We start from the raw sequence: 449,076 nt of genomic DNA on the forward strand, positions 1-449,076 counted from the left end.
GCACCCTTGTATTGCAGTTGGGGAAACTGAGGCTCAGAGCGGTTAAGGGAAATTCCCAGATTCGACTCAGATTCAAGCGGCACCACAATCAGAGTTCTTTCCACCAAGTCCATGCCCTGGCACCTCCCTGACTGCACACGTCTTAACAATTACAGTCCAGAGAGCTGTGTAAGATCGAGAGAAAGGGACGGGGATGACTCTATAGCAGTGGTCGGCAAACCGCGGCTCGTGAGCCACATGTGGCTCTTTGGTCCCTTGAGTGTGGCTCTTCCACAAAATACCACGTGCGGGTGCACTCGTACAGTGGGATTGAAACTTTGTGGCCCGTGCGCAGAAATCGGTTTTCGGCCTGGGCGAATCTATTTTGAAGAAGTGGTGTTAGAAGAAGTGGGGGGTGTTGGTGGGTCAGGCGACAGGAGACGCGGTGCAGGCGGGCCACGGGATACGCAGCGCTCGCAGCGCGGGGGAGGTACATTGTTTTGAGGTACATTCGCTGAGGTCGACCCCTTCCAACTCTCCCATCCACACTCGTCTATCTGAAACAAGAATACAAGATGAGTGTGGATGGGAGAGTTGGAAGGGGTCGACCTCAGAGAACGTACCTCAATCAGATTGAGGACGTTTTTAGCAAAGGCCAGCTTAGGAGCACCCTAATTAAGTTAATAACAATATACCTACCTGTATAGTTTAAGTTTAAAAAATTTGGCTCTCAAAAGAAATTTCAATCGTTGTACTGTTGATATTTGGCTCTGTTGACTAATGAGTGTGCCGACCACTGTCTATAGGAATTGGCCGAGGTGACAAGAGGAGAAAGGATCTTTGGAGGAGGACACAGCATGAGGATGTGGAGCAGCAGGGGGTGGGTACTGGGGAACTGCAGATGCACCCAGTACAAAGGGGCAAGAGAGTAGGGAGGGGGCACAGAGGGGAGAGGGGAGCTTGCATCAGGGAGCCTCTGGGAGTTTTAAGCAGGAAAGATGAATGGCCCTGTATGCAGTTTAGGGGTCATGCATGCGTCTCCTCCCTCTATTAGAAGGTGAGATCTTAGAGAGGATGGCCCAACCCATGGAAGAGGAGAGATGGAACCGGCTCTCGCAGCTGGGCTGGCATTTAACTTGACTGGCCCAGCCAGAGGGGTGGCCCACCAAGGGTTCCAATCCAATGTTCTCTTGGGTCATTTCTGCTTGGACTTCCTTTGATGCAGGAAAATGGTACTGAGCTGGGCCATGCGACCGAGCATGTCCGGTCCTGGCAATTCTTTCAAAAATTGTGGTCTTTTCTTAGGATTAAAGAAAGGATGACAAGGGAGGGAAGACACGGGTGATTTTAAACTATAGTTTAACATCTGGGCTTCTTCCTGACTCTTCTCCGTGTCCAAACATCTGGTTGCAAGGGATTCGGACTAAAATGTTCTTAGGGAAAGAGCTAACTCAGTTTGGGGCAAGGCAAATCTGTAATGAATCCTATTGGGCTCTTAAAATACTGGCTGGGGCATGGGACCAACCTCAGATGGATGAGTGACATTCCGACCAGATCCCAGGAGAGACTTGGGGTTCCCCTTCCCCCGTATCTGGTCAATTAGGAAAACATTCTCTCTGGGTAGATTCACTGCCGACCTGGAAAACATGACATTGTCAATTACATATTTAATTCAAGCTGCAGTAATGAGCAATTTGGATAATACCAATGTCCTTTTCAAAACCTAATTAGCCTGCATAATTTCATAGTTCAATAATGAGTGTCCCTTCACTGGTCACAAGGCACTTTTGTTTTCTTTGTGTTTTACTCAAAAAGATCCCTGATGCCAATTAGGGCTCTTGGAAAAGGGCAGCATTTTTGCCCTTCTATCTTTAAAAAATAATTAAAAATGGCCTTTTCTGAGCAGTCACTTTGAGCCAGGCTAAGTGTTTATCTGAATTATCTCAGTTAATACTTCCAAGAACTCTGAGGCCTAATTATATCTAAACTAGAGGACTGGTGCACGAATTCATGCATAGGTGGGGTCCGGCCAGCCTGGGGGAGGGGACGAGGGAGGTTGGCCGGCCGGCCTTGCCCCCAGTTGGGGTGGGAGAGTCGATCAAAAGCGGGGCCAGCCAGGGGGAGGGGTTGAGGGCACTTGGTGGGCTGGCCCACGCCCCCTGGTCGAACTCCCGGTCGAGGGGGAAATTTGCATATTAGCCTTTTATTATATAGGATACTATTATAATTCCTGCTAGAAAAGGGGAAAAGTTGGGCTTTAAAGGGTAGGAAATTCTCCAAAGATTATACAGCTAGAGAGAATCAAGCAGTCTAACTCAAGAGCTGGTGTTATTTTTTTAAATATATTTTTTATTGATTCCAGAGAAAGGAAGGGAGAGGGAGAGAGATAGAAACATCAATGATGAGAGAGAATCATCAATCAGCTGCCTCCTGCACATCTCCTACTGGGGATCGAGCCCACAACCCGGGCATGTACCCTGACCGGGAATCGAACCGTTACCTCCTGGTTCATAGGTTGACGCTCAACCACTGAGCCACGCCTGCCAGGCAAGAGCTTGTGTTCTGGACCAGCGGGAGCTCTTCCCACCTGAACGTGCCTGTTCTTGTAGAAAAATGGAGGCCCGAGGAAAGTCATCCATCACTTAAGGAACCACCACTTTCAACCCGCTGCAGCTGTACAGACGTGTCAGACGGGCAGTATCCTGGCTGCCATGGTGTCCCACTTCATTCCAGGAACGTGGCCGTAACTTCTAGAGCCCATGAAACATCTAAGAACTTGTCTAAGCCTAGGATCCCCCCCAAAAGGGAGCCCAAAGCAAAGGGTATGTAATGACACATTTTGAGGGGTGCAATCCCAGGTTCAGAAGGAGGGAGGGGAAATAGGCAGGGAGGGAAGGAAGCATGGTATGCTTACTGACTCCCAGCTTTGCCAGGGAGCACGGTCCATTGCTCAGACACACAGGACAGATTTGAATAAGCCATAAGGATGGAGAAAGGGAGATGGATTACCTACCAGATCTTCCCAGACCCTTTTCTCTTGTTGATCAAAATTCATACCACAGGACTTAACGCCCCACATGTTCAGGTTGTCTACAGACAGTTGCTGGGGGAATCAGATCCCACGCTCTATAGTATGGGACTTCACTTGAGTATGGGACTGGCAGTAGCAGCCAACATCTCTGGGTGAGTATGGTCAGGCTGGGCTTGGGCCCACTGCAGTTGGAGTCTCTGCCAAGGTGGGAACCGTGGAGGCCTCACTGAAACTCAGGTCTCACCCTGGGGGAGGATGTGATACCAGTGGTTGAGGAGATGGGACAATGGTGGTGACGGCTGTCCTCTCCATTGAGCAACATGAGGAGGCAGGTGGAGCCAAGCAAATCTGAGAAAGTGCACGAATGGGCTCCAATACAGTCCACCCCTTGCATTACTCAGAGTTGCTCACACCTTCTTATGATATTTGGATCTAAGTTAAGAACGGCAACACAGATTGCCCCTGGTTCCTGGGGAGCAGGGCATGAAGCAATGCTTGCTTGCTAACACTTCATTGAGGGATACAACCCCAGGGCCACAACAATAAGGGGGGAAAGGAAGTGAAGCAAGGAAGGAGGAAAGCAAACACAAAGTTGTGTGTTGCCAAGCTGGCCATCTCTTCAGAAAAAAAATACTGCCAGTTGCTCACTCATGCCTATTAGATGTCTCCTGACAGGCCAAATGGAACCACTGCAATCCATATGCTGGGCCCCTCCCAGCTCTCGTTTTTCACAAGTCAAAATTTGCCCCAAGGTTTAACTCCCCTGCATTTCTGAGTAGTTTCCTGGCCCCTGTAGGCAGATCCCAGGTACCATGGTGTGGGCTGCCATATGAGTCCAGAAGGGGTAAGAGGAGCCAGAGTCTCCCTGGGTCCTGCCGTGGCATGAGGGAGCCCATGACAGAGCCTGGTGTTCACCCTAAGAAAGGCTGCGATGTTCCATGGTGTTAGGAGGGTCAGGTGACACTCAAGAAGTATGTAGATTGGGTCAAGTATGGAATATTGGAGGCCAGAATGGATAATGCAGGCTTTCCAATGCACAACACCTGCCCAGGCTCTTCCAAAATATTGGACCTCTAGCTGGGGGTCAGTACTTCTGAATCCCAGGTGAACGGCTGTGGGATCCTGGGCAAGTCACATCCCTGACCTTGTCAAATGGGGCAATTACATTTACCTCACAGAGTTGTGAGAATTGGATTAAAATATAAAGGACATTTTTAAGTGGCCCTGCTGGCGTGGCTCAGTTGTTGACCAGGAGGTCGGGGCTCTATTCCCAGTCAGGGCACAAGCCCGGGTTGCAGGTTTGATCCCCAGTAGGGGGCCTGCAGGAGGCAGCCAATCAATGATTCTCTCATCGTTGATGTTGTTATCTCTCTCTCCTTCTCCCTTCCTCTCTGAAATCAATAAAAATAAATATTTTTAAAAAGAGCATTTTTAAGTGGCAAAGAGCTGCATGAATAAGCGTGAGGGGCTGGTGTCATATCTAACGATGGAAGTTGTATACTGACCAGCTTTTCCTGCCTGGCCAGAATGGCAAGGCGTTAACATACTCAGTGTTACTTTGACCTCAGCTGGCCAATAGGGCTCAATTTTGTGCCTCATTCTATTTCAAACTCTTGGTGAGAGAAAGTAATGTAGGAAGCCTCCCCCCCGCCCCCATGTTTTCTTCCCAGCTCCCCTCCCTCAAGCCTGGCCCCCTTCAGGGCAGCGACAAGACCTGATTTGTCCACTATGGTGAACCCAGCAGCCAATGCAATGTCTAGCCCTTGGCAGGTGCTCAGGGACACTCTGCACGAAATGAAAGAGTGAATGAGCGAGTGAATGAACAAGAATCTGCACATCTCTGCCCAACACTTGAAATACACCCCGACTCCCAGCAGGTCACCTGGTCCTGGAAACCTTCAGGGACCCTCCCTCCAGTCTTCCTTCCTCTGTCCCCCTTACAGCGCAGGTGTCCCTTTCTCACGCCACAGCGGGGAGTGGAATGCCAGTGGACAGTGGAGCCACTGGTTTTATCTGTCTCCCAGATCAGACCCCTAGTTCCTGGAGGGAAGGGACAGGGCCCATGCATGCTTGTCCCCAGCATCGCCTGGCTCAGATGAGTCTCTGCAGAGCTTAGATGGAGAAGAGCCTCAGGGCAGCCCTCCACATAAAGGCGGCCACTGGGAAATTTGTCTGAAAGCTCATGTGCAGAGCAGACAGTTTATACTTAGAGTATGTGTTTTAAGGGGTGATTTCAGGGCCCATAGAGACTGGGCAAAGGAACAAAGAACACGTCCCTTCCATGGGTGAGCTATGGTGTCAGACAGCTCCGCTCTGTCCTGAGCCCCTGGTACCTAAACTAGGATGGTCCATGCCTTGGGAGCCCTTCCGGAAGGCTGGTCCATCAGTCCAAGCGCTGGCCACGCGCTTCCACCGGAAGAGCAGAGCGGCTTCACGTACCTGCGGTGTGGCCTGCGGGGCCAGGGGCAGCTTGTTTGAACGAAACATGCCGGGCTACTTGGCGACGACTTGTTGATAATCTTGCCTCAAACAGAGGAGTGTGAGATGGCTGAGAAAAAGCAGAGATCTTCCTCCCCCGGGGCCCTAGGCAACTCCTTCCAAGACGCAGCGCTGTGGTGGGAGAGGTCACTGAACCGGGGCTACGGAAGGGAGACAGGCCCTGGGCCCTGCACCCGGGGCGCGGGCACGGAGGGGAGCGGGGCTGGGGGGGTTGGGGGGGGGGGGGGGAGGACGCGGAACTCCCGTCCCATTCGAATGGGGCGGGGCGGGGAGGGAGTCCTCAAGGACTGAGCGCAAAAAGGGGTCTCCACGAATCAGCCCTCACCCGCTTCCCAACGTCTCGGAGAAACTTGGGGGAGGGCAAGCAAGGAGCAAGTGGCCCTGGAGCTGGGAGTCCTCGGCCTCGCGGGTGGATGAATAAGTGATTAAGCGCCCAGTACACAATAGCCTCGCTAGATGGAGACGAGGAATCACTGCAGCGGCGCTGGCGGCAGCGGCGGGGAGCGCGGGCGGGAGCGCAGCCCGGGCGGGAGGCGGGCGAGGCTCACGTCTGTTTTCCTTTTTCGTGCATTATTTATTTCGCCTCCGCCCGCGGCCCTGCTGCCCGAGCGGGCGCTCCCAGCCAGTGGCTCTCGCTGCTTCCTCTCGCGGGCAGGCGAGACGGACGCGGAGAGCTCAGCACGCCCGCGCCCCGGGCAGCCGCGCGGTGCCACCGGAGGGCGGGGACCCGGGAAGGGCACTGGCCGCCTGGTCCCGGGGGCCCGGAGGAGACTTTCCCCGCCCTCGCCTCCGCCTCGGCAGCCCGCCCGGCCCTGGACGCCTGGTGCCGCCCCTCCCGCCCTGCGCGCTGCCAGGCGCAGCGGGGAGCCACCCGGTGCGAGTGCGCCGCGCCCGGGACCCCAGCTCAGGGGCCCCGGAGGCCCAAGCCGCGCGCAAACTTTTGCTCCGGGATCCGGCGCTCTTCCCCGGCACGCGAAGCCCCCAGGCGCCCGCGCAGTCGCCAGGGTGAGGACCGAGGCTCCGCCTAGAGGGCGGGGGACTGGGGAGGCGGCTGGCTTTAAATGGGGGCCGTCTGGCGGCTCCGGAACAGTCTGCCGCGGGGGGAGTGCGACCTCCCTTCGGCGCGCTGTGGATCGGCTGGGACGGCCCCCAGGCAAGGTGGCGTGAGGCCCGAGGGATGGGGCCGAAGATGGAGACCTGGGGGGAGCTCGCGCTCTGGGGCGGGAGGCGGGGCTCGGGAGAGCGCGCCTGGGTGAATGGGGTGCGCACGGAAGTGCATAGGTTGCAGTGTGCGCAGTGAGAGCCGGCGGGGCGAGGAGGGTGCGCGCAGCGTGTGTTTCCTGGTGTTGTGCACGCAGGGGCAGCGAGTGTGCAGGCAGGGGCCGGTGGGTGTGCACGGCTGTGTCTGTGGGTGTGCACCCCGGGTGAGTGGTGCCCGCCCGGTTTGAAATGTTTCAACTGTGGGAGCGAGTTAAGGCTGGCTGTTTCGGGGGTGACGCGCGGGGCTGTGTCGTGTGCTTGGCGGTGTATGGAGGTGTGCACAGGGCCGAGGTGTGCACGCAGGGTTCTGGGCAGGTGCACGGGGGCCAAGGTATTCCCGCAGGGTTCTGGGAATGTGCGCCAGGAGAGAGTGTGAGTTCTGGGATGCCGGCGTCTGTGAGTGTGCGCGAAGGGTCTTCGAATGTGCAAACTAGAGTGAAGGGGCAGCTGGATTTACGAGGGGGCCCCAGGCTGCGGGGCGTGCCTGCCCAACCCGGACCGCTACGTGTTCGGGTGCGCGACCGCGATGGTGCCCGCGCCCGCGGCGCCCGCCTGACCCGAGCTTTGCTCCCCTGACAGTTCGCCCCGGGAGCGGGTGCCGCGGGTCGAGATGCTGCTCCGGGACCTGGTGCTGCGCCGCGGCTGCTGCTGGCCCTCACTGCTGCTGCACTGCGCGCTCCACCCGCTCTGGGGCTTCGTGCAGGTGAGCGGTGGCGCGGGTTGCCGGGCTGCACCGGTTTGGAGACCTCCTGGGCGAGACCCGGTGGGGGCGGGGTGTCACTTCACTCTCAGATCCCAGCTTCCTGCAGCCGGCCCCCCCTGGCTGGTCCTGGGGAGAGTTTATGTAAAGAAAAGATGCTAGAGCCTCCCCATCCTCTGGCCTGTAAGAGCTAAGAAACTCCATAAGGAGGCTTCAGTTGTGGCCTAAGACCCCAGGACAGGGCCTGTGAACAGTTCTTAGTGATGACATCTGAGTGCAGAAATGCCAGGAAAGAAACCTTCGAGCTTTTGCAAACTTAAAAAGAAAAGGATCCCAAGAATATACATCTTTTATCTCCCACTGGTCAGCTTCCAATTAGCCTTAAGCTGGACTTCAACACAGGAGAGGCTGTGTTTGGCGTAGGGAGTGGAGCTGGGGATGTGGCCGGAGTGTACGTGGTGTCCACTCATGGAGAACGTAGGAAACAACTGTCCGTCTGTAAGGATCGCCTGAGGATGGAATCTTCGCCCTGGGTCCCTGGGCAGGGGCCAGGCAGCCACCAGCTGGAGTTACCTCTATTAAGATCAGAGAGAGCGTTCGATGGGATGGTCCCTAGAATCTCCCAGAACGTACTGTTAGTGGTACAGTGGAGTGGTGAAGAGGTGGGCTTTGCTGTCCGCTCTGAATTTTGAGGCCCAGCCCTGCCCCGTACCAGCTGGGCAACTCTAGGCCGTGCACCTAACCTCTCTGCTCTGCGGTTTCTCCTTCCTGACTGTGCTACCACAAGTACTTGATGAGATAAAACACAGAAAGATGACGTAGCACGGTGCCCAGACCATGACAAACACCCATTGTAGCTGCTGCGGCCATTACTGATATTAATGACGGTGACGCTGCTCTTTCACCTGGCTGGCCGGGTGCTCCTGATCACTTCATAGTCTGTTCCACCTTTTCGAGTTGTTAGTGGTTCAGCAGGTGCTGGAGGACATTTTTACTGTTTTGGGCATTTAAATACCCCACTCTGGGTATTTGCAGCTTCACTTCCGGTGGCATTTGGGGGTTGGGGGTTATTCGGATGGTTATCTGAGTAAGGGGTGACAGTCCACAGAGGAAGGGGCGGGCAAGACTGCTTGCCAGTCTGCCGTGGTCCATGAGCTGTGCCAAGTTATGGGGCCCTGCTGGGAACCGGCTCAGTCAGTCCTGCGTGGATGGTGGCTGAGTGAGCACTGGGAGAGAACCAGGGCCTCTGAAGCTGGGCCCGGCTTGCTGGCTGAGTGGGCGGGTCGACCAGGATCCACCACCCACCCCAGCGCCAGGCCTGCCTTCTGCTCCGTCTCTGGCTTGCCTCTGCCTCACTCACCATTGTTTTCCTTTCGGAATTGACAGCTTTGTTTAATGTGTGAAACTGCAGTTATTAAACTCAGCTCTGCCTCCTCAGGATGCAGGGTTTTGTCACTTTGAAACACTCAGGTGGTTGGGGACCAGCTTTCCCTGTTCAGCTTTTAGTTGGACCTCAGGCATGAAGTTCACTTTGCTTTTACATTTGTTTGCTTACCGTCTTCCATAAGACTTTTCAGCCAGTTGGAGAGCCACACAATGATGTTATCTGTCTCTGAGACTAGAATTCTGCCGGGTAGAAACAGGAGATCCCCATCTCCACCACCAACTCCCCCCAACTCCCCACCACCTCCCTATCACCCCGCCACCACTACCACCATAAGAAATCATTTTGTGAAAACAGCCTGGTTTTTTAACAGTATCCTTCAGCCAGACAGTACTTACACAAGCATGTGTGTGTGTGTGTGTGTGTGTGTGTGTGTTTCAGATGCTGTTACTCAATACAAATCAATTTTTGTGCAAATCAATTAGAAAAGGAATCCTCTAGACAAGTAGCGTGGATAAAATCCTGGCTGGAAGCTCTGGGAAAATTAATCTACAAACGATAAGGACTGAAAAGCGAAGGGAAAAGGGCTTTGGAATGGATGGGTCTGTTTTTTAAGCAAAAGAGCTGAATCCGGAGGAACAGAAGGGAGAAGAGGAAAAACGGAAGTGCATGAAGCCATGTATGTCCCTTTAAGTGGAGAGACTGAAATCTGTCTCATCCTAGGAGTTTCTCGGAGGTAGAGAGAGAACTCCGCTCTGTGCTCTCATGAGCATTTTGCCAGAAGACTCCCCCGAAGATGTGAGTATTTGGACAGTGAGACCGACCTCACACAGTCCTCTAATTAATGGGATAAATGGTGAAGCGAGAGACCTGTGTTCCCCAAAGCACCAGGCTCCTGCCTTGAAGTCAGCCCGAAGCCTCTGCCTAGATGATCAGAAACTTAATCGTTAAAGTCAGATGACATTTAAAGTGCCGCAAGGTTGGTGTGGGGGCATCCGCGAGCCTCCCCCTTTTCTCCTTAATGTGTCTGGAATTGAGCTTTTGAGCTTTTGTGATTTAGGGTTCTTCTAAGTTCACTTCCAGATGATTCTTTTTTTTTTGCAAGCGAAGAGGATGACAGGCTGGCAAATTTATTAGGTGTGACAGGAGTGTGTCTCATCAAGTTACCGTGGTGCTGGCCTGTCACCATAAAAGATGCCAGAAGCCATCGTCTTTGTGGGTGTCTTCCTAAAGCCATCCTCAGGGAGACAGGCTCGGATTCGAGCCCACGGGTCTCCCAGGACTGACCCAGTGCCACCCTCAGGCCCAAGCAATGCTGACCTCCCCCTATGGCAGTCACTACAGCTTCACTTATGTATTCAGCAGCATTTACTGAGCACCTACTGTTTGCCAGGCCCTATGTCAAGTGCAAGAGACCTCATGGTCCCAGTCCTCATGGTATCAACAGTCTGGCACTGGAGAGGTAATTAAACAAGTAATTAGAGGCAAGATAGCGCAACGGGAGCAAGACGCTCGGAGATGGGATCTGGTGGAAGGGACCCATGTAGTGCTCAGCGGAGACATGCACAAGGAGGAGTCGGAGTCGGGGGGCAAGCGTGGGCGGGGCGTGCAGGCCGAGGCAACAGTCCCCAAGGCCCGACGAGAGAGGGTGAGGCCACTGCTTTGAGCTACTAACATCGTATCTTGCAGTTTGGACTTGATCCTGGGGGCTTCGGGGATTCTCAAGATTTTAAGCAAGAGATGGCAATCCCAGATTGGCATTTCAGAGTCTCCGTCCAGCTGCAGCAGGAAGGGTGGATTTGAAAAGGAGGTCAAGGCAAGGGTCAAAGAGGCTGGTGGGGGTAGTGCTGCCAGATTGAGCAAATAAAAACACAGGGCATCCAGTTAAATTTGGATTTAAAGTAAACCACAAATTGTTCTTCAGCATAAGTGTACCCCATATGATATTTGGGACATACTTATACTAAAAAAATTGGTGTTTGTTTATCTAAAATTTAACAGGGTGTCCTGTATTTTACATAGCAACTCTCCGTGAGAGGCCAGGGCTGCCCAGCGGAGAGATGATGGTGTCCCGGTTAGGGTGATAATGGGGAGACGTGGATGGATTCAATGACTATTTAGGAGGCAGTATCCCCTGGACCAAAAAGCTGTATTGATTGGCCAGGAGTGGGGACTGGCAGCCATGGAGCACCTTGTCCCCCATGCCCCAGTGACAGGTACCACAGTGGCTGCAGGACCTCCCTGTGCCTCAGGACTCTGGCCCCAGGAGAACAGTGCCGAGCAGGGGAGGGAAGGCAGGTGATGGCAAAAGTGGAATAAACAATGATGCCAGCTTTCGCTCTGGGGGCTTTAGGCAAGTCATTGACCTCTCTGGGCCTCTGCTCCTTCTTGGTCAAGTCCAGCTACGAGTAGGTGACTTCAAGGGCAAGTTTCTTCTCCTTGTGGGACTCCCTAAGGTGTAAACCAACCAAGCCAGGTATTGAGACACACTCCCAGCACTGAGGAGCTTGTCTAAATGCCACACCACCAAACCACAGAACCCAAGTAGACCCAGATCGGGGGGCGGGGTAGATCCCGTGTTTCTACACTGGTGGGCGGATCATCTCCCAACACATCTTTTCACTGAGCACCAACCGAATGCCAGGCCCTGTGCCCGTCCAGTCAGTTACTCACTGATCCTGCCGACCCACCCACTAAGAGGGGATGGTAGCACCTACCTCTCCCGGTTATCCTCGTGGTGAAATGACAACTGTCTCCCGTGGCTGACACACAGTAGGGCTCAGGAAGTCACACCTGATCAGGATTAATAAAGCACAGACTCATTTACCTGCCAGCTTTAGCAGGGAGAGGTATGGGGGGAGGGGAACATTATAAAGCAGTGGGGATGATGCCCCCAAAGAGGAGGGCTTACAAGGTGAAGAAGCATCCCTGGGCAGGTGGGTCTAATCTGGGGGGTCCTGGGGTTGGGGTGACTTACCCGAGAAGGCTGTGCTGGAACTGGGTTTCCAGGATGAATAGAAGCTGGCAGGTAGATAAAGGGTTTGAGTAGCCAATTGTCCGTGGCGAGAGGCTCAGCGGCCACTGGTTTGCACTGGACCAAACTCCAGTGAGGCGCCCAAGCAGGGCCCACCCTCAGGGAGAGGGCCAGCCAGCCCAGCCTGGACGCTCTGCCGGCCCCTTCCCAGTGGGGCCATTGTCCGAGACACCACAGCTTCCTAAAAGGCCTCCTCCCCCTTCACCCTGGAAACTTGGCCCTGCTTTCCCTGCCTATAATTTCATCGCATTAAACACTTACACATCTGTGCCCTTATGTCCTCTCCCAAAAGTAGGTCATTGTGTTGGGCCAGGTTAAACAAACGTGCTGCTCTTGAACTCTGTCGTGTAAATTGCACTTTGGAGAGTGGGAAAGTAATTGCTTTGGCAATGGCATCCGTTGCTTGAAGTTCACACATTTGGTAGAGGCTCTCGAGCAACCCCCGTAGTCCTAGAAGGTGGGATCCAGAGGACAGGCTCAGGGGCGATGGGAGAACTGGGGTGCACTGGTGGGAAGGCGGGGCGGGGGTGGGGAGGGGGACGGGATGTGTGAAGAGTTCATCATCCCCGTAAAATAACTGAGAAAAGGCTCACCCTCGAGAATATGCGCTTCCCAGTGGGAGACATTGCCTTCCAGAGTCTGAACCACAGTGGATCCTTAAAAACGCTAAAAGGTGGTGAGCAGGAGCCGCCTGGCCTTGCAGATGTTGTCTGGGCTGTAAATCAGCTCACCTCCTGCTGTCAACCCAGCCTGTTCACCTCTGCCAAAGGCAAGAGCATCCCAGCTCTGCGGACCCTCTCCGCTGGGCCTGGGACACGGCAGCGAAGTGTCTGCACCGGCCTAAGGCAGCGGTGCGCGGCTGGTCGCAGGGAAATTGGGGTTCTAGGTTTCTGCTCACTCAAGATGACAGCCAGAGAAATTAACCGTGAGCATTATTGATGTGGTGGTGGTGGGGGGGGGGGGGGGCGGGGGGGGGGGGGCGGAGGGCGGAGGCGGGTGACGACCTCCTTTTTCCTTCATGCCTTTAAGTCCGCTTGTTCCCTGGGACGGGCCTCAGGGGTTCACACACCCTGCAGCAGCGAGGGACGCGGGCAGTTAGAAGTTTAACCTGGGGAGCTAAACAAAATACGCGAGCCTGGCTGCACCTGCAGCAACTCTGCTGTAACTGGCCGTGGGAAGGCTCAGATGGGAGTGTTTTTAAAACTGCCTGGAGGTTCTGATGGGCAGTCGGGGTTGGAAGCCGCTGGTGGAGCACAGCCCACTCCCACCACTCTTCCTCGTGTACCGGGAGGAAACTGACACTGACATCAAAAAACACCCGACCAGGATTCAAGAGGGCTGGATTCTGGTCCCGTGTTTAATATTTATTCAGTCATTCATTTGTTCATTCATTCATTCACCAAGTATTTATTAAATGGCCGGCATTCTTTAGCCAGGTTATGATAGTGAGAGACGAGGCCTGGCCCCTGCCCCATAGATCTCTAGTCCCATGTTGTAGACAGACAAGAACCAGGGAATCCCCCACATTTCTGCCCCCCCCCCCCCCCCAGTGGAACCTGGGCCAGAAGCGCCTGTTAAAAGGAGATCTGACCAGGTGAGGGAGGTCCGAGGCCCTTCCCTGAGGAGGTGCTAGCCACGCTGAGGAACAGGCGAGCGGGGTGGGGGGGCGGGGGGGAACCTTCTGGGCCACTGGAGCAGCATGTGAAAAGGGAGGTGGGTGGCCAGGGCCCGGACTGGAAGAAGGGCGCTGAGGGTGAGAGCACAGGGTGAGGCAGAACCCTGTGGCCCTGATCCCCTTTGCTGTGGGCAGGCATTTGGCGGGGGTGGGGGTGGGGGGGGCGGGGGCGAGGAGCAGGGGGGGTGGGGGAGTTGAGGGATGTAAGTGGCCTGTGCGGGTATGTTTCACGCAAGAACCCTTGGGCCCCCCTTGGTCACGTGGGCCACCAGAGCAGACGCCTGGCTGAGGAAGGTTCCTCCCCCGAGACGGTGGGCCTTGGCCTTCGGCAAGGCTGTCAGGGGCTGTGGCCGGAGAGAAAGTGACGGCATGGCCTTGTTCCGTTGCAAGAAAGCCTGGAGAAGTGGCTGGGTCCGCTTACTGAGGGCGGGGGATCGGTATCCTGTCGTCATCCGGTGAGAGGGCCTGGGGCAGCCACTGCTCCTGGGCCGCAGGTCCCTCATCTGTCTGGTGGGGAGATTCTGGGAGCTGACCTTCAAGGTCTTACCCAGCTCTTAATCATATTGAGGCCACCTGTGACGGCCCCATCGCTGGTCCCCGGCAGAGCTGGAAATAAAACCTTAGCCTCCAAACCCGCCAAGCCAGCCTCCCACTTATTCTCTCTGAGCCAACGTCACTTCTGCCTATTCTTCCTGCCCTGGCCTCTGGGAAGAACCCCGAGTTCCAGCCTGGCAGGCAGTGGGTGGGGTGGGCCCAGTTCGGCTCCCAGTGGCCTCATTGTCTTCTCTCGGGCACATGTGCCCATTTCTGCAGGTGACACAAGGCGAGCCCCAGAAGTCCTGCTCCAAGGTGACTGACAGCTGTCAACACATCTGCCAGTGCCGGCCCCCTCCCCCGCTGCCCCCGCCGCCCCCACCCCCACCGCCTCCCAGACTCCTCTCCGCCCCAGGTAAGTAGAGGCTGGCGTGTTTCCGGTCCCTCCGTGTGTTTTCCGGGCCCAGGGAGAACCTGCGCGCATGGCAGAGGGCAGCCGTGCCTCCTTGGTAATTTTCCACTGGCCGAGCAGGAGGGAAGCCAAGGCCCAACTTCTCCCTGCAGTCTGCAAAACGCCGTCCCCACAGAACGTCCTGCGATGGAGAAGGATTTCTCCATCAGCTAATCAGATAAAAGTCCGTCTCCATTTGATGAGTGGCTCGCCCTGGCAGGCCCAGGGCACTGGTCTTGTATATCCCACCCACACACACAGTTTCCTTTTTCGCCTTTAATTCTCATTTAAGGAGGCAATTAGTGTAGAACTGAAGTGAAGGCTCTGGGAGCACAGTGACCTGGATGCCTTTCAGCCACTCGCAGTGAACTCTGCTACCGCCCCCCCCCCCCGGCCCCCCCAAGCCCCCACCCTCGTTTGCTTTGATTTCATCTATGAACAATTTGACTTCCTGGTCATTTAAACAAAGGAGGGTTTCTTTACTCGGTCCTGACCTCTGGGGGTTAAGTTCCCTGCCTACAGTCGCCAGTGGACAAGGTCTCTGACAAGAGAGTCTATATTCTGGATTGATCGCTCCCGTCGGCTCTAGAATGCCTGCGATCCTGTGTGGATCTCTTCCGGTAAACACATCTCTGAGTTACTGGGACATATTTTAAATAATCCTGGTGGCGCTTTGCTCTCTGGTCGGCTGCGAGTCCAAGCTCTCGGGGTCCAGGCAGTGATGCAATGTTCTGGAGGCTCTTTGCAGTCACGGGCCTTTCTGTGTTTTGTCTGCTGGGCCCCTACCTGTCTCCATGCTTCCCTGACACCATGGCCAGTGCTTCCCTGAGTGGGGTCCTCAACCTCGCCTGAGGCATTTATTTTAAGTGCAGCTCATGGTCCTAGCCAGGTTGTTCAGTGGTTAGAGTGTCGGCCCAAGGACTGACTGGTTGCAGGCTTGATCCCTGGCCCTGGTCAGGGCGTGCGAGAGGCAGCCAATCGATGTGTCTCTTTGATATCAATGTTTCTCTCTCTGAGTCTCTCCTCCTTCCACTCTCCCTAAGAATCAATGGGGGAAATACCCTCAGGTGAGGAGTAACAAAAAAAAAAACTGAAGCTTCAGGGACCCACTTCATCCCCACCAACTCAGAGTCACTGGGGTGGGGCTTAACCGTTTGAGTCCCAAGCAGCGCGATTGCGCTGCTGAGATTTTATGTCGAGAAAACCCAGCACATTTCGAACATTGTGGACAGCTGACGGTGCGTTACCGATTGTCGAAGTCACGCGCTCAGATTTACTGACGCAAGTACATCACACAGCTCCTTTTAATTAATATCAGTTTGAGTCCCAAGCAGCGCGATCGCGCTGCTTGGTATTTCTCGACATAAAATAAAACAAGCGCTATCACGCTGTTTGGGTCTTTTCGTACTCATTTAGAGAAAGCGCGGTTGCGCTGTTTGGGATTCTTCGACAGTGTTTTTTCAATACCCCCTGGGACTCAAACGGTTAAGGAAGTAGCATTATAACAAGTGCCAGGTGGTTTGGAGCCTCTGCAGGATTCTCCCACCCCAGGGTGCTCACTCCTCTTCTCACCTGAAGGAATCCCTGAGCTGTCTTGTGGGGCTCAGACTCAGGCACCTGGCCTTGCAGATCACTCTGCCCCGTCCCTGTAGAATTCCCCTCCTCCCACTGCTGGGGCTCCAGGCCTGTGCTGTCTGCAGGGGTGCTTCTGTCTGATGGACCCACAGCCCCAGTTCGAGGCCCTTCCATTCATCTCACTGAAATTCTGTGCCAGACACAGTGAGAGACCAAGCCGGTCTTCTGGATCTCTCAGCTCAAGGGAAGGCCCCCTGTCAGCCGCCTACAACGGGTGGCCCGAGTGAGCACAGCGGTAGCTCTCCGGATGCACCGGGAACCCTTGAGCCGTTGGCCACAGTAAACAGTGACACTGACCTGGGCCTTGAAGAATGAATGGGATTGCTCTGGGTCGAGACGGAGGTTGTGGGGGAAAGGGCATCCGGGCAGAAGGAACAGCATGGGCAAAGGCTGGAGGTGTGACTCTGAGAGACTCACCTTGGGCGTCGCAGCTCTTCAGTAGTTTAAAGGACTGGTCAAGGGGCGGACTGTATTAGTATATATGGCTGATTTCATTCTGTGAATCCTTGTTTGCCAAACGTCATTCACCATATCCAAATACCCTCCTGATAGTTGCCCTTTTTTCTTTAAATAGGCTCACTTTTGTGGTTATGCAAATTAATTTCCAAAGAAAACTTGACACAACGACTGTCATTGAAAGACCAGTATCACTTGCGTAAATGAGGGTGACCATAAAAATAAATGTAATCGGTCCCGGCTGTGGTTGGGAGCATCATCCTGTGCACCAAAGGGTCACAGGTTCAATTCCTGGTCTGGGCCTGTGCCTGGGTTGCGAGTTCCATCCCTGGTCGGGGTGCATACAGGAGGCAGCCGATCGATGTTTCTCTCTCACACCGATGTTTCTCTGTCTCTCTCTCCCTCTTCCTTCCTCTCTCTCTAAAATCAATTAAAAATAAATAAATAAATAAATAAATGTAATGAAAACAAAGCGAGGGGTAGCGAGGTGTCAGAGCCATGGTAGTTCCATGCGGAGATCCTTCTCTAGAAAGAAATCAGAAGGTTTGTAAGAGAATCAGAAGGGCCGAATTTCTTGTTCTTTGTTTCCCTGGGCCCTTGGGTCCCTGTGCCATGGAAAACCAGCTCACTTAGCTCAAGGACCAGTGGCCCCCTCCTTAGGAAACCGCTATAGACTGTGATCAGCCCACAAAAGTATTAAGCAGGGAAATGGCGTGATTCTGCACATCTGTTTCAGAAAGATCAACTTTTCTGAGAGCAGGGATGGGGGATGAGCTACCAGCCTGGAGGGAATCTTGAGATAATTCGGTCCCAGACCATCCATTAGGCCCTGAAGCCAGGAAGGGGCTGCAGAGAAGGGGAGGCGGGCAGGGAGGCCTGGGAGGGGGCCGCCACCTATGTTGAGCTTTGGGCATGAGGGCCCTTCTGGGTGAGGGGAGAGCACGCGTAGTTTGGCCCTATGGCAGGACTTTTCTAGTAGCAGGAACCCATCTTGAAGGGGCTTAAGCAATACCAAAACTAGGGAGGGAGCCCGGCTGGTGCGGCTCAGTGGTTGAGCGTCGACCTATGGACCAGGAGGTCACGGTTCAATTCCCGGTCAGGACACATGCCGGGTTGCGCGTTCGATCCCTAGTACGGGGTGTGCAGGAGGCGGCCGATGAGCGATTCTCTCTCATCGTTGATGTTTCTATCTCTCCCCCCCTCCCTTCCTCTCTGAACTCAACAAAAACATATTTTTTTTAAAAATGTGACACGGGCTCTTTAAGTGCTCATTGATGGAGGTTCCTTTTGCCTAAGGGAGGCGGAGGAGCAGGCGGGAGCCGTGCCCGCGGATGATGCCGCCGAGGAGGTCACGCAGCATCACTGCTGCTGCGTTCCATTCCTCGGAATCAATGGCCTAGGCTCTCACGTGCAGGAGCGGGAATGCAATTCCACCCCTTAAGAGAGGAGCCAGGGAATCTGTGAACATTTTAAAACCACACCACCCTCCATCCACACACACACACACACACACACACACGCACATGCACACGCACACGCACGCACACACACACACACACACACACACTCTGAACTTTCCTTTGCCTTCATAGCAGTCATCCCGCCCACGCAATATCTAATTAGTGACTTGACTTATGCCTGGATCCTTTGCTAGAGGCAGACAATGACCATGTGTCTGCTTGTCCACTTACAGCCCCAGTTCCTTAGCACCTGCCTGGCATGTCATGGGTCCTCAGTAGCTGCTAATTCATTCCTTTTGCAAAGGTGTTTGACTGTCTCCCATTGCCAGACACTGGCTAGGGTCTAGGAATGCCGTGGGGAACAGGCCAGCAGGGTCCCCGCAGCCGTGGAGGTTGTAGCTTGCGCTGTGCGTGCACAGACAGGCCAGGGCGGGTGGGGGGCTGGGACAGAAGAACAGACCACAGATATCACCGGGAAAATAGAAGGCAGTGTGTGCCACAAGGTAATGAAATGATGCGATGTGATGGGGGTAACTGCGGGGTCACTGCGTTGCATGGTCTGGGGACAGGAGATGACCTGTCAGCCGAGAGCCGGCTGAAGGATGTAGTCTGGGGGAAGGTCGTTCTCAGTGGAGGGAGCAGCAAGTGCAAGTTCCTCAGGCAGGAAGCCCTCGGGTGCGTGAAGGGCTGGCTGCTGGGTGAAGGACAGGAGGCGGGAGTCCCAGAGGACGGGCGTGGCCAGACCACGCAGGCTCAGGGGCCCTGGAGGCTGGGGAAGGGGCTGGGTTTTCTCTTCATATGCACCTAGAGGAGGGTTTGGAGCAGGGGCGTGGTGTGGCCTCATTGACACTCCTCAGAGGCTGGCTCCCTGCTGAGGGGGCTGTTGCTTGGGTCCAGGAGAAATAGTGATGGAGGAGCCTGGATGTGGCGTGGAAGCGGGGTGAGCAGAGGCAGCCGCGGCCAGCCCTGGTCCAGTCTGAGAGGGTTTGGAGGTGGGGTGATGGGACTCTGGCGGCTGTGGTTGGGTGGGGCAGGGATGTCCCAGGTTCTGTGCAATGAACGAGCAGGTGTCACTCCCAGCGCTCCCTCTTGGTCCTCGGGATGCTTGTGAGCTCACCAATGGGCTAATGCAGACCCAGGGGCGCCCGGATGGGGTGAGCAGCAGCTCAAAGCCCCCCCCCCCGCCCCCCCCCCCCCCCCCCCCCCGCCCCGAGTGTTTTAGCGGCTGCCGTTTTGTAAGGACACAATCTCTGGGACTTTATGAAGGTTCCGATCACTGGGGCTAACCCGATTTTTTTCTGGGTTGTGACAAGTTTGGAGAACGCAGAAGAGGAGGCCCCTGGAGGCCTAAAACGCCGAGGACAGGTGCAGCGGGTGAGCCACCCCTGGGAACTGGCCTCCTCCTTGGGCGCCAGGCTCCTCGGGAAAGAGTGTGAACCCCACAGCTCCATCTTTGCCCAGAGCGAGCCCTGAGGAGGGACTGTGGTTGTCAAACATGAGCCATATCCCTTGGAATAACTCTTGCTTCATGGGCTGTGTCAGTGCTGAGTTGGTCCTTAATGTCACCATGGATTGGGGTGCTGCGGTATCAGATGTTCATCATTTGCGGGAGGCAGGACTTCTGGCCTGTCATCTTTGAGCCACTTGCCTGGTCTGCGAGTAGGAGGACCTGGAGGCCGGACCTGGCTCTGGCTCTGGCTCTGGCCAGCTGTGTGCTGGTCACTCACGCTCGCTGAGCTTCCGTGTTCTTGTCTGCGCATGAGCGATGAGGTTCCGTCCTCCAAAGGTGGCTGTGAGTGCAAAAAGTGCATGTGAAGGCCTAGCCCAGCTCCCGGTACATCCCCACCCTCTTGCCAGCACAACCTTTGCTTGAATGGACCTCTTCCCCCAGCTGGTCTCAGCTCTCCCGTCCATAAAATGGGCCGGCTCTGCCTTGAGCTCCACTCTAGCTGAGCACAGGGCCCTGTGAGCACGACTCTCATCCCTGAACTGGAGCGTCTGACATCGTAGGAATTTTAATAGTTGCTGGCTTTCTTTTAAAAAGTGGTTTTATTTTTTTTAAGTACTGGCTTTCCCTTTCCCAATTCAATAAATGGAATTGTTCGTCTTCCATGTATATGCTTGCATCCAGCAAATAAAAGATGATGGATTTATGTGGACTTTAATTTACTCAAAAAAACCTTTATCCATTGATTTATTGAACAAGCCTTTGCTGAGTATGTCACAGCCTTGCCCTCAGGGAACCTGAGCCCTGGACGCCCGTAGGCATCACCCAAGAGCTTTAGAAATGATGCCCGGCCTGCCTTAGAGGGAGTGATTTTTGTATGAATTAGGTTGAAACTCTTGGCTATAACCAGAGGCAGGAGGCAGGGAGGGAAGGTGAGGCGCCATGGAACTTGGGGCCAAGGGCCAGCGAGATGAGACGTGCACATGAGTGAGTGGCCTCCGGTATCGGCATCGCCACGGCCACTGGGATGCCCCAGACGTGGCGCCTGCCCTCCAGGACCTTGGAGTCTTGTGAGGAGTCTGGGCTCAATGCTGAGCTGGAAACAGGGGCTCTCACATCTCGGCAAACGTGCACGTCCATGCCTGACGTGTACCTCCTGGTGCTCGCTGTCTTGTAATTTTTTTATTGAGATAAATTCACCATTTTACAGTATACCTTTCAGCAGTTTTTAGTATATTCACAATGTTGTGTAACCACCACGACAGTCTAATTCCAGATCATTTTTGTCACCCTCCCCCCCGTACCTCCCAAATCAGCCCCCTCCCCGAGTCCCTGACAACCACTGATCTACTTCCCGTCCCTGTGGATTTGCTATTCTGGACATTTAACTTAAACCTGGTGTTCTTCTGCGGCCCGAGACTCCGTTTCCCATCTCCTGGTGGGAGGAGCCTCCCTCCTCAGTGTTGAGAGGCGGAATCCAGCCGGCGTGTGCAGGGTGGGCCCACAGCCCAGCACGGGGCAGGTGTTGGAGGGTGAGGCCCCCGTAATGGAAGGGGATCCTGCAGCATCGGTGGGGGGGTGGCCTCACCTGCTGCCTGGGGTGGAAAGCTGGCTGACGCCCACAACGCTGGCCTCATGTGGACCATTTCACTCGCAGGGCTGTGGGGAGGGGTCCAGGCGGTTCGCAGGTGACCGTGTGCAGAGCAGTGCCGGCTCAGGTGGTCGCCCTGTCAACGCGGGCTATTTCGTGTTATTACAGAATTCATCCAGGGTGCCCCACTGTGTCCAGCACAAAGCAGTCACTCTGTCCCATTACGTTTCTGATTTGATCCCTGAGGACGGTACTGTTGATTCATCTTTGTCCCCACAGCTTGACCCATGAGGGTTTGAAAGAAAGAATGAATGAATGAGTGAACGTGACCAGACGAGGAAGGCAGAAGGAAAACTTTCCGGGATACGCGGGTAGGGAGGGGAACAACGTGTTTACGAGCCTGCCACTCGCCAGGGAGCCTCTGGGAGCACGTCTGAGCTGGGCTCCTCCGGAAACAGACACCGAGGCAAGAATTCAAGTGTGGGTGGTTATTTGGGAGATGGGGCGAGGGCGGCAGGCAGCCAACGGGGTGATATCAAGCCGGTGACCACCATGGACCCTGGAGGGAGACTGGTCCCACTGGGGAGCTCTGGGAAGTTGGTGGGGTCACGTACAGCTCCTAAGAGTGACTCACCTGAGGGCCCAGGGGGCTGGGGGTGCAGTCGACTCCCCAGGCAGAGAGGCAACGCTGGCAGCTGGAGGCCAGCCAGCGAGCCCAGCAGGACGCCAGCAGCACCCGCTCAGGCTGTGCCCTTCACCCACCGCAACTGCCGTGGTGCCCCCGCCCTGGTCAGCCCCAGAGGGGTCTAGACCTCAAGCTGGGAGCCCACCCCCCTCTCTCCCACTCGGGGAAGCGCATCAGCGGTCAAGTGGGTGTCCTCCTATCAGAGGGGTAGCCAATGTATGTGCTTAAGGAGCAGCAAACCCCGCACAGTCACCTGCTCACTCACAAGTGAGTGCAGATCTATCTCCATGTGGCCACAGACCGAGGGGGGCACAGCGGGTTAGACAGGGCGAACCCGTAGTGGGGCTCACGGGCGAAGACGGGGCTCTGTCCTCTCTCAGGTGGAGTTTGGGATCCCTGTGGGCGGCGTGCAGAGGCAGCGCGCACAGGAATGGCACCCAAGCGGCCGCTGTGGGGAGCAGGTGTCCCTCAGGTGTCATGGCTGAGCCCAGGGGGAAGCCTGGGAGTGGAGGTGGGCAAGGGGCTGTGTTCTGGCAGAAGGAAGGGCAGGGGCAAAGCATTGGAGGATGGACAGCCTGCCCACACCAGGACTGGCGTGCGCAGGAGGCGTGGGGATGGAGCTGGAGGAGCGAGGGTGCTGCCCAGCATGAGGTGCTCGGGGATCTTGGGCGCATCCCGGGCAGTGGAGACTCTGAGTGGAGAGCTCCCCTCTGAGTCCCCTTAGACAGCCCTGGCTGGGGGAGGCTGGGGGCGGGAAAGAAGTGGCAGGAGACAGAGGCGGCAGGGAGCAGGCGGTGGTCCAGGGCAGAGAGCGCTGGCCTGGGCCAGGCAGTGGCTGTGGGCCAGAGGCCAGGGCGGAGAATCTTCAGGACTCAGAGACCAACCACCTTTGGGGGTTGAGGGAGCAGGAAGGGCTCAGGAGTTTCAGCCTTTGTTACATGGCATGGAAGGTGCCATTGGCCAGCGGGGAAGGCACTGGTTTGTGGGTGTGCGTTGAGGGCAGAGGCCTGAGCTGGCCCGCAGGCTGTGGGGTGGTGGGGGCTCCAGGGGGCGCGTGGGGAGGACGGCCTGGGGCTCGGGAGGAAGAGGAGCCTGAGAAAGGCAGTCAGAGGGGAAGGGGAAAACCAGGCGAGGGGACCTGGAGACAAGGCCCGCCCCCCCCCTCCCCCAGGGCTGGGGAGAGCGCGCGGGGATCAGGAACGAGAGCTGGTGTCCACCTCCTGCACCCACTTAGCCGCAGGTGGAGGGAGCTGTAAGCACTAAACCAGGGGTCCTCAAACTACAGCCCGCGGGCCACATGCAAATACAAATATTGTATTTGTTCCCATTTTGTTTTTTTACTTCAAAATAAGACATGTGCAGTGTGCATAGGAATTTGTTCATAGTTTTTTTTTAAACTATAGTCCGGCCCTCCAACGGTCTGAGGGACAGTGAACTGGCCCCCTGTTTAAAAAGTTTGAGGACCCCTGCTCTAAACAGATGCGTGCTTCTCTCTTAGGGGTGGGAGGTGCCGAGCCAGAGCCCCCAGGACACTGGGAGCTGAGGCGGGGGAGGCGATGGCCGGGCAGGTGGGCCTTTACTCACGCAAACATTTCTTGAGCGCGTCTACATTTTAGCAGCTTGGGAGACACCACGGAACAAAACAGATGCCGAGCTGACGCTGGCGGGGAGGAGAGGCCAGAACACAATAAAGCTGATAAAGCTGTGAGCTGGGTAGTCTGCTGGCCGGGGCAGGTGCTGTGAGAAATGGCAGGGGACTGCAGCGGGCTGGGGCTGGGCCAGGAGCAAGCTGAAGAGGAGGTAGCATGGGAGCAAGGCTGGCAGGAGGAGGCTCGCTGGCACCCGGGGAGAGGACCGAGGCCCGGCCAGAGGCCCAGGACAGAGCTCACCTGGAGCCTGAGGGGCAGCCGGGGCCAGTGTGGCTGGAGCAGAGTGGGGTCGGGTAGGAGGTGAGAATGGGGTAGGAGGTGAGAATGGGGAGAGGCAGGCAGGCCCACTGTGAGGGCGGCATCTGTCCGTGGGGGCGGGGGTGGGAGTGTCTCAGGGAGGATGTCCCGAGGAGTTTGGGGCGGTTCTGGAAGAGCGAAGGGCTTGAGCAGCTGAGTTCGGTGAAGCACATGGTGCTGGAAGACGATTAATCTCCGAGATGGGAAGGGGGCCAAGGCCACTGCGCACTTGTGTGTCTGCTCAGTTCCTGGCTGGGCAGCCATCTCTTTCTAAGACGCTGCCAAGATGTTGGCCTTGTTTGCTCCCCTGCACAGCCCGGTTTATGGGGCTTGATTTATGCTGCCTCTCGTCCTGTTCCTCTCCCTAAATATGGGCAGGTTGTGGGTGAGGGTGGTGTCTGTTAGTCCCAGCATGGGCCCCCTTCAGACCGGCTGTGACCTGTACATGGTATGTGCGTTGCCCTTTGTCCTTTGACCTCTAGAGAAGAAACCCAGGAAAGGCCGAGGGAAGCTTCCAAACCAGGACGCTCACACGAGGGTCTCTGCTGACGTCCAGAGCGGCCTGGGGACACCACGCCCTCCTTCTGGGCGCTCCTCTTCCAGGAAGGCCCTCCTCCTCGAGGCCTGGAGGCTGGGATCAGGAATGGGTTGCTCCAGCTGCCTGGTGGGCTGTGGGTGGCCGAGCAGCTGCGTGGTCCCTCCACCAGGAGGATGGCTGGGCTCAGGACTGTGAAATTCGGATTGTGCTGGAAGTGCAGTGACCCTGGACACCCAGAGAGCGAGTTGATTCCTTCCACCTGGCGCTCTCTCCTTCCCCTCCCCTCCCTTTTCTTTTTTATTTTTTAATTTATCTTTATTGTTGAAAGTATTACAGATGTCCCCTTCTCCCCCCTCCCCCCCCGTTGACCCCTCCCACCCCATATTGGCCCCTCTTCCTCCCCTCACTTTCAAGCCCTCTCCCTCATACTCCTAGTTCATACTTTTCCAAATTCAGATGAATCCTCCCGCCACACACACGCCCATTTCTTCACTCTCTCCCTCTCTCCCCTTGAGCTGACTCGTATCCTACCTGTGGTTCTCAGGCACAAGTAAAAACACCCCCTAGTGTACATGTGGAAGTGTGTGTTGGGGAGGGGGTGTGTTCATGTTTAGGTTGTTGTCGCAGAGACTGGGGGGTGGGGAGGAGCCTCGGGGAGGGCTGGTGGCACTGAGTGGACAGGGGCCGGGGGTGACCAAGGTCATACCAGGGACAGTTCTCCACCAAGAAGCCCCTCCCCATACAACAGGTCCTGCTGAGAAACTGCAGCCACAGGCCTTGTTTCCAAGCGGCCGGATTTCCAGTCCCGCCTGGTGCCCCCAGGAAAGTTGGGTGTTTCCATTTTTGGAAACCTCAGTGAGGGCCCTGCTACTGTGGGCGACAGTTCCTGTCTCTTTCGATGACTGTTTCACTCTTGTCTGAGAGCGTGGGGCTCGTCCACATTCTTTTACCCACCATTTACCAACAGAGGCACAGAACGTGCAAGGCCTGGTCCAGGTGCTCGGGGGTGTGGCCAGCATCGCCGAATGGGTCCAGTGGTCTCTGATGACCACACTCACTGGCAGGCCCCCCGGGGGCAGAGAATGGGGCCGCTTCATCCTGTGTACGGCCCGCAGAGCTCACCTGGCCAGTAAGTTCTCATGTGCTGATTGGACCCCAGGACTCCAGTTGTGCCTGTGTGGACGTTCTGATTGGCTGGAGGACAGGGCTCTCTGCGTCCATCACCAGGGCTCCTGTTCTTCTCTATGCTTTGAGTGCTGATGTATGAACTTGAACTTTTACACACAGTCTCATGTGGTCAGGTACTTCCATAGACTTCATGTTTTTGTGTGTGTGTTTTTAAAATTTTCATCCCTCATCCGGTCTTAGATCCGCTACCCTAGAGGAAGAGCCCGAGGCCGGGTTCGGATGTGTGTTACTGTTGAAGGAATGTTCTCTGGAGGAGGCCGGAGGGGAGGGAGAGGGCAGGACAGGAAAGCGAAGGAGCCGATCAGGGTGTGGTTTCAGCTGGAATCGCACTTCCTGGGGGCCCATTGGCCCATGAGGAAGCCTGAGGCTGGGGGCAGCTCTCTGTGGCCACATCTGTGAGTCATCAGCTCTGGCTGCCCAGTGACCTGGGGGCACCAACACACCTGCTACACATCCTCTTAGACGCGGGGACAGCCTCCATCAAGCAAGATACTGCACAACGTGCTCGCAATCTCTTGGCCCAAATGTTGGCAGAATCGATTGCTGTGCAGACCTACCAAGTTTTATCTCACTGCTTTTGAGATTTTTAACTGTTTCTCTGAGTTTCTCCCCATTTTGTTCCATTCATTCCCTCCCTTCCCCCCATTTCCACTGAACTTGTGCTCCCACCAGGACCAAGCCCAGTGCCCTGAAGTGCCCAGCTCGCCTCAGAGACTTGGAGGGTTGCAGGGCTCGGTGCAGAGGGTCGGTCCCCAGAGCCCTAAGCCACAGCCTGGGAGCCAAGCCCCCCTCCCGGGGGCCCCACCGCGGGCGGAACCCTGCATTCCCTCACGGGCAGAAATACACAAAGGATTTTCATCTCTGAGAGCATGCGGCCCTATGACCAGCCAAGCAGTTTATCTCCTTATTCAACTCTCAGTCTCTGTCTGCGGCCACGTAAAGCCCCGTGGGATTAACCACTCTGACCTTCCCCCAGGTTCCCGGAGAGACTGCGGGAGCCGGAGACGGCGGCGGGGACGTTTATTAAGGGCTGCTGTCTCCGAGGTGCAGCCATTGAGTCAGACGGCTAATTCCTTTCTTGCTTGTTTTGTTTCTTTACGCACACATTGCACAGTTTATCCGCCTTCCCCTTGGGAGTTATCCTACTGGCTCTGGCAGTTCTGTCCCTGCCCCTTGAGCTTCTATATAGATCCCTCCCTACAAGGGTTGGAACCAGCGTGGTCAAAATGGGGAGCCCACACTGTGGTCAGAAATCGGGGTTTTGCCCCGGCCAGGTGGCCCAGTTGGTTGGCGTGTCATCTGGACACCGAGAGGTGGTGGGTGTGATTCCCGGTCGTGGCTCATGCCCAGGTTTCAGGCTCCACCCCGGCCGTGGCGCATCCAGGAGGCTTGAGAAGAGCCTCTATCGTTGGGCCTTCGCCTGGGAGAGATGGCGAAGCTCTGCCAGGCGGGCCAGGGAGGGGCATCCCTTGGTTTCTGTCCTTCCTCCCACCAGAGAAGACCAAGGCAATCTGAGCCACGCCTGCTCCTCGCTCCCCGGTTTCTGTGTCCCCGTTGCCAGCAATCAGAGGAGGCCAAAGGCACCCATTTCCTGGAAGGGACGCTGGCCTGTCCCCTGCCCCTCCGGCGTGAATGGGCTCCTTGTTGTCATATTTAGAATGAGCCGGACTGTGGGTGGCAGAGGCCCATTGTCCCCTGCATTGGCAGAGAGAATTATGGGTGCCTGGCAATACAATGCATTCTCCTCTTCTTGGCCTCGGGCACAGCCAGTTCCGCTGTGCGGCCTCTTGGGAGCCAGGGGTCACCGTGGAGGCAGTTGGCTTGGAGGCTTAGGTTCCAGCTGGAAGGCCATCAAGCTTCCCTCCTTCCATCCGCTGGGGATGGTGTGGTGCCCTTTGGGAGGCCAAGCCAGGTCCGCGCTGTTGGCTGTGCCCGGCTTGGAGGCCTCTGTCTCTGCACCAAGTGGAGGAGGGAAGGGCCTGGACCACTCCCGGCCCCTGGTTTTCAACCAGGAGATTCTGTTCCCCAGGGAACATTTGGTCGTCACAGTTGGGCGGGGTGCTCCAGGCACCTAATGGGCAGAGGCTGGGGATGCCCAGGACACCCCCAAGCAAAGAATGATCCGACCCAAGATGTCAACAGGGCCGAGGCTGAGGAAGCCTGCTCTAGGCCGAGGTCACGACCCCGCTTGGCCGAGGGGTGTTTGAGGCCCAGATTCTTGAAGTGCATGCAGAAGTTTGAGGGGTCTCCAGTGCAATGCCAGAGCCAGGTTGTGTGGCCTTGATCTTGAGACTGAGCTGCTTGTCCAGAAAGAAAAGGAAGTTCCCAGGCCGGGGCTGGTTGCCCAGTCTCAGAATGCTCATCCTTCAGACAGAAGTTGCCCATGGGAAGTGGAAGCAGCGTTCTTGTGGGGCATGGGCCGGCCCCGTTTCATGCCTGTGGTACAACTGCCCATCACAGAGGATGGAGCCACAGAGCAGCCTTCTGCGCTGTTGTTATCTGAAAGGCAAAGTGACCACTTTTGAGGTCACACGTGTCCGCTCAGGAGGCCGTGTGGCTATTAAAAGAGTGAGTGCGTTGCCCGGCCGGCGTGGCTCAGTGGTTGAGCATCGACCTACGAACCTGGAGGTCACAGTGGGTTCAATTTCTGGTCAGGGCACATGCCAGGGTTTCGGGCTCAATCCCCAGTGTAGGGCATGCAGGAGGCAGCTGATCAATGATTCTCTCTCATCATTGATGTTTCTCTCTCTCTCTCGCTCTAACTTCCTCACTGAACACACTTTTTAAAAAAGTGAGTGTGCATGGCAAGAGTGGGCATTGGAAATACCCCAGCTCAGCAGAGACCTGAGTGGTTGGGTCCCCCAGTGCACCCCTCTCCTCCCCCTCCCCCTCCCTTTCTGTCCTGGATGCCCCAGCAGTGGCTGCTGAAACCTCACAGCTCAGCTCCGATCCCGTCGCACTCCAAGCAGCTCTGTGACTTTACCTCTTTGGCCCTTAGGGACCCTCAGAGTCCTCACCTATAAGATGGTACCAGTAATTCCTGCCTGGTCTGTCCCGGGAAGAGGGGATCTGAGAATAACATTTAAAATCGAAGGGGGAAAGGTGCTTTGAAAACAGCACTGTGGGCATATAAGTGGCTCTCATTTTGCCGCCTGGGGGGCTAAGTCTACCCTTGGCTGCCTTTCGGGGAAGGAAAGTGGATGTGTCCCCTCCCCTCAGCCTGGACCAGCGCCGTCAGTAGCCTCGCTGTGTGACATCGATGGCCTATATCCGTGCCACCCGGCGTGGCAGCCGTTGGCTGCATGTGGCTACTGAGCCCTTAAAATAGGGCTAGTGCAGCCGAGGACCTGGACTTCTCATTTAACCTTTTTAAATATTTCACATGTACGTGGTCACATGGGGCTAGTGGCCACCACAGCCGAGTGGGGTCGTGGGCCATCCGTGTGGGGCTGGTTGCTTTTTGCTCCTCAAGACGATGGCTTTGCTCCAAAGCCACCAACGTGTCAGGCTCCTTTCTTTTTTGTTTTGAACGAACTGAGCGGCCGTGGTTTTCTCAGCTGTGTCTCCATCCCTCCTTGGTCACAACCCGGCCTCAGTCACGCTCAGCTCCACCCCACAGGGCCTTTCCCACAGGACACAGGCTCTGCCCAGGGAAGCAGCGCAGGGCGTCCGGGAAGGGGCATCGGGACACAGAGAGCTCCATGGGTCCTGCGGGCTGTAATTTCATCTCCTTGGAAGCCAGGCCAGGATCTCCCAGCGCCTCGTGACCTCCTGTCTAAGGTTCCTGGCTGGAGCCTGTCCTCAGAGATGGAGAGGATTTTAAAGGACATATTTCCAGGGGGGACAAGGGAGGAGGCCAGTGGGAGCCTTACCTCAGGCCCCGTCTCCCAAAGGCCTGGGCCTGGGCCTGAGCCTGCTCTGGAGGGGATGCTGGAGGTTCGTTTACTTCTTCCCAACATCACCCACCAGCGGCAGAGGGCTCCACAGGCGCACCTGGCACCTGGCGGTCACTGGTTAAGGACTCCGGGTTCTGGGGATGTGAATTCTCTCTGTTTTTTTTGGGCACCCCAGCAGCCCCGGGACAGCCTTCCAAAGAAGGGCCCCCAGGAGAGTGGGGTGTAGCTGTACGCCCCCCGCACCCAGGCAGGTGGGAGGCAGCTTCCGCCTTGTCACCTGCACCCACCGCCACCGCTGCAGCAGCTGACTCTGAACACCAACAAGCAAAACAGCCCCAGAAGCACCAGAGGGGACGGTGGGAGGGAGGGGGCCCGTGGCTTGGAACCGCCAGAGGAGGAAAGGCGCCGAGCTGCTGACACCGAGGGTGAGCCTGTCATCAGATTAGGAGCCAGAGTCTTAGAACCTGGCACCCAGGTGGCGGCTGGCCCTGCCCTGGGCATCAGCCTGCTGCGTTACAGGACTGTGAGGCAGCGTGGGCAGTTCCTGGGGGTCCGCCCTAAATCTGCCCAGATCCCACCGCTCTACTCAAGGGCCCAGACCTGCCTTTGGAAGACAGTTATAGTGGCAACCCCATCTTCTTTTTTTAAATGCTTTGAGTTTTGAGAGAGAGAACAGGAGAGGGAGAGAAAGGGAGAAACATCGATGAGAGAAACATCGATTGACTGCCTCCCACACGCCCCCCCACCGGGGTTCAAGCTCACAACCTGGGCGACCTCTGGGTACATGGGATGAAGCTCAGCCAACTGAGCTGCACTGGCCAGGATAAACCCATCCTTTTTGGGGTGCCCCTGCAGCAGGGCCCCAGGAGGACAGCTGACACATTACCGGGTAGATGCTCCCCACCAGCCTTCCAGAGAATGTGTCAGCCGCGGACTGATGAGCTATCATTTTAATATATATATAGTTTTTAAAAAGATTTTTATTGATTTTTTACAGAGAGGAAGGGAGAGGGATAGAAAGCTAGAAACATTGATGAGAGAGAAACATCGATCAGCTGCCTCCTGCACACCTCCTACTGGGGATGTGCCCGCAACCAAGGTACATGCCCTTGACCGGAATCGAACCTGGGACCTTTTAGCCCGCAGGCCGACACTCTATCCACTGAGCCAAACCGGTCAGGGCAATATATTTTTATTGATTTTAGAAAGGAAGGGAGAGGGAGAGAGAGACAGAAACATCAATGATGAGAGAGAATCATTGATCGGCTGCCTCCTGCACACCCCCAGCTGGGGATCGAGCCCGCAACCCAGGCACGTGCCCTTGACTGGAATCGAAACTGGGACCCTTTGGTCCGCAGTCCGACGCTCTATCCAGTGAGCCGAACCAGCTGGGCTCATTTTAGTGCGTTGTCTGGGGTCCCTTAGCAGGGGTGTGTGGTGACGTTAGGGCCCACAGGTGGGTCTGCCTGTCCTCTGTGCCTGTGCTGTCTCACCACGTTGTCACTGTCAAAACTCCCAGAGGACAGCGCCCTGGGCCACCTGCCTAGAGACCTCCCCCCGGGCATTGGTGAGACCCTGGGAGTTCAGGCCCATTCTAAAAATAAAGTGGGGAAGAGTGGAGCGTTCACTTGCAAAGTAAAAATCTGGGATGTCGTTTCAGACTACAGTCGGGCCTTGACTTACGAGTGTCCCGACTAACGAGTTTTTCGAGATACGAGCCGTCTCTCGGCCGATTTTTTGCTTTGAGTTGCGAGCTAAAATTCGGGTTACGAGCCAGCTTCAGATACCCCACCGCTAGTTGGCGCAGCGAACATCACAGTGAACGCCACAACATCAGCCCAGCATCACGTGTCTCACTCGTTCACTTTAATGATTTGACATATGAGTAATTTGAGTTATGAGCTCGGTCACAGAACGAATTAAACTCGTAAGTCAAGGCCCCACTGTACTTGCTTAATCTTATCTAAGAATCTCCAGTAAAGACCATCCTGGTTAGGTAGAGGTAGACCTACTTTTCTTGTAAAAGTAAATACGTTAGGTTTTGCAGGCCATACAGTCTCCATTGCAGCTACTCAACTCGGCTCTGTAGTCAGAAAGCATCCATGACAATAGGCAAACACATGGTATGTTTTTGTTCCAATAAAACTTTATTTACAACAAGAGGACCGGATTTGGCCCGTGGGCACTGGGCTGGGCCATCCTGACCCCTCCTCACAATGGTTACGGCTGTTTAGACAGAGTAGATCCCACGGGACGGGGCGATCCTGAGGCCCCATCCGCTGTGAAGCGCCCCCTGGAGGGGGCGATGGGGACCCAGCGCCAGCCAGGGGTGCTCCTGAGGCCCCATCCCTGTGAAGCGCCCCCTGGAGGGGGCGATGGGGACCCAGCGCCAGCCAGGTGCCTGGTGCTTGCTCTCACAAGCAAAGATGGGCTCACTGCTCTCAGTCCACTCCCGCGGGCTCCCGCGTTCGGAGTGTTATTCTGTCATGTTGTCCTGCCCCATTTTGTGCCTAAGCATGCACACAGGTCAGTGTCCCGCCGAGGCAGGAATCACAGCGAGCTTTTTCTAGTGGCTACTGACTCCGTGTCCGTCCCACAGACTGTAAGCGTCACCAGGGCAGGGTCCCTATCTGTTTTGTCACCTGTCATGTCCCCGGAACCTGGCCTAGCACATGGCACGTAGTGGGCTCCTACCAGGCGTGTGCTGAGTGGATGGATTAGCACTGAATGAGGAGGGGTCGGGGCAATGAGGGGGCGCTGAGGTCACCCAGAGCTTTCCCGAGGGCACCCTCATGGCTCCTTGCCAGCGCTGCCTGTGCTGCTCTAAGGCCGGTGAGCTCGGGCCTCTGGGCAGCAGTGAGTCCTGGGGGGAACAGGTGGCAGATGGGGGGAGGGTCCCCGGGCGCCTGCAGCCACCAGGAGAGCCGTGCTGGGTCCTGGCCCTGAGGAGCCCACAGAGGGCTGCTGGGCCGTGAACAAGGGGAGGCGTGTCCTGCAGTCGCCACCAGACGCGGCGTTAATTCCACCCGGCAGGCCTGCCGGTCTCGCCTCTGCCCGGCCTCCACCCACCTCTCTCCCTGGCATCGGGCACAGCCGTGGCTGCCCTGCCCTAGAGACTGCAACCCAATTCATAAATTCCCTTCCTAATTGGGCACAGGGACGAGGAGACATTATTAATAATGCAGGGGCTGTTTCATGCCCCGCCAGGAGCCGGGCCTGAGACAGTCCTTGGTGACGAGCAGCCACCCTGCCACCGCACTGGGCTCCGTGCCCAGGACGCCGGGCAGAAGTACATAAAGCAGAGGAGTGAGTGTCCCGGGAGCTCGGGCCCCAGGCTGGAGTCACAGATGCGAGGACCCGGAGCCGCTTCAGGAGGGAGGCCCCGGGCACCAGCCAGGGGAGCAGAGAAGCTCGGGGCGCCAGCTGCCTGTGCCCCCCTTCCTTCCCCGCTAGCCCAGGCCAACCCAGCGGACTTCCCATGGGCTGCTGGGCCCTAGTACCACCTCCTTCTCCCCCAGGGGAGATGGGTGCTCGGGGTGACCAGTGTGCAGGGTGACCGGTGCTCAGGGTGACCAGTGTGCAGGGTGACCAGTGTGCAGGGTGACCAGTGCTCAGGGTGACAGGTGCTCAGGGTGACAGATTGTCAGGGTGACCGGTGCTCAGGGTGATGGGTGCTCAGGTGACCGGTGCTCAGGGTGATGGGTGCTCAGGTGACCGGTGCTCAAGGTGCTGGGTGCACTGTGAGGCCTGAGGCTGTCTACTGCGGGAGCTCCCTGGTGGGCCTGTTCCATCCCACACCAGCCCATGGAGGAGGCTCTGATGCTTTCCCCACTCACTGTGGGGGGAACTGAGATGAAATCTGAAAGATGAGATGGTTTTCCGAGGGTCAGAATCTGGAATTTAGCTGTAGGTCCCGATTCAAAGCCAGTGTGGATGACGCTGTGCTAAGCGGGGGAGGTGCCCCAGGAAGAGGGGCGGTGACAGTGATACTGGGGAGCCAGGGCAGGCCTGGCATTGGGAAAGGGGTGGGTGGAGAGAAAGGGCAGGGGGAGAGGGGTCAGAGAGCGCAGGCACGGGACTTGGCCTCTGGTGGCCTCGCTGGAGCAGGGCATGCCCACCCGCTGGGGCCTGGGCCTGAGAGGGAGGTGGGGCAGGGAGGACCGAGCTCACTGACGGATGCTTCCTGGACAGGTGGGTGCGTGAGGGTTGCTGCACACCCCCCGGGGGGAGTGGCTGAGGAGAGGCCGAGGGCAGGGGGATGTTTGGGGCCAATGGGACTGCAGTGGGGGTGGGGCCAGGGGCCCTGGGTGACTCTCCCTGTGAAGCCAACAGGGAGTCCCGCTGGCCGGCCTTGTGTCCGGCCCTCTGGATCCCCAGGACAGTGGGTGGTGGGGGCACTTAGGGCTGCCTGCTGGCAGAGCCCCTTGCGGAGACGGGCCAAGACCCACGCGCTTTCACAGGCAACAGTTTCCATCTGCCTGGGACGGGAGGCTCAGCCACAGCAGCCCCGCAGCCCCGCTGGCCAGCAGGAAGGGGCCCCTGCGCCAGGTTTGGGGGCAGTGTGCCACTTCCAGGGGGACCGTGGGCAAGAGGCAGGTGGCCCCCAAAGCAGGCCAAGCACACCCTGCCTCCCCTGTACACTGCTCACCCCCAGCCCAGGCTGAAGGCCAGGGACCCCCACTTACACTGCAGTGTTCAACCTGCTTCCCTCCTGCAGGGTGGAGAAGGGGTGCCCCTGGCTTTTGGAAAAGGCAGTCACCTCCCCCCACACCCCACACCCCACACCCCAGAGCGCTGCCCCCTGTCTTTCTGTTCAGTGCGGGCAGGGGATCGTGCCTTCAGCAGGCACTCTGGCCTGGGGGGGAGTCAGGAAGACTTATGAAAGAGGGGGTGTCTCTGTACCGTACCCAGATTCCCACGGGCAGAGGAGGGGTGGAGCCCTGCCCCCGAGCTGAGAGGGGGACGCTCAGTTTTCTCCTGGTCAGTTCCAAAGGGGACTTCCTCCCTGGAAGGGGCCTCGGTCCCCCAAGTGCCATGTCTGCTCCTGTGCCTGTGGCTTTAAAGCCCAGCCCACTGCCCTAACCGGTTTGGCTCAGTGGATAGAGCGTCGGCCTGCGGACTCAAGGGTCCCAGGTTCGATTCCAGTCAAGGGCATGTACCTTGGTTTCAGGCACATCCCCAGTAGGGTGTTTGCAGGAGGCAGCTGATCCATGTTTCTAACTCTCTATCCCTCTCCCTTCCTCTCTGTAAAAAATCAATAATATGTATATATATATTAAAGCCCAGCCCACACCCTGGCACCTCGGGGAGCCTCACCAGGAGCCGGCCCACGGGGGAGGGAGAGGCCCTGGCACAGGCCTCCTCCAGGATGCCTGGTGCCCATGAATGGACAGCAGGGCCTCAGTGGGCCCTTGTGCAGGGAGACAATGGGCGCTGTGTGAGGGTGGGGCGAGAGGGAGGAGGCTGTGGTCCCTGCCCCCAACGCCGCCGCCTCCACAGTGGACTCGGGCTGGGGACACTGAGGCAGTCACAGGGGCACTTGGTCCCTGGAGGAACCTCCAAGAACCCTTGTCCTTGTGGTGCCTGAAGGCAGTACCGGGAGCAGGGCTGGGAGACATGGGGCCCAGGGTCCCCCTCCTCTGAGCCCCAGAGTCCCCTTTGTCCACGGGGCCTAGGAAACGGCCTCTGCCACCAAGTGCGTTAGCAAAGCTCCTGGGCCCGAGGGTGTCTCAGGGGAGTGGCGAGGCAGGACCGGCAGACCAGCTGGGAAATGCTCCCCACACGTCAGCACCGCGTGTGCTGGGGCCCGAGTGTGCGAGTGGCCGAGGGGAGGACAGGCTCACCTCGAGGACCTCGTGGATTGCGTAGTGACCTGGGGCCCTGCAGCCCCCGGTGTCAGATGCTTTGTCAGTGACAGACTCGGCCGCCCCGTGCAAGCTGAAACAGCTGCACGTACCCACCACGTGGACCAAATCCAAGGCGGGGGAGAGCTTGCCCCTCTCCAGAAATTAGCTTCAGAACTGATGTTGATGGCCCAGCCAGCGTGGCTCAGTGGTTGAGCGTCGACCCGTGAACCAGGAGGTCATGGTTCGATTCCCGGTCAGGGCACATGCCCAGGTGCAGGTCAGGGCCCATGCCCGGGTGGCCGGCTCCATCCCCAGTGGAGGGCCTGCAGGAGGCAACTGATCAATGATTCTCTCTCATCATTGAGGTTTCTATCTCTCTCTTCCTCTCCCTTCCTCTCTGAAATCAATAACAATATATTTAAAGAAAAGAACTGATGCTGATGAACCTCCCTTTCTCTCCTTCCTGCCAGGGTCCCCCATGAGCCCTGCTTCCCACCCCCACCCTCAGAGGAAGCGGATTTAATGCCTCAACTGAGAGAATGAGAGGTTCTGTTATTTTTCATGGGAAATTAAACCTGACCCTGCTGTCAGTTGGCTCCTGCCCAGGGAGGATGGATGGCCGGGCGGGCGTGGTGCTTAACCCCTGCTGGGATCACGCCGCCTGGCTGGGGGCCAGCTATGATGTCACCTGCTGCCGGCTGGGGGTGGGGAGGGCAGGATGGGTCACAGAGCCTCATCTGGGTGATGGATGGCAGCGAGGCCACCCTGGTGGCACCGTGATGGTGCACCTCTGATGGGCCAGGCCCCGCTCGTCCAGGGAGACTCAGGCTGCCCCTCTCCCTTTCAGCTCCCAGCTCTACCTCGTGCCCCGCGGAGGAGAGCTGGTGGTCAGGGCTGGTGATCGTCATCGCGGTATGCTGTGCCTCCCTGCTGTTCCTCACTGTGCTGGTCATCATCTGCTACAAAGCCATCAAGCGGTGAGTGTCCACTGGCTTGGAGCCCTGAGGGCACCCCAGCCGGGCTCGGGGGCTACTCCACCCACCCCCACTGTGGGTTTTTTTTTTTCATTATAAAAATTGTCAAGCATTTAAGAAGCAGAAAGAATGTGCCAGGAATGTGCATCTACCTTCACTCTGATTCAACAGTCACCGAGATTTGGCTAATATTTGCTGCATTGCTTTCCTTTTCCTTTTAGCTCTTTGTTTGCTGAAATATTTGAACGCTGATTGCACACCTCATACCCCCACCGTTTTTAGGGAGTTCAGCTCGGAGGCATGTGATGAGCACCAATCATAAGTCAGGCCCCGTGCAATAGAAACGACCCTTCCTGAAAATCGCAGGCCCTACCGTCGTCGGGCTCACTCAGAGCCTCGGAGAACGGAAATAATCCTCGCGGGGTCGGCAGGGGAGCCACTGATGGGAGGCACCATGCTGGTTTGGAGTGGAGACTGGTTTTGGAGTCCGTTTTAAATTCAGGCTCTCGTTCAAGCTGTGTTACCAGGAGGAAATCACTTGACCTCTCTGGTCCTCAGTGTCCTTATCTGTAAAATAGGGGGAAAGAATAACAACCTCGTACTGTTCCGAGGAGTGGTGAGATGCCTGCTTAAATAGTATGCACCATGTGTGTCCCTGTTGTGCCTGGTATACAGTAAGTGCTCACGAAGTGCTGCACCAGCTTCCATGTTTCAGTAGTCTCAGAGAGAGGCGGGATGACAGGGAGAGAGAAATGCTTCTCTTGGGAGAAGAGGGAGGTTGAGATGCCTCAGAGAAAGTTTGCAGTGAATGGGACACCTAAGTTGGGTTTTGAAGGATGAATAGGAGTGTTCCAGTGGGGTCATGAATGATCCAAACAGCAAACTATCTTCAGTAACACTCACTGTCATTTCTGTAACCACCATCTCATCCTGCCTTTCAGAAGAGGTTAGGTGGCACCTAGTTGAGTTGGGGTTTGCTTCACAGTGTGGCTGTTGTTGAGGTCTGGGGAGGTTTGGGCTGTGTCCTGGGCTCTATGTGTGGCAGAGTGGGCGATGGTGGTGTGAATGGCGCCCCCTGGAGTTACAACACAGAAGTTCTGCCAAGTCCCTTGGTAAGACTGGGAAGTCTTATCAAACTTCCAAAGAATGGCCTCCCTAGCCAAGCACAGGGACCTTGGGGGGAAGACAGAATCAAAAGACCAAGAGAAATGTTTCAAAACACCAAAGGGCAATAGGGATGGTCAATATACTTCCAAGAAAGTTCTTTTTTAAATGCCCTATGGCCCCAAGTTCAATGAGCTATGTTAAGAGCAATTATAACACCTAAAATATTTAACTTTGCCCTTTTAATCAACTGTTCTATGTGATCTCACTTCAATAATTCAAAGCAGAAAGAGTGAAATATCAAGTTAAAGTCTTAAACAAATGCACAGTAAGGCACCCAGGGTGAAGGGACGCATCAAGCCAACAGCCTGGGAGTTTGCTGGGGACTGGGCCCAGGTGACACAGCTCCGCGAGGGGCAGGCCATGTCCGGGCACCTGCCTCCCAGCCAGACCCCCTTCTGTCCCCAACACTCACGCTGCAAGACACTCCCCCAAGTCAATAAATGGATAAATAACAAGGGCGTAACCTCAGCCAAGCGCTGGGCTCATCGCTCCACCAACCGTCTCTCGGGTCACCTCACTGCATCTTCTCCCGATCCGTCCCATTCCACAGAGGAGGAAACCGAGGCTCAGAGGTGTGAGGGAACTGCCCAGGGTGGCACAGCCCGGGAGCAGAGGAGTCAGGATCTGCACCCAGCACCAGTGATTCCAAAGGCAGCCCTGACCGCAGCTCCGTGTCAGTGTTACTGTTGAGTCCCTCTCTGGTGTTGGGCTGAGAACAGACCTGGCTCTCCCTGCCTGCCCTTCCTCGAGGGTGCCTGGAAAAGGGGGTGGTAGGGTGTGTCTGAAGCCAGAAAAACAGGTGGACACAAAGGCCCCCAGGACCCTGTAATTCAGGGACAGACCAGGCCTCAGGAGTCAAGGTGGAGGTGTTGGAGTCTCCCAGGGCACAAGGTCAGCCCGATTCCCAGTGTCTGGTGGGCGCCTACTGTATGCACAGGCTGTGCAGGTACAGAGACAGACAGGACAGGCCTGTGCCCACGGGCGGCTCACCTGGCTGCAGGGCGGTGGGGGCGGGTGCAAGAATGGCTGTTGGGAGGCAGGTGGGATGGGCTGCAGGAAGTCCCTGGCAGCCTGCTGTGGGCCCGGAGGAGTCCGTTAGCTCTGATCAGGGTGATAGCACATTTGAGCTGAGAGCCTGCTGCCCTGGGATGAGGATTGTGAGAAGCAGAGCAGGGGAGGCGCTCCTGGCAGAGGCACCGTGTGAGCAGAAGCACCAGGCAGCAGGAAGCCGCTGTGACCCGGGGTGTGAGGCTTGGTCCCGCCTGGGACTTGGTGGACTGGGAGCTACTGAAGGGTCTTGAGGAAGAGTGTGCAAGATCCCCCCGGGCACTGCCAGGGATTGGGGCCCTACTTCCATCAGGGACCCGTTCCCACTCCCCTGTCCTTCGGAGACAGGCAGCGGCACCTTTTTAAAAAGCCCAGCTCTTCCAGAGTCACTCAGAGTCACTCTGCCCCAAACTTCTGAGAAACCGCTGCTTCGAGGGAAGAGGGTAAAGGGAATATCTGACTGGCAGTGCAGGCAGCTGCATGCGGGCTGGCAGCAGGGCTGGGGTCTCCCAGGAAGGCCTGTGGGGCTGCCACCCACCTCCCCCCAGAACAGCTGGAGAGGCCTCCTGTCACTCTGCCTTATTCTGCAGGCTCTGAGCTCTTGGTTCCAGGGTCTGTTAAAGGCCTGGAAAGACAAGGAACCCACCCGAGAAGGCTCAGTTGATCCCTTCCAGGGGCTTCCTCCAGATGAGGTGGGTGGGGCTTCCTCCAGATGAGGTAGGCGGGGCTTTCTCCAGATGAGGTGGGCGGGGCTTCCTCCAGATGAGGTGGGCGGGGCATCCTCCAGATGAGGTGGGCGGGGCTTCCTCCAGAGTGTGGGCGGGGCTCGAAGATCCTTGGAGCAAAGGAAGCTGGTGAAGCGGCCAGACCAGCAGCAGTGGAGCGGTTAGCACAGCTAGGACAAGGGCCAGGGAAGGTGCCAGGGGAACAACTGAGCCCAAAGCAGGAAAGGAGGGGGAGAAAATGCCCCGACCTTGCCCTGGCGCTCCGGTCTCCTGACGGTGACTCCCATTGGCAAACCCAAGAGCAGGGGGTCCCAGGAGAGGCAGCCCTCAGCATCCAGGGGCACAGGTTGGACGGGGATGGTGCATGGAGACTGCATCACAGTCCCTTTTCGGCCCCAACACCGTGATCTGCATTCTCCTCTGGGCAAGACCTGGGGACATGGGAATAAGACCCAGCCCCCCACCCAAGACCCTCATCATCCAGAAGAGCTCCCAGAGCTACCCCACCCCCAGGCTCAGGAAGAAGGCCTTGCCTCCTTTGGCCACCCATGGCGCGGGTCCTTCACCTCCTGCCATCGATTGCCATTAAGCCACTTGACAGCCATTTCCTCCTGATTTACAAGGTGTTGGCCGAAAGAACAATAAAGGCTGCACAACACGCGGCTGATCCTGCAGACCATTAATTGCAGACAATAAGCCAGCGTGCTGCTCCCTGGGAGTGAGCGAGCTCGGTGCGTGTGCCTGAGCGTGGCTGGGCACGCCCGTGATTGCGGGGCTCTGGTGCCCACCGGCTTCTCGTGGGTGAGCCACTTCCAGTAGAACGGGCACTTTTGAACGCCCAGGTCTCTTTGATGCTATCTGGCACCATTGACCACCCCAGGACTTCTCGGTGAGTCATTGCTGGTCCACAGGTATTTATTGAGCACCTACTGTGTGCTGGGGACTAGATGAGGTACCAGGATGTAGAGATAAATGAGACTGAGCCCCTGCCCACTCCCCACCACAGCCCAATGGAGAAAGCAGATTACACACACACACACACACACACACACACACACACATGCACAAACACACACACGCACACCAGCATAGTAATAAATGAGGTTTTAAAAAACCATGAATACTACGAAGGGGTGGGGGGAACCTCAGAGTAATGGGGGAGAGGAAATGGGGGGTGGAAATGGGGTTGCTTGGCCCACCAGAGTCAGGAGTGTGTGCATGCCTCTTGAGGGGGCTTTATGGTTAGAGAGAATGGTGAGGGCTTGTACGCCCACTCCCACCTTTTAATTTAACAGGCCCTTCCGTGGGGGTGGGAGGCAGAAGCAAGCAAGCCGGGCAGCCCTCCCTTCCCAGGCTCCTCAGAGCTCTTCTTTGCCGCCAGCTTCCCCAGCAGAGCAGCAGGCTGGGGGTGGGACCTGTCACGTGGATGTCAGCAGGGCCCAAGAGGTGCTCCTGGGCCCTGCCCCCCCAACCCCTACCTCCACCCCGACCCTGCTCCATGCTGGTGGAGGCAGCTTCTGCAGAGGCCCGGACCACTGGCAGTTGGCGGCGGCGGAGCTGTCAGCTCAGCACTCCAAGCAGACGACGACATGGGATGCTGCTGCTTCCCAGGCTGGGGCGCAGGAACGTGGGAGAATCCGCCCTTTGACGTGACGAGGCCAAGGAAAGGCTCACTGCCCTTTCTCTCGGTTTAGGAGCCAGGCTGTGTAGGGGCCTGCACCAGGGCGGAGGAGCCCTTCTCTGGTTTGTGGGGAGCAGCCCTGGCTGGCACCCGGCACCGCGGAGCCGGGCTGGGTCTAGCAAGTCTCAGGCACCTGCGGAGCCCCACGGGGCACACCTTAGGTAGGAAGGCTGTGCAGACAGGAGACCGCTGGCTGCTCCCCACCAACAGGAGCAGCGATGCTGACACCTTCCCAGCAGCCGTCCTGAGAGCTAACACACACTTATGGAGACCTACTGTGTGCCAGCGGCTCCTCTCAGAGCTTAACACACATTAACGTGTTAATCCTCCCAACAAGCCTATGAAGCGGACACCGTCATTGTGCCCGTTTTATAGACCAGGAAACTGAGGCATAAAGAGGTTCAGTGACTTGCCCATGGAAGGACACATGGGGGTTTGGAGGCAGAGCCTCCTCCTGCTATAGGAACAACTCCAGCATCCACTGGGCTCCAGGGTGTCCCAGAAAGCCTCCGGGAGGGGATGGGGCAGAGCGGGGAGCAGAGTGGTCGCAGCTGAGCTCCCGTGGAGGAGGGAGCAGACCCAGCCCACTTCTCCGAGGGCCCTGGGCAGCCGCTCTCTCCTTCACACGCTCAGGCTCCAGGATGCCCCAGGGGCGGGGGGAGAGGGGGGCTGCACCTGCCAGAGGTGCCCTTTTTGCTGGGTGGAGCCCCTGCCCAGACCCCCTTTGTCCTTTCTGGCCTGGGGAGCTGGCTGCGCCATTGAGAAGGGCCTGGGGCTGCCCCCTTGGCCTGTTCCCAGTGTCCCTCCCGCCAAGCTGGCCCCCCACCAGGCCCTCTGAGCCACCGGGAGCACACAGGGTGTCCAGGCCACAGCCCTTCTCCTGGCAGAATAATTCTGCTGACTTCCCACCTCCTCTAAGGAGGGTGGAAACTCTGGGTCCAAGGCTTTGCCTACACGCAAGGGAGTTCCAGACCTTCTTCCTCTCCCCATCCCCCCTCCAAGGCCTGAAGCTTTATCTCCCCTGCGGGACTTGCTGCAGACTCTTCAGCCCAAGACTGAGTATTTGTCAGGGAGAACAGCAGTGCGGGTTGGGCCCAGAGATGTTTGCTAGAATCCTGACTCTGATGTCCACCGTCCCTCGCTATATTGATGATACGTTTAGGGATCTCCCTTAGGTGGCCTCGCAGCAGGGCGACACGGGAGCTCCCTGTAGGAACATGGACCGCTGCCCCGCTTCCAGACCGTGCCAACTCGCCAAGCTGCAAACCCAACCCACCCGCCAAGCCGGCCTGCGTGAGGCCTCGGAAAGGCGGGTGGGATGGAGGAGGGAGGAAGGGACAGAGGTTCGCTCGGACTTTGTCATTTCCATGAGCCCATCGCCTACAAGGCACCTCTTCTGAGCCCTACCAGCCTGGGGTTCCAGAAAACGTCTGTGAGCATCTACCCACGTAAATTGGGGTTCTCAGACCCCAGGACATGGATGTGCTCTAGGGTAAAGCAAAATGAGCCAGGCTCCTTGGAGGCCTCTGAGGACTTCTGGAACCTCAGGAGGAGCCGGAGGAGGCCTTCCCACGCTGATTGGACACAGAGCCAGGGGCAGGGGAGGGACGCCTGCTGGGAATGCTGGTTTAACAGAAACACGGCTGGACCAGGACTTGGCAGCAGTGGGTGGTGGTCCGGGTTCACCATAAACCAGCTGCGGGACCTTGGGCAAGTCACAGCTCTCCCTAAGCCTCAGTTTCCCCATGAAGTGAAACTCAACTCCAGGCCTTGCTTCTTCCGGGATCACTGTGGGAAGGGACAAGGAAAGCTGTGGCTGAGAGCGCAGTGAACAAAGCGTGGCCACGTGGGAGGAGTGTCGGCAAGCCCCTCACTTTCTCGAGGAAGCCACGGTGGCCGGGCCCGGTGCCCAGCTGAGTGCACTTGGGTTTCCGTGTGTTTTGTGAGCTGATTCCGCTGCAGGAGAAAAGGAAGTTGACAGATTTGACCGGGGGGAGCCCTCTGAGCAGGCCTGCTAACCCCGCCCGCCATAGCCACCTCCCAGATCCCATGGGGCTTAGGCATCACCTAGTCCCCAAGTGTGCGCCCTCCTCAGGGGAGGTGTGGGGAGGCTCGGGGACACTGGAGAAGGCCTGACTTTCAGTGATGCCCGTAAACATTCGGTTCAGACAACTCACAGCGGAGGCCATTCAGGCTTGGCCCCGGCGTTACTGGGGACACAGGCATCAGAGCTACAGCCCCACGAGCCGCAGATCCACCCAAGAGGCAGCCGTGTGGCGTGGGATGGGGCTGCCCAGCACGGGGGTGGGGATGGGGGGGCCTAGATCAGGAGCTGTAGCCACTCAGGCCTGGGACTGGGGCAGCCCCTCCTGAGCCACTCAAGAGAGGAAAGGAGACTTGAATTACTAGAAGGTACTACTATGAGTCCAGAACCTCAGCCCAGAGCCTTCTCAGAGTCCCCCGCCTCTCCCCCTCTACCGCCCCCCACCCCTGCCGCCCCTGGCCAAAGCCCAGCAGTCCAAGGACGCTAACCCAGCACAGCCTGGCGGGCCAACTGTGGGGCATGCTAACTCCCAGGCATTGATAACTAATGATGTCCCTCCTCCTCCCTCGCTGCCCCTGCCCCTCCGCCCGCTCCCAGGAAACCCCTGAGAAAGGAGGAGAATGGCACCAGCGTTGCGGAGTACCCCATGACAACCTCGCAGAGCAACAAGGGCGTGGACGTGAACAACGCCGTGGTGTGAGTGTGGCCCGGACCGCTGGCCCGAGGGTACCTTGGTGGCGCTAGTGGACAGGAACTGACACTGCACTTGTCCAGGACATCATTGCCTTGCCCGCCTCCAGCCTCGCAAAGGAGAAAGCATTCTCTTCCAGCCATGCCCCGGGGCAGGGGCAGCGCAGCCCCATGCCAGCCGGCTGCCTGCATGCAGCCCCCGGGCACCACCCCCAGGCTCCCCGCACCTCTCCTCTTGTGTTCCAGCCACTGTCTCCCAGCTACTGTCTAAAGCACGCGCTCTGTCGAAGGCAGAGGGTCTGTCTGTCCGCTGAGTTGGGGGAGGCGCCCCCCTTTAGCCCAAAGAAAGGCAATCCAGGGGCCACTTCCCTGCCAGGAAACCTCACCTCGCCCCCAGGAAGCCCGCCTGCGGCTCCATTGACTGTGCCCTTCCCAACAGAAGCCATCGGCACAGCCAGGAGACGTCCCCTTTCTAAGGTGCTTCCCACACACCTGTCTGTCACCCCACCTGCTGTCATCTTCAGCCTTCAGGGCCCGCCTTCTCCCCCTGTCCCCACCCGCACCCTGGGCCCCTGGGTCCCGCCTGACTCCCCAGTCCTGCCACGGAGGGCTGAGTCCACCCTGCAAAGTCCCCTCCCTAGGAACTGACCCGTCCGTGTGAGCCAGGCCCTGCCTTCACTGGCAGGGGCCACCACTGTGCCAAACCCGCTGCGGGCGTCTGGCTGGGCCGAGCGGCCTGGCGCTGGCTCTCCGATGCTTCCTCCCCTGCAGCCCTGACCGGGGACTCAGAGCCTCTCCTGACAGGCCCAGGCCTCCCCTCTTCCAGGAGATGGCGTGCCTCAGTGGCTCCCTGGAGTCTCTTTCCAAGGTCTTAGGGTCTAAAAGTGGTTGGTGGATGAAGGGAAGGAAAAGGGTGGCAGGCGAGGGACCCTGCAGGCCTGTTGCCCAGGAGGCCACCCACCCCTGTGGGCACATCACTCGGCCAGGGAGCCAGTGGCCCTGTGGGTTTGCATCCCCTGGTGGATTGGGAGAGCGCCCCTGACCCGTGGTTCCCTCACCACCACACCCTCGCTAGGAAGGGACCAGACGCATTAAATGGTCCTGCTGTCTGGCCAGGCAGCGATGCGTGTGGACCTAGTCCGCCTCCCAAACCACCAGTGGTTCCGTGGAGGGCTTGGGGCTGCAGGCGAGACCTTCACATCGAGGTGAGACGGACGGACTGAAAGCCAGTCCCAACTGGGGCTGAACTTGACACACCCATTGGCCGGAGCCCTGTGCCCACTGAGCTGTCTGTTCCGCTCGCTGTCTTTGGGAGAGCAGAGGGCAGAGGTGAGTGTGCTGTGACCCTGACCCTGACCCTGACCCTGTCCTGCTCTAGGTCAGCGGGGACGGGCTGAGGACAGGCCGGGATCCCCTCCCAGGAAGGGTTGTTTCTTCCCAGTTTCCCTTCTGTTCGAGGATTTGCTTGGGGTTTGGATTTGGTTTTGCTCTCCCTGCACACCCCAGCATGGCACGGTGCCACCGTGGCCTTCATTCTTGCCCCCGGCCTGGTGAGCACTTCCCAGTTCTCCTGCTGGATGCCATCACTTTCCCCGGGGATGCACCCCTGGGTGACAGACAGGCCAGAGGATGTGGGTGCTCAGCAGGCAGACCCCACTCCAGCACACTCCCCCCACCGGCAGCACCGCCTCTGAGTCCCCTGTCTGGTCCCTGAGCAGATGACTAGCAGGACCCTGGCCCTGAGCACGTGCCACCCTGAGCTCAGAAGTGATGGAGGGGCACCTTTGGCCAGAATGGGGGATCCTGGCTAAGGGGTCATGGAGAGGATCAAGGGGGGCAGGCAGACCCACTGATCCCAGCTTCCCTGACCTTGACTTAAACCTAAAAGCCCAGATTTTGCAATTAGTCTAATCCACCAGCCCCCAGTGAACCATCCACCAGGCTTTGGGGGCCCCTGTCTCCTTCCCGGGGACACAGCCAGAGCTCTGAAAAGCTAACCGTGGAGAGTAAATTCCCCCAAGTTGGGTTTGTCACATCTCTTCCCTGGGGTGTGCAGGGAAAACAAGAGAAGAGCTTTTTTTTTTAAGGATTTTTTTGAGAACCCCCAACCCAAGAGCCAGTCTGGGAGACAGCTCTCAGGGTGCAGCGGGAGAGCCCCGCGGATCTTAGCTTAGGTGACAAGCGTCCGTCCAACCGCACCAGCCTGGCATCGAGCTTAGAACTTTTACGTCAGGAACGTGCCTGTGGCCCCCAAACAGACCCGTCCTCAGCCTCCTCCAGACATGGAGGCCGAGAACGAGATGCATTCCCTCTCTGCATTCTCTCAAACAGATCTTTCCAGCCATGTCGCCTGGCGGAGCCCAGCTTTAGAATGGCAGATAGGACCTCCCAGAGTCTTCAGGTGTTAAAGTGGGAGCTTCTAGGTCAGGGGTGGGAGGTCCCCACCCTTCTCCCTGCCCAGGGCCATTTGGATATTTACCACACCGTTCACAGGCCATCCAAAGTCATCAACGTGAAAATGAGCCTGCTCTATGTGGCCAACATTTCATTAACTCACCCCTGATGCCTTGGCAGGGCCACACCAACGGTTTTGCCTGGCCTTAATGGCTCGTTCCCCACCCCTGTTCTAAAGCAAGTTTTGGAAGAAAGACTAGTGGCTGTAAAAATATAAACATATATAGTTATATATATTTAAAGAGACCAATATATAAGCAAAATTACTGTACTCTACGAACCCGTGCAGAGTGTGACTTGCGTGGTTCCTAATGCATGAGTGTAAATATTTGCGACCTGCCTTCCTACCTGTGCCGGGCACGCGGGAAGCCGGCTCCTGGCCTCGTTCCGTCTCAGTGGGCGTATGGGCGCCCATCTGTCCACCGAGGAGCCCATGATGTTGATTTCGTGCTGAGACTTTGCACACGAAGTAGGACCGGCAGCGTTTGGGGGGGAGGGGAGCTGTTTGTTAATTACAGGGAAGAAAGCATCATGCCTTTTTTATTTTCAATAAAAATGTACTTGTAAAGATGGCTGCAGTTGTGGGGTGTGGTGGGGGCTCGGTCCTGGGCTGGGGTGGGAGGCGCGAACAGGCTGAGGGTGTGGGTGGCAGGGGGGGGCGGTTGACCCTCCCCAGGACCTGCTGGGCACCCAGGGCTGGGCTGGGTACGTGGCCGGCTCGCTTCTATATGGTTTGTATCTAACACCCCAAAGCCGGCATTTATGGGGATTCTAAGGCTCCAAGCCTGTCCTTCATCCCCTCACCTGGCCACTTCTGTCCTTGACTCAGCTGAGAAGAAGGTGACCAGCCTTCCCAGTTTGCCTGGGACGGGGAGGTTTTCCCAAAATGTGGGACTTTCAGGGTTAAAACGGGAAAGGTGCCAGGCAGACAGGACAAACCAGGCACCTTAACTTGACAAGTGCTCGTGGAAATCCTGGGGGACAAGAACCAGCGGGCCCCGCTGGAGAGGAGACGGTTAGGCCCGCAGTGGGTGGCAGCCATCATTGACGTTACTGTCACTGTAAAAAGGCTGCCTGCCATCCTGGCTGGAGTGAGGGCTCCCCTGCCCACCAGCCACCGACATGGTCCTCCCGTGGAGGTTGCTGAGGACTCGGCAGACACCTCTAGTCTTGTGCTCACTCCGGTGCACCCCAGCCCGGCTGAACTCACAGCGGCAAGCGCCAAGGCCAGCCGGGCACGAGGCAGGGTCGGCGGCCTTGTGTGCGAGGCTCTGCCAATTGGCAGGCACCCTGAGACATGCAGGGAGCAGGGCGGGACCCTCCTCGCACCACGTCCACCTCCACCTCGAATCTCCGGGGCTTTTGGCCACTGGTTCCAGCGCTGGCATCCGGCACAGCCAACAACGACAGCGCTCGGCCGCCTGTCGGACTCACGCCTGTTCCCTGGGCTGCTCACCTGTGCTCCGCCACGGAGGCGTGGGACACTCCGAGTCACGCCTGGGCCCGGGCACGTGGCGGAGGGCCTGCCCTGACAGCGGGCGGCAGCAGCAAGGCTCCCCTGCGCGGGGAGCACCGCACTCGGTTCCCAGGGGTGACCTCGCTGTGGCCTTTGGACGCGCTGACTTGCCCACCCTGCTAGTGACCACCCACTGGGCCACCCACTTGCCCTTCTCTCCCATCCCCCACCCAGGCACGGAGCGCCTTCATGCTCTCTCCTCCCTCCTCCAAGACCAGCTCTCTAGGGTCCATCCTAGAACAAGCAGTGCCTCCGAGTGGGGCTCCCAGCTCCTCAGTATCTGCTTTTAATCGGTAGATGCCGCCTCTCCAGGCCCCTCTCCTCCTCCCCCCCCCCCCCCCCCCCCCATCCTATCAAACGCGCAGGACTCCCAAGCGAGTACTTTCCAGTCCCAATGGCCGGCTCATCTCTGCAGTGAGTTTGTCCTGTCAGGACCCTTGGCTCCCCCTGCAAGACCTCTTGTCATCCCACCTTCCTCCTCTCCACACCTGCCTCAAGGTCCCCTCACAGTCATCCCCCATGCCTCTGCCTCGGACAAGCGGCCAGTAAACCAGCAAGTCCTACCAGCTCGTTCTCCAGATCACAAATCCGTCTGCTTAGCTCGGCTCCCTCCACCCGGTCCCGAGCCACCGCTTCTGCCTGGACGGCAATGAGGGCCCCTGGCCAGCCCTGCTTCACCTCTGAAGCCCCACGGCCTCTCCCACAAAAGCCAGAGGCTGCTCACAACAAGTCAGACTGTACCCGAGTTCAACGCCTGCCGACCAGTTCCCACACTGAAAAGTAACGCTGCAGTCCTTACGGGGGCTCACAAGGCCCTTCCCACCTGGCCCCTGCTTCTCCCTCACCCCTGCCCGTCCCCCCTTCCCCACCCCTGCTCCTGCCCTCACAGACGCCAGCCCCTGCCCAAGGCAGGTGCCCACAGCCACTGCCCTGGCTGTGCTTTCTTCCGCACCGGGCAGTCTATTCCAGCGCTTTGCTCTCACTCCAGCGCTTTTCTCCACCTAAGAACCTTCTCTCCACTAAGAACACTTGCTTTCTCCTCCATGGCTGGCCCAGGAAATATCTGGATTGATTAATGAATGAATGAACGGTGGGCTACACATTTAACATGCAGCATAAAGAAAAGAATATAGCATTTTATTTCACATAACTTCAGAACCCCCACCTCATTGAGTGTGGCGGGCAGGGGAGTCGGAAACCTTGAATTTGCAAATTGATGGTGTCTGGGTCTCTTCCGATTTAGCGAGTCCCTCTCGGATAGGTTCTCAGTCCGTGAGCCCTCTTCCAGGTGCTCTCCTGGGCAGGTGTCTGGCCAACCGGGGGAGCAGGGCTCAGGCCGCACAGTGTCACCAGGGTCCTGGCAGGTCTCTGCTGCTTCCCAGTCAGGTGACTGCAGGGCTGTGCTAGGCCCTTCTGGCCTCGGAGGGGGACCAGCTGGCCCCATAGCTCCAGTTGCCAATGTCTGGGCGTAGCAGCCTCTCTCTCTCTCGGGACCATAGGCTCTGTCCAGCTTCTTGTTCTCTCAGCACCAGCCCTGGGGACTATGGAATCTGCACCCCCACGCAGGCTGGAAAGGGCGGCCGGAGCCGGGGTGCGGACTCCCGAGGGCGGCCACTGCCCCTGCCTGGGTGCTGAGGGCTGCAGGCCCCACTCCTGGAGGGGTGTGTGTCACGTGTTCTGGGGGTCACCTGGGCATTTCCACAGCATCCTCACCTGGGAGGGAAGGTGAACACCCACCTGGCCTCAGCCCTGCCCTTTGTGTGTCCCCCTTTTTCTTTTGCCAACAACCCCCCAGGGTCCAGAAGAGGTGGGCTCTCTGCTCCCTCATCCTGTCTGACCAGACCGTTCCCTACATCGGAAACCCCTCCTGCCCCACGCCGACCGTGGAGCTAGGCTGGGGAATGGGTTCCCCAGAGAATAAAGAACGTAACTGTTTATTAGCCTCAAAATGTGGCCCCATTACAAACACCAGGATGTGTTCACGCCAGTGAAGAACAGACGGTAGCCGGCGCACCGTGTGGAGGAGGTTTCCCGGCGCTCATTCAGAGAAGTGTGGGGGAGCTCGAGCCCCCACGCGGTGCAGCAGCGCAGCCGTGAGAGCCTGAGTCCCGTGCGAGCTGCGATTTCATCAGCAAAACACCAGCTGCCACATGGCCTCGCCGGCAGGAGAAGAAACGGCTGCTGGTCAGGGGCTCGGCAGTGCAGGGCACCCAGGGGCAGCGAGACCCCGGCAAGGCGAGCTCTGACTCCTGTTCTGACCCCTCCCCGTGCTCCATGCCTGGCAGACATTTCTTTCACTCTTTACAAAGTGCTGGGGCAGAGGAAACACCACCTCATTCTGCAGTCGGTGAAACAGGCTTAGCAAGGTTGAGTGACTGGTTCGTGGTCAGACAGCCGATCAGAATGGACCTGGTGGCAGAGCCTGGGGCTTATGTCCCCACCCACCCCCCTACTCAGCCCTCGGCCCAGGCCAGCCCTGAGTGGCGCCTCTGGGCTCACCCTGGGCCTGGGACCAGGCCAATCCCCCTCTGCAGAGCCCCCCACCCCCTCACCCCCAGCTGGGCAGCGTGATTGTCCTCACCTGCAGTGTTTCTGTCCTTCAGGCTTGATTACTCTCTGCCTCCTTTCTTTTCCAAGAGGCCACTTGAAGGAGCGGAAATCAGGGCGTCTGCCAGGCAGCCCGGGAGGCCCTTCTCCACAGCCTGCCTGCGGGCCTGTCTGGACTGTGTAATTAAAGAGCCAGCTATTCATTCAGCCACATCAGAGGCTGTTGTCCATGTCCTGTGTGCCCTGCACGGAAGGGCTGGTGCCAAGCCTCACCTGGAGCCTCCCTGGGCCGGAAGGAACCAGGAGGCTGGTGGGCTGGAGAGACCAGCCGGCCTGGAGTGAGGTCAAACGGACCGGTGCAGGGGTGCAGGGCCGGGTCCCCAGCCCGGGCCCATGCAGGTGGGGAACAGGAGTGCACCGGGGAGAGGGGGCCCTAGGCACTAAGAGCACGGCCCCGGTCCTGCAGTGCCACCGTTGAGTGGCATGGGGTAAATCCCACCCCATCCTGGGCCCACACAATGTGAGGGTCAGTCCGAGCGGGTGGCACGCCAGGCCTCGCGGCCAGCCCAGAGGCGGCAGGGTTTCTGCCAAGAGGCTGCGGGCCGCTCCCTGCTGGAAGGCAGAGGTCAGCAGTGGGAACCACACAAAACTGGAGCCTGCGTGCCCAGCCGAACGTATTCCAGCCAAAGGGAGAAAGTAAAAGCTCAAGCTCATCAAACAAAATGCGCTGTGGGTCCAGCTCGGCCAGCAGCTGCCGCTTGGTGGCGTCTGGTCTATGTGAGTCTAGGTGACCTTGCTGGTCAGATGAGTAGCGAAGGACTCTACCTATCACTTAGCTGCCAGGATTAGGGATCGAAAGAACCAGGGCTTTGGAGGCAGACATAACTGGATTCAAATTCTGCTCTTCCTTTGACCGACTCCTGCAAATACTCATGGAGCCTCAGTTTCCCCATCTGTAATATGGGGTTAATCACAGAAGGGCCTGCCTCAGGTCACTTTTATGAAGATTGAAGGAGGTTAGTGTATCTAGCCTGCCTGACATGCAGTCCACTCTCAGATGTGGTAGCTATGGTTACAGTTAATTTGGGGCCGGTCTCCATAGGGCTGAGTGAACTCTCACAGGCCCCCAATCTAACAGAGTTCATCGCCACAGTCTCTAACTCATAAAATTTTATTCTTTCTCATAAAACGATTAAGTGGGAAACTACATGTGATTTAATTGGTGGGTTATAGTATTTTTCAAACAAATGAATTCCCAAAGCCAAGGGGAAGAAGATGCCTTTGTCAGATGAAATGACGCTGGCTCAGTGGAAATTTATGATAGGAGATCAATAAGCAGAGGTCCCAACAAGATGGAACTGCCTCAAAAAAGCCCACGGATTCTCTATCCAAGGACCTGGCACATTTCAGCCCAAAGAGGGCACAACACAAAAAAGGGAAGAGAAATTAACATTTATCAAGTGGTGCTCTGACTGGGAGTCAGATGGCCTTCTGGTCCTAATGCTACCACTGACAGCTGCAGGACCTTGGATAAGTCACTTAACCTCTGGGCCTCAGTTTCTTCACCTGCAAAATGGGAATAATAATAACACCTACCTCATGGGAAGGAGAGAGCTGAGAGGAGTAAACATAATGTACGTAAAATGCTATACCACTCACAGGAGGCTCACTGCTGCCCGTCAGTAGGAGGAGCTGGCCAGCCTCTTCCTAACAGCACCTCAGGGTTCAACTTTCATAAAAACACCGTTTGTTACTAGTTCCAACCACTCCCTTCATTCTTCTTAAGACCATTACTGTCACCCGGCTGGTGTGGCTCAGGGTTTGAACATGGACCTGTGAACCAGGAGGTGATGGTTCAATTCCCAGTCAGGGCACATGCCTGGGTTGTGGGCTCGATCCCCAGTGTGGGGGGTGCAGGAAGCAGCCAATCAGTGATTTTCTCTTATCATTGATGTTTCTATCGCTCTTTCCCTCTCCCCTCCTCTCTGAAGTCAACACAAATATATTTTTAAAAAGACCATTACTGTCAAGACACTCAGTCTGCCCAATTTACATATTTGCAAATTAATTCTATGAAAGAGGTAAATTAAATGATCTGCATTGTCCAATTACTGTCAGAAGCCCTTCAATCCCAGCCCAGGCAAGAGTCTTGGTGGATGACCCTTCTTCTCCGGTCCAGTCCAGACTTATTCAGCCCGTCCTAGTGCGGAAACAGAGGTGAAGCTGCTGCAACCACGTGAACGCAGGTGAGACTCTTTGGGAAGAGACTTCGACGTCAGGCAGAATGACAGGCTTCCAGAGGTGGGAGGCCGTGGAGACGGGACACCCTCGGCTAGTGACGAAGTTGCCGCTCCCGTGGGTCTGTAGGACTGGCTTCTGAGGGATTGGCTGAAGGAAAAGCCAGATGAGCCTGCAGCTGTGAGCTTCCCTTCATGTGGTCCTCAGCAGCTGGCCGCAGTCTTCCTCCTGCAGGTCCATGGATTCCGGCAGGTCGCCCAAGCACCGTCACCGTCCTCCACCTGATGAGCTTTCCTCCAGCCCCGGGACCGGTAGACAGCTCCATGTACAGACCAGGGAAAGAGGTCCAGAGAGGTCAGTCACCTGCCCGAGGTCACCCCAGCAGCAAGAGGCAGGCCCACTGTGAGCGACCATGGAACCTATGCGTTTGCAGATGGTGGCTCATCCCGCCCCCGGGAATCTCAGAATGTTGTAGTCACACTCTGAAGCCAACAGGACTCCACGAGGGAAGGAAAATGGAGTCCATTCCTTGGCCCTTCTCCAAGCCAATAATTAGTTCTGGCCAGTCTGTTTCAGGTACAATTTGTGGGGCTCTCTCTGCCCTCTGCTGTCAGGGCTGCCCCAGGGATGGGGTGGGGGGGGCGGGGGGTAGCAGGAGTCAATATGCCAGTGGGTAAGAGCACAGCCCTGGGGTCACAGTCCTGCTCTGCCTCTCACCAGCCGTGTGACCTTGGGCAAGTAGCTTTGCCCTCTAGGCTTCAACATGACATAAAAATAGCAACCGAGAACTTTTATTGAGTGTGTACCCTGTGCCGGGCACTGCTCAAAGCCCTTGCCTTGCATTCTTTCGTCTCATTATCTCAACCACTGTATGAGGTAGCATACACCCTTGTCCCCATTTCACAGATGTAGAACACTAATGAAATTCCAAAAAACCCCAAGGGGGTAGGGAAAACATATCCACACAAAGGTTCGGCTCAGGGCTCCTCTCGGGCCTTCCGCTAGGAAGCCATTCCCTAGGCCAGGGGTCAGCAGACGTTTCCTATAAAGGGCCAGATGGTAAGTATTTTAGGTTTTCGGGCCACACGCGGTCTCTGTCACAGCTCTTCAACTCTGTGGCCACAGCAGGAAGGCAGCCATAGCCGATGTGTACATGGCAGGCTGGGTTGTGTCCGACATAACTTTACAGACTCAGACCGTGGCTGTGGTGGCCGTGGGCGATGGTGCTGGCCCCTGACCTGGGGGATGGCTCCTCCTACTTCTCAGGGCCAATCCTGCTCAATCCACCTGTCCCCAACTCCTTTCTTCTAAGTGCCTGGGCCCCACTTGCGGGAAAGACTGACATATGAGGTAACAGAGAAGAGAGGACACGGGGAAATGGGGAGGTGGGGGTGGAGGGGGCCCGGGCCAGGGAACCTGCTGGTCTCCATCAGCAGTGAGGTGGCGGAGCCCCGGCAGGAGCAGTATTTGCTCAGGGGGGCAGGAACATGGGTCATGCTGTGGGTGACTCTGAGCCTTGCCTACCAGTAGGACAGGGCCACGAAGATCCTGGCTGCTGTGCAGGGCGGGCTGGGGACCAGGAGAGCCAGGCCTCCAGGCGAGCCCAGACAGGGAAGAGCAGCCAGGGCCTCCACGTCCACCTGTTCCTGTCACCCCCTCTCGGAATCCCTGCACGGAAAGAGAACGTCACTTCGCTGCCCTTGCTGAGCCCGCTGGGGAGCTCAAGGAAGCCCCTTTGCCTTAATCAAGTCCATTCAATTCAATAGACATTCATTAAACATGTGCTACCGGCCAGCCCCTGGGGACACAGACAGGATGCGCCGAGAGCTGTCACGGTTTACAAGTGAGGTAACACCTGCGCCACTTCCTACCATACAAAGGAAAACGCTCACGGAGCGTGACCAAGCGCCACTGGACAGAGGACTCTGCCTGTGGGAAGGCCTCGCAGGAGCGTTTGTTAGCAAATAAGAATGATCGTTTCTATACTATAATGCATGGGCCTATTGGCTCCCTGCATGGTTTCACAAGAATGAAGATCTGCCCCCTCTTTCTAGAACTCATGCAAAACATTTAAATATTCAAGAACTTTCTCCCCCTGAGAAGCATGAAGGTGTCAGACTTCCCAGAAAAAAAGAAAAGCCTCTTACTAACCAACATGAGAGAGAGAGGGGGGAATCATCTCATGCCCTTAAAGTCCTTCGGAGAGAACGGACTTAAATAAATGTGTGTGCCTCTCACCCAATGAGCTGAAAGAAAGCCCTGTCCTCTCAATAATGGTACTTCGGCTTTAAGGGGAGTTCGAAGGGTTAAAAGCTTAGAATAAATGGTCATCAGGAACTAAACTCTAACTCTGTACACTGGTTTTAAAAAACCCCAGGCTCACAAAGATAATAAAAAATGCATTTAATAGCATGTCATGGTACAGCTTAAAGGTATATCAAGTCTTCTTTCAGTCAGTGCATTACAGGGAGAGAGAAGGGAAACGTCATTTGTGAATGCACAGTCAGATGTAAGCGCGGGTGCGGAGAAATCCCGGTGTTCCCACACCGTTAAAACCCGGAGTTGGGACACGCCGCTCCAGGCCGGCGCCCTGTGCCGGAGTGGGGATGGCTGGTCCAGTATGCGCTCTACAGTGTTAAATTGAATTGTATACAAGTATTAACAAAAGAATAAAATTTATTATTCACAAAACTGAAGTGGTTATCATAAAGCTTACAAGAAAGTACAGCCTAGAACGAATGCATTGAAAAACTAGTTTTAAAAATAATAAGACATACTGGACAGTTTTGGGAACTGATATTATTATAAAACGAAGGGGCGATCGGCACAGTTTGACCACCTAATTTCTAAGTGCACTTTGTAATGGTCCTTGCGAGCTGCCACGTTTCCCAGGATAATGACAAAAAGCTTCGGTCCAGTGTCACTGGCTTATGGTGACGGGGTATTTTATTTATTGCATCGCCAAGAGTGGATTTTAAGAAAAAACACTACAAAGGTTTCAAAAACCCTATTTATTCTCTATCATCAAAAATAGCAACAGGGGGACTTATACAACTTTTCTGTGAGTACCCACCAGTCTATTTTTTTTTTCTTAAAAAAAATAGAAGTTAGTTAAAGAAAAATGATTTGGTTTTTAAAAAATAATGTAAGGAAACACTTAATCAGATAGCCCAAGGAGTCATCAGAAATATGTGTAGCAAGAAAGCTTCATTGGTGGCCCTGTCCGGCCCCTGCACGTCTGTCACTAAACTAGAAAGAGAATGTACAGTACCGGTATGCTCCCCAGCCTGCCTGATCAAATGGTCCTGTTTTGAAACCCATTATTGCTAAGCCAGAATGTTGTCGCGGAGAACGAGCCGAGGGGTCGCTCAGAGAGGGTAGAACTGAGAGGCCGCCTCCGAGGACTGGATCTCCACCTGGGCCATTTTGAACCGGGTGCACTGCAGCCACTTGCGGAGGGCCGCCAGGCCGGTGCTGCTCTGGGCCGAGCCGGGCAGCGTCCTTAGGCTGTGGTGGTTGACGTTGTTCTGAATGGCCTGGAGGCGAAGCTGGAGTCCCCCGGACAAGTGCTGTGGAGGAAGGGCGGGACACTTCGTTTAGTTCTTTCCTCCTGGCGCTCACAGTGGACCCAGGGGGCGCCAGCCTGGACTTGGGCAGGCAGAACCCACGTGGCCCGAGGGCTGTCTGGCCTGAAGAAGGCCAGCTCTCGCATTTGGCAGCGCTCAGGGTGGTGGATGTGAGCCGGTACCATGTTTCTACAGTCAGCCTGGCCCCAATCCATCTCAATCATGACATTCCTAGCTTGACTCATTCATTGCCACGGGAATGAAAGCGACATCAGTGCACGGCCGACACCTCTTGTGTCCCCCGGGAGCTGTGCACCATATGACCCGCTGTGGCCATGAAGTGCCAGGGCTCAGAGGCCAGGCTCCCTGGGTTCAAATCCCGGCTCCTCTCTGGACAACTCTGGAAACAAACCTTTTCAGGCCGTGCTTGGATTTTCTCCTGGGCAAGTGGGGCAGTAACACTCACTTTGTGGGGTTTCTGTAAGGATACGTGAGCTCACAGAGGGTTCAGCACAGAACTCGGCACGTGGTAAGTGCTCACTGCGCTCTAGTCGTGGGTATAACCTCTCTGCTCTCATGTTGATGCACATGAAGAAGCGAGGCTGTAAGCTTTTCTTATGCTTCCTAGCTTTTCATGGAGTTCCGTGGGCCTCCTCTTAGCAGTCCATCCACATCAAATTGCCACGAATTATCACCCACTGGGGGGAGGGGCAACCTGGAAGTACAGGCACTTTCCCCATAAGAACGAGGACTGGGGTGAGGTTTCATCCACCAGCGGCCACGGATAGGACCACCCCATGAGTTGGGACTTGGCCTGCGGCCGCTGAAGGCTGCATTTCTCTCTCGGTGCCTGGGTACCTTGACGTCACCCCCTCCTTCCTCCAGCATCCCTCCCCAACTCCGAGAAGGCTCTGTCTTCTCCCCCTGCCCCACCCCTGCTCCCAGTGCCGTAACAGGGCCCAGTTTTGGGTGGAGCGGGTGGCCAGCTTTGGCATCTTAGTGCCAAGTCCTAATAACTTTGTTCACTAGTCGTGGAGGATCTCTGGCCCTACGATAACAAGGTACCACTCACAGCAGGGACTGGCAGCGGGAAATACGCTCCGTCAGGGCTGCCCCTTCCTGGCTGTCGGCCCTGTCCAAGCCACTCCTCCTTCTGGTCCTGCGTTTCCTCTTGTGTAAAATGAGGGGGTGGGACAGGTTCCTTCTAGCTCAGTTCTGTCCTTCATTCAATGCTATTCTTTCTTAATAGAATTCTTCCCATCACAGAATGACAATTTCAGCGACCAGGAAATGGCACTGGGCACGCCTGGGACCAGACCCCACGGGGACCCTCTGAAGGCAGAGCAGCCTTTCAGCCTGCATTCCAGTCAGTCACTGAGCCGCACCCAGACTCTGGGATCCCCCTGCCCCCACCCTCATCAATAGAGGCTCCCGCTGCCACCTGGGATGCAGGCCTTTCATCTGGCCCACAGGGGCTCCTGCGCTAAGGGCCCCCAGGGACCAGGAGCAGGTAGAATTCATCTTTCTCCACGGTGAGTGGAGCGCGAACGAGCCCTCAGAATATTAGGACGTTCTCTGGAGGGAATGGAGCCTTGTCTGCAGGGGTGACTTACCTTGATATTTGACTGAATCATTGGCAACCACATAGGTATCAGCTGTGTGGAGAAACACAGAAGCCTCGTTATGACTGTTCCCCCTTCTCCCACATAAGCTTCGACAACTCGAGGGACAGCAGGGCACACTGAATTCCTTTCACATCACAAAGGATGTGGACTCCTGCTGCGGAGTACCCCTTATCAAAAAAGCGTCTTTCTGCCCAGCCGGCGTGGCTCAGTAGCTGAGCATTGACCCATGAACAAGGAGGTCACAGTTCGATTCCCGGTCAGGGCACATGCCCAGGTGGTGGACTTGATCCCCAGTGGGGGGAGTGCAGGAGGCAGCTGATCGATAATGTTTCTCTCTCATCAATGTTTCTCCCTCTCTCTCCCTCTCCCCTCCTCTCTCTGAAATCAATAAAAAACATATTTTTAAACATTTCAGCCATCCATTATTTGTTTTTTAAAAAGCAAGCGTCTCTCTGTGGCCAAACCCTGCTGAGCTGGTGGCGTTTGGAGGCGCCCCCTGAGCGCCCCTTGAGCGCCTGAAACACACACTTCAGAGCAAATGACTGACTGTCTCTTGAAAGCCATCAAGCACGGGAAATTAAATGTGTATTTACTCAATCAAATCCTCACTTTCCTGAAATAGAGTTTCCTCCATGGATCTTTAGAATTGAGTCTGAGCAGCATGGCGACTCTATCTGTCCATAGTCATTAAGAAAACATCACTGGGAAGCGGTCGGAATGTTTCGGTGATAGAAAAAGACAAGGCCTGAAGTGGCCTGGTGTGATGTGGAAGGTGAGACCCAGGGATTGAGTCAGGCCAGGGCTCGAGAGGGTGGGTGCCCAGGCCGGCGGGCGGAGAGGAGGCCCTGCGAGCGCAGGCGGCTGGGTGCCCGGCCCCTCTGCTGCCTCTGACTCGCCCTTCCCAGGAGGCCCAGGTGCCCGGGCTGAGTGCCTCCCGCAGGGGCTCTGCCGTCAGCTCTGCTCTCTCGGCCACGTTTCAGCCCCTCGGGACAGAAGGGAACGTTCGTGGCCTGGCCAGTCCAGATGTCAGGGACAGGATGCAGCTTTTCTGGAAGTGTGCTCCGCAGAACTCAAGTTCAGTGGGATTTAAACCGGGAGGGGGGCTATGATCCCTAAGTTTGGGAATGCTGGGGTTTTTTATTTGTGTTAATATGCTTATATGCGTCTTCTCATTTCCCCCAATGTTACTTCCCACGGATCCAAGTGTGTCCCCTCAATTAGATGCTGTAATCCTTGCCCACTCAGCCTCCGATCTGGCCTTATCTGGAAACAGGGTCACTGCGGATGGAATTAGTTATGGTGAGGTCATTCTAGAGTAGGTGGGCTCCTAATCCACTCTGACCGGTGTCCTTATGCAAAGGGGAAATGTGGACACAGATGCGGGAGAACGCTGTGTGAGATGCAGGCGGAGCTCGACAAGCCACAAAACACCAAAGACCCCAGCAACCACCTGGAGCGCAGGGAGAGGCCCGCAACGAACCTCCCTGGCCTCAGAAGGAACCGCCCTGCTGATGCCTGATTGCCTCCTTCCAGCCTCCAGAACGGTGAGGCACACATTTCCGTCATTTACGCCACCCATGTCATCCCTTACAGCAGCCCTGGCAAAGCAATACAAGCGCACCCCAGGAAGCAAAGCCCGGGCGGAGTGTGCAGGGAGGGGTGGAGGCAGGAGGGCCAACGTGATGCTGAAGGTGTGGTTCTCAAGAGAGGGCCACGAGAAACTAGCTTAGAAAAGCAGAGGCCAGGCCTCGCCTCGTCGCCCACGGAGGACCTGGGAAGCCATATGAGGAGATTGGATCTTATTCCAAATTCAATACAACTTCTGAAGAGGGCGCCCCATTCTCCAGGAGCAGACTGTGCTCCAGAAAGGCGCTGTGGCCGCAGTCTGCAGACGAGGGTGCGCGCGGGCATGGAGGCGGGAGGCAGGGGCCCGGGGTGGAGGCGGCCTCCACGGTCCAGGTCAGACCAGGGATGGCTTCTGGGATGGAGACGGATGCTGCCTGCGGAGATCCCCTGTGAGGGTCTAGGACTAGTTTGCTCTTTGGAGCAGGAAAAAGGCAAAGAGGAAGCTGAGGTCTCTAGCCTTGGCAAACGGGAGGACGGCGATGCGTTGAACACAGTGAGAACCAGGGAGAGAGGCTTGGGGGTGGGGGGCAGGGTATAAATGACCTTTCTCTTCACTTGCGTGGCCATAGACTGCCGGTCTCATTTAATTCATCAAAACATTCAAAACATAATAGTAAACTGGGTGAAGTAATAAATTCCATTTCTCTCTGAGCTTCTGTTCTCAGGGCTAACTGGCTGCTGTTTGGCTTTCAACATGCTACTGATGTGTACAACTTGCTAATTTGACTTCCAGTGATGTTGCAGCAGTGAATATTCAGTTTCTAACATAAATATTGTGTTTAGAAATGGAGCTGGTGTGTCCCGAAAGATGTAATTGGACTAAAATGCAACGTATCAGGAAGTGACACCCTCTCCCAAACTCCCCCTGCCACCAACACTCATAACAAACTGTAGGATTACACACGTTGGTGCCAGAAACGATTGTGTGCTCTGACAGTCTTAACTGGAAAAAAATAAACAAGGAAAACCGCTTCCTCCTGGCGTCTGTACAGCAAGAACCAAACCCTGCGGTCCTCATGTCCACAGACATTTATTGACTCTTGGCCTATCTGATATGGCAGCAGGCCCATGTGCCTCTTGATATTCGGGAAATACTTGAACTAGCCTCTTGTTAAGAATCCTGAGGGACCAGGGAGGGTAGGAGCCAGGGAGTGCTGAGTACTCAGACCCTGGGGGACACTTCTCCCAGTGCTGTCTCTGTTTGAGGCAATCCAGGGGAATAGTGAGGTTGGTTTTAGAAGGGGGTTTTAATTATTTCCCCATTGAGGTAACATGTGGCCGTAAGATTCTAAAGTATACCTACAGCCTGGCTGGTTTGGCTCAGAGGATAGAGCATCGGCCTGCGGACTGAAGGGTCCCAGGTTCGATTCCAGTCAAGGGCACGTGCCAGGGTTGCGGGCTCGGTCCTCAGTGTGGGGCATGCAGAAGGCAGCCAATTAATGATTCTCTCTCATCATTGATGTTTCTATCTATTTCTTCCTCTCCCTTCCTCTCTGAAATCAATAAAAATTTATATATATATATAAAGTATACCTACAGGGACCTTTGGGTTTGTGATTTATAAGTCACATGACTAAAGACTTCAGGTTAAATCTCATTATTAGTGAGAGTGTTATATAACCCAGCAGTCATCCTATTTCAGGAATGCTAATTTGACTTATTGAATAGCATTCATTTCAGTTTCCTTTTGCTAGTGGCTCCTACAAAGCTGTCAGTAAGAATTAGATGTAATTTATTTTAGGCTCTGTAATGTTATAATAAAGTTGGGTGTTTTTTTTTTTCTTCCCCAGAAGCAATATCTGGAAAACTAAAGGACAGTTGAAAAAAAGGTTGCTTTTCATCATAATGAAAGTGATTTCTTTTCTCTTATCTCAGTTTATGCTACGGGATAAATTGAAGACGCCCTGCTTGGTTGAGTGTATTCATTTCACTCCATGCTTTTCCCAGGCCTCAAAATTAAAATTAGTTGTGAGACGCTCTCGTTCAATAAAGATGGAGTAACAAAGACCAGATTCACCCTCCTGCCTGAAACAAGTGAAATCCAGGTGGAGTGTATGAAACACGGTTCTCCAACACTGAACACCAGCCATGCTGGGCAGTGATGACTGAGGGAGGGGAAACCAACAAGATGAGCAAGGCCAGCCCTGCCCCCGGCCTAGCGAGTCCTCAGGCAGCTGCGCAGGGAGGAGAGCCCGCGGTCTCCCTAAGTTGAAGGGATGGAGCCAGAAGTCCAGGGAGGCCCTACAAACTCGAGCCACAGTGGAGAGGAGAGAGCTGCGCAGAGAGAGGCAATGGACTCTGAGGGTCTGTAAGATCTTCAGTCTTCAGCTGAATACTGACCATGTGCCAAAACCACTCAAGACTAATCAGGGACAGAAGCTACTCGGGGTTATACAAAAACCACCCAAAAATATTAGATGCAAAAACCCCTGCTGACCACATAGGACCAGCAAACTTGTGTTTCCACTAATTAGAGTAGAAAAGTCTCGTAAACCATAGGACATCAAGTAGAGTACTCAGGGTGCTACCTGAGTAGTGAAAAATGTTAACCCTAGACAAAAATGCTGCTCTGATCCCACCTAACCCAGTCTCAAAAGGATAAAACTGTTTCTAAGTAATTCAACTATGTCATAGAATATAGGTCAAGAATAATGTTAAGAATGCAAAAATATCCAGCACCCAAGAAAGTCAAATTCAAAACGTCAAGAATTCATTAAAAAATTACCAAGCGTGCAAAGAAGCAAGAAAATGTGAGCCATAATGAGAAGAAAAGTCAAACAATTAGAAAAGACCCCAAAATGACACATAACAATTAGTAGACAAGGACATTAAAACAGTTATTATAGCCGAATTTAATACAGTCAAGAAGATAAAGGAAATATTGAGTATGTCGAGTAGAGGCACAGAAGAGTTAAAGAAACATGCTGATACTTCACTAAATATAATGAAAACTATTCGTTCACAGATCTAAGAAGCGCAACAAATGCAAGCACAAGAAACATGAGAAAAACCACACTGAAGTGTTTCATCATCAAATGGTTTAACAACAGTGGTAAAGAGAAAAATCTTAAAGGCAGCCAAAGAAAAAAAGACATATTATAGGCAGAAGGAGAAAAGTTAAGAATGATACAGATGTCTTGTCAGAAACAATGTAAGAAAGAAGATAGTGGAGAAAGAAGCGACATCTTTAAAATATGAGGAATTCAAACCAAGAATTCAAAGCCTAGCAAAAATGTCTTTCAAAATGAAGGCAAAGTAATGACCCTCAGACACACAAAAGCTCAGGAATCCAACCAGGAGACCTGCACAAGAACTAGTAAAGGAAGTCATCTGGGCAGAAGGAAGATGAAAGTTTAGCTCTTATAAGGAATGAAGAATGCTGGAAATTGCAAATAGAAACATGACAATAATAGCAAATATATTTTTAATTATTTTTTGAGAGAGAGAGAGAGAGAGAGAGAGAGAGAAGGAAAACACTGACCAATGGCCTCCTGTAGGTGCCCAGACGAGGAATTGAATCCACAATCTAGATCTGTGCCCTGACTGGGAATCGAATCAGCAATGTTTTGGTATACAGGACGACACTCCAACCAACTGAGCCAGGGCTATCAATAAATATTTTTTAAAATGTTAATCTCTTTAAGAGATGACTGTTTTTTAAGTTTAATAATAATGTATGGTTTGGTGTATAACACATGTAGAAGTAAAATTTATGACAAAGCCAGGAGATAGGAAATGAAAGTATGACATTGTACATTCTTATAGTATACATAAAGTGGTATCGTACTTGAATGTAGATTGTGATAAGTTAAAAATGTATATAATAAACTCCACTAAACCAGCTAACTAACACGGTAACTAAAAAACAGACTTGGATCAAAAATGAAACCCTAAGGGAAATTAGAAAGCATTTTGGACTGAATGGAAATAAGAAGATATCAAAATCTGGAGGAATACAGCTCAAGCAGTACTTAGGAAATTTAGAGCACTAAAAACTGATGGTTGAAAAAAAGAGGCTCTCCAATTAATGATTTCAACTTCCATCTTAAGAAACTAGGGGGGCAAAAGAGGGAATTATATCCAAATTTTAATCATTAAAAATTCAATCCAGAAGAAATCAGAAAAAGACAGATTAAGGGACAAAGAACAAATGGGAAGTACAGAAAATAAATAGCAAGATGTTAGATTTAAGCCCAGCAAGATCACAAAACACATACAATTATTAAAAAACCCCAATTAAAAGAAAGAGATTGTCAGATTAGATTTTTTTTAACTCCAACACCCAACTCTACACTGCCTATGAGAAGTACACTTTAAACATAAAGATACAAAGATGTTAAAGGTAAAAGGATGGAAAAAGATATACCATCTTATAAATATCAAGGTAGCTTTCAGATCAAGAATATTATTGAGGCTGAAGAGAGCCATTTCATAATTTCAGTTCATGAAGACATCACAATCAGAAACATTTATGCACCTAAAATAGTATCATAATACATGAACCAAAAATTGGTAGATCTGAAAAGATAAGGAACTCCATAATTACTGCAACATTTCAACACTCCTTTCTCAGTGGTTGACAGAGTAACTAAACCGAAGGAAAGAGATGGAAGGCTTGAACAGCACCATCAATACGGTTGAACCAACTAAAATAGAAAACGACACCCAACAACAGCAGAAGACATTTTCTAGTGCACACAGAGCATGTACCAAGAGAGACAATATTCTGGGTCATGAAAAAGTCTCAATAAATTTAAAATACTTTGAATTATAAAAAGTATGCTGTCTAACCACAAAGAAATTAAATTAAAAGTCCATAACAAAAAAATCTCTGGAAAATCCCCAAATATTTGGAAACTAAATAATATACTTCTAAATAACCAATGGGTTTAGGGAAAGTTAGAAAGTATTTAGAACTGAATGAAAATAAGAACACGCCGAAACCGGTTTGGCTCAGTGGATAGAGCGTCAGCCTGCGGACTGAGAGGTCCCAGGTTCGATTCCGGTCAAGGGCATGTACCTGGGTTGCGGGCACATCCCCAGTGGGAGATGTGCAGGAGGCAGCTGGTCGATGTTTCTCTCTCATCGATGTTTCTAACTCTCTATCTCTCTCCCTTCCTCTCTGTAAAAAATCAATAAAATATATTAAAAAAAAAAAAAAAAGAAAATAAGAACACAATATACTAAATTTGGGGATGCAGCTAAACCAGTGCTTAGAGGAAAATTTATAGCACTAATCACTTATATTAGAAGAAAGGTCTCAAATCAGTGAGCTCCACTTCCACTTTAAGAAACTGGGAGAAAAAGAAAAAAGATAAGTGTAAAGTAATCAGAAGAAAGAAAATAATAAATCATTAAAACAGAAAAAAAAGAGAGAAAATCAATAAAAATAAAATAAAAGTTGATTACTGTGATGTGTGTTTTTTTAAATCAAAAGCTCACTAAAATTGATAAACCTCTTTTCAGATTGAACAACAACAACAAAAATAGAGAAGTCACCAATCACCAATATCAGGAATTTAAAAAGTGGCATAATTACTAATGCTACAGATATTAAAAGTATAATAAGGAAATATTATGAACAACTTCACACAAATAAAATTGACTACTTTAAAGAAATGGACAAAGTCTTTGAAAGATAAATACTACCAAAAATCACTCAAGAATAAACAGTTAACTTAAATAGCCATGAAATTGTATATGTACTTTAAGACTTTCCTATAAGAAAATTCCAAGCCCAGGAAGTTCTACTGGTGAATTCTATTTAAGGAAAAAATAATATCATATATACACAAACCTTTTAGAAAACAGAAAAGGAAGGAATACTTCCCCAAGATGTGGAGGAACTGGGGTGTTCACACACTGCTAATGTGAATGTAACAAGGCACAACTACTTTAGAAAACAGTTTGTTAATAAACCTATCATATGGCCTAGATATTCCGCCTAGTTATTTGTCTAACATACATGAAAGCATGTATCTATACAAAGACTTATACCTGAATAGTCATTGCAGCTTTCTTTGTTAATAGTCACAAATTAGAAACAGTCTAGATACCCACTAACTAATGAATGAGTAAACAAACAGTGGTATTCCATATAATGTACCACTACTCAGAAACAAAAAGAAAGGACCCACTTATACATGCAACAACATGGATTAAGCTCAAGATAATTATTCTGAGTGAAAGAAAGCAGAATAAAATGAATATACTGTATGAACCCACTTATATAAAACTAGAGGCCCAGTGCACAAATTCATGTATATTGAAAAGAAATTCATTAGAAGAAATATGTTAATATTGCTATTCACCCTTTCTCTATAATAGAAGTGTCAACCAAATTCACGATCAATAATGACAGATGGAAACACACACGTGTGATTGGCACCAGCAAGAGCTTTATATCCTATACTAGAGGCACTCAGGGGGGTCCCTCAGCCTGGCCTGTGCCCTCTCGCAGTCTGGGACCCCTCGGGGGATGTCCACCTGCTGGCTTAGGCCCGCTCCCCGGGGGATCGGGCCTAACTTGGCAGTCAGACATCCCTCTGGCAGCCTGGCAGCCCTCGGGGGATGTCCACTTGCCAGCGGGGAGCAGACCTAAGCTGCAGTCGGACATCCTTAGTGCTGCTGAGGAGGCAGGAGAGGCTCCCGCCACCACTGCTGTGCTGGCAGCTGGCAGCCTGGCTTGTGGCTGAGCAGAGCTCCCCCTGTGGGAGCGCACTGACCACCAGGGGACAGCTCCTGCATTAAGTGTCTGCTCCGTGGTGGTCAGTGTGTGTCATAGTGACCAGTCATTCCTAGTTGTTCTGCTGTTAGGGTCAATTTGCATAGGATAATAAAAGGGTAATATGCAAATTGACCCCTCGGGAGTTTGACCAACCGGGAGTTCGACCGCTCACTATGATGTGCGCTGACCACCAGCAGCTGGCAGCTGGGGGAAGGAAGGCCCTGGCCAGCAGCCAGAAGGCCCGGATCAGCCCTGATCACCGGCCAGGCCTAGGGACCCTACCCATGCATGAATTTCGTGCCCAGTCCTCTAGTATATTGATAAACTTGCTTAAATAGACCTGCTTTCTGATTTAGCTAAACTTTTTCCAGCCTAGTGAAGCACCCCAAATTCTCTTTCAGGTAATTGTCAGCAACATAGCAGTAAATATCAACACAAAGCACATTATTATTGTAGATCATGCAGGGAGAAGAAAGAATAAAATATTTAACTGCAGCAGTGTTGACTATATTCTGCACAGTGAGAAAACCTGAAGTCATTTTCAAGGTCCACCATTTCTTACTTCTTTTCAGTTGGGTCAAATTTCTAAACTTTCTAAATCGCCGTTTTCCGGCTAATGAAAAGAAAATAGGATTCTAACGAGTCTCCTATCTACCTACTCCAGGATTTCTGTGAGGATCAAATGAGATGAGGCATGGGAAAATGCTTCACAGACATTTGGTTAAAGTGTAAAATGTTTGCACCTGGCTAAAAAGCAAGTCACATTCCTGGGCTGAAGAAACTGCAAGGAGGCTTGTCGCTAGGGAGAGGAAACCAGGTGTTGCTACGTGACATCATTACCCGGCGCCCACAGTGACCGTTTCCTGGCTGGGCTGGGCTGTGGGCCACATTTTGTGCCATGGGGTCTTGGCTGCGATTTGGTGGGCTGTCGCTCCAGGGTGGTGGTGGGGCCTGTGTCCCACTTGGGGGAAGCCGAGTGTTGCTTTGTCAGCGCCAGGTCCGCAGTGCCATTTCTTTGTAAATGGCCAGTGCGCATCATGCCAGCTCCTGCCTTGAGCGTCTGCCCCCTGGTGGTCAGTGCACATCATGGCGACCGGTCGGACGGTTGGAGGGACACTTAGCATATTAGCCTTTTCTATATATAGATTCTACAAAATGCAAACTAACCTAGACTGACAGAAAGCAGATCGGGAGTTACCTGGAGATGGGAAGGTGGCGTACAGGGAGTGGTGGAAGATAGAATTATAAATGGATAGGAGAAAACTTTAGGGAGTGATGAAGATGTTCATTATCTTGATGGTGGTAATGGTTTCGCAGGAATAATATATGTTAAGACTTATCAAACTGGATACCTTAAATATGTATATAAATTATACTTCAATAAAGCTGTGACAAATAAAATCAGGTGTGATCATCCATCCAAGTGTCCATCATAGAGTTTCTCTATAGAGTTGACTTTTGCTACTGACTATCATTCAAACCAGCTATGTTGCAGTGTTCTGATAACAGTCAAGTTTTCCCCCGGAAATGGGCTGCTTTTCTGTTGCATCATATGAGTTAACTTAACAAGTGTCCTTTATTAGAGAAGGGAGTCAACCAAGGAGCAAAATAGCAAGTTATAAGGTTCCAAACTGATGCACTCGGGGTTGGAGCGGGGGGGGAGGGCTGGGGGGGCTGATAATGGCTGAGATCATGGAATATTGAGGTTGGGAGTAAAAAAAGAAGTCCTACAAGAAGAGGAAAGACAAAGACTCGGTGAGACAAAGAGGTGGAATGATAGAAGGGAAAGGAAAAAGGGGAAATAAAAAGATAAAGTGAGAAACCAAGTTCTCCTTTACTTTTTTACCTTTTTATGGCACTGGTATGTTTCTAATGTCGTTGGATAGGTGACAAATGCTTAGATTACCTTCATATGCTGTCCAATGGTTTAGAATAGTAATATTGGAAATGAAATTAATTTATCTTAGAGAAAAATACCAGCTAACAAGTCAATCACAGACTATTTTCCTTGGTTTTCTGGCTATCTTGGCAACAGGTGAGGTGAGGGTCATTTTCAGATCAGCATTCCCAGTTAACATTTTAATTGCTTGTGTTGCATGCAATCATGGTCCAACATACTTAACCCAGTTAGAGCGGTTCACAGTGGTGGAGCAAGAGAAAAAAATAACATGAAAAGCATTTAGTGAAGCCTGAATCCTCCACCCCCAGCTCTGAGTGTTAAAATTAAATAATTTTTGTTTCCTCTTCAGAAGATACATTCAAATGAATCCATATGTGTTTTTAGCAGCAAGAGACAATCTATAAAAATCGTAAGATTTTCCTACCTTGACAAAAATTGTTGAATTGCATTCTTGCAATGCCTCCATTAGACTTATCACGTGGAGACACACCATTTCTACCATCTGAAACGAGAAACACAGAAATCAATTCCACTTCCAATAACACAGACAACCGTGCAGATAGCGCAGCACGGAGCCCCACCCTGTGCCCGAGACGTCCGTCTGCACAAGGACCGCAGGGGCCACAGGAGTGGTGCTCGTTCCCCTCCAAAGCCTCAACCAGAAACGGAATTTAAAAACTCCAGAGGTCTCCCAACCGCCAAGCCTTCATCCCTCTCGGGGCTGCCACGGGAATTCGGGTATTGATCTCGCTCATCTGCTCTGTGCTTCACACCAGAGGATCAATGGCTTCTGCTTCCTTCATTTCCAACCACAGAACTCTGGGCTTCGGCCCTTGCCCCGCCTTCCCCCTCCGTCCTTTCTCCAGTGCCGCATCTGGAGGGACTGTTTCCTGTCCGGCCTCTCTGTCCTTGAGCCTTTGTTCTCTGAGGGAAAGGCAGCCATGCTCACGACAGATCAGCACAGGAGCGGTGATATCCTTGAGGACAATCCCTAAGGCCGGGCTTTAAACACTCCAGGGGGTTCTACCAGACTGGCTTTCTCGCTTGGAAGAAATTTTCAGAATAAAATTAATTCAAATTCATTTATAACATTGTCACAAAATTCACTTGTGACATTTGGATATCAAAAGAGCTTTGAAGGAGAGGTAGTAATGGCACCAAAAAACGAATGACAATAGAAGGAAACTTTGAATCTCTGGTTGAAGTTAGAGGTCTCCATTTTATCTTCTGTAAAATAACAGAACAGAGGGCTTCATCTCCAAGTTCTTCAGTCCCAGGCACTATGATCCAATAGATGTAATTATCTCCACAGCAGTCAGAGCTGTCTGTGCACCTCAAATTCCACATAAATGTCCTTTCAACTGAACTAAACCATCTCTCCCCATTCAGAATTGTCTAATAACACCTGCTTCTCTAGAGAACATGGTTCACTAAAGGAAATATATAATCTCCTTTCTAATTAGAACTAAAAGAAAATATTTCTTAGACTAATTTTCATTCAAAAACCCTTTCTGGGGTGCCTTTTGTGGGTGGTGTGGTGTTGGGTTTCTGAGCCTGTCGGGTTCTTCCAGCCCTTGCACTTCCCAGATAGGAATTCAACCCACACCCAAGACACTGGCAGCTTCCCCAGCCCAGAATCCTCTCCCAAAGCCAGGAACCGAACCAAAGGACTCCCTTGTAAATTCCTTCTGTACACCCCCCAACCCGGACCCCATCCATGAGGACTAATCCACGCATGTTCAATGACGTGGCTCATGCTAACCAGATCCCAGATGTTTTCCAATAAGTTTGGAGCAGCCCCTCGCGTGGTGAGCCATCTACATTAAAGTGGAACTGGGTTTGGAGACTGGGGAGCTTAGGTCCTTGTGGATAATTCAAAAAGGTGGCTCTTTCCCGGTTTTGAGCCCTGAGTGGAATGGAATGAGCACGTGTGGGGACCTAATTTGCTAGGGTTGTTTTTTTTTTTAAATATGAATCCCCCTCGTAATTCTCGGAATGCATAGCACCGAAACAGCTCTCAAAGGCAGAATTTTCACCTACATTTCCTTTGGCACTAGGCAGAGAAAACAAAAATTGTGTGTACTCAACTGCCTTGTTAACTTTGTTTTTTATCACAATTCTTACTCGAGTCGAACACCCAGTTTACAAAGTAAAAATTCATGGATCCGTTTCTATAATTTTGCAGCTGAGATCTTTAAGGCGGCAGAGTGAGGACAGGGAGTGGTTTCCCCGTTTTGAGATTCCAGCCAAGAGGGAACTGCTCTGTGGACTCACCACTTTGTTGTGGGCCATCAGCTGGAGGATGCTGGGCGTCACTCTGCTCCAAAACTCCAGGGCCGTCAGGATCGCGGTGAAGCTGAATTCGTTCTGGTTTTGGACGTTCGTAGCTACCGCGCTCTGTTCGCAATAGACGGTCCAGAGCTGAGCAAAGATAAACGCGTGGAAGAGGGAACACATGTGCAGCACGGAGGTCTGAGGAGGAAGGAGAGGAAGAGCTGTTACCTCTCACGTGGGTGTGGGCGGGGCTGCTCCCGGGAGCCCTCCCCCTGCGGCTTTGGCCTTCCAGGGAGCAAGCTGTTCTTCACTCCGTCAGAGAAGACGCCTGAGTTTACAGAATAAACCTACCCACCCCCTTGCCCTTTAATAAAACTGACATTCCCATCCCTAAGCTACATTAGGAAGAATACTTGCTCTACCGTCTCAGGATGTTTCCTCATCTGCAACATGGGAATAACAGCACCGTCCTCAAAGAGTTGTGGTTAGGAGTACATGAGGCAATGGATATGAACACACTGCCCGGCACTTAATAATTACAGTCCTACTATTGGTAGTAGTAACCATAGCAGCAGTATTCCTACGGTGGTAAGCACTGATTGAGTGGGAACCTACAATAGCCCAGGCACTGTGCTAGACACTTTTCATAGATCACCTCCCTCATTCTCAAACCATCCCCTCGATGTCACGGAAGAAAAACCAGAGCTCAGAGAGGTTCTGTAACTTTTTCAAGGTCACAAAATTACAAAGTACCTAAGAATCAAACACCAATCTGGGTTGAAATATTAGAAACTGGCTGGCTTATTTCTCCTGCAGACATCCACCCGGTCATTGGGACGGGTGCTCTGTTTTGTTACAGAGTCAGCTGGTCCTGGCCCCAACCTACCGTGCCCTCCCAGAATTCGTCTGAGCTCTGTGAAGGGGCCTTGGCTCCTCAGAGCTAATTAGTACCAATGAGTCCAGTTTGCTTGTACTGGCTCAGGGCTGACGCCTGCCTTGCGTTTCCTTTATTCCCTGCAGCTCGTCATTTGTCTCTACAATTTACAAAGTTCCTCTGTGTAGGTGATTCTAATGTGTACTTTAGTCCCCAACTGCCTTCTTAGTTTCACTTTGTATCTCCCTCTATCCCTAGAGATTTGAGTTGAAAAGATAGTGCATGAAGAATTAGGTAGAGCATAAATCTTCCTCCACTTCATATCTGGTTCTAAAAACTGATCCCAGAATTTTTATTCTATTTCTAGCCTCTTATTCCTCTTCATTATTTTCAGACAGAAATGCCTAGGAAGCTGACTCTTGCTTGCCTCCATAATTTATCTTCATAAAAGTAAACCGAAAACTATTTAGGGGAAAGAAAAGATAGTCTGGGAATTTAAACAACTTAAAATAAGGCATTAGCACAAAGTCACTTTCCTAATATCCACAGGAGGGCCTGAGATAAGATGCATTTTCTTCTCAAAAAAACCGTAATTGGCTGATAAGGGTTTCCATTAGCAATTTCGATGCATATGGTCTTAATCTCGCAGGAATCACTTACCTTTGATTGCTCTGGGAATCCAATCAGGATGACAATAAGATGGTCCGCAATGTGGGAGCCTGCGTCCAGAGGAATGGGCAGGCAGGGGGAGGAGGTGTTCGGACACACGGCGTTGTGAGTGAGGGACCCCAGAAGCAGCCAGGACAGCAGACGGATGTGGGAGACACACTCGATGAATTCTTTCGGTCTGTTGAGAAGAAAGACGTGTTCAAGGTGATTTTATGTTCTGTTTCGTTGGGTGCTCACCAAATGCATACGGAGGGAAGGGATTAAAAGCGTGGTCTTGTAGGCAGTTACATAAAATAAAACACCAAGGTGACAGTGCCAACAAAATGGTGTATCTGGGTTTTTTTTTTGTTTCCCACTTTAATCCTAGATCTAAGCTTCCTGAGCAAAGAGCAGCCTTTGGTGACACGGGATTAAATAGCATTCTTCCACAGCCTATTGCCTTTCTGACTAGGGTCTCTTTCTAAATGCTTCCCTTTCCTCTCATTAGAAAGCTCGACATCCCCACTAGAGGGGAGGGAATAGAGAAGGTACCACACACAGCCACTGTTTCCCCGCTCACCAATTATTGTCTCCTGCCCTCCTCACCCCCATTCCAAACCTTGCCTCCAGCCAGGAAGTTCACCAGCCAAGTGGCAGGCTGGAGCCTGCTTGGAGTTCCCAAATAAACCACCCATGGGCGCCTCTCTTCCTAGCCTCCCTAGAGGTAGGATCAGGGGTCACACCTCCTTGCACTCTTATTTCATCTCTGCTGTAGGTCTTGTTCTGGCTACAATCTAAGCTCTTGGAACACAGAAGCTCTCTGAGTGCTCAGCAGATACCTGTGGGCTTATTTAATGAACTGAAATGAAGAGTTAAAGTGATAAAGCTCCAGTGTCCACCATCCCTCAGGGTGACTGAGGTCTTTGTGGAAGGCCAGTTCCTTTTACTGGAGCCATGCCATGAGGTACTCAAGCTCAGAAATGCTGCGGGGTCAGCCAGTAAGCACGCAGAGGGGTCTCAATTCCCGTCTTTCCAACCAAGCGTATTCCATCCCCTGAATCTTCAGTGCATCACTTGCTCTCACGAAGCCCAAGGAAGGAACTCAGGGTGCTTCCTGCCTCATGTACCCTCAGCGCTGGGATAATCAGGGTCTTACCCTTGTTGCATTGCCGAAGGGGGATGGTAGAGCCAAGGGAGATAGCGAATCACAGCTTTGTTATCTCTGTGGTTGCCCCGGGAGATTTCCATGGCTGCGATCTGAGCCAGCCCCACTTTGAGATGTCCACCAAAGGTATCTTCATGCAGAGGCTGGGAACATGCCTTCATGTGGTTCTACAAACCAAATGCTATTTTGTGACTTTGGCTGAGACATTCCAGGTCACTCATTAAAATGATCAGGTTGTCATTTCCACACCTTCTAGCACCACTCCCAAGCATACAACCCACTGAAACGTCAATGGCTTCCCACTGCTCTTAGGATAAAGAAAAAAAAATTCCTCTGCATAACCTGAAATGCCTGGAATGACCTAGCTACTGCAGAGCTCTGCATCTTACCTCTTCATCTTTGTGGTCCCACTACAGTGGTTCCCTCCTATTACTGGCCTTCACTCATGCTGTTCTTGCTGCCTAACATATTGTTCCAGTCTCTCTTCACCTAATTAACTAGTCATTGTTTGGATTTTAGCTTACATGTCACTTCCTCCAAGAAGCCTTCCCCGATTTCCTCCCTGGCTAGGCCATATCATCCTATTAGAAGCTCTTATGCCACTGTCTACCCCTTCTTCATGCAATTCTGAAAGTCACAATTTTACTTTAGTTTGTATAAAATTTTCATTAAACTTGGCCTCCACTACCAGACTATAAATTAAATTAGGGCAGCTAATGTATTTGTTTTTGTTCATTGTTGCATCCTAAATGCTTAGAATAGTGCTAGGTACAGTATAGATGCTTATTACATATTTTTTTAATTAATTCAGAAAAAATATCTTTGCTCAGTGTGGCTTACTGAGTGGAAAGGGTCCTGAACTGGAGTTGAGACCTAGGTTCTAGATCAGCCGTGGGCAAACTACGGCCCGCGGGCTAGATCCGGCCCGTTTGAAATGAATAAAACTAAAAAAAAAAAAAAAAAAAAAAGACCGTACCCTTTTATGTAATGATGTTTACTTTGAATTTATATTAGTTCACACAAACACTCCATCCATGCTTTTGTTCCGGCCCTCCGGTCCAGTTTAAGAACCCATTGTGGCCCTCGAGTCAAAAAGTTTGCCCACCCCTGTTCTAGACCCATTCATTCTGTCTCAGTCGCATGGCCTTAGATAAGCCACTTGCCACTTGACCTTCCTCATCTGTTTGCAAATACAAAGGGAAATCAGAGAGGTGGATTATGTCTGTAGTCCCCGACCTTTAGATCATCATGGATGCTTCTTATTCTTATTCTGAAAGTGGCTATATAAAATGAGCTAAAAATATTTAGGTAACAATCGTCCCCTCTTTTTTGTACACGGAAGCCAGTTAAGTGTAGGCAACCCGGTTCGGCAATCAGTAACCAGCGTGGGATCAAACACTAGGGGAGCTTCCTTGGAAATGGCTGGGTTTGGATAGCCTGAGAAATCATCACTTTAAAGTCTGATTCTACTTTCCAGTAGGATGTGCAGATCTATTGCTGTCCCAAGAAACACTTAGACCGTCTGAGCAGAGTCTGGCCACTCTGTTGGGTGATAAAGGGGCCATATTTTTAGCTGACGAGCTTCTGGCATGACTAGGTCCTGTTTATCAAAAAGGAATCATTTAGTGCCAGACTGCAGTCTGGCTGCTTGCTGGGCCATGGTTAGAGTCTCTTCTGCCCTCTGTCCAGGGCCTGCCTCAGATCGCTCGGACTATCAATCTTTCAGTGGACCCGTGGCAGGGAGGTTGACTTGCATCAGCAACTCACTGCACCCTGCACAACCAGCAGTAAGCTCAACAAAGTCCCTGGGAACTTGCCCATCTGCTAATTACAGTTTGTTCTATCCCTTGTCTTTAATTATTTTCTTGAAGAAGACAGGTTCAATGCAGATAAAAACCATAAATGGCTTACGTTTGCATAATGTGTTACAGTTTACAAGTCTCTTCATATGCATTATTTCACATTAAACCTTGTCACCATTAGCAAAGGTAGGTATCACTAGACTTGTTTTGCAAATGAGGAAACTCAGGCTCTAAGTCAGCGGTTCTCAACCTGTGGGTCGCGACCCCCTTGGCGGTCGGAACGACCCTTTCACAGGGGTCGCCTAAGACCATCCTGCATATCAGATATTTACATGACGATTCATAACAGTAGCAACATTACAGTTATGAAGTAGCAACGAAAATAATTTTATGGTTGGGTCACAACATGAGGAACTGTATTTAAAGGGCCAGAAGGTTGAGAACCACTGCTCTAAGTAGTTAAATGAGGCTACTTGGCATAGCGCAGTTCGAATGGTTTGGGGGTCACTACAGTCTTAGGTCAGCCCCAACTCCACCACATATCAGTAGAGTGATCTGGGCAAATTACTTCAGGCCTCGGTTTCTACAATTGTAAAATGGGGGTAACACCCCCACAGGGGCATCGTGAGAACTGAATAAACGGCCAAAGTAAAGCTATGCACATGGCCGATGCCACGTAAACATCCTTTCCTTTCTCCTTTCACTCTGTGCAGAGGCGGGGCTCAGTGCTTCAGCCTCCCAGACATGGGCTCACCCAGCGAACAGTGAATTCCCATCTGGTCTGCTTCAGTCTCTCAAACTGTTTTTGTTAACCTAAGAGACGGGCACGTGGAAGCGAGCTTACCTTCAGCTTGGTCAGCGTGTGCATGTCTGCCATGAAGTCCAGCACCTCGCTGATGGACTGCCGCACGCACTCCATGGCCGCCGTGCCACACTGAAACACAAGGACACGCTGGGCGTGCACTCGGAGTCACGCCTTCCCTTCTGCCCTGACTGCCCTGGCTGTCTCCCTCTGGTTTCACGCTGTTTGCTAATGAGCTGTTTCATTTTCTAGATTTCTGACTCACTCCATTACTCTCAGCACAGTCTGTGATTGTCTGCCCGGAGTTGGGACAAACATTGATCAAAGGTTTGTGGTGGAGAGCAAAGCAGCAGCCTATGGGAGACAGGGCGACTTGCCTTTGTCCACTGGGCGATCTCGCTGGTTTTGGGGGGATTGTGTTTCAAGCGGCTGGTATATGAAGATTTCACCTATGTAAAGCCATTAGCATCGGTCTTCAAGACAGGAGTCACACTAACACTACAGTCACGTTATCACTCTAGGGAGTCTTAGATGCTCATGAAATATGTGACACCAAATTCCATCAGCAGAATCTTGACTTTCCCTACTAAAAACAAAAGCATATAGCCCAGCCGGCGTGACTAAGTGGTTGAGCACCGACCTGTGAACTAGGAGGTCACGGTTTGATTGCTGATCAGGACACATGCCTGGGTTGTGGGCTCGGTCCCCAGTGGGGTGTGTGCAGGAGGCAGCCGATCAATGATTCTTTCTCATCATTGATGTTTCTCTCTCTCTCTCCCTCTCCTTTCCGCTCTGAAATCAATACAAACACTTTTTAAATTAATTAATTAATTAAAAACAAAACACAAAAGTATATAAACAAGTATTGTTTGCCGGAAGAGCCAGACTGTTTATATTCAAGTCAAGTCATTTATAACTCAACTCATACCTGGCAGGTACACTATTAAGTAGATAAGTGTATTACTGTTGTGTTCTTGCTAGGGATAAATAAATAAACAAGCAAAATGGTCATCTTCCCCAGACACCAGTAGCATGTTTGCAGGTTTTAGGAAAAGAAAGCATACTTGTGCTTCGGGTTAGTAAACGGCATGAGCCTGCTCTCTCAGGGCGAGGCAGTGAATTTAGGACGCTGAGCAGAGAAAAGGAAAATGCGCGGACAGGCTGCTACATCCAAGCTGCACGGGCGGACCCACAGGCTGGGTTCACGGTGGATCAAAATCAGGCCGTGTTTGAAGCCAGCCGCATACTGTGCCTAGGCCTTTCTCAGCTTTCCTTAGGAAAATCGGGAACATTATATATTGAACGCGCTCACGCAGTCAGAAATCATCTTCCCATATTCATGCACATCTGCCCGGCCCTGAACTGTATCACCGCCCCTCTCCTCTGGGATGTTACGCCTGCCAGTCCCGCTGACAGGATAACAGACAGGAGAATAAGGTCACTGGCAGTTCCGTCGGAGAGTTCTCCAAGCATTTTGTATGTGCTAAGGTTTTCTTCTTTTCATTTAAGTCAAGTGAAGGAATTATAAAAGGTTATTGTGCCCCTGCTTTTGGAATATTAATCCTTTAAGGCAAGAAAGGATTTCCCCCCGATTTATTCCGTTTTCTCTGACCTTTCACATGTCATGCAAACAGGAGCATACACTCTGCATGTCTTGAAAGGGATTTGTTTCTTTCACAGGCAATATTCTGTTCCTTTTCAAGTAAGCAAATGTCACAGAAAATAATGCCTAGGAGCGGTATTTAATATTTGTCTTTTAAGTTTAAATTGCAAAAAAAGGAAAATGAGGGCAAAGACTTTACTATTACTCAGTTACGTTTGCTCTAGAGACCAGCAACTACATCTAATAAAAGACTTAAAATACACTTTATAGTCAGGATCATCTTAGTGAGCTATGTACACTTATAAAATAAAGCATATAATTCTCACACACCCCTTTTTTTAAAATCTGCAAAACATCAGTATAACCTTAGGTGTGTTATTTAAAAAAAAAAACAACGCCACCAAAGAGTCACATTCCACTTGCTTTAGAAGGCCTATGTTTATTTCACTTGGAAAACTAATGATAAAGGTGTTGAAACATACTCTAACCCAAAAACATGAATTGAATCATATCCAACTCTTCCTTTAAACTTTTGTCTGATTTTAAAGTTACATTGCTTAAGTTGTAAAAGTAACATGTGCAATGTAGAAAAGTTGGAAAATACAAATTAGGAAAAAGGAAAAGAAAAATCACCATAACCCTAATTCTTGTCCTTTGCCTGTGAGGCAGCCACTGCGACTGCGTCCTTCCAAGTTCTTTCCCGTGCCTATGGCATACACACATACATGCAATATTGAGAAGGCCGGGGTTGTTTCCTAACCTGCTTTTATATTAAATCTATCATAAGCATTTTCCAGTGAATTAAATATTCTTTGAAAACTTAACTTGGTAGCCACATAATAGTGTATCTTGTAGATACACCTTGTTTTATTTAAACAAAACCCTAATGTTGGACATTCATTATATTGCCATATGTTTGCTATTTTAAATGCTGCTGTAATAAATACACTTGTATAAGTTCTTTAGGTGCACATATAAGTGTTTTCTTGAACATATTTACAGAAGTAAGCGGACAAGCTGTTCTTCAGAAGCCATCCGAGTACTTGGCTGTACCGTTTTTCACGACCAGCGGGAGCTTATAAGTTTGTTTAACTTCATCATCAATACCTTTCGTCATTAAGAAAAACCTGCTGATTTGCTAGCTGATTTTAACTTTTATATTTTTAATATACTGATATTTTATATTAATTTATAGTTCACTGATGGCTAGTGAGGGTAAAAGGTACATTTTGAATGACTTATTGGTCATTGGAAAGTGTTCTATTTGTGGCTCCTACAACTATTTTTGCTCTTTTGTTGTTATTGAAATGTGTGTCTTTTACTTGTGGATTTTAATAAACCTTTTATATATTAAGGGTATTATTTTTAAGCTATCACATAGGTAGCAAATACTGAGTTTTAAAGAACTAAACACTACGGAAACCAGTGAGTGTGCAACAGAGACTGGCTAGCTCCTCACAGAACCATTTCTCTTCTTCCCTAGGAAGAAACTAGACATTTCCCACCCTCCCCTGCAGTTAGGTGTGGCCATGTGACTGAGTTCTAGCCAGTGGAATCCGCGTAGAAGGAATGTACATTACATTTAGATCTGGCCCATGAAAACCTTCTGTGTGCCGTATTCCCTCCTCTCCTCCCAACCATCAGCTGATTGTGGAGGACTGCACACAATGGAAGGAACCTGATCCCTACGTGTTCACATGGAAGTCCTCCTCCCTCTACTAATCAAGAGACCCACTTTAACTTCACACGAACAAACAGAAACTTTGTGTGTTGCGTCACTGAGCATTGGCATGTTATCTCATAGCATTACCCTAATTACTAGAAAAAAACTCTTAAAAAAACATAGTCTAGTAATTAAACTCCCAGAAATCTATTATAAAAATATAGTCTAAAATATGGACAAAGATTTAAGCACAAAGATGTTTATCACATATTAGCTACAATTGCAGAATACTGAAAATAACTAAAATATCCAAACATAATTAATGTTTTTTAAATATTAGTTTTAATAGTTATTTTTTACTCAATACTTACTGCATGTTAGCACCATGCTAATATGCTTCACATGCATTATTTTATTCAATCCTCAACCTAGACCAGTGATGGCGAACCTTTTGAGCTTGGCATGTCAGCATTTTGAAAAACCCTAACTTAACTCTGATGCCGTATCACATTTAGAAATTTTTTGATATTTGCAACCATAGTAAAACAAAGACTTATATTTTTGATATTTGTTTTATATATTTAAATGCCATTTAACAAAGAAAAATCAACCAAAAGAATGAGTTCGCCATCACTGACCTACACATTGGGCCCTATTATATCCCAATTTACAGATAATACAAGTCAAAGACTCATAGGTCAACTGAATTTCCTCATCACATAGCTAGTAAATGGCAGACCTCATTCTCTGCTATGAATCTAGTCCCAACACTCTTTATCATTGTTCTATGGTACATTCACATGAGGTAATACTCTGCAGCCATTAAACTTTGGGGGAAATGCTTATGCCATTTGAACCAAACTGTGTTTAAACACACAGAAAAAGAGAAAGAAAATTCATTAAAATGTTAGCAGTAAAATTATCTGTTGAATGATTATTTTTTCCGCTCTCAAAATTTCTATCCATCAAAAAAATATAAACAGTAGTTTTAAAGAAATGATTAGTGTTAAGGGTAGAACTGGTATACTTATACATGTAAATTAATAAAACATTTTGGAAAGCAATATGAGAATATGTACCATTAATATATCCCTACTCTTTAATTAAGGAATGAGTCCCATGGATATAATTCAAAATAAAGGTGGAAAGTGGAAAGTATATAAATTTCCAACAATATGGGAATAAGCTAATTAGGATACTGAATAGATCAAAACATGGAAAAATAGTATAAAACAACAGAGTTTCTCATTTTAAGGCAGAGGAATTATAGGTGATCCTTTTTCTTTATTAAATTTTTTCTATTGGAAATTTAAATAATTGTTTTCAATAAACGATATCCCTAAAGTTTCTGAGTTTGTTCTAGTAAACTTGCTGGCTTCTCATTTTTTATATATATATAAAAAAGCCAGCATCTGTAACGACCAGAATGACCGATGACTGGTCTCTATGAAGCGCCACTGTGGCCAGTGAACTGGCCTGATCAGGGGGTGGGGTGGGCCAGCCAACCTCCTGCGGCCCCTCTCCCCAGCCGGCCCACCCCTGATTGGCCCACTCCACCACGATAGGCCCGCAGCCTCTCCCCCAGGCTGGCCCCACCCATGATCGCACTCCCCACCCCAAAAGGGGGTGGGGCCAGCTGTCCAACCTCCTGCAGCCCATTCCCCTGGCCATCTCTGACACCTATGTGCCCGAACCACACTGATTGGCCCGAAGCCCCTCCCCCTGGCCAGCCCCACCCCTGATCGCAACCCCACCCCAATAGGGGGCGGGCTGGCCAGCCAACCTTCTGCAGCCCCTCTCCCCAGCTGCCCCAGCTAACCTCCTGCAGCCCCTCACCCCTGGCCATCCCCACCCTCTATGTGCCCCCACCACCCTGATTGTCCCACAGCCCCTACCCCCAGCCACCCCACTCCTGATCACACCCCCTACCCCAATAGGGGGCGGGGCTGGCTGGCCAACTTGCAGCCCCTCCCCCTGGCTGGCCCCACCCCCGATGGGCCCCTACCACCCTGATTGGCCCACAGCCCCTCCCCCCACCCGGCCCCACCCCAGATTGGCCCCCCACCCCGATCAGAGGCAGGGCCGGCTGGCCAACCACCCATGGTCCCTCCCCCAGGCTACTGGCACCCGGTCAGCATCCCCCACCCTATTCGGGGGCGGGGCCCGCTGGCCAATCACCGGTGGCCCCTCTCCCCAGCTGGTTCAGCCCTGATGGGGCCCCGATCAGGGCGGGCCAGGTGGCCAACCTCCCACCATCTCCTCCTCCCGCAGGCCCAGCACTGATCTGCCCCAATTGTGGCTGGGCCAGCCAGACCCCACCTGTGCACGAATTCGTGCACTGGGCCTCTAGTCTTAACATATTTTACCAAATAGTTCACTAGTTGATAATAATGGAATTTTTTTAATTTTCAAAGAAAATATTATGAAGGAAAACAAGGTATTACAATGTTTATTTCTTTCTAGAAGTAGTTAAATCAAATTACTTAGTGGGAGCCAGTATAGGAAAATTGGTTCTGGAAAAATGAAATTTGAATCAAATCTAGTCTTTTTTTTAAATCCTCACCTGAGTATATATTTTTATTGATATTTTAGAGAGAGAGGAAAGGGGTGGAGAGAGAGAGAGAGAGGAACATTGATATGAGAGAGAAGCATCCATTGGTTGCCTCCCCTATGCACCCTGACCGGGGATCGAACCCACAACCTAGGTACGTGCCCTGACTGAAAATCAAACTCGCAACATTTTTGGGACAACACTCCAACCAACTGAGCCACACTGTCAATGCCAAATCTATTCTTTATGTCTGGTAATTCCTTTCCTCTCCTTAACTAGCTGCTTCAATTTTACTCACGTTTCCTGGAATTAAACGTTTCCAAGGGCTGAGATTAATTTAAATTTTCACTAGTTCTCTTTTTAAAAAGATGCTAATATGTTTTCAACTTTACAGTGTTTGTTCTATCAAAGTGAACCGGGACACAGGCCAAAAATACCTCTTTGCTAAATGAGGAAATGAGAAAACATAAAACGTAGACAATTAATTCAGTTGGGACTTACTCCAGGTACGGAGGCGATCATCTGCTTGCTCAGGATTGTTGACTCAGCTAGTTTGGTTCCAGCATCTGCACAAATAAACTAATAAGAAATTGAAAGGATAATTATTTTTAAGGGCATTTGGACAGTAATAAATAGTTTATAATTTTATTAACTTGGCTTAAATTCATTAGTGTTTACTCCCGTGACAATCTACCCTGGATTTATGGTACTTGCTAATCATGACAGCTGATTCCTATGAGAAATTCAGAATCATCGGACTGAGATGAACACACTGATTCTTACTTTACCCAGACAGCTCTGTGGCACTGGAAACGTGCATTTGGTCAAGGAAGAAAGAAAAGCTGTCAGCAATGTCAGATCAGTTCCAACATTACTCTATTTATTCTTCAGCACTCTTGACAGTTACTAAATTTTCATAGGTTTTTCCAGACTTCTAGCATTATATCATACATTTAGAATGAAAACAGAAAAACAATGAACCTCAGAGTGAGGATTCTAGCTGCTTCTTCCCCTCCAAGTCCCCTGCGTATCTGGTCTTCCTTACCCCACTTCGTTCACGCCTCTCTGTGCTAACAATGGCCCCCACTCCTGCTGTGTCCCAAGGGACTTTTCACTGTAGTAGTCATGACATGAGATTGCAATGACCTATGAGTCTATTTCTTCACCTGCCGGGAGCTCTTCGAGAGCACAGCCTCGATGCACCTCGCCCCAGCACTAGACTTACGCCTAACATCTCAGAAGGGCTCAGCAAGAGTTTGTGTAATGAAGTGATTCATCCATTATGTACAACTGAGATCATGATGGGGATGGATTTGCCAGATGACAATTTAATTCCTTCTTTACAGATATCTACAGGTATTTCCCACAATGCAACACCCAACTATTTATTAATGATTTTAGGCGGAAAGTTAAACATGAAGTCAGTCGAGTTTGCTCTGAGCTTTTATTTCCTGGTTAGTTTCTTTCTCCTGGTCTCTGCCCAGTGGCCCCAACCACTGTGGGATCCAAAGCCGCTGCTATGCAGAGTCCAGAGGCGCGGACAGAAGCTTTGGCACTGACAGCTCCTCCTAATTCCCTTCACTCACACACTGAAAGAGCAGAGAAGAGGTGGGTGGGTCGAGGCAACGAGATGAGCTCAGCTGGGCAGGCTCAGACCTTATGAAACTGGGAAGAGGTAATACAGGGCAGGGTGGTAGAGAAAATCTCAGGGAGGCCGGGTGAGGAACAGGAGCCAGCACATGCAGACTAACCAAGGGTCAGGATCAAAGCATTATAACAGGCGGCAGGTTTGGGCTAACAAGGAGGAGCTATAAGCCAAAGGCCTTCTGAGGTCAGGAAGCCCTGTGACTTCCTGGCCAAGGCCACCAGCTGGTCTTGATGAGCTCCTCCACGCAAGGTGCTTCTGTGCAGGTGACTGAGCAGGGGAGGCGGAGACAGCAGGCAGAGCTGTCTCTGAAAGCCGCATGGCAGCGTGGACACACATTTCCACGCTCACATTCTGTCATTTCCTCTTGCCTCCAATACAGTTACAGAAACTGAAGAATCTCCTTGGCCGGTAACTCCGAATCTAGTGCCAGCTAGTAACACCCAGGGAAAAGCTAAAGTTTTCCATTATTTTATTCAGGAATGCTTATGTCTGCTCTTCTAATTTGGGCTTATTTCTAATACAAGGAAAAGTAAGTAATCAGGATTAAAAAAAAAAAAAAAGTAAAGCCTATACCTTTGGCCAAAACCTGTAAGTAAAAAATCTGACAGAAGTACAGTGTGAGAAGAAGGAGCTCCCAAAATCCTGGCAGCTAGTTTTCCACATAAAATATATTTTCAAAAGCTCTCTGAGTCTGCAATTTAGACAAACTACTTAGAACTAAGTTCCCAAACCTATGCCAGGACACCAACATTTTAACTAATTTCTTTAAAACAGAAACAAGAGATGCACAGCGAATAGAGGCCAAGGGCAAGACAGAACTGTGAGGAAGGGAGCCCAGGGAGTGGGAGTGTCCCTGGGGCATCTAGAGCCCTCAGCCCCTCAAGCGTGCTTTCCGGCCTGGCTGTGCCCTGGAGGGCAAGACAAGATTCGTGAAGAAGCACAACTTCAACTTTCTTAATCTTCAGCAGAAGCCTCTCTCACCTACAAAGTGGAAGGAGTGGCATCATGTAAGTAGGTTGTCACCATGTAGGCTCAAGGTATGAGGCCAAATTCAAAAGTCTGATTTGTGATCTCTTAGAAGTCAAAATTAATTAAAAATCACCACTCTAAAAGTTATGGAGGTCTGTGGAGAGTCAAGAGTATAAAAGTGCCTAAGCCTGAAACCATCTACTATTTATTTTTCATCCATGCATTTTAATCCAGTGCATTTTAACATGATATGTAGGACTAAGTAAACTTTTCTCTCCTCATTTTATATAGCTGCCAACCAGGAACTGAAAAACGCCATTATAGAATTGCTCAAAATATAAAGATGTAACTAAAGTCAGGGAGGGAAGGATGACTACCATACAAGGAAGAATTTTATACTTTCAGATAGAAATAGGCACCCCTGCCCCAATACCAAAGAACACAGAAGAAACGCAGTATCCATTATGTGTCATTACTAACTTCATTATCAAAAGGAGACTCAAAATAGTATCTCCACCTCTCATCCCAAAGAGTGATCAGACTGTTGGTAACTCAACTAACATTAATAACCCCACACGCATACGCCTGTGAATTAAAAACAGCAGCGTGCCCCTGCCACTTCTTTGTCCTCCAGCCCACAGCTAACCTATCCTTCAAAGAAAACCTTTCACCCACACGATTTCTCACACGCGAACATGCAGGTATATCCCACACAGTGGGTGTGCTATATGCAAATTAGCAGAATGTCTATTCCTGGCATATAATGGGAGCTGAGTACGTTCTTTTGGATTTGAGCTTCTATCGCCTGTGTGGTGGCTGCTAGTGGGCTATCACTTTATTATGAAAACTCTGCTTCGATCCACCTTGAGAACACTTACAATTACATCTGACAGCAGACCAGCAGAAAAGAAAACATGGTAGGTGAGAGCAAAACTGTCAACAGATCTGAGTTAAAGCAGTAAGACAAAGCCTTGGTCCACAGTGCAGAACAACCACACCCTGAAGGTTGACATTTTAGATTCTGAAGAATACATACAATTTTTTCTATTTTGCAAATTATTTCCTGTTTTCATGCCTCTTTTTCTTAAAAAAAAAAAAATCCACTTGAACATCCAAGGTCGCCTGACTTTATATGTAAGTAATAACTAATAGGAGTCATGGCTGGACACCCACTACAGGCGGGAAGTTTCCGTGAACCAGCCTCCAGCAAGAAATTCTAGGGATTAGAAAACAGATCGGTCACTGTCTTGAAATGTTTAGAACTTGGGTTGCCTCACATTCCTTGGGCAAGTGTTTCATTGTTCTTTACGGGGATGCTTACCGAGAGTATTTGGTAAACAACAAAGGCACAGCCTATCTATGAGACTAGAAACAGCTCCATCTCTATCAGCTCATCTATCTTCTAAGTTATTAACTCAAGAGGGAGAGGAAACACTAGTGTTTTCCTGGTGGCTGAAAGAATGCAGGGCAAATCCAAGGTTTGAGGAACCGACTTCTCACTAATGGGGCCAATGTCACGTATGACAGCTCCCCAGAGGAGGTTTTCCTTCCAAACACTGCTTTCTTTTCTGTTTCCAAGCTGCATTTTCAGTTAAACAAGCCACCCCACTGCTTCAGATGGGGGGCCCTGATATCTTTACAGGAAGTCACTGTCTGCCTCAGACACATTACGTGTCCACATTGGGAGCTGGTCCTCCGGGAGCCAGGGCCTGCTGTGCCGTCCCAGGAAAGGGAAGAGCTTTCTCTGACTCCAGGCTGGATTCTCTGGCCTAAGAGAAGCCACCAGAGAGCAGGTTGTGCCCTGTGCGATCCCCAGGGCACACCTGGAGGGCCCAGGCAGTCAAGGGCAAGAGGAAAAGGAACAGGAAACCTCTATAGAAGGATGCGCTATTCATGAAGAGCGACAAGTGCTTCTTCATCCCACGAGTGGCCCCACAGAGGACTTCTCTCCACCCCTTAGCCAGGAGTCACAGGGCAGATACGGGAACTTTTAAGTATGCCTCCCTTTTATTTCTCTCAGTAATGAAAATTGTTTATTCTAAAGCTTATAGAACAAAGGCATATTACTTCAAAATGGCACAATGCTTAACATCCTTCGTTGGAGGTGGAAACATTCGTAAAGTTGTTCTCCATGGGCACAATCTCAAAATGTCTCCAAAATACCTCTCCAACCTAAATAATTTTACAACTAGATTTGTGAAATTGAATGATTCAATGACAAATACACATTTGTTTTAAAAAGATGAAATGGAATTCACTGACATGATATATGAGAGTCCAAAAAACACATTCAGTCAGAAGAACCTACATTTTTGCCCTCTTTCTTCCTAAAACTAATTTGTTTTTGTTATCCATTCACCTCGCTATGATGCAATAATCACTGTTTTCATGGTTCCCTTGAGCGCTGGGCAATTGAACGTGTCAGTGTTCTTCTGCCGTCTCGTGACAAGTGCTTATTATGGTTGACTAATGTACCTCCAGAAGACCGGCCACCCGCTGCAGACGCGGCGTCGGGGCTGGACCCCGAGAAGATCAGCCTCGTAGATTGGCTCTGCCAGAAACCGGGGCCAATTAAGAGCCTGCTCCCCGATACCCACAGGACAGCACCTTCCAGGCCTGAAACGTAGGCTGTTTGGAGGTCGCCAACCAAAACTCTATCAGAAGCAAGTGACTTCTAGACACGGGACCTGTGAGCCTTAACTCTCTCGTGCAGAGTTCATGAAGCCCAGTTCACCGCCCTCCCCTCCAAATCAGTGTTGATCCCATTAACCTTCACGGTCACTTGTGTCAGAGTTGCTTGTGCTCAAAAGCGGTGTAGCTGCTAATGTGTGAGCAGGAGGGGCTGGCCTATGGCAGCCACTGGGAGAGTCAACAGCTGCCCGGCCTCAGGAACACAGAGATTTCCAGGCTGTGGTTTTGCTTCTACCCTCCTCTTGGGCTGCCTAGCAGCGTGGTTCAATGGGGGCCACTTCCCTCTGACTACGCCATGCCCGGCACCCACGGCTGTCATCTTCCAGCAATCGCTGCCCTCACAGAGCTTCAATGTGCCCCCAGAGGCTCTTCGAAGACAACTGAGGCCCATTCTTCGTTGAAGGTATACCAACCCTTTATTAAATCTCAAGGCTGTGAGAGAAACTCAATTCTGGTCCTAAGGACGAGTATTATATACTAGTGAGGGAAGGGGACCCAGTGGTGGATATTAAATGGCAAATGACAGGTATCCTTCCTCCTCTTTTTCCGGGTAAATGCCTCAACTTCTATGCACACACACACACACACACACACACAGTCCTTTTTCTACACCATTTCCACACTCAGTACACACCCATTACACTATGGTGGAGATTTTTTACTTGTCACCTTCACCTACCAGATAATAAATCTTGGAAGGAAGGGGCCATGGCTTATTCATATCTGTTTCCCCAGTACCTGAGCCAGGTCAAGGCTCATAATGGCTTAATGAGCCTTCCTCCATCTCTCAGGCTGAGTTGGCCACTCCCTGCTCCTAGTACTTTACATACTGCACAATGGTTAGCGTATTATCGGCCTGGGCCTATGCCTTTTTCATCTCTGTATTCCCAAAACCTCGTCCAAAATAGGTGGTAAGTAAATATTTGTCAAGGGAAATAGTGCTGAGTAGTCAAATGTGTCCAGATAATGAAAGGCTTCAGTAGTTCAGGCACTACAGCGTCACTGTAGGTTTTCAATGCAGGGCGTGATCTGATATAAAGTAGACTTTTAGCAGAATTCGACTAGGTGGTCATAAGCCAGAAGACTGGATTGGTGTGGAGAGAGAAGAAGGCAGTACAAAACGCTCAGGGCTGTTATGGTCACCTGGGCAAGTGACAGAAAGCCTGACCAGGCTGTGCTCCACAATGAACAGACCCGGAGGTCGGATGCTGACTCTACATACGCCAGCTATGTGATCGTGGGCAAGTCACTGAACCCCCCGAGCCTCAATCTCCTCATCTATGATACAGAACCAATGTCTCCTACGGCTGTAAGGATAAAGTGAGGGGAATATGTAAAGCATATTGCCCGGAACAAACAGGGGCAGAAATATTTGATTTATGCATATGTCCCATAGCTTCCTTGTTTTTCCAAATATGAGTGGATCTTATGAAAGTATTACAAACAAGCCATAAGCCTACCTGGACAAGCAGAAGGAGGTTTGTATCTGGTAGAGGAGATTTCAGCTTCAGGGCCTGCAGGAGTTCCAGAACAACACTACGAGACAAGTACAGTTTATCCCGCTCCTAAATAGAACAAAATAGAAGGAGGTAAGCAATTTCTAAAATTCAATTAGAACAGATCAAAGTCAAAAGAGCTTCTAAAAGATTCATAGATCAGAAATAAAAAATACTATTTAAAAATGCATAATGAACTGTCCTCAATAAATAAAATTAAAACTAAAAAGGAAAAAATTTTAAAGGCATTTTTGTGTGTATGAGTTTACTGCAACACTGAGAACACATAATTTTTTTACAATATCTTTTTATTGATTTCAGAGAGGGAGAGAGAGATAGAAACATCAATGATGAGAGAAAATCACTGATCAGCTGTCTCCTGCATGCCCCCTACTAGGGATCAAGTCCACAACCCGGGCATGTGCCCTGACTGGGAATTGAACCATGTCTTTCTGGTTCATAAGTCAATGCTCAACCACTGAGCAACACCGGCCAGGTGAGAACACATAATTTAATGCAGGGGTGTGGAATGTCCGGCCTGCGGGCCATATAAGGCCTGAGAAATCATTTAGTCTGGCCCTGCCAAGGCATTAGGGGTGAGTTAATGAAATGTTTGACCAAATATACCAGGCTAATTTTTAAAGTGATAATTTTATATGGCCCACAAATGATGTTATAAATATCCAAATGGCCCTTGGCAGAAAAAATGGTTCCCCATTCCTCATTTAATGGATAAGAAAACAAAAGGCCTGCTCTTCAATACTGAAATCACAGGATTTGGTTCCTATACACAGGGAATGATATAGGTTCCCAGCATTGCAGAAATTAAGCAAATCTAAAAGATTTTTGTTTCAATGGAAAATTATTTAGAGACAAATATGTACAACTGCTTAAAGGATCTCGAATACTTAATACTTTTTAAATGGATAATTTTAAGCACACAGAAAAATAAAGAGGTGAAATATATTATATACTTCATCAAATCGTAACATTTTGCTCTGATTTTACATTTTTTAAATAATAAATCAAACACCACAGCAACAGTTGAAGGTACCTATATGGTGCTCTCTATTCTTTCTCCCTTCCTTGAAGTAGCCACTATTTTGAATCTGCTTATTACTTCATGTATGTTTTTATACTTTTAATACATATGTATTATATTCGTATTATTTTGCATATTTTAAGGTTTCTATTATAATGTATTATTATAAAATACTAGAGGCCCGATGCATGAAATTTGTGCAAAAGTAGGCCTTCCTTCCCCCACTGCCGGCACTGGCTTCCCTCCCACCATCCGCAGGCACCTGGGATCCAGGCTTCCCTCGCAGCCCTGGCTTCGTCCAACCTAATTAGCATATTATGCTTTTATTATTATAATGTCCGATGCTTATCTCCATTATAATGTGTAATATTATTTTTGCATGTTTTAAAATTTCTATTATAGTGCATAACATGATACATATATATATTGCATATTTTTAACTTCCTATCATGGTATCATACTCTGCATCTCTTTCTGCAACTTATAATTTTTCACTACATTACATTTTTTTAAATTAGCCCCTCTTGATACACACAGCTCTAATTCATTCAACTAAATGGATTAATAATGTATATGAACATCCCCAAACCCATCGACCTGTCCTCCTATCAGTGGAACGCTAGATTGTTTTTAAGTTTGTCTTTTTTATTGTCAATTGTAACCGATGCAAAAAAGTATATAAAACCTAAGTGCACAGATAAGTGGATTAGCACCAGCAGCAGGCCAAACAGCAGCTCACGTAAGCATCTTAGAAGCCTCCTGTGTGTCCTTTCTTAACCACAATCAAGAACCTGGAGACCCTGAGGGTTTGTATCCAACTGTCTTTTCTTTCTACGCATTCTTGCCCATGCTATCTTGCCTTCTCATATGTCCAGTTATCTTTGTGTGCTGGATGCTTTATTAAAAAGTTATTTATAAAAATAATTTGAGGCCTGAAATGTTATCTTCCTCCAAAGAGCTTTCTTTTTTTTTTTTTTGCTGGGTTCCTGGAGGCACTTGAGGTACAGAGTTACCTTAAATGTACGAAACGAACTTTCTTATCTTGGGCCACCAAAGAACTTGACACCCAGCTGTGTCCATAAGAGGGCAAGTTTATTTCTGAGTTATCTTTACTTTGTGGTTCTGACCAAAAGTGTATGTGAGGGTGGGCGTATTAGACAGAGTTCCTGACAGAGTTCCCACTCGTGATAGATCCTGGATTGTGACTTCTGTCCCCCTAGCCTGAATCTTCCAGAATTTTGGCTAAGTCTTTCAGTCCCTTCTTCCAGAGAGGCAAACACCTACCTTCAGGGCTAGACTCACATCTCTGCATTCCTCTGCTCTCCCAGATCTGAGCCTGGCCACTCTTCTATATCTGGTTAGCATTTTAATGCTTTTAAGAAGTTTTCAAAAAATATTCTGTTCACTTTTTTAAACTTTAAGTTAAATGGGAGGATAGGTTCAAATTGTCTACTTCATCCTTATCAGGGAGGAAGGCTAGGAATTTTTAAATGTATATGTTATTTCGTGAGAATAAGCCTCTTTATTATGCTGGGTCCTCATCCATGAACATGAGCTGTGTCTCTATTAAACATTGTTTAATAATATTTTCTGGTTATCTCCATAAAGTTCTTGCAGATTTTGATAGATTTTTTGTTGCCATAATAAATGATATTTTTAAAGTATATTTACTAGTATAATCATTTGTAGCTGAATATTAAGGTAGGTAATTTCTGGGTATCCATTTGTACCCAGCATTCTTGCTGAACTCTCTTATAAAAGTTATAAAAAGGTGCCAATAGATAGATTCTCTTTGGTTCATTTATAATCACATATCTACAAAAAGTGAGAGTTTTATTTTTCCTTTCCTTTCCAATATGTTGGATTTTTCTTCCTGTCTTACTGAACTTAGTAGGACACGCAGGACGAGAGTGAATAGGAGCAGCGGTAACGGGCATCCTTGTCTTACTTATTATTGTAAAGGGACTACTGCTGGCACTTCACCATTAAGTATAATGTTTCCTAGAGGTTTCTGATTAACAGCCTTTGTCAAGTTAAAGCAGTTACTTCTATTTCTAGTTGGACAAGAATTATCGTAAGTGGATGTTGAATTATAAAGAGTGTTTCTTTTCTATCTGCTGAGATAATGATAAAAGTTTTTCTACATTAATCTGGTAACACGGTGACATAAATAAGTGTTCTAATAGTTAAGCCACTATTACATTTCAAGAAAATCCTCACTAGGTCATGAGGCTTTGGTTTAAAAAAAATCCTTAATTTGCTATTATTCCTTCAGAATTTTTGTATCTTTGTCAGGTTAGTATCAACTATCTATTGGCCTCATAATGTATTGCAATACATCTTTTAGTACTTGTTTCAGTTAAAAATATATTAGGAAGTTTCTAATTTTCCAAATAGTTTATTTAGCCTTCACTCTTAAATAATAGCTTAGCTGGTAGAGAATTCCAGGTGAACCATTATTTTTTTTCTCACAATTTTAAAGACATTTTCCCCATTATCTTCTGGCTTCCATTGTGCTGTTGAGAAGTTTGTTGTCAGTCTATCTACAAAGTGTCTTTTCTTTTGCTTGCTCTTAAAAAATTTTATCTGTCTTGGTTGTTCTGTCAATTTGTACATTACTTATGTAGTCTATGACATGAGCAGGTAAATTTTTAGTTTATTTGTAATACTTTTAGTGCTCATTGTGCTTCCTGAATCAAAGCATTAATGACTTTCATCAATTCTAGAGTTGCTAAGAAACCTATTTTCCCTCTCTGAAACACTTCTCTTTCTCATCATGATCTCTTCATCTCTTTGCTGCATACTATGTAGTTTCTTCAGTTCTACTTTCCATTTTACCAATTCCCTCTTTGGCTATGTCTAATTTGCTGTTTAACCTGTCCATCAAGTTTTTTATGTCAGTGACTATTTCATTTCTAGACTTCCTACTTTTTTCAATTCTTTCTGGGTGTGTTTTTTTAAGTGACTAAATGTCTTCTCATGTTTTTAATTCTCCTTTGCCTGATTATCATTTAAAGTATGTTTTATAATTTCTATCACATCGTTCTAATACTGGAAATCCTTAGGGGGAAAATAATCTTGCTGTTTGTTGACTGTTATCTAGCTCATGGTGGATTATTTCTTCATATGATTTATAATTTTAGATTCTGGCTCATGTTCATCAGGATTTTATTTGTGGGAATCCTGTTAGGCCTAAGTCGAAAGCATATCCCTCCAGAGAGGTTTGAGGATTGACTTCAGGTTTGCATCTGCCAGACTCTCCAATGCTATTCCTTGCTCAGCACCTATGTTACTTGGCTTTTTAGTTCAGAGCATGTAGGTATTATAAATCAAATTCTAAACATGTTCAAAGGTAGGTTCATGCTTACTAATTCTCAAAGTTACTATAAATCTTTCAGTTCTTAGATTATACAGATCCCATTCTTTGTCACCTCCATATAAGAATATATTCTTTCCCAATCACCCTTTCACCAAATGGATAGCCTGTCAAGGGTCCTGACTTCCTGCTGGGGATGACTCCGTTCCAACTCCCAGCCTTAAACAGTCCCAAGACCTCAGCTCCTTTCTCTGTGTGGGCTTTAAAACTCAAGCCACTAAGTTGCCGAAGCAAGCACCACCGCCCCTTCCCTATCTCGAGACTTCTACACTATCAGCTTCTATGCTTACCCTCTGGTTCTCAATGTCCTCTGTAGTTTTGTCTCCTTTCATTTTTATAAAATTAGCTCTATTTTAAAAATCATGTTTATTTCATCCAGGATTTCTGGTGCTTAAGTGGGGCAGTTTTCAGGTTATCTAGGATGCCAGATTGGCAGAAAGAGAAGTCTCCAAGTCCCTTACGTTTCCATGCCCTTTCTTTTTATTAAATATAGAGAAGGCTTGATTAGACACTGCTATTTAACAATTTCCGATAGTTTCTCATTATCTATGAAGTAGGTGGGAACACCCTAGATTGAAGCTTTCTGTAAGTAACATTCATTTCAAGTTGAAAAATGAGAAAGGGTGATGACAGTAGGATGTGGGAGGCCCCTAAAGTTATGATCGATTATGAGGGGATAATAATGTATAGTGAGTATTCAAATCCAAGAATATGTTGAATTCAAATTGGTGGAAGTTCCCCTGTCATTAATACCAATACTGGACAACTTAATAAATTCAAACTCATTGTGGTTCCTCCTTTGGAAAATGCACTAATTTCAATAAATCAAGCATAAAGAAAATGACTTTTAAATACAGAGCATCTTTTCATTCTATTTGGTGCTGTGTCCTACAGATCTATTTTTTTTTTTAAGTAAAATGAAGGAAAAGGTTATTTTTCAGGAAGGATTTGAAAATAGCCAAAATGCTGATTATTTTGGTAGTTAGGAAACATATCATTCCAGACAGAGTAATGGTTTATAATCAGAAAGCCTAAAGAGAGGATTATCACGGAACACTTAACATGGCAGAGTGGACACAAAATGGAAAGAAATGAGACAACTATGTTTTAAATAGAATTAAAGCCTTGGTATAAAATTAGATTTTCATGAGGAAAATAAAGGGCTTACAGAAGTGAACAACATGAATAAAGGAGCATTCTGAACATTCAAGAAAACAGCAGAAACAGAGACCCCATTGAAAATAAACTTGGAAATTGGAAAGTAAGATTTGCACATTGTCCGTAAGGACAGAAATGCCTCCTGCTTTTCCATTAGCGTCTACCAGCTCCAACAAGGCTGCTATATGCACTGGGCAAGCAGTAGTTTTCCACTTCGCCAGCGGTGGGGCAGGGGATCTAACGCTAATGCAATAGAGAAAGCATTATTAAGGCAAGATGACAAAAGATGAGATTACAATCTCGGAGGCCGAGAACCCAGCCCTGGGGAGACAGATAAATGATGAGAATTAAGGAGCTCTTCACAGGCTTTTACAAATGACTGCCTAATTTTTTTCTACTTTGGGTATAAAATAATATGTAGTGATGGCTAGCCCATTAATCATGGGTGAACTTGAGAAGGACTTTAAGAGGTCATTTAGACTATTATCTCATTTCAATCAAAATGCCTCTTCTCTTGTCCAGCCGGCATGGCTCAGTGGTTGAGCATCAACTTATGAACCAAGAAGTCATGGTTTGGATTCCTGGTCAGGGCACATGCCCGGGTTGAGGGCTCAATCCCCAGTTGGGGCATATAGGAGACAGCCGATCAATGGTTCTCTCTTATCAATACGTTTCTATCTCTCTTTCCTTATTCCTTCCTCTCTGAAATCAATAAAAACATTTTTTTAAATAGTTCTTCTCGTCTAAACTATATGATTCTCAATCCTCCAAACTTGCATATTTAAGACATTTTATGTACATACTAGAGGCCCGGTGCATGGATTCATGCACTGGTGGGGTCCCTTGGCCTGGCCTGCAGGGAACTAGCCAAAACCAGCTCTCTGACATCCCCTGAGGGGTCCTGGATTCCAAGAGGGTGGTTCTCGGGTGACGCACTCTGGAATCAGGCTCCCTTCTCCCTGGTTCCAGGTGCATCACCTGAGACCCACAGTTGCCAAGTCACCACAGCTTGGCAGCTCCTGCATTGAGCATCTGCCCCCTGGTGGTCATTGCGCATCATAGCTACTGGTTGAACGGTCGAACAGTCAGACATTTAGGCTTTTATATATGTGGATGTAAAGTGTTTCTTTCCAATGATATTTATTAGACCTCAGTAGAATTACCCATTTTAAAACTATATTGAAGCAATTAGCCTAACAGGGATTTGACACAACTATGCACACTTACCTTAGTGAAAGCTCGGTAACATAAGCCACACACCTCCACCAGGTAGGCCAGAGTGAAGACAGCATTCTGAATTACAAAGCTGAGCAGTTTTGAAAACGGTTCCAACAAACTCTGCAATGAGATAGGGGCCAAATAAAACCCATTGCTGACTCTTTCATTTTAAAAAGTATTAAAGTCTTATGATACTTTAATGGGATCACTCTTTTCTTTTTATTTAAAATCTGTTGCCAGGTGGCTACTGTACCAACGCTGTTGGTCTAACGAGAACAGAACTATACCTTCAATCAATGGCTTGAAGAGCATGGTTTAATCATTTTATTGCTTTAAGAAAGCATTTTTTTTCCAGACGGCATCATTTTTAAACCCACGAAGTCCAATGCTATCCTCATGTGCACCCCAGCTGCCGAGGCTCGGAGAGGTTTGCATTAGATCTCCCACTCTATTGCTCAGAACCCCTAGGACTCTGTGGGTTCATCAGATCCAGCCCCTCTCAAAGTTTGTCACCTCAGTTAGATAGCACAAACCAACCCTGGCATGCGAGCACCAAAGCACGATTAGCTTAGAGACAATTCATCATGACCCAGCTTCCTGCCAAGGTTAACATCAAAAAGGCATTGTCAGTTTTGCTTTCCCCACCTGAAATCCACCCGTAAAGGGTCAGTTTTAATCCATATGCTTTCTGAAGCCATTTAGAAACATTTATGGAGCACTAACTAAGTACCAGGCAGAGTTAGAAGTTTTCATATAGTTTCTCTTATTCAAATTCCTTATAACAATCCTGGGGAGACAGTATGCTACAACAGGTAAGGACACAGGTCTAGAGTTTCACACACGTGTTTTCAAACTCTAGCTCTCTGTGACCTTGGATAGGTGACTTAATCTCTCTGGACTTGGTTCTCTCCTCTGCAAAGGACAGGTAACAATGCCCTCCACGTCACTGTATTGTTGTGAGAATTAAAGGGGATAAGCCCTCCATCACTATTAGCTGTGATCTGCTTCATAACTCTGAAGCTTCAGCACCCCTATGCTGCAGCGGAGGCAGTTAAGCAGGAAGTAACTTGCTCAAAGCCATGCAGATATCAAATGGTATTCAAAACCAAACTCCAGGGCAATTTCCAGAGGCAGAATTGCTCTGTGGGGAAGACAGGATTATTTAGATTGGGTTCCAAAAGACTCCCAGGCCATTATTCCCACTACCTCTGAACCTCTACAGTCCTAACTGTCTGGATTATGAAAGTAATGCCTGCTCCATGTGTAAATGCAGGATCTGTAGAAAGTATAGATGAGGAAATAGAAGTCATCCATAATCCTACCACCCAGTGATAACATTTTGTTATATTTCCCTTCTTTGTGGCACACAAGTTTATAAGTTGAAATCTTACACATATACAATCCTACATTTTGTTAATATAATAATAAAAGTAATGTCCAATGCTACTTAATTCTTCATAATCATCCATTTCAATGACCACAAAGTCCGTTTCATGATAACATCCCAATAAATAGATTTTTGCACAATATTTGCATTTTCTTCTTATTCCTTAGAATAGAGTCCCAGAAAATAAATGACTAAATCAAAGGATATGGTCATTTTAAGATCCTTTTTCCTTATTGATATAAAAATGAATTCATTACATGTGAGTTGCCCCTGGGGGTAGGAATTATACCTTTAATTTGTTTGTATTCCCCACATAAACCCATGTAGTACATGCCACATAAAATAAATCTTAAAGAGAAACGCTTTGAAGAAGTACTGCTGATTCAGCATTCTTTGCTCTGTATAAATGTTGCCTTGGATGATGGATGAATGGGGACAGGAATATGTCTCTGTTGATATATAACGCATCCCTGCTTGCCAAGAAATAAAGAAGCCTCAATTCAAACCTACATAGAAATTTGCTGTTTCATCCAGCAAAGCAGCATGGTGATGGGGCGATATGGTGCAACGGAAAAATCAAGGAACTTGAAACCAAAGGACCTAAGTTCCACTAACCAGCTCTGTGACCTTGGCCAAGACTTCATCTCTCTGAGCCTTTCCCTTAACTGTTAACCAACAGATTAGACCAAATGATCTCTTTGCAGCTTTCCAGCATCAACCATGAGTCTGTGAAAGCACATTCAAGGTAAACATTACAGGAAATGTGCCTTCTTGGTATATTAACTAATAGTCACAAGCCACTGCAGTACCAACTACTGCACCATTGCATATAACGCAGCCCAGAAAGGAAGCCAGGAACGCAAAGGCGAACGGGACGCAGTGCTGGAATTCATGAAGCTCAGTCTCACCGGGGAGACGTCGGTACAATATAAGAGCTAATTCAGAGAGCTCTATCACGTACTGTGGGATATGATATAGGAGGAAGTTGCTACAGAGAATATGAGCGTTTTTCATTGAAATTCAAATTCTCATTATGAAGATTGAGAAGTTCGCCTCACTGACAAGGATATACAGCATTTCAGGTAAAGGAAATGGCCTAAGCAAAGGCAAGGAAGTATGAAATTAAATAAGACTATAAATGCAAAGCAGTTATCACAATGCCTGCCATCTGGTGCGTGCTCAGAAACAGTGGTTGTTGTTTTGATGATGATGATGATGATGATGATGATTATGAAAATAGGCAGGAGGCATGGGGGGTGGGACAGGTAGCCGAGGACTAAATTGGAAAGGTAGGCTGGCAAGTTAATGAAGTACCTTCTTCTTATGCCACATTAAGGCATTTTGGACATTACCCTAAAAGAAATGAGAAAGTATCAAAGATTTTAAAGCGAGGAATTAATGTGATGAGATCTGTGTTTAGAAGGATCACCTTGTTCGTCGTATGGAGGATAGACTGATGGACATGGCCCCAAACTAAGAGGACCAATGATTAAAAATGATGCTGTGATATAGTTAAGCTCTTCACACTGGACACTTTGAAGGAGACTGAAAGTGAAGCGCTCAGCACGCAGTGACTGCTTCTTCAGCACTGCCCGTGCTTGCTTTGCAGGTGAAAACATCACTAAATACCAACTGGTTTTGTCTGTCTGAAACATACATACCCTTGTGGCATTGGTAGAGGGGATCTTCAAGAGGCAAATCATAATTCTCAAACTGGAATCTAAAGAACACTGTGAACAAATACGAAAAAAGTAAAAGTCGGTACCCTTCTTCATATATCTTTGCTTCATATATTTCCTATAAGCATTTACGTTAGGAAACAAAATCTGAGATATAGCTGCCACCTTATCGTTTTCCATGCCATATATTCATGTTGATAAACATCATTCTTGGGTTTTAAAAAAATGTATTAAACAATGTTAAACAGTTAAATAATTAAACATAGTTCATAAACTATTTCTCAAAGATATATCCCTAAAATAAAATCAGATAGCATTAAAGAATTGGACAAACAGACGGACAGATGGACGGATGGATGGATGAACAGATAGGTGAATAGGTAGATATTAAATGTGCCCACATCTACACTAATTTGTTAAAGGCCATGTTGAAAAGAAACTTAGATCGACTTAAAACCATTAGGCTTATTAATCCAAATAAAAGCCAGTTTCATCTGCCCTTCCTCTGCTACTAAAAGACATGACAAAAGCCTGGGAGAAATCAATGTGTCTCTCTCATATCGATGTTTCCCTCTCTCTTTCTCTCTCTCTCTCCTTCTCTCCCTCCCTCCCTTCCACTCTCTCTAAAAATCAACGGAAAAAATAGTCTCCAGTCAGGATTAACAACAACAAAAGCAGAAGATAATCAGAGAAAGCTCCCAGATCTGATCTAGCAGGGCAGTTTTCACACATGTTCTGAAGTTCCAGAAGTATTTCGCAAGTATTTCCCAAGGGAAACGTCGGTCTATTTAATCTGCTCAATATCCATCGGAGTGGATGTGACATTTACATTACTTTGAACCAGGGGCTGAAAACTGGCTGTGCATCAGGTCCCTAGAGCGTTTTTAAAATCAGGAAATAACATTTTGGAAAACATGGGAAGATCAACAGCATGAGGCCTGCATTCCCACAGAACAGTTGGCTGGAGAGGAGTAGCAGCTGACCCTGTGGAAGGGACTGGTGCTTTCCAGTTTGCAAGGGTCTGGACTCTTCTTATTCCTTATCTCATTTCACTCCTATGGGCAGTCAGGGTGGTCCCTGTGGACAGGACTGAAGGTCACAATTTAGACTTGTCAGTTGTTTGCAACTGGCAATACGTCCAACTGGTCAGTGTTCAAGTTTAATTTTTTTTCTTTTTGTTAATTTTCACCCAAGAATATTTTTCCCATTGATTTTTTATATAGAGAGTGGAAGGGAGGGAGGGAGGGAGGGAGAGAGGAAGGGAAAGAGAGAGAGAGAGAAAGAGAGAGAGACAAACCGCAACTCAGGTACATGCCCTTGACCAGGAATCAAACCTAAGACCCTTCAGTCTATAGGCCAATGCTCTAACCACTGAGGACACTGGCCAGGGACCAAGTTTAATAGTTTGACTATAGCATCAGCCTATCAGCATTTGAATTTACCAGGCTAGCCCTACCCCTCCTCTTAAGCAACAGATGGCTCTGGATGGCTCCCTGGTCCTAGGGAGGTTCCGTGTGGCCAACTTAAAACGTGTGTACTTGATTTCCTACATGTTCATGTGCAGTAGCTATATACGTACATGGTTTCAAAGTACTAATCCTTTTGCTTGGATTTATTCAGCTAGTCCACACTTGTGGGTAGACAAGAATCAAAAGATGTGAGAGATAGTAAAGATCTCAGTACTCCTGCTTCTCACATAACTTCAAACTCAAAGAAAGCAGCGCCAACTTAAGGGTCCCTGGATTATCGACCTTACAGAACTTATGTGGGGGTCACATTTACCAAATCTGCCAATTTGGAAAAAGGTATTATCAGAGGTGATTGGTCTTTATAAAACATTTTACATACATGTGATACTCAATTTAGAAGAGGAGCTGCCAACATGTAACTTCACCTGTCAGATTAACAAGTGGTTCATTAACAAGTTGAATACTTCTAGCTGTGATCTGCATAGAGCACAAAAAGCTTGCGGAGCACATGAGGTTCATAGACATAGCAATGGTCACCACCAACACCTCTTCCTCGCAGCTGCAGAGCCCTGAATGCTTCAAGTCACCCCTGCTTTAGGACTCTAGAAGTCTGTTCATGGAAAGGACACTGGACTGGGCGTCAGGGAGTGCTAATCCTCCCGCTGCCACTGCTTCTCTGAATATGCAGTCCCCATCTGGAAAATGGGGACGTTGGAAAGGATGGTTTTCATAGGTCCCTTCCAGCTTCAACAGCATAGGATTCTGTTTTCACGTTTAGTGGGCTCATGTTGAAACTGTTTCTTAGGCTATCAGATTTCCAGCGAGGCCCTTGTGTGTGTATTCTTGGAGGGTGGGCTGGAGAGAGGAGGGTGTAAAGCCATCAAGAATATCATCTTGGTCTTGCAAGTACAGTATTCACCAATACATAGCAATCACTTCCATTTAGATAATTCTCTAAAGTCGAAGCTTTACATTATATGTCTGGTCTCCTTTTAGAGAAAACTACTTACTCATTTACCTAAGAATTTACTTAATATCCACTTGACAATTTTTTCTATAAACTGGAAACATGACATCACTAAGTCAAAATGCTCACTGCATACAGCGGTCATTCAGAGAGAACAACCTAAATAATCTTCTCCACTCCAGGGCTAACAGAGAGTCCAGACAGCCCTTTATGAAACAAGATGGATGATCTGCAAACAGAAACAAGTAATTTAAAATGAAATCCTGGGCTCAGCTTACCTTCAGAGGCAAAACACCAGGCAGCTTGACAAAGAATGTCTGAAACTGGTTGCTGATTGTGGTCCAGAGGCTACTAGGAGAATCCATGGGCAAAGCTTCCATGAAGGTAGCAATGTTCTCCAAACAGTGTATCATAGCACCCCCTGCTGGTAAATTCTTTTTGTTATTTAGACCCTAAAAACAAAAGCATAGGCGATCAACTGCTGAAACAGCATGGGAATTTGTGTAGCTACTTGGTAAAGATCAATTTTTAAAATCACATATTCAGGCTATAATTGTATTGTGTGCCACTGTATAGGGTAAGCATTGCAATTGGCAGGAGTACAGAGAAAAATCAACACAGTCGGACAAATGTAGGAGGAAAAATTGTGATCATTGACTCAGTGTGAAAAGGTGAAATGTAAGTAAAAAAACATCCTTTAAAGATCTACAATTGGCATGGTTAGATGCTAAAGAGATACAATGAATGATGCTTGCGGGAAACTCTATTGGCCAGAGACTAAGAGTAATGACCAGCAGCAAAGTCCCTATGGCAACCCGCCAACACTCCAAGCTAATTGAGAGAGCTAATAAGCAGAGGACCTGAGACATGAATCCAAGTCTCGCAATGCAACAACTGAGTGGAGCTGAGAATTGACTTCAAGTCTCATGACAGTGATACATCAGATAAGCAGGACTTGAATCCGAATCTCGTGATACATTGAGTAAGTGAAACTGACACTTGAATCCAAGTCTCATGACACAGTGCACACTGCTCTACCCACCGCACCTTAGAAAGGTAGGAAGTTCTCAGAGGTGAGTTCTCAATGGTCCACCCTTTGGTTGAGGGTGTCGAGACGCTTTAAGTAAATAGTAAGTTCATTCAAAACCACAATGTCTAACTGACACTTGCCTAGGCATTGGCAATTTTTACATTAATTTTTAAACTTTAAATTATTTTAAATTTTAAATGAAAATTGTTTACTTTAAATTTTAAATTAGATGACTGTCTTCCTCAGCAGGGATTTCAGTGGGAGCTTAGAGTGTCATCAAAGCAGACCTACCTCCAGGAGCTGACTGAGAGCAGCAATAGAGCTCAGCTCATTGAAGTCCATCAGAGACGTGGCTAAGGTCCGTAAAAAAGTCCCATCTGGAAAGTGAACAGTCAGATTTACTAAGGTTCCGGTTTCCGGCGACCAGCCACGTCAATGGAGCCTGCACTCCCCACGGATGAATTACCTTTGATAGTGCTCTGGAACAGCTGCGGGAAGATGCCGTTGGGGGCCAGCTGATGGAAGATGCAGCGCAGAAACTGCTTGGCCACGCCCGCTGCATTGCCCGGAACCATCATGCTGGGGGTGAGCAGGGAAAGGAAAGACAAGGAATCGTGGGACAAACCGAATGAGGTTAGGTATTTATTTTCTTACTTATTTAGAGTTCAGGCATTTACATGTACCAACCCACGGATGGAATGTCTTACTGTCATTTTCATCCGTGAGTTGAAATAGTCTAATCACATAGAATCCTGCTGATAAGTTTTTAGAAAGAGAGAACCAGGAAGTGCCAGGGTGGCCGCGGGCTAATTCCAGTCACCCCCGTGTACAGATGTGGGTTTCGAGACCCAGAGATGAAAGGTGACCTTCAAAGACCACAAGTCCAGAGACCAGCAGAGTCAGGACTAGAACGCAGGATGAGGATCATCAGTAAGATCCTCCCAGAAAGTGTCACTGGCTACAAGAGAGAGCTTCTCTGAGAAAAAAATACAGGGAGGGGTGTGTTCATTCCTAGTGGGAAAGCTGGGAAGTTTTTGGGGGGTGAGGGGCTCTGGATTGGTACTTGTACAATGGATAGGACTTTGATGTGTGTGGTTTCCCACTGTACCCTCTGTACCATCTCTGCATGTCAAAAGAGGGAGCCACGGTGACTGTGTGGCCCTGGCCCTCAGATTCAAGCATTAGAAAGGATATTCCCAGAGTGATTAGGGGGTGAGTGACCAGAAGAAAGAGGAAACCAGCTCTGAAAAAGAAACTAACTACTGATACATGTAAAAACATAGATGAATCTCAAAAGCATTATGCTAAGGAGTTAGACACAAAAGAGTAATTCCATTTATATGAAGCTGTATGATGGGAAAAATTCATGATGGTGTTTGCCTCTCAGGGGGTGGAGATCAGGAAGATGCATGAGGGAACTCTCTGAGGGTGATGGCAATGTTCTATTTGGACAGAGGTTTGGGTTATGCAGGTGTATGCATTTGTCAAAACTCGGTTAATGTATACTTATGATATGTGCACATTCTTGTATGTAAATTTTGCATTAGAAAAAAAACATAAACAAAAATCAAACTTTAGTTAATGGTAACTCTGCTGAAGAATTAGCATACTGGGGGAGCATGCTGATGTCTGAAAATTACTTTGAAATGCATTCACAAATAAAATGGATGATGACTGGATACATGGTTGGATGTGTGATAAAGCAAGCTGAGTCATATCGCTCCTCACTCTCTGCTTCACTCGGTACAAGTCGGACTTCTTACAATGGCCTCCGGGCTCTTCCTGGCCTGGCCTCCCATTCCCCCTGCCATCTCATCCCCTACCCCTCCTTCCATGCTCATTCTGCTCCAGCCTACATTAGTCTTGTTCCCCAAATACACCAGGTCCTCTCCTGACTTACTGTCTTTGCTGCTTCTTCTGCCAGGAAGATTCTCTCTATTAATCACTGCATGTATGCACCTCCCCTTTTTCAGGTTTTGTTCAAAGGCCACTTCCTCAGAGGCTGCCCTGACTATTATATCTAAAACACTACCCCCAGTAGCTCTCCATCTCCTAGACTTACTTGATTACTTTTCATAGCATTTAGCACTAATTGATATTAAATTACATACCAGTTTCCTCATTAATTTGCTTATTGTCTGCCTCTCCAACTAGAATATAAGCTCTATGAGAGCCAGGATGTGCTGTTTTGTTAACTACCATATCCTCAGTTCCTAGTCGTCACTCCATAATGCTTGTTGAATAAATGAATGTTACACATGTCTCACTACACTTTTGTTCATAGCACTCAGTCCTGTTTACAATTATAAACTCGTGCAGATGTTTTGTTCATGTTTGCCTCCAAGACAGTCTGTGAGCCCTACAAGGTCAGGATCATGTCCGTTTTGCCGAGTTGAAATCTAGCATCTAGCACAATGCCTGGTACAGAGTGGGCTCGAAAATACTGACTGAAATGAGTGAACGCGTGAAGGAATGAACGAAGGTGTGAAGAGAAAATGGACACGTGCTCTGGGGAACAGCAACTGAACTAACCATATTCCTTCCACGGTACACACTCTGCTGTTTTAGAAACAGGATGGACAAGCACAAAAGACAAAAAGAAAGTGAGATTTGGGCTCACTTTAGGACCTTACCTTTCTGCTTGATTAGAAAAAGTAGTGCTGGATGCCAATCTAGGAAGTAAGCAAACAGAGTCCATGAGTATCTGAGGCCTCATGAGGAAGTGCATGGTACTGCGGTAGGACCGCGTGGAGCTGGTCTAGACAGCGAGACATGTGAAACCATTGACAATTCCCTCGACCAGGGACAGAGGGCCCACACAGCGGTCAGGCTACAGGGTTCAACTTAACCTTGTTCCTGAGAGCTGATTTCTGCAACAACTCAGATATTCCCACGGAAATGCATACAGTTAAGTTGGTTTAATATCGCCCGGCCAATCTGCAAAATGGCCTCTATAGCCAGGCCAGAGAGGTGTCAGGATAGCATTTGGCCCACCCCACCCCATATTAACTCAAAATGCATTTCTTCGTATACAACCTCTGAACCCTAACAAACAAATCGCAAATTGTAAATGCCTCTCTAAGATAGTAAAATGAGTAACAGGGGTATCTGTCAGTTATTTCTTAAGTTGAAAGGACAAACTGAAAAATGTATTAGGATAAGTAATCATTATATAACATGAAGTTTTTGAAAAGTATAACTATATGGTTCTGTACACGTGGAAACAATCTATAGGTACAGAAGGAGAATATACTAAATTGGTAGGTATAGAAAAACATGCCATGATCAGTAAGATATTAAAGAAACAGCCTAGCTGGTGTGGCTCAGTAGCTGAACATTGACCTATGAACCAGGAGGTCATTGTTCGATTCCTGGTCAGGGCACATGCCTAGGGTGTGGACTCAATCCCCAGTAGTGGGCGTGCAGGAGACAGCTGATCAACAATTCTCTCTCCTTGATGTTTCGATCTCTCTCTCCCTTTCCCTTCCTCTCTGATATCAATAAAAAATAAATAAAAACAAACAAATAAAGAAAATGCTACAAATTTATTTGCTTAAGACCACAAGAGAGTGATCTGAGCCAAGAACACAACTGGAGAGAAATAGAAGGTCCAGCAACCTGTAACACCAGACACTATTCCCAGTTGCTTTGGTCATGGGCCTTCTCATGCTAATGATACTACAGTGAAAAGATAAATATCGGCAAGTGAAATCAACAGTAATTGATGATGCAGTAAATGTGACCTTGAAGGCTGTACCTAGAAAAAGGGGTGGGTAATTTTTTATTTTATTTTTTACTTTTTTTTAAATCCTCACCTGAGGATATGTTTTATTGATTTTAGGCAGAGTGAGAGAGAAACATCGATTGGTTGTCTCCATACACACACGACCAGGGATCAAACCTGCAACCTGGGTATGTACCCCTGACCAGGAATCAAACCCACCACCTTTTGATGTACAGGACGATGCTCCAACCAACTGAGCCACATCGGCCAGGGCAGGGTGGGTAAATTTTAAAGAGGATGTAAATAGAGAGCAAAATACAAAATCATTTGGAAAGGCTTGGGTGATAAATGAAAGGGTTGTGCTGAACTCCCATACTCATAGAACACCCTGGAAATAGTTCCTGTGGGACTAGAATAAATAAACCACTGTTCGTGCATGCACATGACCTCCTGTGGAAGAGAGGCATTCAAGGAAGCCCTGAATCAGGTGATTGCTGAATCTGTTGTATTGGCAGGTTTGCCGAATCAGCTGAGGTTAAGAATTCTGGAAACTTGCTTTAAATCAGGGGTAGAGAACGTCCAGCCCATGGTTCGTATCATTTGGTCTGGCCCTGCCAAGGCAACAGCAGGCAGGACTCGAAATTCAATAAATCAAGGAGCTTTTTTCATAGCAACATCATTTTTAAGTTGATAATTCTGTATGGCCTGTAAATGGTGTTGTAAATATCCAAATGGCCCTTGGCAGAAAAAGGTTCCCCACCCCTGATTTAAATGCTCTCTCCCAGTCTCTCCAAAAGAGGTAGAGATTTAAATATGTGTGTGTGTGTGCACATATATACATATGAATGTGTCTGCTGTTTTTCCTTTACTTTTCTTTAAAGCTTGTGTTTCCATCTTAACAGTTGGCCATGCTTGAACCAGGTTTATTCTCTCTTAATGTAAAATCAAAAAATAAAGCCCCTCTATATCAATTACTACTTAGATCAGCTACTCCAAGGAGATGGTAACAGACTAGACCAGAGCAATAATCCTACCGGTTATAACACAGCAAAGTATTTGAGTAGAAATTGTGACCTGGCATTAATAAAAACTCTCACTTCCACAGTATTGTTGATAGTTGGTATAAAATTTATTCCATGATTATTATGATGAGGTTAAAATCAAGGGTTTAAATGAAATAATTCATTTTTTCTTATCTCCCCACCTCCCATGTTCATGGCTTACTTTTCATATTGGCTATTTGTAAGTGTGAAAGGTAGAATAGTTATACCATCTCTGACTTGTAGATACTCCTAAGGATACCACAGAGAAACTGGGGGAAGGGAGATAAAGTAGTCATATCTTTTTAGGGCCAAGGGGTTTTTCACGCTTTCCTGTTCGTTTTTAACTTGAAATCATAATTTCTTCATTAAAAAAATTAAATTTTAGCTCCATTAAGATTCATGCTCTTTCCCTCCCTGTAATACCAGGAATTCACAGAATCCAGTGTTTCCCCCTACCTCCTCCACAGAGAACTTGCCTAAGAAATCACTTCTACCCTAAACTTCTATAGCACTTACCACACATACCCCTCACTACAGCTCTTAATCATGTCCTAGCTTGTCTGGCTACCCAGCTGGCCCACACATCGCCGTCCTCTTCGACAACTAAGCCACAAAGCACTTGAGAGCAACAGCTCGGTCTAATGCCCACAGCCTACAGCGCCAGGCTTCGTGTCCACGCAGACTGGAAACGGAATACGTTCCAGTGGAATTTCAGTCCATCCTCTATACGTCGTTCGTGCTAGGGCTACAATTCATTACTGAAATTGAACTTCCTTTATATTCATAAAATACTTCACTTTTCTTCTCAGGTCCTATCTACTAAATGGAAGCTTCTGAGCATGAAACTTTTCAAAGCAGCGCACTCTAATCTTCCCTCGGTCGGGCTGAAGGAAGGCCCTGCTCCCAAGGTGTGTGCATCCTTCCTTGTTCAGAGTCAGAACTGTGACACTGCCACACTCCCCTCGGCTCTGCCCCCCACATGCCAACGCCCCAACCGCATTAAGTGAGCCACCCCAAGATTACAAAATGCCCAGAGAACCCTCTTAAAACCGGCAAAGGGAGATGAACAAGAATAACATCTCAAACCTATCAAGCGGTTACTCGGAACTTACACAGTTCTGAGCACTGTTACCTTCAGTAGCTCACAAAGAAACAGACAACAAGCAACCGTTTTCTTGGTGTGTTTTCCTCTGGCTTCACTCTGACATTGGGACTCGTGACCCTACACAGCTGGGAAATTCACCAAAAGTTTGGTTCATTCCGTTTTTTTTAATTGGTCTGAGTGGATCCCACCAATATCAAGCATCGATAAGATTACTAAATGTTGCCGAAACCGGTTTGGCTCAGTGGATAGAGCGTCGGCCTGCGGACTGAAAGGTCCCAGGTTCGATTCCGGTCAAGGGTATGTACGTGGGTTGCGGGCACATCCCCAGTGGGAGATGTGCAGGAGGCAGCTGATCGATGTTTCTCTCTCATCGATGTTTCTAACTCTCTATCTCTCTCCCTTCCACTCTGTGAAAAATCAATAAAATATATAAAAAAAAAAATTACTAAATGTTTCACTTTTGAACTGGCAGCTTCTATCTCAATATATGAATTGAATGAGGCTCCTTCCCACCAAGCACCACAGAGGCCGCGCTCACCTCCCCACGGACTGCATGATGTCCAGCAGCAGCGGGGCCGCCAGGTCCGGGCTCAGGTGAATGAACGTGGAGAGGACCACGATGGCCAGCCCGAGCGTCTCCTCGTCATATTCCTCAAGGATGGCCCCACAGTCATGGCATCTGCAAGGGAAACAGAGAAGTGCTTTCCATGAAAGCCAACAGTGGTTTCAGCAGAGAACAAATCCCATACAGCCCTTCCTGGTGCAAGTCCCCCAAAGGAGGTCAGGAGTCTCACTCTAACAATAAATAGGAGACCCCGTGCCACCCTCACCATAGACACAGAAGCAGCCGGCACGCATGGCAGAGACCAGGAGGGTTGCTTTGACCACCGAAACATCCTTTCAGCTCACAAACATCTGGCCTACACATGAACTGACTCCTACAACAAGCGCCTATTGGACTAAGTCTACAGCTTCTCGCTGAGAGATTTCATGCGTGTGAAGGTACGGCTAGGGAGAGTCAGAAACTAGATATTTTTCATTTGCTGAAATGAAAAACGCCTAGACACAAATGGAAGCTTTCCTAAGCTTTTAAATTTAAAAATGTCCTATTTGGGGGTCAATAGAACACTCTAGAAAGCCTGGGGAGCCTGGAGAGCAGGCTCTTCTACCTCTCAGGTCAGTTTTATGAAGTCACCACGCCTACAGAGTGTTATATGTAAAAACACAATGGCACAGGGGGAGGGACTGAGCAAAAAAGTGGGGAAAAAGAGAGAGAGAAACACAATGGCACTTGCTCTTAACTGACTTACGACTTATTGCTCTTCGTCTTACCTAATGCGGGCTCAGTTTAATTCATCTCAACAAAGCCAACGCTCTTCTTTTCAGGCACAGCTGGGAGCTCTATAATGTGAAGGGAAAGCCTACTGGGAAGAGCAAGGGAACCCGAGCTATGATCGCTACCGTGACCCTTCCATCCAAACACTTTCTAAAGAATAGAATGGGAATGGAATAGAATAAAAAAGAATAGAATAGAATAGAATAGAATAGAATAGAATAGAATAGAATAGAATAGAATAGAAATATTTCCTAAAAATTGACTCTTTAAAAAGATAGGATTCACATTTGTAGCCAAAAGGATAAATGGAATGTAGACACAGGTGAGCAGGAAGGCAACTAGGAGAGACTGGACTTGGAGGATAACACAAGGGGAAACTACACCGAAGCAGAAGCCAGGAGTCCTCCTCCACAAGCAGCGAGGTGCCCCACATGTGGACACGCCTAGGAGCTGTTCAACACAGGCGCCATTCCTCTTCAGTGATGCCCGTCAGCTGGGGCCAGCGACATGGATCTTTGCACCAGCCCCTTCCACCCCACCTTCCTCTCCTTCTGTCACAAGCCTACCCCATTTGTTACTTGGGTCACTTTTACCAGGAAGTCTCCTTGTTCCAATGAGATCTCTCCAAACCTAAAACCCTGAATAAGCATTTATGTGCCAGGCAATGTCTAGGGAACTTAGCGAATAAAATACAGAAGACAGTGACCCAGTCCTGCATTGGCCAGTGTTGTTCAGTGGTTAGAGCATCAGCCCATAAACCAAAGGGTCTCAGGTTCGATTCCCAGTCAAGGCATGTACCTGGGTTGCAGGTTCAATCCCCGGCCCCGGTCGAGGTATATGTGGGAGGCAACCAAAGGATGTGTCTCTCTTACATAAGTGTTTCTTTTTCTCTTTCTTTCTCTCTCTCCCTCTCCCTCCCGCCTTTCCACTCTCTCTAAAAACCAATGGGGAAAAATGTCCTCTGGTGAGGATTAACACACACAAAAAGAAAGTGTCTCAGACCCTAGGGAACTCACAATATATGACAAAACATGTATGTGCTAACGACTAAACAATTAAAATACCCCGTGATAAGTGGTAAAATAGATAGATACATCAAATACTATGGAAACTTAGAGAATGGCATGACTTATTCTGCCTTATGGAATCAGGGAATCCACCTTAAACTAGGTTTTGAAGCATGAATAGGAGTTCACCAGGCAGAGATAATACAAAGAGAAGGGCACCAATGAAATCACAGAGGAGAGCACACACCAGGCATGCTCAGGGACGATGAGGGGGCTTGACAAAGAGTTCCTGGCGAGGAGTGGCAAGGCCATACCTTCACAATCAAATGGGCCTTTCGGAAGTGAAGGCATTTGGAGTTTATCCTATAAGAAATCTGGGGACATTGAAGGCTGACAAGCCAGGACATAACCAGTTTGAGATTCAGAGAACAGATCCTGCTGGTAGAATGGGAATAAGGATCAAATCTCCAACTTATCCCAAAATAGCAATTTGAAGCTTCTGCTTGAGGGGTTTTATTTGTGTGAAATTATTGTTGGAATCATTGGTAAGTGGATATTATCTGCATTCGTCCAAGTTTTTTAAAATGACTCTGTATAAGAGGACGCTACCTGCTCATATGCTGCCGTGTTTCTAGAATAATAAATGCATACCAACACTTATGGCTACAGTCACTTGAAGAACAAATTATAGTACGCCTCCTCTGATGCTTTCTCATAATCACAGGGAGCAAACTCTCAAATTCTGCAAACACCGTGAAGGAAGTGACTGTGTGCGCTTACTTGTCAGTCATCACCGTCGGCTGCTCATCTGTGAATTCCTCAGGTGCTGGCACGAACATGCTGACGATGCTGGGTGCCGACAGCAGGCTGGACTTAGTGGCCCCTGGGCAAGCAGCAGAGACAAATGGTGAGTAAACATCTGTTTTGTGGGGCCAGGAAAAGCCCCGTTCTCCTCTTATAAATCCTCCGAAGATCACATTCACAGGGAAGTGGCGTGGACAGCCAAACCCCTCAAGAGTAAAATGAATTCCAGATTGAGATTTGTTTCTGCTCATGTGGCTTTAAGAGCCAGACTCCTATCTCTCTCTTTGCTTCTTGACCTTGAAAAAATTAGAAAAAAGTGCAGGTGCCAATAAGGGTACTAGGACCAAGATGAAAAAGGGGGGAAATCTACTCAAGACTCCCCTAAATGAGTTATGGCCTTATTTGCTAGGCATAAATGGGAGCTGCCCTTACAATAGTGTTTCTAAAATCACAAATATGTACTAACACTAAAATGCTGTGACTTTGGGAAAGGAATAAGATCCCAGAACTCCACACCCCTAAGTAAGAGGAGATGTTTGAGCTGAGAAATATCCGGATGTTTTTTACTTTGGAAATTAATATGATAAGCCCCAAAGCAAAAGACTTCATTTTTCAAACTGAAACATTTAAAAATGAAATATCAAGTGTTTGGAAAGAATCAGCCAGTGTCTTCAGCCAATCAATACTACACAGTTTAAAATTTGGGGTTCTGATGCCGTCAGAGAAATCTGAGGCAGGAATCTTGGCAATATGGTCTAGTGATGAGTACATCTGGAGTAGGAGACTGTTCTCCGTCAAGAAAGCCAGCAGTGCGGGGCCCGTTTCCGGGAGCGTGGAAACGAGGCACTCCAAGAATCCCAGAGTGACGGTCCAGAGTCATGCTCTGCTCTACGGAACAACCCGAGGCTCTGAGTTCTCCAAGCAGGAGAGGAGGTGAGAAAACCCAACGGCTATGAAAGAATCTGTTTTTCATCAAGGAACTGGCAACGTGGTGCTGAAAAACAAAACATAGCTGTATGATCTTTCCTTAATCGGGGAAAGATGATGATGCAGAGAACTGGTTTCCAAAGGAACTGACATAAAAATTTTAGAAACCCAGCCAAGCGGGCAGGCAGTGTGCGTCAATCTGAGGGAGAAAACGGTATGGAAGACTTTGAAGAGGCACAATGCTGCCAGGCTGGCCAGGCTCCCTCGCCTGATCAAAGGCTCCAAATGTGCTGCTCAGAAGCCCGAGATCTACAGACCCAAAAGGCCAAGGAAAGGATCTGAAAATACCTTTATGTTACATTTAAAGAACCCAAGTGGAAATCCAAATTTTACCGCTTATTTATCAGCCGTTTCTGAGATGCTGCTCTTTCCTAAGTGCACCCAAGTGTATCAATAACAAAGATCTCCAGTTGTTTTCTTAAAGATGTAGTTTGGAATGGAAGCAACAGTATTTATTATCAGCATTAGTGTAAATTGATTAAGAGTAGAAAAGGCAAGAAGTGGGCCAAGATAAAAGAAGACAAGATTGATTAGTAAGTGGTAAAGAGCATGAAACCAAAATGTGGAAGTTTAAACCCAACACTCCACATACTTTTCACATTGACAGACCATGTCTACCAGATTCCAAAATGCCTGTGCTAAACATGGACAAATTCAGCCCATTAGATATATGGTGATATATGCACAGTCTCACCAGAAACATAAGGAATTGATTATTTTAAAAGCCTGAGTCAAGGCTTTGAGAAGATCACTGCCTGTTGTTATTATGCAGAAATCACAATTCAAGTCAAGAAAAGGGAGGGAATCAAAATCATTTGGGTGGTTTTAACTGATTTATTATCCAGTACAAACACCACGAACAGATATTTTTGACAATAGTAGCGTGAAGTTGTTTTTTCAAAGGACAACGCAGAATGTGTGATGCGATATTCCTGGCAGTCACCTATAAAAGCATATCGGTTAAGTTACGGGCAATGGTTCCCATAGGGCAACATTAGCTAGTGATGTGAGAGCAAAGAGCAATGTGCCAAGAGAAGGCGGGAAATGCAAAAGGAAGCCATAGGCCTCAGCTACCTTTCATTATAGCTGAGTCACCACTAAGTCTGCAATATTAGAGGCAGTCTCATGATCCCCCGTTGTTGGCAACACTTCTGGTGCCACCACCTATGGTTCCCCTACTAAATACTCAGCATGCATGCCATACAGAACTAGGAACAGAAATAGAAGGTTCTTAGAAACTTTAGAATAAAGAGGGGACCTCCTCCAAAGCCCAACTTCCAAGCTGGAGATTGTGAACCTGGGAGATAAGAGAAAGCATAAAGGATTGGTCTGTCTAAAGCAGCGGTTCTCAACCTGTGGGTCGAGACCCCCTTGGTGGTCGAACGACCCTTTCACAGGGGTCGCCTAAGACCATCAGAAAACACATACATAATTACATATTGTTTTGTGTTGAGTCACTCTGCTTTAATTATGTTCAATTTGTAACAATGAAATTGGGGGTCACCACAACATGAGGAACTGTATTAAAGGATCGTGGCATCAGGTTGAGAACCACTGGTAAAGCAAGCACGCATGCACACTCAGTCCCCACACTGCATCAATGGACTCTTCATCTACCGTGAAAGAGCCTCGCCGTCTTTGCTCTCATCACCTCACTCCATGTGTGCTGCTAACTGTGCCACTAGTGTGTGCTGCTAACTGTGCCACTAGGTCACGGACAAGGACCAGAGTTTGCTCGACCACCCTGATTTCTGCTTCTAAAAGCTTTTCCTAAGCCCTTAAATGAGAAGAGTCTACTCTCATCCGATACGGAGACTATAACTGCTACTCAGCGCCATACAAATGTTAGCAACATCTGGAGATAAATATCCCCTCATCCCTAGGGAAAATAAGAGTGAATAGCAGGTCTGCCTGATCTAAGCGGCTAGCTAAGAGATGTGGTCATGATTCATTTTTACTTTTTACAAATGATAGGCTAACCTGCTTTCCAAATTAAAAAAAGAACAAAAGTAATGATTAACTAGCCATGAGATGAATTTTGAAAATACACGTCCTGATGAACTTAGCACAGACTCATTCTCCGCTTGCTCCTAGGAGCAGCACAATGTCAAGAGCGCATTCTGTGCCATTGCAGAGGCTGAAAAGAAGTGACCTCGACATCCTGGCGGGAACACAGAGAAGCTGGACCATGCCCAGAGAAGCAGACTCAGGGTGATATGGAAAACTGACACATATCGGGAGGGATACGAAGGACCCAGGGATGTGTGTTCCAGGACAGACTGAGGAATAAGCAACAGGTGACTACTGAGGGAGACCAGACTTGTTTTGCGTGGTCCCGAGGGTTGGAAAGTCTCTCTGAGGAAGAACTTCCTGTTGGTCATGTTCAGAGACGTCATACATTCCCGCTCCCTGGAGGTGTTTGAGCAAAGGTGGGAGCCACTTCACAGAGCTGCCAAACGAGATTTCCGCACCCGCTGGGTGACTCAGTGATTGACAGATACAGTTTCTTTAGTTCTCACAGCCTGAGATTCTGTGACTCCACTCACCTCTCATTCTCAGTGGCTGTCCCTCCAGGTCAGGGTTTAGGCACATTGGCACGTTACATTGGCGTTTCCCCGGCTGTATCTGTTCTGTGGACAAATAGAGCATCCCAGTCTCAATGTGGTCAACTGAGCACAATTCACAATCCAGAGAATTTAACCAGATCTCTTGGGGCCATGTTTTCAGTCATGGTTATAGTTGATTATTAACATTTACAAGAAACATCCTACTTTTTAGGGCAGGGCTGTTTGGCGTTTCACTACAAATCTGCCCTTCAGGTCTATGAAATGCAATTAATAGCAGCAGAGCATCTAAAACCATCCAAAAATAGTCCAGATTCCACCACTATCACCCCAAAAAGAGCTCAAATCCCATCTCTCTTGATATGAAATGAAAAAATAAAAGGCTAACGTCACAGCCATAAAGAAATGTTTTATGCGATCATTTGGGGTAATGGTCAGAATGATCATACAGAAAACATGTGGAACTGGTAGCAAGGAAATGACAGGCATGTGAGGACTGAGGAACAGGAATAAGGGGGCAGGGGCGGAAATGGGGGAGCGGTGCTTCAGGAACATTGGTTTCATGTGAAAGATGAAGCAAAGAAGTAAGCCAGCTATACGTGGATGGAGGAGACAGGTACTTTGTGAGCGAGCAGTGCATGCTGAGGGGACTCGATCATGCTTTAGGCTGTCTTTCTCGGTGTGTCTACATGACTAGATCTGTTCTTTTGCAGGCTAGTGAGCCACTGAATCAATGTATGTGGTATGACGTACTATGCCTCCTAACACTGAACTACACGTTCATCGACTTTCCTCTGACCTTGGATTTGGGGAGAACTTTTTATGGCATGAACAAAAACAAGAATGTTGTGATTAAAGCTCTAGTTGGACTTGGTGACCAGAGAACCAACTTGGAGGATGGAAAGCCAGCCCAGGGAAACCCGGGTGAAAGAAATTCAGACAGCATGGAAATAGTGAGTATTAACTGAGACACCAGAGTGACATGAACAAGGCGGAAGTTTGCTTGAAAAGTGAAAAATTCAGTTAAATGGGTTATTTGGCATCATGCAGATTTTTTTTAGATTAAAAATTAGATTGGAAATTGAGCTCTATTTGCCTTTTTATCTCTACTGAGTCAAACAAACTGGGTTGTCATTGTAGTCAGAATCTAAAATGGTTAGCTTAGGCTGAGCTACTAGCTATAGAAAACAGTACAATGGTGAACTACTCTCTGGAGCCCACAGGTCAACCGAACAAAAGCTGGACATTTAATTACTAAAGAACTAACCAAACAAAAGCTTTCATTCTCAGTTCCTTACACAGCTTCATCTCAGTAAAGAGAGCAACAAAGTCCTCTTGGTGTGGACAGAAGACCTCGCCCAAACTCTCGAGACTGGCTATCCAATGTCTTCCTCCTGGTCTCCTTGCCTGTCGGCTTTGGGGCATTTCATTACTCACTACCACCTATCAGTAAATGAAAGATAAAACACTAAACCTGCAAAATGTTAACAACCCTTATAAAGGCTAGGAGAACTGAAACTATCTGCTAAATGTAGGATTGAGTATAGTGTGTAGGATTCAGTCATCTAGACCAGCTCTCTTTTTCTTTCTTTCTTTCTTTCTTTATTTTGAAGACTGGGGGGAAATAAGTTGAAATTATGTAACTATTATGGTTTTGAAAAAATAACACTATCTCAAGATTTTGGGCCTGTGGAAATTATAGTTCCTGGTCTTAAGGAAGGATATTAAAATAATTGCATATAACTGTAGCCAGAAAGTACTAGCCAAGATACTAAATTAGCCCAATCCAAGTGTTGGCCCCCAGGTCAGAGTGACAAATCCTGATATTTTCCTGGTGCATGCATATTGCAAAGTGCTTTCACATGTGTAATTTTGTAACCCAAATGACCCATTTAATTAAAAAGAAGAAAAGCAGGCACTCAAAAGAACAGGATTGAGGCCGTAAGTACTGGCTTGAGAAAGTAGTACATGTGCAGAAAAACATGGTAATAAAGTGTAGAAAATGCAGAGGGATCATGTGTAAACCAGACATGTCACGGCAGTCAGTTCTTACTTTAACATTGAGGTTAGATGCACTTCCATCGTATGAGCATGAGGGTGTGTGGCTGCAACCTGGTGCCCTGCTGACTCAGACACACAGCTCACATTCCCAAACCTACTGGCAGATCATGATGTCACTAGGCTGACACTGGCTATTATTATTATTACTATTAACAGTCCCTTATTTGGGTACTTTACAATTTATAAAACCAAGAATATTGGTGATCTGGTATTTCGTTTTGTACTTTTAATTCACATCATGAAATCATAGCGCCATTCCTTCCTTTATGCATTTACATCATTAAACTCCCAGATAGATAACCTAATATCTGGAATCTGGGTCTTAGAGGGGAAAAAAAGAGTTGGATCAACCCAGATGGGAGAACAGGTGGCTCTAGAGTGCTTGGAAAGTTTAAGCAGACTTATTAATTACTTTAAGGGTTTTAAAAAATTATTTGAACCACAGAGCACAAGAGAACATCTATTCCTTAACAAGGGAGCAGAAGGGACCCAGGGAAAGTGGCATTAGCTCATCTGAGAGGTAAAACAAGAAGAAAAAGCTTGACCCACCAGTGTCCCAGTTGCTGATGTTATGGGGGGCGCTAGACTGATGTTCCAGCTGTCGCTTCATTAACTGGCTCATTGTCAGAGCTCCCAGGGATCCCCTTTTCATCTGCCTATACTGAGCTATATGAAGGAAATTAGGAGATGATTACTAGGGGGATAAATCCGCATGGCACGCAAAGGCTCTACACATCCAGATAATTGAGTCTTCATCGGCTATTCGTCACTGTTTGGTAAACTGTATGCTCCTATCCAAATGAAAAACTAAAGCACCACGCTATTCCAGGCGCCTTTCTCCACTCGGCAGAGAAAAACACAGCGCCTACGGGCACTGTCTGTGTCCTGTACATATTTAGTCCAACAACATGATTTTTGTCATTAACTTTTTATTTATATATCTGCCTTGTTCCAAAAAGTATTTAAGACAGATAATTTCACTTTGAATTCATAGTTCAACTTTCTTTAATGGAGCTTGTGCACATATAGTTTCCGTTTCCGTTGTATCTCCTGACGTCCCCATGGTGTGTGCGCGCGTGCGTGTGTGTGTGTGTGTGTGTGTGTGTACACACAGGTATATTTTAGAGTAGGATGACACATATCAACCCCAATTCTTAAAAAGAAATTGAAGCTGATGAGATTATGTTACTTGGAACCAACCAGTAAATACGGTGGTCGTAAAACCAAAGCATGTTGACTCCGAAGTCAATGCTGTTTTCAATCTGCGTATGAGCCTACTATTTGAGAAGTGTGGCTCAGATAGTGTTCCGCAAGTATATTCTAGCACATGTCTTTATCAGGTTAGCTAACATCTTTGTGTCAGAAAGCTGCGGTAACATTTTTATCCTGCAATTGGGCACTGACAAATATGCCACCAATGAAATGTCAAGTTATAAGCATTTCCAAACCAGAAAGAAACAGGAGAAGCACCTCTGCCAGGAGACTGCCAACGAGAAAGCTGCCTGCCAGGGTCCTCTGATCCCTCCCCAGCAACCCCACCCCTCCCGGCCCCGCCCAGCGAGAAAGGCAGCGCACCACCGATGTGCTTTCTCTACAGGATCCCAAAAACCGGGATGTGTGAGAACTTGTGGCCACTCACCCTCTTATAAGGACAATTTCAGAAACTGAAGCTCTGCACGTCATGACCCAGGAGGGGATGGTAGCAACTGGGATGACTGTATGGTCATAGGCAGGTTTCTCAATCATGGTACCAAGGCAGCAGCCTGGTGTGATGTGAAAGCAATCACAATATTGCTTTTCATGTAATTAGCATGCTGTTTGATTCATGGTGGTCATGGCATGCTTAGCTACAAAATAATCAGCTAATAAACTGAAGAAAAGAGAGGGGTGTGATGGGAATTCTTGTGTCTTGGAATCCAGCTTAACTGAATTCATGGAAATGACGATTCGAACTAATATGAAAAATCTCTGATTCTTCTGGTTGGTTGGTAAAACTTACAACTTTATGACTCACTTGAAAAGTACAGCCTCTTTAAAATTCAAAAGCGAAGCTCTTTTAGAAGATTTGAGAAATTTAAAAATTAGCAGCAAAAAAAAAGATGTAAAAACTCTAATGATTGAATAATTTCTCCAATTCCCTGTTTTTAAAGACAACAGAATTCCCTAAGAATAAAAATCCTTAAGAGTTAGCTCAGCGTGTAAGACCCCTGGCATTATGCCTCCAAGAACATATCAGCAAGAACCATCGAATACACACTTTTAGTGAAGAGAAGGAGGAAGGCGGAAATCTAAGGATGCGCTATGCTAAATCTGAAGGGACTTGATTCAGTCATGAATGGGGATTATGATACATTGGCTACATTTATTTTATGATACATTTAAGTAGCACTGAATTCAAACTGACTTAGTCATCCTATCTCAAAGTATACCCAACTTGGAATTCTAACTAAATACACTACCTTTTTTTTTTTCTTCATATGGCTCATGAAAATCAGGAGGAGAAAATACACTTTCATGATTTTAGTAAAAATGGGAATTTTAGCCTAAACGTTGTGGCTCAGTGGTTGAGCATTGAAGCAGGAGTCACAGTTCTACTCCCAGTCAGGGCACATGCCCAGGTTGTGGGCTCGATCCCCAGTAGGGGTGTGCAGGAGGCAGCTGATGAATGATTCTCATCATTGTTGTTTCTATCTCTCTCTCCCTCTTCCTTCCTCTCTGAAATCAATAAAAATAGATTTTTTAAAATGGGCATTTTATCAGGTTATCAAATAGATTTTTTGTGATTAAAAAAAAGAACAACTAGATTCAGAACTAAACATTCTTCTTTGCTACCAAAAGGGAAAATAACAGGCACTTGGAAACTCTTTCTTAGAGTTCCTATCACCTCTATTATAACTGATTGTGAATTATTCTAAGGCAGCACGGTATACTAAGAAGAGCATGAGCTTGAAAAGTCAAACAGACCTGGCACCAATTCCTGTCTCTACCACTTACTAGCTGTGTGACTTCAGACAAGTCATTTAGCCTCTCTGAACCTGTTTCTTAATCTATAAAATGTGGTCAATAACTTCTGCCATGCAATGCTAATGTAAGGCCTGAATAAGACCACAATGTGTGTAAACCACTCGGCACAGTGTCTGGCACATGATAGATGTACATCAGTGCTGCTCTTATCACTAATATGACCATGAACTCCTTGAGGAGAAGGGATGTCTATGTATTCACATCTGATCCCCAGTGCCAAGCACAGTGCCTGCACCCAGCAGACCCTTAATAACTAGTTGCTGAATGAATGAAAGCATGAATGAATGAACGATGAAGATGATGATGTGGTTCCGTACTACCAGTCCAGCATCTAAGTTAAGATCGTTATCTGGTTTTTCAGAATCATCCTCATTTCAAGAGCGTCAGATGAAAATTAACCAGCTCCTCAGACAGAGTCCACATAGAACACAGACGATACCAGCACACGGGACCAGAGTTTGCAGAACTTGCACCTATTTGCATCTGATTCCTGCAGACAATTTCCTATCTAAAGTCTCTTACTTGCCTCCACTGAGCCAGGTGGACACCCTTACCCTCACCTCAGCGGAACTCAAGCTCCTCATGACAAAATCTAGGACCCATCAACTGAAGGCAGTTTCCAAATAGTTGCCTCTTATAGATCTTGTAAAATTTCCAGGCCATTTTTATTTCCTGGTCTAAAGGACTTGATTCCACCATGATGTTGGGAGCATGAGATATCCAATACATCTATTTTATGATAACCCAGATAAAACTTGGTTAATGATGGAGGGAATTCAAACTAAAATGTTCCCTGTAAAATTCCGCCATGAATAATGCTTTCCACTTGTCCCAAAACCCGTTCCATGTTTTATGTTAGGCTTGTAATATGCAATTATTATTTTATTGAATGATGAAATTCAGTGATTATTCCTTAACAAATGAGAATTCTTGGTCCATCAGTAACCATACAGATTTATCAAACACTTGAGATGTTGACAAAGGTGAGCCCGTGCCTCAGGGTCTCTGAGAACATACAGCATATTGTCACCTAGGAAGCTAACACAACATTAAAAAAAGAAAACCAAGTGTGTGAAAATTGAAAATAATGTAGCAGATAATGTTCCAAAATCAATGCAGAAGAAATCTTACTTGATATCGAGGAATGGCTGCTTGTTTCTGGCACACCTGCTTCTAAGGTAGGGGCGGACGAGGATTCTCGTGGCATTTCCAACGTAGAAAGTCCTTTAGTAGAGGGATCTGCAAGCATAAATAGTATTTAAAACTCAGGACACTGATTAAAAACAAATTCTATATAGAACCTTTTCTGTATACTTTCCCCTCTTGCCTAATACACTCATTCTACTTATATACCCATTATATACTGTTATATACTTTCTGACCCTACTAATTACTTTAGTGGAATTACATTCAAAGTTTCATGGAGAACTGCTTTCGTATTACACTCTGCATCTGTAGCTAGGCCTCTCGGAGATCAACGACAGCACAGGGACAAAACTAAGCCTCACATGCTCACACTGCCCGTCCTTGAGCAGGTCTCTTCACCTTCCAGACTGAATTTCTTCTCATCTAACACCTAAACTCGCTTACAGTTCATTCCATCTATATCATTCCACCACTCCACCTTTATCTGGCATTTTCCTATTCATCATTTACATCTCAATTTACACAGAAAACTCCTCCTCCAGGATGTTTTTTGAGACCCCTCCCCCACCCCCCAAATACAAACAAACAAACAAAAAACTGGCTCAGGCAACACTCTTATGTAATTCCAGAGTACCCGGTCCTTAATCTCTCCCTAACCTAAAACACTATCATGTAATTTCCTATTTACTTGTCTGTAACTTTGCTAAACCATATGTAATGTAGGGGCAGAGACTGGATTGAACATGAAATAATATTAACTCAGATTTTATATTTTATTAGTTGAGCAAGAAACAGACTGTGTTGTTTGCTTCTTCTATTTGACAAATGTATCCAAGGTGAAATATTTTCTGTATATGGTATTTTCTTAGTAATCTAATGGGGAAAAGGTACTCCACATTATTCTAACTAAAGATTATCTTTTAAAACCGTTTGAAAAGTTTAATAGTTTATTGTAGCAAGCCTCCTAAAATTTCTTACAAACCTCCCTGCCACCGGAAGCAGCACTAACTATCGGACACAGAGAGCACCTCGGAGTTGCCACTATGTGCTTTCGTGACTCTGTGCTGCAGGTCAGGGATGCCACCCTAAATGGCCTCGAGTCCTTAAGCTTAGTCATGCCTCTGTCTCATCCTTTTCCTATGCTCAATCCTTTCTTCTTGCCACAGAGCAAAACACCATAATATATACAACTTAAGCAAGCAGATGCTATTCTGTTGCTGGATGACCACCAAACTTGCAAAACTGTCAGAAATAAAAGTAAAATAGATCCTAGGTGAGAGCGTGGGTCTCCATCCAACACCCAGCAAGGAAGGCGAGGAGATCTGTACGTCTGTGGGGGTGGGACACTACAGATATAAAATTATATGACTGTACAATATACATTATAATATGTTTAAAGACATTATTGTAATTGTCAGATACTTCCTTCTTATTCTAGGAACAAGTATATTAATATAAAACCAACTTTCTCCTTAGTATCCCGGGGAACAATCTAACATAAGGATGAATAGAGAAAGCAACACACATACACACACAACATACCTGCAACCTATATATCATACACGCCCACCCCACAGACCTTCTATAGTCTCCGATATACCCACCCTGTAGACCTCTACAGCTTCTAGGCAATGCTGTCCTCCATCTACATGCAGAAACTTTCCTGACTCCCAACAATAAAAAGCTACTCCAGTTTCCCTAGAAACCATCGGAAACTTTCTGGTTAGTACCAGGGTCTTTCCCTTCCCCTGCCTGGCTGGAGCATGCCCTTTTTCAAATACCCTAACGTTCACTCAACCAATTTTCACAGAGTACCTTTGAGGTACACAGCTCTGTCCTATGAGGTAGAGAACAGTCAGAAACCTCAGGAAATACCCGGGCAAACAAAAGAGCTGAGCCCGTCCTCAAAGGAGTGGCTTGTGTATGGAGCAGTGGGAGAAGCAGGACTAGAATCAAGGGACTAGGCCCGGCATTGCCACCACCTGGCTGTGTGACCCGCAGCAAGGCCCATCACCTTCTGGTGGGCGCGGGGGCGGGGGGGGGGGGGGGGGGGGTGGGAGGGGCAGGGCCCTCTCACAGAAAGCGAGGTCTCTGAGCTCTCTGCCAGTTCTCAATGCTCTAGAGCAGTGGTTCTCAACCTTCCTAATGCCGCGACCCTTTAATACAGTTCTTCATGTTGTGGTGACCCCCAATTTCATGATTAATCACGAAAACAATATGTAATTATATACATGTTTTCCGATGGTCTTAGGTGACCCCTGTGAAAGAGTCGTTCGACCTCCAAAGGGGTCGAGACCCACAGGTTGAGAATCGCTGCTCTAGAGCCTAGGAATTTAATAAGATAATCAGCCCTGACCAATTCCATTCCTTTTTTTAAAAGATCTGAGTTGGAACATGAGGAAGCGGCCGATCAGTAGCACAGCAATACCACAGCAGACTATGTTTTAGCCGGGCTACCTGCTTGCCACTTTTGCAAGTTATCTTTCTTAGAAACGGTGTTTCCAAGGAAACACAAGAAATGGCCCCTGAGGCAGGAAATCCCTGTGCTGTGACAACTTCACCACCAAGTGGTGTCCACGGATTAGGGTCTCGGTGATAACTGGACTTTTTTGTTGTTGTTGTTCTTGAGGGGACACAATGTCCACCAGATTGCTGATATTGTTCAAAATATATAATCAACTGAAGGCCCTAAATGAGTATACAATCAATTCTTCATTATTCTAAGCATTTTTTGCTTTATGTTAGCCCTTCGTATTTGTTCCTCCTTTTGGACTATATCACAGCTCACTAAAGTACGGGGGGGGGGGGCAAAAAGAGTTCACATTAATGGCTTTTGCTGATTGAGGAAGACTAAAATGATGTTTGGAGTATCTTGATATGAATTAAGCATTGCCTCTGATTGCCAAGGATGGTCAAGAATTGCCTGGAGAGTTTAGAAACAACAGATACGGGAACATTTATGGAGCCAATAAAACCACATCTGAATCCAACATTTCAGCCGGGCAGGAAGGATCTGGAGTGATTATGAAACAATTATAATGTCACTCCCTGACCATATAAGGTTAAGAATTTATGCCCGGCTGGTGTGGCTCAGTGGTTGAGCGCCGACCTATGAACCAGGAAGTCACGGTTCGATTCCCTGTCAGGGCACATGCCTGGGTTGCAGGCTCGATCCCCAGTGGGGGGCGTGCAGGAGGCAGCGAATCAATGATTCTCTCTCATCATTGATGTTTCTATCTCTCTCTCCCTCTCCCTTCCTCTCTGAAATCAATAAAAATACTTTTTTTAAAAAAGAGTAAAAATGTATGCACAGTCAAAGCCAAGAACCTAACCAGTAAGATGCACAAACTTGAATGCAAGGCTGGAAGAAGAAGAGGCAGGAGCTCACCTGGATCCTTCTGTTCTCCCAGTTTGTCCAGAACGTTGAAGGAGATGTCCAGGTACTCTCTCTGGATGGCACTGACTGCAATCTTCCTCTGCTTCCTCTGCCTGGGAACGATCTGAATCTTAAATTCCGACTCCTCGGCTCCCTCCTCTTCGACCTTCCCCTCGGGATTCTGTTCGGTATCGGATTCAGCGCTGGTGTCGGGCTTCTCACTCTCCATTGGACTCTCAGCATCCTCAGGGACTTTGAGGAGGACAGTTTTTGCCCCTGAGCTTGGCATCAGCCCACCCGGCGTCTCTTCTTCGATGCCAGGCTCCAGGGTCTCGTCCAGTGACAAGGCGGGGAGAGCAGATGACTTCTGAAGGAGGTCTCGTTTTTGTTTCAGCGTGAGCGGGCTGCCCCCCGAAAGCTCTTGCAGCTCCCCCGGCCTCGCTAAGTCTTCAGAGGCGGTGGGGTCTTCCAGAGCTATGAAACGGAAGTCCTTGTCCCCTGCTGGCTGATTAGTTCCTGAGTCCTTGGAGGAAAAGCCTTGGGAACAGTCCTCCACACTTACTTGCACAAGAGGAGCTGTGCTCAGGCTGAGGGCCGGGGGGCGGCTGGGGATGGAGGGCGAGGAGGCAGCATTTTTGCCAGCAGCACCATCATTTCCCTGGCCCACCGTCTCCTCTTCGTCGCTCTCTACTATTCGGAGAGGGGGGCAGCGGTTCAAACACGAGGGAGTCGCTGTCAGAGGTGGAGTGCATAGACTGCTTCTCAGGCCCAGAAGCTGAATCGGAGGACAGATCGATCAGATCTAAGTCCTCCTTAGGAGCAGGCTTTCTTGGCGAATCAACTTTGACCTCAAACGTCTCCATGCAGTTCAACCTGACCTCTGGGATCACGGGCCTCCGCCTTTCCTGAAAACCTCCCACGGCGGGGTTCTCGGGGACTTCAGGATTGCTCCGCCTGGTAGCAGAATTCTGTCGGGACCGTCCGTGGTCGTGCTGTTTGTGCGTGACGTAAGCAGCCTGGGCAGGGGGCTTATCTACGTCACACCGGTCTATGCAGGACTTCCTACGGTGCTCATCTAATGTAAACAACAGGGAGTCTGCGTTCCCTATATCAAGAGATTTTTGTTTTAAAGAGCGCAGCTTTTTTTTCTGAATGCTTTCTTCTCTCACACAGTGGAGAATGCTGTCTTGTAATGCACCCGTTTCTCTATATTCAGCCAGCTCTATTTCACCTGATTGAAACAGAAAAAGCTAGTACTATTTTATGGGGAGACTTCACCATTGTTTCTTTTCCCCCCTCATACATGGGCATACAATTGGCATAAATCGTCATCACAATCCCAGCTCCACCAGAAGGCAAAACTGACTTTCTGACCAAGTTTTTGTAAGGTTCAATCTAATTTCAAAAACCAGAAACCCTTGGAATGAGAGAACCCACAATGGCAGTTTAAGATTTATATTTCCAAAATCAGGCTTCAGAAAAATCCCTCAGCTCTGCTCATTTGTACAGGAGAGGGGATCGCTTTGGCTGAGGCTGATCTAGGAAACTGTATTCAAATTGTGTGGAAGAGAAACAAACGTTTTGCAAAAAATCAAATCAAGCAATGGCCCTCTAGCACAGTTATGACGTTAATGAGGTATCTGTCAATTCACATATATATATAAATGTGTGTGTATATATATATATATATACTGTTTATGCATACATATATATAAAATCAACGGTATTAAAATGTGTAGTAACATAATAAAATTAAGGTTTTACCCCAAACAAACAGTAGAGTACAACATTTCTGCATAAAATTACTAAGAGGAAAAAATTCATACTTCTCTGTACATTCATCTCAACCGGCTGATATTTCACCATTTTGCTGCCGCCTATCCTTTTCAATCTTGCAAAAAAAGTTTGAGACTCTTTATTGCAGGGTCCAGTAGGTGTATCATGAATATCAGATTCATCAAAAACACTATCTTCTTCTAATTGGGGAGAGAAAGTCAAAATTACACTTAAGAGGTTATTCTCTCTTAGGCTGTGTCTACACAAGCATTCCAATGAAAACATTACATAGAGCCAAGTCTGGGGTGGTTTCTACGCCAGCCCACGTCTAGCCATGGCTTGTATTTCATCCAGGCATCAAATCATCCATATGTTGAACAGAGCAACCTGTTATACAAGGTTGCCCCTCATTTCCCAGGTGACAAATTGGCAGCATTTTCAAGAGAGACATTTCAATGTTCCAATAGAGCCTCATGCAGAAGCTTTCCCAATGCACTGAAAACCAGATAGTACATAGGTGTCAGGAGTCTGGGATACTGCTTGACCTCCCTGCCTTGGGTGAATTTTCAGGCTAATTTAGCAAAAGAAAATTAAGCAAAATGAGTGGTTCTCACTCTTTCCAAAAATATATGCCTTCTTGGGATTTGAGAACTGGCATAGACACAGCCTAACAGTACATGCACCTTATACTTTGTGAATGCAAAATACTGTACTCTACATTTGGTAATGACACACACAACACACAGAAAAAGCTTAGAAAAGCCACTGGCCGTCTTAAAAGCTCCACAAATGATTATGGGCTGAAAGAGTAAACAAAGGAAAAAGAAAACAGAAAGAAACATTTCCCCCTAGTAAAGACTCTTCTCTGAGGAGTTTGTCATGTGTAACTACAGTGACTCCCAGGAAGAATCTTTGGCTCATCAGCCTGAGGCCCCCTCAATAAATTGGTCACTAGAATGCCTGTCAAGCGTTTTTCTATGTCTTCTTCTGTCCCCATTTGGCCAATTTTAAATCAAAGAGAAACACAAAAATGAATTAATAAGGAAAGGGTTGCTATGTTGCACCCCATAAAGTTCACTTAATTTCAAATGTCCTTCCATGCTTTGGAAAGGCCAAAGCCATGTTCAAAGCAGCAAGAGAAAAGGCTACAAAAGTGCACTTAGTACCAGGATAAATGGAATCAACCTACTGTTGGAGCTGAATATCACTGAAATCACAGCATTTGGCCTATATCGACGTCTACCTATGTGACAAAATGAGGCTCAGGTGCGATTAAGGTTATTTAAGCTTTCTTGATCATAAGGATAGTACAAATACAGAGTTAAGTTTTGATCCTGTCCTCATACTCAAGAGTCTATAAGTAAGTGAAATTTGAAGCAGTAGATGTTAGATAAACCAAGAATAGTGATCCTTTTTGTCAAATAAAAAAAATAAATGTTAACCATTAAAATGGGTACAAAACTACCAGTGAACTTCCACAAAGTTGAGAAAGCCTATCAAACTCCTGTGTCTTGAGAAGAGGCAACAGTGACCTGTTTTATTTTCTTTATTTCCTTTATAAAAACATACTCCTTTTAAAATGCAGGCTTTTGAGGAAAGAGTTATGCAATTGCCATTATATAGCTGCGAAATAATTCTCAATTATACTGAATAATCGAGAAGAAAGGCTTCAGGATGGCATCTCCCATCTAGAAAGGGTCACCTGGGACTGGCCCAAACACTGAGCCCACATTGAGGACATCCCTAGTGTAACTGGATCCACCCAATTTCCCAGAAACTAGGACCTAAACTGGTAAATAAGATATTCTTCAGAAAGGGTCTGATGGATACCAGAGCTAAATAACTTAGGACTCTGAGATCCATCTGTAGCCAACCTAAACTCAGACCTTGCAGCAATAAACCAATAATGGAACGCTGTCTCCAACCCATCCTAATGAGATATTTTCAGAGCAGTCAACCAAGTCAGACTCCATTAACACCGCTCTATAACACACCAAAGGGTCGGGGGACACTTGGCTTTCTCCCAGGATTGGATTAGATGATGTCACCTTTTACAAGTCTAGTCACCCCGTGACAGGCACTAAAGATAAACACCTTGGTTCTTCAGGCTATAATTTTACTCTAGAGTTTTATTCTACTCCTTTGTGGAAAAGCTATCAATATAAAAAGTCAATATCGGAGATAATGTAAACCTATGCAGCAAAAGTATTTCATTCCAGTTGCCTTAAATCAATTCTTATTGAATAAGGTGGCTACAAAAAGCATGTCAGCAAATGCAGACTCCATTCAAATCTGTGAGCGCAAAGTTCTGGAGCAAACAAGAGACCGACAAAATTACATGCCTCTACTAAGAATTACCTCACAGCCCAAAGCAAGGTGTTTCCGTCACGTAGGAAAAGGCCCATAAAGGTCTCTTAACCAAACAGCAGACAATCTTTACCAAACACTATTTCTTATGAAATGGATTTCAGAAGCACATTAATTATTTCTCTTTCATTTTAAAAATTAAGGCAGCAACATCATGGGACAGTTGGAAAATTAATGAAGCAGTAAGTGATTGTTTGACTCCAGAATGACACCTGAGGGCCCCCTTCTGTCTCCTAAGAGAAACACTGTCCAGGATGTTTTACGTATTCAAACTCAGTTTAGGATAGAATTGAGATGCGTGAAGTACCTTTTTCTTTCTCGCTGTATCTGCTGATGTTACTGTTGTCACTGTACAAAGGGCCCGCCGTGGCATGGGGCTTGCAGCTATGATACTGTGCATTGAGTGTATTGACTGTTATGTGAATCAGGTGCAGCAGGACCTTGCTGATGTCACAGTCCCGATATGGATACTGCACAACAAAACAAAGGGAGAAATATATAAATGGTTATTTCGAAGGGTAAGTTTTCCACTTGATCTTGCTAGATAGTTTCCTCAGCATTTGGGGGGCGGGGGGGGGATAAAAAGAAAAATATAGATAGGCAAAAACATAAATCCTTATCATGCATGCCCTTATTCCCTGTCTCTTGCACTGAACCACAAACGGCAATGCATGCCAGTTCCCAGTTACAATTCTTTTCAACAAAATTATTTGCCATAAACATTTGGTCTATGAATACAATTTTAAATATTTTCCTTGTTTTCTGACATAAAATTAATATATATTAATTAGAATCTAATTATTAGATAAAATAGGAGATTCTGGTCAGAAATAGAGGTGGTTGATCGAAGTCCTACAATTCATCTTTTTTCATTTTAAACATTTTCAAGAGAAGACACTGACATGGCCTCCATTTCTAGTTCCATTCCAATAGCTCTTTGCTTCTCAGCACTAATTGTACCTGACAATTCTTCTTCTGAAGGTCAAATGATTGTCCTACAACATTTTCAACATAGGTCTCTTAAGTGTTCTCCTCACTAAGAGAATCATTCCACCCAAAAAAGAAGTAACTGCAGCAATTCACCTTGTACAGGATGACAAGCAAGGCCTTCAACCACATCTGCCGGATGTGAGGTTTTAGGGACCAGAGGGAACAACGAGGTGGCTGTTGGAAATAATGCCGTAGTTGAGGACAAGAGCAGTATTTGAGCACCTGAACCACCAAGGGGAGAAGGTGTTTTCCCAAATTAATGTTATAGTCCATAACCTGAAATAGGAAAGAAATTAATAACTGAAGGAAAACTATAAAGAACACTTACAAGCCAAAAGGAAAAATTTGAACCATCGAACACAGGCAAAATATTTAACAGGCATCTCACAAAATATTAATAGTGATGGCCACTACGCATAAAGGAGGAAAGTCCAACCTCACAGGAAATTTTTTTAAACCTCGTCTATTAAAATAGTTTTAATCTACTCAATTATCTAATAATCTAATTTATCTATTAAAATAAAATTGTATCTATTAAAATGTCCTATTAAACTGCTAAGTGGAATAAAACTTAGAATCAATCAAAACACCTAGTATGGGAAATCATGTGGAGAAATGGACATTCTCAGACACAGTATATTAACCTTTCTGGAAACAGTATATCACTCAATACAACCTTTCAAGAGAGCAATTTAACAACATGTATTCAGAAGTAAAAAAAGCACATAGCCTCTAGCACAACAATTAAATATATCCTAAGGAAATAATCAGAGAAGTGTTCCAAGATGTATGCATAAAAATAGTCAGCATTATAGCCAGTCCCAGCTGGACACAAACCTACATCTCCAACACTATGGGACTAGTTAATAAAAGATTGTTTTTATGACAGCAGACTACTACATAGACATTAATAGGATATGATACAAACTTATATACATTATATGAACTCTGTAATATATTTTACATTTCGAAAGTTTACACATACAGCCCTGGCCAGTGTGGCTAAGTTGGTAGAGCATCGTGTTATGCACAGGGAGGCCACCAGTTCAATTCTGGGTCTGGGTCAGGGCACATGTGGGCTCGATCCCCAGTAGGGGAGGCATGCAAGAGGCAGCCGATTGATGTTTCTCTCTCACATCAATGTTTCTCTCTCTTTCTCTCTCTCTCTCCCTTTCCCTTCTTCTCTCTCTAAAATCAATAAAAACATATTTTTAAAGGATAGACATACATATATTAATATGTATAACATGATCTTATTGTTATTAAAATGTGCATGTATATACATACATATATATACATATACACATATATGTATGTATGCATGTATGTATGTATATGATATATACATGCATATATGTGTGTAAATTTGGAGCCAGTGATAATACCAAAATGTTAGTTATTTGTCATGGGTTTTTTTGAGATTTGTATTTTACCTTATTGGTTATATTTCTAAAATGAATATGTATAACATGGATTTAGAAAGGGAAAAGCAGGGGAGGGAAGGAAGGAGGGAGAGAGGGGAAAAAGAAGGGAGAGCTTGGTGGCTGAAATGGTGCACTCTCCTTCAACACAGACAGCTGAGTTAGTGGTGGTCCATCTAATTATCAGCATCAGCAAGAGACAACTACATACCTACTGCTCCCACTATGCTTATTTGTGTTCATTATTTTACAATCTATTTGAGTTCATTGATAACAGCTACCATCACTGAGTTCCTAGCATGAGAGAGGCACTGAGCAAGGTGCTTTGCAATATGTTGTCTCTAATCTTTCAAAAAAAAGTCTGTTACCAACTGGCAAACAAGCAGAAGATGCCTAAGGCCATAGAGGTAGTAACAGTGGCAGAGCTGAAATTCATGTCCATTATTCCCCAAGTCCTATACCCTTTGCAGACTGTGCAGTCATTCTGGAGAGTCATATTTGTAGCACTGGTCAAATCAGGCACACAAGATACCCCCCACAGTCCCTTAATTCTGCTCTTGGATCATATCTCAAAGGAATTCCCACATTAGTGGATAAGGTGCATGTACAAGGATGTCCATTGCTGAGCGGTTTGGGGTAGGAAGGAGTTGGGAGCAATATGAGTGTCCATCATGGGGGAATGGATAGGTAAAGCATGGCAGATGTACACCATGGCATATGGTACAGCAGTTAGAAACAGCAAACATGGAATAGCCAATAATGGTGATGTGACATGAAGTAAGTTGTATGATTAATTCAACCTTCCACTTGAAGCCAAAAAGGAAAAAGATTTTTTAAAAAGTAAAAGAAGTATGATGATTATCAGAGGGAAAGGGGGTTGGAGAGGTATAATAGGATAAAGGGGGATAAATGGTGATGGAAGGAGACTTGACTTGGGGTGGTAAACACACAGTACAATTATACAGATGATGTACTATAGAATTGTACACCTGAAACCTATATAATTTTGTTAACCAGTGTCACCCCAATAAATTCGATAATTTTAAAAGGAAAAGAGAAAAAAACACCCACAAATAAAGATCCCACACTGCCTTATTGTTCACTGGGTAGAGTTTTAGGTTAGAATGATGAAAAAGTTCTGGAGATGGATAGTGGTGGTGGTTACATAACTAAGTGAATGTACTTAATGACACAGAATTGTACACTTAAAAATGGCTAAAATGGTAAATTCATGTTATATAGATTTTACACTACCTCTCCAAAAAAAATCCCAAACTCCCTTTATGACATTAGGTGGCTGAATCTTACTCATCTGTATATTCCCCTCACAGACTCCTAAGAAAGTAATTTGTACAAACTTTTACACTCAACTCATGTTGGCTACACGGACTTAATTACTTGTTTCTCCTGAACGTCCAAGGGCATGGCTCCCAAAGGCTGTGATTGCACTTACCTGGGCAATTCCCGCAATAAACGCATTAAAGCACGTCGACAGGCGCATTTTCTGAGGTGCTATCATAAAGCAGCCTTCCTGCTGGTCGTAGCCGAGTAAGACGTACAGGTGCCGCTTGACCGTGTTGAAGGCCTTCGCACTGCTGATGTCTGACTCTGCGCTGCTCTCATCCTTGGCCATGAACTTCATGAGCACTGTAATCAGCTGGTGCACGGTCTGGTGGTCGATCCCAGCGTCTTCTGGGAGCAGGTCCTTGATGGTGTTGTCATTCTCAGGGGATTGTTGTCCTGTCGGTACAAGGAAGGCCATCAGTGGGTGGCTCCTCCACACAGAACTTGACACTAAAACCTCCCTTCATGCATAAAGCACATTCTTCTGCCATTAAATATTTTTATCTTTTGGAAAAACTTAAAGGCACAATACGGCCTACTAAGCAAAGCATTAGTCCAAGGGTAGAAGTTAGTGTGTCCATCTACAACCAAGTAATTGGGGAATAATAAAGGAATTTGAAATAAAAATGGACATTGCAAAGCTAACTTCTCTTCAAACAGTAAGACAAACACCCACAAATAAACTTCATCTAGTGGCAAAGTTTTATCCTCAGTGATAAAGAGAAGTTCCCCTTCCATTTGTAAAATCAGCATGTAAGAATAACCAATAATAATAATAATATTCTAAAACCCACTGAGCACAAAGACATCCACTGGGTTATTTTGTTTAAATTATTATCTCAATTCAGTTATGTTCATAAATCAGCTGGTGGGGGAAAAAAGTTTTCTTTTTCAAATCCTGAGATATTAGCAATGTGTGGTCTCTCAATAATATAGTAAAAATTAAATAACAAATTATAAGCCCTGCTGAATGTAATGAGAAACATACAGGAAGGGAGGGAGGGCCACAGACAGAAAGAAGCGTGAACTTTTTTAAAAGCGGGGGGGGGGGGGGGGGGGGGAGTCACATGAAGGTGAGCTGAAAGTTCACATGGAAAGAAAAAAAGAATACCTTTGCCCTTGACTTATTCTTAACCCTACAAAAAATTATGATGAGCAGCTCCCTGACAGTGACTTTCTCTGTTATTTTTCAGAGTCAGAAATTAGACCCTGTCTCCTTTGTTTTTCTGCCTCTTCTGATCTGGTTTCGTTTAGGACTTTGGGGGAAGGAAAAGTGAGATGTGTTTTTCCATGTTTCTCTGTAGGGGCTATTCTTGTCCTTCCTTTGACAAGTTGCATCAGAATTGCTAAATTGGAAGCCATTTTAGCCTGGTGGGTTAGGTAGGCACACCCTCATTCTCATCTCTCATCCTGCAAAGAACAGTTCTGCTAAATGATGACAAGCTTTGCTACAAATCATTATAAACCAAAGCTTGACCATGTTTATTTTATGATGATGGTATTAAGGAAATAACAAAAAAAAAGTAGGTGATTTATACCCATTAACTTAACCAATTCGGCAAAACCTCAGTCTTCCAGGACACAGCCAAGAGAAGTGAGATCGATGAAACATTTCTGGAGACTGTGGAAATTAACTGCCTCAAGCCCAAACCCTTTTCTCTTCAGCAGTGGCATGAAAGTAATGTCAAGTTCAGGCATGACTAGGTTAGAACTACACATAAGGTAACAACTAGGTTGTCTAGTTTTCCCCAGATGATCAGAAGAATGCTGGTCTGTTCAAAAGTGACACACTGAGAAGGGATAGTTAACAATGTATGAAGAGGCAGAGAAATCATATAAGTCAAAGAGCCTCTCACATAAGGGAAAGCATCTGACAAATTTCAATATGACCCTAGTACCATGGTTGGCAAACTGCGGCTCGCGAGACACATGCGGCTCTTTGGCCCCTTGAGTGTGGCTCTTCCTAAGCCTTAGGAGCACCCTAATTAAGTTAATAACAATGTAACCTACCTATATAGTTTAAGTTTAAAAAATTTGGCTCTCAAAAGAAATTTCAATCGTTGTACTGTTGATATTTGGCTCTGTTGACTAATGAGTTTGCCAACCACTGCCCTAGGACATTAACATGTTCTATCTCATAGAGTCTGTCCATGAAGGGAAAAATATGTGCAATGTACTTTAGAGAAATTTTACCAAAAATTTTTCAAACAAAACCTAAGAATTTCTTTATGATGGTGTTTCACATGAAGAGTGAATAATAAATTTTCAATTGTCAATATTATCATTATTTACTAGCCATGCATTAGCCATCATTAAAAAAATCACCCTATTTCACCAAGAGCCCAAAAATGTGAAGCATCCCTGTATATTATAATTAAATGTTTGAATAGAAGATCAAACCAAAAACAATACCTATGTAAATCCTCATAAAGCAAAATAAAAAAAGTTTAGAAAACTATTTTTTCAACATTGAATAACATTTAATCTTCATTTTTTTTCCTCTAGAGTATTACTTTACAACTAGAAGAAGGTTATTGCTCTGGGCAAGCTTGGCCAAGAATCTGACAAGTGTGAAAATCTAGGTTCCCTGCAGGATTCAATGTTATTATAGCAGCAAGTGATGGCTGTGACAATATAGCTTCGTTCCTCAATTCCTTTTAGCTCTGGGGGCAAGATTTCAGACAGCACGAATCACTCAGTCCTGCTCAACCACCTCCAAGTCCAGAGTGGCTGGACCCCAAAATCCCAGTTAAAAGTGGAACTCAGGAGGGTTGGAGAAGGAGTTGCACTTTTGTTTTATAACCCTGAGAATCTAGAGACCTCGATACAAAAGAAAGGAGACTCCAGACCAGGCCTAACTAGGACATCGGCTCCCCATTTCATTCTATCCCAGTTTGGGCCTAGAAAATAAACCATCAGACTTCACCTTTAAATATGTCAAAATTCTTCTCGTTGCAAGAAGACATTCATTTTATTTGCTTTCTTTATTTTTGTTGCTGACACTATTACAGATAAAGTATGTAACCTTAACTTTTCCTGTCAAATCGCATTTTCCTAATGAGTAAGCATTATTTCACAAATGCCCTGTCCTCATATTAGATTCATCTTCGTTGATCTTCCGTGCTTTAAGTTGGCTGATTTTACTTTGCTGTTCCTGAATAGCTAGGAATGAATGCTCCTTAACAAACCATGCCATTTACTGAAAAAAGGACTAGCTAATGGGACCTATTGCATAAAGTGGGGGGAAACCCTCTTTGCATTCCAATAATTTCCCCTCTGGTTGTGAGCTTTGCCAAGTCTGTGCTCTTTCTTTACAACACTGTAGGCTTGTGGTTGGTACACTCTTCACAGAGAAGAGTTACCTTAATCAAAGCCATAAGAAAAATGAGCTTAGAAAAGTTGACATTTTCTTTATTGTTCAAGACAACAATTAGTTATCTAAAAGGTTACAAAATTTCCATTTTTAAATTAATGCCTACAATATTTTCTCTAAGGTGTGACCATTAAAACACTTTTGAATTCTATCCCATAAAATTCCTGTATCTGTTTTAACTATAGAGATTTAATGTGTTAAGAGATTTGATCACTTCTATAAAGAAAAGGGCAGGCACCTTTTTAATCACAAGGTAGAAAGAGCTATCCTACCATAACTTGAACATGGACTGGGCCCATCGCAATCTGTCCACAGAGTGGTACAACCGATCGAAACTCCAAAGTATAGTACAATTTTATTTATTCAAACAATTTGGAGCCAGGCAAGATCAGGAACTGCTTTTCTCCTATCACTCCATCCACCCCAAATGTTCAGCATCCTTACAACTTGGGCTACTCACGGATCTCAGAATGTCACCAACATTTCCCATCTTTGTCTTTGCTCATGTTCTCTCTTCACCTTGTAGAGTGGTCCTCCACCCCATCCCCAATTTAACCCTCTGGATCTGGTCCCCAGAAGCCATTCTTATTACCTGTGCCCACCTTCCTCCCAGCAACTGGATGTGATCCCTAAACTCAAAATGTCCAAGGAAAAGAAAGGAGGGAAGAGGGGAGGGAGGAAGGGAAGAATGAACAGAAGTTTCCTATAGCATTTCTTAACTCCCCTGTGACAAATAGCTATTATGCAAGGCAGAACGTTTTATTCATTCACTTACTTATTTCCCCTATAAGAGCAAAGGCTTCTTGAAGGCAAGTGCTATGCTTCATCCATTTTTTATAACCTCCAGAGAATATGGGGCCATGTCTGACTTATAGAAGTAGCTTATTATTCATAAATGTCTACGTATACTGAATTCAAATAAATATTTCAGATCTTGTCTTCTCTATAGGAGAAAAACTGATGAAGTTTCCAAACAGCAAGGAATGTTTGGAAACAGCTAGGGAACATTCCTCTGTATAAGTCAACTCCCAGCCACCACTGTCAAACCAATGTGACAAGTAGAGGAAGAAAGGACCCCTTCCACGAGCTTACTCTGCATTCGGTCGAGAGAAACCAAGAATTACGCCCTATAAACGAGGTTGTATTATTTCAGTAGTTCTGGCCACACTGCCTCACTGGTCTCCCTAGCTCATTAACTCAAAGCTTCATTCACAGTTCTGTTGTGTGTGCACATGGCCACAGAGGCTGTAAAGTTGAGGCTGGTGACTAACTCTGCATCCTCATATGCTCCCCATCCCTGCCTTTGCCTCTTCCTACCCCACATCGTATCATTTGGGAAACTGTCATTTCCCAAAACCATCATTTCAAACAAGGACATTCCTACGAAAAACAACTATACTCTCTGATTTATTGGCTCGAAATAATCAATAGGTATTTTGAACTTGGTGAAGATTTGAATTGTAAACCATCTTTCTAGAAAAAAAAAGAGGGAGAGCCCAAAAGAGAAGCAATTTGGAAGTCCAGGCTGGAAACTAAGAGGGAAGCAGGAAAGGTCAATATGAATTTCACCAATGTTACCAAGCATTGGGTACCGAGCCTGGGGCACCTTCTCTTACTGATACAAATTCAGACCAAGAGATCTCAGGATTTCTCTACGGGCTGGAGTAGAGCGTCCATGTCCCTGTAGGGATTAGGATAGCTCTAGACCAGCCGTGGGCAAACTACGGCCCGCGGGCCAGATCCGGCCCGTTTGAAATGAATAAAACTAAAAAAAAAAAAAGGCCGTACCCTTTTATGCAATGATGTTTACTTTGAATTTATATTAGTTCACACAAACACTCCATCCATGCTTTTGTTCCGGCCCTCCGGTCCAGTTTAAGAACCCATTGTGGCCCTCGAGTCAAAAAGTTTGCCCACCCCTGCTCTAGACCAATCTGTAGGTTCTAACTGGAAAGATCCTCTGGTCTGAATGCTCATGGCTTACTGGATGCTCACTGTAGCAGACCTGAATGCCCAGGTCAGCTCCGTAACTAGACTGGTATGCTCATGTCATCCCAAAGAGTAGGAATATCCTAAAACAAATTCCTCAGGAGGAGGCTGTAGTGGAAAGAAAGCAAATCAAGTCTCTTGGACTCAAGTATCAGTTCTATCCCTAACTAGTTATACGTGATCTTCAGCAAACCACCTAAGCAGAATTTCTTAATTCTTCAGGACCTGTGTTCCTGTCCATATGTAAAGTGAAAAAAATAATACTTTACATATATCCATAGTTGTAAAATCAAAATTAGATGATTTGCATAAAAACACTCTTCATAGATAGAAGCACTATACATATATGAAATATTATTATTTGCCTACTACTGTTTAATTATTCATTCCAGGAGATAAGGAACAAGATATAATTAAACCCCATGTGATTACATGGAGTGGTGATTGTTTGTTCAGCATTACGCATCATGTTCAGCATTGGTGAAATTTGTATTCAACATTAACATTCATCAGATGTTCTGAATCATCAAAGACAAAGAATTCCTGGTTCTCACAGCATTAGTGAAAATACAAGTTATATCTAATTAGGATTAAACCAATTTCAGATTAGCAGGTAAAAGTGAATATTTCATCAATTGGGATTAAATAAAGGTGTAGAGCTCCTACTAGCATTTACCCCACATGCCTTGCAAGGGAGACCAAGACATCTGGGCTTGCGACCCAGAGCTGTTTGTTACCAACAAACCTGTGGCACTTACTCTTCTCTGGGAACTTCAGTTTCCTCTTCTGTAAAATGAGAATATTAGCCTACTTCTAATATTTCAGCTATAGAATTCTATGAATTTTTTATATTTGCACAAGTCCTTTGATTTGACTCATAAATGTCATGGAGGAATGCAGCTCTTCACTAGCCTTGCAGAGTATACCTTCTATACAAGTGTATTTCCATTGCAAATTTGCTGTGCATGTTCATATCAGAGAGCCATAAATTATAAATCCAGTGACAAAAAGTTCAGCCTTTACTTCAGGCCTAATCAATACAAGGTCTTGCACAGAAGAGCTCATTATCTGCACCAAACAAAAGTATATTCAATAGCAAGTTCTTCAGTTTCCATTTAATTATTATCTTAAACCATCCTGTAGTCTTCTGACTGTCCTGGTATGTCTTTGCTTCCAGGTTAAAACATTCAGTGTCCAGTGAATAATAATACAAAACTGAAAATCTAGTTTGAAATCATCTTATAAGCAATTTATAAGTTTCCAAATCTATAGAAGTTTTGCTTATGGTAGTGTCATGTAAATGATATTTATGTTTAATATGAACAATGCTTTTATTTGCCCCTTTTCCATCTTGTCACTTTTGATGGGACAGTTAGTCACTTGAAGCTTTTCTTCACTTTAAGAAACATATACACACATTTTCCCAAAGAGATGTGAGAGGTTGGATTATTATAATGGGTGATAATAATTACAGACTAGCTTTTCAATTCAGCCTTATGACAAAAAGAAAAGATGGGGTCAAATAAAGATAGTTTGTGAAATTGCATAAGACCATTCTCAAAAAGATCTAACTGAAGGGGACCTGGATGGATTTCACATTTGCAGTGAAGTCAGAATCAGATGTTCTTATTTTATCTTTCTTCCATCTCAGCACAGGTGAGGCACAAGCGATGCACAAAATAAGGTAAGAGACTCTGCCAAGCATTTGCTATCCCTTTTTTCTCATCAATTTTAAAAGAGAAAATACACTCTGGCCAACATCTACCATCTGCAATCATAATCTTGTGCTCCTCCCCCATCCCTCACCGCCTCTCTTTCTAGAGTCATTTTTATAACACATAACAAACACACAGTCTTCAAAGTCTCCCTACTTGAAATTTTCCTTCTGAGGCCATTCTGAAAACTTTACCTTAAAACTATTCTTAGAAAATAATAATAGAAAAACAAAATCTTTGTTAGCATGATCCATAGATGGTAGTGACCAAGCTTGTTTCTGACAAATAAGCAGGTACTCAGAACCTTCACAGTTTTCCCAACAAGTTATGGGACTATTTGTGTGAATAACATTCAGTCTGTAATAGTCTTGCCTTTGGCCCTTAGGATAATTCAGGAACATCAAATGAGAGTTACACTGTGCCAAGCTGGATATGATCCCATGATGCGCCAAACAATGGAAACTCTTTCTCTGAGACAGAAAGGCATGTAGAGCTGCAAAGAATCAGGAATGACTAAGGGGATGAGTGAATGACGGTGGTTCAAATGTATAACCTTTTAAAATGAGAATGAAATGTATGTTTTTTTCCTATAGCAGATATATATATGAACATAATATTTCTATGTGTAAATACACATACAAATATAAGTACTAGGTATGGTTCTAGTCATACTGGCTCTCTGGGGAACAGTGCGTACTCAGGTAACAAGATGCTTCTTACTGGACCAAAAGTTACCAGCATCAAAAGCCATCTGCTAATATAAAAGGAATTGCTATGTCAGGGGCCCAGATGCTTGAGCACCTGGGGTAAGACCTTGGAGCTTGCCAAACCTAACTATATCACTGTGGTCCAGTTAGAGACACTGCACTCTTTCCTTTGTCCACCTGTGAGAGACAGTTGCACACAGCCCTTCAAGTCAGAAGTACCCACCTGGCATCTGTTCGGGTGTCCCACCGAGAGCTGGAGCAGACTGCTCTTGCCTGGTCAACCTCACAGCTTAAAAATCAACAACAACTCTATTTAAATAAGCATTAAAAACAACTTGAGCCTAGAAAATATACTTAGTGCTAACTGCATTGGATAGTAGGGGCAAGTTTAGTTTTCCTATTTGTAATTAACATCACATAGTAGATGTTTATATCACAAAAGTTTTGTGGTTTCATTTGCATCTCAAGAACATCCTGCAATGTTACTTTAATTCTTAATCTTCAGAATTGTCACGTGAATCAATTAACAAGAAATAACAATAAGTAAACTGTATATCCCAACCTGATCAGTTAGATTCTAAAAGACCTGGGACCTTCTTATAGAAATTGTAATTTATTTGATTGAGGTATTGGATTTTAGGATCTGATTCAGTTTCATCTGGGGCCTCACATTAGCACAGGATATTCTGAAATGGGCACCTGTTATTATCTTTGCTCTCTGAACACCTAGATTATTGATTGCTTACAGGGCTTTTATTGATTCTTCCAAAGTTCAAAACACTACATATCCTTAGCTTGTCGAAAAATAGAGAAAAATGCAATAAATAAAATCAAATCATATTTATGATTTAAAATGGTCATGTTACAATAAGGCTGTCTTCTAATAAGTGCCAATGAAAAAGCAAACTTTTCAGCTTCTAACAGGATAAGAAATATATTTTATGGGGTTCTTTTATTAACTTCACAGCAGTTAAAAATTAAGTCATTTCATAAATTTTACAAGTTAGCAATGTATTTAAACATATCCATTCACTAATATGATGATTTACTTATGAATTTTTAATTATTTCCCATTCATGAGCTATTGCTAATCATTAGAGTTCATCTAGTGATTTGGTAATTTAAGAGAAATTTTGTTCTCTTTAAAAATGCAATATAAAGAAAGACCTTTAGAAAACAAGTATATACGGTCTTTTTTTTTTTAAGTTGGCAATGAAGCTTGTTTAAGTTGGGCAAAAACTCAACTTCTCGGCCTAATTTGTCTTTGCAAAAGCAACCATTACTATTTGTTTGCCTGGAAGCTGGTCTGGCTGCCTCTACCATGCATTAAATGACAATGTCAAAGTCTTCTCAGGAATCTCTTATCCAGGCTGGTGCAAACTTCACATTTGAGCACTTAGGAGCAGATGCTTCTTTCATGCCAAGCATCAATGGGTTTGCTGCCTTGCACATTTCAAAACAACCTACTGAATCATCTACTGTTAGATCAAGGCTTTGCTTCATCCAAAAACTGGAAAAAGCCACCCAGGGCGCTAACACCCCTGGGGCGACCCTCTAGGGAATACGAAGGCCAAACCTGATGACCAAGCTGTTTGCTAAATTCACTACTCTCTATGCACATTCAACAAGACAAGTCAGCCTCAGAAAGACGTTAAACAGATTTAAAGGGAGGATGAAAGAAGATACTCAACGGATTTTGGAGGTTAGGGTCTCGGGGAGGGAGAGCGCCCTCTTGGACTCCGCAGGCCCTTTCACGCTGTCCCTCAGGGAACGCACACTCTTCTGGCGGTTCCTTGCAAAGCGAGCCCTCTTGATCTTCCACAGCGCGGTGTCGCTGAGGTTGGTCACATTGGTCCTTACAGCAGTGATAGCTTTGCAAAAGGAATTAGAGGTTATCATTTTCCTTAACTCCTATGTTATGCAACTAGCTTAAAACCATTCGTCTGTGTATATTTTTCAGTATTACAAACCATCTTTCATGGATAGATGACTCATTCACCTTTCTCTCTTCAGGAAAGCTTATATGAAAAATCATGACTATTGTCTTTCATGACTATCGTCTAAATAAGATTAAATTATCTGATTTTGTTATCACTGGATAACTAGCTGACTGACCAAAGTCTTTTCCCCATCTAGTCAGGGCTGTAGGTACCTGATTAAGAAGCATGAGAGAGTGAATTTGCAAGGTGCAAATATCTCTTACAAACTTGCTCACAAGCATTACAATCATGATGATTGAATAGCATTTACGGAACACACAGTCACAACTGTTTCTCACAAGTCCCCAAAAGGAACTAGAAAAATTGGGATTTCGGAATGCCAGAAAATAGTTCATCTGAGGATGATTACAGTAGGTATTCAACAAACATTTGAGAGATGAAGTACACGAAGTCAAGGCATCCTCCATAATGGGAAATCGAACTACGCACATATGTCTTCTGCTTATCTAGCAAGCACAAGCATAGGAACCTCGTCTCTATACAGCAAGTTCTTCCTTTTGCTTACTTGTAGGAAAAGGAAATTCTTTGTTACAATCCAAATGCAGCTGAGCTTCCAAAGAAAGTGTCTCAAATCTGTTGACAAAGAACTCCCAGCTCAAAGCAGGAATATCTTGCTTGAGAAAATGCAAGAGCAAAAGCTTGCTCAATATTGTGGGTCGATCTTTAACCACAGTATCAAACTGGAAGTCAAGACAAAGACACAGACCCTGGGGAAAAGGAGGAGGAAAGCAAAGTCAGATGTAAACATCTAAGTTGCTTCAAAGCAAACACACTAAGCAAAGTCAGTGGAACAAAGCAAACTCCTCAATCTATATTTATAATGTAGAATGAGCCAACTGAAAGCTTTCTTGCTGCAAATTTTGGTAGAAAAAATACAAAAGAGAAGCTTCTCCTAATTGTGGAATAGCCCTTAAATTTTGACTTAGAAATCTGAACTAAATGTATGTTACTAATTTTTTTTACCCAAATATCCTCAAACCAATGTTTCTTTTCTTAATGTCTGTAGTTTCTATCAGAGAAGCATAGTTCCAAAGACACATTTTAAAATACACAAAAAGGTGGTCTTTAAATTACCTTTCAATGTTAAATTCTAAAATTTAGAATTAAAATTTCTAAAAGAAATTCAGATTTTAGAATTATTTTAATGATTCTAAAAGAACATAAGTCATCTTCTTGGAATGTGAGTGAAACAGAGTTTTAAAAAAGCAAAGGTATAATGGGTTGAGCATCTATTTCTCTAGTATATAAGTCTATGATTCCCTTTTTTAAAAAACTGCAATTCATCCTATTAATTCATCCAACTCTCATCTAATGAGTGCCTCCTATGTTCCAGGCCCTGAGCAGCAGTAAGACATACAACCACCTAGTCTTATTAAGACCAACAGAGAAGGACTATCCAGAAAACAACTGGAAGTTTTTACAAGGAAGGGTGAGCATCCATAGGCAGCACAACCCTAGAATATTTCAGATCCTGTACCATTGCCCTTTCTTCTTAGTCTTTTTTACAAGAACCCTCCCACTGATTGGGAGGCAGTGTACACACACACACATACACACACACACACACACACAGAGTTAAGAATATGACTTTATTATGAGTCAGACCTGAGTCTTCTCTACCACTTACTAGCCGTGTGACTCTGAAATTACTTAACCTTTCTAACCCTCAGCTTCTCTATCTGTAAAATGGGAACATACTAAAGGTTATTGTGGAGATTAACTGAAATAATGCAGGATCGGACACTTTTAATACACTGCCCTGAAAACACAATGCCTATTTGATAAATGTTAGCTCTTGCCATTATTAACTTTAATAATAATGAAATAATGATAAATCAGGTGGCAATGGGGAAAAACAGAAGATCAGGACTTTGGAGGTTCTAGTTTTGGTTCTCCCAAAATTCACTCTGTGTCCTTTGATAAGTGACATTATCTCTCTGAGACTTGGTTTCAACTATAAAATACATGTGCCAGCTGGCCAGTGTGGTTCAGTGGTTGAGCATCACCCTATGAACCAGGAGGTCACAGTTGGATTCCCATTCAGGGCACATGCCTGGGTTGTGGACTCGGTCCCCAGTAGTGGGTGTGCCGGAGGCAGTCAATCAATGATTCTCTCTCATCATTGATGTTTCCATCTCTTTCTCCCTCTCCCTTCTTCTGAAATCAATAAAAACAAATTTTAAAAATAAATAAATTTTTAAAAATACAGGAGCCAAATAAGATAAAGATACAACTCTCTCCAGGTCTTATAATTCATGTTACTTTGGCTTTAATTTGTAGCATTTCATTTTGGTAGCATATTTACCTTCTCATGGTTTGCCTTGATTTATAATTTACCTGATTTCTCTTAGAAACTAGCCTCAATTAAAAGGTCTTTTAGCCCAGAAACCAGTGAAATGGTATAAACAAACTTAATTTAATAATCTGCCACAAAAAAAGTTATACAACAATTCCATCTTTCAGAAGTGATTCAGCACATAGACAAAGACTGAAAAGAAAGTATCAACAAATAAAATAAGAGGTCTGTTAATACGATGTGATTCTGAGATGTTTTTCCCAACTTGAAAATTTCCACAATCATCATCATCATCGTCATCATCAGTAGTAACTGTGTTTATGTGACACATAACTCAGGGTTTAGTAGAGCAGAGCAGGTTACACACACTGAGGGACGTCACCTGCAACGCCGGCCTCTTTATGGTGTCCAGCAGGAGCCCGGCCCTGGTAGCCACTGCTGGGTTGACATCCTCCACAGCCGCCAGAAAGCAGCAGAAAGCATGCGCCAGCGAGTACTTCAGCAGGTGGTTTTTGGTCACTGAGTGAATATCCAGAAATCTACAAATTACAGCCACCTTTTCCACTGAAATGTAAAAGGCAGAGGACAAAAAATGACATGTATCTAGACAGTCTGAACGCACAGAGATAGGGTAACTGGGCCCCCAGACACTGATTTTAAATACCAAGAGGAACGTCTAGTGCCTCCTTTTGAGTGATCCGTGCAGCACAGACCACTTCTACTCAGTGCAGTATTTTTGTCAGGCAGCCTTGATTTAGTTCTGGGTTGTCTCTCTCTCTCTCTTTTTTTTAATGGTCTTTCCCATTGTTTAACTTCCAGCTGTGCTTCAAACTATTCAAAATGCCTCCATGCTCATTTCTTTGTCCATTCCACAGAGGTTCCACAGGGAGGTGGGAGGTACCCGCCAGTCCTGGCTCTAGATTCTGAACCCTCCACTCCACTCTTAGCGTGTCATGATGTGAAGTGACAACCAGTCTTCCCGGGGCTGTACAGTGTACGTCTTCCATAAAATAGATGCGCCCTACTTGATAGATTTCTAATTATTCTGCAAGTCTATGTTAAATGATTCCAGCCACTCTTAAAACAGAGCTTGATAAAAAGCCATAGAAGATAGTGAAGCAACATAGTTTCATGCAAATAGAGATGGTTCAGTATTTTGCTTAAGCTATTCGAGCAGCCTAGAATATTCTTTCTATTCTTCTCTGCTAATGGACATTCTACCATCCTTAAAAGAATCTGCTGTTTAAATTCTACATGTTCTGTGAAGTCCACTCTGACTTCCTAGCGTGGTCTTTCCAGACCACAAACTCCTGCAAAAATACTATTCATTGCCCTGGCTGGTTTGGCTCAGCGGATAGAGCATCCGCCTGCGGACTGAAGGCTCCTGGGCTCTGTTCCAATCAAGGGCACATGCCTGGGTTGTGGGCTTGATCCCCAGTAGGGGGCGTGTAGGAGGCAGCCGATAAATGATTCTCTCTCATCATTGACGTTTCTCTTTCTCTCTCTCCCCTCTCCCTTCCTCTCTGAAATGAATAAGAATATATATTTTTAAAATACTATTCATTTAGATATGGCATTTGTGTGTTCATATTTAGCTGTATGACATATCTTCTTTTGTGATCTTGAATTATATTTACACCTTTATAGTTTCTTAACCTTTTACATGTTTGTATTTGGTCCCATCCATTAAATTGAGAGCTTCTGAGAGCAGGAGTTTGCCCTTATACTCTTTTTATTAATCCCACATTTAGTAATTATTCAATAAATCCACTAATTCACTTATTTTAAAGACACCATCCTAGGTACTTGTTGGGGAGATGGAAGTAAATGGAAAAATGAACTGTTAGGGACTGAATTATTGTGCCCCCCCCAAATTTACACATGAAGCCCTAACCCCCAATGTGATGGCATTTGGAGTTGGGACCTTGGGAGGTCATTAGGTTTAGATGAGGTCATGAGGGTGGGGCCCCCATGATGGGATTTGTGTCTTTATAAAAATCAAAAGGAAAACTAGACACAGGAAGAAGGTGACCATCTACAAGCCAGGAAGAGAGCCCTCACCAAGGAACTGCATTGGCTGGCACCTTGATTTTGGACTCCCAGCCTCCAGAACTGTGAGAAATAAACTCTGTTGTTTAAGCCACCCAGTCTATGGTATTCTGTCAAGGCAGCCCAAGCAGACTAACATGTGAATCATTCACAGGTCTTGACTTCAAAGTCAAGTCGGCTAAAAGAGATAAACAGGTACAACTATCACCAAATGTAATACAAAAAGCTGTAAATGCTGTTAGTGATGTATAAATAAAATGCTATGGGAGCTTGGAGGATTAAAAACAACGTTCCACCAAGGGAACCGAGAAATGGAACTCAATGGGGGCCTTTGAAGGTGGTTCAAACGGAGATGGCATTTGATTGGGTTCTAGAAGGGAAGAGGGTTTCAGACTGAGAACAGAGACTGGCCAAGATATGGGTGAGGGGCAGTAGGAAGCAATGAGGAAAATAGAATGTCAGGTGAAGAAAGATGAGTGAGAAATGAGGCTACAAACACGAGCAGTCAGACCATGGGAGGTTTTGAATGTCCATTTAAGGAGTCTGAACTTTATTCTCTAGACATTGAAAACCCATTAAAATGTTTTGAATAGAAAAACAACATAATCAGAGCTGTGAATATTTTCGTATTTTTTTTTTGCTTGTGTTACTGGCGAAATGGATTAGCACAATTTAAAAACATAAAGAGGCCATCAAGAGTGCTGATGTTGCTAAGGGAGTGAAAGTGCTCAGAAAACAATGAGCACAGGCCATTGAAGAGGCAGAAAAATTGTTGTTGATTCGGATGAACAAAGAACAGTTAGCCAGTGATAGCATTTTGGAGACAATGATATGTGAAAGTGAAGGAGCTGCATATTGACCTCCTGAGAGGCACCCCTGAACAGAGTACTGAAAGTGACTCGTTGAAGGCTAGCAGGGGGTGATTCAAAAAATTTAAGAAAAGAAGTGTTTATTTGTAGATTAAACAGTATATTCGACATGTACTGTATATAAGAAAGGTTAAAACAGAGTGTCCTTTGGGGGTCTGGAACAGATTAATTCAATTTACATTATTTCTAATGGGGAAAATACGATTCAGTTTTCAAACAAATTGCTTCTCGAACAACCTTCTGGAACTAATTAAGTTGAAGGACCGAGGTTCCACTGTAATCAGTGTTTTTAACAAACACTCCCAGTAATGCTGATGCAAGTAACCCATTGGGTTGACCATTTAAGCCAGGACCCATGTGAAAGTAAACAGTGTACAATTAATAAATATACCTGGAGGACAGGCATAAACTGGGACTACCCTAGGCAAACTAGACAGGGCCACCCTCCCTAAAGATCACTCTGCAAAATATTACTATTGACAAAGCTCAGCTAAGTAGACACAACAAAGAATACCGGCAAGTAGGACAATGCCCTATAGAAAGAGGGAAGGAAAATGGAAGGCAGAAAGAGATCTCATAACTGGACATCTGGTTTGTAATGTGATCCAGAGAGAATTGTTATAACACAGAGGTACCTGCTTCAAACCTCATCTTCCAGTCTTTGCTGTTGAAGTTGCCATTTATGATTGTCCAGAAGATGTCAGCACCATGAGGAAGTGACAACGCATGGAGCAGGAGAGGAACCGCCAGTGAAGATAACTGGGAGAAGTCGGATTTGATGACTCTCCACAGGCTGGAAACCAAGAAGCAAAGTGGTTACAGGTATAACCTTCTTAGAAAGAAAATACTATTATCTTGATTGATAAGAAGTATAGTTAACCGGTAGATGGTCAGAATGCTTTCAGTGAAATTGCATTCATCCACAAGACTATGATCCTCTGATGAACTTTTCCTATGCTCTGTTCTGTTCAGGTCTTTTTAAAGTAATTACTTTTATGTAACAACATAGAAAAACATCACTTAACATTACATTTTAACATAAAAAATTTTAATTGTATATTTTAAATTCAAGTAATAAATGAATAATGACTGTTAAATAATATACAAATTGATATTAGTTATGTTAAGATGGTGAAGTGATAGTGATTTTAATTTCTTTTTCTTGTACTGAACATCTGGGAAGTTTTGTTGGTTTGGCCTGCCCAGCAGCCTTTTCCTCGTATTATTCTAGCAAGGAGCAACTCTTTCAATTAAGAACAGCCTCTTCAACTGGCAGAGCTGTCAATCAAGCCCCACCCACCCACCCCTTCTCCTATTGTCAGAGTGAACACAAAACCCATGCTGATCAAAGTGCTTCAATGCTGAAAATCGAGTGATTAGTCAAGGAGTGGACATATGACGTAAGTGTGGGAATGCCGGAATCCTTGTCCAGGTATAGACTCTGGGACAGAAAGATCTCTCTCCTTCTCACAGGAACAGGCTGCTGAGAAGCAGCCAATACAGATGGAATGAGGCTAAGTATGGTGAGGGAGGGAGAAAGGGAGAGGAGACCGAAAGAGAAAAAAGGAGAGAGAGGGAGAGAGAAATCCCTAGTAACACCTTGTGAGTGCCAGCCCTGCCTAAAACCAGACCACTACTGGTCAAAAATGTACCTTAGCAAGTTTAGCTAAGTTCCTATCAATTTCTACCAGAATAATTCTGAAGGTCTATTTTTACTAATCCTATATAATAAAAGCGTAGTATGCAAATTGTCCCCTCAACCGGGAGTTTGTCTGGGAGTTTGACCAGGGGGTGGGGTGGGCCGGGGAAAGGGAGGGAGGCCCCGGCCAACAGCAGCTAAGGACCCTACCAGTGCAAGAATTTTGTGCACTGGGCCTCTAGTAATATCTAAGCAGTTTCAGGTCTTTTATTCATTTATTTAAAGTATGCCTTTTGTTTGTTTTTGTTGTTTTATTTTGTTGTCTTTTGGCTCCAGAGTTAATCCAGAATTGAAACTATTTGTGACTTTAAAAAACTCATAATGTACCCCTAAAAGATGAGAAGAGTGGCACAGTATCTCCAATTTATGGAGAATACAAGTCACTAGAGTTGCTGGTATCTCGGAAGACATACTAGACTTATAGAATGAAAAAGAGTAATTTTCAAATGCCATATGCTATAACTGAATTGTGGAAATCAGAAAAATATGGATCTACTCTGAACCCTGTCATTAATTAACTGTGTAACCAAGTGTAAATGTAACTTGTCTGAACTTCCACTTCCTCCTGATGCTGGTTGTATTAAATGTTAGACACATAGTAGGTATTCAAAAACCTTACACTACTATTACCATTGTGAGGCTAAGGACAATGATACTTCTCTACAACAACAGGCCCTACGGAGAATGCAAAGGAAAAGGAAGGCATGATCTCTGCCCTCATGGAACTTTCATTTCAGTAGAAGGAAGCAAATCGTATATGGCAAAACCGTCTCAGTGACAAAAATCCCTGGACTCTTCCAATCCCATACTGCTTTCTCGGGTCCCTACAGCAGCTTTGTTTGAAAAACAGAAGCATGTCCTTTCTCCAGATCCTTTCATTGTCCCTCAGGGTTTTTGAGGGTGAAACCTGGGCTAGGTAGCCCAAAGGCTAAGGCAGAGATGCCATGGCATCAATGATCCATGCGTCCCAACTACACCTCCAATAGAGGTGGCTTTCACAACAGAAGTCAGCCCACGTCGTCTCCCCGCTCTCCTGGAATGGGCAGAGCTTCTGCCCAACTCCTGACCCTGTCCCTTCACTGCTTCTGCCTGGATTTGCCGCTTGTCTCATCTGTTATGCTGATCCTTTCAAAATTCTATCATTATCTCAATGCCTATCCAAATGGTATCTACTCCTGAGGCTTCTCTGATCATCCAAAAATGACCTCTCCCACCTATAACTACACAAAACAGTCACCCATCACACATCCCTGCGATTGACAGTAACATATATACATAGGTGACCATGTGTCTTCATTTATCCAAGATCTCAGTCTACTATATATTTATTATTTTGAGGTTATTATGAAAATCATCCCCTCTTCACTCTCAAGAGTAGACCAATTTGAATAATAAACTATGTGGTCACGTTCTGTACACATACTATTCACCTTCTTCCAAACTAGATTGCAAATTACCAAAATGAATATTGTAAGCCCTCAATAATATTTTGAATGAATACATGAATAAATGAATAATGACAAATAGAGCCTCAACTTGGTTTAGTTACCAAGTTAATCTAAACCAACCTTTTCCTTTTTTAATCACTTCATTCCCTTATATATAAAAATGAGGATATTATTTTTCTAACTTATTTCCAGGAAGATTGTAACAGTTATTTTAAAGTTCTTAAGAAGAAAACCACTATGTAAATCCAGGGCAATATTTTCTTGTTTTTCTCAGAACGCCTGGGCAGTCTTTAAAAAAATACATTATCACGCCGAAACCGGTTTGGCTCAGTGGATAGAGCGTCGGCTTGCGGACTGAAAGGTCCCAGGTTCGATTCCGGTCAAGGGCATGTACCTGGGTTGCGGGCACATCCCCAGTAGATGTGCAGGAGGCAGCTGATCGATGTTTCTCTCTCATCGATGTTTCTAACTCTCTATCTCTCTCCCTTCCTCTCTGTAAAAAATCAATAAAATATATTAAAATTAAAAAATACATTATCAGATAATATGTGGAGAGATTTTAGATGTCTATTAGCAGTTCTATTTCAAGTAAGAAATTAAGTCCTTACTCAATTATACTAGGTAAATATTAACTTAGTACCTGTTGACATTTTTCTAGGTTACACTATGTTCTGTTTCTTTAATTTATCTTCATTATTGGAAGTATTACAGATGTCCCCTTTGACTTCCCCATTGACTCCCTCCACCAGGTACCTGCCCACCCCCAGGCCTTCACCACGCTACTATCTGTGTCCATGGGTTGTGCATATATGCATATAAGTTCTTTGGTTAACCTCTCCCCACTCACCCACCACCCCCGTCTTCCCTCTGAAATTCATCAGTCTGTTTCATGCTTCTATGGCTCTGGATCTATTTTGTTCATCAGTTTATTTTGTTCATCTAGGGTACACTATATTCTTAAGCCATCTAACAACTGAAAGGCATCACATTATCTTTATTTTGCCTTTTCTATTTCTATAGTATTTAGCAAAGAAAATTACTATTACTCATATTGACATACTTAATAATCAAACTAAATAAAAGTAATAAAAGTAGTTCCTATAGATGATTAGGCTGTCCTGGCTAAGAAAAATAATCCAAATAAATTGATAAGTGTTATCCTAAAGACTTACATATAAGCAAAAAAGCCTAACATATAAACAAAAAAAAAGGAAGACCTACCTTGCAATCAACATATGATCCTGAATGTAGGCTAAAAATTGAGGATGATCTTTTCTAGCAATGTATAAACACTCTCCGTGTAGACAGAGAATCTTCAGGCAATTGAGCATATTAAAAAGAATGTCTGGCTCTTCAAACTTAGCCATTTCCTATGCAAAAAACCACATGGTTACGGAATTATCTAAAACAGCAACGCTACCAAACAAAAAATTCAAATATTCCAAAAAGTATACCTGGAAAATGGTGTATATTAGTCTCAAAGTTACTGGAAGCTGTTGGTAGCTAAACTTTCTTTCAGTATCGTTCTTTACTGCTGTGAGGAAATAATTACACAGAGGTTAGCATAACTCCTCCTCCTTTCCCCCACCGTTCACGAACTGGTCAAGATCATAAAGCCAAGAGGAGTAAGAACAGATATAGAAGATGTACATGTTTAAAGTGTATAATGTTTTCATTTCCTCTCTACGTTAGCATATGTCCTTTCTATGGTGCAAATGAAGGAAACCTTCTAGATCAGGATTCTCAGCTTCCCTTTCCCAACTAGGCCTCCTGTACTCAGATGTCTCTGGCTCCCTGAAGCGACCTTAGCCCAGCCCTGTGCCCCTGTGGGCCACTAGTTCTGCTGCTACCTGCAGGGGCCTGAGGCCTGGCTAGGTATGCTTTCCTAATGGAAAGAAAGACAAGCAGGTATTAAAGAGAGGTATTCAAGTTATATTAGCACCTAAGGAAGAATTTAATCCCATGGACAAAGGGAACTTTTGAAAGAGGTGAATATATTCAAATCAGAACAACTACTCCTGGCTTTATTTCCTTATCAGCATCTCTAAAATCTCTGCCTCGATGGTAAAGAGTGGCAGGGCATTCTGCACGAGGCATGCTGGGAAAAAGAATTCACAAGGGGCTGGTGGAGGGGGTTGGAGGGGTGGGGGTGGTGGAACAGGAGACATCTGTAATACTGTCAACAATAACAATTATATATTAAAAAAAGAATTCACAAGTTAACCAGATGTAGGAACTAGTGTAAAATGGTTTCAAATCACTGTTATAAGTTTTGGCAATTCCTAGGATCAGAAACAACAGAAGTCAAACCCTCTTGGCATCTATACTAGATAGTTTATTGGAGATCTTCCATCCTAATGTATTCTAAATACTTGCTATCCACACCCAACTCTATTTTGTCTAGTGTGAAAGCTTTAAAAATATTTTTAATAGAAGAGATATCTGACTGCCAGAAGAAATAGGCACCAGGCCACAAAATGCAGAAACAGGACATCCTCTAAAAGCAGGGAGAAATCACTGCACATGGGGCAGAGCACCCAGCTGTTCTATGACAGAGGAGCTCAAGACCACGGCCTGGAGGCCACGGAGCAGGAGCAGGACTGGGGCGCTGAGCAGCGGGGGAGGCTGGTCTTGGGAGGAAATTAACGGAGACCTCCCAGAGGAGACCACTTATCACTGCGCCCTGCAAGACAGCAGAGAGCAAAAGAAGGACAGTGGACCGGAAGCTGTGATGGGAGCCTGGGTACGTGCTTGGAGAAGACGAATACACCAAATGTTTAAACAAGCGGAGGTTATAACAACTGAGCAAGGAAAAGAGTCATTTATAAAAATAAATGGCTTAATTTTAAGCATTGTTCAAATAAAATGTTACATATAAATAAATAAAAGTGGCAGCTAATTGATTTGGGTGCTATCTTAGGTTTGAAAAATATGTTTGCATATAAAGATTACAGGTGACTGGATCATAAGTAAAATCTTTGCTTTTTTTAGACATTAACACAGGCTGGGCCTGGGTCTCAGCAAGTATAATTAATTCTAAGTAAACCAGGAGACCCAGGTTCTAGCCTCCACCCTGCCACTAACTAGTGTTACAATACTTGGGTATGCAATTCCCAGACCCCCACCCGGAGATACCCACAATTGGGGGAGGGAGGTCGAAGGTCATTAATTTTGTTTGTATTTCAACTCCTCGGATGATTCAAGTTCTCCATTACCGTCTGGGCAGCATAATAAGCATAAAGTAGAAATGAGTAATACAAGCTACATGAAAATAGCAAGTTGTTTAACTCATCTGCAATGTATTTTCCTCATCTGTAACGTGAGAAGGCTGAACAAGAATCAGCAAGTTTCAAATTTCTTTTCTACAGAATACTTTGTTCAAAGAACATCTTACCTCGAACTCCACTATATGAAATGGAGCCAGTCAGTGCAGTCAGATTGAAGCAGGGTGGGCAGCCTGAGTCTTTATCATTTACCCACATCTTCCTACCAATAGCCACCCCACATAAGGAAGGGCCAAAGGAAACAGAGAGCCTGTACAACTCCAAGTACACCATGAAAACCAGTGAAGTAGGTCATCTCGGGTGTTCTTCCAATTTCTAAGTGTCAGTGGTTCTAAATAATGTGAGCCAGGATAGCCATACTCAACTGACCATTCATACAATTCATGCAGAAGCAGTCAATTCCAACCAAGCACGCTGTGGTAATAACATTGTTACCTTGATCTGACTATGACACCCCAGGACCTACAATGAACCCCACACAATAGTCACATAACAATATTTGCTGTTGACTAAGGGAATGATAGAAAGGATAGTAGAAATAGGAAGATTAAAAACTACTTAGATTTATCCCCAGAATGCCACAGTGCAGACTAAAAGCCAGGCTTTCCCAGAGGCACCTGGGATTACATCCTAATTTCCTGAAACTCCTTCAGCATGTGTGGAGCTAGAGTATGATTCCGGGCCTTCCTGCCATCCTGCTGTCCCCAGTTAGTCCCACTGAGCCTTTGAGCAACTGGCAACAGACCACCCTCCCTCCCAGCTCTGAGCGAGCCAATCAGCCCTAGAGCACAAATTGCTCAGGTGTGAGCCTGTCCAGAGTCCAGGTTGTACTCTGGGGGCACAGGAGCCAAATTCCATCGCCTCTGTCCCAGCATGCTCTGCTCTGGCCAAATGCCCTGATGGCTGTGGAGAGCGTCAGCACCCTCCACTCTGCCTCACACCTTGGTTCACGGCTACTTCTGCACAGAGAACACAATGTGCCATAAGTAGGGAGGTGGTCTTTTTCACACAAAACAGGGAGGTTTTGTCGATGACAAGCTCCTGCTGCCAGAAAGATGCTCAGTGACCTCGATCCACTAGAAACACATCCTGGATTTGTTCCCTTCATAATCTGGGGAAATGATTCATTTGCTCAAGTCTATATTAAGGAAGTCGAGTCTGAACTTGTGCAAGTCAATGGTCACCTAAGCAACCAGGGTTCTGAACGTTGGGCCTGTGCAAACTTGGGTGTGCCTGAGTTCACCTACCAGCATGTTCCGTGGGCTCGGTGTGATTGCCCGGGTTCTCCCCGTGCTTGCTGGCTGGATTCTCCTCCTCCTCACCTTCAGGGCCTATGGTAAACTCAGGTCTGGAAGAAAGGAGGCTATCCTCAAGGCTGTCTGTGGGCTCCTGGAACAAACAGGACAAGCAGCCAGATGAGCAGCCATGGGGATGTAACGAAGGTTCTGCAACAGAGACCGGTTGCATGCCTGCTGCGGCCCAGCCTGTGCTGAGCCCTGGGGGGCAGAGGCACCTGCCTCACAGGAGGCTTGAGCTTATTTCCTTGGAAATTTACATGAGGTGTTAGTGAAACGTTTTCATTCTCTTGAAATAATATGGAAAATGTCAAAAACGTTGTTAAATCTTCTTAGGCCTGATTTCCATCTCTGCTTTAATCCCTGTGCGTGTGCCCTACTCACCAAGAGATGCCAACCCAGGCACATATTGGTCAATAACTACTTAATTAGCAGGGAATAATAAGGGGTTCGCATCAACATTTAAAATAGAAATATCGATTGTCTAGAGAAGTCAAAATTTTAGGAATAAGAAATAGCTATAATATATGTGTTAAAGAGAAGTAGGTATGGCAAGCCATGTATCCATCAACAGATGAACAGATAGACAAAATGTGGTATATACATACAATGGAATATTACTTTGCCTTGAAAAGGGAAGGAAATTCTGACACATGCTATAACATGGATGAACTTTTTAGATGTTACAATAAGCCAATTACAAAAAGGACAAATACTGTATGATTCCCTTTTTATGTATTATTTACAGTAGTCAAACTCCTAGATAGAGGAAATAGAATGGTAGTTTCCAGGGGCTAAGAGAAAGGGGAGCAGGGAAAAACTGTTTAATGGGTATAGAGTTTCAGTTCTGCAAGATGAAAAAGTTCTAGAGATTGATTGTACAACAATGTGAATATATATATGTATGTATATGTATGTATACATATATATGTGAATAACTTAACAATATATACTTAACTATGTGAATTTACTTAGCCATATATATATATATGTACATATATATATATAAAACAATGTGCATATACTTAACACTATGTCTGAATGTGACTGCATCATATCCCACTCCTGCCCAAAAACTCACTTCTCCTACTACAGTAACAATTTTCTGTAAATGGCAATGCTTTTACTTCCAAAGCAAGAAAACAGCTTTGTTCTCTGCTTTTCCATTCCTAAATGCCAACTGAACAAGTGCTGTTGCTCCTTCCCCTGAGAAGTCTGTCAGGCCTACCCCTTCCCTTCATCCCACCACCGTTTCCATTCGGGCCTCCCAGCTTTCTTCCGTGGGTGACCACATTAACCTTCGGATAGAGCCCTGCCCCCAATGTCCAAATCCTCGTCTCTCTCCTCCACTGACAGGATGAATTTCTCAAATTCATCAAAGTGTATCATCACCTGATTAAAATTCTTTGGCACGTCCCCACTGTCACTGAGACAAAATACAAACTTCTTAGTTTGGCAAACAAAGCCCTTAATAAATCTGATAAAAACTGAGTCTTTACTTGACTCAACTTTCACGACTCTGCCACCCTCCTCACTGCTCTAACAACACAGAACTTCTAGCAGTTTCCTGAGTGTATCACCCCCTACTTTCCTCTACACCATTTAAACAGAGAGTTTTCTGGGTCTCAAAAGTCCTGCTCTCCTACCACTTTCATTTCATTCATTCCACTCCTTCAATAAAGCACAGGAACCATCTCCTCCAGGGAGACCTTGTGGGTCCCTATTACACCTTAAGGTAGATTTGTTGTCCCTTCTTTGCGCTCCCATAGCTACCTTGTACATACCTCTCTCAGAATGCTCATCACTCTGTCTTCTGGTTTTTCATTTATTTAACCATCTTCCTGATTAGACTCTAAGCTTTTGATTTTAATTTGTTTTCACATCATCTACGACTGTGACTGCTTTATAGTAAGTACCCAATGACAATGTTAAAAGACCATACTACAGGGATGTTATTTTGCAACAGGTAGGACTAACGAGTTCGGTGGGCCTAAAGGTATTTAAAAACTGAAGAAACATTTTACTGAATGTATACTGTACCTCAAAAAATACTTTTAAGTCACTTTATACCTAGACAAACATTAGGGGACAGGAGGAAAAAGAGAAGATGGCAAATAATCCTAGCTATGATGGTATGAGGCTATTTTGATGATGTGTGTGACTTAGATGGAAAATAAGCTAAACAGGAAATAACTAATGCATGGAGTAGCTAAATATATACTATATATTAGCTGTTCCTTATTTAAACAATTTTTTAAAATATATTTTATTGATTTTTTACAGAGAGGAAGGGAGAGAGATAGAGAGCTAGAAACATCGACGAGAGAGAAACATCGATCAGCTGCCTCCTGCACATCTCCTAATTGGGATGTGCCCGCAACCCAGATACACGCCCTTGACCAAAATCGAACCCGGGACCCCTCAGTCCTCAGGCCGACGCTCTATCCACTGAGCCAAACCGGTTTCGGCTATTTAAACAATTTTAAATGAAATTAAAATTGTATTGGCTGTTGATGAAGTCAGTAAGTTTTACAAACTGCGGTTCCCTAGGAATTCTCGGTGTCCATAGCCAATCTACTTACTCAATATTTGATATGTATATTTTGTAGTATTCACTGTTATCTAAACTTTGTAATATGACTTTCTGGTAAAACTTATTTCAAGAATACCAGTCATGCTCTGTATTTGTGAAAATTGTGTGAATGGGTGTGCTACAAACCCTAACTTAAGGCATGATTTCTCACCCAAGAGTTCTATATAATGTAGCTCCATCTCATATTCCAGGAGCCTGACTTGGTGGAAGGAAAACTTTTTTTTAACACAGTTTGACATATAACCCAGCATGGGGCGTAGCTAAGCCTGGAGAAAGACCCTAATACACCACTACTGCATCCTTATTACACTTAGACAGAGGCCACCTCACTTCTTCAATTGCTTACCACCAGCCGGCTTTCTTCTTTAGGAGCCAGTCTCCCCAGGAGTTCACAAGCGAGCTGATAGCAGAGAATGCTAGCCTGACACAAGTTACACTCTATTGCTTTTTCGTCCTTCTGGCAGGTGTGGGAGCCCCCCCAGGGGGCTTGGAAGACATTGTTTATAATGGAAATTATGTCTTTTGATATGCTGTGCTCCAAGCCCATCGTGATGCCGTCATCTTGTAGCTCCATCTGAAAGATATCAATTAAAAAAAAAAAGAAGAAGGAGGAGGAGTTTGGTCCTTTTGTCCACTATTGCATTGACACACTAATGGGGGAAACTTTTCATTAATTGACAATATTAAATTATTTAAAGATGGTTAGACTTATAGACCATGAATATACACTGATTTCCATGGATTCTTCTTAATAGACTATATACATAAGACAAAGTAATGAGAATTATTTTTTAAATCATGTAGGACATTTAAAGGGCATTGTTTTCTAAAATTTATCACTCTCTGAGGTTTTACACATTTAGAAAATGCTGCTCCTTATCTAGTGTCCAGATTTTGGTTTCTAAATACCATTATCCACTAAAAGGAACCAGGGATCCTTGGAGAAATGGTTGGTTTCAGGGGTGGGGCGAGGAAAATATAAAATGAGCCTGGCATGTCTTGTCATGCCAGAAATTAAGGAATTGTTCAAAGAATGATGGACCATGTCAAAAGAACACAGGAGCCAGCTTGAAGGGGCTCCCACTAGCAAAACATGGGATAACATAAGCATCAAAATAAAAGTTAACCCACTGAAACAAATTCTAACCCACTGAATAAAATGAGAATCCATGAGTACATGAGGATATATATATATATATATATATAAAAGCCTAAGCGACTGTTATGATCGGTCAACCAAATGATCGGTCGACCGGTCGCTATGACAAGCACTGACCATCAGAGGGCATATGCTCAATGCAGAAGCTGCCCCCTGGTGGTCAGTGCACTTCCACAGCCAACCTCCTGTGGCCAGCCAACCTCCTGCGGTCCCTCCCCCAGCTGGCCAGCCCCAATCGGCCCTGATTGCTGGCCAGGCCGAGGGACCTCACATGTGCACGAATTCATGCACTGGGCCTCTAGTAAGTAGATAAACAAATAAATATATAAATGGGAGAGAAGGGAAAACTGTTCCTTCTATAGAATGCCAACTAATAATTCTTTTAAATAATGGAATCAGAAAATAATTATTTGATAACCCTCATAGTAATAACTAATTCAGGCATGAATCATCCATGGATGCTAAACTAGCAGGTAAAAGTCTGATGAGACACAGGAAATCTCATAGTCTTAAAGTATCTCTCTACAAGCTACTTATTAATTACAAGGGAAAATAACGACTTATAGTAGGGAAATCTGCAAAATTCACCTTAACCAAGTTATCACCACCAATAAGGAGACATTATCATGTCATGTGCTTTCTGATCTGATGCACTGAAATGAACACAATATCATATCTGTGGTATTAATGCCAAAAAATGCTCAACCCAAATCGATTCATAAGAAAATATGAGAGTCAAATTGAGGGGCATTCTACAAAATAACTGGACTTTTTTTAAATGTCGAGAACATAAAAGATAAACAAAGACTGAAGAACTATTCTGGTTAAGACTAATGAGGCAGGAGAAATAACCGCAATAGGCGATGCTGGATTGTGTTCTTAATCAAAAATAATTTTTTTCTTTTGTTATAAAGATGATAGTTATATCAATTTTAAAAATAAATTATTTTGTTAGTTACATAATAGTATTATAATAATATTAATTTACTGATTTGATAACTGTACTTGGTTATGGGAGAAAATGTCCTTATTTTTTTAGAGAATGCATTCTGAAATTTTAAGGATAAAGGAACATCATGCTTGCAGCTTACTCTCAAATGGTTCATTAAATTTTCATACATATATTTACAGAATAAGAGAAAAAGAAAGAACAAAATGTGTTAAATGTTAACATCTGAAAAATTTAGGGGAGAAGTATTTGGGTATTCTTTGTATTATTCTTGCAACTTTTCTGCAAATCTAAACTTATTTCAAAATTAAAAATTAAAAAGAAATGTTCTTCTGACCAAACCTCTTAAACTTCTCTTTTAAAGTTACCTTCAAAAATCAATTTATAAAATATATTAAACTCAGCCCATCACTATAGAGTTGTACCTTGCTCTTCCCCCAACAATTGCATTACCCAATATGTTCACCAAATGTGTTCAAAAGAATCAATTCTAATAAAGCTAAGATGTTTCTAAAATGCATATCCATTCTCATATGTCAATATCATTGCAGATATTTATACAAGTATTTTTTCAGGCTCTTTAGGAAATTCCCAAAGGAGTTTGAGAAATGTCTTGAGTAATGCTGCATCATTTCAGTAAGTGTGAAGATATCCAACATACACAAACAGTCACTATACAAATGCTCTCCTCATCCTTCATCTCTGAACTAAAGGAAGCTCATGCTTCAGCTACCTGCTTCAGGAGAAGATCAAACATGAGGATGAAACAATTTAGATTCATTTCATCATCTTCACAATCAAAGTCAATAGTCCTTCCTCCTGGGTGTCCAAAATTCTTGAAAGGGCTCCGAAAAGGACTACGCGTAGGACTCCGAAATGGACTCTGAAAAGGACTATGAAATGGACTCAGCATGTTGTGCTGAACTCGTCGACCAGGATCGGAGGCAACACTCACCTAGAAGAAGGAACACCAACATACATAAGTGACCTTGCAGAGGCTCAAATGGCGTATAAAATATCGAAAGGTATTTCCAGCTGCCACACTGACTTCCTTTCTTAGCCAATAGCATTAGTACCTCCAACTACTATAAATCTCAAAATACAAAAATAAGAAATAAAATTATCCAAACTTTCTGTCAGGTGAATAAAACATCAGCATTCTAAAGAATGAAGGCAGCTGTCTTTGTCACTATATTTTTCATCTCATCAAACATTTCTAATTAAACTAAATTGTCTGCATCTACCTAAAACCATAACCTAAAAAAAAAAAAATGAGAGTTTAACAGAAGTAAAAAATTGCAGGATTAGCTTTAGAAATATAAGCACAGAATGTCAGATTGACAAGACTGTTTAAAGACAAATGGCCTCTGGATATTATAATTATTAAACTATCCTGGGAAAACAATACAAGTCAAACCTGTTTACTGGTTATTCTCCATGTGCCAACCAACCCCCCATGTGCCAACACAACCCACCCAGGCTCTCATTGCCCTCCTCTTCCCTGCACCTAAGCCCAAGAATGCCAAGGACTGAGTCGTTCCTGGCTCTCTTGCTGGCTGGCTTCCCGTTGTGTTAAGTCAATGGGAGGTGCCAGCAGAAGACCTGAAGCTTAAGGAGACATAGGTAGGACTATTTCTCCCACCCTTTGCCTGCTCTGATGCTACATCTCTGGCAGCCTCTCCATCATCCCATAGCTCCTCTAGCCAGCCCTCCCTTATCATTTCAGCTCTGCATGGGCTTCAGGAACGATTTTCCCTTGTTCTTTCAGCCCTAGAGGAATAATGGTTTCCTACTGAACTGTGGGTTCACCAATAGCTCACCAACCCTTATTGCTCCCTTAACCTTTCCCATAACTCTATAGGCAGAGTTTCCATGAAAGTCCTTTCATTTGAACCATCTGGGATAAATTCTGTAGCAGGGCCCTAACTGACATGCCTGTACTTCATTTTCAAAACGTATTTTCTCTCTTAAAGATTTCTCTAATAACAAGCCAGCTCCTTGAACACCATATTTTAAAAAAAGAAGATGAGTATCCCATTAAGAATCAGAATACCTGGATATTGATAGGGTTATCTATGGCAAATCACTTCAGTTCACTTAACCTCAGGTTAAGTAGCTGTAAAATGAAAATAATGAGCTCTTCCCCAAATGCTTCACATTTCTGTGATGTCATTAATTATTAATAAAGTGCTAATGAAGTAATATAATATTAGAGATTACAGAAGAAAAAAATAAACTATAAATGGCAGCTGGTTCCTATGAGGCAGATCTTTTTAAAAGCACTGAATACAAACTGTGATCCCATGACTGTTATATTTTTTAATCCCCAGATATCAGGTGGAATGATGGGGGGCCTGTGGTATACAGTGGGAAAAATGTAATGGAGAAGCTTGACAAAGAGAAAAATTAGAACAGTCCCTGCCCACCATCAGATGCGAGTCAACCTCTCCAAACTGATCATGGTCTGGGAATGTCATTACATCAACCAAAATTCTATCAGGTCACCCACAGAAAAAGTATCAAAAACTTCCAACAAACCCTGACTGGATAGCTTAGTTGGTTGGAGCATTGTCCCATACCCCAAAAGGTTGTGAGTTCAATTCCCAGTCAGGGCACATACCTAGGTTGTGGGTTTGATACCCAGTTGGGGCATGTACTGATCAACGTTTCTCTTATTTTTCATCTCTCTCTCTCTCTCTTTCTCCCCCCTCCTCTCTCTCCGGAATCAACAAAAAACATATCCTCAGGTGAGCATAAAAAAAATTTCCAACAGTTTTCATACACTTTGGACCAGACTATATTGACTTTTCTCATCCACAAAGGTTCAAAGGAGTCAATAAAATGGGTTTAAAGGGGTTAATAAAATGGACTTAGTTGGTTCATAGTGACAGTATCACTTATGGTCACCACCAGTTGATGTTATCTTCCCAAAACACAATAAAAAAAAAAGAAAGAAAGAAAACATTCAAACTCTTCACCCTTAAAGTAAAGCAGCTATCTACTCAATAGCTGGTAAAGAATTCTTATTTGTCAGGGACCACCCCCCACCCTGCCCCCCAAAAAAGTACCCAAAAAGCGGTGTGGGTTTTTGTTTGTTTGTTTGTTTTGTTTTTTTGCTTTCATCAAAGATAAGAGATAACTAATAGGTATGTATAGGAGAAAAACTCAAAGAAAAATGAAAACTCAATAACTTAACTTATTAATTAAGGACTTAACCAAACATATATTAGATTAATGCTTTCTATTACTTATGTGCTTAAAAGGTTCCAGAGAGAGATGGAATGAAAAAGCATTTTCAGAGAAGTTTACGTGATGCTACTTTTAGACCCAATATAATCCGCAAAATCTTAATAAGACAAAAACAGTTGTGACATAATTACCCTTCGAGCTGCAAGGTTCCCTGCCAGTTCATTGACTCTTGATTTTCTTTGATTTGCCAGTTCTTTGACAGAATTAACTCCATCAGAAAACATGCTTATTAGTAGCTGAAGTGGAACCGTGATGTCTAACTCCGATAATACCTGAGGGAAAAAGGCATATATATCCCCCAAAAATATAAACTTTAAAATTCAAATAAAACTATACCTAACATTTTTATCAGTGAACTATTGAACATAAGGACGCTTAGCCTTCCACATATTCTATCAGCACAGTCATCCTCAATGTATTGTACTAAGAAAATCAATGGTACCACTGAACCCCACTCCCCACATCCAATAAATCATCAGGTTCTTTCTATTAACACTTTGAAGTGCCTCTTTCTGTGGTCCCTCCTTTCCATGCGACTGCTAATGCCTTAGCTCATCACCTTTGCCCTGAACTAGTAATAATCTGTGAGCATGTCCCCACTCCCATCTGAATGTCCCATGTGCTCTTGTTCTCTGGAGCAAGCTCAGGTATCCTGCCAAAATCAAGTTACCTCATCTGTAATGAATTTTCTGGGAATAGATGCCTCCTTCCTTTGGACAGAATTAATCCATTCTCTGCTCTGCTTTCTTAGAACTTTCTATACACCTTTATTAGAGCAAGTATCACTTTGCATTACATCTGATTATTTGATATTATCTCTCCCACTGTGAGCTCTTTGAAGAAAGGACCATTGCTTCTCCAGTTGTATCCCAGTGCCTATTACAGCGACTGACACAGAGGAGCTCTACAAATGTTTCCACATGTAATTAATAAATGAGTCCACTCCAATCACTATATTGTTCTCTCTATTTCCCAAATGCTAAGACCAGTGGCTTACATCCTCCTTCAACTGTAGCACAGCCTTCAAACCAAAGTTATGGCAAAGCCCAGTCCATAAAACATGTAAACTGTAATCGTTTCAGCCGTGGTGGGGACAGAGGTTTACAGCCCTGTCCCTAGACAGCACAGCTCAAAGGGTGTACAACTGAGTAACAACAGCTAGCCATCTTTAGAAGAATTAGCTTTCCTAAAATGAGAAGTTATCTTATTGAGATCTAACTTGGGATAAAAAGTTAAAGTTCTAGGTCCCAAAGGTGACTTTTTTTTTAATCATCTCCTTCACTCTTTGTCATTTGTGAAAAATACTGTTCCTTGGTTTAGAGCCCAGAAAGGCATCTTCACAACTTGAAAAACTTCAGGGATCACATCTTTCCATGAAACAGAAATGTGTCTGCACCCATAGCTAACCTCTACATTGGTTCTGTCCTCCTTTTTAAAAATTGCCCAAACCTCATATCAGAGATTCAACTCAATTTAGTAAACTTTTAAGAATACCCACTAAATTCAAAGCATGTCCCAGATGGTGAGAAGAAAAGATGAAGGGAGATACAAATTCAAAAATGAAAAAGATATAGCCCCGGCCCTCAAGGCATTTATAACCATGAGAAGACAAAAATTAACTGTAATGTTAGACAGAAATAGTATTCACAGAGAGAACCTGTGTGAATACTGAGGGAAGGAATAATGAATTCTGATGGGAAGATGGGAGGCAGTGAAGCAGCAGAACACAACATAGATGAGATCATTTTTGAGTTGGATTTTAAAAGAGAAGCTGGAGTTCACAAATGGAGACAGGACAGAAAGTCATTCCAGGCTGAGTGAACAGCATGAACTAGCCCTTAAATCAGTAGCTCTCAACCTTTCCAGGTAAAGGACCTACTTAATATCAAAAGTTTATCAGAATCCCACAACACAGCTAGAATACTTTTAGTATCTACTGATGGAAAGATACATAAGGACCAAAAGCTACTATGAATTTAGTGATAGTACTACATACATTTGTGTTTTATTAATAAGTCTCAACTATAGCTACATATATTTAAAGTACAATTACCTATGCATATGAATTATTCGTCTACAGATAGTCCTCAGCAAACATACAGATTATGGACTCTGCAATAACTCCCCGCCACTTCACCTGAGGATCTAAAGTTCGTAGGCTAAGAACCAGTGCCCACAATGATCCAAAGTGTCATTCACTTACATGCAGCCACAGTAAAGCTTGTTCCTGCACAGAAGAAGGGTATCCTGTGAACCGACAACTAATAAAGCCAAACATCTCTTCCATTGAAAACGGTAGAGGACAGAGCTCAATGTCAAACATTTTGCTGGAAAGCAGAGCAACAAAAGTAAATGACCAATGGGCACATAGTAGGACCTACCAGTGCGTTTCTAATATTTATTTTGGGAAGCCAAACACTTCAGATTAGTCTGTGTCCCGAACTGTTATTAGCATGTTTCATTTTACAGGAATAGCTTATGTCATTGGAATAGATATAAATAATTCATACGGTTGTTAATAGCATTAGTGTTCATACTCACATTAGATTTAATGGGAGGCATTGCATTTCTAAAGAATGAGAGTTGTTTCCCAGCATCTAAAAACATTTTCCTTTTGCACTTTTCCCACTTTATCCAAACCATAGTTATGTGTGAAAATAAGCAAATAATATGGTATATCTATTATTCCACAAGAACAAAATCTCTTCTGAACAATTCCAAACCATCTTAGCATGATTTATAGCAACTCTTTCATTTGGGCCTTCAAGTTTCTCTATAGGATTTTGTTAAAAAGTAAGCAAGATTATATAAAAGGCTTAGCACAGTGCCTAGCACACAGTACATGCTCAATAAATGTTAGATATTATAATTACAGTGACTTCATTAAACTACTTACCCACCTTAATACTTCCCTGAATTCTTTTAACTGGTTATCTGGGACTTCTGTTCTGATGGCTTCCAGCCATTCCGGCATAATACACTCCCACACAGACTGATTGATCACATTGTAGGGGATCAGACAGAGGATTCGGTTGAGACCCTCCTTCAGCTGAGTCACTGTGCTGCAAGACTTATCCCAGTATCCACCAACCTGATGGCATTCAACAGCCACAGGAGAAAAGAACAGAACGCACTTTGTTACAATTATACGCAAGCATTTCATTATATCTGAATCCTGGGCCAAGTGTTCTGAGTGAGATCTGTAAGAATCTACCATCAGGATCCATTAGTTACAAAAAAAAGAAGAAAAAAAACCCATAGTTACAATCGATCCAAATATTAATCACAACTGAATGTGAATTGTCCCACTGAAAATTCCAAAAAGGTATTCCTACCAGGAATACTATTGGAGCATTCTATTTCTAAAGTTTGACAAACCCATTACAAATATGTGCCGTTGTACCTGTACTTGAGAGAAAAACAGATTTCTATAACTATAAACTTTGGTCCTTTTGGGCTTTGATCTATCAAAAAGCCCAAAAGAACTTTCCTTATCTTCACATTCAAGTACTAAAAACCTTGTATCTGTGGGTATTAGAAAGTCATTCATATCTGAGTACTCCTGCATAAAAGTGTAAATAACTTTATCTCTTCTCCTGTTAATGTCTGTTGCCAGTTAATACAAAGGCCCCCAATCATGGGGCTCAAGTTAGAGAAGTTTTCCTTTCAATATAATCATTTCTTTGTATCTTCCAGAGTCAGATCACACCAGCCCTATGCTATTCAGAAAGAAATAATAATAGAAAACATATCTACACAGTCAAAGAATGCCAGGAAAGCCCGACCGGCGTGGCTCAGTGGTTGAGCGTTGACCTGTGAATCAGGAGATCACAGTTCAATTCCCGGTCATGGCATATGCCCAGGTTTCAGGATGGATCCCCATTGTGAGGCGTGCAGGAGGCAACCGATTAATGATTTTCTCTCATCATTGATGTTTCTATCTCTCTCTCCCTCTCCCTTCCACTCTGAAATCAATAAAAAAATATTTATTAAAAAAAAAACAATGCCAAGAAGTGGGGAATTTCCATTATGTAAAAATCCAATTTTATATGTGAGTCAGTAGGTGGCACCAAAGAAGAAGTGCATTTTGATAAATGCCCAGAACGCTCAAGTCCTGAAAATCTAACAAAAAACTACGCTTTTAGATGGTCTGTGTTCTGTTTTATTCTTAAATGTCTTATTTAAAATGAAAATTGCCTCAAGATATCCTTGAAAGAAAACACACACACACACACACACACACACACACACACTTAAAAAATACCTTGAAAAAAATTTCATAGATTGCTGCCAAAAACTGACTCTGAAAAAAAAAATTAGAAAAAACTGATTCTGGGTTAGACACAAATTATAATGTAGTCAAGAAATATGGGATCTTCTCAACCACACATCTGAAGCCTGGGATCCACTGAGGCAGCGCCAAAGGATAAACACAGGGAAATGTGACCTATAAGTCAGAGGAGAAAACAAAAAAGATTTGGCTGTTCCTAAGCTTTTTGGCATTCCAAGTAGGAGGGCAAGGATTCCACCATTCCTCTCCAGGATATATGTGAAACCACAGAAATTGCCCACAGTCACACGTTAGCCTATCCACAGACTGTAGCCCAGAAAAGGACTGAGCTCTAGCAACCTCACAGACAGGCTTTTATTTTCTGTTTCTTGATATAAAAATATCTTCAGCAATGTCAGGAAAGAATACTCCTTAAATTCTTTTTTCAATATATTTTTATTGATTTCAGAAAGGAAGGGAGAGGGAGAGAGAGATAGAAACATCAATGATGAGAGAGAATCATTGATCAGCTGCTTCTTGCATGCCCCACACCGGGAATCAAGCCCACAACCCGGGCATGTGCCATGACTGGGAATCGAACCATGACCTCCCAGTTCATAGGTCGACACAACCACTGAGCCACGCCAGCCGGACTAAATTCTTAAAGATACCTCACACATTCATCTTCCATTCGTCTCCATCCCAAACCCACATCGAAGCAGGACATCACCTAAAATGTATCCACTAAACTAATTACTCATTTAGCTGTACCGACTAAAACATGAAGACATTTTCCTCTTCTACAGACACTGATCACACTCTAACAGCTAAGGTGGTGCTTCTCCCAAAGTCCTCCTCTCCAGCCAGGCCCAAGCTATCGGCCTTCACTTACCCTGGCAAACTCCATTGGTTTGGGAAGAAGGCACATGACCATGACATCAAAGCGAACGTCACATACTGTTTTCAACCACTTGGTGACAAACTGAGGCTTCAGTTTTTCCACCAAACTTCCAACTTCATCATCCATCATGTAGGCTGTGGAGTGAAACCACTGGAACACCATGGCCACCAGCCTGGCCAAGCTTTCCGTCGGTGTGTTCTCACTGGGTGTGCAGAGGCTCACCTGGAAATAGACAAATGAGACTCTGCTTCGGCCTCCATCCATTGTTATATAATTATTCCATCCTCATTTAAAAGCAGAAAAAAAAATAGTTTTCTAAATGATGGAGGCTCACTTATCTTAGAAACTGTGTTCCTCTCTACGAGGAGAGGTGGGTTGCAACAATCATTTCCCCTTAAGCTTGCACCTTCCAATAAGACTTTTCTCCTATAAGAAATATATTACATAATCTGCACTAGGTGGATGCTTGTAGAACGTTAAGTCTACAAAGTAAAAGTTCATAAATATCTTCAGTAAAAAAAAAAATAGTTATATACATTTCAGGTCTAACATGATCAGATTTAGCTGAGAATTTCTATCAGTAATAATTCTGAAATGTTAGAGCCTCCAACTCCTAATTCACCACGTTATAAATAGACATTTTAAAACAATTAATTATTCATTCATGTGTTTATTCCGAAATAATCTTTTATTGAGCAGATTAGGATTCAAGAACATAAAAAATAAATAAAACCCTATCCTTGCCTTCAAAAAGCTCACAATAGTAGTCATCGGGTCATTAGACAATAAGTTCTAAGAACAAGACAAGTGAAATCAACAACTGAATCCCAATGTGATTTTTTTTAAAAAGACTTTTTCAAGTAACCATGTGAAAGCACAAGTGATGTATCACTATGGAGACGTAATTCACGTCTCTAATGGGCAGAAACAAAAGTCTGCTTCTCTGCAGAACTGGCAAATCCAGCTTGCTGAGGCTCTGGATTATATGTTTAATCTTTAGGGAATGAATGTTGCGGCTGAATCAGTCAATAACACAAATTCCTTGTGTTAGTTTGGCTATAATTTTTTGGCTGTTAGACAGACTTACAATAACTAAAAAAAAAAACTCCACAGAGGCTGAACTTTCAAGAAAAATGTACACAGACAATAGGATATGAATGATCTGTAAATCAATATTTCACAATATACCCTAGCTATTTTCCCATTTGTTTCCTGTCAAAAGGTGCATTTTAAACTGTCTAGAGCCAAGCACAGTAGATTTCAACACCAGGCTACTCATTAGAATCAACTAGAAAGCCTTTTAAAAGTTCCCAAGAATCTAGAGTGAAATCTGGGCATTGCCATTTTTTAAAAAATATATTTTTATTGATTTCGGAGATAGGAAGGGAGAAGGAGAAAGAGAGAGAAACATCAATGATGAGAATCATCGATCAGCTGCCTCCTGCATACCCCCTACTGGGACCAAGCCCGAAACCTGGGCATATGCCCTGACCGGGAATGGAACTGTGACCTCCTGGCTCATGGGTTGACACTCAACCTCTGAGCCACACCAGCCAGGCGGCATAGCCATTTTTTAAAAGCCTCCCCCATAAATCTAATGTGCAGCCCAGGGCTGAGTGCCACTGTCCAAGGTATAGTGTCCCATTGCCAAGGTTAATTTTTCACCATTTACTATCTAACTTCTTTAAAAAGAAAGGAGAAATCCCTCATCAATGTAATGTTAGAATGAGAAATAAGAAAGTAGAGAATAGTCAACTTCTTTTCTTACTAAGAACCATATTCCAAATTGACTGAGTAGCCGCTGGTCGTGTTTATCGTCATCCTTGTTATCAAAGTCAGCGTTCTCCAGGGAATGGTGGGAAGAGGAAAGTCCCAGTTGCCGCCTGCGATTCAGCTCATGTTCCCGCTGCTCAGCGTGGAACTCAGCTTCTTTTAATAAGCTGCCAAAGAGGAGAGATTTTGTTCTTATTTTATTTTAGAGAGAGAGATAGGGAGAGGGAGAAAGAAACATCAGTGTGAGAGAAATGTCAATCAATTGTCTCCCGTACGCAACCTGGGTATGTGACCTGTCTGGGAATTGAAGCTGTGACCGTTTGGTGTACTAGATGCCTGTCCAACCAACTGAGCCACATCAGCCAGGGCCAAGAAGAGAGATTTAAGTTAGACTATCGAAAAACACATTCCTGATGATGACCTATTCAGAGCAATTACTTCATAAACAGTTAGGCATCTTTGAAATTGGTAGGAGTTACTCCAAGAAGCCTAATTTCATTTCCTCACTGTTTTGTACACCATCCCCATTTTATAATGAGCAAACTGAAGCACCAAGAGGCTACTTCCTCCAACCAATTAGAATCAAGCAGAACTGAGGCCTTCCGGCTTCCAGTTCACCACCCATCCCACCAGAAGTCAATGCTCCCCCTGTATCTAACGTGAAGCTGTGTGGACATCAAATGTATGATGCAAGGAGAGACTGAGGAACTTGTAGCCAATGGAAAAATATTCAATATCTGTATTCAAAAACCTGAAAATGAGCAACAAAGACTCCCTTTTCAATTTGCTAAACAAGTGACAGTTTTAAAAAATAATACCTAATATTGGAAAGTACTAGCAATATCATACAGTACTGTTGGCATTATAAATTCATATACACCCTTTAAAAATCAGTTTGGTAATGTAATAAAGCCATTAAAATATTCATTTTCTTTGCCCCCATCAACCACATCTGGTCATCTACCATAAGAAAATAAAAAATATAGAAACAGCACTATACACAAAAGTATTTATCACTTATTTATAATAGTAAAAAATTCAAAACATTCTAAACATTTAATGGTGGAAAAAATCTAAATAAATAGTATGTATCCACTAAAAATTATAAATATGGAAACTACATAACAATATTGAAAAGAGCTAATAGTATATTGTTATATCAAAAAGAATTGTGGGCCAAAACCGGTTTGGCTCAGTGGATGGAGCGTCGGCCTGCGGAGTGAAGGGTCCCGGGTTCAATTCCGGTCGGGGGCATGTACCTGGGTTGCGGGCACATCCCCAGTAGGAGATGTGCAGGAGGCAGCTGATCGATGTTTCTCTCTCATCGATGTTTCTAACTCTCTATCTCTCTCCCTTCCTCTCTGTAAAAAATCAATAAAATATATTTTTAAAAAAAGAATTGTGGATATACTGTGATTACAGTTAAGAGAAATAAAACATGCATTTGAATAAAACTAGAAAAACATGTGCAGTATGGTTACTTTTTTTTCTATTTCCAGAAATCTGCGATGTTTTATTGACAAACATTTATCTCATTTCTACTGTGTCAGCCACTGGGATGAAACAGAAAAGACTGAGTGCCTATCCTTAAATCCTGGATCCTAATATTATTTCTTTACTTATTAAGAATCTTGCCTTAATGAATATTATACAAAAAGAGAACAAGTCTAGATGTTACCATTTCTAAAACTCCTTTCTTTGGCCTGTGATAGAAGAAGAAAAAGCCTGCAGGATTGGCCCCTGTCATACTGCACAGCCTCTACTTGACCCCATCACTGAATTACCCAGAGTTCTCCCCACTTCGCAGCTGTCAGTGAAGCCCACCCCTTACGCTGACTGGTGCCCCCACTTTATTCCCCCTAAGACCCAAAGCTATCCTATCGCTGTGCTCACCATTCTGGATCACAATTACGCGCTCCTGTTTTCATAGTCCCTACATGGGTAACCTGAGGGCACAGACTCCACTGTATCCCCTTCTGCCCCTCAAGTGCCTTACACATGCCTGGCATAGAACAAAAATATTTGTTGAATGAATGAATTAAAACCTCATCATGGCAACACTGTGCTGGGCTGAGGGCACTTGAGGTGGAATTGAATTTACACATCTCAATGCGAGAAGGGTGGCTCCACGCCAGGGCGGTGCTTTCAGAAGAAGCGATTAATCAACTGCCTGTTACCTGATCACGGCCTCCACAGCGCAGACCAGCTCCTCGGCGCCACATTCTCGCGTGTTGATGGGCGGAGGGGAGGTCTGGTAGAGGTGGGTCTCGGAGGCAGCCCCCACTTCGTTACTGTGGTGATTCGAGTGGCATCTTTTGCAGTAGCGAACGGGCCTGTTTCCGTGACGATCACAGCACCCTGCTGAGAAGCAGGTGACAACTGCTCTTCTCACATGGGAACTGCAGTTCTAGAGGCAAAAGGAGTGAAATCGGTTAAAATGAATCGCTGAGGTAAATGCGGCTCAGAACTGGAAGGGATGGACACTAAAGGGGCCACCGAAGGTGGAAGTGCCGCTGACTCCCCACATGCAGGTCGTCTCCGACCCACTAGGGTTCAGCCAGAGTTGAAAATGAAGGTGAGAAGTGTTTTCTATGGGTGTGGGGGGTAGAAACATTCCGCATATGAGTGGGACTGAGTTGAAAAACCCTCTGTAATGTCAACTCAATCATGGGGCTGGAGAGCTCTCTGGATTATTTTGTGTTAGTGTTTCAAGTATTTTCAGGAGAAATACTAGTATGAAGGAAAAAAATTAAAACCATGGTCCAGCGAGCACATCACAGCACATCAGCACAGAAAAGGAATGACTGTAACCCTCAGCATAAACATCAAAATTATCTGATCCACCGCTAAAGGAGCCAGTCCCCATGGCAGCTCATCTGTCCTCGCTGCCTTGAAGGACAGGAGGGAGCTGCACTAGCTCAGGTGACGGCCTGGCCCCAAGCAGGCCTTTCCTGTCAAGATCTTAAACATACATCAACTGACACCCCGGTAACATCAAAAAGCAGCAAAAAAACCCTGCCTAGCACCAGCCACCATCCATCATCTACACTCAGAAAGGCGTCAAAGGATGAAGTGACGGAATTGAGAAAAGTGGAGCAGCCTGCGATTGCCAAGTTCAGGGGCTATTGGCAGATATGCGCTGACCAGAGGCAGGAGCGAGGCAGCCTCCGCACGAAGTGATGTGAGGCGCGGCCCGGACACATCCCTGACCTCCGCCAAAACCTGTGCCCCCAGCCTGTGAGACAGGCGACCACTGCTCAACGGCTAGTGTCCAGCTTTTCGGTCTTTCAGTAGAGCTTAAAGAGATGTGAACATATAATAGCCTAAGCCATTGTGAACTCGGAGATTGGAGAACCCTCCATGACAGCTACCTCGGGAAGGCAGAAGAAGGAAGGGGGCAAGCACAGGACCTACAGCAAGACCTTGACAATGTACTGAGCTGTGGATCTGCACGACCATTTCAAAGTAAGGTTAGTTCCACCTCGATTTTAGCAAGAGGCTCTGGGTACTAGTGTGAAATTTCATTTTCTGAAAAGGATTCAGGCCAACAAATCACAAAAGCAAGTTAAAAATTGTATAATATTTTTCTCTTAATTCATAGTTTTGAAAATTATTTGTTAAACGACAGTGTGTTTCTTCTGCATGTGAAGCCCAAGTCTCCTCTGGCATTCAAGTGGCCCTGACTCCTCCAAGGGAGCTACTTTTCCTGCTTTGTGCCCTTTCTTTCTCTTTTGCACATTGAAATTCACTCTGGAAGCTTAGGAATTTTGACTGGTTTGGGGCTCTCCTGCTCACTCACCAAACCAATACCACCCCACCAGCCGTGCGGTATAGACCAGAGTACATCCGTAGTGTTTACTTCTTCCTTTTGGTGATAATCAGTCTTTGTCCCTCTGAGATTCTTACTGTTATATAAACAATAGGATGCGGATATGAGTTTAGTGGTAGTTAGTTATTTGCTATAATAAAGGCCTGAAGTTGAAGGTCTGCAATTTCCTGTCCTATTTTCTGGTCACAAATTGTTTACATTCTTCCCACATGCAAATTCCTGACTGAGGTCCAAGGTCTTCTCATCGAAATGAAGCCCAGCTGTGGATGAGGCTCTTTGGGTTTGGTTCCTCAGAGACGCATCCTTGAATCCACGCTTTGAGTCTAGACAGGCTTGTGGCTACTTCAACCAAGAGAGTAAGGCACGAGTCATATGACTCGCAAGGCCAGGTTATAAAAAGACGTGCAGCTTCCACCTGACTGTCTAGAACACTCTCTTCAGAAACGTCCTCCTCGGGACCCTTCTCAGAACTCTGCCAGGCCAAGCCCCAGGGAGAGGCAATGTGCAAGTCTCCAGCCAACAACTCTGACTAAGCCCAGCTTCAAGCCACCTCATCCCAGAGCCCAAACATATCATTTACACGCCTTTAGTCATTCCAGCCCGAAGCTATGCAAGTCTCCCCAGATGAGGCCTCCAACGTCATCAACTAGAGATAGGTTGTGGACTGTGCCCTGACCAAACCCCTGACCCACAGTATCCGTGAGCATAACCAAATGGTTGTTGTCTTATCTTGCTGCATTATGAATGAATCTTACACAGTATCTGGGTGCATCTGGGTGTACTACATATATTAGTATCTGGAATACCAACTGAAAGTCAACCTGCTTTATCACCATGTGCCACCAAGTCCAAGTAATAGCAGCAATAAAATACTTTGCCCCCAAACAACGTTTGGTTCGTCAAAGTTCTAAACAATTGCTGTGGTTCCTACTAGGTTTTAATAATATATTTACAAGCCACAGATGATCCTCAACTCATGTGGAGTCACCTATATGCATTCATTTCAAAAGTAAACTGGAGAGATTTCCCTTCAATTCAGATTCTACTGGGCATGGTTTTCGACTGTTCACCACAGACATTCGGTTTCATTCACTGCTTTAAATTTTAAACATAAATAAGTAACTCCAGGTGGACTCAAGACCAGAATTGAAATAAATCAAAGTCTATCTCTTATCTCGACAATCTTGATGCTTATTTCAAACTACTATTCAAATGTAGGAACGTGTAATGCCAAAAGTACAAACTGTGCCCAAAGCAAGCTCAAACAACTAAACTATTTTGAACTTAATGGAAGTTCTCCAAAATAATGTTCATATAAAATAAAATGTTTATCGACACACTTGTACTTGCTGCCTCACACAACCACATCAAAACTACAACTAAAAGACAAAACAGGTATCATCCAGAACCACGGGAAGGATGAATGAGTGGAAATTCTAGTAGAAGGAAAGAGAAAAGCACATTGAAACTGGTAGGAGGTGCAGAGGTGTAGAAGTGCGGAGGTAGGGAGGCGTGCGTGGAAACGGGCTGGCAACTGGGTGCGCTGTTGTCTTTTTCAATCGGGAGGGAGATACAAGCTCCCAATTGCTCTGAACTCCAGTTCCGGGTGAGACTCTGGGGACCCACGCAGGGAGAAACTGGACTGTCTGGCATCGGGACAGGAACACGAGGGCGGCTTTCTCTCAGAGGTGCTTGCAGCGATCATTGTTCTTGCATGGGGCCAGGGGACACAGAGACCCCGGGACCTCTCCAAGGCAGAGCAGACTGGCAGCCATTATGGTTTGCTCCACCCTGATGATTTCCTGAGACCCCGCCCTACCCAATTTACAACCCCACCCAAGCTGTGAGCAGAGGCTTTTGCATATGAATGGCCTGTTCTTTTGCAATCTAAAACCTAACAAACTGCTGCTGGGTCAAAGAGCACCAAACCTTCCAAAAGAAGCAGCCTGCATTGCTTCCCAGCTGGGCCTCATCTGGGCACTTCCAAACCCCAAACAAAGAGAAGGAATCTGCAGATCTCCCTGTAGCTCCTGCTGGGTGGCCTCAGGCAGTGGCTGACTTTGCACCTCGTTGGAGATCCAAGAGCCAGTGTACCCAGTGGCCAGAGTGAGACCATACCAGATTGCAACTCTTCACATCCATAAGCAACACACTCAAGGGGCAGACTCAGTGAGCACCAAAGCCCCACTGAAGCAAGTCCTTCCCCATAAGGGTATCTCCAGCACAGCAGTTCTTCCATTGTAGACACAGCTGGTCCTCACAGCCAATTGGGCTGGAGATCAATTCTTCCCAGTCATACCAACAGCAATCAAGACTTTACTACAACAAGACTGTGCACACAGCCCACAAAGGGGTGCACCAAGAGTGTCAACCTCGGGTAATTAGGGAGGCTGAGCCACTGGGCCCTATAGAACACCTAGCACACAAAGCCACTCTATCAACACAGGCAAGCAGCCAAAATGCAGAGACAAAGAAACATGTCACAAACGAAAGAAATGGAGGAAAGCAAACTACTAGATATAGAGTTCTAAATGACAGTTATAAGGTTACTCAAGAATCTTCTAGAAACCTCCAAGAAATTTAGTGAAACCCTCAAGGATATGAAAAAGGACCAACTAGAAATTAAGCATACACTGACTGAAATAAAGAATAATATACAGAGATCCAACAGCAGACTAGAGGATCCCAAGAATCAAGTCAAAGATTTGAAATACAAACAAGCAAAAAACACCTAATCGGAAAAGCAAAAAGAAAAAAGAATCCAAAAATATGAAGCTAGTGTAAGGAGCCTCTGGGACAACTTCAAGCATACCAACATCCGAATTATAGGGGTGCCAGAAGAAGAGAGAGAGCAAGATATTGAAAACCTATTTGAAGAAATAATGACAGAAAACTTCCCCTACCTGGTGAAAGTAATAGACTTACAAGTCCAGGAAGCACAAAAACAAACAAACAAGAGGAATCTAAAGAGGACCACACCAAGACACATCATAATTAAAATGCCAAGGGCAAAAGACAAAGAGAGAATATTAAAAGCAGCAAGAGAAAAACAGTTAGTTACCTGCAAGGGAGTACCCATACGACTGTCAGCTGATTTCTCAACAGAAACGATGCAGGCCAGAAGAGAGTGGCAAGAAATATTCAAAGTGATGAATAGCAAGAACCTACAACCAAGATTACTCTACCCAGCAAAGCTATCATTTAGAATTGAAGGTCAGATAAAGAGCTTCACAGATTAAAAAAAAACTAAAGGAGTTCATCACCACCAAACCAGTATTATATGAAATGCTGAAGGATATTCTTTAAGAAGGGGAAGAAGAGGAAGTAGGTAAAGATAAAAATTATGAACAACAAAGTGACAACAAATACATATCAAAAAGTGAACCTAAAAATCAAGTGAATAAAAAAATCTGCTGAACAGAATAAACTGGTGAATATAATAGAATCAGGGGCATAGAAAGGGAGTGGACTGACAATTCTCAGCGGGGAGGGGATGAGGGGGAGTGAGGGAAGAGACTGGACAAAAATCATACACCTATGGGTGAGGATAGTTGGGGGATAAGGATATGCATGGGGTGGGAACTGGGTGGAGGGGAGCTATGGGGGGAAAAAAGAGAAACAACTGTAATATTCTGAACAATAAAGATTTACTAATAAAAAATAAATAAAAAGTGAAAAAAATAAAATGTTTATCCTATCCTATATAATAAAAGCCCAGCGACTAAATGGCAGAAAGACCAGAACAACTGGTCAACCAGTCACTATGACACGCACTGACCACCAGAGGGCAGATGCTCAATACAGGAGCTGCCCCCTGGTGATCAGTGCGCTCCCACAGTGGGAGCGCCAATCAGCTGACTGGGATGAGCGGGCTGCTCCCACTGCAGCTGCTCAGCTGACTGGAATGAACGGAGCTCCCACAGCAGTTGATCCCCACACGCCACGCCCCCCACCAGTGCACAAATCCCATGCACCAGGCCTCTAGTTAAAGAATAAGTAATAAAAATGTGCTAATTTAAAGCTTATTACTAAAATATTATAAAAATAATTTTATCATATAAAGGAGGAGAGTATTAAAAAAATTGCTCAGTGTGTCAAATATATTAGGTATATACTGCCAGAGCTGGAACATGCTGATATACAAAATAAAGCTGCTTCTCATCCTAGTCTCTCCAGCTTCTAAAAGATTCTCAAAGTAAGAAATAACCTCAGGATAAAATCTAGTGAAAAGTTTGCTAACGGGTGCTGGTTGGTTTTTCTCAGTGGTTAGAGCATCAGCCCATGGACCGCAGGGTCACAGGTTTGATTCCCAATCAAGGGCAGGTACCTCAGTTACAGGCTCTGTCCCCTACCCTGGACCAGGGCATATGCAGAAGGCAACTCATTGATGTGTCTCTCTCACATCGATGTTTCTCTCTCTCTCCCCTCTCTCTCCCACCTTCCACTGTCTCTAAAAAAATCAATGGAAAAAAAATATCCTTGGGTGAGGATTAAATAAAAAATGTTTGCTGAATGACTGTATGATCCTTTGTTAAAATCTTAGAAAGATATAAGGTGATGTCCAGTTGAGCCTCTCCATTACAACACGGCTTCTAATAATTTTAAGGACAGACTGAAATGCTCAAAGTATAGAAAGAACTGTCTCAAAAATAACTATGTAGATGGCTTTAGGGGCACAGAACCCCAATAAGATTTACTGAAAATTCACAAAGTGTTAAAGCCACACTAGCAAAAAAGCACCATCAACTTAGATTACAGGGGACAGACACAGCTCCACATGAAAACAGGTCTGTGAGACCCCGCCCCCCCGTTGCCCCCCCCCCCCCCCCACACACACACACACATGCAGGAAGCAGCCTGAGAGAGTTGCTCAGCTGCCTCATGGGCCTTTTCACATGGAAAAGGAGAGATGTCTCAGAGAGTGCAGCAAGGTGCCCAGGAAGACAACAATGGATTTGGGAACTATTCCCAGAAAGCAAAACCAGATCCCACGTAAGGCACATTCATTATCCCCAGAGACAGAACTGATGTGTTCCTGGCTGGAGCTGCTACAGGCCAGTGACTGCTCCCTGCTTCCTCTTCCTCTTCTTGAACAGAAGTCTGTTGCTGCTATCGTGTCCCTATCGCACCATTGTGTGTTCGGTGTGGACAGAGCAGACATAACTTGCCTTTTTAGTTCACAGGTCTCTGGATCAAGAGAATTTGCACCCCAAGAGTTTCGTCAGTGACCAGACCAGATGCAGACCACAACACAATGCACTTTCAGCCTGAGGTCATAAATGGATAAAACTTTAAACGGCATGTAAGGTGCTGGGAATATTTTGTATTTGGAGAGAATGTAAGAATGTAATGTCCAGAAGGTGGATTGTGGTGGGTTAAATATGACCACAAATTCTTGCTGCTATAAAGGGGAGGAGTTTATTCCCCCCTCCTTGAAATGGGACTTCCTTTGACAATGAATGAAGCAGAAGTGATGCTGCGTGACTTCTGAGCTTCGGTCTCAAAAGGCCTTTCAACCTCCTCTCTTATTCTCTCAGAACGCTGCTACCACATGAACAAATCCAGCCCGGCCTCCTGGAAGATGAGACACCTAATGGGAAGAGGGAGGACTAGACACCCAGTCATCTCAACCATCCCAGCCATCCCAGCGGAACCCCCAGACAGGAGAGTGAGGTCATCTGGGACAGCTAAGCCCCAGCCTACTCACCAACCGATACAAATGCATGAGTGAGCCTCTAGGAGTTTGTCAAAAGAACCCTAGCTGAGTATAACCAAATTGCCAATCCAAGAAACTGTGATCAAATAAATGTTTATTGTTATAAGCCATTTGGCAATAGATAACTGAAACAGCCCTCCAAAGGTACTCATTCATGACTAACTCCTCAAAAGTTTAAATGACCTGTACATCGTAGGTGGAGATAGAGCTGACCAGAACCCAAGTATCTCAACCAACTAATACAAAGTTCTATATAGGACACCATACTACCTTCTCTTATACTTTCCACAACAAGTAAAAAGATGGGTATAGTTTAGGAAAACTGTCATGAAAGGCTCATGGAAATTTGAAGGTGGAATCTTTAACTAGAGATAACATTTAATTTACATATAAGTGAATATTCTCCATATACAGTTGGTCTGAGTATGTTTTAACACATATATTAGCCTATTTCCAACTCCACTTCAAAATAATAAAGATGTTTAGCATATAAGATACATCATTTACCAAAGTTAAGTTGCACATATTATACTGTCATTCAAACCTTTTGTAATTAGAAGTGCATAGCTTTTATTTCAAGTAACTTATCAAAAATATTTGTGCATAAGATGGGTGAGCAAAAGCAGAAATGGAAATAGCGACCATTCGGATATAGCAATCTTGCATGCTAAATTATTTCTTTTCCCCCTTCACAAATACAGTGACAGGTACATACTGGGAAACCAGGGTGCAGAAATGAGGCAGATGTCAATGAATGAATTTACATACAAACACAGCAATTCATGCCCCACCACACAGATGGTTTGCTCTTACCTTCTTCTGACATATGGCAGATATTTCAGCTGTAAGGGGAAGGTACACAAAATATCAACAAAGAAAGAGAGCCCATTTTCAACAAGGGCAGCCATGAAAGGGAGTAAAAACAAGTTTTGTAATACAACCTCTAGACTTACACAAAACAGCTTCTTCCTTGCCTCACGAATTATCATCTACTTATGTTTAATGAGATTAAAAAGCACCTGCATGCTGCAAATACTTCCCCTCTTCTTATAAGTAACTCAACCTTCTCAGACATGACCTAGAATTCAGATCATGTTAAAGCCAAGTAACTTGCATCTCATTTGACAGAAAACAAAATTGAGGGCCACTATGGTTGCATGACTTCTTCAGGGTCACCCAGGCTATCAATTGGGGAGGCAGATCGACCGATATGTCTATGGATCCCTCTTTACTGCTGTTCCATTATACTATGACACTGAGTTGATGTGATATATTTAGGGCTTTACCTTGGACAGGACTTGCTATACAGAAAAATCTTGCTATTTCAATTACTTAGAGTTGAACTATCCATTTATAAACAGTCCTGTCCTAGTGTAAAATCAGCTGCATGCTTATTTGAGAGAAAGCAATTTTCAAACCCATGGGTTGACCAGTTGGAGTAAGGCTGCCAAACTACTGTCTGCTTCAGGACTGACTTTAATGAATAGCTGAAAACTCTTTGGAGTGGGCATACAAATTATCTCCGTGAAAACTGATGCTTGAGAGCACTTGAAAATAATTTTTCCAAGAATGTTAGCATTTCCCTTGAAAGAGTAAGTGTTCAAAAAATGGACTGAACTATTATTTACAGTATCATCTATGTTCCAATTATTTAAAAGATCAAAGGTAAATGTCTCCTAAAATTTGTCTGAAAATTATGAATTAGTGGATGCCAATTGATTGAAATATTCAACTCAGTTTTTAATACTAGTTTTGTGTAACTAATGATTATTTAACAGTTTGCTACCTTACAGTTTATCTTAATCTGAGGTCAGTCACATGTCTAGTTAACTAATAAAAAGTTATTTGTTGCCCCGCCAGTGTGGCTCAGTGATTGAGGGTCAACCCATGCACCAAGAGGTCGCTGGTTTGATTCCAGGTCAGGACACATGCCCGGGTTGTGGGCTCGATCCCCAGCAGGGATTGCTTTTGAAATGAGGCCTCTCCTACTCTTTCATTATCTTCCTCTAAAGCCATTATCGAGTTGCCCCTGTGTGCCTATCTATACTCAGTATGCTCCCAGCTTTTTCCACCTTTCATCTTTCCTTTGCTTTCCAGTACTTTTCCTGGTCACTGTCTCCAATTAGGTGGCCGGATTACCTGCCTCCCCTGGGTGGAAGAGTACTACCTCTATCTATCTGATCTGTCAACTTACCGGGCTTAGCTTTCAGAACTCAAACAAACTACAAGCATTACAATCTCGTCTCCTCATTGAGATGGGTCAGACATACTTTATCCCCATTTTACTGATGGGGAGACTAAGTGTCAGAGTGATTAAATGATTTCCCCTAAAAACACAGTAATAGTGGCAGGAGAAAGTCCTATTATTCAATGTTCTTCACTAATGTTCCTTATTCCCTTTCTGACCTGGCAAACATATCATTGGTAACACTGTTATATATACATAAAACCTCTTAAAACATAATTCAGCAGGGCTTTAATCATACGGAATCCTAATTCCAACAACTCCCCTTAATTTGGGTAGAAATGATATCTCTTCCCTCATTATTAAATGTGTAGGCATATTACCAGCAAGAAATTTATATAATGCTTCATATCAATGAATATTCATAGAATATAATACTTTGGTTACTGTCTAAAGGAGACAAATCGACCATGCCATTAGTCATGATTACTCATGATTCATTCTTTCTGAAGTAAACCATACCTTGCGGCAGAAGAACATCAATCAACCATTCACTGTGGTCCCTATGAAGAAAAACAAAATTCATTTTTTAGCTTCTTAGCGATGTTACCCTTCCACATGAATGTTTATAAGCTACACGCTATTGCTAAAAGGCTTTTAATCGAAAGGAAGTGTAATTAAGAGCATTATCATAATAAACTTTTTCAATGTCGAATGCATTCCAGCTAAATTCTAAATTATAGGCATTTCATCAGATTCAATTCTTTAAATGATACTTTCCAGATGCTAATTAAGCCAACCATAATACATCAGGATGTACACAAAGCTGAGTGTGATTCTGTGAGGCTAACAAGCAAAGAGAACCCACATGAATTATCTGTCATGTTTGAAAACCAGTTTTCCTTTTCTCTGTGGCCTTTTCAACAGGGCCGCTGCTTCAGTAAATGGAACCACTTCCTTCTGTCACACAGAGAACTAGTGCAACTCTGCAAAGCGAAAATCTTTCAAATGAAAGTTTGCTACATATTAAATATCCGACAAAGTAACCTTTAAAAACCAGAGAGGTTAATGGGAAACGTGGATAATGTAACCAATTTAAGTCCAAGTGATTATTCTTATCTCCTCATTGTTGCCCTACTTCCTTTATACCTACCCTGCGATCCTCTGGCTGCATTCTTCACAGAGATACAATGGGGGTGGTTTATCACCCAGAGCTACTGACAGGGAAGGGTCTATACACATCTGAAACACATGAAAAGACAGAATGAAGTCTCCTGTCCTGTTTATCACATTCCCGATATCATGAGCACAAATGTTCCCATACTGACAGTTTTCAAAAGCAAAGTGGAATAAATATGTTTAGTAGAACCCATTCAACCTGTAGCCATTTTTCCTGCACTGGCCTGTGAGTCCACACGGTTGATTTAAATGTGGCTACTGTGGTCTTTCATTTCCCCTGTTATTTGCAATTCTAGTAACAAATGGTTCAAGAAATCTAACCTCATTCCCCAAAGATAAAAAAGCATCTTGTTCAATGGCTGCTGAAATTGCCTCCATCTTACTCATACAGTAATTCCTTCTCTAAACTGGTAAACACAGTGTCTCTCTTTAAGAAAAGAAAAATGCAGTAAGATTGAAAATCATAACTGTTACCAAAAAGCTAGCAGGAACCTCATTCATAAAATTTAGCTTTGAACCTAACAATGACTCACTTTTCACACACTGGAATCTAAGTTCTACATGAATCATCCAACGTTTCATTTCCAGGTGTGTGGTTTTTTTCTTCACACGGAACCTGTCTTGTTTAACCCTGCTGTGCCCTGTTCAGTTTTGGATTCTTTGTGGCTGAGTTTTCATTAGCCTAAGCACAGAGATGAAAAGCGTTCATTTTACAGTTGATCACTGGGATATTTTTAAACATCTGGATATTTTAAATCAAGTGAACAAAACATGTAGATTACTACCTGAGTTTTGCACTTTGCATCAGTTTAAGTTTCTATGACTTACCAAAGTCATTTTGAATTCTGTTCCTGCCCTTCAAGAAACAATCAATTCATGCTATAGCCGATTATGTAGTTAATATGCCACAAATTCTTCTGGAACATCCTTCTGCCTTTTTTTTTTTTTATTGTTTTTACTGATTTGAAGGGGGAAATGCACCAAACTTATAAGCCAAACAGCCTGTCATTTAAAGTTAAAATCCTGAGGTGTTTCAGTGATTGGGGAAACAATAGTTATTATTCCTAAATTTAAATAATTATACCATCTAAATCTGTAAATTATATATCGCCTGATGCTAAAGACCCAGTATGAAAATTTTCCTTAGGTAAGTTTTATGCTTCCTTTGATGCAATGGATAATTACTTTTTGGTATGTTAAAAATCAGGGACTAGCAAACTTTCTGTAAATGGTCAGAGAATAAATATTTCTGGCTTTGTGTGACAAGTGTTCTCTGTCACAACTAACTACTCAAGCCCAGCCGGTGTGGCTCAGTGGTTGAGCGTCAGCCTACGAACCAGGAGGTCACAGTTCAATGCCCAGGTTGCAGGCACAATCCCCAGTGTGGGGCTTTCAGGAGGCAGCTGATCAATGATTCTCTCTCATCATTGATGTTTCTAGCTTTCTCTCCCTCACCTTTCCTCTCTGAAATCAATAAAAAATATACTTTAAAAAAACAACTAACTACTCAACCTTACTGTTGTAGCATGAAAGCAGCCACAAATGATATATAGGCAAATAAATAGAACTTTATTTTTTTTAATATATTTTATTGATTTTTTTACAGAGAGGAAGTGAGAGGGATAGAAAGTTAGAAACACCGATGAGAGAGAAACATTGATCAGCTGCCTCCTGCACACCTCCTACTGGGGTTATGCCCGCAACCAAGGTACATGCTCTTGACCGGAATTGAACCTGGGACCTTTTATTTATTTATTTATTTATTTATTTATTTATTTTGGAATCTCAGTCTTTTTTTTTTCAAATATATTATATTGATTTTTTTACAGAGAGGAAGGGAGAGGGATAGAGAATCAGAAACATCGATGAGAGAGAAACATCAATCAGCTGCCTTCTGCACACCCCCTACTGGGGATGTGCCCGCAACCAAGGTACGTGCTCTTGATCGGAATCGAACCTGGGACCTTTCAGTCCACAGGCCGACGCTCTACCCACTGAGCCAAACCAGTTAGGGCTAAATAGAACTTTATTTACAAAAACAGGCAGCAGACCAGATTTGGCTGGTTTGCTGACTCCTATCTTAGAGAATTATCTGGGCTCCAAACTATTACATAAAGTGATTTTCAAATAGTAAAATTAGAAGCAAAATGTGATAAAATGAACTATAAATTCCAACATATTTTCATTGTAATTCCTATCCCAACATTTGGCTCTTGCCCCACAAGTATTTTTTGTTTTTTGCAATCTATTGCAATAAAAATAAATGTTACTTTTCTATTTGGCAAATCATTACTGCCTCGGGGTATAGCTCACTATTATGAAAATATTAGGCTCTTTGTGAGGATAAATCAATTTTCCCTGAGTCTTTCCCATGCACCCCAGGTAGACCTCTTCCTCACCTTTACTTGCATTTCTAATGAGTCACCCATAACTCCATCAGATAAAGGTTTTTGTTCACGCCACTTAAAAGGAAAAACTCCTAGGATGTTAGAACTCAATAGAGATTAGCTAAAGACCTCTAATGTGTTCAATGAATTCATTAACACGATCCATCTGATTTGTGACTAATAATGTCAATTCTGTTCTACTCTGAACAGATCTGTTTACACCCATATTAATATGTTCATATCTGACCTTGCATTAAAAATATTGTTCTCTGTTCATAAATATAATATATTCCCAATGTAGAGGTTTTGGAAAATGGAGAAAAGGAAAGAAAATTTAACTACCTCAATAACCCTCCATCTCAATGCAATCATAGTAACTGACGTTCTGATGGGCATTACTGATGGTTTTTCACAATGAATATAAATATAAATATACAGATACGCAATTTTTAAACTAAGTTGGCATCACACTACACAATTTTATAATTTCTTTTTCATTTAACATTATTGCATAAGCATCTGGAAGTTGAGTACCCTTGATCTACATGTCCTAAGGCCATATCCCTGTGCATTTGGGAAGTGCTCATATTGTAAAGAAAGAACAATACCATGCAGACCTGTTGTCATGAAAAATCATGTCTTGTCAACTAACAAGAATGTTACCTTTCTGGGAAGTATAAAGTGAAAATATAAAAGACTTTTTTTTGTGATGAGTTCTGTGAGTGGAAGCCAGAAATCATCAGGAAGTCAGAGAACCCCTGTGAATGCAGTGTGACATAAAACTAGAGGGAAAATAACTGAAAAAATTGGAAAATATCTCCTTCCTGTTGACATCTGAGCAAACCCAAAGAGGGCATTGTGACAGGCAGAAAGAAGGACGGATATAAAAACTAATTTCAATTATGGGAACCAAGTCAGTCTCGTACTGTGAAGAATTAAGCTGAATTCCATGAATAACATATAAACTAACATTTCGTCCAACAACTTGCTGACAATTTGACCACTGGCAATACAATATGAGACCAGGTCTAATAAAACAGTACCTTCACCGCTGGTTTGTTAATTGCGTTGTGGCATTCAATGTGCTGACAGTGGATGGGATTCCAAGCTGTAAAGCAAAGCATAACTGATGAATACTTCTCATTGAAATTATTTGTGCCCTAGTAAAAAACACAGCAGGTACTTCATTAGTTTTCTTTTACCGAAATAGAATCATCACCAGAAGCCTTCCTAAAATGAGTTTTAAATATATGAAAAATGTTTAAATTGAGCAAAGATATCACAACTCCATCATCCATTTTCCTATGGGAGGAGACAATCTAATATAAGGCGGCATATACAATACCAAATAATTACCTCACAATGATATACCATTGGTAAGTGCTCTATGATTTCACTGGATCATCCCAACAACTCTGTGGGATAGATACAGCAGATCAATAACCTCATTAAATATATGGGTAAGTTAAAGGTAAAAAGGTTAAGTAGCTTGCTATGATCACAGGATTCGTAAATGACTAGATGAGAACTAGTCGAGTCTAGCTAGGACTAGAACTTGGTTCTTGACACTCCGCTCTTTTCACTGTAGTATATACTGTGCTAAACATCCTAGATTTTTGGCACGAGGCAGTGTTTCAAATTGATAGCAATTGAAATGAATGATAAAGCACCTGCCACCATTCCATTTGCTACCCCACCCCATCAAATTGGGAGACTGGAAAGATGACTTTCTCGCCCAAGCGAAATGCAGGTCTCTCTCACATGTGACCCACAAATTAAATCTCTGCTAGTTTGCTAATACCCAACTCCTTAACACAGTATAACACACAGAGAATGAGGATAAGAACCAAGGAATTATCATCATCCAGACGATCCTGTAGCCCGAAGAACTTAGCTAACATTTAAAAAGTAATAGAATTATAAGTTGAAAGTAGAACATTTTTCTAAATTGTCATATTCTAATCTTATAGAGCCATGTTTGGCCTAATACAGAAGAATTTGCAGGTGAGAGGACATTGTTAGTTATATATCAAATTATAATTCCAAAATATTTACTATTAATGATTCAGCTTAATTTATGCTCTAAACATTTTATAAAATTTTCTATCTAGAAGTATTTTAAGTTCAAATATTCTATTTTCAATATTCAATATTCAAAGATTGTTAGACTAAGCATAACATTTTGTGTCTAATTTGGAATTCAAAAAAAGACAATCAACAGAGCCATTAACCTTAAAAAATATACAAAGAAGACAAAAAAATAAGTAAAGACCAAAACCACTACTCTTATAACAGTATTATATTGATTCTATTTTTAGAGAGTGAGAAAGAGGAAATGAGCAAGAAATAGATGAAGAAATTACTTGAATATACGCATTCTATAACTATAAGATTTGTTTCCCACATGTGGAAAAGTCAAGATGAATATAGAGAATAGCAACAAGTTTTCTTGTGTATTTAAAGAAACCTAAAAAAAAAGAGTGCCTTTAATCAGTATAGGAGTTCCAAATACATAGGACATGAAACCTCATTTCTCCAAACCCAAATTCATAACAGATATCACTAATCCATAAGAGCATTCCATCCTGCTGAGTCCAGAAATGGCCTTAGAATACTTCTCAAAACTGAGCTCTAGGAAGTCACCACTAATCAAAGATGAAACCACCCAAGATAAAACCATCTCTGAATCTGTGTATTATGAGAATATCTGCAGGGCACTTTATAAATATCAAGGCGATTTTTCTTGACATTTTTAGAATAGAAGTAATACTCAAAATATGTAACAACTGCTATAGCATAGGCACAAAGAAATCAGACTATGCAACAGCCATAGAACTTGATTAAAGTAAAGACTCTTGTTCTGCCAGAGATTAATGCTTTATATGTGGATGGTGGGGATATGCAGGAGATCCTATTCCTATAATTTTTTATTCTATTTTTATAGAATAAAACTGAATTAAGAGCAGGTAGTAGTTCACCAAATTTACACTGTAGTTAAGCTTACTAGAATAGTGATTCTTAGCTTTGGTTGTGTTTCAAAAATCATCTGTCAAGGTTTAAAAAACATGATGCCTAGACCCCATATTAGATCTACTGAATCAAAATCTCTGAAGATAGAGCACAGGTAGTTGTAATTGGGAAAAATATTACAACTGATTGTAATATATACTTTACCATAAGGCAAATATAATAAAGATAGATCTCCCTTCATTTGAAAATAAAAACAAAAATATAGCATAGCCAAAACCAGTTTGGCTCAGTGGATAGAGCGTTGGCCTGCGGACTGAAAGGTCCCAGGTTCGATTCCGGTCAAGGGCATGTACCTGGGTTGCGGGTACATCCCCAGTAGGAGATGTGCAGGAGGCAGCTGATCGATGTTTCTCTCTCATCGATGTTTCTAACTCTCTATCTCTCTCCCTTCCTGTCTGTAAAAAATCAATAAAATATATTTTAAAAATATATATATAGCATAAAGACATGGCAGACAAGAGGTCTGCTTCCTACTATGACAGAGTAACTGGTATTGGACATGCCCTCCTACCATAAACAACTAAAAAAATGGAAAATATATATGAAACAACTATATTCAGAAATTGGACTACATGTAGTACAGGACAATGATCCTTGAGAAAAGAGAAACAATGAAATGACTCCTACAACCACCCCTGCTTTCTTTCTGGAAGCAATTTCCAGACCTTGGCCTTGGAAGAGGAAATATAAGCACAATAGGTTGGTTTTATTGAGTTGTGGTGAACAAAAACTGGCATTTAGAGGGGCAAGGTGACTTAAATTTGCTGGGTAGAGTACCAAAGAAGAAGGGGCTGAGCAAAGTAAAAGCTCCAGAAATCTGAATATGAGTCCTTTTGGGGGTTTGGCTTTATACTAAACATGTGTAAGACAAAACTTAATTTGGCTTCATAGAAAACAATTATGAGGGATAACCTAACTAGAGGTCTGGTGCACGAAATTTGTACACAGGGAGGGGGAGTTGTCCCTTAGCCCAGCCTGTAACCTCTCCAATCTGGGACCCCTCGAGGGATGTCCGACTGCCTGTTTATGCCCAATCCCACCAGGCAGTCGGACATCCCTCTCATAATCCAGGACTGCTGGCTCCCAACCACTCGCCTGCCTGCCGGCCTGATTGCCCCTAACCGCTTCTGCCTGCCAGCCTGATCACCCCCCAACCACTCCCCTGCCAGCCTGATTGATGCCTAACTGCTCCCCTGCCGGCCCGATTGCCCCCAACTGCCCTCCCCTGTTGGCCTGGTCACCCTTAACTGCCCTCCCCTGCAGGCCTGATTGCCCCCAACTGCCCTCCCTTGCAGGCCTGGTCCCTCCCAACTGCCCTCCCCTGCTGGCCTGATAGCCCACAACTGCCCTCCCCTGCTGGCCATCTTGTGGCGGCCATCTTGTGTCCACATGGGGGCGGCCATCTTTGACCACATGGGGGCGGTCATCTTGTGTGTTGGAGTGATGGTCAATTTGCATATTACCTCTTTATTATATAGGATAATTCCTACATCACATTCAGGGTTGGGAGATATTCAAGTTCCAACCAGCCAGAGCGGAGGGAACTCAGTAAAAACTTGGAATATTCAATGGAGACTCTAAAAAGTCATGTCATAGTAGGAGAGCTGAACTAACATTAGTGAAAAAGCCTCCCCAGGCTCCCCCTAACAAAGCATAAGAACAAGCCTTGGAAGGGTTAAGCTAATCCACCAGTTACTTGACTGTCAAAAGAAACTTTAACACACTATAATGGAAGACAACAAAATCCAGACACTTCATAATGTAGCATTCTTGAAGTCCAGCATCCAGTCAAAAATTACTTACTATTTGAAAAGGACGGAAAATGTAACCCATAATTGGGAGAAAAACTGGGCATTAGAAACAAACCCAGAAATTACAGAAATGTGGTAGTTTTAGCAAACAAGGACTTTAAGACAGCTATTGTAAACATATTTAAAGAAAAATATGAAAACAATGAGGCTAGATATTAAAGATATAAAAAAAAAACAAATGAAATTTTTAAAAATTAAAAAATATAATACCAAAAATGAAAAATTCACTAAATGGGAGTAATGGCAGCTTAGACAATGTAGAAGAAAAGATCTGTGAATTAGGAGACATAACAACAAAAACAACCCAAACTGAAATACTAGAAAAAAAATAAAGAGAGCTTCAGTGAGCTGTGGGAAAATATCAGGCAGAGTAACCAAGTGTGTTTAAAAGCCAAAACGGTGCAATGGGGGCAGGGAGTGGCAATTATTTGAAGAAAAAATGGCCAAAATTTTGCAAATTTGATGAAAACTATAAACCCACAGATCCAAGAAGCTCAATGACTCTTAGGTAAAATTAAAGCAAAGAAAATCACACCAAAACTCATTAAAATCAAACTGATAAAAACCAATGATAAAGAGAAAATCTTAAAAGCAGCCAGGAAAAAAAGACACATTACTTACAGGGGAACAAAGATAAGAATGATCGCTGATTTCTCGTCAGAAACAATGCAAGCCAGAAGACAATGGAACGACATCTTTAATAGGCTGAAAGAAAAAAACTGTCAACCTAGAATTTTATACCCAGTGAAAATATCCTTCAAAATTGAGTATGAAATAAAGACTATTCGAAGACAAATACTAGAGAATTTATTGCCAGCTGAGCTCCACTACAAGAAATGTTAAAGAAAGGTCTTGAGGCTGAAGGAAACCTAGGACTTACACAAAGGCAAAAAGAGTTCTAGAACTTTGTAAATATAATGAATAAAAGACTTTCTAATCATATTAACATATTTTTAAAAGATGATTTATTGTTTAAAACAAAAATAATAGCTATGTAGTGTAAGACCAATAATATATAGAGAAAGAAGTAAAATATTTAATTACAAGAACAAAAAGGATGAGGGGGAAAATGAAAATGTACAGGGTTCTAACATTACATGTGAGGTAGTATAATATTATTTTAAGGGAGACTGTGAAATTAAAGGTATATATTATAATCATTAAAGCAATTTTTAAAAGAATGTATACCTAGTAATTCAATACAGAGATAAAATGAAATACTAAAAATAACCCAAAAGAAGGCAAGATATTAAAAAGAAAAGAAACATAGAATAGATGGGACAAGTAGAAAACAAGTACAAATGCCAGGCTTAAGCCTAACTGTATCTGTAGTTACATTAAATGTAAATGTCCTAAACAATAATTATATTACATGTAAATGGTCTAAAAAGCAGAGGTTGTCAAATAGATTTTAAATTTTTCAAAAAGCATGACTCAAATATTTGCTGCCTGTGAGAAACACTTGAAATATAAAGATAGATATATTTTTTTAAAAAAGGTAGATATATTAAGAGTAAATAGATAGAAAAATTTGTACCATTATATATGATTAGAATAGCATTAGCAAATGCTCATCATAAGAAAACTGGAGTGTCTATATAAATATCAGACAAGTAGACTCCAGGACAAAGAATATTACCAGTAATAAAGAGGAATATACAATGATGATAGGGTCAATTCATCAAGATGACATAATAATCATAAATATCTGTACATCTAATGATAGAGTTTTAAATTACATGAAATGAAACTGACACAAATAAGTCCATAATTCATGTTATAAATTTCACCAATCTTCTCTTAGTAATTCATAAAATAAGCAGACTGAAAATCAGTAAAAATAGAAAGCTTAAACAACATTCTCAACAAGTTAACCTAATTAATAATGATAGAATTCTCCACTCAACCACTGCAGAATATACATTATTTTCAGGGACACATGCAAAGTTTACTAACAAAAACAATATTCTGGCCCATAAAATAAGCCTTAAAAATGTATATGTAGCAATACATAGAGTATCATTCCTGACCACAATGAAATTAAACTGGAAATAACAAAAACATATCTGGAAAGTCACTAAATGTTTATATTTTTGAAAAAAACACACATCTCAATAATCCATAAATCAAAGAAGAAATCACAAGGAATATTAGAAAATATTCTGTATTAAAATACAATAAAATCACAGCATATCAAATTTGTGGGATGCAAGTAAAGCAATGTTTAAGGGGAAATTATAGCTTTAAATTATTTTATTAGAAAATACAAAAATTCAAAATAAATTATTTATGTTTCTACCATACCAAAATAGAAAAAATTAAACTCAGTGTTATCAGAAAAAAGAAAATAAAGATAAAGGCATAAATCAATGAAATTGAAAATGGTTAAACCAACAGAGAAAATCATAAAACCAAACATTGGTTCTTTGGCAAGTTCAATAAAATTGATAATTCCTCTATCAAGCCTAATAAATGAAAATATAGAGAAGAAACAAATTACCAATATCAGAAATGAAAATTAGGACATCACTGCAGATCCGACAGATATGCTAATAAATTTGATAAGTTAGATGAAAATGATCACATTCCTCAAAAATCACAGATTACAAAATTATAAACTCTGGCTCAATAAGAAAGAAAATCTAAATGCCCTACAACTATTAAATTGAATTCAACAATGTAAAATCTTCCCACAAAGAAAACCTCAGATCCAGATGGATTTACCAATAAATTCTATTAACTATTTAAGAGAATAAATACAAATCATACATAAACTCTTTCCAAAAATAGAAGAGGAGGAAACACTTCCAAACTCATTTTATGAGGTCAGGATTACTCTGTTAACAAAACCAGATGAAAGCATCACAGTAAAAGAAAACTAGATCAATACCCCTCATAAATATAGAATCAAGAACACAACAAAAAATTAGCAAATTAAGTCTGGCAATATAATACAGCTGAAAATGTAAAATTTATCTCAGGAATGTAAAGTTGGTTTAACAATGCAAATCAAATCAATGTAATTTACCATATTAACAGAATGGAAATCATATGATCATCTCAAAATATATTTGAACAAAATAGGAAAAAATGCATTTGACCAAAACTTATATTCATTCATGACAAAAACTCTCAGCAAACTAAGATTAGACAGGGACTTCCTCAATCTGGTTTTAGATAAAAGCATCTGTGAAAACCTTCGACTCCCATTATATTTAATGGTGAAAGCCTTAATGCTTCCTCCCCACAGACTAAGGGGATGTGGGGGAAGATATTCAATCTCAGCACTTCTATTCAACACTGAACTGGAGACATGAGCCAGTGTAATGAGAAAAAGAAAGAGAGGAAGGAAAGGGGAAAAGGAGGGAAGGGAGGGAGAGGGGGAGGGAGGAAGGGAAGGTAGCAAACAGGCATATAAATTAGAAAGAAAAAAGAAATGTTTTAATTATTTTTATTTTCAAGAGAACAAAATCTTATATACAGGAAACTTTAAGAAACTTACAAATAAGCTACAAAACTAACAAGTAAGTTTAGCAAGGTTTCAGGGTAAAAAAATCAACATACAAAAATCAATTAAATTTCTTTATACTGTCAATGAACAATTGGAAAATAAATTTTAAAATAATGACATTTACATCATAAAAAATAGCAAATACCTAGGAATTAATTTTAAAAAATAAACACAAGAATTCTATACTGAAAACTACAGAGGGAAATTTTTAAAGACCTAAATAATGCATCATGTTCATGGATTAGAGAACTAATATTTTGCAATGTCAATTCTTTCCAAATGGAATTATAGGTTTAATATAACCCAGATCAAAATCCCAGAAGTATTATTTTCCAGAAATGAAAGCTGATACTAAAATATATATGGAAATGCAAAAGACCTAAAATAGCCAAGATGATCTAAGAAGAACAAAATTAGAGACTTGCACTATCTGATTTTAAGACTATAAAGCCAAAGTATTTAAGACAGTTTGTATTGGTATACAGATCAATAAAACAGAATAGTGTCCAGAAATATACCCACACATATATGGCCAAAGGTACAATACAATTCAAAGGAGAAAGTATAATCTTTTCAACAAAGGGTGTTACAAGGAAACAAATAAACCATACTCACCATGCACAAGAATTAAATTTAAGCAGATCATAGACCTACATGTATAAGCTAAACTAGAAAGCTTCTGGAAGAAAACATTGGAAACTATCTTCACAACCTTGGATAAGACAAAGATTTCTTAGGCATGAAAGGCACTAACCATAAACCAAAAATTACATTTTTGTTTACAAACAACTCATGCTCCTCAAAAGGCAGTGTTAGTAAAAGTAGAAAAGCAATCCCTGACTGGAAGAAAATATTTGCTATATATATATAGCTGACAAATGACTCAGACCACAGTACATTAAAAATGCATAACAATAATAAAAAAGACAAAGAACCCAATTAATGACTATGCAAAAATATTCATCAAATACTTCATAAAATATCTGAAATGACCAATCCTACCTAATAAAAGAGTGATATGCAAATTGACCATCACTCCAACACACAAGATGGCCACCCCCATGTGGACACAAGACGGCTGCCACAAGATGGCCAGCAGGGGAGGGCAGTTGTGGGCAATCAGGCCTGAAGGGAAGGGCAGTTGGGAGGGACCAGGCCTCAAAGGGAGGGCAGTTGGGGGCGATCGGGCCGGCAGGGGAGCAGTTAGGCGTCGATCAGGCTGGCAGGGGAGTGGTTGGGGGGTGATCAGGCTGGCAGGGGAGTGGTTAGGGGCAATCAGGCCGGCAGGCAGGCAAGCGGTTGGGAACCAGCAGTCCTGGATTGTGAGAGGGATGTCCAGATTGGAGAAGGTGCAGGCTGGGCTGAGGGACACCACCACACCTCCCTCCACCCCCTAACCCCGCCCCCTCCCTCGTGCATGAATTTCATGCACCGGGCCTCTAGTAAGCATATAAAAAGGTATTCAACATCAGTCATCAAAGAAATACAAATTAAAACCACAATGAGATACACACCTATGAGAATGGTTAAAAATCAAAACACTGACAGCTGTGAGTATTAGTAAGGGTGTATAGTCTCATATAATGTTCAATGAAATGTAAAATGGCATACACACTTTACAGAGCTATTTAAAATTCTTTTATAAATTATATGACCCAGCAATTCCTCTCCTAGGTACATATCCAAGAGAAATAAATGCATATGCCTACAAGACTTACGTAAGATGTTCACAGTAGTTTCATGTAAATTGGCCAGAAACTTGAAATAGCTAAATGTACATCAATAGCAAGGTTGAAAAACAAACTGTGGTATATACATACCATAGAATACTTAGCAATAAAAAAAAACCTACTAATATCATCAACAATACAGATTAATCTCAGTAACACTATGCTAAATGAATGAAGTAAGACACAAAACAATAAATCCCTGAATCATATGAATATAAAGCCCCCCTTACCTGCAGGGGATATATTCCAAAACCCCCAGAAGATGCCTGAAACCTCAAATAGTATCAAACCCTACATATACTATTTTTTTCTATACACACATACTTATGATAAAGGTTAATTTATGAATTAGGCAAAGCAAAAAATTAACAATCCTATATAATAAAAGGCTAATATGCAAATCGACTGAACAGCGGAATGGTCGCTATGATGTTCACTGACCACCAGGGGCCAGACGTTCAATGCAGGAGCTGCCCCCTGGTAGTCAGTGCAGGGGGCATGGGGCGCGTACCACTCAGCCAGAAGCTGGGCTCATGGCTGGCAAGAGCAGCGACAATGACGGGAGCCTCTCTTGCCTCCACAGAAGCGCTAAGGATGTCCAATTGTCAGCTTAGGCCCGCTCCCCATGGGGACAAATTTTGTGCACTGGGCCTCTAGTAACTAATAATACAATAAGACAATTATAACAATCCTATATAATAAAAGGGTAATATGCAAATCAACCGAATGGAGGAACAACCAGTCGCTATGACTCATACTGACCACCAGGGGGCAGATGCTCAACACAGGAGCTTCCCTCTGGTGGTCAGTGCACTCCAACAGGGGGAGCACCACTCAGCCACAGCTGGGCTGACGGCTGGTGAGCGCAGCAGCAGTGGCAGGAGCCTCTCCTGCTCCCCCTCAGTGCTAAAGATGTCTGACTGACAGCTTAGGGAGCGGGCCACAGGGAGCGGGCCTAAGCCATCAGTCAGACATCCCCTGAGGGCTCCCGGACTGCTAAAGGGCACAGGCCAGGCTGAGGGACCCTCTCCCCACCCCCACCCCAAGTGCACAAATTTCGTGCACCGGGCCTCTAGTGTACTATAATAAAAGTTATGTAAATGTGGCATTATGAAGTAAAGTAAGGGTTACTTGAACACAAGCATTATGATAGCACTACAGTTGATGCGATAGCACAGATGGCTACTAAGTGACATGTGCATGTAGTGTATACAGTGTGGATATGCTAAACAAAGGAATGATTCACATCCTGGGTGGGATGGAGCAAGACAGCACAAGATTTCATCACACTACTCAGAATGGCACACAATTTAAAACCTACAAATTGTTTATTTCTGAAATTTTCCCATTTAATATTTTCAGACTATGGTTGCCTAAAGGTATTTAAAACCCTGGAAGGTGAAATGGCATAAAGGGGGAATTACTGTATATGAATTATATAGAAACAGTAGTGACTCCTTCAGGGTGGAAGGGAGGGCATTAATTGGAAAAGGGTATGCTATTAGTTTCCAGGGTGATGGAAACATTCTATTGTCTTTATCTGGGTAATAATTAAATGAGCATTATACACTTGTCAAAACGGATTCAGCCATGTACTTGATACTTGTGTGTCTTACTATATATAAAATATGCCTTAATAAAGTACTGTTATCACTAACAAAAGAGAGATAATCCTTGACAATTTTCTAAAACTGACGAGACATTAAATTGAGAAGTCCTATGAAACCCCAAGAAGACAAGTAAAAAATATCATAACTAAATATATCATAGTAAAGCTGCTGAAAAATAAAAACAATGGATAAATCACCCAGACAGAAAATCAATAAGAAAACAGAAAGCCCTGGCTAGTGTGGCTCAGTTAGTTGGGCATTCTCCTGTGCACCAAAAGGTTGCTGGTTCAATTCCGGTAGGGAGCATGCAGGAGGCAGCTGACTGATGCTCTGCTCTCACATCAATGTTTCCCTTTCTCTCTACCTCTCCCTTCCTCTCTCACTAAACATGAATAAAAAATTAAAAATAAATAAATAAGGAAACAGAATTTGAACACTATAGATTAGTGATTTTCAACCAGTGTGCTGCAAAAATATTTAAAACATGCAATATCTGATCATTTAGTCAGGGGCACTGACCTCTTTTTCCTTAGATTGTTAAATAAAAAAGTGACACAGCCAATACAACAATAGCCATCTAGTGCGAATGAATCAAAATTACACCTATTTTTGGTCACACTAGCAAAAAATATAATATGTTTTATGGTGTGCTGCAGAATTTTAGTAATTAGTTTCTGTGTGCCATGAGATGAAAAAGGTTGAAAACTGCTGCTATAGATCAAATGGGCCTAACAGACACATATAAAACATTCTATCTAATGACAGTAGAGTACATATTCTTCTCATGTACACATGGAACATTTTCTAAGATAGACCATAACATTAAGCCACAAAACAAGTCTTAGCAAATTCAAAAAGACTGAAATCATATCAAATATCTTCTCTGACCACAACAGCATGAAACTAAAAATCAGTAATAAGAGAAAAACTGAAAAATTCACAAACATGTAGAAATTAAACAACACTCTCATAAGCAACCAATGGATCAAAGAAGAAAAAAAAGGAAATAAAACTTTCTTGAAACAAACAAATATGGAAACATACCAGAAATTATAGGACAGCAAACGCAGTCCTAAGAGGGATGTTCATGGCAATAAATGATTATATTAACAAGCAAGAAAAATCCCAAATAAACAACTGAACTCTATGCCTTAAGAAACTAAAAGAATAAACTGAGCTCAAAGTTGGCAGAAGAAAGGAATAACAAAGATTAGAGCAGAAATAAATAAAATCAAGAACAAAAAATAATAGAAAATATAACCAAACTAATGGTTCATTGAAAAGATAAACAAAATTGACAAACCCTTAGCTAGACTAACCAAGGGAAAAAATAGAAAAGACCCAAATCAACAAATTTAGAAATAAAAATGGGGACATTACAACTGATACCACAGAAATACAAAGGCTTGTAAGAGACTATTATGAACAACCATATGCCAACAAACTAGACAACCTAAAAGAAATGGAAAATTTCTTAGAAACATACAACTTACCAAGACTGAATCAGGAAGAAATAGAAATTCTGAATAGATTAATTACTAGTAAGGAGATTAAATCCAAAATTAAAAATCTCCCAATGAAGAAAAGCCCAGGAGCAGAATACTCCACTGGTGGATTTTACCAAACATTTTTTAAGAATTAACACCAATCTTCTCAAACCCTTCCAAAACACTGGAGGAGGGAACACTCCCAAATTTATGGTACAAGGCCAGCATTATCCTGATATTGAAACCAATATAGGACACTACTAGAAAAGAAAACTACAGGTCAATATATTCAGGGGATGAAAATAGATGCAAAGAAACTCAATCAAACACTGGTAAACTAAATTCAGCAGCACATTAAATGGATCATTCACAATGATCAGTGGGATTTACTCCTAAGTTGCAAGGACTAGGTAAATCAATGTGATACATCACATTAATAGAATAAAAGAAAGGAATCATATGGTTATTTCAGTAGACACAGGAAAAGATTTTTACAAAATTCAACAGCCATTTATGGTAAAAAATGCTTAATAAACTAGGCACAGAAGAAACATATCTCAATATAATAAAGACCATATATGGCAAGGCCACAGCTAACCTCATACATAATGGTGAAAGGTTGAGAGCTTTTTCTCTGAGACCAGGAATAAGATAAAGATGCTCTTTCTCACCACTTGTACTCAGCATAACACTGAAGTCCTAGCTAGAACAATCAAGCAAGATAAAGAAATAAAAGGTATCAGAATCAGAAAAAAAAGAAGTAAAATTGTCTCTATTTGCAGATGACATGATTTTATATACAGAACATCCTATAAAGACACAACCAAAAAACTGTTAGATCTAATCAATGAATTCAGTAAAGTTGTGGGATACAAAATGGACACACAAAAATCGTTAGCATTTCTATATGCTAACAATGAATATTTTAAAAAAGAAACAGAGAAATCAACCCCATTTACAATAGCATCAAAAACAATAAAATATTTAGAAGTAAATTTAATCAAGGAGATGAAAGATATCTACTCTGAAAACTATAAGACATTTATGAAAGAAATTGAAGAACACAAAAATAAATGAAAAGATATCCCATGTTCATAGATTAGAAAAAATTAATACAGTTAAAGTATCAATACTACCAAAAACCATCTATAGATTCAATACAATCCCTATCAAGAGTCCAATGGCAACTTTACAAAAGCAGAAAAAAACACTCCTAAAAATTAATTGGAACCACAAAAGACCCCAAATAGACAAAGAAATCTCAAAAAAGGCTAAAGCAGGAGGCATCACAACCTTGATTTCAAATTATACTATCCTATATATATAAAAGCCTAAGTGACCAGCCGACTGGCCAGTAGCTATGACATACAATGACCACCAGGCGGCAGATGCTCAATGCACAGGCATGGAAACGTGGAACAGACTGATGAATCTCAGAGGGAAGGAGGAAGGGGGGAGGGCGGGAAGAGATTAACCCAGGGGTCCTCAAACTTTTTTTTTTTTAATATATTTTATTGATTTTTTACAGAGAGAAAAGAGAGAAAGGGAGAGGGATAGAGAGTTAGAAACATCAATGAGAGAGAAACATTGGTCAGCTGCCTCCTGCACACTCCCTACTGGGGATGTGCCCGCAACCAAGGTACATGCCCTTGACCAGAATCGAACCTGGGACCTTTCAGTCCGCAGGCCGATGCTCTTTCCACTGAGCCAAACCGGTTAGGGCCCTCAAACTTTTTAAACAGGGGGCCAGTTCACTGTCCCTCAGACCATTGGAGGGCCGGACTATAGTTTAAAAAAAAACAAAACTATGAACAAATTCCTATGCACACTGCACATATCTTATTTTGAAGTAAAAAAACAAAACGGGAACAAATACAATATTTGTATTTGCATGTGGCCCGCGGGCTGTAGTTTGAGGACCCCTGGATTAACCAAATATCTTATATGTATACTAGAGGCCTGGTGCAGGATTTGTGCACTGGTGGGGTCCCTCAGCCTGGCCTGCAGGGATTGGGCCAAAACCGGCTCTCCAACATCCCTCGAGGGGTCCCAAGTTGCAAGAGGGTGCAGGCCAGGCCGAGGGACCCCACTGGTGTACGAGTCCGTGCGCCAGGCCTCTAGTAAAGCTATATAATCAAAATAATATGCTACTGGCATAAAAACAGACAAATAGACCAATGAAAAAGAATCAAGAGCTCAGAAATAAACCTAAGCACACATGTTTAATTAATATTATACAATGAAGCAAGACAACACTCAATGGAGAAGAGACAGTCTCTTCACAATAAATGGTGCTGTGATAATTGGATATTCACATGTAAAAGAATGAAACTGGATCACTATCATACACCACTCAAAAAAAATTATGAAAAATAAAGAGAGCATAAAAGCATAGCATGGAAGTCAGGAGAGGATAAAAGGAGTTAAAATATTCTGTCATCTTACTGGAAAAAGTAAAAATACTATTTTATACTAGACACTAATAAATCAAGAATGTATAGTATAATCTCTAGGCTAGTGACTAAAAGAATATAGAAGACTGAATAGCTCACTAAGGCAAAAATGGAATATTTAAATATACTCAATCAATGCAAATGAAGCAAAAAGAAGATAAAAGGCAGGAGAAATGGAAAGCAAATAGAAAATGAATTTTTAATCAAATATACCAGCAATTACATTACATGCATGGGTTAAATACTTCAATTAAAAAGTTGTTTCAGCACATGTTTATGTGTGTTTAACTTGACAAACCTTTAACTTAGCAAAGAGCTGGGTATAGCCATGAAGGAGGAAAAAGAAGGAAGAGGAGAAAGAACAGAAAGAAGAGAAATCACAGGAGACAAGGAAAAGAAAAACAATTACAACAAGGTGAAAAGACTTGCACTGAAGGATATAAAATTTTATAATTAAGCTATATTAATTCAGACACTGTGGTATTGAGAAAAGGAAAAATACATCTATTGAACTAAATAAATAATCCAGAGACAAAACTATGGTTAAATATGACCCCAAAAAAATAGTACTACAGAGCAGGAAGGAAAGAACATTTTCAATAAATGATATTAAGTCGATTGGCTATCCATAAGAGAAAAAACTAACATTTATCTCACACCATACAGAAAAATTAATTCTGGATTCATCTAAATTTCAAATATAATAAACAAGTATTCTGATGACAACAAAGAATATTGTCATAATTGGAGTAAGGAAATATTTCCTTAGATAGGATATAAAAAGTCCTTTAAAGAAAAAGATTGATAGTTTGATTATATTAAGAAGGAAAACTTGAGGGGGGGGAGAGGGTAAGAGATCAACTGAAGGATTTGTATGCATGCATATAAGCATAACCAATGGACACAAGACACTGGGGGGTGGGGGTGGGGGTGAGGTCATGTGCCGGGGGGGTAGGGGAGGCTGGGGGAAAGTCAATGGGGAAAAAAAGGAGACATATGTACTACTATTTGTAATACTTTAAACAATAAAAAAGAAAAGAAGGAAAACTTGAGTTAATTAAATTCATCATTTAGTGAGTAAAAAAAATAACAAAAGATTTTTTTTGCAACATACATAACTGACAGATTATATAAGTACTGAAGTGGCCAATAAATATATTTAAAAGTTGTGCATTAGTAATCAGGAAAGTGCAAATTATAACCATAATTAGATACTTCTACATACCTTGAAAATGGCTAAAATTTTAAAAATAAATAAAATAAAGAATTGCCCAAAGTGTGGAATATAGACAAAAAGAACTCTTATACTCTTCTCATGGAAGTACAAATTAGTACAACCCTTTTGGAAAACTGTTTGCCAATATCCATTAAATTGGATATAGGCATAACCTCTAACCCAGCAATTCCATCCTAGTAATATATCTAACAGGAATGTGTACACATGTGCACCAAAAGATGTCTAGAAGGATGCTCACAGTAGCATATTTATAACAGCCAGAAAGTAGGAACAACCCAAATATCCACCCATAGTAAAATGGATACATAAACTGTGGTACATTCATTTGGTAGCATATATAGCAATAAAAATAAACAAAGCACAGTTATGCTCAACCCATGGACAATCTACACACACACACACACACACACACACACATAAATAATGTATGATTCCATTTATTAAAAATTCAAATTAGGTGCAAGTCATTTTGGGGGTTGGAAGTCAGGTTAGTAGTGATTTACCTTTGGGATAGCAGAAGGAGGTAATCATGGCAGTAAACATGATAGGAATGTTCCACAGATATTCATAATTTGTGTGTTTATCTACGTGTGCATAATGCAGTAAAAATGTTTAAAACATTTTTGTGATTTTGTGGAGATAAAATCAAGATAATAAAAAGATAAATAAAAACTCAATAATCGAGAAGTAATTACATAAAAAGATGGTAGAGCTTCTTGTACTTGTATACAACTCAAGAATCCAACTCTACTAATTTGGTAGCTTTAACCAAAATTTAACCTTGTAGTACTATCTTTAGTTAGTTATATGCCCTATCTATGTTTGTAACAGTCTCTACCCTGGGCATATATCTTCCCATATCTTTTATCCCATAGTTCAGATGGAAACTACACCATAACTGGTGCTGATCTTTGCTAACAAAGGCTTAATTATTTACTTATTGGGACACTATAACAAGAAAATTGCCAAATAATTTATTTCTTCCCAACAGAAGCAGTATTGTGCAGAACAACATAATCAGGGATTTTCATTGCCAAGAAACCTGTAATTTTGGCATCTTTAAGACTCATATTTAATAACCAAAATAATTGCAGTAGTTTTAATTATTGATAAATACTAATAAACTCAAAAGAGGCAAACACTATAGATTACCAAATCCTCACTATTTGATCTTCTTCATATGAGTTGTAAACATTCCTATATTACTATGCTTAAAAAACAATAACTTTATCTATAATAATAAAAACACAATATGAAATTCAACCGGCGGAACAGTGGAACGACCGTCTGGATGAACTTCCAGATAAAGCCAGGGCTACAAGGGCTGAGGCAGCTGGGGCAGCGAAGGTCTACTCTTGCACGAATTTTGTGCATCAGGCCTTTAGTATACATATATGTATAGTTTAAATTACAGTGAACTACTAGCAATTATTAAATCTAGGTGGTTCTGTGTGTGTTCATAGTATTATTCTTTAAACTTCTGTATTTGAAAATTCATCATAAAAGAATGGGGAAGAATCTTGTATAATTATATACAACCTGATCTCAACATTATTTTTAAATGTGCATCAAAAAAAAAGAAGGAAATATATCAAAATGCTAACAAATATACCAAACATAAAAATTCTGGGTAGTACTTTTTTCCTTCTTACATATTTCTATAATTTTTCTATTTTTCCATTACTTCTAGATAGAGTAGAAGGGAGAGGGAAGAGAGAGAGAAAGAGAGAGAGAGATAAAAAAAACATTGATGTGAAAGAAACACATCAATTGGTTGCCTCCTGCACTCTCCCCTACTTAGCCAGAGATCAAGCCTGCAACCAAGGTACATTCCCTTGACCAGGAATCGAACCTGCAACCTTTCAATGCACAGGCTGGCTATCTTAACCACTGAGCCAAACCAGCCAGGGCTTATAATTTTTCTAAAAGCATTTTTTAATTTACATTTTTAAAGAGGAAATAAATTACTGGGAAAACATACAAAAGTTACTGAAAGCATTTCAAAGTTACATGGAGACAATCTATATATATAAAAGCCACGCGACCAGAACAATGGAATGACCAGAACGACCGGAACATCGCTATGACGTGCACTGCAGCGGTCAGCCAGCCCAATCGGGGCCCTGACTGGCCCCCGCAACCTCCCACGGCCCCTCCCCCTGGTTGGCCCCACCCCTGATCGTCCTCCCCACCTCCATTGGGGCGGTCCAGCCAGACCCCACCCATACACAATTTCGTGCACCAGGCCTCTAGTTTTCATCATAAAATTTTGTGGCTATATAATTTTTATTGTTAAGAATATTTCAATACTAAATACTGATGATACCCTTTACTGCAGCAGGCATTGCAAAAAAATTTCTAGTGCTTCAGCTAAAGTTTCACTAAGGAACTAAATTGAGAGAAGTGACATCACACTGTTAGTCTGAAAAAATATGAGTGTTCAATGAAGATAATCTAGGTTCAAATTCAAGCAGTGTTTCCTTATTATTTGTGTGGATTTTGCAATGTTCGTTAAACTGTGCCCCACTCCTTGTCTGTAACATTGAAATAAGAGAACCTGCCTCTCAAGATTTTTGTGAAAATTAATTGAGAAAATGTCTGTAAAACCTAATCTGGTCTTGGTTAACTTTTGTTCAATTAAGAGAATGCTAAAATATTAAATGAGATAATAAGCAGCTAGAACAATGTCTGACAAGCAGACAATGCTGGATAAATAGTAATATACAGACCAGAATGCTTAATTTTTTCCATGATCTCTTGTTTTATGCATAGAAGGCCATGATCCCCTAGAATGGGAATTCCAAGAGAGCTGCTTTCCCCAGGACCTTGGACAGTGCCTGGCAGGTAGCAGGCAAGCGATGACACTGTCGAAAAAGTGGAAGTGTGTGGAGGTGTGATTACAAGGTTGGACTGAAGAATGAATGCCTGTACACAGAGACTCCTGTTCAGAGAGGCAAGAGAAGAAGAAAGAGCCACTCTTATCCTAGTTGGCAGAGGCTGAGCTATTCTGGGGAGACAGGTTTGTCTGGCTCTTCCAAGAGGGTGTGGTCAGCGGGGAAACAGAAGCATCTGTCAGCTTCCCCAGGGGTTCTGGGATGCTCTGAACAGGCCAATCTTATCATGTGGTTTCTCCATTTAAAACCTGATGTAGTTTCCCTTGGCCATTAGGATGAAATCCAATCCCCTTCATAGGCCCTGCCAGGCTCTCTGCTTACCCCTAGCTACTCTCCTCCTGTCCCTTCACTGTCTGGCTGCATAGCGACTTTTCCAGTAACTAAAATACGATCATGCTATCTTTGGCCTCCAAGTCTGAACCCATGAGGTTCCTTCTGCCTCAATCTCACTTTTTATCTATTAATGATTCACTCCCATTATGATGTCTAGCGTGTGCGTCTCGTTCAGGTATCAGCTTACATGTCACTCACTAAAGAACCTTTCTTGACAACCCAACCTTCCTCAAACTTGCCCACTATCAGGGGGAGGTCAGAGGTCCCTCCTGTATGTTCCCACAGCTCTCTGTACAGTTGACCCTTGAACAACCCAGCTTTAAATTGTAGGCAATTAATAGTGGGTCCACTTACACACGGATTTTTTTCAATAAATACTGGAGATGTATTTTTTCTCCCTTATGATTTTCTTAACATTTTCTTTTCTATAGTTTATTTTAAGAATACAGTGTATAATACATATAACATATAAAATATGTGTTAAATGACTGTAATATGTAAGGTTTCCCATTAACAGTAGGCTATTAATAGTTAAGTTTTAGGGGAGTCAAAAGTTATGCATAGATTTTCAACTGTGCAGGGGTGGGGAGGTTGGCACCCCTACTCCTGTGTTGTTCAATGGCCAACTGTATTTGCTCTACCTTAGTACTTACCACACTATAAGGTAGTTTCCTGGTCTTTCCCTCACAAATGGAACATACACACCAAGGTATTAGTGATTTTAGTATGGTTTTCATCATATTACCAATGCCTAGAATAATGCCCAGCTAATAGTAGATACCCCGTTAAGTATTTGATGAATAAATGAATGAGTTTTCATGTCTAGATTGTATTAAGTTCCATAAAATCTGGTTTTGTGTCAGAAAATACAGGGCCTGGCACATTAGAGTTACTCTTTAAATATTTAACAAATAAATAAATTTCATTTAATACTGGTTACCCATTCATACATCCTGTAAATGTATGAATCTCAGAGATCTACTGAGAAGAGTTGGTATCAAATATTTCAGTCATTTTACCCTTTATTTTATTAATGATTCCAACTACTTTTGCTTTTATATTCAAATTATCCAGTTAGCAATACTTCAATATTCTCTACTATAGATGACATAAAACACCAATAATATCAATTTTCATTCTTTTAAAAATTACTATCTACCTTCATTGATTTAATTAAAATTATTGTTACCACTACAGCCAATACTATTTGTTCTAAGTTTAGAATAAGCCCAGCACGGACCATCAAAACAGGTATTAATAACTAACAATTGGCTTTCATCAGGAACATAAGGAACAGAATTAAATTAAATCCCCTTTGAACCACCTCAAATGGCCTTAGGAAAGATAAGAGATGCCAAGAAAATGGGTGTAGAACATCAGTACACAAGAACCTGAATAAAAGCTAACTTTGCAAAAACATCCACCTCTGACATTTTCAGAAAGCTATGTCTACAATTAAGTGGAGGGATTAGGTAGTCAAGGGTGTCTGAAACTCCATTAGCCATAGGTTGCTTCTCTGATTGTATATTATACTAGAGACCTGATGCATGAAATTCATGCACAGGGGGAGGGAGGGTTGTCCCTCAGACCAGGCGGCAGCTTCTCACAATCCAGGACCCCTCGGGGGATGTCCAACTGCCAATTTAGACCCGATCCCTGTGGAATCGGGCCTAAACTGGCAGTCGGACATTCCTCTCACAATCCGGGACCGCTGGCTCCTAACCGCTGGCCTGCCTGCCTGCCTGATTGCCCCTAACCACTCTGCCTGCCTGCCTCATCATCCCTAACCACTTGCCTGCCTGCCTGATCACCCCTAACCGCCTCTGCCTGCCTGCTTGATTGCCCCTAACCACTCACCTGCCTGCCTGATCGCCCCTAACCACTCGTCTGCCTGCCTGATCGCCTCTAACCGCTTGCCTGCCTGCCTGATCGCCCCTAACCACTCTACCTGCCTGCCTGATTTCCCCTAACTGCTTGCCTGCCAGTGTGATCACCCCTAACGCCTCTGCCTCAGCCCCCGCCACCGCAGCTTCGTCCAGAATGACATCCGAAAGGATGTCTGGAAGGTTGTTCAGCTGTCTGCTGTAATTAGCATATTATGCTTTTATTATTACAGATAAACATAATCCACAACATAGGACCTGGGTTAGTTTGGTTTTTTTTGTTTTTTATAAATATACTGGTATGTCTTTATATTTAAATTTGATGTTTACTTCTCAGTTATTAATGACACCAATATTCAGCAATTGTTGACTCTTCCTGTCCAACTAGGCTATCAAGGTCATTTAATTGGTACTTAGCGTATGAACTGGTAATGTTGAACATGCTCCAAATCTTCTCATCAGAACAGAATTAGCCACCTGGAGTTTTGCTACATGGTGAGCAAATGTGCAGCATTACCCCTCACATCTTTGCAGTGATTAACATCAGTAGTAGTTAAGACCACAGACTACATGTGGCAAATGAGACTGAGACTTACACTCTGGTGTCATGAAATTAATTTTAATTAATTTATTTTATACCACCTAGTTTCAGAGAGGATTTATGACAATGTCTAAAGGTACATGAATATAATCCAGCAAGATAAAAAAAATATATAAGTAGGTGAGGTAAATGTGGCATAGGAGAAATAAAGATGGGGCATCACAGGGCTACTCTTACCTGTGTACTGCAAGCCCCTGTATTCACTTATTGCCCCAGGAGGTTTTAAATTGGGCCAGTAATGGAACAGCATTTGCACAGCTGGCGGTTTCACTTGTGAGGGGCCATATGCGATCACGTACAAAAGATCCTGAAGGAAACAGGAAGAATATTTTGACTTAGTATAATCAAATAAAAATAAAGGTAGCTCAGTACCAAAGCAGAAACATTTTTTTAAATATATTTTATTGATTTTTTTACAGAGAGGAGGGGAGAGGGATAGAGAGTTAGAAACATCGATCAGCTGCCTCTTGCACGCCCCCTACTGGGGATGTGCCCGCAACCAAGGTACATGCCCTTGACCGGAATCGAACCTGGGACCCTTGAGTCCGCAGGCCGATGCTCTATCCACTGAGCCAAACCGGTTAGGGTGCAGTAAACATTTTAATAGAGCGGTTGAGGTGGTTAATTACCCTGGAATCTCATCAATCAGTTTAGATCATTTTAAAACATTATTTTCATTATTTACTTATTGGTCCTATAAATAAACCCCCCAGGCAGAGTTCATATGTACATTATCTTTTAACAAATTCTCTACTCAGAATGATATTAAAGATAGATTTTAGAACAACATAAGTCAGTTTGCTAAACAGTACATTTTTAAAATATAACACATTTTGCAACAATTCACATCTATTTGAAAGCAAACAGGTTCTTAAGCAACTTTTCAAATTAAATAAAATTGTCATATAATATAGTATTTGCTAAATTCTAAGAAGAGATATCCAATTACTTTTTCTGTCAAGCTACTTGTTCAAGATCATTCTTTCTCTAAATGCTAATTAACCAATAAGGAAAGAATTATAGGGTCTGACATATCAATATAATAAAACATCAATAAATTTTACCTACAAATACTTTTAACATGCAAACAATTTTTACTACATTATATAAACTAAGTTTGTGGCTATGAGTTAAATGTGGCCCAAAACTTACTTTCCAGACTTCATGTTTATATTTCATGAGGCATTCCAATAACTGACAATGATACACTGTAAGGAAGAAAATGTAATTTGAACATTAAATATAAGTACCAGATAAAACATCGGTTGAGATTTAATAAACTATACTAGTAAGACTTTCACTCTAATCACTAAATTAGAAACTACTTATTTCCATATATTCATACTTTTCAAAAAATCATATAAGCCCTTGACTTTATCAAGTTTTATTCCAAGATCCTTGAAATTATATTTCATTCATCTTATCAACAAAGGAAATATTAAGAAAAATCCCTAGTAATCATACCTTTACAACACAAACTCATATCAATGTAATAAAGAACTGCATAGGGGAAAAATAGCAGAACAGGATCATAACAAAAGGCCATATTGACTGAGAATTCATTATGCCAGGTATTGTGCTAAGAGCTGTACTTGTATTATCTCATAACCACCATGTTGCAGCTAATAAACTGAGACTTAGTTTCCTACCTTGCCCAAGTTAGGACAGCAAGTCGCAGAATGATGGATTAGAACAGGAATCTTATCATTTGATTTCCAATTCCATCTCCTGAGGAACGCTTAAAAGCTACACAGCAGCAAGCTTCTTTGATTTGCCTATGCTTACTTAGGGAAGAAAGAGGCTGTTGCCCTAGTTAGATAGCTGCTTTTTACCTTCCCTAATCCATCTTCCAACCCTATTATTTCCCCTCCCAGAAGACCCTACTTACTATAGCAATTCATATTTTAAGACCCATACTTTAAGTGGCATGAAACCTTTCCTAGTCCTTTTAATTCATAAAGTTCTTGATTTCTGATGAATTAATACTATCTACAGTATTTATTTTTGTATGTTTCACATACTACTTTATATTATAAATTAATGATTTATGTGAATATGCCTAATCTTCCCAACTAGATATAATCTCCATGAAGCCAGCACCATATCTTACATTTCTGATGGTTTTCCCAATGCCTAAATGCACAAAATTGTGTACAGAGGATTTACTCAACAGAACTTGTTAGTTGAATAAAGACTACAAGGACCAAGCTGCCTCTTGCTGTCTCCCCCAAGGAAAATTCAAACAATAGGATGATGACCTACCACTTGGTCCCAGAGTGCCTCCTGGTGGATGTCACCTCACTTCTTAACCGTTTCCCACATTGAAAGACTGGGTTGGGGTTCCAAATGTACTTCTTACTATAGAATTAATTTTTGGCTATAAACATTCCCCCATGAATGGATGAAGATACAGAATTAGAAATAACAGAAGTAGTTCTATATCAGTGATGGCGAATCTATGACATGCATGTCAGAGGTGACACGCGAACTCATTTTTTTGGTTGATTTTTCTTTGTTAAATGGCATTTAAATATATAAAATAAATATCAAAAATATAAGTCTTTGTTTTACTATGGTTTCAATATCAAAAAATTTCTATATGTGACACGGCACCAGAGTTAAGTTAGGGTTTTTCAAAATGCTGACACGCCGAGCTCAAAAGGTTCGCCATCACTGTTCTATATGATAGATACAGACTTAGAAATAATAGAAGTAATTCTATATGTTCAAGGTGGTTTCCCTGTGAAACATTCAACTCCAAGAAGATGGCAGATTGTAACAATCCTATTGCTATTTACTGAGCATTTACAATGTGACCATTACTATGCTAAGTAAGCACTTTACATATGCTTTAATTCATTAAATCCACACAATGGCATTTTAAGGCACTGCAGGAGGAATTACTCCCATTTTATAGGAATTTTATGAGGAAACTTAGTCTTAAGGTGGTTAAAGATGGTGCTCAAGGTTAAGCTAACTGGCAATTTGCAGGTGAGCTCAGATGTGAACCCACATACATCTAACTTCAAAGCACATGATTTTACCCACGTTGCTTTACTGCCTTGCAATTTAGAAATTAGGACCAAAGCCTCATGATGAGACTTTAATTAACTAGATCCCAAATGGAGGATTTTTTCCAGAACACAATCCTATCTACTAAAGAGGGAATATGCTAATTAACCATCATGCCCTCACAAGATAGTGGCGCCCACAGCCAATAGAGGGAATATGCTAATTGACTGTCATGCACTCACAAGATGGCGGCACCCACATCCACAAGATGGCGGTGCCCAGTCCCCTCAGCCACGCCTCATCCAACCGGAGTCCCCCAGTGCCCTCAGCCCCGCCTCACCCAGTCCCCACAGCATCCAGCCTCATCCAGCCTCAGTCCCCCAGTCCCTTCAGCCCCACAGGGTAAGGCAGTTGGGGGCGATCGGACCGGCAGGGGAGGGCAACTGGAGGCGATCGGGCTGGCAGGGGAGGACAGTTGGGGGTGATTGGGCTGGCAGGGGAGCAATTAGGCATCAATCAGGCTGGCAGGAGAGCGGTTAGGGAGCTATTAGGCTGGCAGGCAGAGTGGTTAGGGGCAATCAGGCAGGCAAGTGGTTAGGAGCCAGTAGTTCCGGATTGTGAGAGGGATGTCCGACTGGCCTGTGGGATCGGGCCTAAACCGTCAGTCAGACATCCCCCGAGGGGTCCCAGATTGGAGAGGGTGCAGGCTGGGCTGAGGGACACCCTCCCCCATGCACAAATTTCATGTACCAGGCCTCTAGTCTCTACACTAATAAAAGAGAAACATGGTAATTGGCGTACGACCGCTACCCTTCCCATTGGCTAATCAGCGTATCCTTATGCAAATTAACTGTCAGCCAAGATGGCGGCCGGCAGCCAGGCAGCTGGAAGCGAACATGAGGCTTGCTTGCTCCAGGGACTGCAGATTCCAACGTTCCCCGCCTGCCTTGCAGGCCTCTGAGCTGGCAGTTTGAAACATTCTAACAAATATAGCCGGCTGGGATCTCAGAGCTGAAGTTATACATTGTTTCGATTATAGAACCGAAACAAACCAGCAGCGGAAGCCTCAGAGCTAGAGCCAGAGCTAAAGCTGGCCCAGAAGAAAAAAAAAAAAAAGAAAAAAAGGAGTGGTTGGAGCTTAAGTCAGCCTGAAAGCAGCCCTCAGCCCCTCACCCAGACTGGCCAGGCACCCCAGTGGGGACCCCCACCCTGAAGGGTGTGTGACCAGCTGCAAACAGCCATCATCCCCTCATCCAGGCTGGCCAGGCACCCCAGTGGGGACCCCCACCCTGATCCAGGACACCCTTCAGGGCAAACCAGCCTGCCCCCAGGCCTCTATCCTATATAGTAAAAGGGTAATATGCCTCCCAGCACCGGGATCAGCGGAGCCAAGAGGTCTCCTGGCACCGGATCAGCGTGACAGGGTGCAGCGCCCAAACCCCCTGATCGCCCTGCAGCTCTGTGTGTGACAGGGGGTGGCGCCCCAACCCCCCCCCGCCACGGGCCCTGCTCTGTCTGTGACGGGGTAGAGCCATAACCTCCCCATCGGCCCTGCCCTGAGTGTGACAGTGGTGGCGCCCCAACCCCCTGATCCACCCTGCTCTGTGTGTGACAGGGGGCGGTGCCCTAACTCCCCTATCGGCCCTACTCTGTGCGTGACGGGGGAGCTCCCCAACCCCCTGATGGGCCCTGCTCTGTGCGTGAGAGGGGGGAGCTCCGCAACCCTCTGATGGGCCCTCCTCTGTGCATGACGGGGCGGGGGGGGGGGGGGGGGCAGTGCCCCAACCCCCTGATTGGCCCTGCTCTGTGCATCACAGGGGGTGGTGCCGCAACCTCCCCATTGACCCTGCCTTGAGTGTGACAGGGGGCGGTGCCCCAACCCCCCAATCAGCCCTACCCTGAGCATGACTGAGGGTGGCATCACAACCTCCCAATCCGCCCTGCTCTGTGCATGACAGGGCGCGGCGCCCCAACTCCCCAGTCAGCCTTGCTCTGAGCCCGACCAGGGGCTGCACCTAGGGATTGGGCCTGCCCTCTGCCACCCAGGAGCAGGCCTAAGCCAGCAGGTCGTTATCTCCCGAGGGGTCCCAGACTGCGAGAGGGCACAGGCCGGGCTGAGGGACCCCCCTCTTCCCCCCCCCGAGTGCACAAATTTTTGTGCACCGGGCCTCTAGTATATAATATAAATGACATTTTGAGGGCACTTTAAGCCAAACAGGGTGAGTCATGAGATATAACTCCCAAAATAAATATATTTTAATTAAACTCATATAATAATCATAAAGGATTTCATATTTAAAGGATGATGAGCCACACTAGAAGCATTAAAGTTTTTTAATAAAAAATGTTTTCCTCATCATCCAGAGTCAAAAACTCCATTATTATTTACTACTAGAGGCCCAGTGCACAAATTCATGCGTTGGTGGGGTCCCTCGACCAGGCCGGTGATCAGCCAATCAGGGCCATGGGATGTTGGCCAGCGGGGGTAGGGACCATGGGAGGTTGGCTATGGGAGCACACTGACCACCAGGGGGCAGAAACTGCCCCCTGGTGGTCAGTGCATGTCATAGCGACCAGTCAACCAGTTGTTTGGTCGCTTAGGCTTTTATATAGAGAGAGTAAAGGCCTGGTGCATGAAATTCGTGCATGGGGGGGGGGTCCCTCAGCCCAGCCTGCACCCTCTCAATAGCAGGGGCCCCTCAGGGGATGTCCGACAGCGTATCAGGCCTAAACCGGCAGTTGGACATCCCTCTCACAATCCAGGACTGCTGGCCCCTTACTGCGTGCCTGTCTCTCTGATCACCCTTAACCACTCGCCTGCTTGCCTGATTGCCCCTAACCACTTGCCTGCCTGCCTGATCACCCCTAAGCACTCTGCCTGCCTGCCTGCCTGCCTGCCTGATCGCCCCTAACTGCCTCTGCCTGCCTGATCACCCCTAAGCACTCTGCCTGCCTGATCACCCCTAAGCACTCTGCCTGCCTGATTGCCTCTAACCGCCTCTGCCTGCCTGATCACCCCTAAGCACTCTGCCTGCCTGATCACCCCTAAGCATTCTGCCTGCCTGATCGCCCCTAACCGCCTCTGCCTGCCTGATCACTCCTAACTGCCTCTGCCTACCTCCCTGATCACCCCTAACTGCTTGCCTGCCCACCTGATGGCCCCTAACCACTCACTCAGGGGCTGTGGTCATTCTGGTCTCTGGTCATTCTGGTTGTTCCGCCATTTTGGTCGCTGGGCTTTTATTATATAGGATGTAGTTAATTTACTATGTAATTAAGTAGAAGGTTGAAAACTGTGCTATCAAATTGATTCACTTTCCAAATAAACATCAAATAAAAATAAAAATTGTTATATCTTAGCATGTGTCTCCAACATCAGCCCCTTTTTAGGTCAGTTTCCCAAAGTTCATCTGCAATTATACAGATGAACAGAAATCAAACAGAGTAAATCATATGAGACCTGTCCAACATCACTAGTAATCAAATAAATACAAATTGCAACAAGATATTATTTCCATCTGTCCAACTCTATACAAATTTTATAATACTCAATGACAGGTTACATATACTTTCATATATAATTAGTGAGACTACTGAAATTTTTTCAAGTCCTTTAACCAATTAATCCCTCTTTTATAAATGTATTCTAAGGAAATAATCAGAAATGTACTAAAAGATTTATGTTCTAGGATACTTGTGTGACATTAGAGTAGCAAATTAACAAATGATTTTCTTTAATTATTAGAATTGCAGGTGATTTTTATATTTCTAAGTCAACTATTCATGCATATTTATATTTAATCTATTTCTAGACAATGTTCTAAAATTGTGTCCTCAAACATTCTTGCAAGATTGCTACTAATAGCAACAATATATTTTATTGAAAGGGAAAGAGAAATTTATTTCAACTCAGAAGTCTGTTTTCTAACACATCTTCACTTGTCTATCCACCTAGCGAAGTTCTTCTCATGTGAGAATTTCTAGCCTGTGTGTTTGATCTCTTGTTTAATTATTGGTTTTGGAACTAGGCAAGCCACCCAAATCTCCACTTACCTGGGTTGGATGTGTACTGCATTGCAATCATTAGCATGGATGATGCAGAGAGATTAACATGGGCAGGAACTCCTTCTCTCCTTGAGGAACCCACTGAAATAAAAATATTTTTATTAGATACTATACATACACAGACACACACACACACACACACACACACACACATACACACTTGCTACTTTTGCATAGAGCATGAAACCTGAGAAGAAAGTTTTTCTGTAAAAGTCCCAACTATATTAATGGACATTTTGCACAAATAACACTACAAATTTGATCCTGGCATACAAATGCTACAGTTGTCATCATCGGTAGCCAGCATTTAGTGAGAATCCACAAGGAGCAAGAACTTTGCCAGAATGTGATGTAATGGCTTATCAGAGCTGTACTAAGATGTGATCTCTGCTCCCAAGATGTTTGTATCTGGGTGGAAAAGCAAGAAAAAACAAAATTCTCCATATATTCAAGTATAAAGGCATGTTGAAGGCTATCCCAATAAGAAAGTAAAGATAAAAGGTTTCTGAACCCAAATTGAATTCATTAACTTTTAGAGATGCAGATAAAATAATAGTCTACTTACAGTGGGTACCTTATTAATTTAGTTACACAAAATTTAAATCATGTACTTTTTTTAGAAATAGTATATTAAAATTTTTTTCAATTCTCACATCATTAAAAAATTTTCTAACCTTCACATATAACTTAACCATTAGCATCTTCATCACCATGAGAACCACTTTTTTAGTTTTCCAAAGTTTACCATCTTCAGATCCATCTGAGTTGTTTTAAATAAAGCACATTTGATTCTGTGAACACTACTGCTGAACATTTTATCCTGTGCCACAGCATGAAATCGCAAAGCAAGTTGGTTTCTTCAAAATTCATCTTATAGCTGCATAATCATGTTCTCCAGGTAATAACTTAAGACATCTTTAAGTGGCTTGTTTACAATGATATCCAACTATATTAAATTTCTTTCTGTGTCTTTTTTTAATAGAATGTATCAGGTAACCCCAATAAACATTCAAAACTAGCACTGATTGAAGTCATTCAGGGTAATATATTGTCTCCAACGAGTACTTTACTATTCTAAACACAGTAATTGAGGGAGGATCCACAATAGAAGAAACTTTATAAGGATTCAAATATAAAATGAATTTCTTTTCTCAGGGATAATTGTAGCAGGAGAAAACTCTCCTTATATTTGAGCTTGTGTGGAAAATTGTCAAGAAAACATGATTAGCCTGGCCGGCATAGCTCAGTGGTTGTGTGTCGGACTTATGAACCTGGAGGTCACAGTTCGATTCCAGTTAGGGCGCATTCCTGGATTGCGGGCTCGATTCCCAGTGTGGAGAGTGCAGGAGGCAGCCCATCAATGATTCTCTCTCATCATTGATGTTTCTCTCTCCCTCTCCCTTCTTCTCTGAAATCAATAAAAATATTTAAAATTTTAAAAAATGAAAGCATGATTAGAACAGTGGACAGTGAGTATAATACCTTCAGAAAGTCAATTCTCAATTTCCTACACATCATGGACAAGACCATGAACATGAACAACAAAAAGCAGATAACTTTAAAATCTGCTTTATTTTGTTTTACTTTATTCTATATTAAAGTGTAATATGTAGAAATAATATCTCACCTACAGCCAAAAACAAGACAACTTATAATAAAAGCACATGCATAGAAGTAACATTAAAACACTAATAAAAGATTTGTCATAAAGTAAAGAAGACAAAGAAATTTACCATGATTCTTTTTTTTTCATAAAAGATTTTGAGCACCACAATAGATGGTGCTCAAATGAACAAACAAATAAAACAGGTCTATAATTAAGTTCTATTTACTTGAGATTGCTTTTTATTCATCAGTTGCAGCTGGACTGTTGCTAACCCACCACGTAGGTGATATTCAGGTAATAAATTAGTTTGGCTATACAATACCAATAAGTTTAATAATTACACAAAGATGTGGAGATCAATTCATTGCTATTAGATGATAAAGTTGACTAATCAAATATGATTGATCAAAGAAAAAGGACTTAGAGAAGAATCCTAAAGAACAAGATGCAGTTGTTCTTAGACTTGAGCCAGAGAGTTTGTTTAAATTCAGCATTTGGGAGCCCATATCCAGAGGGCCTAACTCAGTTTGGAAACAGGGAAGTGCCATATGTAATCAGCACAACAAATGATTCTAATGCAAATGAACCTTGGACCTCCCTTTGACAAGTACTGCTAGAGAGATGAGAAATAAAACAGAAAACACGTAGTAAGGGATCCAGGTGTGGGAGGAATAATTGCTTGCCCCTTGTGCCCTTTGTTTAAGGAAGAAAAAGAAAATCTCAACAAAAAATAATTCCATTCCTTTCGGGACAAGGGTGTTCGCCTTTGTTTAAATTCATCTCAAACTTTTTAATAATATGCATTTCTAAAAAATGAAAACTACTATGAAGGGAGGCTGAGACTCACTATGCCTAGAGGCCTTTAAAAATGGGAGAGATGCCCAGGTGCCTCCGATGATTTAGGTGAAGTATATTTATAGAACAGCCCAAATGAATCAGTGACCTTTGGATGTCCCTCCTACCCCTACAAAACCATGCTCTCCCTCAAGCATGGTCAACCACAAAGCCAAAAGTGCTCCCTTGGCTCAAGCCCTAGGAAATTGGCTCCAATGCTTATATAAACAGATGGTGCCTTGCAATTCCTTAGCCTTCTAACAGATTGAATAAAATCATCGCAATTCTAATTTAATAAACACGCACAGGCACACATCATTTATTGAATCTTGTTAAAAAGCATGATGTAAACAGATGTGTTGCTTGTCCCCATGAGGGTGCAAAAGGCCACAGCTACATACAATGGAAGGAAGAAAATTAATCAAAATAAAAATATTTTTATACATAATATTGTGCTCGGGAAATATAATCAAGTTTTTAGACCCATTTCCTGATCCTCTCACCATCATCAGAATAACCAGCACCACCACACCCTCCCTTTATGAACAATAACAATTCCCTAAACTGTTCCTGCATTTCATAGTTCCTAATATATTATCATGTACAGCTTTTATATGATTCTCGCAAAAAAAAAAAATGTATACGAAAAACCATTTTATAAAAGAGAAATCAAATTATTTGCATGAGAACACCAACTTAATTATTAGGACTACTAGAGGCCTGATGCACAAAATTTGTGCACGGTGGGGGGTGGTGTCCCTCAGCCCAGCCTGCACCCTCTCCAATCTGGGACCCTTCAGATTGTGGGGCGGCCTGGGCGAGGGGCTGGGGCAGTTTGCAGGCCAGTCACACCCCCATTGGGTGAGGGTCCCCGCTGGGGGGACATGGCCAGCCTGGGTAAGGGGCTGAGGGCTGTTTTCAGGCTGGCCACACCCCCTGCAGGGTGGGAGTCCCCGCTGGGGGGCCTAGCCAGCCTGGGTGAGGGACTGATGCTGTTTGCAGGCTGGCCACGTCCCCCAGAGGGGACCCTCACCCCATGGGGGTGTGGCCAGCCTGGGTAAGGGGCTGAGGGCTGTTTTCAGGCTGGCCATGCCCCCCAGTGGGGACCCTCACCCCGATGGTGGCATGGCCAGCCTGGGTGAGGGGCTGAGGGTCGTTTGCAGGTCCTTCCTTCAGCAACGGGCTAGGGTGGGCAGGAAGCTTGGGCTGCCCCTGGCGACCCAAGACTCCTGCGTACTCGGGCTGGCCCTGTGGCCACCACCCACAGGCCCCTCCTTCAGAGGCCAGCCAGGGCGGGCAGGAAGCTTGGCTTCCTCCGTCGCCGGGGGCGACCCAAGCCTCCCACCCGCTCTGGCTGGCTCCGTGGCCACCGCCATCTTTGTCCCGCTAATTTGCATACTCACTCCTAATTGGCTGATGGGCATCATGAAGTGGCAGTTAATTTACATATTTCTCTTTTATTAGTGTAGATAGCCCAAATCACCTGACTTCATAGCAAATGCTCTAGTCACTTCTTCAGTCAAGAAATATTTTAAGCACTGGCCAGGTAGCTCAGTTTGTTGGAGCATCGTCCAGTGCACTAAAAGAATGCAGGTTCAATTTCTGGTCAGGGCACATGTGTAGGTTGTAGGTTCAATCCCAGCCAATCGATGTTTTTCTCTCTCTCGCTCGCTCACTTGCTCTCCCTCTCTCTCTCTTCATATTTTCGGGTGAGGATTTTTTTTTAAGTATTTTTTCAGTGCTTCCTATGTACCAGGCATTGTTTAAGGCCCTGAAGACATAGCTATGTACAAAGCAGGCAAGTCTTTGTCCTTTTGGAGCTTAAATGCTAAAGCTGTGCTATCCAATATGATAGCCATAGCCAAATGTGGCTGTTTGCCAGGGGGAGGGAGGGCCGGAGGAGGTCAGGGGGGCCATAGGAGAAATAAATGGTGATGGATGGAGACTTGACATGGGATGGTGAACATACAATGCAGTGTTCAGATGATGTGTCGTAGAATTGTGCACCTGAAACCTGTTAGAACAATAACTGTTATGATATAACAAACTGTAGGGGGAGTTGGGCTATCCAAGAGGGTAGCCCCTTATCTCAAGCAACATGAGCATTTGAGCAGAATATTGGAATTAGTTGCAATGAACCTGACAGGTCTGTCATTTGACTTTGGGTTTGGTCTGTTCAGGGGTGGGGAACCTTTTTTCTGCCAAGGGCTATTTGGATATTTATAACATCATTCGCTTAATATAATTCACTTAATATAAATTTATGTTTCTATGAAAAAAGCTCCTATAAATTTATTGAATTTTGAGTCCCGCCTGTGGTTGCCTTGGCAGGGCCAAACCAAATGATTCTGAGGGCCTTATAAGGATGTTCCCCACCCCAGGTATATGCTTAGGTAACTTACACTATTCAAAGGCTACTCCTACAAATTATTTCAAAAATGGGATGTAGACAGAGAAGGTTATGATTATTCACAATTTTACAGCTAAGGAAATTAAAAGTTTGATGAGGTTAAGAGATCTGTAGTCAAAGGAAAACAATTCAGCATTTCAGGATTCTTATTTCCAAAACATTTCCTCCAATTCAACAATAAACTCTTTTTTTATCTTTATTGTTCAGATTATTACAGATGTTCCTCTTTTTTCCCACCATAGCTCCCCTCCACCCAGTTCCCACCCCACTCCAGGACTTCTCTCCCCCCCCCCCCCCCCCCCCCCCACTGACCTCATCCATAGGTGGAAGCACTTTGTCCAATCTTTTCCCACACCCCCCACAACCACTTCCCCCCGAGAATTGTCAGTCTGCTTCCTTTCCATGCCCCTGATTCTATTACATTCACCAGTCTGTTCTGTTCATCAGGTTTTTTATTCATTTGATTTTTAGGTTCACTTCTTGATAGATATGTATTTATTGTCACATTGTTGTTCATAATTTTTTATCTTTACCTTTTTCTTCTCCTTCCTCTTAGAGAATACCTTTCAACATTTCATATAATACTGGTTTGGTGGTAATGAACTCCTTTAGCTTTTCCTTATCTGTGAAGCTCTTTATCTGGCCTTTACTTCTGAATGATAGCTTTGCTGGATAAAGTAATCTTGGTTGTAGGTTCTTGGTATTCATCACTTTGAATATTTCTTGCCACTCCCTTCTGGCCTGCATAGTTTCTGTTGAGAAATCAGCTGACAGTCATATGGGTATTCCCTTGTAGGCAACTGACTGTTTTTCTCTTGCTGCTTTTAAGATTCTCTCTTTGTCCTTTGCCTTTGGCATTTTAATTATGATGTGTCTTAGTGTGGTCCTCTTTGGATTCCTCTTGTTTGGGGTTCTCTGTGCTTCCTGGACTTGTAAGTCTATTACTTTCACCAGGTGGGGGAAGTTTTCTGTCATTATTTCTTCAAATAGGTTTGCAATATCTTGCACTCTCTCTTCTTCTGGCACCCCCATAATTCGGATGTTGGTATGCTTGAAGTTGTCCCAGAGGCTCCTTACACTAGCTTCATATTTTTGGATTCTTTTTGCTTTTTGCTTTTCCAGTTGGGTGTTTTTTGCTTCTTCGTATTTCAAATCTTTGGCTTGATTCTTGGGATCCTCTAGTCTGCTGTTGGATCTCTGTATATTATTCTTTATTTCAGTCAATGTATGCTTAATTTCTGATTGGTCCTTTTTCATATCCTTGAGGGTCTCACTAAATTTCTTAAGGTTTCTAGAAGATTCTTGAGTAACCTTATAACCATGGTTTTGAACTCTATATCCAATATTTTGCTTTCATCCATTACTTTCATTTGTGACTTGTTTCTTTGTCTCCGCATTTTGGCTGCTTCCCTGTGTTTGTTTCTATGTACTGGGTAGTTGCTAAGTCTCCTTGAGTTGATAGAGTGGCCTTGTGTGTAGGTGTCCTATAGGGCCCAGTGGCTCAGCCTCCCCAGTCACCTGAGATGCACCCCTTTGTGGGCTGTTTGCACAGTTTTGTTGTAGTTAACCCTTGATTGCTGTTGGTATCACTGGGAGGAATTGACCTTCAGGCCAAATGGCTGCGATGACCAGCTGTGTCTACACTGGAAGATCTGTTGCAAAGGAGACACCCTTATGGGGCAGGACTTGCTTCAGTGGGGCTTTGGTGCTCACTGAGTCTGCTCCTTGAGTGTGTCTCTTATGGATGTGAAGAGTTGTAATCCGGTATGGTTTCACTCTGATCACTGGGTATACTGGCTAATGGATCTCCAAAGAGGTGCAAGGTCAGCCACTGTCTGGGGCCGCCCAGCAGGAGCTACAAAGACATCTTCAGATTCCTCCTCTTTGTATGGGGTTTGAAAGTGCCCAGATGAGGTCCAGCTGTGAAGCAAGTCAGGCTGCTGCTGCCGGGCATTGGGCCTTCTTTTGGAAGCTCTGGGGCTCTCTGACCCAGCTGCAGTTTGACAGGTTTAAGGGGGGAGAGAGCACAGGCCATTCATATGCAAAAGCCGATGTGCACAGCTTGGGTGGGGCTGTAAATTGCGTGGGGTGGTGTCTCTGGGAATCACCAGGGTGGAGCAAACAGCAATGGCTGCCAGTCAGCCCCACACTGAAGAGGTCCCCGCGTCCGGTGCCCCCGTGCAGGAACAATGATCGCTGCGAGCACCTCTGAGAGAAAGCCGCCCTCGTGTTCCTGTCCCGATGCCAGACAGTCGAGTTTCTCCCCGTATATGTCAGGGTCCCCCAGAGTCTCGCCCGGAACTGGAGTTCAGAGCAAGCAGGGGCTTGTATCTCCCTCCTGATTAAAAGAGCAGCACATCCAGGTGCCAGCACTTTCCGCACCTCCGCACCTCTTGCCAGTCTCAGTGCGCTTTCTTCACCTCTCTAGTTGTGGAACTTCCACTCAGCCAGCTTTCCCGCGGTTCTGGGTGGTAGTTGTTCTGCCTCTTAGTTGTTATTTTGATGTGGTTGTGAGAAGCAGCAAGTATAGGTGTTCACCTATGCCGCCATCTTGGTTCTTTTTCAACAATAAACTCTTAAAATATGGTAGGCCTACCTTACTAAAAACAATCATTAGCCAATAAAACAGAGTTTATATATAAAAAATTACTTAAAAACCATCAATATCTTATTTTGGTTTTTACTGTCTTTTTAAAATATGTTTATTAGATTTTGGGAGATCACAGGAACATAACACACATCCTCTGTAGTGTTAGTAGAATAAAAAATAATCCAGGGCCAATGGTCAAGAACCAGGTACTCAATTAAGTCAGACAATTGCTTTAAAGTCAATGCAAAGATCTAAATGAACCTTTATTTTTCCTGAGGGTAAGTGACTTTAGGGGTAAATTTTTTTTTAATATATATTTTATTGATTTCAGGAAGGGAGAGGGAGAGAGAGCTAGAAACATCAATGATGAGAGAGAATCATTGATCGGCTGTCTTCTGCATGCCCCCTACTGGGGATGGAGCCCGAAACCTGGGCATGCGCCCTTGACTGGAATCGAACCCGGGACCTTTCAGTCCACAGGCCGATGCTCTATCCACTGATCCAAACCAGCTAGAGCAGTGGTTCTCAACCTGTGGGTCGCGACCCTTTTGGGGTCGAATGACCCTTTCACAGGGGTCGCCTAAGACCATCCGAAAACACATATATAATTACATATTGTTTTTGTGATTAATCACTATATTTTAATTATGTTCAATTTGTAACAATGAAAATACATCCTGCATATCAGATATTTACATTATGATTCAAAACAGTAGCAAAATTACAGTTATGAAGTAGCAACGAAAATAATTTTATGGTTGGGGGTCACCACAACATGAGGAACTGTATTCAAGGGTTGCAGCATTAGGAAGGTTGAGAACCACTGAGCTAGAGCTTTGCGGGTAAATTTAACTTAGAAAGAAACTAGACGAGACTGCACAGTCCTGGCTACCAACATAGACCAGAAGCATCTTTCACTGACATAACTGTTCAGCTTTATTATTATCTTTGAAATAACATAGCCTACATCAATTAATGTTCATTAGGGGTCAGCTTTTTCTCTTCTCTGCCAAAGTATCATCTTCCCACCAACCATATTTCAATTCAGTTCACAAATCACAGATTCTTTATTGGAAAAAAAGAGGTTTCCATGGTGAAATGCAAATGATTTTTTCAATTCTTAGTAACTCCTTAATATATATGTTTTATTTATAAACAAAGCCTACTGCACAAACTTGGAATAAAAAGAAGTATATCTTACTTATGGAAGGCGTTAAAAAGAAAAGGTTATGTCAAAGGAAATTTTCATAATAAACTGCAGTTTGCTCTGTTGCACCTCAAAAGGACTTATTTAAAACAGAAGCACAGTAATTGGTTTATTGACAAAATGACATGAAGGACACAACTGATATCCATGGATGGCCCTTAAACTGAAAGAACTGTGATACCTCATAAGACCCATGTTAGAGCTCAGAATGTCATCTTCTATAGGCCCTTAATGACATAATCATTTAATACCTGAAAAACTGTCCATGTTTTACATTTGACTTTGAGAACACCATACCAAAGAGATAAAAGTGTCTTTGTTTTATATTCTAAAATATTTTTTTCTCTGGCTCTCTTTTTGTTCATCAGTTTATGTTGTTTATTATATTCCACAAATGAGTGAGATCATATGATATTTCTCTTTCTCCAACTGGCTAATTTCGCTTAGCATAATGCTCACCAGGTCCATTCATGCTGTTGCAAATGGTAAGAGTGCCTTCTTTTTTACAGCAGCATAGTATTCCATTGTGTAGATGTATCACAGTTTTTTAATCCACTTATCTGCTGATGGGCACTTAGGCTGTTTCCAAATCTTAGCTATGGTAAATTGTGCTGCTGTGAACATAGGGGCGCATATATCCTTTCTGATGGGTGTTTCTGATTTCTTGGGATATATTCCTAGAAGTGGGATCACTGGGTCAAATGGGAGTTCCATTTTTAATTTTTTGAGGAAAAAGTGTCTTTGTTTTAAAGACTTTATCAAGTATTCAGAAAATGCAATATCCTTCATCCTAACACCTCAGTCCTGAAATAATATTCTGAAAGAAGTTAAACGCTACTCTCTTGATTCCGTTAGAATTTCTAGACACTGAAACAATTTCCAAAGAATAGAAACAACACGGATATAAGCATCAGACACACATTCTCACATCAGTTCATTTTAACATGATTAATCTAGAACCTGACCCCTCTATCTATGGGTCTGTCTTTGTACCCCCCTTGTGAAGGAACAAAAGAAACACCTGAACCATTTAATAAAATTTGACTTTAAGGTGAGTACTACAATTTATTTTTCAAAGATTTAAAGATGAAAAAAAAAACTGGCTATCATTGAACCACAGGAATGATGAAGAGAAATGAAAATCAGAACTAAGAATCTAAAACTAAAGCAACAAAATAAATGAACCAGATCAGCAATTGGGTTAGCAGGAGATATGCGACTGACATAAAATAAATTGATGTTATTTCACATAGATTATTAATGCCAGAGATAACCTTAGAGAGGGAACATTTTTTTCCAAACCCCTCCTTTACAGTTGATAAAAACTAAGTCTCAGACACATAAAGACTTGTTCAGATCAGTAAATGAATAGCAAGTTACTCCACAAATAAGCATTAAAATTCGCACATATGTTATAAAGTAAATTTACTCTTTTGTCCTCCTCAGTTGCCATAGTTCACACACTTATATATGTTAGAATTTCAGTGTGACTACACGGCATGTTTTGGGGTCTGTGTTTCTAATTAAGTAGAAATTAATCAAGGGTGAAGAACAAATTGTCAGCTGTCCCAATCCCTGAACAGTCTTAAGTGTAACTTCAGAGGCCTGATATATGCAATGCCTCTCCCCAAATTAACTTATTCCTAAAAAGTAGGAATACAATGATTTGGATTAATTATTACAAAAATGCAGCCTCACCTGCTATTTTTTCTAAATGGCCATCCCTTTCTAAGGCTATAGCCATAAACAAGTACTTGTCCGTAAGGTTAAACAGAACAAAAAAAGAAAATGGTTAAATATTCTATTACTTGAATGGTATAATCAGTCTGCTAATTTTTTTAATCACTACATAATTTAGTCAGAAATCAAACTCTTTGCTTAAAAGACATGAAAATTATAATTCCAAAGCTAAAATTAAACTTGATTATAAAATACATAAATGTGGTTCAAAGATACATATATTTACAGAGCAGCAACTTTAATGAGATCATAAGTACATAACATTAAAATGGTGAAAAATGATCACTAGTAATTGAATGTGACCAATAAAGTTATTTTTATAGAACAAAAGTTGAGAGAAGGAGAGAAGTAAACTAACACTTATTGAACACTAGGCATTGTGCTAGCATCTTATCAATCTGTTAGCATAATCAACATCTCAATTATCACAACCCCATGAAGCAGCCATTATTATTATTCTCATTTTACAGGTAAGAAACAGAAAGGTTAGTTAACTTGCCTAAAGTCACACAGCTAGTTGGTAGTAGAGCTATGATTTGAATTGAGATCTATTTAAGCCCTCAAGCTATAACATAATAATTTCAGACTATTCACTGAAACATAGATAATTCATAATCCATTTCTACAAAAACTATTTTAGGAGGATTTTTATCATAAAAGCTACAACACAACTTTTCTCTTTGCTCTCATGTTTGGAAAGCCTGAAGAACTAAGTCTACAAAAGCAAAATAGAATTCAAATCAGTTCCATGTTTCTGACAATACTTGCACATGAGTCTCAAGCCTTAACTGTTTTCAAGGTGTTTTCATATATTTTGATTCACTTTATCACCACAACACCCCTGTGAGAGAAAGCTGATGCTATCATCATTCTGGAGATGTTGTTTCAACTATGTGAGTTGCCAAACAACACACAGCAGATTATGGATAGAACTGAGCCTAGAATCTACATATCCTGACTTTATCGATTGCTCTTCCTATCAGACCTTACAGCCTTCAAATGCGAAAGATAACAATTTCTACAGCTGAGGCAACATTCTCTCCATCTTTTTTTCTCAAGTGGCAAAAAAACACCATAATTTATATTTAGGAAACATAAACTGTGCCTTGTCATGTTCTCTCTTCCTATTGCATAAGATCAAACTATGTGAATAAAACAATTCTAAGGTATAATCATCTTCCACATCTTTGGTTTTCATCATAATATTCATGCTGAAGTGACTGAATTTAAATCATGGCACATGTCCATAGCGAGTGATTTCATTATAATCTTGAAAATTTATAACCTCAAACAGCAAAAGCAATTTCCATTTGTACAATATATAAAAATAATCTGGTATTAGGTAAGATTGAACTTACATATAGCCATTGGTAGGAAAGATGTGCTAAGATATTCAATAATATCCTTGTGCAGAAATGGAGGGAAGGTAGCTAACGTTGATATCATCGTGTAGGGCAAAGTACTCAGAATGTCATCACTGAGAAAGGGCAGCAAACACGTGGTTGTATAAAATATTGACTGTCCAAGATCTACAAAAGAAAATTGAGTAATGAGTCGCTGAATATTTTGCCATTTAACAAAATATGCTAATTATACATTCTAAGTTTTTATGAACTGATGTAAATTATAAGCAACTATTGTTCCCTTCCTATTAAAAGTTCTAAAACATACTATTCAGTATAGTAAGTATACAGCATTTGCTCAATAAATGACTGCACTAAGACAAATAAATATCTAGTACATGAGCTTTTCCTCAATACTTTACCAAGCTTTAGTAATACTTGTTATTCATATTACTCCTCAATTTCATAAATTAGAAGCACTGTCCATGGGCTAATGAATCCCAAAATCCTTCCAGCATTCTTACCTCCATTTTTATTACACAAGATAACTGTGGCACAGGATGTTAAACTACTTTCTCACTGGAAGTTTTAGAAAAGTCAAGGGCAGGACTGGAAATAAAGCCAGGCTAGCCCTAGCCAGTTTTGCTCAGTGGGTAGAGTGTTGACCTGCGGAATGAAGGGTCCTGGGTTCAATTCCTGGTCAAGGGTACGTATTTTGGGGCATGCACAGGAGGCAACCAATCGATGTGTCTCTTTCACATTGATGTTTCTCTCTCTGTGTCTCTCTCCCTCCCTTCCACTCTCTCTAAAAAATCAATGGAAAAATATCCTCAGGTGAGGATTAACAAAAACAAAATAAAAAACAGGCTATTTCTAAGCCATAACCAAACTACAATCTTCCTACATCTGGAGTCTTGAGCAATAAGGTAATTTGCATCTCCCAGCACCAGGGCAGATTTCAGATGCACCAAAGAAAGGAAGCTGTAAACTACTGCTGCATGTCCCTGAGTATTTAGTTATCGATTATCACAGAAGAACGTGCCACCTAATAATAATCTATCAACATTTTTAAATGGGGATAGGAACAGTACCTACCTCACTTCATTAAAAGGATTGTTAGGAGCTTTAAATGAGATAAATGTAAAGTGCTTAACATAATACATAATGTGCATTCTGCATATATTAGCCATTTTATTAATGTTTGTATTATTACGATTATTATTACCTGCACAAGGAGTAAAAATAGAGGAAATTTGAAAAAAACATAACTATTTAGCTTTAGAATGCATGTAGACGAAATCCCATTGCACTGAATGTGTATTTTGAATTCTGGACCTCCCAAAATATAGGTTATCAGCCACTGACTTGACAATGAAGATTTTGATGGTTTTCATACTCATTATAAAAGAAAACTATCAGACTTGTTTGTTTTGCAGATTTACCTTCTTAGTGCTATTTTGATGCCTAATGTCATTTCGGATTTTCATTAAAATTCATGTGCCATCTCAGCAAGCAATCAACTGTCAACAGAGAAGATGTGGCCACACTATCTACTGGGAGCAAGGTCAGTCAGCCTTGGGTTCCCAGTGAAGACACAGAAAATCCACAGGTGGTTCCCTAGTAATTAACTGAGGCCGTACATAAAAAGACACCTCAGCTGCATTTTAGCCTACTTCCAGAACATTCGCACAGAAAGGGGCCTGAGAGCCCACCTGGAATATTCTTCATATGAGGAAACTGAGGCCTGGAAAAGGGGAGTGATTGTCCAGGATTTCCTAAGAGTTACTAGGCTGAACTGAGACAAAAATGGGACTCTTCCGGGAACACTGCACTGCCCCCTGTGCAGACACAGCCTCTAGCCCTAGCCGCAGTTTGTTCTCAAACTTGGTGTACAAAAGGATCATCCAGAGAGCTAGTTAAAAATTCAGTGATTCTTATTCAGAGATCCTGGCTTGGGACCCAGAATTCCATGTTTCAAGATTCCTCAGCGATTCTGATGTTGTTCAGACCATGCTCAGAGAAACAATGCTGTACTGTTTTTAACCTCTAAGACATGGTCTAGTGAGGTTCCCCCTATCTTTCAAGCTTCGTTATGCAGAACAAGAGCTCGGTATATACATAACAGTGAAAAGTCACAAAATAGCTGTGGGTATAAAAGCAAAAATACAAATCATCCCCCCTGAAATTGTCATAATTTACACATTAATTGCAATTACATGAGTTGTGAGTCACCAAAGTGAATGCTTCTATCTTAATCAAGGGGCTCTGAAGATAAAGATCAGCTGCCTAACACAGTGGCCCAGCCCAGGACCAGACAGGTCCAGGATGACTCAGGACTGGAGTCACAAAGGAAAAGCACTGACAAGCTCACCACACAATCAACTCTGGCAGCCTTCTGTTCAAAGGGTCATCTCCTTTAAGTTCTGAGCCAGGATAGGATCACAATAAAAGTGACTTGGCTTAAAACAGCTACAAAATTATATGATAAGCAAGCTTATAGATTTCTAAGTTTTTATATTCACTATAATACAGAATTGTAAATATAAGCAAAAACAAATTCAATAATGATCATTTCATCATTTTTATGAAAGTAGATTTGTTTTTAAATCAGGAACACATCTTACTAAATAAACCATGAAGCATTCTCACAGGAGAGTTAGTCATAACTAAAAAGCAAAATAACCCCTCATCACCCACCCATTTCCCAAATTCCAATATTTCTGTACAGTGAAACTTTGGTATCATCCTTCCAGAAACCAAATTCTCAGTGCTTTCAAGTTAAGAAAACTGGCATTTTAAAAGTTCATTTTCTGCAAAAAGCCCTTTTCTTACTGTATGGTTTCCCATTTGATTCACTCAACTATAACACTGAATGGTTGAGCAGTAGATATTATTGGACTAGTTTTTATGGGTTAGAAGAATTTGGTAAGCAAGCAAGATAATGAAATTGACTAAAGACACCCAGAAGAAAGGGAAAGAATTAAGAAGTATGTTCTCGGGCTTCTGTCCTAAGGCACCACTGATACTGTTCACTGTACACCATATACAGCATATATAGACATTCTACCACATAGCCAACATTTTGTAATTAACTACTGGTTGTTAGTTACATTTGCAACACTTCTTAGAGATTTCTTTTTCTTTAGAGATTTCTTCTTATTTAATTTCCTGGGTTTAAAGACAGGAAAAATGAGTCCCAGAGAGATTCTGTGATGTGGCCCCCCAAAAAATCACAGAATTAAGTCAGTGCATTTGACCTGCTCTTCAAGCTCCACCTCTTACATTTTCAAGGGGGCATCTTTTTAAGTCTTAGCTCCCAAATCATTTCAACAAGAGTTTCCATGATAAGCAGATCAGGGAAGAAGAGATATATTCCTGGTATAGTCTTTCTCTTCTCCCCGGCCCTTTCTCCCCCAATTCAGACCCACTTGGATAGCATCCCTCTGGCCATAGAACAGCGAAATGTTAGGATGGAAAACATCATCATTAAATTCCAGTGTATGAAAGGCTTTAGCCACACAGAGACCTTTCAAGCCATTTATTCCAATAACAACAGTCTCCAGCTTCCATAAATATACATGTACATTCTCAAAGTTTTCGAGTAAATGCTCACCGTGTTGGCCATGCTGTAGTAAAGGAACTAGATCCAGGAGAGTCACCAAAGTCACGTAGAGGCCTTGATAGTCCAAAGAAGGGTAGTCTGACAAGTGAGCATCACGACTTTGCAGGCTGCGTTCAGAGGGAGCATCTCGCAGGACGCTGTAAAGGAGGGAGCGAGTAACAGTAGGGTTGATGGAACTGACCTGCGGTCTTAGAGATGGGGTGAGTGGGAATGGCACAGGAAAAAGACACATGGTCATGGGCACTGTCAAATTGGAGGCATCTTGGCTTTCCTTCTTCCCTGTGCGGGACAAAATGCTGTTGGGGGGACAAAGAAAAAAAAGAGACAACAAAGACACAAAGAACAGCACATTACATTGAAATGACACTCTAAAACAAATAATAAAACACCAGATATATCCCACATAAGATGCAATTGCCACACCAGGAGCATCTGCCAATCTAGGACAGGTCACACGGCTTCGTGCTCAGATACCAATAAGGCAAGGTTTACTTTGCGGAAGTTGCATTGCATCTCATGTGTTATCTGGTTAGTAAGGAGCAAAAATATAAAAATGCATGTTTCAGTGCCAAACCCATGTTTTACAGTTTATCGATCTGGTGAAGAAGTTTCCTGGAAGGAAAAGTAGCGGTTTTGTCTACCAAGATAGGGCTTTTATTCTTAATTTAAAAAAGCTTTCAAAACAAAGGAAGTTTTTAGCAAGACTTTCTTAATCAGGTAAATAAAACTTGCAAAATATAGGTATGGCACTTGCAGAAACATGTTTTAGCAAAGAATAAACATGTGTGTTTATTAAGAAAGTCTTAAAAATCACATGTTTATTGCATCAAAATAATGTCTATATGTATATTATGATACTGTTTCATGACATTCTGTCAGTATCATTTGAGATAATGAAGTTTAAACAGGCATATGAATTTAGAAATAATACATATTTCTAAAATGTTAGCTAAACTACATTGGAAAAGCTGTAAAATAATATATATTAAATGGTCCGTAGCATATGTTTGTGAACTAATGATAATGGTTATTTATGTGTGTGTTTTTAATTTTGCATGTTGGGGAGGAAACATTTTATTCTATGAATACAAACAATGGTTTATTAAATAGTTACCTTCAAAATTCTAAAAACTAAGCAAGCAGTATCTGCCAGGTAGCTGCATATCATACAATAAGATCTCATATATTACTGCTGCTACTTACGTTATTATTCAACAAAACTCACTAAAAACTAGAGGAAAGATAATTTAGAAAGTTAACAAAAAGTTTAAGGGGAATAAAAATCAATTATAAAAAATATATTGGCTTTCTTTTAGCCTTCATTTTTAAATAAAAACCTTTTAGTAAAAGCGATAAAGCAGAAAAGTTGTTAATTTAAAAATAGAAAAAATAACTACATAGCCAAATGTTTAGATTTTTTTAAATGAGGTTATACTATTTATCATTAAAGACAATAGCTATACATTATAATGATAATATCTGCTGCACTTACGTGCTTTTATATGTTAATCAAAACATAATAATTTATAAACGCTTTATTACATAAAAATAACTTTGTTTTACACTTATTCTATGTGAATAAAATATTACTAAGTTCTTAGTTAATGATATTACATTTATAAATTTTACAGTGGTGTGAAGAATTGGTTAGTGTCAAGCATGCTTGCTATTCCAAATTTACATTTATTTTTATTTACTCTTAGTGCAAAATATGTTACAATGTAAGAAAAATAACTACATGCTTTTTGTTTTCCATGTGCCTAATTTACCTCGATTTCCTTTGTCTTCTGTTCCCCAATGTCGAGGGAAAAACAATCAATAATAATAAAAATAATTTCAGAATAGTTATGTAACACTTCTTAGCAATAAATAACTTAAGAGTTAGTGTAAGGTTTTTTTTTAACTTTTAAAGGGATTTAATTTACCTTTTTTGTGTGTGATGTATTTAACTTTGTAAGCTTCTACTTTACAATGGGATAATATCAACATTCCAGTTACCCCTGCCTGTCTACAGCTAATATAAATATCATCATTTTCCATCAGGCTTTATACTTTCCTCACATAATTCAATTACTCCTAAAAATGCCACCTTTAAATGTTATATTCTTGATAATAAGCCCAGTCACCACAAAAAACTATTTTAATCCGATAGGATTCTATCCCGCTGAAAATACCTTTAGAATCACAATGTCAGAAATATTATTTCCCAAACTTCAGCCCTAAATGAGCCAACTACCAGCATCTTTCCAAATTTATAAGATGTGGATCTTACAGCAGTGGTATAAAAAAAACCAACACTTTGCCATTGAGAATAAAATGTTCTCTTTATCATATATTAATACTATCCTTTCAATCAAGTACAGTGCTCTCATCAAACTTTTCCTTGGTAGGGGAAATACAGCACATTATATTTTCAAACATACGTTGCTATTTTTCCAAAGTTTGATATAATTTGACAAATACTAGTAAATCAACTTTGGAGACTCTATTTTGATATTTTTCCCTTCCTGTATATGCGGCATTCCCAAATGATAGCAGCAACAGCTTCAGACATGCAGGGAGGGAAGACTGTCAGCACTGAAACAGTAAACGTCTCTCTCACTGCCTTCAGATTTAATAAGTAGGTGAAATTGAGGGGAAAAAATGGCTGAGGATGAGTTATCCATGAAACCAGCTTTAAATTACCATTCATGTTTCAATGTAAGGAAATGTTTTCACTTGTGGAAAAACTTAAGAAGGGCTCATGAATAAATGTACAATGTATTGTGATTTTATGATGTTTTGTGAGTTTTATTCAGAAAAAAAACACACACACCTATTTCCCCAACCAAACTGTCTAACTTGGGAATCATAAAACCAACTTCCCCGTTTGAAATTCTTTCCCAGAGGTCTGTACAGCCAACCAAAAAGAATATTAAGAACGTCCTGCTCAGAAGAGTTTGACTCAGCATCCAACTTTTCACCTTTCCTTCTCCCTCCTGAGATCCTCTTTATCAAGCATTTACTTCTAACACCAAGAGAAATCGAGAAAAGATCTCTGTGGGTGCTGGTAAAGATGAGAAGTTGCCCCAAGGTATTTATAGCTCAGAAAATTAATACATAAAATAAACTTTCTCTAAGATTATAAATGTTGACTTGAGTTGACTTTGTGCACCAAACAAAATTTCTTTGATCATGCTATGCTCTAAAGCTTCTCTGTAGACTTCAAATCAGTAATTTGAAGAGCTATATACTCCTCCTAAGTGATCAGACATTATAATTCAATTATGATATCAAACTGAGGCTAGAATCCCTTTTAAAAACATATTAAACTTTTTCTAAAGAGTTAGCAGCAAGTAACTTTCCCCAAACTGAACGATTTTTAAAAAGATGTTCTGTACTACCAGCTTGAATGGCACCAGAAGAGAGAGAATGTTTGACATGGGAAGACTGGAAACCTTTAAATGTTCTGCCAGGTAAAAGGCAAGCACCTCAAAGACCTTAGATGTTTAAAACGTGGCCCTGAATGCTTCTAATTATGGACAGACACCTCTGGTAGCAGTGAGGGGGGATTAAATTAGATGATCTTCATAGTTGCTTCTAATACTAAAAGCAAACAAAAAAACTAAACCCTGAAGTTGTGTGCAAACTGTGTGTCCATTCCTACACTTAGGTTCCTACTAAATTAAAATGAGTACAAATCAGAATTCAGATGAAATTTTACCCAAGATCCCAGGTTAGATGAAGTCAATGCACTAGAAGGGTTCCTACAATAGGTGAAATATGAACCAAAGTCAATTCAATTCAACAAACATATACTGATCTTCTTCTAAGGACCAAACACTGCACTAGGCTCGAGGGCTAGCAAGCTGAATAACACACAGGACTCGCCTTCCACTAACCTAGAGTTTAGGGAACCTCCATGAACTCTATCCTGAGTCTAATTATCAGCTAAATGGACATATGTGGACTATTCAACTGCTGATCTAGTCAGTTATGCTAAACATAATCTCTCCTCTCCTGTGGATTAAATTAATTGAAGTTAAACAGTGAGGATAATTACTGCCTTTGGAAATATGTACAAAAGTCTACTGAAATCAATGAGAGTTATATGCATGCAAGAATACCAGAGGACTATTACTTTAAAAATGCAATTCTGACTCAAATGAAGCTACTGAAACTTCAAGTTGCATTTTAATCATAATAATAATTTTAGCATCCTTGACAATATCCAAATAGAAAGACAGAGGGTTACTCTATGAAAAGTCACCTCTAATTCTTTCTTCTTATTTCCTTCCAAGTATCTGAATTCTAAAAGCAAGAAGTGCTTCTGAATGTAAAAATTATATAAAAGGCTATGATTGCCTAACCATCATGCCATACACCTGAAACCAATACAAAATAATATTGAATGTAAACTGTAACTAAAAAATTTTTAATAATACACTTATTGCATAGAATTATTATAAGGGATTAATTAAATGAGATGATACATGAAAAGCGCTTAGAACAGTGCTTGACACATATAATTACTATTATTATTATACAATGTTACTATGATTATGATAGCTATCGTTAGTGTTATTACTAGTGGTAGCTGTTGATGTCTCCCTTTGAACATGGACTTGGCTCAATTGCATAGAATCTTCTCCAACAGCCGCTTGAACAAAATACCTTAATATCAGTTTGATCATTAAAATGCTATGACCCATGACCATATTCTAATGATCTATTGCCCAAGAAAATGGAACCTTCCTGTCTTGCAAACATTACTTCAGTATCCTAAATTTCTTAACTTTTTGGCACAATGACTAAGACCTATGCAGTAAGCTCCAAGTGCCAACTAGGATGTCACAGTTTCTTTGCAAATGAAATTCAGAATTTGCTTCTTACTGAGAAGTACCTCTCCATGCGAGAACTTTCAAAATTTGTGATAAAGGAAAATGTTTCCCACTGAGGACACTGACCTCAAAGACAAAAGGAGAATTCAAGAGAACAGAATCAGATGGCTTTGTGCATAAGTTTATCTGATTATTACTATGAAAACTGAGCTAATCATTCCACTGCAATTTGAAAATAAGGGAAATATCCTATAACAAGGCCCTAAACTGACTATGCAAGTATGAAATCTATGAATCTGATCAACAGAATCCCTTTAAGACAGAACAGGGACACTAAAGGTTTTAAAGAAGAAAAGATACTCCAAAGATAAGAACAAAGTGATAGGAGGACTGCAGAAGGCTAGTAACTGACTTGACCACATGAAGCTTCCTTCTACAAAGCGTTCAGTCTGCCCACGCAAAGCCTCAAACCACAGTGAACTCCAGGGCCACTGCGGTCATTCCAAATTGGTGTTCTTTCCCTCCCTAGTACCTGTCTTACCAAACGTTTGCTGTTATATAGCTAAAGAAACAGTAGCAGGTCAAAGCTATGTTTCCAAAACCAGATTTGGAGTGAGAAGACCATGGTGACGGAAGAGACTTAGCCTTAGAGTTTAATGGAAAATAAAGTGTTCCCCTCACTTCCTGGATGTTATTTCCCAAATGATTGGGTCTTTTCTTGAAAGGCTTGTTTTTCCTAATGAGAACTGTGAAGCAGATAGGTCCCTCCTGTCACTACGTTACAGTAAAAGCAGACAGTATTTGTTGTTTCCTGGTCCTCCAGAGAATTTCCATATCAATTGTAAAGTATGGTGAACACTTGAAGTGTCACACAAATTAAAAATAACTGCTATTACCATATATTGTACCATATAATATATGTTAATACTATATATTATACATCAGTATGAAATACTACTGATGAACCTAAAATGCTACATAATTCTGATTCTTTAAGACCGTAAGTGCTTCCTATTCTTAATGTTAGCAATAGTTTCTTCTTTTAAGCCTAATCTCTATTTACTGCCAGACATATAACTTTTATCACTATATAAATCTCTTGATAAGACGTTCTACTGAGGGGCGCAGGCAGAAGCCATGCAACCCTGTTTTTCTTTCACTCAGGCCTGTGATCGGATCTGCTATAGACACCCAGGGACCTGGAGTCCAGACTCTTCTGGCAGAGCACTAGAAAACGTAAGGTCCTTCGAAACATTCAGTTCCATCAAAATTTAAATCCCAATCAGTTCAGCAGTGCTACCTAGAAATTCTTTCAAAGTAGAGGATATTTTAAAGCTTACCTTAACAAGGTCTGAGAAAAGTATTTCAGGGTGTTTGCAATATCTGTTCCTGAAGGTACAGGGTAAATGTTGTGGAGAACCCGGTTATGATATTCCTGTAAGTACCGGATCTTGGAAGCAACTAGATAGAAACAAAACAAAACAAAAACAAAAAACAAAAAAAGAAAAAGAAGAGGAATCATCTTGTACTGTGTATTAGCTATACAGTTATTAGTTTTAATGCTCAGATACAGGAATTTAATCAGTATTTTTTAAAAATATGTAAATTTTTGCTGGAATTCCATGGCAGAAACAATTACAAAAAGACCTTTAATTTCTTAAAATTGTTATCAGAGCACAAAATTATTTTTAGTTATCTGGTTTAATAACTTTTTCACAAATTAGCCATTACCTTTTTTTATCACTAAGAAAGACAGTACTGCAAATTTTTTTATAATCACTCCCAAGTTAGCTTATTTTAGCAAAACAATAATAGATATATATCTCTGCCACCAGAGAATTATATTTAATATTACCTAACTGAAACTAAAGGAGAAAACTCAAAGGCCTTGCGGCAATACTGTACAAATCCTAAAGTAGAGGGCGTTCATTGCACAATGGCATCAGTTGAAACCAGACCTTTAACTCGAGAAGTGCTCATAAAAGCGTGCTTAGCAAATGTTTAACTGCAACAATATTTAGGATAGATTAACTTAGTATTAAATAAGAATACAATGTTTGGGTGGTAATAAAAAAATGAATGTCACATTTTTCTTCCAAGACATTTCAGAAATTAAAAGGCTTCCTAAGCTTTCTGAACTTGGCTGCCCAGATCTCCTCGACATTCAGGAGGGACGCAAGAGGCTCATTGACCCTCCTAGACCTACCTGGAGTCACCAGCATTGTCCACATTCCTGACCTGACCTTTGACCTGGCTGCAGTGCATGGCCCAGTTTTAGTCATTCCTCTTTGCAAATCCCAAGGGGTCATGATGGTCAACGTCTCTCAGGTCGCCTCCTCCACAGAGCTCTCAACACTGTCCATTTGTCCTTTCAATCTTTAAGGCTACCAAGGGAGCCTTTTAGGTGGAACGGCTCACTGTCAGCAGTTAACAGAAGACAAATCAAGTCCCGGAGAAGCAAGGCCATGCTGTTCCCAACAGCCCATGGAAATAGGCTCCTGGATGTGTTCTAACTGAAATTCTGGCTTAAGTAACTTCTTTAAAGAACGTCAAAATGCTTCTGATAGGCATGGAACATAGAATCCCAGGATCATGCTATCAGAATTAGAAGGGCCTTAAAGACCTTTTCCAAAACCATTTCATTTGAAAGATGGGAAATGAGGCACATGAGGTCGTCAACCGCAGAGCTAGACTAGAACTTATAAACCCTGGTGCCCTTTCCACTATGGCATCCTCTAGAATACCATTGTGAAACGAAGTCAAAAGGCAGATCGTGGGTGTTCACTGCACGACATCAAAGCAATGTTCAGCTCTTATTGTTCCCTGATTCTAAATCTCACATATACCGCTTATCAAATTTCTCTTTTCTCTCTCCAACTACCTACACATTTCCACAATATGGTTAGTATTTTCCAACATAAATAAGCCTCGATTGCGGATAAGACCCTGAGTGTGTATATAGCACATCACCTCTGAAGAAAGCAACAAGGTTATATCCATTGTCGTAATTAATCCGGTAAGTATCTGGTTGTAAAAATAACTTTTTTCCTGAGATAAGGGAAAAATAAGTGATACTTTAAAAATGTTTCAATTACAGCCCGGCTGGAGTAGCTCAGTGGTGAGCGTCAACCTATGAACCAGGAGGTCATGGCTGGATTCCCTGTTAGGGCATATGCCTGGGTTGCAGGCTCCATCCCCCAGTAGGGAGCGTGGAGGCAGCCAATCAATGATTCTCTCTCATCATTGATATTTCTATCTCTCTCTCCCTTTCTTATCTGAAATCAATAAAAAAATATTTTTTAAAAAAATAAAATGTTTCAATTACATAATCTACAAAAATCCATTTTCTTCTCAGCATTTTTGATCTGCTGTTCATCATCTTTTATAAAATCACATTAAAGGGAACCCCCATGTTAATACATAGTTTCAAGCCCCAAATATTTGAGATATATACCAGGCCAACATATGTTTTCTGCTCACCCAACATCACAGTAACACTCTGTTACTGTGACTTTTCTCAACCTTTAATATTTAGCAGGTTTCTGTTGAGTATTTCAGAAAAAGGTTAATCATTCCACCACCTGATAGTGCAAGTTGTGGACAATAAGCTCAAATGAGGAGGAAAGCCATAGAACCCCCCACTCAATGCTTGCTCATAATTCAAGAGCTACAAAACTGTCCATATACAACAACGGCAAGCATTCGGAAATGTCTTTTAAAAAATGAATGTTCGTTTTTATAATTATTTTTTGTCAAAATTCAGCAATACCTCCTTTCAGTGGATGCCCGAACATGCAAGGGAAAGCAGAAACAAGTCACTCCCTTCTTTGAGATCTTTTAATATTTTACAAACAACACATTGTATTGTTTTTGTTTACTTACCTGTTTATTTTTCCATACCAGGTTGTACATTTCTTGAAGGCAGAAACTATATCTTATCCATATCTTATCCCACGCCTAACACACTGCCTGGCACTTAGGAGGCACTCGATGTATTTGTGGGATAAATGAACAAATAAATTATTACTTTAATAATAACACTTATAACCTGGGGGCTTTTTTGCACATATACATATCTGTTTCCCACACTAGATTGTTGACTCTTTTTCTTCCTAGTGCCAGACATCTAGTATGTGCTCAATAAATAAGTGATGAGTGAAGATAGAAAGAAAGGGGGAAGAGAAAGAAGAACAAAGATACTGGTGAGTAAACATGAAAGACAATATCTAGAACCAGTTGGGAAAATGTTCAAGCTAATTTTTGCACTGGTGAATGCAACAAATTCATAGATTTATTTAACTTTCATGTTTGCAACTATTTGAAGACAGCCAGAAAGGTCCCTGACATATAGTAATCTGTAATTGTGATGAGGATGTGACTAAAACTCATTTACATTTCAGCTTTGCACAGAAGAGAGGGTCATTTGGCTGGCCACCAAGCCCATGTGAGCACCCAGCAGCCTCATCACAGCACTCAGTTCTTATTTTTACTCTAAACTTATACCTGAATATTACTGCAGAAAACCAGATAATTGGGTTGGATGGATATAAACAAATTATCTCTGGCCTCAACTGACCTTTAGGCAATCACTGTTTCATCCATCTCTACACTCTTCAAAACTTCTCCCACAACCACTCTTTTCCTTATGCTTTAAGAAAACAGACGGCATCTGTTATGGACTGAATGCCACCCCACCCCAAAATTTATATATTGAAGTCCTAATCTCAAAACATGGCTAGATTAGAGATAGGTAAGGCCTTTGAAGAGGTGATTAAGTTAAAATGAGGCCCTTAGAGCGGACTCTAATCTTGTCTGACCAGTATCCTTGTAAGAAGAGGAGATTTGGACACAGGAGAGAGGCCAGGGATGCATGGGAACAGAGGAAAGGCCATGTGAGGACACAGAGAAGACGTCTTGGCCATCTGCAAGCCAAGGAGACAGGCCTCAGGAGAAGCCAAACCTGCCAACACCTTGATCTTGGACTTCTGGCCTCCAGGACAGTGAGAACATTAATTCCTGTTATTTATGTCACCAGGTCCATGGTACTTTGTTATGACAGCTCTAGCAAACTGACTAATACCTCATCAGAGAAGAAATCTAAGAGACTCTAAGTGAGAGCTCTGAAATGAAATAGTTCTGGATTAAGACTTTTGCTCTGTCTCCACTTAACCCCAGTTCCCTCATCTGTATCGGAGGATAATCATACCAACATCACGGGGCTGCTGTGAATAAGAAATCACTTACTGTGCCAATCACCTAGCATAGTACCTACGATATCAAAAGCCTGCCTGCATTGCCTTCTTTCCTTTCCCTATCAAACACCCATCCCAGGCCAGTGCCCTCCAGCCGACAGTGGTCTCTCCTACACATTTACATAAGCATTCAAATGTTTGTGAAACCGAAACAAAAAGCCTCTTGTTTAACTTGACGTTTCCCTCTAGCTATTGGTCTCTCCATTCATGGCCAAGATTATAAGCATTACATATACTCTCTCATCTCTCCATCACTTCCAGTTCTTTCATCCACTCCCTTCAGCCTGGCTTCCACCACCACCACTGCACTGAATCTGCTTCTTCCACCCTCTTCTAGAGCTGCCATGTTGCCAAATCCAATCGGCACTTTCCAGTCATCATTTTACTAGACCTTCGACCCATTCCATACAGTCCATCCCTCCCTCTTTGAAACTTTCTCTCGTTGGCATCCCTGACACCACATTCTCCTCATCTTCCTCCCACCTCCCTCATGTATCCCTCCCAATGTGCTCTGCCATCTCCCCCATTACTTGATATTTAAACGTTGGAATTCCTCACGGTTCAGCCCTAGACTGCATTTGTCTCCAGTCAATCCCCTCCGTCCACAAGGCTTTCACGCTATGTGTGCCAAATACTCTTAAATGTGTATTTCCACCCCAGATGTGTAGCTCTTCTGAGTAACAGACCTCATCTATTCAGTTTATCCACTGGAAATCTGGTAGATATCATAAAATAAACATGTCCTACACTGAACTTTTATCTCTTTCCTCACTCCCCCCGCCAAAAAAAAAGAACATACTCCACCATCTATATAATCCAGCAAATCACTTCGACAAAGTATTCTGAAAAACATCCTTGACACACCTGTTCCTTCTCCCTCACTCCCTTATCCAACCTGTCACTAAGTCCGGTCAATACTACCAATAAAAGATTCCTACAAACTGTCTTCTATTCGTTATCTTCACCATCATTACTGGGCACCATCATCTCCTGGTAGATTCTAAAAAGCTCCAAATCTTCTTGGTTCTCTCTTGCCTCTCTCCAGTTCTTGCTTCTCAGAGCAGCCAAACAGATCTTTTCTTTTTTTTTAATTAATTTCAGAGAGGAAGGGAGAGGGAGATAGAAACATCAATGATGAGAGAGAATCATTGATCAGCTGCCTCCTACATGTCCCCCACTGCTGATAGAGCCCACAACCCGGGCATGTACCCTGACCAGGGATTGAACCTGGGACCTCCTGGTTCATAAGGTGAATGCTCAACCACTAGCAACGCCAGTCGGGCCAAACAAATCTTTTTGAAATACAGTTTCATGCAAATCCTTCAGTGGCTGCCCATTGCCCTCAATAAAATCCAAAATACTTAACATATTATATCAGGTTCCTGCCTACCTTCCAACCTCATGTCATAACACAAGAGTCAGAAACGCTGGCTCTTGCCCCAGTTTTGAACACACAAAACTGTTTTCTAACTGAAAACCTTTCTACGTGGTTATCCCTCTTCATACAATGCTTTTCCCTTCACATTTGTCTGGTTAACTCCTACTCATACTTCAAGGCTGACTTAAACTGTCACTTCCCCACAGAGGTCTTTGCTGACTTCCCTGTCTAAATTGATTCCCTAACCTCCATCCAGATGTTTCTGTATTATAATATCCTATTCTAATGTTTTTCACAGTGGTTAGCATAATTTTTAATTATATACTTCTTTGGGTGATTGCTGACTATCTCTCCCAAATGGACACTAGGCCCCAAGAACTATGCCTCTTATTCACCATTACATCTGCCCAGTGACTAGTGGGTGCTGACTATGCTGGGTCCTAGTAAGGATGAAAGAAAAGGAGGGAGGAGGAGAGTGGATTTTGGCAGTGGTTAAACTTTGTTTCTTCATGAAAATAGCCAAGAAAGCCAACTGTTAAAGCTGTGATAAAAATGAAGAAAACAGGCCTAGCTGGTTTGGCTCAGTGGATAGAACGTCAGCCTGTGGACTGAAGGGTCCCAGGTTCGATTCCAGTAAGGGCACATGCCTGGGTTGCGGGCTCGATCCCCAGTAGGGGGCGTGCAAGAGGCAGCTGAATCGATGTTTCTCTCTCATCATTGATGTTTCTATATTTCTATCCCTCTCCCTTCCTCTCTGAAATCAATAAAAATATATTTTAAAAATAAATAAATAAATAAATAAACAAAATGAAGAAAACACACAAGGGGGGAATCTGAGAAAGGGATGATTTGTATCCAGGTGTACACGAATCTAACACGCTGCTACTTCACTACTGAGCCTGTCTCCCCTATGTCACCAAAGCACAGCTACATGTTGAGAGAAAAAGGCATAAAAGCAAAATTCAGTCATTCGATTTAGACATATATAAAAATACTTTAACAAAATTGGTATCATATAATACATAAGTTTTAAATATTTCTTTCAATCTTAAGAATTTTCCTATGTCACTAAATATTGTAATAGCAACACACTCCTAATTTTAAATATTTAATTATTTATGCTCATTACCATAAAAGTAAAAAATTCAGGTAAGCACAATGAAGAAAATTAAATCACCGAAAGGCCCACTCTTCAGAGACAAGCACAGTTAACATTTTGGTGTATTATCCTTCTAGAAAATTGTCTCTGTTTCTATATATATAAACATTTACAAAATGGGATTTTACTGTGTATAGTTTTAGAATCTGCTTTTCTCACTTTCTACATCAGAAATACATTTTTACATCTTCATTATAATGGTTTTTTAATTTCCTTTATGTAAGTGAAATCATAATTGATTTCACCAATCACCTACTTATGAAATTTGGGGTTATTATTCATTATTCTATTCAATGTTGCAAAGATGCTTTTAAATAATACACACATCTTTAGTTGTCTCCTTAGAATAAAGTTCTTATTGTGGAATTGCCAAGTCAAACAGGAAATATTCATCTTAAAGCTTTTGATAAGAATTGAGACATTTCCCTTCAGAAAGACAGTACCTCTTTACATACTAGTAATACATATGAATAATGTGTTATTGAATGCCCACTATTTATCAGGTTCCAGTATACATTACTTTTAATCTTCGTAATAATTTTTCAAAGTATTTATTGTCATTTCCATTTGAAGTTAAGTAAACCAAAACTCAAAAAGAGTAAGTGACTTGCCCACAGGCACAAAGCTAGTAAGTGGCAGAACTTACAGTCTGGCTATAGGACAGGCTTTTCCACCAAGCTATACTGTCCTTTCATCATTTTTATTAGCTTAATAACATTTAATTGTATGATACAGCATGAAATATTAACACTTCCCTTATTCTATTATTTGACATTTAGACGTTTCAATATTTCATTAAGTAACACTGTAGTGAACAGATGAACAATTACACTAAATCTATTTTTTTAATATATTTTTATTGAATTTAGACAGAAAGGGAGAGGGAGGGAGAAATAGAAACATCAATGATGAGAGAGAATCATTGATCAGCTTCCTCCTGCACACCCCACACTGGGGATCGAGCCCACAACCTGGGCATATGCCCTGACTGGGAATTGAACTGTGACCTCCTGATTCATAGGTTGACACTCAACCACTGATCCACGCCGGCTGGACTATTTATTTCTTTAGAAAACACAAAATGAAACTTGTTTACCTCACTAGTCCCATCATACTTTTTTCTTTGAAAAATCAATTTCATTTAATCCTTTAAAGCCCATCTTAAGAATCACACCATTCATGAAGCCTTCTATTGACTCCAGACATCATCACCAGCTTTCTGACTACTCATTATCTGCCTCAAAACTTTTGTCACTGCATTACATAAATGTATCACTGTTCTGTTAGTTATGGTTCTAAATTAGTTTCATGTTTGCAAATCTAGTATCCCTAACAACACTTTAACATCTTTGAGGACAGAACTATCTTACATAATATTTGTAACTCCCTTAGAACATGCCACAGTGCTAGGTACATAACAGATGGTCAACCTTCACACAGTGGTTGAAATGAATTGAAAATTTAAATGTCAGCTATCCTATATCCTACCAATGTTCTCAAAATAAATTCTTTAAAATTCTAATATTATTTATACAAATATCAGGATAAAATTTGTTTGAAATAAAAATAATGCAGAACTATTTTTCATGACTTATTTTCCTCTCATCTGTCATTTCAATAGAACTCCAAATAACCATTTTGTTTGATATATATTCCAAAGGTTTGTACAGTTTCTTCATTATCATTTTCAGTATTTACTCATTTTCTTTTCTTCAAATAGGCCACTCACTTTACTTTTCACAACTTGGGCCCTAAACATGCTGGGTAAATGTCCTGGAATTATCGCAATGTCCTGCAGAGAACTCTGGGATGCAGTGTGAGTTCCCACCTACAGCCATGTGTGACCTCAAGCAAATCATTTAATATCTCTGAGCTTCAGGGGTTCTTGTTTGTTTGTTTGTTTTGTTCTCATTTTTGCCAAATGAGAAATTAAAATAATACTTCCCCCACCTTCTTTGCAAACATTGGTTACTAATATAGATTTGAAGCATATATCCTAATTCCACCTTATTTATTATTGGCACCTTCTTTCACTACATAAAGCTCATGGCTTATGGATTCGCTGTCATTGCCCCTCTTTAAACTATTCATCTTCTCTTCAGTCTAACCTTTCACTGAGAAATGATAGCCATAAATAAAGAGTAATTTATAAATTTGGATCGCTATAAATATTCATCACAATGGTCAAAGTAAAAATTATGCATGGTACCTTTTTCATTTCTTCTCTTGATTAGAGTATCAATACAAAATTAGACATCCTTCTTAATCGCCCTGCATATCTGTCTTAATTCACTATGTTTGTGTCTGTCAAAGTGTTTCTTCTGTCCCGTAGATACTATTTCTTGGTCCAATTGGTTCTATCTAGAAATCATCTCTAAAATCTACTATTTTCTCCATCTGCACATTAATTCAAGCCTGTACAATCTCTTTCCTCAGTTATTGCTGTGATATCCAGACTGATTCCCTCTGAACCTTGTTTTTACATGATATCCAAAGTGATTTTTCTAAAATGCAAATCTTCCTCATTTCCTGCTGGTTGAAATCCAAGTAATCAACTTAGCATATAGAGTCCAGCATGAGCAGATCCTTGCTCATCTGTCAAGCTTCAACTTCTGTCTTTTCCATATGTATCCACACTTCAACCATACTGACTTATAGAAACCACAACTAACGGTGCTCATACCCTCCCATGCTTTTGCATATAATATTCCCTCTACGGGAATGCAATCTGTCCTTCTCTGCCTAGCCATTTCCTAAGAATTCACTGAAGCTCAGCTGTAACCAGTTCTGCTATAGATAACTAACCTTCCCTACCACAAGCTGCATTAAATGCATCTCCTTGGCACTTTCATAGCCCACAGAGCTTCCCCTGAACATAACACTTACCACTATCTGCTATAATTATTAAGTCAATCACTGTCTCTTCAACTGGGCTATCAGATCCTTGAGATCAGAACCTGTCTCTTTTATTTTTGTACTAGAGGCCCAGTGCACGAATTTGTGCATCAGAGGCATCCCTCGGCCTGGCCTGCGGGATTGGGCTGAAACTGGCTCTCTGACATCCCCCAAGGGGGTCCCGGATTGTGAGAGGACGCAGGCCAGGCCGAGGGACCCCACCAGTGCACAAACGGGGCCTGGGACCCCACCAGTGCACAAACGGGGCCTGGGAGGGACACAGGAGGTTGGCCAGCCGGGGAGGGCTTACGAGAGGAGGGCTCCTGGACGTCCGGCCAATCTCGCTCAGTTTCTATCAGCCAGACCCCAACATCAAGCTAACCTACCAGTCGGAGCATCTGCCCCCTGGTGGTCAGTGCACGTCATAATGAGCAGTTGAGTGGCCTTAGCATATCATTAGCATATTATGCTTTGATTGGTTGAATGGAAACCTGATGACCGGACACTTAGCATATTAGGCTTTTATTATATAGGATATCCAGCATTTAATGAGTGCCCTGTTATAAATAAATGCTTGTTGAATAAATGAATGAATGAATCCACATATATGATTTTTTAGTACAACAAAGCAGTTTAGAATTTATATTCCTGTCATGGACTAATTTTGTTTTTTGTTTTTGTTTTAATCTTTATTGTTCAAAGAATTATATACATCTCCTTTTTCCCCCCATTGACCCCCTCCAGCCCACCCCTGCCCCAGGCCTTCACTACCCTATTGTCTGTGTTCATGGACTAATTTTGGATCTTGGCTATGACACTTAAATTCCCTGTACCTCATCTTATTATTACTTATAGGAAAAACAATTTGTATCACAAGAACTTCTGTATCACTTTCTTCCTAAGTTTCCAGTTCCACTACTGGCCATTTTGGGGTGTGGAGCTGGTCTGGCAGAAAACCACTGAAGGTCCGAGGACGGTCTGTGTCTGAAAGGATGGAAAGAAAGCAAGGCTATTCCAAGAGTCAGAGAGGCAGACAGAGAACCCACTCTGAGTGACGAACCGCATGAGAAACCAGGCATGGCCTCATGGTCAGAGAATGATATGTGCCCCAGTCACACCTGACCAGCTCAGGGACTGGTCAGAGCAGAGGGATATACAGAGTGCTCATCTCTGAGTCAGCTACCTACCTCTAGGTGACGAAGGAAAGTGAAATACCCTTCAGAGAGGCACATCCCTAGGAAGGACATTTTGGGAAACATAATTTTAGGAGAAGTAGAAACTATACTGGTTATAGCATAGCTAAAGTGGTCCCTGTTCTAATCAGAATGAGTTAGGCTGCCATCCTCTGTTGGATAATAAGCACAGAAAAGAACCCCTGAGGGCAGAAGGCGCCCAGGCTAACTACACCATTTGAGGACACAACTTAAGTCCCTATTACTGTTAAAGAGCTCAAGTCGAGGGAACCTTGGTTGGGGGGTAATGTTATAGAAACAGAGGAGAATTTGGAGTCCTGTCTGATACCCACTAAGCTAATAGTCAAGTTATTTGTATCCTTTTAGCCCACTGCATTTAGAAGTCCTCATTAATATAACTGCTTCTTCTCTGTTTGTCCTTTATTTCCACATGAAGCTTTTGTAGAGAAAGGAGTTTGGTTTGTGTTTTTTTTATTTGTTTACTTTTTACTATAGAAATTTTAAACACAGCCCTGGCTGGTGTGGCTCAGTTGGTTGGAACGTCATCCCATACAAAGAAAGGTTGCTGGTTCAATTCCCGGTCAGGGAATATAGCCAGGTTGCAGGTTGGATCCCTGGTCAGGGCCGATCAATGTTTCCCTCTTATATCAATGTTTTTCTCACTCTCTCGCAATCTCCCTTCCTCTCTCTCTCTAAAATCAACAAAGACATATCATCAGGTGAAGATTAAAAAAAAATTTAAAGACATACAAGGAGAGAAAAAAGTAAAATGAAGCCCATATACTCAACACTCAACTTTGCTAGTGCCATCTATTCCAGTCCACAATATCATTTTTGCTTGAGTATTTAAAACAAATGGTATTAATCAGATCACTCCACTTATTAATATTTTAGTATAATTTCTGACTAATAAAGACATTTATAGCATAATTACAATAGTACTATCACACCAAATAACAGTAATAAATTCCTTTATATCAGGAGCCAAACAAGATTTTCGAAGGGCATTTTACAAATTCTATATGCACCCTTTCCTCATTCCCTTCTGGTATCACAACTATAACTTGCACTCCCACAAGAACATAGACAATATCGGCCTGTAGTGTCTTTATTTTCATTTCTGCCCCCATGTTCCAGCTTCTCCAAACCTTTCACCATTCATTCATTCATTTCATTATACATCTGTAATTTTCTGCTGTCACTACAAGAGTCTCCTCAATCCTCCTCCTCACCCCACCGCCAAAAACTGGAGCTTTTCACACACAAAAAGAAATATTCCATTTTACAGATGGAAAAATGGAGGAACCAAGAGTTCAAAGTATATAGCAAATGAGCCAGGTGTCATTTGAATTCAAGCTCTTCTACTTACTAACTATGAGAACTTGGGTAATGAACTTCTCTGAGCCTCAATTTCCTAACCTATAAAATGGGGATTTTAAAATATTACATGTATAAACTACTTAGCACAATGACTGGCACATAGTATATAATAAATTGCTACTATAATTAGCATTATATGTCAGATCCTTCTCTTTCCCCTTTTCCAGTCCAATATCTGTCCCTTAAAATAGAATAACCTGTGAAGTAAGAAAAACACAACAAAGACCTTTCATCAACAAAATCAAGCATAGCTCTTACACACACACACACACACACACACAAAATCTACTAGTGCATTTGGTACTGAAATCCAGTTCTAGATTCAGAGAGTTGTCTTTTTTGAAGACTAAAAAAGTAAACATAGCTAATAATAAAGATATTCAGAAATGAAGATGAAAGGAGAACAATGCCACAACACATTGTTTGGGAGTTCTAGTGAGGAACCAGAGTTCTTTGCAAAGCCTTAACCAAAGACTAATCCTCCTCTTTTGAGGATAGTCATCCTCTTTAACGAAAAGCAAAACCACATAAAAGATACAAATGAAGGGTGATGGAAAAGGGTACACATATTTAAAGAGCCAAAACAGACAAATCTCCCCTCAAACGCAAAAAAAATGTCAGATATCATAAATTTCATTGCTAACCCTTTCAATTATCAATACTTACATTTATATTATATATTTTAGAAGGTTTTAGTTCCAAGTGGCAAACTTTACCTGTCACTTTCAACAGACAGGAGAGGTCAGCAAAGAACACTCCCGTTCTTTGGCAAGTGACTCCACCATCATCATCATCATCATCATCATCATCATCAAATACATTTGGATAGCCTTTACATTTTTCAAAGCACTTCCACATACATTATTCAATTACATTTTTGAGCAGTTAACTTGCAAAAAATAATATGTCAGGAGTTTAGGAAATGTTACACATTAAGCAAAAGTTAAGCAACAAAGATGAAGGGAAAGATAACAGTGATCTTATTCATTTACCAGATATTGATTGAATACTCACAAAATGGTCTAGACACTTTGAGATATGAATAAGTCAACAATAAAAATACATAATCCTCATCCTCTGGGCCAAAATAATAGTAATAATTCATAATTCTGAATATTTATGTTGTGCCAATAAACATAAAAACAATAATTGTATTTTTGTTATTAATCCCATATTATCAATGATAAAACCAAGGCTTAGAGAGGTAAAGTAACTTGCCCAAAGTCACATAGGAAGTAAATAATAGAGCCATTTTCTGACATGTCACCTATAAAGAAAAACAATTAAACTAGCTGTAACCCACCATACATTTTTTAGCACATTAAAAAACACATAGAGCCCTGGCCAGTATGGCTCAGTTGGTTGGAATGTCATCCCGTGCACCAAAAGGTGGTGTGTTTGATTCCCAATCAGGACACATACCCCGTTTTCAGGTTCGATCCCCATGTGCAGGAGGCAATTGATCAATGGTTCTCTCTCACATCAATGTTTCTCTCTCTCTCTCTCTCTCTCTCTCTCTCTCTCCCTTCCTCTCTCTAAAAACCAATACAAATAAAATTAAATAAAAACAAAAAAACACACATAGTTACCTAGTATCATCCAATGCTTTCATGCATGAATTAGTGATACCTAACTACTTGCCAACTGGAAAGTCTTAACATGGAAACATTTCATTTGCCAGACATGAAGCACTTACAATAAAGAAAAGGGGAAAACAATTTCTTTGCCAGAAGAGAAGACTGCTGTTTTGATCTCTATTGCATTATTGGTCAGGCGAGCTTGTGCTGGAAACTGAAAGTCAGATCCATTTCATGGCATGATGGAGAAAATGATAAAGTGGTGAATTTTCTCCAAGTTGAGTTTGTTGGATATTAGTAATAATTTGAAATGGAATAGGGAGCTCTATTTTATTTTCAGGCAATCAGGTTAGGTTATATAAGCTTGTTTTTAAAGTATATTGGGCAGCTTTCTCAGATCAAGATTCTGAAATTGAAGAGTCTAAGAGGCCAAATTCCTTGTACCTACCATCCCATCCAGTGAGTGACTCACAAGATTGTACTTTCTTCCTGATGTGACAAGAAGAAAGTATTTGAAATGGCAAGGACAGGGTGGGGGGGAGGAGGGGAAGAGGAATTTTTTCATCTCTCATTGCTAAACTGTACTGAGCTCTCTATAATCATAGATTTTTGAGGAAGTAAGGAGCTATTTGGTGGAAATTAAATAATTTCAGAGATATACAGAAGCTGAAGACTCTGAATCATTCTTTAAGTTTCCATACCGAAATGCAATACACAAGACATATTTGCATTATCAACCATCTGTCCAACAAATGTGGCTCCATTTCAAAAGAAAATGATTGCACCAAAAATAAATTATACTCCCTAAGAAGATGCGAATATTCCTAAATAAGAAGATAAATTATAAACAGCACTGTCCTGAAATTTAAATGTCTGGCTCTGTGGACAAACTCTGGGAAATATTTGGGACTTTACTTCCCTGCTGAAGTACATTGTCTTCCATGATCGTGCTAAAGTCCAAGTTGAGATTCATGATCAAGCTGGAGTTAAATTTTAGACGTGCTGTGACTCAGAACATACTGCATAATTCCCAAGAATAATTTAATCCATCATACATTTCTCTAACTTGATCAAACTAAACAACAATTAAATATAGAATTATAACTCTTTAGAGACACTCTTTAAAACTCCTAAAACTATAACATTCTTTAGTATTGACTATGTACCAGGAACTATTCTAAACACTTTACCCTAGCAACCCTTATAAGCCTCACAACAATCCTATAAATGAAAAAACTGAGGAAACTGTTAACAATTTCAAAAATTCATGCAGAATACATATAAAGTATTCTTTTACTCATTAAGCAAATATTTATTGAGGGTCAACTATGTGCCCAGTACTGGGGTATAACAGTGCATGAGACAGCTATAGCCCCTGATCTCATGATGTTTATGATAAAGTGCCAAAGATGAACAAAATAGACCAAAAAAAATGTTTTAAAGGTCTATAAAGAGCCATGCATGGAGCTGAAATAGAGAATAAAGGATCTAGGGAATCTCTTCTTTACATATGGTGGTTTGAGAAGGTCTCTCAGACAATATAATATTTAAGTTAAGGCATAATGAGAAGATGCTAGACATGAAAAAAATGGGAGAAAGTTCCTGGGTTAAGACCACAAAGTGAGCACAGTCATCTAAATCATACACACCCGAGCCCAGCCGGCGTGGCACAGTGGTTGAGTGTCGACCTATGAACCAAGAGGTCACGGTTTAATTCCCAGTCAGGACACATGCTGGGGTTGTGGGTTTGATCTCCAGTGGGGGGCATGAAGGAGGCAGCTGATCAATGTCTCTCTCTCTCTTCATTGATGTTTCTATCTCACTCTCATTCTCTCTTCTTCTCTGAAATCAATAAAAATATATATTTTTAAAAGTCACTTAAAGCATACACCACCAAACTACAGTGAAAGGATTGTTTAAAGAGAAGAAGAAAGAAACAATAGGCAAGAAGACACACGGCAACATAATTTTGAAGCCGAAAAGCCAATAGACAAGTAGCAATTGACTTGGTAGACCAGAGAGAGTTGAATCCCAGGCCAACAGCAAGGAAAGCTGAGAACAAACAATGTGCATCTCAGAATTCTCAAAAAGCACTGAATTAATTGGCAGCACCAGATAGCTCTGAATTAAAGGTGTGGGGCAAGAATGGGAGTTTTAAAAATAGAAGGAGGGCCCCAAACCGGTTTGGCCTGTGGACTGGAGGGTCCTGGGTTCGATTCTGGTTAAGGGCTCATGCCTGGGTTGCAGGCTCCATCCCCAGTGGCGGGGGGTGGGGCATGCAGGAAGCAGCCGATCAATGATTCTCTCTCATCATTGATGCTCCTATCTCTCTCTCCCTCTCCCTTCTTCTCTGAAATCAATAAAAACATTTTTTTAATAATAATAAAAATAGAAGGAGGGATTGTCCAAAAGCTGTTTAAGAAGCAAAATGATCCCTAAATGATCTCCACTACTTCACATCCCTGAAAGAGCTCCTCTCCCAACTCAGTGGATCTGAAGTCTACTGTCTAAAGAGAATAGACACCAGAGAGTCTCTGGAATGAAAGAAATCAAAAACAGCTGAAGACAAGTTAACCTACCTAAACCAATGGGATTTAATGGGCATGTGGAGTTTGGATACTGAACACAGAGCTGAGCCAACCTCTGCCCACCCCACCCTACCCCTAGCAGACAGACCCTTTCCCTTCAGGCTGGAGATTGGAATCCTCTTTTTCTCTCCTTCCTTCTATGAACCTAACCAGTCAAAGACGAAAGACCTAAAGACAGTGACATCAGGGGTTTCCCAATAAATGCCCCCAGCGATATGCTCAGGTCAGCTCCTTAGTCCCAACCCTTAACCATAAAGATAGCAAAGAACTGTAAAGAAAGCCTCTAACATAGAAGACAGACCAGAAGGAACAGAAAATCAGCTTGGAGAAAAGTAATCTATGTAGAAGGAAAAATACTTTAAAAAACCTGTTATTAATATCAGAAAGATAAGATACTCTACCCAAGAATGAATGTTGACGACCTATTTAAAAAAAAAAAAAAAAAAGCTCCCTCATCCCGGCGTGCTCTGCAGACTAGGCCAGGCCTGGGCAGGAAGATGGTGGCACCTGGTGTGGAGCCACAGATCTTGGTATAATACTTGGTGTCCCGAAAGGATCTATGGCAAACACCGTTCTCCTGGCCAGTGGGTGTACCGGTGGCGCAGGCTTGTCACACAACCACTGCGACCTTGCACATTCACCTTGACCACCCACACACTGTTGCTTAGCTCCGGGAGCAGGGGCACATGAGCAAGGTGGTCCTTGAGGCCCCAGATGAGATACCCCACCCCCCCGCACGCCCCCGCAAAGGAGCTGGCTGAGACACTGCAAAAGGAGCAGCCAGAGAATGTCACCACTTGCATTGCACTCCGTCCCTACCCCAAGGGAGAAGTGCATCCATATTTGAAGAAGTTCCAATTGTTCAAGTGACTGATGTTATGAATTGCTTTGATATATTTGAGTATCAGCTGGATCCAGAAACTGCATGCCATCCAACCCTCAGCATCTTGTACTCCTTTCAATGGCAACTTCCTCTTCCCTTTAAATTATGACAGTTTCTTGAGAGTCAAACACATGTTCACATTAAAGTTGTCATTAGGAAAAAAGAAGAAGAAGAAAAGTGCAGCTGCTGCAGCCACTACGGGAGGCATCTGTGACAAGATGAAGCTCACCATTCTGGACCATTATTCTCAGCCAGTGACTGGGCCCCAAATACATCAGGAATGTCATCATCTAGTTCAACCCAGGACCACACAAGTGCTTCATCCTGGAGCTCCCCACTGGGAGCACCCCACTTGGCCACTATAAGAAGCTAACTGAATACTACAAGAATGGAGAGCTATCCTTCAAATAAGCGAAGACCTTCAACATGGATGAGGATGTGGGTCTTCCTCAAGACCACCCACAGAGTTGCCACTCCTTGATGCGGGACAACTTCTTCAAGCACACTGACATCTACCCAGAAAACACCCACATTCTGGATGGGAATGCAGCTGACCTGCAGGCTCAGAGGGACGCCTTTGAAGAGAAGATCAAGGCTGCAGGAGGGACTGAGCTGTTTGTTGGAGGCATCGGCCCTGACAGGTACATTGTTTTCAATGAGCCGGGTTCCAGGCTGGTGTCCAGGGCCCGTGTGAAGACGCTAGCCATGGACATCACCCTGGACCAAGCTAGATTCTTCTATGGAGATCTCACCAAGGTGCCCACCATAGCCCTGATGGTGGGCATGGGCACTCACATGGATGCTACAGAGGTGACGATCCTCAGCACGGGTGCTCACAGGGCATTTGCTCTGTACAAAGCCGTAGAGGAGGGAGTGAACTAAAGGTGCACCATGTCTGCCTTCCCACGGCATCTCCGCACCGTGTTTGTGTGTGATGAGGATGCCACCCTGGAGCTTAAAGGGAAGACTGTCAAGTATTTCAAAGGTTTAGTTCTTGTTCCTAACAAATTGGTGGACTCCTTTTACAGTATCAACGAAAAAAAACAGAAACGGCAGTCTTCTAAGAAACCACACTGTGACTAGCCTGTGCTACTCCTAGTGTCAAGTACCTCATTGGGACAGGCAGGGCATTCTGGAAATTGTCTTTTTAGAAGGATAGAATTGTAGTTTTTTTTTTTTTAAAGGGAGGGGGGAATTCTATTTCTTTAATCCTGTATGATTACCCCGGATAAATAGGTGAATTTACAGTTCTCAGCTGTGGAGCGTGGAGCCTAGTCGTGGAATTTAGCTACAGGAGAAATGACTTCTTTGTAACTTACTCTTAATCAGGAAAAAAAAAATCACTCCATAAATTTGGTGTCTGCTCCACACAGATTAAGGGTTTTTAGATTTCTGTTCTGCCTGTGACAATGTTCACATGTGCAAACACACTCCTGTCAGGAATTTCTATCCTTATGTGCAGATTCTCAGTTGGGGGGAATAGGGGTTTGCTGTCCCGGACAAAACCTCTTTAGAGGGACTTGAGACCCCCTTGAGCGAACCTGCCCCTTATTTGAGAATCACTGTTCCAGACTAAGGAACAAACTCTCAGTGTCTAAAATCAGCAAAACGAGGCAGCGTCTCTGGTCAATAACAAGTGCCATGGAAAGAAAACTGCCTTTTCTCCTCTCTCTCTCTCTCTCTCTCTCTCTTTCTCCCTCCCTCCCTTCCTCCCTCTCTCCCTCCCTCCCCCCATCCCTCCCCCTCTCCCTCTCCCAGTTGACCTTTCCATAAACTCTGAGGACTCCTAGGGGGAGGGCTTGGGAGCATAGGCTTAAAGAGAAGGCTTTGCTGATAAACTCAGAACCTCAAGGGGCCCAGCAACAAGAAACTCCTCTCCCTCAGGGACCCTCCAGCACTGGGAGGAAGGCAGAGCCCTCTTTCCACCAGAGTCCTGTGTTTTTGTTCCAAGGCCTCACTGGGACTTCCTCTTTTTACGTACTGATTAACAAGTAGAAGGCCCACTGGGGCAACAGACATGGCATAATTTCAATGTGGTGTTCAGCCAAGTTGATGGGGGCTGAGGCAAGCAGCTCAATTATGAGTTGTCACAATACATGAGTTGAGTGCTAAGACAACATACAAATGCTTCTAAAGTTGCCTTTCCCCACCTAAAATACCCTGCCCTTCTACCCCCCTCAGGTTTATGTGGCGTGCTCTGATGTTTCCAGAACATCAGGAAATAGAACTCTTTTGTCCCTTTATTCTTCACAAGGTGAGTCTATTCTTTACCTTCCTTGTACTCTTCTAAGCCTCCTCCTCCCTGTCTTTGTGCCTGTTTCAAGCTACTGCTGCCTCTATTTCTGGGGAAGATCTTTCAGAGCCCAGCTCTGCCTCTAAAGTGCTGTGTTTGGTACCAGCATTTTGTCTTTAGCTTTTATACATGATTGTGCTGCTATTCTGTTTTAAGCTAATAGATCAATGGGCTTGTTTACAATATAATATTTTCTATTAAATTCAACAGTGTAAAAAACAAACATAGGAATCCTTGAAAATTAAAAATATGATCCTAGAGCCTGACCAGTGTGGCTCAGCAGTGGAGCATCAACCTATGAACCAGGAGGTCATGGTTCGATTCCCAGTCAGGGCACATGCCTGGGTTGTGGGCTAGATCCCCAGTGGGGGGCATGCAAGAGACAGCCAATCTATGATTCTCTCTCATCATTGATGTTTCTATCTCTTTCTCCCGCTCCCTTCCTCTCTGAAATAAATAGAAATTATATATATATATATATATATATATATATATATATATATATTCCTAGAAATAAATAATCAATAGAAGGGTTAGAAGATACAGTTAAGGAAATTCCTCACTCCCTAAAGTATAGCAAAAACAAACAAAAGACAAAATAAGAGAGCAATGATCAATCCAGGAGATCCAATATCAGAATAAAAGGAGTTCCAGAAAAAGGCAATAGAGGACCCAAAAGAGCTAAAATCATTAACAAAACTGTTAAGAAAATTTTAGAATACAGTAGATTTAAAAAGTCTACCATAAGGAATAAAAGTTGACACATAACAAGGCACATCATTGTAAAATGTCAGAAACTCATGACTTTGGACTTCTCAAAGCAACCCTGGAGCAAGACAGAAATGAAGTAATGCCTTTAAAACCCAGGGGGAAAAATTACTCTCAAAGTAGAAATCCTTATTTAGGCAAGCTGTAAATAAAAAATAAAGACATGCTTAGACTTTCATGGTTTCAAAAAATGTATTTCCCATGCATCCTTTCTCCTAGGAAAGACCCAGCTGTGCATCAGGCATAGGAGGCAATCAGTCAAGATCACAGCACCATGGTCTAAGAGAGACTGTTGAAAGCTGTCGTCACCAAGGGCCCCACACCCAATATGCTGGGCTTTTAACCCGACACAGAATGCCTGGGTGAGTGTGCCCCCATTCTTACTTGTCCGTAAGCCAAAGAAGTTCCTACTCTCCTTCACAGTCTCCTGCAACGCCTAAGGATGCTCATTTTACCCCCAAAGAATTCTTCTTTGACCTACTTCTAAGAACTAGGGGTAGGTCATGTTAAGCAGAAAATACAAAGTAACCCATCCTCAACCATATTTTTGCCAGAGGTACAGTACTTGGTTCACACTTCTACATCCACCAAAAGCCCCAACTATGGTGAACCTTGCTTTTCTTGGACTCACTCCTGGCCTTGATCAATGACAACCCCAGAAGGGGCTCTCAAGGATACTGAATTCAAACTGTGTCTCAGAGACTCCATTTAGCTCATCTTCATGATATGAAGAGAGAATAAATTACATATACAGTTTCAAAAACAATACTAAATGCACACTCAGGTACCCACCACCAGATAAAAGGATATTTACTGTATCTTATCTGTATCTAGCTCTACTTTCATCCCCCTCACTCATCATAAAGGTAAATATTTTTTCTCTTTAAGCATTCTTTTGCTTTTCTTTAGAGTTTCATCCCCTCAGCATGTATATAAACCGGTAGTGAATATAAACAATGTAGTATTTAATTTCAAAAAACTGAAGAGCTCCCAGCCAGTGTTTCTCAGTGGTTAAGCATCGACCTATAACCCAGTAGGTCACAGTTCGATTCCTGGTCAGGGCACATGCCCAAGTTGCGGGCTTGGTCCCCAGTAGGGGGCGTGCAGAAGACAGCGGATCAATGATTCTCTCTCATTATTAATGTTTTTATCTCTCTTTCCCTCTCCCTTCCTCTCTCTGAAGTCAATAAATTTAAAAAAGAACTGAAGAGCAAGCCCAAACTCAGTGGTATAAGGAAAACACAATATTGCCATTGATTTCAAGGTTCCCTTATTTACAAATTTTGGTCATCTCCTCTTAGTGGCAGCAGAAAAAAGGAAAGGACTAAAGGGGCTGCCATGACTTCATCTTAATACAGACACAAAGAGTGGGTGAATAGTCACAAGACTGGTCCTAAAGGCTGCAACCATTTATTCAATAAATTAATCTTAACTACCAGAGACAGGGTTTTTTAAAGAGTCTAGTTAAATATGCTAAAACAGGAGGGATCTGGGAAGAGGGCAATGGCAGCAAAGTGTATTTTTTTAAATATATTTTTATTGATTCCAGAGAGGAAAGGAGAAGGAGGAAGAGATAGAAACATCAATGATGAGAGAGAATCATTGATCGGCTGCCTCCTGCAGGCCCCACACTGGGGATCGAGCCTGCAACCCGGGCACGCACCCTGAATGGGAACTGAATCATGACCTCCTGGTTCACAGGTTGACACTCAACCACTGAGCCACACCGGCCAGGCAGCAGCATAGTTTTTAAAAACCCAAGCCCCTCGACTAAAAACAGACAGAACAATGAGGATGACAACCCAAAGAAAATATCTACAACAACATTAGGTGACAAAGTAGCACTGTGTACCAGTTATCAGAGGATGGGACAAACTTCTGACAGCTACACATCCATGTGCTATCAGCATCCATGCAGGAAGACACAGAAGGAAGGCCTTTGGGCCTGATGGTCCTCTGGACAGGAGAATTCTCAATTCATCCACAGGTACTCACAGGGAACATTGGTGACCCAACCTGAAACAGAAGTCAAAGCAGGGAGGGGCTTCTTCAGGTGCTAAGATCTCTAATGAGGGAGCAGGGGCTCAACTCTAAACTCTAACAAACCAGGATAAAGCCCCGTGCTCAGAAGTAACTGCTGTGAGTAGAATCCCCACTGAACAGTGCAAGGATATTAGATGCAGAGGAGAAAGTCCAAATAAAAGACAACCAAAGAAAACAGGTCTCAGAAAGAACAAGAGCATATTTTTATCACTTTGTAAAACAAGAAAATAGAAGAGGAGCCCTAAAGTTATCCTGACCTAACACTCCCTCCTAAAATTACAGAGAACTTATTTTGCTTTAAAAAATGAGCAACAGGCCAAAACTGGTTTGGCTCAGTGGATAGAGTGTCGGCCTGCGGACTGAAAGGTCCCAGGTTCAATTCTGGTCAAGGGCATGTACCTGGGTTGCGGGTACATCCCCAGTAGATGTGCAGGAGGCAGCTGATCGATGTTTCTCTCTCATCGATGTTTCTAACTCTCTATCTCTCTCCCTTCCTCTCTGTAAAATATCAATAAAATATATTTTTTTAAAAATGAGCAACAGAAAATCCCATACGGATTTATCTTAAGAGAAAGAAAATAAGAAGCAGAAACATGTGCACTAAACAGACAAAAACTGTAACCTCAGATTTCAAAAAAAGCTAAAAGGAATTAAGAAAATGATTGAAACTGTTATTAAGCACACTGAATTAGGTGACTAGAGAAGAGAGAATCTGAAAAGGAAGGTGAAAGAACTCTGGAGATAATTAGAAATAAAAATATTTTTAAATATTTTTTAAAATATCTTTAAAATGAAGACAACCAGTAGAAACAGGAATAAATAAAACATGGATAATGCTTAAGTAAAATAAAACATGGAAAGGAGGAATTCTTAAAAATTAAAAAGAAATAAAGAGGCTTCTGGTTATGATAAACTAAATCTCTACCAACAACCCCTCCTCCTGTCACGGAAAGTAACTACAAAGCTTGGACACGATGGAAAAGCAGCAGCCTGAGAGCACAGGGGAATGGATAGAAGCAGACAGGGTTCCAGCTGCCGAGAAGGGGAGCAGGCCCATGGCATTTAGCCTGGGGCTAAGTGCAGTCCCAGCAGCATGCACAGAGGTGAGGACACACAGAAAGAGCCACACCTTTCTGACCTGGGGAGCCAGGAAAGGAAAGCTGGCAAACATGAATGTTAAAGCAAGTAAGGGAATCCCACAAGGGAAAGGGGACCAGCAGACTCTGAGTACCCACCTCCCTGACGGATCCCTAGAACCACACAGATACAAAACAGACTCCAAGCAACCCAGCTAACGGCCAAAGATCTGAACTGAGGAAGAAGTTGCTGCATAAGCAACAGAGTTTACAGTGCAAGCCCAGACAAGAAAATGACCTAGTAAAATAAAGGAAACACTATTCATCAGTGGGAAATAATAGAATCCAAAGTCTCTACAACTTAACCTTTATAATGTCCGGGATACAATCCAAAATTATCCAAGATACAAAGAACCAAGAAAATGAAACACATTCTCAGAAGAAAAGAAAATCAGTCTAGTTCCATCATGAAGTAAAACAGATGTTGGAACTAACAGAAAGGTATATACAACTAGTATATCTATCCTCAGTGAAGTACAACAAAATATGCTTTCAATGCATGAGACTCATCAGAGAAATAAGAAGTCCCAACAGAAAAATAAAAATGATTTTTTAAAAAGAACAGGATGAACACTCTAGAACTGAAAAAATATAAATTTCTGAATTAAAAAAATTCACTGGATGGACTTAGTCAAATGGACATGACAGAGGAAAGACTACATGAACTTGAAAATAGATCAATAGAGGTATTCAAGGTTGAAGAACACACACAAAAAAAAAAAGATTGGGGAAGAAAATGAACAGAGCCTCAGAGACCTGTTACATAACATCAAACAGTAAAATTAAGGATGTGTAAATAGAATACCGAAAGGAGAGGACAAAAAGAATGGAGCAGAAAAAAATATGTGAAGAAATAATAGCCAATAATATCCCAAATTTGACTTTTTTAAAACAGAAATTTTCACACACAAAATAAGCAAAGCAAACATGACAGAATAAACATCTAGCAACCTATGTCGAAAGAAGCCAGAGATAAACAGTATATCTTGAAAGCATCAAGAGAAAAATAAATACAGTAGGTCCTCAGGTTATATGGGAGATCCATTCCTATGACATGACTTAACACAATTTTCACCATAAGTCGGAACCCACCTACATAAGCACCTACGTCACTCACATGGAGTACATACACAGCAGTAATGAAGTGAAACAGTAAAAAAATATTTAAAAGAAAGATAACAATTCCTGACCTTTACTTGTGGTAAATAAATAATAAAAAACATAAAGCACATATGTACATACGTCGAAATGACGTAACTTTTTTTTTTAATAAATAAACTAGAGGCCCAGTGCACAGATTCGTGCACCGGTGGGGTCCCTCAGCCTGGCCTGCAGGGATCAGGCCGAAACCAGCTCTCCGACATCCCTTGAGGGGTCTCAGATTGCAAGAGGGCGGCTCTTGGGTGACACACCCCAGAATCGGACTCATCACCCAAGAACCACAGCTGCTAAGTCACAGTAGCTCAGTAGCTCCTGTGTTGAGTGTCTGCCCCCTGGTGGTCAGTGCACATCATAGCTACCAGTTGGCCAGTTGGACAGTCGCTTAGGCTTTTATATATATAGACTAGAGGCCCGGTGCACAAAAATTTGTGCACTGGGAGGGGGGGTCCCCCAGCCCGGCCTGTGCCCATTCACAGTCTGGGACCCCTCAGGAGATAACGACCTGCTGGCTTAGGCCTGCTCCCGGGTGGCAGAGGGCAGGCCCAATCCCTAGGTGCAGCCCCTGGTCAGGCTCAGAGCAGGGCCGATTGGGGAGTTGGGGCACCGCCCCGTCATGCACAGAGCAGGGCGGATTGGGAGGTTGCAATGTCACCCTCAGTCACGCTCAGGATAGACTGATTGGGGGGTTGGGGCACCGCCCCGTTACATTCAAGGCAGGGTCAATGGGGAGGTTGCGGCGCCACCCCGTCACGCACAGAGCAGGGCCGATCAGGGGGTTGAGGCGCTGCCCCCTGTCACTCACAGAGCAGGGTTCATCAGGGGGGTTGGGGCGCTGCCCCCTGTCACTCACAGAGCAGGGCCCCTCAGGGGGTTGAGGAGCTCCCCGCTGTCACTCACAGAGTAGGGCCGATAGGGGAGCTGGGGCACCGCCCCCTGTCACACACAGAGCAGGGCGGATCAAGGGCTTAGGGCGCTGCACCCTGTCACACTCAGGGCAGAGCCAATGGGGAGGTTATGGCTCTACCCTGTCACACACAGAGCAAGGCCCGTGGAGGGGGATTGGGGCGCCACCCTCTATTACCCACAGAACAGGGCCGATCAGGGGGTTGGGGCGCCACCACTGTCACACTCAGGGCAGGGCCGATGGAGAGGTTATGGTTCTACCCTGTCACACACAGAGCAGGGCCGATCAGGGGGTTGGTGCGCTGCACCCTGTCACACACAGAGCCGCAGGGCAATCGGGGGATTGGGGAGCTCCCCCCCTATCAGGCACAGAGCAGGGCTGATCAGGAGGTTTGGGCGCTGCCCCCTGTCACGCTGATCCCGGTGCCGGGAGCCTTGCTGCTCCACTGATCCCAGTGCCGGGAACCTCGCTGCTCCGCTGATCCCGGTGCCGGGAGGCATATTACCCTTTTATTAGATAGGATAGAGGCCTGGTGCATGGGTGGGGGCCGGCTGGTTTGCCCTGAAGGGTGTCCTGGATCAGGGTGGGGGTCCCCACTGGGGTGCCTGGCCAGGCTGGCTGAGGGGCTGAGGGCTGTTTTCCCGCTGGCAGTTGACTAAAAGCTCCCAACTGCTCCTTGTTTTCTTTTTTTTTTTTTATTCTGGGCCAGCTTTAGCTCTGAGGCCTCGCTGCTGAAAACATGAATACAATGTTGCGGTCCGGGGCTGACTGAAAGCCGGTTTTGTTTAGCTTCTTATTTGCAACATAGTAATAGTTGCTTAGAGTTGCAGTTGAGAGGCCGGCAAGTGAGGCGGGGAACGTTGGAGCCTGCAGTCCCTGGAGGAAGCAAGCCTCCCTGCTCGCTTCAGTGCATGGCTGCCGGCCGCCATCTTGGCTGACAGTTAATTTGCATAAGGATATGCTGATTAGCCAATGGGAAGGGTAGCGGTTGTACGCCAATTACCATGTTTCTCTTTTATTAGTGTAGATGGGAGATGGAGACATAACCATGAAACGACGTACGTCGAGTCCCACGTAACCCAAGGACTGTCTGTATATTACATACATATTATGGACATAGTACAATTTGATGGCTGAATTCCCCTCTGAAACCATTAAGGCCAGATAGAAAGTACTGAAAAGAGAAAAAAGCTGTCAAAGCAGAATTATATATTTAGAAAAAATATCCTTCAAAAATAAAAGCAAGCCCTAACCGGTTTGGCTCAGTGGATAGAGTGTCGGCCTGTGGATTTAAGGGTCCCAGGTTCAATTCCGGTCAAGGGCATGTACCTTGGTTGCAGGCACATCCCTAGTAGGGGGTGTGCAGGAGTCAGCTGATCGATGTTTCTCTCTCATCGATATTTCTAACTCTCTATCCCTCACCCTTCCTCTCTGTAAAAAATCAATAAAATATATTTTTTTTAAAAAGAATAAAAGCAAAATAAAGGCATTTTCAGATGAAGAAATTTGGTTATAAGCAGAGCTGCACTGTAAAAAAAGATTTTAAAAAGTTTTGGGGCTGAAGAAAAATGATACCAGATGGAAACATAGCTCCTCAGAAAAGAATGGAGAGAAGCAGAAATTACAGATCTCCTTGTAAATACAAAAGACGACATATATTTTGTTTGTTTGTTTGTTCATTTTGTTTGTTGTTTTGTTTTTGTGTTTTTGTTAATCCTCACCTGAGGATATTTTTCCACTGATTTTTAGAGAGAGTGGAAGGGAGGGGAGAAACAACAATTGGTTGCTTCCTGAGCCTGTAACCAAGGTAGGTGCCCTTGATAGGAATCAAACCCAGCCCAGGACCCTTCAGTCCACAGGCTGACATTCTATCCACTGAGCCAACTGGCTAAAACAATAATGTTTTTTGTTTTTCCTCTTAATTTCTTTATTAACCATACAACTTTAAAATTAAAATCATAGCATTGTCTAGTCTAGTGGGTTATATAACATGTATTACATATAACAAGTACAAAAGGAAGAGGGATACAGGCCTATAAGACTACAAGATTTCTATATTTTAAATAATACATAATTAATTATATGTTAACTATGAAAAATTAAGAATATACATTATAATTGCTAGGACAACCTTTACTTAAAAATGTAAAAGATAATGCCTAAGAAGCCAAAAAGAAATTTTTAAAGGTTTAAAGGAAATAAATGCAAAATACAGGGTGGGGCAAAAGTAGGTTTACAGTTGTTCATATGGAAAATCCTATATAATAAAAGGTTAATAAGCAAATTGTCCCCTCGAGCAGGAGTTTGATTGGGAGTTCGACCCGGAGTTTGACCAGGTTGGGGCCGGCTGGTCAACTGCCCGCAGCCCCTGCCCCCAGCCTGCCCCACCCCCAATTGGCCCCCCAACCCCAATTTGGGGTGGGGCCAGCCTGCCAACCGCCAGCAGTCCCTCCCCCCAGCTGGCTGGACCCCACCTGTGCACGAATTCATACACTGGGACTCTAGTAATAAATAATAATACAAGAATAAACTGTGTTTTGTGTACTCACAACTATAAACTTACTTTTGTCCTACCCTATATATGCCACTCAAACTGTAAGCTGAAGTAGTATTATTAATATAAGTAGATTTAAAAACAATACATATGCCAAACCGGTTTGGCTCAGTGGATAGAGCGTCGGCCTGCGGACTCAGGGGTCCCGGGTTCAATTCCGGTCAGGGGCATGTGCCTTGGTTGCGGGCACATCCCCAGTGGGGGGCGTGCAGGAGGCAGCTGATCGATCTCTCTCATTGATGTTTCTAACTCTCTGTCCCTCTTCCTTCTTCTCTGTAAAAAATCAATAAAATATATTTTTAAAAAAATAATAATAAAATAAAAAAATAAAAATAAAAACAATACATATTAACAAGGATGAAGAAGATACCCCATAATGAAAAAATAGATGCTGCAACTGGAAAACATAACAATCATAATGAGTATGAACCCAATAATGGAGCTTCAAAACACATGAAGCAAAAATTGACAGATTTAAAGGCAAAAAAAAGACAATTTTGTAATCATAGCTAAAGACTGCAATATGCTTTGATCAACAATCGATAGGAAAACTAGACAACACCAGCAAGGATGTAAAAGACTTGAACACATCACCCAAAAAATGCAGAGTATATATTCTTTTTCAAGTGCACATGGATGTTTACCAGTACAAACCATGTTTTGGGCCATAAAACAAGTTTCAATTCATGCAAAAAAAATTGAAATTTTTTGTTTTCTGACAAAAATTGAATTTTTAGAAATCAAAAACAATAAATAAGAATGATGAAAATCCCAAATATTTGGAAATTAAAATACATATTTCTAAAGAGACTTGGGGTCAAAGAAAAAATTACAGAATAAATTACAAAAAACTGTGAGCTAAGCAATAATGAAAATATAACCTATCCAAATTTGTGGAATGCAGCTAAAGTAGGGCTTACAAGGATATTTATGGCTTTAAGTACCTATATTAGAAACGCAGAAAGGTCTCAATCAATAAAATAAGCTTTCACTCTAAGAAACTATAATTAAATCCAAACCAAACCGAAAGAAGGAAATAGTACAGATAAGTGCAGAAATCAATAAAATAGAAAACAGAAAAATAATTTTAAAAAATAGTCAAAACCAAATGCTGGTCCTTTGAGAAGATAAAAAAAAAAATTGATAAATCTCTAAACAGACAAGTCAAGAAAAAAGAGAAACATAAATTGCCCATATCAGAAACTAAAACACATAGCAACAGTTTCTACATATGCAGAAAGAATAATAGGGGATTATTATAAACAACTTTATATCAATAAATGGACAACTAGACAAATTTGTCAAATGTACAAAATGAGCAAATTCCTTGAAAGACACAGATAACAAAGTTGACAAAGAATAAATTAAAACAACAACAAAAACAACTTGAACAGCTCTGTATCAACTAAATTGAATTTAAAATTTAAAACCTTCTGCCCTGCACACACACACACACACACACACACACACACACACAAAACAACAATAGCCTTCAGATCCCAATGGCTTCAGTAATATAACTTTTATCAAAAATTTAAGGAAAATTGAATATCCATTCTATACAAACTCTTCCAGAAAATATGAAAAGAGGAACACTTCCAAACTCATTTTATGAGACCAATTTTACTCCAATTCCAAAACCAAACAAAGATATCACAAGAAAACTATAGACCTATATTGAACAAGAACATAGATACAAAAATCCTTAACAAAACATAAGCAAAAATGCCCTAACCGGTTTGGCTCAGTGGATAGAGTGTCGGCCTGCGGACTGAAGGGTCCCAGGTTCAATTCCGGTCAAGGGCATGTGCCTTGGTTGCGGGCACATTCCCAGTGGGGTGTGTGCAGGAGGCAGCTGATCGATGTTTCTCCCTCATCGATGTTTCTGACTCTCTATCTCTCTGCCTTCCTCTCTGTAAAAGATCAATAAAATATATTGAAGAAAAAAAAAACATAAGCAAAAATGGAGTACAACAATATTTTAAAAGAATATATATTATGACCAAAAGTGGTTTGTTTCAGAAATGCAAGGTTGATTTAATATTGTGAAAGGCTCAAAGCTTTCTACACAAGGCAAGGATGTGCACTCACATTACTTTCATTTACATTGTTCTGTAGGTTCTAGCCAGTACAGCGGGCAATAAATAGAAATAAGAAGACTGGAAAGGTAGATATAAAACTTTATTCAAAGACTAGAGGCCCGGTGCATGAAAATTTGTGCACTGGGGGGGGGGGGTCCCTCAGCCTGGCCTGCCCCCTCTCACAGTCCAGGAGCCCTCAGGGGATGTCCTACTGACGGCTTAGGCCCGTTCCCCACAGGGAGCGGGCCTAAGCCGCAGTCTGGCCTCCCTCTGTGGGAGGCGCCCGGGCCAATCAGGGGAAAGCGCCGCCCCCATCTTCCTGCCTCTGCTGCTGCCTCTGGCCTCCCTCTGCAGGAGGCAACCAGGCTGATCAGGGGAAGGCGCCGCCCCCATCACCTCGCTGCTGCTGCCACTGCCAGCTGCTGCGGCTGCCAGTCCTCCTCTGCCCTCGCAGCCACTGCAGCTTTGTCTGGAAGGACGTCCAGAAGACATCCGGTCTATCTGGTCTAATTAGCATATTACCCTTTTATTAGTATAGATGATATGATTGTGTGTATTGAAAACCATAAGTAATCCCCCCAAAAAGCTACTAGACTAAATAAGTGAACATTGCAGGGGTGCAGAATATTAGATCAACACCCAAAAATCAATTATATTTCTCTATATTAACACTATATAATTAGAAAATGAAATTTAGGTAACAGCTCCATTCATAAAAATACTTAGGAATAAATTTAATGAACAATGTGACAAGATTTATAATGGGAGTTAAATAAGAACTAAATGTGTGTGAGTGTATAGATATAGATATAGATATAGATATAGATAAAGATAAAGATATAGTTCTATATCTATATATATCATTCCAAGGGTTGGAAAACTCAATGTTGTTAAAATAATAAACCTTTTTAATTGACCTATAGGCCAAAACCCAAATAAGTATCTTTAAAAAAAAAAAAGAAAGAATGAAAGAAAGAGACATTGATTTTTAAGTTTACATAGAAAGCAAAGGACCTAAAACAGCTAAAAAACAATTTTGAAAAAGTTGGAGGATTTATACTACCTGATTTCAAGGCTTACTATAAACTTAAAGTAGTAGAGACAGTAATATGTCACTGGCATTGGATAGACATAGAAATTAATAAACATAATAGAGTCTAGAAATAGACTCAAACATAAATGGTTGGTTGATTTTTAACAAAGTTACCAAGATAATTTAATGGAGATAAGATAGATTTTACAACAAACAATGTTGGAACAACTGGATATTGCATATGGAAATAATGAACCTCAAGACTTAACTCATATCATACATAAAGATTGACTCGAAGATGTTCAAAGACCTAAATGTTAAAGATTAAAGTATTATATTTCCAGAAGAAAACACTGGAGAAAATCTTCATATTATTAAGTAAGGCAAAGATTTCTCAAACAAAACACCAAAAGCACAAATGATTTAAAAAAAAAATTTTGATAAAATGGACTTCATAGCCTGGCTGGTGTGGCTCAGTGAATTAAGCGTGATCCCAGGTACCAAGAGGTCGCTGGTTTAATTTCCCATCAGGAGCATATGCCTGGGTTATGGGTTTGATCCCTAGTAGGGGGCGTGCAGGAGGCAACTGATTGGTATTTCCCTCTCATTGATGTTTCTATCTCTCCCTCTCCCTTCCTCTCTCTAAAATCAATAAAAAAATATTTTTTTAAATAAGAAACTTTTTAAATGGACTTCATGACTTAAAAGTTCCACTTCTCAAAAGTCATAGCTAAGAAAACACAAAGGTAAGCCACAGAATGGAAGCAAAATTTTTCAAAACACAGAGCTTGTATTCAGAATATATAAAGTAATCTTACAATCAATAAAAAGAAAACCAAAAACCTAATTAAAATGAACGAAAGATTGCAATAGATATTTCCCAAAAGAAGATATACAAATGGCCAATAAGCACATGAAATGGTACTCAACATCACTAGTCCTCCGAGAAATGCTAATTAAAACCACAATGAAATACCATTATACACCCACGAGAATGACTAAAGTTAAAAAGTCTGTCAATACCAAGTGTGATGAGGATTTTGGGCAACTGGAACTCTCTCCTACATTATTAATGAGAATAAAAAATGTTACAGCCACTTTGAAAAACAATATGGCAATATCTCATAACATTAAATATTCATTTACCATATTGTCAAGCAATTCTAGGTATTCACCCTACAGGAATAAAAACATGTATGCAAATACTTTAAGCAGCATTATTCATATGGCCCAAAACAGGAAACAATCCAAATAGTATACACATACCATGAAATATTAAAGAGCACTAAGAAGAAACAAAATATTAATACACTCAACAATATGAATGAATCTCAAAAACTTTATGCTAAATAAAATAAATCACACTGAAATGACTATGCACTGAATGATTCAATTTATATGAAATTCCAGAACTGGGAGTAAAAAGAGGGTCCTGAGCAAAGGGTCACAGGAATCTTTTTAGGGTAAAGGGACTGTTCTTTATACTGATGAGGATGGTGATTGCACAACTTACAAGGAGTGGCAAAAGTAGATTTATAATTGTAAATACATGAAACAGTTCATTCTTGCATTTATTTATTATTGTTTATTTATTTGTAGTATAACTGTAGACCTACTTTTGCCTACCCCTGTATATACTTAGTAAAATTCATTCAACTATGCTTTCAAAATGAGTGAATATTATTATGTATAATCATTTCCATAATAAACAAAAAGAGAACAAAATAACAGGTATTCCAATACATAAGTGCTTGGGCATGTCTATACTAGAAGACATAAATAATGGCATAGTCAGATGTCTGTATATACGCATAATAAAAACTTTGGATTTATGAGAAATAAGAAAATATTCAACTGAAAAGTTTCAATTTTTAATTTATATTCAACATTTTAAATTAAGGGCTAAATAATTATATCTCTACTTAACATGCAAAATCACTATGAATAAGCTAGCTCACATATAAGACTAACAAAAGTATATTGTACAGTGGACTCTAAAAAACTGGAAAAGAAATTAAAGAATTTTAAAAATAGTCAATAAAAACGGATCCATATAGAAGATTATAAAAAACAGGAAAAAAACCCATCATACATATGATAGGGATTGCAAAGAATGTCAAACAATAGAAAAAATAAACATTAAAATTATAATTCCAGAACACTCTTCTAAAATTGAAAAAAAATCTCAAAATTACATATTTTGAAAGGATAAACCACAGTCATTTTAACATGGCCAACAGTGAGTCATATTACAGTTAAAACTACTTTTAAAAAAATCATTTAGGCAACCAGGCAAAATAAGGAAAAGAAAACAAGACCTTCGCCAGACTTTTCAACAATTCTTAATTCCCCCTAGAAAAATGATGTAACAAATTTAAGACATTCAAGGAAGGAAAATATGAGTTAAGCAATTTACATCTACTCCAACTGACCTCCAAGTACAAAGCTGTAAACTATTATAAACTTCTCAAAACTCAGGGTACAGTGATCCTGTGTGTCCTTCCTATTAGGAAAGAACATTCAGACAACCAAAGAAACCAAGAGACACTAATATAAGAATTAGTTGTGAGCATTAAATATAAATATCCCTGTAGAACAAAGCTAAACCATAGTTATAAAGGAGAGAATAAAGCATAGTATAATAATCAAAAATTGGGATGGGGAAATAAGGAGTGCATATGATATGGTTATCTAATTAATATTAATTGGAAATAAAAAGATATTATTTTAAATCAGATACTGAGATAGAAGGAGCAAGGGGAAAAGTTACAAGCTAATTTCAATATTGTTCAATGTAAGAAACCAATTTAAGTCCAAAAAAATGGACTAATGGCATAAAAAGTATTAGTATAAAGTTAAACAATGGAACAAACAAGCAGATAAAACCCACTGCATAATGAAAAAAGTGTAGATACAAAAGACTTAAAAATAAAACAATACGATAGAACTGAGGCCAAACATTTTAATCATATCAATAGATGTAAATGGGCTTAACTCACCTATTGAAAGAAAAGGATTTTCAGATTGGCTAATAAAGCAAAATCCAACACTATGCAGAATACAAGACACACCTAAAACAAAGAGATTCAAAAGAGTTAAAAATAAAAGGATGGAGAAAGATACATCAGGCAAACACAAAAAGAAAACGGGGTCATAATCTTGATATCTGACAAGGTGGAATTGAAAGCAAAAAGCATTAAAATATGTAAAGAAGAACACGTTATAATTCTTAAAGCTACAATTCACAATGAAGATATTGCAGTTACTATATTTATGAACCAATAATAATAATAATTTTCATTAAGCAGCAACCTACAGAAAATGCAAGGAGAAATAGACAGAAACACTAATAGGAAAACTTTAACATACCTCACAATCCAAAACCAAGCCAACTAAAAATTAATCAAGTATAGAAGACCTAGGCAACATAATGGTAGATCTTATAGTTTATATTAAGCTCTGGATTCCAAAAACGCAGATTAAACTTATTTTCAAGTGCACTTGGAACATTCACAAAAAATGTCCAAATGTTAGGCCACACACACACAAAAATTCATTAAGTTCCAAAGAACAGAAATAATGCAAATATCATTCCTAGGCTATAATGCAATAAAATAGAAATCAATAACAAAATTTAAAAAGAACAAAACTTCTTTCCACATGGATTTTATTAGCGCACTTTTAAATAACTCTTGGGTCCAAGGCAAATACTAAATTAAATTGCAGAATCTCTTGAAAATAATAATAAAAGCCTGACATTACAAGGAGTCCATAGGCTACATAGAAAAGAACTATCAAAGGAAAATATATTGCATTAAATGCCTATATCAAAATATTAAAATAAATAAATTGATAACCAACTCAAAAAGCTAACAAATAACCTCCAAAATAAAACAAAGAAACCAAGAAAAAGGAGAATAATGTAAGCATAAATTAATTTAGAAAAAACAACAATAGAATTAATGCATAAATCCAAAAACTATTTCCTTACAAAAGAAATCAACAACATACAAACCACTAACTAACTCGATCAAGAATGAAGGAGGGGTCCTGGCTGGGTAGCTCTGTTGGTTAGAGCATCATCCTGAAACCCCAAGGTTGTGGGTTTGATCCCCAGTCAGGGCACATACAAAAATGCATAAATAAGTGGAACACCAAATCATTGTTTTTCTCTCTTTCTCTATAAATAAAGAAAGAAATAAATAAATTTTTAAAGGAAGGGTGAAGACACAAATTACACTAAATACACCACATTAGATATGACAAGGAGTTACATCAACATAATAGAAATTGTTAGATTTCTAAAAGACACTTTTGCATAATTCTATGCAAACAAATTTGAAAACTTAGATGAACTGAATACATTTTTAGAGAAACAAAACTTACCAAAATTGACCCCAGTAGAAACACAAAGTCCAAATAGAACAAGGGTCATAGAGGAAATAGAGAAAGAAGTTAGAGTTCCACTACTAAAGAGCACCAGGCTAGAGGGTTTTACAGGGGGACTGTAATGAACTTTTAAAGATCAGATAACCTCAATGTTACTTTAACCATTCTAGAGTACAGCCCAGGCCGGTTGGAGCATTGGCCTGCACATGGAAGGGACACAAGTTAAATTCCCGGTCAAGGGCGCGTACTTGGGTTGCAAGTTGGATTCCAGCCCTGTCAGGGTGCATGCAGGAGGCAACCAGGGGATGTCTCCCTCACATCAGTGTTTCTCACGCTCTCTCTCTCTCTCCCTCTCTCACTCTCTGTACCCTCTTCCCCCATCCTTTCCACTCTCTCTAAAAATTAATGGAAAAAATATCCTCTGGTGAGGATTAACAACAACAAAAATCATCCCAGTGCATAGAAAAAATAGAACTTCCAGACTCATCTTATGTAATAAATATAGGGTTGTTCATAGTTCCTGACTAGAATTACTTCCCATATCACCCCTGTAAAAAAGAAATAACACCTATGGACACATCTAACGTGTGAATATCAATGCAAAAATTATTAAATAAGATATGATAAAATTAAATCCAGCATATTAATAAAGGTAAGAGAATTACATGGTCTCCATGGATACAGGATATGAACTTGACAAAGTTCAACACCATTCAGGTTTTTCTTTAAGTCAATAATATAGGAATTGATGGTTACTTCCTAAGTACAGTGGGGCCTTGACTTACGAGTGTCCAGACTAACGAGTTTTTCGAGATACGAGCCATCTCTCTCAGCCGATTTTTTGCTTTGAGTTGCAAGCTAAAATTCAGGTTATGAGCCAGCTTCAGATACCCCCTGCTAGTTGGCGTAGCAAACGTCACAGTGAACGCCACAGTGAACGCCACAACATCAGCCCAGCATCACTTGTCTCACTCGTTCACTTCTTGATTTGACATACGAGTAATTTGAGTTACGAGCTCCATCATGGAACGAATTAAACTCGCAAGTCAAGGCCCCACTGTACATTATCTCAGCCCAAAAGAATATCTTACTTAATAGTGAAATAGTAGAAACTTTCCAACTAAAATTTAAAACAAGAATACTCTCTATGTTATATTTAATATTGTGTTGGAGATACTTGACAATCCAATTAGAAATAAAGCAATTAGAGATATAAGAACTGAACAGAAAAAAAAGGATAAAACTATTTTCTATATTCAAATTATATAATTATACATCTTGAAAACCCAAAGGATAAATGGAAAAACAACTACAAAAAGAAAATAATTTAGTAAAGTTATAAAATTAGCACAAAAAATCAATAGCCGTCATGTATAAAAATAAAAATGAAAGAAAAGATAGACCCATTATACAGAGCTACCCATATTTTTGCAGAATGTAAGAAATAAATGCATGTGAATTTCCAATATAACAACACTGCAAAATGAAAATCCCAACTTAAATCTCATGTATTGGTTGAGTAACCAATATATAAAACTTGAACATCAATAATAATAAAAGCGTAATATGCTAATTAGACCAGACAGCCAAACGTCCTTTCGGACGACCTTCCGGACGAAGCTGGGGCTGCGAGTGCTGAGCCCCCTTGCATAAATTTCGTGCATCAGGCCTCTAGTATCTATAATAATAAAAGGTTAATATGCTAATTAGACCAGACATCATTCCAGATATCATTCTGGAAGTCCTTCCAGACCAAGCTGGGCCAGAGAGAAGTCCGGGCCCGGGTGTCTGCCAGCAGCCAGAGGGAAGCCCGGGTCCGGGGTGCCAGAGGGAAGCCAGTGCCAGCAGCTGGGGGAAGGAAGGCCGACTCTTGCATGAATTTCGTGCATCAGGCCTCTAGTGTATTATAAAAAGATCCAAATCAAACTACAGCATGAAGAGTTACAGACTTCAGATGTATTATCATTTTATCTTAAGAAAAACAGTTGGCTGTGTACTAAGATTGTCTACTAATTAGGAATCATAATTATTATGTTGAATATAACAATAGAAAATTTTAACTGATGAGAAAGAACCAAAAACACAATGAATGTTCAGGAAAGGTATAATTTGTTATTTAAATACTATAAAATTTAATTCAGCAAATATGTTTAAGTACTTTTGACAAGTGTATTTTTATTTAACTGTAAATCTATTTGAAAAGCAGAACTTCACATTGATGACAATGTGTAATCTTCAAATTAATGATATCTGAAACTTGATTATGCAATCCTTTTTTGTTGTTTCTTTTTTTTTTTTGAATATATTTTATTGATTTTTCACAGAGAGGAAGGGAGAGAGATAGAGAGAGTTAGAAACATCGATGAGAGAGAAACATCGATCAGCTGCCTCCTGCACATCCCCAACCGGGGATGTGCCCGCAACCCAGGTACATGCCCTTGACCGGAATCGAACCCGGGACCTCTCAGTCCACAGGCCGACGCTCTATCCACTGAGCCAAACCGGTTTCGGCATCCTTTTTTGTTGTTGTTGTTAATCCTCACCAAAGGATATTTTTTCTCCATTGATTTTTAGAGAGAGTCAGGGGGGAGAGAGAGAGAAACACTGATGTGAGAGAGACACATCGATTGGTTGCCTCCCGCTTGGGCCAGGGATGAATTGCAATCCAGGTACATCTCCTTGACCAGGAATTGAACCAGAGACCTTTCAGTGCTCAGGCTGACACTCTATCCACTGAACCACTCCAGCCAGGGCTGCAATCCTTCTTTATACTAGCAAAAGAATTTTAAGACAACTCTCGATCATTTGTACTTATTCAAGAAACAGTTTTTGTGTAAACACTGTTCACTAGACAATGGTGTTTGCACACAAGAGGCACAGAGATGAACATAATACAGTCTACACACAAAGTAAATGTGGGCACCTAACAAGAGAGCTAATTATGCAGTACAATGTGAGCACACGAGTGGGGCATACTGGGTAAGACTGGCAATCAAGTAAAGCTTCCAAGCTAAATATTGAACAATAAAAAGGCAAAGAAGAGGGCCATCGAGGGAAAGAAAGCCATTTCAGGCAAAAAGAACATGATACATTGGAGGAACTTTAAAACACACACACACACACACACACACACACAAAAAGAAAACACGGTCCAATGTAACTCAAGAAGTTAAGGCAGCGATTTGGTTGGATGTGCTAGAATCAACAAGGTTTGGTGATTTGTTGGATACTAATAACGGAGAGTAGAAGTTTAAGAAGATGCCCAAATTGACTAGGATTAATGGGTAGGTAGTGGTGCCATTCATTGAAGTGAGTAATATATAAAAAGAAATATACATTTGGAACAGAAGACAATGAGTTTGGGTTTGAGATGTCTATAGGATGCCTCAATAGAGATAGAGGCTTATAGTTCAAGAGGCATGTTTAGACTAGAAAATTGTATTTGGATGTCATCCACAAAGAGTTGATAACTGATATGAGAGTCAACAAGAGCAAATGTCTGTGGGATTTTAAAAAGAGAGAAAGGATTAATGACAGGATCCTGTTTATAAAGCGCAAGAAGAGAGTTGCCCTAAAAAAAAATCTGAATAGGAACAGTCAAAAGAGAAAGAAAAGAGAGTTTTAATAAGGAATACAGCAAGTAGTGTCAAATGATGCAGAGAAATCATGTAAGACAAGAGTAAAACTCGTGTACTTTTTTTGCTAGCACAAATATGGTTAATAACCCACACTCTAATTTTTACATAAAATATGAATAAAACCAGAGTTTCATCTATAAGAAGTTAGCAACGTTGTGCAAAGATTTCTGAACAAGTTCAGGTTGCAGTGCTATTCAAAGGAGAAGTACTTTTCTATTTTACTAATACTACCATATATGTACGTAAAAATTTTAAACATTCTATTGATTTCTCCAAGCATGGCCCTTAAACATGATAGGAGAGGGCCAAGTTCAACTTCAAATCATATTGCTAATTAGCTGTACTCTTAAAATGCTTGGTTTTGATGTAATTAAAAAGACTTTTAGTTACTGAGAGAAGGATGTTGAGTAGGATAAATACATTAAAAATAGCATACATTCACATTTCTATCATTAGCTATTCTGAGTTTATGCTCAAATTATCAGCAGTTTAATATCCAAGCTTGACAAACATTTTGATGGATATTTATATAACTGATTTATGTTTACCAGCTGCTACACTGTTATCATAATACAAAAGGTGATGGATAGGCAGTTCATGCCTTAGAAATGTTTTGTTTAAAATAAATCAAGTCAGCCCTAACCGGTTTGGCTCAGTGGATAGAGTATCAGCCTGGGGACTGAAGGGTCCCAGGTTCGATTCCGGTCAAGGGCATGTACCTTGGTTGCGGGCACATACCCAGTAGGGAGTGTGCAGGAGGCAGCTGAATCGATGTTTCTCTCTCATCGATGTTCCTAACTCTCTATCCCTCTCTCTTCCTCTCTGTAAAAAAATCAATAAAATATATTTTAAAAAATAAAATAAAATAAATCAAGTCAAGCCATGCAGAGATCCTCTCACACCAAAAATGGGTTAGGCTGATTGCTGTAGAGGAGACCTGGAGACAAGGAAAAGAGAAAAAAAAAGTCCAATAGTCTATGTTCCATTTAAATAATATTTTTCTGGGGCGCTAACTCCAAATTTATAATATAGCAGCAAGCACACGATTTGATACTTAATGGTGATGATAATGATAATGATAATGATAATAGCTAACATTATGTGCCAGGATTCTGTGCTAAGCATTTTTCTTAGTTCATCTCATTTAAACTTCACAACAATGATGACTATCCCTGTTTTATATATATGCATTTGAGGCTTAGAGAGGTTGACTTAACTTGTTCAAGGTCACACCAACAGTAAGAAGCAGAGCCAGGATTCATACCCAGGCAGCAGACTGATTCTGGAACCCAACTCTTAATTCTGCTGCTATCAAAAGCAAGCTGCTTTTGGAAGCATACATCCAAAGTACTCCAGATTGGTCAATTTTAATTCTTAGACGATGGAAAAGGCTGGAGGTGCAGGAGACTTGGGCTCCTCTTTAGAATTCCAAATAAAAGAACTATAAATTCTTATTTTTATCATTCCAGATTCTATATCAGCTACACAAACATTTTCACTACAGTGAATTTTGTTAGAAAAAGAAGCACTTGGAGGAAAAAAATTTAACTCTTGTGCTATTGCCTGAGAAATTGCTAGAAAGCTTTCACCTTCTCTTATGATGGTTCTACATATAGCATAGGAAACAAACAGATCGTATGTATAAAAACAGGCTCCAAACTATACATTTGTTAAAATTAGCCTCTCTTTCATCATTATTACTTCTTCACTTATTCATAAAAGGAAATACCGCTACATAAAAACAAAATCTTTTTCACACATTCATGGTACATTACATTTCAAAGGTAAATCACGTAATTTGGGTTGAAATGCAATTACTTCCTCTTTGCTGGTCCAACCAAACTATGTCTACTTCCTGTACCAGTGAAACCTTTACCTATATCAAGAGGCCTCAGGAAGAAGAGTAACAGAAATAATATTTTAACATTATATTAAATCTAATTATCCCCTTCTGGTCCTTAGGCAAGTGGCACTGTGCACACTCCTGAATGCAGAGGAGAAATGAATTCTCTCATTCTCTCCCATCCAGTAGAAGAGAAAAATCCAATAGTGGTCTTCACATCCAGTAGAAAAGAAAAGTCTTCTGGCATTTCCTTCTCTTTCTCTTTCCCCTTAGCCATACTCCTACTGAGTCCAAGGCTAAAATACCACAGACCTGCAACTTTTCTTTATTAAAAAGTGTTCACCCTTCATGAACATCAACTACGCAGCCTTTTATGTGTTTGCTCTATTTTCAAGTTTATAATGTGCACTAGAGTGTCAACCCATTCATGTTCATGCATGTAAGAGAAAAAGAAATTATTATCTTCCCTCACTCTAAATAAAGATTCTTAAAAACACCCAAAGCATCCTTATCCTTTTTACAGCCTACTCTCATTTACCTCATTTGCCCTCCAAACCCTTAGGATTAAACAAAAGCAGCTGCTGCTACTATTTCTCACGTCATAGATGAAAACTCTTAAAGAGGCACAAAACTATTAAATTAATTGTCCAGTGTCTCACAGTTCATCAAAAGGGCATGCAAAACTCAAATCCACATGGTGTCCTTTCCATCATCTACAGATGAAAAAACCTGTTTTGCAAACAATTCTAAAATAGCTACTTAACTCCACACTACTGGTGCTATACATAACTGCGTCCACATGTAGATTTTATTTACCTTGGCATTAACTGTCCAGGAAGAAGACAAGAAAAGGCATCCAGTGCATCTCAAAATATAACAAGGAAAAGAAAACACAGGAAGAGGAAAGTAATACTCACTGGCTTTGACCTGAAATTACTTATGTAACATGTAACTATAAAATCAAATGACAGGTGGTGGGTTTCTTTTTAACAATTGAACTATAAGATAACCTTCAAGAGTGTGATATCCTCAAGTGGGAAGATCCACATTGATTCCAAGTATGTTGTCATTACTCAAAACATAATGCATCCAATTTTTTTGAAAGCCTCCATAGAAGCAAATGTTATCTTTGAGGTTTAGATTTAACTTCTGGAGACAGGCAAAAAAAAAAAAATCACAAAAGAACTTCCTATTTAGAAGAGATGGACTATTAAGTGGGAAATAACTATCAGTATTATAACCATCATTTATTGAGTACTTGCTATGTGCTAGGCTCACTACTCAACCTTTCATGTATGTGTATTCTCTCATTTATAATCACAAAAACCCCATCAGCATTGTTACCCCAGGTTCACAGATAAGGAAATAAAACATTGCAAAGAGGTATAAATACTAGATGGTAAGGGTGTATTGTCAATCTCTACTGAACCATCAATCTTGGAATTCCATGGTTTTCAGTTCACTTAACCTAGCTGGTAAATAAGTGACAGATTGCATTTTATCATATACATGCTACTGCCCCCAAATAATGAGAATGCTGCTTTGGGTAAATACAAATTCTTCCAGAATGGCTTTAATAGCATTCCAAAGAAGAATTACAAAGACTTTAAAGTAGTGACAATATTATCAACATAACTGTGTACTATGAAAGAAACAAAAACCAATTAGATGAATACGGTTAGGTATATTTTTTTATTCAAACGCATTGCTTAATAAAAAAAACAATCAGAAGCTTAAGTTCCTGAATTCCTCAAGTGCACTCAGGAAAAGGCTTCACATTAATCAGCCTACCAAGTGCATACTGAAGGCCTACTAATGCACACTGCAATAAAAGACTATAGGGAGCATATTAGAAACTTCCTCTGTCCACAAGGAGTTAGCAGGTAGTTTCCAACCAAACACACAGTCAGTCATTACCGGAACTAAAATCCTCCTGTGATTTGTTAGCGTTTGTGTGAGCTGCCCTACAAAAAGGGTTAGATCATTTCCCCAGAGACCCTTTCACTTTGTTGCAAGCACCTACTCTGGCTTTAACCTATAATTGTGCTTAGTTTTAACATGTGTTGGTTTTCCTGAGCTGATTATCCTCACACTGGATCCTGAATTCTGCCAGGCTCCTGGCTCCCCCCGCCCCCCTCGCCTTTTTCGTCCCTTCTTGCCTCTCCAACCCGAAGTGGAAACTGCAGACAAACTCCCCTTTGGCTCCAGCACTGAGAACTGGGCATGCTCAGAAGGCCAGGCCGGCTTTGGTTGCACTGACAGTTCCCCGCCCCTGATTTGCCGCTGCCCCCCCCTTCCCCCACTCCAACAAGAGACACCGAAATGTTTATCTGAAAGATGCGAGACCTCCTTTTTTCCCGAGAATGACCCGATTTTAATTTCATTTCGCAGGGTCTTTCAGTCTTGCGAAACCCCTCCACAAGCCCGGCGAAGGGGGCATTATGTTTCAGCACCGGGGACAGCGCCGCGTTGCCATTAACGTCCACCCTCCCCCACCATCTCTTCCAGCCCCCACCCCGCACCCGCCCCAACCTCAGCCCCCACCCCCGCACCAGCACGATGCCAAGGTCTCCCGGCAGCCGCAAACGCCGCAACTGCAATAGTTCCCAGCTGGAGGCCGGGCCAGAACGCCAGGCCGGCTGCTACTTACACTGCTCCGCTTTGGTGGACATGGTGCTGTCCAGATGGAAAGGCTTTGCCCAAAAATCTGTGTCGTGTGAGCTCCCTCGCTCCGCCAGCGATGTTGCGAGGAAAAGAACGCATACCCCCCACCCCCCACCCCCTCGCTTTCCCCCTCCCTTAGGCCCGTGTCGCTACCATTCGGACAAAACGCACATCAAATTGCAGAATTCGGTCCCGGAAGGTTAGGAAATCGCCCCCGGAGAAATGGGTGGGATTTAATAGGCGGCCAAAGGCTTCCTGTCCGTCCCCTCCTGGAGCTGCCCGCGTTGCTGTGGGCGGGGAGACCGAAAGAAGAGTGCAAGCTGCGGCTCCTGGTGAAATGGGAAAATGGGCTCGACCAGGGGAGGAGTATTTCCATTCATAAGGCGCACGGAGGGGACGGGTGTTTCCCAGAGAAAAGCCTCTTAAAGTGCCGGAGTCCCCGACCATTTGGATCTCCCATTGGCGTTCTCCGGGCCTGTAAATCCTGCTCCGGGAGCAGCCCCCGGGCCTCAACGGGGTGACCTGAGAAAGACACAGGTGCGTCCCACGCTTCGTCTCAACCTCCGGGAGGAAGAAGGGGGAGGCGGATCCGGGGCGGGCTGGAGAGAACCGGGCCGGAGGGCGACGAGGATGCTCCTGAGGACCGCAAGGAAGGAAATGCAGAAGTAACCCTCAGCATGGCTTCCCGGCGTGCTGTGCTCGTGCCCTCTGCACCCCTCTCTGATGGGCTCTCCTGCTGATGATTAGGATGGGAGGTCCCACTGCCAGGGGGCTGTGGGAAGATTTCAGAAGTTGGGGCTAAGAAAGATTTCCATAGATGGCGAAGCTGGAAGGGCCACAGAAAAGGAAAATACAAGATTGGAGACTGGAGGAGCCCACATGTGCTCCCAGAATGGAGAAATACTCGTTAGGGAGCCCCTTTGTTGGGAAACCAAAGCCAATAGAAAAAGAAGAGGATGGAAAAGGGCATCTTGCATATTAATAATATACTTAATCATCTAGAGGAGGCATACAATCTGAGCCTGGACTTGGAGTTAAAACTAGATAAAAGACTCAGTTCTACCACATATTCATTCCAGGACCAATCTTTCAATCCCCCTAAAGCCTCGGGTTCTTCATCTGTAAAATGGGAATAAAACCTGCACTGTTACCTATAGTTATTGGGCAGATCAAATGGCATGATGGATGTGGAAGTCTTTTTAAAATTAAAATACTGTACAATTGCCAACCATTCTCATTCAAATAATTTAAATTGTTTGTGAAAGTTGAGGAACAATGATCAAAGCAAGTAGATTTAGCAAAAGCCATAGGGTCAGAATTGTAATAGTTAATTATTTTTAATGCTGACAACTGTTGACTAAATCAATGTTTATTCATCTCAACAAAAAAGAGTAATTCTTATTTTAAAGGAAAGAATGTTAAATTGTATATAATACGTACAAAATATTGAAAATAAATCTTTGCCAATTTAAAAATATGTGAATATCAAAAAAATGTTTCTGCCTAGCACAAAAAAAGTGTATGGGCAACTTTGCCCACTACAGTATACACAGTGGCTAAGCTTCGTGGTATTGGCAAAATGTTCACAAAATGTAATTTGACTCAAAAAATGTATTCAGGACTAGACAATGTTACCTCACTGCTTGACAGACTGATCTGGCTAATCCCATTACTCGTTTCCAAAAACACATCCCACACAGAAGCTTCATCCTTCAAAGATAAATGGTGATGTAAAAAATGATGCTGAAACCCAGCGGCATGGTTCAGTGGTTGAGTGTCCACCTATGAACCAGTAGGTCACAGTTCAATTCCCAGTCAGAGCACGTGCCCAGGTTGCAGACTTCATCCCCAGTGGGAGGCATGCAGGAGGCAGCTGATCAATGATTCTCTCATCATTGGTGTTTCTATATCTCTCTCCCTCTCCCTTCCTCTCTGAAATCAATAAAAAATATATATATTTTAAAAATGATGCTGAAGCCTTGGCCGGGTGGCTCACTGGTTGTCATCCTGTGCACTGACAGATTCAATTCCCGGTCAGGGCACATGCCCAGGTTGCGGGCTAGATCCCAGGTTGTGGTGCATGCAGGAGTTAGCCAACTGATATGTCTCTCTCCCTCTCCCTTCATCTTTCTCTAAAAAATCAATTTAAAATACATCTTTTTAACAAATTAAAGAAAACAATGCTGAAGAGTTAATTTGGGGTAAAATAAGTAGGAATCATTATGAAAGGAAATACGAATAAACTATAAATTTCTGAGATGACCAATATTTTTGTGATTAAAATAAAACTTGATTTAAGCAAAAACTTCTGGGAGGCTTGAGGCTTTGATAAAGCAGACAATAATTTAAAATTTTTTTCAAAAGTATTGTCTTAGATAACCCAGTAACAAAGTAAACATCTTTAAAGTGCTGAAAGGAAAAAGAAAGCTGTCAGCACAGTATCTATATCCAGCAAAACTGTCCTTCAGAACGAAGACAAAAACATTTCAGATAGAAGAAAACTAAGAGAAAAAAAGAGAGACATATGTAATACTCAATAAAACAAAATTTAAAAAAATAAAATAAAATACAATTTTAAAAACTAAAAAAAAAGAAAAAGAAAATTAAGAGAATTTATCACCAACAGATTTGCACTATAAGAAATGCTAAATGAACCCTGACCGGTTTGGCTCAGTGGATAGAGCGTTGGCCTGCGGACTGAAGGGTCCCAGGTTCGATTCCAGTCAAGGGCATGTACCTTGGTTGCTGGCACATCCCCAGTAGGAGGTGTGCAGGAGGCAGCTTATCGATGTTTCTAGCTCTCTATCCCGCTCTCTTCCTCTTTGTAAAAAAATCAATAAAATATATTTTAAAAAAAAGAAAAAGAAATGCTAAATGAAATTCTTCAGGCTGAAGGCAAATGATACCAGATAAAAACTGGTATCTTCTCCCAGGCTATCTTGTGTGTTTTTCCTCTTTGTTTACAGAGTCTTTATTAAACAGTTTTAAAATGTATATGTAGCCAACTTTTTCAATGTTTTTCTTTATAATTCATGCTTTTTATACTTCAAGAAATTCTTTTCTATTCCCAAGGTTGTAAAGATTATATTTCATTCTAAAAGTTTGTTTCACTTTTAAGTTTTATTACAAATTAAATTTATTTTTGTGTTTACCATGAGGTAGGGTCTACTTTTTCCTATATGGACACAGATCATACTAAGACATTAAATTTTTCCCCAACAATTTTTAATCCCATAGCAACTTTGTCATAAATCTTTTTATATACTCATGAGGCTGTTTGCCAAGTTTTCTCCTTGTCTCCCATTTTACTTTAATAAAATTTCTGTAACCATTTTTCCCTCTGCTAATTTGAAAGCTATACATTGTTTCTAGTCTTTTATTGATTACTTTTACAGATTTTAAAATAAATTTCTTAACTATAAATTTTTCTAATAATCTCAAACTATTCAGTATTTCTTTGCTCCTTATAATTGAACATGATTCCCTATTTTGTTACTGTTGTCTTGAGTTTCAGTTCACCTTTTAAAAATAAAGTTTACTTATTTGATCAATAGTTAAGTAAATTTACCAACATATTTTGGCCATTTCTGTGCTCATAATTATTTCTTGTATACCACATTTTCCCTCTGGTTTCACTTTCCTTTCTTACTGAAGTAAGTCCTTTATTATTTTTTTTACTCTCACATGCTGAAATGTTTCTTTGGCCCACACTCTCAGGTACTATTTAGCTCAACAGAAGATTCTAGTTCAAAATCATTTTCCCTTCAACATTTGAAGATATTATTTCATTGTTTCCTGGAATCCTTGACTGATGAAGAGAAGTCTGCTGTTGCTCTAATTGTCTTTTTTTTTTTTTAATGTGTTTTTTTTAATATATTTTTATTGATTTCAGAGAGGGAGAGGAAGAGATAAAAACATCAATGATGAGAGAGAATCATTGATTGGCTGCCTCCTGCACACCCTACACTGGGGATCACGCCCACAACCCAGGCATGTGCCCTTGACCGAAATCAAACCCAGGACCCTTCAGTCCACAGGCCTATGCTCTATCCACTGAGCCAAACCAGCTAGGGCTCTAATTGTCTTTTATTAAATAATCTATGTTTCCCTATGTGCTAGCACTGAAGACAATATTTTTTTAATATATTTTAATTGTTTCAGAGAGGAAGGGAGAGGGAGAGAGAGAGAGAAACATCAATGAGAGAGAATCATTGACTGACTGCCTCCTGCACGCCCCATACTGGAGATCCAGCCAGCAACCCAGATATGTGCCCAGACCAGAAATGGAACCAGCAACCTCTTGGTTCCTAGGTCAATGCTCAACCGCTGAGCCACCCAGCCAGGCTGAAGACAATATTTTAATCATCAATGTTCTGCAGATCCACTATGATGTGTCTACAAGTAGATTTATTTATCCTGCTTGTTATTGAGAAGTTGTAACACTTTAATTCTGGAAAATTGTCTTCCATTTTCTCTTAAATATGTCTTCACTTCCATCTCTTCCTTTTTCTTGTTCTGGAACTTATATTTGATGTTTCATAAGCTTTCATTCTATCCATATCTCTTAACTGCTTGTTCATAGTCCTTATCTTTTTACCTCTCAGGGTGCATTCTGAGTGAATTTCCTCGGGATTATTTTTTAATTCACTAATTCTCTGTGTCCAATCGGGTGTATGTCCAACTCTTCAATTTTTTATTTCAATGATGTAAATATCTCATTTTCATATAGCTAAATTACATTATTCATACTCAACTGTTCTCATTTCATATGTTTCATTTTTTAATTGACACTTTTTCCTTATGAGCTTTATTCCTTCAATCCTACACATACTCATTTTAAGGTCTTTGACAACTTGTTCCATGAAAAAGAATTTTATTTAAATTGAATTCACATATTCATAACTTTTTTCTTGGTCATGCCATTAGGTTTATTTGTATAATTTCTGGATGTATCTTGTATAAGAGACTGTTATTCTTATTTTTCTCTCTTCTTTTCCTCTGTGTTCAACCCTCCCTAGCTAACAATTTGTGGTTTATTGGTTTACTTCTACCTAACTCCCTGAACAGCCAATCCTGAACTAGATCATATACTAGCAGATATACTAGCAGATAAGACTGTTAAATAGAGGTATCACAAATCCAGTCACAAGTCACTGGACAGTTTGATTCACTTCAAGTCTCAAGACTATATGGATATCTTCCTTAAACTCCAGACTTAGTGTGCTCTGAGCTGTATGTATCCCAAGCAGCAGCCAACAATTTTCTTCAGACTCTTTTCTTGAGGTGGAGTGAGATTGGGGAAAGCAGACTACTATGGTATGGTTTTAGTTCCTGTATTATATAGAACACTCTAACCCCATTATCCTGCAGGATCTATAAATCCAAAATACCATTGCCTGCTTTTAGCCTGGAGCCTAGCAGGATGACATCAACCCTACTCATACATTTGCATTTATGTTCAGTTCCTGGTGCAAATTTATATTTATCTTGGTTTGAACTCAGCCATCCTAATATATATAAAGAGCTAGGTGCCATCAGGACCAAATGATCACCATGAAGTGCATGGAGCATCTCTTGGTCCGCCCCCTTCCTCCCCCTCCCGGCCCCCCCCCCCCCCTCCAGCAGCTCACCATGAGTGGGGACTGGCGGTGGGGCGAGACTGGGGACTATTGAGCAGCAGTGGTAGACTGCTTCATGAGGTGGCCATGAGCTTAGGGGAGCAGTCACCCCGGTGGCAGTGAGTTTTGCGAAGCAGTCGCAGGGTCAGGGGAGCCTCACGGAGCAGTGGCGGGGTCAGGGAGCCTTGCGGAGCAGTCAAGGAGCAGTCAAGGGGCCGCGAGCATCGCTGAGCGTCCTGGGCAGGGAGCTTCAGGTCGCATCGCAGGGCGGCAGAGGCCATGCGATGGAGGCCAGGCTAGGCCTAGGGACCCTAACCGCGCACAATTTCATGCACACTGGGCCTCTAGTGTCATTATATGAGTTTAGACCCAATGTATTAACACACTACTATCTTGAACAAGTAGTATCGAACTACCTCTCCATTGACCCCTCCTTCATCTTCTTCATCTTACTCCCCAAAATATGAGTTCTCAAAGATTCAGCATTGGAAATATTTTCCCTAATTTCCCATATTTCTCTATTTCAGAAATAATATCTATCCCCATACTTCAAATACAAGTTACATGTTAAAGATTCTCAACTCTTTTATGTTCTTTTTTTGTCCCAGCCAGTCTACCAAGATTCAACTCATAGAATGGCTATCATCAACAAATCAACAAACGACAAGTGCTGGCGAGAATGTGGAGAAAAAGGAACCCTCATACACTGCTGGTGGGAATGCAGACTGGTGCAGCCACTATGGAAAACAGTATGGACTTTCCTCAAAAAATTAAAAATGGAACTACCATTTGACCCAGTGATCCCACTTCTAGGCATATATTCCAAGAACTCAGAAACACCAACCAGAAAGGCTCTGTGTACCCCTATGTTATAGCAGCACAATTTACAATAGCTAAAATTTGGAAACAGCCTAAGTGCCCTATCAGCAGATGAGTGGAATAGGTTTTTAATGGAATACTACACAGCTGTAAAAAAAGAACTCTTACCATTTGCAACAGCATGGATGACCTGGAAAGCATTACACTAAGCAAAATAAGCCAGTCAGAGAAGGATAAGTATCACATGATCTCACTCATTTGTGGATTGTAATGAACAACGAAAACTGATGAACAAAAATAGATCCAGAGACATAGAAACATCGAATAGACCATCAAACTTCAGAGGGAAGGAGGGGAGGGGTGGTAAGAGATCAACCAAAGGACTTGTATGCATGCATATAAGCATAACCAATGGACACAGATAGTAGGGGGTGAGGGCATGTGCTGGAAGGTGGGAGCAGCCAGGGAGAGGACAATGGGGGAAAAAAGGACACATATGTAATACTTTCAACAATAAAGAATTTAAATTTTTTTTAAAAGATTCAATTCATAGTTTTAACTGTTTGATAGATGTTTATATCTGGATGTCCCATTAATACTTCAAACTCAATTTTCAGAAACCATGCATTATTTTCCTACCCCTACCAACACCTCTTCCTGATTTTTTTTTTCTCATAAGGAAGCCATTATTCTCACTGTTGACCAGAAATCTCAATGTTCTTTTTCTCCACTATGCCTCCTCCACATAACCTAATCTGGCTTTGCTATGGACCAACTCGTATCCCTCAAAAGTCCTATGTCAAAGCCCTAACTCCAATGTGATGGTACTGGAAGATGGGGCCTTAGGGTGGTAATTATGATTAGATGAGGGTGGGCTCTCACGAGTAGTGTTCTTATATGAACAGGAAGAGAGAACAGAGCTCTCTTTCTTTTGAGCCTTCGTGCCCACCTCCCACGTGAGAACAGGGTGAGAAGGTGACCACCTTCAGTCCATGAAGAAAGCCCTCACCAGAGAACTGAATTAGCCAATACCAAGAGGTGCACTACTTCATTTATTCCCCAAGGTAAAATTCACTTTTTAAAACTATTCCACAAAAATTCAACCTCAAGGGATAAAGGTTTCTCCATTTAATTATTCCCAATATCCTGCAAATTCTTAAAATTTCACACTAAGAATTCCCAAAATTTTTCACAAATGGGAGCAAGACCTTCTCCAAGAATAACACTTGATCCTCGTTATTTGTAGATCCCATATTTGAAAAATCTCCTACTCACTAAAATTGATTTGCAATTCCAAAATCAATACAATGTTTTCAAATCATTCAAAGACATGCATAGAGTGGGGTAAAATTTGAATCACTCAATGGTGAGGTTGAAAAGGTGATGATCTGCCTTCTTGTTTCAAACATCATATTGTACTAGTAAATATGTGCCTTTTCCATGGTCTATTTAGTGTCACACGTTTTTGTACTTTTTGTTGCATAGTGCCGAAGTGCTGTCTAGAGTTCCTTAAGCACAAGACTATGATATGCCTTATATGGAAAATATGAAATATTAGATAAGCTTTGTTCAGGCACAATTTACAGTGCTGTTGGCCATGAGTACAATGTTTATAAATCATGAATCAATAATACATATTAAATAAGGTATCTTTAAACAAAAACACACATAAAACAAGATTATATGTATTGCTTACTTGACAAAAATGTTGTGACAAAGGGCTCAGAGGGACCTAACCTTGTATTTCCCCTAGGAGCAATGGCTCAGAATTCGCTAACTCAGTGTTCACAGTGACTTTAAAGAACATAACTACCCCAAGTAACAAGAATCAACTGTACTTTGAATATGACACTTTTATGCAGTGTAAAATTAAGAGGGCAACAGAGCCAATTCACCAAAATGAGCTACCATTTCCGCACACACAGCAGTATTCAATAAATAAGAGTATCAAATAAATGATTCCAAAAATTTAGTGCTAAAGTCCTAAGGAATAGCCCAGCTGGTGTGGCTCAGGCAGTTGAGCGTCAACCCGGGAAACAAAAGGTCACCGGTTTGATTCCCAGTCAGGGCACAGGTTGTGGGCTGCAACCCTGGTGGGGGGCGTGCAGGAGGCAGCCAATTATTATTTCTCTCTCATTGATGTTTCTCTCTCTCCCTCTCCCTTCCTCTTTCTCTAAAAATCAATAAAATCGTATTTTAAAAATGTTAATTCCTTTAAAAAAATAAAGTTCTAAGGAATAGATTTCTACAGTTCAATACTCTTCCCCAGCCAGGACAAAGGTAGACCAGTATTTGTCATTGGTTGGAGCATAAAGGCAAGCATCAGAAGGTTAAACACAAAGTCATTAAAATCAGAGAAGAAAAAGTTCAAAATCAACAACAGGAACACGGTGTTGAAGAGTCTATGTCCTGATCGGCCAGAGTTCTTTAAAGGGCATAAGAGTGTTTGCCACCAGTGAACAGAAAAGGTAGATCTTGACAAACTAGTAAGATTTAAATTATCCACTGTACTCAAAATTTTAAATTTTAGGAGTATCACAGGCCCTTTTCATCGTTTCCTTCTGAAAAATTATTTTACCCAATTGTGATAGTAGTCAGATATTTGGCCAAATGCTATTCTACTTGTTTCTGTGAAGGTATATTTTGGATAGGATTAACATTTAAATCAATCAACTTTGAGTACTGAAGATTATCCTCTGTAATTCAGGTGTGCCACATTCAATCAGTTGAAGGTCTTAGAAAAATACTGACTTCCCTGAAAGCATTAAATTCTGCCAACAGACTGACTTCTGACTCAAAGTGCAATTCTTTCCTAAGTCTCCAGCCTGTTGGCCTACCCTGCAGAGTTTGGACTTGCCAGCATCCACAATTATGAGCCAATTCCTTAAAATCAATTAGTCTCACTCTCCCTCTCGCTATACACATAATGTGTGCATGCACGCACACGCGCACACACACACACACACAAGTGCACCATATTCGTTCAGTTTCTCTGGAGAACTCTAATACACCAATAGAAATTTTGTAATGGAAATTTAAGAATATTAAAGCAATTAGAATGCAAGTCCACCAAGCCCTACAGGAGCAGGGACCTACTTTTGGTTTACTGACCTCCACAATATCTGCCCATCACAGGAAATGTACTATCTGTTGAATGAATACCAGAAAGCATATATACATGTATTGATGAGTGTTTCAGGCCCTAAGCTGGGAGGTGTTTTACCTTTGTTCAATGTTTTGTTTTTTTTTGTTTTTTTTTTAATTTTTTTTTTTAATATTTTTTATTGATTTTTTACAGAGAGGAAGGGAGAGAGACAGAGAGTCAGAAACATCAATGAGAGAGAAACATCGATCAGCCGCCCTTGACCGGAATCGAACCCGGGACCCTTTAGTCCGCAGGCCGACGCTCTATCCACTGAGCCAAACCGGTTTTGGCCTTTGTTCAATGTTTTACTCCCCCAGAACATCCCTTCAAGATGGCAATTTTAAGTTCCCATTACAGAGAGAAGGAAACCAAGGTTCAGAGTTGAACTATGCTGGCCACAGACACACCATAATTGGGATAGTGAGTAAAATTCAAACAAAGATGAACAATTCTTCACACTGAAAGGCGACTTAGAATAATAATATTTTAGGAGAGGTACAATAAAGTATGCAGGTACTTACTAAATCCTGAAATGTAGGAATTTAAAGAGGCAAATTTAAGTTATATTTCTCACGGGGTATCGGGAAGTCTGGATCTCATTCCTCTAAGGGGCAATAACAATGGAATGCACAAATAGTAGGAAGAATCGTTTAGCTAAACTCATATGACCATACAACTGCACATCTAATCTTTTTAATGCTGACGTCACCAAATATATGTATTCACTCCGGTAATATAACTTTCAATGGCACTACGTTCAATAAGTCTGAATTTCTCACTACTGTATTTTTCATCAGTCAACTGTCATCAGCTTTCACAATGTGTAGAAAATTATCTGTGATCACATAATGCCACGCATGAATAAGTGCTTCAATTTTATTTAACATTTTTAAATGACTAAACAGCTCAACTTTATATAATGCACAGTACTAAAACAGTGCAACATGTTTACCGTAAACATATGGTCACGAAACTGAATACCCACAATACCCATCAACCCAACTTGGCACTTTTTTACTCATTTAAAGAAGCAGCTTTTCTGAAATCTTGCTGGACGGTCACAGCTGCTCTTCATCTTCCTCCACCTACTGTCTTCTGAACTGGTTCAGGTTGCTCAGCACATACCCACAGGGCGTTAAGAAAGCCATGAAAATGACCACGAGTCCAACAGCCACGTCCTGGAAGGGAAAATGAAAAGCGCCGAGTGCGTATGGCTCCCTCCACCACCGCTCGCTGCCTCACAAAAAAACCGCTTTCGTTTTGCGGGATCAGGCCGTTGCCCTAGGAACCCAGGCCTGCGGAAAACTAAAAAGCAGGATTTCCATTCCTTAATGACCTAAAATTTACATTTTGGAAAGTATCCACTTTTCTTCCAGCGGTTCTCAACCTGTGGGTCGCAACCCCTTTGGCGGTCGAACGACCCTTTCACAGGTGTCGCCTAAGCCTGCATATCAGATATTTACATTACGATTCATAACAGTAGCAACATTATAGTTATGAAGTAGTAACGAAAATAATTTTATGGTTGAGTCAGAACATGAGGAACTGTATTTAAAGGGCCAGAAGGTTGAGAACCACTGCAACGGTTTCTCACTTCCAACCTTTGAACTCCGGGACCTAGATGCCGAGCAGGATTTTTCACCATCGGAGGGGAAGGATAGGTCTGGGCAATGCAGAGGGCGTTCGGAGGTGGTAGACGTCCGCAGTGCAACAAAGGCGCTGCCCTCCATCTTGGCGCCCATGAAGGGGACCCACGAGGTCGAGGCCCAAACCTCTCCCAGGCCGCGCTCGCTCCCAGGATCCTCGTTTGGTGCCCCTCAGGTCCAACGAAGGGGTGCTCACCGTGGCCCTGCCCCACCCGCGCACCCTCCAACAGAGGCCCAGCCGTGGAAGCCTGGGAGCCGCCCATAGGAGCTGTGGCCCGGGTCCCCTCCACCCGTCGAGGCCACGTGCCCTGGCCCGCTGTGGCCAGTCGGCGCGGCCCTGGCGGCTGGGCGCCAACTCACCAATTCGGACAACGGCTGCTGGCTGCGACCAGGCCCCAAGTGGACCAGCCGGAGACCAGGTCCAGGCGGGGTCAGGCGGCTGCGGCGCAGGCAGAGAATAATCAGGCGGGGCATGGCGCGTCAGGTGAGGTGAAGCCAGGCGAAGCGAAGCAAGGTCGACTGGACAGCACGCGGCAGGCGAGGAGGCGAGTGAAGGCTGGACCGCGTGAGCTCCAGAGCTGGGCGGGAATCGGTTTGCGCATGCGCCTCTGGCCACAGGCCCCGCCCCTTCCTCTCTGTCTTGCTGTGCCCCGCCCCTTCCGCTCTGCCTTGCTAATCCCCGCCAAGCTCAGCCCAGTACTCGCCCACATTTCCCCCCAGCCCTCAAGCACCTCCCTTCTCATCTCATTCCCATTTCCCTCAAACGCGTGCCCCTTGGGTAGGCTTCCTACTCCTCCCAAACTGCCCAGACCCCCAACCCCACACAGATCATCTCTTGATTTCTGCTTGGAAAGGCGAAGGACTCGGCACCTCTACACTTCGCTTCATCTTTCCTCTGCACCTATACTTCTCAACGTGCCATTCCTTCTCATTGGCCGAGTTTATTACATTTATACTCCGTTCTCTAATGTTAATGAAATCCCCCATACATTGACAATAAATTAATTCCCAACATTAAAAACCAAAAACAGGCCTGGCCAGGTAGCTCAGTTGATTAGAGCGTCGTGGGGATACACCCAGGTTGCGGGTGGGCTCCCTGGCCAGGGCACATACAAGGAATAACCATTGAATGCTTAGATAAGTGGGACAACAACTCAATCTCTTTCTCTCTCTCCCTATCCCCTCTTTCTGTTCTTTCCTCTTTCTCTCTCTAAAAATCAACAAATTTAAAAAATTGTTTTGCAAAAAGAAAACCAGGAATGACTATCTGTTAATGATATAAAAAATATTCATGGGATGCCAAAACCGGTTTGGCTCAGTGGATAGAGCGTCGGCCTGCAGACTGAAGGGTCCCGGGTTCGATTCCGGTCAAGGGCATGTACCTGGGTTGCAGGCACATCCCCAGTAGGAGATGTGCAGGAGACAGCTGATCGATGTTTCTCTCTCATCGATGTTTCTAACTCTCTATCTCTCTCCCTTCCTCTCTGTAAAAAAATCAATAAAATATATTTTTTAAAAAATATTCATGGGATGATCAAATACAGTGTTTGGGCCCACTCCTATCCCAAGAGGTAGCACTTTCAGCTTCTCAAATTACAATCCAACATTCTTCAAGTCACAAAAGACTCAAACCTTTGCAATATTCAATAAAGGGCTTAGTGTGCCCTGCATTCAATATATTCTCCGTGACCTACAATGCAGGACCTTCCTGCTGCAGTTATGTAAAAGAACATAATTAGAGCTACAGCCTAGAGATCAAGTTTGGTGGGTTTTTTTTTTAGCTCTGTGTGTACAATGAAAATGAAAGGCACACTCGCCTACTTAGTTTTCTTCATGTGGTTTTTATAAATGTTCATGTTCTAAATAAACTAGCATTAAAGTTCTAGGCGATTATATAATGTATTGACTGCACTCCCCCGGGCTCAAACATCCTGAATTTTCTCCTCTCTAGAAACACACATCTAATTGCTATTCAAGGGCCAAAGGTCTTTGAGGAAAGCAGTGCCTCTCTCTGGGTCTATTTGTGGCTGCCTTTACAATTGCAGGACCTCTGAGATAGAAACTCTGAGAAGCAAGCAGCAAGAGCAGAAGGGCTGCCAAGGTGGGAAAAACATTCCGAGTTATGCAACTGGTAACATCAGTAACACTTTTGAATTGAAAGCACAATGGTAATTAATATAACATCCAGCAAAAGCTGCTGTCCATGATTACAAAGAATCCTGAGAAAGGACTGTCTTCAGGCAGTTCATAACATAATCTTGGTGTTCCAAGTTCGTTATTGTGCAAAATTTTCTTTAAGTTGATTCTTTTACCAAAAATTACATCACTTGAAACAAAAATACTATTGTGGGAGCTAAAATAATATATTAATACTTTTCCTCCCACTTTCTACGTTTTTCTGGCCTGGCCAATAACCAAACTAACAGAAACAGATTAACAGGAGAAAATCAATGCGCATGGGGAATTCACACAGACATGATAAGCCCGTGAAAATTCTCAAGGCAGTGAGGTACCACTGGGTATAGAAGAGAGTCTGGACAAAGGAGGAAGGTGGGTAAAAGGGGTATTAGATTTCAAGAAGTGAGAATGGGCAATTTACCAGCAGTTGAGGAAGAGGGAAACACACATGGCAGGAAAATTCTTGCTCGGTGACTCAGAAACAATGTGACAACAGGGGTTATGTAGCTAACAGACACCTGCCTAAAACCGTCTTGTTTACCACACTTAATTCAAATTAGGCTAAGGCAGCATCCTAAGATCTCCTTCCTGAAGCAGGTTTCTCTGTCTGAATCTCTTGGGTAGAAAAGGGGGGGAGGGTCAAAGGTTCTTTCTGAGTCTCTTGTTTCTTAATGAACAGCTTTAAATCAATATCCCTGAAAGCAGTTTCAAGGTGGCAGAATTTTAGTCTCTTCACGATTAAAACTGAGAACAGTTTTCGTTTTTAATATATTTTTCTTGATTTTTTTTTTTTTACAGAGAGGAAGGGAGAGGGATAGAGAGTTAGAAACATCGATGAGAGAGAAACATCGATCAGCTGCCTCCTGCACACCTCCTACTGGGGATGTGCCCGCAACCAAGGTACATGCCCTTGACTGAAATTGAACCTGGGACCTTTCAGTCCGCAGGCCGATGCTCTATCCACTGAGCCAAACCGGTCAGGGCAGTTTTAGTTTTCTTACATCATTTTTTTGTTATGAAATTGGACATTCCTCTTCCTCTCCTTAACGACACCCAGAAATTCTTTGATGTATTTCTGTTATGCTGGAGTAAAAAGAGATTGACAGTTGGAGCAAAAAGGTCAAAGGTCAGGCCTCAGCATTATCATTTACTAGCTACAGAGGCTCAGACTAATAAAGTAAGTATAATAATATTTCTCTTTGTTAGACACCCCCACCACCACCACCACCAGAGCAAGGACGATGGACCAGATACAGAAACTCACCAGGGCTAAAAGCTCTGGCAAGGGGCAAAACTGGGAAAACAAGAACCTCACCCCCAGGGTAATCTATCCTCCCCCAGCATATCACTGGTCATGTGGTTTAAATACCAGATATTTCATATCGCTGGTCAGATGGTTTAGACCCCCAGACCTTTTCCTCCCTGAAGATAACATCTAGGCCTCAGTTGTATTTCAGCTCCAGGCCCAGAACAGCAGAGAAGCCAGACAAGTGGCACCTTGGCTGCCTCAGGACCAGCTGACCAGCTACATTGACTAATGACCCCCTGCCCTGACACCGACCAATCAGTAGAGACCACAACCCTGAAAGAATACACCTGGAAAACTGACGAACACGTTAGTGGCAGAAATAGAATATCGGGGACCAGCTACTAGTACAATTATAAGGAATATTAATCATGCTCTGTTAACCATGATGGTTTTGTTCTGATTAAAGAAAGCACATTCTAACCTGGCAGGAAGTTTGTACACCTGGGACATGGGAGCTAACATCGGAATGCAGTCCATCCTCCTTTCCTGAGAACTGCCTATTGTGATGGGAAGATTTACAACAACGTGGCTGAAACAATCTAGTCCCAGAGGCACCCACTCTTTACAGGCCCCTATTGCCTGTAATCTGGTCCTGGAGACCACCCTCTGCAACACGCCCTCCCCCCCCACCCCCACTCCGAATGACTTCTGAGATGCAACCTGTGATAAGTATCCTGTGCCTGCTTCCCCATGCCTGTAATTCCTACTTTCCCACATAATCTTTGTCCTTCTACCCAATACAAGCTGCTGGCTTACATGGTGGGGTGCAGAGCAGATTTTTGTGGGTGACCTGCTGCTCTCCCATACTACTAGCATTATTGGAATAGACACTCATATATGATTAAATCCTCTCTCCTTAATTGACTCAAGTAGTGACAGGCAGCCTGGACCCCTTGATTATCCAGTTGCAAATATTCTATTAAGACCCTCCCCTGAAACCTCCCCTAAGATTTCCACCTGTAAGAAAGCAATAAACACACTCGGGACAAAGGACCCAGTTCGCGCTCTCACTTCAAGGAGCATGCCTGTGCCATTCCCCCACAGGCATGTATCGCCCCACCTCTAAGAGACCCCATGAGATTTGCAACCAGGAGAGCAATGGGCAGCAGCAGCTCATCCTGGGCAAACCCCCTGAACCTGTCTCCAAGGCCCCCTTTTCTCTGACTTCTCAGTGAGCCAAAGCAGCCCAGCCTAGGCTTTCCTGTTGCTTCTTCTATATCCTTTCGTTGTCCTAAGTATATTTTTCCTGCCATCATGGACCCAATACCCTTTGGCTCAGTGCTGTGTGGCCCAAGCATGTCAAACTCAAAGGCTAACACAGGCCAAATAAACAAGTTTAAGTTTATGTGGCGCCAAAAAACCAAAAGCTTCAATTTTAATAGAAACATAGGTGTATTTCTATAGAGACATGCTATATACAAAGGGTTGAAATAAATGAGTAATCATTAACATAAAATAATGGAACATTTCAATAAAAATTAATATTTTTTTCCCGAGCCCTAACCGGTTTGGCTCAGTGGATAGAGCATTGGCCTGCGGACTCAAGGGTCCCAGGTTTGATTCCAGTCAAGGGTATATACCTTGGTTTCAGGCACATCCCCAGTAGGGGGTGTGCAGGAGGCAGCTGATTGATGTTTCTCATCAATGTTTCTAACTCTCTATCCCTCTCCCTTCCTCTCTGTAAAAAATCAATAAAATATCTTAAAAAATAGTTTTTCTTGAACATTAACTTACCGGACACTGAATAACTGCACAAAATAAGCATAATGCAAATAAACCTATTTTTCTTGTTCTCCGAAAGCGAAATATTTCCTGTTGCACACACCAAACAAATCAGTACAAGACTATGACTTGGCAGTTGGCTGCTAAAATATTTGCTGCTAGTAGTAGTGGAGAGAAATGGTGCACCTGTGCAACACGATTATAGTTATCAGTCATTAGTGAACATTGTAGTTTGTTATTAATAATCCTATATAATAAAAGCCTAATATGCTAAGTGTCTGGTCAACTGGTCGGCCTTTCAAACAATCAAAGTGTAATATGCTAATGACATGCTAAGGCTGCTCAACCGCTCACTATGATGTGCACTGTCCACCAGGGGGCAGACGCTCAGACTGGTAGGTTAGCTTGCTGCTGGGGTCCGGCAAGTTGGGACTGAGGGAGACAGGCCAGACGTGCCCTGGAGCCCTCCCGCAGTCCCTCCTGGCTGGCCAACCTCCCATGTCCCTCCCCGGCCTCAAGTGTGCACCAGTGGGGTCCCTCAGGCTGGCTTGCACCCTCTCGAAATCTGGGACCCCTCGTGGGATGTTGGAGAGCCGGTTTCAGCCTGATCCCGAAGGCCAGGTGGAGGGACCCCACTGGTGCACGAATTCATGCGCTGGGCCTCCAGTTATGTATAACAGGATATTGTAAAAATTAAGTTATGAAATTTTTATTAAGATGTTTCTTACATACTGTTATATTGGCTGGGCTGCAAAAATATTCGTTGTGGGCCACATGTGGTCTGTGGGTTGTAAGTTCGATATGCTTGGTGTAGCTCTTCCCTTTGGATAGCTATCTCCCATCCCCTATTCCAGTGGTTCTCAATCTTGGCTGCACATTAGAAACACCTGGGAATCGTTTTTAAATCCTGATTTCTGGGCCTCATATTCCAGAAATTCTGTTTCTTTGTTACTAATGTTGTGGCCCCACCCCATAACAAAGAAAAAGAATTTCCGGAGAATGAGGCTCAGAAATCAGGATTTTAAAAAGATTCCCAGGTGATTCTAATGTGCAGCCAAGGTTGAGAACCACTGCCCTATTCCTTAAATTCAATTTTTCATTATTCATCCTCCTAGATGGCTATTTAGCTTGCCCAGGCACCACTGATGTTAACCTTTCATTCTTTGAATGGGAATATGGAAACGAGATAGTATATGTATCAGTTAAGATTACTTGGATAAACGTTAAGGAAAACATAGAGATAAATGAAATTGATTGGCTCACATAATTGGAAAGGCCAAAGGTAGGACTAATTTCAGGGCAGCTTAATTAAGCACCGACTTTTTAAAAACTCTAAACTGTTCTACATTAAATTACAGTGGCCAGAGAGTGAAAGAAAGAGATCTGTTAGTCTGTTCATAGATGCTGACCAACTAACAAAAGACTTCTCATATTCCTGTTTTGCCTGCTGGCATTTTGGATTAATTTACAGGTGGCTATTTCCGCAGATGATGATGATGATGGTGATGATGACTGGTTAAGCCTCACCTGAGGGTATTTTTTCCATTGCTTTTCAGAAAGAGTAGAAGGGAGGGAGGGAAAAGAGAGAGAGAAAGAGAAACATCAATGTGGGAGAGATATATCAACTGGTTGCGTCCTGCATGCTCCCCAATCAGGGGTGGGGAGCAAACCTGAAACCCAGGTACATGGTCTTGACTGGGAATCAAACCCACAGCCTTTCAGTGTGCAGGCTTAGGCTTTAACCACTGAACAATACTGGCCAGGGCCCACGGATTATTTTAGCCAGGCACCAGCAGCATCCAGCAACTTCCACTTATTTACCTGTGGGGTTTCCAGACTGCTGCCCCATCCAGTCCACAAGAGTGGACATTTCTTGAGGCAGACTGCTATCCCAGAACTGGCCCTGCTTCACCTTCCCCTCTCCTTTGCCTATAGCTCATGTAAATTCCTTCAAGAATACCTCTTTCCTTCCCCATCTCCCCTATATGATGTATAAAAATGCTTGCAAAACTCCCGGATGACAGATATGCTGACTTTTCTATCTAGCCATATTGCTGATGGTTTAACTCCATGCCCCAAGACCAGTCTTTTTGGCTAGCTTTTTTGGTTCAATAAAATCTTGCTTATAAAAAGACTTTCAACTGTGGAAGTTAAAGTTTTTGTGCATAACAGCATCTCTGTTACTGGCAAGATGACGAGACCTCAGCTCTTGTCTTCTTTAAAGGAAAGATTTCAATCAAAAGACAAACCTTAGTAAAGCAAGAAAGAATTTATTGGCCACAGCAAAAACACACTTATATAGTGAAACAAATAAGAGCACAGAAGAAGCAACAGTAGAGCCCAGGCTGGGCTGCTTTGGCTCATTGAGAAGTCAGAAAAAAGGGGGCTTTGGAGACAGGTCCAGCGGGTTAGCCCAGGATGAGCTGCCACTGCTCAATGCTCCCCTGGTTGCAAGTCTCATGGGGTCCCTGAGACTCTAAGGCTTGCAGTGGTTCTCAACCTTCTGGCCCTTTACATACAGTTCCTCATGTTGTGACCTAACCATAAAATTATTTTCGTTGTTACTTCATAACTCTAATGTTGCTATGGTTATGAATCATAATGTAAATATCTGATATGCAGGATGGTCTTAGGCGACCCCTGTGGTCGTTCGACCGCCAAAGGGGTTGCGACCCACAGGTTGAGAACCGCTGGCTTAGAGGAAAGAAGGAGAAAAAGGAATGGCTTGGGTGAGCTCCATTGGGGGAGAGCTCCTGCTAGGTCCATTGTGTTGAGAGTATTAATTTCTCTCTTACAGGTGGAAATCTTAGGGGAGGGTCTCTATAGGATATTCATCAGCTTCCCAGGGTCCTGGTCTCCACTGATTGGTTGGTGCCAGGGAGGGGCTCATTAGTCAATACAGCTGGTCTTGAGGCAGCCACAGAGTCACTTGTCTGGTTTTGCTGCTTTTCTGGGCCTGGAGCTAAAATACAAAGGAGGCCCAGATGTTATTTTTAGGGAGAAAAGGTCAGGGTGTTTAAACCTCATGACCAGTGATGTGCTAGGGGAGGATAGGTTATCCTGGGGGCAAGGTTCTTGTTTTCCCAGTTTTGCCCCTTGCTAGGCATCCTGGGCTTTCTGCCCTGGTGAGTTTCTGTACTTGGCCCATCCTCCTTGCTCTGCTATAACATCTCTAATCATGTCACTAGGGACACTGTTTTTTTTTAGGGTACAAGTTAGCTGTATCCTGAAGTAGGCTCCCCTCAGGTAGAAAGATGGTTGCCAAGAGCTCCCGGGGCTACATCCCTTTTCAGCCATGTTCAACAGAAAAGGAGGGTAGTCCAGCAAATTCTGTCCAAGGATAGATGTTCTTTCCCAGAAGTCCTAGCAAACATTTCACCACATCCGGGCTCTTGATGGGGTTATATTTCTTCCTCCAACCTATCTTTAAAGCCAGGGAAGTAGCATTTGCTGAAAATCTTAAATCGGGAAACCAGGTATAAAATATAGGATCAATCCCACTCAGACCACTTAATTGGGAAAAGTGAGGGGTTATGAGGAAGAAGGAAAGTGGAAATGTTATCATTGTAATTAGTAGCTAGTTATTAATATAAAGAAAGCAAAGGGAAGGCAGACATTGTAAGCTATAGCTTCGCGTGCCCCAGGAGACCATAGGTCCATTCCCAGCAGATCACTGGGGGAAGAAATCAAACAAAGGGGGAGATAGGCACATGTGCAGCAGAAATCTGGGTGGCACAGGGAAGGCACTTGCTTGTCAGTCTAGCCTGGCAAACAATGGATATTGCCTAGGCCCGTGGTTGGCAAACCACAGCTCGGGAGCCACATGCGGCTCTTTGGTCCCTTGAGTGTGGCTCTTCCACAAAATACCACGTGCGGACGCGCAGGTACAGTGCGATTGAAACTTTGGCCCATGCGCAGAAGTCAGTATTTTGTGGAAGAGCCGGTATTTTGTGGAAGAGCCACACTCAAGGGGCTAAAGAGCCGCATGTGGCTCGCAAGCCGTGGTTTGACCAACCGCAGTTTGCCAACCACTGGTAGGGGGTGGACCCCATCAGAAGCACGCAAAATCTTGGAAAGTTCCTGGTTAAAATCTCCAAAGAATGCCCTCTCTCGTATCACCATGGTCCTCTTGCTCTCTCTTGCTCTGTCACCCACGCTTGCTCTGCACTCACCTGTTCGCTCTCCAGAGCCATGTCGCCCTAAGCAGCCACATGGTCCATGCCCATGCGGACCCCATACGAAATGGACTATAGCTGGGAACACAAGCTAAGCTAGCAGGTGCTGGACTGGATTGGACTTTAATATGGAGCAAAACTATGGGTAGTGGCCTTAATTCTGGCCCTGCTGAGACAAGATTGGACTTGCTGCACGGTGGGACAGACAGAGATGGGACCTTTTTCTCCCAAAATGCTTGGAAACAGTATCATTATATGCAAAGCATACAATGAAATTAAATTTTCCCTTTTTTCATGATTTAAAAAACCCAGCCTCCATATTGTATTTCCGTAAAGGTAAGCCTAGGGAAGGGCTTTGGTGGATAGTTATGTATAGTAAAAAAAAAAAAAAAAAAGGGAAGGGACAGATTGGAGTAACAGAAAATGGAATACACAGTTAATGTAGAAAATAACTCAGGTTTTCAGCTTAAGTGACCAGGTGGATGGGGTGCCATTCACTGATGGAGGGAGAGGGAGAGGAACACAACACAATTCAGGACTCTTGATCACAAGTGACAGAAACTGTTTTTGCTCACTTCTAATTAGCTTAAGATTTTTTTTTTTTAAAGTGGGGTGAGTTATAATGGGTCATAACAACTGAAAAACCCGGGATGGATTGTCCTTTTCTGAAATTTCTAGAAAAGATTCTTATGAGCCCATACTCTTCACCCTTACTGGATATAGTTGACCCTTGAATAATACAGGTTTGAACTGCAAGGGTCCACTTATAGGCAGATTTTTTTCAATCAATGCCTGCACTGTTTTCGATCCATAGTTGGAAGTCCACAGATCTATGCCATTTTATATATGGGACTTGAGCATCCTCTGATTTAGGTATCTGCTGGGGTCCCAAAGCCAACCCTCCATGGATACCAAGGGTAGTTATGTTTTGGGAGAGTGAAAAGTTATACATGGAATTTCAGATTGTATGAGCAGTCAGTGCTTCTAACCCCTGTGTTGTTCAAGGGTCAACTGTACTATCTGTGTACTAGCCTTTTAAAAGTATTACTATGTAAAATTATTTCCAGTCTACATATTTAGTTTCTAAGCTTCTCAATGGCAAAGAATCATTTAAATAATTAAATGATTCTGATCTTATTTAACTTAATTTAAATGATTCTTAATTTTTTACCCAGAGCATCTAGCACTGTGTTACACACATTGTATTGGATGCTTTAAAAAAAATGTGTGTTGGCCTTAGCGGGTTTGGCCCAGTGAATAGAGCGTTGGCCTGTGGACCAAAGGGTTCCAGGTTCGATTCCAGTCAAGGGCACTACTTCGGTTGCAGGATCCTCCCTGGCCCCGGGCCTTGGTCAGGGCATGTGCAGGAGGTGACCAATTGATGTGTTTCCCTCACATTGATATTCTCTCTGTCTTTCCCTCTCTCTGAAAATCAATGGAAAAATATCCTTGAGTGAGGATTTAAAAACAAAAATCTGAAGTGAACTGACAAATCTAAATTCTGATGAACTTGTAAACTGAGTTAATTCAATATCTCAAAGGTGCACTAAAAACAGGGTGGATGAAGTAACTGGTGGAAAAAGTCACAGAAAACTTATGCATGGTTTCTGTGAAGGCAAATCAGATCCATAAAGTAGACAAAAAGACATTGTGGAACCAAGAGATCTTTTTTTTTTTTTTAAATATATTTTTATTGATTTCAGAGAGGAAGGGGGAGAGAGATAGAAACATCAATGAGAGAGAATCATTGATTGGCTGCCTCCTGCATGCCCCCTACTGGGGATGGAGCCCACAACCTGGGCATGTGCCCCTGATCAGAATCGAACCCGGGACTCTTCAGTCCCCAGGCCAATGCTCTATCCACTGAGCCAAATCAGCCAGGGTGAACCAAGAGATCTTACTCAGTTTTTCAAAAAGCCTCTGATAGATTTCCGCATCAAAGGCTTTTAGAAAACTGATATAATCCTGGACTTATTTATTTATTTATTTATTTATTTATTTTATTAATGTTTTTTCCCCTGGACTTATTTAGAATGCTATCATTGTCAGTATTGTTTTAATTTTGTTTTTAAAGTTGTTTCTAGGAAGGAGAACCAAAGTCAAGCAATGAATGTTAGAAATAAATGAGAAAGTGTAACTAGTGGAGACTGATCTTATTTAACTTCTAATAAGTTGTCAAGAGGTGGTATGGACAATGGACTTTTTAGTTTTCAAATAATAGCTCTTTTAATTAATGCAATATTTAGCTGAAGACAAAGGCAAAATAATGGAAAATAACAGTAGGTGGCTGTAATTTAGATAATATTTCATTATATATTAAGGGGAAGTAAAACAATACAGGGCAATAGGAGGTGGGTATCTAGAGCCAATTCTTTGCTCCAAGTAGATGGGCCAATTTCCCTTGTATTTTCTCACTTTATGCACTTCCTGTCTATGGTCCATATCTCTGTACTCAGTTGAAGAGTACACAGCCAGAGGGGATTCTTTTTCAGACAAGGAAATACTACAGTCTCTGTTTAAACAATCTCCAAACTTTCAAGGATTAGTGTAGGGGGAAGTACAGGGGGTGAAGGGGGGAAAAATGAATACAAATTGGGAAGAGGTATCCCTAGGAAGTAAAAGATGAAGAATGAGCAAAAGAAAGAACAAATTTGAAAAAAGTACAGACAAAAGCAATGATCCTATTCAAAGAGATAAAGTAGTTCCATTGAAGGATGTCAAAAACTTAAATCCTCCAACTGGATATGAAGCATATTTGAATATATCAGAGATGGTTAAAAACACATCACAAAACTTGAAATTGCTCTTATCTTCTGAAGTGTAGAGGTGATCTGAGAACAACAAAAATACTCGGTATGACTTAAAAATCTTGTTTCTCAAAGGGTGAGTAAAGTTGAAAATGCAAACACTTTAAAAAGGATTTTAAGTTAATTCCCAGAGAACAAATACATCTTGTTTTCCTAAGGCCTATCCAAGAACTGTGAGGGGTTAGGACCTGGTGACTAGGGTCAGAAATGTCTGGGTTCTAGTCTTGGCTTGCCTACTTGCTAATGCTACATGTGTGCCCCTGGGCAAAGGACTCGGTATTTCAAAGTCCCCTCACCTGTAAAAGACGATAATAATACCTGTCCAGGCTACCTCAAAGGAGAGTTTCGGTGTTCAAACGAAGTCTCGTATTTCACGGTGTTTTGAGAACTGCCTGGTGTTCCATAGATACGGTGTGTTTTTTGTGTGTGTGTTTTTTGCTATTGCATCACTGACATTTTTGCAAACTTTCAAACAAGGGACATGTAAGTTAGAGCAATTTGACGCCTCCACGTGGCAACCGTGGCACAGCTTTCATCAATTCTTGTCCCTCGTTTATGAGCGTGTCTTGTTGAGAACAACTTTTCAGCGTCTTAAACGGATTTTTTTTTTTAACCTGTTACACAGCTAGCAAGGTGGTGCCTGTAAAAGCACCGCGCAGACAGGGCTGAAGATAAACTGCCAGGCGCCAAGAATGCCCTCTTGGAGGCTGGTGCATTGTGTGCGGTCCATCAGGACGGGGTCCGCAGAACGGAACCGTGCATGCGGAGACCTGGAGGTCCAACACCGTAGTTACGGGAATTCCATTCTGGTACCTGTCGTGAGGTGTCACCATTCCCAGGAAGAAGCAGGACACGACAACCAACTTCAAAGTCAGAGGGCCCGTGTCCAACCTCCGGCGTGGAGCGGGGATAATGCGCACGCACCCGGCTCCCCTGGCGGCCCGGCTCCGCGATCGCGCCTGCCCCGCCCGGCCCGGCCCAGCCCGGCCCAGCCTGGTGCGCGCGCCGCCGCCGGCCCACGTGACCCCAGGCGCGTCGACGGCGGGGGCGCGGGCCGGCTCCGCAGCGCCGCGCAGGCGCCCCAGGGCCGCGCCGGGCCGAGCCCCTCCTGCTCTCTCTAGGAGTCAAAATGGCGGCAAGGGAGCCCTGGAGCAGTCCCGGAGCCTGAGCCCCTGACAGGAGCGGAGAGGCGGCAGCGGCGGCGGCGGCAGGAGGAGGAGGATGGCTGGGGGTGCTGGCGCCGGTGCGGACGGCGGTGCTGGTGGCGGCGGCGGCGGGGGCGACGGCCGCGGTCCCAGCGGCGGCAGCCACAGCAGCGGCGGGAGGAGCCTCCAGGGTGAGTGTCCCTCGGTGTCTCGGAGGCTGGGAGCCGAGGCTGTCCTACGCGGCTAGGCGTCCCGGCGAGGAAGGGGCTGAGCCTGGAGGTGAGGGGGCCGTGCTTGGGGCCGGGCCACCGCAGGAGGCGCTGGACTGCCGCCGGGGTAGGGGCAGTCGTCCGTCCGGGGGTGAGGCGGCGGCGGCGGCGGCGGCGGACGACTGGCCGGTCCCGGTGCACCCTGAGGGGCGGGCTCGGCCGGGCGCCGCCGTCCCGGGGGCAGAGGCGCGAGGTGTGGCGCTCGGAGCGGGGAGCGCGGCACTCGGGTGCCGCGGCGGCCCGTCGGGCTCGGGGCGCGGAGGGGCGGGACCCGCCGCTCCCAGGACTCCGGGAAACCGCTCCCCAGCCTCGGGCGCGTGTTTGCCGGGCTGCGGGGCTGCGGCCGCCCCGGGCGGACGGGAGAGCGGCCGGCCGGCCGGCAGTGGAGAGGGAGCAGGCCGCTCCCGGGGGCAGAAGTTAGGCTGTGCGGTAAGTTTCTGTTGTGGGGCTGCAGCCGGAACTGCGCTTTGACAGGTTGGAGGGGAGACATTGTTGATCGGGGCGTCTGCGCCCGGAGGACCCGAAAGCGAGCCTTTCCCTGTGTTCTCCTTCGCACAGCGGCTTATTGTCCTTACACCGAGGGTGAGAACTTTGTCGCCGTTGTTTTATTTGTCTTTGTTTTCTTTTTTTGAGAAGCTTTTCTTTTGTATTTTCCTTTTTAAGAAATTTTTTTAGAAGCTCTGAGTGTTGCTTCTGCTTTGAGCTACAATAGCAGGTCTTCACATACCAGCACAGATAACAAGTCCTCTGCTTTAGGCCCAGTTTACAGAAGCGTCTTGCTTATCTTTACCAGAGCACTGTTCCCTCTGCTAAAACATCTTGCTGTAATGAGGACATAGGCTTTTTTTTCCCCCACAATTACTTAGTTTTTTCAACTAACAGATTTTTATTTTATTTTTTTGTCTTTGAGTAGTATCTATTTCTTTTAGGTTGCTGACATAAATTCCTTTCTTCCGGAGATGTGGAAGAAAGACTTGAAATTGTAAGAATCACACCTTTAATGGCAGCTGTGGTTAAACTTGTCGTGGGATTTCGGAGTCAGAAAAACCTTGAGAGATCTGGTGGGACTTGTTTTGGAGCCGGGACACTAGGGGCAGGCACGGGGAGGTGAGTGAGTCAGTGACTTAGTGTGGGCGCTACAGCTGCTCAGGGTTGGACCTAAACTAGGATCTAGGCTCCCTTTAGACAACTCTTTTCACTACCCTCCTGAGCTTCTTGTTCATTGATTGCATCTGTGGCCACCAGTACCCATCCCTAGGTCTTCGTGCAGTAAAGTTGAAAACAGAAACGAAAGAACTTTGCTGTGATTCTGACAGCTACTATCCGTTACCATAAGTAATTGATGATTTCTTTTTCTAACCTGAATTTAATAAAAATGGACTGACATTTCATTTAGAGTTCTCATAGCCTGTGGCTGCATTGTGCCCACTTACAGCATTCATGGCTCATTCTTGCATGCATTCAGTAAAACCCAAAGGTGAATATTCTGTCCCACAACCTAACTACTGTATTGTTCTGTGCCCCAGTATCAGCATTTAAACAGGTTTTTTGTATCAGACTCTAATTTTAGGATTTAAAACACCTGTTTTATGTTTGCTGCGTTATACCACCTAGTAGTTTCTTTTTAAAAAATTTTTAAAAAATCTTTATTGTTGAAAGCATTACATATGTCCCCTTTTTACCCCATTGACCCCATCTATATCACGCAGTTTCCATGTGTCTTGTTAAGTCACAGAAATTTCTTTGTTGTGCCAGAGGTTAACTTTCAGAAATAAAGTAATGTCTAATGATTCTGATTTCATAGCCTAGTTAACGAAATGCAGACATCCAAAATTATACCTTGTGTTCAATTAAACCTGTTATCTACTTTGTGCTTTGTGTTATGTACTACAGGAAGAAAGAAAAAAGTGTAATATATAGACTTTACCCTCAGGAAAGATAAGATGTACCTCTGTGAGTCTAGAAGACAATCTAGTAAGTTCTACCAGTACAAAGAATGCTGTAGGTGTTCAGGTCAGGGGGAGATGATGAGGTGTCAGGAGTCTAAAGAACTTCCTGGAACACTTGGGACTTGAACTAGCTTATGAGGGTTTAGATTTACAGAGAGATTGGAGCAGTTACTTCTTGAGATAAAAGCAAGAGTATAATGTGGAGATTAGCTTTGGGGGAAGGGAATGGAGGGAAGCTAGGCTGAGCTGACTAAATTTCTTTGAGGGACTAAAAGGAAACCGAGATAGTTGGAAGATTTTGGAAGAGTTTGAGTATTGGATTGAAGAGATTTAGATTTTTATCCTCTTTTGCAAGATATGGGAAGCTTTTGAAAGTTTGGAGGCCAGACATTAATGTGTTACACCAGTAAGCTGGACCTATCAGTTATCTACAGATTGAGCTAGAATAAGAAGCGACTGGACTGAACCAGGGACAACAGTCGCTATTGCAGTTACCTGCATATGAAGAGATAAGGTCTTAGACTAGGATAGTCAATAGGAAGGATACATAGCTGGTGTTGTTTTTGTTTTTATTGTGGTGAAAATATATAACATGAAATTCCATTTTAATTTCTTTAAAGTCTCTAGTTCTATGGCATTAAGATTGTTGTGCAACTGCCCTGGCCAATGTGGCTCAGTTCATGGGTGTCATCCCATGAACCAGGAGGTTGCCGGTTCCATTTCCAGTCAAGGGCACATGCCCAGGTTGCAGGTTCAATCCTTGTAAGGGGCATGCAGACGGCAGCCGATCAATGATTCTCTCACATCATTGATCTTTCTCTCTTTCTCTCCCTATCCCTTCCTCTCTCTCTAAAAGTCAATAAATTATTCTTGTGCTGCCAGTGTGGCTCAGTGGTTGAGTGTTGACCTATGAACCAGGCGGTCACGGCTCGATTCCTCTTCAGGGCACATGCCTGGGTTGTGGCTCAATCCCTAGTGGGGTGTGCAGGAAGCAGCGGATCAATGATTCTCTTTCATCGTTGATATTTCTCTCTCTCTCCCTCTCCCTTCCACTCGGAAGTCAATAAAAATATATATTTTTAAGAAATCAATAAACTATTCTTTTTTTAAAAAAGATTGTGCAACCATCACCACTATCCATCTCCAAAACTCTCTTCATCTTCCCCAAGTAAAATTTTCTGCCTATGAAACACCAACTCTCCATTTCCCTTTATCTGTAGCCTCTGGCAACGACCATTCTTCTTTCTGTCTCTGAATTTGACTACTCTGGAAACCTCGTATAAGTGGAATCTTACAATATTTATCCTTATGTGACTGGCTTATTTCACTTAGCATAATATCTTCAAAGTTCATCTATCTTAATAGCTTTTGTCAGAATTTCCTTCATTTTTAACCAGTTAACTGCCACAATTTTGAATTTAACTAAAAAAGGTCTGCTGCATCGTCTATAGACGCTTATGGTGTACAAATCATTAAGGCTGAATAATATTCCATTGTATGTATATAGTATACTACATTTTATTCATGCATTTATCTGTCAATGGATAGTTGGTTTGCTCCCATTTTTTGGCTGTTGTGAATAATGTTGCTATGAGCATGGGTGTATAAATATCTGAGTGTGTACTTTCATTTCTTTTTGATGTATACCCAGAAAATTTTACCTTTCCACTATCACTGTATAAGCCTTCCAATTTCTCCACATCCTCAACAACTTGCTTTTTTATTTTGATAGTCATACTAATGGGTGTGAATGACATCTCATTGTGATTTTGATTTGCATATCTTCTTTGAAGAGATATCAATTTAAATTATTTGCCCATATTAAAAATATATGTGTTTTTATTGATTTCAGAGTGGAAGGGAGAGGGGGAGAGAGATAGAAACATCAATGATGACAGGGAATCATTGATCGGCTGCGTCTCACATGTGCCCCAACCAGAATGGAACCTGAAATCCAAACAGGTGACCTGACTGGAAATCAAACCAGCTACCTTCCAATGCATGGGAAGACTCTTCAACCAATTGAACCACAGTGGCCAAGGCTGCAGTGGTTTTTAATTTTTTTTAATTATTAAAATATTGACAATCTATAAATTTGGCATTACAAATTGAGTCTTTCACATCCTTACTATCTTTTTAAAAATATATTTTATTGATTTTTTACAGAGGAAGGGAGAGGGATAGAGAGTTAGAAACATTGATCAGCTGCCTCCTGCACACCCCCTACTGGGGATGTGCCCGCAACCAAGGTACATGCCCTCGACCGGAATCGAACCTGGGACCCTTCAGTCCGCAGGCTGACACTCTATCCACTGAGCCACACTGGTTAGAGCCTCACTATCCTATTTAATAAAGAGCTAATATGCAAATGGTCGTTGCACCCTCGTGCAGGGCCAGGGGGACCTGAGGCAGTGCCTCCCACCCGGCCGGGCTTGATGGGGGACCTGAGGCTGTGCCCCCCACCCGGTGGGGCTTGACGGGGGACCTGAGGTCACACCCCCCACCCGGCAGGGCTTGATAGGGGATCTGAGGCTGTGCGGGGCGCCTCCCTCCTCGCGCGCGCGCGCGCCCCCCCCCCCCCCCCCCCAGCAAGGCTTGACAAGGGTGGGGCCAGCCGGGTTTGGTTCTCACTTGATTTCGAGGTGCACATGGGTGGGCGGGGACTTGACTCTGGGTCACGCTGCGCGCACCAGACTCTGACAGGAGGGAGATTTTCATATATATTTTACTAATTTTCTTTAAATCTCTGTCGCTTCCATTATAGAGAAAGAGCAAGTAGCAATATTAAAATATTTCCTCTAATTCCCTTTTAATGTGCACAAATTTCATGCACTGGGTCACTATCTTTAATAATAAAGAGATTTCAAAAACATATGATGGCCCTAACTGGTTTGGCTCAGTGGATAGAGCGTCAGCCTGCGGGCTGAGGAGTCCCAGGTTTGATTCCAGTCAAGGGCATATGCTCGGGTTGTGGGCCCAATCCCCAGTAGGAGGCGTGCAGGAGGCAGCCAATCAATGATTCTCTCTCATCATTGATGTTTCTCTCTCTCCCCCTTCCTAGCTGAAATCAATAAAAATATATATTTTTAAAAAACACAAAAACATATAATGTACTAAGTTTTATAATGGACATTAAACCTATGTAGGGAATATTATGTTAAGATTGGAATAAATAGGAATCATCACAATCCAATACACACCATATTCTTTAAGTCATAGAATTCAAGCCTTGGCCAACGTGGCTCACTTGGTTTAGTGTCGTCCCTGCACTGAAAAATAGCCTGTTCAATTCCTGGCCAGAGCTGGCCGATTGATGTTTCTCTTTCCGACCCTCTCTCTCTAAAATAAATGTTTAAAAGTTCCCTTTTTTGAGCATTGTTGGAGTGTTTAGATATAGTTGTGATAGAACACTGGACTGGAATTCAAACCGCCATTCAGATTCTGACTATTGTTTATGTGATTTTAAGCAAGCCCCTTAACCTGCCTGAGGTTTAATTTTCCTCATCTTTAAAACAAAAAAATATATATGTATGTGTTCTATATGTTATGTATAAGCAGTATCTTACATAGCTGCTTTGCCACCTTATAAGTATTTATTCAATCCTTTACCTCCCTGTTACCAATTCTTACTAGTCTGGACTATTTATTGAATAGCCTACCAACCAAGTCTCTGCCAGTTATTCTCCTACTCTTTCTCTTTTTCTCTGGCTATTCTCTATATGCTACCAATCTTAAGTTTCTAAAAAATCCTATTGGAGCATGTTACTTCCCTACCTAAATCTGTGTTAACTTTCTATTGTCTATGGCAGCAGTTCTCAACCTGTGGGTCGCGACCCCTTTGGCGGTCGAACGACCCTTTCACAGGGGTCGCCTAAAACCATCCTGCATATCAGATATTTACATTATGATTCATAACAGCAGCAACATTACAGTTATGAAGTAGCAACGAAAATAATTTTATGGTTGGGTCACAACATGAACTGTATTTAAAGGGCCAGAAGGTTGAGAACCACTGGTATGGGATAAAGACCAGATTCACAAGAGTTTGAGACTGTTTTCAACCTTAGATTTCCCATCACTCCAGCCATACCAAGCTGCTGCTTATTTTCTGTTTTTCATGTGTTTATCCCAATGCTTGGAGTTCTTATTCTTTGTCATCCAGGAGACTGAGATGATGATTCATCACCCACTCAAGGGCTAGATTTTGATTACTCCAAGCCAGTCAACTTAAGGCATTTCCCTATAAACTGTTATTTGTACTAGTCAGATTGAAGGGAAAGAGACATTCTATTTCTGGGGGAGAGGATTTTTCGCTTTTTGTATATGAACAAGAGAACATGTGACCCAAATTGCCACTGGTGAAGCATGCCCTGAGGATGTCAGAGCAGTGAGGTAGCATGTACTTGGGTCCAGATAACATTATTGTAGACATATATTATATTGGGCCTGGGGTATTCCCTACCCCAGAATTTCTTCTCAGGACAGATAAATTTTTTATTGTTTAAGCCAATTCTTCAGAGTTATTTGCCATAAAAAAACCTGATTGATACAATCCTCTCTATTCTTCTAGACCCAATTCAAACATTACCTTTACCCGTAGTTATACTCTCACTCTTAGTACTTTGGACCTCTCTTCCAGCCCTTACTACACTGTACTGTAATCACTTGCTTGTATGTCTGACTTCCCCACAAAACTCTGTATACTTTGCTGGCCAGCGTGGCTCAGTGGTTGAGTGTCAACCTGTGAACCAAGAAGTCCTGGTTCGATTCCTGATCAGGGCACATTCCTGGGTTGCGGGCTCGATCCCCAGTGTGGAGCGTGTAGGAGGCAGCCGATCAATGATTCTCTCTCATCATTGATGTTTCTATCTCTCCCTCCCCCTTCCTCTCTGAAATCAATATTGTGTGTGTGTGTGTGTGTGTGTGTGTGTACACATGCTATATAATAAAAGCGTAGTATGCAAATTGTCCCCTCAACCGGGAGTTTGTCTGGGAGTTCGACTAGGGGGCGTGGCTGGCTGGGGGCAGGGGTGGCAGGCAACCAGGGGAAGGGAGGGAAGCTCCAGCGGTGGCAGGTGGCTAGGGGAAGGGAGGGAGTACGCACCCGGCAGCCACTAGGGACTCTTACCAGTGCACTGCACTGGGCCTCTAGTGTGTGTATACATATATATATTTATGTATACACACACACTCTGTGTACTTTGAGCCAAAGCCTACAGTATGTAGCACAGTGTCTGGTACATTATAGATACTCAGTAAGTGAGTTGTTAGGATGAAATAATAACATTAAAAAGTGCTTTGTAAATAATTTTTAAAATAAACATAAGATATGGTATTATCTTTAAGCTAAAATGAAATGGAAAAAGCAATTAGACCAGACATGCAAAATGGTTTTAGCTTACCCTTAATTATTTCCTGAAAGTGTTCACTTAGATAAAAAGTTTGACAGTCCCTTAAATGTTAGGGAAAAAAAACCTTACCTACTAAAGAGAAATCCTGGAAGGAGCAATACATGAAATGTATTGTTACTGAAGTTCCTTCTTCCTCCTTCCCTACCTCCCTCCCTCCCTCCCTCCCTCCCTCCCTCCTTCCCTCCCTCCCTCCCTTCCTTCCTCCCTTCTTTTCAGTATATTTTTATTGATTTCAGAAAGGAAGGGAGAGGGAGAGAGAGATGGAAACATCAATGATTAGAGAGAATCATTGACTGGCTGCCTCCTGCATGCTCCCTACTGGGGATCGAGCCCACAACCCAGGCATGTGCTTTTGACCGACGCTCTATCCACTGAGCCAAACCGGCTAGGTCCCTTCTTTCTTTCTTTAGAAGGAGACTTGAATGCCAGTAGTAACTTCAAGTACAATATATGTCTTTTCCCTCTATATTTTGAAATTATATTAAGCCTGTTTTACCTGGGATTTACTTGTGAATTGTTTTTTAGAGAAAAAATCCATAATTTGCTTCATAAGACCTAGTTATTCTCGTCTTCAGACTTTCCCAAAATACTTTTTGCTTGCTTGAGACTAGACATGAGAATTTTCTGGTAAGCAAAAAAGCTTTGTGGCAGAACAAGATGAGTTTGTAGCAAATGTTAGTAATAGCTTATGATAGAGAAATCTCATTTAAACCTTAATTACTAAGTCAGTTCTGGCACATCCTTCAACAATAAAGTCTGACAAAGAAGAGTTAAAATTCCCAGGTCAAAGAATTGAAACCCATCAAATATGGTTAAATCCACGAATGTATATAATTGTTTTTAAAAAGCTCACTAATTGCCTGGCCAGTGTGGCTCAGTGGTTGAGCATTGACCTATGAAACAGATGGTTGACCCCCAGGTTTCTGCAGGAGGCAGCTGATCAGTGATTCTCTCTCATCATTGATGCTTTATCTCTCTCTCTCTTTCCCTTCCTCTCTGAAATGAATAAAAAATATATATTTTTAAAAAGCTTGCTGATTATATTTAGAGGATGATGGAGAGTTAATTGTTTTAAAAATTGCTAAATAAAGTAAAAAATTTATTCTGCCTTTTCTGTGCAAATTTCACATCAAACAATTGAATAGTTGAGTTTTCTCACAGAGAAGTATTCCAATGAATGCTTAAAGAAGGAATAACAGAATATTTCCATGTTGCAACCCTAATGAATTAATAATGACTGTAGTTGGTGATCATTGAAAATTGTTAATATCACAGATTGAGAAGTAGACATTTTGTACCTATTGGAAGAACACACTACCACCTGTGAAACAGTCTTGGCAAAATAAACTTAAAAATACAACAATGATCCTGAATCTAATAAAGTCACTAGGCCTAATTATCAATTACAGAAAATACAGGGGTCAGAGGAACATATTAAACTACATCATGGTGACGTATTTGGCAAAATCCAGACTATGAGAAACTACCAGATAACCTGGTTTCTTTAACAAAAAAAAAATTACCAGAGCAAAAGGAGGGGCGCAGGGAGGAACCTGTTAAAGAAGATTTAAGAGCCCTGCTGGTGTGTCTCAGTGGTTAGGGCATCGTTCTGCACACAGGATCACAGGTTCGATTTCCAGTCAATGGCACTTACCTGAGTTGCAGGTTCAATCCCTGGCCCCAGTTGGGTGTGTGTGGGAGGCAACCAATCACTGTCTTTCCCACACCAATGTGCCTCTTTCTCTCTCTCTGTTTCTGTCTCTCTCTCCTCCTCTCTCCCCTCCCTCCCTTCCTCTCTCTAAAATAATCAATGGAGAAAATATCCTTGGGTGAGGATTAACAAGAAAAAAGATTAAAGAGACATAGTCATCCATTCACAATGTATGAACCCTAGGGTTCTGATTCAAAAAAACTAAGGAAAAAAAAAAAGAAACACTGCCTGGAAAGTTCTTAATAAGATATTATCCTTCATTGTTTTAGATGTGATACTGGTATTGTAGTTGTTCTTTTACATCCTTTCTTTTAGAGACGAATAAGGAAATCTATCTGGGACTTGGCTTCAGAATAATCCACAGGGATTGGTAGAGAGTGGATTGGGGTATAGGGTTAAAATACTACCACAAATTGGTAATTGTTGAAATTTAGTGATGGTTGGAGGTTTGTTTTACTGTTCTCTCTACTTTTGTATATATTTTTTCTTTATTACAGAAATTACAAAAGTTTCTCCTGTAGAAGAGGAAAACACAAGTAATAGGAAGGAGTGAAAATAGAGAAGCGTAGTCATAATTGTCTTTGCTGTTTGAATGCTAGGAGATTGAATATAATCCACAATCCAGAAACTTTTTATTGTTCACCAATAATGCAGAGCATTGGAGATTAATTTAAGATCTGTTTCTTTACTTTAGATGGGGGTGATAGAGTGGAAACATTAGCAGTTTAAGACCAGTAACAAAAGCAGCAGTGCGGGAGGCATAGAGTAGCGGAAGGAAGGCATGGCTGTTCTCTTCAGAAAGGTTGGTATAGGACTGGATACTTTTGAGATGCTTTCTTGTTTAGGGAAGAAAACACTAAATTAGGGATCAAAATGCCTGGGATTTAGTTTTGCCATTTTACCATATATATTTTACTTTGGATAAGTCACTTCACATTCTACCTTTACTACCTCATTCAGAAATAAGAAAATGAAGCCTGTCCTGTCTACATTGAAGACTTAATGTGAGAATAAAATGACTTATTAATGTGTGAAAAAGCACTTGTAAACTGTATAACCCTATTATAAGATACTTGCCCTATAATCATTAAAAAGAATGTAAAAAAGGGAAAATGTCATTGTTTTTAAACCTATATTAGTGGAATTTTTAAATTATGGTTTAAAATATACAACATAAAATTTACCACTTTAACCAGTTTTAAGCATATAGTTCTAAGGCTTTACATACGTCCATATTGTGCAATCATAACAACCATCTTATCCCCAAAACTTTTTTATTTTCCCCAACTGAAGCTCTGTGCCCATTACATACTAACTCCCCAGCCTCCAGCAACTGTCATTTTACTTTCTTTCTCTGATTCTGACTACTATAGGTACCTCACATACATAAAATCATATAATATTTGTCTTTCTGTGACTTGCTTTTTTCACTTAACATAATGACCTCAAGACTTATCCATGTTGTAGCATGTGTCAGAATTTCCTTCCTTTTAAAGGCCTAAAAATATTCCACTATGTAAACATTTTGTTCATCCATTTATCTGTTGATGGACACTTAGTTTGTTTCCACTTTTTGGCTATTGTGAATAATGCTGCTATAAACATGTGTGTAGAAATATCTATTCAAGTCCTTGTTTTTATTTTGGGGGGATATATAGCCAGAAGTGGAATTGCTGGATTGTGTGATAATCCTGTTTTTAATTTTTTGAGGAATTAGTGTGCATTTTTAAAATAATTACTTCATTGTTTATGTATTTTTATTTCTATTATTTTGTAAATATGTTTTTATTGATTTCAGAGAGAAAGGGAGAGAGAGATAGAAACATCAGGATGAGAGAATCGGCTGCCGCCTGCATGCCCCACACTAGGGATCGAGTCTGCAACCCAGGCATGTGCCCTGACTGGGAATTGAACTGTGACCTCCTGGTTCATAGGTCGATGCTCAACCACTGAGCTACACTAGCTGGGCATTTCTATTGTTGATTTTAGAGAGAGGGGAAGGCAGAGGAGAGTGAAACATCATTGTGAGAGAGAAACATAGATCAGCTGCTTTCTGTACTCACCTGATTGGAGATCGAAACTACACCTGACTATGTGCCCTGATCAGGAATCGAATCCACAACCTTTCGGTTTATGGGACAGTGCTCCAACCCACTGAGCCACACCAGCCAGGGCTATTGCTTATGTATTTTAAAATATCCCAACAGAATCATGTTTGAGGCTGTGATCCATGAATCTTTTCTTTCTTTTTTTTTCTTCTTTTTTCCCCCTTAGTAAATGTTCCCCCCACCCCAAGTATTAGTGCAATTTTTAAATCGCATTCTTCTAAGAGGTATAGGGAATATACAAGGAATACGGATCCTTTTTTTACTGAAACCGTTTTTAGACTGAAAAGTTTAAGGAATGATTACATACAAGGCTTTCCTTAAAATGTTTATTTTTTAAAAACTAATTTCATTCAGCAGTTTTCAACTCAATGCTTCTTGTATGCCAGGCACTGTTCTATGTTCTGAGGATTTAGTTGTTGGATAAATGAAATTCTGGCTCTCATAGCGCTTACAGTGTAGTGTGAGACAATTAGCAAGTAAACAGGAATATAATTTTAAATGCTGAAAGTGCTGTAAATAAAAATTAGCTGAAGAAAGGGAATAGAGGATTGTGAATGGGATGGAATAGGATAAGATGGTGTTTTTTAAAATAAAGGATGATTAGGAAAAGCCTCTCTGAGGGTATGACATTTGAGCAAAGAAATACGTGAATAAAATGAGAGTGAACCATGTGAAGACTTTGTGAAAAGTAGGCATAGCAAGCCCCAAAGTAGGAGCCGGAAATGCTTTTTAAGGCGACAATGCAAGAGTGAAATGAAGCCCTAACCGGTTTGGCTCAGCGAATAGAGCGTCGGCCTGTGGACTGAAGGGTCCCAGGTTCGATTCCTGTCAAGGGCATGTACCTGGGTTGCGGGCACATTCCCAGTAGGGGGTGTGCAAGAGGCAGCTGAATCGATGTTTCTCTCTCATCGATGTTTCTAACTCTGTATCCCTCTCCCTCTCCCTTCCTCTCTGTAAAAAATCAATAAAATATATATATTTTTTAAAAAGAGTGAAATGAAGATTTATCTATCTCAGCTAGCACCCAATACCCATATAAGGATGTTTATTTCATTAAAAAGAAAGGAAGGGAAAAACTAAGGATGGAAAAAAGTTAGGGAATTTTATTTGTGTATTCTGTTAATGATTTTTTTTTTTAAATGTATTTTATTGATTTTTTACAGAGAGGAAGGGAGAGAGATAGAGAGTCAGAAACATCGATGAGAGAGAAACATCGATCAGCCGCCTCCTGCACATCTCCCACTGGGGATGTGCCCGCAACCCAGGTACATGCCCTTGACCGGAATCGAACCTGGGACCTTCCAGTCCGCAGGCCGACGCTCTATCCACTGAGCCAAACCGGTTTCGGCTGTTAATGATTTTTTAAAATATATATTTTATTGATTTTTTACAGAGAGGAAGGGAGAGGGATAGAGAGTTAGAAACATCGATGAGAGAGAAGCATCGATCAGCTGCCTCCTGCACAACCCCTACTGGGGATGTGCCCGCAACCAAGGTATATGCCCTTGACCGGAATCGAACCTGGGACCCTTCAGTCCCCAGGCCAACGCTCTATCCACTGAGCCAAACCAGCCAGGGCCTGTTAATGATTTTAGAGAATATTATACATCTATTCATTTGTGGGATGGGAGATGCTGGCAAGGTATTACTACTGACAAGACGATATTCCAATAATGATTACCACATAGAACATATCCTCTTCCTCTGCGATGTTATTTTTCTTGGCACAGTGAACCCAAAGGATATTTATTTTCTGTTCAGAGAAGATAGATATGACGAGTTTAGCTAAATCAGAAAACAGGTCTAATTAAGCAAGTTTATTCTATATATATGAAAGGCTAAGTTGACTCACACACGCACGATACATATAAAGCTCTTGCTGGTACCAATCGCATGCGTGTGTTTCCATCTGTCATTGTCGATTGTGAATTTGGTTGACACTTCTATTATAGAGAAAGGGCGAATAGTGATATTAAAATATTTCTTCTAGCCCTGGCCGGTTTGGCTCCGTGGATAGAGCATGGGTCTGCGGACTGGAAGGTCCCAGGTTCGATTCCGGCCAAGGGCATGTACCTTGGTTGCGGGCATATCCCCAGTGGGAGGTGTGCAGGAGGCAGCTGATCGATGTTTCTCCCTCATCGATGTTTCTAACTCTCTATTCCTCTCCCTTCCTCTCTGTAAAAAAATCAATAAAAATATATTTAAAAAAAAATATTTCTTCTACTTAATTTCCTTTCAGTGTGCACGAATCCGTGCACTGGGACACTAGTTTGTAAATAAAATCTTCAATCAGAAGTAGATGAATTATATTGAGAAAATGCTGTGTTGTAATACATATCTCTCCAGAAATGAAAATATTAGTATTAGGAAACTTGTTTTTATACTTCCTCCTTTATGTATGCTGTGTTTGCATTATTTCTTCCTTGGTATGTCTTTCTGAGACCTCACACCCATTATCTTTATTATTCCCAGTTTACCCACAGATTGCATCCCATGTTTCTTCTTGGTTCCCAGCATTGCTAACTACCCAGTCATGCAAGGTAGACATCTCATCATCATACCCTTCTCCCTCTCCATCATCCCCTCACTAATTTGTTGAACATTTACTGGGTATTCTATGATAAGGACTTCATATGGATTATCCTAATTTTTTATTATAGATGTCCTCAACACATGCAAAATGGTGATTTAAGAGATGCAGACTTACATTGCATAAATAAGTGGATGTCTTTATGAAGACTGCCTTAGATAAGGATACCGTTGACTGTTTGTATTCATGGTTCTGTTTTGTTCTTTTTTTAAAAAAATATATTTTATTGATTTTTTACAGAGAGGAAGGGAGAGAGATAGAGAGTTAGAAACATCGATCAGCCGCCTCCTGCACATCTCCTACTGGGGATGTGCCCGCAACCCAGGTACATGCCCTTGACCGGAATCGAACCTGGGATCTTTCAGTCCGCAGGCCGATGCTCTATTCACTGAGCCAAACTGGTTTCGGCTGTTTTGTTCTTTTATTTTTCTCTTCTCCAAGTGCAGCCATAGTCTCAGCCTTACTATCAGGTTCGCTCAGCATGTTTTCTTATCTCTCCAACTCTGCCTGTAGAACCCTCAAAAACTCAACAAGAGCCCTAACTGGTTTGGCTCAGTGGATAGAGCGTCGGCCTGCAGACTGTAGGGTCCCAGGTTCGATTCCGGTCAAGGGCATGTACCTTGGTTGCAGGCACATCCCCAGTGGGGAGTGTACAGGAGGCAGCTGATCCATGTTTCTCTCTCATCGATGTTTCTAACTCTCTATCCCTCTTGCTTCCTCTCTGTAAAAAAAATATATATATATAAAATATATATATATATATATATATATATATATATAAAATAAACTCAACAAGAAATATGCCCTTATATATATTTTTAACATTTGCTAAACAGGTTTGTGTCATAAAATGTAATTTTTTTTAGTTTTGAATGAAGTTTATGAGAAATTTCATGTTTTTTTCTTTTAAATACAGTTTCTTTGAAAATCCTTTCAGCTCTGTTTGTCTCTGCAAATCCTCTGTAAATGCCAACCTAGACTCAGGTTTCTCATTGCCTTCTCTAAAACACCCAGAGTTGCTTTTCTATACACCACTAAGCCAACAGTAGAAACAGTTGTCCCAGTTAGAACAATGATTTCATTTATTCATTCAACTATTGTGTGCCTGGTATAAAGGTAGTCAAATGGCACCATTGCCTTTAAGATTGCTGATTAGGCAGATTCTACAATCTCTCTTGGAGAGCCTCATAGTTATTTCTACCTTCTGCTTGTAGGCCCTTTTCCCTAGCTGTTGGAGAAAAAAAAAAATTGGCCCTTTCAAAGCTGCCTCAGTTGGGGGGGGTGGGGAGGCGGCGGGCGGCGGAAATCTAGATACTAGGAGAAACAACAAACATTTTAGTGTTAGGTATGGTAGAGCCAAGCAGCTCCTATTGTGGCTGCTGTGTTTGTCAATTCTCTGGCCCAGGCTTCCTTCCTCATCAGGTTTTAGTTAGCACTGCCAAAGGCTCAGGCAAGGGGGATAAGCAAGGCCTGGGGCTGAGAGTCAGGCTTTCAGGACCTTTTCAGCCCTCTGTTTCCATTTTTCCACCTGTTACTTCAGGAGGATCTTATTCTGAGGTTTTAAGTCTGGACAACGCATTTTGAGTAGGAGCTCTAGGTAAAAGTGGCACAGTAAAAGGTCCATTCATGTCTTTCTAGTGCAACTGCATAGGTTCTTTTACCTATCACTTTCCAGTAATTGGTCCTCAGCTTTAAGTGTCTAGAAACTGAGTTTTTCAGAATACCTGAACATCTCTAATATTTATTTCATCCAGGCCAGGTAAGACCTGGCACAATATCAGGTCCCTCATGAAAACCCTCCTCTTGTGATGAGCTACTTCTGCTTTCCAGTGTCAGTTCATATTTATTCTCTTACTAGAGGCCCAATGCACGAAATTTGTGCAAGGGGCTCAGCCCTCGCATTCTATGCAGGCCCTCGCAGCCCCGACTGGCCCTCGCAGCCCTGGCTTCCTCCGGTCGTTCTGCTGTTTGGTCTAATTAGCATATTAGCTCTTCATTATTAGGATAGGATTTAACTCTTAAAACAACCTTGCAAAGTTGGTGATATTATCCTCATTTTAAAGGTAAGGAAAAGTCAGATGCTTATTAATACTTTTCTGCACCATAGTAAGAATCTTCGAAAGGTCTTGCATCAAATATCTTCTGCCTTGAGGACATTTAGTAATCTTTCTAAAACATAAATATAATGATGCTTCTCTCTTGTTCTATGCTTTGCTCCAGTAGTTCCTCCATGTGTTCTTTTTTTATTGAATTTATTGGGGTGACATTAATAAAATTATATAGGTTTCAAGTGTACAATTCTATAATACATCATCTATGTATTGTATTTTGTGTTCACTCCATTGTGTTCTGAATAAAGGCCCAACACCTTAGTATGAGATTTGAGGCTTTTTGATCCAACTCCTACCCATACATTCAAACATAAAAACTCTTCAGGCCTTAGACACATTATTTATCAACATTCATGATAATAGCTAGCATTTATTTACTCAAATGTGTGTCTACTTTGGGTTCCGTGGTGATGGTGAGAATTCTAAGGTAAATAGGCTGAGTACCTAGCCTCGGGAAACTTAACAGTTTGGTGGAAACGTAAGTAATGATGCTGCAATATTAGTAGATAATAGAGGTATAGGGTTATGAGAACTGGGAGTGGGGTGCTGACTAGGACAGGAGTTATTCCTATTCATCCTGTTTCTAATACCTTAAATGACCTTTTCTTTTTTACTTAATGCACTCCTATTCTTTAAGGTCTGGCTCTAAACTAGGAAGCCAGAACAGTAGTTTTTTTCTTAATTTCATAAGAGATCCTATTCAGGATGCAAAATCACTGCTGTATCCCTGGGCCTGTGTAAGTGTCTAGCAGATGGTAAATGCTCAGAATTGGATGGATGATTGAGTGGGTGGAGGGGTGGACTATCAAGTATTAAAAAGTGTCATCCTGCCATAAAGGAACATATAGTCTAGCTGTAAATATTCAGAAAGGCACTGTTGCTTTGATTTCATGAGCTATACTTTCAGTTAAGTCATTTTTGCTTACCATGAAAGATCCTTTTAAGTAACAGAAGTCACACTGTCAGGTGTGTACTCATTTCTCATTTTTGGATTGGAACTATGTTTGTCTGCTCTGGAAATTTTTTCTTCAAACATTTAGGAGGAAAAAAAATGGCAAAGATAATATTGTTCATCAGAGCCTGAATGCCAAGCCTGGTTTTGCAATTTACCAGCTCTGTGACCTTGGTTAAGTAACTAAGCCTTTCATGCCTCATTTTCCTAACTTCCTAGTCTCTCCTTGTGTAAAGTGGGGATAAGCTCTAATTGGGTAGCTTAGTTGGTTAGAGCATTGTTCCAATATGCCAAAGTTGTGGATTTGATCCCTGGTCAGAGCACATAAAAGAATCGACCAATGAATGCATAAGTAAGTGGAACAATAAATCAATGTTTGTCTCTGTCTCTATAATCAATAAATTAAAAAAAAAGACTTTCTTCAAAAAAGTAAAGTGGGGATGATGATAATAGAGCTATACCTCACATTATTGAGAAAATTAAAGGAGTTAATTCATGTAAATAAATTGCTTAAGAATGGCTGGCTCAGAGTACTCAATAACTGATGAGTGTTATAATAATGATTGTGATCACAGTATACATGTATCTAGATTTTTATTTCTATGAGAAGCTGATAATAGACATTTAAGTGCTATCTATAAGCTTTCCATATCAAATTTAAGCATTTATATATAAGCTAAAACAATTTTGATAGTTCTGGAATCTGGAGGTTTGAGGGCTTCAGTATACTATTCTCTTTTGTGTATTTTTGAAATTTTTCATGATACAATTTATGTTCATATTGATTTTAGAGAGAGAAGAGAGAAGGGCAGAGAGATAGAAACATCTATGAGAGACATCGATCGGCTGCCTCCCGCATGCCCCCTACTGGAGATTGAGGCCACAATCCGGGCATGTGCCCTGATCACAACCAAATTGGGGACCTCTTGGCTCATGGGTTGATGCTCAACCATTGAGCAACACTGGCTAGGCTCATGATACAATTTAAAATCAGAAATTTGGGGCAATGATGCTGAATACTTGGAGATTTATAATGACCTTAGCACTTGAAATATTATGCTAACCAGGCGTCTTCAAACTACGGCCCGTGAGCCACATGCAGCCCGCCGAAAACATTTATCCGGCCCACCGGGTGTTTTTGCCGCCGTTGCCTGTCCTGCTTAGCAGCCGACTTGTCCCGGGCCCGCAGTGCGCATGTGTGGGATGTCTGAGGGACAGTGAACTGGCCCCCTGTTTAAAAAGTTTGAGGACCTCTGTGCTAAACTGTCCTGAAGTAAAGAAACCTATTAAGCTCTATTTAATCCTGCATTTTTCAGATTTGGGAGAGACTCTTTGGAAATGCTGATCTAGGGTTTCTTTTTGAGGGGAGAAGTTGCTTTTTGCTTTTTAGAAAATTTTCATAGGATTGTTAATTCTCTCTTGCATTCATGATACCTCCCCACCCCCCTTCAGTTAGGTCAGCTACAATCACTTATTTGAAGCCAGTTATATCAGTGGTCCCCAACCTTTCGGACTTCGAGGACCACTGATTGGCGACCGCTGAGTTAGATCATCCTGATTGAGATTGATCATGTCAGCTATTAACAGAGGGAGTGCTCCCAGAATGGTGAATCTAAAAAAAGGAATTACCAGCTTTCTAGGGCCATTGCATCCTGTGGGCCTTTCCTAGTCCCATAGGCCCTTTTCCCCTTTCCTTTTCTGTCATATCATCCAAATATTGGATTTTTTATACTGCTTCATATAGAAGACAGACAAAGCTTGCCTGGAATGAAAACATCCCTGGAGAGATTAGACTGTGACTACCTCTCATTTCCAGCGTGTAAAGGCAGCAGATTAGATTAAGAAATAAATAACATAATACTGTGCTCCATTTGGCATAGGGTTTTGGTTGCCTAAGAAATAAATGAATTGGTTCCTGAGAATTTTGAGAAATATGGCTTTAGTACTAGAACTGCACAATGTTACCAGGATTTGGAACTAGGGACAGAGGGTATCTTAATGGTTACATCTGATCCAGAAAAATCGCTCTCACCAGTTTTTCCAAGGCCTTTGTGGGGTTTTTGTTTTTTACATTTTTATTGATTTCAGAGAGGAAAGGAGAGAAAGATAGAAATATCAACAATGAGAGAGAATCATTGATTGGCTGCCTCTTGCACACCCCCTACTGGGGATCAAGCCCGAAACCCAGGGCTTGTGCCATTGATCGGAATCAAACCCAGGACCTTTCAGTCCGCAGGCTGACACTCTAGCCACTGAGCCAAATCAGCTAGGGCAAGGCTTTTGTTTATTTTGGTATTAGAGCTCCAGTAGGAGATGTGAATGTCACCCAGATCAGTTCATCCGAAGGGGATTCCCATTGACTGGGAGCTACCGGGAAGAGATTCTATCCCTGAGTCCCAGAGATACTTTTATTTCAAGCCACCCCTCCATGATGAGACCCCAGCTGTCCCTGTGGTGCTCAGTATGGTGGCAAATGTCTCAGCCTGTGACTTCCTAATGCTTTCTGGCTGCTCTGTATCTCCAGTGGGACTTATGATGTCTTATAACCTTTATATGGTTGCTTTAGATTCTCTAAGTGTATTCATCATAAAATTGAGTGCTTTTTTGAAGGCATTTGTGATGAGAATCTCAAATGGACCAATGTAAAAGTGTTTTGTGTTGCTATAAATATTATAGACTTCTCAGATAAAACTAATTCTCTAGCGCATGCGCGCGCGCGCGCATGTGTGTGTGTGTGTGTGTGTGTGTGTGTGTGTGTTATGTGATAAGGTGAGAGTGAGAACTGGTATCAACCTTCTAAGTATTTGTAAATTGTTTAGGTGTTAGATTATAATAACTGGTGACTGTTTCTAAAGATAAAAAAATTAAAAAAACTTTTTTCTAGTCTGAATACTTTTTACCTGTGTCTTTTCCCCCTGTGATTTGAATTGCTCTTTCTATAACTATATATTTACATTAGTCTGATTGTTGCTTTTTACTATCATAGAAAGTACATAATTGGTAGATTTTATGGCTCAAAATTGCAGCTAACACTGATTCATAATTCAAGGTTAACTGTTTACATCTTCTGAAATTTTTACGTGTGAAGTTGACAGCATGTCATTATTGGTAAATAAAAGCAGTTTTCAATTGCTTGCTTTTTTTTTACTATTCAATTTGAGATACATTTGAAAATATGAATAAAATTATTTTTGTTTCATATCAAGAAATGGATGAAAAGAGGCTGCTGGATCCAGGGTTGAAAGTTCATAAAGGCCTCTGGGATTATACTCTGAAGAGCCAGCAGATGGAATGCCTGAGTGACTGAAGAAAATGGGTGCTAATGCATCTAACTATCCTCATTCATGTTCCCCGAGGGTAGGGGGAAATTCTCAAGCCCAACAGACTTTTATAGGTAACTGTTTTCATTTTTCTAATTCATTTTATTCTGTGAATATAAATAGAATCGTGTTTTCGGTGGTCTTTTCGGATGAAAAAATAAATGAGCTGTGAAAAAGTTATAATTTTTCAGCATCCAGGATTTTTCCTCAACAAATGTAAATCTGCTCTTTTGTCCTTATTTACTATGAAGAAAAGTTATTTGAACTTTTTATGTTTATAAAAACAAAATCAGGGTGTGTTTTTTTATGGTTTAAGAATGTCTAAAAATTTTTAGCATAAAATATGTGTTAAAGTGAATGTTGAAAATCAATGTTTAAGAAAAAAGAAACACATTTTCATTTATTTAATTTCCTTCTTAGGGACATCATCCTATTCTCAGCAAGGCTATGGTTGTGAATCAAAATTATATAGTCTTGACCATGGCCATGAGAAACCACAAGACAAAAAAAAGAGAGCCTCTGGCCTTGCCACCCTCAAAAAGAAGTTTATTAAGCGTCGAAAATCGAATAGGTCTGCTGATCACGCCAAGCAGATGCGAGAACTCCTCTCTGGTTGGGATGTTAGAGATGTCAATGCATTAGTGGAGGAATACGAGGGAACTTCAGCCTTAAAGGAACTTTCTCTACAAGCCAGTTTGGCTAGACCAGAAGCCCGGACATTGCAGAAGGATATGGCCGATCTTTATGAGTATAAGTATTGTACTGATGTAGACTTAATATTTCAAGAAACTTGTTTTCCTGTTCATCGTGCCATTTTGGCGGCAAGGTGTCCATTTTTTAAAACACTGCTTTCTTCCTCACCTGAGTATGGGGCAGAGATCATAATGGACATCAATACAGCTGGTATAGATATGCCTATGTTTTCTGCTTTGTTACACTACCTTTATACTGGAGAGTTTGGAATGGAGGACTCAAGGTTTCAAAATGTCGATATCCTCGTTCAGCTTAGTGAAGAATTTGGAACACCAAATTCCCTTGATGTAGATATGCGTGGACTTTTTGATTACATGTGTTATTACGATGTCGTCCTTAGTTTTTCTTCAGACTCTGAACTGGTTGAAGCTTTTGGTGGAAATCAGAACTGTTTAGATGAAGAGCACAAAGCTCACAAAGCTGTTATTTCGGCACGGTCCCCATTTTTTCGAAATTTATTACAAAGGAGGATACGGACTGGTGAAGAAATCACAGACCGAACTTTGAGGACTCCCACAAGAATTATATTAGATGAGTCCATTATACCAAAAAAATATGCAAAAGTTATATTACACTGTATGTATACCGATGTGGTGGACCTCTCCGTTTTGCACTGTAGCCCCTCTGTGGGGAGTCTCAGTGAAGTTCAGGCTCTCGTCGCAGGGAAACCAAACATGACCAGGGCAGAAGAAGCCATGGAACTTTACCACATAGCACTGTTCTTGGAATTTAACATGCTTGCACAAGGTATGAAATTCTAATTTTCAATTTTTCTTTTAAAATTACACATTTGTCTTCCAGATTTGAAAACACAACCAGTACACTCCATGAAAACACAAGCAGTACATTCCATGATTTCAGTGTTTGAGATGTGAAAGGGTCAGTTTATTTTGAATGTGTACTTATGACATCTGAGACAGAATTTACGGTTAGTATTAATGTGGCACTTCATTTAGCATTAAAGCCAAGCATTAAAAACTAGTGACTAAGAGCAGTAGATGAGACTGAAGGCTCTTTCTTTCCTAATGTTAGACTATAGGTAAGGGAATATGTAATTACCCAGTTACCACCCACCTACACCCTGTCTGCACTCAAGCTTTGAACTAGCCCTATTTCCCAGATTTCAAGATTATACTTGATCTTGGACTTCTTGGATAACTTAGATTCTCTTATTTACACTCAATGCTTTATTCATGCTGATGGGTTTAGAAGAATGAAACTTCATAGTAACAATGAAGATAGTCACATTTGGAAACAAATTTATTTGAATCTGATTTAAATTTTAAGAGATTCTGTATTTTTTCAAGCTCAACCTGCACATCAAGCAATAACCTGCGGCATGTAAGGGGTGTCAGGCGTGGTTAGTGTTAGACTCATATACCTTCTTAATTTAATTCAAACTAAAATTTTTAAGTTAGGGCAGCACTTTTTGTTGTTGTTATTGTTATAGCCAAATTAACATGGAAGTTATATTGGAATCTTAACATTTCAAAGCTGAAAAGGGACCCTCGACAGTAGAGCAAAGGGTAATTATTGTCCTAACAGAGCGCATTCTTAGTTTTCTATGGCCATATATTAAAAGAAAAGTTACAAGACATGAAATTACTTGAGAAGTTTAGCTAATGAGTATTTGCTAAAAGAGCATTAGAAGTTGCCAATTAGAAGGGAATGTTAACGGTTTGAATAAAAGACAGATTTAGAAAGGAAAGCTAAGCACATTTTCTTTTTTTAAATATATTTTATTGATTTTTTTACAGAGAGGAAGGGAGAGGGATAGAGAGTTAGAAACATCGATGAGAGAGAAACATCGACCAGCTACCTCCTGCACACCTCCTACTGGGGATGTGCCCACAACAAAGGTACATGCCCTTGATCGGAATCGAACCTGGGACCCTTCGGTCCACAGGCTGACGCTCTATCCACTAAGCCAAACCGGTTAGGGCAGCACATTTTCCTAACTTGAAAATAATGTGTATTGTATGGCTAAATCAACAAATTAATAGGACTTGGAAAAATAAAAAATAAAATGAAAGCCCCTGTTAAATAACAATGTCAGGAGAAAAAAAGGATAACAATGTCAGGAATAAAATGAGAGGAATTATATAGAAGGAAACATTGATAAATAAGAGTGAAAAAGTTGAGATTTCTGTTACATGAAAAATTTCTTATATTTTGATTTTACCGTTATCTTTTTAGTACTAGTACTAATTTTGTTTACACAAAGTGTCATTAAAATATTTTTCTATTAATTATTTTACTAATATTAGTAGACTGTTTAGATGTCAGACGATAGGAAAATACGTTATCAAAAATAACCTAGGCCCTAACCCAGCCGTGGGCAAACTACGGCCCGCGGGCCGGATCCGGCCCATTTGAAATGAATAAAACTAAAAAAAAAAAAGACCATACCCTTTTATGTAATGATGTTTACTTTGAATTTATATTAGTTCACACAAACACTCCATCCATGCTTTTGTTCCGGCCCTCCGGTCCAGTTTAAGAACCCATTGTGGCCCTCGAGTCAAAAAGTTTGCCCACCCCTGCCCTAACCGGTTTGGCTCAGTGGATAGAGCTCAAGGGTCCCAGGCTCGATTCCAGCCAAGGGCATGTACCTTGGTTGCGGGCACATCCCCGGTGGGGAGTGTGCAGGAGGCAGCTGATCGATGTTTCTCTCTCATCGATGTTTCTAACTCTCTATCCCTCTCCCTTCCTCTCTGTAAAAAATCAATAAAATATATTTAAAAAAAAATAACCTAGGCCTGGCCAGCATGACTCAGTGGTTAGAGTGTCAGCCTGCACACCAGAGGGTCACAGGTTCGATTTTCAGTCAAGGGCATGTTCCTGGGTTGCAGGTTTGATCGCCGCCCCCAGTCGGGGGTGAGTATGGGAGGCCACCAATCAAAGTCTCATATCAAAATTTCTCTCCTTTCTCTCTCTCTCCCTCCTTTCCCCCTCCTCGCTCCCTCTCCTTCCCTTCCTCCCTCCTTTGCACTCTTCCTAAAAATCAGTGGAAAAATATCTTCACTCCTTGGGTGAGGATTAAAATAAATTTATATATATAAAAGCCTAAGTGACCGTTACGACCAGTCGACCAGTCGCTATGATGGGCACTGACCACAGGGGGCAGACGCTCAATGCAGGAGCTGCCCCCCTGGTGGTCAGTTCGCTCCCACAGCCAACCTCCCACTGCCAGCCAACTTCCCATGGTCCCTCCCCTTGGTCAGCCTCTATGGGTCCTGATTGACGGACAGGAAGAGGAACCCCACCCGTGCATGAATTCATGTACCAGGCCTCTAGTAAATAAATAACCTGGCAGCTTGACCTTTTATTCTATAAAAACAAACTTGTCAGAAAATTTTGAAGGTTGCAACATTACCAAAAAGGTATAATAATCTCTCTCTTCTCGAATTGGTTTTATATTTGACATGTTTAAAATATAAGAACTTATTGTATATACTTTACTGTTTTAAAAAATGGGAAGGCATTCCTTAATATAGATATTTGTTATTTTAATTTTTCAAAGAAAGGTAAAATTAATGAGCCAACTCTTACGTCTTAGGTAATACTTGATCTAGAGTTCTTTTATATTGAGACTCGAGGCCCAGCGCGCACGAAATCATGCACAGTTAGGGTCCCTAGGCCTAGCCTGGCCTCCGTTGCATGGCGTCTGCCGCCCTGCGATGCTACATGAAACTCCCCGCCCTGGGACACTCCACGATGCTCGGGGCCCCTCGACTGCTCCTCGAAGCTCGCCACTACACGGTCATCGAAACTCCCCAGTCCCACCACTGCTCCGCAAGGCTCCCCCCACTCCGTGACTGCTCCACGAAACTCCCCTGCCCCGTGACTGCTACGCAAAACTCCCCCGCCCTGCGACTGCTTTGTGAAACTCTCTGCTGCCCGGGTGATTGCTCTGCTAAGCTCATGGCCATCCCGAGAAGCAGCCCACTGCTGCCGCTCAACAGTCCCCAGTCCTGCCCCGCCACCAGCCCCTCCTCATAGTGAGCAGCTCAGGGACTGGGGGGGGCGGGGGAGGGGGGGGGGAGGATGGGACTGAAAGGTGCTCCATGCACTTCATGGTGACCAGTTGCTTGTTTGGTCGTGACGGCACCTAGCTCTTTATATATATTGGGATAATTTTTGTTGTTAATCCTCACCTAAGGATATTTTTTAGAGAGAGTGGAAGGGAGGGGGTGTGAGAGAGAGAAAGACATCGATGTGAGAGAGACATACCGATTGGTTGCCTCCTGCATGTATCTCCACCAGGGATCAAACCTGCAACACAGGTATGTGCCCTTGACTGGGGATCAAACCAGAGACCCTTTGGTCCAAGGGATGACACTCCAACCATTTAGCCATACCAACCAGGGCATGAGATAATTTCTTAATCATTTAGCTAGAAACCTTTTTTTTGTATATTTTTGGTATAAAACATTCCTTTTATTTCCTTAATCTTGGTTACTTAAAATCCCTTAAATTTGGCTGCATATGGCTCCCTGTTTCATTTTTCAAAATTCAGAGTTTTGGTTACTTGGCCTTTTGTCTTTTGCACTCAATGTAGTCCTTATCTATTCTCCATACCCATGGTACTATTCATGTTAAGGTTTATAACAGACCATACTTGCAGCATAATTTTTACCTCATTCCCATGGGAAGGAGAATATTTGGTCACTTGAAAAGGGATTTTATACCATAAAACTTAAAAGCTCAGGTTCTTGAACTAGACAAACTGGATTTCAATACTTCAGTACCATGTTTTAACTTGTATAATGCTCTGAGGCATCTATTGTGTGTAATTAATTAGCTTCTCTCCCATGCATCCAACATGATACTACTTATGTACCCTTTTGGTGAGAATTAAGAAAATAGTCACCAAAATCATTTTCTGTGATTCAGACAGTCTCCCAGTTAAGAAAGGCTGTAAGACTAGCCTGTTGGGCAACTTGAGGGTATGACCATATCCTCATCTTTGCATTTCCAATACTTGGCACATAGTAGGTACTCAGTAAGTGGGTCGAATAAGTTAATGAAAGTTAAAGCCCGGTTTTAAAAGGAAGACAAATTTTATTAAGGGAGGCTGGGGCCTTAAAACTAGATATGCCCTTCAAGGTAGAGAGGTGATTTAATAGTTTCAAGAGCATCGTAAAAAGAGGCATTTATAGGCAGACAGCAGAGTGGTTTGGCAAGTGGATAAAAAGGAGAACCTGGCCTACACCAAGAATGCATTTTATTCAGACAAGTAGACAGTCACTATTAGGGAGGTAATTAAACAGATAATGGGGCTGGCATTTTCAGACTAGGTTTAACTTCATTTGATTTCTTACATAACAGATGGTATATACATTTCTCTTTTTTCCAAAGCCCTAATACTATAGTACATGAATAAAAGAAGTATAAACCCTTAAGGACAAAGATACCTGAGAAGAAAACAATAGTGGAAAAAGGGGTATTGAAATTTTGGGAAGCTGGAAAGCAGATAAAGAACTAATTACTGGCTTAACAAAGAAGAGAGGTCTATAGCTCTATAGCAGTGGTTCTCAACCTTCCTAATGCCGCGACCCTTTAATACAGTTCCTCATGTTGTGGTGACCCCCAACCATAAAATTATTTTTGTTGCTACTTCATAACTGTAATTTTGCTTCTGTTATGAATCGTGATGTAAATATCTGATAAGCAGGATGTGTTTTCATTGTTACAAATTGAACATAATGAAAGCATAGTGATTAATCACAAAAACAATATGTAATTATATATGTGTTTTCCGATGGTCTTAGGCGACCCCTGTGAAAGGGTCGTTCAACCCCCAAAGGGGTCGCAACCCACAGGTTGAGAACCACTGCTCTATAGCCTTAAGTCACCTTTATATATGGTGTTAGAAAGGGATGGGGTTTTGTTTTACTCCATATAATGATGTGGTTTCTGAGCACCCCTCTATTAAACAATCCATTTTCCCTCCCTACTTTGTACCACCTTTTATTAAGTTCATATATATGTATATATATATGTTTATGCTAGAGGCCTGGTGCACGGATTTCTGCATGGTGGGGTCCCTTGGCCTGGCCTGCGCCCTCTCACAATCCGGGACCCCTCAGGGGATATTGGACTGCTAGTTTCTGCCTGATCCCCGCAGGCCAGGCTGAGGGACCCAACTGGTGCATGAATCCATGCACCGAGCCTCTAATATGCATGTAAGATATTTGACTAATCTCTTCCCCCCCTCTTCTGTCCCCCGTTCCCTCTGAGATTCATCAGTCTGGCCATGTTTCCATGCCTGTGCATTGAGCGTCTGCCCCCTGGTGGTCATTGTGTGTCAGCGAACAGTCGAATGGTTGCTTATGCTTTTATATATAGAGATATCAGTACTTTCATTTTGTTTTAGTGGTTAATTTCTTTGTTCTTAACCAATATCACTTGCCCAGGTGGGCAAATCCTGACCTGCCCCTTCAATTCTCCACCTCCAATCCCCCATCTAAACTTAAGAGACCTGAGATTTGTTTTCTAAAGAAATCAAAGTAGAAAGATTCCAAATCTGGAAATAGCTTCAAAGGGGTGGGGTGGGGTGGTAAGGTACAGGCTGAAATCTAGAATTATGTGAACACCTACAAACTAAATGGTGAAATCACCCCCTTGCCTTCCCCTGCAGAGTTCAAGCCAAGTGGATATTTTTTTTTTACCTAATAATAGACAAACATGTAAATTGACCATCCCTCCGCTACACTCATCAGCCAGTCAGGAGAGTGTGCAAATTAACTCAACAAAGATGGCAGTTAATTTGCATACACAGGCGCGGAGTGAGGACTGAAGGCTCCGGCCAGAACAGCGAGGACTGAAGGCTCCGGCTGGAGCAGCGAAGGCCTGGGTCCCAGGTGCCAGCAGCCAGGGGAAGGAAGGCCTGTTGCACGAATCTCTAAGTGCAACAGGCCTCTAGTAAGACAATAAATTAGAGCTCTAGAAATGTAATAGCCAACATGTAGTGGTGTTTTGGAGCTCCACTATAGTTATGTTCAGGAATTATACAATGAAAAAGCCAGTTAGCCTTCTGTTGTTTAACAAAGACGAATACAGTAATCCTCCCTTATTTGCCATTTTGGTGCCATTTTGAGTAGTATGATGAAGTCTTGTGCCATCCTGCTCTGAATCCTTTCCAGGACATGAGTCATTCCTTTTTCCAGTATCTCCACACTGTATATGCTATTCATCCGTTAGTCAGTAGCCACCTGGGTTATCAAATTGACTGTCTCCGTACACAGTGCTTATATTCAAGTAACCCTTATAGGAGTCATGTGCTACTTCACAATGCCTATGTTACTCAACTCACTTCATCTCATCACATAGGCATTGTATAGCATTTCACATCACAAAAAAGGTGAATATAGTATAACAACTATTTTGAGAGAGACCACATTCACATAACTTTTATTACAGTATATTATTATAATTGTTCTATATTATTATGTTATTGTTGTTAATCTCTTGCTGTGCCCAATTTATAAATTAAATTTTATCACAGGGATGTATGTGCAGAAAAAACATAGTAAACATAGTGTTTGGTACTGTCCGTGGTTTCAGACATCTATTGGAGGAAAACCTGGTGGATAAGGGGGGACTACTGTAGTCAGCAAGTCTGTTTGTGCAACAGAGCTTCCAAACAATTGTTTACTGCCTCATTCTTAAATACGAAAACCCATCTAAGGCTCACTGGACATTTGAGAAAAACTTCCTAATTGAGACAGATTAGAACAAAAAGAACAAAGTACTAGAACTAAGAAACAGCAGTGAAAGAAGGAGGAAAAATCTTTAACAGAATAAAAATACCTTTATATAAAAGAATATTTTATTGACATGAGACATAAATAGAATGCTATAAAGGTAAAAACAGGTGCTCTTGGAAATAAGGATATGTTCCACTAGCGATGAAATAAACCAAGAAAAAGGAGGTATGGATCCAAAAAATGGGTCCAACACAGGAAAAAAGAAAGGGAAATCTTAATTACTAGCTATGCTGTGCAGTAGGTCTAGTGCAGTGGTTCCCAACCTTTTTTTGGCCATGCCCCACCTAAGCATCTCTAAAATCCTGATGCCCCCTAGTGACATATAATTTTTATTATTCAAAAAGTGAACTCTTCACGTGGAGGAAGCCTAAAAGGCCATTAACTTGTTCTAAACAAGCTTCCAAAAACATGGCATCCATGAAAGAGAAAAATCCTATATAATAAAAGAGAAACATGCAAATTAGCCATCCCTCTGCTACGCTCAAGCCACGTCCACCAGCCAATGAGGAGTGGGTATGCAAATTAACCCAACAAAGATGGCACTTATTTGCATACACAGAGCAGAGTGGGAGAGCCGGCAGTTTGCGGGGGACATAGCTCCCTCGGTCGCTCCCTTGGTGTTGACATGGCTCCCTCAGTCACCGGATGGAGAGCAGAGCAGGAGAGCCGGAGGCTTAGGGGGACTTGGCTCCCTTGGTTGGGGAAAACCCAGAGCTTGGGGAGCACCAGGAATTCTGGGAATAGTAGTTTTAGTGGCAGCCCCAGGACTGGAAGCAGAAGCCCAGAGTGCAGGGAGCACCAGGAATGCTGGGAATCATAGTTCTGGTGCTGACGGCTCTCCTAGACAGTAGAGCAAAGTGATCCTGGAGCAAGTTACTGTTGTGGTTGGGGATGGAGGGAAAGCAAAGGTGAGAGACATAAGTAAAATCAGAGTGTCTAGGAAAAATTAGAGGGAAGATATCCTAAAACTTCCAGGAAATCTCCACCAATGGAGCAAAGAAAAAATAATGCCTCTATTATTCTGTGAGCAACAAACCAAACTGGGTTGGGGGTCTCAGACAATTCACTCATATGATTGCAAAGACAGACAGAAACTCCCAGATTGGAGAGGGCTCCCCTGAGGGCTCCCAGATTGGAGAGGGTGCAGGTTGGACTGAGGGGCCCCCCCACCCCCAGTGCACGGATCTTCATGCACTGGGTCCCTAGTAAAAGAATAAAAGCACAGTTGAAGTACTGAAGAAGAAATCACTAAGAAATTGTTTAAAAAATAATAATGTGAAGTGATATGAAAAAAATAGCAAATATGTAACAGAACTGTAATGCATAAATACGTCACAATATATATTTATATACTGTATATGAGGCTCCTAGAACCATAAGAAATGCAAAAAACTCACTAATAACTCATTCCCGAATTGCCCCCTTAAAATTCAAATTGCCCCCCTATGGGGCATGTGCCCCATGTTGGGAACCATTGGTCTAGTGGGTATCCAGTCTAGACTTGTCTGGGGAGGGGGTCAGGGGGAGGCGCTTGAAAGGCTCCCTCTGGGAGAAATCAATTACCTGAATGTTGTTTGAACACTGAGTGACAAGTGACATTGAAAGATTGTATGCATTTTTGGTGACTTTATGAAGAATTAGCAATAGATGTATAGAAAGCAAAGTGGGAAAAGAGGAAATTAATAGCTCCAAGAAAAAAATTAAATTACTTATGAAAGATAATATAATTCTAGTAAACTGCTTGGCTCAGCTGTAAGCAATATTTAAATAGTCATCATAATGTTAATACTGAATATTGATTTAACAAAAATTGCAATTCAGAGAGATAAATACCAAAAGAAAGAGATAAAAAATTGAGCAGTTGCCTCTAGGGAGCAGGACTGGTAGTGTAAAAGAGATAGGGCAGAGGGTTTTGTTTTTAGGATAAGCTTTTTATTACTACTAAGGTACAGGACTTATAAAATTATGAATCATACCTCTTTGATGACAAATTAATTTTTAAAAATATATTTTATTGATTTTTTACAGAGAGGAAGGGAGAAGGATAGTTAGAAACATCGATGAGAGAGAAACATCTATCAGCTGCCTCCTGCACACCCCCAACTGGGGATGTGTCCGCAACCAAGGTACATGCCCTTGACTGGAATCGAACGTGGGACCCATCAGTCCGCAGGCCAACGCTGTATCCACTGAGCCAAACCGGTTAGGGCGACAAATTAATTTTTATAATAAACACAGGAATTGGGGCTCAGAAGAACCAGAGAGACCTACATAGGCCAGATTCCTAAAGAACTAGGGAATTTATCATATCTATCAGGAATGTTAACTTATGAGATCATGCTTATAATTTTCGTTTACAAAGGGCTTTTACTTTCTCTCATTTGGTCATCCTGACAACCTGTGAGTATGGTAGAGCTCAGAGATTAATAACTAGCCTTTTTCCTAGTTTGTAAGTAATGAAGTTGTGACTCATACCAGCTCTTGTGATCCCGAGCCCAGAAATTGAGGCAAAGGGAGAGAGGGGAACAGTATGAGAACCAGTTTCCAGGGATGAGGGTGGGAGGCCACTGTGGCCTAGTTGTAGGAATAAAACAGCAGGCTAGTGATTGAAGCATCAACTCAGGAATCTCATCCAGAAGCCTGACTGGTGCTGAACCACTTGGGGTGGTGCTAAGCACTTCCAGAAGGGAAATGCAAGTCCAACTAGGAGGTTTAAAAACAGGGCAGCAGCCTGAGTAGGTCACCATGCAGACTTTGCTTCAGAGCACTTAGCCGGAGAACAGAGGGCTGTTTACTGAGTAGGCCATTCTTCCCTAAATAGGCCAGTGTTCCTGAATTGGTTATATGACTTTTTTGGCTGCCCAGCCTAAGGACCTTCTTCCTAGTTTTAATTTCTCACTGTATATAGGTCTTGATAGAAGGCAGAGCTCAACTCCCAATATAAAAATCTAAAAGGTCACATACTTGCTTTCTCAGCCTTCTCTGGATTAAGTATATGACCTAGACTTTTTGAATCTGGAGCTGAAAGTAAGGACTATAGATAATTTTTTCTTGAAGTGGTCAGGCAGATGCTTCCAGTGGAAAAAGAGAAGTCAGTGGCACCAGTGATGGCATTCACTGTCCAAGCACAGTAAGGCCAGGGCAGCACAGATACTTGCTGGGCTGTTTCTGTGGATGTAGTCCTCACTCTTCAGCCTTCCTTTGCTCTCTTTTGTTTTCTGAGCCTGGTCTCCAGCTTTCCTAGCAACTCTAGGCTAACAATATCCTTTCAAATAAATTCGTTTTCTGTTTAAGCCAACTAGAGTTGTTTTCTGCAGTTGCAACTTAGAAGCCTGGTTGACAGCAGTACCTATATTAAAAGGACTCATGTATAAAATCCCAAAATAGATGACTAGATTGGAAGAGCCTCAAATGAAGGATCATGTGTTTAATCGCTGACTTTTCACAATGACCTTAGCATACATTGAGTAAATAGCTCTGAAAATGTGAGACTATACTATGGATTTATAATTTTTTAAGTAAAAATCCATTCTTTAGAAGAATTATAGGTTTTCTCATAAACTTTAACAACCCATGAGCCTGCTATAAGAATTTGTTTTCTTGCCCTAACCGGTTTGGCTCAGTGGATAGAGCATCGGCCTGCGGACTCAAGGGTCCCAGGTTTGATTCCGGTCAAGGGCATGTACCTTGGTTGTGGGCACATCCCCAGTAGGGAGTGTGTAGGAGGCAGCTGATCGATGTTTCTCTTGCATCGATGTTTCTGACTCTCTATACTTCTCTCTTCCTCTCTGTAAAACATCAATAAAATATTTTAAAAAAATTGTTTTCTTGTCATACATACTGTTGACCTCAAAATAAAGTAACCCAGAATTAGCACCACTATGTTCCAGTGCAGGGCATTTTACAGTAGAGTAGTGCACTTTCAACTGCAGATTTTATTTTTTCATCTTAATCGAAAGTATTTTTCAATCTTTAAGAATTTTATAACTTTAATTCCAAAATGGGCTCTAATGCCTTGCCCATATTTTTAGTCACAATGCGTGTGATTACATTCTATTGAATTAAAAATCTAACAGAGAAACAACAAAGTAATGACCTAATTTTTTCCCTAGCAACTTGGTCAGATTCCAAGTGTGTGCCTTGAAACAAATAGCAAAGACTAATTGTCCTCACTCACTAATCCATTCCATCTTCCCATCCTCTCCATTGTCCCCATGTTGACACACTTCCTTCTGTCTTAGTTTGTTGAGCTGACAGTTCATTTTACTTCTGTCTGTAATTGTTTCCTCTTTAGCAAATTATTCTGACTCTATATATACTCCTTAGAGAATAATGGAGCTAAGTTAGAGACGATTAGCAACAGATCAGAGTAATATATGTAAAGTTTCAGTTAGTTAAACATGGAACATAGGTGAAGAATTAATCTGAGGTTCAGGAATGGTAGTTCAAATGACTTTCAAGTTATACATCTTGAATAATGAAATTTAGCACTTAATTTTTTTTACTTAAAATTATGACTAGAGTTGTAAAGTATAATATATAATTGCATGTTTTATTTTAGAACTGAAATTATTTTTCATACTAGAGGCCCGGTGCATGAAATTCATGCACTGGGTGGGGAGGGGCGTCCCTCAGCCCAGCCTGCCCCCTCTCACAGTCTGGGAACCCTCAGGGAGGCGACCGGGCTGATCAGGAGAAGGTGCCACCCGCATCACTCCACTGCTGCTTCCATTGCTGGCCTCCACAGCTGCCAAGGTGTTTTCATCAACACGGACTCCAGTCCCTTCACGAAAAAATGACAACTTTCTTTAGGCATTTTCAAGATGTCTCTTTCATAGGATATGACATTTCTTTCTTTCTTTTTTTTTTTAACCTCACCTGAGGATATTTTTCCATTGCTTTTTAGAGAGCGTGAAAGAGAGAGGGAAAGACAGAGAGAAACATCAATGTGAGAGGCACACTTCGATTGGTTGCCTCCTGCATGAGCCCTGACCTGGTCCCCGCCCAGGGAAGAGCCTGCAACCTAGGTACATGCCCTTGATCAGAATTGAACCTGGACCCTGTGGTCTGCAGGCCGAGGCTCTATCCACTGAGCCAAACCGGCTGGGGCAGGATATGACATTTCTTAGCCCCTCTAGCAGTGGACCTTCGTTTTTCCCTCTAGGAGTGAGGTGGAAAACCCTAGATCACCTTCTTGGATTCTTATTACCCAAGCAAGTGGCATATTACAAGCTTAGCAAATGAGTGGTCAGAAAAGGTGTTTCCTCTGCAGCTCCCAAACAGAGGCAGGACTGCTGGTGCGCCGCGCCCCCCTGTGGGTTTGTGTCTCTGCTTTGGCCCCCAGCAGCCCAGCGCCACAGCTACGGGGCTGCTGAGAGCCGGGCCCCCCTGTGGGTTTGTGTCTCTGCTCTGGCCCCCCTGCATGTTGTTCTCTCCGGGCATGGGCCGCCCTGCGTGTTGTTCTCTCCGGGCATGGGCCGCCCTGCATGTTGTTCTCTCCGGGCATGGGCCGCCCTGCATGTTGTTCTCTCCGGGCATGGGCTGCCCTGTGTGTTGTTCTCTCCAGGCATGGGCCGCCCTGCGTGTTGTTCTCTCCAGGCATGGGCCGCCCTGTCTGTTGTTCTCTCAGGCTCCAGGCCTTCGCCTGGCCCTTCCTCCTGAGCTGGTCCTGACCATTACGGTGTCCCAACCTAATTTGCATATCACCTCTTTTTATATATATAGATAGACTACAAACACTCCACCTCTGACCCTCTGCTCACACTTCTCTTTTGTGTTGGAGTATCTTTATCTTTGGTCACTAAATGCCCAAATTCTACCCTAACCTTTAAAACCAAACTCACAATTTCCCTGGTGTTGGCTTGGGCACTCCAAATTAAAGTATCATCTACTTCTGCAAACTTTTGAAACACTTTATTTTAGGTTTTTACCTCTTGTTTTGGAATTATCTATATACCTGTCTCATTTCCTCTCAACTAATGTATTATATACTTCCTAAAGACCAGACCAAAATTTTGGTTGTGTTCGAATCACCCTAAGCACCTAATAGATGCTTTGCTCTTTAATACCTTTGAAAACCAAGTAATTTTTCTTTTTCTTTTTTTAAAAAAGGGGGGAATGTAATCATGTTTAATCCTAGAAGTTGCAATAAAATGAAAACACTGAACCTAAATCTAAGAGATAAATATGAAGTATTATTTATAAAAGTAAGTTTAGATGTGGCCTAAATGGTGTATAATTCTACCATTAAACTCGATTTTAAATCAATTTAAAATAAAATCATCTCATCAACTCTTTAATGGCCCATTGATATTAAATCGATTATTTAATTAGAAACCTTTTCTCAGCAATAAGCAAAACCTTTTCTCTGTGATACAGAAATTCTAAGGATGACATAATGTAGGGAAATGATGAAATAGAGGAAGAATTGTTCTGTTCTCTTTTGCTTTGTTTTTTCCCTAGCCTAAATTGTGTGTTTATTATAGTCAAGGTCTGAGAAATTGGATTTAATTTGAACATGACAGACATTAATATAATCAGATAAAAGATGAAATACTGTGTAGTACTCAGGTCAGTATGGATATGAATATAAAACTAAACAACATAGTACTACTTATTTTTCTCTTCTCTCCCCTTCCCCTTCCCCTCCCCCTTCCCCTCCCCCTTCCCCTTCCCCTTTCCCTCCTTCCTTCTTTCTTTTCTTTTCTTTTCTCTTTTCTCTTCTCTTCTCTTCTCTTCTCTTTCCTTTCTTTCCTTTCTTTCCTTTCATTTATTTTAATACTAGAGACCCGGTGCATGAATTCGTGCACATTGAAAGGAAATTAATTAGAAAAAAAATTTTTTTTTTGGCTGGGTACACTGAACTTTATTGATGGTGCACGACAAAGTAGGGCTCCCTATGCCCCTTCCCTTCTTCAGGGGGTCTGGGATGGAAATGGTGGTCAGGAGATTCTCAGTGTGTCAGGGGATTGATCTGGGGCAAGGACTCCCTAGCAGCTGAGGGCCTCTCTTCCTCTTGCTGGGACTGGTGGTCCAGGGGATTCTTACTCCTTGAGGCCATGTAGACCATAAGGTCCACTACCCTTTTGCTCTAGCCACATTCATTTTCATACCAGGAAACGAGCTTGACAGAGTGGTCATTGAGGGCAGTGCCAGCTCCAGCATCAAAGGTGGAGGAGTGGGTGTCACTGTTAAAGTAACAGGAGACAACCTGGTCCTCAGTATAGCCCAGGATGCCCTTAAGGGGGCCCTCTTATGCCTGCTTCAATACCTTCTTTTTTTTTTAAATATATTTTATTGATTTCAGAGAGGAAGGGAGAGGGAAAGAGAGAAACATCAATGATGAGAAAGAACCATTGATTGGCTGCCTCCTGCACGCCCCCTACTGGGGGTTGAGCCCACAAGCCAGGCATATGCCTTTGGCCGGAATCGAACCTGGGACCTTTCAGTCCACAGGCCGATGCTCTATCCACTGAGCTAAACCAGCTAGGGCAATACCTTCTTGATATCATCATATATGGCAGCTTTCTCCAGGTGGCAGGTCAGATCCACAACTAATACACAGAAGGCCATGCCAGTGAGGTTCCTATTCAGCTCAGGGATGGTATGTCGTTAGTAACACCAGTAGAAGCAGGGATGATATCCTGGGCAGCCCCTCGGCCCTCATGCCAAAGCTTCCCAGAGGGGCCATCCACAGTCTTCTGGGTGGTGGTGATGGCATGGACTGTGGTCATGAGTCCCTCCATGATACCAAAGTTGTCATGGATGACCTTGGCCAGGGGAGCCAAGCAGTTGGTGCAGGAGGCATTGCTGACAATCTTGAGGGAGTTGTCATACTTGTCATGGTTCACACCCATCGCAAACATGGGGGCATCCGCAGAAGGGGCAGAGATGATGACCCTCTTAGCTCCACCCTTCAAGTGAGCCCCAGCCTTCTCCATGGTAGTGAAGATACGGTGGACTCCACAACATACTCAGCACCAGCATCACCCCATTTGATGTTGTCAGGATCTTGCTCCTGGAAGATGGAGATGGACTTTCCATTGATGACAAACTTCCCGTTCTCAGCCTTGACTGTGCCTTTGAACTTGCCATGAGTAGAATCATACTGGAACCTGTAGACCAATGTAATTGAGGTCAATGAATGGGTCATTGATGGTGACAATATCCACTTTGCCAGAGTTAAAAGCAGCCCTGGTGATCAGGTGCCCAATGCGGCCAAATCTGTTCACTTCAACCTTCACCATTGTGTCTCAGGGTTGTGGCTGCTGGCACTGCGCAGGAGGAGAGGCTCTCCGACGGACAGGAGGAGCAGAGAGCGCCAGAAGAAATATTTTAATATCACTATTTGCCCTTTCTCTATAATAGAAGTGTCAACCAAATTCACGATTGACAATGACAAATGGAAACTGTCGGCTTAGGCCCATGGACATCCCCCGAGGGCTCCCAGACTGTGAGAGGGCACAGACCAGACTGAGGGACACCCCCCTCCTTTAGTATATCTATAATAATCTATAATAATAAAAGCGTAATATTCTTTTTTTTTAAAATGTATTTTATTGATTTTTTACAGAGAGGAAGGGAGAGGGCTAGAGAGCTAGAAACATCGATGAGAGAGAAACATCGATCAGCCGCCTCCTGCACACCCCCCACTGGGGATGTGTCCGCAACCGAGGCACATGCCCTTGACCAGAATCGAACCCGGGACCCCCCAGTCTGCAGGCCGACGCTCTATCCACTGAGCCAAACCGGTCAGGGCAAAAGTGTAATATTCTAATTAGACTGGATGTCCTTCCGGATGACCTTCTGGATGAAGCCAGGGCTGTGAGGGAAGCCCAGGTCCCGGTTGCCTGCTGACAGCCGGAGGAAAACCTGGGTCCCGGGTACCAGAGGGAAGCCGGTACCAGCAGCTGGGGAAAGGAAGTCCTACTCTTGCATGAATTTTGTGCATCAGGCCTCTAGTAGAAGATAAAGTTGTTTAATTAGACCTGCTTTCTGATTTAGCTAAACTTTCTCCAACCCAGTGAAGCACCCCAACTTCTCTTTCAGGTAATTGTCAGCGACACAGTAAATATCAACACAAAGCAGATTATTATTGTAGATCATGCAGGGAGAACAAAGGGTACAATATTTAACTGCAGCAGTGTTTGACTATATTCTGCGCACTGAGAAAACCTGAAGTCATTTTCAAGGTCCACCATTTCTTTCTTTCTCTTTAGTCAGGTCAAGTTTCTAAGCTTTCTAAATCTCCGTTTTCTAGCTAATGAAAAGAAAATAGGATTCCATCGAGTCTCCTATCTACCTACTCTAGGACTTCTGTGAGGATCAAATGAGATAAATAAGGCATGGGAAAACGCTTCACAGACATTTGGTTAAAGTGTGAAATGTGTGCACCTGGCTATCAAGCAAGTCATATTCCTGGGCTGAAGAAACTGCAAGGAGGCTAGTCATTGGTAGGGAGAGGAAGCTGGGCATTGCTACGTGACATCATTACCCGGCGCCCACAGTGACTGTTTCCTGGCTGGGCTGGCTGGACTGTGGGCTGCATTTTGCGCCATGGCGTCTCAGCAGCATCAGCTGCGATTTGGTGGTCGTGCGTGTGTCCCACTTGGGGGAAGCCAAGCATTGCTTTATGGGCTCCAGGTCGGCAGTGCTGTTTCTCTGTAAATGGCCAGTGCATATTATAGCAGCTCCTGCATTGAGTGTCTGCCCCCCGGTGGTCAGTGCGTGTGAGAGCAATTGGTCAGATTGTCAGACACTTAGCATATTAGCTTTTTATATATATAGCTATTTTTATTTATTTCAGAGAGGAATGGAGAGGGAGAGATGGAAACATCAATGATTAGAGAGAATCATTGTTTGGCTGCCTCCTGCACAACCCCTCACCCCACTGAGGATCGAGTCCACAACCTGACTATGTGCCCCTGACCTGAATCAAACCCGGGCCCCTTCAGTCCTCAGGCCGATGCTCTATCCACTGAGCCAAACCAGCTAGGGCAGTACTATTTATTTAAAGAATTCATTGAGCCCTGGCCAGTGTGGGTCAGTTGGTTAGAGCGTCATCCCATGTTTATCTCATACATCGATGTTTCTGTCCCTCCCTCCTGCCTCCTTTCTTTCTTCCCCTCTCTATCCTTCCCCTTGTCTGAAATTAGTAAAAACATATCCTGGGGTGAGGAGAGAGAGAGAGGGAGAGAGAGAGAGAGAGAGAGAGAGAGAGAGAGAGAGAGAGAGAGAATATTGAAGTCTTGTCTCCATGAAGATAGCATATAACATCTCCAGTGGTGCTGTCCAGTGCAACATATTCTGAAATAGAGAAAGGCTTATAAACTCACTAGTGGCCAGGTGCACGAAATTCATGCATGGGAGGGGGTGTCCCTAAGTTTGGCCTGCACCCTCTCCAATCTGGGACCCCTTGGGGAATGGCCAGCAATTGGACATCCCTCTCACAGTCTGGGACCACTGGCTCTTAACTGCTCGCCTGCCTGCCTGATTGCCCCTAACCACTCCCCTACCGGCCTGATTGACACCTAACTGCTCCCCTGCCGGCCCGATCACCCCCAACTGCCCTCCCCTGCCGGTCCGATTGGCCACAACTGCCCTCTCCTGCCGAGACCCATGTCTTCCATGTGAGGTGGCGGAGACGCCGTGACCGGTCTCCTCTGCACTGCGAGGAGCCTTGGGACCCCCAGGCCTCACCGTGTGGAGTAACCGCCAGGCTCCGTCTCCACTGTGCGTGTGGCCATCTTGTGACAGCCATCTTGTAACGACGTTGTGCATGAGGGCCACCTAGGCTTTTATTAGTATAGATGGTATCACACTTCATCTTGAATTATTGAGGTGTCTGTTTTTTGCTACACTTTACATGCACCACCGTTTATACTAGTATATGACTTTCACAATAAAACCGAATAGTTAGTTGTATGGATTGATCAAAACTTTTGATGTCAGTAGGCCTAAAATAAGACACACAGTTCTTTTAAGATCTTAAAAATTAATTATTTATTTATTTAATTACTTATTTTTGTTATATCAGCTTTTTTATTTTCCGATTTCTAGTTTTGTTCATTTTCTTTTTTTTTTTTTTCATTTTAAAATTTATTGGGGTGACATTAGCCTATATGAACATATAGGTTACATGTATGAATTACTAATTTACAAAATCTGTATATAGGACCATGTGCCCACCACCCATAGTCAGATCTTCTCATGTCACCTCATATTAGGACGCCTTTCTCCCCCGACCCCCTCCCTCTGGTAATCACCACACTACTGTTTGTGTACATAAGTTTCAGTTTTATAGTCTACATATGAGTTAAATCATATAGTTCTTAGCTTTCTCTGTTTGACTTATTTCACTTTGCATAATGTTCTCAATGTCCATCCATGTTGTTGTAAATAACGCTATTTCATTGTTCCTTATGGCCGTGTAGTACTCTGTATTCTTCTTCAACCGTAAATAGAGTTGTACCAGTCTACATTCCCATTGGCAGTGAATGAGGGTTCCCTTTTTTCCACAACCTCTCTAACACTTGCTGTTGCTTGTCTTGTTGATAATGGCCACTCTAACTGGTGTAAGGTGGCATCTCGTAGTTTTAATTTGCATTTCCCTGATTGCCAGTGAGGTTGAACATCTTTTCATATATCTATTGGCTGTTGTATGTCTTCTTGGGAGAGGTGTATTTTCAGGTCCTCTGCCCACTTTTTGATTAGATTATTTGTTTGGTGTTGAGTTTTATGAGCTCTATATATTTTGGAAATTAAACCTTTGTTGAAGCTACTGTTTGCAAATATCATCTCCCATCTGGTTGGCTGCCTGTTTGTTTTGTTGTCCGTTTCTTTTGCTGTGCAGAAACTCTTCAGTTTGATATAATCCCATTCATTTATTTTTGCCTTTACCTCCCTTGCCTTTGGGGTCAAGTCCATAAAATGTTCTCTATTACCCAGGTCCATAAGTTTGGTACCAATATTTTTTTCTATGTGACTTATAGTTTCAGGTCTTATGTCTAAGTCTTTGATCCATTTTGAATTAATTTTTGTACATGGGGACAAACTGCAGTCCAGTTTCATTCGTTTGCATGTGGCTTTCCAGTTTTCCCAGCACCATTTATTGAAGAGACTATCTTTACTCCAATGTGCATTTCTGGCTCCTTGTCGAAAATTAGCTGTCCATATATGTGTGGTTTTATATCTGGGCTCTATTTTGTTCCATTGATCTGTGAGTCTGTGTCTCTGCCAATACCATGCTGTTTTGAATATCGTAACTCTGTAGTATATTTTGAAGTCAGGTAGCGTGATACCACCAGCCTTGTTCTTTTTTTACAGGATTGCGTTGGCTATTCTGGGTCTTTTGTGGTTCCATACAAATCTGATGATTTCTCGTTCTATTTCTTTAAAAAATAACATTGGGATTGCGTTAAATCTGTATATTGCTTTGGGTAAAATGGCAGTGGCGGGAGTTCTCCCACCTCCGCGGCAGCGCTAAGGACCCCTCGAGCAGACATCCCCCAAGGGGTCTCAGACTGCGAGAGGGTGCAGGCTGGGTTGAGGGAACCACCCCTCCCCCCACTCCAGTGCACAAATGTCATGTACCGGGCTTCACCGGGCCTCTAGTCTTTTTATAAATATTTCCAAAAGAGTAAATCTTCAGTTTGGAGTGTATTTCTAGAACTGCTAAAACAGTGAATATAAGCTGTTCAGAAAATTCCTTGCCTCCAGCTATTTTTTTCATACATTTTGGTGAAAAGGAATCAGTTTCTATTATAAATTAACATGGACTAATCTTGCTAACTATATCTCCACGAAGTGGATGGCTTTGATATACAAACGATTTTGAGCTCTGTTTCGGTGCTTTCCACTAAAACATTTTTATATACTTCATATTAGCATTGACATGTCTATAAAACTTCATATAAATGCTTTACATATAAGTTGAAGGTGAAATATCCACGCATCTGAAAATAGTGCCAAAAAATGAAAAATGTAATTTGTACACTGAAATGTCTATTTCTAACCATATTCTTCTTCAACCGTAAATAGAGTTATGACCATTTCAAAGTGGATTGGTTTTAAGTTTACATTTCCACTTATTTATACATTCATTGGTGGTTTCTTGTATGTGACCTGACTGGGTCCAAACCACAACCTTGGCATATGGAGATGCTCTAGTCAACTGAGCTACCCTGCCAGGACCTAGTGGAGTTTTTTAAATACATAACTCTTTTAACCAGATGAAATCTATAAATTACATATCTAAAATTACTAATTCTTTTAAAATTTTTCTTTCTATATTACTCAGTAGAGTTTTTTGAGCACCTGTGTTTTACCAGGCACTAGGTTAAGCACTTCACTCACATTATTCACAGTGGTAGTATTATCTTCATTTTACCGATTAATGAAGCTTGAAAATAGTGTCACCTGGGATTACATCCAGAAAGTGTTAGGGCCAAGATTTGAATCTGTTTTCTGACTCCCCCCCATTTGGCAGGAGGGAGAATATGATCTCTGAGAATAAATCATCTATGAGATGCATTGTTTTGAAGGGAGTACATGATCATATTTAAGAGATAACCAGTAGATATTAAAAAGTTTTCTGAAACCGTAACATGTCTACCCACAAAAGCTTTGCATTTTTCTTTTATTACAGTAGAATTAAATATACTAACTTACTGTTTTTTCACTAGTGGGAAAATGGTGTAAGGGTAGTAGACAGGCAGAGGTGTAAATAGGTATTTTTTGTTTTTAGATAAAGAACTGTGAACCTCTGAGTTTTTCACATGCTGAGTACTAGGATTGTTTTTATTTAACAAATGATCTGTGAGAGAAAAGTGCACAATACATTTAGGTTGTCACTGACTCTTTCCTTTATGATCTTTGACTTGCTCTGCTATCTTGAGCCTGCTCCTTCCTACTATCTTCCATCCCTTGCAAATCCCAGTGCTTACTTTTGAGTTGGAATACACCAGTACAATGGGTACCTCATTAAGGAAACAATTATAGAATTAGCTGCTGTTTATTTACTATTTACCATAAATTAAAACAGTGTACTAATGTTATGTGTATATATATTTTTAACTCCCAAAATAATCTGATGAAGTACTTTTTGAGGATTAGAAAACACTTTTCAAATGAGGAAACAGGCAAGAGTTTTACACATCATACAGCTAAAGGGAATTGGGATTGGGCCTCTGGTCAGTCTGACTCTAGAGGTGTATTTTGCATCTGTCTTCCAGCGAGGTGCCTGCACATAAGAACTTGTGTTCACTTTCAGGGAGTTTAGGCATCCTGTAGATCACAGTTAGATCCCTGAGTATTACTATAGTAGGAGTTATACTATAGTGGATGCTTATTTACATTGCCTGTGCCAGAGAACTGACATCCCCACGAATGCTTTTCCTTTTCATTATGCTGCTCTCACTTACCTCCCAGAACACGTAAGCATAAATATTTAAAATGCTGTGTTAGGCCCTGACTGGTTTGGCTCAGTGGATAGAGTGTTGGCCTGCGGACTGAAGGGTCCCAGGTTCGATTCCAGTCAAGGGCATGTACCTTGGTTGCAGACACATCCCCAGTAGGGGATGTGCAGGAGGCAGCTGATCGATGTTTCTCTCTCATCAATGTTTCTAACTCTCTATTACTCTCTTTTCCTCTCTGTAAAAAATCAATAAAAACAATAAAAATATATTAAAAAAATAAAATGCTGTGTTAGGGAACATTAATTTATAAAGTAAACATTAAAGAAATATGAATCTGTATTCAATTAAGAATCATAAGGGTTCTTAAACTTAGTCTTTTTGTTAGTTTGTTTCCTTTCATGGCTTAAGAGAAAACTTCAGTCTTCATCAATGGTTGTCTGTGTACGTTGGCCTTTATTTACTAAAAGTTATTCCCTAGGAATTTCCAGCTTCTTTCCCATCTTTGTTTGCTTTTCCCTTTCCCACATTTTGGCAAGAACTGTAAGAATAAAGAGTACCAGCAATCAGTGTACATTTTCACACACAAGCAGCATGAATCTTGCTGATTGCCACTTTCCCATCAGAAGGGAATAATGTTCTCAAAGTAGAGAAACTTCTCATTTTCTTTCCAATATTTGCTGGATTTTGTGGTCAGTGATTGATTTTATATTGAGCCCTGAGAGAAGAAACACAGCAACTTCCATAGTCTGATTTGTTTTTGTTTTTGTTTTTGTTTTTTTTATTTGACTTTCTGAACAGGTAGTAAAAAGGTACAAAAAAGTATTCAGCGAAGAGTCTCCTGTCCTCCCAACTTTTTGTCCCCCAGCCACTCAGATTCTCTTCACAGAAGTAACCAGTGTTATCAGTTTCTTTTATATTCATCCATTGGGAGAATGTGTCAGATCATAACGTTTAAAATATATTGAAAGATATTTGGAATAGATCTGTAATATTAGTAGTGCCTTCTGGCATTTAGCTATTGCAAGGAAATCTTTTAAGACTATTAAAAGGGGAAGAAACTTAAAATACACACGTCCATGTAGATAACTATGTTACACTTTGATTCTACCTCTATATTATACCTCTCTACCCAACAGACTTAACCAAATTGTGAACATTAGCCAAAAGGGTATGAGAAATAAAACCCAGGAAAACTCAGCCTACTTTTTTTTTGTAATGAGAATAGATTTAATAGAAATTTTTTCCAGCTTTATTGAGATATAATTAATATAATAATATATAAGTTTACAGTGTACAATGTAATGATTTGATACATGTATGGATTGTAAAATGTTTACCATAATAGGGTTAGTTAACACATCCTTTAACTCACATAATTAACATTTGGTTGTTATGGTGAGAACATTAAAGCTGAATCTCAAATATACAATTCAGTATTGTTAACTGTAGTCACCATGCTATACATTAGATCCCTGAATTTTATTCAACTTGTAACTGAATGTTTGTACTCTTTGAACAATGTTTGCCATTTCCCTTACTCCTCAGCTCCAGTGACTCATCATTCTGCTCTGTTTCTATGAGTTTGATGTTTTTAGATACCACATATAAATGAGATCATGCAGTATTTGTCTTTCTCTATCTGACTTATTTCACTTAAAATAATGCAGTTAGGGTCTATCCATGTCACAAATGGCAGAGTTTTCTTTTTATGGCTGAATAATACTCCATTTTACATATACATGGTGGGACAAAAGTAGGTCTATGGTTGTTCACATGAAAAATAATACAATAATTAATCAATAATAACAAAAATAAACTCTTTGTTTTGCATACTCACAACTGTAAATCTTCTTTTGCCTCACCCTGTGTAACGCATTTTCTTTATCCATGCATCTGTTGATGGACACTTGAGTTGTTTCCATATTTTGGCTTCTGTGATTAATGCTGCGATGAAAATGGGAACACAGGTATCTCTTTGAGATCGTGATTTCATCATCTTTGGGTATATGTACCTGGAAGAGGGATTGCTAGATCATATGGTAGTTCTATTTATAATCTGAATAGCCTCCATACTGTTTTTTTGTAGTGACTGTATCAATTTACATTTCCACTAACAGTGCACCAGGGTTCCCTTTTCTCCATATCCTCGCCAGTACTATCTCTTGGCTCTTTGATAATAGCCTAACAGGTGAGATTATATCTCACTGTAGTTTTGATTTACATTTACCTGATGATTAGTAATATGAGCACCTTTATATGTACTAGTTGGCCATTTTTATGTCTTTAGAAAAATGTCTGTTCAAATCCCCTGTCCATGTTTTAATCAGATTGTTTGCTATTGAGATGTATCAATTTCTTATATATTTTGGATATTAACCCCTTATTAGATAATGGTATGCAAATATTTCTCCCATTCTGTAAGTTGCCTTTCATTTTGCTGATTGTTCTTTTTCTGTACAGAGGCATTTTTAGTTTGATATCCCACTGGTTAATTTTTTGCTTTTAGTGCCACATCCAAAAAGTCATTGCCAAAACTAACATCAAGAAGCCTTTTTCTGAAGTTTTCTTCTAAGAATTTTATAGTTTCAGGTCTTGCATTTAAGTTCTTAATCCATTTTCAATTAATTTTTATTGTTATAGTGATTCAATTTCATTGGAGGGGATGGATTTAAAATAAGAATAGGGTGGTCAGTAATTGATGGTCGCTTGCATATGGGCTTCAGGAGAAGGACTCAATAATAGTACTCAGGCCGAAACCGGTTTGGCTCAGTGGATGGAGCGTTGGCCTGTGGACTGAAGGGTCCCGGGTTCGGTTCCGGTCAAGGGCATGTACCTGGGTTGCGGGCACATCTCCAGTAGGAGATGTGCAGGAGGCAGCTGATCGATGTTTCTCTCTCATCGATGTTTCTAACTCTCTCTCTCTCTCCCTTCCTCTCTGTAAAAAATCAATAAAATATATTTTTTTAAAAATTTAAAAAAAAAAAAATAGTACTCTGGTTTCTGGCTTTGGTGACTGGGGAGATGAGGTATCCTTCTTAATATTGATTGATTTTATTGATTTGAGAAAAATACCCATATGTTGTTCCACTTATTTATGCTTTTATTGGTTGCTGCTTGTATGTGCCCTGACCAGGGATCAAATCTGTAATCTTGGCATACCCGGACGATGCTCTAACCAATGGAATACCCAGCCAAGGCTAGATATCCTTTTTTAAAAAATAGGGATTAAAAACGGGGTACTAGATTTCTCAGATAAAATTAATGATTTTTGAATTTGAGATGTGTACAGAATTTCCATGTGGAACTCTTCAGTAGGAAGTAGAAGGAGTGAGTCTGGGAATTAGGAGAGAGCTCTGGGCTGGAACTGTAGACTTGAAAGTCATAAGGATTTAGTGAGAGTTAAGAGCACGGAGGCAGATAACATCACCCAGGAAAGTGTGCAGTTAAAGGAGCTGTGCATTCACAGCACTTGGCAGTAGGTACTCTAGAATGTTGGAACGAATGAAGGGTACAAGGGTACAGTCTCATTTCAACCTCATAACAACCCAAAGTTAGGAGTTTAATACAAATGAGAACATTTCAGGCTCAGCGAGGTTAAGTGACTTTGGTTCTAAGTGGTCAAAGTGGGATTTCTAGTCCAATCTGTATGGTTTCAGAGCTCCCCCCCCCCCTTTTTTTTTTTACCGTGTCTTCTTTGTCAACCTCCAGTTTAAATAATACGTTATCATTAGTTTTCTTTATTTACCTCTGCCAATATCCTGGCTTAGTAGGATTGTGATACATCCTTTTAAATAACTGGTGTGTGTGTGTGTGTGTGTGTGTGTGTGTGTGTGTGTTTGTTTGTTTCTAATTTCCTCTGCTTCATTCCCGAACACATTTATCAGATTGACTTATACTCAGTTCTAGTCCAATGCCTACCTTAAAACAACAGACTTGACAGAAGTCCTCCACTGGCTACTGGGAGAGGTCTGTCCTCCTCAGCATGGTATTCAGGCTCACCATAAAACCACAAGAACTATTCAGAACTTTTCCGTATTTCCCAGTTCTCATCACATATTCATGTCTTTGGGTGGTGTTTACATGCAGATTTTATTGTGGTGGTCTCGATGTTCTTTATAAGGATTTCATTTTAATGTTTAAATTAAATTTTAATCTTTAGATTTAATTACTCTTATGTTTACTGTTACATTTTTCTAAAAATGACTTTATCGTTGTGGCAACAGCAGCCTAAATGTCATCTGACCTTAGTTCCATATCTAGTATAGGGGTTTTTTGTCTTCTATTTCTAATGTGATGAGTTAGCTTTTGCTCCTACATTTTTCAAGAAGGATCCTTTTTATGAGGGGAGGAGAGAACAATTCTAATTGTTAGAAACTTGAAATTAGAAATATTTCTTAATATTTCTTAATATTGAGTCAAAATCCTTCTTTTAACATCTATTTGATTCCCAGGACCTGCCATAGGAACAACAGAGAAGTCAGTCCTTTCTCCTTTGCCTCACGAAGATCCATCCACTTAACTGCCAACGCGTCCAAAACAGAAACCATCCCCACATGCCACGATATTTTGAATTTAGTGTCTATAGACGTTTATGGCATACAAAGGGTTAAAGATAGCTTAGTCTCTCTTTAGAGACATAAGTGAAATAATATTGTTTGCCTGGGCCTTTTCTCCTATGACAAGTCTTAAACTTTCTCCTCTGAGGATTCTGGAGTTTTGTTAGTGCTCCATCTTAAAACACAGGGCCCAGAGCAGAACATAACACCCCGCAGGGAAGCAGTGCAATGTTATTCCTTTGATTAGGACTTTATGCATTTTTTTTTAAACAATAGTTTATTGATTTTTAGAGAGGAAGGAAGAGGGAGAAAGAGAGAAAAACATCAGTGTGAGAGCAGAGCATCGGTTGGCTGTCTCCTGCACACAGGGGATCAAGTCCGCAACCAGGACATGTGCTCTTGACCAGGAATCAAACCCGCAACCTCCTGGTGCACGGGATGACGCCCAACCAGCTGAACCACAGCAGCCTGGGCTATGCTTATATCTTAAAAGTCTAATATTGCTTCAGCTTTATAGCAACCATGTTACATTTTACATTCATCCACTTAAAATACCCAGATATTATTTTTACATAGGTGGTAGTTAAGCTAACTCTCCCTTGTCATCTGTGCAGTTGATTTTCTTTGATCTAATTATAGAACTTACTATTTTTCCTAGTTATATTTCATCTTCATTTTGACCCATCATTTTATCCAATTATAGTCATGTTATCCAGTGGGTTGTTAACTGTGTTTCCCAGTTTTAGGGCATCTGGAGATTTTGAAGCATACTTTCCATGTCTTCTGTTCAAGTTCTTGATAAACATCACAGAAACGGAGACTTGCCAGTGCATCCCCCAAGTTAATCAGTGCTACTGACAAATGGTTCTGTTAACCATTGTTCTGTCATCCATCTACATCTCTTCATTATATCGTCAAAGATCTCATTTGTACATTCAACAGATTTTTATTTAGCATGTACCGTGTGCAAGAAGGTGTTAGAGATAGAGTGAAGACAGCAGTCCCTGTTTTGTGGAGCTAACAATCTAGAAATAGCAGGAAGTATTTTGTTAAATGTTTTGCAGAAGATGGATTGCACAATTCTCTATGATATTCTCCTTATCTGGTACCATATCAGAAAAGGGAATAATGAAGCATTACTTTTTGCAGAGTTTATATTGGCTACTAATGATCTGTCACCTGAAAATGGGATTCATTACCTTTCTCTTCACCTTTCATGGTCTCACAGTAATTCTGAGCTTTGGAAGAATTTGGAGTTCACTGATGTACTTTCTTTTGGCTCTATCTTTTATAGCCCTCACACTCCCCTACCCCCCACATTATCAGGGTCCTTTTTTATTTTTTAGTAAACTTAGTTATGAAGAATTTCTGACCACCTTTAGCCATTTTCTCTTCTACAATCTTTGTCACTCAGATTTTATTTATATTTTATCTTTATATTTTGGAATGATCTTTCCTAAGGAAAATAACTGATTAGCCTTGGATTTTCTCTTTCTTTCTTTCTTTCTTTCTTCCTTTTTTCCTTTCTTCCTGTCTTTCTTTCTGTCTTTGTTTCTTGCTCTTAAGTCACTCTCTCCAGGATCCTGATCCTTTTCTCCTTTTCACTTAAACTACTTATTCCTTTATAATTCACCAGAATTAATCCCAGATGAGCATCAAACTGCAAAATTTTATTTGTATTCTGAGGGATTAAACTGTCAAAGTGCAAGTTTTTTTTATTAGGGTAATACAAAGAGCAGATGTCCTCATAGTTCAAAGAAGATAGCCCACCTTCTTTGCAAGTGCAGGTTCTTGTGGTCAGTCAGTTGTCATCCATATCCTTCCTCTGGCAAATTCCTACAGCTCTATCATTTCTACCTAATTTTCTTTCCCCTTTGGTTCAATATCCTGGGGATTTTCACATAGATGTTTATTTTCTTAAACAATTGTGAGGATTCCCTGCCTTTTTCTATGGATCTGACTCTTTAACAGCAGATTTCCTATAGAAGTCATAGTCTATTGTTACTTATTATTACCCCATCCCACCAAGTCTTGGTGATTTCCATGAGATTTTATTTATCTCCTTGTTCTTTTTTACTATGGCTACTTTTAGGTATAGTGTCAAACACACTAATGTTCATTGAGTAATATTTATGATTAATCTCAAGAAGTATTTGCCTTCTTTTTTAGGCTGTGAGGATATCATTGCTGAGAGCATCTCATTAGATACCTTAATTGCCATCCTCAAGTGGAGCTCTCATCCATATGGCTCCAAATGGGTGCACCGACAAGCTTTACATTTCCTCTGTGAGGAATTTTCCCAGGTCATGACTTCGGATGTTTTTTATGAGCTCAGCAAAGACCATCTACTTACTGCTATCCAGTCTGACTACCTACAGGTAACCATTTAAACACCTCTCAGATTCATTGTCATTCATATGTACACCAAGAAACCCATCTGTACTCTGTTATTCTTCCATCTAGGGAGATCATCCTACCTAGGAATGCCCTCTTCACATTTGTACAACAAAGCCTTGTGGCTCTCTGGCCCTTTGTGCACTCTAACAACATTGTGAGCCCTCCTGGGTCCTGACTAACCACACCAAAGGGTTTGAGGCAGTAGGCAGGGTCAGAAGCACATCCCAACAGTAATTTTCTTGGCTTCCATGAGTAGTGAATTCACTATACATATACAGTTTCTTATTTTTGGTGGAGTGTGAGATACTTAGACTGTAGACAGTAGTTTAAGCAGCATAAAGTAGTAGTAATAATTTTTGATCTACTCAAATACTCATAAAAACTCTGTATATGTGTACTACCAAAGTATAATAATGTTTTCAACTACTTATTTTTAATCCAAAACAATTTTTAGCAAATTCTGTGTTCTTGACTTATATATCTATCTATAATTTTGTAATTAAAACTAACAGTGGATTTAAAATATTGCAAAAATATTTTTAGGTATGTTCAAGCTTAATTTTCTTTTGCATCAGTTGTATGAATATTATGCAGAAAATTGTACAACAGTTTTAAATGTTATAAAGGCAAAAACCCATTAAGCCGTTTAATTTTTATAGTTTTACTAAAGAAATTATAAAATGCTTTCATCTCAGTCAGAAGTGCAGTGAAAAGTTAAATAATTCATTTAGTATCTGTGCTTTGATTGCAGCACAAAAGTTGTCATGTTGGATTTCATTTACTAAGATTTGTGTTTGTTAACCTTGTTTTACTGTCTTGTCCAGACTGCATGCATCATGGAAGTTAGGATTTGTCAATTCTCAGGTTATTGTCTTTAGAAGCTTCATGTTTCTTCTTAGAAAAACCTTGGAGAGCAGCCTAGATTTGCTTTAAGATTTAAGATAAAATATGAAGAAATGAGGGGTACCTTGGCATTTCACAAATTGTGCTTAAAGGGTCTTAAAATCAGTAGACTATCTTTTGGGGATAGTAGCCACTCTGTATCCTTAATCTTTAATTTTTATTTATTTATCTCCAACTTGTTCCAAAAAGAATTTAAGGCAGCTGTATAAAGACCATATAGTAAGATAAAATAAATTTGTAATAGGTGAAGAAAACGATAAAGAAAAAAATAAAGATGGAAATAAGAATAAAAAATTTAGTTGGAGCAAAGAGTGAGATTACTGGGCAAAACCCATGTAACACAATCTCTGTATTTGCTAGTGATGGACAAAAAGTTTAACTGGAGCATTTCAGACAGCCAGTGTAAAGAGTGAAATGTGGTAGGAAAGTTGCATGTTGTATTTACTTTATGACCTAGGTCCTAGGAGAAATCATTAATGAAATTAACCATTTACCTAATTTCACCAAAATAAGAATAAACCATTTTTTTATTATAGGCAAGTGAACAAGATATCCTTAAATATCTGGTTAAATGGGGTGAGCACCAGCTGATGAAAAGAATAGCAGACAGAGGTAAGCTCAGAAAATTAGCTTGCACTGTTTTTCCCAAAAGCTTACTGACATGATGCTACATGTCAGTCTTGACAATAATCACTGTTGCCTGGTGAAAATAAAAATTTTTACAATTGGCAAAATCCTTTAGTGGAGAGGAGGGTATACTTTGTTAGAGATAAATATACCACAAACTTATATTTTGCGGCTTTAAAAGGATACTTTTTTTAAAATTGATTTTTAGAGGAAGAAAGAGAGAAACAATGGTTTGTTGTTCTACTCATCCATGCATTCATTGATTGATTCTTGTATGTGCCTTGACTGGGTATTGAACCCACAACCTTAGCATATCTGAACGATGCTCTAACCCAGGGATCCTCAAACTTTTTAAACAGGGGGCCAGTTCACTGTCCCTCAGACCGTTGGAGGGCCGGACTATAGTTTAAAAAAAACTATGAACAAATTCCTATGCACACTGCACATATCTTATTTTGAAGTAAAAAAACAAAACGGGAACAAATACAATATTTGTATTTGCATGTGGCCCACGGGCCATAGTTTGAGGACCCCTGCTCTAACCAACCGGGCTACCTGGCCAGGGCAGAATACTTTTAATGTTATCTTTCTATGTTCTTAATATTAAATGTTGACTGATTTACAGTAGTAGTAGAAGTGAAATAATTAAAGTATTATTGTTGGTGAAAATGTTCTGTAATTAGAGAGTGGAGATGGGCGCACAAAGTAAATTTATTAAAAAACCAGTATTCTTCTAGAATGGTGAGGTTTATGTTATGTGAATTTTACCTCAATAAAAAATATATATGACTACCCCAAAAAAGCATATTTGCTGTTTATTTTTAAATTTGTGGAAGGAAGGGAGAAAGAATAATTTTGAGTGGCCTCCAATTGGGAATACTTTAGAAAAGATGGAAATATCATAATAGGAGGTGAGCTTTCAACTTTGGAAGCTGATTCTTTTATTTATATCCAGGATTAGTCTACCCCCCTGTACTCCTTTCTTCATAGAATATTGTATTTCTATGTAATGAACCCAAAACAAAAAACTTTAATTAGAAAAATTAAATACAAACTTTCCTTCCCTGTCATTTTTCAACAGCTTTATTTAGGTACTAGAGGCCCAGTGCACAAAATTCATGCACTTGGGGGGGTGTTCCTCAACTCGGCATGTGCCTTACCTCAGTCCGGGAGCCCTCAGGGGACACGGAGGTGGGAGAGGCTCCCACCACCGCCACTGAGCTCGCCAGCCATGAGCCCAGCTTCTGGCTGAGTGGCACTCCCAATGTGGGAGCACACTGACCACCAGAGGGCAGCTCCTGTATTGAGCGTCTGCCCCTGGTGGCCAGTATGCATCATAGCAACGGGTTGTTCGCCATCAGGCCGAAACCAGCTCTTCAACATCTGGATTGCAAGAGGGAGCAGGCCAGGCCAAGGGACCCCACTGATGCATAATCGGGGCCGGGGAGGGATGCAGGAGGTTGGCCAGCCAAGAAGGGACTGCGGGAGGGCTTCAGGGTGTGTCCAACCCGTCATGCTCAGTCCCAATTGGCCGGACCCCAGGAGGAAGCTAAACTACTGGTCAGAGCATCTGCACCCTGGTGGTCAGTGCACGTCATAGCGAGAGGTTGAGCAGCCTTATATCATTAGCATATTACGCTTTGATTGGTTGAACGGCCAACTGACACTTAGCATATTAGGCTTTTATTATATAGGATAACTTACATACCACAAAGTTCAACTCTTTAAAGTGTTCATGGTCGGTGTTTTTTAGTAATAAGTTTATAGAGTTGTTTTGCCACATTTTTGTTTTTTTATTTTTATTTACTTATTTTTTTTAAAAAAATATATTTTATTGATTTTTTACAGAGAGGAAGGGAGAGAGATAGAGAGTTAGAAACATCGATGAGAGAGAAACATTGATCAGCTGCCTCCTGCACATCTCCTACTGGGGATGTGCCCGCAACCCAGGTACATGCCCTTGTCCGGAATCGAACCTGGGACCTTTCAGTCCGCAGGCTGATGCTCTATCCACTGAGCCAAACCGGTTTCGGCAGCCACATTTTTAAATATATAAAAATATCAAGCTAGCCTGTCTTCAAACCTTCTTATATATCTCTTTAATACACTACTATTCAAGTAGTAGGGAACAAAAGCAGTCTTCTCATTTGATTTCATTTATTTCTCTGTGGCCTGTAAAAGCCTTTAGCAATTCTAAGATTTGAAATTTTTAATAAAATAACCATTACTATTAGTTTGGGACATTTTTGTAATGCCAGTATACAGTCTATCCCCCTTGCCTGCAGATTATGTATTTGCAAATTCACCTACTTGCTAAAATGTATTTGCATTCCCCAAATCAGTACTCTTAACACTTTCATAGGCATTTGCAGACATGTGCAGAGTGACAAAAAATTTGAGTCTCCTGATGCATATGTTCTCACCTTAATTTGAAACAAGATGATGCTTTGCCTTCTTGTTTCTGCTCTCATAATTGTAAACATGTCCTTTCACAGTGTATTTAGTGCCATGTTTTTTGCATTCTTAACGAGGTTTGGGGGTAATCTCACTGTTTAAAATGGCCTCCAAGTGTAATGCTTAGTGCTGTCTAATGTTCCTAAGCATACGAAGGCTGTGGTGTGCCTCACAGAGATAATGTATGTTAGATAAGCTGTGTTCAGGTATGAGTTATCTATTGGCCATGAGTTCAGTGTTAATGAATCAACATATATGTTACTAAGGTTTCTTTAAACAGAAACACACACAAGACAAAGTTATATCTTGATCAGTTGGCAAAAATGTGACCAGAGGCTCCCTGCAACCTACCCCTGTGTTTCCCTTAGGAGCAGTGATTCAGTGTTCACAGCGGCTTTATAGAACACTAGAGAGGCACGTTGCATGAAATTCGTGCACGGATGGGGTCCCTAGGTCTGGCTGGCGATCAGGGCCGGGCCATTTGGGGCCGAAGGCACCTGCAGGATTGGAAGAGGAGGCAACTGTCTCCAGGCCGGGTGCGGAAGGAACGGATGCCAACGCCACCACCGCGCAGTTCCCTGCCTCCCACCCTCTTCCTTTCTGCAGCGGGCCGTTTGGGGTCTGCTGGCTTCGGGGAGGGACAGGGCACGGGAGATTGGCCACAGGCCCCAAGGAGGGAGCTGGCCCTCAGCCCCCCTGGGAAAGGGGCTGTGTTCGCTGCCACCCACACCAGTTTCCTGCCCCAGCCCAGGGCCCAAAGGCCCCGGTGGGGTAGGGAGAGGAGGTGACAGTCGCCGGGCTGGAGGCTGAAGGAACGGACTCCTAATGCCAACACTGTCACTGCACAGTTCCCCGCTCCTCCCCCCTCCCCCCCCCGGGTTCCCTCGCTACCGTGCTGCCACCACGGCAGGCAGGTGGGCAGCAGGCAGATCAGGACTTGCCGGCTGGGGGGAGGACAGGGTGCAGGTGGTTGGCTGCCAGCCCTGAGGAGGAAGCCGGCCCTTGGCCCTCTCTTGGAAAGGGGCTGCACCCACCACCACCCACTCCTATCCCAACCCAGGGCCTGGCCCTGATTGGGCAATTTGGGCCTGCCGGCCGCGGGGAAGGGACTGTGGGAGGTTGGCCAGCTGGGGGAGGTTGGCTGTGGGAGCACACTGACCACCAGGGGGCAGCTCCTGCGTTGAGTGTCTGCCCCTGGTGGTCAGTGCGCGTTATAAGGACTGGTCATTCTGGTTGCTTAGGCATACACACACACACACACACACACACACACACACCCCCCACCCACCCACCCCCCGATGCATGAAATTTGTGCACTCGGCGGGGAGGTCCCTCAGCCCGGCCTGTGCCCTCTGGCTTAGGCCCAATCCCTCTTGTAGTCAGGGACCCCTTGCTCCTTACTGCCCGCCTGCAGCAGAGGCAAGAGAGGCTCCCGCCACTGCTGCTACGCTCTCCAGCCATGAGCCGGGCTCCTGCATTGAGCATCTAGCCCAGCTGTGGGCAAACTACGGCCCGCGGGCCGGATCCGGCCCGTTTGAAATGAATAAAACTAAAAAAAAAAAAAAAAGACCGTACCCTTTTATGTAATGATGTTTACTTTGAATTTATATTAGTTCACACAAACACTCCATCCATGCTTTTGTTCCGGCCCTCCGGTCCAGTTTAAGAACCCATTGTGGCCCTCGAGTCAAAAAGTTTGCCCACCCCTGGTCTAGCCCCTGGTATTCAATGCGTGTCACAGCAACCAGTCATTCCACTGTTCAGTCAATTTGCATATTAGGGTTTTATTATATAGGACTCGAGGCCCGATGCACGAAATTCGTACAAGAGTATGCCCTCCTTCCCCTGGCTGCCAGCACCGGCTTCCCTCTGGCACCGGGACCTGGGCTTCCCTCTGGCCACCAGCAGTCGTCCAGAAGGACATCTGGCCTAATTAGCATATTACGCTTTTATTGTTATAGTTTGCCAAGTAACAAGAATTGGGTGTATGTCATGTTACATAATCATTATAGCCATAGGTTTTTTGTTTTGTGTTTTTTTTTCATTGACATAAGATTGGTAATGCCATATTTATTTGTGGCAGATAATGACCATCCTTGATAAAATTCCCTTCAAGTAGTAGCTTTCAGCCCTGGTCAGGTTGGTTGGAGTGTCGTCCCATACACTGGAAGGTTGCGGTGAGTTCAGTTGAGGCACTGACTGATCAGTGTTTCTCTCTCCCATCCCCTCTCTCTCTCTCTCTCTCTCTCTCTCAAATCAATTAAAAACATATCCTTGAGCGAGGGTTGAAAAAAAAAATAGTTTTCTGATTGGGTTAGAATGTCAGGCTCTTTTACAGGAATGAGAAGGAAGCTAAGCAAACCGGGTTACACTTTATTTTAGTCACCCTCATAGATTAGGGTTTTGACCTTAGCTGTTACATATTTGGGAGTTTAAAGTAAGATTCCATTTGAAAACACTACTAAAGAAAACAAATTTTTTTTTTTTAAAAAAGCAATGCCTTGTATAAGTATGAAGGCAGATCATAGCAAAGCAAGGACAAAAACCTTTTTCACACACTTGTGGCAATTTTATTTCACACAACTGCAGTAAACGCTTAACTTCTCAAAAACAATCTCTTTTCCTACCTATCAATCACATGATTTAAAGGAAATACCAGTTAGCCTACAGAATTTGCAAAATACCTGGCATTTATATTGGTAAATAATAAAGATCTCCTTTTAAAAAAAATACACCCCCTAGATTAGACATGATTAAAGATTCCCAACATTTATGTAAATTTTTCTCACCTCAGTATTGTAAGCATGTAAATCTTACATGTATGTAAGCATGGTAAATCTTTCCCTTTTACTAATACCCAATAAAGAAAACCTTTATTCTCTGCTCTGGACAATGGAAATATACATGTTAGAGATTAAAGGGTTCACTTATATGCAGGAACATTCCCATTTTATGGAAATTTGAGAGACTAGCAAAGAATTTTAGAGTGTACCTTATTTTGCTGCCAGGAGATTAATATCTTGTTAAGTTGCTTTTAAACAAATGGTAGCTTAATGAGTATACCATTAACCTACAGTGACCAGAAATAGCACTTGCTCTACAGTGTCCTTATTGTACTAAAATCTGGTCACAAAAGTGAGAAAGCTTAAGAAAAAGCCCTCAGTCAAACTATATTTTAATAGATTATTATCTTTTCCTTTGAGTTAGTGTACAGAAAAAAATCCTCTATTTTGTAGTGCAGGAAAATCATAAAAGAATGTTATACTGTTGATACCTTGCTTTTTCTCTGTCAGAACATTTTTATTAACTAAACTTCATAAAATATAAACATAATTTGTCTTGCCAGTGTGACTCAGCAGTTAAGCGTCAACCCAGGAACCAAGAGGTCACTGGTTTGATTCCTGGACAGGGCATATGCCCAGATTGTGGGCTCAATCCCCAGTGGAGGCCAATCGATGATGTTCCTCTCTCAGATCAGTGATGTTTCTCTATCATCAATGTTTCCATCTCTCTATCCCTCTCCCTTCCTCTCTCTCTAAAAATCAATAAAAACATTAAAAAAAAAACATAAGTTATAACCCTTTTTAAAACAGGTGTACTAAAGTATAAAGAATGGTACTGAAAATATACTAGAGAAGAAAGCCTTCTGAAAATTTGGATTTGCTTGGAGACTTTTCATTTTCTGTCTCACAGAACCAAACTTACTGAGTGGCACTGCTCATAGTGTGAACAAAAGAGGTGTGAAAAGACGAGACCTGGACATTGAAGAGCTTCGAGAGATCCTTTCTTCTCTCTTACCTTTTGTTCGCGTTGAGCACATCTTACCTATAAACAGTGAAGTCCTAAGTGATGCAGTAAGTGTCTGTCTTCATTTATCCCTTTCATGAAAAGAAAATGCACTAAAATGTATAGGCTTATCTTTGTTTATCATTGTAAATAAGTATACTAACAGAGTATTGTGAAACTGAATTCATTGGAGTCAGAGACAGATGTCTGTTTTGTACTATATTATATCCCCCGATCCCTCATACCTGGCACACAGCACAAATAAATGTTTGGTGAATGAGAATTGAATGTGTATATCATTGTTACTTTTGCAAGAGGATAGTTTCTTAGGGTTTAATTCAGCATTTGTCAGTGTAGATCAAGTATATTCTTATTAAAAAAGGAAAGGTTAGAAATTACCTTTGGGGAGACTCTTCAAGAACAGAAACAAATCAGAAAACAGGAGGAAAGTAGAATGAATGGTTCAGTGGTAAAAGGCTGAATGAATCTTATAATGGTATTTCAGTTAAAAATTAATGGAGCTGATTTTGTTAATTTTATTTTTTAAGTGAGTTTTTAAACTAATAGAATTGTTCAGATTAATGGGTGGGAGGAGAAATATTACAAATATTAGTTCCTCATACATTGGTTTATAACTTTAAGGTAATGCTGTAAACACAATAGTTTTTTAAAGGTCCCTAAAAAGAACATAATTAAGGATGGGTAACTCTTCCAGAATGTAAAGTACATTTTAAAAGTCTAATTATAATCTCTGATGCTAGCATAACAGGCAAGACAAATAGCCTAGAAAAAGATCCTAATTAATAAAAGAATTAAACATAGTAAATGAGCTATCACAAATCAGTGTGGTGCTAGACTAACTGATGAATGGGGAAGGGAGGACATTTGTTTAAAGTTAAACCCTCATTTCATTTGCACAGAAAATTAATTCCTGTTAGATTGAAGAATTAAATATTAAATTGAAACATGGAAAACTAGAAGAAAACAAATATTTATGGAATCTCTGATTAGAAAAATGTGCAGTCTCATTAGTAATCACATACCCCAAAGAAAGCAAAATAAAACAGTAAGTTATCATTTTTTCACCTATTAGGTCAGTGATTTTTGAAATAATATTACTATCCCATAAGAGAAGTATAGCTGGTACATTGATAATATTGTCATTAAATACTTGGAATTAGTCTAAATATCTAAGAACAGGGAAAATAAGTAAATTATAGTACAACTACGCAACAGAATAGTTTGCTGTCCTGAACAGTGGTTGTAATTACTAATAGCGCATCATGGAAAATGCTGATAATGGAATATAATTTTAGAAAGAAGGATATAAAATGTGTATTTTATGTATTCTAGAATGCAGTTACATTAAAATTCATTTGAAAAAAGGAAATATAGCAACATTATTATAGTTGTAATAGGTTAGAGTTAGGAGTTTTTTCTCTAAATACCACCTACTGCTAATTTTATTAGTTAAAAATAATTTTAACTAATGCAGCAATTAGACATTTATTAATGTTTAACAAGAATAAGATTGTAGAAACAGTGTTTGGTCTTGTTTAAAATCCAAGACTCAAACCGATTTGTACCCTGAATTTAACTTAGAAAAATATTTTAGAACTTTGGTTTAGTAGACTGAGAAAAAATATATTGATACTCTTAATTCCATGGCTATCACATAAGTCCCCACCCAGGAAAAGTTTGCTAATAATAGCTGTCAACCGGAAGTTCTAAGCACTGTACCAAACCCATTTTATCCTCACAGCCACTTTATGTGCTGTGGGTACTTGTTTTATATTCTCCTGGCATAGATGAGGAAACAACAGGGCTACCACAGTTAGTTGTGTGGTGTCCCATCTCCAGGGCCATCTAGGAGCCCTTAAAGTGAGGCCCAGGTAAAAGGAGATGTCATGGTCACAAGGTTGTTAAATGGGGAGTTAAGGTTTGAGCCAAGTCTGCCTTCCCCTAGAGTCACTGCCCCTAAGCACCATGTACAACTGCCTATATCCTTGTACTGTAGATACTAGCGCTCTAGTTCTTGATTTGTCTTGGGGGGAGGGAACTGAGTTGGGGATGGAATCAGTTCCTAGATGAGCAAGGAATAAAATAATTGGTTTCATTAAGAATTTTGAAAGTTCAACTCGTTACATTTTTTAATTAATACAGCTCTTGTTTTAAAAACCTCATTCCTCTGTTTAGAGAAAAAATGGGAAATTATACTACCTTTTATTTCCAAGTCCTTTAAATATTATTAAACATTTGAAGTATTTTTAAATTTTACATACATTCCTAAATTTTTATACAAATGGTAGTTTGAACATTTTGATTTGTAGGTATAATTATTTTTATGTTAGTATTGTAGTGCTACGCAAATACCTTTATAAAAAATAATTTTTTTCAAGATGAAAAGAGGCTTGATTAGTACTCCTCCATCAGATATGCTTCCTACATCAGAAGGTGGAAAGTCAAATGCCTGGTTACGGCAAAAAAATGCTGGAATATATGTTCGTCCTCGACTCTTCTCTCCCTATGTGGAGGAAGCAAAGGTAATGAAAAAGATTTTCAGACATTAGATCACTGTATTATAAACTGTAAGCACAAAGTATTTATTGTGGCATTATATAAATATTTGGAAATGGCCTATATGTCCAGTAATCAGAAAGTAAACATAAATTCTAGTTTGACTGCTCAGTAGAATACTTTTCTGAAATGTTTAATTATCAAGCATATTTTTATAATTTAGGTCATGTTAAATTGCATTTTACATTTTTCTCATTTTAGTTTTCTTGTAAAATGTTAACTTGAAAGGTTTTTGTTTTTTTATTGAAATGGTTGTCAGTATTTTGTGATCTTCAGCATGGGAAAATGTCCTGCAAGAAGATTGCACACATTGTGTCTTCCTTCATAAAGTAAAGAATTGCCATCATTTCTTGTAACACATTTCTGTAACACATTCCAGCTGACTGCTGGAATTTGTGTTTAGTTTATAATAAGAGCACATACTAAGAAAACATTTCAGGTCTATTAAGCAAATAGTTGGCATTATGACTATTATAACAATTCTTCTAGAAAATATGGTAATGTAAAAATGAAATACTGTAATTTTTATTAGATGTATTCAGCCAGAAGAATTTTGGAGTGGCCTTTTGAGAAACAGCTAGTCTTTGAAAGTCAGAAATCACCATTAAGCTTTTTGAAATAAAGTAAGAGGCAAAACAGTGTGTGTTTGGATATAGAATTATTTATCTTGTTTTTATTATCTGAGTTCCTAGTTTAAGATACATGAAAGGATTTGTGAGTTTATTTTGTTCGACTGATTGACATTTCAAATAATTCTAAAACAGAGAGAAAAAGCAGAATGGTTGTGCCTGGTCTTTTTAAAGTAAATTCAGTACTCAGATTCCCTGAAGCAACTGAGGCCTTTACAAAAGGTTGAGTCTGGGGATAAATGGTCTGTAATAATCTAGACCTACCCTCCATTCTGCTTTGTCTCAAAAAGTAAGTTCATCACTAGTCCTCCTGGAACTTCCGTTTCTCAGATGGCTGTACCCATACATAAGTAGATAATTGCCCCAATAAAAGTAGAAAATGTTTATATTTATATCATTTTGATCAGTTTAGTGAAGTAGATTAATCTAAAACTGATTTTTAACAACTGGGTTTATTTATAGACCTATTCAATTTATTTTTTAAATATATTTTCATTGATTTCAGAGTGGAAGGAAGAGGGAGAGAGAGACAAAAACATCAATGATGAGAGAGAATCATTGATCGGCTGCCTCCTGCACACCCCCTACTGGGAATCGAGCCCGCAACCCCGGCATGTGCCTTTGACCGGAATCGAACCTAGGACCCTTCAGTCCGCAGGCTGATGCTCTATCCACAGAGCCAAACCAGCCAAGGCTAGACCTATTCAATTAATATCAGTTCTTAATATTTTGTCTTTTGAGCACTTTTGAAAAATTGATTTTTAGAGAGAAAGGAAGGGAAAGGGAGAAAAAAACATTGATGTGAGAGCAGAACATTGATCAGCTGCCTCCTGCATGCCCCTACGGGGGATCAAACCTGAAACCCAGGCATGTGCCCTGACTGGGAATCAGCAACCTTTTTGGTGCACGGGACAACGCCCAGCCAAATGAGCCAGTGAGCCAGGGCTTTTTTTTTTATCTGATATTTAGCCCATGTATACATGTTTTCTTTATAGTAACTTTATGTGTAATTTACTTCTGATTAATTTTATATCCTTCCTGTAAATTTTAAATACTTCAATTGAAAGGAAACTTTTCAGAAGTGGTTATTTTTTTTTCCAAAGACACTCCAAAAGATCATTTAAAAATTAAAGAGGTAGGGGTACTTTCTCCTTTCACCACTAATTATAAACTTCATACACTGGAAGCAATGAAGTAATTCCCTTTTTATATGATGAAAATAATAATATAGCTCCAAATGTTATTTAACAGAGATGAAGGGTTTACTAATTCTATTAATACTGAATTGTTCTTTCAGTCAGTGCTAGATGAGATGATGGTGGAACAAACAGATCTTGTGCGTTTACGAATGGTTAGAATGTCCAATGTGCCAGACACACTTTACATGGTCAATAATGCCGTACCACAGTGCTGTCACATGATCAGCCACCAGCAGATCAGCAGTAACCAATCAAGCCCTCCTTCGGTGGTAGCCAATGAGATTCCAGGTAAGGCCGTAACGTGTTTTAGGCATTTATACTTAAACTAGAGGCCCAGTGCACAAAACTTGTGCACTGGTAGGGTCCCTAGTGGCTGCTGGCTGCTGGCCAGATACTCCCTCCCTTCCCCTGGCCGGCCCCGCCCCCTGGTTGAACTCCCAGACAACCTCCCAGTTGAGGGGACAATTTGCATACTATCCTTTTATTATATAGGATAATCTGATCTTTTTGTAATCCTTTTATATGTGGTAATTCTCTCCTGATCCAATACCTGGTATGCATTGTTCTCTTCAAAGTATAAATGCTGCCCTGGCTGGTTTGACTCAGCGGTTAGAGCGGCAGCCCTCAGACCCAAAGGTTGCAGGTTCAATTCCAGCCAAGGGCACGTACCTCGGTTGCAGGTTCATCCCCAGTTCCTGTCCGGGCACCTGTAGGAGGCAGCCAACCACTCAGTGTGTCTCATGTCAGTCTCTCTCTCTCTTTCTCTCTCTTCCTCTCCCTCCCCCTCCCCCCTTTCCTCCTTCCCTTGTCTCTTAAAAAATCAATGGAAAAAATGTCCTTGGGTGAGGGTTTAAAAAAAGAAAGAATACGTACTTATAAGCTAAATTTTTTGTTTTGAATTTTATTTTATAGTAATAGGTATATACAGTTTTCAGTTTCACCCAGGGTTTCTCAGCCTTGGTCCTCTTGACAGTTAGGGCTGGATAATTCTTTGTTGTGGGGCTGTCCTGTGCATTGTGGGGTGTTCGGTAGCATCCCTACCCTGGGCTCACGAGATGCCAGTAGCACACAAGTACACACATCCCTTTGTAAGCCTTAGGAAACATTTTTCTGTTTCTAGATATTGCCAAATGCACACTGTGGGGCAAGACCACCTACTCCTGAGACCACTGATTTACAGGAATTTAGATAGTTCATCAACATAGGGTATTTTTCACATTATAAGCCCCATTGGGGATAGCATTATAAACTTGTATCTTTGAGTCTGCTTATGTCTCCCAGAAATGTGATCACCATTGGTTTACTGAAGATCCAGTTTCCCAAGATCTGGTCTGTGAATTTTATTGTAGTGTAGGCTTATGTCATACAACTCTGAGGAAAGTGGCCATAGGTAGAGGTGTAACTGTCAATGTCCAAAAACTTCTGAACATCAGTTAATGTTTATTTTAACCAAAGGGCCCTAATGTCATTTTCTAATATAAGGAAATCAACAGTGCAGATGGGGTAAGGAATTTATAACTCCCGCCAATTACTATTGCAAGATTTATTAAAAACCATCAAACTATAGCATTATTGGAAATGGCACCATTTGTTTTCTGTTTGCAAATGTCAGTTTCAATTAAGGATAAATAAAAGACATAATACAACTTTTTTTTTAATGGTTGTATTGTTTGTTTGTTTTAGAGAAAGGGAGAGGGATAGAGACATCATTAATCAGCTGTTTCCTGCACACCCTTACTGGGGGTCAAACCTGAAACTGGGCTTGTGTCCTGACCAGGAACCAGGAATCGAACTGTGACCCTTGGTGACTGGGTTGACACTCACCCACTGAGCCACATCAGCCTGGCCATAATGACAACAATATATATATATATATATATATGTGTGTGTGTGTGTGTGTGTGTTTTATTGATTTCAGAGAGGAAGGGAGAGAGAGAACAAAAAATGATGAAAGAGAATCATTGATCGGGTGCCTCCTGCACCCCCTATTGGAAACCATATAATAAATATAATCCCTTGACTGGAATCGAACCCAGGCCCCTTCAGTTCACAGGCTGCTCTATCCACTCAGCCAAACCAGCTAGGGCCATAGTGACAACTTGTAATTGAACCACATCTGATCTGTGGTTACCTTTTCAGTTTTGTCCACTACATGTTTATTTAAAGCAGTGGTTCTCAACCTTCTGGCCCTTTAAATACAGTTCCTCATGTTGTGACCCAACCATAAAATTATTTTCATTGCTACTTCATAACTGTAATGTTTCTACTGTTATGAATCGTAATGTAAATATCTGATATGCAGGATGGTCTTAGGCAGGGGTCCTCAAACTACGGCCCGCAGGCCACATGCAAATACAAATATTGTATTTGTTCCCATTTTGTTATTTTACTTCAAAATAAGATATGTGCAGTGTGCATAGGAATTTGTTCATAGTTTTTTTTTTAAACTATAGTCCGGCCCTCCAACGGTCTGAGGGACAGTGTACTGGCCCCCTGTTTAAAAGTTTGAGGACCCCTGGTCTTAGGTGACCCCTGTGAAAGGGTCGTTCCACCACCAAGGGGTCGCGACCCACAGGTTGAGAACCGCTCATTTAAAGTATACATTGGATTACAGTATGAAGAGAAATATTTCTGTAGCTGACTTGTGCAGATTTTGAAACTTTCGTAACTTTTATCAACTTGAGTTAATACTTGAACATAACATAATTTAATCTTAGAACTGAATCTCAAAAGCCCAAACGTATTCACAATTAAATATGCTCAGAAAAATAAGACTTGTCTTTTGTTTAACTATTTTCTGTTGTTTAACCCTATTCTGGTGTTATCCTGATTCTAACTTGCTCACCATACTCGAATGCAGTGGTTCTCAACCTGTGGGTCTCGACCCCTTTGGGGTTTGAACTACCCTTTCACAGGGATTTGATACAATTCAAATCCCTTATTGTGACATGCAGGGTCATGCAGGGTCATTCATTTCACAGGGGTCGCCTAAATACATCCTGCATATCAGATATTTACATTACGATTCATAACAGTAGCAAAATTACAGTTATGAAGTAGCAACGAAAATAATTTTATGGTTGGGGGTCACCACAACATGAGGAACTGTATTAAAGGGTCGCAGCATTAGGAAGTTGAGAACCACTGCTCTAATGAAAGGCTATCTAGCTTATTGGCTCTTATCCTGGCTCTGCCACTTTGTTTATATCACTTTGGATACGTCATCTGCTTCCCTACGCATTAATTTCCTTATCTGTAAAATGGGGTTATCTCCTTCTAGGATTATTGTGAACACATAAGCAAGTACCACGAGTAATATGCTTAGGGGTTTGCCTGGCACAAAGCAGGAACTTTAAATAATAGTCAGTTTGGCTCATAATGTCTATGGACCTCGTTTCCTCTGCTGCAGCCTTATTCCATGTTCCTAACCCGTGTTCCTGCCTCTAACCTCACTCACTCCCCTTCTGGACTTTACACCAGGGCTCGGCAAAGTTTTTCTCTGAAATGCCACATGATAAATATTATAGGCTTGTGGGTTATGCAGTTTCTGTAACAGCTACTCAACTCTGTTCAACTCTGATGTTGTAGGCCAAAAGCAGCCATAATACCTAAACAGATGGGTGTGGCTGTGTGCCAGTAAAACTTCATTTACAAAAAAGCCAACAAGCTTGATGTAGCCTACAGACCCTAGTTTGCCAACTCCTGCTTGACACTACTCTCAGAGTGCACTTACCTCATTACAGATCTGATCCTGTCATTCTACACAAGATACACTCAAATCCCTTATTGTGACATGCAGAGTCATGCAGGGTCATTCATGATCTGCCCCACCCATCTTTCTAGCCCTCCTTCTTAATACTCTTGCCTGCACTTTGGAATCCTGAGTTTTAGCATGCCAACTCCTTGGGCCGCACTGTCTCTCATTTGCATGTTTTACACATGCCTGGTCCTTCTGCTCGGAAAGCCTTCACTCCATATTCTTTGCCTGCCTGGTTTTCTCTCATTCTTCATGACTACACTCAGGGGTCACCTTGTCTAGGCAGCCTTTCCTGCCTGCCTCCAGTCCAGGTTGAGGGTCCCTTCCTCCAAATCCTTTCAGTATCCTTTGCATAGTTCTCTCCATGACCATTTGTGGCCCTGTACTCTACTGGTTTACTTGGTTTACTTCACTAAAGTCAGAGTTCTTAGAGGACAGGGAACACGTCTTTGTTCTGTGCACCCTAATACTTGAGCCCAATCCCTAGTGCATAGTCAGGACTCAAGAGTTATATGAAGCCCTAACTGGTTTGGCTCAGTGGATAGAGCATCGGCCTGCGGACTAAAAGGTCCCAGGTTCGATTCTGGTCAAGGGCATGTACCTTGGTTGCGGGCACATCCCCAGTGGGAGGTGTGCAGGAGGCAGCTGATCGATGTTTCTCTACCATCGATGTTTCTAACTCTCTATTCCTCTCCCTTCCTCTCTGTAAAAAATCAATAAAATATATATTTTTTAAAAAAAGAGTTATATGAATAAAAGTAAATACATTTTTAAAACAGGAAATAGCCCTGGCCTATGTTGCTCAGTGGTTGGAGCATTGACCACCCCTCCCTGCCGCCAAGGGTCTTGGGTTCGAGTCCCAGTCAAGAGTATACACCTGGATGCCCTGATCGGTTTGGCTCAGTGGATAGAGCGTTGGCCTGCAGACTCAAGGGTCCCAGGTTCGATTCCGGTCAAGGGCATGTACCTTGGTTTCGGGCACATCCCCAGTGGAGGGTGTGCAGGAAGCAGCTGATCGATGTTTCTAGCTCTCTATCCCTCCCCCTTCCTCTCTGTAAGAAATCAATAAAATATATATATATATTAAAAAAAAGAGTATACACCTGGGTTGCTGGTTTGATCCCCAGCCCCCATCAGGACGCGTGCAGGAAGCAGCCAATCGATGTCTCTCTCTCACATCGATGTTTCTCTCTCTCCCTCTCTTCGTCTTTTCCTTTCCCTCTCTTCCCTCCCTCTGTCCCTTCCATTCTCTAAAACTGTTGGGGGAGATTCTCAGGTGAGGATTAACAAAAAAAAAAAACTTAGGAAATATCCTGATACTCAGAAGAGAATTTTAAGTAAAATTGTATTAGACTGAACTAATATAGTTCAGATGCTGTTTGGTATTACCAAGAGCTTTTGGGCACAGTGAAATTGTAAAACCATAAAAAATAATTAGAAGTAGGCCTGTCTGGGTAACTCAGTTGGCTAGAGTGTTGTCCCCATACGCCAAAGTTGTGGGTTCATTTTCCAGTCAGGGCACATACAGATATCAACCACTGAATGCATAAATAAGTGGAACAACAAATTGATGTTTCTCTCTCTCTCCTCCTTTCTCCCTCACTCCCTCTCTAAAATCAATAAATAAATTTTTAAAAATTAAAAATATATACAGTACGAAGTTGCCAGAAAATTAAAATATTATCAAAAATGTATAAGAAGATTCTGATACAAAACACATGCTTTTTTTCTTGTGCCAATGGGTGGTCTTTTGTGTAGCTCAGGTATTTGTCTACAAACGGTTTTCCTTCTTCCAGTTCCTCGTCTCCTCATTTTGAAAGACATGGTCAGACGTCTGCAGGAGCTCCGACACACCGAGCAGGTGCAGAGAGCCTATGCACTGAACTGTGGGGAAGGCGCCACGGTCAGCTATGAAATCCAGATCCGAGTGCTGAGAGAGTTTGGTCTTGCCGATGCTGCTGCAGAGCTCTTGCAGGTGGGGAACTCATTACGCTGTTTCAGATAAGGAGCCTGGGTCATTCCTTATTCAGGCTGTATGGTAGACGTGGTAGGAGCTCTCACAGACGAGTCTTCTTCCTGAGCCATGCTTTTCCCTTCCTCCAGTGTGTTAGCTAACCTTGAGAGGCAGTGTGGAAGCGTGCACGGAGCACAGGCTCTGGAGTGAGAACTGGGTCATGTCATGGCTCTGCTGCTTACCTACCAGTTAATTGGAGCAGTTACTTAACCACTCTGAGCATTAGTTTCCTTGTGTGTCATGTGGATTGTTGTGAAGATAAGAGGTGCATTATTATAAAGCAACTTGTCTCATATGCAGTAAACATATAAATGGTGACTGCCAAAAGTTTGTGGTGCATATGTCCAACAGAAATGAAAGACCACGTAGCAGATTCTGGCCCTCCACTGCTCTCCCTCCCCAGTTTGGTCACTAGACTCAGGTTTTGACCACTCTCGTACTTAGAGTTCTCCCAGATGCCGGTTTTCCCTCTCCTCCCCCTTATTATAAGAAATGTTTTTATGATGGTTCAAACCTATAAGCACTGGAATCAAGAAATGAGTTGTTTAACTAGCAGGAAAAACTCTTCCCCTCTCCCCCTGCATCCTTACCCACAGGGGATACATTCCAAAACCTCCTAGTGGATGCCTAAAACCGCGGATAGAACCAAGCAAGCCCTATATATACTATGTTTTTTCCTATACATATACATTGCTGTGATAAAGTTAGGCACAGTAAGAGTTTAAAACAATAAAATAGAACAATTATAACAATATACAATACTGTAATGTAAGTTATGTGAATTGCTTTCTCTCAAAATATCTTCTTGTACGTACAGCGTGGAGACGCTGGACAAAAGGATGATTCACATCCCAGGCAGGGCCAGGGGAGCGGGGGAGATAATGCAAGATTCCATCATTCCACTCAGGATGGCTCACAACTTAAAACTTGCATGTCGTTTGTTTCTGGAATTATTTTTGTTATCTTTTTGGACCTTGGTTTACTAAGGATAACTGAAACTGGAAAGTGAAACCTGAAAAGGGGAGACTACTGTAGTCTGCTTAGGGCCACTAAGTCAGAACTTAAAATAGACTTAATTTCATCTGATCAAGTGAATTGTTTTCTTGCCCTAGACTCCAAACTCCTTTACCCTGAGTCTTCAGAAGGGAACCCAGTATGGTGCTCTTAGGCAAGATAGCAGGCCATTTATAGATTCTTGATTTTCATTATTTGTTATGGTTTCCATCCCCCACAAAGAGAGTCTTAATTTATATTCATTTCTCTTTCTTTGCCATTCTAAGTCATACCTTAATTTTATATCTTAAATAACATAAAAGTTTTATAATTTAACTATTCCCTTATAATGTTTATCAAAACATTATCCCTGTATAATTAGGAGTAGTATTTTGTAGTTTTTATTTCAGCCTGAGAGTGCACATGCATTGTCAGAAAGTTCTAGCAGGATCCTCACCTTGGTCATTTTATTTTTTTAGTAAAGACATATTTGAATTAGGGTTTATTTCCTCTTGTCTTTTTAAATTATTATTATTATCATTACACTAGAGGCCTGGTGCACGAAATGTGTGCACTGCGGGGATGAGGTCCCTCAGCCTGGCCTGTGGGAAGTGGGCCTAAGCTGGCAGTCAGACATCCCTTTCGCAGTTTGGGAGCCCTTGCTCCTTACCACCTGCTGTTCGCTGCTCCTTACCGCTCACCTCACTGCTGCTTAGCGCTGCCATGGAGGCAGGAGAGGCTTCCACCACCACTACTGTGCTCACCACAGTGCTCCCCCTGTGGGAGGGCTCTGACCACCAGGGGGCAGCTCCTGCGTTGAGCGTCTGCCCCCTGGTGGTCAGTGGGCATCATAGTGACTGGTTGTTCTGGTTGTTCCGCTGTAACGGTTGCTTAGGCTTTTATTATAGAGGCCCGATGCACGAAGATTCGTGCAAGAGTAGGCCTGCCTTCCCTTGGCTGCTGGCACCAGTTTCCCTCCGGCACCCAGGACCTGGGCTGCTTCGCTCTGGCTGCTGCCGCCACCCACTAGGGGTGTGCTCCGAGCAGCTGCTCAGAGTACGCACCCACCCCTGGTGTGTGTGTGTCTGCTGGGGTGGGGGCATGCTCCAAGCCACACCGTGCGGCTGCTCGGAGCACGCTCCAACCCCTGGGGTGTGTGTCACAGCTCAGAGCACGCCCCACCCCTGGTGTGTGTGTGTCTGCTGGGGCTGGGTGCGGCACGCAGTCCCCTCCCACCCATCTGCACACGCAGCTCCTGCTGAGCGGTCGTGATGCAGCCTCCTCGAGCCGGTTGTGATGCCCAGCTAATTTGCATATTACCTGTTTATATGTAGAGATGATCTTTCATGAGATTACTGGCCTGCTTACTGGAATAATCAGTGAAGTAGCTCTTTTTGATGGCTGTGTGCGTGCTAGGCTACAGAGGCTGCACTCTCTCCTTTTGTACTACTCAGGTAATTTTTTCCTGGAAGCCTGTGGCCTAGAAAAATATGTTACGCCTCTTACTCTGCAGAATGTGGTTTTCTTAGGTCCTCACTAAGTCTCTCAGCCTGTGAATTTTCATCTATGAAATCTGCTAATCTCTTTTTTTCTCTTTAATCTTTCTTAGAATCCTCACAAGTTCTTTCCTGATGAACGTTTTGGGGATGAAAGTCCGCTCTTGACACTGAGACAGTCTGGGAGATGTCGTGTTAACAGCACCCCCACTGCAGAAACCATGTTTACAGATCTAGACTCTTTTGTGGCCTTCCATCCACCCTTGCCCCCTCCACCACCTCCATACCATCCCCCAGCTACTCCCATCCATAACCAACTCAAAGCAGGCTGGAAGCAAAGACCTCCCAGTCAGCATCCTTCACGTTCATTTTCTTATCCCTGTAATCATTCACTGTTTCACTCCAGAACGGCTCCTAAAGCCGGCCCCCCTCCAGTCTATCTGCCAGGTGTTAAAGCCCCAGCACCTGATTGTACCAACACCACAGGACTGGGGAGACAGACAGTAGCTGCTGCCGCCGCTGCTGCTGCCGCTGCCGCTACCACCTCCACAGCAATAGCATCTGAGAAACAAGTGGTAAGTGAACACCCGAGGAACTTAACTGAAAAATAAAAGTTTCTGGACTATTAGAAGCAAGTCCCTCTTAAGGGCCCTACTGGAATTCAGCAATGCCCAGAAGTGTTACTGACAAGCTGAAAGCATAGACTTGAGTGGAATGAAAAAGAGAGTGTGGGGAGTGAGAAAGGACAGAGAGGAGAGGCTGGTAGGTGTAGTCGAGTGCCTGCCTTATCTTTCTTTTCCTTTGGGAAGGGGTGGGGTTGTTGGGCAACATAAATGGCTACGTTTTGCCAGTTTCATAGTGCTCTATTCAAGCTCATGTCTAGAGTCTGTCCCTAACTTGTATTCTGTAGAATCAGCTATTCTACCAAATGCCTTGAGGGGGCAGGGAGCATCCCATCGGGAAAAGTGTAGCAGACTTCCCATTAAGGAAAGCAGTCCTATGCCTGCCTTTGCCTTCCAGGCTGCCGTCAGAGCCCTCATTTGGGAACCACAGTCACCAGCATTGGCTGGTGAATCCAGCAAGAAGTCTTTGCGTAGTTTTACACACTGCATTAGAGGTTGAATTTGAAAAAAACACACCCAGTAATGACTTTTTAACTTGTCCTACTCAGTCTCACACTGTCACTAGCATTCAATAGAGAGAGAAACAAAAGACCACGTGTATTAATTCAGGAAGTCTTCATTAAAATGGGGCTTTTTGGAACCTAGGGACTAGTGTACACCTTGGGTCACGTTGTGATCTTTCCTCACCTTCTACCCTTCTACCCACTCCCCCTGCTGTGCCCCTCAACCCCCATCCCCACCCTCCCCCCAAGGAGAAATAATAAAGGTTGGTCGTGTTTGATACACCAAGTTCCCTTGGGGTGGGGAGGGGGATGTAGAGGAGGGTAAAGGGGGATAAATGGTGATAGAAGGGTGGTGAACACATGATACAATACACAGATGATGTATTGCAGGATTGTATACCTGAAACTTACATAATTTTATTAACCAATGTCATCCTAATTCAATTTTTAAAAAACTCCCCTTAAAGGTCATTTATTTGTATGTTCATTATAGTTTTAATTGTAATAATGAAAAATTGGAAACAACTTTAATGTCCAACAGTGGGAGAATGATTTGATAAGTCATCAGCACAATGGAATATTACACAGTAATTTAAATAGTAATCTCAAAGAAAATTTGGTGACAGAATTATATATACACTAAATTTTGTGATAACATATATATGCAAAGAAAAAAGGTGAAATACCTCAAAATGCTAAGTGGTTATCTCAGGGAAGGTTAGGGTTATTATTACTATTTTTTGCCTTTTGTTGTCTGTATTTTTATCATTCTTAAAAACAAGCATGTATTTTATAATGAGGAAACAAAATCAGTAGACATCATTTTCACAAAGAAGTCCTGGGCTGTACTTTCATCCTCCCCCTCTTTGTCTCTGTTCGCAGTGTACACAGCCTGTGCTAAATGACCTAATGCCAGATATTGCCATGGGTGTGTCCACATTGTCACTCAAGGACAGGAGGCTTCCAGAGCTTGCTGTAGACACAGAATCAAGCCAGTCAGTTTCTGAAGTAGGACCAGGGCCTCCCCAGCATCTGGCGTGTGTCCCACAGAGGCATATACACACGTCTCGAAAGAAACACACACTAGAGCAAAAGACAGATGCTCGAGAAAATCAGCAGGAATATCCGGATTTCTATGACTTCTCAAATACTGCTTGCAGACCTTCTACTCCTGCTCCTGGCAGACGCACCCCTTCCCCTTCGCAAGGTGGATACTTGGGTCCTGACCTGTACAGCCACAGTAAAGCACCACCAAGTGGCTTAAAGTCAGCCTACCTACCTGGCCAGACCTCTCCTAAAAAGCAGGAAGAAGCTAGGAGAGATTATCCACTGTCCCCTGATGGGAATCTACACAAACAAAAGAATGAGCCAATACACCTCGATGTCATTGAGCAACCTCCCCAGCGGTCAGACTTTCCTCTGGCCACCCCAGAAAATGCTGGCAGCGGTCCAGCGCATGGCAGGGGGCGGACAGCAGTAGAAACTGACTTGACTTTTGGGCTGACTCCTAACAGACCTTCACATCCTGCATGTAGCTCTGAAGCTCCAGAAGAGAGATCCAGTAGAAGACTAGCTGACAGCGAGTCCCTGGGCCATGGAGCTCAGCGAAGTGTGGATTTGGAAAGGGAGGATTCAGTAAGCAGAGGAAGGAGGTCACCAAGCAAACCGGACTTCCTTTACAAAAAGTCTGCCCTCTGAGAGCAACCTCCATGTCGTCTGTGCCTGAGATGTGAAACATCCCATTTTATTATGTAACCCAGCAACTTCGAGACCCGCTTACTGATGCCAGCTGATAACTCAGTTATTTTATTCCGGTTTTTGTACATACATGTTTATTAGACATGGCATGCTAAGAGGGTTATTTTGAATGCTGCATCTGTCTGTTTTGTGTTTGGACAATTGTGTGGGGAAGCATTTTTAACAGCAAGCAAGCTGGCACTTTTTTTTTCTCTTTACAGATGAATTTTTTGCACTTGTCCATTTATTTTATCTGTATTGATTTTATATCAGTATGTTAAACTTTATTGCCGCATTTAAAGGACTGTATTTTCATACTTTTTTGCATTTTGCCATTCATCTACCAATTTCCATGTGCATTGGATTGCACACTAAGATGTATTTTCTTATGAAATAGTTCTGTGTTTATTTTTTAATTATAGAAATTCCAAAGAACAGCACATCAAAATGCTCCTCTCTTTTCAATAATTGTTTTGGTTCGGAAATCTTCCTGCTCAGTCTCTTTAAATCTATTGTCATTCTTTTTTAATAAGTCTGGGGAGCTGGTCTTCGTTCCTTCAGTGGGAGTCCCGTCAGGATCCTGGAGTTTCCTAGTTCATTAGAGAACAGGAAGGAGAAAAGCCTTTTGTACCCAGGCTGCAAAGCTCTTGCTGTGTTCACAGTGCAGACGCCGTCAGAGCCGCTGCAGATTCTGGTAGCATGGACTAGAGGCACGAGAGGAGACTCTAAAGAGATCGAGTTCTTAGAATCCTAACGCCGTGGAGATGGCGAAGTAACCTCCAGCCTGCACCATGGGCTTTCTGGTTCCAGCGTCCTCGACTGTCCAGCTGATGGGGAAGTGACTGCTTGCTGCCTTCAGTTGTCTTGCTCTATGTGGGAAAACAAAAAACAAGGGCTTCAGTCTTACGATGTCATTTGGTGTTTGTAAGCATATGTTTTCTTTTAAATGTTTTTTAAAGTGTGTCTGAATTTTGGTGTCCTATAAAAAAATTGTATAATGCATAACGCTTCATTACCAAAAGAGAAAAACCTTTTTTTTTTTTTCAGTGAAAACACTACATGTCCTACTTGAACTCCACTAGGGATGCTGGTTTGGGATTTTACTGAACCACTGAGCACATGGGATCTTTAAGATCTTCTCCCTTGGAAGGGCAATGTGTGAACTAAGGACTTTTTTTTACTCTCCAATGTAAATATATTAGTATTTGAGTTTTTAAATCACTTCAACATTATTCGAGCTTTCACTTTGTATTTTTACAGACACATACACACAGCCGTAGCACTTAGAAGAGAAGAGACTTTCTGCACAGTCCCTCAGGGGAGTGTGTTTGGGAGTCTCTTTTCTGTGTATGTGTATATGTGTATATATATATACATATATATAAAACTATGAATCACTGACACTCACTCTAAAACTATGCAGGGCTAGGGAGCCTTTATAAGCTCACATAAATGAATTACATGCACTTTTAAGTCAATAGGTTTCTATTGGGTGTCAACAACTCTGATTCCTCCCAAAACTGTAGATTCTCTTACATTCTTTTCCTACTTTACCCTATGGATGTACACTCAGGAATAATCTGGCATTTTTAAAAAATCCTGACAGTAGGTCGTCTCAAAGATGGGAAACATCGGTATGTCTGTGTACACCGGTACACTGCTGCCTCTCGTTCTGCTACCCGACTCCTTAGCTGCTGCTGGTGTGTCCACCCGCGTTGTGAGGTTGCGTACTGAGCTCCAGAGTTAACACTAACCTATTTGTAAGGTCAGCTGTGCATTGCCTTTGAGGCTCCCTTTTTTAAAGACAGAAAAACAGGACTGACTGTTCCATTTTTAGGAGGTTTGACTCTAATAGATGATGGTGTCTTTTGAAGCCAATCTCAGTCTCTCTCTCAGAAGTTAAAATTAATTCCATTATATTCCTTAATGTGTGTTTATATCTTGTGTTGACATGAATTACTTTGATGTAGTTTTAAATATTCTGAATTCAGACGCTATTGTGCTGGTACTACAAATAAGTGAGTAGAGTTAATTTGGGTGGAAAAAACTTGATCTGTGTTTTTTAATTTAAAAAAACAATAACAGCCTTAGACAAGAGCTATTGATGTCACACATTTATTCTCCTGAAAATTTATTAAATATTATTTCATATCCCCGAAGTGTAATTATAAAAATAAGTGGCCATTGTTCATAGTTTCGTTTAATTTATGAAGTTTGCTTTTAATAATTTAGTAGCTTACCTGGCTGAACTACGTGTACAAAGAGAAACTTACTTTAACCTATGGGATTGTGAGCTGATGTGACTTGCGAAGATAAACAGATGTGGTTGTGTGTGCTCGGGTAGGTGTTAGACTTTCAGTGTGTCTTGTGAAGTGTGCTTAATAGGGTAGGTAGGTTGAATAGCTCTGTGCCTCTGGCTTTTGAACCCATCTATTAAATCTTTTTTAATGCTTACTAAGCATTAAAATATTTTAATGCTGTACTCAGATAAATGTGAAGTCTGAGTAGGATTGCTCTCAGAAAAAACACACATGTACAATGTAAAATTTGGCCACAGGACCTGGCATTTTACTCGGTGTAGAAATTTTGTGAGAACCAAATCGCAGAGTACCAGATCTTATCTCGAGGCCCCGACAATCAGGCCGTCAGACAATCACCACTTTGGGTGCCCACTTTGTGGAGGTTACAGAACTACTATTTTGTTCCTGGATCACAAAGAATATTGGCATTTCTTCAAGATGCTGTTGGTCTTTTTTTTTAGTTTTGTGATTTTGATGAACAATTTAAGTTCAAAGTCACCTGTGACTCCTAAGGGAAAAAAGCATGAAAGGCGAAATTATTCCTGAAAAATGGTTGTTTGAATTTTCCACATACCATACCCTTTTTCACCTGCCCCCTCAGCATTTTTGAGGCATATGTCCCTAGACCTAAACTCTCCTGACATTTTGATAACCAGTTAGACTTTATGGATTTTTAACGAGGTCCTTTTGTTGAATCCTTTTGTATAACTCTCTGAAACTTCATCTAATTCTCAGTTTTGCTCCCTCCAACTCTGTTTTTATTATAATTGCTATCCTTTATTGGGCTTTCTTTTGATTGGTTGTTCAAGTTCTGGCAATGGGCAATACTTGTCCATTGAATTAAGGTGATGGTGTGGAGTGTGAGGGGAACAGCCTTGAGGCAGCAGGGCCTGCATGTGTCCATCTCTAGAGAAGAAGGTCTAACATTTCTCAGTAACTACTCAGCAAAATATGTATTTTCATAATGTTGAATCTGCCTTTTAGGAAATATGTTTCATGAAACACTTGTAAGGTATTTGTTTTGCATTTCTAAGGCATTCATGTTTATATCTTAGGACTGAACTCAAAGGGAAATGTTTGAATTTTAAAAAATTATTTGATTCACTTCTTTCTATTGAAAGTTACTATTAAAGCAGCAGTGATGGGTGCTATTCCCGATTCTGCAGTGGTTTACTTTGTCTACTAAGTAATTTACTTTCAAACCTCATTACAGATAACCTTACTGAAAGAGTTACCATCACACACTAAAAGGTATTTTACTGTTTTCCATCAGCACTGTTGAATGAGCAACGTTTTCTGAATGTTCAGCTGTCTTTTTGTCTGATAAATTTGCAATAGCTGTTATGTAATTCTTATATTGGCAGGTCTTTGATATTTTTTCCTCCAGAAAACTCTGACCATCTGTCAATCTTCCATATTCTAAATATTATATTGTTGTGGCTGTTTCTATAGAAAGATTACTTGCAAGTGTGTGTCTTGAAAATAACCTCTTGTGTTTGTGTGTTTATGTGAGCTCTCAGAGATGAGCTCTGGAAGCTTCGTCATGTACCTGCACCTGACTGTTCTGTAAGCAGGTGGTCTGGATCCTGCTCTTCGATGGGGTGGCTGAAAGGTAACGGTTCTTGAACTTCTTGCTGTTTATGTCCCGCATCTATACTTCAGAAGTACTTCTACAACACTGCATTTCTTGTGGTTGTGCTGTTACTGGTATAAAGTCAAGTGCCTTCAATGCTAAAGGCTCAGAAATTTTTCTTAAACTGATTTCATGTCCTATGCAAGTGTTTTCTACAACCTGCATAACCAGTACTTTGTAAAACTTGTTTACGCTTCAATTGTACATAGTGTTTTTTAAGGAAATATATAGTATTTTTATTTAGGTACCTCCAAACTTGAATTTGTCTGTGTGAAGCATTGTAAAACGATACATCTCTCTTTTGAGTATCATTACCGTTGTACAAAGGTTTTCACTGGTTCTATTTTTCTACTGTTACCGATAAGCATGTAACACTGACTTTATCCTACATATAGTTGGCATTTCAAATAAATGGCTTGTATAGAACCTGCTGAGTTGGATGCAGTCTGTTTTAGCAATGTGGCCTGCAGTCCTCAATTCCAGAAGCGATTGTACCCTCTAGAGTAAAATTGGGAAGTTTTCTACACAAACTTCCCCTCTGTTTCTAGGATTGCCATTATTCAGAGGCTTTTTTTTTTTATTGTTTTCTTGGAAATATATTTTCATTTGAATCAAGGTCATTATATTTTCTACTTTTTCATTGGGGCACTTCTGAGAGATTTTATTTTACAAATTTGAGCAAAAAGTTACTTGCATGGGAGTCTCCAGAGGAAGCTCAACATTCCACCACGTGGACCCAGCGCCTGGAATGTGCCAAGCGCTGGGGTCAGAGACCAGGCGGATCCCAAGATTCACGGGCCTCCAGGTGTCAGAGACCTGGCTCAGAATCTGAGCTTTTTTTTTTCTTTCACACTCAGGCTTACTAATATTTTTCAATTTGAAAGGGAAATGGAGTTATGATCTAGACCAGTGGTTCTCAGCCTTCTGGCCCTTTAAATACAGTTCCTCATGTTGTGACCCAACCATAAAGTTATTTTCGTTGCTACTTCATAACTGTAATGTTGCTACTGTTTTGAATCATAATGTAAATATCTGATATGCAGGACGATCTTAGACGACCCCTGTGAAAGGGTCGTTGGACCACCAAAGGGGTCGCAACTCACAGGTTGAGAACTGCTGATCTAGAGTCTCGGTTTCTGGAAAAAAAAATATGCAAAATAGAAGGTTCTTTAATTTCCATTTTTTAATTGCTATAAAGTAGTTATTTAAATTTAATCATTCCACTAACAAGTTCCATCTTATTTTGCCCTTCATGCTTCACTAAGGTAATCCTATAACCAGCTTAGGTTTAACTGTGGAGTATCAAACAAAAATCTGAGGTTTTTGTGAGTGAGCATCTTAAAAACCTAAAAAAGAAAATCGAATAAGTCAACGTTCATGTCTTTACTTGTGGATTTCCCCTGGAAGAGTTTAGGCTGGCTTCCCTCACTACCTTAGGCCTTATTTCTTCTTGGTGCATGAGGGAATGTTTGAATCTACTCTTCCCAGGAATCTGGAGCCCCAGACAAAACATAGGATACCTAGTCTCAGAAACTTGGAAATGACTTTGCCGTGGAAACAATCAGAACAGTGTATTCTGATTATCTGGTGATCATGGCTGAGGGGAAGGCTGGCTTGAGGTGGCCCAGGAATGAATGAGGAGAAAAATGCTGGTTTCAGTGCTGTGCACTCTTTTCTTCTTCAATCATTTAATTAGGTACTGTTTTCTTTAATCCTTCCTGAATTACATACTATTTTTGGTGCCATTTTACAAATGAGAAAACTGAAGCAGATACCCAGTAAGTAACTTGTCCAAGGTCACGCAGCTAATAAGCCTAGAAAGTATGGTGGCCCAGGCAGGGGGAACATACTGTGCAGGGTGGAGGTAGGCATTCCTTTGTTCAGCAAACATCAAATAAGCAACTTCTACCTGCCAGACACAGCTAGGTCCTGAGGTGACAGTAATAACCAAGCCAGCCACAGGCCCACCCATTTCAATTTTAGGATCTCAAGGAAGAAAAGACAATTATAGCGGTAAGGCCAGCTCTTGGATTGGGAAGACTTCAAAATGCAGGTAAAGGAAGTCAGGACGACTGGATGAGGAGGGATTCTGGGGAGGTTTCTAGGAAGAGGTGGAGGCCGAGGCAGGCTGTCTGAGCACTAGGGAAACTTCGTGGTGTCTGGGCTCACCTTGCCAGGTCTCAGAAGATGTTGCTACTAACAGCAACAGGAAGCTGCTACGGGGTTTTGAACAGGGACAAAATATAATCAAATTGGCATGGTCTGTTGCTCGATGTGGATCAGAAAATCAGGCTGGGGGCTGGCAGCTCTCCAGGGGACAGCCCGAATTGCTCAGAGAACCAAGAGGATGATTTCAAATATGAATATCATTAGGGCATAATATCTGTAGGACTTGACGATTGGGTGTGAGGAGAGAGCAGAAGGCATCAGATAGGGGAAAGGGCATGAGTTTAATGTAGGTCTCCGTTCCCAGCCTTGCTTTGGGAGACTGAGCAGAATTCATGTTTCTTGGAAGATTTAGAAAACCCTGGAGGAGTAAAGATGCTGGAAGGCTTGGTTCAGTTCTGTCGTTTATGTTCTCCCCACTATGGATCCTGGCCCAATGCCTGCCACATGATGGGTGCTACACCATTTGTGAAATACACAAATGGGAGTGCTCATTTGTACATCAAAGGTTTGCTGAGCACAGCCACAATCCGGAAGCTTTTGTGCACATGATCTCATTTTGTCCACCCACAATGACCCTAAGAATATAATTGTCCATCCCCATTTTACAGATGTGAAAACTGAGGCTCCAAGAAGCTGAGGTTCCACAGCTAGTTGGTGACTCCAGGTTCAGGTACGTAAGCAGCTCTAAGGCTGCAAGGAGCCTTCACTCACCTGAGCATAATTCACGGAGTGATGCCCACTGGTCTGACTTTCCTAGGAAGCAAGAACTGGGGGAAGGCCAAAGGTGGCCTCTATATTGACTTTTTGGTTTGTTTTCACATCTGTTGAAATAATGGCCACCATTAGGTGGGCCTCATGTTTTCCCTGTGGGTTCCTAGCCCTCTCTCCTGCACAGTAGCACCTGAACAGATCACTCACAACCCAAGCCCATTTCTTTGTTCTGCTGTTGATTTAGATCCCAACAGGGACTATGGCAGCTCTCTCCCGGGTGTTGAAAGTCAGGGACCTCAGGCCAGGCCACACCTTATGAAATAGGAGAAATGAACCACTCCCCTGCCTGAGCAGGACCCCAGGGGAGGAATAGCTCTTGGGAGTATCCTCATTTCCTTATAACAGGCACTGAGAGGTTGTGCACATTTAAATAACTAAAAACGATCTGAAAAACCACTATTTTGAATTGGTTTTATTTAATCTTACAGAAACCTGATTGGAGTTTGGTATGTAGTTATAAGTCCAGTAACAATTCTACAAAAATGGACATACAATGCCGGAATTCCTTCAAAGCAACAATATCATAGTCCTTTGCATAAAACATGCATTAATTGCCACATGTTGGCCAAAATCCGTCTCCCCGAGGAGACGGTCCAATGCAGTCAAGAAAACTAGCTATGAACAACAGGTACAAAAGGAGGTGTTGTGGTTAGTGTAAAAGGAGGAACAGTACCTTTCAGAGAACAAGCCCTAGGGCACTGGGGGATTTGTACTGTGTTGCAATGTAATGCGTCACCTCAGACCTGGTCCTGACCTGTCAGAAGGAGGAACATTCTGGTAGTTACACATTTGAGAAGATATAAACTTGCAGGCCACAATGGTCCACTACTTGTGCAACCTTGCAGAGGGGGCACAGAAATCCTGACTTGGAAGAGTTCCCTAGCTGGGGTTGTAAACTCAAAGACACTCTGAGCTTTCCAACCTAGCCTTTCACCCTTTTCTCCAAGGCCAGCCCCGGGCACACAGCATCTCCGTGGCCATAAGACCTCCAGCTCCACACCCTCTTCATGGGGATCTGTAACTGGGTGTGATCAGAGAAACATGGGATGGATCATTTCTCTGAGGCCTTGACTTTCTCTAGTTCTCACTCACCGCATCCAGGGATCAGTGGACACTCGTCTACATGACTGCTGAACACACAAAGGGATATTAATAAACACTTGTGGCCCCAAAGCCTCAAATGCTTGTAGTCACATAACTCAGTTTGTCATCTACTGTCAGGACACACCTTGTTCCTCCAGAGCAGGAGTGGGGAACCTTTTTTTCTGCCAAGGGCCATTTGGGTATTTTATAACATTCACAGGCCATACAAAATTATCAACTTAAAAATTAGCCTGGTATATTCGGTCAAACATTTAATTAGCTTACCCCTAATGCCTTGGCAGGGCCAGACACAATGATTTCCATGGGCCTTATATGACCCAGGCCAGACGTTGCCCAGCCCTGCTTCAGAGGGAGCAACTCCGTTTACCAAAGGGTGTTTCCCCATAGACTGAAGGGCTTTAAAGAGATTTCAAACCAACTGAAAGGACCTCCCTTCCAATACGGGTTTTATACAGCATTCCTTGAGGTTCTTCAAAAGATCTTAGTCATTAGGGAACCAGTTGTGGGCATTAATGCTTACATACATAAAGCTCACCATTCGCGCAGCCTAGGGAGTCTGCCTCTCCCACAAAAGGGCTCTCGCTGCCCTGCTCACAAGTAAGCTAAGCCAGTATCTTTTCCTTCAGCACAAGTTAAGGGGGGAAATAATTTATTAGGGTTCTAATAACATTTTCATAACAGAACAATATCAAAATAGGTTTGTTTTTAATATATGCTTACGAATATCCCTGATAATATAAAGAAATCCAGAGGACTTTGTAAACCACCGAGATGTCACAGGGTAGTGCCCGGTCTGGTTTCTAGGCAGCAGGAGAGGGACTACTGTATGGCATGTTTTCTCCAGGAAGCCCTGTGAGCACCACAGTTCTGAAATTCTAACATGCTAGTGCCAGCAGAATTGTGAATGACATTTTCACTTTAAATTTATTAGTAAAATTCCTATCAAAGGTTGGCTTCCTCAATCCTGCCATCAGCCAATCTCCCTGCCTATAACAGGCCACAAAACCATCAATCCTGGCCACTCCAGAGGTTGAGCCCAGAGGAAACAAGTTGTGAGACCCCTTGTAAGCCGTGACCCAACCTCAGAAAGCAGGGATGTGGGAGAAGGAGCAGACCAGGCTTGAGGAAGCTCTGACCCAAGGCACCACGATCACAGGGGTGAGGGGACCTAGAGAGGTTCTAGCTGCAGGAAGATGCCCCCAAAGCAGGTCCTGGAAGACAACAGCTCTGTGGCAGAGTAGACACATTCTGGAGTTAAAGACCAAAAAAAAATTAGAAAAGAAACTAGTTTACTCTCTCAAAACCAAATCAAACTTCTTAAAACTTATAAGCAAATAACCCTGGATAGACTGGGGGTGTGGTGGGGGCTGAAGTCTGTGGAATGAGTTGCTTTTAGCTGAGTCAGAAAGAATGCTGGTTGTGAAATCAGCATAAACACTGTGGCTACTGCAGTTAAGGAGAGTGAAGGAAGCTCAAGGTCAGAGGAGGCCTCTTCAAAGAGAGGATGGAAGAGGAGCAAATGTGAAATATGCCTCTTTTATTCCTGGATCAGTAAGTGGCATTTCCACCGCCTGGCTGAAAAGGCGCCGTGCTCCAGTCTAGCTGCAATAATACTGCATCCCATCCACCCTTCTTCTCTTTTTGGACTGAAACTCTTCAAAGAACTGCTGGATGTCCTCTCTCTTTACAACCTGTTGATGAAAAGGAGATTAGGAAAGGGAACTACATTACAGAACAACAATAACTGGTCGTAATGTTCACACACAAGTCAAACAATATTGCTGTAAGGATTATTTTAATGGGTAATTAATTACATTATCTCTAGTTTATATATAGAGTTCATCCAGGCCCATGGTTGGCAAACTGTGGCTCGTGAGCCACATGCGGCTCTTTGGCCCCTTGAGTGTGGCTCTTCCACAAAATACCACGTGCGGGCACACACGTACAGTGTGATTGAAACTTCGTGGCCCATGTGCAGAAGTCGGTATTTTGTGGAAGAGCCACACTCAAGGGGCCAAAGAGCCGCATGTGGCTTGAGAGCCGCAGTTTGCCGAGCCGCAGTTTGCCGACCACTGATCCAGGCTCAGAGACTGGCCTGTTCAGATTACACAGCTGGCAGAATAGCATTAGGCACCAAGCATAGGTTCCACCACCTTACTGGGTTTCCTCATACAAAATGAGAGAAAAGCAGCACCAATGTGAAAGGGTCACTGGAGAGAGGAGAGGTATGGTGCCTGTGGAACACCGCCAGCACACAGTCAGTTCTCAATGATTGGCAAGAAGAGTGGCAGGGCCAGACAAAGACTGAGAACCAGGAAGGTCTCCTCAGCCACTGCTCCCCCTCATTCCACCACTGCCCGGGGAATGTCCCTCCATTCTGAATAAGCACCCACAAAACAGCAGTGTTTTGAGATTTGTGTTCTTTCCTGAAGAAAAAGGAACCTGAAAACTTTAAAATTAAAGATGCTTGTACATGAATAAAAAAATAATTGGAAAAAACTACAGAAGCACTACTCTTAGTAAATGGATATCCATTTTATGCAATAAAAAAATGAAAAATGTATCTTTCATTTTACTGGAAAAAGGATTGGAGCATGATACAAAGGTGTTTACGATAGAAGCAAAATAGAATATTAAAAGTAAGAAAATAAGACAACAGTAAACTGGAACAGCTCAGACGAAGTCCCAGCTCACCCAAGAGTGAGTCTTGTCAGTGATCTGACTTAAAGCTAAGGGCCATCCATTAAAAGACAGGTCTGTTAATTACTTTTTAATTACAAAGTTAACACATGCTTATTGTTCTGAAGAAAAGAAGATGGAGCATGAGGGAGAAGTAGCGAATGCATATGAGCAAGAGAGAGAGGTACAGGTGTGTAAGATGAAAATCTCCCTTTCTCGCTCTCAGGGTAAGTGCTGCTAACATATGCAAATGGAGTGCTAACGGGAAGAACTTCCGTGGTAAAGTATTTATGCTCTGATCGAGTGGTTGGTTGGGACTTTGTCTTGTACACCAAAAGGTGGCGGGTTGAATTCCCAGTCAGGACACATACCCATGTTGTGGGTTTGATCCCCAGTCGGAGCCTATACAGGAGGCAATCAAATCAATGTGTTTTACTCTCTCTCTCTCTCTTCCCCCTTTCTCTTTCTAAAATCAATAAAAAAAAGAATGTATTTTGAAAAAAAAAAAGACATTAATCCTCTATATGAAAGTAAAAATGTGGGTCAACTGGTGAGGAATTAGAACCCCTAACAGATTCAAGATCTAGATGGCTAACACTCTGACATGACTGTAGCTCAGAGCTCCAGTGGCTTCTCTGAAGCTACAACCACTCTCTCCAGATCCTGTGTGGCTGCTCGTCCCCCATTCCTTCTGGCCTACAGTTGGGAAGGATGCCCAATGTGGCTGGACTGTGGATGTCTCACCACCTCTTATTGATTTCCGTTAGCTCTGCCTGAATTAAACTTTCAAGTATCCAGTTTAAGATGCATGGTTTTGTTTGTTTTTTATCAAAGAAAAGAAACAGTTTATTCAAAACACACAGGACTATGATTAAAATTCTTTAACTCAACATACCGTGCCTTCATCAGCAAATCTCTTCAGATAGTCTTTAAGTTCAGTCTTCAAGTCATTATATTCTAAATCAAAACAACAAAATAGGCCATTGGCTTTTATAAACAAAATATTTCTTTATTCTCCAACTTGAGTAGAATTTAAATTTTAGTTAATAGTTTAAATTTTTTAGTTAACAGTTTTGATTTTTCTTTAAATGAAACTTGCATAGAAATGTGTTCCCCAAACTCCTTCATTTTGATATAAAAAGTGATACTTCTTTCATTAAAACAAAAAAAAGCTCAAAAACCAGAGATAGCCTCACTCCCAAAAAGATTAGCGAAGGATTTTAAAAGGTTTTTCTATCTCTCTGGAATTGTAATATTTGAAATCACCTCAGATTTGTCAATATTGCTCTAGCAGGTTTGGCTCAGTGGATACAGGTTGGCCTGTGGACTGAAGGGTCCCTGGTTCAATTCTGGTCAAGGGCACATGCCTGGGTTGCAGGCTCGATCCCCAGTAGGGGGCGTACAGGAGGCAGCTGATCAATGATTCTCTCTCATCATTGATGTTTCTACCTCTCTCTCCCTCTCCCTTCCTCTCGGAAATCAATAAAAATCTATTTTTAAAAAGTAGATTAGTGATTGCTTTTAAAAAGAAGATTTGTCAAATATTAAGTTTTAAAATTTGTTCACTCAACAGTTTGCATTATGTACGAAGCACCTTGAGGGCTACAAAAATCATTTAGCTGCAGCCTCCATCCTCAAAAAGCTTTTAGCCTCATAATGGGAAAAGGAGTCAAATAGTTACAAATAAAAGATAGAAACAATAAATGTCATAAAAGGGGCACAACAGATGGTGGCATCCCCGGAGAAAATGGCTGGGACAGAAATCCCTAACATAAGTTGGGGGAACATGTCAAAGCCTGCAATTAACAGTCTGTGAGCCACTGAAGCAACCTCAGGAACTGTCAAAAAGATGACATGTAATGCTCAATGAAATGCTCTTTTCTCATTGGATGAGAAAAGAAATTGATTCTCTAGTACTCTTTACTCACACACCCACCCTTAAGACACAAGTTTCTTAAGCATGAATTATTCTAGCATGTAACCCATAATGGCAACTAAATACCCAGCAACATTACCCTTAAGCAAGAATAGTTGAGGTCTACTATACAATTCCAAACTTAACTTTAAAACAAAAGGTATTAGTTGTTCTCCTTACATATCTATTTTTTTTCAATAGTGAGGGAAACTTTATGGACTTCATGAATTTTCACACTCAAGCAGAATTTACCACAAATGAGTTCCACTTGCTGGACTCTGTTCATGCTGCTAAGGGTGTCCATTAAAGGGTCTGTCCTGCCAGCCGCCTGGTCAACCTTGCCCTTGTTTTCATAAGCCAGAACTGTGTCATATTCATCTGTCAGGAACAGGACATCTAGATCGCCATACATTTTCTTTAAAAAATAAAACCAGTTTCCCCATTAGAACAGCATGCCATTTTCACAGTCAATCTCTGAAAATTTATTTTTAAATTAACTGCCAGAAAAACCTGAGCCTTTCCCCACAGAGTTGCTTGAGTGTTTTATTCTTTTTTGCCTAAATCTCTTTTAGAAATCTCTCAACTTCCTAGTAGGTGCTGTATGGTCTAAGGCAGCGGTTCACAACCTGTGGGTCACGACCCCTTTGGCGGTTGAACGACCCTTTCACGGGGGTCGCCTAAGACCATCCTGCATATCAGATATTTACATTACGATTCATAACAGTAGCAACATTACAGTTATGAAGTACCAACGAAAATAATTTTATGGTTGGGTCACAACATGAGGAACTGTATTTAAAGGGCCAGAAGGTTGAGAACCACTGGTCTAAGAGATCTTTACTTAAAAACCACTGACTTACTGTAACTCAACAATTTGTATTTCAAGCAATTTTATGATATAAGAAAGCTAAGAATTGCTATTTTTCCACTAAAATGAAGTAAATAAAAAGTAATGCATAATTCTGCATTTCTTCCACAAGCATTTAGACTGTAAATACTATTTCATAAATTTGCTTAATATAAAAATGTTTGGTGGAAGAGTATAGCATAGGGTGGATAAATGGTGATGGAAACAAATAAGAAAATAAATTTAAAAAATTTTAAGCTTTACACTTCTCACATGATTTTCATAAATATATGAAAATATAATGTTCTTATTTTAGACATCAGTCCACAAAACAACTAACATTGAACCTGACCAGGTACTTACCATACAGTCTTTGCAGGTACATAACTTGCTACGCCAGTTCAGGGGCCAAAAGGTGGCAGTGTCTTTCTTTATAAAATGCTTAGCTTTAAGCTCCTGAAGTTTGCAGCCAGTCTGTGATTCTGTATTGAGATGTTGATTCTTAAACACTATCTGAAATAAAATTAAGTTTTGAAGTATGTTTTTTTTAAACTATCATGTTTTCATACTTTGATTTGTAAAAGGATTTCTTTAGGCAAAATATACCACTGAGATCCAAAACTATAGAGCTTACAGAATTAATTTTACTTAAGTTTTATTTCTTTTATGGCTCCTACTTCAGCTGTTACCTGGAGATCCGACTCAGAACTAGAGCTGGCACATGGTTCATTAGTCTGCTCTGCTTTAACTGCCTTGACAGCATCCTTTGCATGTTCTGGAACATCCTCTTTGAGGGGACTATCATGATGATCTCCATTTTCAGGTTTGGTAACTTCCTCATCACCTATTCCATCGACATTCAGCGCCAACCCATCATCCTCAGCAGATACTTTGGTTACTGTAGGTTCAATAAAAAAAAAGCAAGCACAAAACACATGTCCACAGACCTATTAGACAATGAAATCACTTTACCTGATTAAAAAATATTTCAGAATCTGAAAAAGGAGTCAATCTTAATCTCTGAAATAATGAGAAAGAAAACATCTATATTTTTTAAAGTTATGCCTGCCAATGCAAAGAGTTCAAATAATTGAACAGTTTGTTTAAAAATATAATCACCACTTAAGCACTTTATATGCAAAGGAGAAAGAAAAACTCCACAGATGCTAAAGAGAGACGGGATACTCCAAGAAGCAAGAGGCAGTAGGAAGAGATTTAACTGCAAACACAAGTACCAGGATAGTTTTTTATTTTTTATGGTCAGTATCTCCCTCCCTCCCTCCCTCCCTCCCTCCCTCCCTCCCTCCACCACCCCCCTTCCTTCCTGTTGAAAGTATTACAGATGTCCCCTTTCTTCCCCCCTAACGGTCGTTTTGAAAAGACAACCAGCTTTTTTTCATGAAGAAGACATTGATGGGTATAGAGGCAGAAATACTGTGAAGAAGCTCATGGAACAGGATGGTATTTCAATTTAATAGAAGATGAAGCCATCTGCTGACAGGGAAGGAAATGAAGTGGTGGAAAGGTGGTCAACTAAGAAAATCCAATGAATGAGAAATATGTATAGGTCCAGTGGAAAGTTAGAGAGAGAGAAGGGTATGAACAGGAGGAGGGAGCACCAAGTTTAAGAACCTCGAGGCAAATCAAAAGTGTAGGATGAGATCTTAAGCATGGCTGCTGTTTGTGGTTGATAGGTAAAGTGTTCCTTACAGGTGAGAAGGGCAAAAAATTATGAGACCAGAGCAGCAGATCCTATGAATAACTGCCACTTAAAAAAAAAAAGTAATACATATGGCATGACCAAAAAAATACAATTATCTAATGCCTCAAAACTATTCATTGCTGATTAGTTGTTTTGGGTCAGTTTTTTAGTGTATAACAAAAACACTAGCTAACATTTCCCACCACTCCCTACACAACCAATAGCAGGCCTTACATTTAAAAACAACTTATTTAGGTTCTATTTATCTTTCAAAGTTCCATTAAAAAACCGCCTCCTTGCCCAGCTGGTGTGGTCCAGTGGTTGAGTATCAACCCATGAACCAGGTCAGGGCTCATGCCCGGGTTTCAGGCCCTATCCCCAGTAGGGGGCGTGTAGGAGGCACCAGATTGATGATTCGCTCTCATCATTGATGTTTCTATCTCTCCCTCTCCATTCCTCTCTGAAATCAATTAAAAAAAAAACAAAACCATACAAAACCGCCTCCTTAATTTTCTCTAGTTCTGGTCTCATCTATACTCTGCACCAGGCCAATAAAGTACAAATTTGCTCTTGGTAGTCTCCTAACCAATCATAAGCACCTTTCTATACCTCAGAGTCCAGTTAATAGTTTCGAAAAATTCTGGACTGAACATACACGTTTCATAAGCACAGGTTTGTACAACTCCACAGAGATACCTACCTGCCAACTGTGCAGCGTAAGCCCACAAGAAAGAGCAGCGCTTCATACAGGCCTGGCACACCATCTCCTGGAAATCCCCACTCTCGGGGGGCATGGCACCAAGATGCTGTGAATACAGAAAACTGGTTTTTTCTTGTGATCTCCAAGTTGTCCAAAATACTCATCATTTTCTAAATAAATATTGCAATAGTACACTGATCATATCTTTATAGTTACTTTTGAAAAGTAACTACAATGTAAAATACAACACAATTCAAAAAGAAAACACAACTTTTCTCCCTTTTGTGAAGATAATGGCTTTAAAAGGTAAAAGCTTTCCTTACCCTTCCATGGAACCAGTCTTCACAGACTACGCACTGGATCATCTCATCTGGAATCTAACATGGAAAAGCAATTTGTACGTTAATGATTACACTGAATTCAGAGACATGAAGGTAAATCTGGCATAGAGTAGAATTAGATACTAATTAGTTCTCTAACAAATCTGTGAGACCACTACAGGAATATCCAAGGAGACAGGGAAAGACATCAGATCAAGGGGCCAAAGATCAGTTCATTCTACATGAACTGATGGTACATAAGGGTTACAGTGTAGTAAGCACTTTGCAAGCAACTGTCAAAGCTCTTTCACATCATTTGTGATTCTCACAAACCTTTACAAATAAGTAATGTATTCTTTTTTTTAAAATATATTTTATTGATTTTTTACAGAGAGGAAGGGAGAGAGATAGAGAGTTGGAAACATCGATGAGAGAGAAACATCGATCAGCTGCCTCCTGCACATCTCCTACTGGGGATGTGCCCGCAACCCAGGTACATGCCCTTGACTGGAATCGAACCTGGGACCTTTCAGTCCGCAGGCCGATGCTCTATCCACTGAGCCAAACCGGTTTCGGCGGTAATATATTCTTTTTACACATAAACATAAACCCAGGCCCAGGGAAGTAATATGAATTCACTAATACAGAATGTGACACACGGCCAGTGTGGCTCAATGGTTGAGCGTAGATCTATGAACCAGGAGATTGGGTTTGATTCTGAGTCAAGGCACATGCCTGAGTTGTGGGCTCGATCCCCACTGTGGGGTATGCAGGAAGCAGCCAATCAATGATTCTTTCTCATCACTGATGTTTCTATCTCTCACTCCTTCTCCCTTCCTCTCCGAAATCAATAAAAATATATTTTTTAAAAAGGTTATTACAAATTTCCAATAAACTCATGAAAAGATGTAAGCGCACTGTGATCAAGAAAAGGAAAATTTTTAAAAGATACAGGTAGAGACCCAGCCCAGATTTACCAAGAGATAAATCTAGACTCCTTTCACAATCCCCAAATTCCACCTGCACAGCTACAGAGGCCCAGATATGACAAGAAGCTGAGGAGGGAAGGCTAGAGATAACATAGTCCCAGGTGTTAACCCCAAATTCTTACCTCATCATCAGGATCAGGATAAGGTCTCTTACAAATGCAATACAATCCAAAAAAGTTGTCATTATACTTATTGCCAGAATTTATCTTTGCTTTGTCCTGAAAGATATTAATTTCAATATAATATGTTCTAATTTAACTATAATTTCATTCATCATCACATTTCTGCATTCAACAAATTTCTGCATTGAATATACGAAGAAAAGAGTCACTCCTATTAAAGGGATACTTTTTCCAGGATACAGGGAAAAAGAAAAATCATTTTTTGTACCATATTTGTAGCAATTGGTGGGAACTGAGTATACCCATTTAATAGAATGGTAATGAAAGTTAATCATGAGTATTAATATCAACCTTTGGCTCTGGCCGGTGTGGCTCAGCTGATTGGACACAGTCCTGTGCACCTGGGGGTTGCTTGTTGGATTCCAGGTCAGGCACATGGCCGGGTTCCTGGCTCCATCTCCAGTAGGGGGCATGCAGGAGGCAGCCAATGGATGTTCCACTCTCACATTATATTTTCTCTCCTTCTCCCTTCCTCTCTCTCTAAAAATCAGTTAAAAATATCTTTAAAAAAAATCAACCTATGCAAACTGACACTGGCCTAGAGCAGGGGTGGGCAAACTTTTTGACTCGAGGGCCACAATGGGTTCTTAAACTGGACCGGAGGGCCGGAACAAAAGCATGGATGGAGTGTTTGTGTGAACTAATATAAATTCAAAGTAAACATCATTACATAAAAGGGTACGGTCTTTCTTTGTTGTTGTTTTATTCATTTCATCCAGCCCGCGGGCCATAGTTTGCCCACGGCTGGCCTAGAATTTCAAACTACTTCTTAACAGCAACTGTAATAGCCAAAGCCACCAGGTCACCAGGATGTAAAAATAAAAAGCAAACAAGAGGGGGAAAAATGAGACATATGTAATACTTTAAACAATAAAGAATTTAAATTTTAAAGAAAAGCAGACAAGAAAATTGTCTAAAAATAGCCTTCTAAGAAGAAAAAATCATAAGTTTTAGCAATTAAGATTGAATAATATAAAATCCCTTTTTTTGTTGTTGTTAACTCTCACCAGAGGATATTTTTCCATTGATTTTTAGAGAGAGTGGAAGGGTGGGGGAGAGACAGAAAGAGAGAAACATCAATTGGTTGCCTCCCACACAGGTCCTGACTGGGGTGGGGATCTACCCTGCAACCAAGGTACATGACCTTGACTGGAATAGAACCCAGGACCCTTTGGTCTGTGGACTGACGCTCTACCCACTGAACAAACTGGCTAGGGCCCCTTAATCTCTTTCATTTGTTATTTCACTAAAAGTTAATATATAAGATAGTTTTTAACCAAAATGCAATGAAAAACTCCTGCATGCATCTAGCCCACATTCATTATTGTCAAGTTTTACTTATCCCGTTTTTAGTCATACCCCTTGCTTTAAAAGCTTTAGAGCAGCCTTGCTGGTGTGGGTCAATGGTTGAGTGTCGGTTCATGAACCAGGCGATCATGGTTCAATTCCCGGTTAGGGCACATGCCCGCGTTGCCAGTTCAATCCCCAGTAGGGAGCATGCAGGAGGCAGTGGATTGATGTCTCTCATCGATGTTTCTCTATCACTCTCCCTTCCTCTTTCTTAAATTAATCATATATATATATATGTACATATATATATATTAGAGGCCCACTGCATGAAATTCATGTACTAGTAGGGTCCCTAGCGGCTGCCAGCTGGGACCTCCCTCCCTTCCCCCGGCCAGCCGGCCCCGAACCCTGGTCGAACTCCTGGATGACTTCTCGGTCGAGGGGACAATTTGCATACTACGCTTTTATTATATAGGATTACTATATATTATGTAAAAGCCTTAGAGTATAGCATGAGCACAACCGACATAATTTAACCTGAATCGATACAAAGAACATTTCCCCAAAACCTTTCATATTAATTATAATCTATACTGTAGCTAAAATGGAGTCTAACATTCATTTGCCCATTTGCAAAGAATAAGCATAAGTACTTTCTTTCTGGAAAATATCTGGTTTTTATTCACTCTGTCGAATATCCACCTCAGCTATTTTCAATGCATTTATAGTTACAATGCTTACTTACAGGAAATAATTTGCATTCCAAATTTTTAAACTTGCTGTTTCCACAATCACAATGAAAATTTCTGAAAGAAAGAAAGAGCCAATTTTAATTTTTCTTTTAAAACTAATGATCGTTTAAAGTTCATATCATAGCCTCTTCCCTTTCAACTCATTTCTAGGATCTAAAAAGTGGCCTTGGTTGCTGCTCATATATCCAATTCAGAATTTCTTCAACTGCCTAACAATAAGATTTAATAATTCTGGAAATGAATGTGCAGAAACAAATATTTATATCACATCCAGAGACACAAATAAATTAATGGCAGTGAAGGATGAGTAGTTTGAGTTTGTATCATAATTATCTTTTAAAAGTCCCTGTGGAAAAACTATTGTCTCAAATCATATTATATAAAACTACAATAAATTTACCTGTACACAGCTTCATTGAATGGAAAAGCAAGATTATGAAAAAAAAATGCAGCTGGGAAAGAATCTAAACATCTAAAAAGCATTCAGCACCAATCTCTGTCTTTACCTTTTTGTATATAGCTCAAATAGTTTATGACTTCCATGACACTCATAACTGCAAGCTAGGCAAATTCCTGCTGGTTCTTCTCCCTTGGGGGTGCAGGTACCACAGGCATATAGTGCTTGTCTCTTTACGGAGCCCTAAAAGACAGCCCCAAAATGAAAAATGAGAATGAAATATGGCATGGTTACCTAACACCGATACTTTGATCTGAGAAATAATTGAAATCAGATTATCTGTGCTGAAAATCTTCCTGTAAAAACCACTAAGATTAATAAAAAAGCTTACACAAGAGAGTGTCAAAACAATGTTGCATGTTTCACATCATTGTACATACTATTAGAGGCCCGGTGCACAATTTTGTGCACCAGTAGGGTCCCTCGGCCTGGCCTGCGGGATTGGGCCGAAACCGGCTCTCTGACATTGCCCGAGGGGTCCCAGATTGTGAGAGGGCACAGGCCAGGCCGAGGGACCCCACCGGTGCACAATCTGCTGGGGAGGGATGTGGGAGGTTGGCCAGCCAGGGAGGGGCCACAGGAGGGCTCCAGGGCGTGTCCAGCCCTACTCGCTCAGTCCTGATCAGTGGGACCCCAGCAGCAAGCTCACCTACTAGTCGGAGCGTCTTCCCCCTGGTGGTCAGTGCACAGTCATAGAAGCAGGTGAGCAGCCTTAGCATATCATTAGCATATTACGCTTTGATTGGTTGAAAGGCTGACCGGATGACCAGACACTTAACATATTAGGCTTTTATTATATATAAGACTAGTGCTTGTTTTCATACAATTTTTCCTGAAGTGATAGGACGTTTAATATTTTCAATCAGCTATGAATAAGATGGTCTGCTTAACCATTTTAACACATGAAAATGTAGGAGAATGTGTATAGGTTGATGTAAGTAACATCACACTTTAATTTTGGAAAAAACTTGATTCCACCAAAGACAAAATCAATGCATTAAAAAAAAATCCCTTTTATTTTTTTGGGGAGATACATGCTGAAACATTTAGAGGTGTAGTGTGGTGACATCTGCAAGTTATTTTCAGATGGTTCATCACAAAACAAAAAAGAAAGTATATTATAAAGAAGAGGAGAAAGATAAATGTAAAATGCTAAAAAATGAAGGTATGTTAAGAGATACACGAGTATTCATATAATTCTTTCAATTTATTGGTAGATTAAAAATGTTTCAAAATAAAAAACAGGCAAAACTTTTTACAAATTTTGACTAATCCTCTGTAGGAAGGAGGAAGACACAGGGGAGCTTTGGAATGCCAGTAACGTTCCATTTCTTGGTCTGGGTGGTAGGTACCTGCATGTGTTTTTTTTCAAGCCCTACACAGGATTTGTGCAACTTGTTATATATTTTACTATAATAAAAAGAAAATTTTGCCCTAACCGGTTTGGCTCAGTGGATAGAGCGTCGGCCTTCGGACTGAAAGGTCCCAGGTTCGATTCTGGTCAAGGGCATGTACCTTGGTTGCAGGCACATCCCCAGTAGGAGATGTGCAGGAGGCAGCTGATCGATGTTTCTCTCTCATCGATGTTTCTAACTCTCTATCCCTCTCCCTTCCTCTCTGTAAAAAAATCAATAAAATATATTTTTTTAAAAAGAAAATTTTAAGTAAGTCTGGTTTATAAAGCTAACTACATTTCAAAAATAGCTTACAAACAGACTTTTTTTAAAAAGGCCGAGGGAAAACTGTTCTGGTGGGAACGGAAGGTTCTAAAACACCAGCCACGTCCGGGACCACCTGTGGGTAGCAGGTGTGTGTACCATAACCCCCGGCAGCGGGGCCTCGGCTGGTCGGGGCGACAAACGGCACTGTGATCTCAGTCCCACCACATAAAGGCCCCAGCGAGACTCCTCCTCCCCGAGTTCCATTCCCCGGGCCTGGACGAGAACCCTCTTCATCCTACCGGTCCTCAGCCCTTGTGAGTTTTCCTCTACCCACCGCGATCCATTTCTGTGCCTAGAAATACACAGGATGAGTCACCCAACACCACAGCACACCCCCTCACATGCTTGCTCACCGCGTCTGCCGAACGCCAAATGCCCTCCTCAAGCAGATCCCTTCGCTCCCTCCCCCCCTGTGCCGGCACCATCTGCTGTTCTGGTTCCTATCCCCGTGGGGGGCCGACTGCAGAGCTATTCGGCACTGGTGTCGTCTCGCCAAAAAACAACAACAACAAAAAACCACACACACACACACACACACACACACACACACACAAAACAAAAACAAACAAAAAAAACTGGCCGCTAAACTAAACTGCAGAGGAACGAGCTGTCAAGGAGCCCAGCCCACGAGGGGGGCGGTTTTCAAACCCAGGGCTCAACTCCGCTTTGACGCTGCCATCAGGTTCCCAATACACACTCTTAGGGTGGGAAAGGCAGCGGCGAGGAGGCCTGGGTTTAGGGAAGACAGGAGTCGCTGCCCAGGGCCCAAGCTCGGAGAATCCCGAACGGCCGGCCGGAGGAGCGAGGGAGGAGGGGGCCCTGCTGGACACGGGCTGCGCAAGGGGGCCTAGGAGGCTGAGGGCCAAGGGGCAGCTGGGCCTGGGATGGGAAAGTCCACGACCAACGGCGGCCCCGGTCCGCCACGGAGAAGACGGCCGCGGCAGGCGGGGGTTGGACGAGTCCGCGGGGAACAGAAGGTTCCGCCGGAGCCCGAGGAGGCGAGGCCCCCGCCGCGCGCTCACCTGCGAGTAGGAGCACTTCTCGGAGTCGCTGCCACCCAGGACGGCGCACGCCTCCTTCTCCAACTCCTCGTCCTCCTCCAGGACGTCGACCAGCGACACCACGGGCTCCAGCTCCGATTGCCGCCCGGCGGGACCCTCCGCTCCGGCCATCCTCAACTGTCACCCCGCCGCCGCTCTGCGCTGGCGGAGGCGGGAAAAGCGGCCGCGGGAGGCGTGGCCGGAGGAGGCGGGTCCTGAGCGCCAGGAACCAATCCCCAGAAAAGGAAGAGAAGGAAGGGGGAGGAGCGACTTCCGACAAACGGAAGTCACTCCTCTCCCTTCTCCCGCCTGTGCCCGTTGCGGGCTGGTTTCCGCTTCCGGATGGTAGTTCCCGGTGGCGCGTTCTGGTAGCTCAGTGGTTGCCATGGAGATTTTGGGCGAGTACGTTGGGCTGGACGGGCAGCCGCACCAGCTGCGGGTGTCCTGTGAGGCGCCCGACGACGCGGACCCTCTCCAGGGCCTATTGTCGGGCGTGGCCCGGATGAGGGAGCTGGTGGCCGAGCTCTTGGACCCCCAGGTGCAGCGGGAAGCGCAGGACAGAGCGGCGGCGGCTCCAGAAGAGGCCTTGGACGGTGAGCTCTGAGACCGTGGAGGGCGGGAAGGTGTGGGAACCCGGGGAAAATCTGTTCGGGGAGCCCGTAGAGTTGCAGACTTGAAAAAAGCTTCGAGGGAAGAATTTCACCTAATTTTTTTTTTTTTGCCCCTTCCGCCCTATCTGGGCGGAATTGGGGCTGATTAATTTGCTTCTACCCAAGCGTTTCCACCACTTTATTTCATTTATATCACACTTCACAAAAACAAACAGCCGGCTCAGTGGTTAAGCCTCGACCTATGAACCAAGAGGTCACGGTTGGATTCCTGGTCAGGGCACGTACCCGAGTTACGGGCTCAATGGGGGCGGGGGGGGGGGGGGCGCGGGGACGGTGACGGTGAGGGGGGCGGGGGTTGGTACGTGCAGGAGGCAGCCGATCAATGATTGATCTCATTGATGTTTATTATATATTTAGAAAGCAAAACAACAAACAAAAGAGCCTGCTGAAGGCCCGCTGTGTGCCAGGCACCGGGCTGAGCTCTGGAGAAAATGCGGTGGGATCTGGCCAGGTAGCTCAGTCCGTTAGAGCGCGGGCTGACATGGTTGCGGGCTCCTTCTGGATCAGGGCTCAGACAGGAATCAACCGATGAATGTGTAAATAAGTGGAGCAACATATGGCTATTCCTCTTCTCTCCTTCTCTCTCTCTCATTCTCCCCCTTCCTCTCTCTCACTAAAATAAAAATTTTTTAAAAAGGAAAGAAAAATAAAAGTGAACGTGATTCCGTTGCTCTCCTTGTGGATGGACCTCAGAGTGATTAGGGTGAAACAGGCAAACGCTTATTCAGGAGTGAACCGATGACGCCAGGACCTCTTGTAACGCCTGCAAACCGAGAGAACCCAGGAAGGCCTCGGAGAGGGCCTGACTGAGCTGAGTGTTTTACCAGCTGTGAAGTCACAAACGCGTGGAAGACTGGCCTCTAGTCCTGACCGGTTTGGCTCAGTGGATAGAGCGTCGGCCTGCGGACTCAAGGGTCCCAGGTTAGATTCCAGTCAGGGGCATGTACCTTCGTTTCGGGCACACACCCAGTGTGCAGGAGGCAGCTGATCGACTTTTCCAACTCTCTATCCCTCTCCCTTCCTCTCTGTAAAAAATCAATAAAATATAATAAAAATAAAGTAACTCTAAGAATAGGAACAGGTGCCGAAGATTGAGACAGATTTTGGTGTGAAGAGTCTTAAGAGCCCAGGCACTCCTGTTCTCCCATATCCCAGTGTTGTAGGTGCAGTTTGAAAATAGAAACGTGAAATTTAGCTGCATTAACCTTTTTAAAATATTGTCTTGAATGCAAAAACAGGTATTCATTTTGACTGGCCCAAACTGTAGGACCTATGAACTAATTATTGGAGGCAGGGCGTAACTCCTCTGTAGAGTAGCTGGAACTCTACTTGCCTTTCTCTTCCATTTTGATTGCATCTTGGTAGTTCCAGATCATGCGAAGGGGCCCGTTTGGAACATTACACTGAGTTCAGATAACAGATTGTTTCCATATCAGTATATTGAGAGTGAAGTCCTGTTTCTTGGCTCCAGAAGTACCTCTCTAATCTCTTGAAAATGTTGTCATTGGCATATGGACAGGAGTATAACTAGAGCCATTTTTTAAAAATCTGATATTAGTTATTGGAAAAATAACTGCCACCTGTTCGATGAATGGTGGGTCAAGCTGCATTGACTAATGACCAACCAATCAGTAGAAACCACAACACTGGATTGAGATCCTCCCCTGGGAGCTCCCCTACAATTCCGGCCCTGAAAAGCCTGTGGGACCTAGGACCCAGCCCGCTTTCTGTATGGAACAGTATGCCTTTCCCCACCTCCTTCCCCCAGGCCCGGTTTCCTTGCCTCTTGCTCTGCATCTCTTTCCCCAAGCTCCAAGGGCCCTCTTTTGCCTGTTACCTTGTTTCCTGAGCCCATTTCTTCTACAGCTCACTTCTGCCTCTGTGACTTTCTCAGTAACTTTCTCTTATAGTCTGAAAAAAAAATGGTGGGTCAGGAATATTTTTGTATAGGTTGGCATGTTTTTGTACTATTTGCTTAATGAAATCCCCATAAAACTTAGGTTTGAATTACCTTTGTTAAAAATAATAGAATACATTGGTCCGTGGGGCTCAGTGATTAGAGGGTCTGCCCATGCACCTTAGGGTCTTAGGTTTAATTCCTGGTCAAGGCCATGTACCTGGGTTGCAAATTCAATCCCTGGCCCTGGTCCAAGCACATGGGGGAGGAAACCAATCAATGTGTTTCACATCAGTGTTCCTCTCTCTCTCTCTCCCTCCCACCCACTCTCTCTAAAAATCAATGGAAAAAAATATCCTCAGGTGAGGATTAACAATAACACAAAGGTAGTAGAGATTAAATGGTGAATGTTATGTTATATGAATTATATCTCAAATAACAATGTACAAAATAAAAAATTACAAGTACAAAAGCAAAGTGATAGAACTTAATACTAAAAGCACTCCAGTTACCAAATACAAAGGAATTGAACAGACAGTTCTCCAAAACAGATATATGAGGCCAATAAGCACATGGAAAGATGTTCAACATCATTGGCCAGCAGGAAAATGCACATTAAAACCACAATGAGATATCACTGCATGCCCACCAGGATGGCTATCATAAAAAAGAACAGTAACAAATGCTGGCTAGTATATGAAGAAATTGGAGCCCTAATTATTACTGGTGAAAATGTAAAATGGCCCTGGCTGGTGTGGCTCAATTGGTTAAGTGTTGGGGTCACCAGTTTGAGTCCCGGTCAGGGCACATACCCAGGTTTTGAGTTTGATCCCTGGTCAGGGTGCATATGGGAGGCAACTAGTTAATGTTTCTCACTCCCCCTCACTCTTTCTCTCTAAAATCAATTTTAAGACATTTTTTTAAAAAGAAGAAAATGTAAAATGGGGTACCTTCTTCAGAAAAGAGCTTGGCAGTTCCTCAAAAAGTTATACATAATGCCCAGCCAGTGATGCTCAGTGGTTGAGCGTCAACCCTGAACCACGAGGTTGCCGGTTCAATTCCCAGTCAAGGCAAATGCCCGGGTTTCGGGCTCAATCCCCAGAAGGGGGAATGCAGGAGGCGGCCAATCAATGTTTCTCTCTCTATCCCTCACCCTTCCTCTCTCTAAAATCAATACAAACATATTTAAGAAACAACACACACGAAGTTAAGCATAAAGTCAACATTTATTGACCCAGCAATTCCACTCCTAGTTCTCACAAGAGAATTGGAAGCATGTTCACACAAAAACTTACACAGTAATGTTCATAGCAGCATCATTCATAATAGCTAAAAAGTGGAAACAACACAAATGCTCATCAACTGATGAGTGGATAAACAGGCTGTGATATATAGGGGAATATTGTTCAGGATTAAAAAAGAATGAAGTACCGATACATGCTACATCATGAGTGAACCTTGAAAACATTATGCTGAGTGAAAGAAGCCAGTCACAAAAGGCCACACACTGTGTGATTCCATTTATATAAAATGTCCAGAATAGGCAAACCTAGAGAGATAGAAAGTGGTTGCCAATGATTGAGGACAATAGAAAGTGACTGCTAATAAATGTGGGATTTCTTTTGGGGATGATGAAAGTGTTCTAGAATTAGATAGTCATGTTGTACAATTTTATGAATATACTACAAATCAAGCTGTATACTTTATAAGAGTAAATTTTATGGTTATATGAATTATATCTTCAAAAAAGTAATAGGAAAGGTTTTAAGCACCAAAATTACTGAAATCTTTTTTTTTAATTTTAAAATAATATATTTCCATTGGTTTCAGAGAGGAAGGGAGAGGGAGAGAGAGACAAACATCAATGATGAGAGGGAATCACCGATCGGCCACCTCCTGCACACCCCACACTGGGGACCGAGCCCACAACCAGGGCATATGGCTCTACCGGGAACCGAACCTCGAACCTCTGGCTCATAGGTCAACGCCCAACCACCGAGCCACGCCGGCTGGACTGAAATCTTTTTAATGATACATACTTCAAATCTGGAATATACATGGTTTTATTAATCCTAAAGTGAAATGGTCTCATTATCAACCATTTTAATTATATTTCTTTCAACCACTGAACACATTGTCATACAAATATTTATTTTAAAAGGTGATAATGAAGATGATGCAGAAGATGAAAATAACATTGATAACAGAACTAACTCAGATGGACCATCTGCAAAACGGCCAAAAACATCATTTTAACAATAGCTGTATGAAATGTAAAAGACTGCTGCCATGCTTGCTCTGCAGCCCACATACTAAAATTGGAACAATACAGAGAAGATTAGCAAGACCCCTGCACAAGGATTACATGCAAATTTGTGAAGCATTAAAAAAAAAAAAAAAAACTACAGCCATATCAACATCTGCTCTAATTGAGAAAAGCATTTGTTTTGTTCCTCTGGCACAGTTTTGTCAAAGAAAAAAACTTCTGTTTCCAACAAAGAAAGATATAATAAATGTTTAGAAATGAATCTGTTTTCTTGAGTGAAGAATTTCAGGCCAACTTCTGTTTCCAACAAAGAAAGATATAATAAATGTTTAGAAATGAATCTGTTTTCTTGAGTGAAGAATTTCAGGCCATGGAAATAATAGGGAACACTTCATAATGTGTAAAATCCTTTAAGTTGGCAATTCGTATTGTTTTCTACTTTTTAAAAAAAGATTTTTAAAATTGGTTTTTAGAGAAATGTTGATGTGAGAGTGAAACATCGATAGGTTGCCTCCTGCATGCCCCCTTACCAGGGATGGAGTCTGAAACCCAGGCATGTGCCTTGACCGGGAATCAAACTGACAACCTTTCCAGGCACAGGATGACACCCAATCAACTGAGCCACACTGGCCAGAGCTTTTTCATTTGTTTTCTATTTCTAAAAATAATTATTGAATTAATTTGTGTGATATCTGCATCTTTTAACTTCTTTTATTATAAAAAGTACATGTCACCCACTGGTGTGCCTCAGTGGTTGAGCATCGACCCATGAACCAAGAGGTCACTGGTTCAATTCCCAGTCAGGGCACATGCCTGGGTTTATGGGCTCAATCCCCAGTAGGGGCCATGCAGGAGGCAGCTAATCAATGTTTCTCTCTCATTGATGTTTCTAGCTCTCTTTCTCCCTCCCTCTCTCAAATCATATATATTTTTTTTAAGTACATGTCATGGTTTGTGGACAAAAATATTTCAAAGAACTGTCATGAGCAAGTGATGAGATTGGGAATTGACTATAAGAATGGAAATCTGGTCCTGGCCAGGTGGTTCAATTGGTTGGAGTGTCGTCCCATACACCCAAAGGCTGAGGGTTCGATTCCCAGTCAGGGCACATACCTTGGTTGCGGGTTGCCTTCCTGGTCGAGGCACATACAGGAGGCAACCAATCAATGTTTCTCTCTCTAAAAACACCAATAGAAAAAAAATATTCTCGGGTGAGGTTTAAAAAAAGAAGAAGAATGGCAATATGTATCAGAATTGTACACTTGAAACCTATATAATTTTATTAACCAATGTCACCCCAACAAACTTAATTTAAAAACAGCAATAACAGTCTGCTTAACTAAAAAGAAAACAGGAATAGAAGTACTGAATGAAGATAAAGAAGACCCCTTGAGAAAAACCCGAGGAAACCTTGAATCCACACTCACACCCAATATACAGACATCCAGAGATGATACAATTAAGTGACTATATAGGCTGTGGCAAAAGTAGGTTTACAGTTGTGAATGCACGAAACAGTTTATTCTTACACTGGAGGCCCGGTGCATGACATTTGTGCATGGGAAGGGGGGCAGGTCTCTCAACCTGGCCTGTGCCCTCTCACAGTCCTGGACCCAAGGGGTCCTTAGTGCTGCTAAAGAGGTGGGAGAGGCTCCCACCATCCCCGCTGTGCTCACCTGCTGTGAACCCAGCTTCTGGCTGAGCAGCACGCTTCCTGTGGGAGTGCACTGACCGCCAGGGGGCAGCTCCTGCGTTGAGCATCTGCCCCCTGGTGATCAGTGCACGTCATAGCAATCAGTCATTCCACCGTTTGGTCGATTTGCCTATTAGCCTTTTATTATATAGCATTATTATTCATTATTGTATTTCCCATACGAACAACTGTAAACCTATTTTTGTTCCAACCGGTATATTTAATTTGTAACTTAAGAGAGCCAAATGGGATGTTCTTTTATGCTGTGAACACAAATATAATCTTTAAGTAAACATTCTGTGTTGACTTTGATATTTCCTCTCATCCTGTAACCATACTGATTTTGCTTAACGAAGGACTATATTTTAATTATCCTCCCTCTTTAAAAAAAATGGTTTTATTGATTTCAGAGAGAGGAAGGGAGAGGGAGAGAGATAGAAATATCCATGAAGAGAGAGAATCATCAATCAACTGCCTCCTGGATGTCACCTACTGGGGATCCAGCCCACAACCCGGGCATGTGCCCTGACCGGAATTGAACTGTGACCTCGTACATAGGTCAGCATGCAACCACTGAGCCATACTGGCTGAGCTCATTTTGTTTCCTTCTTTGTTTAATATATTTTAAAAACTAGAGGCCCGTTGCATGACATTTGTGCACTGGGGGTGCAGGGGGGTCCCTCAGCCCTGCCTGTGCCCTCTTGCAGTCCAGGACCTCTTGGGGGATGTCCGACTGCCAGCTTAGGCCCACTCCCTGTTCCCTAAGCTGGCAGGCAGACATCCCTCAAGGGGTCCTTAGCGCTGCCTTAGAGTTGGGAGAGGCTCCTGCCACCGCTGCCTGGTTCCTGACTGAGCAGAGCTCCCCCTATGCGAGCTCACTGACTACCAGGGGCAGCTCCTGCGTTGAACATCTGCCCCCTGGTGGTCAGTGTGCATCATAGTGACCAGTCGTTCTGCCGTTTGGTCAATTTGCATATTAGGGTTTTATTATATAGGATATGTTTATAAGTAAGAAATTTCAAGATACCTGTGCTGTGATTCAGTGTTTTATTGTCTAGGCCCGTGGTCAGCAAACTGCGGCTCTTTGGCCCCTTGAGTGTGGCTCTTCCACAAAATACCATGTGCAGGCATGCACGTACAGTGAGATTGAAACTTCGTGGCCCATGCACAAAAGTCGGTTTTCGGCCTGGGCGAGTCTATTTTGAAGAAGTACCGTTGATATTTGGCTCTGTTGACTAATGAGTTTGCAGACCACTGGTCTAGGCTATAGATTTGATGAATCTTTTCCTTTAACTTTAATACTGATTTTAATTCTTATGCTATCTTCTTCATACGTGAGTCCTATGTGTAACAAAAACGGTCATGTTGGCCGTAACCGGTTTGGCTCAGTGGATAGAGCATCGGCCTGCGTACTGAAGGGTCCCAGGTTCGATTCCGATCAAGGGCATGTACCTTGGTTGCGGGCGCATCCCCAGTGGGGAGTGTGCAGGAGGCAGCTGATCGATGTTTCTCTCTCATTGATGTTTCTAACTCTCTATCCCTCTCCCTCTCTGTAAAAAAATCAATAAAATATTTTTTTTTTAAAAAAGGTCATGTTGAAGGACCGGTATAGAAGAAATGCCTAGCTTCTGTGGCACTGAGCGGCCCGTACTTCCCCTGTCATCATATGAAATGTACTGTAGCAGCATTATTTCTTCAGCTACTCAGAATTTTTTTTAAGTTTTATTAAGAAGGACTCGACTTTTAAAGGAAATAAAGCTAATGTTTTTTTCCAAGTTAGAAAATCAGTTGGAGACATCTGTGGCCCTCAAGTTTATTATGAAGTATTTTTATCTAGTTCCTATTTAGCCTATAAAATATATCTCTCAGTGAAATTGTTCAGTCTGTACAAATATAGAATATTATTTCTTATATGGCTAGAAGAGTCATACCTTTGACATCCTGAAAACCTATGCATTTTAACTTAATTGTCAGCCACCATGTGGTAATAAAATGTTTATAAGAAATTTCTGTTTGAACTGATTGTAGATGAGCACTGCAAAGCTCAAAACTGTATTACCATAAATGCAGCTAGTGATAGTTTCAAATAAAATTAACATATTAATTAAATAATACTACCATCACTTGTGGTAATTATTTCTTGGGTATCTAAGTATATTGTAAATAGAGTGTAAAATTCTTATAGAAATTGAAAAATACAGGAATGGGCAAAAGTAGGTTTACAGTTTTGAGTATATAAAATGCAGAGTTTATTCTTGTATTATTATTATTAATTATTGTATTATTTCTTTTTATTATAACTATAAACCTACTTTTGCCCACCCCTATATTTGTAAAACAATACTCAGTTTTAACAAATCAGAAATGAATTGATTTCTCATAGTTTTTGTGATGAAGTTGAGTTCTTTTCTCATTACTTAGAACATCATAAATTTCAGGTAGATTCAAGAATTTTAGAGTAAAGAACAAAGCCATTAAACTACTAAAAGAACCCTGACTGTAGCTCAGTTGATTAGAGCGTCGTCCGATATGCCAAGGTTGCTGGTTCCACCCCCAGTCAGGGGCACATACAAGAATCTACCAGTGAATACATAAATAAGTGGAACAACAAATCCATGTTTCCCTCTCTCCCCCCACCTCTCTAAAATCAACAGAGTAAAAACCAAAAGTGGTCAAAGAAAATGGGATAATAATTTCTATAATTTCAGAGTGAAGTTTTCCTAAGCAAGTTTTTAAAAATCCAGAAACCATAATAGAAAAAATTAGTAAATATGATTACATAATAAAGTTTCTGAACATTCTGTGAATAAGGTTAAAAGACAAAGAAGGTAAAAGGCCGAAACCGGTTTGGCTCAGTGGATAGAGCGTCGGCCTGAGGGCTGAAAGGTCCCAGGTTCGATTCCGGTCAAGGGCATGTACCTGGGTTGCGGGCACATCCCCAGTGGGAGATGTGCAGGAGGCAGCTGATCGATGTTTCTCTCTCATTGATGTTTCTATCTCTCTCCCTTTCTCTCTGTAAAAAATCAATAAAATATATTTTAAAAAAAAAAAAGAAGGTAAAAGTATTTCATATTTTCAGCACAAATGACTAAGAATTAATTCCTTTTATGGATCTCATGTGCACCAGTCAGAAATACACTAGAAATGGGCAAAGGAAAGGAACAGCAAGATCACAAGAAATACACATGGTTTTTAACTGAAAATGTTCCACTTCCAATAAGTGAAAATTAAAACCATAATACCATTTTTTTACTTTCAAACGGAAAGATCACAAGTTTTTTGTTTTTAAAAATATATATTTTATTGATTTTTTTACAAAGAGGAAGGGAGAGGGATAGAGAGTTAGAAACATCGATCAGCTGCCTCCTGCACACTCCTTACTGGGGATGTGCCCGCAACCAAGGTACATGCCCTTGACACCGGAATCAAACCTCTGACCCTTCAGTCCGCAAGCCGATGCTCTATCCACTGAGCCAAACCGGTTAGGGCAAGATCACAAGTTTTGATGCAAGATTGAGCTGGGAAGGATGTGAGGTCTATAATACTAGTATATTGATGGCGAGTATAAACTGATGTAAGCTCTTTGAAGGTCAAGTTGACAATTCTGATAAAATGTTAAATTGATTCAGCAATTTTACTTAAAGAAATTTATCCTACATATAATAGCAACAAGTGGACAGATCTGTTTACAGAACTATTCACTGCAGCATTCTTCTTAGTAACAAAAAAAAGTACACAACCTAAATAAATGTCCATCAGAAGATCCTGGTTAAATAAAAATAGAACATGAGTATACTAGAACATTTGTGCAGGCATTAAAGCGACCAAGATATAGCTCTGTGTTGTTAAGGATCAACCTCTAGGATATGATGTCAAATGTAAACTAGAAAATATAGAACAGTGTGTAGAATGCTACTATTGGAGTCTATTGGCTAGGATGTGCTTATAATTTCTCTGAAAGGATAGTCAACCTGCTTCTAGAGAGATAGGGGTCGGGAGTGAGAGGGGGATTTTTCATCATATACTCATTTTGTTTTATTTGCATTAAAAAAATCATGTTACGTATTTTTATACACAAATACAGAAAAAGTTATTGTGGAGTCTGCCACCACCACCACGGCTGCCACGGCCGCCTCCGGGACAGCTGCGCTCCTGAGCATCCCCAGGGCAGCGTGCTGGAAGTTACTGACAGCTAAATCCAGCCCTCAGCAAATCCACCTCCTCCTCCACACCTTCAGGGTGAGACCCCTCCAGATCCAAGCTGGGCTCCATGGCTGAGCAGTTTAACTGCCACTACTGCAAGGCCTCCCTGCACGGGAAGAAGTACGTGGAGAAGGAGGACCACCACTGCTGCCTGGACTGCTATGACGAGCACTGTGCCAACACCTGCATGGAATGCCACCAGACCATCGGTGCAGACGCCAAGGAGGTCCGCTATAAGGAAGGCTTCTGGCACGACACCTGCTTCCACTGTTCCCAGTGCCAGCACCCCTTAGCCACCGAGAGCTTTGTGGCCAAAGAGAACAAGGTCCTGTGCAAACAGTGCCACCTGCTTGAGAATGCCTACAAGTGCAAGGGCTGCTCACAGCCCATTATGCCAGGAGATCAGAACGTAGAGTACAAGGGGACCGTATGGCACCAAAACTGCTTCGTCTGCAGCAACTGCAAGCAAGTCATCGGGACGAATAGCTTCTTCCCTAAAGGGGAGGAATACTACTGCATGGCCTGCTATGAGGAAAAGTTTGCCAAGCATTGCATGAAGTGCAAGAAGGCCATCACATCCGGAGGAATCACTTACCAGGACCAGCCCTGGCATGCCGACTGCTTTGTGTGTGTCACCTGCTCGAAGAAGCTGGCCGGGCAGCGTTTCACTGCTGTGGAGGACCAGTACTACTGCGTGGATTGCTACAAGAACTATGTGGCTAAGAAGTGTGCTGGATGCAAGAACCCCATCACTGGGTTTGGTAAAGGCTCCAGTGTGGTGACCTATGAAGGACAGTCCTGGCACGACTACTGCTTCCACTGCAAAAAGTGCTCCCTGAATCTGGCCAGCAAGCGCTTTGTCTTCCATCAGGAGCAAGTGTATTGCCCTGACTGTGCCAAAAAGCTGTAAAGCGGCAGGGGCTCCTGCCCTGTAAAATGGAATTGAGTCTTGTTTTTTGTGTTCTCGCCCTCTGACCTGCACTGTCCATAGGGCAAGAGTGGTCTGTCACCTCTTCAAAGTTGCTCCTTCTGTCTTTCCTCCTATTTTATAGTATTACTCAAATAAGGGCACTCACATTAGGATTGAGCAAAAAGCAACCCCGCAGCAGAGTTAATTTTGCGGTGGCTGTAGTTAAAAAACAAACACTTAGTTTACTTTTCTGCATATTTATCATAGAGCAGAAAAGTACCAACCATTTAGCTGCTTAGTGATGTAAGCAAGAAACCTAGGACAGTGGTCGGCAAACTCATTAGTCAACAGAGCCAAATATCAACAGTACTTCTTCAAAATAGACTCGCCCAGGCCGAAAACCGACTTCTGCGCATGGGCCACCAAGTTTCAATTGCACTGTACGTGCGCGCCCGCACATGGTATTTTGTGGAAGAGCCACACTCAAGGGGCCAAAGAGCCGAATGTGGCTCGCGAGCCGCAGTTTGCCGACCACGGCCCTAGGAGATAAAGCCCCCACTCAGGTGCCCTTCCTGGCTCAGCTGGGACCCATCGTGCCATCACAGGACACACAACTGCACCGGCCGCTCCAGCTCCCTGTTCACCCTGTGCCGAGAGTAGAAAGAGGACGTACCGAAACGCATGGTTTCACTTCTTCATCAAAACCTTCTTTCTGCTCTTTGTGCTTTCAATCGACTAATACAAATTTCCAGGAAATTAACATTTGAACTTAGCTGTGAGTCTGAGCTGACCTTTTTCCCATACTAAGGTTTGAGTTCCCCATGTGCCGTGTTTTCTGGACATTCCTACTTCCAAGTGTGGAATGTGCGAGTGATGTGGAGGGTGCAGGCATATTGGAGAGAACAGCCTGTTTCAAAGGACATTGTCACAGTGAATTCTGGAAGCTAGCAAAACTAACCCAGCTGTCCTTTTTATTTTAATTAATATTTTTGTTTTAATTACTAGCAGCATAGTTTTTGGGTTTGGAGACTTACATGAAAATACTTTAGTCCCTCAAATGTTCCTGTAGCTTTGTAGTCATCGAACAGAAGTAACCATGAAACTCTAGGCGGGTGGCTGAGCAGGTGCCAGGACTGTCATTGACACGGATGTGGCATTTCCAAACAATGGCAAGTCGAATCCCATGTGACAGCAGCTGTCTGCTGTTTGTCGCTGCGTTAGAGGCTGCCAGCAGCATCCCTTCTCTGTGATTCTTAGGGCTGTTCCTCACGAGCTTAGCGGGGTTTCTTAGGGAGGAGGGCCACCATCCTCACAGGCAGAGCCGGATTGCCATGCAGTGCTTACCTGAGATGCAGAACCACCTACTTACCGTGTCCTCGCTCCATTGTTATAGTACATAATAGAATGAGAGGATGTCAAAGCGGACATGCAATGACAATACATATAACATGCTCTTAGCAGTGGTTAGAGAAGCAGGCGCCTCATTTCTACTTTTTGTCATTAGCTATTATCATCTAACGTGTCAGGGTGTCCTTACGGAATAAAGCAACATGTAAATTTAAAAAAAAGAAAAGAAAGTTTCTAAAGATTTTTACTTTCCAAAGTCATGCTTTAAATTTAGTAAGGGCAAAACAGCCATGTTTACAGTTTTAAATGTCATTAAGTAATTCAGGACAAAAATGAACCAATCCAGACTTAAAACATAAAAAATCCACCCCACCCCCATTGTGGCTCAGCAGGTGAGGAACCAAGAGGTCACCCGTTCGATACCCAGTCAGGGCACATGCCCAGTCCCTAGTGAGGGGCATGCAGGAGGCAGCTGATCGATGATGTTTCTCTCTCATCAATGTTACCATCTATCACTCTCCCTTTCTCTCTAAAAATCAACCAAAACATTTTTTTTAATCCATTTCCCATCTGACTACTACTTGTCAGATTAGGGAATACAAAGTGATTTCTAAAGAAGTTAGGAAAACAAAACAAAACCAAAATAGAAAAATAAAAAGGTTAGGAAAACTGGACTAAATATGAGGTAGGATACCATAAAAAAAGGTCAGAGGTTTTTCCTAAAACCAAAGTGCCTTGCCTTGAAGAAATTGCCTCTAGCCAGTGCACTATTCTTAAACTATTAAGCAAATTTCAGTGTAGCTGCGACTTTTCCATTCTCAGGTGACCTTTGGGGTCAGAATTGCTTTATTTAAAGACATGGCCCTTGCCCTAGCCGGTTTGGCTCACTGGATAGAGCATCAGTCTGGGTACTGAAGGGTTCCAGGTTTGATTCCGGTCAAGGGCATGTACCTTGGTTGCAGGCATATTCCCAGTAGGGGGTGTGTAGGAGGCAGCTGATCGATGCTTCTCTCTCATCAATGTTTCTAACTCTCTATCCCTCTCCCTTCCTCTCTGTAGAAAATCAATAAAATACATATAAAAAATAAAATAAAATAAAGACATGGCCCAGGAAATAGTGAATGCTAGGCAGTAAGCTTCTATTTAAATCTTTTAAAAAGTAGCAGTTCACACTGGGGCCATTGGGAATTTACTCTGGTGCCAAAAATTCTGAAGATAGAAGCCACTTGCAGAAAAACATTACTCGTTTAAATAAGTGCTTTATGGGGCCAAGGGATTGCCCTGAACGCCAGAATACTATAATGTTTGTTGTAGCTCTAAGGGGTTGTCATGACACTTGGTACATGTTAGATGGTTTTCTCAAGGCTCTAATCACCACTTAAAATATACACTTGTTTGTGAATGTGGTATATATTTTTCTCTGCATCAAGAAGGAAAACCCCGCCCTGGCCAGGTAGCTCAGTTGGTTAGAGCATCTTCCTGATACACCAAGATTGAAGGTTCAATCCCTAGTCAGGGCACATACAGGAATCGACCAATGAATGCGTAAATAAATGGAACAACAAACCGATGTAAGGAGAAGGATCCTAAGACAACCAACATAACAAGAATTGTTGGCAAAAAAAAAAAAAAAAAAAAAATTGGGAAACTCATTTTAAATTTTGGCCATAAAAGAACACATCAGTCCATGCTGAAACCTGAAAGAGTTTGGTAACTATCTGCGATAGTGTCAACAAAAAAAGTTGAATAACCAAACTTACCTAGCACGTGAGACAGATTATGCTCTGCACTTAGTAGTAAATGTTAACTTTAACCTTTATTCTCCCTGGAGAGTGAACTAGATTGTTTTGCAGTCTAGAGAGAGAGGTGTTCCGCGACACTGAGCATCATGCATGCAATAGATCATTACTGAGCACCTGCTGCTCTAGGCACTGGGGCAGGGGGCATACAGCAGTGAACAGGCCAAATCGCTCCGCTCATGGAGTTTAGATCCTGACAAAACACATGTCATGTGATATCACATGGTAAGTGCTTCGGAGAAAAACAGAGAAGAGGGATGCTGGATTTTCAATTGGGTGGTGAGAGGCAGCCTCACTAAGCTGGCACTTGAGCAGAGGTCTGAAGAAGGGGATGGAGCAGGCCGGGGCCAAGCACCCAGGCAGGCAGGCAGGCAGGACCGAGGGCAGAGGCCCTGGAACAGGTTTTTCTGGTGTGTTCTAGAATCAAGAAAACCAGTGCGGCTGGAGTGGAGTCAGGGGCTGAGTGTTATTAGGAACTGAAGTAAAGGTCAAGGGCCGTTTATTTATGACTCTGTACGCCATGGGAAGGACTTTGGCTTTTATTCTGAGAAGGGAAACCACAGGAGGAACTTTTGAGAGGAGTAAGAGTTTAAAAGGATCCCTCGTCAGGGGTTTGGCAGCAATCTCGTAGGGAACTTAAGGAGCAGATTTTGGTGGGTGGAGAGATCAGCAGCTTGGTTTTGGACATCTAGTAAATATCAAGTAGGCAGTTGGATATTCAAATCTGCGGCTCAGGGGAGAGAGACAAGGTAGTAATATAAATGTGGGCATTTAAAGCTATGAGCCTGGATGAGATGATCAAGGGAGTAAAAAGAGAAAAGGGACGGGGCGGGGGCAAGCCAGTATTTAGAAATCGGGCAGATCCCCAAGGAGGAACCAGCAAAGGAGAGGGGAGGAGCTGGTAAGGAAGAGAAAAACCAGAAAAATATCTAGACCTGGGCTAACACATAGTGGCTACTAGCCACTGGTGGCTATTTAAATTCTAATTGAAACTAAACCCAGTTCCCCAGTCACATTAGCCACATCTCAAGGGCTCATTTCATGTGGCTAGTGGCTACTGATTGGGACAGCACAGATAAAGAACATTCCATCCTCGCTGAAGTTCTACTGGGCAGTAGTGATGAGAAGCCAACTGAAGAAAGTATCTCAAAGAGAGGGAATGTGTCAAAAACTGCTAATAAGTAATTGGAGGACTAAGACTTGACCAAAGGATTCAGTTCTGTGTAAGTTACCAGTGACCACTTGACAAGAAAACAGTTTTGGTAGAGTGGAGGGCAAAAACCTGATAAATGGGATTCGGGGTAAACTGAAGGAGAGGAGGTGGAATCAGAATATGCAGACACTTCATTTCCAAGCCTGGGCTCCAGCTGGCAGCTGTCAGCAGTCTACTTGCGGAGGTCCAGGGCTGAGGGGCCTGACAGGCCCAGATCCATTCCAAGCAGTGCAGGACCATGGGTGTCACCCTTGCTCATCTCCAGCTTTGTTTTCTCTGGCTGTGGGGCTGGGTCTTGTCACACCTGGAGAGCTTCAAGAAGCAGGAGTGAAGCTGTCCTCTCCCCCTCACCTTGCCACGGGACCACCCCAGCCTGTCCTGATGGTCCGCAGCATTCCTGGCTGACTCCCCTGGATCCTGGCCTTCAGTCAGTGACTTCCTCTACAATCATAACCTCTGATTTCTCCATGGTGACACGCTGGAACTATATATACCGACTATAAGGCTCTGGTCAGTAGGCCTCCCCCTTGTAATAATAAAGTCTATTTAAACTTTGGGCGGGGATTTGCAATTCAAACAGCTAGGGTGAAGTTACCACAAAATAGTTTTTGAGGCGGTTCCAAAAATAAACACCAGATCTCGTGACTAACAATTGAGTCTTTATGGTGCAGAAAACCCTGACAGACTCACTTGAAGACCTGCCTCTAAAAACAGGATTGCCTGGACTATGCCCACAGAAATGGACATAATTGGTGGAAAAGGGATCCTGACATTGTTCATATGAGCTTTGCGATTTTTATTCCCTTGGGTGATTCTAATATACAGCCACAGTTCAAGAGCCCACTCACTGCCTTAGACCAAAACAAAAATACTAATGCATGATGATTCCCAATCATGGTCTACAATTACATGGCACTTAAAAAAAATATGTTGTAGAAATTATAATGACGGCAAATGTTTGATGCAAACATGAGTCATGTGGTATTGTGGCAAGCTTTTCTGCCAGTATTTTTGAGATTGAAAATGTTAAACCCATCTAAAAAATCCACACTGGATATTCTCAATAAAGACTTTAACAATACCCACGGTCAACGAAATATACCAGTTTGATTATATTATGGTTACAGTTACTCTCTTGGGCGTACTTTAACGACTCCCCTCCCCCAAGAAAAACTTTTCGTTACCACTCTATTTTTCTCATACCTGGAAGCATATACTGACTGGTTAGGGATCCTAGGATGCCTGTCTCTTTCCTGAAATCTCTGATACACTTCCCTTATTTACTGTTTATCTCACTACCTAATCCTGTAGTCACTGCTTTTTTGTATTGTGATGAGAATATAAAATAAGTGATGACCTGCTATAATAATAGGTCTCCAATCCATCAATTTTAACCTCCTCCTCGGTCTAATAGAGCTGGGAGATAAATTTCACCTTTTCCTCTTTCCCAAAAGAGTGCTTTGAACTCTTAAATAGTCATAGACAAAATAATAATCCAACTTGGATAATTAATTCCTAAGTAATCAAAAACAGATTAACTCTGCAATCTGAAACATTTAAAAATACTACATTACTCCTACAGTAATTATTTTAACATTTCTACTACCAAGGACATATTATCTTGAAAGAGACGAGCATTTACTTACCAAATCTCAATATAAGAATGTGAAGAGAGAAAATGTACTTCAATAAAAATGAAGTCACTTTACAAGTGACCAATTCACAAACCTTGCATTATACCAAACATCTGTAAAATAAAAAGTAACAAGTAATTTTCTTAAATCATTTCCAAACTAACACTGCTTCAAGACTAATCAAATAAAACAAGAAACTGCTCAATGATTTTCCTCAAATTATTGAGAAGCAATAGATTGGGATGATAGAGCTGGAGATCTGAAGCCAGACATCCCCAGTTCAATGCCCTGGCTCTTCCACTTACTTGCTGTGTGATCATGGGCAAGTTATTAATTCCTCAGATTTCCTCATTTTACTCTTCTGTAAATGGCACTAGTACCAGTACATACCAGCCTCATAGGGCTGACAGGATGAATGCAAAATCACTCAATGCAGCGCCTGCAGCATGCATGCTGCACTGCTCCTTAACTTATGATGGTTACTCTCAAACCCATCATGAGTTAAAAATGTAAGTAGAAAATGCATTTACACACCTAACCCACTGGACCCCTGAGCTTGGCCTAGCACACTTCTATCAGCCTACATTTGGGCAAGATCATCTCACTGCTGCCCAGCATCACGAGACTCTTACTGTACTATCACTAGCTTGGGAAAAGATCAGAATTCAAGTACAGTTCCTGCTGAATGCATGTTGCTTTACTATCATCATAAAGTGGAAAATTCCTGTCAAACCATGGTAAGTCGGGGACCGTCTATAATTAGTAAATACTCAAAAGATACAAGTGATTGGGTTATCTGTACTTCAAACTGCCGCTTACTTGAAGATTCTATGTACTGTAGCAGAAGATAAATCATTTCAGGAACTAGACCTATGGAGGCAGTAAAAGAAAGAATTGGGACTAATTAGAGAAGAATCTGATCTTGCTGCTTTTGAGTTGCAGAAGTACCTGCTTTATCTTTCAAGTAAGAGATGGCTATGGAAAGTGCAGCATTCCATTCTAGTCAAATCAGACTTAAAGGGTGAGATTGCCAGAAACTTTTAGATTTCCAGTAGCCCATTGAGAAAAACCTTTCTCGATGATGCCATCTCCATTCTTTAACTTGGCGAGGCAGGCAGCGCCCGGTGCTGGAACAGCCGTCACTTGTGAGAAGCGCTGTAGCTGTGGTTAGGAACAGGCACCCGATGCCTGGTCACAGCTCTGGCTGTGCCACCTACCCGCTGTGTGGCCTCTGGCAAGTTACTTAACTGCTCCACCTCAGTGTCCTTATCTGTAAAATCTAGATAATTGTTAGCTCATAGGGTTGTTCATTGAGTTAATTTATGCAAAGTTCTTAGAACAGGGCCCAACAGAGTAAGCACCCAAAACATTATTAAAACCTATCAGTGTGAAACATTTCCCTGGGATTAATGACATAGCTGTATAAAAATGTATCTTAATCTCACCCAGAAAAAAGAATCCTAAAATCTAGTATTTCCATTTTTTAGATATTTGTATTGGTACCAGACATGAGGTAGTAAGTACAAATGCACAGGAGGAAGTACAAGGATCACATCTTCATGCAACTAACCTCTGGCCTAAAGACCAGCCCTGAGGCTAGAAAGGAGTATCAGGATGACTTGCCAGCATCTTTCAGAGCGCTATCGCACATCCGACAGGCACTGGGACAAACATGTTCACTGAACACCTTGTTTCCACCTCCTATGTATAAGTTCGATTTCTCAACTTGCAAACATTTAGTTTCTTCCCAAGTTCTTTTTTTTAAAAAAAATCAGTAGCATTAAGAATGCCCACAGCATTAACCAAAAGGAGGAACGAATTCTGTGTATCAGGACAGCAATCATCTCAATAATTTTATACCAATTTCTCACAAGCTGACAAATAGTTGGCTTACTCAGGAAAGCATGAATTGGTGTTTTAGTCTGAAGAATTTTAAAGCAAGCCAAGTAATTGTATAAAATTTAAACTTTATGACCATGTTTGGACCTTTTTACACATTAAACACAATGGAAATGTTCATGTTCATTTTTTTCCCCCCAAAGGAAAAATCTCTGAACCATCACTATGTTGCACAGTAGAATAAGAATAGGAGTTTAGGAACTTGTTCAAGTTTCTAAAGAATGCAAGTAACAGACATGATTTTACTTCCAAAATCTGAAGTCATCAACATTATTTTGTTAGGACTGTGTCTCAGGCTTCACCTAAAAACCCGTTAGTCAGATAAAGACAGCCCCCTAGTCACATTGTTTAAAGGGCCTCTGCCCCACCACAACTTCCTGAGATCTGTGGAAAAACCGCCGTCTTGTGATCAGGCCCCCCCACGGCACTGGCAGTTTTGTAATCATAAGGGGAAAATGGTGACCGAGTCTATGTGTCAATCAGCTGCAGTCTGCTGATCTGATTAGAAGCCTTGACAAATGCCTGGTGGCGATTGCAAATAACTGCCAAGCATATCGGGATAATGCAGTAGCCCACCGTTTTGGGGTCAGCTCTGGTACAAGAATATAGGAACAAAAACATCTGCAGGTAAGGTATCAGGAAAATCACCGTCCAAAACCAGAACGGCAGGGAGAGTAACCGAGCCTTCAAGGAGTGTGTCCATGTGGTTCCTTCAAGCGGCTCCTCCGGGTGCTGCTGGATGTGTTCCAAGGCCAGTCTGTTGTAAGTCTCATTGATTTCAAAAACATAGTAAAATGCTGCTGCGCTTGCTAACAGATACAATCCCACTCCAATCCATCCCATCCGCTGGCGAAAATTCATCATTCTCCATGCTCTGTGCCTTCAAATTAAAGAAAAGAAAGAAAGAAAATACAGGAGGGTCTAGGAATGCTGTCAGGGCAACTATTGCAAATGTACTTGCTTTATTTCCGACGACTTCTAAAATACCCCATTACGGTTTAATATAAATTAAAATTGCATTTTATTAAGACATGTAAACAACTTACAGGTGGTTTTACGTAATAGTCCCGAGGAGGTACAAGACGTTTCAGTGTTTAGGGAGTCCGGATTTATGTGAATCCCACAGAATAGGTCACTACCTATGGCTTAAATGGGTCCAGGACACCTCCTATTAAAGAACTGGGACCGAAGTGGTTTCCCACGGAACCCTTCACTTCACAGTGCAAATACTTTCCGACTTAACAGGACTGCTTCAGAGCGAGCACCTGGTTCTGCGAGTCAGACCAATGTCGGGGCCCCAAGTCAGACAGTAAGTACGTCTTCAACACTTACAAGGGTCCCGAGAACCTTGCTGTTCCCACGGCAAGCGTTAGAGAGTCACTCAGCTCTGAATACTCGGGCGGCTTTGGCATGTCAGAGGGAGCCGCCGTGAAAGAAACCCCCGGCGTCACCGGCTGGGGAACGGGGACCACGACCCGCCCGGAGCACGAGCTGGTTGTGATTAAGCTCGGCGTTCTACTGCGCGGGTCACGCGGCGGCCGGCCCCTGAGCCCCCGGCGCTGTCACCGGCCCCGCCAGAGACTCCCTAGCCGGCCCCGCCCCCTGTCACGCTGAGGCGCCCGTCGCCGCGACCAGGGCTGCGCGGGCGGCGCCAGGCCCGGGACTCTCCGCCTGGCAGCGCCGGGAGCCCAGTGCCGGGCAGCGGCCAGCGGCCGAGCCTGCAGAGCTGGGCAGGCGCCGGATCTCACCTTCCTGTCCGGGTTGGCCCGCCCGCTCGCCGTCCCGGATGCTGCCACAGTCGGGGCTTCCGGCTCGTCCCGGAAGCGCGCCCGCCCCGCCTTGAAAGGCCCGCCCTGAAGAGACGTCAGGGTGCGTCACCCCGCGGCGCCGCCTCCCCGGGCACGCCCCAAACAGCTCCTGTTGGGACCCGGGCTGAGGCTGCGGCAACTGCGTGCAAGTGCGTCTGTTCAGGTGGGTGGCCGCGTCGGCCTCTCCCCGGTGCCTCGCTCGCGACTCTGGTCGCCTCGCCGCGGAGAGAACCGCAGAGCCCAGGCGGTCCGCCCACCGCCCCCGACCCGTGTCGCGCCTCTGCACAACCCCTCTGCTGTGCCCGCTCCTCGGGGCTGGCCTCCTGGGAAGCGTCGGGAGCCGGCCCTGGCGCCTCGGCCGCTGCCGGGGGACGCAGGCATGGACCGCTAGGTGACGGCGGGGCGCCCGAGGAGGGTAAGATGGCTGCTTGCCGCAGTGGGGCCGCCTGGCGTCGCCCGCCGGTTAGGGTGCGCGGGGCTCTCCGGGCCCGGGGTCCTTGACACCTTCGCTGACCTGACTGCTTTGTCCTCGCAGGACCTGGCACTCGGGACGGTGACGGGACCTAAACGGGCTACCGCGGAGGAGGACTGCGAACCGCGGCGGCATCCCGGTCCCCAGCACATTGGAGCAGAAGCACATTGCCCGGGGCACCATGACGCTGAGGCTCTTGGAGGACTGGTGCAGGGGGATGGACATGAGCCCTCGGAAGGCGCTGTTGATTGCCGGCATCCCCCAGACCTGCCATGTGGCCGAGATCGAGGAGGCGCTGCGCGCCGGGCTGGCCCCCTTGGGCGAGCACCGCCTGCTCGGGAGGATGTTCTGGAGGGACGAGAACAAGACCGTAGCCTTAGTCGGGCTCGCGGAGGAGACGAGCTTTGCCCTGGTCCCCAAGGAGATCCCTGGGAAGGGGGGTAGCTGGAGGGTGATCTTTAAGCCCCCTGACCCAGACAACGAATTTTTAAGCAGATTAACGGCCTTCTTAGAAGGAGAGGGCATGACCTTGGCTGAGCTGACCAGAGCTTTTGGGTATGGAAACGACCCCTTTGACCTAGACCAGAACATGATCCCAGAAGTGCGGGCCCCCATGCTGGCCCAGGCGTTAGATGAGGCCCTTCAGCCTGCCCTGCAGTACGTGAACTACAAAAAGCTGAGAGTGTTCTCCGGCGGCGATCCTCCAGGACCCGAAGAAGAAAACTTTGAATCCTGGCTGTTCCATACCACCCAGATGATGAAGACCTGGCAGGTGTCGGATGCCGAGAAGAGAAGGCGGTTGCTAGAGAGCCTTAGAAGCCCAGCCTATGATGTCATCCGTGTCCTCAAGATAAGCAACCCTTTAATTACGGTCCCCGAATGCCTGAAGGCTCTTGAGCAGGTTTTTGGGGTTATTGATAATCCTAGGGAGTTGCAGGTCCGATACCTGAGGACTTACCAGAAGGATGGAGAAAAGTTGTCCGCTTACATACTCAGGTTGGAGCCTCTGTTACAGAAACTGGTGGAGAGAGGAGCACTGGAGAGAGAAGTTGTGAATCAGGCCCGACTTGACCAGATCCTGGCCGGAGCAGGGGACAAAACACTGCGCCGGCGGCTGGCTCTGCCCGAGGATGGCTCAGCCCCTGGCTTGTTGGAGCTACTGGAGCTGATAAAGGGTGAAGAGGCAACGGAGGCAGAGGAGGAGGAGGCCCTTCTCCAGGCAGAATTATTAGAGGGACATTTCACCTGAATCTTAGGGAACCAGAAAGGGACAGTGACAGTGAGCAGAGCATGGAGGTAGAATAATCCATATACTACAGTGGTAGACATTCACCAAGCCCTACCTTGTGATGCCAAGTAACTCATTTTTGCACAGTTCTCAGTACAAATCCATTGTCATTTGTGTGCCTACTTAAGGTCTCCTAAGTGTATTATTGACTAGGAAGACTGTAGATCTGCACTGGTATTTATATATTTAAATTCATTCTGGTGAGTTTTTTATCATACAAAACTGTACAATAGTCTGTCATATGTGCACTGCTCAAAACTACAAAGTTCTGTCACTACATATGTGCACTGCTCAAAACTGTACAAAGGTCTGTCACTGCATATGTGCACTGCTCAAAACTGTACAAAATTCTATCACTGCATATGTGCACTGCTCAAAACTACAAAGTTCTGTCACTGCATATGTGCACTGCTCAAAACTACAAAGTTCTGTCACTACATATGTGCACTGCTCTGAGAGGAAGGCAGGGGTAAGACCTGATCTTACGGAGATGTCAGCTTGTGTGGTAGCAGATGCAAGTGTAGCATGTCAAATGTGATTAGGTATCAGCTTGTAGTTGTCTGTTGCCCTCCATTTATCATGATTGTGAACAGTGGTTAAGATATTTTCTGTGTGAACCAGAATTTTGTTGATTCTGTGCAATCAAAACAAGAGATAGAACTAAATGCTGAGGTTAACTTTGCAGCTTCCATCTCTAACCTCAGGTTCCTGGTGTGCATCGTCATACATCTACTTCTGAATATCATTTTAATAGGTATTATAAAATTATAAGTATGACCTTAAAAATAAAGGAATGCTGATAAAATGACCTCTTTTATCTGTTTGGTTTATATCAAATTTCTAAAAGAAATTTCAAAAGTGTGAATCTGAAAACCACTTAGTCCCTAAGTAAGATTGCTGGAGGGAGCTCCTGAAGCACATGGAATGAAACAGGACAGTACACAAGTTAGTGCAAATAGCAGGTAAGTACACTGATACATCAGTGCTTTGGCTTGAATGGTTTCCCAGCTAATAAGTACAGGGACAAGATTTACAATCAGGCTGTCTATTTCTAGAGTCCTTGCTCTTAATCTATTCTATGCTGCCTGGTTATTCATAGAAGCCTGTAAGAAACACGATCATTGCTCCTGTTTTTATTTAGTTTTTTGGTTAATCCTCACCCAAGGATATTTTTCCATTGACTTTAGAGCAGGGGTGGGCAAACTTTTTGACTCGAGGGCCACAATGGGTTCTTACACTGGACCAGAGGGCCGGAACAAAAGCATGGATGGAGTGTTTGTGTGAACTAATATAAATTCAAAGTAAACACCATTACATAAAAGGGTACGGTCTTTTTTTTTTTTTAGTTTTATTCATTTCAAACGGGCCGAAACCGGCCCGCGGGCCGTAGTTTGCCCATGGCTGCTTTAGACAGAATGGGAAGGGTTGGGGGAGAAAGAGAAACATCAATGTGAGAGAGACACGTCGTTAGGTTGCCTGCAACCCAGATATATGCCCTTGACCAGGAATCGAACCTGAGACCCTTCGGTGCATGGACCGATGCTCTAACCACTGAGCAACTGCCAAGCACATTGCCCTTGTTTTACAGATGAAAGCCTTGAGGCTCAGAAAGCCTCAGAGCTAAGGGCAAGGGCACATAATCTGACTCCCAAGAGCTTTTAAAAAAAAATTTTAAAAATATTTTCTTTGATTTTTAGAGAGAGAAGAAAGGAGAAAGATAAACATCCATGTGAGAGCAGCACATGTGAGAGGGGAACATTGATTGACAACTCGGGCATGTGCTCTGATGGGGAATAGCACCAGCAACCTTGCAGTGCACAGGACAAGGCCCAACCAACTGAGCCCCACCTGCCAAGGTCTGAGAGCTTTGCTTAAGGTGCATTTGGTAAACACTACATCATTGTCAAACATTAAAAATGGCCGGTTTGGCTCAGTGGATAGAGCGTCGGCCTGCGGACTGAAAGCTCCCAGGTTTGATTCCAGTCAAGGGCGTGTACCTTGGTTGCGAACACATCTCCAGTAGGGAGTGTGCAGGAGGCAGCTGATCAATGTTTCTCTCTCATTGATGTTTCTAATTCTCTATCTCTCTCCCTTCCTCTCTGTAAAAAATCAATAAAATATATTTTTTAAAAAATGGCAGTTGTGTTTATGAAGTTATGTGGAGTAATAAAAAAAAATGTTCTTTAAAAGCTATGTTTTGCCTGGCTGGCATGGCTCAGTGGTTGAGTGTTGACCTGTGAACCAGGAGGTCACAGTTCAATTCGGGTTTGTGGGCTCAATCCCCAGTGGGGGGGCATGTAGGAGGCCGCCGATCAATGATTCTCTCTCATCATTGATGTTTCTATCTCTCCTCCCTTCTCTGAAATCAATAAGAAATTATATATATGTATATAATTTTCAAAGCTATGTTTCAACATGAATGACAAAACCCTAAAATACTCTAACTAGTTGTGTTGAGATGATGGGATTATAAGGCTGAGTTAGTTTTTTATGTTTCCTAAATGTGTTTTTTAAACAAATAAATATGCAAAGAAGGTAGGTGCTCAAGAAGGAAGTTGGCATTTTAAAGGATACAGGAACCAGCCTGAAAGAGCGCCCACTGATGAAGCAACAAACTTGAGTAATGAAACTGAATTATAACTCAAAATTGTATTTTAACCTAAATTATAAAACAAATGTCTACAATTTCACGCTGAATGAATGAATGAATGACTTTTCTGTAAGTCTAAAATTATTCTAATATAAAATAGTCATTGAAATACATACATAGATACTTACATGCATACATATGCAAGCAAATAATAAATGACCTGGGATGTCAGCCAGTGAAATAAGTGAAAAACTAGAGGGCCTCCTTTTTCCTAAAAACGGGTTATTCATTAAAACACACACATACACACACACACTCAAACAAAAATGCTTATTCATCTAAACACCACTAGGCGGCGGTAAGCACTCAGGCCTCCTCCAGACAGCAGGGAAAAGGATTATTTCTTATATAAATGGCATCATACCTGCCCCTACTCAAAGACTGGAAAATTTCTTAAGTCTTTATGTGGAAAAATACTGAAGTACTCGCTCGATGTTGGACAGTGACTTCCTCTTTGGTCCCTGACACTTCTAGAATATTCTAATCAGCTTGTCAGAGAAGCCTGGCATTGGTAAATAGACTGACCTGTCTATATAAGTGAGAACATTCTTTTTTAAAAAATATTTTTATTGATTTCAGGGAAGAAGGGAGTGGGAGAGAGAGAAACACCAATGATGAGAGAGAACCATTGATCGGCTGCCTCCTGCACACCCCACACTGGGGATCAAGCCCGCAACTTGGGCATGTGCCCTGACCGGGAATCAAATCCTGACTGACCTCCTGGTTTAGAGGTCAACGCTCAACCACTGAGCCATGGCGGTTGGGCCAAGTGAGAACATTGTTAATCATGCCACTTCACTCCCAGCCAGAGCATTTCATAACACTGGAAACTAGATGGTTTCAGAGCTCAACTTCTGAAAGTCTGTTATTCCAAAGAAAATGACATTTAGGTCAAAAGTACTCTTTAGGGGGGCAGGAGTGGCGGGGGGGGGGGGCGTCAATTGGGGAAAAGGGAGACATGTAATACTTTAAACAATTAAAAAATAATGATAAAAAAATAAAAAATACTCTTTAGCTGTTACGGGTTTCCCACACACTCTCCTGCCTCTGCTACCAGCAAGCCTAACTCTGCTTTTAGAGGTGTTCATTTTTTAATGTATACATGGGTTACCATATGAACTGGACCAGTTTATTAACTGGTTTAATTCACCCTAGCCAGTTTGGCTCAGTGGTTGAGTGTCCACCTATGAACCAGGAGGTCATGGTTCAATTCCCCATCAGGGCACATGCCCCATTGTGGGCTCGATCCCCAGTAGGGGTCATGCAGGAGGCAGCTGATTAATAGTTCTCTCTCATCATTGATGTTTCTATTTCTCCCTCTCCTTCCTCTCTGAAATCAATAGATAATATATATATTAAAAATAATTTAATTCAGGGAGAGGTAAGTTGAGAGTCAAAAGGCTGTGGTCTAAAATAATAGAATATCACAGATGAGCCAGGTGAGGCTCAGAGGAGAGTGGCTTGCTCAACTACACACAGCCAGTTAGTGACAGATCAAACTTGAACCCAAATCTGAGCCTGTCTCTGGCTTTCTCTATGACCTGAAGTAACGGCACTTATTCCTCTTGGACTTCAGTTTACTTACCTACAAAATCTATGGTCCCTTTTTAGCTTTAAAACTGTGTGGCTCAAAAGATCTTCTGTCTTTATTTGAATACTAGAGGCTCGGTGCACAAAAATTTGTGCACTCGGGAGGGTCCCTCAGCCCAGCCTGTGCCCTCTCACAGTCTGGGACCCCTCGGGGGATGTCCACCTGCTGGCTTAGGCCCACTCCCTGGGGGGGATTGGGCCTAAGCTGGCAGTCAGACATCCCTCTGGCAGCCCGGGAGCCCTCAGGGGATGTCCACTTGCCAGTGGGGAGCAGGCCTAAGCTGCAGTCGGACATCCTTAGCGCTGCTGAGGTGGGAGAGGCTCCCACCACCACCGCTGTACTGGCAGCCATCAGCCTGGCTTATGGCTGAGCAGAGCTCCCCCTGTGGGAGCACACTGACCACCAGGGAGCAGCTCCTGCATTGAGCGTCTGCCCCCTGGTGGTCAATGTGTGTCATAGTGACCAGTCATTCCCAGTCATTCTGCTGTTAGGGTCAATTTGCATATTACCCTTTTATTATATAGGACTAGAGGCCCAGTGTGCAGATTCGTGCACTGGTGGGGTCCCTCAGCCTGGCCTGCTGGGATTGGGATGAAACTGGCTCTCCGACATCCCCTGAGGGGTCCTGGATTGCGAGAGGGTGCAGGCCAGGCCAAGGGAACCCACCGGTGCACTATCGGGGCTGGGGAGGGCCGTGGGAGGGCTCCAGGGCATGTCCCATCTCACCCAGTCCCAATTGGCCAGACCCCAGCAGCCTGCTAACCTACTGGTCAGAGCATCTGCCCCCTGTGATCAGTACACATCATAGCAACTGGTCAAACACTTAGCATATTAGGCTTTTATTATATGGGGTTCTTCATATAAAAAATGACTTTTAAGTTCTTAATATGCCTACTATTTGTCACTTAACATGTGTTCCCAAATATTATCCGGGTATCTTTTAATGAATGTGCTTTCTAACTCCCTAATAGATTTTGTTTCCCTTGATATCAAGGCTTATATATATCTTCATATAAGCCCAACATGGCATTCCACATTTGAAAGGTAATATTTCTTAACTAATTAGTAAGATGTGCCTTATCTATATATATAAAAGCCTAGCAACCGTTACAGTGGAACCACCAGAACGACTGGTCACTATGACATGCATTGACCACCAGCGGGCAGATGCTCAACGCAGGAGCTTCCCTTTGGTGGTCAGTATGCTCCCACAGCAGGAGCGCTGCTCAGCCAGAAGCCAGGCTCACGGCTGGCGAGCACAGTGGCGGTGGCGGGAGTCTCTTCCACCTCCACAGCAGCGCTAAGGAGCGGCAAGCCAAGCGGTAAGGAGCGAGCAGGCGGGTTGTAAGGAGCAAGGGGTTCCAGATTGTGAGAGGGATGTCCGACTGCCGGTTTAGGCCCAATCAGACATCCCCTGAGGGGTCCCGGATTGTGAGAGGGCACAGGCCGGGCTGAATGACACACACCCCCACACACCCCCCCCCCCAACCCCCCGTGCACAAATTTCATGCATCGGGCCTGTAGTTATATATAATAATCAGCATGGCTATCATTTGTTAAACTCTTCCTATGTGCTAGGCATGTTGCTAAATGCTTTCCCTATATTACCTCATTTAATTTTAACTGCAGGCCCTTGTGCATGTATTACTATTCCTGATTTCAAGTAAGGAAGCAGACCTTTGGCTAGGTAAAGTGTCCTGCCCAGAGTCACACAGCTAGAAGCGACGAAGAGCTGTCTGGTTCCAGAGTCAGTGCCTTAACCACTGTGCCAGACGGCCTCCAAGAGTGTCTTGGCTCTGAACCAAACCACTTCAACAGTGGATCTGCCAGTTTCTGACGGTATAACCTGTGAGCCTCTGTATCACCATTGCCCACTCTCTCCCTCCAAAATTAAAGACTAACACAGCCTGGATTATGCTGCCACAGAGACCACACTGTCGGCCCCCACCCAGCAACCATAGCCCTCTTCCTCCTTTGTATCTAAAGCCAGATTTGTTCACCCACTTTACAGAACTGTGAATTTCAGGGGAAACCCAGCCTTCCCCAGCCCCTGCCGGAAGTGGGGGTGGTAAATCTTAATTAGTTTAAGATGAGTCTGTGCCCTTTGCCAAGTCACTTGTTGGAGGCATGGGCAAATTACACAATTCTAGCCAGTGAAATATGAGCTGCTGTTTTTCATCTTTATTTATGTGTGGCTCTGCTGCCAGAATGCCTCAGTTCAGATTCCAGCCTCCCCACTCAAACTCTGTGCCTTCCCCCAAGTTATTAACCCTTCTTGGGCTTCGGTTTCCAAAGCAGAAAGCGGGATAATAATGGCTCTTCTTGTAGGGTCATCGCGAAGACCAAGGGAATGAGTAATGTGAAGTGTGGAGAACTGTACCTGCTACCTACTACGTATTCAACAAGCAGCTGTCGTGTTTGTTCTTTACTGCTGCCCAGCAAATTACCCCAAAACTTGGTGACTGAAAACAGTTGTTATCCCTCAGTTTCTGTGGACCAGGAACCTGGGAGCGACTTCACCGAGAGGTCCTGGCTCCCTGATAGACCGCAACCGAGGTGCTGCCCAGGGCTGCGGCCATCTTTTGGCGATCTTCTCCCAAAGCTCACCCCCGGGGCCTCTCCACGGGGCTGCCTCCTGGCAGGGAGCTGACCTCCACCAGAAGCAAGCGATCCAAGAGACAGTGAGCGAACACCCAAGACGGAAGCCTCAGACTTTTTATAATCTTATCTCATATTGGCACCCTACCAGGCCAGAGTGGCTCAGTGGTTGAGTGTAGACCTATGAACCAGAAGGTCCCGGTTTAATTCCCGGTCAGAGCACATGCCCAGGTTGTGGGCTTGATCCCCAGTAGGGGGCGTGCAGGAGGCAGCTGATCAATGATTCTCATCATTGATGTTTCTATCTCTCCTCCCTTCCTCTCTGAAATCAATTAAATATATATGTATGTATTTTTTAAATGGCACCCTATTACTTCTGTCATATTTTATTCATTAGAAGCAAATCAAGGGAAGGAGATTACAAGAGGGTGAGAATCTTTGGGAGCTATCTGAGAGGCTGCCCAGACCAGCTATTTTTTTTTTTTTACATGTAAAGAGAACAAGTCTATAGTTGTGTTACTTCCACTTGATATTTAAGTAATAAATTTTTTCTATTCACGTACCAGAGTCATAAGCACACGGTTGCTTCGCCCACTCTGCAGGCTGCCAGGGCCTCACAGGCTTTACAACCAGCACCTGTCTAGCTTTTTCAAGCACAGGCACAGTCACCTCCTCAGTCTCCCTGGACTCCAAGCAGCAAATGCCCGGCTGCTTCCCAGTTCCGATTCCCTCTGATCTCACCTCCCTCCCATTTGAGGGCCCTTGAAGAAGCAATAACCCACAGGCCCCTAACACGCCCATCCTCCTGGGACGTGAAGACTTACCCTGCACCATCCAGCTTCTTGCTTCTCAGGAACTATGCCTTCAGTATGCAACCAAAGCTTTTAAAGGGAGCCTTTCTTAATCTGAGTAACCGAATAATCTGATGAGCGGAGTGGATCCAGAGACATGGAAGCATGGAATAGAGTGCGGAGCCTTGGAGGGAAGGGGGCGGGAGGGTGGGTGGGTGGGAGGTAATCAACCAAGGACCTTGTATGCATATTTGCATGGCCCATGGACACAGACAATAGGGCGGTGAGGGCCTGAGGTGGGGGCTGGGGGGTGGCCTGAAGGGGTCAATGGTGGGAAAAGGGGGACATATGTAATACTTTCAACAATAAAGAATTATTTTAAAAAATAAATAAATAAATATGGGGAAAATAATGAAGTGTGCCTTTCTTTCTTTTTAAAAAAAATATTTTTATTGATTTCAGAGAGGAAGGGAAAGAGATAGATAGAAACATCGATGATGGGATAAAATCACTGATCGGCTGCCTCCTGCACGCCCCCTCCTGGGGGGATTTAGCCCACAACCCAGGCATGTGGCCCCCGCTGGAATCGAACCCGGGACCCTTCAGTCCGCAGGCCGATGCTCTATCCACCAAGGCAAACTGGCTAGGGTGTGTGCCTTTCTTTTATCTAATGAATGCCATTCATAGAAATGTATTCTAATAAGGATGTTCACAAAGAGTGGGCTAAAAGAGTTTTCCTTGCAATACTATTTGTCATTGTGTGTGGGGGGGGCGGGAGGGAACTTTATCAACTCCCAATAATAAGGGATAGGTTGAGTAAATTATGCCATGTATAAACTTTGTAGCCATTACAACGAAACTGTATTGGGTGGAACAATGTGCAATTGCAAATTGTACACTTGAAACCTATATAATTTTACTAATGTCACCCTAGTAAATTTAACAAATATTTTAAAATAATAATTTTAAAATTAATAATAACATTTATGCCATTAACTTTTTTAAAAATTTCATTTGAGAGAGAGAGAGATTCTCATTGATTTGTCGTTCCACTTATTTATGCATCCACTGGTTGATTCTTGTATGTGCCCTAGCCAGAGATCAAACCCACAACCTTGGCATACTAGACAATGCTCTAACCACTGAACACCGGCCAGGGCATATGCCAATCAACTGTTAAGAAGGAAGAGATAGTGAATTTATAGTAAATGTAAACACATTTTAATGACCTAGGTATCTTTATGGGTGTGTTCCATGAATAAACACCTTATCTAATTAAGAGAGTAGTTTTTTTTTTAAAAAAAAAGAAAAAGATATTTTGGAGATTCTGTCTTTATTAATTCATTACCTCATTTTAAAAAAATCTCTTCATTGGCACTCTCCTTTCTGGAAGCAAGCCCCTGCTTTTCCCTTTCCCTTCCCCTTAAAAATAAAATAAAATAAAAATAAAAATCTTTTCATTTAAAAAATCAGTCTCACCCTGGCTGGGTAGCTCAGCTCGTTAGAGTGTCCTCCTAATTCGCCAATGTTGCAGGTTTGATCCCCAGAGAACATACAAGAATCAACCAATGAATGCATAACTAAGTGGAACAACAAATTGATGTCTCTCTCTCTCTCAGATCAATACGTTAAAAAAAACTTAATAATTAGCCTCACAAAAAAATAAAAAATAATAATCAGTCTCACAGGAAGTTGTGAACATAATAGAGGGAGTGCCAGGTTCTCTTAACCAGCTTTCCTTAACGCTGACATCTTCTATAACCGCAGTCCAATAGCACAGCCAGGGAACCTGCCTGGGAGCCACCGATTTCACCAGCTGTTTCATGCACCCGGTTGTGTGATGACCTCAGTTTTATCGGTGCAGGAAGAGAAACCCAAGGGTCAGATTGGGTTAGTATTTGTCCGAGCGGCACTCCTGGTGCAGCTGGAAAGGAACCCAGGCCTGCCTGCTTTGAAGACTGCTTTCCTGGCTCGCTGAGGGATGGAAGGAGCAGCGGGACACAGATAGTAAGAAATGACAACTGACACATTCGGAAATGTAAATGTCAGCGTTGTCAGAGGATTTGTTTTTGTAACCAGGAGAGAGTCCGGCTTATTTCTGATGCGAACCATAGGAGGTTGGGCTTTGGCTGAGTCCTGTTGGTAAAATGGGGGTGACCTTCACAGTCCGCGCCACCACCCCCCCCAGGCTATTTGTAACATAGACACAATTCCCATAGAAAGAAAAGTTCGTTTCACACACACACACACACACACACACACACACACACGTTGTTTTAATCTCAAAATTTAGTAGCCCTCCTAAAAATGTTCTGCTTGGGGAAACTAATAGAAACTCCTGAATCTGGAGTTCAGAGATGTAAAATAAGCGAGTATAGTGCAAGTACATTTGGTGTCCATTTGAATCGTGGAAATTTGAAATAATGTGAAAACATGAACGAGACCTCATGTTATGCCCCCAATTGAAATAATGAACCCCACCCTATTAAAGAATCGGTCAAGAATCCCTCAGCGCCAAAACTGGTGGGCAGGGGACTGTCCGCTGTTCACGGCGCTGCCACAGGGTGGCGCCACTTTCTCGGTTTAAAAAATACTCATCCTGTGTTGATGTCCTGACCGGCGGGCTGGCGTCTGAGTCCAAGTGTCTTGGAGGCGCTGGGGCTGAAAGCACGTCCATGTGGTTTCGTCACTCTTGCCGGAAGGTGAGCTGAGATAAAGCCCTAGAAGAAGGCCAGTCACTGTGAGTGCGGTGATAGTAATTGTTTGTTGTTAATCCACCCCCCGGGGATATTTTCCATTTATTTTTCAGAGAGAGTGGAAAGGAGGAGGGGAGACAGAGAGAGAGAGAAGCATCGATGTGAGAGAGACACATCAAGTGGTTGCCTCCCGCACTCACCCCAGGCAGGGCAGGGGATTGAGCCTGCAACCGAGGTACATGCCCTTGACTGGAATCGAAGGCAGGACTCTTAAGTCTGCTGGCCGAGGCTCTGTCCACGGAGGCAGACGGCTCGGGTGCAGTGATATTAATTTGCGTGTGAGCCTTCTGCAAAATAATAGAGGTGGTGCAGGGAGCGACAGGTCCAGGGAGCACTACGGAGGTTGTATGTTGTGCTCTGAGGAGCAGGCCCCCAGCTTTAGAGTCGTTCTAAACTGGGGAAATTATCCGTGGGTTGTGGAGTTTTAAATGGTGCAAGTCTCTAGAAACCCGTCTTCCTCGTTAAATGTGAGCGATCGGATTCTGATCCCTAGGAGCAGATCAGCTCTGCTGGAGGAAGTCCTGCCCTCCCAGCCTCTCCCAGGAAGCCCCAGGAGACAGAGAAGAAACCAACAGTCTTTGAAGCTCCACTTGGTTCTAGGATATGCTCATTCAGCTTCTCTCACTTCGTCCTCACAGCTCTGCCTGGTTCTCTTATTTACCCGCCCACCCCCACAGCTGACCTTTTGTCAGTGTCTTTACCTCCTTCAACAGATGAGGAAACTGAGGTTCAGAGAGATAAAGCAATTTGCCCAAGACGCCACAGCTGGCAGTCGGTGAGTGGAGCTGGGATTTGAACCCAGGCCAGCTTGACACCAAAGCCTGCTTTTGTCCCCGTGGACCAGGTGCCTCTAAGCCAGTGATGGCGAACCTTTTGAGCTCGGCGTGTCAGCATTTTGAAAAACCCTAACTTAACTCTGGTGCCGTGTCACATATAGAAATTTTTTGATCTTTGCAACCATAGTAAAACAAAGATTTATATTTTTGATATTTATTTTATATATTTAAATGCCATTTAACAAAGAAAAATCAACCAAAAAAATGAGTTCGCGTGTCACCTCTGACACGCGTGCCATAGGTTCGCCATCACTGCTCTAAGCAAGGCTTGTGCCGTCAGAAATCCAGCAGGAATAAGCAGATGTCTGCCTGTGAGGAGGGTGGAGGGAAGGTGTTTCTCCACGAGGCATCGCTGATCTTACCTAAACGACTTCAACGATTGGACAGAATGATTTTGAGGACCGTTTAGGTAGAAGCAGTCACACCTTCTCTGCAGACGTAATGTCACCATCTGTGGTTAACGTAGCCATGGCGTGTCACTCGGCAGACTTCTCAATTGGTGATTCACTTGTGAGACTTTCTTTTAGTTGAGTCAACAGCTGTTTAATGTCATGGAGTCAAGGAGAGGTTGGTGTAGGCTGGGCAGAAAGGGCAGTAAATTGTGACACTCAGAAAAGAGAAATGCTTCCCACTTCTTTGGAACTTGTAATGTCATTTAGCCACCCACTCCCCAAACACAGATGACGCCCTAAGGAGCACGAGGCCCTGGATGAGGGACACGTTGCCGGGTAACAGGCCGCCCTGCCTTGTAAGACAGCGTCATTCTGAAAGCAGGGTGGCTGCGGTCTTCATCAAATTGAAAGTAGAAACGCAGTTCAGTCTTCTACGTATGATTCAGGGGACGTACATGCCATGTTTTTCTTTTCGAAATGCTTTTACATCTGTTATCTTAATCTCTCTCTGCAGGACCTCCCTGCCTTGAGCAAACTCTTACTGGAGCACTCAGGCCCTGTAGTTAATGTTTAGTGTCTATGGCCATCTCTCCCGCTGGTTTATGACTTTCTTCAGGGAAGAGAGGCTGTGATATTTCATGCATCTATAAAACCCTAGCACTTAGCAAGGTATTGGCTAAGGGCAAAGATAGAACCCCACTGGGTGCAATTTAAGCAAAAGGGGGCTTTGTTTCAAGGCCCCCCAGGGTAGGGGTGAGGCACGTTTTGGAGGAACAGGAACGGGCTCCCTGGCGGCTCCTCATCTCTTGCATCTGTCTCATCAACACCTTCTTCCTACAGAGTGTCTGCCACTGTTTCCTGGTCTTCTGGGCCGAAAACCTGGGCACTGAAAGCTTTATCATCCTCTTCGTCCCAATCTGCCCAGTCTCCAGGGATCGAGACTCTGATTGGTCTAGCCTTGGTGAGGTGTTTACCTCTAGCCCAATCAACTGTGGCCAGAGGGGTGTGGTCCAACTATAGGATGCGGGTTGTTCCTATGGTAAGTACAAGTGAGGGGGCGGGGGCTGGAAGGAAGGGGGCACAGTTCCTGGAGGAAAGGGCGAAGGGAAGAGGCGACCCAAACAATAGGGGCCTGTATATACTTGGCGCTCCATAAGTGCTTACTGATCTGTCTTGCTCTAAAGGCTGCAGGATGCTGGCCTTATTTTAGTTCCCCAAACACACTCCCTCAGGGGACCGGTACTTTGTACACACTTCTCATGAAGCTTTTTCCATGTTGTGTTATGGATGTTTTGTTTCAATCCCAGATTACGAACTCTTTGAGGGCAGTGACTAAATCTTATTCCTCTTTCCCTTCATTTTTAGCCCTACATTGTATCTAATACAGACTATATATTCAATACATGTCAAATTAGCACTGAATGCATGATTGAGTGAATAAATAGAAGAATGAATTAGTGGCCAATGCAGTGAATCAGTGGATAGTTCAAAAGACCAGAGGAGATAACATGAACTATTATGATTAATCTCCATACTTTTTCTGCTGGTGAAGATACCTGAGGAGTTGGTTGCTCAGATCTTGCTTCCTTTTTCCTTTGGTCACTTCTCCTTCCCCACCAGCCTGTGGTTACAGCATCAGAGAGTTTGGTTGCCATCTTGGTATAACAACATCCTATTCCCTTGTCCCAGCTGATTGGACCAGGACTGGGCACCTGACCCAAACTGGGTCGATGGACGCCTTCTCCAGGGAATCTGAAATTGGGACTAAGAGAGGCCAAGCTTCAGTCTGGCTGCTTTCCTTCTTCTTCTTCTTATTCTTCTTCTTCTTCTTCTTCTTCTTCTTCTTTTTATTTTTTAAAATAATATTATATAAAATATATTTTAGAGAGAAAGTAAGGGAGAGGGAGAGAAACATTGATGTGAGAGAGAACACTGACTGGTTGCCTCCCACATACACCCGGACAGGGATAGAACCTTTAACCTGGGCATATGTCCTCCCTGGGAACTGTACCGGCGACCCTTCAGTGCACAGGAAGGATAGGCTGCAACAGCATGACCCGAGATCGAGCTGCATCTCCAGCTAGGTCCCCGCGAAGGAACTTTTGTTCTTGTAATAAATGGGGTGTAAGCAATGGTGGGAGGGAGTTGGCTCACACCGGTTCATGAAAACCGATTGTACACACACGTTTCTTCAATGACATCACATTGGTAGCTTGAAATAAGCCACGGTGGCAGTATTTACACCACAGAAATTGGCCAATGCTACAAACCAGGGCTCTGCACGAAGAGCTGGTTATTAAGCACTGACAAGACTGAAACATCTGGGCAAACTCCTACTCATGCTTCACAACCCAGCCCCTCTCCTGTGGGAAACCTCTGGTGTTTGTGGGCAGCCCGTTTTGTGTGTACTCACAGTGCCTGGGAGACACCATGAGACAGTCCAGAACTCTGAGGCTTACCTGACATAAGCCAAGGGTAAAACAGACGCCCTGATGAGGCAGTAACGGCCTGTTGCCCCTGGAGTGAAGCCCAGGCTCCTGGGCTTGGCCAGCTGGCCCTCTGAGCAGTGGCCCTTGCCCTCCTTGCATCTCAAGACTCTTTCCTGCCAGCCCCTCTCCCCACTTCCCTCCCTCCCCATCCCAACCTCACACCCTGACCTCCTGAGCCTCCTCGACCTCCAGCCTAGAGCCACTACCCCCTCGAGCTGTCAATCACCTGGAGAATCTGATAAAGGCCATGGGCTTTCTCCCCAGGGGAAACACACCCTAACATACCAACATTCCCATCTCGTTGCGGGAGATTCAGGGACCAGAGACTTTCTTGTCTCTGAAGCCTTTCCTGACTCCCACATCCTGTGTGCCCTCTGCTTTACCCCAAACATCCTCTACCTCAGCACTTGCAGCACTTGGGAATTTGTTTGGTTTTGAGTCTTTACTTATTTGAGCCTACAGCCACCAGTCTGCCCAGACAGCCTCCCATCCGAGTACTAACCAGGCCTGACCCTGCTTAGCTCCGGAGACCAGACAAGATGGGGCGCGTCCAGGGAGGTATGGCCATAGACTATTTCTGAGCCTTTCGCGACGCTGGGAGCTTCTCCGGGGAAGCACATGGTATGTACTTATCCCTGAGCACAGGGGTGACCGAGGGGTGTTCTGACGCCCCCGTTCTAATCCTGAGATCAGGGTGTAGCCGCAGACACGCCCGCTGTCCAAGCACAACGGTACGTCGCTGACGACGGCACCTGCGCTGCTAAAGGGAGAAGATGCCAACCAAAGACGGTGACCCACGCAGACAATGCAGAGCAGGGACCTCCATGGCCCGCGTGTTCCCAGCACCATCCTCAAGTGCCACCGAACTGCAGCACCGGAAGCAGCCTGTGCTGGGCGCCGTGCTGGAGGCTCTGCACGTGTTCCCTTTTTAGTCCTCGCAGCCGTTGCCGAGGCAGCATTACCCCATTTCACAGGTGAGGAAACGGAGGCTGAGAAGTCACTGAGCCTGCCCAAGGTCATGTGAAAGCACCGAGGCCAGAGCTTCAAGGCTGGCCGGCCAGCTGCACGGCCCTGCTCCGCCTATCAGCCTGCACTGCCCACACTCCGGCTCATTCCGGCTTGTCCAGGAAACAGGCCCGGGCTCACCAAAGAGGTCAGTGCCAGGCTTTTAAAAGAGCACTGCTGTGTGGTACTTAACACACATGTAGAAAGAACACATGTAACACGCACATGTAGAAAGAACACACATGGCATACACATGTAGAAAGAACACTTGTGACATACACATGTAGAAAGAACACTTGTGACATACACATGTAGAAAGAACACATGTGACACATCTGTAGAAAGAACACTTGTGACATACACATGTAGAAAGAACACATGTGACACACAGGCCGTTTACAAAGTACAATAAAACGATACCCGTGCCTCCCAACTCGAAAATGCACTCACACATTTTTAAAAATTAGGCTGAATCTTTTATGTTTTTAGAGGTCCGTTATGTTTTCTCAGATTTAATCTAACTAGAAACCTGAATATCCCACGTGGGTGCGCCAGTCGTCTCCCTCTGTCACCCTTTCTCGGAGGGTCAGGTCCTTGACTGCTGTGTGTGTGTGTGTGTGTGTGTGTGAGTGTGTGTGTGTGAGTGTGTGTGTGAGTGTGTGTGTGTGTGTGAGTGTGTGTGTGAGTGTGAGTGTGTGTGTGTGAGTGTGTGTGTGAGTGTGTGTGTGTGAGAGTGTGTGTGTGTGAGTGTGTGTGTGTGTGTGTGTGTGTTTAATTAGACTTACATCAGCAAATCCTGTGGGTTTCACCTTCAAAATACATCACATGTCTAACAGCTCTTGCCTCCTCGCCCAACCCAGGCCACGGTCATGGCTGGGCCACTGCAGGGCCTCCTCACTGCTCTCCTTTGGGAAGCCACGGGGAGCTTTAAAAAGGGGGAGAAGGTCAGATTCCGCTCCTCCCTGCTCGGTCCTGACCCCAGAGACAGGACGCGCTTGTCCTGATTGATGGCTGAACCCTGAATCCTCAGCTCAGACCCCGGGGTGGGGCCAGAGTCGGCCTGAGGTCTTTGCCAGGCTGACAAGGCCCGGGGGCTCCTTTCCCTGGCCGCCCTCTCCACTGGATGTCTCTACCCTCCCAGTCCCTCTGTGCCGGGAGCCGGTCCATCCTTGCTGTTTCAAGGGACCTGGCATATATGGCATACTGTTCTTAATATGTTTGCTCCCCTTCTTGGCGCCATGTGTTTTAACCAAGGTCACCTCTCTGAGAAAGGTTGTTTCCCCAGGTGGGGATTTTTCCCTGAGGTTAGGGAGGGGATACAACCCCTTAATTAAGTGCCAGGCGGGTAGTTAAGCTACATAATCTTTACTCCCTGGAATGGAGATAAGAAACGCCCTAACCTTTGTAATAGAAATTGACAGGATTAAAATCGGCTGGTATAAATACGGATGTAACAAGACAATAATCATCAGATCCACATCAGCTCATCATCAGCTCCTCATCAGCTCCTCATCAGCTCCTCATCAGCTCCTCATCAGATCCACATCAGATCCTCATCAGATCCTAACCAGAACCTAGCCAGAGAACATGGCAAAAGATCCTGGACAGAACCTGGCTACAGAACTTCACTGGAGAACCTAGACAGAACATGGCAGGAGAACCTGGATAGAACCTGGCTGGAGAACCTTGCTACAGAACCTGGCGATGAACCTGGCTTGAGATCCTGGAGGAAGAACCTCGCCATGCTGATCAACTGAATGCTGACCCCATGCCATTCCTTCTTCGCCGACTCCGTCCACACCTTTGGGGACCCCTGGACCCGCTGGGGCTGGACCCCAACACCTCTGCCTGGAACACTCTTCCCTGCATATGTCCCTGGCTCCTTCCTTCCTCCCGTAGGACCTCTGCTCCTCCGTGTGAGGGAGACACATCGATTGGTTGCCTCCCACACCAGCCCCGACCAGGGCCAGGGATGGAGCCTGCAATCGAGGGAGGTGGCCTTTGACCAGAATAGAACGGGGGACCCTGCAGTCTGTGGGCTGACATTCTACCCACTGAGTCGAACCGGCAAGCCCCCTTTTATAACATTTTACAAGCATGACATCAATTCACAGACAATAAAACCTACCTAAGCTCATCCTTTAAAAAATCAATAAGCTGTATTACATTTCATTCATTCATTCATTCATTCATTCTTTCTTTCCTTCCCTAGGGAGTGGGGTGCACCGTCTCAGAAGCACTGCAATGCCGGGTCGATGCGTGGAATGGAGCAAGCTCCTAGTCCACCTCCCTGCTCCAAAAATCCATGGAATACATTGTCCTCTGGCAGAGGACGAATCAGATAGCAGGTACTTATGAAATTTAAAAGAGAAATAGCCCAGCCGGCGTGGCTCAGTGGTTGAGTCCGACCTATGAATCAGGAGGTCAGTTTCAATTCCTGGTCAGGGCACATGCCAGGGTTGCGGACTTGGTCCCCAAGGGGCGAGGGGTGTGTAGGAAGCAGCCGATCGGTGATTCTCTCCCATCATTGATGTTTTTATCTCTCTCTCTCCCTCTCCTTCTCTGAAATCAATAAAAAAAAAGAAAATAAAATTAATGTTTAGTAATTTAGTACATATTTTAACATATAAATCTTCTGGCAGCTGTCTGCATTTAACCCTGGAGTTGCTATAAATGTGACCGTAACAAAGATGGGCTGTATTGACTCAAATTTCTCAAAGGTGTCATTCCCTAAAACAGTAAACAACTCTTTGGTGCAGTCCCAAAGCAAACAAAGTCTAACTTTCTTTCTGTGTACATAGCTCTTGAATTCCTGAAAATGCAGTGAGAGATAAGAGATAAATCTGTGTACAAAATACCTTGTGTTTGATTATAAAACCAAGTTAGGTTCCAGGCTCCTATCATGATAAGCAGGTTTTTCACCCACGTGGATGCCTGCTGGGACATTCCAGGCTGCAGGAGGATGTCCGTCTTCCGACCCTCGTCCCTTCATCTGTCTTGTGTATCGCAAGATGTCCCGCGTCCGCGACACCTGCCCGCTACCTGTTAGCCGTGCCCCAAATCAATGCATCTATAAAAAGGCCCCAAAAATTTAAAGTGTCCTCTAGGTGGCGCTAACGTCCAGGGCGAAAATGTCACAGAGCCCTCGGTTTATTTTTCTTCTCAGCACCCCGCGCTCCCAGACCTTGTAGTCTACATTGTTGCTGTGTATTGCTTGTGTTCAGACTTGTGTGAGCTGCAGCAGGGGCAGAGCTTCGGAGGTTCCATGATGCATCCTCAACCCCTAGAACATGTGGGCCCTCAGTGTGGGAGGGGATGAATGAGTGGTGGCCAGGATTGGCCTCGTTTATATCCCTGGACCCAACATTACAGTGTGTTCAGAATCATCTTGAAGAGGAAGCAAGATTTGAAAGTCAAAGTTGACTCACATCCAACTCCCAGCTTTGTACAACATTGAGATTTTGGACCAGGGTGACCTCCGCCACCTGGTTTTTGTTTGTTTGTTTTGTTTTGCTTTTTGCTCAAATCGCATTTGAAGCAACTCCTACAATAACAACAGTTAGCGGCATGCCCAGCCCTGGGACAAGGAGTGCTTAAGGATCATCTCTCTTGATCCTCTGGGAAATCCCTTGAGTGAGTGAGGTGATAGTGTAATTCCCATTTTACAGATGAGGAAACTGAGGCTCATAGAAAGGCTAAAGAAACATTCTCCGTGTCATGCACGCACCAAGGACAGGGCCTGGGTTTTGAACACCAGGCACTCACTGTTCACCAGCCTATACACCCCTCCGATACCTCCTGGAGCCAGAGACTGGGTTCCGGTATTGTCTGCCACCAACTCGCTGAGTGACACTGAGCAGCTCACTTAGCCTCAGCCTCCTTATCTATGAAATGAAGGACTAGAGCCAGTCAAAAAAGCTAATTTGAGCAGAGGCCTCATAAATAGACATATTGCTGTCTACTTCAAGAGAAGAGAATTCGCCCTAGCCTGTTTGGCTCAGTGGATAGAGCGTCAGTCTGTGGACTGAAGGGTCCTGGGTTTGATTCCGGCCAAGGGCACACGCCCGGGTTGTGGACTTGATCCCCAGTAGGAGGCAGCCGATCAATGATTTTCTCTCATCGTTCATGTTTCTGTCTCTCTCCCTCCCTCTCCTTTCCTCTCTGAAATAAATTTTAAAAATATTTTTAAAAAAAGAAGTTAAAAAGGTCTGATTCTACCCCGAGAGAATGGGAGATTGAGCACAAAGACAGAAGAACTTTCTGGAGGTCAGGCTGTGGGTGCCAGGTGAGCTGCCTTCAATGAGCAGACCAGTCAGGAACCTTGTCCAGGGAGCTCCCAGCAGGCCTCGAGTCTGTCCTTCCACACCAAGATGCCGGACGGTCCCTGGTGGCACCTTCAGCTTGACCCATCCCCACCCCACGGCCCCCCGCTCTCCCCTTCTTAAGGCTCAGATGTGCTCTTCTTTTCCCACTGACTATCCTTGCAGGGCTTTCCTCAGGGATGACGTGGAGGAAGCTGCTCGGACCGATCCCACCAACCGTTCTGGGGCCAGGCGGCCTGGATATTTCTGGCTCTCCCAAAAGAAAACAAACCTTTACCCACTAATGTAATCAGGCAAAATCTTTACCCAACAAAACAAACAATCCTAGCTCCTCTAGGACATACCCAGGTTTCCTAATAGAGATTATACCCTTGGCTTCCGATCAGCACAGGCGTCCCACTCCCTGGAGAAGAGGACGGACTGACCTCAGGTGGCAGATAAAGGTCACGTTCACACTGACGTGGCTTCAAATGGTGGATTCAGGCACTCTCTCCCATAAACAACGGATACTTTTTTAAAAGTCTAAGTATAGCCCTGGCTCGTATGGCTCAGTTGATTGGAGCATCGTCTGGTACACTGAAAGGTTGTGGGTTCGATTCCCAGTCAGGGCACATACCCAGGCTTCAGGTTCCATCCCTGGTCGTGAGGGAGGCAACCGATTGATGGTTCTCACATCTCACGCTCACATTCTCACATCAATGTTTCTTCTCTCTCTCTCTCTCTCTCCTTCCTTCCTCTTTCTCTAAAATCAATAAAAACAAAACAGTGATACTTAAAAAAAAAAGATTTAAAAATAAAAAGTTGAAGTATACCCCACAGCTCATTCAGGATGTACTTATACTAAAATAAAAGTTAGTCATTGTTTATCAGAGATTCCAATCAAACTGGCTTCCTGTATTTATTTCTATTTGCTCAATCTGACAACTTTTGGGGCTGCATGTAATATGGCAAACAGCAGGGGGCCCACCCGGGTCTTTAAAGGCCATGAGCAACTGTCAAGGAAGGACACCGCTGGTGGGGGATTCGGGGCTTCTTACTATGTCATTTCCCCTGAAAACTCAGCCCCATTTGTACTAAAAGCAAGAGAAACTGAAATGGCTGCTGCCGAGTGGGTATCACCATTTATAAAGATAGGAGGGAGGCTGAAGCCAGTTTCAGCCCTTGGGAAACACCGCTGAGATTCTGTTACTGAGGGAGTTGGATACCGCTCCCCCCATGATTCCTCTCTGAGGAGTCATTTACAAGAACAAAATCCTAAGTAAGTTTTGGGGATAAAGACATCATTCAGCACTACCTGCAATAGCGGCCCTCTCTCTAGTCAGACGTAGGTAGCTGTATCTGGAACAATTGCTAACACTTAGGTGGCAGCACTGCAAGCAAACTGCTGGGTCCTCACAATAAGATGGAAAACTGGAGAATAATTCTGTCCAGGTGCAGGGGACTAGTTAAGTGAGCTGATGGGCCATCGCCAGGCAAGATGGAAGGCTGTCATTAAAACTAATGATTATTAAGACTATTACAGCATAAAGGATACCTGAGGTATGATGATGAGATGGGGGAAAGCAGGATATAACATTAAAATAAAAACTTGTTACCTATCTATAGAACAGACACTGGAAGGAAATGAATACTGTGATTGTTAGGTAATTTTTTCTTGCCTAGTTTCTTTTTTTCTAAAAATCCTTTAATGGGTGTGTATTAATTGTATCTTTAAAACACACACAAAAAAATTGAAAAATCACCCAGAAACTTCACTTTCTCCCCAAGTATAAAAATAATCCTATATAACAAAAGACTAATATGCAAATTGACCGAATGGTGGAACAACTGGTCGCTGTGATGCGCACTGACCACCAGGCGACAGACGCTCAACACAGGAGCTGCCCCCAGCCCGCAGGCCCCAGGGAAGCCAAGGCGGGTGCCAGTGGGGGCCCCCTGATCACCTTGCCGGTTGCCCCACAGAGGGAGGTGATCGATGGCAGTGGTGGAGGGTGGGGCTTGCTAGTGAGCAGGCAGTGCCAGGCCAGCCAAGGCAGGTGCCAGCAGGGACCCCCCAATTACCCTGCTGGTCACCCCAAAGATAGGCCCTGATTACTGGGCAGGCCTAGGGACCCTGCACGTGCACAAATTTTGTGCACCGGGCCGCTAGTATTTAATAAGTGCCTCTTGGCCCTGGCTAGGTAGCTCGGTTGGTTAGAGTGTTGTCTGGATATACCAAAGTTATGGGTTTGATCCCCAGTCAGGGCACATATAAGAAGCAACCAAGGCACATACAATGAATGCATAAATAAGTGGAAAAACAAACTGATGTCTCTCTCTCTCTCATCAATTAAAAACAAAAATTCTGAGCAGTTGGAATATGGAGTTGAGAAACACACAGAGCTGGTCCTCCAGGGTCTAACAACTTTTAAAAAATATATATGTTTTTATTGATTTTAGAGAGAAAGGAAGGGAGAGGGAGAGAAAGATAGAACTATCCATTAGAAAGGATGAGAATCATTGGTTGGCTGCCTCCTGCATGCCCCCTACCAGGAACCGAACCTCCGACCTGGGCATATGCCCTGACCGGGAAGCGAACCGGAAACCTTTCTGTGCACAGGACAACTCTCAACCAACTGAGCCACACAAGCCAGGGCGGGGAAGACTGTTTTATTTCTGGCATTTGTTTATGTTGACTTTAGAGGCAGAGGAATTTAAAAATTGCACTCCCTTTCATTGCATATCATCATCACCGGTGCGTGCAAAGGGCCACTCTTGTTTATTTTCTGAGTCCAATATTTCCTCCTTCCTCCTAAGAATCCTCAACCATTGGATCCTCAACTCCTGGAGTTCTTAGTATCTCTTGGCTCAGAGCTGCTCAGGCAGCAGCAGCATGGACACTGCCCGCTAGAAATGCAGGGCCCCAGCCCCTCTCCCCCGCCCCACCCCCAATCAGAGCCTACACTTCCAGGTGACACGTGTGCTCATTTAAGCTGCACAGGCACACAGTGTGTGTGCTTGGAAGGTGCTTGGAATCTTTTAGACCCAAGGGTGCTGAGGCACATGTGCTGTGAGCTTGTTTTTTCTTCTCTTTTTAAATTTAGGGTTCTCATAAAGCGAGTCCCTCTGCACTTCTGGCCTGGCACAGCCCAGAGGGTCAGACTGTGCCAGGAAAATCAACTCAGGGCCTGAGAGGCCACCAGGGGCCTCTTTCCCCATGACCCCAGCGGGTGACGCTCCCTGGGGCTCATGGGCTGCCGGGGGGGGGGAGGGGGTATGTGGATGGCATTCCTTAATATAGTTAGTCAATAGCTATGTTTTCTAAGTGCCACAGAGGACTGAAGGAATGCCGCTACATGTCTGGAATGGAGGGAACTGATGGCTTTGAGAAGGACGGACGTTTCCCAGGCTTTGAAAGGAGAACGGATATAGAAGGGAGCTGACGTGGAGACAAATCCCCACGCACAGGCCTGCCCAGTGCTTTGTCACTGCTTCTGCTTGGGAATGAATGCGATGGTGTGAGCAGAGCGCTCGCATTGCCCACCGAGGCTCTGGCCGGGTCGTCCTGGGAGCTTGGTCTTGCTCAGGCCACAAGCAGAACTGGCCGCTGCTGACTTCTGCCCTCTGCCTTGGTTTACTGGCCTGTGCAAAGGGCACGTTGCTGCAGCTAGCTGCATTTCAAAACTCGATTGCACTGCCTCTCTGAGCATTTCCTTCCTTCTTTCCTCTGGAGGTCTCAAGAAGAGCGTTACTGTCCTCAACCCTTTTTTGTCTCTTCCCACGGAAACGGGATGGTGGGAAGGCCCAGCCTGAGGGGCCAGGCTGCACCTGGCCATCACCCTGTGACCTCCAGCCGGGCATTTCACCCACTGGTGTCCTCAGCTGGTAAAATGGGGAGCACACACCCTTCTTTGCAGGATGGCTGCAGAAATCCTTATAGCAATGGGTTAAGGAGTTTGTTGAAAACCAGGTTCAGGGGCTTGGTCACTGTGTATACACTAATGAACATTTCTTGAATTGGATCATCTCCCTCCCACTAAATCTAGCCCTGGCCTGTGTGGCTCAGTTGGTTGGGCATTGTTCTGTGCACCAAAAAGTTGCTGGTTCGATTCCTGGTCAGGGCACATACCTAGGTTGCAGGTTCGATCCCCAGTAGGGGCTTGAAGGAGGCAGCCAATCTATGTTGCTCTCACATTGATGTTTCTCTCTCTCTCCCTCTCCTTTCCTCTCTCCCTAAAAATCAATTAAAAAAAATCTTTAAAATAAAATCTCTTCTATCCCGCTTCTTCTAGGGATAGCAGCTACTTTAGATAGTCTGATCAGTTTCACAACCTCCAAGGAAATCATGAATTCAGGCAAGATTATCAGTTGGTGTTAAAACCAAAGGAGGTCTAAGCTTATTCATCTAATGAACTAAGACAACAATGGGGAGAAACCTTGATACACTCGACAAACAATATGTTTGCATCTTGAAACCAGACAACCAATGGGCCTGGGCTGCCTGACATTTCTTGAGCCAACTAAGCAGAGAAGGAGTTGAATCATATAAGAGCATTTATTCCAATACTGCTGGCAGCATGGTAGGGCAGGTCAACCAAGAAAATCTGCTCTGCACCCCTCCCATAAACCAGCTGCTTATATTGGATAGAAGGACAAAGATTATATGGGGAAGTAGGTAAAAGGAATAAGAGTGGGTAAAATGGTTACATATTACAGGCAATGCAGGCGGGGGCGGGGGTGAGGATGGGTGGGTGGGGGGGAAGGGGGCCGGTTGCAAAGGGTAGACTCCAGTCTTTCCATGCTGACAGGCAGTTCTAGGATAAGGAGAATGGACAGAATTCCAAGGTTAACTCCCAGGTCCTGGGGCATACAATTCCCGGCCAGATCAGAATATGCTTCCTTTAATCAGGACAAAACAATTGTGGGTTAACAGAACATGATTAATATTTCTTATAACTATAGCTAGTCTCTACTGTTCTATTTCTGCCCCTAACAATCTCACTGATAATACTGAGTCAAAGAGTTCTCTTCTTCTTCTTCTTCTTCTTCTTTTTTAATCCTCATCTGAGGATATTTCCCCTTTGATTTTTAGAGAGAGTGGAAGAGAGAGGGAAAGACAGAGAGAAATATTGATGTAAGAGAAACACATCAATTGGTTGCCTCCTGCACGTGCCCTGACCAGGGCCCGGGCCGGGGAGAAGCCTGCAAATGAGGTACGTGCCCTTCACCAGAATCGAACCTGGGGCCCTTGGGTCTGCAGGCTGATACTCTATCCACTGAGCCAAACCAGCTAGGGCCAAAGAGTTCTTCTTATAAAATTCCAGCTCTATGAAGTATAGAAACAGGCAAAACTCACCTGTGTGATAAAAGTCAGAATAGAGGTTTCCTTTGTGTGGGGGCTACTACATGGGTGGGTGCGGGGGGGGGGGGGCAGCTGGGGAGCTAGGAAGCTAGGAACATTCTCTGTCTGGATTCAGGCGGTGGTCATGTGGGTGGGTACATATGTAAAAATCTTAGCACAACCAGACCTGATGTATTTTCCGGGACGCATAACATTATCTATAACATCCTTCAGCCCAAAACTTTGAAGTTGAATCTAATCAAGACTTTAGATCTAACTTCCAGTTTCCAAGAAATGCAGAGAAAGAGGAACAAGCTTAATGGCACCATGAGGAAGCAACCGGAGCAACCCAGAAGGCTAGCCCTCCTGTAGGACAATTCACTGAGAAGGGCCCAGGAGGCACATCCGGGGACAGCGCAAGGTCTCGGTGTGGACCCTGGTTGGGCCAAACCACTTGTAAAGTTTTAGAGGCAATTTGAGTACTTAAATATGGTGGTTTAGATGACAGTATGGAGCTGTTCTTAATGTTTTAAAATATGATAATGCTAATTTGGTTTTGTTGGAAAATGCTATTTTAAAAGGATGAATTTGAAAAAAAATTCAAATTCATGTTCAGCTTGGTGAAGGACTAAACAGAGGACACATCTGGAAGAAAGATCTCAACAGAATGAGAAAAATGCTTTCAAGAAATGAGTTTGCAGCTTCTTGTACGCATTTGGAATTAAGAGGAGAGGTAAGGCAGATTGCATAAAGGTGGGAGGAAGCAAGGCAGGGGTGGGGTCATAGGGTGGTTAAGATTCTGTGCTCCCTCGAAGGGGGTCAGGCTTTAGAAGGAGGGGCCTGAAAAGAGTAATTTCAAAGGTGTGTTCACCTACATGCACAGAAACAATGGGCAGGGCCTCCTTAAGGCTGAGCTTAACCTGTCACTGCAGTCACACACCTGGGATAGGACTACCTACCATGACCGGCCCAGGTAGGGATTTCTGATCAGATCAACCTTGAGATTACTTTCCATAAAACCCCCCTTTTCATCCACGGCTCCATGGGAATGTAAGTTCCAGGAGGACAGAGATTTTGCAGTTTTCATCATTGCTGTATCCCAGTGCCTGGCGCATAGTAGGTGCTTCATACATATTTAGTGAATGAATGCACAGATATTATTTTAAAGGTGGGTCCATTGTATGGATGATGTAATAGTAACAGCACAGCAGTGACTACCACTCATAAGGCGTGTCTGATATAGCCCTTTATGAACTGAGTTCCGTCACAAATGTATAGTCCTTTACAAGTTCAAAGTCCTTTATGAATTTACACCCATTTAAACTTCTCAACAATCTTATGAACTAGGCTTGAGAGTCACTTCCATTTAATAGATTACAAAACCAAGGTTCAGGCATTTTATTACCTCGCCCACCGTCACTCAGATAACGGGTCATACCCATCCGGCTACATCTTGAACCAGCCCATTTAACTACTTGTGCCAAACTGGTGCAGAACGGGGATATCACGATTTACTTCAGTTTTCTCCTACTAACAGACACCATCTTGTGGGGCTCAGATGAGGCAAGTAAGGTCC

General features: G+C 43.3%; 8 protein-coding genes, 1 non-coding gene and 4 pseudogenes across 16 annotated transcripts; 8 read left to right on the forward strand and 5 right to left on the reverse strand.

Annotated features, from left to right (window-relative positions):
• Window positions 1-6,377: 6,377 nt before the first annotated feature.
• On the forward strand, window positions 6,378-46,577 carry LOC139009259 (proline-rich membrane anchor 1). Of its 3 annotated transcripts, none has more exons than XM_070413449.1 (5): window positions 6,378-6,514; window positions 7,349-7,472; window positions 14,376-14,511; window positions 36,083-36,212; window positions 43,471-46,577. In XM_070413449.1, the coding sequence occupies exons 2-5, from the start codon at window positions 7,380-7,382 to the stop codon at window positions 43,571-43,573; spliced, it is 462 nt and encodes a 153-aa protein (XP_070269550.1). In that variant the 5' UTR covers window positions 6,378-6,514; window positions 7,349-7,379; the 3' UTR covers window positions 43,574-46,577. The 3 variants fall into 3 exon arrangements, with proteins under 3 accessions (XP_070269550.1, XP_070269539.1, XP_070269559.1); XM_070413438.1 differs by lacking the exon at window positions 6,378-6,514 and adding an exon at window positions 6,617-6,667; XM_070413458.1 differs by lacking the exon at window positions 6,378-6,514 and adding an exon at window positions 6,747-6,829.
• An 8,160-nt stretch (window positions 46,578-54,737) lies between these two features.
• On the reverse strand, window positions 54,738-278,992 carry LOC139009254 (protein unc-79 homolog). The gene is given in 53 exon segments (XM_070413424.1): window positions 54,738-55,887; window positions 57,498-57,539; window positions 68,187-68,264; window positions 70,037-70,234; window positions 71,571-71,757; window positions 72,715-72,890; window positions 75,370-75,459; window positions 81,646-81,723; window positions 87,913-88,017; window positions 94,752-94,862; window positions 97,791-97,859; window positions 100,523-100,696; window positions 101,566-101,651; window positions 101,741-101,853; window positions 103,908-103,946; window positions 107,685-107,825; window positions 110,270-110,372; window positions 113,827-113,910; window positions 116,455-116,571; window positions 120,061-120,168; window positions 123,464-124,157; window positions 124,159-124,682; window positions 125,278-125,427; window positions 127,902-128,064; window positions 128,678-128,860; window positions 131,459-131,745; window positions 139,357-139,422; window positions 140,825-141,004; window positions 141,639-141,840; window positions 143,812-143,993; window positions 146,983-147,140; window positions 150,716-150,864; window positions 150,949-151,028; window positions 154,026-154,167; window positions 157,013-157,240; window positions 159,508-159,729; window positions 162,155-162,295; window positions 164,227-164,350; window positions 164,924-165,114; window positions 167,186-167,416; window positions 168,963-169,134; window positions 171,145-171,374; window positions 179,326-179,354; window positions 181,220-181,260; window positions 181,851-181,939; window positions 185,307-185,371; window positions 207,021-207,150; window positions 207,996-208,051; window positions 213,909-214,001; window positions 225,666-225,836; window positions 229,264-229,568; window positions 235,433-235,553; window positions 278,891-278,992. Coding segments are annotated over 53 exon segments (8,121 nt in total). The 5' UTR covers window positions 278,913-278,992; the 3' UTR covers window positions 54,738-55,686.
• On the forward strand, window positions 251,922-252,384 carry LOC139007956 (putative peptidyl-tRNA hydrolase PTRHD1; annotated as a pseudogene).
• On the forward strand, window positions 252,616-253,480 carry LOC139001648 (glucosamine-6-phosphate isomerase 1-like; annotated as a pseudogene).
• A 24,469-nt stretch (window positions 278,993-303,461) lies between the features above and the next one.
• On the forward strand, window positions 303,462-381,438 carry LOC139009269 (BTB/POZ domain-containing protein 7). Of its 3 annotated transcripts, none has more exons than XM_070413471.1 (11): window positions 303,462-303,659; window positions 323,776-323,963; window positions 324,310-325,389; window positions 353,554-353,762; window positions 355,221-355,296; window positions 361,459-361,619; window positions 363,951-364,094; window positions 366,055-366,244; window positions 371,510-371,688; window positions 374,330-374,791; window positions 376,225-381,438. In XM_070413471.1, exons 2-11 carry the CDS (start codon window positions 323,882-323,884, stop codon window positions 377,038-377,040), a joined length of 3,399 nt encoding a protein of 1,132 aa, XP_070269572.1. In that variant the 5' UTR covers window positions 303,462-303,659; window positions 323,776-323,881; the 3' UTR covers window positions 377,041-381,438. The 3 variants fall into 3 exon arrangements, with proteins under 3 accessions (XP_070269572.1, XP_070269580.1, XP_070269590.1); XM_070413479.1 differs by lacking the exon at window positions 303,462-303,659 and adding an exon at window positions 304,079-304,166; XM_070413489.1 differs by lacking the exon at window positions 303,462-303,659 and adding an exon at window positions 304,688-304,844.
• LOC139007973 (glyceraldehyde-3-phosphate dehydrogenase-like) lies at window positions 339,367-340,660 on the reverse strand (annotated as a pseudogene).
• Window positions 377,102-399,805, reverse strand: LOC139009283 (putative E3 ubiquitin-protein ligase UBR7). Of its 2 annotated transcripts, none has more exons than XM_070413502.1 (11): window positions 399,633-399,805; window positions 396,939-397,072; window positions 396,426-396,486; window positions 394,331-394,426; window positions 393,223-393,276; window positions 392,900-393,005; window positions 391,187-391,395; window positions 390,861-391,010; window positions 389,903-390,065; window positions 388,631-388,692; window positions 377,102-377,948 (listed from the first exon to the last, which is right to left on the reverse strand). In XM_070413502.1, exons 1-11 carry the CDS (start codon window positions 399,780-399,782, stop codon window positions 377,805-377,807), a joined length of 1,329 nt encoding a protein of 442 aa, XP_070269603.1. In that variant the 5' UTR covers window positions 399,783-399,805; the 3' UTR covers window positions 377,102-377,804. The 2 variants fall into 2 exon arrangements, with proteins under 2 accessions (XP_070269603.1, XP_070269609.1); XM_070413508.1 differs by lacking the exon at window positions 377,102-377,948 and adding an exon at window positions 384,350-386,747.
• A 192-nt stretch (window positions 399,806-399,997) lies between these two features.
• On the forward strand, window positions 399,998-408,222 carry LOC139009300 (EKC/KEOPS complex subunit GON7-like). Its single transcript, XM_070413536.1, has 2 exons — window positions 399,998-400,243; window positions 404,380-408,222. Exons 1-2 carry the CDS (start codon window positions 400,036-400,038, stop codon window positions 404,472-404,474), a joined length of 303 nt encoding a protein of 100 aa, XP_070269637.1. The 5' UTR covers window positions 399,998-400,035; the 3' UTR covers window positions 404,475-408,222.
• LOC139009295 (four and a half LIM domains protein 1-like) lies at window positions 400,157-415,890 on the forward strand. Its single transcript, XM_070413522.1, has 2 exons — window positions 400,157-400,243; window positions 410,262-415,890. Exon 2 carries the CDS (start codon window positions 410,448-410,450, stop codon window positions 411,288-411,290), a length of 843 nt encoding a protein of 280 aa, XP_070269623.1. The 5' UTR covers window positions 400,157-400,243; window positions 410,262-410,447; the 3' UTR covers window positions 411,291-415,890.
• On the forward strand, window positions 404,508-404,613 carry LOC139000133 (U6 spliceosomal RNA). Its single transcript, XR_011469534.1, has one exon. It is a non-coding gene; the product is annotated as a U6 spliceosomal RNA (small nuclear RNA).
• A 3,343-nt stretch (window positions 415,891-419,233) lies between the features above and the next one.
• LOC139001658 (lysosomal enzyme trafficking factor) lies at window positions 419,234-421,004 on the reverse strand. 2 transcript variants are annotated; one of them, XM_070403181.1, is made up of 2 exons: window positions 420,931-421,004; window positions 419,234-420,062 (listed from the first exon to the last, which is right to left on the reverse strand). In XM_070403181.1, exon 2 carries the CDS (start codon window positions 420,044-420,046, stop codon window positions 419,651-419,653), a length of 396 nt encoding a protein of 131 aa, XP_070259282.1. In that variant the 5' UTR covers window positions 420,047-420,062; window positions 420,931-421,004; the 3' UTR covers window positions 419,234-419,650. The 2 variants fall into 2 exon arrangements, with proteins under 2 accessions (XP_070259282.1, XP_070259274.1); XM_070403173.1 differs by lacking the exon at window positions 420,931-421,004 and adding an exon at window positions 420,515-420,924.
• An 84-nt stretch (window positions 421,005-421,088) lies between these two features.
• Window positions 421,089-423,556, forward strand: LOC139009307 (modulator of apoptosis 1-like). Of its 2 annotated transcripts, none has more exons than XM_070413554.1 (2): window positions 421,089-421,153; window positions 421,526-423,556. In XM_070413554.1, exon 2 carries the CDS (start codon window positions 421,644-421,646, stop codon window positions 422,709-422,711), a length of 1,068 nt encoding a protein of 355 aa, XP_070269655.1. In that variant the 5' UTR covers window positions 421,089-421,153; window positions 421,526-421,643; the 3' UTR covers window positions 422,712-423,556. The 2 variants fall into 2 exon arrangements, with proteins under 2 accessions (XP_070269655.1, XP_070269649.1); XM_070413548.1 differs by having other exon boundaries at window positions 421,095-421,405.
• Window positions 423,557-440,073: 16,517 nt separating this feature from the next.
• LOC138999550 (U2 spliceosomal RNA) lies at window positions 440,074-440,232 on the reverse strand (annotated as a pseudogene).
• Between the last annotated feature and the right edge of the window lie 8,844 nt (window positions 440,233-449,076).

Source organism: Myotis yumanensis, unplaced genomic scaffold (assembly GCF_028538775.1).
Source record: "Myotis yumanensis isolate MYYU_CA2020_CCGP unplaced genomic scaffold, mMyoYum1.0.hap1 SCAF_1, whole genome shotgun sequence".
Taxonomy (NCBI): domain Eukaryota; kingdom Metazoa; phylum Chordata; class Mammalia; order Chiroptera; family Vespertilionidae; genus Myotis; species Myotis yumanensis.

Bases quoted from the DNA above. Each gene is read 5' to 3' on its own strand.
- LOC139009259 (XM_070413449.1), top strand. From the start codon at position 7,380: ATGCTGCTCCGGGACCTGGTGCTGCGCCGCGGCTGCTGCTGGCCCTCA. The intron at 14,512-36,082 runs GTAAGTAGAGGC...TCTCCCTTTCAG, and splicing joins CAGACTCCTCTCCGCCCCAG to CTCCCAGCTCTACCTCGTGC. The intron at 36,213-43,470 runs GTGAGTGTCCAC...GCCCGCTCCCAG, and splicing joins TGCTACAAAGCCATCAAGCG to GAAACCCCTGAGAAAGGAGG.
- LOC139009269 (XM_070413471.1), top strand. From the start codon at position 323,882: ATGGGTGCTAATGCATCTAACTATCCTCATTCATGTTCCCCGAGGGTA. The intron at 323,964-324,309 runs GTAACTGTTTTC...TTTCCTTCTTAG, and splicing joins AGCCCAACAGACTTTTATAG to GGACATCATCCTATTCTCAG. The intron at 355,297-361,458 runs GTAAGCTCAGAA...TCTGTCTCACAG, and splicing joins GAAAAGAATAGCAGACAGAG to AACCAAACTTACTGAGTGGC.
- LOC139009283 (XM_070413502.1), bottom strand. From the start codon at position 399,782: ATGGCCGGAGCGGAGGGTCCCGCCGGGCGGCAATCGGAGCTGGAGCCC. The intron at 397,073-399,632 runs GTGAGCGCGCGG...GCTGTCTTTTAG, and splicing joins AGAAGTGCTCCTACTCGCAG to GGCTCCGTAAAGAGACAAGC. The intron at 393,277-394,330 runs GTAAGAATTTGG...TTTCCATGTTAG, and splicing joins ATCCTGATCCTGATGATGAG to ATTCCAGATGAGATGATCCA.
- LOC139009300 (XM_070413536.1), top strand. From the start codon at position 400,036: ATGGAGATTTTGGGCGAGTACGTTGGGCTGGACGGGCAGCCGCACCAG. The intron at 400,244-404,379 runs GTGAGCTCTGAG...TTATTTTAAAAG, and splicing joins TCCAGAAGAGGCCTTGGACG to GTGATAATGAAGATGATGCA.
- LOC139009295 (XM_070413522.1), top strand. From the start codon at position 410,448: ATGGCTGAGCAGTTTAACTGCCACTACTGCAAGGCCTCCCTGCACGGG.
- LOC139001658 (XM_070403173.1), bottom strand. From the start codon at position 420,594: ATGCCAAAGCCGCCCGAGTATTCAGAGCTGAGTGACTCTCTAACGCTT. The intron at 420,063-420,514 runs GTAAGTGTTGAA...TTTAATTTGAAG, and splicing joins GCAAGGTTCTCGGGACCCTT to GCACAGAGCATGGAGAATGA.
- LOC139009307 (XM_070413554.1), top strand. From the start codon at position 421,644: ATGACGCTGAGGCTCTTGGAGGACTGGTGCAGGGGGATGGACATGAGC.